The sequence below is a fragment of the Paroedura picta genome, chromosome 18 (genome assembly GCF_049243985.1).
Source record: "Paroedura picta isolate Pp20150507F chromosome 18, Ppicta_v3.0, whole genome shotgun sequence".
NCBI lineage: Eukaryota > Metazoa > Chordata > Lepidosauria > Squamata > Gekkonidae > Paroedura > Paroedura picta.
Genome location: NC_135386.1, coordinates 7,887,097 through 8,456,941, shown reverse-complemented (window position 1 = coordinate 8,456,941; position 569,845 = coordinate 7,887,097). Strand labels below are relative to the sequence as shown.

The 569,845-nt window shown below is 46.6% G+C and overlaps 20 protein-coding genes and 1 long non-coding RNA gene across 43 annotated transcripts in view; 8 read left to right on the top strand and 13 right to left on the bottom strand.

Moving 5' to 3' along the window:
• Positions 1 to 126, bottom strand: part of SPPL2A (signal peptide peptidase like 2A) — a 25,900-nt gene extending 25,774 nt beyond the window's left edge. The window contains exon 1 of one of the 2 annotated variants that reach the window (XM_077317276.1): positions 1 to 126. This exon is cut by the window's left edge and continues 94 nt beyond it. The gene's annotated coding sequence lies outside the window, so the exon portion shown is untranslated. The other variant, XM_077317277.1, reaches the window with a different exon arrangement.
• Positions 127 to 2,638: 2,512 nt separating this feature from the next.
• Positions 2,639 to 8,582, bottom strand: LOC143827608 (uncharacterized). Its single transcript, XR_013227362.1, has 4 exons — positions 8,303 to 8,582; positions 6,928 to 6,994; positions 5,176 to 5,281; positions 2,639 to 3,893 (listed from the first exon to the last, which is right to left on the bottom strand). It is a non-coding gene; the product is annotated as an uncharacterized LOC143827608 (long non-coding RNA).
• Positions 8,583 to 11,478: 2,896 nt separating this feature from the next.
• Positions 11,479 to 19,689, top strand: LOC143827629 (nicotinamide riboside kinase 2-like). Its single transcript, XM_077317323.1, has 8 exons — positions 11,479 to 11,700; positions 13,104 to 13,194; positions 14,870 to 14,915; positions 15,062 to 15,245; positions 16,354 to 16,425; positions 17,183 to 17,289; positions 18,538 to 18,629; positions 19,461 to 19,689. Exons 1-8 carry the CDS (start codon positions 11,675 to 11,677, stop codon positions 19,464 to 19,466), a joined length of 624 nt encoding a protein of 207 aa, XP_077173438.1. The 5' UTR covers positions 11,479 to 11,674; the 3' UTR covers positions 19,467 to 19,689.
• A 1,323-nt stretch (positions 19,690 to 21,012) lies between these two features.
• Positions 21,013 to 40,939, bottom strand: SQOR (sulfide quinone oxidoreductase). 2 transcript variants are annotated; one of them, XM_077317320.1, is made up of 10 exons: positions 40,796 to 40,939; positions 32,186 to 32,527; positions 30,004 to 30,174; positions 29,650 to 29,703; positions 27,952 to 28,146; positions 27,071 to 27,280; positions 26,120 to 26,303; positions 23,310 to 23,377; positions 21,862 to 22,040; positions 21,013 to 21,194 (listed from the first exon to the last, which is right to left on the bottom strand). In XM_077317320.1, exons 2-10 carry the CDS (start codon positions 32,411 to 32,413, stop codon positions 21,137 to 21,139), a joined length of 1,347 nt encoding a protein of 448 aa, XP_077173435.1. In that variant the 5' UTR covers positions 32,414 to 32,527; positions 40,796 to 40,939; the 3' UTR covers positions 21,013 to 21,136. The 2 variants fall into 2 exon arrangements, with proteins under 2 accessions (XP_077173435.1, XP_077173436.1); XM_077317321.1 differs by having other exon boundaries at positions 32,186 to 32,524; positions 40,796 to 40,933.
• A 3,359-nt stretch (positions 40,940 to 44,298) lies between these two features.
• Positions 44,299 to 50,091, bottom strand: BLOC1S6 (biogenesis of lysosomal organelles complex 1 subunit 6). Its single transcript, XM_077317646.1, has 5 exons — positions 49,924 to 50,091; positions 48,817 to 48,961; positions 47,476 to 47,563; positions 46,396 to 46,482; positions 44,299 to 46,020 (listed from the first exon to the last, which is right to left on the bottom strand). Exons 1-5 carry the CDS (start codon positions 49,985 to 49,987, stop codon positions 45,901 to 45,903), a joined length of 504 nt encoding a protein of 167 aa, XP_077173761.1. The 5' UTR covers positions 49,988 to 50,091; the 3' UTR covers positions 44,299 to 45,900.
• A 5,947-nt stretch (positions 50,092 to 56,038) lies between these two features.
• SLC30A4 (solute carrier family 30 member 4) lies at positions 56,039 to 77,861 on the top strand. 6 transcript variants are annotated; one of them, XM_077317534.1, is made up of 9 exons: positions 56,039 to 56,200; positions 58,849 to 58,914; positions 60,690 to 61,203; positions 65,810 to 65,956; positions 70,268 to 70,421; positions 71,775 to 71,976; positions 72,924 to 73,029; positions 74,243 to 74,377; positions 75,219 to 77,861. In XM_077317534.1, exons 3-9 carry the CDS (start codon positions 60,813 to 60,815, stop codon positions 75,371 to 75,373), a joined length of 1,290 nt encoding a protein of 429 aa, XP_077173649.1. In that variant the 5' UTR covers positions 56,039 to 56,200; positions 58,849 to 58,914; positions 60,690 to 60,812; the 3' UTR covers positions 75,374 to 77,861. The 6 variants fall into 6 exon arrangements, 5 of the variants coding, with proteins under 5 accessions (XP_077173649.1, XP_077173648.1, XP_077173647.1 ...); XM_077317533.1 differs by having other exon boundaries at positions 58,795 to 58,914; XM_077317532.1 differs by lacking the exon at positions 58,849 to 58,914.
• Positions 77,862 to 98,644: 20,783 nt separating this feature from the next.
• COXFA4L3 (cytochrome c oxidase associated subunit FA4L3) lies at positions 98,645 to 106,480 on the bottom strand. Of its 3 annotated transcripts, none has more exons than XM_077317519.1 (5): positions 106,369 to 106,480; positions 101,439 to 101,502; positions 101,108 to 101,193; positions 100,170 to 100,230; positions 98,645 to 99,094 (listed from the first exon to the last, which is right to left on the bottom strand). In XM_077317519.1, exons 2-5 carry the CDS (start codon positions 101,481 to 101,483, stop codon positions 99,026 to 99,028), a joined length of 261 nt encoding a protein of 86 aa, XP_077173634.1. In that variant the 5' UTR covers positions 101,484 to 101,502; positions 106,369 to 106,480; the 3' UTR covers positions 98,645 to 99,025. The 3 variants fall into 3 exon arrangements, with proteins under 3 accessions (XP_077173634.1, XP_077173635.1, XP_077173633.1); XM_077317520.1 differs by lacking the exon at positions 106,369 to 106,480 and adding an exon at positions 105,258 to 105,386; XM_077317518.1 differs by lacking the exon at positions 106,369 to 106,480 and adding an exon at positions 101,698 to 101,787.
• Positions 106,481 to 107,906: 1,426 nt separating this feature from the next.
• Positions 107,907 to 119,982, bottom strand: AFG2B (AAA ATPase AFG2B). Of its 2 annotated transcripts, none has more exons than XM_077317517.1 (9): positions 119,849 to 119,982; positions 117,628 to 118,735; positions 116,058 to 116,243; positions 115,034 to 115,189; positions 113,965 to 114,174; positions 112,687 to 112,914; positions 110,928 to 111,062; positions 110,518 to 110,643; positions 107,907 to 110,058 (listed from the first exon to the last, which is right to left on the bottom strand). In XM_077317517.1, the coding sequence occupies exons 2-9, from the start codon at positions 118,696 to 118,698 to the stop codon at positions 109,903 to 109,905; spliced, it is 2,268 nt and encodes a 755-aa protein (XP_077173632.1). In that variant the 5' UTR covers positions 118,699 to 118,735; positions 119,849 to 119,982; the 3' UTR covers positions 107,907 to 109,902. The 2 variants fall into 2 exon arrangements, with proteins under 2 accessions (XP_077173632.1, XP_077173631.1); XM_077317516.1 differs by lacking the exon at positions 119,849 to 119,982 and adding an exon at positions 119,570 to 119,842.
• Positions 119,983 to 122,065: 2,083 nt separating this feature from the next.
• Positions 122,066 to 125,381, bottom strand: LOC143827831 (RIMS-binding protein 3C-like). Its single transcript, XM_077317793.1, has one exon. The coding sequence runs from the start codon at positions 125,275 to 125,277 to the stop codon at positions 122,086 to 122,088; it is 3,192 nt and encodes a 1,063-aa protein (XP_077173908.1). The 5' UTR covers positions 125,278 to 125,381; the 3' UTR covers positions 122,066 to 122,085.
• A 1,045-nt stretch (positions 125,382 to 126,426) lies between these two features.
• On the bottom strand, positions 126,427 to 129,565 carry LOC143827832 (RIMS-binding protein 3C-like). Its single transcript, XM_077317795.1, has one exon. It carries the CDS (start codon positions 129,505 to 129,507, stop codon positions 126,637 to 126,639), a length of 2,871 nt encoding a protein of 956 aa, XP_077173910.1. The 5' UTR covers positions 129,508 to 129,565; the 3' UTR covers positions 126,427 to 126,636.
• Positions 129,566 to 130,548: 983 nt separating this feature from the next.
• Positions 130,549 to 133,946, top strand: LOC143827927 (peripheral-type benzodiazepine receptor-associated protein 1-like). The gene has a single exon (XM_077318012.1). It carries the CDS (start codon positions 130,581 to 130,583, stop codon positions 133,800 to 133,802), a length of 3,222 nt encoding a protein of 1,073 aa, XP_077174127.1. The 5' UTR covers positions 130,549 to 130,580; the 3' UTR covers positions 133,803 to 133,946.
• An 830-nt stretch (positions 133,947 to 134,776) lies between these two features.
• On the bottom strand, positions 134,777 to 180,867 carry SHC4 (SHC adaptor protein 4). Of its 2 annotated transcripts, none has more exons than XM_077318219.1 (13): positions 180,735 to 180,867; positions 170,278 to 171,815; positions 158,266 to 158,336; positions 149,706 to 149,769; positions 148,902 to 149,021; positions 148,025 to 148,078; positions 146,989 to 147,040; positions 145,203 to 145,329; positions 142,606 to 142,777; positions 141,356 to 141,419; positions 140,124 to 140,303; positions 138,854 to 139,107; positions 134,777 to 136,978 (listed from the first exon to the last, which is right to left on the bottom strand). In XM_077318219.1, exons 2-13 carry the CDS (start codon positions 170,866 to 170,868, stop codon positions 136,844 to 136,846), a joined length of 1,884 nt encoding a protein of 627 aa, XP_077174334.1. In that variant the 5' UTR covers positions 170,869 to 171,815; positions 180,735 to 180,867; the 3' UTR covers positions 134,777 to 136,843. The 2 variants fall into 2 exon arrangements, with proteins under 2 accessions (XP_077174334.1, XP_077174335.1); XM_077318220.1 differs by lacking the exon at positions 180,735 to 180,867 and adding an exon at positions 177,570 to 177,618.
• SECISBP2L (SECIS binding protein 2 like) lies at positions 179,143 to 217,368 on the bottom strand. 2 transcript variants are annotated; one of them, XM_077318217.1, is made up of 18 exons: positions 217,070 to 217,368; positions 207,130 to 207,308; positions 205,328 to 205,652; positions 203,804 to 203,939; positions 200,259 to 200,482; positions 200,138 to 200,162; positions 198,708 to 198,823; positions 197,645 to 197,764; positions 196,061 to 196,144; positions 194,885 to 195,052; positions 193,239 to 193,380; positions 192,618 to 192,787; positions 191,265 to 191,397; positions 189,264 to 189,426; positions 187,859 to 188,079; positions 186,421 to 186,575; positions 184,462 to 184,678; positions 179,143 to 183,434 (listed from the first exon to the last, which is right to left on the bottom strand). In XM_077318217.1, the coding sequence occupies exons 1-18, from the start codon at positions 217,091 to 217,093 to the stop codon at positions 182,758 to 182,760; spliced, it is 3,279 nt and encodes a 1,092-aa protein (XP_077174332.1). In that variant the 5' UTR covers positions 217,094 to 217,368; the 3' UTR covers positions 179,143 to 182,757. The 2 variants fall into 2 exon arrangements, with proteins under 2 accessions (XP_077174332.1, XP_077174333.1); XM_077318218.1 differs by having other exon boundaries at positions 203,804 to 203,936.
• A 9,197-nt stretch (positions 217,369 to 226,565) lies between these two features.
• On the bottom strand, positions 226,566 to 246,327 carry COPS2 (COP9 signalosome subunit 2). Of its 2 annotated transcripts, none has more exons than XM_077317421.1 (13): positions 246,173 to 246,327; positions 239,463 to 239,576; positions 238,325 to 238,402; positions 237,063 to 237,188; positions 234,883 to 234,993; positions 234,715 to 234,792; positions 232,115 to 232,289; positions 230,513 to 230,691; positions 230,366 to 230,418; positions 229,399 to 229,496; positions 229,057 to 229,139; positions 228,044 to 228,102; positions 226,566 to 227,406 (listed from the first exon to the last, which is right to left on the bottom strand). In XM_077317421.1, exons 1-13 carry the CDS (start codon positions 246,224 to 246,226, stop codon positions 227,262 to 227,264), a joined length of 1,353 nt encoding a protein of 450 aa, XP_077173536.1. In that variant the 5' UTR covers positions 246,227 to 246,327; the 3' UTR covers positions 226,566 to 227,261. The 2 variants fall into 2 exon arrangements, with proteins under 2 accessions (XP_077173536.1, XP_077173537.1); XM_077317422.1 differs by having other exon boundaries at positions 234,883 to 234,972.
• Positions 246,328 to 248,731: 2,404 nt separating this feature from the next.
• On the top strand, positions 248,732 to 295,126 carry GALK2 (galactokinase 2). Of its 2 annotated transcripts, XM_077317246.1 has the most exons (10): positions 248,734 to 248,996; positions 250,285 to 250,373; positions 251,952 to 252,075; positions 252,463 to 252,553; positions 258,664 to 258,810; positions 267,773 to 267,871; positions 268,479 to 268,631; positions 276,420 to 276,630; positions 284,114 to 284,315; positions 292,427 to 295,126. In XM_077317246.1, exons 1-10 carry the CDS (start codon positions 248,944 to 248,946, stop codon positions 292,632 to 292,634), a joined length of 1,377 nt encoding a protein of 458 aa, XP_077173361.1. In that variant the 5' UTR covers positions 248,734 to 248,943; the 3' UTR covers positions 292,635 to 295,126. The 2 variants fall into 2 exon arrangements, with proteins under 2 accessions (XP_077173362.1, XP_077173361.1); XM_077317247.1 differs by lacking the exon at positions 258,664 to 258,810 and having other exon boundaries at positions 248,732 to 248,996.
• On the bottom strand, positions 292,990 to 371,504 carry FAM227B (family with sequence similarity 227 member B). 3 transcript variants are annotated; one of them, XM_077317245.1, is made up of 16 exons: positions 371,285 to 371,504; positions 369,540 to 369,621; positions 368,425 to 368,674; positions 367,630 to 367,697; positions 367,255 to 367,299; positions 365,074 to 365,178; positions 362,996 to 363,094; positions 361,093 to 361,194; positions 359,395 to 359,515; positions 357,667 to 357,801; positions 301,445 to 301,509; positions 300,426 to 300,585; positions 296,429 to 296,507; positions 295,579 to 295,653; positions 293,984 to 294,053; positions 292,990 to 293,128 (listed from the first exon to the last, which is right to left on the bottom strand). In XM_077317245.1, exons 2-16 carry the CDS (start codon positions 369,588 to 369,590, stop codon positions 293,060 to 293,062), a joined length of 1,494 nt encoding a protein of 497 aa, XP_077173360.1. In that variant the 5' UTR covers positions 369,591 to 369,621; positions 371,285 to 371,504; the 3' UTR covers positions 292,990 to 293,059. The 3 variants fall into 3 exon arrangements, with proteins under 3 accessions (XP_077173360.1, XP_077173357.1, XP_077173359.1); XM_077317242.1 differs by having other exon boundaries at positions 301,445 to 301,512; positions 371,285 to 371,502; XM_077317244.1 differs by lacking the exon at positions 371,285 to 371,504 and adding an exon at positions 370,691 to 370,968 and having other exon boundaries at positions 301,445 to 301,512.
• Positions 315,892 to 352,060, top strand: FGF7 (fibroblast growth factor 7). Its single transcript, XM_077317248.1, has 5 exons — positions 315,892 to 316,049; positions 316,244 to 316,350; positions 316,788 to 317,378; positions 349,975 to 350,078; positions 351,686 to 352,060. The coding sequence occupies exons 3-5, from the start codon at positions 317,093 to 317,095 to the stop codon at positions 351,878 to 351,880; spliced, it is 585 nt and encodes a 194-aa protein (XP_077173363.1). The 5' UTR covers positions 315,892 to 316,049; positions 316,244 to 316,350; positions 316,788 to 317,092; the 3' UTR covers positions 351,881 to 352,060.
• A 61-nt stretch (positions 371,505 to 371,565) lies between the features above and the next one.
• Positions 371,566 to 377,443, top strand: DTWD1 (DTW motif tRNA-uridine aminocarboxypropyltransferase 1). Its single transcript, XM_077317357.1, has 5 exons — positions 371,566 to 371,741; positions 373,726 to 374,032; positions 374,674 to 374,817; positions 375,640 to 375,916; positions 377,196 to 377,443. Exons 2-5 carry the CDS (start codon positions 373,751 to 373,753, stop codon positions 377,423 to 377,425), a joined length of 933 nt encoding a protein of 310 aa, XP_077173472.1. The 5' UTR covers positions 371,566 to 371,741; positions 373,726 to 373,750; the 3' UTR covers positions 377,426 to 377,443.
• A 4,344-nt stretch (positions 377,444 to 381,787) lies between these two features.
• On the bottom strand, positions 381,788 to 449,565 carry LOC143827639 (NAD(P) transhydrogenase, mitochondrial-like). 2 transcript variants are annotated; one of them, XM_077317356.1, is made up of 22 exons: positions 449,455 to 449,565; positions 436,909 to 437,093; positions 427,325 to 427,554; positions 424,857 to 425,074; positions 418,976 to 419,063; positions 418,648 to 418,736; positions 416,397 to 416,584; positions 415,152 to 415,285; positions 410,696 to 410,887; positions 408,803 to 408,956; positions 404,687 to 404,848; positions 401,464 to 401,574; positions 399,927 to 400,072; positions 396,917 to 397,112; positions 395,488 to 395,721; positions 394,889 to 395,049; positions 391,738 to 391,917; positions 390,605 to 390,764; positions 388,300 to 388,381; positions 386,634 to 386,752; positions 384,241 to 384,356; positions 381,788 to 382,881 (listed from the first exon to the last, which is right to left on the bottom strand). In XM_077317356.1, the coding sequence occupies exons 2-22, from the start codon at positions 437,045 to 437,047 to the stop codon at positions 382,732 to 382,734; spliced, it is 3,249 nt and encodes a 1,082-aa protein (XP_077173471.1). In that variant the 5' UTR covers positions 437,048 to 437,093; positions 449,455 to 449,565; the 3' UTR covers positions 381,788 to 382,731. The 2 variants fall into 2 exon arrangements, with proteins under 2 accessions (XP_077173471.1, XP_077173470.1); XM_077317355.1 differs by lacking the exon at positions 449,455 to 449,565 and adding an exon at positions 438,169 to 438,386.
• A 47,108-nt stretch (positions 449,566 to 496,673) lies between these two features.
• Positions 496,674 to 531,124, top strand: CEP152 (centrosomal protein 152). Of its 6 annotated transcripts, none has more exons than XM_077317352.1 (28): positions 496,674 to 496,912; positions 499,469 to 499,582; positions 501,290 to 501,390; positions 502,754 to 502,820; positions 504,078 to 504,398; positions 505,052 to 505,217; positions 505,537 to 505,677; positions 507,142 to 507,281; positions 507,915 to 508,115; positions 508,724 to 508,871; positions 510,982 to 511,073; positions 511,820 to 511,980; positions 512,304 to 512,499; positions 513,323 to 513,451; positions 514,358 to 514,488; positions 515,278 to 515,406; positions 515,543 to 515,678; positions 516,835 to 517,026; positions 518,388 to 518,657; positions 519,498 to 519,629; positions 520,570 to 521,223; positions 522,169 to 522,334; positions 523,627 to 523,794; positions 525,810 to 525,900; positions 526,117 to 526,220; positions 527,134 to 527,290; positions 528,354 to 528,457; positions 529,883 to 531,124. In XM_077317352.1, the coding sequence occupies exons 2-28, from the start codon at positions 499,496 to 499,498 to the stop codon at positions 530,884 to 530,886; spliced, it is 5,388 nt and encodes a 1,795-aa protein (XP_077173467.1). In that variant the 5' UTR covers positions 496,674 to 496,912; positions 499,469 to 499,495; the 3' UTR covers positions 530,887 to 531,124. The 6 variants fall into 6 exon arrangements, with proteins under 6 accessions (XP_077173467.1, XP_077173466.1, XP_077173468.1 ...); XM_077317351.1 differs by having other exon boundaries at positions 504,075 to 504,398; XM_077317353.1 differs by lacking the exons at positions 496,674 to 496,912; positions 499,469 to 499,582 and adding an exon at positions 500,404 to 501,061 and having other exon boundaries at positions 504,075 to 504,398; positions 529,883 to 530,643; positions 530,734 to 531,124.
• A 17,713-nt stretch (positions 531,125 to 548,837) lies between these two features.
• FBN1 (fibrillin 1) overlaps positions 548,838 to 569,845 on the top strand; it is a 172,795-nt gene continuing 151,787 nt past the window's right edge. Inside the window, exons 1-2 of the mRNA XM_077317419.1 lie at positions 548,838 to 548,953; positions 549,052 to 549,486. Coding sequence (XP_077173534.1) covers positions 549,269 to 549,486 — 218 coding nt within the window. The 5' untranslated portion in view covers positions 548,838 to 548,953; positions 549,052 to 549,268. The remainder of the gene's footprint in view (positions 548,954 to 549,051; positions 549,487 to 569,845) is intronic.

The window sequence follows — 569,845 nt, the reverse complement described above, 5'->3', positions numbered from 1 at the left end:
CGACGCCCCTGGCCCCGCTCGCTCGCTCCGAGGAGACGCCGCCGCCTTCTTGTCGCCCGGCCGCTTCCTCTTTCGCTTTCCCCGGCTGTCGGCGCTCGGAGCGGCCGGCCGAGGACTCGCCTCTTCGGGGCGGGATTTCCTCAGGGGGGAAGAGGAGGAGGAGGAGGAGGAGGAGGAGGAGGAGGAGAGGGGCAGCCGCACCGGGCCCGGCCGCGGGGGAGAGGGGGGAGGCCGACGCCCCCGCCCCACACCGGTTAGGGTAGGTTTTTTTTGGGGTGGGGGTGGGGGTTCAAGGGGCCCACTTTTTTTTGCTGGCAGAGAAAGTGGCTCTCCAGGTGTCCATGGACTACACTCACCATGAGCCCCTACAGTTACCATGTGCTCTCCAGATGTCCTCGGACTACAATTGCCATGAGCTCGCCAGATGTCCATGGACTACACTTACCATGAGCCCCTACAGTTACCATGAGCACTCCAGATGTCCATGGACTACAATTACCATGTGCTCTCCAGGTGTCCTCGGACTACAATTGCCATGAGCTCGCCAGGTGTCCATGGACTACACTTACCATGAGCTCGCCAGGTGTCCTCAGACTACAATTTCCATGAGCTCGCCAGATGTCCATGGACTACACTTACCATGAGCCCCTACAGTTACCATGAGCACTCCAGATGTCCATGGACTACAATTACCATGAGCTCGCCAGGTGTCCTCAGACTACAATTGCCATGAGCTCGCCAGATGTCCATGGACTACACTTACCATGAGCCCCTACAGTTACCATGAGCACTCCAGATGTCCTTGGGCTACAATTACCATGTGCTCTCCAGATGTCCTCAGACTACAATTGCCATGAGCTCGCCAGGTGTCCATGGACTACACTTACCATGAGCCCCTACAGTTACCATGAGCACTCCAGATGTCCATGGACTACAATTACCATGAGCTCGCCAGGTGTCCTCGGACTACAATTACCATGAGCTCGCCAGGTGTCCTCGGACTACAATTGCCATGAGCTCGCCAGGTGTCCATGGACTACACTTACCATGAGCCCCTACAGTTACCAAGAGCTCTCCAGGTGTCCATGGACTACACTTGCCAACATGCTGGAAATTATAGTCCATGGAAATTATAGTCCAAAGCTTGTAGCAATTGTAGGAACTCATGGTAAGTGTAGTCCGTGGATGTTTGAAGAGTCCATGGATGTTTGGCCCCTGCTGGTTTATGGCCTCACTTTAATTGCTACTGAAGCATGGAGAAGTTGTGGGAATCTGGGCTAGTCACAGTCCTGTTTAGAGCTGTTCTGACCGAGCAGTGATATCAGGGCTCTCTCAGCCCCACCTACCTCACAGGGTGCCTGTTGTGGGGAGACGAAGGGAAGGCGATTGGAAGGTGCTTTGAGACTCCTGGTAGAGAAAAACGACGTATAAAAAAAACAACTTTTCTTCTTTTATAAATTGTTTTTGAAACACATTTTAACTTCTTGTAAACTACCCCAGGTATATCCACAGAGGGGCAGTATATAAATAAATTTAAAAGGCTCTTCCCAAGCGTGAGCAAATCGGCTTATTTTGGAAAGTCACAAGGGAGCTAGCTGGCTTGTTCTGTTTGCCATGCTCAATAAAATCAGTCTATCTATTGCAGAGGCTTATATATATATATGATAATTATATCAAGCCACCTACCATTCTAGAGTCCATCATGATTGAACCGCCATGAGACCTTTTGGCAAACGGCGGTATATAAATCCAACTATAAATAAATAAAAATGGATCATTGCTATGCTATAATTTGTTCTGATGACTTATCCATCCCTGTTAAACATCTTGTGGTTCATATTTGCTTGTATATAGTTGGAATTCTATAATTTACCATCTTTTGACATTCAACCTTCTGCTAACTATTTATGCCATTGTACTTTTTAGCTGGGACAGTGAGGAAGATTGATGTCCCCCCCCCCCCGTGTGAAGCAGCCACCTGTGTTCTCTTGACCCTCCTTCTCCCCCCAACTCCAGAGGTAGAGATGGGTGGGGGTGGCATTCTGCCATGTTTTCTGTTCCTGTGTGCTGTTGTGTCCATTTTAATTGGGTTTCTAGTGGCATTTTTATTGGACGTTTGTAACCCGCCCCAAACCAGTCTCAGAATAAAATAAAATAAAATAATAATACTATTTGGAGCTCTATAGAAGGAAATATCTGGTAGACTCAAGAGGGAGGAGTTACCTGTAACTTAGGTAGATGTGGAAGCCCCTTTGGAAGTGCTTCTCGAGGACAGATGCTCAAACCACTCAAGGGAGTAGCCAAAACAATACACAGAGCATTTTTAGCTAGAGCCAACTAATATGTGTGCCTGCTTCTTTGCTGTTTGGAATCCAGTCTACTCTGGCATATTTTAAGAAGAGCTGCATAGACTCTTCTTATGTGTTTTGCTGACGTGGGCAGTGTTATTGAATGGTGGGGATTAGGACAAAACAAAAACAAAAAAACCCCAAACTCCTCCCAACCATTTGAGTGTCCAATTATTCAATTATCTAACCCTTAGTGCTTTGCAGTTCATGTCTCCAAAACTACATGTATCAATAGCTGGACTCAAGTCACAGCCCTAATTGCTGGTTCTGAAAGGATCTTGAGGCAAAGCTGCGTTTCCAAAAACATTTAATAGACAATATTTTCCTAAAACAAGTACAAAACCGTTTGTGCCAAGTTTAGCATTTAACACCATTCTCCATTGTGCACATGTTGGAATGCCACATCAATTACTGAACATTAACACTGGGCTATAGCAATTTCTAGTATCTGTTCTTTACTTGTACAGAAACTAGAATGCTTTGACAGTATGTTATGAGTGTTAAATATGCAGGGATTTCAGCAAGACTGATTTATGTTTAAAACACAGAGATCATTAGTTTAAAAAAACATGACGTTCAGGGCCATCTTACTCCTCAGGCAGGAGAGGGGTCTACTTGCCCAAAGATATTGGCAATCTTCATTAAAACTAGGACTTCAGCCTTCTGCTTCTGTTTCATGCAGCTGAAACCAAGCTGTGGTTCTTTTAAAGTTGAAGCCGAAAGCAATGGCATGCTTTTGTCCTGTTCCAGAAGAACCACGGTCTATGACCCACCTTGTAGAAACTTGACCATCTTACCTGGGAATACATGGAACGCTCAACTCAGGCTGCAGTTTCCGTTTTATGTCAATGACTCAGAAGGGTAGAAGTTAACTAGTTTATCAGGTCACTTGTACACTGCATAAAAGCTGGAATGTGGAGAATCCACAGTTTTTCTGAACAACTTAATAGCCGTGGAAGACACAAGCATTAAGCAGAAAGAGGTTCATTGCATAACATGGTGGCCATCTTCACAGGTCTACCTGTTTAAGGCGTAAACGCCATCTTTGACCGCCTGGATCGGGACCGTCTCCTTTCTAGAACTTTCCCAGGACAGTTCCCGTCACAACAGAAGCAAGGATCTCATCAAGCTCGTCCTACTCGAAACAGAAATTACCCCACCTGATTTTTTTTTACAGGGGTATCCTTCACCAAATCCTTTTGTGCCCATAGAGATTTCACAAGGCCCTTCAGGGAAATATGCAATAGTCATAATGCAGAAGTACTTCTAAGCATGTTGCACTTCTCAGTGCCCGATTAGAACCGTGCAAGCAAAGCGTTCCCTGAGTCACCCCGAAACAAGTGGTTGAGTCAATTTAATTGTTTACAGCCAGCTATGGCTGGAGATGGCTGGACAATTGCATTCCGCTACACCCGGCTTCTCTCCAAATGCTCCTCTCCAAATGCAGCTTGCCAGAATTTCAACCGAGAGCATCCTAAATCTGCAAGCTGGCCGAGTGGTTTTCGCTGTAGCCTCCTTTGGACTTCATCTGTTCCTGCACCAGCCCTACCTAGAAAGGATATCGTTTAAGCACCTTGAATCCTGCTTCAACTCACCGTCTTATCTGAACAGCCTAAGCCAATTAATAAAGCACTATATTAAAATAAGCTCCTTAATTCTAGACCAAACATAGTCTTGCCTGCTCTCTGAACATCAAGGTCACAGCTGTGGCCAACTTTTAATGGAACTGAATTTCTCCCAGGTGTGGAGGGAGCCCGAAAAGAGCAAACAACCCTGATTTCACTAGATATCTGATTCTTATTCATACTAGAAGTAAACTCTGCAACCAGCACATAGCCCAATTTTATGCATGTTTCTCAGAAGCAAGGGCCTGTATGTTCAATGTTATTCACATTGCAGCTTATAACAATTTATTTGGGCTCCTTAATTTTTCGTGGAAAGAAAGAATAGCCTATATAAGTCACCTTGAATGTCAATATTACTTAAAAGGCAACATAAATACTAGAAGGTGTCCCCCAAAATTAAAATTTAAGCCCCTCACCAAAAGTGCTTCATTTTACATGCAACGTTTTAACTTGCATGTCACTTGAATTTTAGATACAGGTATTTCAACATTCATATCCTGCTTTGCTTATTTATTATTATGTATGCTCTTGTGGAGCAGAGTGGTAAGCGGCAGAAATGCTGTCTGAAGCTGTCTGTCCATGAGGTTGGGAGTTCGATCCCAGCAGCCGGCTCAAGGCTGACTCAGCCTTCCATCCTTCTGAGGTCGGTAAAATGAGCACCCAGCTTGCTGGGGGGTAAACGGTAATGACTGGGGAAGGCACTGGCCAACCACCCCGTATTGAGTCTGCCATGAAAACGCTAGAGGGCGTCACCCCAAGGGTCAAACATGACCCGGTGCTTACACAGGGGATACCTTTACATTTACCTTTATACTTATATACCACCCTTCCTTGCGGCTCAGGAATTGGGCTCCCTATTTTCTAATGGCAAATGAGAGAACACCTTAATGTTTGAGGCTTTGTGGTTACTATGGATAGTGAGTTGGTGCTAAGTGAAGCCACCCGAGTTTTTTAAATTAATTCAGATTCCTGTTATACACTCTGTAACTTACCCTTATGGAGTGATGGTTTTGTATCCAAGCAAAGGTTTATTGAAATGCAACACGAACTCAAAACAAAAAACAAAAAAGATACAGAAGCCAGGACGACTAAACTGAGATCCTCGCATTTCATTCTATTAATTCTACTACATCTACACAGAGTGAAATCTAGCTACATTAAGTTACCGCGGATATAGTTTGACTTTTTCGGCTAGCGGATACTTGCATTTGGAAAGTCACTGGCTGTTTCTTTTCTTCCAACGTGGGTGATGTGAACAAAGTTCATCGGCTCTCCTATCATGTTTCTGTCAAATCTTCTATGTCTTTTCTTTCAAATGGAAAGGGGGAAAAAATCAAAAATTTAAAATCCAGGCTAAGTCCTAGATAATTGGAACAAAGTATGACCCCAGGGGCACCTTGAAGACCAGCAGAATTTTATTTTATTTTATTTTATTCAAGGTATAAGCTTTTGTGCGCATACACACTTCTTCAGATACAATGAAATGGAAGTAACCACTCCATACGTATAAGTAGAGGGTGAACAGTAAATGAGCATACGAGATGTTCAACAGATTCAAGGACCAAACAAGAATAGCCAGCTTAGCTTATCTGGTTTCCATTTGTTGGGGTTCAATGCTGGGAGGAAACAGAGGAAAGGCAATAAGGGTCAACATTGGAGATTGATGGGCAGATGTATCCTTAATGGTGGAAGGCTGAGATTAATTAACTGGGACCCTGCTGTGGATCTATCCATCTCCTCTCAAGCACGGAGGTGACCTTTCAGCATCTTCTTCGAAGTGGGGAGATTGGGATGCATTCCTCTGGTCTGGAGAGAACTCTACACAGCCAATCTACTATTCCAAATTACATGACAGTATGGTTATTCCAATTAAGAAATAAAATAAAGACAAAGCATGTCCCTTCCGGGGGATTCGTGAGAATACAGAAGTAAAGACCGAACGAGCTGAGCAGATGTAGTGAGATGAGAAAACAGAATCCTTGTTGCATCTGAAAAAATGCACATGCAGTCACCTTGAATAATAAAGCTGCCACTGGACTCAGTTTTTGTTCTGCTGCTTCAGACCAACAGTACTACCCACTGGAATATAGTCTAAAGTCTAAATCATTGTAACTCCTGAGATATTACCAACAACACCATTTCTCTGCCTGTTGTGAAGCCTACATAGCCAGGTTTGCCATCTATACCCTCATAAAGTTCAGTTAACGTGCATGCGCTGTACATCACAGTTCCCACTAGCATCGACTCCCTTAACAACTGCAACCCTTTAATTAGCAATCCCCTAAATCTTTACAAGGGTTTATATCCTAGATCAGGATATAAACCCCTTTGGGGTTTGACCCCTTTCACAGGGGTCGCGGCAGGGCAAGCAGCTTGGCTGGGGGGGGGGCGCCATCCACACAACAACCTTGTGGGGTAGATCGAGATAGAGCGTTCGTCTGTCTGGAGCGGCGGAAAAGAGCGAGATCATCATGGTGGGACAAGAGGCAGAGCTGAACTGAGAAACCTGGGGGGGGGGGAAATCATATGCAATCATGAACAATGGATCTTCACGCCATGGGTCAGTTCTGGTTTCGGTTTAATTTCTGTGAAAGAACACTTGAATCGTTTTACGGTTGGGGGTCACCACAACAACATGAGGAACTGTATTAAAGGGTTGCGGCATGAGGAAGGTGGAGAACCACTGGTCTAGATACTAGTCAAAACCCCCTGAAGAGTCAGATGACCTTGCGCAAACAGGAATTAAATCTATCTCACCACTGAAGGTGGATAACTAGGATTTGCTCAGTTTGTGCCTTCTAGAACCTTAGAGAACAACAAGATTTTGGGACATAAATTTGAAAGAAACTCCCTTCATCAGATATGAATAGAAATGAAGATCCCCGTGTCCTTATATCCCAGCCAGAAAGGAGGACAGGTGTTTCTCAGAAGTTGTTGCCCTGAAGTCAACTCACCGGCTGGGACTGGTCACCAATACAACAGTTAAAACAGACCAGGAATTCAGTCATTATAGTGTGAAGCCTTGAGAGGGGAAAACAAGAACAGGCGATTAGTCTTCCCACAGCTACTGAACAAACAAAGTACTATTTTCCACACGGAAACATTACTAACAATTTTTAGCATGACTTGGTTGAGTCATTTTCTGTTGACATATCTAACTTAGACATCCTACAAGAATACATAGTTGTTGTAACAGGCAAGACGAAACACCAGAAATCAGTCTGAGAGAAGCCACTAAGCTTTGCTTTATGTTACATTCTACACTTCCAGAGGCAGTAAGGTAAGGCAGTAGACATGCAGTCTGAAGCTCTGCCCATGAGGCTGGGAGTTCGATCCCAGCAGCCAGCTCAAGGTCGACTCAGCCTTCCATCCTTCCGAGGTCAGTAAAATGAGTACCCAGCTTGCTTGGGGGTAAACGGTAATGACTGAGGAAGGCACTGGCAAACCACCCCGTATTGAGTCTGCCATGAAAACGCTGGAGGGCGTCACCCCAAGGGTCAGACATGACTCAGTGCTTGCACAGGGGATACCTTTACCTTTTACACCTCCAGAGAAGTCCTAAGAGAGAGCATATCTTGCTGGACATACCTTGCTCAATCCTCCACTACTGAAAATTAAAACAAAAAGATGCTTTGAAATAATGTCTTTGTAGCATATCCTTTGTACTCTGTAAGTCCTTTGGACTAAACGGTTTTTAAGAATTTGGACTGCCTCAGAAACTGAAGGCACGTGTAAAGCCCCCCCACACACAATTCCAGGGGGTCCCATGGTGCTCTACAGTTAAGTGACCTTCACGTTGTGATGTTAGGGGTCTTGTGCAGTTTGCAGACCATAAGATTGAAATAAAGAAGCTGCCAGTTACTCCCAAAGTTCAAACTTTCCCTGGAAAGGGTATCCCACTGTTGCAAGACCGCGCCACTTGTGTTCAGCTAAGACCACACTAATCCTCAAATCGGCTCTGGTGCTACAACCCCGTGAATCCTTAAACTGACGCTGGTTACATGGAATATTGTAACACAACCCAATAATCCAGGCCTTCCCCTGACACAAGAGCCTTATTATTTTGTTTTAACTGGTTTCACTTAAGATTATGGTTTTTAAGGACAATGACTGACTGCATTGCTCTCCGGTTAATATAATAATTAACTTATTATGGCCTTCTTCTTCATTTCACATAGTGACACTTTTACAAAAAAGAAACAACAGTTACTTAAGGGAAAACCCGCCACCAAGTCAGAACTAACAGCTTGGATAAACACATCGGTCTGTTCAAAAAGGACAGCAAAGAATGAGACGGCTCCTTCTAAAGAGACATAATTAGCCACTCACCACATCTGCCCCCTTCACCTTTTCAAAATTAGTTTATCAGAGCTCTTCAGCATCCTGGCATTTTTTTGTTTAAGCCTCTGGGTGGAGTACTCCTTCTTTTATAGCAGCTCTTTCTGCATTCAGTAGCACTTATAATCAAGCAGCAATGCATAGGCTTGCAGCCTTAATTGCCCCTGGCTTCTCTCAATTAACATCTTAAAACCACACCAGAGCAGTCAGTGGGGGGGCTCTGTAATTGTTTGGGCACTGCAGCCTTGCATGAATGTGAGACGGCAGTTTTTATTTTTGTTTTAGATTTTGAAGCCTCGTATCAGTCATCAAGGAGGCTTTCTCATGGAGGTTCCCTGAATGAGGACAAGGTGAGGTTAATGAGCGCTTGACGCTTGCCAATGTCTTTCTTTTCCTGTTGAGACCTGTGCCTTTAAGGACAGGTTGCCGAGGGTGTCACTCGGTTGCCGCCCAAATCTCCTGGTCCTGTTGGACATTCCCCAAATTTATTGTGGCACAAGCTTGCACGAGCCTGACTCCGTTTTGTCAGATGGTTGTTTTAAAGGCAGAAAGTCAACCCGTTGTTTATAACTATTTTAACTCTTGGTAACTATTCTTGTACGCCACTTTGAACGACCTCCAGGCAGAGGCCATAGTATCTTAAGACAAATTTGGGATTCCAGTTGCCAGGTGGGGACCCTCCTGGAATTATAGCTCATCTCCAGATTACAGAGATCAGCCCCCCTGGTGAAAAAGATTACTTGGAGAGTGAGCTGGGCTTTTTGGTGTTGGACCTTACTGAAGCCCCTATCTTCTCAAGCTGCTTTCCAGATGTCCAGGGATTTCCCAGTCTGGCTCTGCCAACTGTTAGCAACCGGTCCCCACCTCACACTGAGGGGTAGTTTATAACTAGACAACCAGAATGACTCTCCTTTACTGTCATAGCAAGTATTAATTTGCAGGAGGCTGCCAGCCTGAATTGAAAGTGAAATAGATGTCAGCTAGACTAGAATATAAATGCGCTGTCTCCCCCATACAGGACATAAACATGCATGCCAGCCAGATATCAGTCTCCAGGGCACAACCAAAATAAACCCCAAATTACCACAGGTAAGCAATTGCCAAAATGCAAGGAAGCACCAATGTGAAAGGCTACCAAAACAACTTCCATATTCTCTTTGTTTTCAAAAGGTTTCCTCAGTGGCCAAGATGGTGAATGGTAAAACGCTGTCCGCAAAAAACACTACCCCCTTTTCACCCCTTGTTTTCCCAAGGCAATCTTGTACCCGTGTTTGTGTGTTTTTGTGTGTTTGGTTTGCCTTTCTCAAATGATCGTTATCTGATTGGGTTAGAGTTTCTTAAAAGGAACCACCCCCTACACATGCTAGTGGAGATCCCATAGCTAAGTCTCCAGATAAAAAGCTAATTTTCTATTAAATTTGTGCAGCTAGGATACTCTTCAGCTACAACACAAAGAGAACTTTTACGAACAAAGAGGGAAAACAGAACAGCAACAATGAGAAAATGCAGGCTTTATATGTATATAGCTAATTGTTTCAGGCCACACCCCTTTAGACACCCTATTGGTTGTTAACACACTCTTAGGGTTGGCTAATCACTGTGCTGATTGGCTGCTTTAAACATTCTAGCAAATTGCAATTGAGGAGCCAGGATCCTGGTCCTGGCACAATTCAAATAAATAAACTCCCTTGCATCATATATGTCCATATATAACCTTTCCCCAATTAAATCAGGAGAAGTCCAATTTGGGTAACAGCAAATGTACCCTCCCATCTCCCAGTAGGACCAGGCAAAATGACATGAAAAATTTTGACCTATACGGAACTCTTTCTCAGGCTGGACATTTAACCTTAAAAGTAAAGGGGCCACAGGTTATGGGCAGCAAAGCATGAAGATCATGGGAGGCAAATGTGAATCAAAAGTATCAAGTTTATTTTGTGTCAGTAAGAGCAGGGGTAGTCAACCTGTGGTCCTCCAGATGTCCATGGACTACAATTCCCAGGAGCCCCTGCCAGCAAATGCTCCTTCAATTTGTCTATTTTCCTTTGTATATTTCAATGCAGTCGAAATATACAAGCATGCTTGTGGAGTAAAAAGCCCTCAAGTTCGGGGAGGGCGGTATATAAATCTAAATAAATAAATAAATAAATAAATAAATTGTTAACCATCATGGACTTTCCCATCCAAGTCCTGCTTAGCTTCTGAAATCTAACTAGCCTGGATGACCCTGGTCAGGGCAGTTTGGGTGGTGTTAATAAAAGGGCTCTGAACTTCGGGTCTGTGAATCTTGCTTTGGAACAGTGCAGTGACCAGCGACCTGCCTTCCTTCCTAAAAACCAAACCAATGTTACATTTTTTATCCCACTCTTCTTCCAAGGAGCTCAGGGTAGTTTAGAGTTTAAAAAAAAGAGAGAATTCGGCATTGCGTACGAAAGCACTTTTAAAAGTAAAAAAGCAATTGGTTTAATTGCCATCTTACAACGCTTGGCCAAACTGTGGCTCTCCAGAGGGCCAGGGACTAAAGTGACCATGAGCTCCTGCCAGCAGGGGCTCATGGTCATTGTAGTCCATGCCCCTCTGGAGAGCCGTAGTTTGGCCACCCCTTAGATTGTGTAAGTCGATTTCCTCCAGCTAGGCTAGATTCCGGAGATTTTAGGTGCAGGGGATCACTTGGGCATGAAACTGGGGTCCCTGTGGGTGGGCAGGTAGTTGTATGTTACTACATTGTGCAGGGGGTTGGACTAGATGACCCTGGAGGTCCCTTCCAATGATCCCATGAAGAAAATATTGCGCTATGCCCCCTTTTCTTTCCTCAGCAGTGACATCTGTATCAGCACAAGGCACCATGTACTTTTAGTGAGGAACTGAAGAGGCTGCTTCCTATTTTGGCCATATGGACGCGCTCTGGCGCGTGTTGCGTGCGTGACTCTTCCTTGGGCGGGGCTCTGACCTCCCTCCCGCCTGAGGGAAGCGCATGGCAAGCGCGCGAGGCGGAGGGCGGGAACCTCGAGGACCGAGCAGAAGCCCAGGCGGCCAACGGGCGCTCGGGACGCTCCTCATTGGCCAGCGCGGGCTAACGCTCCGAACCGGCTGCCTCTTCCAGGCGTGTGATTGGCGGCCGCGAGGCTCCGCTAACCAATCAGCGCGGTGGGTGGGGTTAGGCAGGAGGAATTCGGCGCGGGCGGGCGCGCTTCCCTCTTTCGGCGCGCGGCGTCGGTGAGGCGCGGTCGGGTCTTCTCTGCGGCCGTTCCCCGGAGACTATGGCGGCGCCCGGGAGCTGACGTTGGTGCTCTTCCTCCTCCTCCTCGTCCTTCTCCTCTTCCTCCGAGTTCCAGCTTTCGGGGGGAATCGCCTTCGCCCACCATGCAAGTCATCATCGGCATCGGCGGGTGAGCAGATGGGGGAGGGGGGGAGCCCGCACTGCACTGCACTGCACTGCACTGCACTGCACTGCACTGCACGTGCGTCGGGGCGGAGGGATTGCACGAGCCACAGCGGGGAAGGGTGGGTGTTGCACTGCAGTTGCACGCTTTTAAAAAAAATCTTTATCCTCCCTGCAAGCAGAAAGCTAGCGCATCAGGGACAGAGCGGGCCGGGGAGGTCCTCCTCGACGTGCAAGTTAATTATTCGATTGGGTTTTTTCCCCCCGTGGCATAGCAACAACAAGTAATGAACCGTGGACAATGGAGTTTACCTATGTTGCAGTGCTGCTTCGAGACATCTCTGCTGCCCCGATTGTGCTACTTATAGAATAGGATCGTGGAGTGGGAAGGGGCGATCCAGGCCGTCTCGTCCCACCCCCTGCTCAATGCAGGATCAGCCTAAAACATCCAGCAGAAGCATCTGTCCAGCTGCTGCTTGAAGACCGCCAGTGAGGGGAAGCTCCCTACCTCCTTAGGCGGCCCATCCCAATGCTGAATTAGAGAATCCTGGGTGGGAAGGGGATATCTAGTCCAGCCCCTTGCTCAATGCAGGATCAGCCTAAAGCATGCATGACTTCAGCCCGCGTATGTGAAAGTCAGACGTCTAACATTAGCCATGGTCATACAGGAAAACAAATGTATAACTGCATTTCAGCTTTTGGTGTCTTCTGTTACTTTGTTGGAAGCGTGTAGCTCACACCTTGAATAAAACTTTGATACACAGCATACCCAACCTGAGCCAACTGGGATGGCCAGGCTATAAAAACAAAATTATTATTATATAGTATCATTCTTTCTGCTACGAGGTTTGCTGGGCAATCTTTGTAGGGCTGAGTTATGTGGATCAGGAATATTGCGAGACGGTAAAGGGTTAAAAGTGTGGAGGGTTTGAATTTTGAGAATTGGGGAAGAGGAGGTTAATTTCATACTAATCTTATTGACCCTAAAAGCGTCCTCTGCATTTGCAGTGGCTTCCTTTTCTCCCTGGCTTAGGTTTGTGCTGATAGTTTTTCTATATTAAAAATCAGCTTCTTCTCTCCCCCAACCCGAAAAACAGCAGTAAAATAAATCTGTGCTACTTTGCCATGGGTAGACAACCGAGCGGGGAGAGGTTTACAATAGCAACAACAAACATAAATCCGGCAACTCCGGGTGGGGTGTGAGAAAGAGAATGCAAGCAGAGAATAAAAATAGCATTTTTAACCAGGATGTCAATGTCACAGGATACAGGAACTGCAGCAGCCTGACATTTACAAAACATGGTTGTGATCTTTGTTTACTGAGAATTTTCCATTGTCTACCACTGTTGGGTGTTGGGTGTAATCTGACATAATTTATAACCTTCCTCCCTGCCCCCCATCCTGTTTCAGGGTCACCAACGGTGGGAAGACCACCCTCACCAACAAACTCATGCAAGCTTTACCCAACTGTAGCGTTGTGCATCAGGATGATTTCTTCAAGGTGAGTCTGACAATGAGGTTCACGACCTCCCTCCTACCTAGGCCTGCAACCTTTCCTGCGACATCAGGCACAGTTGACCTCAGTGGGAAGCTTGTGCCAGCCTCGGATAAGGAGTCTGTATTCGTGACTGGGAAATATTTGCCTGCGTTGAAAAGAACTAGCGTCTCATGAACTACATCTGGTTTTTAGCAGGCTGGGCCCTAAAAGTTGCACAGCACTGTATGTTGCAAAAAACCAGGAGGTGTGCAAGATGGTTTTCCACCATGGGTTAAATCCTTAAATTTTGGGTTGTGTTTTGTGGGAACAGGTGGAGGGTGTAGTGACTAGAACCTCCGTAGTTTTCAATATAGTAAAAGGTCTTAGTTTACAGTATGTACAATTGCGACTAGCCAGGTGTGACTAGCCAAAACTGTGCTGAGGTTACTTGAGCTTGGCACAAGGCTCATTTTCAGCTGGGAACGGCGGCCCAGAAGAAATTCCCATTGGGCCCCTGCCAGAGCAGTCCCCCAGGTATCTCTATGCTGAATAGCAGCCCCTATGTGAAATAAGTAATATGAACTGCCCCTGATTTGTTTAGTAATCAGGTGTACTACGAGGAATACGTTCGCTTGAGTAATGTCAACAAATCTGGGAGTTGTCACTTTAAGGTGTATTTCTGTGGTGGGGGAAGGAAGGTGTTCAAGTGCCTAATCGAACACCTTTTTTGCACACCATGTTTTTTGTGCTTCCCTTCACCTGTATGCAAACAAATGAAGAATCCCTGCAGTTTGATAACAGACGCCTCTTTTCCAGGCGTTTATTATGTTGTTGTACTCTGGTCTTAAGATAGTATAATCAAAGTTGATGGAAATGGAATGCTTGGGAGAGATTTTTTGTGTGTGAGGCAGCTGGTATTTAGAAAGATTTAAGGATTCCATTTGGTCTGTGCCTAGGGAAAAACTGTGTGTGTGTGTGGGGGGGGGGAGCAAATTAACATGAATTTGCTTATGTTACACAATTTATTCTGTTTGCAAGTATAGCTTTCCTGGGGCTTTGCACAGCAAAGTATAGACTCAGAAATCTGTGTTCAACAGATTTGCATGTTTAAGTTGAGAATCTGCTCCAGTCACATAAAAAGGAGGAGGGAAACAGTTTGTATGGATTTTAAAAGAACAATCTACAGGTGAACAGGGCTGAACTTTTCTGGCTCTCTCTACTCCTGCATACACCTTCTTAAATGCACCACTGAGTATAGTAAGAAATTATTCTCTGGTGCCCTGTGGGTTCCAGGTACATAGATTTGGTGCATTAACATTTGTGTACGTTCACCGTATATTTGTCCTGTACAGGAACTAGATTTTGACTCCTGCCACTCCTTCAAATTGTTTCTATTTTGCAAGGTATCAGTTTGGGGGTGGGGGTGGGCTGGACCCGGAGACTGCTCTGCAGCCACAAGATAACACCCTGGTGCGCTGTCTGATTACTTTTGTCTCCGCGCCAGCACTGAGATAAAGGCGAAAGGGTCATATCACCACTTTGTAGTTCGGCCCTGCCTCGGTTTGCCAAACATCCAGCATTAAGCGCGGTTCGGCAGCCAGAGGTATTCGGAATATTTTACCCGTTTCCCCTCCCCTCTTCTTAAAAAAGAGTGTCGAATTTGTGTGCAGCTCTGCAGACAGTTTTTGTTCTGTTTCAGCCCCAGGATGAGATAGTGGTTGAAGATGGATTTAAACAGTACGATGGTAAGTTCTGTTTCTGTCCACGGAGTCCCGGGTTTACTCTGAGAAGGGTCTTTCCGCTCTAGTTCTGCAAGGTGCATTTTTGCATGACAAAAAAGAGTGAGCACATCTAATTGCGTTAACTCGGGTGTGTTTCCTTTTTGTCTTAGTCATCAGTGCTTTGGATATGGATGCCATGATGAATACCATCTACGCCTGGAAGAAAAACCCGGTCAAGTTTGAACGATCCCACGGCATTAACACACTAGATGCCAGAACGATAGAAGATTCAGAGGAGAAGGACACCACCATCCACACCCTTATTGTCGAAGGGTTCTTGCTTTATACTTACAGGTAACTTAAAAGCACACAGAGTTCTGAAGGGGTGGTGGCTTCATAATTCCAGGACGTCTGCTTATTCTCAGCAGGTATTCAGCTGTTGTAATGGGTGTTGAAGAGCCTCTTGTGGCGCAGAGTGGTAAGGCAGCAGACACGCAGTCTGAAGCTCTGCCCATGAGGCTGGGAGTGCGATCCCAGCAGCCGGCTCAAGGTGGACTCAGCCTTCCATCCTTCCGAGGTCGGTGAAATGAGTACCCAGCTTGATGGGGGGTAAACGGTAATGACTGGGGAAGGCACTGGCAAACCACCCCGTATTGAGTCTGCCATGAAAACGCAAGAGTCAGACATGACTCGGTGCTTGCACAGGGGGATACCTTTACCTTTAATGGGTGTTGTGTGAGAAGTCTTAATGAGAGCAGGTTGCAGTAACACCAGCTTCCGCTGTCCCTGTGCCTCCTGACTATGGACCGTGAAGAATTGCTTGTCTGTCTGTTTACTGTGGCGTGTGACCAAGGCACAAAAGCACAAAAGAGGCAGTTGGGCGTATCCTTATGGAGAGGCTGGGCAGGAGTTAACCTCTTAGTAAGCCATGCTGTGTGTTCTTAGTCACCGCTTTCAAAGCGCCGTTTGGGTGAATCAGACGTTTCCTCATCTCGCCGCAAGAACTTTAGATTAGGATAGTGGTGTCTGCTCTTGTGGCCCTCTGATTTTGTGTCAGTGAAGGCTTGCAGAACAAAAAACGCTCATTTACATGGCATGTCGGTGTACAAAGCGCTTTTGTAGCACCAGTCTGCAAGAGGTTCAGCCAGCATTCCCTATGTTCTTGACAGCTAAGGGGTGATCAGTGTGACTTCTGCAAAGCAAGAGTCCTGCCTCACCGGCCCTATAAAGCCAGATCAGCAGACAGGCTGTGGCTTACTTGGTGGTTTTGACCAAGTCCTTTGCCAAAAGGCAGATTAAATTTAGTCAGTAAACTTAGCTGGCACAGAGTGGCAAGATGGAACCTTTTGTGACTAATTAAAGAAGAGGGCGGCATCGGTAAGAATAAGGGAACAGTTTTACAGTAGAAGGGAGGCAAGCAGCGAGGTTCACTGTATAGAAACCAGGACGTTTTCTTTTGCAGGCCCTTAATTGACGTATTTGACTACCGGTTCTTTCTTTCTATTCCCTACGAAGAGTGCAAGAAGAGGAGAAGGTAGGCCTTTAAAAAAGCAATAGACAACCATTTAATTCAAAGGAGATTCGGATTTGGATAGCCCTTCTGTCAAAGCATTCCAAACAAATGATTTGAAACCATGCACCAGCAGAACAACTAGATAAGTCAAGGATTAACGGGCAGACGAGAGCTTTTTTCCCCCCTTGTCTGACTCAAGAGGGAAGCTGCCTTGGAGAGATGCTGTTGGTAAGCAGTCGATCTGTTCAGGGACTGGCCCAGGAACTGAAAGGGATGCCTGACAGATTTCCCTTCGTCTGGATCAGCTAGGCCCCATCCCAAAACAGTCCGTTGTTCTTGGCTCTCAGGGGCCAGATTCCCTCAAGGTGTTGGTAGCTCTGTGGTCGAGGCAGTAGGGAATTACTTATGCCCATAATCACCTCCCAAACCTGCACAGTCAAGTCCAAGGCAAATCCCTCCCCCCCAAAAAAAAACAGTTTTGTGTGCCAGCATGTTCACAGCGGCAGCCCCTCCCTCCCCCAGCAGCTTGGGCCTCAAGAGCGTCTGCTTACCCTTTAGATCAGGGGTAGTCAAACTGCGGCTGGCAGGGGCTCCTGGGAATTGTAGTCCATGGACATCTGGAGGGCCGCAGTTTGATTACCCCTGCTTTAGATAGATGCTTCTCTTAATCTGAAGGTTCAATTTTCAGCTCTGATGGTGAACTTGATGTGAGTCTCTGGTTCCCCTGCTTAAATCCGAGCTTAAACTCAGATTCTCTCCCCTCTCCCGAAACGTCCAGTTCAAGGAATTACACTGTACCGGATCCACCCGGATTGTTCGATGGTCACGTCTGGCCCATGTATGTCAAACACAAGACGGTCATGGAAGAGCTTCAGGTCGACGTCGGTAAGTGAACCGGGGAAACAGGAGCTTTCTGGCGTGTTAATTTGAAATACGGCTGGGGTCAGAAACGTGACACTGAAGCCGTGGATTTCACGCTGGCCGTAAGCACTGCTGGTTTAATAACGCTTGATCCTGCAAGGCATTCTTCAGTGTGGACTTGTCTGCTTTTCAAAATTTGTATTTTAAACTCGCTTTCTTGGCTGTCCTGAACATTGACATGGGTGGAAAAGCAGCTGAATATTTGCAAGTACTCGTCCCCCGCAAAACATGGGCTCTGCCTCCCTTTGCCAGGGTAGAGGCACGGAATTCTAAAGCTGAAGGGCATGGAAGGACCTCGTGTTCAGCCTTTGACGGCCACGGCACATGGTCTCGGTTAACGGCTTCCGGTTTGGAGGATATATGGCAGAACATGCAGCTCTGCCTTTTTTGTTGCTGAGGATCTTAGCCTGGAGGCATTTCCCCCCCTTCATGCAACAGAGAAGTGCAGCTGTGTCTTAATCTTTACCGCATTGCTCTAGGGCACTTCGAGCGATGATCGTGAAGGATCAACCGTAGCACCTGTTTGGCTTTTATAGGCAGAAGGGGGTTGTGAGACTTGTGTTCTGGTCCCTCTCCCCTTGTTTAAAGAACCCCCCCCCCCACACACACACACATACATACAAACACACACACACCCCTCACCCCCCCTAAAAATTACCAGGTTATTCCATCAATTTGAAAGTGAGAGTGCTGAATAGGGATGGGCCAAAAGTGTCTCGCCAGTCAAAATTTGTCACAAGCTTAGACTGATTTGGAGCCCCTGAACCGATGTTCAGGAAAGGCGCCTTCTCTGAACCCTTAAGAGACTTGTCCAATTTTGCTGTTTAGGGTCATTTTAGATCAGCTGTCAGGGCCATTTCAGTCTTAACAGCTGACAAGTGGATCTGCCCCACCATTAGGTTAAAGTGTCTGTAAGCCATATCACCAGTTGGGTTTGCTCCCCCCCCCCCCCCGCAAATGTTTGCCAGCCATTTAAACCTAACAGGCGGACCATTTAACTCTTCCTGGGCGATCCCCCCCTTTTCCCAACCATAGGAAATTACGGCCCAGAGAAATGGGGAAACAAGCTTGCCAAACTGGTTTTTGGTTGGGTGGGGTCTGGTTTGGGGTCTGCCCTGAAACTGTACTTTTTTAAAAAAAAGTTTTGTGCCCATGCTTGATTCTGAACCCTGCAAAAAGATCCTTTTTTTAAGAGCAGTTCTTAAATTTCAGTTCAGTTGAACGGAACACAATCCAGGGAGGAGCTCTTCAACCATGTGTATGGGCACATCCAGAACAGCCTAGAAGAACTAATGAAAATGCTGGTAAGTGTGACGTATGACAGTGGTCCCCAACCCCCGGTCCGGGGACCGGTGCCGGTCCTTGGATCAGTCGGTACCGGGCCGCGGCTCGTCCTCCCTGGCTGCTGGCTCAGGGGCTGCTCTGCCACTCTGCCGCTGGCTCACCTTTGGTGTTCTCCAGTGGCTGCCATGGCTGGGGCTCCCCCTTGGCGCGGCACTGCACAGCTACTGCTGGCAGCGCCCCCCAGCGGTCAACGGGGAGTCAGGGGTGCCAGTGGGAAAGCAAGTGGAGCAGGGGCTCAGGTGGCGGTGATGTCCCTCAGCAAAAGACTACACCCCCACCGGGCCTCAGTAAAATTGTCAAGTGTCGACCAGTCCCCGGTGATAAAAAGGTTGGGGACCACTGACGTATGACACTGATTCTTTGTAGATTACCTTGAACAGTAGATTTGGACATTAGCTGCCTGTGTTTTAGACTCCTGGTAATTCCAGATAAACCACGCGAAAAATAAGAATCTGTTCACGTCATTCTGCAGCGGTCTGAGCCCCACCTTGAGCGTGCTTGCACAGAAGTAAATCCCTCTAAAGTACTTGGGACAATCGCTAGTAAATGTGAAGCTTCATTTTAACGTGTGAAAGCTAATGGGAAAGACAATCCACAGTAGCATGGGTCTTGTAGCCCCTACTTTCCTGTAAAGTTCCCCGTGCTGTTATAAAAACAGGGACAGCTCCATAGCATCACCAACCTGTTGGCGCAATTGCAATGTGCTTAATGTTCTTCTGTTTAATGTGCTTTGGAAGCAACTCTGTCAACATTCACAGGACAACTTTCTTTTTTTCTTTTATCCACTGCAGAGCTAAAGAAGCAGCTGGCAGCATCTCAGAAGCTGCAAGACGCATATTTTTGGTAACTTATTATTATTATTATTTTTTACACACATCCCTGGCTTGGCTGTCAAGATCCAGCTTCTGTGAAGATTCTTCCTTTTTTAGTTTTTTTGGGTTTTTTTTTTTGTTAAAGGTGTTGTTGACATACATGGGTGACCAAGGTGACCTTGATTAAAAACGTTCACCACTCAAATGATCTCCGGAACGACCTTGTATTTTGTGTTACGGCTACTGTATATAATCATGGGAACTGGCGACGATGACACACAGGGAAATCGCAAGCTAAATAAACTGCATTTATTCACACTGGGATCTGCAAGGGGTGTGTGTGCTTTGACCCAGGGGTAGTCAAAACTGCGGCCCTCCCGATGGATTACAATTCCCATGAGCCCCTGCCACCATTTGCTGGCAGGGGCTCATGGGAATTGTAGTCCATGGACATCAGGAGGGCCGCAGTTCGACTAACCCCCGCGACTTAACAACGAGCAAACAGTGTTGCAAGGACATTTACGTCTAGGATTAAGTGCAAGTACGTATCTAAGGTAGAATTACTACTACAGATTACTGAAAGCATAAAAAAAAACAACCCGACACTGAATGTCAAGCATTATTTGTTCACATCCATACACCAGACTTCCAAAGTAAGAACACATGACTGCTGGTGATTGAAGGGGATAATGTGGCACAGGCTTGTTCTACGGCAGAGGTCACGGGGGAGCAGAGATTTGAACTGGAGTCATTCCAGGTTACGCTGTTAGTCCCTGCAGCCACTTGTAAAGCTGAGATCCTATGTAGTACGTAAGCAGCGACTCAGTAGTACCCTTGTGGGCAAGCAAAAAGAAAAAGTGGCAGATATGCTGCTACTTGATGGCATTTTCTGAACAACAGCTTCCCACTTCTGAGATACAGTTTCTTCCCCAGAAGCCCATTACTTTGTGGCCTTGTTATGAAGAAGAAGAAGAGTTGGTTCTTATATGCCGCTTTTCCCTACCCGAAGGAGGCTCAAAGCGGCTTACAGTTGCCTTCCCTTTCCTCTCCCCACAACAGACACCCTGTGAGGTGGGTGAGGCTGAGAGAGCCCTGGTATTACTGAAGAAGAAGAAGAGTTGGTTCTTATATACCGCTTTCCCTTACCCAAAGGAGGCTCAAAGCGGCTTACAATTGCCTTCCCTTTCCTCTCCCCACAACAGACACCCTGTGGGGTGGGTGAGGCTGAGAGAGCCCTGATATCACTGCTCACTCAGAAGAGCTTTATCAGTGCCGTGGTGAGCCCAAGGTCACCCAGCTGGCTGCATGTGGGGGAGCGCAGAATCGAACCTGGCATGCCAGATTAGAAGTCCGCACTCCTAACCACTACACCAAACTGGCTCTATGTGATGTACACATGCTTATTCCAAAGCAAGTACAGGGAACTTAACATTATCTGGATTATAGCCTAAATTGCGAGTAATTTTTTTAATATTTCAAGGAATCGAACCTCTTCCCCCTGACATTTTAAGAGATAACTCTGAAACACAGGTTCTGGCAGATGAACTGGATTTTATTTATATGGAAAGTGTAGGTGGCATATCCTGGACTGGTTTCTGAAAGCTCTGGTGCTTGTTGAAATATGCTGAACTTGTGCGGAGAGGAGGAAATGAATTTTACTTCAACCCTAGGTGTAGCAGTTTCCTTATTGGACCAGGACCTCCCCAGAATCCCCTGCAGGAGAAGGAAAAAGGAAAATACTTTTACAAATCTAGGATACTGAAACAACTGTGAAATGTTTATTGCATTTTATTATAGTGGAATTTGCTGGTAAATCAAGCACTTTTTCCTCCCCCACAAGGCAGGCAGGAAGGACAAGAGACTATAACTTACGACTCCACATAAGCTGTTGGAATTTTGTTGTGATGGAAAGCCATTAAGTAAAATTCCAGTGGCTGCAAGCAACAGAAGTTTGCGATTTCGTACAACATTCTACTTTAAACTGGCCAGGTGGTTTTATATATACACTTTTATTTATGAAGCTCACGTTACCTTTTCCCATTGTTGAAACGGAAAATTCTTATAATCATAGAATCACAGAGTTGGGAGGGACCTCCTGGGTCATCTAGTCCAACCCCCTCACTATGCAGGACACTCGCATCCCAATCGCTCATCCACTGCCACCTGCCACCCCCTTGATTCTTCACAGAATCAGCCTCCCCGTCTAGACTGTTCAAAAATCTCCAAAGATGGAGAACCCACCACCTCCCGAGGAAGCCTGTTCCACTGAGAATACTGCACTAATCCTTTATTATTGAAATACTTTCACAGGCAACTCATAAATGCAGCCCCTTTTCAACATTCTCTGAGCTCAAGTTGGGACATAAAATAAAATACTTACTTCAGGAGTCCATGCCAGTAAAGAGGGGGCATCATGTGAGCTTTCATGTGAAAACTGGTCAGTCGTTCCTTGCTTTGGTCGATGGGGAACGTTTCCAGAGGCTGCGAATTGTAGTCAAACTCCGCAAGGATGGCTCTGTTATAGTTTGTGACCAGCGGGCAGGACGTGTAGCCATCGTACTGCAGAATATTCGACAGTGGATGTGAGGTACCAGTCAAAACCCATCACAACATCACTAGCAGATTCAAAGCAGCAGGACAAAGAAGAAGAGTTGATTCTTCTATGCCGCTTTTCTCACGAAAGACACCCTGTGAGGTGGGTGAGGCTGAGAGAGCCCTGATATCACTGCTCGGTCAGAACAGCATGATCAGGGCTGTGGTGAGCCCAAGGTCACCTAGCTGGCTGCCTGTGGAGGAGCAGGGAATCAAACCTGGCTCACCAGATTAGAAGTCCACACTCCTAACCAGTTCACCGAGCTGGCACCTTTATGACCACAGTTTTAAAAAGTGCCACTAGACTCCCAATTTTGTCCTGCTGCTTTGTCTATCCTGGAAGAGTCAGAGCGTATCTGAGGAGACGTTTTGGGGATAAGTACTTCACCAAACTGAAACAATTCATACGCACTCAGAGAGTTAAAGTATTGAGAGCTGAAATCGATACAGACATTTCCCAGGTATTCAAAACCCAAGCTTGGGCATCTTAGGCCAGAGATTTTGATCCAACCGGAAGAGCTTCCAAAAAGGGTGGGCCATTGCGATCTGCCTCGGAGCACAAGCCCCTGTTGTAAACCTAGGTAAAGGTAAAGGTATCCCCTGTGCAAGCACTGAGTCATGTCTGACCCTTGGGGTGACGCCCTCTAACGTTTTCATGGCAGACTCAATACAGGGTGGTTTGCCAGTGCCTTCCCCAGTCATTACCGTTTACCCCCCAGCAGCAAGCTGGGTACTCATTTCACCGACCTCGGAAGGATGGAAGGCTGAGTCAACCTTGAGCCGGCTGCTGGGATCGAACTCCCAGCCTCATGGGCAAAGCTTTCAGACAGCTGCCTTACCACTCTGCGCCACAAGAGGCTCATGTTGTAAACCTAGGTGCAAGTTAAATCTTTGTCTCCTCTGATCATATTTCACCTCTAAACTAGACTTTTCCAGGTGCTTCTATGACATTGTTTTTGACAACACTAGCTTTCTGTCATGAGATCTCGCGCCGTGCTGTCTTCAACAGGAGATAAATCCCCCAAGTGGACAGATGCACACGTTTTTAAAAACCTGAAATAGGCCAGGTTATTTCAGTGCCCTTGTTAGAATATTTGGAAGCAGCACATTAAAGCACTTTTTAAAGAAGCATTAAAAAGTGAGCTATTGGAGCCACTGCCGCTAAGATCACAACGGTTTAGAAATTCCGCGTTCCGAATGACATTTAAGGGACAAGCCCGCGGAAATATTTGTTACCTTCTTTGTTGGGGTTTTGCCCTGCATTACGGAAGAAATTGTTTTGGCGAGGACTCCGGACTGCCCAGCTGCATCAGAGAGAAAAGGCAATGGTTTATTTATAAAAGGTAAAGCACCAAGCACCAAGACTGAGACACAATACAGGGTGGTTTGTCATTCCCTTCCCCAGTCATTACCGTTTTACCCCCCAGCAAGCTGGGTACTCATTTTACCAACCCCAGAAGGATGGAAGGCTGAGTCAACCTTGAGCCGGCTGCTGGGATCGAACTCCCAGCCTCATGGACAGAGCTTCAGACTTCATGTCGGCTGCCTAACCACTCTGTGCCACAAGAGGTTTGTTTATATTCACCCCAAATCATTCTGCTGACATAAAAGGCTGATTTCTTTCAACTATATTTTGAGTCGCAGCTCTGTTCATCTTGCATTCCTGTTTTCCTACAGTGGGGCCGAAGTCATCTAGAGTGGTCAGGTTACGCCTCTGCTTGCCTAGGTAGGGCAATTGTAATGCAAATTTCTTGCAGCCACTTAGCTGGTAACCTTCCAGTTTTACAATAAATTCAGAGTCCGGTAGCCCCTTTAAGACCAACAAAGATTTATTCAGTCTTAAAGGTGCTACTGGATTCTGATTTTATTGTGCAACTTCAGACCAACACGGCTACCCATCTGAATCCTTCCAGGTTTAGATTGCTCTACTGCTTAGGTAGTAAACTCCCAAGCTCTGCTCCGGATCACCAGAATCCATTGGTAGGGGTGGAAAGGGGAGGGGCCTCAGGTGGGCGTGTCCACTGCTCTGATTCCCAACCACGTTCTGCACGATGGTGCCACTTCTGGGGCTTCTCAAAACCTGAAGAATGTTTCTGGAGTTTCTCAGCTGCAAAAATGTTGAAAAAGGCTGGAATGAGGATAAAAAGACAGCTGCAAAAAGAGGATATTTTTTCTGCCACAAGCAACTTCCTCGCAACTGTCATTCCGAGAAAACTGCTAAGAGTTTTTTTTCTCCATGGCTTGCCTGCAGGCGGCCGGAATTTTATAGAAAACGCACAAAAGGACGGAAGATCGTTCTCCCTGTGCCAAATATTTCATGCCCTCCCTTAATTGCGCTGCAGAGAAGGCTAGGCCTGCAAGCTCAACTGTGCTTTGTGTCCCTCTTGTAGAGAGGGGCGATGATCTCGCTCAAGTGAAGGGAACCCCTCTAGGAAAGCTCTTGCATGCAATACAGCTGTCTTGTTACTTTGGAAATAACTTCCACTCGCATTGCCAAATAAGTCCAGACAGGATTGCGGGTCTGAGAGATGGAAGTTATTAGTTTGCAGCCCTGACTGCTTGGGTCAAATATGAGAAATATTTTGGACGGCAGTTCAGGCAGGGTGACTGGGAGCACGGGGTATGAGACACTGTAAGTCTTGGCCGTTATCTGTTCACAAGCAGACACTTGTAATACAGTAAACAGCTGCCTATCTGACCAAGACGTCCGCTTGGCAGCTGTGCGGCCGTGCTGCCTCTGAGCTATTTATAGGATGCCCCCCGGAATTGGTGCAGGGTTGCTGGTTGACCTCAGAGATGATCACATGTCGAAATATTCCTATCCTGTGCGGCTTCATCCGCTACGGACTGAGAGGGCCACTGGCGTAAAGCTATTCTTTGCTGTTCTCTCTTTTTCTTCCTGCTGGTTAACGGAGAATTTCGTCAGCAGTATTGGATTTGTGTGTCACGCTGCTCGTTAAGACGAGAGGGAAGACGTAAACCAGCATCTAAGCCAAGTGACAGTGATTTGTGACCAAGGCCCAGTATAAATAAGAGTTGGTTCTTATATGCCGCTTTTCTCTACCCGAAGGAGTCTCAGAGCGGCAAATAATCGCCTTCCCTTTCCTCTCCCCACAACAGACACCCTGTGAGGGGGGTGAGGCAGAGAGAGCCCTGATATTACTGAAGAAGAAGAAGAGTTGGTTCTTATATGCCACTTTTCTCTACCCGAAGGAGGCTCAAAGCGGTTTACAATCCCCTTCCCTTTCCTCTCCCCACAACAGACACCCTGTGGGGTGGGTGAGGCTGAGAGAGCCCTAATATTACTGCTCATTGAGAACAGCTTTATCAGTGCCATGGCAAGCCCAAGGTCACCCAGCTAGTTGCATGTGGGGGAGCGGGGAATCAAACCCGGCTCGCCAGATCAGAAGTCCGTGCTCCTAACCACTACACCAAGCTGGGGCATAAATTAGTCATGATCCGTACTGGTCACGACCAACTCCCTGTTCACTTCATCAGGACTGGTCCCTAGATGCCTAAGGCACTGAGTGAGCCCAACTAATATGTTCTAGAAACCTCTCCAGTTATCCTTCCAACCTGTCACATCCACAGAGCTGCCGCTTGCTGATTTCAGACCTATTCGTTTCTCAAGGTGAATCTTGTCTATTCCGGTCAGTTCCGCACCCCGTGCTGCTAGACCCTTTTTACCTGGAGATGCTGCAGGTTACAACTGGGACATTCCAGGCCCCGGCTCCAGATGAACCCACCAATGAGGGCTTCAAGGCAAGAGCTGAACAAGATTGCTGTTCCCTGCCTCTAACCTGCCCAGGTGGGCTTCCCATCCAAGAACGAATTCTACTTAGCTCCCGAGATCAGGAAGACCCAGGTTGTGGGCGTAAAGAACTTAGTACGATCCGTTCAAAAATATGAATAGACTAAACCAGGGGTAGTCAAACTGCGGCCCTCCAGATGTCCATGGACTACAATTCCCATGAGCCCCTGCCAGCATTCGCTGGCAGGGGCTCATGGGAATTGTAGTCCATGGACATCTGGAGGACTAAACTTACCAACCGCTGCAGCCGTCTTGGAGGTGGGCAGGTTTGTGCAGTCTCCGATGCCAAACACATTGGGGTATTTCGTATGCTGCAACGTTTCCTTGTCTAGATCCACCCAACCGGCAGCATCAGATACGGGGCTATTCAGGAGGACGTCGGGGGGTCCCATAGGGGGTGTGACATGCAGCATTTCATACTGGGAGACAGAAGGAAAGCTGTTGACGTGGGGCTGCAAGTATGCTGAACCCGTACACCAGTGGTCTACAGCCTAGTGGGCAGCACCCCCCCCTCCCCGGTGAAATTACTCTTTTGTGACTGCTTTTTGAATGGACTGTTGCTGATACATGTGTGTAGGAAACAAGAGGGTCACACTTCCTGCTTCACAGGACCGATGCTCTCTTTTGATGACACTTTGGTATCTTCGGTGGCGTTTTCTGCCCCCTTGCTCCTGACCCTGGTGAGGTCCGTCATTCTAGTTCTGTAGATATAATGGTAATTTCTGCTACATCTGCCTGGATATCTTTCCATCTCTAGGAATATGTAGTAGCAATTGCCATTGTATCTACAGAAATCCTTTACCCACACAGAGCATTTTGCCACTGTGTCTCGTTTTGTCCATTGATGGTTATGTTTTTCCGTGATGAAGGATGGTGAAACAAGGGTAATTCGCCAGGACTTGTTTGTTTATTCTGTCGGGAATTGCCACTCTCCAATTAAGGGGTTAAACTGTTTGTTGAACCTGCACAGATTCATTTGGTGTTTACGTAGCCATCCCAGTAGGGTATGAATGAAAGATTCTCCTGTCTAACAAATCAACTATGTTCCGCTTCAAACATCAATTAATTCACCGCTACGTGCTATTTTTTAAGATGAGAGAACGTAACCATGTTTTGTCACACCACAGGCAGGAAAAATGTCAAGGATCTTCCACACCAAATCTCCAGAATGATTATATTTGCTGACCTGATAAACTTCCGTTGTTCCAGGTTTGTCCAAGTTCTCAAAGACGGCTTCCTGTTTATCAGCTCGCACCTCTATGAGGTTGTGTCGGTAGTTCACTGTAATATCCCGTGATTTGACAATCTTGAGCAGAGCATCGGCATACTTCTGCACACCAAAGATCATGCCAAGCGCCGTGTTGAACATTATGTTGGCTTCGGATCGCTTTCCGTTCTGGAGGTGTAGACGAGAAAAGAGATTGTTAACGGGAAAACTGGTTTAAAGGGTTTCCCGAATGGGTGGGAGTTGATTAAAGGAGTTGATTAATTTGCAATATATATATTTAAAATGTGTTAATTGGTGATATGACCATATATGGTCATGCCGACCCCTCCTTCAAATGGCCAATGGTGAGCCTGGTAGGGTGGGAAGGGGAGGGGCCTCAGGTGGGCGTGTCCACAGCTGTACTTCCCCAACCGCGTTCTGTATGATTGTGCCATTTCTGTGGCTTCTCAAAGCCTGCAGAATGTTTCTGGGGTTTCTCAACAGCAAAAATGTTGAGAAAGGCTGGACTGAGGATAACGGCCCCTCCTGGGATTGGCGTAAGTACACAGACATTTTGAGATCTTCTGAGTTCAGGACAGGTGACACGTCAGCACTCAAGCCCTCTGTTTACCAGGCCCATAAAAAAATAAAGACCAAATTGCATCACATCTTGAGCAGGGAGGACAGAGAAGTCATAGCATCTCTCCGTAGCGGCTAAAAGCTTCTTTGAGCAGATGGAGTCTTGCAACCACTTAGGATGAAGGGAATGGCTTTTTGAAACCTCAGCTGTTTAAAAAGATGTCTGCTCAGGTGACGCCACAAAAATACATCCGATTCATCCATTCGCGGCTGGCCCATACCTTTCTGAAGTACGCCTCGGACAGGTACATGATCTTTTGAGGGGCGCCTGCGCATTTCACCGGCGTGTTTGGAAAGGTGAAGATGGCATTCCCCTCCTCAAAGCCTTTCAGCGCCTGCCACGTTTTCTCTACTGTGTGGATGGAATAATTGGAACCGATCTTAGGGTATTTAAAACCTTCAGGCAAGCCTTTGATCTGTAGCGGAACAAAATTAGAGAGGCTGTATTTAATGGTTTCGGCGCAAGGAGAGAAAAGGGCACAGTCTCTATGCTGAATGCTGAATCATTATCTAAGGATCTGTACACAAGATCTAGAATCCTAGAATCCTAGAGTTGGAAGGGGCCACACAGGCCATCTAGTCCAACCCCCTGCTCAATGCAGGATCAGCCCTAAGCATCCTAAAGCATCCAAGAAAAGTGTGTATCCAGCCTTTGCTTGAAGACTGCCAGTGAGGGGGAGCTGATTCATCTTCCAAAACAGTCAGGCACGCAAACCAGATCTACATTTCCCCTTCATGTATATGATAATTGAAACAAGGCCTTATTATTTTTTCCCTTTTAAGCAAAAGACCATTTTTGTAACTTCCTACAAGGTTATGTCATTGTGTTGCTTCTACGGCTCAAATGCCCGTAGGCGAAAAAATGAAATCGCAGCTATGCCTGCCAACCTGATCCTACCTACCATACATGCATACCCACCCTGTATACCAGGCTTGCTCAACCAGGGTTTCATGAAATCACAGGGTTTCTTGATTGCCCTGGGTGGGAGTTAATTGGGTGGGAGTTAATTGTTTAGATATATTTTAAAGGCTGCAGTGTAGAATACCTGGAGTACAGTTCTTTCCATCTCTACCTGATCCCGTGCCAGAATTTTAAGGCGTGATGGCAAATTAAGTCAATATGCATCACCTGGTGTGGTTTCCATGTTACACAAATTGTTTGCACGCACTGTCTGCTTCCAGGCCTTTAAAAAGTGAGGTCGAAATTGATATCATTTTCTCAACCAGGCCTTTGTGAAACCCTGGGGGGTTCCTTGAGGGGCCTGGAAGGGTTTCCTGAATGGGTGGGAGTTAATTAATTTTTATATATATTTTTAAAATGTGTCAAGCATTTATCAGGTGATATGAACATAGACCAGTGGTTCTCAACCTTCCTGATGCCGTGGCCCTTTAATCCAGTTCCTCATGTGGTGGTGACCCCCCCCAACCATAAAACTAGGCAAGTTTTCTTTCACAGAAATTAAACCAAAACTGACCAACGGCATGAAGTTCCATTGTTCAGAATTGTATATAAATTGTGTTTTTTTCCCCTGGGGTTTCTCAGTTCAGCTCTGCCTCTCGCTCTTTTCTGCTGCTCAAGACAGACGAACGCTCTATCTCGATCTGCCCCGCAAGACTGTTGTGTGGATGGCACCCCCTGGCCAAGCTTGCTTGCCCTGCCACAAACCCTGTGAAAGGGTCATTCGACCGCCAAAGGGGTCCTGACCCGCAGGCTGAGAACCACTGCAACAGATGTTGAAAAAGCCAATGATGGGTGACCCAGGTGGGCGTGTCCACAGCTCTGCTTCCCAACCCTATTCTGCACCATTGCACCACTTCTGGGGTTTCTCAAAGCCTGAAGGATGTTTCAGGGGTTCCTCGAGGGTAAAATAGTTGAGAGAGGCTGCACTAAAGAGAGAAGCACTTCCACAGAAAAATACCTTTTCATACTGCAGCTGGAGCCCAAGAGCAATGATCAAGTACTTGTAAGAGATCTGTAACAGAAGACATTGGTTGGAACATTAAGTTTGAAGGGACATTTATGCACATCAGTAAACACAGCATAGCGAAGAGCATCAGCTGTGTTCTGGCAGCTCCCAGCTAAAATCTCTCCTCTGCCCTGAACTTGCTCGCTGGTTTCAGAGAAGCCGTTTGGTGTCAGCCGCAAACGCTGGCAGGGGCTCATGGGAACTGTAGTCCATGGACATCTGGAGGACCACAGGTTGACTACCCCTGATTTAAAGGATGCTCAAGAAGGAGCGCAGCTAGCAACTTTTTTAAAAAAGGGAGTTCACCTTCTGGTTGTTCTCCAAGTACACACAGTTCTTGTCCGGATCCAGCTTTTGAACACGGGACTGGATCCACCTGACCCCCGAAGGGATGACGCTTGCCGTCGCCCGCGAAGATTTCGACAGCTGCTTGGCCCCCGCCCCAACCAAAGTCCACATTGGCTGATAGTAGTGTTTCTGGAAGACACAAATAAAACCAGAGCATCCCCTGTAAAAGCGACAGTCCAGGTATAACACAGGCCCAGCAGAATGGGCCAGCTCATACCAGAAAGGCTTTTCAGAACAGACAAATCTTGCTTCTGAAGACCCAAGAGGGGAGATTTGAAATAGCCTACTAAAAGAGGTGCAGGGCAGAAAGGAACAGCAATGGGGAAATGGCCATACCCCCCATGCAGATGATTTGCAGACTCATTTAAACTAGAGCCGAGACAGCCCTTTGTGTTGGGGCAAATTTGGGAAACTTGTCGTGCAATTCTTTGGTCCAAAACACATCTGAGCTTTAATGAGAACCATTCTTTGCAAAAGCAATTAATTCTTGTCATCCAATGCCTTTCTGAGGAAGAGGGCACCCTGAATCAATCTTTGTTGGTCTTCCACTGGACTCTGATTTTATTGTGCTGCTTCAGACCAACATGGCGACCCATTGGAATTTCTCCTTACAGCAATGCATGCTGGGAAGTTCCCTCTTCCAAATTCCCATTTTATTCAGTACCACTTCAAGTCAAATGGGGCATGAATCTCCCCCCGCCCCAAAAAATGGACACAACCAACCGTTCCTATAATCGGACGAACCATAACTTCCAGGAGATCAACAGAGAGCAAGTTGAGACCTCTTAACCAGCAAGGCAAGTACGGTTACTGTTCATCACTCTCGTTTCTTATCACACATTGCTTCTTAGGAGAATAATCCTAATATAATAATAATAATTGTTAATCTTAGGAAATGCAGAAACTCAGCCCAGGACCTAGAATTTACATGACAGCTTTAGAACGGGGGCTGTTCCAAAGGGCCTGCAAAATGAAGCTCTTCCAACCAGGCATTTGATTGGGGTCAATCTATGGTGCAAGATTTTATTGGCCTCTTCCCCTAAAACCCCAGAAGAGCTCACCCCTGGAACAAATAAGATCTGAAGGATCATCTGCAAGCAGGCTGTGCAGATAACTGGAATCCTAGCTATTTTATAATGTTAACTCCTGTCGTTTTACGATGAATGTTTTAATGTATTTATGATGTTGTAAACCGCCCCAAGGCGGTATCCAGGAGGGGCGGTTATAGAAATCCAAATATAAATAAATAAAATAAATACACAATCTCTCCAAGATGAGAATTTTCTGCTCTAAATGCAGCCTAAACGGGATGTTTCGTTGCTAGAGGCCCCGATGAAAGATATAAAAGGTTACATGTCAGTTTGCATTTATATCCCACTTGCACCTCGGAGCAGTTACATCCATATGTAAGGGAGGAGCAATTCAATCTCAACCTAGTGGCAAGAGGGCATACCTTTTAGGACATCTTCCTCTCCGTGCACGACTGACCTCTGACCTAAAACGTGCTGTATTTTGCCCTGCTGTGCATTTTGAACAGGAATTTTCTTCTCTGCCTCACCTCCCACACTGAATGGAAATGATACGGTGTCTATTCAATGGCGTTACGTGAGCTTATTCCGTCTGGAAAATCTTTGGGACGGGGATGCGAATAAGCCAAATCTTCATCAAGATTTGGAATTTCCATCGTTTGGTAACAAAGTAGATTTCTCTTTTTAAATGTGGTGGAAACGTGAAAAAGTTTATAAGCTTTGGGTCCATAATATTGTAGCCATGTGGAGTCTTATAATCTTAAATGAAGAGAAGAGGGTTTTCAAGAACAATGGGGCCCTTATCTGATTTACCTAAAAGGGGATTGAAACGGGGTATCCAGTGTATCAAACGAAGAGCATAATCCTTTTCTTTCTGTATCAGTAATGTAGATTACTTGCATTGCATTATCTTTAAATATTTTAAAAGGGGATCGAAACGGGGAACTAAATGTATCAAATGAAGAGCATAACCTTTTTTCTTCTGTACTAACAATGTAGATTGCCTGTATTTCATTATCTTTAATCCTGGAAAATAAAAATAAAAATCTTATATAAAAAAAAAAAGATTTGGAATTTCCAGGGAGAGGGGGGGAGAGAATCCACATTCGTACCTCTTGCGGCTCTACCAGGGCCACATTTCCGGCTCCCACTTTCCGCTTCATGCGGGCGCTCATGGCAATCCCTCCGGTCCCTCCGCCGAGCACGAGCACTTCGTAATAATCCTTGGAAGCGCATCCGGCGGTGGTATGCAATTGGGATGGGCTCATCTTTGGGAGTCTTGGCCTGAATAAAGGCACCAAGGGACGAGTGCAGGATGAGATAAAGCCAACAGCGGCCATCTTTGGGAAACGTCAATCGGTGAAGAAACACAGAAATGTGAGTGTTGCACGCAAAGATGCTTAAAAGACGTAACCGGGAGAGTCTTGAAACGGGATCTGGAGATGCTGTGCCTGCTGGTGAAAAGAAAAATAACAGGTGAAGTTTGAATTATTCTGTTGTAGACTTGTGTGACCAAGATGAGGCCTTGCTAGGGAGGTCTAGTTGAGTTCTCATTACTCTCATAATTTTCTGTGGAGGGGGAGGAATTATTCTGCCTCAGCAATGCATGGGAGAGGGTATTACATTTTTATTGTTCCCTTTTACTAGGAACTCAGGATAGCATACATAGTTCCCCCTGGTCTGAAGCCTGAGTAAATCCTTACACCTGATTTCCCCTTTTTAACTGGGCAGGGATCCTCCATCTTTCCTTAGAAGAATTCTCCTTTGGCCTGAATTGGGAATATCAGCTCACTACCCCAATTCCTACTGTCAAATATCTGTCCCAGTTCTTCAGACACTGTCTAATTCAGCTTTCAGTAACAATTTATTGGAGATTGGGATACTAGATTTTGCCCCGTGGAGAAAACAAGCCAGGAGGATGAAAGGTTTTGACAATGCAACCAGTCATGTGTGTTCCCAATTCTAAAGAGAATCACACCTGCCGAACTCCATTAAAGTCAGGGGCCTTAGGAGGATGTCTGTCACATGGACTGGATTTCTGTGGTTAGAGGAGTCCCGAAAATCACTTCACACATGTGCACGCCCATTCCTTGAAGGATGCAGCATTAAGAGGCCATTTGCATGTGTGGACAAGCCACGGCAAATCAAGAGCAATTTTTCTGTCAAATTACATCCCCTCTAGGATTGCATTTCCATGGAGTTTGTTCGACACATCCAGTACAATGAGAGCCAGTGCAGTGTAGTGGTGAAGAATGGCAGCTTCTAATCTGACGAGCCATGCTCCACCACATGCAGCCAGCTGGGTGACCTTGGGCTAGTCCCAGTCCTGATAAAGCTGTTCTCACAGAGGAGTTCTGTCAGAGCTCTTTCAGCCTCACCTACCTCACTGAGTGTCTCTCGTGGGGAGAGGAAGGGAAGGCGATTGTAAGTCGCTTTGAGGCTCCTTCTGGTAGCGAAAAGCGGCATATAAAACTTTCCTACAAGTCACTGAGTTCTTAATGCTTTTTGGGGGAATCGACTCTTCCAAGTTCCTTAAATAACCCCTTGAATACACTTTTTTTTACACTATATTCAAAGGATTTGAAATGACGAGTCTAGTTCAAATCCAAATTGTGTCCCACAAAACAACAACAACAACAGCAGAAGTTGCTCAGTTCACAGAGATAACACAGTTTAACAGTTTGGGGGTTTCCTGAAATCATTCCATGTACTTTTGGGGTTTCCTGCAGACATCCCACTTATTTTGCCAATTTCCTGCCCCAGGATCTGTGGAATATGTTCCCCTCTCCCCCCACAAGACTCCCTTTTATTTATATGATGATCATTCTTTAACGGTGGGGGCAAATTCAGCGGCTGTCAGGAGAGAAGGCAAAATCTGCAGATTTATCTCCCTCCTCCAAAAAGGGAGTGGCCCTGTGTTCACTTAAACCTGATTACTGAAAAGAACTGGCTGCAGATTTACAGGAGTGGTATAGAAGCGGTAAACAGTCCAAAGGCCGTGATTCCACCAATCCGCAGCGCTATTCTGTGTCCATAAAAGAGTCCTGCAGAGTCACAAGCAGCAAAAACCCAGCCCTCCCTTTTTTCTAGTGATAGCACCAAGTTTGAACTTGGCATTGGACAATTCAGATCACCATTTGTACCTGGTAGAAAACACTCCCCTGTTAACCACCCCTGTGCCTGATAAAAGGGCAATTGCATTAGTTTCTTTTCTTTTAGAAGGATACGGTTTAATTATTAAACAGCCATTGACTCCCACTTGCCGGTGTCGTTCAAAGCAAGCTGTGCACGAGCACAATTCTGTGTATGCGGCCGGGCTGTTTATTCCAGAGACTCAAAAAGTAGTTGTAGGTTACGGTCTGTGTCCCCGCGGCATTTGATGTTGAACACGACGCTTTTCCAAGCCACGTCTTGTGGACTAGCAACTTCGGAGGACGTATTTTGTATGGCTGATTTTTTAAAAACCCAACAGGCAGGTTGTAAGAGAGTGGCAGGAAGGGATGTGCCAGTGGTTGTCTCTTGTGGCCCTTACGTGCATATCCAGGGAATTGCTGATCACCACTGTAGGATGGTAGGTGAATTCCCTCCAGGCCAGGCGGGATTCTGGAGATTTCTGGTGGAGGCATCATTTGGGCATAAACTTGGGGTCACTGTGGGTAGGCAGGTACCCACAGTTTCTGCATTGGGCAGAGGGTTGGACTAGATGACCCTGGTCCGGGATCTCTTCCAAGTCTATGTTTCTATACGTGGCAGCTCTGGCCAGGTTGGAGCTGTAATACGAATCTGGCCACTTATTCCTCTAGCCCAGGGGTTCCCAAATTTCTGGCAGATGGAGGTGGCATGAGTGCCCAATGAAGAGGGAGAATTCGCTTTTATACCCCACTTTTCATTAAACAAAGGAATCTTAAAGCAGTTTACAATCACCTTCCCTTCCTCTCCTCACAACAGACACCCTGTGAGGGAGGTGAGGCTGAGAGAGCCCTGACAGCAATGCTCTGTGAAAACAGCACCATCAGGACTGTGACTGGCCCAAGGTCACCCAACTGGCTGCATGCGGAGGAGCGGGGAATCAAACCCGGCTGGCCAGATCAGAAGCTGCCCCTCTTAACCACGACACCAACTTGGCTGAGGATGCAAAAACGAGTGGGTAGAAATTCTTATCGAGCTGTAGTAGAGCACGGGAGCGAAGGCAGAACGGCGCAGTCCCATCTCCTCAGGTCTCCGAAGCTAAAACAGACTTCCAAGGCCTCCAAGGAAGTCTCTGAAGAGGAAGGCAAACAGCCCACCACCTCTGCTGCTTGCTTCCTTGAGAGCTCTTTGCTGGAGGGGTTTGTTGCGTTGGCTGTGATTTGACACACACACACAGGATAGAATACGTCCTAAATTCCCTTGTGGAGCCAGGCAATTAACGGACATGCAGGCTGCAAAATCTAGGCACCGTGGCCTCTGTGCATGACTCTTCTCCCCCACACAGCAGTGATCTGTTTACTTTAAAGGAATTATAGCTGTAAAGAGGACAGCCAGACGCCAGCAGCAACTGTGCCTGCATTACAACAGATGCAGACAAGCCTCCCAGAATTCAACAGAACTTACTCCAAGGTACGATCGTAGCTCTAAGTTGATTGCTGGTCATTAATAAGCTAAAGATCTAACATACCTCCGGTTTTTCTTGACTTTCTTTTACTGTTGAGGAATACCTGAAACGTCCCTCGGGCTTCGTAAAACCCAGAAGTGGCCCAAACGTGCAGAATATGGTTGGGAAGCAGAGCTGTGGACACGCCCCCTTGGGAAACCCTTCCGGGGCTGTGAAGAAACCCCAGGGTTTCACGAAACCCTGGCTGAGAAAGCCTGCTCTAAACCAGGGGTAGTCAAACTGCGGCCCTCCAGATGTCCATGGACTACAATTCCCAGGAGCCCCTGCCAGCGAATGCTGGCAGGGGCTCCTGGGAATTGTAGTCCATGGACATCTGGAGGGCCGCAGATTGACTACCCCTGCTCTAAACCATAACAATTACAATGCAAGTAGTTCAAGGTATTGGATCTAACCTTTAAGGCCCTACGCGGCTGGGCCCTACTTATCTGCGGGACTGCTTATCTGCTTATGCCCCCTGCAGGGCATCTTGGCTTTGTGGGTATGAATCTGCTGGCTGCCATGGGCCCTCAGGACATCCGCCTGGCCTCGACCAGGGCCAGCCCTGGCCCCAACCTGGTAGAATGAGCTCCCGGAAGAGCTGAGGGCCCTGTTGGAGTTGTCAGCTTTCCGCAGGGCCTGCCAGACGGAGCTCTTCCGCCAGGCATACGGTTGAGGCCAGGGTGAGGTCCTGGAGGGGATTTTTAGAGCTTGGACTGTTTTTGTTGCTTTATTGTAAACTGCTGTGAGACTTACGGAGAGCAGCGGTATATTAGTCTAGAAAGAAAGAAAGAAAGAAAGAAAGAAAGAAAGAAAGAAAGAAAGAAAGAAAGAAAGAAAGAAAGAAAGAAAGAAAGAAAGAAAGAAAGAAAGAAAGAAAGAAAGAAAGATTATTAACGAAGACTGTTTCATGTATTGTTTATTAGTTCAATGTAAACCGCCCTGAGCCTTCGGGGAGGGCGGTATATAAATCTAAAGGAAGAAAGGAAGAAAGGAAGAAAGGAAGAAAGGAAGAAAGGAAGGAAGAAAGGAAGAAAGGAAGAAAGGAAGAAAGGAAGAAAGGAAGGAAGGAAGGAAGAAAGAAAGAAAGAAAGAAAGAAAGAAAGAAAGATTATTAACGAAGACTGTTTCATGTATTGTTTATTAGTTCAATGTAAACCGCCCTGAGCCTTCGGGGAGGGCGGTATATAAATCTAAAGGAAGAAAGGAAGAAAGGAAGAAAGGAAGAAAGGAAGAAAGGAAGAAAGAAAGATTATTAACGAAGACTGTTTCATGTATTGTTTATTAGTTCAATGTAAACCGCCCTGAGCCTTCGGGGAGGGCGGTATATAAATCTAAAGGAAGAAAGGAAGAAAGGAAGAAATAGCATACAGCTTTATAAGGCACTTCAACATACTGTCTGTGCTGTCTGCAGCAAGGCTCTTAACACACCTTGTGGACTAAGCACTTCAGTGGGCTGTCGATGCAAATATGCCTCGAGCAGAAATTTATTTCATCCCAGCATGGAGACAAAGCAATGGGGGGGCATCTCACCCGCTTTGTTCTCCGTTCTCTCCTTCTGTAAGATGTCAGAGCGTTGAATGCACACGTCCCCCTTCGTTTTTACAACCACCAAGCACGGCAAGGCAATTTTATCACCCCTCTACTCAAGGCTTTCATTCCGGTCCTGCTCATTGCGGCTTTTAATCAGCAAGGCCTGTCTGGACACAGAAATTACGCCAAGAAAGAGCTTCCCCCCACCATTATGTTCCTGCCAGGAAATTTCTTTGTGCCAAATTGTTTTTAACGCCCAGAAAGCCTCTAATATTTGGAGAATGAAGCTGGGAGGATATCAAATTTGACAGCCTTGCCTAAAAATATGGTCCTCTACCTAAGAAACTTAAAATCGGTACCACCTGGGGGAGGGGATATATCTTTGCCTTTTACAGATTTATTTTTTGCTTTCATATAAGCAAGGGCATTCGGTTTCGGATTTTCGATCTGTTTACTGTGGGTGTGGGTGTGGCTGTGTCGTTCTTAGCCGCTCCTAGATTGGTAGCATAGGTCGGCGTGTAAGAAAACACCGAACAGAAACAGATATTAGGGGCTTTTTTTACCCAAGACTTCCTGTTAGTGAACATTATCACAGCAGCTCTCTCTCTCTACGGGTACAAAGCACTGGTCAGAAGCCGAATACGATGGCTGCGACTGTTAGAAAAATGTGTAGAAATTCTCTCCCGTCCTGCAGCTTTCCGGAACAACCACAAGGTGGGCATCAGGAGACCTCCTGGTCTTCCAAGACAGGGGTAGTCAACCTGTGGTCCTCCAGATGTCCATGGACTACAATTCCTATGAGCCCCTGCCAGCATTTGCTGGCAGGGGCTCATGGGAATTGTAGTCCATGGACATCTGGAGGACCACAGGTTGATCACTCCTGCTCTACGGGCAACAGAACTGAATGCACAGATAGTGCATTTAGACGGCATTTATGCAGGTCATGTGGTTAAGGATTGCCCACTCTGGCCGGCAAAGACACGCCTTCAGAAGCTGCCTGAAGTCCTTGAACTGGAGATTTGGGGGTTGGACCAGGGACGTTCAGCAAGCCACAAATGTGCTCTGCCCCAGATTTATTATTTACTTATGTGTCTTTGGCAGCCTCACATGCAAAAATAAGTTTGGCTGCCTTCATTGGAACCTGTAGTTCTAGGACTGAGATGCCAAGGAGCTAGCAGGCCGTTTATTTAAAGCATTTTTTAAATATTTGAATTTATTTAAAACATTTCATCAGGTGATTGTGTGAAGGTTCAAGGGGGTGGCAGGTTACAGTGGATGAGCGATAGGGTTCTGTGTCCTGCCTAATGCAGGGGGTTGGACTAGATGACCCATGAGGTCCCTTCCAACTCTGTTATTCTAGGATTCTATGATTTATTTAAAGCATGTCCAGAGGGAGGCTACGAAGATGGTGAGGGGTCTGGAGACCAAGCCGTAGGAGGAAAGGTTGAAGGAGCTTGGCCTGTTTACCCTGAGGAGAAGAGGTGATATGATAACCATCTTCAAATACTTGAAGGGCTGTCACCTGGAGGATGGAGCAGAGTTGTTCTCTCTTGCCCCAGAGGCTTGGACCAGAACCAATGGGTTGAAATTAATTCAAAAGAATTTTCAGCTAAACATCCGGAAGAAGTTCCTGACAGTCAGAGCGGTTCCTCAGTGGAACAGGCTTCCTCGGGAGGTGGTGGGTTCTCCTTCTTTGGACATTTTTAAGCAGAGGCTAGAGAATCATCTGACAGAAATGCTGATTTTATGAGCTTAGGCAGATTGTGAGTGGGTGGGCAGGAAGGGATGTGCCAGTGTTTGTCTCTTGTGGCCCTTCCTTGCATTCCCAGGGAATTGCTGATTGCCACTGTGGGGAATGGTAGGTGAATTTCCTCCAGGCCAGGCTGGATTCTGGAGATAATTTTGTGTGTGTGTGTGGGGGGGGGGATCACTTGGCCATGAAATTTAGGTGGGTGGGCAGGTAGTTGTGAGTTCCCGCATTGTGCACGGGGTTGGACTAGATGACCTCGGAGGTCCCTTCCAACTCTATGATTCTATGATCCAGAAGCCAAGGACAAAGCAGGCCATTTCTTTTAAACATCTCCAAACCACCTTTCCCCCCAACTTAGTGTCCCCAAGGTGGAAAACCTTACAAGATTCCAAACACCAAACCAGCATTCCAAATGCAAATGCATGCTAAAACCCAATTCTGCGTACAAACACATACAAACACACCAAGAGGGAGAAGAGCTAATTCAGAACTGAGAATCCCAAACAGAACGAAAAGAGCCAAATTTCCCTGGGAATCAGGTACATTAAAAAGGGCATATTTGGGGCTGCATGGGACATAATCTACCAGAATAGGTTTCTTTAGAAAGGGAAGCTCCAGTGCCCACTGCAAGGTAGGGGTTACCCTGTTCTCTACCAAGGAGGTGTTTACAATCTCTGGCCACTCCCCTCTTTTAATCAAACATGAACTTAGCCTCCTTTCTACACTCCCTGGCCACACCTCTCTCCTCTTTGGTTATCATCAGCTTTTTACAGTTCCTTCCTCTGATATTCTGCTCTTTCCTGGTTATTCCCCCCCCCATTTCCTATGACCTTTCCTTATCGGCCATGTAAAGTAACACTTTTTAAAACGCACAATTAAACACCACTTTCAAGTCACTGCTAGGTTCCCTTAATTTGGAATTTACTTCCCCACCAGGATTGAAAGGGCTGGGGTGCTGATGGGGGAACAGCTTCAAGGGTTCCTCCGTCAGGCTGCAAGATGGCTCAAGAGGGGAGCATGACAGCGGCAATTCAACTGGCGAAGCTCTACCCTATGGAAAACACACCTGTTGGATTACGATGGATGAAGCTGCAAGCTCTGAGAGGATGCAGCTCCTGCATGGGATCTAACCCGGCAAAACCCTGAAGAAGAGGGCGTATTATGTGAATTCCCTGCACTCATGCACCAAAGACAGCTCTTATGACTAATGAGAATTACTGGATTTAAGCAGAGCTTCCCTGTTCAGAGGTTAAACAGGAGTTTCCCTGGTTAAACTCTTATCTCTTTTTCTTTTAAGTTAGTTTTTTCAAAATAAAAAGAAATACCCCCCCCCCCCTGAACTGGGCAGGTGCCATTTGAAGCCTCAGGGTAGGGCAGTGTAGAAATGTGGTACTAAATAAAATGAATATTAATATTAAAGGGCACTCTTCCGTCTGCCGCTCCTAAAGCAGGAGGCAGAATCTAAAACCCGAAAATATATTTGTCATCCTTTCAAAACCGCAGGGCTTGTCCCCCCCCCCCCTGAATTAACAAATCTGAGATCCCTTTGCCACCTGCACATGCTCAGAGGCACTCCCTCCTTCCCTGGGCGCCAAGAAACAACCCATGGGCTTGCAAACGACCTCTAGGGCTACATTAGGGGCTGGATCCCCATGGGGTTGCCGCGCCTCTCCGCACCCTGAGCCGTCCGTGGGCGCTCCAGCAGGCACACCTGTCCTAAAGCTTCACCGGGCGAGTTTCCGCCTGGCGCGGCTGATCGGCGCACGGGAGCCCCGCCAAGGGGAAAGGCCGCGAGGGAAGGCAACTCACCGGCCCAAGGGAGGAAGGAAGCGGCCGTCCGGCCCTGCAGCGCGGCTCCGATGGCCCCGCTCGCCGCCCGGGGCGTCCCTCCGTCCCTCCGCGCTCCGCCCGCCTGTTGCGCAAACGGAGCAGGGCCGGGCGGGGCCGCCGAGCGCACCCCGGGACTTTGCGCCACTAGGGGGCGCCCGCGTTGCGGGGACCCTCCCTGCAGGGTCCTCTGAACATGTGCAGAGGCCGCCAGTTTATTTGCAGGGGGCCAAACTGCTGAAACATTTCGAAGCAATGCAGATGGGGCTCCCCCTGCGAAGCCGCGATGCGAAGGTGCATTTGCAGGTTGGATGCACCCAGGTGTAGGACTTAGAGCATGTGCAGAGGGCAATTGCCGTCGTGGAAAGGGCCAGTGCGTCCTAAGCATCGTTTGGACTCGGAGTGCGGGGAGGGCGCGGCCAAACAAGTTTGGGGAGAAGCCCCGAGGAGCTCCCAAAGCAGAGAGCGCGCCCCGCGGGAGGAGCCGTCCGCAAGGCTCCCGGCAGCCAGCAGGTGGCGGCAGAGTGCTGGAGCTGAGAGGATGTTCATGTTCGGGGTGGCCAGGTGGTCAACCTGTGGTCCTCCAGATGCCCATGGACTACAATTCCCATGAGCCCCTGCCAGGGAATGCTGGCAGGGGCTCATGGGAATTGTAGTCCATGAACATCTGGAGCCAGATGGGTGCTTCTGGTGTATGGGCAGAAACATGTCCTCACAAAAGCCATGATAATGTCCACCGTTGATGCCGGCGTGGGTTAGTGCAGGGGTAGTCAACCCGTGGTCCTCCAGATGTCCATGGACTACAATTCCCATGAGCCCCTGCCAGCATTCCCTGGCAGGGGCTCATGGGAATTGTAGTCCATGGACATCTGGAGGACCACAGGTTGACTACCCCTGGGTTAGTGGTTAAGAGTGGGGGCTTCTAATCTGGAGAGCCAGGTTTGATTCCCTGCTCCTCCTCCCCGTGCAGCCAGCTGGGTGACCTTGGGCTAGTCGCAGTTCTCTCAGAGCTCTCTCGGCCTCACCTACCTCACAGGGTGTCTGCCGCAGGGAGAGGAAAGGAAGGCGACCGTGAGCCACTTGGAGACTTTCAGGTAGCAGAAAGCAGGCCATAATAATCAGTTCTTCCTCTCCGTGCCACATTATTGTGCAGGAACATAATACCGCCAGATACACTGCACCAGATCACTCCCGAGGGATTTGATCTTAATTCAGAGCTTTAATGTTGTGTCTGCAGTTCTTCCGAGGACCAAGCACGAGGTCCAAGGCAGAATCATAAGCCTGTCTGTTAACTGACCGATGTGGGGCTAAATCCAGTCAATGTAAAATGAAACTGGCCACTGGTTGGAAAGATCTATTGTGGGGCTTGTGTATATAACTTGGGGTTGATTGTGGGTTTCTTTGGTTCGGTGTTTGCCTCTTTTTACCACGCTGGGGTCACAAAATAAAGAGCTGAAATCCTGGTCTCTGAACTCACGGATCTAACATTTAACTCCAGTTATGAAATGCTTCTTGGACATGACAAAAAAGGGGAACTACTGAAGCAAGGAATAAACTTCCTGTGCAGTAAAACCACCACGCAAAACTCTCACTTGGCACCGAAATCGAGTCATGCATTCCAACGAATCCCGGGGCCCAAAATGCTATCTGCCGTATAAATCTTTCCCCAGTGCACTGTTTCAGCGCATTTCACACAGGACAAGGAGGAGCCGGTGAAGCCATTTTGAATTTGTTTCATCTTAAAACTAATTTTAGGTGGCTGCAGCCCTCTTAGGCTGGCTAAACACCAGCAAATACTCACATAACAGAATGTATCGCTTAGAATATTAAGAGATGATAAACCTTTGCTCTCTGCTTGATGCCAGGACTGTAACTATCCCGGAAGAACAATACATAACTTGTAGACTTTATCTAGCAAACATGCAAGAAAAAGGGAACCAGAATGTGGGAATTGGGTCATGTATTAAAAGGCTATTGTATCAAACATGGGCAGGCCAACAAGAATTTTAACTGAAACTAATGTACGCTTATAACTTATTAATGTAATTCACAGAATCATAGAGTTGGAAGGGACCTCCTGGGTCATCTAGTCCAACCCCCTGCACTATGCGGGACACTCACATCCCAATCACTCATCTACTATAACCTGCCACCCCCTTGAGCCTTCACACAAGCAGCTTTAGATGGCTACCCAGCCTCTGTTTAAAAATTCCCAAAGATGTCAAACCCACCACCTCCCAAGGAAGGTGTCTCACTGAGGAACTGCTCTAACTGTCAGGAACTTCTTCCGGATGTTTAGATGGAATTTCTTTTGAATTAATTTCATCCCATTGGTTCTGCTCCGTCCCACTGGGGCAACAGAGAACAACTCTGCTCCGTCCTCTGTACTGCACCCTTTTATATTCATGGGTATTGACATTAATTTGCTATTACTGTTATAGCTTATTGGCAGAATAAGAGAGTTCAACCAGATCTGAACACACTAGGAAAGTGGACAACTTAGAACAAGATGCAATTCAATAAAGAGAAATGCAGAGTTCTACATCTGGGTCACAAAAATGAGATACACAGATCCTGGATGGGAGATACACTGCTGGCTAGCCGTGTTTGTGAACAAGAACTTACGGTATTTGTTGAAAGTCCTTTTCAACATGATGCCTGGGTTGGCTTGCAGAAGCAGCTGTGAAACAGCTGGATGGCTGCAGTGCTGCCTTTGCGTGGAGGGAAGTCAGACAAACCTTGAACCTATGGAGGGATTCGGGTGGTGCCTAAACCAGGAAGCGGAGAATGGAGACATCTGCTCAGTAATAAGGAAACCCTGGCCTTGCACTCCATTGCAGAGCGCCGAAAGTAGATAATACAAGAACGCTTATGAAACCGCATGTTGATCGTCTTTATTTTTCGTGGGTGGGATTTCCAGCTCTAAGTGTCATTAGCAGAACAAGCTACATCCATCTCAATGGCAAAATTGTGGCCTAATTCTTCTTGCAGAACAGTACAGAGGCCCTGCAGGACCGGACTCGGAAATCTCTCAGCCTCCTGCTGGTTTAGCGGGAAATGCGATGTTTTTTTAAACGCGTCGGCCAATTAGAATATAATTGGGGGGGGGGGATGTACCCATCTTACTCTTCCATAAGAAGCCAATGTTAGTTTCGGTGGTTTAAATGCGCCTGATCTCGTGGAGGTTTTCGTAAAAAGATAACAGAACTCCTCAAGGCACGCTTCTTAACTTCTCTCAATTACTGAAAATGCCTGTCTCCCCCCCGTTATGGTAATTAAAATGGCTTAGACCAGGGGTAGTCAAATTGCGGCCCTCCAGATGTCCATGGACTACAATTCCCAGGAGCCCCTGCCAGCAAATGCTGGCAGGGGCTCCTGGGAATTGTAGTCCATGGACATCTGGAGGGCCGCAGTTTGACTACCCCTGGCTTACACTTTCAAAGTTGTTTGGGTGTTTCCCCAAAACGAGTGGCCAAGCAGAGAGCTACGTGGAACGGAAAAGCATTTTAATTACACCAGAGCGATGAAGACAGAACATCGAAGCTAACAGCTATTCCCGAGTTTTCGGACAAATCAGTGCTAAATGAACTTTTGAACCGGGGGTGGCCAAAACTGTGGTTCTCCAGATGTCTGTGGACTACAATTACCAGGAGCCCCTGCCTGGCTGTCCGCAGGCATCTGGAGAACCACAATATGGCCACCCTTGTTTTGAACAATCTCCTTGGGCAGTTCTGGGATGGTTAACAAAGTGCCCTTGCTGCACACCTGGATCCTTAATCCCCGGAATTATTTCGGTGACTGCTCGAAAAACCTTTGGGCACAATCGGTAAGTAACCTCACGCGGCTGTTCGACATGCGCCATGGTCTCCTGTGGCCGATTCATTAAGCGAGGATGGATGTGCAACCTTTAGGCACATGGGCACTAGCATCGGAGAGCCTCGCATGCGAGAACTCAAGAGCTTTTAGTTGGATAGCCACGCTTCAAGTGCTCGCTACAGGAAATCCGTCTACCCCCACTCAGCGCAGTGTGACGTGTCCGTGTGCCCCCCTCCCCGCCCTGCAGTGGGGCTTGCGTGTCATCAAAATACTGTCATCAACCTTCTGCGACAATACTTTAAGTTGGGTCAACGGCAACATCTATTTCTGTAGACTGAACACTAGGGCAGACAGAGGCAGAATCGATATACGTTGGAGAAGAACAGAAGGTTGACCAAAAGACTTCTGCTGTTGGAGAAGAACAGGTTGACTAAAAGACTTCTGCTGTTGGAGAAGAACAGAAGGTTGACTAAAAGACTTCTGCTGTTGGAGAAGAACAGAAGGTTGACTAAAAGACTTCTGCTGTTGGAGAAGAACAGAAGGTTGACCAAAAGACTTCTGCTGTTGGAGAAGAACAGAAGGTTGACCAAAAGACTTCTGCTGTTGGAGAAGAACAGGTTGACCAAAAGACTTCTGCTGTTGGAGAAGAACAGAAGGTTGACCAAAGGACTTCTGCTGTTGGAGAAGAACAGGTTGACTAAAAGACTTCTGCTGTTGGAGAAGAACAGGTTGACTAAAAGACTTCTGCTGTTGGAGAAGAACAGAAGGTTGACCAAAAGACTTCTGCTGTTCTGACTAAAAGTCAGCTGCCGTTCGGCTGGTAACGGGGCCCGGCGGGATCAACAGCCAAAGACGCTGGATCGGGATTAGACAAATCATCCTAGAAAACAGCGGATAGATGAGGTAGAGCTGAGCTTTTGAGAAAAGACATCCCCACCCCCCGTTCATTCTGGACAGCAAGCCCTCCTGTACCAACGCAAGGTCCTGGGTTTTGTCTCTCCCCGTCTTCCTCTTGGGAAAAGTGGCTGACGAGATAAAGAGGACACGTTGGACAGAGCGATTTTAGGCCGCAGAGCGGTAGCAAAGGAGGCATCTTGGACTGCTGGAGCTTCGCCACGCCCAGCTGGCTTCTTGGAAACAGCAGCCCAGAAATCGGAATGCCAACAGGCTTCTTGGCAAGTTCGAACTTCAGGCCAGGAGGGGCAACGGGGGCTCCCCGTGAGTCCAGAGAATGTTCTAATTAGTTTGACAAGCCGATGCATGTTCCGCTTTCATGTTCTTTTGGCTGGCTTGGCCATTAACTGTTTCTCCCTCTCAAGCTCTTTCTCCCGTTGCTGCTCCCGTTCCAGCTCTTCCTTCTGCCTCTTCTGCTGGAGCCGGAGAGCTCTTTTCTGGAAGAGAGGAAAGGCCCCCCCAAGAGCATTTTACTTTCCGGAAGCTGAAAAAATTGTATTTGACAGCACGGAAGCCACTGATGTTCTGCGGGTATTCCCAGAATTCCTACTTCCCTCCCAATATAGCATTAAGAGATCTGCCAGCTTCGAACGGTGGCCATGAAAACAGGGACTGCTCAGTGGCAGACCCGTCTTTTGGGAACCAACTCACTGAAGAAGCGTGGAAGGATCCACTCTCTGCCATTGCCTACAGCAGGGGTGGGCAAATTGTGGCCCTCCAGATGTCCATGGACTACAATTCCCATGAGCCCCTGCCAGCAAATGCAACCCGTGTTTCCCCACCTTTCCGGATATCCCAAAGCAAACACTCACTTTTAACTTGGACGTTTTGTCATGGAGCACCAGCATCTCTTTCCTAACATTCACCAGCTTGTTGTGATAGTATTTCGCTTCTGAAAACTTGAAAGAGAGAGAGAGAAAGTAGACTTAAATGTACTCAGGCCATCCATAAAAATAAGACAAAAATCCCAGAACAAAAAGGCTGTGTTAAGGTACTGAAACGAGCACAAGGCAGTGATTCCATCGTCCCACTTTTTCTGAAATAGTAAGGTTATCCGTTTCTGCAGTAAGAAAGTCAGCAGCTGCTATAATACCAGAAATCCCATACTGCGTATTTTAATCGGGAAACTCATTTTATTCCCAAGTCAAATGCTCTAATCCTATGCGGAGAGGATTGCAAGGAGCCGAGGTTCAACTGCTGCTGCTACACAGGACTGAGCTGTACACAAATCTCACCTCCAGCCCCACCTCTACTAAGGCATGTCCAAGTGAGTAGCAGCTTGGTCAATGGGGTTTGCAGTTAAAATCAGACAGGGCTGAGTTGCAACACAAAAAGAGGAGACAGGAAACCAGAAGAGCAGAAATCGGTTTCTTCTGCAATGGAATCCTGTTGCTCATTTTGCATTCATGCCTTCTTCTGTAGAATTTTGGCAGAAATTGGAAGCTCAGAACACAGGGTTGGATCCTGCCAACTTTCCCACTGGCACAAGAGAAGAATAAGAGCTGGTTCTTACATGCCACAAAAGGAGTCTCAAAACGGCTTACAATCACCTTCCCTTTCATCTCCCCACAACAGACACCCTGTGAGGGAGGTGAGGCTGAGAGAGCCCTGAGATTACTGCTTGTTCAGAGCGGCTTTATCAGTGCTGTGGCGAGCCCAAGGTCACCCAGATGGCTGCATATGTGGGAGGAGCAGGGAATCAAACCTGGCTCACCAGATTAGAAATCCACAATCCAAACACCAAGCTGTTTCTTTTGACCACCCAACAGACCATGACAAAACGTCACCAAGGTATGGGGCTGTGGCAAGACAGGGAAATCAGGTGAGACGACCTCTCTTGTGCAGGCAGAAAAAAACTGCTCAGATTTAACACACACCCCCTCCCAATTTACCAGCATGTTGATGTCAAGGACGGAATTACATTCTTTAAACTTCGAGATTTCTTGCTGCAGAGTTTCAAGGAGCACTTCTTGGTTCTGTCTAGAAGACAAAGGCAATGGTTTAGATGCAATCCAAAGTCAAGTTGCAGAGATATCAGGAGGGAGAGCAAACGGCTGCTTGCTGGTGAAGACACGGCATCTCCTCCCCTTGCTCCCTATTCGCTTCCATTAGGCCAATTCCGCACACATAGGATAATGCACTTTCAATGTGCTTTGGCAGCTGGATGTTCCTGTGCAAAACAGCAAAATCTACTTCTAAAGTGCATTGAAAGTGCATTATCTGTTGTGTGCGGAATGGGGTTTAATGGTATTTTTGTGCTCCGCGCCGTTTGTGCGCTGCTTTGAGTGGGAAAAAGACGAAATAGAATATTCTAAGAAAATAGAAATTCGGGGGGGGGGGGGGGGAGAGGAAGACAATCGCCACGATGTGCAACTGTAAATGCACATTAATGAGTATCCGTTATGGCGATCTTTAAACAGAAGGGTCAGACTTTTAAAAGCTGCTCATTTGCCTACGCAAGCAGCACATTTAGGATGCCCTACGCCTTGTGGAACAGGAAGCCTGAGCAGAGCAGGAAGACTGGCACATCTGCCATTTCAGAAACTATGCAAAACAGAATTATTCAGAAGGGCATATTTATAAGCCCGTCTAGGGTGGTGGTTTATAAATTAAATAAGACTAAAGGCAGTAAGGTATCCCCTGGGCAAGCACCGGGTCATGTCTGACCCTTGGGGTGATGCCCTCTAGCGTTTTCATGGCAGACTCAATACGGGGTGGTTTGCCAGTGCCTTCCCCAGTCATTACCCTTTACCCCCCAGCAAGCTGGGTACTCATTTTACCGACCTCGGAAGGATGGAAGGCTGAGTCAACTTTGAGCCAGCTGCTGGGATCGAACTCCCAGCCTCATGGGCAGAGCTTCAGACTGCATGTCTGCTGCCTTACCACTCTGCGCCACAAGAAGCTCTTCTAAAGGCTGTATAATAACGGAATGGTTCGGGAAGATGTGTTAATAAAGGGAACAAGACTATGAGGTATACTACTGTGTAATAGTATGTATTAACCATTATTGTAAATATTACCATGTTCTCACTGCACTGTATTTCTACGTACATAATACCATATTTTGCATTGTTTCAGAATTCTGCAATTGTAGTCCTATTACATTGCTTATTAGATGCGTCACCCAGTTGACTGTACTGTAATCCACCATCAGTCTCAATAAACCTGAGTATAAATACCAAAACTAGATAAATGAAGGTAACTACGTGCCCCATTTTTCCCCATTTACGTACGTAAGCTCCTTTAAAGCGAGTTTTGATCGCTGTAGATCAGGTAGATAGTGAGAAATCAGCCCTTCGGCTAGTTGTTCCACCGCCGTTTCGTCTACAATTGCAAAATCTTCAACTAATCCTTCGTCGGGAGAATGATTGTCTGAATCTGCAACAGATACGAAGTTTGGAAAACCTGTCAAATTTTGGCCAACGAATGCTTTCACAAACAACTACAACATGAATCACAACCATTTAAAAACTGTTACAGGATTCAGTGAATTCTCAAAGACTTCATACAAATGCTCTTGTTTTGTCTTCTATGCGTTAAGGAGCCATTATATGTTGCATGATGGTATGTATGATGCTTGTAAAATGGTATGATGCTTGTAAAAACCAAACACACATATTTAATCACTGTGAACTGCACCAATCCTGACAGAATGAAACTCCTGGATAAGCAACTCAAGGAAGAAACCATGTGCACCTTTTTGAATGTTTCACTACTCGGGGGAAATACAGCACTTGTTTATTCTTAGAATTCACCCATGCCATAATGATTCTAATAAGATAACCAATATCACAGGGCTCAGAATTAACCAGTTGCCTCCAAAACAGAACACATTCCTCTGTCTTAAACACACACACACACTCAGAAAAGTAGCCTCATCAGGAATTTGTGTAAAGCCTTCTGGACTTGCTCTTCCCATCCTTGCTTCTTGCAGCATTATGGATGACTGCAAGAGAGTTTTCTTCCTAAATTCACTTTCCTCTTTTCACTATTTCTTTTTAAAGGAAGGGTTTTACTAGGAACTGCTTTTGCAGCTGGATTTTCCTTTGCCAAACAGGAAAACCTACTAAGGCGCATTATCCAACACTACACTTGCAAGGCGCTTTTGCAGCTGGATTTTCCTTTGCCAAACAGGCAAACCTACTAAAGTGCATTATCCAAGACTACACTTGCAAAGCGCTTTTGCAGCCGGATCTTCCTTTGCCAAACAGGAAAACCTACTAAAGTCCACTATCCAAGATTACACTTGCAAGGCGCTTTTGCAGCTGGTCGCCCAAGGCGCTCCCCCCAAGCGCCCTCCATGTCCCGCCCGCCCCGCGGAGACGCTGCCCGGCCCTTACCCGGAGCCCCGCCTGCCGCTGCCGCCGCCGCCGCCTGCACGTCGAGCGGCCCCAGCAGGCTCATCGCTCCTCCCGCGGGGGACTCCCCGTCCTCCGCAGAAGCCCTCAAGTGGGGCCGGAACGGGAGCAGGCCTTCCGGTGGAGGCGGGCTCTGGCGTGGACGGCGATGTAAGGAGGCCGCTTATTGGGAGGGCGGCCGAGGAAAGGAGACGCTCGCGCTCTAACGGAGGCTCTGATTGGCTCCCTCGACCATAGAAAGGAAGGGAAGGAACGGCTCCCTGGGAAAGCGGAAGTTTTGACAGAACGGGCGGAACTGTGTAGTCACATGCCTATTGTGGGGCGTGTGTACCTTTTGTATACAATGTCTGCTTGTCTAGCAATCTTCCTTACCTTTCTTTAGGTGCATTAGGTTTACAGTCACATGCCTGTTGAAGAAGTGTGTGTACCTTTAAATATAAAACTTTGACATATAAAATGTGCCCATATGTGTATATATGTGAGGATCTCCTGATATTACAGCTCATCTCTAGACTTCAGGGATCTGTTCCCCTGGAGAAAATGCTGCTTGCATTGGATACAGCCCTCTCCTGCTTGAATATCTGAACCCCTTTGCTTGCCACAGCCTTCCTCCTGCCTCTCAGGGCTCTCAGAAGAAATATTGAGAAGGGGGAAATGGGGGGAGTGCAGCAGATTCAGATTTTCCCTGCCTTTTTCAGATTCAGATGAGTACCTTTATTGGCATAAAATTGCAAAGCATAAAACGAAAATTTCAAACAGTTTCGGATGTAATCGTGAAAGATTTTCATTTAAAATTGCCAGTAGAAACTTTGCTACTTTTATAATAGCTGCCTTTTCCGCTGTGTGTGAATTCAACAAGGCCACCACGGGCCAGATGGATTAGCAGGAAGCCACTCTGTCCTATGGACTCTTCTCTGGTTAGTTTAGTCAACAAATATATGTATATATATTTTAAAACCTTAAATCTCTGATTGGAGTAACTCCCCCAGAGATCTGAAGCAACCCTGGAGTGAATCATAGAATCACAGAGTTGGAAGGGGCCATACAGGCCATCTAGTCCAACCCCCTGCTCAACGCAGGATCAGCCCTAAGCATCCTAAAGCATCCTAGTAACCCTGTTTGAGAATGACTGCGCCATACTGTCATAGATTCCCTATTGCTCCAGAACTTCCGAAGAGACTGTAAGATTCTTCATTGCATTGTTTTAAGGTTGCCAGCTGACCTGAAAAACTGGCCTAGCCAGCAGCAGTACCTCCAAGGACAACTGAGACTCAGCAGCTGAGACTCATCAATGTGTCATAGGTGATTATAGCTGGCACATTAAGTTGCTCCTGAAACCCTAGCTCCAACGGCTTGTTTGTAAAGCTGGCACAGACAATCCCTCCCCACACCACCACTTGGATCCAAGGTGGATTACACAGAGTTGAGTCAATACAACTAACAGGATGCAGCATTTAGGGAACAGGGCAATAGCGTTAGGGTTGAAGAGCCATCCAGAAGTCTAAAAGTGCCAGCTTGGTGTAGTGGTTAGGAGCAGTGGCTTCTAATCTGGCAAGCCGGGTTTGATTCCCACTCCCTATCCACATGCAACCAGCTGGGTGACCTTGGGCTTGTCACAGCACTGATAGAGCTGTTCACACAGCAGTTCTGTCAGAGCTCTCTCAACCCCACCTACCTCACAGGGTGCTTGTTGCAGGGAGAGGGATGGGAAGGGGATTGGAAGCCGCTTTGAGACTCCTAGTAGAAAAAAAGTGGCATATAAAAACCAACTCTTCTTCTTCTGCTAAAACCAGAACTGAAGAAAAGCATACCTAGTAACGGGACACATGTTATCTGAGGGACTGCCTCTCCGTGTATGCCCCCGAAGAATCTTGCACTCTGCTGGTTCCAACAGGCTGGTGGTCTCTGGCCCATGAGAAATGCACTGGCTTTGATCAGGGACAGGGCCTTTTCGGTTCTAGCCCCTATCTGATGGAATGAGCTCCAAGAGGAGACACAGGCCTTGTCGGACCTGACTCAGTCCTGCAGGACTTGTAAAAACAGAGCTTTTCCACCAAGTATTTGGTAGAGGCCGGGCCGCCAGGAACCTCTGCGAAGCCCCCTTGAAACATTATCTCCTGTACCATCTCGTTCCAGCAACTAATGGAGGGAGAATGTGGGTGAGATAGGAATGTCCTTCAGGATGACTGAAGTGTCCCAAGAACCACCCAACCGCCCACCTCCTGAAACAAAGCCAAAGAAAACCACTTGTCACTTCCCCTGACATTTGAATGGCCTTGGGATCAGCTACATTAACCTCCAGAACGATGCGCAGACCAGAGTTCTGGTTGTCACGCACAGAAAATTAGCCGTTATCCTATTTCACAGCCTCCTTGGAATGCAGAACTTGAAAAGGTTTATTCAGTGAACTGTACAAAAAAAAAAAAAAAAAACCCGATAAAACGGGAGAATGCACAGTAACCAGTCCCTCCAAAGGTTAAAGAGATGATTGTTCTGGGGGAAGAATGCTTGGCCTATGCAAGCCAAAACAGAAAGAGCAGTGAAGTGGGGATAGACATACAGCAGTGTGCTCCTGTTAGTTCACCTTACGGACGTCGTATGTCGCTTTACAGGATCCATATGTCGCTTAGCCAGTTTGGTGCAGTGGTTAGGAGTGCAGATTTCTAATCTGGCATGCCAGGTTCGATTCTGCACTCCCCCACATGCAGCCAGCTGGGTGACCTTGGGCTCGCCACGGCACTGAGAAAGCTGTTCTGACCAAGCAGTAATATCAGGGCTCTCTCAATCTCACCTCCCTCACAGGGTGTCTGTTGTGGGGAGAGGAAGGGAAGGAAATTGTAAGCCGCTTTGAGCCTCCTTCGGGTAGGGAAAAGCGGCATATAAGAACCAACTCTTCTTCTTCTTCTTCTTCTTCTTCTTCTTCTTCTTCTTCTTCTTCTTCTTCTTCTTCTTCTTCTTCTCCTTCTCCTTCTCCTTCTCCTTCTCCTTCTTCTGATCCTTGTTCCATTGTGTCTGCAGAAGAGTGCCTGCATTCGAAAGCTCACACCTTGAATAAATCTTGGTTGGCCTTAAAGGTGCTATCGGACCTCCTTTTTGTTGTGCTCCTTCAGACCAACACGGCGACCCACTTGGATCTATCATATGTGCAAGGATGCCATTTACCTCCTCACCGTGTTATTCTAGCAGCCATCGCTTCTTAGCACACAAAAGCCACCTTGAGCTGGTTGGCGCTGGCACGAAACGCCAGCTTATGTGAAATCGTATAGCCAGTGCACACGTCCCGTGTACAATTTGAAAGCAATCTGAGGAGCCTTGCTGGAGAGCTATACCCCTCGGGTTTGGGATTCTGTGACGACTTGTCAGCACATTTTTCTCGCAGCTTCGCTCTCTTTCCCCAGCCTCTTTAGAAAGTCATAACAGATGCACTTCTGTTAACGGCCCAGCGTCCGTCCGTTGCAAAAACAACCGAGGTTGGGGTTTCTGGCTGCAAGATGAAAGGTCCTGGCTGTGATGTTTGGATTTAGGTTTGTGCAAAGAATGGTAACAATTGCAAAGGGAAGCTTCCTTGCGGATAAAACAGACAACGCTGTTTAAACAAAGATGAAAAGCCGCATAAACCAGGGGGTCATGAAACCCTGGGGTTTCTTAGCGGCCCTGGAAAGGTCTCCCGAATGGGTGGGAGTTAATGTTTTTTTAATATATATATATATTTTAATTTGTTAAACATTTATCAGGTGTTATGACCATATATGGTCATGTTGGTGTGTTCCCCCCCCTCCCAAAATGGCCAATGATGGGCCTGGAAGGGGTGGGAAGGGGAGGGGCCCCAGGTGGGCGTGTCCACAGCTCTGCTCCCCAACCCTATTCTGCACGATTGTGTCACTTCTGGGGTTTCTCAAGGCCTGAAGGATATTTCAGGGGTTTCTCGGTAGGAAGGCTGCTCTAATGCCTTAAGCCAGCCGAGCCTCTTGTTGAGTCAAGAACATGTACTGCAAAAATCACCCCACTGAGCAGATCTGTGGTTGCCAACTGAACTGGAGAAAACAGAAACGTACTGTGTGTCCGTACGTAGTCAGGTCCACCCTTGCTCTGTGGGGAAGTTTGTCTACAAACACCCTGTGCTTATCCTGCCTGCACCCCACTATGACTTGGCCATCATCCCTGTGGATTGGAAACACACCAGAATGTATCAGTTTTGGTCCGAGAGGCTGGACATCGATATCTGCACTCAGCAATCTTGGGAAAAGGTACACTCCTGGCAGACTCGGTTTTGTCCAACAGGTAACCTTGCACCTGACCTGGGGAAGGGCCCCTGATAGCTGCTCGGAGGTCATTTTTGGAGGGGGGTGAACTGCAAATCTAATAAGTAAATAGCTATTTCCCCTCCTTTTCCAACACCGTCCTGATGTATTATCTGCAAGACTATGGCCTACCGCAGAAGGTCTCTTAATCCTGCCGCCTACTAAATATCTTTTCCCTTCCTGTTTGCCCAAAGCAAATGCCCCTAGTTCGATTTCCCATCCAAGCCTCCCCCAGGAATGTCAAGCACCCATCTGCAATAAAGCACTTTTTAAAAGTATTTGTTTATAGCATTTATATACTGCCCTCCCCTAAGGCTCAGGGGATCGTTAGCAACTTTGCATGGGAAATCCCTCCTCAGGGCTTCCCCAACCACAGATTGAGACTTCTCAGATGACGTCATGCCAGCATTATCAGGACACCTGGCCAGAACGACACCTTGTCGACATTCTTGATATTGCCCCATTCATCCCATCAAGACAGTGTTATCAGGATTGCCATGTGCAATTTTAGCCTTGAGATGCAAATCAAGGCTGTAAAAAAGAGACGGAGGATGTCCAACCTTGCCGTGTTTTGGCTTTCCATACCCAAGTCCCAAGAGCCTCTTGTGGCGCAGAGTGGTAAGGCAGCAGACATGCTGTCTGAAGTTCTGCCCATGAGGCTGGGAGTTCGATCCCAGCAGCCGGCTCAAGGTAGACTCAGCCTTCCATCCTTCCGAGGTTGGTAAAATGAGTACCCAGCTTGCTGGGGGGTAAACGGTAATGACTGGGGAAGGCACTGGCAAACCACCCCGTATTGAGTCTGCCATGAAAACGCTAGAGGGCGTCACCCCAAGGGTCAGACATGACTCGGTGCTTGCACAGGGGATACCTTTACCTTTACCTTACCCAAGTCCCAGCTTGTGAAATGGGCTGCTGTGCCTTCCCTTCCAGGACTGGCCTGCCTCACATCGAACGGTAATTATAACGTCCTCCGATCTGAAAATGCTATCCCTTTCACCCCGATCACCTCTGTTATTTCCTCTGCGTGTCTGTGTTTAAATTTGTGTGCTTGTATGTTAGGGACTTGTCTTTTGCAATACAAATCCTTTTTGTTAATTTCTAAAGTCTGCCCTTGCCTGAGATTTATGCCGAGATCCTCCCCGTTGATTAGCTGGTGGAGAGGCCTGCTTGTTACCTCTCGCAAATCTTCATCTCTTAGCATGGCTAATTTCCCCGCAACTTCAGGAGACAGGTCTGTTTCAAGCAATGCACTAGCAGCTGGTCTTTTCCATGGTCCAATGTCCCATCAAGGAGTGAGACATTTTTTTCTCCAGGTAGTTGGTATCCCTAGATCTGTTCTAGATGAGTTTAAACTTAGTGCAGCCGTGGCCCACAAGGCCTAGGGAGGAGATAAATATTTTGGGAACTGGCGAAGGCTTTCACAGCAGGCTGTAGTGGGTTTTCCAGGGTGTGTGGTTGTAACGTAGTAGTCTTAGTCCCTGACATTTTCCCAGTAACTGTGGCTGGCATCTTCAGAGGCAGGACAAGGCAAGAGGGGAATCTTTCTGTGCCAAAGTGTATACCCCAGGAAACTCACAACAGCCAATCTGGAAAATTCCCTTCTGAGATGCAATAACATCTTAGAGACTCAAGGAGGGTGATTTCCTCATTGTCCTGCGTTTTCTTTTCTTTTTTCCTTAAGAACCTTCAAGGGCTCTTCGCATTCTGCAGACAGTGAATATGGCTTCGTTCCCATCAGGCTGTTTTTTCGGGGATAAACACATCTGCACTCCTGCTCACCTTGGGAGTTTTTCATGCAGAAACACCTGGCTTGTCTGCAGATGGGCTTTTCTTGCCGGACTTTGGCCGGGAAGTCACCTGACCGGCAACACACCTGAAGGAGAACCTTTTAAAATCCCATCCATTTCAGAAGGAGATCGTAACGCTTTTAGATGGGTGAATGAAGGAGACCTGCGGCGGTGAGTGAGGACTAACTTGATCTTGTAAATTAAAAGCAAAAACAAAACCCAGCCAACAGAGGTTAAGTCGTGTTTTTGGGTTTTCTAGCAAGGTTGAGGATGAAGAGGATTAAAAAAAGCCCCTTATGGGAGAGCCAGTTTGGTGTAGTGTTAAGGAGTGTGGACTTCTAATCTGGTTTGATTCCCCACTCCTCCACATGCAGCCAGCTGGGTGACCTTGGGCTCGCCACAGCCCTGATAAAGCTGTTCTGACCGAGCATTAATCTCAGAGCTCTCTCAGCCTCACCCACCTCACAGGGTGTCTGTTGTGGGGAGAGGAAAGGGAAGGTTATTGTGAGCCACTTTGAGACTCCTTTGGGTAGAGAAAAGCAGCAAGTAAGAACCAACTCTTCTTCATAACACTTCTACCACCGCCTCGGTTGAAAGTCCTGTGCAATTTTAATTAAGATCTGACCACCAAGTATAGCTTCTGAATAGCTTTTACCTCTAGGTTGATCTGTTTTATTAACCATTAATTTTTATTCTACTGTTTTATAGCTTTTGTCGTGGCAGGCAATTGCTGTGATAAAATTTGACTGATTGATTGATTGATTGATTGATTGATTGATTGATTGATTGGGTTTTCTAGCAATATACCTGCTGAATTTTTCCGTCTCTGTATCTAATTGGGTGGGTTAACTCCACCAAACAGATGCATTCCGGAGGAAATGTAAAATCTCATCTCTCACACACACCACAATCTTATTCCATTTCTGAATGGTAAGGGGTTTGCATCTCAGGCTACATTCTCCTGAACTGTGATGAAGTGGTTCCATTTTTCATCCTAACTCCTGTTTGGGTGGAAATCAAACGAAAAAGGGATCCGATCAAAAGGCCGAAAGGCGATCGGAGCAAATAGAAATACAATCAGCAAAGCAAGAATCACAGTATACAGAATGAATTCTTAGCACAAAGTCTGAGTGCAGTTACACTTTTAAGACCGACAAAGTTAATTTGTGCGCATGTATAGTTACCCAACTTTTCTTCTATCAAAACATGAGCTCTGGTACCTCTCTTTTCCTCTAAGATTGCACAATTGTTTCCAATTGAAGATTTAGAAGAAGAGTTGGTTCTTATATGCCGCTTTTTTCTACCCGAAGGAGTCTCAAAGCAGTTTACAATTGCCTTCCCTTTCCTCTCCCCACAACAGACACCCTGTGGGGTGGATGAGGCTGAGAGAGCCCTGATATTCCTTGGGGCCAAGGTCACCCAGGGAATCAAACCTGGCTCGCAAGATGAGAAGTCCACACTCCTAACCAGTACACCACTGCAACACTACTAATTTCTAATTTTTTTTTTACTAGAATTCTTGCTAACTGGAATCTTAATGCCTGTTCTTTCTGCTGGAAGATGCATGTAGACAAATTCCTTTGTTAGGTAGCAGAATGCTCAAGGCCAAGTACAACTGCAGTAAAAAAATTGCTCTATTGTGAGTACAGTAAGGAAAAAAAAAAAACCAAGCACGATTAAGCAGGCTCCTTCAGGCTTATATAACTGTTTTATGAAAGGAAATGCATTTCCTGTTAGCGCAGCGTCGAGATAGGAGTTATAATCTAGCCTAGCCAGCTTGGATGGGAAGAGATGGAGAGTCTTCTCCGAGAAAGAGACAAAGAATCGCAAAAGGAGGAAGACGATGTTACTTCTATGCTATGGATTGTTTCTTGTATTGTTTATGCGTTTTATGTAAACCCCCCTGAGCTTCCGGGGAGGGCGATATATAAATATAATAATAAGAGGCCAGCTGGATTTTCTGAGACCTACCAGTCCACTTCGAAGGAGACAGTAATAAAAGACCAGAGACTAACCACTGGAAATCTAGGGTCCTGACTTATCTACCCTAAACTAAGCATAGCCCCCTCTGAAGGCTGGAACTCAGAGAAAACACCATCTCCTTTTCTAACCATTTCTGTGGTTCCCTTAAATCAGGGGTAGTCAAACTGTGGGCCTCCAGATGTCCATGGACTACAATTCCCAGGAGCCCCCTGCCAGCGTTCGCTGGCAGGGGGCTCCTGGGAATTGTAGTCCATGGACATCTGGAGGGCCGCCGTTTGACTACCCCTAAATATTCACCCGAGGTTTGAATGCACAACAAATTCACTTTCCTAGCTGCTGCAATGGGGTTTCTCTCTGTTCAGGGACCATACTGAGAAGATTTTTAGTTATTGAGTCAGTCTAGTTTAAGAGGGTAGTTGTTTTGGTCTGACAGAAGAACAGGTAGATTCAAGTCCAACAGCACAAGAGTTTTGGGGTGTAAGATTTTGGAAGTCAAAGCTTTTATCGGATGAAGGGGGCTTTTTGTTTGTCTCCAAGGAGTCTCAGAACTCAAATCTCACTCCGGATCTGCTATTTTGGATCTGCTTCAAGTGCAAACGATGCACAGATCCAGGCCTGTACATTAAAACAGTCATGCAGGCTGTTCCTGCATATATTTATTACTCATCTCTAGACCTGATGGGTACGACTTCCTCATGAAAGACTCTCAACAACTAGCGTTTGGAAGGAAATGTACGTTTCAACATGCCAGTTCCGTGTCATGTCAAGCGGTTTATTTTCAGTTAATGGCCTTTGTGCATCGGCTTTCGGTTAATCATTTGCTTCGACATTTGAAGATGGGGCTCGGGGAATTGTAGTCCATGAACATCTGGAGGACCACAGGTTGACTACCCCTGCTCTAGGTAAGTAATCCTCGCACCAATCTGTTCATCAAGGTGCCAAGTTTTATTCTGGCAAGGCTTCTGCAACCCATGTGGTCAAACTGTAGCTCTCCAGATGTCCGTAGACTACAATTCCCACGAGCCCCTGCCAGCATGGCGATTGTAGTCCAGGGGTAGCCAAACTGCGGCCCTCCAGATGTCCACGGACTACAATCCCCAGCGAACGGTGGCAGGGGCTCATGGGAACTGTAGTCCACGGACATCTGGAGGGCCGCACTTTGACTATACCCCTGTTGTAGTCCATGGCTCTCTGCAACCCAGGGCTTGCCAAACTGCAGCTCTCCAGAGGTCCGTGGACTACAATCCCCACGAGCTCCTGCGGGCATGGCATGGGCTCATGGGGATTGTAGTCCGTGGACATCTGGCGAGCCACAGCTCGGGGGGAGGGGAGGGGAGGGGAGGGGGGCGGGCCCCTCGCTTGGAAGCGCCTCTGGACGCGCGGCGTTCCCATTGGCAGCGCCTCCCCCGGGCGGGCCAGGAGGGGAGGGGAGGGGAGGGGTCCGGCCGCGGCGGAGGAGGCATGCCAGGGCCAGCGCCAGTGTCGCCGCCCGCCCTCGCCCTCTCCTTCGCCCGCCGCGCAGCGCCCGCCGCCGTGCCCCGAGCGCGCATCAGCCGCAGCCAGAGCAGCAGCGCGGCAGGGAATGGCCTGAGCCGCAGCGCTGGAGCGCGGACAGAGCCCCCAGGTAACGGGACCCCGGCCCCTCCTCGGCCCCGGCCCCGTGCCCGTCCGGCTGGCTGGCTGGCTGCCTGCGTGGGTCTCCCGTGCGCGCCTCCCATTGTTCCGGAGCTGCCGCCCGCGGGAAGGCGCCGCCGTTGGCCATGAGCGCCGCCGCCCCGGAGGGCGCATGGAGACGGCGGAGGCCCCTGCCCCGAGGCGCCGCCAGTTGACCGCGCGGTAAAGCCCTTGGCCACGGGGGTCTACCTGTGGTCCTCCAGAGGTCCGTGGACTTCAGTTCCCATGAGCCCCTGCCAGGGGCTCATGGGAATTGTAGTCCGCGGACCTCTGGAGGGCCACAGGTTGACTCGCCCAGGGTGGGATTGTTGTGTCCTGGGGCCGGGCAAAGCGTCTTCCAAATGTCCACGGGCCTCCCGGAGCAGTGACTGCTGGCACTGACGGACGCTGGCAGGGGCTCATGGGGATTGTAGTCCACGGACCTCTGGAGGACCACAGGTGGACTCGCCCAGGGTGGGATTGTTGTGTCCTGGGGCCGGGCAAAGCGTCTTCCAAATGTCCGTGGGCCTCCCCGAGCACTGACTGCTGACACTGACGGACGCTGGCGGGGGCTCATGGGGATTGTAGTCCACGGACCTCTGGAGGACCACAGGTTGACTAACGCAGGGTGGGATTGTTGTGTCCTGGGGCCGGGCAAAGCGTCTTCCAAATGTCCGTGGGCCTCCCGAGCACTGACTGCTGACACTGACGGACGCTGGCGGGGGCTCATGGGGATTGTAGTCCACGGACCTCTGCAGGACCACAGGTTGACTAACGCAGGGTGGGATTGTGTCCTGGGGCCGGGCAAAGCGTCTTCCAAATGTCCGTGGGCCTCCCCAAGCACTGGCTGCTGGCGCTGACAGACGCTGGCGGGGACTCATGGGAATTGTAGTCCACGGACCCCTGGAGGACCACAGGTTGACTCACCCAGGGTGGGATTGTGTCCTGGGGCCAGGCAAAGCGTCTTCCAAATGTCCGTGGGCCTCCCCGAGCACTGACTGCCATCTGTTTTTGCATGTTTCAGCCTCTGTTGGCGCCCGTCTGGTCCCTCCCGGGTGACCCAAAGCGACATGGAGGGCCGCCGCACCTGAGGAGGCACCCCCGGCGCTGACCCCACCGCAGCCGCGTTGCTGGCCGCCCGCCTGCTATGGCCAGCTCCGGCCTCTGGAGCAGCCTGAAGTCGGTGCTGAGGAAGCGGGAGGACCCCCTGTTCCTGAACGACTCCAGCGCCTTCGACTTCTCCGACGAGGCCGGCGACGAGGACTACCCCAGGTTCAACAAACTCCGCGTGGTGGTGTCCGACGATGGGCCCGACGGGGCGCCGGAGGCCCCGGCCAACGGGGCCCGCTTGGGGCCCCACACCGAGGACGCCTTCCTGGACGGGGAGCCCCCTCCTCAGCGGCCGCCCTCCGCCGCCGGCCCGGACCCTTGTAAGAATTGCGACAAGCAGAGGGAACTGCTGAAGCAGAGGACGGTGAAACGGCGCCTGATCCTCGCGGCCATCCTCTATCTCCTCTTCATGACGGGGGAGCTGGTCGGTAAGCGGGCCGGGTGGGGAGTGCTTGGAAAAGCTCCGCTGGGCCTTGGGCTTTCAATGATTCACCCGGGAGGACGGGACGCTAGGCAGTCGGCCGGAGATATCGCCTTGCAAAGAGGCAGCGAGTTCAGAGGGCGTCTTGAGTTGGCACACCAAGGAGATCATCTACGTGGGGCAGTGCCAACTTGCACGCTGAGTAACTCTGTGCCACACAAAGGCCTCTGCTGAAACACAGATAAACATCCTGGAGGCTTTTTAAAATTTTCCCCTTCTGTTGCTGATGTGTTCTTAGGCCCTTTTTTAAAAATCAAGGACGTAAATCGGCCTACGTTGTGGGTTTTTTTTTTTTAATTACCGTAAAAACTGGTTATTTTGGCCACGTGTCCCTCTGTCATAGCTGTGGGTGTGAGCAGGACACCCTGCCAAGAACGGCCAGGTTAGGCAAGTGGGCGTTCCTTGGCTTGACGCTGAAATTCTCACCCCAGAAGGGAGAGCGAAGCAAAAACTGGTTTCTGTTGTATACTGGGCCATTGCCCCAACTGGGATCTGGTCATAAATAGGGCAGAAACTGCGCTCACTGCATTGGCGCATGGGTGGGAGGCCAGTCTTTTTAAAATTGAGAGCCGGCCCATGGAAAACAGTGGGAGTTTTGGGGACTGCATAAAAAAGCAAGTGGTCACCATATAAACTAACTTGTTATCCCTGCTTGGTCTTTGAATCTTGAAAAGGAGGTTGAGAGGGGACATGATAGCCCTCTTTAAGTATTTGAAAGGTTGTCACTTGGAGGAGGGCAGGATGCTGTTCCCGTTGGCTGCAGAGGAGAGGACACGCAGTAATGGGTTTAAACTTCAAGTGCAACGATATAGGCTAGATATCAGGAAAATTTTTTTCACAGTCAGAGTAGTTCAGCAGTGGAACAGGCTGCCTAAGGTGGTGGTGAGCTCCCCCTCACTGGCAGTCTTCAAGCAAAGGTTGGATACACACTTTTCTTGGATGCTTTAGGGTGCTTAGGGCTGATCCTGCGTTGAGCAGGGGGTTGGACTAGATGGCCTTTGTGGTCCCTTCCAACTCTATGATTCTATGATTTATGTTGCACATTACTTTGCTGTTTGCCCTCTACCTATACATATGATCTGGTCATTTCCATTTCATGCCATCTGAAGAAGAGCTTGTGCACCTGAACGCTTATACCTCGAATAAAACTTGGGCGGTGTTAAAGGTGCCAGTGGACTCAAACGTCATCCTGCCGCTTCAGACCACCCCAGTGAGCCGCCTAAATCTACCTTAATACGGCCATTATTGTTATCCAGGATTTGTATACCACTTTGAGCATTCACTTTGTGACCTCGCGTTTGCTACAACATTCCTGTAAGGCAGGTCAGTTAACTGGTGATGGTGGTCCTAGCCAACCGGAGGTGCCCTTGTAGGGTTTCCAAGGCAAGTAACCATTATCCCCATCTTGTAGATTGTTGGGGCTGAGGCTGAATGATTTACATACATTTCTTGGCAGATGCAAAATAGGATCAAGGGATCTCCCCAATTGCACGCTCTCATAACTTCTCCGGTTCGCTGGCTATGTTATATTTAGAAGAGTTTTCCCTGCTCGATTTATGAGAAATGCAAATTATTGTGGGGATGATTCCTTTGGATTGCAGAATACTGAATTACAGGGACATCCGTCATGATTTGTAGCCCTGAATATAATCATGACAGTTGCATGCAAGACGGTGTCTTGGATAGTAGCTAGGGTTTTCTTTCTTTGCTGTGCAAATTGACCCAGCCCTCTGTCATACCTGATGATCCAATAATGTGACAGTTTCTGTTTACTTTTTGTGCTGTACTTTAGATCCTTGTTTTTTTTCCCCATGTACTGTAAAGGTAAAGGTATCCCCTGTGCAGGCACTGAGTCATGTCTGACCCTTGGGGTGACGCCCTCCAGCGTTTTCATGGCAGACTCAATACGGGGTGGTTTGCCAGTGCCTTCCCCAGTCATTACCGTTTACCCCCCAGCAAGCTGGGTACTCATTTTACCGACCTCAGAAGGATGGAAGGCTGAGTCAGCCTTGAGCCGGTTGCTGGGATCGAACTCCCAGCCTCATGGGCAGAGCTTTCAGACTGCATGTCTGCTGCCTTACCACTCTGCGCCACAAGAGGCTCCATGGATTAATTCTATATTCTCCAGTTGGCGCAAGCAACATCTGTAAGGCAGCTAATGGGTCTGGTGAAGCAAGCGATTGAGTTTCTTTTACCAAGGTCAATTTATGCAGCAGCGTGATTTAATCACCTTGGGTCTTGGGAAGATACAGTTGCTTCCTTATCATGGCAAAGGGGTATATTGTTTCCGGTGGCAAGCTGGCTGCTTGAGTTGTATGTCTAGCAAATGGGAACCATCCTCACCAATGGAGATCTGTAGTTGGCATAATATGGGGAGGTCCCCTGGGCCAAACCCCAACACCTCCGGTGAAGAGAAATGGGGAGCCAATGACATGAAAGTTGGCCACCTTGAGAAAGATGCCATCAGCCTGACAATACACTGGCCTTGAAGCCGCAGCGATGCCGTTGCTTTAAAGCAGTGTTGTTATTAACTGGCCCCCTAGGAAGGCTTAGTCAAGGAGAAAGGTTCTTTCACAAAAAACCTTTTGGGTTTTCAGCCTGTCACAGAGAACTGGCGTGTCAGCCAGGTGGAGCTCGGCTAGCCCTTCTCAACTTTCTGACCCTTGAGAACCGCCTGAAACATTTCCCAGGAGTCAGGAAACCCCAGAAGTGACACCCTCATGCAGAATATGGTTGGGAGGCGTAGTCGTGGACACGCCCACCCGAGGGCCCCTCCCCTCCCCAGGCCCATCGTTGGCTGTTTTGGGAGGGGTGGGTGAGTCGACATGACCGTATGTGGTCGTATCATCTGATAAATCAGGGGTAGTCAAACTGCGGCCCTCCAGATGTCCATGGACTACAATTCCCAGGAGCCCCCTGCCAGCGAACGCTGGCAGGGGGCTCCTGGGAATTGTAGTCCATGGACATCTGGAGGGCCGCAGTTTGACTACCCCTGTGATAAATGGTTGACAATTTTTTAAAAATTAAAATATTAATCAACTCCCTCCCATTTGAGAAACCCTCCCAGACCTGCCAAGAAACCCCAGGGTTTTCACGAAACCCTGGTTGAGGAAGCCTGGGTTAGACAAAAGCTTGTGTCCTGATTTACAAGCCTCCTTTACAACGCACAGCGCACCCTGTGGCTTCCCAGGGCACCGAGGGTGGAATGGGAGGCTGGGGTGGGGGGTCTCAGGTGAGTGGCCCAATCCCCCGGGTGAGTGGGCCAATCCCCATTCACTTAACTAACACCAGTTTGAATTGGGGGCTCTGTGTTGGCATGTTGGCTAGGTAAGTCTCATCTGAGTAGCCATTGCTGAGATTCTCTTCTGCTGATTCTGCCCCCTCACTGACTTAGTTGATAGTTCCTTGCTCTTTTGAGGCTTTCTTGCCAGTTTCCCAGGCTGCTTGCGAAGGCTGGGTTTGTGATCAGCGGCCCGTGAGGCAGCCTTGTGTCCTTCATGCCTCATTACAGTTGGCCAGGCCGCCTTATCGACCGGGATGCTAAATGTGACTTTTTGAAGTTGCCCTCTGCATTCATGCAAACGAAGGACAAGATCTCCCTTTCTCTTTTTCATTAAACCATGATCTAGGAGCACCGCGTGCCTTTGGGGACGTATCTCCTCCGCTCTCTTCCATGTTTTTAAATACCTAGCCCGTTCGGTCATGAAAAATGGACTGCCCTCAAGTTTTCTTAAGAAGGGACAGGGATTTCTGCCCAGGCCTCCTCCTCCCCGCACTGCTTCGGCCTGTTTTGTTCCCAGAGATCAGTCGATGCTCAGATTGTGATTGCACAATCGACACAGCACACACCTCCTGCTTACAGAAACATGCACCCTGAAGTCTAAAGCATGTGCAGGCTCAAGGTAGCATGTAGAATCAGAGTTGGAAGGGGCCATGCAGGCCATCTAGTCCCACCCCCTGCTCAACGCAGGATCAGCCCCTAAAGCGTCCAGGATAAGGTGCTGTCCAGATGCTTCTTAGAATCAGAGAACCCTAGATTTGGAAGGGACAATCCAGGTCGTCTAGTCTAATACCCTGCTCAATGCAGGGCCAGCCATCTGGGATAAATATCTGTCCAACTGCTGCTTGAAGACCACCAGTGAAGGGGAGCTCCCCACCTCCTTGGGCTGCCCATTCCACTACTGAACCACTCTGAATGTGATATGTGGTTCACAACCACATTGAGGTAGGCCAGGTTGAAGCTTCCTGGTCAAGTTGGTCCCTCTGGATCTGGTCCAACGCATAATCACGGCGCCACACCGCTGTGCTGTGTCCCGTTCCTTTCCTCCCCTCTATACTCCTCTAAATGAAGTCATAGAGTCAAGAAGTCCTCATTAACCTGACGCAGTGGTTTGGCACGTCCCTCTTGGGATCGCGACCCATTTCGACGGGGAGGGTCAGGAAGCTGCCGCTGGCTGAGCGTCCTCCTGTGTTTTTTCCCCCCGGCCTCTGTGCATGGTGTGCCTGCGTCCCACGCCTAACGCTCCGTTTTGCTCTTCGACTTCCGTCCGTAGGTGGATACGTGGCCAACAGCCTCGCCGTCATGACGGACGCGCTCCACATGTTAACTGACCTCAGCGGCATCGTCTTGACCTTGCTGGCTTTATGGCTGTCCGCGAAATCGCCCACCAAAAGGTTCACCTTTGGATTCCATCGCTTAGGTAGGTGGCCTGAGGGTTGTGCCTGCATGTGCCGATCGCACCGGCTTGAGCCTAGATATAAAGAGCTCAAATAAAGAGATGCTGAATGCTAGCATCGGTTCGTAAGCTGCGAACTATTTTAAAAAGTTGGCTTATGGACTTACAAATTGAGCTCTTTGGGGTTGGGAGGGATAATGGATTTGGGCCCACGTCTTTTTAGGTCCCTTGTGCCTAAATGATGCAAATGAGAATTTAATGATGGATACTCTCAGTCTCTTTAGAGCAGCCTTTTTCAACCTTTTCAGTATTGAGAAGCCCCGGAAATATTTCCTAGGATTCTAGAAACCTCAGAAGTGGCACAATCGTGCTGAATATGGTTGGGAAGCAGAGCTGTGGACACGCCCACCTGGGGCCCCTCCCCTTCCTTTCCCACCCCCCTCCTGGCCCATCATTGGTCCTGGAGGGGCGTTGACATAATATTTATCGTACTACTCGATAAATGTTTAACAAAGAGGGGTGTTTTAGAAATAAAATTATAAATAAATAAGTAATCAACTCCCACCCATTTGGGAAACCCTTTCAGGGCTGTCAAGAAACCCCAGGGTTTCACAAAACTCAGGTTGAGAACGCCTGCTTTAGAGGTATATTGAAAACATTTGTGACACATACCTGGGAATTCAATGGGCAGATTAAGGCATGCATTTCCATCGACACAAATATAACTGAGTGTATATCGTTGTTTAATGCAGGCTCCTAAGGAGCTAGAAAACTTCTAATATACCCAAATTGTCATCTCTGTTTCCTGTCCTCCAGTGGTGGGGTGAACAGGAAAACTGGAGTTTGTTTTGGTGGAGTCGAATTATCATTAGATGAAGTGATAAACTTTGGTTTGTGACACATGCTCTGACTTGTAGCTCAAACCCTGGTTTGTTATCTTCTTGCCTCTCTCGTCTACCAGGAAGGGAAACCTCTTCCCTTGTATTCTGCCATCCCCGTAGCCAGGAGGCCCCAAAGGGCATCACGAATCAACAAGGCTACAAGTTGGGGACATGAGAAGGCACTGCAGCTTCTGCACAAGCCGCAGTTGGCAAAACTCAGCTACAAACCCTAGTTAGAGGGACACATTTTCTTGCCATCCTGGTTTTGCTACGGCCTTTCCCAGCACTTTGGAACAACGCAGGTTGGAGAGGGATGGGAGAAAAGCCAAGGAACCCCCTGGAAACACATGAATATACCACGCTGCTGTGGGGAAGCCAGAAAAAAAATAAACCGTAGTCGCTAAAGATTTAAACCCTGTCTGGATATGGTGCCGGTAGACCTTAAGTCCAGCAGTCAGCTCCATAGTCCTGTGTGTGGTTGGGAATTGTGCCGAATTTGGCCCTCCCAGGGGAAGGGAGCTTGGCTGCGGCATCCTTGAACTCGGTGGGTGCTGAATACGCACCCTCCTAAAACCCACTGCAGTTTTTCCTTCAACCCCAGCCCCCAAAAGCTTCCCGGAATGTATTTATTTAGCCCTGGGGCTTATATTCCGCCCTGTCTTTAGAAACTGAGCTCTTTGGAGAGGGAAGTTCTTAAATAAAAAGTCAACCCCCCCCCCCCCCACGCCAACATTTTTCTATTCAGATCTTTCATGCCCCTGTTAGGCTAGGCTGCGATCGCATCTGTCCAATTAGCCCTTTGCCCGTCGCTCTGGGAAGCATTATTCTAGTTAAGCTCCTGAAGAATCTAACGTGCTAAATGGTAAAGGGGGCCCCGGGAGCTTAAGTACAGCAGGATGTATTTAAATACCTTCAAAACCTGCTTTCGGCCCCCACTGGGTTGCGTTTCAGCCGTCGGCATCACTCATCCGGCGAAATTAAGAACTCTTGACAGAAAAGTTTTGCGGCTGCCAAGGCCCCCGTCTGCTGGAGCCCCTAAGAAGCCTGGCTGCTCTGCGGGACAGTACAATATAGCTTCAGTGATGGGTTGGAGGGGGGTCATTCTGGAGGTCTGCGGTGAAGAAAGATCCTGGGGACACCTTGCCGATCGTATCGGGCTTCTAGGATTCCACGGCCGAAGGTCTTTTGAACCCAAGCCCCCGCCCGGAGGAAGGACCCTTCCCACACGAGCATTCCTACCAAATTGCTCTGTCGAAGAAAGAAGAGACCCTTGGGGAGATTAACACGCTTGTCATATCGCGGGCCCGTTACGGACTACGGAACCGCGGCTGATCTTCACGAGAGCTGACGTGTGACTCTGGGGTCCCTCGTTTGACGTTTGACAGGGATTCCTCAAAAGTTTTGTCTTGACGAGAAGATTGGTAACATGTGGGGAGGGCTGTGTTTTCGGGAAGTTTCTCCTGCTCTTATGGACCTTCCCCTACAAATATGTTTTTGTGTGTCTGTGCGGAGAGGGGGCGGCTTTTGCCCGTTGCTCTACACCACATTCGCCTCTAGGTGGCAGCATAGAGTCCCCAGTCTCTGTGGCAGGGGGCCTCCCTGGACAATCGGTCCGGGGTCGGCCGTAGGCCATCTAGGGTTGTGTGGGCATGGGTGAATGGAAGTTAGTGTGTACCAGTTAGAGACAGTGGGTGAAGCCGAAAGTCGCCCCTCCTCTTCCATCGCGTGCTTTGAGCCCTCTAAGACAGGGGTAGTCAACCTGTGGTCCTCCAGATGTCCATGGACCACAATTCCCAGGAGCCCCTACCAGCAAATGCTCCTGGGAATTGTAGTCCATGGACATCTGGAGGACCACAGGTTGACTACCCCTGCTCTAAGAGAACTAAACACCTAGTGGCATCTTTTGAGAAGGACCATGAACGTTTACGCCTTGAATAAAATTTTGTTGGTCTTAAAGATGCCTCTGGACTCAAACATTGGACTAGACCAGGGTTTCTCGACCAGGGTTTTGTGAAGTGAAACCCTGGGGTTTCTTGACAACCCTGGAAGGGTTTCCTGATTGGTTGGGAATTCAGGAATACAACAGGTGCGAGATTGGGGGGTAGGGTGGAAGAACTTCGTGGATGGCCTCCCCCTCTCCCCAGGACCTGGAAAGGCATCAGGGATCTGCAGCCTCCGAGCCTCGGAAGGAAGTGGAAGGAGGAGGGGGTGGTCAGGGGTGAGGGAGGGAAAGTGATTGGCTGGCCACTGGACAGATGGGCAAGCCGGTTGGAGGAGGAGGCACTCAGGGGCGGGACAGCCGCCCTGAGTGGGCGTTAAGCGCTGAGTGGCACTTAAGCCATGAGACCAGCTCCTCTCCTAGCCCTTACCAGAAATATTAAGTGGAACAGATTTTAGATTTGTGGGAAGGGGAGGGGCCCTGGGTGGGCATGTCCACAGCTCTGCTTCTCAACCATATTCTGCACTTTCGCACCACTTCTTGGATTTCCCGAGGCCCAAAGAATGTTTCAAGGGTTTCTCAACAGTAAAAAAGCCGAGAAAGGCTGGCCTAGACAAACACACTCCAGTTAAAGAGTGTGCTTTGGTACAACAACAACGAAATTCTTACGTAGTGGAAAGTGTTTGTGGGGAGGCAGGGAGCGTACTAGCCACAGTTTGCCCGCTTTCTTTCGAGGGTGTGTTTTTATGGCCCAGAGAATGCATTTTCCCAGCATGTTAGAGGGAAGTGATTCTTCCCCTCCCTTTGATAGCCCTGGCTGGTTTGATTCAACTGATAGCTTCTGTGTCACTGTATGTCGCTTGCGGTGACATTTGTGATAAGCGATAGGCCTTCTTTGGTCCTGTGTTCCCCCACTGGGCAGCTCTGTTCTCTTGCTCACCACTCTTCGCTATTATATAATTCTGTGTTGAGAGCGTATCTCACGTGCATCAGGAAAAAACCTAGTTAAATAATTAACATTTTGACATTCTTTTGTTGTACAGCTCAACTTCTGAGTTCCTACCTGTAAAGGTTGGGTTGTGTTTCCTTTTTTGGTTTTGGTACGGCTCTCCAGATGGCCATGGGCTACAATTCCCATGAGCCCCTGCCAGCGTGCTGGCAGGGGCTCATGGGAATTGTAGTCCATGACCATCTGGAGAGCCACCATTGGGACATCTCTGGTGTTAACTTTAGTGCTTCCCTTGACTGGCTGTGTGGAATCTTGACTGATCAGTATAATGAAAAGAAAATGCAAAAAAATACTATACAGCAGGGGTAGTGAACCTGTGGTCCTCCAGATGTCCATGGACTGCAATTCCCATGAGCCCCTGCCAGCAAATGTGGGCAGGGGCTCATGGGAATTGTAGTCCATGAACATCTGGAGGACCACAGGTTGACTACCCCTGCTATATAGCGTAAAACTCTTCCTAGACTTCCTGTAACAATGCTCCTCTTTTTCGTCTCCCCCTCTGACAGAAGTCCTCTCTGCCATGTTCAGCGTCCTGCTGATTTATATCCTCATGGTCTTCCTCTTGTACGAAGCTGTTCAAAGGACCATCCATATGGACTATGACATCAACGGGGACATTATGCTGATCACTGCGGCTGTGGGCGTGGCGGTGAATCTCATGTAAGTGTCCTGTTTTCATTTCTTTGTTTTTTTAAAAAAATAAGGTGCTGATAAAACCAGCTTTTACTGAAGTTTACAGAGAACAGAGAAAAGAGAAAGAAAAAACACATAAAACAGAATATAATCCCATGTGCCTTGCTGTTTTCTAATGCAGTCCTTAATTAACCATCTAGATCAGGGGTAGTCAAACTGCGGCCCTCCAGATGTCCATGGACTACAATTCCCATGAGCCCCTGCCAGCAAACGCTGTCAGGGGCTCATGGGAATTGTAGTCCATGGACATCTGGAGGGCCGCAGTTTGACTGCCCGTGTTCGGTTTGCCCACTGGAGTTTGGCTGGGAGCCGACTCACGAGGAGGAGTAGGAGGAGTATAGTGGTTAGAGGGGGCAGAGAGAAGTGGGGGTGGTGGGAGCAATGCTTGGATTTGCTAGCTGGGCGTTTTGGGACTGTGTGTGAGGATCCCCCACCCCAGGAAAACAGCAGCCAACTGTACAATGATGGGCACCACTGAGAACTTATATTAGCAGCTTGTTCTCCAGTCTTCTCACGCTTAGTAAAGATTGCAGTCATGGGGAAACTCCATAACCCACCCTCCTGTTGTGGTTTAGAACAGCGGCCTCTAATCTGGAGAGCTGAGTTAGATTGCCCGCTCCTCCATGTGCAGTCAACCAAGGGCTAGTTACAGTTTTAAAACCAGAATGATTCTTATAGCTGGAATGTTTCTATCTTCTTTTATAATATTTTAGTTATCAGTGATTCTTTTACCTTGTTAATGCCAGATGTTTCTATGTACCTTGTAATTTGACTACTGGTCTAGTGCTGTAATAATAAAGACTTGACTTGGCTAGTCACAGTCCTGTTAGAGCTGTTCTCACAGCACGGTCCTGTCTCAGCCCCACCTCCCTCCCAGGGTGTCTGTTGTGGGGAGCAGAAAGGGAAGGCGATTGGAAGCCACTTTGAGACTCCTTCGGGTAGAGAAAAGCGGCATATAAGAACCAACTCTTCTTCTTCTTCAGTAATATCAGGGCTCTCTCAGCCTCACCTCCCTCACAGGGTGTCTGTTGTGGGGAGAGGAAAGGGAAGGCCAATGTAAGCTGCTTTGAGCCTCCTTCGGGTAGAGAAAAGCGGCATATAAGAACCAACTCTTCTTCTTCTTCAGTAATATCAGGGCTCTCTCAGCCTCCCCTCCCTCACAGGGCGTGTGTTGTGGGGAGAGGAAGGTAAGGTGATTGTAAGCCTGCTTTGAGACTCCTTCAGGCATTGAAAAGCGGGGGATAAAAACCAACCCTTCTTCTTTTGGGGTCAAAATCTGAGACCCGTTTCCTTTTTTCTTTCTCCCTCCTTCTGCTGCAGAATGGGATTCTTGCTGAACCAGTCGGGTCATCTCCACTCCCACTCCCACGCCCCTTCCGCCGTTCCTCTGTCCAACTCTTCTAGCACAGCCTCCGGCCACGGCCACGGCAGCCTGGCCGTGAGGGCTGCGTTCGTGCACGCCCTGGGGGACTTGGTGCAAAGCATCGGTGTGCTCGTGGCCGCATACATCATTCGGTTCAAGGTACGGCTCGACTCATGGACGAAAGGCATTTCTGGCCCGGGCCGGCATGCTGGCCCACTCCGCACTTGGAGCCTGTAAGGGGCTCTTGGCAGATTGTTCATGCAGTGGATTTAACGCATGTCGGTTCTTGTCTCCTTGAACGCAAAGGCTGCGCACATGAACAGGCTGTGGGTGCAGAGCAACTGTGAATGGGGAAAGCCCTGTGTAAATGTAAATGTAAATATAAACCCTTCCACCTGCTCAAGGAATGACTGGAGTGGATTCACGCAGCTGGGGATGACGTAGGATGTAGTTCCTGTGTTTTGTTTGTGTTTGTTTGTTTTGCAAACTTTGATCTGTTGCATGGGGTAGATTATAGATTTAAATGAATCGTGCATGCGGAGTGACTCCGGGCTGAGCCCTGCATAGGATTGCACTGTGATTCTGGAGTCTTTTTCTTTAGGATTGCACTGTAGCGGGCTTTCTCAGGCAGGGTTGCATGAACTCCTGATTGTTGACGTGTTTTCTTTGTTTGGCTTTGCTTTATTTATAACCTGGCCGAGACACAGGGCTGAGCTCTGCATAGGATTGCACAGTGATTCTGGAGTCTTTTTCTTTAGGATTGCACTGTAGCGGGCTTTCTCAGGCAGGGTTGCATGAACCCCTGATTGTTGACGTGTTCTCTTCGTTTGGCTTTGCTTTATTTATAAACTGGCCGAGACACAAGGAAACACAATAAAAGCAGTGCAATTCGTGGAGGAAACAAAGTAAAGGAAACTGAAGGACTGTAAAAAGTAGCGTGTAGGATATATTATGAAAAACACACAAGAAGTCTTGTGTGTATTTCACACAACCAGCTTCGACAAGATCTCTCTAGGCCAAGAGGCAAAAGCATTGTGTAGATGAAACTGCTGAATCAGGCTCTTCCCAGACTAAGTCTTAACCAGGCCTTAATCTCTTTGCTCCAGCCAGAGTACAAGATTGCTGATCCTATATGCACCTACGTGTTCTCCATACTCGTGGCTTTCACAACGCTCCGGATCATCCGGGACACGGGAATCATAATACTTGAAGGTAATGATTGTTCTGAGGTCCAGAATCTTCTTTGGAAAACGCGTAAGTTTGTCGTAGGTTTGGCCCAGGCTCTAAAAGCAAAGCCCATGAAAATACATTTCATTTAGGACCAAGCAAAATAACATAACTGCATCGTGCTGTAACTCTCACACCAGCTTGTGTCTGCCCCAGCATTTCCTCTCTCACCCTCCTTCTGATTTGTAAGGGTGTGTGTACAATTATAGCTTTTAAATTGTTTTTTTCTAACATGTATTTTTAGTTTGCTTCGATAGTTTTCATTGTCGGGGACCCAGCTTTGGTGTAGGAGTTAAGAGCAGCTGTTTCCAATCTAGTAAGCTGGGTTTTGTTTCCCCACTCCTCCACATGAAGCCAGCTGGGTGGCCTTGGGCCAGTCGCAGTCCTGATGGAGCTGTTCTCACAGAGCCGTCCTGTCAAAGCTCTCTCAGCCCCACCTCCCTCACAGGGTGCCTGTTGTGGGGAGAGGAAGGGAAGGCGATTCTAAGCTGCTTTGAGACTCCTGGTCGAGAAAAGACCAGCTCTTCTTCTCCTCCTCATTTGAGGGGCACTAGTGATGGTTACTGGATCACTTCATTAAAAAAAAAAAAGATCTTTAAAATCGCCTTTGATAATTATGATCATAGAATCCTAGAATCATAGAATTGGAAGGGGCCATACAGGCCATCTAGTACAACCCCCTACTCAACGCAGGATCATAGAATCATAGAGTTGAAACGGGCCAGAAAGGCCATCTAGTCCAACCCCCTGGTCAATGCAGGATCATAGAGTTGGAAGGGGCCATACAGGCCATCTAGTACAACCCCCTACTCAACACAGGATCATAGAGTTGGAAGGGGCCATACAGGCCATCTAGTCCAACCCCCTACTCAACGCAGGATCATAGAATCATAGAGTTGAAACTGGCCAGAAAGGCCATCTAGTCCAACCCCCTGGTCAATGCAGGATCATAGAGTTGGAAGGGGCCATACAGGCCATCTAGTACAACCCCCTACTCAACACAGGATCATAGAGTTGGAAGGGGCCATACAGGCCATCTAGTCCAACCCCCTGCTCAACGCAGGATCAGCCCTAAGCATCCTAAAGAGTGTCCTCTTTTGATAGAGTGTCCTCTTTTGGCCTCCTCATAACGGACTCATCCTTGATGCCTTTCCTCTTGGATCTTAACATTTAACCTGCTGTTATCCCTTTCCTGTAGGAGTTCCAAGGCATTTGAATGTGGATCGCATTAAAGAAGAGTTAATGAAAATCGAAGACGTCCATTCGGTGGAATCTCTGAATGTTTGGTCTCTGACAGCGGGGAAAATAGTCGCCATCGTCCATTTACAACTAGGTAGAGTATGCTGTAGAGCCTCTTGTGGCGCAGAGTGGTAAGGCAGCAGACATGCAGTCTGAAAGCTCTGCCCATGAGGCTGGGAGTTCGATCCCAGCAGCCGGCTCAAGGTCGACTCAGCCTTCCATCCTTCCGAGGTCGGTAAAATGAGTACCCAGCTTGCTGGGGGGTAAACGGTAATGACTGGGGAAAGCACTGGCAAACCACCCCGTATTGAGTCTGCCATGAAAACATTAGAGGACGTCACCCCAAGGGTCAGACATGACCCGGTGCTTGCACAGGGGATACCTTTACCTTTAGAGTATGCTGTGGGCCTTACATGTAGGGACAGTTCTTGATTTTGCTCATCTGTAGGTTGGCCCCTGCTGACACGAGTGAGGCATGGAGACAGAGGGGTGTGGTCCCACAAATCACCACTCTGGGGTGGTAGGTGAATTTCCTCCAGGCCAGGCTGGATTCTGGAGGTTTTTGGTGGATGAAATTGGGGCCACCGTGGGCAGGTAGCTGTGAGTCCCTGCATCTTGCAGGGGGGTTGGACTAGATGACCCTGGAGGTCCATGGAGGGCTTTGTATATGATAGAAAATACCTTCAATCGAGCCAGGTAACTAATGGAATTTCCACAGCAAGGGTGCAACGTACACAAACTCTGTCTACCTCCAGATAATTTCAGAGCCGAGAGGGGGGCGGGACGCAGGGGCTGGAGGAAGGGGGGAAATCTAGAATTGGCACGGCCTTGCGAAATATAGAACGGGCATGGAGAACTGTCCCCCCCCCTCCCACCCTGGAAGCTTTAATGCCTTTCTTTCTTTATGTCATTTTTTTTTTTTTGCTCCTCCTCAGTTCCCAGCGGTTCGTCCAAGTGGGAAGACGTACAGTCCAAGGCCAGGCGATTGCTCTTGAACACTTTTGGGATGCACCAATGTTCCGTCCAGCTTCAGAGCTTCAGGCGCGAAGAAAGGAAACACTGCGTGAATTGTCAGGACTCCAGTGCCTAACTTTCTCCACGCCTTTGGGGGTGTCTGCGTGCTGCCTTACTCCTTCTTACCTTGCCGTCGGAGATGACCACAGAGCAATAACCCAAGATTTGCAAGCGGAGCTCGGAACTCTGAGGTCCGGCCAATGAGAACGCTTCTCTTGACGAAGAGGAGTGTGTTCTCTCCCCACCCACCCGGGGTCGCTATTTATTTTGCTAGGGTTTCCATGCCAAGATATTTCCCCAGAATGTTTACAGATCACACGATGGCTAGCCAGATGCCTCAGCGTACACGTCCATCTTGCCAGCCGTTAACCGCGCACTCGTATTCCCGCTTTCCGAATAAAGGGCCTCTGGCATTAGCCACTTGAATTTAAAAAGAGCCGGCGAGGTTGGTCGTGTGGGTGATCTATAAAGTTAAAGATCCCTGAACTGATTTCACAGTGTTTCTCTTTTCTTTCTTTTTTTTTTAAACTGTCAAGCCTGGCTTTTTAATACTTTGCCTAATAAAGTAAGAGTGTTTCCTGCCGGGCTGTCAGAGCCCCTTTCCCCTCTGTTCTGTCTTCCCACGAACTTGAATCTGTCTCGGAAAAGCGCTTTTACTGCGACCAGTTTGGGAAGTTTTCGCTTCAACCTATCAAAATCATTAAAAAGATAAGTTTACCAGTTGCTTAATTGAAGGCTTCGGGGCTGGACCCACAGGATCGGCTGTCTTTCGTATCTCCAGGCATAGGATTTATACCATAGGAATATATATATATATATATATTTAATTTCTTTGAGTATTAGATTGACTTTGACACCACTCCTACTGCTAACCTCAAGGCTCTAAACTAGCATTTTAACCTGCTGCGGAGACCGTCCGGTTAGCCCGAACCTTAATAGGAAGGAAGCATGCCGTAGGAGACCCTCTCCCGACTGATTTCCTTCCCCGAAGGAGAAGGGGGCCTTCTAGTATCCGTGTCAAGTGCGAAAATCGAACCAGTCGATGTCGCGTAGATAATTCCGGAGGTGCGGGGCTTTGGATCCGCTGCAATTCCCGGGAAGCAGAACTGCGGGAAACGGGATTTCCTTTTCATTCGTCGTCGTTCCATTTCCGGTCTTTTAAATATGGCATTTGCATGGTGGCGTCTGAAAGTGTGCCAGTGAAACGTTAGTGATTTGGTGAGCTGTGCTGCTTGACGTTCAGACGGGGAGGCCTACCCGCCATCCTTGTTTGCTCTCCGAGCGACCGTTTTGGCTGAATAAACGAAATAGCCTTCCTTTCTGACCTGTGTTGAATGCAGGCCTTAATAAACCGCTTTGCAAGGGCCAGATTGACATTGGTTTCTCTCTGGAATTTGGGGCCAGAGAAGAGGGGGATCCAGAGATTCCGCACTCTTAAAGCCAAGGCCCACCTCGAATCGTAGCCGTAATGGTGAAAAACACACACACACACGTTATACTGCTGCATCTCTCTCGTTCTGATCTTTCTAAAGAGGACTTTGACCAATATGCATTTGGTGCAAGAAACACAATCTGATTTTTAGCTAAGGTCGGGTGTGTTGGTCTCCACCGGTGAAAGCTGAGGCGACTGTTCCTTTAACCACAGCAATATTTTTCTCAGAAAGTTTTCCAGTTGCTGTTAGGACTGAAAAAAAACCAAAAGAAACAATCCCCCCTTGCCCACAGTAATGGAATAACGGACTATTGAAGTACCAGCATTTTATATGGGGGAGAAGAAAAAAAAGCTAGTGTTTTATCTTGTTTGGACGATTTAGATCATAAAAATAAGTCACTATCCAGTTCTTCTTCTGTGTAATGGTTATTGTAATGTTAGACCAATATTTATCCCCTGATACAGATCTGACTTTGGAAAATAGATTTTACAGTAGTCATTGTATTAAATCTATATGGATATGTTATGTAAAGCATTGTAATTTCAAACAGCTATTACCTGTGGGAAAAGCATATTCATCCTTTCTTCAAGCAGGCCAGACCAAAAAATTACTCGGGACTCAGTTAAACTTCTAAACTGTTCCTTTGCTGGATTTCTGATGCGGCTTGTAACTGGAGAAGCAATACCTCTCTCTCACCCACCCCGAGATGCAATTTCAGTGTTAATTTGAGTAAAGTGCACTACGTTCTATTTTCTTCCAAAACCGAGTAGAAATCCTAGCAGAACGCTTGCATTCCCAGTTCAGAGACGAAGGACCAGTATCTTTCTTGGAAATCGGTCGGTTTGTTTTCCTACACAACAATTTAACACGAAGCCATATCACCGTGAGGGGGTGGAAAAATGGTGTATTCCCCTTCTATACAACGTTTATGGAAGTCAGGTATTTTTGCACACAATGGGTATTCATAATGGATATTTCATTATGTCGGGGTTTACAGTATACGAGTTAGAACTTGGGGTAGATCCGTACTGTCCTTGGAGGTTTTTTTTAAATTGTAATTATTTACTATCTATTGTTTAATTGAAGAGATGTGTTGCTGACCGTGGATTTATTAAATCACTTATTAATATGCTCTTGTGTATGCTTTTTGTGCCCTTTTGAAAGCACCATGTCTTGGGTAGTGCTTCATACCCCCATTGTGCTCCTTACAGCAGGGGTAGTCAACCTGTGGTCCTCCAGATGTCCATGGACTACAATTCCCATGAGCCCCTGCCAGCGTTTGCTGGCAGGGGCTCATGGGAATTGTAGTCCATGGACATCTGGAGGACCACAGGTTGACTACCCCTGCCTTACAGCATTCTTGGGAGGTAGGCCAAAACGACCAGGTTAAAAGTGTTGACAGGCCAACAAAGAGTTGCTAACGCCAGTGAGAAGCAGAGGTAGTTTCCACTTTCGTCTTCCTTGCTGGTCTCCCAGCCAAGTATCTGTTGGCAGAGTTTAAATATCCAAAGAGGGTGTGGGGCTCACGGACAGGCTGCTGGGGCCGTGGCCAGAAGCTGTACTGGGAGAGTTGGGCAGAGGACTGGCGGAAGGGTCGTGTGTGGGGGAATGGAGATGACCCGACTGATTCAGGAAAAGGAAAACATTCTGGACCGGAAAGTGAGGGAAAAGGGGGAAATATTAGTCTTATATTGTTGTTGTTGTTGTCAGGTGCAAAGTTGCGTCCGACCCATCACAACCCCATGGACAACCCTCTTAGTCTCATATCTTGACCCCAAAAGAAGAAGAGTTGGGTTTTTATACCCTGCTTTTCACTGCCCGAAGGAGTCTCAAAGTGGCTTCCATTTGCCTTCCCTTTCCTCTCCCCACAACAGACACCCTGTGAGGCTGAGAGAGCCCTGATATTACTGAAGAAGAAGAAGAAGAAGGGTTGGTTCTTCTGTGCCGCTTTTCTCTATCCGAAGGAGCCTCAAAGCGGCTTCCAGTCGCCTTCCCTTTCCTCTCCCCACAACAGACACCCTGTGAGGGAGGTGGGGTTGAGAGAGCTCTGACGTTACTGCTCTGTGAGAGCAGCACAACCATGACTGTGATGAGCCCAAGGTCGCCCAGCTGGCTGCATGTGGAGGAGCAGGGAATCAAACCCGGCTCGCTCGATTAGACGCCGCTGCTCCTAACCGCTACACCAAGCTGGCTCTTTTGCAGCCTGAACCCTCACGCCGGGCCCATAACACCATTGGCAGAGTTAAAATATGCAAAGAGAGCAGAGCACCAAGTCGATTAAAGAGCGATATTTAGAAGAAAACCAACTCTGAACATGGGAGAGTCAGAGAGTCCTAATTATCTGTGGTCTTCATTCTGTCTGGAGGCAAGCAGGAAGGAAGTGTGATCAAAGGAACATGACATATAGGCCAATCAGTTCATGGGAAGAGACCATTTGAAATATATCCGGAAGTTCCTAATCTCACTCTGCTAAACGCACTTCTCCTCTGATGTCCTCTGCTGGGTATTCTTCGTGCACTTCTGAATCATACACAAAACGCTCCCTTCCCTCTCTATTGGGTTGGGTACATGTTGCTATTTTCTCCCCTGTCTATCACAGCCTCTAGTCAGCACGAAACACAACGGACAGAGATAAGCAAGAGGATGTGGTATGTGGTAGGAAGGAACAGTTCTCTCTGGAACCTGTAATAATAACATACAGGAAACAGTGTTTGTAGGTAGTTCATAACACAGACAAAGCGTCAGAAGTAAGGATTGAGAGGTTCCTAGGATGAATCTTGGCTCCCCAAGGAACTCATGAACTGGATTTGAGCCAGTTTGGTGTAGTGGTTAGGAGTGTAGACTTCTAATCTGGCAAGTCGGGTTTGATTCTGCACTCCCCCGCATGCAGCCAGCTGGGTGACCTTGGGCTCGCCACAGCACTGATAAAACTGTTCTGACTGAGCAGGAATATCAGAGCTCCCTCAGCCTCACCCACCCCACAGGGTGTCTGTTGTGGGGAGAGGAAAGGGAAGGTGAATGTAAGCCCCTTTGAGACTCCTTCGGGTAGAGGAAAGCGGCATATAAGAACCAACTCTTCTTCTTCTTCAGTAATATCAGGGCTCTCTCAGCCTTATCTCCCTCACAGGGTGTCTGTTATGGGGAGAGGAAAGGGAAGGTGAATGTAAGCCAGAGACTCCTTTGGGTAGAGAAAAGAGGCATATAAGAACCAACTTTTCTTCTTCAAACTAGATTCCTTTGGTCTCTCTGTAGTACAAGAACAGTAATACTGGCCTACCTTGCAGGACGGCAGCCCAGTTGTTATTTGTGCTTTGAACAAGCAGTGTATAAATGCTAAGAATTTTTTGAAGCTGATGACAAATGTCATAAATGACTCAATGGTACCATGTGAGCAAGTGGGTTAGTCTGATGGGTTACTATGTCCTAAAGCCCCCAGAAAGTGTCCCCAAATCCCACACTTGCCGCATGGATGGACCTGTGGGAATCCTCTGGAATTATAGCACATCTCCAGACTTCAGAAAATGGATGCTTTGGCAGGGGCTCATGGGAATTATAGTCCATGGACATCTGGAGATCCACAGTTTTGGCCACCCCTGCTCTACAGCTATGTACCTCCTCAGTTGTTGTCCTCCTCAGGCTCTGTCTCCCAATTTCTAGGCGTTTCCTCTGGTAACCCTACTTCCCAGTCTGCAGGAGAGAATCTGGCAACTCTAAGCCTACCTTACAGGGTCGTCGCTGTGAGGATAAAATTGGAGGGAGGAGAGAAGGCTGTTGTAAGCCATGTTGGTGAGAAAAGCAGAGAATAGCATCTTCTAAAATATCAAAGCAGTGTGTATTCTGAGAGCTGTGCCACAACTCCATTCAACTAAGGTGTTTTGATTCTGATCCCATTCACCTTTTGTGCTGAGACGGCATTTTCTCATTCTGCTGTTCTCGGTGTTGTAGAAAGGCCTCGTACGAGGGAACCTGCCGATTGTAGCTAAGTCTGCGGAACTGCTGAGCACAGCGGAAACAGGGATGGAACATCTTTCTGCGTGAATTTTCCCCCTGGAAGTCCTCTACACTGCGGGATTTATGGCTTGACCGTTTTGAATCAATATTTCAGCAGCGGATCAATCTCTGCTGTTTGCATTTAACTCCCTGCTTGACAAGACCTGAAAACACATCGGTTTACCTAGAGCAGAGGAGAACATGAAGACAAGTCCATTATAATGAGAATAACATGAAATGAACAACAGGAGTAATAGCGGTTGCATAATAATTCATAACTAACACGAAAGGGCAAAAGGTTTCGCGGCCGTCTTCCTTTTAAACAGAAAAGACCAGTCGGCTCATGAATTTTTTTTTTAACAAAACACACAAACAAACCGCCTGTCCCCATCTTGTCTGCTAGTTTGGCCCTTCTTCAGTACATCCAAAACCTCCCTGTGGCAGGGTATTCAAGAACATTAGCCTGATATCTGTAATCTTTGCATGGAGGGATTTCTCTGTCCCCTTGGAACGCAGTCTGAAACACGCAGCTACGTGGACTATTCAGAAGGAGAAGAGTTGGTTCTTATATGCCGCTTTTCAAACATAAGCCCGCCCCGTATATAGCTGTTAATAAAAAAGGGATACACACTTTTAGAACAGCCTTTTCCAGCCTTTTGACCCTGGAGGAATATTTTTCAGGCTTTGAGGAATCTCAGAAGTGGTGCCATGCCCCTTCAGAGAAGATGTGTGAGCCAGCCCATCAATTGATGGATCGATCATTTACTGTTTCCAGGGGAAGTGGGTTCCGGGGATGTCTAGTGATGTCAGAGGCCCTCCGATCTTCTGGGAAAGGCTGCGTAACTCTTCTGTAACCCCAGGGTTCAACATGACCCTGGTTGGGAATCCCTGTTTTGGAGTATAGATGTAAACTCTACAGTAGACTGTAAAAGAACAAGGACACTTTGACGGCCGCTGCAGTATGTTTGTAATCACTTTCGGCAATATTTGCTATTGGCAGTTTGCAGCACTGTTGACGGTAGCCACAGTTTCAGGATAAGCCCTTTTAGTTAGCACATGGTGTATCAATAAATAATCCTCCAGGTTCAAGTGAAAAATGCACGCGCAAGAATTTTATTTTTTAAAGGCAGGGAATGTCGTTTCTATGTCTTCCAGTAGAGGTCCTGCTAATCATTACTATGAAAGCAAAGCTTTTAGCAGAGAGAATAATTCCGTGCAAAGGTGGACAAACATTGACTGCATCCGTTGTGATGGTGGAAACACAGCCTGGGCCCTGTCCTGCATTCAGCTAGGAATATAAAGAATTGTATACAAATCTGGCTAGAGTAAATCCACTTCTGAAACCACAATTTAAGGCAACGAGGCCAGAGGTTGTTAAGATTTCACTTAGGCCTTGATCACACTTTGCAGAATTTCGACCATATTTCCACTGGTCGTGGTCAGAACATAGGGCCAGGGTCACCCAGATTCAAAGCCTCACTTGCTATAAAACTCACGAGGTGACTCAGGGCGAATCCTCCTCAGCCTGAACCTACTTTGCAGGGCTGTGGTCAGGATACAAGAGAAAACCACGGGTGGCACATCCTGAGCTCCTGATAGGAAAAAACAGGGCGAAAACGCTCTCAGCAAATAATAAATATTAACGATAAACATGTCATTTCCTGTTGCTTTCCCCCTTGAGGATAAAAAGGTAGGATGAAGGGTGGATGTTATATGTCGTCATGAAAGCATGAATGGTGTACAGTTTTAATGGCATGAAAATGAAACAGGGACCCACAGATTGGAGCGATTGCCTTATGGCCCCCACAGGGCCCTGTGCTCTGTGGGTACAAATTTGCTGGTGGTTCCCAGCCCACAGGAGGTGCTCTTGGCCTTAACCAGGGTCAGAGCCTTCTCAGTTCTGGCCCTGACTTGGTGGAATGAACTCCCGGAAGAGCTGAGGGCCCTGTAGGAACTTCCTCAGTTCCGCAGGGCCTGTAAGATGGAGCTCTTCCGCCAGGTCATTGATTGAGGCCAGAGCGATGAAGATCGGGTGCCCTTCCTCATTTTTAACTGGAACAGTAGGCTTCCCCACACCCCTGAGGTGCTGGGTGAGTGATCGTCAAGCGGGTGGGTGTGGGTTTTAGTTTGCTGCCGGGTTAGGATGGGTTTTAATACTGGAATCATACTATTTTATGGTGGGGTTTTACTGTTGTAACTGGCCACGAGCCGGCTTGCTGATAGCAGAGGGTAAGAAATCCCATAATAAGTAAATACATCAAGAAATAAAACAACAAATTTCTTCATCCCTGAAAGTACTTGGATGGAATGCCATGGAGAGCCTCCAGGATGGGTTTTAAGGCTGTCGAAAATTTCCTGTATTGGGAAACATTTCTCAGCTCACCACATTCACCTGAGTCACTTACCCCTTAAACTGCAGACAATCTGGGTATTAAAACTGAAAGGATATTGCTAGAGAAGCGTAATGTTAACTAATCTCTCCGCCTTTCTTCTGCAAAATCTAGTGTCATTCAAGGAGTTAAGTAATCCTGAATTTTGTTGTTGTTTTTTTTCTTCTGCCTATTGTAGAAATCCAAGACAGTTACAGGAAAAAAACACACACCGTCCCACGGAAAATTAAGTTGCACAATGTGTTATAGAGATTAGCCCTGTGACGTTGGGGTGGTGATTTCTTTCCCTCACAAACCGGGTGGAGCAATTTTCTTCGTGTCCCGACTTCGCTGAGTGGATAAGAGTTTAATGAATAGCTTCTGGAGCCAGCCTGTTCTCCGGTATGTCACATGGTCATAAATCGGCTTCAAGGAAGTTTTACTGTTTTCAATCGGCTTCGAGGAAGTTTTAACGTAAAAATAATGTTTCCGGAAGTCCCACCCCCCCCGCCTTTTAACAAGACCCACGGATGGATATTTATTTATAAAATGTATACCCAGCCTTTCTGTCCTCATTGGTAGCCAACAGGTTACAAACATCGTACAAACATTGCAGTATAAACATCGCGGTACAAACATCGTAAAAGAGAGCACCAAAGTTTTGTTTTTTTTTTTGTTTTTTTGTTTTTTTGTTTTTTTTTAAAGGTAAAGGTAAAGGTATCCCCTGTGCAAGCACCGAGTCATGTCTGACCCTTGGGGTGACGCCCTCCAGCGTTTTCATGGCAGACTCAATACGGGGCGGCCTGCCAGCGCCTTCCCCAGTCATTACCGTTTACCCCCCAGCAAGCTGGGTACTCATTTTACCGACCTCGGAAGGATGGAAGGCTGAGTCAACCTTGAGCCGGCTGCTGGGATCGAACTCCCAGCCTCATGGGCAAAGCTTTCAGACGGCTGCCTTACCACTCTGCGCCACAAGAGGCTCTTAGAGCACCAAAGTTTTGGATGCTGCAACCAAGAAGGTGGGGGAAGCTGGAGCAGAGCCTCAGAAGATGACCGTAATGGTCAGGCCGGTTCATAAGGGGTTAGGTGGTCCTTCAGGTATATTGGTCCCAAACTACAGAGGGTTATGAAGGCCAAGACCATCACCTTGAATTGTGCTCAGAAACAGACTGAGCGCCAGTGTAGATGGACCGAGATTGGGGTGGTCTCCATGACACACCCCACTTCCATTCTGAGGCGCCATGTAGCGTACATTGCAGGAGGGCAGGATGCTGCTTCTGTTGGCTGCAGAGGAGAGGACACACAGTAATGGGTTTAAACTTCAAGTACAACGATATAGGCTAGATATCAGGAAAAACATTTTCACAGTCAGAGTAGTTCAGCAGTGGAATAGGCTGCCTAAGGAGGTGGTGAGCTCCCCCTCACTGGCAGTCTTCAAGCAAAGGTTGGATACACACTTTTCTTGGATGCTTTAGGATGCTTAGGGCTGATCCTGCGTTGAGCAGGGGGTTGGACTAGATGGCCTCTATGGCCCCTTCCAACTCTATGATTCTATGATTCTATGAATCTTACCCAGATATAAACAGGGCAAACAGCATGGTGGCCAAATCTTTTCTGTCCCCGAAAGGACACCATTGGCCAATGCCTTGAAGCCAATCAAAAGGCGCTCCTGCCACCTGCTTAGCTAGACAAAGGCAGGAAGGATGAACTCACAAATGGTGATTTGTCAAGATGGCTAAATGGAGCTTCCAGTTTTAGAGGCAGTGTACCTCCAAGCAGATTTGGTGGCCTGTGCACATTTTCAACAATATCCCTTCAGCAGCAGCTACAATCATAGCACAAGAATCTTTCCTGGTGTCTGTAGGTCAGCCCCAGCAACCATTTTGTGGCTGGCTCCGCCCCCTACAGCAGCCATTTTCTGGCAGCCATTTTGTTGATGTGCCCACTACACTGTGTCAGAATCCCAAACATCCCCCCAGGCTTCTAAAGGCTGAGAAATGGTAACTCCACGATATTCGGTTCCGAGTTTGAAACAATCAGTACCCATTTAGTAACTTCATATTTTGGATTTGCCACACTGAGCTTCCAATGAGTAATTAATATACTATATTCTCATTGCAGGGTTTCACGAAACCCTGGTTGAGAAAGCCTGCTTTAAAGAATAAAACCGGGATGTTGAATTGAGCCCTGAAACAAACTGACTCTCAGGAATTGGAAGGGTCCTCCAGGGTCATCTAGTCTAACCCCCTGCAGAATGCAGGAATCCTGTCTCAATTCCAGGCCCGAAAGCTCAATGAGAAAGGCTAAAGGAGTCGCTCCCATTCAGGCTGAAGGTCAAAAGTGCAAAATACGTTGCGATTTCTGTTTAAAGTGGCAAAGGCAGCAGGGAGCTCAGCCTATAGTTACCCCGGCTTTTAATATTCTTGTGTTATAAGGAAGAGTAAATGATTTATTTGTATGAATCATTGCTGGGCAGATATTCCTCCTAGGCAAACATGTTCCAGCTGCTCCGGGAGGGTATTACAATCATGTGGAGATCTGTTTCTTCAAGGGCAACCTCTACAAATCCCTAAAAGGATGGGCCATGCATGCTTGGACATCCCCGTCGCTCACCCCACACTCCCTTGGCTTGAAATTTGAGCTGCAGGGGTTTGTCCTGTGCTGGCTCATTGATCCACGCCGCGATCCTTTCTTGGCAAAGTGGCCATAAAGCGACAAAAACGCACAGGTGACTGCGACACAACTGTGCGATCCTCAGTGCGGCAGAAAGGAGGTCTCACCTTGAGAAACTCCAGTGTCATTTTTGTAAGATACACCAGAGATGGCTGATGGAGACTGGCCACACCGCCTCTGGAAAGGAACGGACAGCATCTCCTATTCCCACCCGGGCTGACCTGAGACAAGGATCAGGAATTGGAACCTAAGGAGTTGGCTTGAGAGCTTCCAAAGCAGGGGTAGTCAAACTGTGGCCCTCCAGATGTCCATGGACTACAATTCCCAGAAGCCCCTGCCAGCAAATGCTGGCAGGGACTTCTGGGAATTGTAGTCCATGGACATCTGGAGGGCCGCAGTTTGACTACCCCTGTTCCAAAGCTTTGATAGATGGGCCGCCTCCCTTAACAAATCGCTCTTCTACTTGAATACTTTTTTGCCAATTTATATTGCTGGTCCGTGTGGTCCGTTCGGTGTCTCCCCAGTCCGGTCTGAATAAGACCGTCTGGGAGCAGCTAGAGGAACAATGGGATCTGTGCTCGTTGGATCTGAAAGCTTTGCTGGGAAGCATCCAAAAATTGGGGCTGCCAGAATCAATGAATCACCCCCATAACTACGAGCAAGATGCTTTAGTGAGCTCTGGAGGAATAGAATCATAGAGTTGGAAGGGGCCATACAGGCCATCTAATCCAACCCCCTGCTCAACGCAGGATCAGCCCTAAGCATCCTAAAGCATCCAAGAAAAGTGTGTATCCAACCTTTGCTTGAAGACTGCCAGTGAGGGGGAGCTCACCACCTCCTTAGGCAGCCTATTCCACTGCTGAACTACTCTGACTGTGATAATTTTTTCCCTGATATCTAGCCTATATCGTTGTACTTGAAGTTTAAACCCATTACTGCGTGTCCTCTCCTCTGCAGCCAACGGAAACAGCCTCCTGCCCTCCTCCAAGTGACAGCCTTTCAAATACTTAAAGAGGGCTATCATGTCCCCTCTCTACCTCCTTTTCTCCAGGCTGAACATTCCCAAGTCCCTCAGCCTATCTTCATAAGGCTTGGTCCCTTGGCCCCAGATCATCCTCATCACTCTCCTCTGTACCCTTTCAATTTTATCGACGTCCTTCTTGAAGTGAGGCCTCCAGAACTGCACACAGCGCTCCAAATAAGAAATAAGAAAGGAGAATAAGAAATGAGACACAGAATAAGAAATGAGGCCAGCGGCGGCTGTGAGCGGGGTGTTGCTACACTTAGCTGCCTCTTGTTGGGTATTTTCTACCCAACCCATCGAGAAAGCATGAGGATTAGCCTGTTGGCTGGCAGCACCTGGATCATACACAAACACAACCGATCCAAGCAGGAAGTGAATGTTAAATCCGCAGAAGGGTGGAGCGCAAAGGTAAAACGGGCCAGGAACGAGATCACCCAGCTAAGGTCCATCCAGGAAGCTGTCCGTGGTCCTGACCTCCAGCGGCCCCCTTGGGGAGCTGCCCATGAGGTCTAGTTGCATGAAGCAGAATGTTTTCTGCTCCAAAAAAATGCTAGAACGGGTTGAATCCCTCTCTTTATCTCTCACCCCCCCCCCGCCATATGCACCACACACCAGAAGACTGTTGACACTCTGAAAGATGTACTAAATCTTATCAGGGTGTCAACAGCTTGTTCTGATAAAAGTTCCCAGGGAAAGAGATAAGGGGTATTGCTCTGGCCAACAAGCTACGATCAAACATCGTGGCAAATTAATTTAAGGAAGGGCTATATGTTGGCGATGCGGGAAATTGGGGGGGGGGCTGTTGTATGCGGAACAGAGGAATTGACAAACAGTTCCCCCTCCCGCCTAATATTCAGGTTTCCAACCAGATTTAAGGATAAAGGGGAAAGGAGGTTGATATTCCCTTTATATACAAGTCACTCTCTCTTTTTTTTTTGTCTCCGTCCCGGGTAAATCACTGTTTCTATCTTATTCTTATTATCGGCTTTTGTGGGACGTTGTCTCCTTCCTGTATCTGCTATTATTGTATGGAAATTTGCAATTAGACCAGGCTTTCTCAACCAGGGTTTTGTGAGGCCCTGGGGTTCCTTGACTGCCCTGGAAGAGTTTCCTGTATGGGTGGAAGAAAGTTTGATTTCAGGGATGTGGATTCACCCTCAACCATAGTCTGACCCAATCCTACTCAAAGCCATGGTGAATGTAGCTGCAACCTCTTGAAGAAGAGCTTCCCTGAAAGTTAAAATGGGCTCCCCACAGAGGCTCATGGATTACAGTACATTCTGGGGGATATTTGGTGCTCTGTTGAGAGGCTTCAGCAGAAGTCTGGAATATCCACAAGGTTGATCTTCAACACCTTCTCCCACCCTTGGGAGGTAACTAATCGCTGTGGTCTCCACAGAGCTAGCTGATCTGAAAAGGGTTGGGTGATGTCTACAATGGTGCCACCAGAGATCTTTGACAGATAGCGCTTTAGAACAGGGGTAGTCAACCTGTGGCCCTCCAGATGTCCGTGGACTACAATTCCCAGCGTTTTCTGGCAGGGGCTCATGGCAATTGTAGTCCACGGACATCTGGAGGACCACAGGTTGACTACCCCTGTTCTAGAGCCTATTGTAAGTCCTATGATGATGGCAAAGAAACTTTACTCTTCTGCTACTATCACATCAGCTCATTCATGACCATCCCAATTGAGATTAATCTCCCTCAATACAAACAAACTGCCTGGATCTGTGTTACAGTAACATGGAGAAGTTGAGCAAGGCTGCCTTAAAGACACAAGAGTATCTTAAAGTCTAGTTCCTGTAGCCCTAACGAGTGAAATTAGGAAAAATAAAACCCCCATCTCCTTTCTTTTATTCATCTCTCCCCCCCCCCACTGAAATACCAAATGTGTTGAAATCAGCTTTTGTCTTTTGTAGTTAATTATTATTAAACCAGATTTCATTTATCTTGTTTTATGTGTGGGCTTTTATTGACATTTCGCAGAATCATGGTTTGGGTGGAGACATAACAGCTTTACTTTCTCTTACCAGCACAACCTTTGAACTTCTCAGCTATATCATCCACGGCAAATGATATTTTCTGGGTGTACGACAGCTCTAGTGTGCGCGTGAAACCCACTGTCAAAACTATCCCCTGAACTGAGCTTCGTGATACAACACTCTAATAAACCACCTAAGAATCTTTAGGGAAAGCTATTTAGAAGCTATTGAGAGCCAGTTTGGTGTAGTGGTTAGGAGTGCGGACTTCTAATCTGGCATGCCGGGTTCAATTCTGTGCTCTCCCACATGCAGCCAGCTGGGTGACCTTGGGCTCGCCACGGCACTGATAAAACTGTTCTGACCAAGCAGTAATATCAGGGCTCTCTCAGCCTCACCCACCCCTCAGGGTGTCTGTTGTGGGGAGAGGAATGGGAAGGCGACTGTAAGCCGCTTTGAGCCTCCTTCGGGTAGGGAAAAGCGGCATATAAGAACCAACTCTTCTTCTTCTTCTTCTTCTTCTTCTTCTTCTTCTTCTTCTTCTTCTTCTTCTTCTTCTTCTTCTTCTTCTTCTTCTTCTTCTTCTTCTAGAAAGATACGAAGCAAAAAAGGCAAACAGAAGTTATTTGTTAGACATGCCCTTATATGTTATGCATTCTTTTATTATGTCAGTCTACATTATAGCTGTTGCACTCAGCAGCAAACGTTATAGCCAAGAATCTGTAGCAGAAGCAACAAAATGGAGAGACCGCAAAAGAATTTCTGCCTTGCAAAATTGAAAACCGTTTCTGACATGTTTGTTGTTCTGATCTCTAGAGAGAGCCGGCAAGATCTGTAGTGTGCATGATTCAAAATGACATCAAGAATGTCCTCCAGGGGGCATCGGAGGAATGGTGTATTTAGCATGATTAGATTAGAAACTTCTTGATATTTTCCAGTTTCCTCCTATGGCTCTTTTGGAGATGAGCAGATTTCCTTCCCGCTTGCCTCCAGAACAGGCAGAAGGAACAGAAGAGACGCTTAGGTCTCTCTCTTTTTCTCCTCTTTCTACAGAATTTCCATCCTCTTCTGAATAAAACTAGGGGCTCATGGGAATTGTAGTCCATGGACATCTGGAAGACAGCAGGTTGACTACCCCTGGGTTATATGACATTATAAGCCAGTGGTTCTCAGCCTTCCTAATGCTGCGACCCTTTAATCCAGTTCCTCATGTTGTGGGGACTCCCCAACCATAAAATCATGCAAGTGTTCTTTCACTGAAATTAAATTGAAACTGGCCAATGCCGTGAAGATCCATTGTTCATGATTGGATATAAATTGTTCCCCCCCCCAGGGTTTCTCAGTTCAAGTCTGCCTCTTGTCCTACCATGCCTATCTCATGCTTTTACACTGCTCCACAGACGAAAGCTCTATCTCGATCTACCTTGCAAGGCTGTTGTGTGGATGGCACCCCAACCCCCAGGTTGAGAACCACGGAGGTCGCTCCCCTTCCCAAGCCCCATTTTCACAATCCAGAGCCGACAACCAATTTTGTTTTACGCAGAGATATAGGGGGTTTCTGCCCTCCTCAAGTACATTTCTTCGCATCCATCCCTACGTCACAACCCCCTAAGGCTGAAATTCTATCCACAATGACTTGTGATGACAGTCCAGTGAAAACAGCATGTCTAACGTCTGAACACAGGACTGGGCCACATGCACGTGAAGGCAATCTTTTATCCTGTTTTCGATTCTCTCCAAAAAGCTTTTGAAACATTGCCCTGCCTGAGGGACTTTCAGCCATTTACCTTTCGGGATCTCCAGATTGCTTCTCTGGCGACAACCCAAGCGACTCCTTGCGTGTGTTGTTTCAAATTTCAAATAGGGAACTGGCACCCAAGATGGCTTCTGACAACCTGGTAGGATGTTCAAGACAAGGGATGTTCGGAGGAGGTTGGTCAGGGCCTGACTCCACATGATGGAGTCCTTGGTGGTCTCCCACTCAAATACTATCCAGGGGTGACCCTGCTTAGCTTTTGAGATCGGACAGGATCAGACTAGCCTGGGCAGAGTCTGCACTTACTTTGTTTATTCCATTGTCAATCCTGTTGAATTCAGATCGCTTTGAACTCGGGTCTTCCTCTCCCCCCCCCCATTGAAACAGGAAAGCCTTCTGCATGTGGTTAGGGTAGTTCAGAAGGGGGGGGGGAGCCAAATCTCTTTCTTTCTTTTCTTGAAGGGGGGGAGAGGAGCCAGGAAGGGAGCCTCTTTCTTTTCTTGGGGGGGGGGGGAGAGGATCGAAAAAGGCAGAGAAGGGAGAAAAAAATCCAGGACCGACAGAAGTTGAGAGAAATTAGGGGCTTCTCCTTTAAGGCAAGCTTGTCACATGAGCAGGTGTGGCCTATCAGAGGTTCTCTACCAGGGAGCTTGCTTCCCCAATCCGGATTTGAAAAATATTGAGGGTTAAAAGCACTCCAAGATATCGCACAATAAAGGTAGGGTCACTCCAGATCAGTCCTTCTTGCTGCAGAAGGAAAATTTAAATCGCCCAAAATCCAAACGGAAATCGCATTCTGTGTAGACGGCAGGGACTAAATCGACCTGGGGTTGGAATAAAAGCTCCCTGCAGTTTACACCCTGGGCTATCAGGGCCTTAAGGTCCCCAACAGGTGAAAAATCATCTAAATCACAGTGGTGGAGGCAAAGTGGTATATAAATGTAAATGGACAACAACTTCACAAAGAATTGAAGCGGACGACAAAGTGCGGGCTATTTTGGGGATGCAGTTTCACTGGAAACAGCCCTTTCTTCTGAAAATAGCTTCCCTTTGTCCGCCGGGTATTTATTGTTTCCAAATTAATCCAGTGTATTTTTGTTCTAGCAAAGAAGGCAAATGTATTATGCATGAGCCTAGCCTATCCGATAGTTAATGGATTTGGGCAGACAGCCCTGTGTTCTTCTTAAAGGCCTTATGATGGAAAAACACAAGTGCAGCCAACAATTGACTGCATTAGTGCCCTCAGGAGGAAATGTGCAGGACACCGAAGTGTCCTTTGATTTCTGCAGGGGAAACAAATTTTAGCACTTCTAAAAATGGGCCCATTTAAATGCCGGGGTTCATAGGATTTATCTGTAAAAGTTCAGGTGCCGGAGATCTCCTCAGCGGGCTGCAAGCCTGTGTTATCATAGCAAGCTGCGGAGTCCGATTTATCGGCCAAGAAACCAGCAGGTCTCTTCCCACCCAACTTGGGATTGGGTGCTGCCTGTGCAAACATCTCCGTGCTGCAGAAATCAGCTCCTAGGGAACTGGCTGAAGTTGAGCAGGGTGACACATATTCAGTAACGCAATCTTTCCCTGTTGTTTTATCTCCTTGCTAGGAAGAGCTCCACCTGTTTGGTGTAGCGGTTAGGAGTGCAGACTTCTAATCTGGCATGCCGGGTTTGAATCTGCGCTCCCCCACATGCAGCCAGCTGGGTGACCTTGGGCTCGCCACAGCTCTGATAAAGCTGTTTTGACCAAGCAGGAATATCAGGGCTCTCTCAGCCTCACCCACCCCACAGGGTGTCTGTTGTGGGGAGAGGAATGGGAAGGCGACTGTAAGCCACTTTGAGACTCCTTCGGTTAGGGAGAAGTGGCATATAAGAACCAACTCTTCTTCTTCTTCTTCTTCCTCTTCTTCTTCTTCTTCTTCTTCTTCTTCTTCTTCTTCTTCTTCTTCTTCTTCTTCTTCTTCTTCTTCTTCTTCTTATACGTTCTGCTATCCGTGTTGGACTGCTCTTTGGGGCAGACCAGAAGAATAGGTGGTGATCGCCATTCAAATCCTTCTTAAGCTCATTATGGTTCAAGGGGGCTGCCCCCGTGAACTCCCTCAGCCTATAGCTTAGACCAGGCTTTCCCAACTATGGGTCTGGTGAACCTCTGGGGTTTCTCGTTGGCCCTGGAAGGGCTTCCCAAATGAGTGGGAGTTCATTAATTTAAAAAATATTTTAAAAATTTTGTTAAACATATATAGGGCGATATGACCATATATGGTCATGTCGGATCCCCCCTAATGGCCAATGAGGGGCCTGCAGGGGGTGGGAAGGGGAGGGGCCCCGGGTGGGCGTGTCCACAGCTCTGCTTCCCAACCACATTCTGCCTGATCGCACCACTTCTGGTGTTTTCTCAAAGCCTGAAGGATGTTTCCGGGGTTTCTCAATGGTACAAAAGTTGAAAAAGGCTGATGCGGACACTTAAGCAGCTGGAAAACGCTTGGTAGGATAGCAGTATTTAGCCGAACCATGTTATTGGTATCCCTGCTGCCTTTACAACTTTGGTGCTTCAAAAGAGAGAGGGAGAGAGAGAGGGAGAGGAAATCACCCAGAGTACAAAACACATGCTCTGTAATAAAACTTGCGTGCTTTCTATTGTGCAGCACGTAGGCCAACGAAACTTTGGTGAGTCATCCGACTAATGGTGGAGGAAATTAAACCGCAACTCTCTTAGGAACGACAGCGTGGGCAGCTGGAGTCAGCGCCGGGACACTTGTCCCTTAACCTTACCACGAGAAGGACCGTCCTGCCACTGGGGAACAATCGGAACGGTTCCCGCTTCCATAGTTGAAGGGGGCATCCGAAGGACAACACCTTGCTCCATGGTTGGAGGGTGGCAGAGCAGAATGTGAATTTTGCATGACAACCATAGCTCTGGAACATGCTCTCTATTCTATGCCCTTATCTCTGTTATAAGAGTTAGCTGCAAGGGCATGTGCGTGCGTGCGTGTTGTAACTGGGCACAGGGAAGCTGTGAAGACCGGCAACCGTTGTGTTGCCTTTTACAAGGTACGTTGTTGACCTGGACACACAAAACCTGTTTGAACAGAGAGGATGATGGACCCAAGGACGAGGGAGAAATGGGTAAAGGTAGATGTTTTTTTATATTACGGATGGGGGAAAAAATCTGTAACACTTGAGGGGGAGAAAAAAAGTCAGATTGTACCTAATTTGAGTGAGTCACCATGTTTATCTCCTTGGCCTTGCAAACAGACCTGTCAATCATTTGCCAGAGATGAGGGGGAAAGACGATGTCAAGGAGAAGGGAAGCTGATTGGCTGGACGGAAGTCTGCATTTTATTTCCTTCCATACGTATTGGCTGACTTAAGGTGGGGCGATAACCTTCATTTGGCCAATATCTAGGTGGGTAGCGCATAAAAGGTTTCCTCTTTCGGGAACATGTTAAAAAAGGGTCTTACTTAGGTGGGAAAGATAGTTGGGTTTCATAGGTTTCTTCCTTTTTCATTAGCGATACTTAATGTTAATTATTAAGTATTAATGGATAGCCCTAGCAAGCCTGAACTTGTCAGATCTCAGAAGCTAAGCAGGGTTGGCCCTGGTTAATGTTGGGATGTGGGACCACCAAGGAGTTGTGATATGGCAGACCACCTCCGACCATCTCTCGTTTCGAAAACCCTACAGGGTTGTCGTAAGCCGGCTGTGACTCACAGCACTTTGGACCATCAGTGAAGGCAAAGGGGTGGCAGGTTACAGTAGATGAGCAACTGGGATGTGAGTGTCCTGCATAGTGCAGGGGGTTGGGCTAGATGACCCAGGAGGTCCCTTTCCAACTCTAGGATTCTATGATTCTAACTATTAAATCAGTGCTAAAAATAGTGAATCAATTTTCCAATCACAGATGTGGTTTTAGCCATGATAAGCCTAAAAAACACCACCACCCCACAAAGACTGAGATTAATTAGTGAGAAAAGAATAATATTTACTTGGGGTTAGCCCTAATCTGGATGCCCAATTTTGTCAGATCTTGGAAGCCAAACAAAGATGGCCTTGGGTAGTTTTGAATGGGAGACTTCCAAGGAAAAACAAGGGTCATGGTGTGGTACAGTCCTGTCAGAGCTCCCTCAGCCCCACCTACCTCACAGGATGTCTGTTGTGGGGAGAGGAAGGGTAGGCGGTTGTAAGCCATTCCGAGACTCCATCTGGAAGTGAGAAGAGGGGTATAAAACCCACATCGTCGTTGTTGTTGCCATCTTCTTCTTCTTCTTCTCCTTCTCCTCCTCCTCCTCCCTTCTTCTTCTTCTTCTTCTTCTCCTCCTCCTCCTCCTCCTCCCTTCTTCTTCTTCTCCTCCTCCTCCTCCTCCTCCCTTCTTCTTCTTCTTCTCCTCCTCCTCCTCCTCCCTTCTTCTCCTCCTCCTCCTCCTCCTCCTCCTCCTCCTCCAGTTGTTAAGGAATCCTTACTTGGAAGGTTAAATATTTTCTTCAAAGCACATTCAGAGAGGCACCATTCTTGGAAGTCCATCAGACCAAGATTCATGCAAGAGGGTTGTAACGGTACCTTGTGCTGAAGAACAGCTTGCTTCCCCCCTCTCTAGTCTTCACCCAACCTTCAGCTGTTCTTCAGGCTGCACCTACCCTTCCACCTTCCTACCTCAGCTCTATGGCTGGAAGCAGGAGGGGGGAAGGTCTTCCACAGTGAAGCAGAATTGACACACTGGCAGCACTGAGAACTTCCAGCAAGATGCGATAGAGAAGTCCATTTCAGTACAACAGAAATTGTCAAGTGTTTACTTATTTTTTTTTTAAGCCATGCGGCTCAATTTCTGTCTTAATGCCAGGGTTAAAATCTCCCAGAGTGCTCCAAAAACGACTGGCACGAAAATCTGGATGTCCATCATTTGCTCTTTAATTTGGACAAATGTAGCCAGCTTACAGCTGTGTTATGCCTTCCACCCCTCAGTCTGCTTTTTATAGCTGTAAACAGAGCTAAGTTACCTTTTTGCTTAAGATGCTTAAGGAGCAGTGATAATTGTTACTACCTGTTGGATCCTTTATGGGGGAGGGTGCCCCTGTTAGTAGACAGTGTGTGACCCCTTGTGGAAGTATTCTTTGCCAAGAGACTTAATTCTGTGATGGATCTAAAGACATGCTCGGATGCCAGTGATATAAATTATCTGAGGTTAGGCTGGGAATCTACTACGTGCCAAGATAGTGAGCTGGGAATTCTCAAAATACTCTTACAAAACGTCATACAAGCATTCGTCGTGAGGCTAGATCTTGCATGATTTCTTTGCTGGAGTCCTCATTAGTTTGCAACCTCTCAGCACTTTAAACACACGTACATTAATTGCAAATCTCCCTGCTGAGGATTCTATAAAGGAGGCATAGAAAAAGAAGAAAATGATTTGGTTTTTATTCCCCGCATCTCACTTCCAGGAGTCACAAATCGGCTTACAATCGCCTTCCCTTCCTCTCCCCACCCCAAACACCCTGGGAAGCAGGTGGGGCTGAGAGATCTGACAGGACTGCTCTGTGAGAACAGCACTATCAGGACTGTGACATGCCCAAGATCACCAAGCTGGCTGCACGTGGGAGAGTGCAGAATCCAACCCGGCTTGCCAGATTAGAAACCAACACTCTTAACCACTACACCAAGCTGGCCTAATCTAAATCAATAAATATTCGTGTCTTTAAGAGAGAGAAAAAAGGTGGACAGAGCAGGGGAAAAGGAGAAAATTTTAGATGGACAGGAAATGAAGGACATATGCAGTGACAAATGGGTATTGCTTGAAGGGAGGTTACACAAGCAAGGGATTTTTTATTTTTTTGAAATTACGGTAACTGAAATTATCTCCATCTACGGCATGTCCCCGTTCCGCTGAGTCATTTCTTCTTCCCAGATATTTCTTCTTCCCTGAGGCAATTACTGTCTGATATTACTTCAGCCACACGAGATAAAAAGAAAGTAGGACATTAGCCATCTTCCTCTTTTACAAATAAAATATGTTTTAGAAAGGAAAAAAATAACCCGTCCAAGTCTGGATTTCTTCCTTTCTGACTTTTCCGTGTCCCGACATAGCAGTTGTTGCACATCAACAACTTGTAACCTAACCAGCTTTTTTTTGGGTGGTCAGAGAGGTTATCTTTTTAGTACATGCCTCTTTGATAAGGCGGCACATATGTACTATAAGAGGAAGAGTTTGCTTTTACACCCCTCTTTTCACTGCCCGAAGGAGTCTCAAGGCGGCTTGCAATTGCCTTCCCTTCCCTCTCCCCACAACTGTGTGGTCGGGGAGGCTGAGAGAGCTCTGACAGGATTGCTCTGTGAGAACAGTATTATCAGGACTGTGACTAGCCCAAGGCTGCATGTGGAGGAGCGGGGAATCAAACCCAGCTCGCCAGATCAGGAGCTGCCCCTCTTAACAACTGCTCTAAACTGGCTCTCATCCGGACTATGATGAGGAGGGAGGAGGGTTAACATCTCTCCCTGTGACATTTCCTTTTAAAAAATAATTATAAGGCCGTCTTTTTCTCTCCGGCAACGGGGGCTCAAGGCAGGCACCAGAAATGGGAACATTCGAACCACAGACGACAAAACCAAACGGTTAAAGCAGCCTGCAGACCCTTTACAGGCCCCTGCCCCCAAATGTGTGGCCCCAAAAAGGCCTTGTAAAAGTTCAGACTTACAGCACATACTTTTTCCTTCATCCGTCTGGGAGGATGGCCATCCGGGTCGGAGGGGCCACCGAGAAAGCCTGCAATTGGACAGCTGCAAACTGCACCCTTGTAGGAGTCAGTGTGATGGGCAGAGGCTGGCGCGCTGAAGGTGGTTGAGTCTTTGCAAGAAAGGCCGGCTATAAATTAAATAATAAATACATCCAGGGAGAGACAGTCCTCTTCCTCTCCATCCCCGATCCCCCCTCTGAGCTGTCTTCAGCTATGTGCAGAAGCAAAACAATAAAGATTGAAATCTGTGCTCTGTGACAGTAGCTAATAGTTCAAGAAGGAAATTATTGCAAGGGAGAAGGCCCAAGGGGCAGGGGAAACAGTTAACGAGTTCTCTGCATTTGTATTGCACCTCCATTCTAACTGAGCTTGAATTGGGCTGCTTTTCATATGAAAGCAAAGAAAAAAAAAGGAGGTCCAGCCCTGGATCTCTCCTATGATGTAGCTATGTTTGCCTCACTTCTTCGGGAAGCATACTCAGGGGGGGTTCCCTTTGGAAGAGAGGGCCCGAGAACCAAATGTTTGTAAAATCGCTGATTGAACAAGACTGCTACGCAGTTTGGAAAAAAAGGGAAAAAAAGAAAACAAATATCACAAAGTGGGGGAGAAGGGAGAAAGAACCCAAGAATTCAGCCTTTCTCAAGTTTCTTACCGTTGAGAACCTCCTGAAACATTCTTCAGGCTTCCAGAAACCCCCAAAGTGGTGAGATCTTGCAGAATATGGTTGGGAAGCAGAGCTGGGGACGTGCTCACCTGGGGCCCCTCCCCTCCCCTTCCCACGCCCTCCAGGCCTATCGCTGGCCATTTCATAGAATCATAGAATCATAGAGTTGGAAGGGACCTCATGGGTCATCTAGTCCAACCCCCTATGCAGGACACTCACATTTACTGTAACCTGCCACCCCTTTGCCTTCACAGAATCAGCCTCTCCATCAGATGGCTATCCAGACTCTGTTTAAAAATTTCCATAGATGGAGAACCCACCACCTCCCGAGGAAACCTGTTCCACTGAGAAACCGCTCTAACGGTCAGGAACTTCTTCCGGATGTTTAGATGGAATTGTGTGTGTGTGTGTGTGTGGACTATATTTGGTCATATTACCCAATAAATGTTTAACAAATTTTTAAAATATACAAAATAAATCAATGAACTATCACCCATTTGGGAAACCCTTCCAAGGCCGTCAAGAAACCCTGCAGTTTCATGAAACCCTGATTGAGGAAGCTTGCTTTAATTGAAGAAAACCCCCCACAAATGCTAGGAGTAAACCTGTCAAACTATTTTTGTCTAGAGTATCCCTATAGATTTCAATAGAACTCCTCCAGGGAAACGCAGCCCTCTGGATAGCATGCGAGATTTGATTCCTGCCCATATTGAACAGTAAGAAGATTCTATGCAGCATACAAATGTGCATTCCAAGTTTATTGAAAAGATTGTGAATGGCACACTTTGGCAAAAGACAAAAACAACGCAACTCCTTTGAAAGCCCACAAAAAGCGTTTACCTCTTGTGAGAACACCAAACAGCAAGCACCGTGCTTCAAACTGAACGTGGCTGTTGGGGATGCGGAACAGCGTATTTTGGGACTGCGTGGATGCCTGTGGGGCAACTCACAACGCAAACAGGAACGTCCTCATCCAGAGCCCCAGACAAAAAAACCCAAATGGAGGGAGACTCTAAAAACGTAGCAGAAGCATTTCCGCACACTGGTTTCAATCCTCGAGTTTGTGCAGAAATGATTCCACTAGATTCATAGAGTGTGCTTTGGAAAGATCGCTCCCGGGTCACTTCATGGCTTTTCGGACCTTCTCCAGCTCTTCGATGGGTTTCCACTCCTGGTTGAGGGTTAGCAGCTGCCCCAAAACAATTGAAGACAAAAAAGACAAAATAACAACATATTTAGAAAATCAACCAAAGAATAAAATGCTACAGTCAGGCAATACCTCCTAGCTGCTAGTATTTTTTCATTGCATGGGGAAGGGACAGCATGTTTTAATAATCTGTTCCACTTCATATTTCTGGTAAGGGCTTGGAGGAGAGCGTGTCTCATGGCTTAAGTGCCCCGCCCCTGAGTGTCCCGCCCCTGAGTGCCTCCTCCTCCAACCGGCTTGTCTGCCTGTCCAGCCAATCACCTTCTGTCCCCCATCCCTGACCACCCCCTCCTCCTTCCACTTCCCTCTGAGGCTCGGAGGCTGCAGATCCCTGCCGCGTGAGAGCTCCCCCTGCTGGTGAGTTCCATAGCAGCTGCCTGCAGCCTTTCCAGGCCTTGGGGGGAGAGGGAGGCCATCCACAGAGTTCTTCCACCCCACCCCCCTAATTTAGTGCCTGTTGTAATCCTGAATGCAATGGGCTTGGCCCCTAGTCCGACATATGATCCAGCCAAAATGAAACATTTCCAAGTTTCACTGGCAGGACAGAGGCTAGAACGAGCTCAGGAGTGCTTTACTTGGTCTCACATTCAAAACTGCTTTAAAGATTGGAGGGACACGACAGCCTGTGTGCTGCCTTGGTGAATTTTGAACCAAGAAGCTACACTCAGATTTTGTAAGTGATATTTTCTCATTGAACACAGTCTGGACGTCTCAGAATTAATTTTAAAAACCTTCACAAACCCTGTACCAAGGGTTGGCCAAACTGTGGCTCTCCAGATGTTAATGGACTACAATGACCATGAGCCAGCGCTGGGATTTCAGTGTCAGACTAGGACCCAGGAGATCTGGGGTCAAGTCCTGCTGTACCATGGAAGCTCATTGGGTGGCTTTGAGCCGGTCACACATTCTTAGCTTATCCTACCTCACAGGGTTGTCATGAGGATAAACTAGAGAACATTTTGGTTCCCATTGGGGAGAAAGGCAGGGTATACATGATTTAAAAAAAACCAAGGATTTATTACTCCATAATAATTGCTTTCTTGGGTTCTTTAATTACCTTTTGGGGTTTGGTAGGATCTACATGCTGCCATGGTTCTGGATTACCGTGTTTGTTTACACTAAAAATGAAATATTACATTTATTACAGGGGATATGGAGCATCCTGGTTAAAGAGCAAACATTTTGGGTTTCCCCCCCCCCCTAAAGTCTGCTTTTAATTTTTGCAAAGTTGGACACTCTGGTCTAATTGTAAATGTTTCTATTTGGAGTAAGCCCTGTGGATCTCAGAAGAAGTCATTTCTTACTCCCAAGAAAGGCTATTTAACAAAAATAAAAGAAACCTATTACTCTCCGAGTGATAAACCACCGGAGAATTTCTTAGCAGTATCGTATAAAATTACGATAGACCCATTGATTTAATGTTAAGGAAGAAAGCACAAATTAAAACGCCTTAAAGATGGCTGCAGAAAAGAAAATGAAAGTGCAGTATACCATTTTAGTAAAATACTGGAGGCAACATTTAGCCAAAATATTTTAAATTTCCCCCTATTTCAGGGGAGAGCCTGAAATGTTTATGCGCCGCTCTCCCCCTGGAGTAAAGGGGTCTATTTTTGTCTAGACTGAGTCCCCAATTTTCACTATAACACAGAAACTTTTAAAAAATTCAAACGGCAAACGTTTCTAAAGGATAATGCAAAACTTTGCCCTGGATTCTTTCCCCTGCCGCATTCAAAGGGGCTTTTAGACACACTTAAACTTGCTTTTCCCTTGGGGAAACATGCTAAATTAATCTTTCCCCCCCTATTCTCAGATCAATCCTAGAACTCTGCACCCAATGATTCTCCAACAATTCCTTCTCCTGAAACGCTTTCCTAAACCCAGTCTTTTTCCGCAAAACTAAACGAAGAGAGTCGATTGCAGCTGATCCAACACAGATTTAACACAATACGGTGGTGGTGGGGGGGGGGGGATTTGCATGGGTTTGTTTTTGCTTACACCACTTCGCTTTTGTTGAAGGCGTGCCAGGAGGAATACACCGCCATGAAGCCGGCAAAACTCACAATTGTAACCAGAGGCACGAGCTGCAAGATAAAGATTGAGAGTTTCCTTAGTACGCTGGTGGTCTCGCTGACGAATGCAGGGAGCTGTACTAAACCAGCCCTTCAAGTTGATCCATCCCTCCTCTAAAGGAAGATGTCAAAAAACGCGAAGGATGAGCAGAGTATCTTTTTCCAGCCTCCCCCCCGCCCATCAGTGTGATAATCCTGTCAACAAGGACTCCGATCTGTCCAGCGTCAACTCTGCGCTTCCTGGGCAAAGAACTTACTTCTTTCTGCTTCTTTATTATCTTGAAGAAAGTCGGATTTATCATGGCTGCAGCAGGTGTGCACCTGGGAAGACAAAAAAAAAGGAAAAAAAACAGGTCCCAGAGTTATTATCAGCTGTGGGGGGTGGGAGCATCTCAGGTAGCACCCGAGGGAAGAGACCTCCACCTTCTGACACCAGTAGCTCCATCACCCCTGCGTCCCAGGATTTACTGAGAAGATTCTAGCATCAACCCCCCCCCCTTCCCAAACCCCAACAACCTTGCTGTCTGGACCTGCTTTGGGTTCAGAAGGAGTTCTCTTCCCCTTTATATACCCGGCTAACGCCCAAGGGAAGGAAGAGAGGGCTGGATGTGTCCCAAGTCACGTAGCCCCGAAGGCACCCTGCGCAGAAACCGCACCGGGGACCTGTCAGTGTGTCCCGGGCAAAGTGAGGCTGTGATGCCCCCTACTGGACAGGCACAGCATTTCAGTGGCCAGCTCGACCTCCTTCCTTCTGATGTTAGTGGAGGAGGAAAGGGGGTCTTTCATTGGAGAATGAGGATGGGAAGGAAGGTCTACCAGACATGCTAGGGGGAGATGAGTCACTGGGTTGGAGGCAGGCAACCCATTGGGATGGGGTTCTATTTGCCTTGTGGTTTAACCCTTGAAACCAGTTTTCAATTTTGTGCCTCAGTTGTGCAGAGAGAGAGAGAAAATAACGTCTCTGAGCATGTCTGGAGTGTGTTTTGCTTCTTAAGTTTGCGGAACATTTTTGGGTATTTCCTAGAACAATCCGTTAATGTTTACTATTTTTACTTTATCCATTTTGTCCCCATGTTGATACCTTAGGCATTTGTTCTCTTGAGTTCTTGGATGATGTTCGCTTTGTGTTGCGTGATGATTTAGACTCATAGAATCAAAGAGCTAGAAGGGCCATCTAGTCCCATCCCCTGCTCAATGCAGGATCAGCCTCAAGCATCCAGGATAAGTATCTATCCAGCTGCTGCTTAAAGACTGCCAGCAAGGGGGAGCTGACCACCTCCTTAGGCAGCCCATTCCACTGCTGAACTACTCTGATCGTGGACCCCGCCCCCTCTCTCTGCCCTCCTCCAAGGGACAACCTTTCCAGTACTTCAAGAGAGCCATCCTGTCCCCTCTCAATCTCCTCTTCTCCAGGCCGAACCTTCCCAAGTTCCTCAGCCTTTCCTCAGGGATCGTTCTCATCACTGTCCTCTGCACCTTCTCAATTTTGCCCTGATCTTTTTTGGAGGACTGCTATTCAGTAGTTTTTCTTTAGTTCTATGTGGATCCTCTTCTTGCAGCCTTCCAGGTAATAGTTGGCTTGTCCTTCTGTTCTAATTATGTCAAAATCTTCCCTTTTTCTTAACAAACTTGTTGGTAGATCCTTCAAGATCTGCACTGTTTTTTTCTGCCACTTTAAATAGGAATTCTCTTTGCTTCTTTAGTATTGTGTTTCATATTTTCTTCAGTCTAAATATCTGGTCAATGTCAGGAAAAACTTGTATCTTCGAATAATCTTGGAGAAATTCGCAAAATGTCACTTCCAAATTCAGCCGCTCAAAATCTTCAGCTGTGCCTCTAATGTGCAGATTATTAGATTTGAATTGAGTTTTCAAGATTTCAATTCTTTGTTCTGCTTTCTTTTTTTGGGAATCTCTTTGGTTTTATAGATTTGCATTAATCTCTGACAACCCAGTCAATAATTCTTGACATGCTTCTGCAATTTTCTTCTGAGTTCTTTCCTCAGATTTCTTCACCGATATTCACAATAACTTTCTCAACAATTTTTTGTTTTCTTGGTCTTCAGCAGTTTCTTCTACTTTTCTTTTATCTTTTTGACGTATTCCAGTTCCAATTATTCTTTTTGCTCTTCTGTTTCTAAAACTACTGTACAAGTTTTCCATATACTATTTCCGCATCCTTTTATTCTATGAAAATATAGTTTACAAATATCACATTTATATTGTTAAAATAGCCAGATTATAGTGAACCTCTGACATAACAGAGAGATATCTTAAATCTTTATATTAAAAAAGTATCCATCATATATGATAAACTTTCTAAATAAAGGTAAAAGAAACAGAAAATAAAAAAAATATAGCTTATTTCCTGATCATCACTTTATCACCAGGAAAACATTTTATGCCTACTGTTAAAAGTTTGAATTTTAACAAGGAAGGGAGGGAGGGAGAAATAATAAAAGAAAATGGAATTTGGAAGAAGAAATGAGAAGGGAGGGGAAAATAAAACAATCAAATCCAATCAAACAAAAACAGGAAATTATTATGTAAAAAGAAAATAAATGGAAAAGATGTTTATATATCTATTACTTTGATTTGTTGGCTCTTAAAAGGGTATGTATTTAATTTCTTATACCTCACTCAGAGAAGAACAAATAAAAGTAAATAAAATAGGTCTTAATACAGCTACCGACTTGAATCTATCTTCACCCAGAGAAGACCAACAAATAAAATGCCGATTATGCAGTAACGGCGAAATTAACAACTTAGTTGAGAAATAGATCAGTTTTGGAATTTTAGGAGAGATGGATTTTATTTTATTTTTTTTAATGATTTTTATTTTCCAAGATTAAAGATAATAGAATACAAGTAATCTACATTGTTAATACAGAAAAAAGAAAGGTTATGCTCTTAATTTAATACACTTAGTTCCCCGTTTCAATCCCCTTTTAAATTATTTTCTTAAATAGTTCAGGTAAGGGCCCCATTGTTCTAGGAGAGATGGATTTTATATTCTCATGTAAACTGGTAACAACTTACTACCAGAAACCATTTAATAACTATATATATATGTATTGCAATGCATACAGATGTATTACAAAGCACAATCAGACTGGGAACGTTTTGAATATAAAGGAATAAGGAAGAGGATTTTGAACAAAAATAAATTTTATATTTTATCGTGAGGCATATAATAGACTTTCGTTGGAACTTTTGAACTTAGATATATCGGTGAAATATGTGGTGAAATGATGAAATACGTAACACGAATAGGTAGGAACGATGAAATTAATAATATAGTTGTAAAATATGTAAGCTATGAATTTAAAATTTTCAATGTTTGAAGTAAGGACTGTAGACAATTTCTGGAGGATTGTAATGAAGGGAATGTCGGGGAGAAACATTTAGTGTTATATACTCGGTAGTATATAAGTATTTTTGATATTTGTAATCTGTTACGTAGTCTCTCTTCGGCTTTTGTATCCTCTTATATTAATATCTACATATATATTATTTTAAAAAGAACCTGCTAATTGTATTTAAAAAGTGCTCTTGAGCATGTGCCCCTCAATGAATAATTATTTCAGTCCTATTTTTTATCCTGCCTTTGCTTTTGTCTCTGACGACGACACGTGGCATGATAAAATGCCCCCTTAAGGCCTGACTTAAAGAGGATGCTGTGGAGCAGGAACACAATCATGGGTCATGGCTTCTAGGGTCACAACTTTTGGAGGGTGGGCTGAATGACCTCATACCCCAGGGGGGTCCTTCCCCACCCTTGGCTGCTCCCCCAAATCACGAGGAATTTCCCAACCTTAATTTGGCCCACTCAACTCTTGCTGTTCAACTTGGCCCACCTGGCTGTAGACCAGGGGTAGTCAACCTGTGGTCCTCCAGATGTCCACGGACTACAATTCCCATGAGCCCCTGCCTGCTGGCAGGGGGCTCATGGGAATTGTAGTCCATGGACATCTGGAGGACCACATGTCGACTACCCCTGCTGTAGACTGCAAATGCTTCTTCCAAATCCCCTTTTCAACAAGGGCGTTGACCAATGGTTGCTCAGTGGGAACCTACAAGGATCTGGACAGAGACAAAGGGTCACCAGTTCTTGGCTCCTGAGCTTTCCTCGTAGTAGGTTAGGGTTACCAACTCTGCTTGGAAACACCTGGAGAGGACAGAGTTCGAGGAAGGAAGAGACCGCATTAAAACACGACAACCAGGGATCTATTCTCCAAAACAAACGTTCTCTTATGGTTAACTGATTTTTGTCGTCGGGGCGACCAACTGTAATACCCAGGGACCTCCAGGCCCCGACTGGAAACTGGCAACCATAGAAGACTGCCAAATCCAGTCAGATTTGAGGACATGGCAGAATTCGGGAAGGACCTCCGCAGGGATGCAATGCCATACAGTCAAAGTTGCCCTTTTCCCCCAAGGCAGGGGTAGTCAACCTGTGGTCCTCCAGATGTCCATGGACTACAGTTCCCATGAGCCCCTGCTAGCAAATGCTGGCAGGGGCTCATGGGAACTGTAGTCCATGAACATGCTGGCAGGGGCTCATGGTAATTGTAGTCCATGAACATGTGGAGGACCACGGGTTATAATTTGTAATTCCAGGCCCCACCTGGAAGCTGACAAATGGGCTAACCCAAATCAAGCCAACAAACACAACCCTCTTGAGTCCGAAAATAAAGTTTGTCAGGACACAGAGCAGTCTGCATTTTGGCAAAATCACCGGCCTGCGTTCTGGCAACGTTTTATTTATTTTGGAATAAGAGGAATGCCTTTATTGACGTTACTACTGTAGCCTGTTTGTCATCTTCCTGAACTGTTTGCATCCCACAATTCGGACAAGCCGTCTTCTCTGCTCCTGCCTGGAGGTTGGCATCCCTGACAACAAGGCCTACAGGCCCAGAGAGGCCTAAGGCAGACGGGCTTCTAGCTTCCCTAATTCCTCCATTTTACCTCTACGTGGATTGCGATGCCTCTATCTTTGCAAAACAGGCTGCAGACGGCCCTTAAACTGAGCTAGACCAAGGCCGTTTAGCTCGCTGCAGGAGGCCCTGCAATAACTCTCCAATATCAACCTGCTTCTCAGCCGTCAATTTGCAACGATAGCCCGTTTAGTTTACTCAGGCTGGTTCCCTTTGCCCCGCTCTGCACCCCCTTATCCCTCTCCTTTTACCTCTCCTTTTAGGTTCTCCCAAAAAGTGCCTCAGGATTACCCCAAGAAGGACGATGGAGGGTTTTTGGGGGGGCTCACGATGAAACGCTCACCCTCTGCCTCTTGCCCTCGAATTGTGGGGTCTGTAGTGGCAGAGCAATGAAGACAGACGGCCCCTGGAGGCCGCCCCACACACGGGGATCCCTATTGCAAAACTTTCAATAGGCCGAAAATCAGGGCTCGCCCATCTGCACAAGCATCCCAACCAGTTCTGCAGGGTGACGTTTTTATTTTGACTTCATCACACTTTTCTCTCCAATGGGGAACCAAAGTCACCTCGCAAGTTCCATGGCAGGGCGGGGATTCGAACTCAGGTCCTAGGCCAACACTCTAACCCGGGCTGTCTCAGGCAAGGCTTCATGAAAGCCTGGGGTTTCTTGATAGCCCTGGAGTGGTTCTCCAGATGGTTGAGAGTTAATTCATTTCAATCGGTTTTTAAAATTTGTTAAGCATTAGTTGGGAGATAGGGCTATATATGTTCATGTTGATCTCTCTCCCAAAGCAGATAATGATGGAAGGGGTGGGAAAGGGAGGTACCCCGGGTGGACGTGTCCACAGCTTTTCTAGGCCACTTTTCTAGCATGCAGCAGTTAAGCTGGCCAGATAACACTCTCCTTTTTAGGCCAGTCCTCGAAAGCATAGAATAAGAGTTGGGACCACGTGGGTCATCTAGTCCAACCCCCTGCACTCTGCATAAATGTCCAGCTGCATAGAACTGCCAGCAGGTTGAAACAGGGCTCTGGAAGTTAACCAGACTCTTTTGCAAAAATGAAAGATGCCAAATGATAGGAAGAGACAGAGCAGTTGGTACCCAGATAGCTGTCTGTACATTTGCATCTATAACTGCAAACTAGCATGTGCAGATTTTTGGACATCTGTAGATACGTCATTGCAGTCCAGACTCACCTAATGCTTGCCCAATATTTAGGCTGTGCACCAAGGTTTACGTTATCCCTTTGCAATGTGTATGTGTGTGTGTGTGTGTACAGAAATTGAGGAATAAACAATTCATTCTTCAAAGGTGTCAAAGTCAGAGGGAGGGAAGACCATAGACCAAAACTGAGAGCCAGTTTGGTATAATGGTTAGGAGCGCGGACGTCTAATCTGGCAAGCTGGGTGTGATTCCCCACTCCTCCCCCACATGCAGCCAGCTGGGTGACCTTGGGCTTGCCACAGCATTGATAAAGGTGTTCTGACCGAGCAGGAATATCAGGGCTCTCTCAGCCTCACCCACCTCACAGAGTGTCTGTTGTGGGGAGAGGAAGGGGAAGGCGAATGGAAGCTGCTTTGAGAAAAAGTGGCATATAAGAACCAACTCTTCTTCTTCTTCTTCTTCTTCTTCTTCTTCTTCTTCTTCTTCTTCTTCTTCTTCTTCTTCATCTTCTTCTTCTTCTATATGCATCACGTCAAACCAGCTATCTGTCTCATACTGAATCATACGACTGGTCCATCAAAGGTCAGTACAGAATATAATCGCAGAAATATTTTCAGATTTAGTATTTTCTATAAAAGTCAGGAGAAACCAGCCTGGGCTTGACTGGACTCTTGTTTTAAAGATTTTATTGTTCTTATGAATTTTTGTAAACCGCCCTGAGACATTCGAGAGCAGCGGTATATAAATATATAAATAAAAATAAATACAAAATGATGTGGGCTACCTTCTGATCCTCTGATGATGATTTTTGTGATTACATATTTTTGTTGGAGTCTCAACTTTTGTGCTTTAAAAAAAACTGAATTAGTGCCTCGTTAATTAGCGCTAGAATCTCATTTGTCACTTCGGTTTATCTTCTTTTTTAAAAAAAAGGCAATTCTGGCAAAGGAGCCAGCGTCTACATTAATGTTTTTAAGGGATCTGCTCCTCAAGTTGTCTGTTTTATTATTAAACTTGCTTTGCCAAAGTTTTTCTTTTCCTCTTTTGGGTAAGACGTCCCTCAAATCTGCCTCCCTAGTAACCAACATAACATGGGTGCTATAGGTCCCTTGATTCTATGCATTAGCATCTCCCACAAATTGTTTGTTCATTCATTTTTACCTCTCGCACAAGTACATGGAATTGGATATGGTTATGATTACTCTTCTTAACTGGTTTGACAACCTGGGATTCTGGTGCATGGAATGGTCATCTTCCCGAATTACGATATAACATGCTCCCATCCGCTTTTAAAGGTAAAGATATCCCCTGTGCAAGCACTGAGTCATGTCTGACCCTTGGGGTGATGCCCTCTAGCGTTTTCATGGCAGACTCAATACGGGGTGGTTTGCCAGTGCCTTCCCCAGTCATGACCGTTTACCCCCCAGCAAGCTGGGTACTCATTTTACCGACCTCGGAAGGATGGAAGGCTGAGTCGACCTTGAGCCGGCTGCTGGGATTGAACTCCCAACCTCATGGGCAGAGCTTCAGACTGCATGTCTGCTGCCTTACCACTCTGCGCCACAAGAGGCTCATCCCATCCGCTTTTAGGGAAGGCTTATTCAAAAAAATACCCATCTGTGATCGTTTCTGCATCTGCCAGGATGGGAGCATTGAGACATCTGAACATGTATTACTCCAATGTAGGCTATACGATCAATTCAGGGGAGAACATATACCTTCCCTACAGAACAAGCCCAACTCAGGGGCAATCACAGACATGTTGTCGGACAAAAGCACAGAAATAACTTCTGTTGTGGCCACATTTGCTTGGAGAGCAATCAAAACAAGGAAGAGCTGGTTGGATTCGGAGCAACTTAGGTAGAGATAGTCTCAACTGCTTGAGATAATGCTTGTGAGTTTTAAAACCAGAATGCTTCTTATAGCTGGAATGTTTTTATCTTTTATAATATTTAAGTCATCAATGGTTCTTTTATCTTGTTAATGCCAGATGTTTTTATGTACCTTGTAACTTGACTACTGGTCTAGCACCGTAATAATAAAGACTATTAGATTATTGGTCATCTTCCCTCACTAGCTCCGCACCTAATTGGCCTAAAGCAAGGGGTGGCCAAACGGTGGCAGGGGCTCATGGGAATCGTAGTCCACGGGCATCCGAATAGCTAGTTTGGCCACCGCTGGTCTAAACTATAATCTTTATTACACCATAGACCAGGGGTAGTCAAACTGCGGCCCTCCAGATGTTGGCAGGGGCTTCTGGGAATTGTAGTCCATGGACATCTGGAGGGCCGCAGTTTGACTACCCCTGCCATAGACACAGGGGATGCATATGTCAGAATAAGAATTAGGAGTAGGCCTGCTGGGGGGGGGGGAATCTTTATTCTTATTATTTTGGGTAGATGAAGATTCCCGCACCCCATCCCCAAGACCAGGTGAAACTGGATTTTCCAGTTCCTAGCACTGATTGGAAATATCGACAGAATTCAGACAGCAGTACGAGTTCGATTACAGAACCCTCTAACATATTGTGTAGGCTCAGTAGAACCCCACTAGAGGATCCCTGTGGCTTCTTCGTCGCTTTCTCTTTTCTTTGGAGATCTACGATCAGGACTGTTGCTGGTTTACAGAGGCCACGCCTGTTTTGTAAATAATTTTTCATAGAAGTCCAACTCTTTGGATGTTAGCGATGGCTTGACAGTCTCAAAGGACATTGCAAAATGCTTCTGCTTCACAGTTGTTGCTTCAACCTGGTTCTCCTGCAGCGCCAATAAGGCAGCCTAAACAAAGAAAAGAAAAGGAAATGATGCTAGAACCGTGAATGGTGTGTTTTGTTGTTCGCAGTTGAGGTCTGGTGGACCTGTGCTCTCTTTTCAACCATTTCTATGCCTCCTTTCCACCCAAATCAGGGTCCCCATGGCAATGTTTGCGTGGCCTTGACTTTTCAGCCCTGGCCCCTACCTGGTGGAATAAGCTCCCGGAAAAGTTAAAGACCCCGATGGAGCTAACACAGTTCCACAGGGCCTGCAAGACGGAGCTCTTCCACCAGGCATTTGGTGGCAACAAGGTATGTTTTCAGCATACTTCCCTATTTTAAAAAAGACACAACATCACACTCTTTGCAGTGTTGTTTCCCGAAGACGCGAGACACCCTAGCCTTACTCCGGAAGTGAACGCACGGCATTAAATGACGTCGGTTTTAAACCATGGAGAATTTAAGAGATGAAATCTCGCCTTACCTCCTTGCAGAGGTTGACAAGATCGGCTCCAGAAAACAGGCTGGCTCGGGCTGCTAGATCTTCTAGGGACACCTTGGAATCTATCGGGATTCTTTTGGTGCAGATTCTCAAAATAGAAAGCTTCCCCTGAGGCAAAAGAAACAGGACGAGGTCTTTGTGTGTACTTCTTTGCAGGAGAAAGGCGGCAGTCTAATGCATGATCACAATGAAATTCCACGCGGACTGTAAAATGCAACAGCAAACGCTGGCGGGGGCTCATGGGAATTGTAGTCCATGGACATCTGGAGGACCACAGGTTGACTATACCTTTCTTTGTTTACCACCCTGAGCGTGGAATCACATCCCCCTTTGGTTCAGTCATTTACGAGTTTTATAGCACACAATCATTTAAAAAAATTTCTATACTGCACCTTCTGATCCGGAGGGGGGACGTAGATAATCTTGTCCAGCCGTCCAGGACGCAACAAGGCGTCATCCAACATGTCCGGCCTGTTGGTTGCAGCGACCACCAGGACATCTTTGTTGAAAACCTCCTGAAGTTCCAGCTAGTAAGAAGGAAGATGTTTAAGATGGTGAAACAAGTAGCCATTCAGGCCTCCCAGTCATATCCTGCCTATAATAACCGACCTCCCTATGTTGTTATTTATACTACTACTGTTATTTACACTACTAATGTTCCTGTATAGATTATTAAGGTGATCGTTGGAAATAATGAGGTACTGAACTGTTATAATGTTTTGAAAGTGGTTTGAAAGTTGCTCATAGGTTCCATGTAAAGTTAGATAAGGGTTCAGTGTAAACCGCCCAGAGCTGCAAAGATGGTATAAAAATCCAAATAAATAAAAATAAGTAAAAATAGTCTAAGTAAAGGTATCCCCTGTGCAAGCACCGGGTCATGTCTGACCCTTGGGGTGGCGCCCTCTAGCGTTTTCATGGCAGACTCAATACGGGGTGGTTTGCCAGTGCCTTCCCCAGTCATTACCGTTTACCCCCCAGCAAGCTGGGTCCTCATTTTACCGACCTCAGAAGGATGGAAGGTTGAGTCAACCTTGAGCCAGCTGCTGGGATTGAACTCCCAGCCTCATGGGCAGAGCTTTCAGACTGCATGTCTGCTGCATTACCATCCTGCGCCACAAGAGGCTCTTAAAAATAGTATATAAAGGGGAAAAAAGTCAAACACGCAACTACTTATTGCATTCTGCCCAGTGTGATGGAACTATACACACCACAGGGAAAACGGTGCTTCTGAATCCAGGATTTATTGCACACACCCTCCTCCCCTGCGTAGCTCCGTGTTGGAAGTTAACACAGTATATATATAGCATAACTGAAAGGCTTGGGTCCCAGCTGCCTGGCAGGAAGCCTATCCAAGTTTAAAATAAAATCAATAAGCAAGAGAGCAAACAAACTGATGCAGGGAACAGGATTCAAAACCATCTGTCTGCAAATGTCTTGTTTATTTTGCAAATTTCATTGTCCAGGGTCCTGAAAGGTAAGGGAAAACCATGCTATGGGGAAAAAAATTGTGCAAAAGAAAATGGTTTTATATTGCATACAACAGACTCAGCAGGAGGCACACTCAGAAGAAGAAGGGTTGGTTTTTATCCCCCACTTTTCCCTACCCGAAGGAGCCTCAAAGCGGCTTCCAATCGCCTTCCCTTCCTCTCCCCACAACAGACACCCTGTGAGGTGGGTGAGGCTGAGAGAGCCCTGATATCACTGCTCCGTCAGAACAGCTCTAACAGGACTGTGACTAGCCCAAGGTCACCCAGCTGGCTGCATGTGGAGGGGCAGGGAATCCAACCGGCTCGCCAGATTAGAAATCACCGCTCCTAACCACTACACTACACTGGCTTACACCTCTTTCAAATTACTATGTCTGAATTCAGCCTTGGCCTTCTGCTGCCAAGCTAACCGTGAGCTCTGCCTCTGTACTACAACAGTTGGGTGTTACGCACAAGGGCTACATGCTGGCAGGGGCTTATGGGAACTGTAGTCCATGGACATCTGGAGAACTGCAGTTTGGCCACCCTGATTAGTAGCTTTTTTGCGGCTCTCCATTCTGCTGATGCCACAGCTGCTTCAGCATTAAGAAACAACGTGTTGCTCGTCTGCAAAGGGGAATGGTTTTCCAAGTAGCTACTTCTACACGATCACACACCGAGATACCTCTTTATGGTTTTTCATTTGTCCTGGACAGTCGCCATCCAGCTCCGCTTTATTTCCTCTTCTCTCGGTGACCTTAAGTCCGATGCCATCCAATTCATTGAGGAGGACAGAAAGAACTCTCTCCTGGACGCCGTGTCCCATCTTACCAGCGGATCGGGAACCCAGGATAGCATCGATTTCATCCAGAAACACGATTGCTGGAGTATTCACTCTTGCTTGGCGGAAAACCTGGAGGCAGGTTAGAAAAATGAGATCGAAACGAAGGACATTTTGTACATCCTCTGTGTCAAGTTTTCAAGGGATTTATTTATTTATATTTATACACCGCCCGCCCTTGTAGCTCAGGGCTGTTTACAGAGAACACAAGCACAATCAATTTCAGCAAAGTCCGCTTGATGTAGCATCTTGTCCTGCAAATCAGGATTCGAATCCATGGTTTGTTCCCTATTTGGAATCCTGATTTGAAGGGCTAGTGGATGCCACTGCTTGCAAGTTCTAATTCCATGGGAAACAAAACATGAAATAATAATAATTATTATTATTTTTATAGACTGCCCCTTTCTGCAAACGGGCTTGGGGTGGTTTACAAAATGGTTAAAACACTCACAGTGAAAATTTAAACCATCCTGCAATTAAAACTCCCAACCCAAACTCCATTCCCCTCCACCCATGCAACCCTACCCCATCCCAATCTCCTTCCATCTGGCCTACAGATTGACCGTAGCCAGGAAGAGAAAGGGAGGAGGGACCTGAAGAGGTCCACATGACGTTAAGCCACGCTGGCGGAGTAGCGCCATCTTACAGGCCCTGCTGAACGGCAATGGATGGCAACTCATTCCACCAAGCTAGGGCCTGGACTAAAAAGGTTGAGGCCAGGTGGACGTATTTGGAGCCAGGAATTACCAACAAGCTGGCGCTTGATGCTCTCCATGGGGCATATTGAGAGAGACGGTCGCTCAGACATGGACTCAAATTACTTAGATCAGGGGTAGTCAAACTGCGGCCCTCCAGATATCCATGGACAACAATTCCCAGGAGCCCCCTGCCAGCATTCGCTGGCAGGGGCTCCTGGGAATTGTAGTCCATGGACATCTGGAGGCCGCAGTTTGACTACCCCTGACTTAGATGAATGCAGCTCAAAGCACGCATTGCTTGATGGCTTTGTGGTTCCGAACTATGGCTCAAAGTCACTTCTGAACCTACAATTTGGGCAAATGAAAGTGCAGGGAGAACCACACACAGATATTTTCTCGTGGGTTAAGAGAACAGAAATCAAACCTGGGACAGAATCTTCTCCGAGTCTCCCACGTACGGTGAGAAAAGATCAGCGCCGCTCACCGACAGGAAGGAGCAGTGGCAGCTTGTGGCCGCCGCTTTCACAAGTGTCGTTTTAGCGCAACCTGACGGTCCGTACAAAAGGATACCCTTTGGGCGGGCCAGCCCCATCCTGACAAAAGCCTCGGGGAACTTTATTGGCCATTCGACGCTCTGCAAGAAAGAAGCGGAAACGCCCATCAATTTCTCAAACCTGTTATGTCTTACAAGGTAGCACGTCTTGAGACTTTGTGTTGGTGACAATTTACAGAAGAGTTAAGTTGTGAATTTCTTGAATTCTGCAGGGGGTTGGACTAGATGGCCCTGAAGGTCCCTCCCAACCCTATGATTCTATGATTCTATGATTCTATGAGCAGGGGGCTGGACTAGATGGCCTGTATGGCCCCTTCCAACTCTGTGATTCTATGATTCTATGAGCAGGGGGTTGGACTAGATGGCCCTGAAGGTCCCTCCCAACCCTATGATTCTATGATTCTAAGAAAGGTAGTCTTGATTGTATTTGTTCTCAGGCCTAAGCAACTTAAACCTGTAAACTTCTTTACAAGCCTGGTAGAAGAGCCTTTGAAAATACATAAACTGTCTAATTTCCCCCCAGATGTTATAGGATGGTAGCTAAATTGTTGAACATCAGTGTTTAGACAGGTTAATACAGTATTTTCCTTCCTGTCAAATCACAGTTGACTTATGGTGCCATTTTCAAGGCCAGAGACATCCATAGAATCATGGAGTTGGAAGGGACCTCCTGGGTCATCTAGTCCAACCCCCTAAGTGCAGGATACTCACAACTCTATCGCTCATCCACCTGCCACCCCCTTGAACCTTCACAGAAATAGAGGTAGTTTAGTCATTGCCTGCCTCTGTTTCGCTTGTTACTGAATAACAAGTGTTTCCCTCACCAAAGTCTGTTTGTTAGGAAGATCGACGGGAAGCTCACACCCCTTTTACAGGCATTAAGGCACTCTTTCAGAGTAAAAGAGGCGGGTGCCCTTTAAGAGCCCGCTGTGTATTCTACCTGCTTTAACTTCAACTTCACATCCTCGAGGCCGCCGATTTGATCCCAGGTGACAGGCTTAAAGTCCGCCAGCCCAATGCTGCTTCGAAAAGACGATGGCTGAATCTTTTTCAGCGCTTCGCGGAAATCCGACATGTTGACCGCATGGAGCGATTCCTGAAGGAATGCCAAACGATTTTAGCATTTCTTTCCTGTTCAAAAAGCGTCATCTCGTTGCAGTCTTTACAACAGCCCCAAGAGGAAACAGCGTAGTATTATTCCACGTAGTGGTAGGGGAAAGGCAACAAGGCAGAGAGAATGCCTGGGGTAAGGGCTTTTAATGAGTGGGGCCAAGATGAGATTTGAACCAGGGACATCCTGGATTGCTGCTCATTTTATTAGGACCCTGAAGTCACGCATGAGCAGCCCTAAGACTCAGCAATCTGCCCGTGCGTCTGCTTCCCCAGTTTACTAACTCTTACATGTTGATGCTACAGTCACAAAATGCTGCTGTACATGCCAGTGCTCTGGCTTAATTCCACCAAAGTTGTGGAAGATGCAGGTTTGTGGAATTAGCTAGCACGAAATGCTGCTGCACATGCCAGTGCACTGGCCTATTTCCACCAAAGTTGTGGAAGATACAGGTTTGTGGAATTCGCTAGCACAAAATGCTGTCGCATATGTCAGTGCACTGGCCTAATTCCACCAAAGTTGTGGAAGATGCAGGTTTGTGGAATTCGCTAGCACAAAATGCTGTCGCATATGTGAGTGCGCTGGCCTAATTCCACCAAAGTTGTGGAAGATGCAGGTTTGTGGAATTCGCTAGCACAAAATGCTGTCGCACATGCCAGTGCGCTGGCCAAATTCCGCCAAAGTCGTGGAACGTGTGGGGTTGTGGAATTTGCTGGCACAAGGACATTCGGCGCATGGATACCTCAAAGGGCAAAGCCGCTGAGAATTTAACACAAAACAAAACAGGTTTGGGGGACCAAGAGGAAAACACGGGGAACGGGCTGGGGGCCACTGTTTGAAGTGGGGTTCATACCGAATGAGCACGAAACATGGCCTGCATGGCGGCTTCCCTGCAGAGTGCCGTGAGGTCAGCTCCAACGTAACCGGTTGTGATTTCTGCAAGCTCAAGCAAGTCCACGTGGCTGGATACAGGCATGCTGGCCATAATCAGCTGCAGAATGGATTTCCTTTGTGAAATGGTTGGTGTCCCAATAATAACCTGAAAGCAGCCAAAAGGGGGAAAAAAATAACAGCAGAAATATAACGCTGTTTTTTTCTCGCTTGCTTTAACCCAGGGCAAGCCAGAGCTTAACCTACTTGTAAGAAAAACTCAGTTGCTCTCTGTTTTGTGAGCCAGGCCTAAATGTCAGTCAGAGCAGGGGTAGTCAACCTGTGGTCCTCCAGATGTCCATGGACTACAATTCCCATGAGCCCCTGCTAGCGTTTGCTGGCAGGGGCTCATGGGGATTGTAGTCCATGAACATCTGGAGGACCACAGGTTGACTATCCCTGATCTAGATTTTAAAAACTTGAAGCCTTCCTCCAGTCTAAGAGACTTTCTCCTGAACGAAATATCTCTCCCTCCACTGTTCCTTGCCTCTCCCTGATGTTTATTGGATGAAACTGTTAGGGCACGGCAAATTAACTGCCATTATCTTGTTTGCCACCCAACAGTGAACAACAAATGAACCCGTGCAGGCTAAATAAACTTTTAAATCAGGGAACGCCCTAACAGGAGCGTGTCAATTTCCAGCTGAATAACAAACAAGTCCCGGTGAATTACCCTTGTTTCGTAAACTTCATCAGTGTATGATGTAAAAATCTGTATCAAAACCAATTAAGGAAATGGATATTACACCACTTACAAGAATACAGAATGCAAATACATCTATCACTAACAACATGAAGGATAGATTCAAATGGGTTGGTCTGAAGTAGCACAATAAAATCAGAATCCAGTAGCACCTTTAAGACCAACAAAGATTTATTCAAGGCGTGAGCTTTCAAGTACAAGCACCCTTCCTCAGACTACACTAAATTCCTCTCCCAAAGAGGTTACCAATGGATGAAATGAGATACAATGGCAAACACTCTGTTCTCTCTATCTCTGGGAATGTGCAGCACCAATTATTACAGACCCCTTGTGCATGGTGTAATACTCATTTCCTTAATTTGTTTTGATGCAGATTGTTACATGACACACTGCTGAAGTTTACTGAAACAAGGGTAATTCACCAGGACTTGTTTGTTATTCTGCAGGAAATTGACATGCTTGACTTGAAATCGGCACACTCCTGTTAGGAGGTTCCCTCATTAAAGAGTTTATTGAACCTGTGGCATATCACTATAAATTTAACCTGAGTTCAAACTCACTTGACCGTAAAGTGAATGCCAACATGGCAAATCTGTTTTGAGAAAGGATGAGGTAACAAACAATTCTTTTTAAAGAATTATCGCTCCTAAAGTCCTTTGAGAGAATCTACAACACCGACTAAAACCAGCAAGAGGTGTCCCTGGCTCCCGAATGGACCATACCGTGCCCCACTTCCTGTCAAGTAAAGCACCAAATGGAGACTGCCCATTCAGAAACGAGATATAACCACCTCACGGTCTATTCTGCCCGGCCTTCTCAGCGCAGGGTCCAGAGCATCGGGCCTGTTGGTCGCTGCTACAATCACCATCTTGTTTCTCCCGTCAATCCCATCAAGAAGAGTTAGCAACTGGGCCACCAGGCGATTTTCAGGGGCGTTATTTGAACGTTCTCGTTTAGGGCACAAGGAATCGATCTCATCGATAAACAAGACCGTCGGTCCTTCCTCGGACATTTCTCTGGCGTGCTCAAATGCACGTCGCAAGTTCTCCTCGCTTTCTCCAGGTCGCGGACCGTACACCACGGGGCCGTTAACGCAAAGAAGACAAGCGCCCACTTCTTTCGTGACCGCTTTGACCAATAGGGTCTTGCCCACCCCTGGCGGCCCTACCAAAAGCACTCCTCTCGGGACAGAGAGGCCTAGCTTCCGGAAGGTTTTCGGAAAGTGCAAAGGCAAATCCACCATCTCTTTCAATGACCTGCTGACACCGTCCATGCCGGCCACGTGACTTTTTGCACCGTCTTCCACCAAAAGGTTATACCAATCTAGAGAGACCACCTCTTTCACAGAGATGTTGGTTTTGAGGGTTACCAAACCAGCTTCTTCCGTGGCAGGCTCCATAGACAATATTTCAATGCCTGCCACTGGATTGCCCAGAACTGGGCCGAACGTGACAAGGTGAGAAAGGGAAACATAAGCATTTCGCAGTAGATCTTTGGCCAATTCCGGCAGCGTGGCTTCCGAAGTGCATTTTTTCATGGCGCGGTTCTTAAGGACCACCCTGACCGTCAGTTTTCTTAGTTTGTGACTTTCCAAGAGTTGCAAGTGGTTAGTGCGCAGCGTGAGGTTCCGTAAATGGTTCACCTTTACCGTGCGGGTCCTGCACTTGAGGTCGACTTGCAAGTAGCCATCCGCCAAGTCATGGCGCGGCCAGGCTGTACACAGACAAACTCCAGTGGGCAGAGTGATCTTCACCGGAGAGCCCAATTTGGCAGCCAGGGAGGAGAAAGCGGCAGGCCCCAATCGGCACCTCTGTGTGCCTTCATCGCCCGGATCCAGCGGGAGCACTTTTAATGAAGCCATCTCCCAGAGGTGGTCACAGATCTGCGCCACGCACGAACTTGGGCATGACCATGAAAAAAATATATATAAGAAAAGAGAGAAGAACTGTCAGCTCTGTGAAATGGAAACATTGACCAAAATCCCTTTTCAGATTTCACCCACTATGGATAAGCAAAGTTTTCGGTAGTGATGTGGATTCCTATTGCGAGTCTGTGCCCTGCTCTTGGGTAGATTCAAGAAATTTGCAAAAGGGCAGTGTGATTTCTGAGAAGTTACTTTATCTATGAATCACTGAAATCAGGGTGGGGATGGGGAAAGCCGATAATGCTAAGAATTGCTGAAGGCAGCAGGAAAAGAAGACGATCCAACATGTGTTGGATAGACCCATAAAGCAAGTCACGGGTTTGCAAAACCCACATAGTAGCACATTTTAGAGGGCGCTCAATCAGAAACAACTGCACACTATTTGTCTATTTTGTACTCCCTGAGTAGCTGTGAATGGAGCCAGGTTCCCAACCCCCGTGCATCCGTCACAACGGCCACACAGCCTTTGAGCATCTAACTCAGGGGTAGTCAAACTGCGGCCCTCCAGATGTCCATGGACTACAATTCCCAGGAGCCCCTGCCAGCATTGACAGGACATCTGGACATGAACATCTGGAGGGCTGCAGTTTGACTACCCCTGATCTAACTACATGCCAGTGAACCTCCTTGCAGGGAGTGCACGTCGCATTGTATAATAATAATAATAATAATAATAATAATAATAATAATAATAATAATAATAATAATAATAATAATAATAATAACAACAACAACAACAACAACAATAATAATATCCTTAAGTTATGCTTTGAATCTGGGTTCAACCTTGAAATCAAGCAGGACTTACCCCATATATCAGGGGTGGCCAAACTGTAGTTTTCCAGATGTCCATAGACTACAGTTCCCATGAGCCGCTGCCAGCACAAGCAAAGACTCTGCCCGGGCATGTACAGAGTGCCCTTTCCACACTGTAGGCAATTGCAAGGGCCCAAACTTTGTTTGTTGGGGGGGGGGTTATTTGTTGCATAGGAAGCCGAATGGCCAGGCAGGTTTATTCCCCATTTCTCTCTGAGTGAGAATCTCAGCCAGGATCTCTCCAAATGAAACCGCAAGCATTGTGTCTCACCTTCTCCAAACGACACCGCAGGCTCCTAAATGCAAAGCACCCCGTGAGACACGTGAACGACAGATCCTGACAGCAACGCGTGCAAAACACCAGAACCCACAAAACGTGTCCAGTCCCAAAGAGCAGCCCTGCAGAATAGCAATACACCAATTGGCCAGCTTCCTTGCCAATCAACCCCAGAGGGGCGCGCGCAGACTCTGATTGACTCGGCTTTCCCCGGCTGGTCCAATCAGAGCCGACTGCGGAGCAGAGGCGGGACTACCAGCCCTCCAATCAGAGCAAACGGGAAGGGACCGGGAAGGAGGCTTCTGATTGGGCAGCCGCGGAGAAGGCGTGGAGCTTAGTTGCAAAGAGGGCGGCGCGAAAGGAGAAAAGGAATGTCCAGATTGCCCATAGGAAACAACGGGAGATGCTGGAGGCGCATTAAATATAAATATATAAAATATAAATAAATAAATAATTAGGAATAACGGGATCCAGGAATGCCAATAGACTTGCACAAGCGCCTCTGCAATCCAGGACAGCGCACAAAAAGTTGCAATGAAAATGCAGAATGGGCTTCCAATGGGGGTCCCTGAGCCCAGGAGGAGGATTTGGGGACTGGGATCACCGCCCCCCTGCCCCCAAATAAGATTTAGTGCCCTGGGGCTGGAATAGGAACCCTCCAATTGGAATGACGGCCCCTGGAAATGTCCTGGGGGCAACCTGCCCAGTTTGGCCAGCGCGATTTTGTTCATGCAACACCATGGCCAGCCAGCTGCAGGGCTTCAGGGCGCTTGGGGGAAATCCTTGCATAGAAGACCCCCAGGGCGCTAGGGAACCTGGAGACAGGGAGGGAAGGAGTGGGGCTGATTGGCAGGTTGCTTCCTGCCACTCACGCAGCCTGTGTCAGCTCAGACCTGCCCTGTAGCTCCAGCCTTGGGCATCAGTTCCTGCTCCACTGCAAACAGGACAGCCTAGGACAGGGGTATTCAAACTGCGGCCTCCAGATGTCCATGGACTACAATTCCCATGACCCCATGCATTCGCTGGCAGGGGGTCCATGGACATCTGGAGGGCCACAATTTGACTACCCCTGGCCTAGGAGGACAGCTAGTACTGCTTGGCCGGACAGGGGTCCAGTCGCCCCTGCTGCATGAGCCGCTCAGCCAGTTTTGCTCCTGGGCTCTTTTAACGTCCCAGTTCGTCCCGGTCCCTGGCAGGTGTGCTTAAATACATGCACATACGAATGGCTGTCAAGCACAGGTTGTTGTGCAGAGACTGTAGGACTACGATGTTTCCCAGTAGATCTCAGCAGCGTTCTCCCTCTCCAGTGATGATCCTGGAGGTGATGCAAGAGGGCCACCAACAAATTAGGGAGTCCAGAGGTTCCCCAGGCATGAAGAGCAATATGACTTTGTAAATTGAGAGGCGGGGGAGCACCCTGTCACCACCCCCTCCTGAGAGAGCAGCCTGTAGGTGCCTAAGCGTGTTTTAGGAGAGACTGAACAGCTGAAAGTCAGCTAAAGGGGAAGGTGGGAGGGTGGAATGAGCCTGCTAAAATCTCATCCCCCCCCCAAGCATCTTGGAGGGAGAGAGAAAATTGCCTTGTCTGCCTTACTTGGTCACTAGATTGTTACCAGCCAGAGCAGACAACAGTCAACTAAACCAGACCACTGGTCAAATCTGTTGTAAAGCAGTTCCAGATAATCAACATGAAGCCTTCTAGCCAAGCTACACGTTACACTGTACTCTAGTTCAGGGGTAGTCAACCTGTGGTCCTCCAGATGTCCATGGACTACAATTCCCATGAGCCCCTGCCAGCATTTGCTCATGGGAATTGTAGTCCATGGACATCTGGAGGACCACAGGTTGACTACCCCTGCTCTAGTTCACCACAAGGACCTACAGCTCTGTGAGTCCCGTGATTTGGGCGTGATTTGGATTGATACTGAGGGAGAAAGAGGGACGACCAAGTCTGTACCTTTGCACTTTTGATTCTGATTTCTACGCCCCAATGACACTTTGAGCGCTAATCCGGCAGCGACGCCAAAGCATCTGGCCAACTCTCTCTGGTTCGTTTGTTTCATTTGCTGTGACCTGGCTTTTCCCTCTCCACAGCATCTCTTGGAATGGTTTTAGACCCCCAAACGTTATGAAATGTAGCGCAGCTTCTCTTAAGGGATGCCAAAGGATGCAGAAACCGGCAAATAAATTACGACCATTGCATGATCCCGTGTGGCACCTGCCTTGCTCATTTATTTATTGAGAAGATGTTCCCTGAGATCAGGGTTCAAGTCATTCCTATCACAATTTTCAAGAGGACATTCACAAAACAAATCTTTGGAAGACTGTCCAGAGCTCACAAGCCGCGACAATACAGTGCTACAAACTTTACCCAGGTGGGACGGCATTAATGCTGGAACGGAATCTGCAGATTCCCCGAACGGAGAAACAGTCCTTACGGAAACGGTCTGAGGCCCTTTCCGCGTATTTATTTGGGAAGCGTCAAGTGAGATGCATCCAGCCGTCGGCGACATTATTTCGGTGACTTTCTGTCCGCTGATATAAATAGAGTAGCCTGTGACGCTCACCCCATTAGAGCAGCCTGAGGGATGGATCGTTTCTGGTAACCAGCTGACAACCACAACGTCTGCCGAAGACTCAGCTTGGACTTGGACATCGAGGGGAGCGTGTGGCGGGTCTGCGGATGGAGTCGTAAACAACATTTCCGCAGGTTTTTGCCGCAGCCCTCCCTGAGGCGTCACCAAGTCTTCCTGAGGCACAAGAGGTTCCACTTTGACACTGTATTGAGTGCTGGGGCTGAGGTTTTGGAAAGTATAGCCATAAATCCCTGCTTTGGCCACAGCATATTTCTTCTCATTAAGATACACCAGATGAGTGTAGCTACCACTGCTTGGGAACCAGGCGATTTTTGCTGACGTGGCATTGATGCTCCAAAGATTCAGGAAACTCAGATTTTGGGGATATGGCACTGCAGCCTGGACTTCACAAAACGTTCCTTCGGGTCTGTCAGAGAGGATACTAAGACATCCATCTTCCTCTAGGCTGTTGCTTTCCCCCTCGTGGCCCTGGGAAATGTCTCTTGGCTCGGAAGGAATAAAACCAAATAATTCATTCCCTGCCACCTCCTCGACTAAAGTTGAGGGCACCATCCCTCGTCTGCCATCCATTAACTCCCCTAGATAGAAACCTTCCTCATCGATTTCTCCACAGATATAAACATATTCTCCAGCGGTGAGGGGGAGTTCTGGCTGAAGCTTTCTAGGACTGTCGAAAGGGTCATGACTGTACCGTGCTAAGAAAAGACGAAGCCTGAAAGGATTTGGGTGGACGTGTTCCGTTTGGCGCTCTAATTCTTTCACTTGGGTTTCGAGGAGCTGGACTTCTTCGTGGTGTTCTCGTGTTATTTCTGTCTGGGCTTGCTGCAGTTGCTTTATTTCCTCTTCTTTCTTTTGCAGCTCTAGTAAAGTTTTCTGGTGTTCCTGTTCTAGCCGTTGCTGCCTTTCTGCTGTCTCCTGCATGCTCTTCACCACTTGTTCTAGATTCTGCACTTTGATTTCAAGGCCTTGAGTCAACTGGACCACGGAATTTCGCTCATCTGTTGCCTGTATCAATTTCACCTTCAGATCAGCGTTTTCATTCTCCACCTTCTCCACCCGCGTGTTCTTCCCGCGGAGTTCAGCGTTCTCCTCGGAGATCCTGGCATTTAGACTTAATAGTTGATGAAGTTTCAGTTTGGCGTCCTCGCGTGGCTTCTGGTTCTCCTCTACCGCCAGCCCGAGGTTCTCGCATGGCTTACATTTCCCGATCAGTTGCTTTTCTAAAAGCTGTAAGGGAGACTCATGCTTGAAATAAGCTTTTAAATGGCTGATTTCACAGTTCTTAGCATCCTTGCCGAATGGTAACACTTGTGGTTCTCCATGCTTCTTCAGTACGTTCAGTGTTTTGGGTTTCTTCTTGGCTAAAGAAGCGTCCGCCAAACAAATACAGAAGTTTGATGGTGCTTCCTGTAGGATGCCTGATGAAGAACCATTTCCAGTTATTCTAGAGGTCTGCTGGGAATCTTTTTGGGTCTTGAGTGCTGTCTCTAATTCTCGCAGTTCTCTCTGAGACTCTTGTAGCAAGCCATCCAAACTGCTGATATGGAGCAAGTGGGTGTTCTCCGTTTTGGCAGACAACTTCTCTTGGAGTTCCTCACACTCCTTCTGTAAGGCTTCTATTTGCTGGTCTTTAGCCAACAGGACATGGTCTTTTTCAGTCAAATCTTTTCCCTGACGCTGAGCACGTCCGTTCCCACCCAATTCCCTGTCAGAGCAATTCGATACTGAGGTGTTAACTCGGAGGTTAGATTCCTGGAGTTTCTCGGCCGCTTCTTCCAGCCGCTTGGCGACGACGGTCAACTCAGCACTTCTTCTCTTCAAGATTTTGACTTTGTCTGGAATGCCCGGGAAGCTGGACTTCCGTAGCAGCGTGTTCTGTTCCTCAAGGCGAGAGCATCTTTCCTGGAGAACCTTCCGGGCGTTCAACAGATCTGTGTTTTGCTTCCTCAGCTGGTTGCAACTATCTCCAGAGGACCAGCCTTGTTGGGGCAGGCTGTCTTGGACACGTTCTCCAGTGGCTCTCCAACTGTTGACTTTGTCTTCAGGCAGTGAAGAGGCCTGCCTGGCTCTGTGCAAGGACCCGGCAAGCAGCGGCTCCCCTTCAAAGCGCTCCAGGATATATTTCAGGAACAGACGCCTCTCCAGCTCGAGCTCCGCCTCCAAATGGCGGATCCGCGAGGCCTGTTCGCCATCGACCTCCCACCGGAGCTTGCTGAGGACTTCCTCGAGTTTTGCATGGCACTCCGTGCTCAGTCCCCCACCCGAGCCGCCTCCCCTTGTTCCACGGTTGCTGCTTCCGTGGATAACCAGCTCTTTAGCCAGCTGGCGCTGCAAGTCTCGAGCCTGCCGCATAGCCGCGTCTCGCTCCCGCTGCAGGAGCTCCTGGGCCTCACGCAGCTCGGCCTCCTTCCAGCGCAGGAGGTGCCGTATCTCGGCTTCTCGCAGCTTCTTGGTCTCCTCCTTCAGCTGCAGGATCTCCCGGGCCCGATTCTGCTCCCATTTCGAGCGGAGCTGGTCGGCGAGCAGCTGCCGGTCCTGCTCGGCTGCTTCACGGAGCTCCCGAACTTCGACGGCGAAGCGGCGTCGAGCCTCTTTCGAGCGCATGCGCTCGGCTTCCAGCTCCGCTCGCAGCGCCTCTCGTTCCCGCCGGTGGTCTTCCTGGAAGTGCGACTGGGGTGTCCTGCAGCTGCCGCCATTTCCCTTGCTTCCATGGGAGGGTTGGTGAGGATTGCGCAGGGATGGTGGCCCCCTGCCCCTGCCTGATGGAGTGTCCTTGCTCATGGCCGACCGCGTGGGGGGCCTACTTGCTTGCGTGCACTTGTTCATTTGAGTAGTCTACTCTGGACAAATTTTAAAGGACTTTTCCCTGAAAGATTTATGATCTCAGTCCACTAATTATTCTGACATCACATTGAGTTGGCGTGGAAACCGCATTTTGCAGTTGTCTGGGGCAACCCACTGCCTCTCAGTGTTACCCCCCACACACACACACACTATAGTGTGAAGGTAATTATAAGGTTGCTTTTATGGATTAGAACTGGAAACAGAGCATAATAGTCTATTTGAGGCTGGGGTTCCTTGACAGCCCTTGGAGGACTTCCCAAATGGGTGGGAGTTAATTGTTGATGTGGAACACATCTAATGGTGTGCCTCTTGGGATGGAAATGGGTTATGGAGATGACGTCTGTAGTCCCTCCCCAGTTAGCTGGCCAAAAATGGTAGGGAGGGAGAAAGGCGGCCAGTGGATTAGAGGCTGAGGCACCGGCCACGAGGGAGGAGGGAGGGAGGTGGAAGCGGAGGTCTCTGGGGGCCAGGATGGAGGCCACGTGGCTGACTGAGGCATCACCCCAGAGGCGTCTGAGGGCCTTGGTGGAGGCTGCATGGCTGGACAAAGCTGAGGCAGCATCCCAGAGGCCTCCGGGGGCTGTCCTCCAGGCCTCTGGGGGCCAGACCATAGGCTGCAACGCCGGCATAGACCCAGGCGTTGCCCTCCAGGCCAGAGGAGGCTGGGAACCTCCTGGGAGAACAGGTAAGGAGGGAGGGGAAAGGACTGTGTGTGTGTTTATGTGTGTGTGTGTGGGGGGGAAGAGACCAAGGAGTAGGTCGGGGAAGGGAGAGGGGAGGGGGTGGATCAAAGAGCTCCAAAGCAAGTATGTGTTCTACATTGCTGTGAGAGCCTGGGTGTCACTACTTTTATTATATATTTTTAAAATCTGTGAAACATTTATCGGGTGATATGGCCATATATGGTCATGTTGACCCCCCAAATAGCCCATGATGGGACCGGAGGGGAGGGGCCTGGGGTGGGCATGTACACAGCTCTGCTTCCCAAACATATTCTGCACAATTGCAACACTTCTGGGGTTTCTCAAAACCTGAAGCATGTTTCAGGGGTTTCTCAGTGGTAAGAAAGTTGAGAAAGGCTGTCTAAAGGGAAGCCAAAGAGCAAGGAAGCCAACAAATAAATCACAGCTATTACACTGCACAGTGTGGTAGCCTGCCTCATGTCTTTATTACTTGGAAAGATGTTCTCTGGGTTCAGAACTCAAGCCATTTCCATCCCACTTTTCAAGAGAACATGGACACGAGGAACCATCTGTGGTCTCTGGTTTGCTCTTAATAATCCCAATTTGAGTCGAAGACGCTTATCTTGTCGGTGTATTCTTTTGCAGGAACTGGCCTGCCCTATGATTCCAGGAATTCTTTCGAAGTCGTTTCCGGGATCACAGACTGGGACAATGCAGTGCTAGGAACTTCCCGTAAGCTTGATGGAATTAAAGCTGGGACGGAATCCGCAGATTCCCCGAACGGAGAAACAGTCCTTACAGAAACGGTCTGAGGCCCTTGCCGCGTATTTATTTGGGAAACGTTAAGTGAGACGCATCCCGCCGTCGGCGACATTATTTCAGTGACTTTCCGCCCACTGATATAAATACCGTACCCTGTGACTCTGACCCCATTTGATGACCCTGATGGGTGAATTGTTTCTGGCAGCCAGCTAATGACCAGAACATCTGCAGAAGAATCAGCTTGTACGTGGACATCAAGGGGAGCATGAGGCGGTCCTGCCGATGGAGTCATAAACAACATTTCTGCCGATTTCCGCCACAGCCCCTCACGGAGATACACCAAGTCTTCCTGAAGCACAAGAGCTTCCACTTGGACACGGTACTGACTGCTGGGTCTGAGGTTTTGAAAAGTATAGCAGCACATCCCAGCGTTGGTCACCTCATGCTTCTCCTCATTCAGGTATACTAGATGAGTGTGGTTATGATTTCCTGGGAACCAGGTGATTTGCGCTGATGTGGCAGTGACGTTCTGAAGATTCAGGAGACTCAGACTTTGGGGATGAGGAGATGCTGCCTGGCCTTCCCACAATGTCCCTTCTGCTCCGTCAGACAAAAGACTAAGATACTCATCTTCATCTGGGCAGTTGCGTTTCCTTTCGTGACCAGCATTTGGGCAGGAGAAATCTGGCTCAAGGGCTGAGTTATTGAGAACGTCCCTTGGCACCAAAGGAACGAAACTAAATAATTCATCCCCTGCCACTTCCTCGACTAAATTTGAGGGCACGAACCCTCGTCTGCCATCCATTAATTCCCCTACATAGAAGCCATCTTCATCCTTGCCTCCACAGATATAAACGTATTCTCCAGCTGTGAGGGGAAGTTCTGCCTCAGGATTTTGATTAGGACCACTGAAAGGATCATAACTGTATCTTGCTAAAAACCCACAAATTTTGAAAGGATTTCGATTATCCGATGGTCTCCGTATACAAACTTTATCTGCTTCCCACTCTTCCAATTGACCTCTTATATCTTCTGGATTTAGACCAGGCTTAGAACTGTTTTGCATGGATTCTGACCCAGATGAGTTTGAGCAAGTCAGGGCATCTTCCCTTAATATTTTATGACGTTTCCGTTCGACCTCGTAACTCTCTTTTTCTTCTACCCCATGTCTGAGGTTTCCCCACAGCTTCCGTTCTTCAACAAGCTGCTTCTCGGGAAGCTGTAACTGGGGTTTGTTCTTTGAATCTGTTTTTAAAGTGCTGTTTTTGTAGCTTTTGGCCCCATTTCCTAATGGCAGTACCAGTGCATCTGCCTCTCGCTTCGCCGTCTTCCATGTTTTCGGTTTCTTCTTTGCTAAAGAGGCCTTGAAACGTCCATGGATGGTGGATGATGCTTCCTGAATGACGGATGACAAAGAACCATTCGATGTTACTCTAGGGTACTGAAAACAATCCCTCGGAGACTGGAGTTTCCTTGGTCTCCGTAATCGTAGGACACCCCTCTGAGACTCTTGCAGCCATCCATCGAAACCACTGCTGTTGAACAAAGCGTTGTCCTCCTTTCTTGCAGGTAACTTAGCCTGGAGTTCCTGACACACTTGTAAGACTTCTGTCGGTGGGTCTTTGGCCAGCAGGACACTGTCTTGCTCATACAGATGTTTTGCCTGCTGCTCACACAATTCCCTATCAGAGCAATCCAATGGTCCTGGGGGACTGCTGACTCTGAGCTTAGATTCCTGGAGTTTCTCGGCTGCTTCGTCTAGCTGCTTGACGATCCCAGCTAGCTCGCCACTTCCCTTCAATATGTTCATGTTGTCCTGAACATCTGGGGAGCGTTTCTTCCTCAGCAGTAAGTTCGGTTCCGCGAGGTGGGTGCATCTTTCCTCCAAGACCTTCCGAGCATTCAACAGGCCTGCGTCCTGCTTCTTCAGCTGGTGATGACCCCCTCCAGTCAACCGCCCTTGCTGGGAAAGGCCTCCTCCTGCAGGTTCTCCTGCCGCCCTCCAGCAGTTGACTTTGGTTTCGGGGGGCGGAGAGACCTGCGCGAACCTGTGCAGGGGCCAAGCTAGGAGATGCTCCCCTTCAAAGCTCTCCAGAATATACTTCAAGAACAGCCGCCTTTCCAGGTCGAGCTCCGCCTCCAGGTGGCGGATCCGGGAGGCCTGATCGCCGTCAACCTCCCACCGGAGCTGGCCTAGGACTTCTTCGAGTTTTGCACTGCACTCCGCACTCAGTCCCGCACCTGAGCTGCCTCCTCGTGTTCCACGGCTGCTGCTGCTGCTGCCATGGCTGACCAGCTCTTTGGCCAGCTGACGCTGCAAGTCCCGCATGTGCCGCATGGCAGCATCGCGTTCCCGCTGCAGGAGCTCCTGGGCCTCACGCAGCTCGGCCTCTTTCCAGCGCAGGAGCTGCCGGATTTCGGATTCTCGCAGCCTCTTGGTCTCTTCCTTCAGCTGCTGGATCTCCCGGGCCCGCTGTTGCTCCCATTTGGAGTGCAGCTGGTCGGCGAGCAGCTGCCGGTCCCGCTCGGCTGCTTCCCGGAGCTCCCGGACCTCAACTGTGAAGCGGTGCCAGGCCTCCTTTGAGCGCAGGCGCTCGGCTTCCAGCTCCGCTCGCAGTGCCTCACGTTCCTGCCGGTGGTCTTCGTGGAAGTGTGGCTGGGGTGGCCTGCCCCTGCTGCCGTTTCCCCTGCTTCCCTGGGAGGGTTGGTGAGGGTCGCGCAGGGATGGAGGCCCCCCGTCCCTGCCTGAGGGGGTGTCCTTGGTCATGGCTGACCACTCCAGAGGCCTACTTGCTGGCTTGCACTTGTTTGTTTGAGTACTTCCCCCTGAACGTCTGATGAAGTATTTCTCTCTAAATGATTCATGACCTCACTCCTCTTATTTCTATGACCTCACACTAAGTTGCCACTTTTGTGTGGTTGCTTTGGGCAATCCACTGACTCTCACTCTCCGCTCCCCATAACCACGTGGAGATAATTACATCAGCCTACCTTATAAGGCTGTATTTATGGATTAGAATAACATATCCTCCATGATTGTGCCATTTCAGGGGTTTCGTGGAGCCTGAAGAATGTTTCAGGGGTTTCTCAATGGCCCTGGATGGATTCCCCAAATAGGTGGGAGTTAATGGTCAGATAATTGAGAGAGGCTGGATTAGAATAACATAAGGTGTGATTTGAATATTTAAAGCACTAAACAGAAAGATCTTTATTATGGTTTATACAAATGCCAAGTGTTCATACCTGAAGACCAAACATACACTCCAGCCATGAGATCAGGGCCTATTCTGCACACAATAGATGTGCTTTCAATGTACTTTAGAAGTAGATTTTCCTGTTCTGCACAGGAAACTCCAGCTGCCAAAGCACATTGAAAATGCATTATTCAATGTGTGCGGAATAGGCCTAAGTCCTATAATATTACAATACAGCCGAAGCTAACATCATTCCCCACTCAATGAAAAAGTCCCTTGATGACCCTGGAAGGGTTTTCCAAACGGGTGGAAGTTAATTTATTATATTTTTTAAAAAATTGTTAACTATGTATCGAGTGATATGACCATATATGTTCCTATCAAACCCCGCCATGGCCAAAGATGGTTGAAAAAGCTTCATCTAATCCATAGCTCCACATTACCACGGGTATGTGGAGAGGGGGGTGGGTGAGTCTGAAAGGCAGTGGATAGCCCTAGGCAACCACAAAAAGTAGTTTCCATGGCAACTCAGTATGATGTCAGAGAAATAAGAGGAATTAGGTCATAATCATTCAGGGTAAGGTACTTAAGTCATTTGGGGAAAACTACCCAAATGAACAAGTGCAAACGAGCAAGCAGGTCAGTCATGAGCAAGGAAACGCCTTCAGGCAGGGGCAGGGGGCCTCCATCCCTGCGCAATCCTCCCCAACCCTCCCGCGGAAGCAAGGGAAATGGCGGCAGCTGCAGGCCACCCCAATCGCATTTCCAGGAAGACCACCGGCGGGAACGAGAGGCGCTTCGAGCGGAGCTGGAAGCCGAGCGCATGCGCTCGAAAGAGGCCCAACGCCGCTTCACTGTTGAGATCCGGGAGCTCCGGGAAGCAGCCGAGCGGGACCGGCAGCTATTGGCTGACCAGCTCCACTCCAAATGGGAGCAGCAGCAAGCTCGGGAGATCCAGCAGCTGAAGCAGGAGACCAAGAAGCTGCGAGAAGCCGAGATACGGGACCTCCTGCGCTGGAAGAAGGCCGAGCTGCACGAGGCCCAGCAGCTCCTGCAACAGGAGCGAGACGCGGCTATGCGGCAGGCTCGAGACTTGCAGCGCCAGCTGGCAAAGGAGCTGGTTCTCCACGAAAGCGGCAGTCGTGGACCAAGAGGAGGCGGCTCAGGAGGGCGACTGAGCACGGAGTGCCATGCAAAACTCGAAGAAGTCCTCGGCAAGCTCCGGTGGGAGGTCGACAGCGATCAGGCCATCCGGATCCGCCACCTGGAGGAGGAGCTCGAACTGGAGAGGCGCCTGTTCCTGAAATATATCCTGGAGCGCTTTGAAGGGAAACCTCTCCTCGCGGCATCCCTGGACAGGTTCAGGAAGGCCTCCCTGCCCACGGAAGACAAAGTTAATAGCTGGAGAGCCACCGGCGAATGTGTCCAAGAAAACCTGCCCCAGCAAGGCTGGTCCTCTGGAGACAGTTATAACCAGCTGAGGAAGCAGAACACAGACCTGTTGAACGCCCGGAAGGTTCTAGAGCAAAGATGCTCTCACCTCGAGGAGGAGAACGCAGTGCTAAGGGAGCAAAGCTTGCCGGACATGCAAGAGAAAGTGAGAATACTGAAAAGGAAAAGCGCCGAACTGATTGTCATTGCCAAGCGGCTGGAGGAAGCAGCTGAGAAACTCCAGGAATCTAACTGCGGTATGAGCAACACCCCGGGAACATTGGCCCTGTGTGGCTCTGGTAGGGACTTGTGTGAAAATGGGCTTGCTCTACAGCAGGGAAAAGATCTGAACGAGCAAGACCGTGTCCTGCTGGCTAAAGACCAGCAAATAGAGGCCTTACAGAAGGAGTGTGAGGAACTCCAGGCTAGGTTATCTGCAAGGAAGGAGAACCACCGTTTACTTGATATCAACGAGTTGGATAGCTGGCTACGAGAGTCCCGGAGGGAAGTCCTACGATTGCGGAGGCTCATAGCCCTCAAGTCCCAGAGGGATTCTGCGCAGACCTCTGGCGTAACTGGAAATGGGTCTTCATCAGGCATCCTACAGGAAGCACCATCAAGCAACCAGGTGTGTTTCGAGGACATTCCTTTAGCCAAGAAGAAACGCAAAACACCGAACATATTGAAGAAGCCTGGAGAACCACAAGAACTACCATTCAGCAGCGACGCTAAGAACTGTGAAATCAGCAATTTAATAAGCCATTCCAAGCACGAGTCTCCCTTACAGCTTTTGGAAAAGCAACTAGTTGGGAAATATAAGCCAGGTGAGAACCTCGGGCTGGTGGCAGAGGAGAACCAGAAGAAACGTGAGGACGTCAAACTGAAACTTCATAAACTATTAAGTCTAAATGCCCGGATCTCAGAAGAAAATGCTAAACTCCGCGGGAAAAACGAGCGGGTGGAGAAGGTGGAGAATGAGAACGCTGATCTGAAGGTGAAAGTGATACAGGCAACGGACGAGCGAAATTCCGTGGTCCAGTTGACTCAAGGCCTTGAAATCAAAGTGCAGAATCTAGAACAAGCGGTGAAGAGCATGCAAGAGACAGCAGAACGGCAGCAACAGCTAGAACGGGAACACCAGAAAACTTTACTAGAGCTGCAAAAGAAAGAAGAGGAAATACGACAGCTGCGGCAAGCCCAGACAGAAATAACACGAGAACACCAAGAAGAAGTCCAGCTCTTTGAAACCCAAGTGAAAGAATTAGAACGTCTACATCTCAGTCATTTGGGACACATCCATCCAAATCCTTTCAGACTCCGTCTTTTTTTAGCACGGTATAGTTATGATCCTTTCAGCGGTCCTAATAAGAATCCCGAGGCGGAACTTCCCCTCATAGCTGGAGAATATGTTTATATCTGTGGAGACAAAGATGAAGATGGCTTTTATGCAGGGCAATTAATGGATGGCAGACGAGGGTTCGTGCCCTCAAATTTAGTCGAGGAAGTGGCAGGGAATGAATTGTTCAGTTTTATTCCTTCGGAACCAAGCAACATTTCCTACGACTCGGCCCGTGAATTCAGCTTCTCCCGCCAAAGCCCTGGCCTTGAGGAAAAAAGCAACAGCCCACAGGAAGATCGATGTGTTAATCTTCTGTGTGATGGAGCAGAAGGGACGTTGTGCGAAATCCAAGCAACAGCGCCTTATCCCCAAAATCTAAGTCTCCTGAATCTTAGGAACATCACTGCCACATCAGCCGAAATCGCCTGGTTCCCAAGCGGTGGTAGCTGCACTCATCTGGTGTATCTTAATGAGGAGAAACATGATGAGACCAAACCAGGGATCCACGGTTATACTTTCCGAAACCTCAACCCCAGCACTCAGTACCGTGTCAGAGTAGAACCTCTTGTGCCTCGGGAAGACTGGGTGTATCCTCAGGGGTGGTTGGAGCCAAAATCTGCGGAAATGACCTTTACGACTCCATCGGCCGGACCACCTCCTGCTCCCCTCGATGTCCGCGTACAAGCTGGTTCCTCGGCAGACGAACCCGTTATTAGCTGGTTACCAGAAACCATTCATCCATCAGGGTCATATAACGGGGTCAAGGTCACAGGCTACGCTGTTTATATCAATGGGCACAAAGTCACAAATATAATGTCACCAACAGCTGCAGGCATCTCTTTGGATGCATCCGAAATAAATATGCGACAAGGGCCTCAGACAGTTTCGGTAAGGACTGTTTCTCCGTTCGGGGAATCTGCGGATTCCGTTCCGGCCTTAATTCCATCCAACCTGTGGAATGTTTGTAGCACTGCATTGTCCCAGTCTGTGACCCCCGAACAGACTTCAAAAAATTTATTGGAATCAGAAGGCTGGCTGATGCCTGACAGTGAAGACACTGGTATGCAAAGCATCTTTGGCTCAAAATGGGATAATTAGGAGCAAAACCGGACAACAAAACGACTGGAGAGGATTCCTCTTGTCGATGTTCTCGTGGAAATTGTGATAGGAGTGTCTTGGGCCCTGAGACCATTTTCTAAATGAATAAATGAACAAGGCAGACGGCCACACTGGATACTATAACCGTGGCAATTTGTTTTCCTGCACGCTTGTCCTTTGTCATTCCGTACGAATGCATTTTATAATGGTTGGGGTCTAAAACTGTTCACAGACTCACATGCCGTGGCCAGGGAAAAGCCAAATCGTGGCAATCGTCATATTCAGATAGAACAACTAAATTGAGAGTTGCCCAGAGGTTTTGGTGTTTCCGGATCAGCCCTTCAAGTGACGCGGCAGCACCAATGCAACCCTGAATGTTTAGATGTTGCCCGACCTCTTTCTCCCACCGTCCCAATCCAAATCAGCCCCCCTAATGTGGTGCCCAGAAGATGCCCCTGGACACTCACAACTGTGGTATGGCTGTAGGTCCTTGTGGTGAATTATGACCATATATGGGCATGTTGACCCTGCTCCCAAAACGGCCAATGATGGACCTGGAGGGGGTGGGAAGGGGAGGAGCCCCAGGTGGGCGTGTCCACATCCATGCTTCACAACCTTCTTCGGCACAATCACACCACCTCTAGGGTTTCTCAAAGCCTGAAATGTGTAAAATTCTGCGATGTAAATGTAAAAATTCTGAGAAGGGCTGCTCCAGGAGAATGTACAGGGCAGCATGCTTGGGGGGGGGGGGAAGGTAACTGAAGAGCAAGTATGAGCAATAGGGTTGTGAGTGCCCTGCATAGTGCAGGGGGTGGGATTAGATGACCCAGGAGATCTTTTCCAACTCTATGATTCTAAGTAGACAATGCCAGACGCCAACAAGAATTTAATGTTGCAAAACCTCTGGAGAAACGAAGTGTTTTAGCTGCACATCCATGCAGCCAACGGCGCGCTGAAAAGCAGCAGAAACCAAATACGTTACACAGACCAAATTTATTCATTTTTTTAAAATTCTCGAGCTTAAAAGCTAATCTCGCCCCGTTTTTGATAGTTTTCAAATGTTTAGTGTTGGGAATGCTAAGGAATGAATCAAGGTCTATTGCTCTGCTTATTTTCCAGGTCTAGTAAATAGGTTCGTAGCGGCCATTGTGCTAATATATAAAAAGGAAGATACCCTGAGAAAATTCTCCCTTTCGTCCCATAATCCTGTTATTCCGTGAAATTATATGCAGGACAGTCCTAAGTATGTTTACTCAGGAGCAAGAGTTCCTGTGAGTTCAGTAAGACTTACTCACTAGTAAGAGTACTCAAGTCTGCAGCTCTCTTGCCAGAATCCAGAACACGTATATGTCTCTTCATTGTACACAGGTAACAAAATCATTTCAGGATACTTTGATGTCTGTTCCAGGATCGTCCTGACCGACACAGGTGCAGAGATAATGCAGCATTAATATTTCTTTATAAAATACCTTTCTCAGCTGTTTAGGAAAAAGAAAAAGAAATCCAATAAAGCTAGAAAGGCCTTGTAAAAAGAGGTACGGAGGAAAATATACAGCATGCAGAATTTTAAAACACAAAACCGACGGTTAGTCATTGAAAACATTCCCCTGCAAAATAATACAGATTTGGTTTCCATCAGCTCTACGCTGTAAACATACAAAGGAACTGAAGACGGTGTACTTAGGAGTGAATGCTCCTTCCCACATTTGGCAGCAGTATTAGTTTAAAAAGAGAGAGACACACACAAGTCGATCAAGAGGGAGTCGCTGTCTTGCTTGCTGGCCCAGCTCTCTAAACAGCTTCTGCACAGGGACAGTTTCCCACAGAAGCTCTGATCACTGCTGCAAATGCAAAGACTTGTGGAAAATGGAACAGGTGGAATTCCTGCAGTGCGTGAAGTATCTTCAAATACATGGGTAGCCCCCTGTCAGGAGCCTGGGCGCAAGGGCCAGTGGAAAAAGACTGCGATCCCAACTTGAGTCAACGTCTGGTTCAAAATGATTGTTCATTCACAGATTTAAACGGCAGCGGCGGCTGCACGATGACAAACAAATTAGCGACTGGTGGATCTGGTGCAGTGCGAGAGGGTGATGAAGCCGCAAACAAATCTGGCAGCTTTCACATTCTGCATTTGGATTTAATACATTTCTGCCCCACTCTTCTCCCCAAAGGGGATCCAAAGTGGCTAGCTTGCCTCTGTTTTGTCTTCGTAGCAACCCTCGTAGAGTCCAGGGTCACCCAACAAGCTTCCATGGTACGAGCGGGATTTGAACCCGGGCCTTCCAGATCCTAATCTGACACTCTGACTCACTACACCGCACAGGCTCTTTTGTTTGTTTGTTTTTTGCATTTTTGTGGATTTCCCCCCCAAACTTTTGCCTAACAGAACTTGATGTGACAAAATGGATAAGAAGCATTCATGATAGTGTAGCCTTCACTTTCCATGACAGTATCATCATATAAAACAAAACAAAACAGAAAGTCACAATGAAAGAATTTGTTTTTCTGTTTCCAATTCATTCGGGGCTTTGTTTGGCAGTTCCTGTGAGATTTACGCAGAGCCATCGGACACCGAGAGAAATCCCGTCTCCCAAGAACACCTCGATTCAAAAGGCACATTCTTACCACCTTAGCAGTTTCTTCAAGTCAGTTTGGCGTTTGTGTGAAGGTTGGATTGTGCTTTTCTTTTCCGTTTTCTAACATTTGTCACCAATTCTTTCCCCCACTCCCCCATTAAAAAAAAAAAATCCTCAAAAGTGACTCAGGTGCATAACTTCTCCACAAACACTCTCTTGATCATCAGGGAATTTGTTTTCCTACATAGCTTTGTGGGCGGAACTACAGAATTGGAAGCAGACACACACATGGGCATATGTACAGACACGCACATGGAAAAGTAGTCCTTCTGGCACAGCAGGCTGTCCACTGGCTGTGGCATTTGCTGGCAGCAGTTGATTCTAGAGGGTCTTTGGTCAAGGGAGGGCAAGAATTGTCTTGGCGATGTCCCAAACTGACTGAATTACTTGTATTCCAAAGTACCCTCATTCCTCAGCCAGTTTCCGCACTGGCTGGTTCAGATTTAATTCGCTTCCGGACGAGATGATCGGCAGCTTGTTCTCCATGTGGTAGCGAATCAGGTGGCCGACGCTGTCGAAGGTGTGGTCTTTAGTTCTCACCTAGGGAAGGGTGCAAAATAAACGGGTCAGGCCCTTGTCGGCTGGCGATACAGACTGCGTTTTGCGAAGCAAGTTAAAGTAGCGTAGTCATCCAGTCCGCTGGCTGAGTCGGTGTGATGAGATTTAGGTGGCCAACAGGCAAAGGGAAAAAATACCCCTAAAATATCAATATATCAGTGTAGCGTTGTAATGATCGTTTAAGCAGATTCTCTGAAAAGAAGTCAGTCTCTATTTCCACCCTTCAGGGCAGTCTTGCTCAACTTTTTTGCCGCTGAGAAACCCCTGAAACATTTTTTAGGCTTCGAGAAACCCCAGGAGGGGTGCTATCAAGCAGAGCAGGGGTAGTCAACCTGTTGTCCTCCAGATGTTCATGGACTACAATTCCCATGAGCCCCTGCCAGTGTTTGCTCATGGGAATTGTAGTCCACGAACATCTGGAGGACCACAGGTTGACTACCCCTGGTGCAGAGTACGGTTGGGAAGCATACATGCCCTCCTGGGCCCCTTCCCTTCCCTTCCCTTCCCTTCCCTTCCCTTCCCTTCCCTTCCCTTCCCTTCCCTTCCCTTCCCTTCCCTTCCCTTCCCTTCCCTTCCCTTCCCTTCCCTTCCCTTCCCTTCCCTTCCCTTCCCTTCCCTTCCCTTCCCTTCCCTTCCCTTCCCTTCCCTTCCCTTCCCTTCCTTCCCTTCCCTTCCCTTCCCCTTCCCCTTCCCCTTCCCCTTCCCCTTCCCCTTCCCCTTCCCGGTCCATCACTGGCCATTTGGGGAGCAGGCAGCAGGTCAATCACGCGGTAAATGTTTAACACCTTGGGAAAATATATGAAAATTAATTAACTCTCACCCATTCAAGAATTGGCCTTCCAGGGCTATCAGGAAACCCCAGGGTTTCCCCAAAGCCATGCTTGAAAAAACCTGCCTTAGGGAAGAATACTTTTTCTCAAACAAAAGCTAGGAATTCAGAGAACCTGCTGAAGCCCTGATGACCACACTACATTGATATACCAATATTTTAGGAAATATTTTAGGGGGATTTGACGCAGCCAAAGACATGCAGGGGAAAATCAACGAACTCCACAATTTTGAAAATGCACAGGGAGGCCGACGTCTGGAACAAAAATGCCAGAATTGATTCCAATGCTTCTGCAGATCAACCTGTAGGAGAAGCCTAGTGTGCAGAAAAGGTTTGTACTTGGCAGAAGTTCCCTCTTGAAACCCAACTATTAATTGCACACACTAGGGGGTGCTGTTGCTACACAGTTTGAGCCTTGGAACTTCCAAGTTGGAACTTCCGAGTCGGAACTTCCGAGCGGAACCCCAAATTCTGGGGGGCAGGTCAGCTCCTTCCCCAAACACCCCATGACACCAAGAGTTTTGACTTCTAAAAGAGCTTTTTTCTGGAGCCCAAACCTTCTTTCAGAGCTTCCAGGACAGTTCTTCTAGTCCTTTTGCTTCTAAATAGGTATTCTTCCCTTCCCTTCAGGATTCTAAATAGGTATCTTTACCTTCCCTTCAGGATTCTAAATAGGTATTCTTCCCTTCCCTTCAGGATTCTAAATAGGTATCTTTACCTTCCCTTCAGGATTCTAAATAGGTATTCTTCCCTTCCCTTCAGGATTCTAAATAGGTATTCTTCCCTTCCCTTCAGGATTCTAAATAGGTTCCCTTCCCTTCAGGATTCTAAATAGGTTACCTTCCCTTCAGGATTCTAAATAGGTATTCTTCCCTTCCCTTCAGGATTCTAAATAGGTATTCTTCCCTTCCCTTCAGGATTCTAAATAGGTTCCCTTCCCTTCAGGATTCTAAATAGGTTACCTTCCCTTCAGGATTCTAAATAGGTATTCTTCCCTTCCCTTCAGGATTCTAAATAGGTATTCTTACCTTCCCTTCAGGATCCACCAGCAAGAGATGTTTGGGTAGACCTCTTTGGAGTCCGCTCAGAACATACTGGCCGGGTGACGTTGCACTTTCTCGCACCAAAAAATCCCCATCGTTCACTAAGAGGCTCTCCGCAGCCTTCCGGGTTAATTTCCCGTGGTAGCACTCTTCGTTCCACAGCTGTTGTTTCATGCTTCTGACTCCTCCAAGGCCACCTCTGTTGCAGGGAATATTCTGCTCAGCTGGTTCCAAGGATTCTGCAATTAAAGAAAGGAGAGCTTTTCACTACCTAGAGGAGTCTCAAAGCGGCCTACAATTGCCTACCCTGCCTCTCCCCACAATGGACCCCCGGTGAGGCAAGCGAGGCTGAGAAAGCTCTGAGAGAATTATGACTGGCCCAAGGTCACCCAGCTGCATGTGGAGGAGGAGAGGGGAATCGAACCCGGTTCTCCAGATTAAAAGCCGCCGTTCTGAACCAAAGATGCAGAATTACATTCCTTCAAGCCAGCTTTGCTAATATGAACTAAACAAAGGTGTTCAGTCTTGCTTGGGTATTGTCCTCCCCTCCCCCAGATCCCATTGGCTCACTGATGTGCGTTATACTTACAAAGCAAGCCTGTATACTCAAGATCACTAAAAAAATCACAGCACAGTTAATCTGGGTTAAGTATTGTGGAATATTGCTGAAGGACCACTCTGGTTGAGATCAAGAAGCACCGCTTCCAACCATGGTTCAACTATAGCAGTAGACACCAGATATTACATGGCTGAGGTCTACCAGAAACTGTCTAGAGCAGGGGTAGTCAACCTATGGTCCTCCAGATGTCCATGGACTACAATTCCCATAAACTCATGGGAATTGTAGTCCATGGACATCTGGAGGACCACAGGTTGACTACCCTGGGTCTAGAGTCTTTTATACTACTAGATCTGGCTTTCTCAACCAGGGTTTCGTGAAACTCTGGGGTTTCTTGATGAATGGGAGGGGGGGAGTTAATTTTATATATTTTTAAAAATGTATTAAACGTATATTGGGTGCTGTGACCATCTATGGTCATGTCAACCCATCCCCGCCAATGGCCAATGATGGGCAGGAAGGGGAGGGGCCCCAGGTGGGCGTGTCCACAGCTCTGCTTCCCAACCATATTCTGCAGGATTACGCCACTTCTGGGGTTTCTCAAAGCCTGGAGAATGTTTCAGGGGTATTTGACAGGCATGCATCAAACGTCATGCAAAGCTGCGAGGAATACCCTGGGTAAGGATACGGACATACTTAAACAACGCGCGGGGCTTCCGCAGGCCTGTACTGATGTTACGTTTCTGGTCGCACAAGGCGTGGCTGGCAAATTCTGAGTATTGATGTATCGAGGGTCGTCGAACAGGTCTACTTTGCTTGCATTTTTCAGCAACAATGGGGCGTCTTTGGCCGTCTGCATTTGTTCCCCACCGATCTCTGCAGTTAAGAGAAAAAGAGGAATGTTCCTGCCGTTTTACAAGAAAATGAGTCCAAAGTAAAACACTGATCATTCCCCACCTCCCCCCCAAAAACCCTGACCACATTAAGAGGGAGAAAATGTGCCAAATTATCCAATACGTTCTGCATTTATAAAAGGTCTGGTTTCTAGAATTCCGGCTGTCCTCCATAAACAATGGTGCAAAGAGAAGCTTTCACTGGTGTTCGGTCTGGATTTCTTCCACTGTCACCAATGCAAATCAAGGCGAGGAGAGGGTGACAGAAGGCTGACAGAAGCTAACTTCGTAAACAAACATGGTGGGTAACTATGAAGAGCAAGTCTCCTTAAGCTCCTAGGAATGAGCCAAGGGGTAAATGATATACATCTGCCCATAAACAATCCCCCCCCCCGCAATTAGTGGACCGGTATAGGAACAGAGCGGTAATGACTGGGGAAGGCACTGGCAAACTACCCTGTATTGAGCCTGCCATGAAAACGCTGGAGGGCGTCACCCCAAGGGCTAGACATGACCTGGTGCTTGCACAGGGGATACCTTTGCCTTTATAGGAACAGAGCACCCTATTCTCTCTCTGTCTTCAGAATCGGAATCACAAAGGGGGGGGGGACTTAAAAACCACACACTTCTGAGAGATGCTCATCCCATCCCCTACTAAAAATATCTACTTCAAGCTTTCTCAGCCAGTGGTTCATGAAACCCTGGGGTTTCTTGATGGCCCTGGAAGGGTTTCCAGAATGGGTGGGAGTTAATTTTTAATATATATTTTAAAATGTATTAAACACTTCTTGGGTCATATGACCACATGTAGTACTGTTAACCCATCTTCCCCTCCCCAAATGGCCAGTGATGGGCCTGCAGGGGGTGGGAAGGGGAGGGGCCCCAGGTGGGCGTGTCCACAGCTCTGCTTCCCAACCATATTCTGCATGATGGTGCCACTTCTGGGGTTTCTCAAAGCCTGAAAGATGTTTCAGGGGTTTCTCTGCAGACCACAAGGCTGCTCTAATATCTCCTAGGCATGCACAGAGTACTTACCTGCGTCCTTGAACTCCTCTGTGCAGTTTTCATAATTATTTGCGGCTTTAGGGCTCACGGTGGTCTGAAAGAAGCACAAGGTTGTCACAGAAAGTGTTTCTTGTCTCCAGGCAGATCAAATCATATGGAGCTCGTTTGGCCCAAACCTTTCTGGCCAAATGAAAAAAGCAAACCTGAAGTTTTTCTGACAAATAATGATTTATGCTCAGCGCTGTGTTTATGGCAAGAAAATGGCAATTCTGCACCCAGGATAGTCAAATTCAGCAAGGAGTATGAAACTATTAGCTTTGTACCATCTGTTTATTTTGCATAACCGATTTCTGCTTCCTAGAATGGGAAACATGAAGTGAGAAGTTATAGTTTCTAAAAGCAAGTCTATCCCTTTCTGTTGCTGAGAATATAAAGGGAAAGAAAGGCACATCTCTGCAGTGGAAGAGGGCAGAGGCGTAATTTTTAAAATATAAACATCGTGGATTCAGAGAATCTGGCAGAAAAGTTGGCATAGCATCACAGCACCATAGTGGTATTCTAGTGTGAATTTTTCTTTTAATTGCAAAAGCCTGTTGGCTCAGGGGAAGGGAGCTGAGGCTGCTAGGAGACTACAGAAGAAAGAAGAGTTGGCTCTTATATGCTGCTTTTTTTTACCCGAAGGAGTCTCAAAGCAGCTTACAATCGCCTTCCCTTTCCTCTCCCCACAACAGACACCCTGTGAGTGGGTGAGGCTGAGAGAGCCCTGATATTACTGAAGAAGAAGAAGAAGAAGAAGAGTTGGTTCTCATATGCCACTTTTCTCTACCCGAAGGAGTCTCAAGGAGGCTTACATTCTCCTTCCCTTTCCTCTCCCCACAACAGACACCCTGTGAGGGGGGTGAGGCTGAGAGAGCCCTGAGATTACTGAAGAAGAAGAAGAGTTGGTTCTCATATGCCACTTTTCTCTACCCGAAGGAGGCTCAAAGGGGCTTACAGTCGCATTCCCTTTCCTCTCCCCACAACAGACACCCTGTGAGGTGGGCGAGGCTGAGAGAGCTCTGATATTACAGAAGAAGAAGAAGAAGAGTTGGTTCTTATATGCCACTGAGAGAGCCCTGATATTCCTGCTCGGTCAGAACAGCTTTATCAGTGGTGTGGCGAGCCCAAGGTCACCCAGCTGGCTGCATGTGGAGGAGTGGGGAATCAAACCCGGCTCACCAAATGGGGAACTGCTGCTCTCAACCCCATCACTAAGCTTCCTCATTCACACACATACTTACTGGACAGTGTTGCTGTTCACAGTGTGTGGGGCAGTTTGTTTTGTGATCTGCCTTCAGTCTGATGTCCGATAGTCCTCCTGCGGGGGGCTCTTTCCCTGAGATTTCATTGTAGTATTCGTGATCCTCTTTGTCCTGAATGTTCCACGTGGATTCCCCTAGATTCACGACCTCGCTGTACAAAACCAAACAAATATATTATCTAAAATACGCAGAAGGGGTCCTAGTTCCAGGGCTGAATATTAACAATCTCTGAATTGAACGATACTGTCCCACCAAGTTTATCTCATGCTGTTCTGACAGCAGAAAATTTTAGTGGCCCCTAAATCTCTTGTGGCGCAGAGTGGTAAGGCAGCAGACATGCAGTCTGAAGCTGTCCATCCATGAGGTTGGGAGTTCGATCCCAGCAGCCGGCTCAAAGTGGACTCAGCCTTCCATCCTTCCGAGGTCGGTAAAACGAGTACCCAGCTTGCTGGGGGGTAAACGGTAATGACTGGGGAAGACACTGGCAAACCACCCCGTATTGAGTCTGCCATGAAAACACTAGAGGGCGTCACCCCAAGGGTCAGACATGACCCGGTGCTTGCACAGGGGATACCTTTACCTTTTTTTAAATCTGCAAAAAACAAAACAAAACAAAAAAAACCCATGGATTTCCCCCTCCCTCCCAATTTGCTGCATCTCTCCTGCAAAACAGAAAAGAAAAAAAAAAACAGAACCATGAGCTTCTTGAAATCTAGTTTCTTCATTCATGACAAGAGCATAATTCAATAAAAGGCCAGGAACAGGAAAGAGATACAGATCAAGCGTCCTGGTTATGGGATATTACTCAAGGATTTAATTAAGTGATTCATAGAAACCGGAGAGCGGACGATGCAGTTGCCGTCTCTGACAGACATCCTACATCTGTTTGCTTCCATGTATGCCGCAATTTATTCATTTTACTTGAAATATTTTTATCCCACTCTGGGTTTTTAAAACTACCAATGCAGCAGCTTGAAATTTTTTAAAAAAGATACAACTAAAGCCATTCACAAGCTAAAAAAAAAAACCGAGCCTCAGTATATTAATCTCCAGTTAAACTGATAATTTGTAGGCGTGGTCAAAGTGGTTCTCCACCGGTCTATGGACTACAATTCCCATGAGCCCCTGCCAGCTGGGAATTGTAGTTCACGGACCTGTGGAGAGCCACAGTTTGGCCACTCTGATGTGAAGGACTTCTGCTCAAGAACCCTGACAGATGTTGCCGGAGTAGAAAATACTGACTTTGACATGCCAAGGTCGCAGGTTCAATCCCTGGCATCTCCATTTTTCAAAAAGAAGGATGAGGCAATAGGCCATCAACCTGAGGCCCTGCCATTCATAGTAGACAATGGGTCTAACTCGGTATAAGATTTATGGATTCACCACATTATATCAGGGAGGGCTGTGGCTCAGAGGCAGAGCATCTTGCCTTGCATGCAGAAACCCCCAGGTTCAATCCCCACCATCTCCAGTTAAGAGAATCTGGGAGAAGGTGGTGGGAAAGACCTGTACAAAAGACCTTGGAGGACCTCTTCTTGGGACCATGGACAACCATCTTGTATTCAAAGTAGGCAAAATCCAAAGTAGACCAACTAGGCAAGCTCCCTTTAGCAGAGCTAACTGGTAGATTTAGGAGATTCATGTGTGAGCAAAGGTTATTTATTCATGTAATTTATAGATCACCCCTCACTGGGGTCGTGGTGCTGTGGACCTCAGGCTGATGAATGGATTATACATCCTCAGTTTTCCTGATTGCTGAGCAAAAAGCTAATACATTATCTTCATTTATGTCTACCTTTCCAGCTCACTCAGGGGACTACCATCTGCTAAATCTCCTTTTACCTTGGTTCTAACAGCTTTCCCCAAGAACGGCAGATCTAACATGAGATGCTCTGACCAATGTAACATTAAAGCACCATTCAATTACAACTGAACACAGAAGTTATGCAAACTGTTCCAATGTAGGTTAAGGTCAGCACATAGAGAAATAGGTCACGTACCTTGAAAAATATAACATAGATTCCAATTTAACGGAAAGCGGTTATAGCCGACGTAACAAGATTGTAAGTAGATTAACTGAATCTTCTGTTATAGAAGATGACATACTTTGTCATTTTTGTTAATTAAGTCTAATTTTCAGTTCAGATTTGTCACTGAAGTCAATTGTTATATGAAAGTGCTTCTTCAGCTGGGGAATACTCTGGCAAGTCTTCCAACTGTAAATAACATTGCAAAGGACTCGAAGACATTCGCATGGAATATTCGCATGGATATTCACAAGAAGATATTCGCTTTTCGTTGGCAATCCTAGACATGAGACAACGGCTAGGGCAGGGGTAGTCAAACTGCGGCCCTCCAGATGTCCATGGACTACAATTCCCAGGAGCCCCTGCCAGCATTTGCTGGCAGGGGCTCCTGGGAATTATAGTCCATGGACATCTGGAGGGCCCCAGTTTGACTACCCCTGGGCTAGGGTAAAGGGACACTGTCGGGATTTCGAGAGCAGCTAGCAAGCAACAACAACAACAACACAGTTAGCAAGCAGTACATGAGCTGCCCGCAAACTCAATGCTGACCTTTCGTTGGAAGGAATCAAGCTAGATGGATTCTTCAAGTACTGCTTGAACCGGAGTTCGAAGGCTTGCCCTATGGTATTGATGACTTCTTGGGCCACCCCGCTGGGACATTCCAATATATGGCACGCTAGAAAAGGGAGGAAGGAATGGATGTTGATATATTAGACATTTTTATAGCCCACCAATGAAAAGTGCAATGTGGGTATACAGATACACACATGTCCACATTAAATTGATTCTGCCCTGTTTTAAAATTGAATTATGCCAATATGATTATAATTGACCTCTGTTTATTTTCCCCCACCTGTTCATTTATACGCTGCTTTCTCGAAGGTATTGATTGATGTGGCTCAAAAGAACATTTAAAGTGATACATGGAAACTCACTGTCTATACAGAGCGCATTGAAACCTGTGCACAACACAGTATAAATATCACCCGCGCCCCCTTTTTGAGCCAGTTTAGACATCCCTCTCCCCCTGGGCCTGCCAATCTACAGGTGATGATTGTATATGGCCTGAATATGCTCCCCAGAGAACACTTCAGTTGGCCATTGGCTAACTGATTGGTAATCCCCAGACCCAAAGAAGTGCAGCTGATCCCCAACAGGCCCTGGCCCCTGCCTGGTGGAATGAGCTCCCAGAGAACCACAAATCCCTGATGCAACTAGCACAGTTTTGCAGGGCCTGCAAGATGGAACTTTCTCTCCAGGCTTATGGTTGAGGCCAGTATCCATGGAAATCCTAAACATCAAGTGGGCTTCCCCTGCCAGTTTGGCATCTCTCCCTGTGGGAAGGATTCATCGGACAAATGCCTCTGGATATATTAATCGGATGACGGTGAGCTGCTAGTTTAAATGAATTTGAACGTATTTACAGAATGCTTTTATAGGATTTTAAATGTATGTTTATTGTACGTTTTTCTCAGGCATTGTTATTGCCTACAATGTTGTCCCGCCACAAGATGGTTGGATCAAGAGGGGCGGGAAACGGTAAACGATCAATTGATTGATTGGCTGCTGCATCTTACTTCTGTGCTCACCTCCCTGAATGGGCAGGTCAGCACTTCTGGGGGTTCCTCAAAGGCCGAAAAATATTTTAGGGATTCCTCCATGGTCAAAAGTTGTGAAAAGGCTGCTCTGAGCAGTTGTATGTTAGAGGCAGTTTCAACAATCAGCTGGATTGAGGGGTCAAGCTTCAAGCTGGACTCTATCACTTCAGACTGAAGGTGAAATCTTTGAACAGCTGCCCTGGAGCAGGAGGAACCCTTATTGCATGTAGAAAAGTCCCCCCCCCCTCGCTTGTTCAGGAAAAGAAAATTAAACAAGCAGCCTCATGCTCCACTCCCGCCCTCTGCTTGCTTTGGCTGTAGAGTCAGGAGACAAAAGGCAGGAAATAAACCCCTCTCCAGCCTTGTGCTTCTTCAATGCCGGTGGAGCTTCCCATGACTACCACTCCCCTCCCCACTCTTAGCTTCCCTAATTAAGCAGATAATTAAGTGCAGAAAGCAATGTCTGTTTCAAGTTGAAAAAAAGGAAGGCGGAAGATCTGGGTTCAGATCAACCTGATTTCAGCAGGATTGACAACGGGGGGAAAAAGTGAGTGCAGATGCAGCCCTGGTCAGACATTACCACTTGATTCTGCTACACGTAGAAGGTGGGCATTAGTCGAACCAGGATCCTTTGAGGAAGGTGAATCAGGGACACCGTGAATTGCCCCAGCCCACATAAAGAAACGAAGCAGACGTGTTCTCATAGAAACAGCTTTCTCGGAAATCATTGTACCTACCTCTTTGATTAACAGGATCTTTTGCAACATAGGCCACATAGTCTGTTGTATCCTAAAACACACAAAACCACAACAAATAATCAATCTGTTTTACAGAAGACTTTCTCCCCAACCTTTCCAGGAAAGCAGATAGCATCATCCTAAGCAGATAGTTTCAGGGGGCAGACAAGTTGTTCAGAGTAGGACAGCAAGAATCAAGTCCAGGAGCACCTTATAGACCAAAAAGATATTTAGGAGAGCCAGTGTGATTTCGTGAAAACCCAGGATTTCTCAACCACCCTGGAAGGGTTTTCAGAATGGGAGTTAATTTCTAATATATTTTAAAAATTCACTAAACATTTATCGGGTAATATGACCATATATGATCATGTTGACCTCCCCCTATGATGGACCCGGAGGGGGTGGGAAGAGGAGAGGCCATGGGTGGGCGTGTCCACAGCTCTGCTTCCCAACCCTATTCTGCACTATTGTGCCACTTCTTGGGTTCCTAGAAGCCTGAGGAATGTCTCAGGGGTTTCTTAACAGTAAAAACGTCAAGGAAGGCTGAGTTAGAATGTCAGACTTGGGATCTGTGAGACCCAGGTTCAAATCCCGACTTTGCCATGGAAGTTTGCTGGGTGACCTTGGGACAGCCACACACTTTCTGCCTAACCTACCTCACACAGTCGTTGCAAGAATAAAGAGGAGAGAAGGACAATGCAATGGGGATTTGGTCTCCATTGGGGAGAAAGGCAAAGGTACAAGTAAAGTAAATAAGGAGGTAATCTTTTGAGAGTTCAAACTCTGCCTCCAGCAACTCCAATGAAAAGGATCTAGTAACTGGTGATGTGAAAGACCTTTAGCGGACACCCAGGGGAGACAACACCAATCCTTGTAGAAAACAGTAACCTTCATGGACTAATGGTCTGATTCACATGAATTTTGACTCTTGAAAGTTTATCCCTCGGATGTCTTATTGGTCTCTAAGGCATTTCTGGACTCGACTCTAGCTATCCTGTGTAGAGTTAGACCCTTCTCAGTATAAAAATGTACTTACGGGATCTCCTCCCGAGGCAAAAGAAATGGACTGCATGTGATGGTTTGCAATAATCTGAAAAATTGAAAAAGGAAAGATTATGCCCATGTGCCATATTGTGTAGAGATTGATCTGCGTTGGAGATTGTTTCGCACAATTCCCCCTCACCCCTGTTGGAGGTCCCCCCCAAAACCCCTTCTAATCCAGTTCTTGAGGAAGTGGGGGACCCCAGGGACAGGATTTCAAGGGTCATTTTAGGCTGCTTTGTGATGGGGGGGACTTCCACCTGCAGAAGTATCAGCCTAGATCAGCCTTTTTGAACCTTCTGACCATGAAGGAGCCTGTGAAATCATTTTTCAGGCTTCGAGGTCCCTCAGAAATGATGTCAGCTGACCAGGCCTCCCTGCCGAGGTCCTGGAAGAGACATCACAGGAAGTGACATCACCACTCACATTAATGGTCAGGCTCAGGGAGGGAAGGGGGAAGCAGTTTAAGGCAGGAATTGGCATGCAGGCTCCGTCCCTCCCAGGCACAGAAACTACGAGAGAACTCACACTCAGGAAAGGGATAGGAGAGAGCAATAGAAGTGGTTCCCTAGCTTGTGGCCAAATCCATTAAGGCACGAGGAGAAATACCATGGACCCCCCTCCGGAGTTCCTATGGACCTCTGGGGGTCTGTAGACCCCGGTTGGGAATCCCTGACCTACCTCCAAACCATCCACATAGAGATTCCATTCTAAAAGTATTTCGGAAGTATTCCCAAAACCATGCTTCTGGAAGATGAATGATTTAGGATCAGTTTCTGTTTGCAGCAGGTCGACTGGTACTGCCCGAACAACAACAACAGCAACAAAGACACACAAATAAAAGAGCTATTTAATGAAAGGAGTCAACCCACCTGCTGGGTTTCCATGTTCATTAGCGTCAGACTGCTTGTTGAGATGGTCAATTTTATACTGATGCCAGAGAACTGAAGGTTACTTTTCCCGAGCACTGGAGACAGAAATTTAGCCGGAGGCTGCAAAGACAAGAGAATGCCTGTTCATATTTCATCAGATGCCAAGAAATGCAGTTTCTCCCAAGGCTTTGGGAAACATATGGCTTATGTGGCCGGACGTACACAGAAATATTTCCTGAGCCAACTAGGAAGGACGGGTTATAAAAATAACGATTAAATAGCATTAAGATTCTCCTGGTTGCCAACCAGCTTGTAGATCCCATTAAGGTGCTGGCTAGAGCACCTTAAGAGAAAGGAGCTTTCAGGATTAGTCCAAGTGCAGTCATGGTGACATTGGGACTTCTGTCAAGTTGTAATGGGCTCCTGAAGATACCAGGTGGGCAGAAAAGGTACAACTGGGATTCCAGGGATTGCTTGCACCGTTTGACCCCTCCAAAGATGCAGGAATGGCTTAGTCCATGATGCCCAGCATGAAAGCAATATCCTTCCATCCTTCCATCCATCCTTCCATCCATCCATCCATCCACCCTTCCATCCATCCCTCCATCCCTCCCTCCCTCCATCCATCCATCCATCCACCCATCCATCCATCCATCCATCCCTCCATCCCTCCCTCCATCCATCCATCCATCCACCCATCCATCCATCCATCCATCCATCCATCCATCCATCCATCCATCCATCCTTCCATCCACCCTTCCATTCCTCCATTCCCTGTTTTGGCATTCCCAGGGTCATATTTACCTTCCGCTTTTTGACAGCCCCATGTGTTCCTGGCACAGCTTCGCACAGTCGACTTATCGCTTCCCTTTTTAAAAAAGAAGAAAGAACAAGAGTTATTGAGCATCATCTTGTTAGAATAGTGACTTTATTAATAGAATCTTAGCTCCAGATAGTGAATGACTCTTTTGGAAGCTTACGTTCATTTTGGTTTCAGGAAAAACGCATTGCAGGAAATAACGATTCACAGCCTACCCAGGCAGGGACAGTTTCCTTATAAAGAAAAGGGCTCTTGGTCTCAGGCTACTGCCTATCCAAGGAACATGGTCTGCATGCTTGGAAAGGGAAGAGGGACTGACCACCCAAGCAGAATATCAAGAGATGCCACAGTGTGCACCTGGTCCTCCCTGACCCTAGGGGTGCTGTTGCTTTGACACAAAGCTCTATATTTTAGAAGTGACTTGCTTACTTCATCCTTTTCCATTTAATTCTTCAGTGATCCAAAGGTTAGGGTACGTACCTGGATAACGAACACATGAACTGAAACTTTGGTCATGCCTTTACTCTCCGGACACAATCAAAATGTTTGTTCGTTCTCTTTCCCACACAGGACAATGGTAGCCTCCATCTTGTTAATCTCTCTTAAACTTCTCATTTCAGTTTGTTACAGTCATAATTGTTGTCACCTTATTCAAGTTGTCTTTCTGTTTTATACAGTCTTCGCTGGACTCTTTCTTCTCATCACTCTTTTAAGTTGATATTTTCTTACAAGCATTTCCCCAGTCTAGCTTCTCTACCTGTACCTTCTTCTGTCTCCTGCCTGAACACTCTTTATGGTCTGTGTTGAGATTGCTTTTATGCTCTTTCTGTGATGTTCTTGATGTTCTTTTAATGAAGGTTTTATTACTAGCTTTTGTTAGCGATGGGTCACTTTTGGTATTAGGTCATCCAATTATTTTGTTTTTAGTGTTAGCTGTCCCACACAGGTAATGTGGAGAGGCAGCATATTTATGAAGAAGAAGAAGAAGAAGAGTTGGTTTTAATACCCTGCTTTTCATTGCCCAAAGGTGTCTCAAGATGACTTCCAATCACCATCCCTTCCTCTCCCCACAACAGGCACCCTGTGAGGAAGGTAAGGCTGAGAGAGCTCTGACAGAACTGCTTGGTCAGAACAGCACTGTTGGGACTGTGACAAGCCCAAAGTCACCCTGCTGGTTGCATATGTAACTATATATTCCACCCCAGAACATTTCACAAAACAGATGCGACTCACAAGATCTCTAATGAAGATCTCCCCTAATTTTCTTTTTTTCGAACTGGGTAAAGTCAGCTCTAACCACATTTGCCCCTCTACTAAGCCCCTGGTCTTAATTCCCCTCCATTCCCTTCCCCCAGTGTTTCACTGTGTGGGAGAAAACATAATTCCAGACAGGCAGCTGTCGCAATAAAATAAAACAAGAGTCCAGGCGTATTTTAAGTCTAACAGCATGTATTCCAGCAGAGGTTTCTATGAGTCAGAGCTTGCTTAATTAGATGCACTAAAGTGGACTTCCATTAAGTCAGTGCTTTTAGTTTCAGAAGAGGAAGGCTCTACTCCAACAGAAATGAACTTTCATTCACAAAAACCTATGCTGGGATCAGCCACGCTCGTCTTTAAGTTGCCTCTTAAAGTTGCCACTTGTTTTGGTACACGGGCAGCCAAACCGTGGCTCTCCAGATGTCCATGGACTACAATTCCCATGAGCTCATGGGAATTGTAGTCCATGGACATCTGGTGAGCCACCGTTTGGCCACCTCTGCCCTACGGGGTAGCCATAAGTCAAATGTGACTTGACAACACTCCATGCACACATAACCATAAATCAACAATTGCACCTTAAAGACCAGAATATAGAAGCACATTCTTAAGACAACGGATGCTCTTTCATGAGCTCAGAAGCAGACACTCTGAGCCTTTCTGAATTCTGCTGAAGCAAATGTCCAGTGTTCAAGGTTGCCTCTGGAAAAGGCAGACGGAAGCTACACTTGCTATCTCAGCGGTGAAAGAACTGAGGTGACTTCTCAAGCCCTCCAATGGGGCTGCAGATCCAGTCTAGCACGTCTGAATAGGACTTAAGCAATTGACAGATTCTTGGGAGCTGGATCCAGAGAGGAAGGGGGGAAATTGATTTCTACAGGACCAAGGAGAGCTCCCTGGGCAAGTTAGACTTTGCTTTGACATGGTTCTGAGCCGAACTGAGCACCCAAACAATGAAACAAGAGCACTGGGTACCCATGCTAGCAATCCATGTAAAAGACCTGGAGGTCTCATGAATGTTGGAATTACAAGATCAGATGTTCTGCTGTCTCTGACAGGAGCCTGTAGGAGAGTGGGGGTATTGGGTGCTGTGGTGGAATTCGGTCTTCCTGTTTGACAAGTCTGATCTTCCAGTCTTGAAGGAGAACTGGGCCTGATTCCCCACTCCTCCACATGTAGACAGCTGGGTGACCTTGGTCCTGTCATAGTTCTCTCAGAGCTCTCTCAGCCTCACCTCCCTCGCTGGGGGGGTCTGTTGTGGGGAGAGGAAAGGGAAGGCGAATGTAAGCCGCTCTGAGACTCCTTTGGGGTACCAAAAAGCTGCTCTCCTTCAAATGTTTTATAAGGATCGAGGTGTTAGATCACTTTTACATCATATTAATGTATTTCAAATGCTTTCCTATGTGTCATCTTGCTGTCCATCAACCAAAGGCCAGCTAAGGTTAACCTCAATGGGAGTCTGGTGATATTTCCCTTACTTCCAAAATATTTTCCAGCGGGGATGGATTTCATTTCATTTTCTTTCCTGTAGAGCGAGGCAGGATTAAGGCCATGGGTAGGGTTGGATGTTGGAACCCCTTAGCCCATCAGCGTACTGGGCAGGTTGCTAGTTATTAGCCTAGCTTACTTTGCAGAATAGTTGAATAAAATAGGAGTCCAGTGGCACTTTAAAGAATAATAAGATTTATTCCAACATAAGCTCTCAAAGTAGCTTCCAATCGCCTTCCCTTCCTCTCCCCACAACAGGCACCTGTGAGGTAGATGGGGCTGAGAGAGCCCTTATATGACTGTTCTGTGAGAACAGTACTATCAGGACTGTGATGAGCCGAAGGTCACCCAGTTGGCTGCATGTGGAGGAGCGGGGAATCAAACCTGGATCACCAGATTAGAAGCTGCCACTCTTAACCACTATACAGCACTGGATCCTTAAAACATAATGCCCAATTAAATGAGATAAACAGAAATGCTAAGAAATTGCAGAGATACAACTGAAGAAATGAGCATTTGTGGGGGTGGATGGGCAAGACAGCACCCCAAGTGAGTGAGCTAGGAATCCCAGGTCCCTATTAAGCCCTGGGTTAGATGGCCCTGTCTTGAATTTGCAAATGAATCCTAACACAGCAATTTCACATTAGATTGTCTCTTTGATGGATTGTTGAAAGCACAGAAGTGTCGACAGATTATTAAGTTGCCTTAAGCATTTGTCAGAAGGGTCAGAACATAAGATTTTGAGAAACTCGTAAGATTTCCTTCCTGCCCTGATTTAAATGTACCTCTTCTTCTCTTTTTAAAGATCCTCTCTGTGCACAGATGGGGAAAAGAGGAGATGGCTAATAACATACTGGCAGGCAGCACTTAGCGGCCTGCATCAAAGACAGACAAATTACACACCACATAGCCCGATGACACGCCACATTTCACCCCCACTCTCCGACAAAGAAACGTCTGATATCAGATTGGTCAGCCTTTTTTATGTTGGCATGCAAGGCAGCATTTAATTATCCTCATCAAAGTCGTTCAGGAAACGAAAAAGACTAAGTTAACTTTGTCAAAGGTCAGCGACTCTGTGCTCCCTGGAAGCTGGCAGCACTTGGATGTGGAAACGCATCCTTCTTGGAATCCGTTTAAGGCATCCGTGTCTCCTCACTTTGTGACTTTGAAGCGTTTTTTTTTTTTAAACAGTGTCAAGGATAACGCAGCAACACAGCAAAATGCCAGCGACTGTTCGAAAACAGAAGATATATCTCGGAGAACGTTGAGGAATAGCTGAAATCCACTAAGTTCCTCGCTCCCAGATAGAGATAGGCCCATGCTGAACGGAGAAGGGAGTGGGTATGTGTTTCATCGTCCGCCATTTTGATATTATGTTATTCTTCTAATTTGTTTAATGGGTGATTTTAGGGGATTTTATTGTTTTTATGGATTTTGTAAACCGCTGTGAGACCTTTGTGAGAAGCGCTATATAAATATTAAACAAACAAGCAAACAAATAAATAAAAACCACCAAAGTACCACAGGGAAACCTAAGCAGGTCTACTCTGACATAGGGTCAGAATAAAATAGGGTCCCATTTTATGCAGTAGAACTTGCCCATTTTCCGTTTACGGAATCCAAGATGGCGTCGGGCAGCAGGAGCAGTCTGGTTTTTAAATTTGTTTGCCCCCTCATTCCGCCCTCCCCGAATAGCCAGGAGACCGATCCTAGGATTATCCGGCAGCCAGGCAAGGGATGTTCGGAGGTGGTTTGTCATTGCCGGCCTCTGCCCCAAGACCTTCATGTTCGTAGGAGGTCTCCCATCCAAGTACGAGCCAGAGTCAGCCTTGTGGTGCTACCTTTGGCTAACAACTGCAGGTCAAAAGAGATCCAGCGGCAAAGAGGTTCTGCTCAGCATCTTTAGGAACAGACCATCCTGCCCTCTCTTGAAAGGGAGCGAAAACCAGCCGCTTGGTGCTGGAAAACAACCCAAGGCCCATCGGGTGTCAAGGATCCTGCCAGACTGGGCCTCCTTCAGAGAGTCCAGAGGAGAACTTTGTTGAAGAAGAGAGGGAGGCTCACGGCAACACTGGCCCACTTTGTCCATTGTTCCTGCCAACGAGACGGAGGGGAAGGGCTCAGCGGGGCCGCCGCGAATGAATAAAAATGCTGTGGGAGACAAATCTTTTAAAGCCTCCAAGGCCAGGCCTTTGCCCGCAGAACAGAACGGGGATTGTATCCTGCTAAGGAGAAGGCTGAATCATCGGGACAAAGTCTGCCTTATTCAGTCAGCACATTTCCCAAATAACCCCCCCCTGCCCTAAAGTTCTTCCACCGAGCCATGTTCAAGTGGAAGAGTTAACCCGGCCTTCGCACCCCCCCGCAAACAGTCCAGAGCTGGAAACAGAGACGTGCTTGTAAGACTCCGGTTCTTAGAATCATAGAATCATAGAGTTGGAAGGGCCTACACAGGCCACCTAGTCCAACCCCCTGCTCAATGCAGGATCAGCCCAGAGCATCCTAAAGCATCCAAGAAAAGTGTGCATCCAACCTTTGCTTGAAGACTGCCAGTGAGGGGGAGCTCACCACCTCCTTAGGCAGCCTATTCCACTGCTGAACTACTCTGACTGTGAAAATTGTTTTCCTGATCTCTAGCCTATATCGTTGGACTTGTAGTTTAAACCCATTACTGCGTGTCCTTTCCTCTGCAGCCAACAGAAACAGCATCCTGCCCTCCTCCAAGTGACAACCTTTCAAATACTTAAAGTCGTGCTACATGTGCTAAATGGATCAACCAGCTCCTCTTATAAAAGCTGTATCCATGTACTCAGCGATAACCTGTCTGCCCCTGGTTTCAAAGTGGACATTGCTTCGCTTAAAGATGCAATGGGGAAATGTTATTGATCCGCAGTCAGAAATCTATCCCAGTAGTTGCCAGGATCTGGATAGGCCAGGGTAGCCCCATCTCAACAGATTCTGGAAGCTAAGCAGGGTTGGCCGTGGTTACTGTTCGGATGAGAGGAGACGGACGGAGTCAACCCAAGAAGCCACCATCCTCAGCTTGCAAGAACTGAGCAAACCTGTTGAGGAGAGGACATTTTGAGGACCATTTGTCCATTAGTCAGAAGAGAGCTTCTGGGTTTTAACACACTCAGTCCAGTGGATGCTTTCCTTTGTTTTTCACCAGCAAAAATCTGGTTGGTTCCAAGTTCAGAAGAATTTCAGAACATACACACAGCCCGCCCTTAAAGCTGAAAGCATCCATAGGAGTGTTCTCTTTGTTAGTGTGTCCATCTTTGTGTCCCTGTTGTTTTCTGTACTAACCAATTATCAAATTGGGTGTGTGCGTGTCTGATTGCCAGGAATTTGGGGAGGGAATAAGGAGAAATAGTCTCCAACACACCCTTTCAGGGGTTCCAGCAGAATTGAGATGCTCACCGCAGTAAGCAGGATTAGTTTTTTGGGAAACATTCAAGGATCTCCTGCATTGCCGTGCTTATGGTGTGCTATCACCTGAATTTTAACCTTCGATCTTCTCTCTTTCAGCGGCACAAAACGAGATGATGCTTTCTCCGCACGACAGACGAGAAAAGACTAACGTGAAATGTTAATTTAAAGCACTGGCTAGGCCATCTTCTTCTAACCGCCTAATGAGATGCATAAATTAATTGCAACGGCAAAAAAACACACACACACACATGCACACAAACTTCCGACTACAAGGCTAAACGATGCATTAAGGCTGCATTAAAGCACAGCGAAGGGAAGTTTTAACGACTTAAGCTTTTAGCAATTCATTTTTAAAGGCACGGCTTAATAGCCAGGCATCGTCTTAAATGCATCTTAGCATCTTGTTTATTGATCGTGGAAATGCAAGGTTTTCTTGAATGGCTTTCCCCACCCACCGCTCTTCTCTTCCTGTTTAAAAACTGAACGTTCCTCCTGATCTCTGAGCCTGTTTTGCCCCTAGGAAAGCAGAAGAAATACAAAAACTGAATTCTTTTGAGACTCTTCATTTTACACACACACAACCTTCCAGACACAGTCAGCTATTGCCTGGCCTATAACACGGTTTCCCATGCTGGCCTGTAAGGAAATATGTGTATGCGAGAAAAAGATATCAAGATTTCATTCCAAAACTTGCAAAGGATGCCGAAGAGCGACAATTAGCCGGAGACGGAAGAAACCTCGGGCTGGATTTGACATCCATCTCAAAGATCTGTTTTCCAGAACCCAAGGAAGGAAGTTGCAACCCGCTTGGCGCATGATGTCACACCGCATGATGTCACCCAAAAAGCCCTTGGGGAACCATGCGCCGATCTTTATTGTTTCCTGCTCAACGGAGACGTTTTACGACATTCATCCGTATCAGCGTCGGTGGCCCATATAATCCCAAAGTAATATCCAGCTGACATCCTCTACATGCCTTGCAAGGATGAATCCCGGGAGTTATGCGACTCGCAATAAACAAACGGCAACCGGTACCTCCCGATCCCATTTTTCATCTCATTTCCCTACCGGAACCGTCGATGGACGGCTGAGGCTGTACCGGCGTGATTTAAAATACAAATATTACGAGCGACGGCTTGAGGAAAGAGGGCCTCGATTGATTTCCACAGCATGGTACACAAAGGCATTTTTGCCTTGGCGAGAGAAGGAAGCCAACGGGAAAGGCACAAAGGACCTGCAGAGGGCTAGGTGGGCGCTGTAGCCGGCCTTACTCTCTAGCTGCGCCTCAGGGAGCTCGTTCAAAACAAGTTGGGCTGGGGTGGGATGGAAGCGGTTGTGTCTGCAGTTCTTCCGAGGACTAAGTTCGAGGCAGGATTTTTAAGCCGGCATTATAATTGACTGGTGCGCAGCCTGATCCAGTCGGTTTAAAGCGAAACTAACCAATAGCGCACACTGGCGAGAAGATCTATTGTGGGGCGTGTGTATACAAGTCGGGATTGGTTGTGGGTTTCGTGGTTTGGGGTTTGCCTCTTTGTACCATAATGAAGAGTCACAATAAAGAGCTGAAATGAACCCCCAGTGCCCTGGTCTATGAACCCACATGGATCTAACGGAAGCCCAGATCAGTGTCCGGATTCTCCTCTTCATTTGCTGGGATCGGGAAACAGTAATTAGCCATGTACGGAACAGGCCAAATATGTGAGCTTTTACAATCAGTGTAGATCTTCTCCTTCTCCTTCTCCTTCTCCTCCTCCTCCTCCTCCTCCTCCTCCCCCTCCCCCTCCCCCTCCCCCTCCCCCTCCCCCTCCCCCTCCCCCTCCCCCTCCCTCTCCCTCTCCCTCTCCCTCTCCTCCTCCTCCTTCTCCTTTTCCTCCTCCTCCTCCTCCTCCTTCTCCTTCTCCTTTTCCTTTTCCTTCTCCTCCTCCTCCTCCTCCTCCTCCTCCTCCTTCGTCCTCCTCCTCCTCCTCCTCCTCCTCCTTCCTCCTCCTTCTCCTCCTCCTTCTTCTTCACAAGCTATGATTTCCCCGCCTGGCCTACATATCAAGATCCCAAACCCTCTTAGTTTGGAGTCAAGGGACAAACCATGATGTGATGGAAAATGCAAGGTCATGTACAGTTGGGGGGTGGGGGGGTATAGAAGCCCAAGGACTTCCAAGGCTCATTCTCCTAGTAAAAAACACATGGTGTACTGTTACGCTTGAACGCAGGCCAAGAGCCATAAATCCAAACTAAAACAGAATGTCGAAGCATAAAGAGATCTTGGAGATGGCTGCTGGGGGGAAAACCGTCAGCAGAATTCCGAGGGCATTTGTGCCTCTCAAGCAAAGTAAATAGCTTTTGATAAAATACGCTTCCACCACTTACCTTGTCACTTGAGTTCTGGTGCCAAAATCCAAGGACCTCATTGACTGCAGCACTTCGATACAGCCCATATACTAGAATAAGCACAGAGTTTGGGGGGGGGGAGGGAGAGAAATCATAGCTGTTTAAAAATGCTCTAGAACAAATAGAGAATAAGAATATACATTTGCATAAAAGGCCACCTCATTTATTATTTATTCATTCAGACGTTTATACTCCACTTCCACTCCCAGCCTAGCCTACCCCACAGGGTGGTTGTTAGGATATACTCAGGAGGGCAAAATGATGTTCTAACAGGCTTTGGTTCACCACCAGAGGAGGGCAACAAAGATGGTGAGGGGTTTGGAGACCAAGACGTATGAGGAAAGGTTGGGGGAGCTTGGCCTGTTTAGCCTGGAGAGAAGGTGACTGAGTGGGGGTTTGATAACCATCTTCAAGTATTTAAAAGCCTGGAGCAGAATTGTTCTCTCTTGCCCCGGAGGGACGGACCAGAACCAATGGGATGAAATTAATACAAAGAAAATTCCGTCTAAACTTCCGGAAGAACTTCCTGACAGTCAGAGCGGTTCCTCAGTGGAACAGGCATCCTCAGGAGGTGGTGAGTTCTCCATCTTTGGAGATATTTAAACAGAGGCTAGATAGCCATCTGACGGAGAGGCGGATTCTGTGAAGGCTCAAGGGGGTGGCAGGTTACAGTTGAGGAGCGATTGGGATGTGAGTGCCCTGCATTCTGCAGGGGGTTGGACTAGATGACCCAGGAGGTCCCTTCCAACTCAATGATTCTATGATTCCAAGAATTTCCCCAACCGGACTTAGCAACCCAAGGTGAGAAGCAGACAGCCGTTGCTTTTGCATCGACCCAGTCAACTTGAGGGATTGTTTTACCCTGACAGGCCTGTTTGTACATGGGCCTCCTCCGCGAAGTGGAAGGAGTCACACAAAATAGCCAGGGAAAGGAGAGAAACCTCGCCTCAGGGACAAGGGCAGGCAAGATTTCTCCAAGGCAGCAAGATGAGAGGGGCGGTCGAGGGCCAGAAGGGAAAGAGGACAGGGCTATAAGATGGAGGCAGCATATTCATGGCAACAGGATGAACAGGGATGGTGAAACCTTTATCTGGGAGACCCAGGTTTGAATCCCCACTTGTCCAGCCAAAGATGGAAGAGTAACGCTGGGCCAGCCACAGCATCTCGGGCTTACAGGTTTGTGGGGAAGAGAGAATGGAGGAAAGGAAAACAACATAAGCCACTCTGGGTCCCCATTTGGGAGAAAGGTAGAGAACAAATGAATGAAATTGCATTAAAATCCGAAGGATGAACAGGTCTGCTGTCCTAAAGGAGTGCCGCTTTGCTGGCAAACACTGAGACATAGGAGGTGAAGTGTTCATGCACATCATTGTGCCAACTTTGTGATGTCACTTCCTGCGAGCCCTTGGAAGTGAAGTCACCGCCTCAGTGCGATCTTTTAGGGTTCACTTGAAGCTCTATGGTAAGAACAGGATTCGGGGAGGAGCCTAGAGCATTGTGCTGATTGGGTGTCACTTCTAGGTTGGTGTTGGTGTAACACCTAGCATTGAGAAATACAGAGAGATTTGGGGGGTGGGGGGATTGGGGAGAAGCAGGATATCGGCTCGAGGGAGGGATTTCTAGGCTGCCAATCTTTTGTGGTGTCCTGGGGCTGAGTGTCCTGGGAATAATGGGTTTTCTGTAAGGATTTTATGGGGAGTTTTATGTTGTAAGCCGCTGCGAGTCTTCAGAAAGCAGCGGGGTATAAGTCTAATAAATAACAACAACAACAATAATATAATTTCATAGAAACCACCCTACAAAGTAGCCATTTTTTTTTCTGGGAGAACTAATCATTGTCACCCAGGCAACTCCAGGAACTCTCCAGGCCACGCCTGGAGCCTGGCAAACCGAGCAAAACACCACCTTCCTTTCTGCTGCTCCACCAAGCTGCAGTGGAAGCAGAGCAGCCCGGATGAGCAGTCTCTCCCTATAGCTCTAGCAGGAAACGGAGCCGTGCAATCGAACGCTACAACGATGCCGTAAGTCTCAGCAGCTCCCCTCTAGAGAGAAGCCGTCCAGGTGAGCGCTGTGTCCAGATCTGCTCACCTCCCAAAGAACTCTGTAATAGTATTCTATGCAGGAAGCGAACAAGGCTTCCGAATCTATCACCACAAGCCATTTGCACCCACAAGGCGTTGAAAAACATCCTGAAGACCTAAGTTGCGTTTCACCGAAGCGGAAATCTCTTCCTCCACTCTAAGATGCAGCTCAGAAGAGAATGAGTTTAAAATTTTAAATAATGGAAGAGGGAGAAAACGTGCAAATCGACAATTTGAAAACCCCCCCGCCCTCCCTGAGATTAGCCTCCCTTTTAACAGGATAGACATTCTGTGGTCTGAAGAGCTCTGGTGGGGGATGTTTGAGTGTCTGTGAGCGATTCCAGCCCTGCTTTCCGTGAAGAGCAGGGATCTTGTCAAATCAGCTCGCTGGTGCTTTGCCGTCCTTGATGAAGCCAGCGATTTGGAGGAGTATGTGAGTCATAGGCTGAGATCATATGACAGTGAGTAAGATCACCCTGAACTTACGCGTGGGAAGGTATACTAAGTGAAGACTGGTGAGGGGAGGAAGGGAAGAGACAAGGGGGGGGGGAGAAAGTCAATACTGGAAGCTTGCAATAAATTCCCCTGAGTGGAGCTAATCTTATCGCTGTTTCTCAAAGATCTGCTTTTGCTTAAAAGCCTGAGAAAGAGAAAAGTGTTTATGTGGCCGCTTCTCCCAATCCCTGGCCTTGCTGACTGTCTAAGAGCGACACAGACAATACCCCAAAATTGCAATTGGGGAAGAAGGCTGCATAGTCTCAGGAGGAAAGGAAGGAAGAGAAGGCAGCATCAAGGCAGCTTTGGAGGGGGAAAAGGAAGGATGTCGGGATCCCAAGGCTGAAGAGGTCAGTGGAAGGAAGGAAGGAAGGAAGGAAGGAAGGAAGGAAGGAAGGAAGGAAGGAAGGAAGGGAGGGAGGGAGGGAGGGAGGAAGGGAGGAAGGAAGGAAGGAAGGAAGGAAGGAAGGAAGGAAGGAAGGAAGGAAGGGAGGGAGGGAGGGAGGGAGGGAGGGAGGAAGGAAGGAAGGTGGAAGGTAACAGGAAGGAAGGAAGGAAGGAAGGAAGGAAGGAAGGAAGGAAGGAAGGGAGGGAGGGAGGGAGGGAGGGAGGAAGGAAGGAAGGAAGGTGGAAGGTAACAGGAAGGAAGGAAGGAAGGAAGGAAGGAAGGAAGGAAGGAAGGTGGAAGGTAACAGGAAGGAAGGAAGGAAGGAAGGAAGGAAGGAAGGAAGGAAGGAAGGAAGGAAGGAAGGAAGGTGGAAGGTAACAGGAAGGAAGGTGGAAGGTAACAGGAAGGAAGGAAGGAAGGAAGGAAGGAAGGAAGGAAGGAAGGAAGGTGGAAGGTAACAGGAAGGAAGGAAGGAAGGAAGGAAGGAAGGAAGGAAGGAAGGAAGGAAGGAAGGATGGAATATAACTGGAAGGAAGGAAGGTTTGTTTTTATACTCCACTTTTCATTGCCCAAAGCAGGCTCAAAGCAGCTTACAATCACCATCCCTTCTCCCCACAACAGACACCCTGTGAGATAAGTGGGGCTGAAAGAGCTTTGATGGAACTGCTGGGTAAGAAAAGCATTATCAGGACTGTGACGAGCCCAGGTCACCCAGCTGCTGCATGTGGAGGAGTGGGGAATCAAACCCACAGATGAGACGCTGCTGGTCTTAATCACAACAAAAACCTTCAGATGAAAACCCCCGTCCCTTCTTTGCTTTATTATCGGCCACCGCGCAGGACTTGCATTTACGGGGACAAGAAAAAGAGTGGATCTCACAGGCAGAGTTTACAGATCTCTCTTCCTGAACTGCCACCGAGACAGGAAGTCTCCGCGCTTTTGTTTCGAAAGCACAAGTTGGTCCAGGCCTTGTATTATTGCCTAGGAAACAACTCCGGTGTCAGACTTCGAAGAAGCGATCACCTGGATCACGTGTCTCCGACAGATGGGCTGCGAACCAGAAGTGGGCTGAGATCTAATCAGGCACAGCTTCCGCCACCTCATCCCTTTTCTCCTTAAAGCATGTTTGTTTTTTTTGCCACTTGCTGTCAGAGAAGAAGCAGGACCCCAAGGGCAAGAGAGGCCAGCAGGGTTTGAACAGCTCTAAAATCGCTACCAGTGGATATTTATGCACATCAAGAACTGATGCAAAATGACTGGCTATACTGTATAAAAGGAGGCATGGGGAAAAAAACTGGAAGAATTAAAACCTGAGGTCCACAGGATGGGCTTAGGGATAACACCTTCAGGATCCCCTGGAATTCCTCTCCCCACAACAGACACCCTGTGAGGGAGGGGAGGCTGAGAGAGCCCTGAGATTACTGAGGAGGAAGAAGAGTTGGTTCTTATATGCCTCTTTTCTCTACCCGAAGGAGTCTCAAAGCGGCTTACATTGGCCTTCCCTTTCCTCTCCCCACAACAGACACCCTGTGAGGGAGGGGAGGCTGAGAGAGCCCTGATATTACTGAAAAAGAAGAAGAGTTGGTTCTTATATGCCGCTTTTCTCTACCTGAAGGAGGCTCAAAGCGGCTTTCAATCGCCTTCCCTTTCCTCTCCCCGCAACAGACACCCTGTGAGGTGGGTGAGGCTGAGAGAGCCCTGAGATTACTGAAGAAGAAGAAGAGCTGGTTCTTATATGCCGCTTTTCTCTACCCGAAGGAGTCTCAAAGCGGCTTACAGTCACCTTCCCATTCCTCTCCCCACAACAGACACCCTGTGAGGGAGGCGGAGAGAGCCCTGATATTACTGAAATAGAAGAAGAGTTGGTTCTTACATGCCGCTTTTTCTCTACCCGAAGGAGTCTCAAAGCGGCTTACAATCCCCTTCCCTTTCCTCTCCCCACAACAGACACCCTGTGAGGGAGCGGAGGCTGAGAGAGCCCTGATATTACTGAAGAAGAAGAAGAGTTGGTTCTTATATGCCGCTTTTCTCTACCCAAAGGAGTCTCAAAGCGGCTTACAATCCCCTTCCCTTTCCTCTCCCCTGTGAGGGAGGGGAGGCCGAGGGATTATCTGTTGCTCCAAGTCTATCATTTCAAGATCATTTTTTGCGTAGGGTGGTTTAACTGGTTAATTCAGCAAACCATTTTACCGGCATCTCTAGGGCAGACGTCGTGTTTAATTAAACCACATTGTTGCAGGAGCTGCAGTCTGAGACGCCTCTGTGCATAACAAGGAGCTATTTACAAACACTAAGTGGAAGTTGTAGGATAAACTATAGGCAGGGGAAATCTACAAGAGGCTTATTCATTCTTGTCATCGAGGCCAAGATGCTCTGGCATGCAAAACGGCGATTGGCAGTTCTTTCAGGTAGTGCGTAAAGCACTCTGCTGAAAAATACAGCCTGTCACCTCAGCCAGGAGAAACCAGGTGGGCTTCAGGTGTCTCAGTGCCCTCAAAGGCCATCAGTGGATGTCTGGGTAAATGGGAAGGCGACTGTAAGCCGCTTTGAGCCTCCTTCGGGTAGGGAAAAGCGGCATATAAGAACCAACTCTTCTTCTTCTTCTTCTTCTTCTAAATTGGACCTTTGTACATGCTCTGATTTCATGGGCACACATCAGCCTGAAAGAAGGGGACGATTACCCGATAAATGAACATTTCCCCTCTGCTCCATTTAGATTGATTTTGTCACCTTAAAAAAAAAAAAAGTTCTCACCCTTTGTTTATTTTACAGGCTGCTTTATGGATTTCATATTTTATATCAAGGACGTGTGTCCAAATTAGACCTCTGAGGAAGACCCAGTGAAGGCTGAAACCCGTCAGGTCTAAGACCTAAGGCTGATGAATTTTTCGATAATGACCTATGGGCTTTGTGTGTGTTTTTAAGCTTAACGGACGTTTTAAAAAGCGGTGCGAAATAAATGCTTATATATTTTTGTAACCTTTTTGTAAGGTTGACTCAGCCTTCCATCCTTCCGAGGTCGGTAAAATGAGTACCCAGCTTGCTGGGGGGTAAACGGTCATGACTGGGGAAGGCCCTGGCAAACCACCCCGTATTGAGTCTGCCATGAAAACGCTGGAGGGCGTCACCCCAAGGGTCAGACATGACTCAGTGCTTGCACAGGGGATACCTTTACCTTTACCTTTATTTTTGTAACCTGTTGTCGTAACTGCAGAGACATCCAGCCGTTCGGGTACTAGCTAAATCCAGTTACGCTTTTTGCTTTCTGTTCATTTCTCCCTTCCTTGTTCTCGTACAGTGGGGCCGGAGTCATCCAAGGCGGTTGGGTCATGCCTCTGCTTGCTTCCTGCCACGCCACCTTGCCGCCCTCTGAGGTCAGGCAGCTTTGCACCGTCCTCAGATCCCTGCCTCCGGAGCATACCGACCCTCTGGCTGTTCCTCCAGGGGCCACGCTATGAAAGGCCCCAATCAAGCCAGGCCAGTCCGTGGTGGGATACCAAGCTGCATGACTCATGGTGAGCAATTAGTAAAGGAAGGGGCCGAAACAGCTGCGGCCTCCTCTCTCCCTCCATCCCTTTGATGAGCTTTGGAGCTGCACGGGCCTTGCGAGCAGACACCTGTGCTCTGAATGGTTTTCCTTGGATCTCGTAATTAAATGTTGGCTTTCCAAGAGCGGCGCATCAAAGGAGGAGGGAGAAGCTAAAAATATTTCCCCGGCTCCTGAATCATAGATGAGAAGAAGCACAGAGTCACTGAAGTTCATTTCCTTCCCAAGAGAACCGTAGAACAGGGGTAGTCAACCTGTGGTCCTCCAGATGTCTATGGACTACATTTCCCATGAGCCCCTGGGAATTGTAGTCCATGGACATCTGGAGGACCACAGGTTGACTACCCCTGCCGTAGAAGTTACACAGGTCTGTTGGGCAGGCTGCTTTGGGACGCTGTCTACACCCCCTGGAGCTCTTCAGAGGAAAGGAGGAAATTATCAATCTAACCCACAGGAGAAGGGGAGTGGGGAATGTCCGAATTCCTCTGCAGAGCCCCCGTTAGCCTGTTTTCTCGCTCACCCACTGTCCAAGTGGTTTAAAACACCGCCCTTCGCTTGTAAGCAGATCAGAGCTGTACAGAGGAAATGAGCCTGGGGGAGACAGGGGAGAGAACCAGGGGAGAAAAGTCCATTTCAATGGATAGTGTGTGCTAAAGCAAAAACAACTCCAGTGAAAACAATTTAACACACTCCAACATAAACAACTTAAACAATCCTAGGAGCACAACTGAAGAATGCACAGGTTGGATCCAGGGTCCCACTTTGACCGTTTATGCACTGGGAACTTCAGTGCCCCAGCTCTCATGCAGGAGCACAAATTGGAGGCGGATGAGGTGCCCCAGGCCAAGTGTTCCCCCATGTGGGTGCAGGAAGAGGTGGGGCAACCTGCTATGACTAAAACTCCAGCCTGCAGCCTGGCATGAAACCTCCAGTGCATAAACAGTCTTTGGGTCCCGGGTAATAGTTGAAGTTTAGGTCACTAATGAACTTCAGATCACTGCCCACATATTTTGGAGCGGTCCTGCCAAATCTTTAAAATACTAGTCTACTAGAAGCTATGCCAGCTAGACTTTAATCTTTCTCAACCAGAGTTTGGTGAAACCCTGGGGTTTCTTGATGCTTCTGGAAGGGGTGGGATTTAATTAATTTTAATACATTTTTTTAAAATTTGTAAAACATTTATTGGGTGATGGGACCATATATGGTCATGTCGACCCACCCACCCCTCCCAAAATGACTTGGAGGGGGTGGGAAGGGGAGGGGCCCCAGGTGGGCGTGTCCACAGCTCTGCTTCCCAACCATATTCTGCACAATCTCACCCCTTCTAGGGTTCCTTGAAGCCTGAAGAATATTTCAGGGCTTTCTCAGCGGTTAAAAATTTGAGAAAGGCTGCTCTAACTCTAAGACCTTGTTTCTATAATACGTCTTGTTCTTCCACTGAGCTATAGGACTTCCCGAATTCCTCTTTCTCCTCTTAACTTTATTTATGCCTTTATTTCTCTCCAAGGAGGACCCAAAGTAGCTTGCAACATCCTCCCTTTCTCCATTTTATCTTCTCAACAACCCTGTAAGGTAGGGCAGGCAGAGGGCATACGGTTGGATCAAGCTTCTACGGTGGGGTGGGGTTCCAACCTGGGCCGCCCAGATCCTAGTACAACCCTAAGAAGTGGCATTTCCCATTTCTTCAAGCGTTTTCGTGCGCAGCAGGCCACACTCACTCAACGGAGGCACTAAAGTGGCCAGGATTTTTTATTTTAGAAGAAACCAGTGAAAAAGAGGCTTCTGAGTACTGACACACAAAGAACCCATGTTAGCAGAGACACAAAAGAAGGGACGGGGAAACTATGCAGAATGCTTCCATGTCTGCACAACAGCTGGCTCTTCAAAAAGCAATTTGCGCATAGCTGCCTTTGAAAACCGAAATAGGGGAGATCTCAGGCATTAGACCATTAATTTAAGTCCACCTCGATTCTGGTAAAAACGACTGAGCCTAAAGAAAATATGTTTTAAGCAGGATTGAGTGTCAGGCAGGAGTGGAAAGAAGAACCATCTCTCCTTGCCATGCTGGGTCCTAATTTTTCCTATTGAATTCAACAGCCCAGTAGAGGCAGAAATATCTTATGGATGAGCGTACAGATTCTAATTTGGGAATACGTCTTATTTTGTATAACACTGACTCATCCATGAGAACAACAGTCTCCTTCTGAACATTTTTCTCACTCCCCCCAAACACTGGAATACTGAAGTAAACGGCAGGCACCCAAAATCTTTTCCTTTCTACACCACTACTGGAAGCTTGTCATACAAGATTTCTTTCCCTTGTTTGCTAGGACTTGTCCTCAGCACAGGAAAACCCACTGGAACCGACGGCCGTCAAAATACCTACAAATTCTTCACAAACACATTTTTACAATTTAGATCTTGCTTTTCTCTTTGGAAAGACACCCAAGGATGGGGATGTAAATTTAATTTTAAAAGGAAGGATACACACACACATGCATGCACACACATACACGTCTATATATATATTAACGTATGCATTAAAAGGAACTATTTATGCACACACAAACACACACACACATATGCATATATACATACAATTACAAGCTCACACAATAAAATCAGAGTCCAGTAGCACCTTTAAGACCAACAAAGATTGGTCACACAATGTCATCCACATACATATTGAGAGCATCAGTCTTGTGTTCACATGAAGTAAGACCCATTCTGGAAAATGCAAATGACATAAGAGCAGACAACCCCGGTAACTCTTTACAAGTTCTCCAAGCCTTTGAAAACGTTTATTTGTTGTAGTGGCTATCAAGTGACAGATTGACCCTATAGGTTAGGCTTTTTCAACCAGGGTTTTGTGAAATCCTGGGGTTTCTTGACAGCCCTTGAAGGTTTTCTTGAATGGGTGGGAATTAATTAATTTTAGAACCAACTCTATAAGAACCAACTCTTCTTCTTCATTAATTTTAATATATTTTTTTTTAAATTGTTAAACATTTATTGGGTGATATGACCATATATGGTCATGTCAACCCCTCCCAAAATGGCCAATGATGGGCCTGCAGGGTGTGTAAAGGGGAGGGGCCCTGGGTGGGCGTGTCCACAGCTATGCTTCCTAACCACAATCTGCACCATCATGCCTCTTCTGGGCTTTCTCAAAGTCTGAAGAATGTTTCAAGCTATCAGCTGGAATAAGAAATTCGTCATTTAGCCGTACTATGTGACATTTTGCCCTCAAACTTCCTGATAGTTAGTGCTTAAGAGCCGAGGTGTCTGTTTGTCTGTGCCATTTTTACGACATAATACAAAACCGTGTTAAAGCACTGCTATTACAGTGATTCATTTTTACAGTTTCCAGAGTACTGCGCATAGAGAGTTTAGCATTTAATACATGCTAGGTAAGTGTTATGTTCCCAGAAATGAAACTGAGTGCAGAATTAACCCCAACTCTTGGAGAATTCCCAGATTCTGAACCACAGATTCTTACTGTTTCATCCATGTTAGAGAAACATGAGCAGAAACGGCATCAGATTTCCCCTGTAGGAAGCATTTGTTTAGTTCACAAAGGAGGCTAATGTAAAATATGAGGTTATGGGTGCCCCTGCTGCTTCCCCTCACAATCTTGTCACCCCATTGCTCCTCCATGGGTGGAAAGAGACTTCTGAGAAAAGTCATCTTCCCTGAACTGAAGAAGACTTCTTACGGGAGCGGCAAAATCACCTTTGGATCCAAAACATCTTCCTGACCCTAGAGCAAAATGGGCTCCACAATATATGACAGATTTGCTCCGATGTCTCAGATTGAGCCTAAACTGGATTACAGGGTATTCTCTCTTGTGATTCTCTTAGGATCCATTTCCTTAATTTTAAGGAGCCTTCCTTTCTACAAGCTAGGCCCCCTCTGCTAAATTGCCACTGGCACCATCAGCTGTGACATGCCGAGGATCTGTTCATCTTCAAGAAGTCACTGGACTCTCCGCCCCCCCCCCTTTTTTTTTGTTTTTTGTTTGTACAAATCCAGTTTACTCTTTCCTCGAGAGCCACAAATTACTCAAATAAAACTGTGGGCAGATAGGCTCATGAAGTTTTTGTCGAGAGGCCTTGGGGCTAGCGGTTAAGCGAGGATCATCTGAGCAGACATCGATTAAACCTAAATAAACATACTAAGTCTGGATTATAGCAACTCTTCCTCCACAACCCAAGGCCCAAACGGCTTGCGATTAAAATGAAAAACATGTTCTAGTGGTAAGATCCTTCACTAGCCTGCCTTGGTTTTGTGACAATTAAGAATGCGGGAATGAAAAGCTAGAACAGTGGTAGCCACCCTATGGTCCTCCAGATGTCCATGGACTACAATTCCCATGAGCCCCTGCCAGCGTTTGCTGGCAGGGGCTCATGGGAATTGTAGTCCATGGACATCTGGAGGACCACAGGTTGACTACCCCTGAGCTAGGAGACGGCCTGAAACAAGAACAAATGCACACTTCTATTGTAATTTAGCACTGCCTGATTTCCTGCTAGGCTGACACATTTTCCTTACATGCGAGCTGCATTTTATGTAGTGTACGATGCCGAGCTTTTTAGTTTTTTACAGTCAATAGATTAACAAGCCTTAACCAAATTGCTCAGCGGTGTGCGTGTGTGTCATAATACTTTTAAGGCGCTGCTGGTATTCAGGCAGCGAGCAGAGACCTACCAGTGGTTAACAGTGGTGCCTTCTCATCCGGAGAGCCAAGTTTGATTCCCCGCTCCTCCATATGCAGAAGCTTGGGGGATCCTGGGCTAGTCAGAGTCCTGGTAGAGTTGTTCTCACACAGCAGTCTCTGCCAGAGCTCTCAGCCCCACCTAACAGGGCATCTGTTGTGGGGAGAGGAAAGGGAAGGCGACTGTAAGCCCCTTTGAGCCTCCTTCAGGTAGAGAAAAGCGGCATATAAGAACCAACTCTTCTTCTTCTTCAGTAATCTCAGGGCTCTCTCAGCCTCATCTCCCTCACAGGGTGTCTGTTGTGGGGAGAGGAAGGGAAGACAGTTGATAGCCGCTTTGAGACTCCTTGGGGTAGTGAAAAGCGGGGTATGAACACCAACTCTTCTTCCAAAACAATTTTTTGTTATTATTGCGATAAGCCAACTTGAACCACAAGGTGAGGGCTGTCCTCTGCTTGGCTCCCGCACAGGAGGGGAGGGGAGGGGGGGCAGTGGTTATGGGGTCCCATCCTGGACTTTGGGCCAGGGCCCCAGAATTGTTGAGATCTTCCCCCCCCCCCACCCCTGTAAATCCAAACCAGGAAACTGCCTGTTCAAACTTCGTTTTGGGCATCTCTGCAATACAGGGGTTACAACTATGGCCTACTTCACCTCGTGGTGATTGGTGCACATAAATATATACACTTAAAGCAATGCTATAAAAATACTGGGCTGAATCATCAGCATTCCAAAAGGGAAAAGGGGTGGGGGAGGGGGGACTACTTACGCGGATGCTATACGAGATCCCAGCTTCCAAGCAGGATTCATCCCCCTTGCGGCCAAGATCTTTGACCGGTTTGGTCAGCAAAGCAGATTCCTCGGCACCCAGCAAGACACTCTCCTCCTGGACATTTGGGCTGCCCTTCAGGGGCTTGTCCAGATCTCCCCAGGGATAAGAAGAGGACAGGCAGGACGTCAGCTTGATCTCTGGCGAGGTCGGGCTGCTGGGAACAGTTGCGCACTCCGTGAGCTTAATTCTCGGCACCTCCTTGGTCCTCAGGCAGAGGTTCTTCAAGCCCGGGAGGGTGGAAGGGTTGGTCAGCTTGAGGTTACCCATGCGGGGGATCAAGGTGCACAGAGACGCAGGGCCGTCCGGGGTCCCCGTGGAGACATTGTCGACGGGCAGGCTCGGCGTTGGGGAGTGAGACGATGGGGAACCTTTAAGATGAAGAGGTCCACTCTGGGTGTCTTCCTCAAACGAGATGAGAGACTCGTCCCTGAAGCGGCTGTATTTGGTCCTGTGAAGCATCACGGGCCCTCCCAGCTGTTCTACATTCAGTCCCTGTCCACTGAGGCCGTATGAAACGCCTTCTCTCATAGCCTTCGAGGTTAAAAAACAGGGGGGGGGGGGAAACACCACACCCACAACCACAAACAGATCCCCCCCGTCCCTCTATGCCTAAACCAACTTCCTTCGTAAAAACAACACAAAGTAATAGGGGATTAAGCAAACCAGGACAATTTTGAAAGCGAAGAAGAGGACAGCATGTCCGGCGGAAGGAGGCCGTGGAGTTTTCGGCTGCTTTCCTAGCGGCTTCTTCCTCTTAATGGACCCAGCTTCATTTTGCCTGGGCATCTGGCTGTTTTCGGATTAAATCTCAACGGGACCCTTCAGAGCAACCCGCACACAAGCAGGTAAAGCAAAGGAGGCTACCGGCTGTTTAACATGGGAAGAGCTGTTCTTCATCGCAACACACACACAACATACACAAGCCGAGCAGAATTTAAAAGCATCACGTGCTTTGAGGGCTCACCGCCTGGATCCTTAATAGTATAACCTTAGCTGCAGTAGACACACACACACACACACACACACAGAGCAGAAAACACCCACACTATTTCATACCAGACCATTCAAGAACTAAAATCTCAGCAGCAGCGAAAGGAATTTTCTTCCCCCCCCACCAGCTTAGCATTTGAATGTTGAGCAGATCAGCAAGGGAAAACAATAATAATCTGCATTAAAACAAATAATAATTCTTCACCAGTTTTTTTTTAAAAAAAAAAAGAAATGTAGGGGAGGGAATCCTAAACAAAATGAAGACGGAAATATCTTTGTAGGTAGATGAAGTTCAGCTGTTCTCAACAGCCACCTTGCCAATCCTTGAAAGATTCTTGAATACTGTAACATCCCCAAACACGTCAAGCTGATTTCAGGATTCGGCACGTACTTCAGAGATCTTCATGTGAGCCTTATAGAACCATCTCCTGGAAGGGCTTCTGTAGATTTTCTTCCCCAGCCAGGTCATGCTAGTTTATATTTCTCTTCAAAATGAGAGAGAGACACAGAGAGAGACACAGAGAGAGAGAGAGAGAGAGAGAAGGTTGCAGTTTTTATGAATGAAGTTTTCTGAATGAATTTCACTGTGTGCAAGCTAAATAAATCTGTGAATGAACCTTGAGAATGGCTGGAACTGACTGACAGTCCCCGAGGAGTTTGATTCCCAGCCAATCAGGAGGCAGCCCGATGACTCATGCACCATAAATACACTAAACTAGTAGCCGGTGTGAAATGTGACTTTCGGTGCGGTGGGCAAGCTTTTAATGCGCCTGGTCGGTCGTGAACAGGAAGAACTCTTCCATGATCACAACACCAAAACCTCTCCATGTTGTGTCCACCCTCCCTCCCTCCTCTACCATGCATCTTTTGCGCTTGCTGTTTCTGCAATGCAGCACCAGGAGGCTTTTTGCTTTAAAACACACACACACACACACACACACACACACACACACACACACACATCCTCTGCCCCTGACATTTCCTCATATGGTCTAACATCCTAAAGGAAGTGATGATGCGCCGTTCTTTGAAGCAAGAGTTCCACTTTATCGACTGCTGGCTCAATATCTAGCGACGCTTCCTGTGCCTATCAAATTTACTCCAAGAGACACGATGAAAACTGGAAACGAGCAAGCACACAGGAAATCGGGATCTGAGCAGGCAAGCCAATAAAGGACATCGCATCCTCTGGAAGCCGCCAGCAGCCTCAACCCTTGGGGAGGTGTATCAACCCACATCGGAAAGGAGCAAGGGGGGTGTCCCAGAGCTTATTAGCAGAACGGAGGGCTAGATCCTGGCTCAGCAGGGAGAGGGTGCAAACCCCCAAGCTGGAGGTTAATCGTGCATATGCTTACTTATTTTGCACCGTTTTATTGTATGCCTGATAGGGAAGTGGCTGAAGCTCCATTTCCTGGCTGATTTCAGAGATTCCTGCAGGTATTTCCTGGGTGGCGCAAAGGTTAAAGAGTGGCAGGCTGTGATCTCTTCCATGGGCATCTGGATGGGGGGGGGGCTTGGGCTAGTCGCAGTTTTCTTAGGGTTGTTCTCGTACAGCGGTTCTCTCTGAGCTCTCTCAGCCCCGCCGACCACACAGGGGGAGAGGAAGGGAAAGGTGTTTGGAAGCTGCTCTGGTACTCCTTCGGGTAGTGAAAAGCAGGGGAAAAAAACCCGAACTCTTCAGCTCTAGAGCCAGCTTGTGGTCATGGTTAGGAGCGGCGGCTATTAATCTGGCGAGATGGGTTTGATTCCCTGCTCCTCCTCCACATGCAGCCAGCTGGGCGACCTTGGGCTCGTCACAGCCCTGATAGTGCTGTTCTCACAGAGTGGTCCTGTCACAGCTCTCTCAGCCCCACCTCCCTCACAGGGCGTCTGTTGTGGGGAGAGGAGAGGAAGACAAGGCCACTTTGAAACTCCTTCAGGTACTGAAAAGCAGGGTCAAGTTATGAACCAGGCAGTTAGAGCTAAATTGACTAAATGTATAGTGAAGGAGGAGGAGGAGGACTCCTGGTTTTGATTGGGACTCTCGGACAACATATATAAGTAGGCAAGACAGGATGGCAGGATTAATTGCTGGCTTCACAAATTAAAAGGGACAAATTTGAATGTCCTTGCAGTTTAGGGATTCAAATAGTGTCGCCAGGTTCTGTGCAGCAGCAATGGAACTTGAGGGCTGTGTTATCTTGGAGTAGTTTATTGTCTGCATACATTCTTACTGAATGTTTTATCTGTTCCACATAAAATATTTCTGGTAAGGGCTTGGAGGAGGAGCCTGTCTCATGGCTTAAGTGCCACTCAGCGCTTAACACCCAATCAGGGTGGCTGTCCCGCCCCTGAGTGCCTCCTCCTCCAACCGGCTTGCCCTCCTCTAAGTGACAGCCTTTCAAATACTTAAAGAGAGCAAGCATGTCCCCTCTCAGCCTCCTTTTCTCCAGGCTGAACATTCCCAAGTCCCTCAACCTATCTTCACAGGGCTTGGTCCCCAGGCCCCGGATCATCCTCATCGTTCTCCTCTGAACCCTCTCCATTTTGTCTACGTCCTTTTGGAAGTGAAGCTTCCAGAATGGCACAGAGGACGCCATGTACAGCCTGACCAACGTGCTATACAGCATGGCTATGACAATTAAACCACGCCAGAGGCCCCAGCTGAGATTTTTAAACTGTTTTACTTTTTTAATTTATTGATTTTAACAATTTAACTACTGTATAAAACAGGCGTAGTCAACCTGTGGTCCTCCAGATGTCCATGGACTGCAATTCCCATGAGCCCCTGCCAGCGTTTGCTGGCAGGGGCTCATGGGAATTGTAGTCCATGGACATCGGGAGGACCACAGGTTGACTACCCCTGGTATAGAGTACTGAACCCCCATCTGAGATGTCGAACGCCCTGTAACAGGTTCATTTTATTCAGCCCTCATCCGTTACTGGAAGCTTTCATTCAAGGGAGCCATCCTGATGTGAAGAATTCTTTTCTCATCTTTCCAGTGAGGCTGGCATGAAAGGGGAATGAAAGACATCAAAAGGAAGACTCACCCACCTAAAGACACCAGCGAGTAAACTTGTGGTGTAGGGAGAAACAGATAACAGTCTGTTTTAGTTGTCACCGGGCGCCGCACATGGGAAGCAAGATTTTAACAAGCGCTCTTTTGAAAAAACAGAACAAATCGGAAATAAAAGTCTGGGGTGGCTATTGCTGGAGCTTTTGGTGCCAAAAAAGGGGAGGACAAAACTAGCAGAAGGGGAAAAGACAGCGGTAAAAGCTCTTTTCTTAAATATAAAGGGGCAAGCCAATGTTCCAAGTAGGTCTTGCTTATTTCAGCCAGATAACCTGAAACAACAATTCCTCTGGGCTCATCTCAAACTGCAGCATTTGCCTTAAAACATCAGAATGAAGGGAAAGGTTTCCATTTCCCAATTTAAACAACACAAAGTTGTCTTCGAACAAGCCAAATCACTGGTCTATGTTATCCATTTTGACTGACAGCTGCTCTCCAAGGGCCTAAGGCTAAGGTCTTCCACATCAGCTACTACCACGTCTTTTAAGCAAGAGACATCAATGGTCCAACTTGGTACCTTCTGCATGCCAAGCAGATGCTCTACCACTGAGCCACCACACCTCCCTGCTTGGATCATGGTTTCGGTGCGTAAAATATCGGCTGCAGTTTAGTACCCTCTGCAAGCAAATCAACAGGGAGGCCAACCAGGTTCTGCACACTAAAAAAGAATGTGGCTAAAGGTATTCACAGCTGCTGTGGATTCTGAGCCAAAAACCTTCTGAGAGAGCCCTGACTGTGCAAACAGGCCGATTTAGATCTGGATTTGGTTGACTCCACCAAAAGGCTGCATAATGGCATCAAAAAACAGACGCATCATAAAAACTTAGTAGGTGAGACATGCTCAAATACATTTTTGCCAGCAGTGGAACGATAGATACACTGTCAAGTCCTGGAAGCCATCACACGCTTATTCTGAATTTTCGTTGTTCTCTAATTCAGAGCATAACCCCCTCGTGCAATTTCTTAAAAACCAACAAAAGGATGGGGTAGGAAGGCTTTTTCTACCAGCCCGTGGAGACTTCCTGGTTTACAGGAAAATCAATGTAAAAAGAAGGGAAAGAATTAAACTGCAAAATTGAGGAAAGTAAAACAAAGAGCAAATGACAAGCCAGGGGGGGGGGGGAGAATTTATTGGGAAAGACAGAATCAGCCTCCATGCTCATCAGCTGAATGGCAGCTATTAGATCTAACTGTTCTAACACAGCGTGTGAGATTTTGGGATTTGATGTTTTGGTTCTGCTCCTCCAAGGTCTAGATAGGAAGGTAAGCATGTAGACTGCCATCAAAATGTTTCTAAATGCGAAGAACAAGGGGTCAACCCCTCAAAAAATGGATTTTCTCATGTGGGGTTTATTGATTTGATTTTGACACTGCCTATATCCTGGCAGGCTGGTGAACAACATAGTATATAAATATACGGAAGGTAAAAAAAAAACAACTTAAATTAATGTAAAACAGTTAAAAACAACAGTAACGCCGCCTTTGAGTTAAAATATTCAGGGTTAAGATGAAGGCGATCCCTTGGGCATTCAGCAACAGGGAAACTCGACGATGGAAAACTTACAACACAGATTGCTTTTGCTTCTGTGGAAATAAACAAGCCCTTCCTCTTCGGTATCATTTCACACTTGATAAATTGCTATTCCTCCCCCCCCCCCCCACACTGACTAGATCAGGGGTAGTCAAACTGCGGCCCTCCAGATGTCCGTGGACTACAATTCCCAGGAGCCCCTGCCAGCATTTGCTGGCAGGGGCTCCTGGGAATTGTAGTCCACGGACATCTGGAGGGCCGCAGTTTGACTAACCCTGGACTAGATGGTGGTTTGAAATTGAAGAATTGGGTAGGGAATTGGGTAGGGAAATTCTCAGAATTTTGGGGAACTGAACCTGGGAACGGGCAGGTGAATGGCAGCTTCTGATCTGCCAAGCCGGGTTTGATTCCTCACTCTTCTTCCACATGCAGGTAACTGGGTGACCTTGGGCTCATCACAGTCCTGTTAGGGCTGTTCTCACAGAGCAGTTCTGCCATGGCTCCCTCAGCCTCACCTCCCTCGCAGGCTGCCTGCTGCAGGCAGGACAAGATTCGAGTCCAGAAGCCCCTTTAAAAAACATGCATCCTCACACCTTGAATAAATCTTTCTTGGCCTTTAGGTGCCTTTGGACTCACATTTTGTCTGGCTACTTCATTCCAACAGAGCTGCCCACCTGAATCTGTCTTGGGGCCAGGAAGGGAAGGAGATTGCAAGCCGCTTCGAGCCTCCTTCGGGCAGGGAAAAGCGGGGTATAAACCCAACTCTCCTCCTCCTCCTCTTAAAGCAGCCAATTTTCTCCAGGGAACTGCCGCCTGGAGACCCGCTGTCCTTCCGGGAGATCTCCAGCCACCACCTGGAGGTTGACAGTGCTGGGAAACTGAACAAGTTCTCCACACAAAAAAACGGGGAATGAGTGGGAGTAGGAAATGACCCCCCCCCCCAAGGGTTGTTCTCAAAAGCCAGGCATCCAGCAGAGAAAGCGAGCAGCTCCCCGGCTTTTATTGACCTCCTCCCCGGGGGAGCATGAAAGCGCTTCCCGTCACATGCTCCTCCGCATGGCAAGCGCACGGCGTGTGGGCGAGAGAGACCGCAGTCACATTGGCTGCCTTGTGAGCCGAGGGGCGGAGAGGGAAGGGCCGGGCATGTGCCGCAGGGATCCCCCCTCCCCACACACACACACACACACACACATTGCCCCATGCATAACAATGCACAGGAAAGCGTGCTCCTGCGAGATCACAGGTGTGGCAACCTGGCACGATGAGAACGACATGTGCAATGTGCAGATGTGGTGGAGAAGGCGGTGCAGGCGTGTGTGTGTGTGTGTGTGTGTTTGTATGTGTCCTGCCATTGGTCTCTGAGCAAGGCTTTTCCTAACCCCCCCAAAATTTGCATCCACCTCTCCCTGGCTGCTCTGCTGCTTTGGCCCCTTCTCCCCACCCCATCGCTGACCCCTATTCCCCCCCCCCCCCCGAGCCGATTCTGGGTTAGGGAGAGCTAGACATTCAGCAATAAATAATCATTGTAATTTCTCTGAGCGATTCCCCCCCTCTTTCTCCCACCCCCTACCCAGCCCCTCTTTTTTTTAACCCTCCTTAAAGCTTAAGGGGAGTTTGGAGGGGGGGGGGGCGTATATAGATAGTAGCATACTCACAGGTGGGGAATTCTGTAGGAGGAGGTAAGAGAGCAGAGAAAACCCGGGGACCTTCCAGATTGTGCATGAAACATCATGTGCACGTGTGGGTTTTTTTTTTTAAGGGGGGGGGTTGCATGTTCTGCTGGTCCCCTGGGGGGGGGGGCGGACAAAACAGAGGTTGAGTTCTGTGATTCTTCAAAGCATAAAATAAAGGCACAAACATCTATCGAAAATAAAAATAAGTCCGGCTCCTTCTGGCGGTGGGTTTAAAGCCCCCGGGGATGAGCCAACTTGCTCATTGGGGCTTTTGCCAGCTGTTGCTCTCTGTTGTGGTTTCTGTCGTCTCAGACCTGAACTCTTCTACATCCCCCAAATAAGGGACTTTCCCCCTTGCAAGTGGGTTTTGCTGCCTGGAAGGGCAAAATCTGCTTGCAAAGGGTCACTGGAGCCCAGTTCAGCAACCATGTGCCAATGGATTTTGCTATTTAAGCAGTAAAATTTATTATCATAACCTGCTAAGTACCCACTTCTGTCCCCAACCCTAAGAAACAGATTTTGTGCGGTGTTTTGTGGTGTGGGGGGCTGGGTTTTTTAATTGTTGTAGATTGTGTTTTAACCTTGCTGTCACCCGCCACGAGATGGCTGGCCAGGCGCAGCGGTATATAAATATACATTTTTATCCCACCCTTTTCCCTCAGAGCTGCATATGCTTTGGGCTTCCCCTCCTCCATTTAACCCACCCAACCACCTTGTGAGGTTCACGCGCCCGAGAGTCACCTTGGGAATTTCCACATTTGAGGAAGGATTCGAACCTGGGTCTTTCAGATAGAACAATCCTTCTGTACTCGCAGTGGAAGAAACCTCGCCCTTGGTCGCTAGGAATTTGGGAATGGAGCCGTGAGGAAATGCGGCAGGTCATACTGACATAGGCCGTCTTGCTCTGGCCATTTGCTCAGGGTTGGCCAAACTGTGTCTCTCCAGATGTCCATGGACTGCAATTCCCATGCGCCCCTGGCAGGGGCGCATGGGAATTGTAGTCCATGGACATCTGGAGAGACACAGTTTGGCCAACCCTGCTCTAGGAGAACTCCCTGAAGACTGGAGACTGTAATTCTGGGAGAACTCCAGCTGAAAATACTGACCTTTGAATCTCCAGTTTTGGCCCACTGAGGCCAAAGGTTCTGGTAATCACCTTTAAGGTCATACGCAGTCAGGGCCTGGTGTACCTCTCTGCTTACACCCCGCAAAGAGCTCTACGCTCTGTCACTTCCAACCAGCTAGAAATCCCCGGCCTCAAGGTAGCCTGCTGGACCTCAACCAGGGCCAGAACCTCTGAAAAGGCACATCTGGGCATGGAACCAGGGTCACTGCGGGTGGGAAGGTAGTTGTGAAGTTTCTACCTTCTGCAGGGGGCTGGACTAGATGACTCTGGAGGTCCCGACTCTATGACTCTGTGACAGGCCTGCACGGAAGATCAACGGTGACCACCACTGGACCAAGCAGCATTACAGGTGCGCTCCCATGCCTCATCTGTGGAGTTCCCCTACCATAATTCAGAATACACTCAGCTAGACAAAGCACCACCACGCTATTCTTCTTAAATAATGTTTTTTTTAATTCATTATGGAAGAACCCCCACTAGTATTTACATAGTGCAAAAAGCTGTTATTACTAAAAAAAACAAACAAACCACAGTATGATAGTACAATAATCCTTCATAAAAGGGGGACAGGCAATCTCTTTAGGGTGCAATTGGTAATGATTTCTCTATTTTAAATTTTTACGTTTCGTTACTACAAACATGAAGGTTATCAAAGATTGGCAGACATTACTTTATTACAGTCTTTTTTTAAAAAAACGATACGTTTAACCACACAGGAACAGTTCCGGTGCTGTGGCCCTTTTCTTTAAATTGTTAATTGATTTAAGTAGACATTTTTTCCTTAGTATTTCTGTGTGCTAGGACTGGGCCGAAGGCCGTACAATTTCCACACGTGGCTGTTACTTTTTAAAAGGCTATATAATGGATTAGTGATTAAAATCTGGACAATTGACTTAAATCTCGTGATTAATTGGCACAATTTCAAACATTTTAAACCCCCCCCCCCGAAAAAAAACACTGCGACAATTTCAGCAAACAGCAGCTTTCCCAAACATTTTTGCCCACATGCGACTAAAATTGAGCAACTCGACAACACTGTGTAGATATAGCCCCCCCCCCCCAAAGTACATCCCAAGTTCCCTTTGTGTGTTGTGTTCAGACAAGGGCGTTAAGCCAAAAGGGTACACCATCTTCCTTCTCCCTCTTAAAAACAGTGGTCAAATGCAAGAAATCACTGATCAAGATTCCCACTTGTTAAATACACCGCTTAAAATTTAAAACAGGGACGGGGCAGGTGAAATAGGTTTCGTGGGGTTCATGGGCCATCTTAAACGTCACACTGTCATTTTGTAATAGCCTATAGATACCCACACTCTTGTCTGACTATCCAGGGCAGGGGTAGTCAAACTGCGGCCCCTCCAGATGTCCATGGACTACAATTCCCATGAGCCCCTGCCAGTGAACGCTGGCAGGGGCTCATGGGAATTGTAGTCCATGGACATCTGGAAGGCCGCAGTTTGACTACCCCTGATGGCCTTTGTGCTTCAGGCCTACCTTGTATTTCTGCTTTCCGGGAAGAGATTTCTACAAAAAATACTGGGCTTTCAATAAATACTTATCTAACCGGTCACCTCAAAACAATTAATTTCATGACCCTCTAACGTGTCACACCATCTTTCTCCCACAGCCCCCCCTCCCCCCCACCTTGCAACTTTACCGCTAATAAAGTTCACTAAACAAGGAGAGGAACAAATATTTGCTGAGCTTGTCCTAAAAACTGTACCCGCGTAGCGGCAGCAGAAATGGCCGTCTTTCCGCGTGGAAGAAATTCACCGCCTGTGCCGGTATAGGAATTGTACTACAGAGCACACAAAACTACCTTGGCGTTTAAGAGAAGAAAAGAAATGGGACACAGACGCTGTATTAGCGGAGACAACATATTTACGGACACACACATCCCTCACTGCACGAAACTGGAAAAAACCTCTCCTAATATGAAATATATATATAAACAAGCATTCTCTGCATATACATGCATGAAATCTCAATTTCTTCCCAACCAGTGTGCTGTGGCTACTTACCAAAACAGAGAACAGCTTTGTTGACTAACGTCCTACATGCCCCAAAGAGATCTGCTGCAGGTAGGGTAGGGTAGGGTACGGTAGGGTAGGGGGGATTTCCGAGGAACAAGCTGTGAGGTAACAAGACTTCCCTTCCGGAACTCGGAACCTTTTATTGGTCAATCACCAAGAAGTTGGCTCTAGCTTTCTTTCCTTTCAGCAACCGCCAAGCATCTTAAAACACAATCCAGGTTCAGATTGTGTTTCAAAAGGACCCAATCAAGTGACAGGCGTTTGAGTTACTTCCTTCCAAAACTGGGGGGTTGGGGGGAGGCCAATTTGTGAACACCCAGCCACAGTGACAGGATGCACACGGGTATTTCAAAAGACCTCTTCCGGTTCAGCATGTGCCCACAACCCCTTAACACATGCCATTTTTTCTTTCCTGCTACGCTCCCCCCACCCCCACGTTTTGTGACAACATTAGCTCTTTAAGACAGATTGCTTTTTTTTTTTAGCCCCCCCCCCCTCCACCAATAGAAAAGTCTTGCTCTGGAAATGCTTCCAAGGGGTTGGTCCCAAATGATTAAGTGAAAGGAGGAATGAGTGTGAACTATTCTTTCCTCTACTGGGCGTCCCAAACTTCACACCGCATGTGGATTTGTGTTAACATTGAATTCAAAAAACAAACCCTACATTCACCATATTAAAATCCATGCAGCTTATTCGGGGGTGCTTTCGTCGATGCTTATGACGGAGCAAAGCTGGAAAACCTCGAAGCACGCAGGACGTTAAGGGCAGCGTAAAGCAGCCCCGAACGTCTTTTCCTTAAATCAATGAAGTCCCGACCCCCCTCCTCAATGAAATCACTCCCACCTCTTACCATTCCGGAGATCTGTTTCTCTGTGGTGAGCAACGCGACAGAACGGAAGGGTCCGCGTTCTCAACAACCGGAAAAAAAAAACACGCTTACAAAAGAGCACAAGGCAAGACACGGTCAGGTCTGAAGCATGCTAACAAACACCCAACGCTCCCCCCCCACCTCTTCTTTTCCCCCACTTCTAAACATAGCCACAACACCCACCTCACTGTCTGCTGAAGAGGTGTGGCTTTGGGTTTTTTTTTTTCCATATTTACATATCATTTATGAAAATGTATTCACATTCCTGAGGTAAGTAAAGGACTGACATACTGGCTGAATGAAGACAAAAAGAAACCCCCCCCACCCCCTCCTCGAAAGCCCCTGTGGGGACTGGGTCCCTTCTCTGTGGTCCTTGCTGACAATGTCAGAGGTAGCCCCTCTCTTTCCCAGAATGCCTTGCTCAATGGCTTTTAAACCGGGGACGGCCAGCTTTTCAAGAGCGTTCTTGCTCAAGCGCATAAGAGGCCAGCAGGGAAACTTGCAACGAGCTTGCCGTTTGGCTACGCCGTTCGGCAAAAGCGGGATCGGTCTGCTAACAGACGTACTTCTCCCTGCCTGCCAATAAGTTTGTCCTGTTCTCCGTTCGGGGACATGATGACACAAGGCAAAATGCTTTCAGGGGAAGATACCAATGACAAAGCGCAGATTGGTCACTGTTGCCAGGCTTAAAAATAGTTCATGTTAGGCTTGTGTGCTTCGGCGGCCGTTCAAGCCCGAGGCAGCTTGAACGGCCACCAAAGCAGCCGTAGCGCGCCAGCCAAGTTCGTAGTCTGAAAAGGTTGCAAAATGGTCATTTGTAAAGTAGCATTCGTGAACAAAAACACCATGTTAAGGGGTTTCCCAAGTGACAGTTCCCACAAACAAGCCCTCCTTTTTTGGGAGACAAAAGAGAGATCACACTTGAACACACACAGATACTCCGGGGTTCGTAAGGGCCAAAGGAAGAAAGTCAGCTACCCAAAATATTTATGTCGTGAATTAAATACGCATATTAAACGCGACAAAGTGCAAAACGCTGAGATGAAGCACGCGGAAGCCATGGCTGCAGATCCTTACGACAGTTAACGTTTTTGTTTTTTGTTTTTTTTTAAATATTAAAGTTTCCTGAGTTTGCGCTGGCGTTTACGGGATATAGTTAGAGTCGGTACGCTTGGGATCCACAGGCCCGCCGGCCGCGGGCTTCTGCTGGGATTTGCACGGCGGCTTCTCCGGCGTCCATTCTTCGCCGTCGAGGGCCGTGTCGAGCGGCTCGGGGGCTTCCAGTTCTTCCTCGTCGCTTTGCTCGACGTTATCGTCCTCGGTGCTGCTGAGGCTCTTCCCGAGCTGGAGCGTTTCCATAGTCCGTTGGGTCTCGGAGACCCAGGATTCAATTCTGCTGTTGAGCTGCACTTCCTCGGATATAGGTTCGTGAGCATAGTCGTCTTCGTCCTCCTCGTCCTCGTCCTCTTCTTCCTCGAGCATCCCCGGGACAAGGGTACTGGTCGTGCTGGTCATCGAGGAGTTCAAGATATCCCTGCAGCTGCCGTCCAAGGACCCCGTGTCTGTGCTCTGCTGAGAGGCCCATTCCAGGTCGTCCGGCTTCGCCTCCTCTTTCCCACGAGCCACGACTGAAGGGATCCCGGCCGTGGCTAGAGAGAGCTGTTTGTTGGCAGCTGTTGCCATGGCTGAGCTTGCTTCTGCCCCAGCCACCGTGGCGTCGTCAGGCTTTTCCGGAGCGGGAGCTTTACAGCTTGCCTCTCTCTCGTTCTCGGAGGTTTCTAAGCCATCCGATGTTTCCACCATATTCCTCCAGTTGGTTTCTGCCGGGATCAAAATGTTGAGAGGTTGATGACTGGAATTGACGAGGTTTTCGAACACACACACACAAATGACAACCGCAAAGAAGGATCTTGAGCAAGTTGCCTACCGTGTACTCCACCCCTCCTTGTTACCTCTAACGTTCCCCATCCCATCCAATTCACACAACCATCAAGAGGTGAAGAACATGGCAACGGTGGTTCTTCTCCTCCATAGAATCATAGATAGAATCACAGAATAATAGAGTTGGAAGGGACCTCCTGGGCCATCTAGTCCAGCCCCCTGTACTATGCAGGACACTGACATCCCAATCGCTCATCCACTGTAACCTGCCTCCCCCTTGAGCCTTCCCAGAATCAGCCTCTCCGTCAGATGGCTCTCCAGTCTCTGTTTAAAAATATCCAGAGTTGGAGAGTCCACCACCTCCCGAGGAAGCCTGTTCCACTGAGAAACCGCTCTAACTGTCAGGAACTTCTTCCGGATGTTGAGACGGAATTTCTGTTGAAATAATTTCATCCCATTCGTTCTGGGGCAGGAGAGAACAATTCTGCTCCATCCTCCACATGGCAGCCTTTTAAATACTTGAAGATGGTTATCAGATCCCCTCTCAGTCGCCTCCTCTCCAGGCTAAACAGACCAAGCTCCCCCAACCTTTCCTCATACATCTTGGTCTCCAAACCCCTCACCATCTTTGCTGCCCTCCTCTGGACACGCACCACTTTGTCTACATCCCTCTTCAACTGGGGTGCCCAAAACTGAGCACCCCTTGCTGCTTGCTGTTCCAAAGAGGGCCCTGCAACCAGGTAGTGAGGAGAAGCAGCAGCGCCAGGCAGCTCCGGGCGTTGGCAGAGCCCCCTGCTGCGACATGGGTGGGAGATGAAAGATGCCAACCCTCAACAATGACCCTTAAGCATATCACTTCCTTCTGTGCTCGGACAGAAGGGTTACTTAGCCTATGAGACAGTTGCCTGAGCGGAATGACACGGCCGGCGGGGGAAGAAAACAAGTTCCATTAAGAAACACGCTCACCGTACTCCTTTTCGTTCACTTCCGAGATGGGCTCGGAAATAACGCTGCAGAACGAGATGGCGCTGGCGGCGGAAGGGTTCCTAGAGTGGCCCATGTGGTGGGGCACTTTCTTTATGTTCTTCAAGGCCTCCTCCTGCTCTTGCTCCATAGCTGCCACCATGTCTCGGTACGCCTGCCTGGCCTCTTCAGTTAGGGACACTAGTTTGTTGAAGAGGCTCTGGAAAGACAAGGAGATCCGCGAGGAGATTAAGAAAGACTCAAAAACACTCTTGGGATCTGGTGCACGTTATGACGTGAGGCCGCTTGTCAGGTCTGGCCTGAGAGAATATTCTGTTTGATGCATGCTCCAAAGAAATTTGAGATAAACCACTGGGTTTGTGATCTTTCCCCCTCCCCCATCCTGCAACAAAATACTACAGACCGGGAGGAGGTAATCGCCAACAATATTGAAGGCGCAAAAATTCATTCCGGTTCCGCACCGGTCTGTGACGAAAACAGAGTCATTCAGAGATAAAATGAACACAAAGGCGCTTATTTCACTCTGAAATGTGGGAAGCAGAATCCATGTACGCTGTTAGATGAAGAGTCACCTGCTTGTTAAATGAATCTTCATCGAAGACATTAAAAACTTGCCATGGGAGAGTGCTGCAGAAAACACTGGAGCATCCTAAAATCTATTCATTTAACGTTACACGGGAAGGAACCTCACTGACTCTTGTTCTGACTGGCATTTGAGGATATTTCGTTAGACCCAAAGGACTGAGAATAAAGGGGAAACAACTCATGCAATGCTGTGACAGACAACATTCTAGAGCAATTCTGCATATCCGAAGAACACGATTCAACAGAATTTCACCCTTTTGTTCAAGTGTCAACCTAGTCCCCACAGAATGAGGACACTTCCCATGTATTCCAAGTCAACTCGGGAGTTTAATTCATTATTAGAGCAAGAAAGAGACAGCCCATGAATACTGGGTGTGGAGATTCAAGTGTCAAGGATGGGTAGCAATTTCGGTGCTTTGTTATTAAACCCGCTGCATGTGCAAACTCATTCCTTTCTTGCAAAATATGGATGAGAAGCCTCGTTCTGCAATTTTGGATTTTTGTGTAGAACGGGAACTTTGCCCTTGTTCCCTGAGCATATGACAGGCGCTGAGGCTTTCTTGCGAAGTCCTGCTATGGCACATAAACACATGAGCCACTTCCTTTCACGAGATTTGGAAAGGTTTTAAGACTGTTTTGAGCAACCTACAAAGACCGTTGTTCGGTGGAAGGGGCTCTATTTGGACTCACTTGGGTTGATTAGCTGGAGCAGTAAGTGTCAAATTAAGGGCTGGAATATTTGCTGCAGAGCAAAGCAACTATCGGGGTTATATGCTAAAGTTTTGAAGAGGGGGAAGTGTGAGATGAGAGCCTCTTGTGGCGCAGAGTGGCAAACGGCAGAAATGCAGTCTGAAAATGTCTGCCCGTGAGGCTGGGAGTTTGATCCCAGCAGCCGGCTCAAGGTTGACTCAGCTTTCCGTCATTCCGAGGTCGGTAAAATGAGTCCCCAGCTTGCTGCTGGGGGGTAAAGGGTAATGACTGGGGAAGGCACTGGCAAACCACCCCGTATTGAGTCTGCCATGAAAACGCTGGAGGGCGTCACCCCAAGGGTCAGACATGACCCGGTGCTTGCACAGGGGATACCTTTACCTTTTAAGTGTGAGATGAGCCATTTTAAAAACAGGACAATATGCCTCCATTTAAAAAAAAAAAATCTGAACCGTGCTTATCTTGTTCCTTTTGGGTGACAGCTTTTAAAGACGTGCGCTGCGTTTGGGGCCCTTCCGGGGAACGTAAGTGGGGCAGAATTTTTTCCAAACGAACAAGCAGCCGAGGACGTGTCCTCGGGCCCAATCCAGAATGGCACAGAGACACCGAAAGAACCAAAACAGCTAACATGGGGTGGGATGCTCTTACCTCAGCACCGGCGTAATTGAAGATCCCCACCACGCTCACGGGGACTAGCTTGTTCACACAGCGGCCAAGAGCTTTGCGCCCGAGGGCGAAGACAAAAGGGATCTCCTGCTCACGAGCCATAGCTATTACATTGTACAGGGCTTCATCCAGTCCACCTGAGGGCATGCCAAAGAGAAGAAGCAAAGCGGCCTAAGCTTAACACTCTCGCAGCTAACCAAAGTTTGCCAAACTTAACATCTCCCCTCCAATGACATGAGTCAAGCCGATTCCTTTCTCTCGTAAAAGAACAGCAATTGTGTGTATGGAGTTGACACAATTCACAGGACCAACAAGGAAACTCTTCACAGATTATGCCATTTATAAGGTTTTTGAAAAAAGTATATACCTAAAAACATGCACATCTTAAAATCCATGTGATTAGGAAGATGGGAGCCAATCCTGGTTCGTGTCAAGGGTAGCCTCTGTGACAAATCCAGATTTCTTGAGGTATGATAGTTTAAAAGAGAGCCAGTTTGGTGTAGTGGTTAGGAGTGCGGACGTCTAATCTGGCACGCCAGGTTCGATTCTGCGCTCCTCCACATGCAGCCAGCTGGGTGACCTTGGGCTCCCCACAGCACTGATAAAGCTGTTCTGACCGAGCAGGAATATCAGGGCTCTCTCAGCCTCACCCACCCCACAGGCTGTCTGTTGTGGGGAGAGGAAAGGGAAGGCGACTGTAAGCTGCTTTGAGCCTCCTTCAGGTAGGGAAAAGCGGCATATAAGAACCAACTCTTCTTCTTCTTCAGCAATATCAGGGCTCTCTCAGCCTCACCCACCCCACAGGGTGCCTGCTGTGGGGAGAGGAAAGGGAAGGTGACTGTAAGCCACTTTGAGCCTCCTTCAGGTAGGGAAAAGTGTCATATAACTCTTCTTCTTCTAAATAAGGCCCCAGGAGGCATCCCCCACATAAAACGGAATCACGGTCCATAATTCACACATACCTGTGAGGTGGGTGAGGCTGAGAGACCCCTGATATCACTGCTCGATCCATATGGGGGAGCGCAGAATTGAACCTGGCTCGCCAGATTAGAAGTCCGCACTCCTAACCACTACACCAAACTAGCTCCAATACACGAAACCACTACCCATTCAAAACATGTCCTGCATAGTGCAGGGAGTTGGACCAGATGACCCAGGAGGTCCCTTCCAACTCTATCATTCCATAATTCGATGATTCTACCCCCTTGAGCAATCACGCATGCACTCAACATCATCTCTTTAAAAAAAAGAACAAACCCATCGGTCATTGCCAGATCAAGACGCAGCATTCTACCCATGTGTCCTTGTATGCTATCTAACGTTTCACCCAGAATCCAGACTGCTCCCTGCCCAACCAGCCGCAGCCTCACCAGGGCGCACGTGAAAAGGGGGCAAAGAGAGCGTGCCGCCAACTTAATACCTTTGGACTGGATTTTCTCACAGTTGGGAGAGATGATGACACACTTGATCTTGTTGAGCTTCATGTGCTTGGTCACCTCGCGCAAGCCCATCACCAGCCTCCGCTTCGCCTTCGCTCTCATGGGGTCCTTCTGGTAAATGCGCTCTTGGAAGCTCACGAGCTCTTGCAGGAGGAGCGTCACGCACTCATCGATCTCTTTGCTCAGCACCTGATTACAGTACCTGGCCATTGAGGGAAAGCACATGGTGAAGCGCACTACAACAACAAGTCCCACTGCTCTCACTAAGTTCATTTGTGTGTGTGTGTGTGTGGGGGGGGAGGCTTAACAGCCTGAAGGCACCATCCCTCTGCAAGAGAACGAACGGCTCACGCTCAAATGCTTTGACACCGGAAGCGCACTAAACAGCCACTAGAAATTACGGCTGGCCGGCCGCTAAGGGCCGTTCTGCTGGCGTCACTGGGAATTGGCTGCTCAGCGCCCCCTAAAGAAACAAAAAGGCATTACGGCCAATTCCGCCTTCCCGCCTCCACAGAAAAGGAGATATGAGAACGGCAGATGTTTGCGGGATGCGGCATTAGCATCAGGCTGGCCTCCCTGAAATAAAGCAATACGTTATAGAATGCATCACGCACATGCGCCACAATGGCAGAAGAGACAGCACGACAGGGAGCAAGTGTGCCCTTAGTTACTGGCTAGTAACTTCATCTGTGCCCACTTGCAGCACAGGGCACACTGATAGCTCCTAGAATCCTGCTTTTTGAAAATAAAAGAAGGGTTCCTGTACAACTTTTTGCCACGCATGACCTTTCTCCAACCAGTATGCCTGATAGTTCAGCATTGTTAGAACTGATATGTAGTACAGAGGTGCGCGTAACTCAGGATTTCTCAGCCAGGCTTTCCCTGAAACCCTGGGGTTTCCTGATGGCCCTGGAAGGGTTTCTCCGATTGGCTGGGGGTCAATTTTTTATACGTTCAAATGTTTTAAACATTTATCAGATGATCATATATAGTCACGTTGACCTGCCCCCCCTCTCAAAATGGCCAATCCTGGGCCTGGAGGGGGTAGAAAGGGAAGGAGCCCTGGCCAAACAAATCTTTGCTGCTCTGGTGATATCACATCAGGTGGGAGTGGTTTGGCTGATGTCACGTGACTTCCAGGGTCGCGACAGGAAGATGTGCCTTGCTGGCGTCACTTCTGGGGTTTCTCAGAGCCTAAATAATGTTTCGGGGTTTTCTCAATTGCAAAATTGGTTGAGAAAGGCTGGTGTAACCCTCTCCCTCCTCTAGGATCACGGACGGCCCGAACGCCATCTCTTTGGAGCAATTACACCTGGCCAAGCACATTTCACAGAACCAGCTCTTGCAAAAGACATTAACAAACAAAAACCCGAAAGCTGTTCTTACTCTCTGAATCGCTTGCTGTGAATCTTGGTGATGGTCGAAGAAGCCATGGGACTCCCTATTCCGGAACTGGCTGGAGATCCTTGGGAAACCGGAGTCATGCAATAGGGAGAGTTCTGGCTTGCTGGAGAGAGTGAGGCGTCACTGGGCATGCTCAGGCCGGCTTCTGCAACAGAGGGGAGAACAGCAAATGACTTCTCAGGTCATGGGGACACTGCTGGCCATTTTCCCCTGATGTAGTTTGCACAAAGCACCACAGTGGCCACACTGTCCTTTTCGATAGGGGCTTTTGGCATGGATCACAGGATCACAGATCCTGTGGAAGGGGCCACACAGGGCCACACAGGCCATCTAGTCCAACCCCCTGCTCAACGCAGGATAGAATCATAGAATCATAGAGTTGGAAGGGGCCACACAGGCCATCTAGTCCAACCCCCTGCTCATAGAATCATAGAATCATAGAATCATAGAATCATAGAATCATAGAATCATAGAATCATAGAATCATAGAATCATAGAATCATAGAGTTGGAAGGGCCATACAGGCCATCTAGTCCAACCCCCTGCTCATAGAATCATAGAATCATAGAATCATAGAATCATAGAATCATAGAATCATAGAATCATAGAATCATAGAATCATAGAATCATAGAATCATAGAGTTGGAAGGGGCCATACAGGCCATCTAGTCATAGAATCATAGAATCATAGAGTTGGAAGGGGCCATGCAGGCCATCTAGTCCAACCCCCTGCTCAACGCAGGATCAGCCCAGAGCATCCTAAAGCATCCAAGAAAAGTGTGTATCCAACCTTTTGTGGTTAAATCATGGCCTTTGAGGTCTTAATCATGGGATAAGGCTTAAGGGGGTGGGCAGGTTACAGTGGATGAGTGATAGGGTTGTGAGTGTCCTGCATAGTGCAGAGGGTTGGACTAGGTGACCCAGGAGGTCCTTTCCAACTCTATGATTCTATGATTCCTCCCCCTACCCCTTCAAAAAAGAAGCAGCAGCTATTCCCACAAGTCACAGGATGGTCTGGAGGTCCCACTGCTGTTGCCCACCTCACCCTCCAACCTCAGCACACTGGTAAGCAGAAGCTGGCTACTGTTAAACATTGAGGAACCACTGTGGTTCTCCGGATGTCCACAGACTACAATTGCCAGCATGCTGTTAGCAGGGGGCTCATGGGAATTGCAGTCCATGGACATCTGGAGAGACCTTGTGCAGCCACCCCTGGACCAGTTGTTGCTACCGACAGCCACTAATGGTTATATCCCTGATAAACTTGTTTGTTAAAAGCCATTCACTGTGATTCAGAGATCAGTGTGTTTATTAGACAGGGATAAAAGACAACAAGGACAAAAATCCTTGTTTCCACAGCCCAAGATTGAAATGGACATTATTTCTGGTTCACTGTTCATTTCCAATGTAGAATGAAAATGAGGCACAAGCCTTGGGGGGGGGGCGGTCTAAAAAGCACAATTCTGATCCATATTCATAAACGGAGACACGGTGCAATTTCAGCGGAACTCTGGTTTAGTTTACAAAAAGAAGAGCATCCAACACTTATGCCTCTCCAGCATGTCGCTTTGATTCCAGGGCCTCTTTATCTGTTATTAATTCATTTACTTTATTTTAGTGCTCTGTTTACGGCTCTCTAATTTTTATCGGGGGATTATGGGCTTTTACTGTGCTTTTTATGGCTTTTATACTGCAAACCGCCACGGGACGGCCATCGCCATGGGCGGGGGTGGCATATAAATCAAAGAATAAAATAAATAAATAATTCATCGACACCCTCTGCCTTTCCCTCCCGCGAGGAACCAAAGCGGCTCAATGCCATTCTCCCCCCCTCGGTTTTCTCCTCAACAACCCTGCGAGGTAGTGGCAGGCCCATGCTGGGGGTCCAGCCCAAGGTCACCTTCCAGGTACTAGCTGGGACACTTAACCACTACCCCACGCTGGCCCTCGCACACATCTGAGTGTCATCCTTGTGGTCCTGACCTTCTTGAGACGCCAGGTCTTCTGACTGGCTGGCAGCCAGGTCCAGAGACACCTCCTGCTCTTCCTCAGCACCCGGAAGGCTTTGATCAACGGACAAGCGTCCTTTCTTCTCTTCTCTCTCTTTCAAGATGATCTGCCAAGGACAAGGAGAACAAAAAAAAAAGCTTTCCATCGGCCAGGAAGCAGTAAAGAAGCTGGCGCCACCTTCAGCTACCCGCTACGAGAAAAAAAGTTCCAGGATTCATACAGAACCTTCTCGGTTCATAGTACTAAAAGTCCTAAAAGAGCAACTGGTTTTGGGGCGTCTGTGTGTGTTTGTGTCACAGATGGATGCTGCCAGTGGCCTGTTTGCCACAGCACCGCTAAAACAAGACATGGACAACGGATCCCATTTCAGAGCAGATCTAAATACATTATATATATCGATATCGATGAGGACCATTTTGCTGGAAACTAACCGAAGGGATACCAAGAATTAATTTCTTTAAAAACACGGCATGCAAACTGCCACCCGCATTTAAAAATTAACCAGGAGGCATTTTGAAGTCACGAAATGTCTCCCGACGATACATTTTTCATGCGTACAGAAAGGTGCTACGCACACTGGTCATTAATGTAGCAAGTAGCAGGTATCCGAGAGACAGGAACTTAAAAAAAGAAAAGAAAAAGAGAGAGTGAGAGAGAAAGAGAGAGAGAGAGAGAGAGAGAGAGAGAGAGAGAGAGAAGGACAAGATCTTCAGCAGAGGGCTAGCAGATCAAGCCCTCTTGAGGGATTTTCTATGCCACAGGAACCAAACCCATGAAACTGTCCATTCCCACGTACAAAATATTGCTAAAAACGGTTTTTTAAAAACCTGCCTGCCCAAGAAGCAAATAGTTTCAGAGGGTGGCCATTCTGGTCCACAGGGCAACAGTTAAGAGTCCAGCAGTACTACAAGGGGTGCGTGTTTTTGTGTGTGTGTGTGTGTGTGTGTGTGTGTGTGTGTGAGAGAGAGAGAGAGAGAGAGAGAGAGAGAGAGAGAAAGAAAGAAAGAAAGAAAGAAAGAAAGAAAGAAAGAAAGAAAGAAAGAAAGAAAGAAAGAAAGAAAGAAAGAAAGAAAGAAAGAAAGACTCCCTTCATCAGATACAAGTAGGAATTAAGATCTGCATAATTATATCTTAGTCAAAAGGTGAAAGGGAAGTTACAAAACGGCTTTGTAAAAGATACAAAGGTATAATATAGATCAGCTTGATTAGAGCAGAAGAGCAATGCAGTTCATGGGGCAGGACATTAGCGTTTCAGCCCTCGAGGGGGGACTCTAACTGGGGCTGAAGTTGTGAAAGAACTCGGGTGTTTGTCTAAAAGCTGCTCACCTTTTTAAGCGCTGTGGGACGCTTCAACTTTGAAAGCTCTCTCTCCTTCCCTCGTTTTATTTTGGGGCCGGTGGAATCCAACGGATTGAGACAACTCACGGAAGGCTGCCCTTTAGCTAAAGATTTTCGATTAGCGGGTTCTTTGGCATGAAAAGGAGCCGGGCTGCCAACTAAAAGTGGACAAAAAGATACAACTGAAGGAAAACAGGCAGAGGCTCAGTTTTGTTTTCCCCCAACAGATCAGTTCTCATTACAGAGGCCCTTTCCTTCCTTGGAAATAAAGGACAAACAATGGCAGGAAGTTACATCATGAAATGAGCTCACTTCCAGACTGTGCTTGGCTTGCTGCTGCAAGCAAACACATACCTGTTCACTGCGGAATAGAAACACTCTATGCACGCCAGCGTCAAACAGACTACAACAGGCAATTATGTAGTACGCGCTGCTCAAGAAGTGGCTTTATACCTTCAGTTCTTGGAATTGCTCAGAGTATAGTGCGGGCTGGCAAGGGGCTCATGGTTATGGTAGTCCACAAACAGCTGGACAGCCATAAAGAGCGCTTTAAGGTTAGTTTAATGCTCTCTTAAAGTGGAAAACAAGGCAATGTTATAAAGGACTCACCTGTGTATGAGAGGGGCCGGGTATTGGTGATCTGCCGGGCCTTCATGGCTTGCTGCTGTTTCTCGAGGGCGGCTAGCATGTCTCCCAAGTCTAGCTGCACGGGCGTTTTGCTCTTTTTCCCAGCTGCTTTAGAAACAGCTTCCTACAATAAAAGGGACGCTGTTGGTCTCTAGCAGGCGGAAAGGCCCCCTACTCAATTCACCTTATTCACAGTCCACTTTTCTCATTGAGACTCAAGGCGGATCTAGCAATGTGGGTCAATACAATGAACGGAGTAAGGCAGCTAATAAGCAAGGTAATAGGACTAGGATTGCAGAAATATGGAGCAACTAGAAATATAGCCCGCTGTATAAGGGATACAACGGGCTCTAGATACTTACAGTTTCTTGTGTCCCGCGGCGACGGCTCTCCGTGTCAGCTCCGTCTTGTGAGCGGCGGCGGGGGAGGCAGGGAGGGCCCGGCAGCCGCGCGCCGCAGGACTGCGGGGGTCTTTGTTTGGCAGCGGCCCGACGCAGCGAGAGGCGCTTTGCGCCTCTCGCTGCATCAGGCCGCTGCCCGAGGGAGCCCTCGGCAGCCGCGCTCCATGTGACTGCCGGGGGCTCCCTTGGGTAGCCGGCTGACGCGGCGAGAGGCGCTTTGTGCCTCTCGCCGCGTCAGGCCGGGAGCAACTGCGAGCCGCGCTGTGCGCAGCTCGCAGTTGCTGGGGCTGGGAATCGGAGGGACCAATCGGCAGGCGCTTCGCGCCTGCCAATTGGTCCCTCTGATTGTCTGTCCTGAGGAAAGGTCCAATCTGGACCCTTCCTCATCACGGACAAATCCCACCTCAAGAGCCCTTAACGATTTATTTAGTCCGTGGCGCCCGCGGCGCCACGGGCGGTTTAAAGATGTGTAGAGGCAACGTCTGGACAACCTGCCTTGGGGGTGATCTGGCTGCATTAATATGGCCCTTCCAGTAGAAGAAGAGAAGAAGAGTTGGTTCTTATATGCCGCTTTTCTCTACCCGAAGGAGGCTCAAAGCGGCTTACGATCGCCTTCCCATTCCTCTCCCCACAACAGACACCCTGTGGGGTGGGTGAGGCTGAGAGAGCCCTGATATCACTGCCCAGTCTGAACAGTTTTATCAGTGCCGTGGGGAGCCCAAGGTCACCCAGCTGGTTGCATGTGGGGGAGCGCAGAATCGAACCTGGCATGCCAGATTAGAAGTCCACACTCCTAACCACTATGCCAAACTGGCTCAAACTGGCAAACCACTACACCAACCAGTACAGCTTCCCCACCCTTCCTTCCAAGGAGCTCAGCATGGGATATGTGGTTCTTTTTTCTTCATTCTTCCAGCAATGAAGATCAGGCCAGGTGTGTACACCTGCCTCAAGAGCCACTCACTACATTGTATTGCCACTACACTGTATCTGCTGTAGGGTTTGTGTCTTCTAGCAACAAAGGTCTTAAGGGTTACAGGCAAAACACTTAATTCAGTTCCCCGGAGAGCTCTCTGCTCTTAGAATACCAACAGACTGGTTGTCCCTGTAGCAAGTTGGGGTGGGTGGAACTGTAGATGCTTCTGGGGGCTTGAATGGGGTGCCAGTGGGCCACACTTGATGTAAACAAAAGACTGCTTCAGAGTTATGACACCAAAGCCAACAAACCTGCAGCTTCCTCTGCTCCATGCTGATTTCTGAATACTCCTGAGCTGTGGCCAAAGCTGCAGCCAGCGCTTTCTTCTTTTGACTTTTTGCCCGCTTGGGAACGGAGGTCGTGATCGGAATGGGAGTCTGCACGATGTTGATCGGGGAATTCTCGGGCAAGTCGTCCAGCTAGGATTAACGAGGAGAAACCACCGTGCAATTTAAAAAAAAACGTGTTGTTGCAATGGAAAGCAGAAACGTGGCTTCCCCCAATTTGCTCCTTTTCCCCACAAGTGTAAAAGGAGACAGAAGCAAACAGCTTCACAGTTGGACTACTTTGCACTCGCAGCAAGTGGGGAAAGCAGTTGAGACACCCCGGGTAGCCCTCTGACAGCCCTGCAGTGTAGGTCAGAGGGTAGCCCTCTGACAGCCCTGCAGTGTAGGTCAGCCCTGCAGTGTACAGCAACAAAAAGGGGAGGCGGGGTAACAGTCAAGGGACAGATGCTTGCCAAAGGCAATTAAGTAGCTTCACCATCTGAGTGAGATTTGAACCAACCCTTGCATCCTGCTCTCTTAACATCCCTCACGAGAACATTCTACAAGGTGATACTCTGCCAAGTGCATCTGCTGGGAGCCTGTGTGCAAAACCGCCTCTGTTCTGGGGATTTCTTGATGTGAGGACTTGCACATATGCAGCAAAGGCATCCTATTTGTTTACATAGTGGCTGCCGTACGCAGACCAGTTAGATGCCCCTGAGAGTGCAGAGACGGCTTCTGCCACGCACCAGCGAACAGCTCTTTAGGAAGGGGTGGGGGAAGGAGACAGACATCGGGGGCCTGTAAAATTTGCATACGAATTTTCATTTTAACTCTTGCTGCGATAGAGTGAGACGGTGGCTAATACCTTGGATGGACTAGCCCCATAGAGGTGGGATTGCAGCCATTTCCTTTTGGTGAAAGACTGCGAAGAGGTAATAAAAGGGACACAAAATTCTGCACCACCCTCTCCTTCATCTCAGCACTGTGAAATGAACTCACAGACCGTAAACCTGGGTCCTTAAGTAGTACATCACGTACGCTGGGCTAGAAACTTGTTAAAAAATGAAGCAAAAGCTGAAGTGGAAACAGTTTTCGACAACCTGCACTTGGAAAAAAAAAACAAAAAACAGAAGTTCATTCAAATGCTTTTTTGCTTACCACTTTCGGGGTATGTTTCTGCTGCACATTTGCACTTTTAGAATTTCCACTGTCGCTATTTAATTCTGGAAATTCTTCTTCATCCTAAACAGAGACGGAGGGAAGTTTTAAAGTGCGTGACCCGAAACCGACATTTCACAGAGCTTCCGCCTTAGCGGGGAGCCAGAACAAAAGGGGACAAAGTGCGGAAATGAAGAGGTGCCAAATGGGAATGATTTAAAAAAAAATCCCCTAAATTCCTAATCGCAAGAGGGTAATTTAAATGATGGCACAGTCAGAAAGAGGGAAAGGCAACAGCATCAACAGGAGAGAATACTCTTAAAGCCAACAGCATGAAATCCATGGGAAGTGTTTTTGACACTGTAAGTCGTTTGCCCCCAAATATATTTGAGTAAGGACAAGCGGTGCTGCGAGGTGTCAAACTCAAAATCTCAGGGAGGCAACATTGAGCAACTGAAAAGGGATGCAGCCCACTGAAGTGTCTTGTAAGCAAAAGTTTGCAGGTTCAAACCACGGAGTCCCCATGGCTCCAGGCCAGGAAAGAACCTCTGCCAAGATTCTAAGAGCTTCTCTCAAAGTCGATGGCACTCGAGGGTATGTGGCTTTAGTGAAGGAGTAGTCAACCTGTCGTCCTCCAGATGTTCATGGACTACAATTACCATGAGCCCCTGCCAGCAAACGCTGGCAGGGGCTCATGGGATTTGTAGTCCATGAACATCTGGAGGACGACAGGTTGACTACCTCTGGCTTAGTGGGAATGCCAGAAGACTACAGGCTCAAGGAGCTGCTGGTTACCATATGAGGTCACCACAAGTCTGCTGATGGCAAAAAAACCCCCCAAAAGGTGGATGATGAGACAGACCCCAACTAGACTCCCTGGAGAGCTATTGCTAGTCGAAGTCAGTGCTGATCTTAGGGACCAGCAGTCTGACTCAGGAGAATACCGGTTCATGTGCAGGCTATATGGACCAATTTTATTTTTCACCTTATGTTTATTTCTTATTTGTCACCTGCCTTTCCCAGTGAGATTCAAGGCATAATAAAATCTATAAAATCTATAAAGATTTTACAGGCTTTCTCAACAGCCCGGGAAGGGTTTCCCAGATGGGTGGGAGTTAATTCATTTTTAATCTGTTTTTTTAAATCTGGTCAACGTTTCTTGGATTATATGACCATATATGGTCAACGTTGTCCCCCTCCCCACCTCCCAAACTAGCTAATGATGGGCCTGAAAGGGGCGGGAAGGGGAGGGGCCCCGGGTGGGCGTGTTCACGGCTCTACTTCCCAACCACCTTCTGCACGATCACCCCACTTTGGTGCTGTCTCAAAGGCTGAAGAATGTTTCAGGGGTTTCTCAACAGCAAAAAAAGTTGAGAAAGGCTGACCTATATTGTACGCATGAGACAATAAAACCGGGTCACACAATTAAAGCCCAATGAAATTTTTACAACCATGTGCAATACATCTAACGATCTGGATTTCGTTGTTCTAATAAATCAAAACAGCTTCTTCGGTTCAATCAAAGTTAAGTTGATAAAGGGCGGGGGCGGGGGCGGGGGGGGAGGGAGGGAGCGGGGAGATCACCTGAAAATATAAAGGTTCGGGACTCTGGTCTTTTCTGTTGGACTGGCTTCCGGCTACGGGATTCTGCACGTTCCGTCTTCTTTCCGAAGAGGTGCTATGCCCTCTGCATCGAAAGGCAGGCTAAATTTGAATATTAAAAAAAAATGTATTAAAAGGAAGGGTGATTTTGTGGTTACAGCTAGAAAGAGACGGTGCCACAGGTGACATCCAAAATCAAGACTGTCGATAGAATCACCCAAACAGCTCAGGATAGCCAGAACTCATGGGAGCCCTTCAAGGACTGCTGGGGTTTTGATGCAGAGGCTGGCAATGGCAAATCCCCTCTGAACGTTCCTTGCCTTGAAAACCCTATGATTCACCAAGCCGGCTGTGACTCTCAGGTCTCCCTCTCAGATCTACTCGTCCCTCTCTCAGGTCTACTCTCCTCCCTCTACATCCTCCCTCTTTCTACATCCTCCCTCTCTCAGGTCTACTCTTACAGAAAAAAATATTGGTAGATATTCCAACCAAGACAGCCTGTGCTGGGAAGGCTAAACTGGGAAAACTGGAGCAGAAGACTTCGACCGCACATCTGGATAGAAGAAACTTCCAAGCCCCAGCTGGATCTCAGTAATCATTCAATGGATGCTTCCTAGGAGGACAAATCTCTCCGGGGCTACTAGCCATCGTGACTAAGGGGAACTTCCACATATGTAGGCTTGTAAACCTCTCAATAGCAGTGTCAGGGGAAAACCTCTGTCTGTGTCCTCTGCAGATGGCCGATCAGAGTAAGCAGTTGGCCATGGTAGGATGCTGGACTAGACAGCCCATTAGTCTGTCCTAGCATGGTGGTTCTTATGTTCCTATGGGGAAAAAAGGGTCTGATGCACTCATATATGGAAATTTGGACTCCTCAAACCAATACCCACATGTTTGGCATGAAGCAACCTGGTGGGGCAGGGTAACAAGCTGCCATTGGTACCTTCCTAGCTTTCTTAGCTTTTCGTCTGGAAAAAAAACACCCACACACATTGGAAAGGTTCTATAAGGTCCACATCTTGAGATTTCCAGAATGAAAGGATACCTGGGAATTGCTCCGATGCTCAGGCGGCCTTCCTCCTCTCGTGAATGATGGTGTTCTATCTATCCAGGGCTTCTTCTGAGTCGCCTGGGAGCTGACACTGGCCCAAGTGACACCACCTGAAAGTAGCACCACAACATACAGTAAAATGTTACATGTGCAAAAGCAAAGAGAAGTGCAGAGAATGTACCTGATTCAACTTATGTGAGAGCACTGTGTGCAACGGCAAGTTCAGGAGAGACCTTGCCTGTAATTCATTAGCCAAGGGATCGGTTTGAGTGGTAGGAGACAATTGAAAGAATTGTTTCCTGCCACTCCAGTCGCTACACACTTGCTCCTCGGTGGTAAATTAGTTGTATGATGCCAGCATAAGAATGGCACATTTGGGACCCAAGCATTTATCTGGAGTCCTGGGAATTTAAGCAATACAGATCTAGAGAAACAAGCTAAGAAAAAAAGAGGGACAAGGTGAACAACAGAAAAGGGGAAGGTTTTGAAGTAAACCGACAGAGCTGTTGGTTTGAAGTAAACTGACAGAGTGGTAATGGGATCGAACTCCCAGCCTCACGGTCAGAGCTTCAGACAACATGTCGCTGCCTTCCCACTCTGCGCCACAAGAGGCTCTTTCTTTCTTTAGGGTCACTCTTTAATTTATGCTCTTCTGATGACCTCCTCTTTGGGTTAATACTCTGTTTTCAAAGCTGCTTTGATTAGCCAGGATCTACATTATCGGGGCCAGATAAGATCTTGCTGACAAATGTTTGGGTTGGGTTTTTTTAAAAAGCACTGAACGCCCAGTGCTCAAACTGCTTCGACATCCACCTCTTTTTAATTTACTCTATATCGTTTCTGATTCTCTGCTGATGTTTTATTAACTAGGAACGCTCCGATCGCTGTATTACTCTTTCACAATCATCTTAGGCCGTGATTATGTCAAGTCACTTAGGCATTAAACATCTACTGATGATGATGACAGCTGTTTCTCATCTTACAACCTGCCTTGGGCATTTTTACGTTGAGAGGCAGCAGCTAATAAATACTTGGAACTACTTGAGAACGTTAAAAGGCAAGGGGACAGGAACAGCCACTACAAAAGTTATTGAAGCAAGAAGACCAAACAGAAATTGATTTCACTCAAGTGAGCCCAAACACAATTAAGAGGATGGTCATGTCTACGTAAGCCAGATGAGTGCTCAGAACCCGTTTTATCAATTTTTGTTTGTTTAGAGCAGGGGTGGCCACACTGTGGCTCTCCAAATGTCCATGGACTCCAATTCCCATGAGCCCCTGCCAGCACCAGGCCGGCAATCGTAGCTCATGGACGTCTCGAGAGCTGCAGTTTGCCCACCCTTGGTTTAGGGGAACCCAAGCAAAAACAGCGGAAGCCGAAGTTCGGTCAGATTTTCGTGATCAAGCAATATTGGAAACTGTACCTGGATGGACCGAGGGCTCGCCAATCTAGGGGGAAAAAAATACAAAAAAGAGAAATGAGACTGTTTCTTTTGTTTTGCTAACTGTAACCTCTGGGCAGGTGGAACGGGACAGGTTGCCTACATTAGGTGTGATGCAGTCGGTGCTTCTCAAGCTCATGGCTGCAGCCTGGTTGCCGTGCTTCGGGCTGCAGTAGCCGCTATCGCTGTCGATGTCGGCCTCGCTAGCCCCCTGCTCGCTCGAGGATTCCGCTGGGTGGGAGGGCCGCCGGCGGCGGCCTTTGGGCTTCCAGTGCATTGCGGGCATGCTCTCCGAGAGAGACTTGTTGGCGATCTCCGAGGGGAAGTCTGCAAGGCAACAGAACGGGGGTTATCGAGGGGCAACAAACAGGCCACGCAAATAAGCACTCCAGAACTGATTTAAAACAGAAAAAAGCAACATAAAGCACCACCAGCCTCCGCAGGAATGCAACACTGCAAGGTGGGTGGGTGGGTGGGTGGGTGGGTGGGTGGAAGGAAGGAAGGGTGGGTGGGTGGGTGGGTGGATGGATGGATGGATGGATGGATGGATGGATGGATGGATGGGTGGGTGGGTGAGTGGGTGGAAGGAAGGAAGGAAGGAAGGAAGGAAGGAAGGAAGGAAGGAAGGAAGGAAGGAAGGAAGGAAGGAAGGAAGGAAGGAAGGAAGGAAGGAAGGAAGGAAGGAAGGAAGGAAGGAAGGGTGGGTGGGTGGATGGATGGAACCTGGTCTAAAAGATGTCCCTGGACTCAAACATTGTTCTATTAATTCATAGTAAAGGTAAAGGTATCCCCTGTGCAAGCACCAGGTCATGTCTGACCCTTGGGGTGACGCCCTCCAGCGTCTTCATGGCAGACTCAATACGGGGTGGTTTGCCAGTGCCTTCCCCAGTCATTACTATTTACCCCCCAGCAAGCTGGGTACTCATTTTACCGACCTCGGAAGGATGGAAGGCTGAGTCTACCTTGAGCCGGCTGCTGGGAGCGAGCTCCCAGCCTCATGGGCAGAGCTTTCAGTCAACATTTCTGCTGCCTTACGATTCCCCATAAATTGGAAGCGACCACAAATTAACACCTACACACACACGCACCAGTGAAGATGAGTAAGGTTTGCACATCATCTTGGAACCCTTCATTCTAGTAAGCCATCATCAAAACCCATCTCTTACACAATTTCACTATCACGGTATTTTGTTAAAGAGGCTAAGCAGGTTGCTTTAAGGCTACACCCCGGTTCAAAGAGCTTCAATCACTCATTGTAATCCTCACAGCAGGCCAAGATCTCTGGCCAAGGACCTCACAGTTCTGTACACTCTGCAAGTGTTTTATGAACGTTGTAAACAGCACAAGTTATGCATGACATTATTAGTGATTATAAATAGGATGCAATTAGATGGCATAATAAACAACTTCCCTGAGAAGCCGCCTAAGGTTGATTTCTACTGAATTAAGCAGCTCGGCTGTAATGAAGCCGGAACATCAGGGACACTATTCAGGTCTGCTGCTTAAAAACATCACCTGATAAGGGAAGTCTATTTTATAGCCAAGTGAGGAAAGGAACCAAGATCCTTTCAATGTGATTCTTAGATGCCGCCACAGGTACGTGTGGTTGTAAGGTGCACTTCTGTCACCATTGAAGAAGTTGGTTTTTATACTCTGGTTTGCACTGCCCAAAGGAGTCTCAAGGTGGCTTATAATCACCTTTCCTTCCTCACACCCCACAACAGGCCCCCTGTGTGAGGCTGAGAGAGCCCTGACAGGACTGCTCTGTGAGAACAGCTCTATCAGGGCTGCGACTAGCCCAAGGTCACCCAGCTGGCCACATGTAGAGGAGCGGGGAAGCAAACCCGGCTCGCCAGATTGGAAGCCGCTGCTGGTTCTCAATAAGACTTCACATTTATATAGCGCTTGCACAGTTCAGAGTTGCACAGATGGGATCATCGTAACACAGCCTTTTTTTCAACCTTCTGACCACGGAGGAGCCCCCTGAAATAATTATTTATGTTTCAAAGAGCCCCGGAAATGAGGTCAGCTGGCCACGCTTCCCTGCCGTGACCCCAGAACTGACAGCACCGCCTGCATTAACAGGCAGGCTCCAGGAAGACTGAGTGGGGGAAGAGACAGCAGAGGGTTTAAGGCAGGGGTAGTCAAACTGCAGCCCTCCAGATGTCCATGGACCACAATTCCCAGAAGCCCCTGCCAGCGAATGCTGGCAGGGGCTTCTGGGAATTGTGGTCCATGGACATCAGGAGGGCCGCAGTTTGACTACCCCTGGTTTAAGGCAGGAGTACGTAGGCAGGCCCATAAACCATGAAATAACTCACACTTGGGAGGGGGAGCCATGGAAATAGCTGGTTCCCTAGCTTGTGGCTATTACAGGAGGAGAAGAAAGCTGCGGACCCCTCCAGACCTCCCTGGAGGTCCACAGATCCTGGTTGGGAGTCCCTGTCGTAACGTCACGAGGAAGAGAGCCTTCATTTATTCACTTCATTCATACCCGCCTTTCTCCTCCATGTCAAAATCAAAGCGGCTTAACGTTGTTTCCCTCTCCTCCATTTTATTCTTCACAACATCCCTGGGAGGTAGGTTAGGCTCAGACTGGGTGACCGGCCCACAGTCAACAAGTGGGCGGGGATACCAACGTCCCAGGATTCCATGCTCTCACCACCACGCCGTGCTAGCTCTTGCAGGACACGGCGTGATGGGCGCGCACTCTTTTGTGTGCAAAGTCCACCTGGGAAAACGGATTCCCCCTCCCCCACAAGCTTTCAGAAGGAACATGATCCTAAAATAGGGGTAGTCAAACTGCGGCCCTCCAGATGTCCATGGATTACAATTCCCAGGAGCCCCTGCCAGCAAATGCTGGCAGGGGCTCCTGGGAATTGTAGTCCATGGACATCTGGAGGGCCGCAGTTTGACTACCCCTGTCCTAAAAGGAAACCCGACACAACATGCCAAAGGTCCTCTGATCAGGAACTAGGCGGGCTACTTTGAATCAAACACCATTTAAACTTTGAGAGGCAAACCGAGCTCATCTTTGAGGCACGCCCTCGGGACGTTTGGGAATAAGGAGCCAGGCCCTTGGACAAACAGTGCCTTCTGCCTTGGCTGCTGAATAATTCCTAATTTATGCGACTCTGTAGCACAGCCCAGGATGGCACGGGATCGCAAACCTGATGACTTCAAGAGCTCTCGCCTTCAGCCGGCGTCAAAACGCCATCAGCATATGCATTTACCTCCGGCGGGATGGCAAAGGAATGCCGGCATCATGGCATTTCTGAGATGCAGAAGGAAGGCTTCTGAGAAAAGCAAGCTAGAGCGTGTTTCTACTGGCTGGGGCTCCTAGACACGCACACTGCCCAAACCCCAACCCGGGGAACTGGGGACAGATAAGAAAATCGACTTGGGGGGGGGGCAGTGGAAAAGGTGTACAAGATCTGAGACAAGTCGGTGAAAACCTAGCTTTGCCTAACATTCACTTAATATTCCACCAAGCTCCTGGAACCAACCGTGTTTTCAAACGTACGCTCTCAACCTTCAGGTTGCATAAAGAGGGATGTTCGACGTACAGGGAGGTCTTCACGGATCGGGCCCTCTGGCCCTCCCCTCCTCCCTAGTCGCGCTTGGCCGCCGCCCTTGAAGTCGACATACCTGTTTGCTGGCAAGCGTCCACAAGCAACACGATTTTCGGCCTGCTCTCGGGGCCTGATGCACTGGTCTCCTTCTGAGTCGCCACGTTCTTCACCGGAGGCCTCTTGCTCTTTATGTGCGCCTGCAGAGGCTGCTGCTGGTTTTGAGAGGACGAAGCAAGGAATAAAGATTAGCACGCCAAGCCGAGACTCGGTTTAGGCAAGGCTTAATTTTATGGAGTGCTGCAAAAGTTAACAGTGGAAAAAACTCAGTATATACGAATCACAGAACGTAACCAGCATACGCATGAACCACAATACTAACTCTAGGCCAGGCTCTCTCAGCCAGGGTTCTGTGAAACCCTGGGGTTTCTCGATGGCCCTGAAAGGGTTTCCTGAATGCTTGGAAGTTAATTAATTTTTAGATATTTTTCGGACGTGTTAAACATTTTATCGGGTCTCGTGACCATATACGGTCATGCTGACCTGCTGCCCCCTCCCAAAATGGGCCAGTGATCAGCCTGGAGGGGGTGGGAAGGGGAGGGGCCCCGGGTGGGTGTGTCCACAGCTCCGCTTCCCAACCACATTCTGCACAGTCGTGCAACGTCTGGGGTTCCTCAAAGCCTGAAGAAGGTTTCAGTGGTTTCTCGGTGGCCAAAAAGTTGAGTAGGGCTGCTCAAGATGATTGGTACGGCTTCCATCCATCCATCTTTCAACACCAGAAGCCAGTGTTGAAGCACAGGAATACCCCTTGAATCATTAAGCCCAGGATCCCCAACTGCTGGCATTTTCACTGAAGTGGAGGGGAACGTTTAAGGAAAAGCAGCTAACACAGCTTCGTTTTCAACCAAATAAAGTCAACGAAAACTTGTTGACTGGGAGGGCCTGGAAAGCCATTCAAACTTCCACCTAACCGGGGATAATGTGGCGGAGGGGGGTGACGTTAACTGCTTCAGAGCATCCTAAGAAGGGGTCAGGGGGTGGAGACCAAACACGATAAGTTAACTTGGGGGGAGTAACTATGTAAACGAAAGGAACTGAAACATGCATTTTCAGTTCTGCTAATGCCTTTGATGCCTCTACGCTCTGAGAGGTGTGCATATTTCGGGGCTTCTTCTAGCTAGGAGTGTAATTTCATACCGCGTCGTCTCTTCACGTGCGCACCAATGCGAGCTACAGGTTTGCGTAACAGATCAAGGCGCATCCATAAACAACATCCTGAAACACCGGTTTGGAAGTCAAGAGTGACACACGGCAAAAATGCTTTCCGGAACTGACAGCTGCGGCATCGTTCCGGGCAGCAGGAGCGCCGAGGCACTGCGGCTACAGACCCTGCCGCCTCCAGCAGTGGCATGCGGAGAAACGCCACGGAAGCCCACAGGCCCCAAGGCCACTTCATAGGGGACGAAAACTCCAGGCACAAGACTGCAATGAGAGGCTATTCTAGGCGGCGCCGAAAGTCCGCAATCATTTCAAAACCAGCTGAGGATCGGTAAGCCCCTGCGCACCCGTTTCATCGGCTTTCCCGATTGTTCGAAAAGCTTACTTTTTGCACGGCCGGTCCCCTGGAGGCACTTCTGCTCCTCTGCCTGCACAACGGAAAGATCTGACTTGGCTGGGCCGGCCGATCGGCACATTCTGCCGCAACGGTGCCCACGGCGCTCGACGCCTGGAAGGGGGCGGAGTAAGGCGCCGGGAACGGGTGATAGAAGCCCATGACCTGGGCACACGGCGCCGGCATCAGCTGGTAATAGGTGTACTCGGCTGAGACGGGTGGCTGAGCTGAGATAATGGGGTACGCGAGGTACGGCCCGGCGGGGTTCTGGTTGGGCTGTTGCCACCGGATGTCGTTGTTGTACAGCGGAAGTTGCCTGGAAGAGCCAAACAGGGCTGGAGCAGAAATGTTATCTGACAGATGCACGTGCAACATGGATGCCAGGGGCACTCCTAACTTGTAAACTTAGAACCGGAGTACGTACGAATAGAAGAAGAGCCCTGCTGGACAAGGATCCTCTCCAGTGGTCATAGACAGCTGACAACGGGGCAGAGAGGCCCAGTTCTTTGATTGACATTGGTAAACACAGGTTGACTGCCTCTGAATATGGTGGCTCTCTTTAGTCACCATGCCCAGCAGCCACGCACAGATTTATCCGTGAGTCTGCCTAATCTCCTTTTAAGCTCATCTACGCCTGTGGCCGTCACCACCTCCTCCGGCAGCAAATCCCACACTTTAATGACAGACTAGAGCGGCACCTTCCTTTTGTCCTTGAGTAAAGTTCTGAAAGCAGACCGTCTTAAGTTCCGCCCAAAACAAGTTTTATAAGTAAAAGGGGGAAAACGAGTGTGACGATTAAAGGGGAGATGCAGGATATATGATGCCCAAGAAATCCCACCGTTGCTCTATTCTCAAAGCAAGATGTGCGGTTTTCTGCCTGTAAGCCTGTTCACATCCTACTATGGAGCTACACAACAGAAAAATTAGAAAGAAGGCCGCAAAAGTATCACTCCAAGAAAACATTTTTTGGAGGGTAAAATGTAAAGGTATCTCCTGTGCAAGCACCGGGTCATGTCTGACGCTAGGGGTGACGCCCTCCAGCATCTTCATGGCAGACTCAATACAGGGTGGTTTGCCAGTGCCTTCCCCAGTCATTACCGTTTACCCCCCCAGCAAGCTGGGCACTCATTTTACCGACCTCGGAAGAATGGAAGGCTGAGTCAACCTTGAGCCGGCTGCTGGGATCGAACTCCCAGCCTCATGGGCAGAGCTTTCAGACTGCATGTCTGCTGCCTTACCACTCTGCGCCACAAGAGGCTCTTGTGTTTTTTTTTTGGAGGGTAGAGGTGGGGAAATAGATCAAAAGCACTAAATAACAAAAGGATAAATGGGGAAAAAATTAAGGAACACAGACCTCCTTCAAGAGCTATATTACTGAACTGCTCCTCGGTCCAATCCTGTGCGTTTTTATTTCAACGCAAACCACCCAGGCCAATTGGGGCCTTTCCCAAAGGGGGTGTGAACAGAATTGGTGCTGAAGGCACAACCCATCCGAGCGGTCCAGGGAACAAAGCGGAAATGTGGCTCTCTAGGACCGTTTATGCACTGGGAACTTCACTGCCCCAGCTCTCCTGCAGGAGCACAAATCAGGGGCGGATGAGGTGCACCAGGCCAAAGGCTCCCCTGTGTGGGTGCAGGAAGAGATGGGGCAACCTGCCACGACTTAAACTCCAGCCTGCAGCCCAGCATGAAACTTCCAGTGCGTAAATGGTCTAGGAGAGACAAACAGAAATCTACCAAGTAACAGACCCAGTTCGCATCGGAGCCCTCCGCCCACGAAAGGCATGCGTTACCTATTGGACTGGTTTTCCTGAACGAACGGGTAGCAAGTAATCAGGTAGCTGGGGATGGGAGCTGGTTCCACGCCACTAACGCCTCCGCCGTCATTGGGCAGCACCACCGGCATCATGAGTGAATCGGGACCCTTCTTCTGAGGAATGAACGGCTCAACCTCAGCAGACAGCTTCACGTTCTTCAGGAGAGGAGGAGGAGGAGGAGGAAAATGAAGAAGAAGAAAAATAAAGACGTCTTTATTGACACACGGCAAGGAGAATAAAACAGATCCACGGCATGCCCATCATCCGTCCATGCCCCGAGATGTTCATGAAACTGATTTATTTAATCCTTATTTAATTATTGGCACTCAATTAAATTCCTGAAGGCCAGTTATGCCAAGCTGAGAGGAACGTGCTGGCTGGGTGGGTTGCAGAGGGGTGGCCTGTTTTCCTGCAGAACGGTTCCTTCCCTGTGACCTTTTTATCGTAATAGGATTAGGATCCTGAAGTTAGCAAGGGGCTTTATACATCATCGGCGTTAATTTTAGCCAAGGCCTAGGAGCTCGCAGAGAGCCAGTTTGGTGTAGTGGTTAGGAGTGCGGATTTCTAATCTGGCATGCCAGGTTCGATTCTGCGCTCCCCCACATGCAGCCAGCTGGGTGACCTTGGGCTCGCCACGGCACTGCTAAAACTGTTCTGACCGGGCAGTGATATCAGGGCTCTCTCAGCCTCACCCACCTCACAGGGTGTCTGTTGGGGGGAGAGGAAAGGGAAGACGACTGTAAGCCACTTTGAGCCTTCTTCGGGTAGGGAAAAGCGGCATATAAGAACCAACTCTTCTTCTTCTTCAGTAATATCAGGGCTCTCTCAGCCTCACCTCCCTCACAGGGTGTCTGTTGTGGGGAGAGAAATGGGAAGGTGACTGTAAGCCGCTTTGAGCCTCCTTCGGGTAGGAAAAGCGGCATATAAGAACCAACTCTTCTTCTTCTTCAGGACCCAACCAGAAGACAACCTTCCCCAACAAAGAAGAAAAAGCCAAATTGGATACATTGCAAACTTTTAATAAGCTTTACTTCCATGACAAGAAAAACATGGCAACTGTACAATTAAGGGCCTCATCACACACCACACTATATACCAATTTAACTTTGCCAAACAGTTGAAGCATGTAGCCCTCTAACTGAAAGCTTCAAGCCCTCCCACCCAAAATACCTGAACAAAAGTTAGAAACAGCATTTAGACGTCTTCCTGTCTTAGCAAAACATTCTTTTTCAAACAAGAGGTTTTTACCCCCCCCTCCCCATGAGGAAATAATCCAAAACAGCTTTTCCTTTCATTCAAGGGAATGTATGCAACGGGCTGATTATATACATTTCCTTCGGACAATTCCAATTCTCCCAAGACGCCATGCATGAAGGTGCCTTTTGTTTCTTCTACATAAAAGCTACTGTCCTCTCCAGCAGCTGCAGAGACAGAAGATGACACCGGCAGGAACAGACTGGCAAACTTGGGTCTTCTAGTTCCAGCACTGTGTTTAATCTTCAAACGACAATATACAAAAACACACACACACACTAGCGATGGACATTCACCATTACCCGTTAAAACAGAAGCTATGCTGTCCTTTCAAACAGAGCGGGGCTGGGGGCCGAAGGTGCCTTGTGGTGGTTAACACAAGGCAGAGGCCTACACGTCATGTTGCAAATACAGAATACAAACTGGGCTTGACGTGGGCTGATAAACTGGGAAAGGAGAGTCCAGGGGCACCTTTCAGACCAACAAAGATTTATGCAGGGCGTGAGCTTTCGAGGGCAAGCACCCTTTGTCAGATGGTGATCTTCTTACATGTCAGGGAATATATAGCAAAAATCAATTCTGTTACATCAGTAGACTGTGTCACAACCGAATACATCATGAAGATGGAGGCTAGAGTATGGCTGACTGCTTTAAATTACTGGCTTAGACTGTCCTTTTTCCCTCGTGGCCTTGCCCCACTAACAACTGAGGATGGCTATCAATCATCTTGGCAACGAAACATCAGAACTAAAATCACACTCTTGGGGTTCTCTCCTGAGTTCCTACTGAGTATGGGATATGATCAGGCCAAAGAAGAGTTAAGACTGCTGTGGATTCCTTGCAGTCTTGTATTTGTGCTTTTCGTCTCTAATGGCATGCCTTGGAGTTCGATTTTAAAGTTTTGTAAATAACGACAGAGCCTCTTGTGGCGCAGAATGGTAAGGCAGCAGACATGCAGTACGAAGCTCTGCCCATGAGGCTGGGAGTTCGATCCCCAGCAGCCAGCTCAAGGTTGATTCAGCCTTCCATCCTTCCGAGGTCGGTCAAATGAGGACCCAGCTTGCTGGGGGGCAAACGGTAATGACTGGGGAAGGCACTGGCAAACCACCCCGTATTGAGTCTGCCATGAAAACGCTAAAGGGCGTCACCCCAAGGGTCAGGCATGACCCAGTACTTGCACAGGGGATACCTTTACCTTTAACTATCGATAGACAGACGCCCAACTTTGCTATCAGGGTCAGGTCCTTGGGAGGAGAGAGGAATCACAGAAGTGGGTAGGTCCTGAATCATCTCACGAGGCAACCCACTCACTGCCGACTAGTTTATTGAAAGTTTAGGTTGCCCCAGAGGATGCAGCCTGAGAACTAGTACTTGACAAGGTTCTGGTAGAACTAGGCAGCACTGAACAAGACGCACGTGAGTCCCTGGAAAAGGCTGTATAAAGCAAAGGATTCCTTGTTCTGCAATGAACACCGCAGACCCACGAACTCACCCAAGTGTTACAGTGTGTACTCAGTCTACAGAAGCCATTCCAAGGGACCCCCAATGTTCAGACTAGCCTCTGGCCCAATTCGTTGCAGGAAAGAAATCCTGCTTCCAGAGAGATGTCATTAAACCCAGCACACAGCTTCCCTGATAAAGGAGCCAAGGACATTCTGATCCCATGCGATTACCTTTCCTGATATTAGTTTCCTTACCACCAAAGCAATCACAGCGAATTAGCACTTCATTAGAAGCCTTCTGAAGAATCCCGGCACCTTAAAGCCTAACAGATCGGCTGTGACATCAGCTTCCCCGGTCTTTGCAAAAGTTTCATTCCTGGACCGCTTTAGAGGCAGTTTTTGATCGGCTGCATTAAGACCTCACCCTCTGGAACTTCCTTCCTTGAGTGTTATTCATCTATCGACTTCCTGCTTGATGCAACTTTTCCCTCTCATATCAGCTCCTGCAAGGCAACAGCCAGGGCAAATGGAGCGTGATATAAGGAATATCAAAAATGTCTTTCAATCAGGTTTACCAGCTGTACTTTTAAGAAATTGCAATACTTTCAAGACACAGGCAATTCCTCTCCCTTATTCCAGGTCCCATCCTTTTGGCTATGCAAGCCCACAGCGGACCCTTTGGCGGAAAGTGGGACCTCCCCTTCTTACCGGAGGAAAAGCTGGCCGGAGAAGACCCTTTATGAGAAAAAGCAGGATACAAATGTATAAATTAAACCAGACAGCTATAAAAATTAAGATGCATGAAAGAAGTGCATACGTAACAGCTCAATAAAGGGACGTTTTTAGCTTCTGTAACTGGTTAGATATTAAACGACTGGCTAAGAAATCCTTTTGAGTATTTTGACAGGCTGAGGCTGAAAGTCTCTGTGCATTTATGTGAGAGCAGGTGCCATTTAACTCCGCGGTAGTAATTTTGTTCTTTCAACACTAGAGAGCAACATTAAAGGAGCATGGTTTACCTGATTCACCTTATTCCGGTCGCTCCCGAGAGGAATCTACAGGTCTCACAGTGACAAACCTCCTGGGCGCCAAGACACAGAATACATTTACACCTGAACACACTTCAGTGTGGTGGAACATGCTCTGTTGTCATCTCACTTAGCCCTCCTCTTGTACCATTGTTCAGGAGCAATGGGAGAAAGAAGCATGATAGTTTAAAATAGCGATGCCCAACCTGTGGGCTGCGGACCACATGTGGTCCGTCGACTAATTGGAGGTGGGCCCCGAAGGACGCCTTCTCCCCCCCCGGCCCTTTACTTCATCCCCCCCAGCCCCTTACAACACACTTCGGGTGTCCTTGTCTCCCATCACTCCCAGATGGGACTATCTCGTTGCAGAGAAACAAGCTCAGGGTTCCCATTGATTTGTCATTGTCAGGAGTTAAAATTTCCACGAAAATAAAATGTTCCTTATGTTTATTGTTGTGGCGTGTCTGTCTCTTATTTTGAAGGGAGGTTTAAACATGACCAGAGCGATCAGAGAGCGTTAGGGCAGGGGTTGAGAGTAGAGGAGTAAACTACCACACACACCGGGCCTCAGTAAAAGGCGTTGAGTGGTCCCTGGTTAGTGGTCCCCAGTGATAAAAAGGTTGGGGACGACTGGTTTAAAGCACAGTTTTTCCTGCCTGGTCTGCAAAAAGATCAGAGCCCCTTCAAGACACCTCCCACCCCCCCAACACCTGAATTCCAGGCAGATATAAACCACAGGAAATATGAAAACTTCGCTCTCAACCCAATGCACTGGCAGGAAGCCACAAAGAAAACATCATGAGAATGGTACATGATTCCTCGAGAGTTTGCATCTCACGGAGCTAACTCGAGACTAATCGGAATCTATACTAATCAAAGTTGTCTGCCCACCACATCTTGCAGTATACAGCAATGCAAATGGCTGAGCAACTCTTTGGAGCAGCATTCCCATAGACAAAAGGCACCGCGCAAAACCCATTCCTGTTAAGAACCACGCACTGAATGAGCACACTTCCTCTCCCTTTGGTAAAACAAACAAGCTCTCTTCCGAGGGGAAAAAGAGAGAAGGAAGCCAGGCACTTCACACAAGGGCGCCAATAAAACCAACAGCGCCCAATTCATTGGCACTGTTCAATTCTCTGAGAACGCAGAGCATTATGCGCGAAAGCCCGCTTAATCACACGACTCACAGGAACAGCCATTAACGAACACATGACACTACATCAGACAAGAGCGTTTGACTGCCTGTCCCAATTGGCAGCAGCTTTTCAAGGCTCAAGAAGCTGGCCATGATAGGAGGACAGAGGTCAGCCGGTAACCCGTGAAGGCCCTCATTGGTTAACCCCTGAGATGGTTGTGATGGGCAGCAAGGTGCAGAGCAAGCTAGGAAAGCCCAAAGCAAAGTTGTCCATCTAGAACAGGGGTAGTCAAACTGCGGCCCTCCAGATGTCCATGGACTACAATTCCCAGGAGCCTTTGCCAGCATTCGCTGGCGAATGCTGGCAAGGGCTCCTGGGAATTGTAGTCCATGGACATCTGGAGGGCCGCAGTTTGACTACCCCTGATCTAGAATAACCAGCCACGTCTCCAGTCTATCATTTCTATTCCCACCCAACCCAGTTCCCAACAAGGGCCAGTAGCAGAAGGTGCAGACAAATTGCCATGCACGGCAACGGAACTGTAATCATTGGAGGTTCCCATTAAGAGGAGCAGCAAACGGTCAAGAACTGCAGGGCTACTCAAACTCTGGCATCAGGGAAGACGACAACAGGTTGGGCTGAGAGTAAATGTAGTGCAGATCAACCTCCACAGCTGCAAGCTTAGACCCACTTGCTTGATGTGATAACCCTCACTGAACACAACTCTTTTGTTTTGATTAAACATGCAAAGAACTGGCTTGTTCGTGTTGCGGTCACAGCCCACCCGTCCCCTGTTCCACAACCCTCCTGCCCCAACAGGGAAACCGCCCCTAGTTGCCAGGTGCTCATTTTGGTGCTTTCTCCTCCAGGACCATAGGCTGGGGGAGCCGCCATTGAGTGCATGGGGGAAAGGTCTGGGGAGGGACAGACGAAGCTGCTGTCAATTATGATATGATGATGGATGGAAGAACCCAGAGGTGGTAAAGTTCTCCGGCTTGGTGCAGCCCAGTCCGTCTTTGACTCTACCAAGAAAAGCAGAGGGACCGCTCGCTAAGGGGTGAGGTGGGGGAAAAGCAGAGCAAGACAGCAGACCCCCCTCCCCGTCCATGCTTCAGCCACACTTGACCACCGACCTTGGGTCTGCCCAAGCTTAACTAGAAATGCTTAACTAGAAATGCCAGGGAAATGCCCAAAGCTTAACTAGAAATGCCAGGGAAGGAACGACAGAACTTCTGCAATCTGTGCTCACGGGCCCCTTAGGCAGAGCAACAAATGTTTTTCAGAAACACTCAAGACCAGGGGTAGTCAAACTGCGGCCCTCCAGATGTCCATGGACTACAATTCCCACAAGCCCCTGCCAGCGAATGCTGGCAGGGGCTTGTGGGAATTGTAGTCCATGGACATCTGGAGGGCCGCAGTTTGACTACCCCTGGTCAAGACTGTTCACAATTATAGAGATGCAAAAGAAAAAAAAAGAAAAGGAGCTTTCCTTTAAGACCAGCAACGCACACCAACTGGACTGAGATTGTAATCTGTGGGAGTACAGTTCTGCTTTGCGGACGAGGGGATGAAATTTATGTCCCACTGGAGTCTGGCCTGTTTTGCTAATTAAAGCCTTCGCCTCCAGGAGCAAAGGATGCACAGGTAAATCCAGGCAGCGTGCCGATGTCTGAGAGCTGCAAAATGAACTTTTGCAAAAAGGAGCCCTGGAGAGAAAGGAAGGAAGGCAGAGCTTACACTTTCTTGTCAGAGATTTTCCCATTCAGAGTCACTCCCAAGCCCCTTCCCACCCCAACCATGTATTTCCCTTTGTAAACATATAAATGCCACAGGAGAAAAACACAAGGAAGGTGGGGAAATTCTGAAGGGGAGACCGGTTAAGTCATCCAATTTCCCTCCCTGCAGCTCCTAATGCTTTCCACTGTTAAACCAAACAGAGGAGGACTCGATAGAGCTGTTTGCACGTAGGAAGTCACTCCCTCCTAAGAGACCGGGCCCAAAGAAAGCCCTCTCAAGGAGTTATCACTGAGCCCCCCAAAACAGCCTAGAGACAAAACACAGGTATGAAAGACATAGTGGGCTGAGCCAGAGTAGCCGCCAATGGACTCTGGACAGGGTGTGGCGTGCACCCGCCTTAAAGTGGCCTTCCCCATCCGCTAATTAGGCAACCGTTCCCATCCACTAATTAATCTGGTTTCTAGATTAGTGGGGAAACCGTGTGGGCTCAGGGAAGGAGGCCAAATAGGCCTTTCTGAAGATCTGTGACCTTGCATTTAGTTGAGCCTTCCGACATGGGAGGGGCTCATGGGAATTGTAGTCCACGGACACCTGGAGAGCCACGGTTTGGTTACCCCCTGCATATTATAGGGACAATGCTGGCCTGCTGCGCAGAACCGTTGTCAGGATTACAGAAAATAAGGTATACAGAAACATCCTGAAAATAACATTGCCAGTGGTCACGTGAAGAAGAAATCCAAAGCTTAGCTACTCATAGTGATCCAGACCCTTGAGTACAGCTCCAGAAGACAATTAAGCAGAGGAGGGGGAGGAAGGGGTCTTGGGGTCTACATGTCTCCCCCTCTCCCCGATGTATTCCCAAATTAGTAATGCGTCTGTTTTATCAAGCTATTTTATTCATCTCTTCTTTCTTCCAAGGAGTTCAGAGCACAAGACACGGTTCTTCCCCTTCTCAGTGTCATCCTCACAACAGCCCTGTGAGGTAGATTAGTCTGGCCCCAGGTCACACAGTGAGCGTCCTGGCAAAACGAAAATTGGAACCCGGGTCATCTTAATCCAATGCTAGTTCCGACAGCAGCGTTCCCCAGCTTGTTGCCTGGGTCCCAAAAGTGTGTGACAAACCCTCTGAAATTGGGTTGTGGCCCCCGCCCTCCTCAATGTCCATGCACGTTGGTGCTAACGCTTGCTCAAGCTGTGATTTTATTGAGACTAGTTTAATGTATTTTTACCTGTTTTCTTGTGCATTTTAACTTGTTTATTGTTTTATTGATTGGCCATGCGCTGCCCCGAGACAGCAAAAACTGAGAGGGGCGGTATAAAAATCTCTAAATAAATAAATAAAATATGTACCGGAGCTAGATTCAAGACCAAAAACTGAGGCATAAGCTTTGACTCTCGAGAACTTAATACCACAAAAATCTTGTCGGTTTCTGTGGTGCTTCTGAACTCCAATTCAGCTGCCTGACAGCAGACCGAAGTATCTCCTGGATAAAAATGTATCTGGATGTTTAGTGGAATGTTCTGAAACTCGGAGGTAGGATGAGTTACGGAGAAGGAGAGGCTGGTCAAAGGCTGGAATTCAATCTCTGCATGCAGAGGCTGTGTTATGTCAGACTACCACTAGAGTCAGGCTCACGGTGGGCGCAGCTGTACACTTTGTACGAAGCTAGTTCACAAAAGTATTTGGTTAGCCGCTGCAGAAAATGGAGCACAAAACCAGAAGCATGCCAAGGTCAGCATTTGCCTGGGGTGCCAAAAGAAAAAAAAATAAATGGGCCAACTTCGGATGGGTTGCATGCAAAGGAAATTTGGACTTGCGGGTCCCCATACGTAACATCTGGGAACTGCTGCCCTACCTTTCATTATCTAGACCAGGGGTAGTCAACCTGTGGTCCTCCAGATGTTCATGGGCTACAATTCCCATGAGCCCCTGCCAGCATTTGTAGGGAATTGTAGCCCATGAACATCTGGAGGACCACAGGTTGACTACCCCTGGTCTAGATACCTCAGGGGTAGAGACTCTTATTTTTTTTTTAACTTATAAAGCTTTAGAAAAGCCCTCCCCAGTACATGGAGAATGGTGCATGAACAGAACAACTTCTCCCGCCCGATCAGCTATTAATCCTTTTAAATCCTTGCCTGGGCAGCTGCACATAATTCTCCCTCCGTCTGAACTTGTCTTCCTCACTGCCACCCCCCTCCCCAGCATGGTGGGGGAAGAAGCTAATCGCTTCCCATGCTCAGCCAAAGCAAGAGCCTGGCCTCCACTCCCGCCTGACCCACCCCACTGTAATGCAAGAGTTCGTGGGGCACCTTAGGGAAATGGGGAGGCCAGTTGACAGCCTGTGCGTCCAAGGTCTAAATGCACCTGCTTCAGGCATCCAGGCCATAATAGCCTCCCACCGCAATGCACGTGACCAAGTTGCCACACTAAAAATGCGTGGCCAACAACAACCCTTTCCTACTCAGGGGTAGCCAAAGCGTAGCAATCCAGGTGCCTATGGACTACAATTACCATGAGCCCCTGCCAGCATGATGCTGGCAGGGGCTCATGGTAGTTGTAGTCCATGGCGGAGGGTTGGAAGATCGGCTCCTTCCAAAGCCCAACTGGGAAATTTTAGCTGGGGGCATTAGGAAACCTTAAACACTTTTAAATTTTAACTTCGTAGGTTGTTAAATATTGTTACCCACCCTGAGTGATGCGGAACGACGGGCTATAAATGAAATATTCCAATTATAGTGTTTGGGCCTCTGGAGAGCTCGTGGTAATTGTAGGGACTCATGGTAATTGTAGTCCGCAGGCATCTGGAGAGCCACAGTCCGGCCACCCCGATACAGGAAGAGGTTGCAGAGTGCGTGGGTGGCGAGAGATCCCAAAATCACCCGGCGAAGTTAAAGGCGGAACGGCGGACGGGGGTTCGAATCCAGCTCTCCAAGAGCTCACGCCAACACTTACCACAACAACCCCGCGAGGGAGGCCCAATGGGGACAAACCCCCTCCTCTAGCTTATTTAAAGATTTTTTTAAACCACTCCTCTCTGACATCTGAGAGGTGAGACCACAGCAGCAAAACGCAGCAACAGACCAAACCCTCCCTAAAACAAAAACCACCCTACCTATAAAACAGCCACGAATCCCATAGCGAGCACCAACCCTGCGAGGCAGGCCACCCCGGGCGGGATTCGAACCCGGGTCTCTCCCCAGAGAAGCTTCCGGGGCCGCTTCGAGTGGGCTCGTGGAGGGGGGGGGCGTCACCCGCCTGGGCGCCTCCCCGAGACCCCCCTCCCCCCGTCGCCTAGCAACGCCGCAGCCCTACCTGCCCGCCGACGGCTTTGTCCATGGCTCCCGCGGGCCCGGGCGGGGGGGAGGCGGCGGCGGCGGCGGCGGCTCCGATTCGACGCAGCGGGGGGCGAAGGCCCCTCCCGGCCCCTCGCAGTGCGGCTTCCGCTCCCACCCAGCGCGACGGCGGCGGCGGCGGCTCCGACTGACGCGACTCCCGAGGCAGCCCCGGTTACGCCACCAGCGACGGGCGCGAGATGGAGGCGGAGGAGGGCGGGGGCAAGCGCCGCGGCGGGGGAGGGATCATCTGGGACGGCAGCCGGCAGGAGTCAAGCCGCCGCGTCCGGCGGTGCTTTAAAGCGCGCCGCCGCCCGCGCGCGCGCGTCGCCTAGCAACCGTCGGGCCTGCCAGGGGAAACCGCGCCGGGCCCAGGCCTTGCTGAGGCCCCGCCCACCAGGCCAGGGCAAGCTTCCGAGTCCCACAGAGCTCTGGGATTAGGGTTGTTGTGTAGATCGTTGTCATCAGCTGAAGGAGGAGAGGAAGGGAAAGCAGATTTAAATATATATATATATATATAATTTGCTAGGTCTCTTGTATATAGGTCTCTTATATATAAATATAAATATATAAATTTGCTAGGTCTCTTGGACCAATCCTCACTCTCTCTTTTTGTCTCTCAGCCTCTCTTACCTCACAGGGTTCTTGTGAAATTAAGACGGTCATGTTACCTACACACCCTAAGCGTCCTAGCCAAAGAGTGGGATAAAAATGTAATCGATCAATACATGAGTAAGTCATGTGGACTCCTATTGATTTAAAGACCTGAGTATTCAGGTTTAGGGTTGCAGGGGTCATGCCTCTCAGATAAGGCAGGTCATCACAGCCGTGATTATAGGTATCTGGTCATATTATTTTGCCTATTAAGTCTGGCATTGAGAAACAGGTGATTGAATTAAGTTTTCATGATAGCTTCTTAACCTAAATCAGGTATTTAAGTTTCAAAATACTATTAAGCATTGCATACCATTATCTGTTTGCTTGTGTCCCCCCCCCCCTTTCTAAGCACACATCAAGTTATGTTGGGTTTCTTCCAAGAACCCTATTTAGTCAAACATTTTTTTTAGAAAGCTGGACCTAATTTATGCTGTTCAGCCAGGGTAAAGGCAGACCAATTCCATCTATCGAACCTGTTAAGACTGAATTTCTGATCCAGAAGGAGCCAAATTCATACACAAGTGCACGGTTCCTGTTGCAATGAGTTCTGAATTGACATAGCAGAATACAGTGGTATGAAGAAGAAGAACAAGAACAAGAACAGGTGACAGCGGATGAGCGATTGGGATGTGAGTGTCCTGCATAGTGCAGGGGGTTGGACTAGATGACCCAGGAGGTCCCTTCCAACTCTATGATTCTTCGGGGGAACTGATCTCTGTAATGTGGAACCCGGTTGTAACTCCAAGAGCTCTCTAGAGGTCTCTCCCGCCAGGAGACTGTCAACCTTACCCTAGGTTAATTGTTCAAAAGTGTGTAGGAGTAGAGATTACAGACATGACCTTATGGCTTAGAAGCAAGGCTGGGGTTTCTTCAACAGACCAATAGCTGACTCCGCTCAGTCTGAGTGACAGCGATCGACTATTTTATAGGAAGTGGACATGATGAAACCCCGTGCCAATTACGCCCTAAGTCACCTCCTGTTGATGGCCTCTCTGCCCTTACAATATGAGGCTGCATTGATATTTATATGCCAGCTAAGCCCGCTGATGACGCCAACACCCATCGTTACCTTTGCAAGTACTCACAATTAAACGGATATTATTCTTATGCTGTTGTTGTTATTATTATTGCAGGAATCCTAGTAGCAGAGATGGCACTTTATAGAGTAACGCAAGCAAGTTCCGGTTTCAAATAGCTTGGTGCCTTTTTTTGACGGGGGAGACACTCAAAGAGATGGGAGGGAGGAGAAGAACCTGGAGAGACCCAGGTTCACAGCGACGTGTAACATGGCTTTTCTTCTCTTCAAGTTGAGAACCGGGCTAAAGCAATGGAGAACTGGTGCCCGAGGCGATCTTCAATTTTATGTGGATTTAGACCTTATGGAGACAATTGATCTTTGGGGCCAGGATAAGAAGACCACAGCATCTTCTCGACTCACATAAGCAAGACCCAATCCATATAGATTGTCTTTCTGGGCAGGACTGGACATACAAAATAATAACCAAAAAAGAAAATGTCCTCAGCTAGAATTTCAGTATTCACCACTCCACAACAACCAGTATTATAATTTTTGACCAAGCTAACCAGCTTTGGGGGGGGGCGGTGTTTGTGGGTGCCTCAGTGTGACCAAAAACCTGCAAATGGCAATAACTATTTGTGGCCAAGATTGTGACGGGTATTTTCTTCTCCAGTTTCCTGTTGCTGCTTTAACAATTATCCCCGTCGCAAGACATACACAACTGCACTTTGAGCTACCCAGGCCTCTCTTTCAAGAAGATTGTAAAAGAAAGAATGTGACCCTGGGCTTACGAGAAACCGGAAAAGTCAGCTGGCCAGAAAGTCCTTAAATCACTGGAAGTCTAATCTCAAGCCTCAACACAGTTGTCGAGAACAGAATGTGCAACCAGTTCGGAGCCAGAACCTGGAACAGGGACTGAATAAACCAGGCTCTTTGAGAATTGGATATGATAATAGACTGGATCCAACCAGCTTTTCTTCTGCTGAAAAAGGGAGGCGGGGTTCCCTTTGGCCCCCCACAAGGTTATGTGGAGGGACGCTGGGACCGGAATGGACAATAATCATGTGGGGTGGGGGCTGTATTAAGGAGGGGCACTGGGAAAGGCAGATTATAAATGCAAGCTCTACCCACCCTGATTTTTGCTGTTGAGTTGCAGCCAAGCAGGGGTGGGCAAACTGTGGCTCTTCAGATGTCCATGGACTACAATTCCCAGCATGGCAAGGGCACATGGGAATTGTAGTCCATGGACATCTGGAGAGCCACAGTTTAGCTACCTTGCTACAGGATTTTCAATGCAAGAGACGTTCAGAGGCGATTGATCATCCCCTATGCCTGCATAGCAACTCTGGACTTCCCTAATCCGATTTGGGTTTAGCTCCCAAAATCTGACACGATTGGGCTGGCCGGGTTTGGAGGTCTTGGTTTCCCCTCCCTGTTGAAGCACTGCTTAAGGGTTAACAGTTTGGGTAGCCAGGATTGCTGCCCTTGTTATTTGCACCTGTAGCTGATTTGCTGTTGGGGACAGACTATTCCTGCATTCTCCTTGTGGTGGGCGTTAGGCCTGCTTCCCAATTAGAAGTCCCATAGGTAGGATGATGAGCCATGACATCACCTTCTGAGCAGATTTACCTGTTGACACCCTGATCTAGGTTAACAGGAGTCACCTGATCAGAGGTCTGCCAGAGTATAATGATTGCTCCAATCTGTACGTTCTTCTGCTTCTTAATGCCATTAAAGGCCTCTTTCTGTGTGTGAGAATAATTGTCGTTGGCCTAAGAAGGGGGCTAACATGTTTCCTGGACCTTAAAAAGCAGCATCTCGCTTGCATGCTGGAACCTCACTGTTTTGTTTTCCTCGGTTCCTTCCGGAAGTTTTTCCGTACCTGCCTTGCAACTGATCCATCTTCAACTGCCTGCAATGACTTTTGGAGTTCTAGTTAAGCTTTGCTGTTATTTTTCTTCATGTGGAAGTCTGAAAAGTTGCGCTTAAACAAAACAACACACCTTTTTCTTGAAATAAAGCCTCACCTGATATATTAACTGCTGTGGTTCATTTGCGGTGCAATTCTATCCCAGAACCCCTGTGTTTTCTGGCGACTTTGCCGGGGTGTTATGGGTACTCCTATGGTTTGCTGGGTTTGAGGCAGTACAACTTAGGGGAGCGGTTGGTTCCTAAAGAACAGCTGGGACCTCCATGGCTTTTGGTCTATTACACTGGGCCAGTTACTTTCCACGTGCAAGGTATGAGTCTAGTGCAGGGGTAGTCAAACTGCGGCCCTCCAGATGTCCATGGACTACAATTCCCATGAGCCCCTGCGAGTGTTGTCAATTTGCAGGGGCTCATAGGCATCGTAATCCATGGATATCTGGAGAGAAATAGTTTGGCCACTCCTGGTCTAGTACAACTTTAAAGCCCAGCAAGATTTCCTATGTATACTTTGGTCAGATCCAAAGAAGTGTTGTTCTGGTTTGGGTGTTATGCTAGGTCTCCCAGGTCTCAATTTGCATCCTGTCCAAAAGCTCATTGGATAACCTTGGAAAAGGATCTCTCTTCGGCTTAACCTAGTTCAGGGGATATTTGTAAGGATTAAGTGGAACAAGGAGGAGCTGCTGGGAGGAAAGGTGGTCTAAAAATATAACAGTGTACAAGAGAATAGGGCAAACGTGAGTGTACATCTCACGGGCATACCATAGCACTTGTCTCTCTTAAAAGCACACACACGCCTGCGATCTACACCCAGGCTGCGTGTGACACATTTTAAGCCGGATAGCCAGCTGATTCCTTGCACCTGAGTGCACATTAACTGCGCATCAGCAAGGAAATGCAATCTCAGAAACGGTGGTTTGCATCTCATCACAGTCTTCAGGTCAGGGCATAGGGATAGCCAGGGAGAGATTTGTCCTGGGTTGCACCCCTACTTTGCCAGCTTGGTGTAGTGGTGAGGAGGGCAGACTTCTATTCTGGTGAGCAGGGTTTGATTCCTCACTCCCCCACATGCAGCCAGCTGGGTGATCTTGGGCTCGCCACTGCCCTGATAAAACTGTTCTGACCGAGCAGGAATATCAGGGCTCTCTCAGCCTCACCCACCTCACAAGGTGTCTGTTGTGGGGAGAGGAAAGGGAAAGCAACTGTAAGCTGCTTTGAGACTTCTTTGGGTAGAGAAAAGCGGCATCTAAGAACCAACTCTTCTTCTTCTTCAGTAATATCAGGGCCCTCTCAGCCTCACCCACCTCACAGGGTGCCTGTTGTGGGGAGAGGAAAGGGAAGGCGATTGTAAGCTGCTTTGAGACTCCTTCGGGTCGAGAAAAGTGGCATAGAAGAACCAACTCTTCTTCTTCTTTGACTCAGAGGAGTAAGGTAACTCTCCCATCCACATCCTACGGTAGGTAATGCTGCAGACGTGTCCATTTAATGCACAAGGCGCAAAACAGCTCTGAGCCTTTGCTGGGGTATTTAGGTTAATGTTTTCGCTGTTGTGTACGCTGAAGAGGAAGTTGAAGAGAGGCATTTGTAATACAAATGAGCATTCTGTCTTTTTGGAGGAACGATGGTGCCTGAACAAGCTGTTTCAGGCCTCACAAGCAAAAATGCCCACAGACTTAAAAAACTCAGCCTTAATCAGGCTCCCCCAAGTCTGACAGTGCTTATTTCTTTACTTAAATTAGTGCTCAGGGCCTGACTTTAAATAAACGATATCTTCTGCCGGGAGCGGCATTAAACACCCCAGCCTATTCCTTTTCTAGTGCTTCTGACGCTGCAGAATTAATGGTTTCGAGCTGCTACAATGAAGGCATCCTTCTGCCCAGACTCACAGAATGCTACAGCCAGCGTTTCAAGTCCCGCACGTTAAGAGGAGTATTTCGAAAGACCCACAAAAAGTCTAAAATCACTTAGCATGCCTTGCCTACGAAACCGACTGAATTCCTTTGTAAAAGACAGTCTCTCTGGTGCATTTGCAAACGATTGAGCTTCTGTTGAGAAACGAGTTATTTAAAAAGCTGGTCGCAGCTCTTCCCCTGAGAAATGTGGGAGAACCCGTCCGCCTGGACAGAGGACCCAATGAAAAATGCTTGCTGCAGACCAGACTCACGGAACAACCGTTCCCTTTGTCGTGGTCTTCAGGAGTCTTCGTATGGAATGCCGTTCGGCTTGTTAGGAATCCTGAACGCTTTCCCCCTCCCCAATGGTGCTGACCGTCAAGTTATGGCTGTGGCATTTTCTTTAGATATTTGCTCCGTCGTATAGAAGACAAATGTATTGCCACAATGAAAACGGGCATTGTGCGATCCTCTTTTATGGTCCAGTAATACATACCCACATAAAGGTCACTCGCTTTAAAACGAAAAGAATAAGAGAGAGAGAGAGAGAGAGAGAGAGAGATTGTTATTCAGGCTTGCTTAACAATGACCGTTTTTCAGAGCTGACTTGAGTCGTGCTTTCAAGAGACTGTCCAATGGCAGCTCAGCAAAAAATACCCATAATCCTCATAGGTGGACCCTGCAAGAGATGCTGCGAAAGTACAGAAGAGCAGGGGTAGTCAACCTGTGGTCCTCCAGATGTCCATGGACTACAATTCCCATGAGCCCCTGCCAGGTTACAGGAATCAGTTCCTGGGGAAAACAGATGCTTTGGAGGGCAGACTCTGTGGGGCATGCCCCACTGAGGTCCCAGTCTTCCCCAGGTTCCATCCTCAAATCTCCAGGAGTTTCCCAGCCTGGATCTGGCTGTCCTGCCCCCCTGTCTCCTATCGGTGGTTATGGGGCACCTTTAGGGCTGCTAACACCAGGAGCATACTAAAACACAACAGACCTAAGATACAACCACAATGCAAACGTTAGAAGACAACAACACAGAATAGTGACCCTGCTTTTAATGCAAGGATCCAAAATAATAATAATAACCCCAAAGGGTTCACAAGCATTCGCTGCTTGCAAAATCAGTGGAAGAAAACAAAACATCCTAGTTGGGATGCATCCCTCAGCTACACAGGCCAGGCCAGGCCAGGCTTTCTCAACTAAGCTTTCGTGAAACCCTGGGGTTTCTTGATGGTTTCCCGAATGGGTGAGAGTTAATTATTTGAATTTTTAAAAAATTGTTAAACATTAATGGGGTGATATGATTCAGCTTCCTGCTGGGGGGTAAACGGTCATGACTGGGGAAGGCACTGGCAAACCACCCCATATTGAGTCTGCCATGAAAACGCTGGAGGGCGTCACCCCAAGGGTCAGACATGACCCGGTGCTTGCACAGGGGATACCTTTACCTTTACCTATGATTCTATATGGTCATGTCGACCTACATCCCCCCATGGCCTGGAGGGGGTGGGGAGGGGAGGGGCCCCAGGTCCAGAGCTCTGCTGCCCAACCATATTCTGAACCATCGCACCTGAAAGCCTGAAGAATGTTTCAGGAGTTTGTGAAACGGTAAAAAAGCTGAGAACAACAACAACAAGCCTTCAATAGCATATAAAAGTACAATATAAGAAGGAAAAGTCCAAAAGAAAAAAAAAAGCTGAGAAAGGCTGGGTTAGGCATCCCAGGATGTTTTTGGCCCTTTGAGATGGATCCTCCTCTAGATTTTCCAAGTTCTGGTGGTGAGAGTTGTTTTTCGGGGGGGTGTGTGTGTGTGTTTTCCTAATGAAAGCTTCCCTCCGCCCCCACCGCCAGACAGGAGAACAGAATGACTTGCGCCCAATTCAGTTTTTTGCACATGTGCCCAAATTAGAACAGGGTGCCAAGACCTGCTCCTGATCCTCTGCCTGTCCCTTCTGAGGTTTCCTAATATTTCAAGAAGGCAAGACGCCTCGTTCTCGGGATGCCTGGATCCCCCAACGAGAAGCCAGCTGTGCTGATCCGACCTGTAGCTCTGCAGAGGGTGTGTTTCGCTCAGTGGAACACCAGGGAGGTGGCTGGGTTGAATCCAGGACGAGTGGGTAGCATCAGGCCCATCATGAAGCGATCCATAAGATATGCACGGTCTGTAATCGTATTAGCCAGTGCAGCACGTTCTAACCACTTGGGTGGTGGCCAGGCCATGGGTGTTTATGGTACTGATAGGCAGAAGGAAGAAGACGTGGTCAGTCTGGCCTGGGCAGAGTCCGGTCCGAGCCCTTCCCTACCTCATCTGCTTTCAGCAGCCACCTGTGCCCCAGGTTCAGCCTGGGGTAAGCTAAACTACGTTACAGACCAGGCAGAAAGTAGCTGAGCTCTAGCGCCCTCTAGAGCGGTATTACAGCATGCTTTGGAGTTGGGGCGGACTGGTCCAGATGGGGCTCACATCTGTTTTATCATAAAGACCAACTCTTCTTCTTCTCCTCCTCCTCCTTCCAGCCTCACCTACCCTCATAGGGTGACTGTTGCGGGGAGAGGAATGTAAGCCGCTTTGAGACTTCTTTGGGTAGAGAAAAGCGGCATATAAGTAGTAGTTCTTCTCTGAGTTTTTATCCTGGACAGGGCCCGCCCTTTCTCCTACCCTTTAGCCCTTACCCTTTTATTTGGTTTACAGATATCCAGAGCACACAATTCTGCGCCAAGTGATTTGCTTTGGATATAAGGCTGTGTACTTTTTATTGACCGAGAAATTCCCTGTGTGCTAAATTGTTAATGCCCATGGAGCCCCAACCCTTCTCATCCTGGCTTCCCTATCTCAGCTGTTTCCATCAGCAGAGGGGTCGACAACACTGTGCTTTTAAATTATACTGCCGCAATTCTTCCATCTGCATGTCAGCAGCGTAGGAGGGCTAGAGAGATTCCTGCTCGCGACGTTGGATTCCAGATCCTCCTCCTCCTCTGAACGTGGCTTGCCAGCTCGGCAGTAACAATGGAGCGAGATTAAAATAGCAACTAATTCTTTTAATGACAGTATTGCATTGTTGGCCTTTATGTAACAGATGTAAGAACTCTTTGGCTACAACCCAAGCACAGAGTTAACCTTCAAAGTCAACGGTGGTCACATCTGCGTGAGATTACGGCTGGTCAATCTATACCAGGGGTCCTCAACCTTTCTGAACCTGCAAGCTCATTTGGAATTCGGCCCCAGCAGGAGGTGGAGCCATCCACAAAATCACTGCTACAGCTTAACTTCCGTAACATTCCTACAGCTTAACTTCCCAGCATGAGGCTCTTCTCCAGGAAGTCCTTCCTTCTCATGAGGTGGCCAAAGTATTTGAGGTTCATCTTCAGGATCTGGCCTTCTAAGGAGCAGGCAGGGCTGATCTCCTCTAGGACTGACCGGTTTGTTCGCCTTGCAGTCCAAGGGACTCGCAAGAGTCTTCTCCAGCACTAGAGTTCAAAAGCCTCAATTCTTTGACGCTCCGCCTTCCTTATGGTCCAACTTTCACAGCCATACATCACAACTGGGAAGACCACATGTGTGTGTATATATATGTGTGTGTGTTTATATATATATACACACACACATATAAAAGGTAAAGGTAACCAGGTCATGCCTGACCCTTGGGGTGACGCCCTCTAGCATTTTCTTGGCAGACTCAATACAGGTTGGTTTGCCATTCCCTTCCCCAGTCATTACCATTTTACCCTCAGCAAGCTGGGTCTCATTTTGCCAACCTGGGAAGGATGGAAGGCTGAGTCAACCTTGAGCCGGCTGCTGGGATCGAACTCCCAGCCTCATGGTCAGAGCTTCAGACAGCATGTCAGCTGCCTTACCACCCTGCGCCACAAGAGGCTCAACATTATATATATAATGCACATTTTTTTCCGACAGAGATTACGCAACAGCAGATGGTTCAGGCCTTTGCAGTGCACACGAAGCCATACATCACGAAACAAGGACGGTACCATTTCTGAACTGCACTGTTTTATTTTTGCTGCTCGAAACCTAAGTGACAGTATGCCACCATAATCATGGGGTTTCTTCTAAACCTTGACTACACTGCAGGTACAGAAATATACGGACACATTTTTGGAGAATTAAACATTTTTGCAAAAATGCAGCAAACGTTTCGATTTATACATGAGAAAAAAGGGGGACGTGTTCAAAAGGGGGAGGGGAGTATGCATTTCAAGTTATTGCAGGTTATTTTTGTGTGTGTGTGAGAGAGAGAGATTTATTTTCTTCTGCAGGTAAAATACATGTTTAAATCGAACCAACAGGAACGTGTCAGTGTGTTTAATATTCATGACAAACGAAAACCTTTCCTCCGCTCATTAGTTGCCCTTGGACAAGTTATTAGGGGCGTTGCGTGGCGAGGGCCAGATGTCAAACACAGCATAAATCCCACGGCGTTTTGGTTTTCTTCTGGAGATTAAAGCTGTTTTGTTTTTGTTTTTTTTTTCTTGGGATAAATGCAGCAGCAAAACACAAACCAGCTGATCAAAAAAGCACTTCTGCCATTAACTCCAAATCATTTCTGGGCACACCAACCGACAGCAGTTTTGCCATTCCCAGTTCTGTTTTTGTTTTTGTTTTTTAAAGGTTTTACATCACGGCACTGTTGTTGCCTTTAAGGACGTCTTGGAATAGCCCGGTCTCGGTTTTAAGCCAGCTTGCTGACTACAGCCTGGTTGAGAGAATTTAGTTGGTTGGTCCATTTATCTAAAGCGGTATACCGTGCGCCACCCCTCTTCTGATGATCCAGCTCGAGGAGTTGATTAACTTGATCGATTCGGCCATGAATAGTGCTGAAATCCAAAACAACAACAACAACAACAACAAAAATCTGGTAAGCGGGTGTCATAAAACAACGAAAGGTTTGGCGTAGACTTGACAAGAGGTGAGGTGGAAGGAGGAAGGTGGCTCACTCCACCTGGGCGTGAGAGCAGCGTGGCTGGCCTTCTACCACCTTCGCCAAGCCAAACTCTTCTGTGGTTAACCTTCCTCATTCCACATCTAATTCTAGAACAGCTTCGAGTTTTCACTGCTGCTTGGCAGCTGTCAATAGAGTGGTTTTGGAGCTATGTCCCTTGAATCAGAGATAAATAAGTCACGGGCATTTAGCAGATATTATAATGTTGGAACAAAACTGGTGGAAATTGTAAGCATTTCCTTCTTCAAGAGGACTGCAGGAAAAGCCTCCCGTTTTTATGCTTCACTAACCGGTGAACAAACGCTTTCTTTTACGCGTTAGAGAGGCCGAGCTAAAGAAAGCGCTTTGAGGATACGAATCTTAACTGTTTCCAGAGTCCTCATCACCTAAACCCTATAATAGTGACTATAATAACAACATTTTCGTACATATAGTGTTTAATTCGCCTGGTGCTATCAAGAAAACATTTTAAAATGTCCACGGATCTGCAAAAGGAGAGAACAAATACTCACTTATCCAGTATACACTGCACAAGTAAGCTTTCTACATCGGCTACATCTATGTTTAACTCCTAAGAAAGGAAAAGGAAAAAGAACAGAGAGTAAATGTTTGAATCATATAGGTGTGATTTGCTTTCTTATATAAGTATCTAGTCCCAAATACTGGGCTTGTAAAAGGGAAGGAAAGGAATGAAGGATTTATCCCTGAAGATCTCTACGGGGAGACACTTTAGCATCACTGCCCCCCAAAAGAGTATTCTTTCACTACTTGTATTTACAGTTGGGAATGCAAGTTGCTGGCTCCCAGAAAGTGCTTGCAGTCTGGCTACATTCCAATAAAAGAAAGGTCAGGAATGTTTAAAGACCCGGTTAACTCTATCCTTTATTTGGGCCACTAAAGTTAAAACAGAAAGCATATAAAACAAAGTTTGTTAGGGGTGTGCGGTTTGGCTCGGTTTGGCGTGTGCCGCTTCGGGCTGCAGTGATCGCCGTGCTGGCCGAACCGAGCCGAGCCGAACCGCACAAACCTATTCTGAATACAGTCAATCCACAATCTGTTTTTAAAAAGCAGAATTCCAGGTTTTCAAGCACATCTTTTTTTTCTAGGAACATACGCTTAGAAGGCCCGAGCTAAAAAACATTCTTTGAGAATGTTAATCTTACTGCTGCTGACATCATCTTCACCTAAATCATATAATTGTCATTCATTCATTCATTCATTCATTCATTCATTCATTCATTCATTCATTCATTCATTCATTCATTCATTCTCTCTCTCTCTCTCTCTCTCTCTCTGATTTTTATACTGCCCATCAACAAAGATAAATACAGTTAAAATTCATTCAAAATACAATTAAAATTGGAGAAACAATACCGCATACTGCCCCTTTTCTTACGGGCCTTCATTATTGTGATTTACAAATAGCCTTCTCTGCAACAGATCCATTAATTGCTTAGGGGACAAAAGAAGAAGATACATGCTTTTGGGAAATTAACCCCCACCCCTCCCCGGAGGAAGTAAGTACCTTAGAAATAAAAGGAATATGTATTCTTGTGTAAGGCTTAATTAATTTTATAAGCACTTGTGTTCGGATGTTCCGCAAAAGTTCTGGAAGAAAAGAAAAGCAAGAAGTCATTACAGGAATAACTGTTAAATATGTTCAAGTGGGTTGCCGTGCGGGTCTGAAGCACCTTTAAGAGCAACCAAGCTTTATTCAAGGGATGAGCTTTCATGTGCATGCGCACGCTTCCTCAGATACAGTATGATACTTATAGGCAAGTGTGAGGGTAAATTAACATACAGCAATGCCAGTGCTGGAGAAATGCGGGTGGGAGATGCTGAGGTCACAAGAACGCCCAGGCTGTACCTTCAATGTGCTCCCTTATGAAGGGGTCATCCATGATGTTACTGTGGTTTGTCTTCAGAATCTTCTCAAACTCAGTGATGTCGTTATTCTGGTAGGCACTTCAAGACAGAGAGCTCCGAGTTACAATTTTTGCCAAGTGGGAAAATAAAGCAGACACCACAGTTTGGTTTCTGGGACTCAAGGAGAAGCAAATGTCACACCTATGCGAAGTCTTCCCCCTTTCATTCTCTTAGGAGCAAAAGACCCTGCACTGAACAGGGGGTTGGACTAGATGGCCTGCATGCCCCCTCCAAACTCCATGATTCTATACATTTATTGTATTGTTTTTAAAAAGAGGAAACAGCTGCTGGTGTCCAAAATGTACCATGATCCCCACATGATCCAGGGCTTATGGCCACTTGGTAGGTTCTGACACCACCACCACACTAAACCCATCTAACCAGATAACTAGCTGTTTTGGGAAGTTGCTTCTGCTTTTAAAAGTTTGCCAAGCAGCATGGAGAGATTATTGCTCCAGAAATGCAATCCCAGAGCTCCACTGAAGTGCAAAACTAGGTCTTGTTCTCTGAATGCCGAATGATTTACTGCCTTGCAAGGATTTTGACATCCGCTAACTTATTTGTCCGCTTGGGGACAGACAGTATGTGCATGGGTGCCTGCGCGTACGCCTGTTGTGCAGGGATACAGCTACAACATTTGGCCAAGTCAAATGGCTGGCACACAAGGAGAGCCATTTACACCGTTGAAGGTTTAAACCAACTAACCGAACAATACATGTTTCCGTATAAAGTCATAGATCCTTGGTTGATGGATGCCTGATATCATTCGCAAGGGATCCAAATCTTATGTTCAAACACCGATTAAAGGGTTTGCACTGCCATTAAGAATCATTTCAAGAACTGAGTTCGCTATAATCTTACACGCAAAATGCTTCTAGTTTTGCCTCATAGGGAGAAGAGACTCTTACCTTACTAAATTCGTCATTGCTAGGATCTCTGGATCGTTTTTGTATGGTTTTGCCTAAAGAGGACAGAAACGGCAGTGAGCACGCGCAGTTCCCAACCCAAAAGGCCTGGCCCGACAACGACACGGAAAGGGAGCGAGAAAACGTCACCTCCTGAGAGTCAAACGGATTTATTCCAGACTTCATCAGCATGTTTGCTAAGACCAAATATTTTAAGCAAGTCGTTCTTCTAGGACTCCCTGATTCGTCATAGTTCTTGAATGCCTCAAAGAAGTCAGTGTGTGCCTTTTCAAATTCACCTTCTCTTAGGTGCATTTTACCGCCACATTCTGGAAGGAAAACAGGAAGAGCAGGGAAATGCTGTTCATTGGCCTTTGCCACCACAGAGGAAAATGACCAGTTCACCATGCTAGGCTGTTTTAGAACAGAGACAGGCCAGAAGACCACTAAAACTGCCAAATAGTGTTGCTAACAGTGCTATCCTAAATAGAAGAGTTGGTTTTTATACCCCGCTTTTCACTGCCCCAAGAAGTCTCAAAGTGGCTTACATCCTCTCCTCACAATAGGCACCCTGTGAGGGAGGTGGGGCTGAGAGAGCTCCGAGAGAACTGTTCAGTCAGCCCTATCAGGACTGTGACGAGCCCAAGATCACCCATCTGGCTGCATGTGGAGGAGGAGGAGGAGGGAATCAAACCCAGTTTGCCAGATTAGCAGCCGCTGCTCTTAACCCCTACACCGCATTGGTGTAATTCTCTCCTAAACAGAACTATACCTTTCAAAATCCATCACTTTCAACCAGCTTACTTAGGATTGCACTGGTCTTTAGAACTGTTCATTTTATTGTAGGTGCCCCGACAATAAATCACCACTGTCTTTCCAGAGCAAATATTTTATTGCTACATTGGAACAGAGTCTCTATGAATCCATGTGTTCAGATGGAATCCTGCCAAATGAGGGGAAAAAGTGGACTCGTAGGAATGTTATATCTGTGGAACAGATATATATATATAGCATCCATATGTTTTGATTCTACACAATTAGAAAACAAAATATGTTACTGTCGATCCCCTTTCTTTCGTGGATGCAAAAACAGGGTGTTTCCCGTCGCCACACTAGGAGGTCTATCCAAGGGAACCCAAATCAAGAAATGATGAAAAATGACAAGACGTAAAGTGTGGCTGTCTTTTAGGCTTTAACAAAATAAATAAATAAAACCCATACAACCCACAACTGTTTAACAGTCGCTAATATCCAGATTAACAGGGCTGCTAAGAGGCGGTACATGCTTAACCCTCCCTAACCCTCTCTAATCTGAATTGTACAAACGCCAGGGAAGACTAAATAATTTACTAAAGCGGGGGAATCCTGGGGTTATATAGGAGGGCTCTCCAGGTGTTACACGGCCTTTCCCAGAGGTTCGGATGGCTGCTGACATCTCTGGATGTCCCTGGAGGCCATTCCCCTGTGAGCCAACAGGTCTCATCTCTTTCTCCACAATGGAAACGGTAAATGATCGATGAGCCCGCATCTTACTTCTGCGCCCACCTCTCCGAAGGGGCAGGTCACCACTTCTGGGCTTCTTCGAAGCCTGAAGAATATTTCATGGGTTCTTCCACAGTCAAAAGGTTGAAAAGCCTGGACTAAAGCCACCCAAAATGACGGTTGCCTGCATGGGACACGTGGATGAGCTCACCAACCCTCCCCCCCCACACCTGTGCAGGGACCGTCCCCAGACTCTTTAGCATCACTTGCCTCTGATGACCCCCATGATTAACGGATGAGGGATGGCAGACTTGATGTGCAACGACTGTTCATATAGTGCTTTAAGTTTTTTGTTATTTTTCTGTGCTGTGTACATTTGAATTTCCAATGCATAGATTTCCAATAGCTGGGTGCCTTTTTTAAGGTCGTCTTCCCCATCGTCGGTCTATGGAAAGGGGGAAAAAAAATAATGCACAAAGTAAATTGTGGGGTAGGGAAAGATCACATTCTACTCCGGCTGCACCATTAATGACCATTGTTCAAGTCTTGACCCTTCATAAGTATTTTGTGTTAGCTGCAAGCGATTAGCCCAAGTCATTTTGATACATCAAACATGATTTTTGGGGGGGGGGGGGGGGGAGAAATCCACTAAGCATGGCTTATGGGATGGCTCAGGACAGATGCATGATGAAATAATAACACTTAATCTTCCACCGTTCCACCAAACAGTATAAGTTCTCCCACAAGTAGGAGGTATTACTGAATCGATGACTAATTTTTTAAAATTTTAACTGCAATTAGGCTAAGCACCTCAAGGCAGAAGCAGCAAGAAAACTGGATTCGGACTTAGAGGATAATGCTATTATGGCGAGGGCCCACCAATTTGATGAAGAGGAGGCCACCTGAATGCTCTTCCACCAAGCATTTGGTTGAGGTTCAACCCCTCCCCACACAGAATTACCCACTGAGCAAACAAGGGGGCAGCTCATCTTGGGAGAATATGTGAGCCATGGGACTCAATCAGCTGTTAAAGGTAAAGGTATCCCCTGTGCAAGCACCAAATCATGTCAGACCCTTGGGGTGACGCCCTCCAGCGTTTTCATGGCAGACTCAATACGGGGTGGTTTGCCAGTGCCTTCCCCAGTCATTACCGTTTACCCCCCAGCAAGCTGGGGACTCATTTGACCGACCTCGGAAGGATGGAAGGCTGAGTCGACCTTGAGCCGGCCGCTGGGATCAAACTCCCAGCCTCATGGGCAGAGCTTTCAGACTGCATGTCTGCTGCCTTACCCCTCTGCGCCACAAGAGGCTCACAAGAGGCTCAGTCAACTGTTCCAATTAAGAAAGATCGCTATCACTAGATCTTACTGTCCTTACTGTTCTTATTCTGCTATTATCATTGCACTTCCACGTTCCCTGTAAACTGCCCTGAGCTGCAAGGAGAGGGTGGTTTACAAACAAACAAGCAATTTTATGAACGCTGGGACTTTTCCTTAAAACTTGTTGACTTATAGTGTGCTAGGTTACGAGATTACTGTTCCAACTTTTCTTTTCCGCTACTGATATAAGATACAATAAATAAAATTCATGATCCAACATTTGTTTTTTCAAATTTAACAGCAGTCGGCTCCAGAGTACACCAAGAACCTCCAGAAAACCATCTGGGAATGACTTGACACGGCATAACCACAGTGTCGTTTGGGCCCTGAAATACATAAAGCAGCTTGTTCAGAGGAGCAATTTAGCAAGAGACTGGCGCTATTGCAAGTCGCCTCCCAACGCCAAGGTGGCCATTGGTATTTCCCTGGGAATGCAAGAAAGGGCCACAAGAGCCTAATCGATGATCGCGTGAAGGAGGCCAGTGAAGGAGGCCAGGAAAAAACCTGTTATGGTCCTCTGCTGTGCCAAGAGAACGTGGAAGGACCTCACACAGCCTGGAACCAACAATGTCATAGTGGGCAGTTAAAAAGATAATGAGGGAAAGCAACCTGGATCTCTTACTGCAGGGGTAGTCAACCTGTGGTCCTCCAGATGTCCATGGACTACAATTCCCAGGAGCCCCCTGCCAGCATTTGCTGGCAGCGGCTCTACGGGAATGGTAGTCCATGGACATCTGGAGGACCACAGGTTGACTACCCCTGTCTGGGTACCAAAACTGTATGAATTATGCATACAAATTAATTGCTTAGGTTGGGCTTTCTCAACCAGGGTTTCATGAAACTCTAGGGTTTCTCCCAGGAAGGGTTAGATCTACAAACCAAGTCCTATTTTGTTGCTTACTGAATGTCCCATCCTGATTGTATTGAGTTACTCTGTGTAATCTGATCAGTGAGTCATAGAATCCTAGAATCATAGAGTTGGAAGGGGCCATACAGGCCATCTAGTCCAGCCCCCTGCTCAACGCAGGATCAGCCCTAAGCATCCTAAAGCATCCAAGAAAAGTGTGCATCCAACCTTTGCTTGAAGACTGCCAGTGAGGGGGAGCTCACCACCTCCTTAGGCAACCTATTCCACTGCTGAACTACTCTGACTGTGAATTTTTTTTTCCTGATATCTAGCCTATATCGTTGCACTTGTACTTTATACCCATTACTGCGTGTCCTCTCCCAGCGAGACAGGCTATAAATAATATAATAACATAACAAATATCTAATGGAAGTTATAAAAGTGAACATTGGAAGGGCTGAAGAAGTGCACTAAGCCATGTATCCTGACCACCTCCACTGAAATGCGGCTAATGGGTATCTCAAAAACAGTTTGACTGCTTGAACATCCTGAAAAAGCCACGTGGGGCTGCCCCATGTCCAAGAGCAAGTGGGATGAAACGTCTGGGCCAAACAGCTTAGGGAGGGCAAGGGAGGGCACATTACCTGACACGACTGATGGAGCTGACGTAAGATTTTCTGTAACTTCCCATACTCTTCTCGTTCTAAATACAGTTTGCCGAGCTGCAAAGAACAGGGACGTTTTTCAATGGGTTAGGACATCAAAACTCAGCCTCCGCAAAAAAATGACTGACCCCGAGTCGCCCGCATTACCTTCGTGTTTGTCTTAAACCACAACCTATCATTCTTAGCATCTTTCAGAGCTTCAAGCGTTGTCTCATAAAATTCCTGAAGCAAATCCATCTGACATAAAAAATCAGAATTCTATAATTGTAAACAGCAAATTTGTGCCTGTTAATAGAGTCAGCGTGAACACACTCAAAGTTTGAACTTCTTAATACTTTAGATGCAGAAAAGCAGCAAGGATATACATGCTAGCATTAAGCGGTACGTTACTATCGTCGTACAAAAACACATTAACAAATAATAAACAAAGACCAATTCAATTCGATTTCAAACCCCTTTCCCCAAGTGGATGGAAGGCTCCTGTTCCCAAATTAAGCCCTACCCTAGATAATTCTTCTTGAGAAGAAAGCTCTACTCTCCCGTATGGGCTACCTTTCAAACATGAAAGGTCCAGCTATCCTCTAAGGCAGAGATGTTGTTGTATCTTCTTCCCTTCTTCTGCCCCTCAATTATTTTATTCTGCTGTTCAAGAAAGATCCCAGTCAATTGCCGTAGCTGAGATTATACATCTGGCCTAGCAATGAACCAGAGGAAATAGTCATGTTCATTTTCCTTTCCAGTCCAGGACTGGGTGTGAAATTTCCCATAGCTCCTCTCATACTGGTGGCTCTTTAAGCTGTGCAAGATTATATTGCAACTGGAACGGTCGAAAGAGCAGTCTTAGAAGGCTATGGCTCTTAGTGTCATGGCTGTTGCTTATTTCCATCTGCCCTGGGTGGGTTGGCTGGGGACAAGGGGGCGTGGGGCTTCCTGAACCTCAGAAAACTCTGCCCTATTGGACATTCGTCAACAACAAGCTGTGCAATCAACGTTTTAGAAACAATCCCAATTTAAAAATCTGATAAACATCGATGCCCAATGTACATATTTAAATATATATATATACTTTTATTATGCAATAACAATCAGCATAAATTAATTCACTTAATAACAAAACATAAATGAGAACACACACATAACAAAGTGTGACATAAATCAGATAAACTAGACTTCTCCCCTAACCCAAGTGGAGAAATAAAGTGCAGTTCTGTGGCGCTACATTATTCTCAAAACCTGCTGCCCCCTTCCTGATTTTTACAGAGTCCGGGAATTGCTTTTTAATATAACTCCAGAATAATGACCACTGTTCATAGTATTTTCCAAGATCTTGATCTTTTAATATTGCTGACAATTTAGCAATTAAAAAAATTAAAAGTACCATGGAGATTGCTAGATGGTCAATGGTACATATACTTAAAATGGTCCCAAACACATTCCCATCCTGCTAGTCTATGAAATGCCATGACTGGCTACAATTCTGCAATGGACACAAAATGCAAATTTCACACTGTTAGCCTTGGCGTGGGAGCCATCTTGGTGCAGTGGATAATCTAATCTGGTAAACCAGGTTTGATTCCCCACTCCTCTACAAGCAGCCAGCTGGGTGACCTTGGGCTAGTCACAGCACTGATAGTGCTGTTCTCACAGAGCAGTAATATTAGAGCTACATATTGACTGTAGTAAATGGGACGCTGGAGTGCAAATACTTGGCTGAGCGTAATTACGGGTTAAAAAATGGCGGAAATAGCTACAAATCTCAGATTTTTTCCTCTCACATTGTGGGGCTCAGCTCAGAAGAGAGACAACACTGTCATCTTCAACACAGCCTACTGGGAATTCTGAGAAAAGCCAGACCACACTGTGTTCCTAAGACAGGCTGCATCCACACCTTCTTAGCTATTGCACTCCTGTTGCGCTACAGCAATAGTTTGTAATTGGCTTGGCCTGTCTGGACAACACAACCCAGCAGGTGAATAACTGCTATACTGCAACAACAGTGCCCTATCCAGTGATGGGTGGGAAACAGCACCACATGTGAATTCCAGCCGCTGTGGTTTTCCACACAGCAAGGCTTATTTCATGAAGCAGGTTTGCTCCTCTGCATTTGCAGTTCTAGATCGTAAATCCAGCAATGCTGATCAGGTTTGTTTTGCTGAGAAGAATTCTGGCTCTTTCCCAAAGCAGCCTGATCAATGGAAGATCATCCCCTGAATGCCAGGTATTAACAATTATCATCAAAGACATATCCATCTATAAGCCACTTTGGCTACCTGATTTTTTTTTTGGGGGGGGGGGGCAGAAACACTTTACAAGAAGGATAATCTAACCTGCTTGGAAGTGGAGATATAATCGAGAATAGAATTGATGGACTTTTCAGAATAATTCCTGGTAACGGCGCTCCGTATGTAGGTCAATAGTTGCTTATATCTGTTCATCATTTCAGGAAAGTTAGTCTGTCGGCAGGAAAAACAACAAGTGTTTATATATTTATAATAATGAAGCATTTCAAAGCAGGAGTTGACATTAAAAAAACAATCCTTCCAAAGGTGAAAGCTTTGCTGCTGCATGTGACATACAAAAAACTGCATTAATAAATTCATGTTCTTCATGTTATGTTAAATCTAAACTGGGTTTTCTTTTGAGGATTAGAAAAGTTTGAGGGAGAACAGCGGACTCTAATCTGGAGAATCGGGGTTGATTCCCCACTTCTCCACATGCAGCCAGCTGAGTGACCTTGGGCTAGTCACATTTCTCTTAGGGCTATTCTCATCAAGCAGTTCTGTTAGAGCTCTCCCCCTACCTACTTCACAGGAAGGGAAGGCAATTGTAAGCTGCTTTGATACTCCTTCAGATACTGAAAAGCGGAGTATAAAAACCCAACTCTTCTTATAGGAGGACAATATAGCATGCAAATATTCTTTTTTGCTGTAGAGACTGATGGTACAATTGACCTGAGTATGCTATTGTACCGCGCTATTTGGTACTTACAGAAGCTGAAAACGTGCTCTTTGTACAGGCATGACATTAAAATGTATAAGGCGTGTTGTATTTCCCAAACAAGCACTTAAAAGCACAATTGTTCTGTCACGTAAACGTATTTTCCTGCCCCTCCTCTTCAAATGTTTAGCACTAACTGGGCGACCTTAATTGCAAATTATTGAAATTCATAATCTCCTAGTTGGCTTGGGAACAACACACACAACTGGACCTTCAGCCATAGAGCTGCATTTTGTCCATGGCACAGTGGGTCGGGTGTATCAGTTCTGGTGCCGCTATAGCTCATAGCTTCAAAAAACCATAATCTTCTCTAATGTGTGAGTCCTTTTCTAAGAACAAAAGTGGGTTTCAGGAAGCTTCTCATGTACATTGTTTCGTCTTAAGGCATTGGATCCTTGTGACAATGACAATCTATGGTTCAACTGTATGCTGTCACTCCTGTCTTGATTTGCTGATTCCAGTGCACTCAGAAGGGGAAGTAACTGTGCCAAGGAACTGGCAGGAGACACCATTAGAGATCCAAGGTACCCTTGTCCATGTTAGCAAATAAAATTAAGCAACTAGCAAGGATAAAGAGAGGAAAATAGCTTACCAGTTTGAAATTTATTTTTATCATCTGTTTCAGGGCTTTAAATCCCCATTCTCCCTTTTCACCCTCAAGCTCCAAAACCTAGAATCAGAAAGGGCGAGAGGATTGCTTGTCTACGTCTTGGTCGTGTCCAGAAAGCTAGGCTGCGGCATGTGAAGTGAGGCAGAAAATGGGTCGGCGATGTTTTCATTCCGCTACCAGAGAGGATCTACCCTGTCGATGGTCAATGCCTCTCCGCGAGGAACTCTTTCAATCCGTAAAATGTGTTATGGGTCTTACACCGACACATAAAATAAACAGATGGGTCTAGAACTTGTCACGTTACTTTGCCACCAAAACAGTAAGACCCTGTCAAGTCTAACTTTTCCATTGTTTCTGCAAAGTCACGGCTTTAAAAAATCCTGAAACAAAGGCTTATCATATGTTATGAAATGACAAGGCTATTGCCCAATATTTAAAAGCCCAAATGACATTCCCAGAAGAAACCCCAAATGTACAATTTCCCTTTTTCAGGGACTGTTCTGTTTGGGCAAACTCTGAGCTGCGGGCTTTTAAAAACTTAAAATTCATATGAACGGCAAATGTATGAGGATATTAATATTACTAATATTACTATTTGGGAATGTCACTCAAGCAATGTCATATAACCTAACTGAGTCAACAAAATACGTCTGAAACCTCTGAAAGAGGATGATCAAAAAACTAAACCACAATAATTTACAGGAGAGAGAGAGAACACTCCTGCTTGGTGCAACCCTAACATGTCCTAATCTCTTAACCAGCCAGCATGGGTGGGATGGAGAAAACACATCGTGTACAATACATTTCCACAGGATCCTCCTTCATCCTCCCCTCATTTCCCGTGACATTTCCCCTGCCCTTTAGTTTTCAGGCTAATGATGGTCAATATTCACTGAAGTTCATGCAAACTGTATTAAGAGTTAGTCACAGTTCAGAAATCCAGTTCTGATGAGAATCAGAAACTCTGGTTTGGCGCTAACAGTTTGCAAGAACCGGTGACGTGGGAGGAATTCGGTAACTGGGGCTAGCCAACTGGCCGGTGTCCTGGTAGCACATGCCCGGTAAAAGTCAGAAAACTTCACATGGAAAACATGCATTAGGAAAAGTGAAAGTTCAGCACCTTCTGAAAGCTGCTCAGGGCTGCCTTGGGGTCATCCTCCTTTAGCGCTTTAGAGTTGTAGTACTGATTCTCCAAATCTACATTCGGTTCAGAGTTACTGTCTTCAGAGTATTCCTGTTATTTTATGACGGGTGGAGAAACACAGGTCAGATGGACGGCTCGGACAAGCAACACCATGTTGTCGATAAGGACTGGGTAAAAGGGAGGGTGGGGGGCACCCACCGAGTTTATATGTCACCCTGAGCCCACTACTGCAGGATGGGCAGCCTAGAAATCGAATTCATCCAAGTTACAAAGAAATAAAACCCCTCCGAAATCACATTTCACGTTTAAATCGGTCTCCCTTCCCCTCCCGCTCCAACTTTCAAACAGACTGTGAGCAGCGCTGAGATTCAGAGCCAAACCTAAGCTGCTTTATGTTAGTTATTTATTTCATTTGCTGTTGTTGGTGTTGTTGTTTTCAAACTGCTACACGACCCTGGCTGCTGATATACAAGACACCCACTCACCAGCCTGGCTGACATGCATTTTGCTTGTGGCATGAAAAATGGCCAAGCGATAGGTGAGAGAAAGATCTTTTGAGTGAGAGAGAGGCACTTCAGACCAGAGACTGTGCACTGGAAGTTACTTACGGGGGCTAAAAACATAAACAAGCTTAGCCGTTTCAGGTTTGCAGCTTTGCTTGATTCCTGAAATACATTCTTTTCCATAACGTTTTGCTTCAGAAATCCTGTTGAAATTAAAAAAGAATCTCTCTCTCTCTCTGAGAATAACAGCCTTGCTTCTTGCAGAGAAGTTTCTTTCATTTATCATGGAACCGAAAAGGGAATATTGACTGCAGGGAGACGTGATCACCACCAAGTTAAGTGCCCATGAAGGTACAGCCCGAGCTGGATGTTTTCCGCCTCGTACGCAAGAAACTCTTTCAAAACATCAAATGCACATGTGCGTAATGGTAACATCAATTTATTCATGTTACAGCTTGCCTTTCTCACTGACACTTAAGGAAGATCACATATTGACTGATATATGGTTGTGTTATTGGGAGGAAAGGGCATGGATTTCCCCCCCCCCAAGTTTAAGTGCCACCTTTGTCCAGTTGCCCCTTAAAGGGAAACAACATAACACATTCTGCAAAGATTCAAAGCCTATGACTTTTAAATGGCTATCAGCATGTATCTTTCATATTTCATTTTATCCTCAATGTACTGGGTTCAACAGAACACAGTTCTCCCGATCTGTTCATCGGCGGTGACCGATCGAAAGTGGACCACAAACACAGCTCCCCCTCCCTCTTATAGCCTCTTCTCCTTTTCCTTCTAGACCAGGGGTGGCCAAACGGTGGCTCTCAAGATGCCCACGGACTACAACTCCCATGAGCCCCTTGCCAGTGCGTTCGCGAAGCCCTGGTTGAGAAAGCCTCGTATACCTCAGTGCTGGACGTGGCAAAAGTACATTATGCTGGCTGGGGCTCATGGGAATTGCGGTCCACGGTCACCTGGAGAGCCACAGTTTGGCCACTGCTGACTCCTGGGGAAAGGACACCCATGCACCCGATGTTCCAGATATTATTTCAGATTCCAACTGCTCTTAGCAAAGAGAGTTTTGAAGGAAGTCGCCTCACGCCGCCGTCAAAGGACAGCAGCAAATCTACTTTGGTTTGGATACATAGCATCAGTCAATTTTAGGATCTACTGCTTTAGGATGCTTAGGGCTGATCCTGCGTTGAGCAGGGGGTTGGACTAGATGGCCTGTATGGCCCCCTTCCAACTCTATGATTCTATGACTGAAAAATGCTGCTAGCTTATTCAAGTCTTGCCTAGAGATGTGAAGGCAAGGCTTCTCACACAGAATGAGTGAAACACTTTTAAAGACAAGGTGGGCATGTTACAGACGTATATAACTCTTAAATATAAGAAGTATTTCTGCGGCCAGAAGGATACCTGGCCTTCATGAGGGCAGCATGCAGACTGGCTTTCATTGCTGCTGTGGCCCTTTGGACCTGACCTTTCTCTGATGACTGATCTTTTCACCTGTCCCTGAACCTACTATGACACATATACCCACAAGCAGCTTATTGCCCATACCTGTAGAATCACAGAGCTGGAAGGGACCTCCAAAGTCATCTAGCTCAACCTCTGGCACAATGCAGGACACTCACAATGATCTGCCCGCCCACAGGGACCCCAATTTCATGCCCAAGTGATTCCCCCCACACAACAAAAATCTCCAGAATCCAGCCTGGCCTGGAGGAAATTCACCTACTAACCCACAGTGGCAATCAGCAATTCCCCGGGTATGCAAGGAAGGGCCACAAGAGACAAATGCTGGTACATCCCTTCCTGCCCACCCACTCACAACCTGCCTTTCATAAAATCAGCACTGGTCCATTGAAATCAAAGCTATCTACTCAGATTGGTTGTAGCTTTCTGGGTCTTTCACACAAGCTGTTATCTGGTTCTTTTAACTAGAGATGCCGGGGGCGGAAACGGGGACCTGCTGCACGCAAAGCAGATGCTCAGTCCCCAAGCCCCAGTCCCGCCCCTGCTGAACTGAGCGTCATGCCACAAAACAGTGGGGATACACATGCTAAAATTGACTTATGGTCATTCCCGTGCTGCAGCCCCAGAGCAAAATCCAGCAGCAGCAGGGAGGAAACAGCACCCCTGTCTAACAGCTGGTTTCGACATGCCCCCTGCTTCCGGCCTCAAACTGGGTTGAGGGGGACGGGGAGAAAAGTTCTTCCCGTTGCTACTTTCATTTGACTTCTTCTGCTCTCCCTTTGCAAGATAACCATCGTTTTCCTCGCAAGTTAAAAGGAGACGGATGCTGTGAGCAAACTTTCTGAGCTTTCCGCTGCGTTCCAGTTTGTTTTGGGCCTTACATGCCGGAACAAACGGCTCGAACGATAAAACGGACCAGGAGGCTAGATCCCGCCGACTAGTTTTGGAAAAAGCATTAGGAGTGGTCTTATTTTAAAATCAGACGACAGCCCATCATTCTGCTTCCAACGTGGGCCAAGCAGCTGCCTCTGAAAGCTTTGAAGCAGGGCGTGAAAAACAAACAGACACACAACTGCTTCCCACAATAGCCATCGTGGTAAAGAGCAGGTGAGATTTTGAAATATATGAAATTGGGGGGCAGAGATGGTGAACTGAGCTTGTTAAATATATTTCTGCTTTATGCCAATAAAGGTATTGTGTGTGTGTGTATATATTTCATATTTTTCATAGGGGGGGGGGCGGAGAAAATATACTCAAACTGTAGTTAAACATGTCTGTAAAAGTAGTATAGTATAGTTGAGAAACTTTTAAAACATTCTTCAGGCTTTGAGAAACCCCAGAAGTGGTGCCATTGTGCAGAATAGGGTTGGGAAGCAGAGCTGTGGACACGCCCACCTGGGGCCCCTCCCCATCCCACCCCCTCCAGGCCCATCATTGGCCGTTGGGGGGGGGCAGGTCAACATGACCACATACGGCCATATCACCTGATAAAGGTTTAGCAAATAACTCCTGTCCATTAGGGAAACCCTTCCGGGGTCGTCAGGAAACCTCGACTGAGAAAGCCTGCCATGGGGTTTTCAAGCCAAGAGACATTCAGAGGTGGTTGGCCATCACCTGCATCTCCACAGCCATGCTGGACGTCTTTGGTGGCCTCCCATCCAAAAACTAGCCCGGGGCGACCCTTGCTTAGCTTCTGAGATCCCACAAGATTGGGCTAGGCTGGACTGGACTAGCCTGGCCTACATTAGCGATTACTCTAAACCCAAAGAGTACTATGTGCCCTGCGCTCCACCTCCCCCCCCCCCCAAGCATGCCTCTTCCGACCACTGCCGAACCAGGATGCCCTTTCCTTCCCCTCCCTCGCTGTCTTTTTTTGTGCTCTCGATGGCACGACGCCCACCGCTCAGCTGAGAACAAGTCGGCCAAGCCTACGCTACTCCGTGCCAGGGAGAGAAAGAGACAGGGAGGGGTGCTCAGGCTTCCCCCAGCGGGAGCCGACTTGGAGACAGCCAGAAGCCTCCTTTCTGTAAGAAGCCCGTACCCTCTTTGCTTCCTCCCCCAGCATGAAGCACAGTCAACTCAGATGAGTAAGAGAGCAGGCTGGTTGTGGGCAAAGGGGAGTAAAACCACCACCAACCTACTACAGCCAGATTTCTCTTTTCCCGGCTGGCTGCCATCTCTAGCACAGGCCCTCAGCTCGGGAAGGCTTGCAGCTTGCCCATTCTCCAGTCCCCCCAGCGGTGGTTGCTTCATGGTGGGAACCGCCTGCCACCCACAAGCCCCTCAGAAGAGCGAGGGGGAGCACGTCGAAGAGCTGCATGTGACTCTAAGGATCAGCAATCCACACTGTCCATTTAAAAAAAAAGCCTCTCTTTTCAATTTACACTTTTTGGAAGGCAGCTGAGATATTTCTCCCACCCTGATGCTGGTGTGTACTTAGCTGGTGCTGGACCATGATGCTGTGCAATCCCAAACCCTTACACTATTGACTTCAATGGATTTGGAAGGGCATAATTCTACTTAGGGCTGCTCTACCAGTTATACAGAGGGCAGGAAACTTTCCAGATTTTGGAGAGCCCGCAGAGTCTAGTGGTTAATAGTTAATAGTGGCGTCTTCTAATCTGACGAGCCAGGTTTGATTCCCTGCTCCCCCACATGCAGCCAGCTGGGGGACCTTGGGCCAGTCACAGCCCTGATAGTACTGTTCTCCCAGAGCAGTAACATCAGGGCCCCATCTACCTCACTGGGTGTCTGTTGTGGGGAGAGGTGGACGGTAAGCCGCTTTGAGACTGCTTCTGATGGAGAAAAGCGGGGTATAAAAAAACCAACTCTTCATCTTCTTCCTTTAAGTACACTTCTCCCCCTCCACTGAGCAGTAGTATGGCTGAGGATACTCTATGATCTGGGGAAACTTATTTATACAATAACACAAAAATAAACTGCCTTATATCAAGCAAGACTGCAGGTTCATGTAGCTCGATACCAGCTATTTTTAACGTCAGCAGGTCTCTGTGGTCTTGGGCTAAGATTTTTTCTAGCACTTCACCTGAAGCACTTGGTTCATGAGCGTTGTCAGAGGCTGAACCTGGGACCCTATGAACTGAAAGCGTCCGTAGTACTCCAGAGCTGTGAGCCCTTCTTAAAATGCACTCAGCCCTACACTTTTTGGCAGAGCTTGGATGAGGATATTAGCCTAGCTTACGGTATCTCTTCTCCAGTGTTCCCATATTAGCTGCTTTCCAATCAATAAACAAGCGCGTCAACAGAAGAAGCCCATTCAGGTTTGTTTAGAAAGAGACAGTATCAGCTTGCAGCGAAATGATCAACACACCTTAGGAAGGTACAGCAATGAAACTGTGCCAGACTCTGTACACATGAGATGCAAGGGGAGAAAAAGAAGATTCGACAAATGCAAGTCTGGTGACACCCTGAAGGCTAAGAGATCTATCGAAGTGTAAGCACACCTGGGTTAATAGATGCATTGACATCTTTTGGTGCAAGAGACAAAAGCATGGCCAGCCAAACTGAACATTTATTTCTTGGTACAATACGATCTTGGCATGTTGTCATGGAAGGAAGCCCCATCTAATTGAGTGGGCTTACTCCCAAATGTGTTTCAGGTTCCCCCCTCCGCACTGTTTCTACCATCATTTAGAAAGACTATCTGCACAGATACAAGCTATTTCAGATTTTAAAAACAGGTCAATCTGCTTTCATCTGCATAGATCATACATTTATTTATTGCATTTTCATCCCACACTTTCTTTTCCAAAAAGTTCAGCAGCAAACAAAGTATTCTTTCTCCATATTATCCTCCCAACCACCCTACTAGATCAATTAGGCTGAGAGAGAGCCACCGGCTCGAGGTGAACTACCAATCTCCCCTGCAAAGCAGGGATGAGAACCTGGTCTAGCGTCTCTGGACACATGACCCCACTGACAGAAACGTGACCGTAACTTTATACAGCATAGCCTGTCCCAACTGTTTCAAAACTAGTTTTCAGGTTGATGCACATTCTCTAAACACACCTGGTTTTAAACAGCACAGCTGCTTCTATGAAATGAAGCCTGCTCATTTCATTTCTAAACGCAAACATTGGCCTTTTCTTTCAGGGTGTGTGGACACAAAACCCTGACACGAAACACAGCCCTATGTGCACACACCCCACCACAGACACACACACATTAGGTGATAGTGGGGGTGGGTGGGGCAGAAAGCAGGCCAAACCCCCCTTATCAGAACCAAATATCAGTTTTACAAACTAACGTATCCTTTTTCTCACTGGGGCCACCCCGGTCTGGCGTCACCCCCTCCCCTGTTTTCACCTTGCTCTCACCCCTGAAACTCACCCAGGCCGAGGAGAGGGCACCCCACGTCCATTTACAAAGCAAAAACACACACACAAACAGCCCCCCTAAAGGAAAAGGCTTGGAAAAACCACAAGGGCAGGGAGACTCCCAGAAGCTCCTTGAGCCCAGCGTCCTACTTATCCCGCCAGGCCCTCCCCTCCTTGGGCCCTGCTCAGGTGGGCACAAGGTGTGGGTTTGGGGTGGGGGTAGGTGGGGGGGTGTCACATTGAGACCCTTCCCCACTCCCCACCCCCACCCCAGGGGCGCCTGGTCCTGTCCCTCGGGGGAGGGGGGGTCTTGTGTTGCGGGGCGCCCAGGGGGAGGGGGAGGGGAGAGGAGGCGTCCCTCCCCGCTCACCAGGTCGTAGTCCTCCTCATCATCGCACATGAAATCATCCTCCATGTCAGACATCTTGGCCGGAGGACGCGCGCAGGGGGGAGGGGAGAGGGGGGGGCGGGAGGGAGGCGAGGAGGGGCGGGGCGCGCGCCGGCCAACCAACCAACCCCCTTCTCCCACAATCCCCCGCGGTCCCCTTCCAATGGGACGCCGGCGCTCGCTTCCCCCCCCCTGAGCTGGGGCCGGCCGCTGCGAAGGGGAACGGGGAGCGCCCGGACCGCAATCGAGGGTGCGCCGGCCCCTAGCAACCGCCGGGGCCCTTAGCAACCGTGCGCGGCCTAGCCCGCCGGCCTTCCGGGAGGGCGCTGTCTTTGCTTATGAAAGGAATATTAAAGGGATTTGTTTATTAAAGGAATATTAAAGGGATTTTCACCCGCTTTTTCACCACCTGTGGGCGGGCTGGGAGTTGTGAGTTCCTGCACTGTACACGGGGGTGGACTAGATGACCCTGGAGGGGCCCTTCCAGCTTTCATGAGTCTCAAAGCGGCTTATAATCGCCTTCCTTTCCTCCCCCGGCAACATTGTACATTGTCTCTGAAAGCTCATCCCCGGAATAAAAGGTTGTTGGTCTTAAAGGTGTCCCTGGACTCTAAATTTGTTCTGCTGCTTCAGACCCACGCGGCATTAAGCTTGAATCCCCCCGCAACAGACATCTTGCGAGGTCGGTGAGGCTGAGAGAGCTCTGAGAGAACTGCTGTGTGAGAACAGCTCTAGCAGGACTTCGACTAGCCAAGGTCACCCAGCTGGTTGCGTGCGGAGGAGTGGGGGATCAAACCTGGTTTACCAGATTGGAAGCTGCTATGCCAAGATGGTGTATTTATTTGTCCTTCAATTTATTTATCTTACGACTTATTTCGCCTTCTATTTATATCCTGCCTGTCCTGGTATGCAGGCTCTGGGCGGCTTGCAACATTCAAATCCATCACAAACTTGGCAAAACCAACCACATGGTAAAAATCACATTTGCAGAAATTTAGATTATTTATTTATTATATATTATAGATTATGGATTTTTTAAAAATATGGAGTTTAAAAATGGTAACATTTCAAACATTATCCTAGCAGCAATTTCACCAGTTCATTTATTACAGCATGTTTAGATTGCAACTCAAATTCGGATTTTTTTTTGGGGGGGGAACTATGTAGGGGGAGTCCACTTGATGTTTGATCAGTTGTCTAAAACAAATAATAACAACAACAAAAATAATATCTTGGTGGATTTTCCTGTGTGGGCAAGGCAAATCCTAGCACATTATGACCAACCAGGGGTGGAGGCTTAGGGATGCCAGCCTCCAGGTGGGACCTGGAGATCCCCTGGAATTACAGCTGGGCCCATCATGCACATGCTGTATAATGCACTTTGTACTTTAAGTCTCCACAGATCAGTCCCCTTGGAGAAAATGAGAGCTTTGGAGGGTGGGCTGTGTAATTGTACCCCTTTGATGTCCCCGTCCTCCCCAGAACCCATCCCAAAATCTCTAGGCATTTCCTAACCTGCATCTACCAAGGATACCCCTCCTGTCCCCCACCCATGGCCAGGGGGCACTTCCTTCCCTGGATTTTGGTACTGAATTGCCTCTGAAAATTGTTGAGTGCTGTGTTGTCCTTGTACTAAGAACACAAGAGAAGCCATGCAGGATCGGACCAACGGCCCATCCAGGCCAACTATGTCACACCGTGGCCAAAATCCAGAACACCAGAATCCCCTCCCACTGTTGTCCCCCCCCAAGCACCAACACAGAGCATCCCTGTCCAACAGTCCCATCCGTAGCCACTCATGGACCTCTGCTCCAGATGTTTCTCCAGTCCCCTCCGGAAGCTCTATGGGCCTGTAGCCCCCACCACTTCTTGCTGCAGAGCGTCCCACATGTCAATTACTCTTCGGGTAATTGACCTGTTCTAAGCTTAGAGCCCATCTATTTCATTGAGTGCCCAGGCATTAGAAAGGGAGAAAAATACTTATTTCTGCCTTCTCTATCCCATTCAGAGAAAGAAGGACTCACTCTACGCTGGCAGGGGCTCATGGTAGAAGCACATTATGTTGTCCATGCTAAAAATACAAGTGTACGTTTATGATCCTTGTTCCACTGAGTCTGAGGAAGAGTGCCTGCACTCAAAGCTCACACCTTATTTAAGGTGACCAGATTTTAAGTTTCATAGAACACACAGAACGCAAAACTAGTAATATATGTATATATGTATATACATATGTATATATGTGTATATGTATATGTATATGTATATGTATATATATATATATATATATATACACACATATATACATACACATACATACACACATATATACACACACATACATACACACACACATATATATAATTTCAACCTAAGTACAATTTGCCAGGTGCCCCCAGATGTCCCTCCAAAAGTGGGACAATCTGGCCACCTTAGCCTTGGTCTTAAAAGGTGCTATTGGTCTCAGTTTTTGCAATGGCAAAAGCACAGGAGGCTGGCAGGGGCTCATGGGAATTGTAGTTCGCGGGCATCTGGAGAGTCACAGCTTGGCTAGAGCAAACAGAGCCCGCTTGGCTGTCGCCTGTCCAGGATTGCAAGGACGCCCGAGGCAGGGCGCAGGAGGCGGGCGCGCCAGAAGAGGCGGCGGCCGAGGGAAACGCCTCCGTGCTCCAGGATCTCCGCCTTAGAGGTTTGCAGGACTGCAGGGACAGGTGGGGGACGATCCTTCGGGCGCCCGGCGTGCAGAAAAGCGCAACATGGCCACGGATCCTCCCGCCACCCTTTCCGTCCCGCTGGTGGAAGAACCCAGGTGCGTTTGGCTGTATTTTTTCCTCTCCCTTCGGTCGGATTTATTGGCATTGGTTTGTGCCTGTAAAAAGGAGAGGAAAAGTTTGCATCGGAAGTTCTGTGCCGCTCGTCTTGCAGGAGAAATGCATTGCAGACCCGTCTTTGCTTCCTGCTTGTGCCTTCCCAGAAGCAAGCAAACACGAGTTCGGTTCTGGCCGGGGGTTGCAGGCAAACTGGTGGATATTACCGCGCCTGGCCTTTGCAGAGGCTGCCAGGTAGCGGCCACGGGAGTCCGGGGACCCTCTCGAGAAATATTCTAGCTTTAGTGGTCCTCAGTCGGAGATTAGGCAGAGAACATTGATTACTAGCAGCCAGGGAGCATTGAAACAATGTTACAAAGACGCCAATTTATAGCATACAAACATCCTTTGCATCTTCATTTACAAAGAGGCCACTTCAAAACAGGATTCAGATGGACTGGTTCTTGTTTTCAAACTGGCTTCCCTTTGTAATATTTCACTGTCAGAAGAAGAAGAAGAAGATTTGTTTTTTATACCCCGCTTTTTTCTACCCGAAGGAGGCTCCAAGCGGTTTACAATCGCCTTCCCTTCCGCTCCCCACAACACACACCCTGTGGGGTAGGTGGGGCTGAGAGCCCTGACAGGAGTGCTCTGTGAGAACAGCACTATCAGGACAGTGACTAGCCCAAGGTTACCCAGATGGCTGGATGTGGAGAAGCGGGGAATCAAACACGGATTGCTAGATTAGAAGCCGCCTCTCTTAAACATTACACCATGGTGGCGGAGTACCTTTTACATTTTAATCCTGTACTAATTTATATTTATTTATATTTAATCTGTATTGGGTTTTATTTGCTGCCGCTCTAGGCAAACCGGCTCGTGGCGGCTTACATCATACTATAATTACAATAATAAATCATAAAATCTCACTTAAAACCTGACAAAATAACCTCCAAAAAAACTACACTACAGTACAGTGGTTGCCAAATATATAGATGTTTGTAGATGTTTACTCAAAGTACCTCTGTGCCTAAAAATGGAGGTCAGCAACCTCACTGCACCCCTGGAACTTAAATTTTCCTGGGTTTTAAAACATGATGAATCTGATGCCTTTCAGTGAACACCAGGTAAGCATCCAGAAATTATGTAAAAGCCCCCTTTTGTTTCAGCCCAAGAGGGATCGATTTATACTACTAAACTGGGCCAGAATTTTATCCCTGCATGATCTTACCTCTGGATGGTTTTAGAAGTTGCCTACAGATAACTTGAACATTCCAACCTGTTTTTCAGATTGCTGAAGCTGAAGAAGATGTTTGTCTCTAAATTTCAGTCAACACCCAAGTTTTATGCTCGAGCACCCGGGCGTGTCAACTTAATAGGTAAAAATGGGATGTATGCATTGGAAGTTCTGGGAATCAAATGGATAATATGGGTATGGACACTAATGATCGCATGAAGGCTAAGTCTTATACTAGCTATGATATTGTGGTTTTACCATATGTTCTACCCCAGGCTTTCTCAACTTGAGTTTCATGAAACCCTGGGGTTTCTTGACAGCCCTGGAAGGGTTTCCAAAATGGGTAGGAATTGATTCATTTTTAAACTTTCTTAAGCGTTTATCAGGTGATGTGAACATATATGGTCATGTTGACCCACCCACCCTTCCCAAAATGGCCAGTGATGGGCCTGGAGGGGGTGAGAAGGGGAGGAGTCCTGGGGGGGGGGGTTATCCACAGCTCTGCTTCCCAACCATATTCTGCACAATTGGGTTTCTCAAAGCCTGAAGAATTTCTCAGGGATTTCTCAACAGTAACAAAACTGAGAAAGGCTGTTATACCAAGATCCCTGGAAATCACAAGAGATGCAGCTTGGTTAACATAAATATCTTTACTTGTTGGTTTATGTAGTCACTATTAACAGGATCACAGAATTGTTCCATCCAGTGGATGTTGTCTGCCTTTCTGGTAGTGGCTTTTAAAAGCCTTTGGCATTGGATTTTTTGGTTATCTGCTTTTGGAAGTGGCAGAAACCACACCCGGGATCTTCTGCAGTGCACAACTTATGTCCCACGTTACATTGCTTCCTCATAATCTATGAGCATATGAAGTCAGACTGAGTCAGACCGTTTGCCCAGCTAGCTCTTTTTTTTATCATAACAATGGAAAAAGGATATCTTTGCTTTGGGTAAAAAACAAAGAATTCCAAGGGGGCTTTTCATAAAACAGGTTCAGACTAATGTTCTTGGAAAGGGGGCATAAAAACTTCTTGAAACAGCTTGAAACAGCATGAAAAATGCAGGCCACTGAAATAGCCTTTCTCAACTTTTTTACCATTGAGAGACCCCAGAAACATTTGTCAGGCTTCAAGAAATCCCAGAAGTGGCACAGTCATGCAGAATATGGTTGAGAAGCAGAGGTGTGGACATGCCCACCTGGGGCCCCTCCCCATCCCCTCCAGGACCATCTTTGGCCATTTTGGGACGGGGGGGGGGGCGCAGGTTTACAGGACCATATATGGTCATAAAGGTAAAAGTATCCCCTGTGCAAGCATGTCTGACCCTTGGGGTGACGCCCTCCAGCGTTTTCTTGGCAGACTCAATACAGGGAGGTTTGCCATTCCCTTCCCCAGTTTTACCCCCCAGCAAGCTGGGGACTAATTTTACCGACCTCGGAAGGATGGAAGGCTGAGTCAACCTTGAGCCGGCTGCTGGGATCGAACTCCCAGCCTCATGGGCAGAGCTTCAGACATCATGTTGTCTATCTTACCACCCTGAGCCACAGGAGGCTCTATATATGGTCATATATGGTCATATCACCCGATAAATGTGTAATTCTGTGTATGTATTAATACATATTTGTCAAGTCTAACTTTATTGCATTAGGCCAGCAGTTATCCCGCTGTTGCAGAGGCCCCCGAAGAGTTTTTAAAAGGTTAATTCTCGGTTTTCTTTTTGGAAGGTGAGCATATTGATTATTGCGGCTACTCTGTGCTTCCAATGGCTATAGATCAAGACATACTTATAGCAGCTGAACCTCTAAACACACCAGTTATCCATCTGGCCAATGCAAATCCTTCATACGAGTAAGTATTCATTTCATGGATTGTTACCTAGTTGCTTTATAGATGTGACTGAACACACTGAGTTGACTAAGCCCCAAATTTGCATGACCATTTTGCTAGTGACCTCATCCTTCAAGGATTTTAATTTTCCCTCCAGAATGTAAAGCCTTAATGCATAAAGTTGCAACCAATAAATACCCCCCCAAGCATCAGATAAATTATTAGGATATGTGTTTAAAGTTTGCAAGAGAGCTCATGGCAATTGTAGTCCATGGACATCTGCTTCAGACCAACCCGGCTACCCTCCTGGATTCTAGGAACAGCAGATGGCAGCAGTGGGCTATTTATAATCTGAAACCTATTGCTGATTCTGTAGGCTTTAAGTTTCTCTGGCCTTTTCTCCTGTAGGGATTTCAGTACTCCTGCTAACAACATTGAGATTAATCAGACCAAACCTTTGTGGCACAACTACTTCCTGTGTGGATTCAAAGGAATTCAGGTAAATTAAATTCTGTATGCATCATCATTATTATTATGTAAGTGTAATGTTTAAAAGTATGTTGGCTATTTCCACTATCAGGTTGAATAATTTTATTAGAGATTAAAATGCACCAACTAAATGTTTGCACACACGAAGTATCAAAGCTGTAACAACCTCCCTAAATAGTCACGAACTTTAGCTCTCTTTTGAGTTTTAGGCCTTAAACAGTTATGTGTGGCTTAGTGGTTAAGAGCTGCAGATTCTAATCTAGAGGAGTGGGTTTGATTCCCCGCTCCTCCTCCATAAATAGCCAGCTGGGGGACCTTGGGCCAGTCACAGTTCTCTCTTTCAGAGCTCTCTCAGCCCCACCTACCTCACAGGGTGCCTGTTGTGGGGAGAGGAAGGGAAGGCCATTTGTATGTCCCTTTGAGACTCCTTCAGGTAGTGAAAAGTGGGGTATAAAAACCAACTCTTCTCCTTTTTTTCTTTCAATGAAGCTGTGAAAGACTTCACAGAGCACTAACATTAGAAGATCTAAATATCTTTCTTGTCTGTTTATCTATGGAAGAAGAGGGAAGTCTGTATGCAACCCTGAATCCTTGGAGGAAAGTAGAGATAAAAACGTGACAGACATAAAATTCAGGATATCTCCAATTTCGATCTGTGATATCATTGCCTGTCCCTGCAAGTATTTTGTGTACAAAATGTAGTAAGTACATGTTCTTTTGCTTCCTCAGAACATGTGAACCGGCAACCAAGATTTCCAGGTTGCGGTCTGGATTCTTATAATCATAACCACTAAACAAAGTGTATACTCTGCTAAAGATGAGATCTAGCTAGCAGTAACAAGAAGAAGAGTTGGTTCTTACATGCTGCTTTTCTCTCCCCAAAGGAGTCTCAAAGTGGCTTACAGTCGCCTTCCCTTTCCTCTCCCCACAACAGACACCGTGTGAGGTGTTGAGGCTGAGAGAGCCCTGATATTCCTGCTCTGTCAGAAGAGCTTTATCAGGGCTATGGGCGTGTCCACAGCTCTGCTTCCCAACCATATTCTGTACAATTATGCTACTTCCGGGGTTTCAAGAAGCTGGAAGAATGTTTCAGGGGGTTCTGAACAGTAAAAGAGCTGAGAAAGCCTGGCCTGAATATTGGGTGTTCCAACTCCTTTATTGGGAAACGGCACACACAAGTTCTCACAAGATGTTCTAAATTTAAAAAATGCAGCATAAAAATCCAGATGAGACCCCTGTGCCACTGTTTCAATACACATGTTTTGCACCTGGATTCCTGGCAGCAGCTGCCTGTTGTTTCCCTTTCTTTAAAACATCTCTGAGAAGCCCTTTCGATCCATAAAAATACTTGCCTCCCCATACCAGTTTTTCAAGCATCTCACCTCAATTTCATACTCTTTTTTTTTCTCTTTTAAAGAGCTCTCTTCGGTTCCTCGTGGAGCCGCATTTGATTTTAGACCACTCGTCTAATTGTTTTAGAGTTTATAATATCTCAAGAGGTTCTCTTTGCATCCTAAGATGCCTCTGTATACCGTGCCAGGCCTTTGGTTCCCCCATCCCAGTTCTGACGACCCCGTCTGGTAGCCGTTCGTCAGGATCCCATACACAGGAAGGTCTTTCCCAAGCTTTGCGCCCTAAAATCGTTTGAACTGGAGATGCTGGGGGTTATTTATTTATTTTATTATATTTATATACCGCCCTCCCCTGAAGCTCAGGGCGGTTTACATGGAACTGGGATTAAAAACAGTACCGATAACGTGATAAATCGAACGATAGCGATAGATTCAAATGGGTCGCCGTGTTGGTCTGAAGGAGCACAATCAAACCAGAGTCCAGGGGCAACTTTTAAGACCAACAAAGATTTATTCAGGGCGTGAGCTTCCGAGTGCAAGCACTCTTGGTCAGACTGTGAACTGACCATCATGACAGTAGGAATATATAAGCAAAGGTTAATTCTGTTACATTAGTAAACTGTGTCACAGCATCCAAACACAACCACATGATAACTCCAAGCCAAACCAGCCAATCAGATCCCTCGAACCCATTTGTAGTTCACAGAGACATATCAGAAATAAAACGGTCGGTGCTAGTGGTCCATGGACAGTTTACTGATGTAACACGATTAACTTTTGCTTATATATTCCTACTGTTATGATGGTCAGTTCTTAGTCTGACGAAGAGTGCTTGCCCTCGAAAGCTCACGCGTTGAATAAATTATTATTATTGTTGTTGTTATTATTATTATTTCGATTTATTTCCCGCCACTCCCAAATGGCTCGTGGCGGGTTACAGTGTCTTAAAACCCCATTAAAACTCCCATTAAAAGACTTTAAAATGTCACAGCATGGCGGCACAATAATAAGATCCCCTTCCTACCCCCCTTCCTAAAAAAAGGGGGGGGTGGAGGAGAAGGAGGAGAAATCTTTGTTGGACTTAAAAGGTGCCACTGGACTCTGGTTCTATTGAACAACAGTGAAAGAGTCATAACAGGAGAACAGTAACATAATGAAGCAAACAGGGTGAGAACATCCAATTTTAACTGTATCCTACTGACGGCCCTGTAGGATGGACAAGTGGGTGGAGGTTCTCATGGGAGGGGACCTCAGGGGTCAATGGGAAGTGACTGAATTCAGGTCGGCCTCAACCAAAAGCCTGGCGGAAGAGCTCCCTTTTGCAGGCCCTGTGGAACTGTTTAAGCTCTGCTAGGGCTCTGATCTCCTCCGGGAGCTCGTTCCACCAGGTGGGGGCCACCTAAGACGCCTAAGAACTTGCATTTGGGAAGCATGTGTTCTTCCACTGAGCTAAGACGGAAGGATGAACATCTAAGCAAAAAAAAAAGTCATTTCATTTTCTTCTAGTGTAATTAGGGCAAATGAATAACAGCTTGACTTTGTGGGTGACTTTTCTAGGTACAAAAAGCCAGGCAGACCTGTTAAAAGATGGGAGGCAGGGAGGTTAGGGCTGAGATTTATGGGAACGCGACAGGGAGGAAAAAGTCAAGGCTCTCAGGCTCCCGGAAACTTGTCTTAAGTTCTCACCCAGCCATTGAAGAAAGGTCTCGATTTTTTTTTCTTGGGCGGTTGTCAGACAATTGGTGATAGTTTGTTCCATCTGTAATAGAAAAGGTTTTTTTTTTTTTAAGTCTCTTTCCAAAAAAATATTTTCAACTTCGTTTACAACAACTGGATGCTAGGAATGTGAAAGATTCCCCTTCCCCCCTCTGTTTTCAGTTCCCGGAAGGGGGAAGGGGGGGGGGAACAGCCGACTCCCACCTTTCCAAATTTCCTTAGAAGGAGCTGTTGTTTCGTTGGCTTCCAGCCATGCAAAACATGGCAAGTGAAGACACACGATGAAGGACAGGGATATTCTGTGGGGTATGCCCGTCTGCTTCCTAGCCCAAAGAAAGATATTTACAGAAACTGAAGCAACAGGCTCCTGTAACTTCACCATCGCAGCATGATTGATTGATTGATTGATTGATTGATTGATTGATTGATTGATTGATAATTTTATGTTTTCTGTCTCCTCTCCCTGCAAGCAGGCTCGGGGCGGTTTACAACATTAAAAAAAAAAAAAAAACGTCATGCAAACAGATTAAAAACACACTTCAGTTTATCAGTTTCCCCCTTTTGCCTTTCAGTCTCCTGCCAGATTAATTAGACTCATTAGACTAATCATAGGGGAAGGGGGCCTGTATGATTTCTGACCACCGTGGCCTCAATTATACTTCCTGGTATACAATTAGGGGCCGTGGAACACAGATTAACTTGAAAAACACTAGTGAAATAGATTTTAGTGGGGCCTGATGACCTCTAAAAGCCTAGCATTCCTCTCCACTAACAATCTCTGGGGCAGAGTCCATGGGCACCTTTAAGAATCAAGAGGCATAAGTAACTGAGCAATGACTATAGCTTTATTGTACTTCTATTGCAAAGGAATGTTAGAAACAGACTGCAGCAGGAGATTACTAGTTACAAGTTGTTACAATACTGAGGACTACAGAACCCCCAGGGCTTAACAGAGATATTGGGTTCTCATTGTGGATTATTGTTACCCACCACGAGCCAGTGTGTGGGAGTGGCAGGCTATAAACGGAATTATAAACAAACAAGCAATTCAGTCTCTTTCGATGCATCTGAAGAAGTGTGCCTGCACACAAAAGCTTATGCCCAGAATTAAATTTTGTTGGTCTTAAAGGTGCCAACGGACTCAAACTTTGTTCCGTTGCTTCAAACCAACATGGCGAGCCACCGGAATCCCTGGAACAGTTTGTGTAGGTGTTTGTCGCATCCTGCAGCAAAAGTATGATGAACAACATGGCTCAGAATCGGGCGTGGAGAGAATCTCCTTTTATCTTAAAACCCATAAAACATGTTTCTAGTCCTTATCGCCATGAAGAAAAAACCAACTAGAGTCCTTTGTTTTATTTCAGGGCCTTGGGCCAATCTAATTTATTTTCCTGCCAAATGTGAATAAGGACTTATCCTCCCCCCCCAATGAAAAAATAAGGCCATTGGTTAGAAATAAACTCAGATCTTCCCTCCATATAGTTTATACCCACACATATATACCCTATAGCTACATGAACCTTTTGCATGGGTCTGGCCCTTTGCATGCATCCTATTTTTAGCTGTCTTGAAAGAGGAATAAATATTTGAAATGCATGGCTTTGTTCTAAAAATACAGCCTCATTTGTTGTCATCCAAACCAAAAGCAACTTCAAATAACTTTTGCCGTTTTTTTTTTTTTTGGAAAGAAAAGGTCACCCGTAGCATTTGAAGTGCTTATTATATCACATTGTCCAGCAACGCTGGCTGCCAAGCAATGAAAGGGCAATTGCCAACTGCAGTTCTCGTCTGGTTCCGACATATATTAATTTCCCTCCGACTCTACCCACCAGGATGATAAACTTGATATCGGTTTGATCTCGGGTGTTGGAACGACTTTGGGCATATGGGCGCTGTTGGTCACACTTGGCGATTCCAAAACTGTGCTTGGAAACGCAAGCCAAATGTGACAGAAATTGGAGTACTTACCCTTAAGCTGAGTGAGTCCCCTTGGTTTCAATGGGACGAAGCCAGCTTAAGTGGTCTGTGGCACTTCTCCTATAAAGTAATTCTTCCAAATCGTATATCAGCAGGCAAGTGGTTGGGAGCCAGGAGCTTCCAACACAAAAGCCGAAATTTGTTAACCAGCTCCCCCCAATGCCATATGCAGTCAGGCAAAGATCTTATTTTAGACAAGGAGGGGTTTACGGGTAGTCCGTGGGATATAAATCCAAAACCCAGCATGTGTAACTGTTAGCAGTCACACACACTGGGTTTTCTGCAATCTGGTAGGGGCGGAATTTGCATGTATAACTTCCTGCCGTCCACTTGGCCCCAATTCATGTATCTAAGTATCCACAGATCAGGGTACAGTTGGCTATTAAATATACAATTTTTATGCGTGTGATTTATCTGCCCCATTTGGATCCAAGATGAGACTCAGGGAAAACAGGGCTCAAATCCTCCCTCCGCTGTGATGTTTACTGTGTAGCCTTGGTCCAGTCACAATTGTTAAGCCTAACTTTTAGAATTATGTTGAATATAAAATGGACCAGGAGAAGATAAGGGGCAGGATCCAAATGTGACAGATACATAACAGTCTGCTTTTCCATTCAGATGTATTGAAAACCATTTTTAAAAAGAAAACCCCGTATTTTTTCCCCGGTCCCATAGAGCAGGACCCAAAAAACACTGAGAAAAAAAAATTGCATGCCCCACCCCAAAGTCAACAAGCGGCATTAAAATAGATCTTTTACTTTTGGCATGAATTTCACATTTAATTGCCGGTAAAAATGGAGCCAGTTCTTTGGAATCTGGCAAGCGTAATCCCTTGGGCGAGAAGAAATTTCACTGAAATTGGGTGGAACGAAGTTCTAGCCAGGAAGGAGGCTAACGACAAACGGTGTGCAATGAAATCTGGGGAATAAAAAACCCCAAAATCGTCATGCTCCCTTCTAAACCTGCGGCGAGAATTGATTCTAGACTTGCGGCGAGAATTTATTTAATGCCGAGAAATAGATTTTCCTTCAGGGCCTCGCTCATTGGGGTTTTGTGCCGGTGTGTTTATCGCTAGGACCGTTTCCGTCTCGCCAGCCCAAGTGGAATGAACTGCCTGGTCGAAGGAACCATCCCGGCAAGCTCCGGACTCTCCAGCTCCAGTGCTTTGGTTTGTTGCGCCGGACTTGTGACCCTTCTGGCAAACGGGAAAAGTCTTTCAAAGGTAAAAATCGGGGTAGACGGACAAGAAGAAAAGCGTCGCCAGAAAACCCCCATTCAAATACGACGTTTGTTAACGTGCTTAATGTTAATACGAAGCCGGGATCGTTTTCTCACTGCACAGTGGAGAACTTTTTGGGAAACATTTTAGCCCAGAGTACCTGGCATTCCCAAGCGGTCTCCCCTCCAAAGAGTCACCAGGCTTGGCCCTGCTTAGATTCCAAGATAAGATGAGATCAGGCGTGTTCAGGGTGGCACGAGGGGAAAATCACATCGGTTGGAATAGCGCTTAGAAGAATTGACCCAGGAATCGGAAACCTCTGCACGACTGTTCCACATAATATATTTCTGGTAAGGGCTTGGAGGAGGAGCCGGTCTCATGGCTTAAGTGCCACTCAGCGCTTAACACCCACTCAGGGCGGCTGTCCCGCCCCTGAGTGCCTCCTCCTCCAACCGGCTTGCCTGTCTGTCCAGCGGACAGCCAATCGCCTTCCGTCCCCTACCCCTGACACCCCCTCCTCCTTCCACTTAAACCTTATCCGGAAATCCTTAGCATAGTCAGTTAAGCTACTGCCGCTCTTTTAGGGGACAGCGGATTCGAATCCTGCTTCAGTTTCAAAAGGAAGGTGATTGGTGTTACATATCACCCTCTCCGCGTGACGTTTCGGTAACCTAACTGGAAAGCAAGTGAGGATTCAAAAGTAAAATGCATTGCACAGATGAAACAACAACAACAACAACAAATATTTCAACCTTGGCTCTAGCTTTTTTTTAACACCAGCATCAACAGCCTACTTGGTTGCTGTCAAAAGTCCATCCAGAAAGCAATTTATGTGGTCTGATTAATCTGTTTAGAAGGCTGGAACAACATCTTGTATCAATCTGCCCACTATATTAGATATATCTATATATTTTAGAAAAATGCCATTACACATGCACCACGAGGCGGAGGAAATATTGGCAAGCCTCCAGCCAGATGTTCTGTGCTAGCCGATCGTCGTGCTAAAGACATTATCCAGCTAGTCTTGCGTAGTTGTTAGAAGAGTGAGCTGTGAATAACGGAGGGCAAAATTTTCACCCCTCCTGTGAAACTCTCCGGGTAGCCTTAGGCAGGCTGGTATCTTCCCGTACAGCTTTATTTTGTGATGCAGCCATAACAGCTCTGATCTGCCTTATCAGGAACTATATACGTGCGCACACCACGTTTCCTAAATAACCTGATTTGTTCTATAGAGCAGTGGTCCCCAACTTTTTTATCACCGGGGACCAGTCAACGCTTGACAAGGGGAGTAGTTTTTTGCTGAGGGACTCTGCCGCTGCCGCCTGAGCCCCTGCTCCACTTGCTTTTCCGCCGGTGCCCCTGACTTCCCACCGCCCACTGGGGGGTACAGCCAGCAGCTGCTGCTCAGTGTCACACCGAGGGAGAGCCCCAGCCATGGCGCCCGCTGGAGAGCACCAAAGGTGAGCCGGCGGCAGAGTGACAGGGCAGCCCCTGAAGCAACAGCTGGGGAGAAGCCGAGGCCCAGTACCGACTGATCCACGGACCGGCACCGGTCCCCAGACCGGGGGTTGGGGACCACTGCTATAGAGAGTGGCTTGGACGCTTCACAAAAGTATAATAGAAATGCATGGGGATATGCTTTTGAAGTTTCATCGACGGAATAGGTTGGTGTCTAGATGATACGGAAAGGGCATATCCTTCATACCTCTCTCCTTCACTGGGCCTTCCTTCTCTCACCTCACTTACCCCACCATGATCCTTCTCGTTCATCTGCAAACGTTCTGTTGGTCATCGTGTTGGTGGCTTTTTAACCACCTCCAAACCTTCCTAGCAGAGCCAGGAAAACAGCAAGGGTTCAGCCCGCTGGGTCGCTGAGCATGCTGTCTCGATTATCCTGTCTCCATCGCTAGAGCTAATCCTCTCTGTTTTCTACATTATGGGTCATACTGCAGTAGTCTCTGAACAAAAAAGAGGGTGTTGAGATCTCATTAATAGAGACATGTAAAGCCACCGGGGAGGCGGGGCAGGGACAGGAGGGGGCTTTGTGGGTCAATGAAATGGACGTGCTTCTCCTGGTCCAATTGCCTCCACCCCTGCAGTTTCTAAAACAGCGAAGATGTTCTCCCTGTCAAAGTTGGAATGTTCATAACCGTTCCGTGAGCTTCGTTTGAGCATACCGAAGGAAGAGCATTCGCAACACATTCAAAAAACGACGGCTTTTACCTTATTTTGGAGATGAAATGGAAAATGCAATTCTTTTTTTGGGGTAAACAAATCTATTATGTGATTTAATAGGCTACCTCGTTTGCCTCTCCCTGACCACAACCAGTTCCTTAAAAGATTAACTGTAACAGACTCCAACATTGAAAATAGACGTCTTGCTCATCAGCGCTCTTAGCACAATGGAAAACTTGGGGCAGGACGTCTGAAAGGGCGCGTTGTAAGCTTTCAAACAAACGCTGCTCGTTTTAGAGCAATATTTAGGGATCAAAGGATTCTGGGTTTTTAAAAGGCCTTTCTGGAAATCTAGAAAGGACCAACGGCCTTGTACAGGGCCCAGGAAGATTTTGTTCTGAAGCTGGGGAAACCAGAATGCCATGTTGTCTTCCCATTTCATTGGAAGGGCAATGTAAGCATAAGAAGTCTTTGGGGCCACTTGAAAACTGTCCGTTTCCCTGGTCCCATTTGGCCATGGCCATTTCACAGCAAATGTCACGAGTAAGACCTGCAGCTCTGATTTCGGTTGCGCTGTCCAAGGGCTTATTTCCCAGCGAGTGGCTAAATACATGTTTACTGCCTGTGGCAAACTTAGGCCAGGAAAACAAAAAATACTGTTGCAGACGTAAAAGTGTCTACACATTTGTGTAAGTTATATTTTAAGGAAAGGGCAATTACGGCGATTCGACACGGCAGATGGGCAAAGAGCAACAACAAATAGCTCGAAACCTTGTGTTGAAGCCAAAGTAAGAGGGGAAAAAAGAGGAGTATTTCAGGTGGGCCTAACCTAAGAAACGATCTAATTTCAGCACAAAGAGATACAACCAATGACAGTTAATCCATATACGACTGTTTTAGAATGCAGTCCTAAAATCATGAATATCATGACTTCAGTGAAAACAAACTGCACCGTTGATTTCCCGGTGTTATAGATGAGCCAAAAACGAAATCAAAAGGCCAAAACAATGGGTCTCTTATCCACTCTTATTAGGTAAGTTAGAATTAGATATATTAAGCAGTGAGGCACAGTAGTGAGAGTAAAATCAAACAGGAGTCCAGTGGGACCTTACAGATCAACAATTATACCCCATTATTGTTTTGTTTTTTCTCAACACTGAGTCAGGAAATGAGATCAGCCAATCAGCACTGAGTTAAGAAGGGAGATCAGCCAATCAGCACTGAGTCAGGAAGTGAGCTCAGCCAATCAACACTGAGTCAGGAAGTGAGATCAGCCAATCAACACTGAGTCAGGAAGTGAGCTCAGCCAATCAGCACTGAGTCAGGAAGGGAGATCAGCCAATCAGCACTGAGTCGGGAACTGAGCTCAGCCAATCAGCACTGAGTCAGGAACTGAGCTCAGCCAATCAGCACTGAGTCAGGAAGTGAGCTCAGCCAATCAACACTGTCAGGAAGTGAGATCACAAGCCTCAGCCAATCAACACTGAGGTAAAGTTCCCCATGATGTTCTGATGGATGAATTGAAGGACTGCAATCTGGATTTTCAGATAGTTAGGTGGATAGGGAATTGGTTAGAGTTGTTGTCAATGGTGTTTCATCAGATTGGGGTACCTCAGGGCTCGGTGCTCGGTCTGGTACTTTTTAACATATTTAATAATGATCTAGATGAGGGGGTGGAGGGACTACTCATCAAGTTTGCAGATGACACCAAATTGGGAGGACTGGCAAATACTCCAGTAGGACATGCAGTAATGGGTTTAAACTACAAGTACAACGATATAGGCTAGATATCAGGAAAAAATTTTCACAGTCAGAGTAGTTCAGCAGTGGAATAGGCTGCCTAAGGAGGTGGTGAACTCCCCCTCACTGGCAGTCTTCAAGCTAAGGATGGATACACACTTTTCCTGGATGCTTTAGGATGCTTTGGGCTGATCCTGCATTGAGCAGGGGGTTGGACTAGATGGCCTGTATGGCCCCTTCCAACTCTACGATTCTGTGATTCTAGGATTCTATGTGGGGTGGGGAGAGGGTTTTGAGATTGAATTATTTGCCCAGGAATGCAGTGAGCATGATCAAACAGTGGGAGAAAGGAACGATCAAGGGTTTGTGTCCGTGTGTGACTTGTTTGGAAACAGCGCTATCTAGAAGACCAGTTACACAATGCTCTGTTTTTGTAGTGCCCAAGACAACATTTTGTGTAGATTTTCGGGGGAGAAAAGGCATTCGTGCATACCACCGTGCTGTTCTTGATAACATTGTTTTTCTCGGTTTTCGGTAGGTATTGTCCGACTGAATGTTGTTTCATTGCATAAGTGTATAAAAAACTAAGTAGGATCTCTTATATAACATCAGCGATAAACATCCCAGGCTCACATCCTGCCCTTTTGGCATGAGCAGTTGCCAGTTGATACGGACGTCCAGATTAAATTCGTTCCCAAAACTGTAGTCCTGCCTGAGCATTCTTTAATATTTTATTACTGGCATGTTTCATTTATCACATGTATACCTTGCTTACATATGGTATCCAGGTGGCCTCTTGTGCAGACGGTTTACGATGCCAGACCCTAATTCATTTCGGCATAAGCGCATCATGTGAATTCTCCGAGCTGTGTGGGAAGAAAACTTTTAACAATTAGCATAACATCGAAATTTTTAGAGATTGGGGGGGCTTCAGGGAAGAAGTAGCTAGTATTTCCTTGGAAATGGAACAGGTGGTTAAAATACAGGTATAGTTGATGCTTAAGAGCTAGCTGTTGGGTCTTAGTTATTAAAATATCTGGTGTGTGTGTGTGTGTTTTAATTGATAGGATATATTAAATAGAAAACCAACCCTAAAGACAGAAGAAATAATCAGCCAAATTAACTAAGAGTGTGGACTTCTAATCTGGCATGCCGGGTTCGATTCTGCACTTTTCCACATGCAGCCAGCTGGGTGACCTTGGGATCGCCACGGCACTGATAAAACTCCCTCAGCCTCACCCACCTCACAGGGTGTCTGTTGTGGGGAGAGGAAAGGGAAGGTGACTGTAAGCCGCTTTGAGTCTCCTTCGGGTAGAGAACCAACTCTTCTTCTTCTTCTTCTTCTTCTTCTTCTTCTTCTTCTTCTTCTTCTTCTTCTTCTTCTTCTTCTTCTTCTTCTTCTTCTTAGCAGCAGAAACATATCCTTAAAACTATCCAGAGTCCCCTGAAAAACTCAGTTTTAAATGTGTGATGGGTTAACAAAGCCGATGAAGTTCTTTGGAGACCACTCATGAGAAGGCCTTCTCTCTCACCAAACCTCAGTGGGTTTGGGCACACAGAGTCTGAACTCAGTCACTGGGTTGGATACAGGTCAAGCTATTCTGAGGAGAGAATGATAAGGGCTCTTAATATAAGGGAAAGTGTCTCTTTGTTTATACTCATCCCTATGGCAGCTAATCGTTTGAGAAAGACCGGCCTGACCCTCTGAGGTCGCTCACAGAACCTGTAGAGACGGCAGCTTGGTCGGGAAGTGCGATCCAACATGGCCGACTGGTCGCAAACGAGAAAATTTTGGAAAAAAGGAAACAGAGAACACGATGCCACTCAGTTTGGGTGCCGCCACATTTACGGCGTGCCAAAACTCAACAGCGGGTTGTCTTGTGAGCCAACGGAGGCCACACGTTCTGCATGTGTGGTAATTTTTTAAAAGATGGCAGGGATGTGGCAGTTTTCTTCTGATAAATCCAGGGATAAGTAGCAGGATCAGTAGTCTATTTAAGAACCATGTGCAGACATGCTGTTGGTGATTAGCACATGGGGGGGGGAGAAAAGGGTTAAATCCCACAAGTATTTTCTAAGCTAATTCCCCTGAGGTAAAGTCATGGTTTAATAATGATAATACTGTTCAGCTGCCGTCTGTGGTTTCCAGCACCACATGGTGAAAACAGTGCTTTGGACAAAGCCGAGGCCGTTTATGAGGCCAAGTAGCCCACCTCTAAGAAATAGCCTGATCTGAAGGCCTTTCTAGAGGATGGGGTGTTTCACATGGGGAATGACAAAAGGTACTGACTAGCAAAGCCCTCAAAAAGGTCCGGGGAGGGGGAGGGGAGGCCGATATACTTAATGGTGTACAAACCAATTAGTAATATACTCAGTGCAAACAGTGCAGTGCAAATAGTGAAAACAGTCCCTGTATACAGTGCGCGACTATCTGTTCCACTATATATTTCTGGTCAGGCCAAGGAGGAGGAGCATGTCTCATGGCTTAAGTGCCACTCAGCGCTTAAACACCCACTCAGGGAGGCTGCCCCGCCCCTGAGTGCCGCCTCCTCCAACTGGCTTGCCTATCTGTCCAGCAGCCAGCTAATCACCTTCTGTCCCCCACCCATGACCACCCCCTCCTCCTTCCACTTCCCTCCGAGGCTCGGAGGCTGCAGATCCCTGCCGGATGAGAGCTGCCCCTGCTGGTGAGTTCCCTTCCTGGGGGCCTCCAGCCTGCAGTCTTTCCAGGTCCTGGGGGGAGGGGGAGGCCGTCCGGAGAGTTCTTCCACCCCACCCCCCTAATCTAGCGCTCACTGTATTCCTGAATGCAGCGGGCTTGGCCCCTAGTTTTAGGTATAAAAATCCAGTGCGTGATACAGCGAATTATAACCATCAGTAAAGTATAACAATGGACAGTCTGCCATCTAATTAAGACATCATTTTGGTATCTTTTTCAAGCGGCCTTGTATAGTTGTCAGACAGGGGTCAACCCATCTTCCTGTACGACGCAACATCTAAGCGGACTGTGAATTAAAATGCAAGCATTGTCAACTATATAAAGTATTTACCTTGACCTCTTTGTTATCAGAGCTATACATGAAATATTATCAGAACCGCATATGAGAAATTGGATCACAGGTATCTTTGGAAGGCTAAATTTTGGAATGCTCCGCGCTTAAACTTCTCGTTGTTACATCTTTTCTTTCTTCGTTGTGTTTTTGTTTCTGGTAGTTGGCTCATGCTTTATGCGTTACAGATACACGATTTTAATGTCCCTCGTTCTCCGTTCTACAATTGGCTGATATAAACGGCGAGGATTTTATGCCAGTAAAGGTACAAAGAAGAAAGAAAAGAAACAGCGAGGATCTTTTTTTTTTTTTCCTGGTGTTCATAAGTCTGCTGAGATGTTGCGTCATAAATGAAGATGTTTTGAACTCCTGTCTTTCATAGACAGTGTACACCAACTGTACAAGGCCATTCTACAAAGGGACTGTAACAGAAAATCCTTACAAGATCCTATGAATTAATGACCTAACCTTGCTCCAGTCTTACAGGCTGAAGGCTGTGGCTTCGTTTACTGAGTCCATCCAGCTCGGGTCTTCTGTTCTTCCTGCTGCTTTCTTCCTAGCTGGATTGTCTTTTCCAAGATCAGGGCAGGTTTTGGAAAACTGCATTTTATAGAATCACAGAATCATAGAGTTGGAAGGGGCCATACAGGCCATCTAGTCCAACCCCCTGCTCAACGCAGGATCAGCCCAAAGCATCCTAAAGCATCCAAGAAAAGTGTGCATCCAACCTTTTCTTGAAGACTGCCAGTGAGGGGGAGCTCACCACCTCCTTAGGCAGCCTATTCCTATTTTAAAGACAGTTAAAATAACAATAACTTTAACAACCCCTTTAAATATATATATTTAAGGGGCAAAGTTGACTGGAGAAGAAGCCATGGAGCAGCGTGTCCCTGAGTCCTCCAGTTACTGAAAGAAGGGATTATAGCCATGTAATTAATCATTAGCAATGTCAGCGTTACCTCCCAAAATGCATTAAAGAAAGAACAAGTCACCTTTAAAAAAAAAGAATTAAAAGCATCTGCTGAGCCTGGGAACACCAGTAAAGGCATCTTGGTCTCCTGGAAGAGTTTATCCATGTTAAACTGTGCGCATATGTTCAAGTTTTCACCAATCCTTTTTTGACAGCTCCGCCTTCTTAGCTAGAAGTTTACGAGGGGGACTTGACAGGACTTAAGGAGCACAGCAGAGCAAGTCTGTCAGTTTTCACTGCATTTGTAAGCCGTTTGCCCTTATTAAGGACCTACATGGTTTACAGCTTGTCTGTTGCCAGAACTTTCCGTGGAAGCCGAGATCACTCCTTTCCGAAGGGACGGGTTACCGACGTTATCTCCCAGCCCTGTGCTGGGTATTGTCACTGTTTTGCGGGTTATCTAGCTTCGGGCCCCTGGGATGATCTACCCTGCTGGGAAAGAAAATCTGAGAATAGGCCACATGTCTGGATCCTCCCCTATTTTTTGGCAAAGGGCTTGTGCTCCTTGCGTTTGATGTAGTGCCGTCATTTCAAGTAACATATGAGTTCTCCTGTTCGTAATTTCCCAGGATCCTTTGATGGATGCTTTGGTGGTACTTGGGGTATCTGAACTCTAGAAGCAGCAAGAAAAGGTGGGAGCGATAGCGTAATTTAGCAAACAGGGCAGGGTCCATTGGTTGATTGCAGCCCAGTAGAATCAGGGTGCCTTTTAAATGCACGTGGCTCTGGATTGCTTTTGCAGGTGTGCTAGAGGCAGAGAAATCCTGACATACATCCTGATGGAGGGAAAATAAAGGGAGTGAGAGACTGCAAAACATGCTTTCTGGTACCTGCTTAGAGATGGACCTGTATGATATCAAAAGCTTAGGCAGCTGGTATGGAATGTGGGAAACTGCAGTGATCTCAGAGGCCTATCCAACAAAACACACACATTTATCCTTTCAGGAGTTCAGTTGTCCAGAATGTCTGGGGCCGGGCAGGGGGGAGAGCATCTCTTCCCCGTTGCATATTGAGCTCTGTGTTTTCTCAGGTGGAACTGGCTGAGCTTTGCGCCAAGAGTGAACGCTACATTGGCACGGAAGGCGGCGGCATGGACCAATCCATCTGCTTCCTTGCAGAAAAAGGAATGGTACGTACCACCTGCGTGTGAAGGGATGAGTCATTCAGTCATCAGAAAGGCTGGTGGTGCAATGATGAATGATGGGCAATGGGATGCGCCAGGGCTCCATGTGAGCCAGGAATTACCTCCAAATAGCCGGGGCAAGACAGCAGATGTGTACAGGAAGCATGTTATTGAAGAAGGGAGATAAAGTGTGGGTTTTCTTCATTGCTTACTATTTTATCTTTCGTTACTGTGCTCCCACTTTGCACCATAACTTAGTGAAAGTTCCCTACAGCTCCAAGAGGTCTGGGGTGGGGTGGGGGTGTTAGATCTGCCTTTTGGGTACCCCCCTTAGACATCTATGCAAGAGTGTTGTTTGGGTTATTGATGTTTCTAGTCTCCTTTGTCATCGATGACTCTTCAAATGCAATTTGAATGATAACCTTGTTTGCTGGAGGGGGCGGGGGCTTTTCGTACCGTGCCCTGTCACTGTGCCCCCAATTAAACTGCATCCCCCGAAAGAGGAGGGAGGAAACCTCAGAGGAGAATGGCCTTTTGATTTATTGGTCTTAAACGTACTGCTGGCTACCAGTTGAAACGGCCATCGTTGCTGTTCGTTTTTTCTTCACCGCAGGCCAAGCTGATAGAATTCAGTCCTCTGAGGGCCACGGACGTGAGACTTCCCAAAGGAGTGGCTTTTGTTATTGCCAACAGTTGCGTGGAGATGAACAAGGCGGCGACTTCTCATTACAATATCAGGGTGATGGAGTGTCGTCTGGCCACGAAGGTACCGTATGGTTTTCGTCAAGGGCTAATGAAACCATCATCCAAGTATGTGCTCGCCACAACTCCTTCTCCTCCTGCCAGTTGTTGCTTTATTTTAGCAGCAGGTCAGGTGTTGCCTCAAAGGGCATGTTTCTTTCTTCGGGGCCTGGACTCCGGCCACGTCCACATGACAAATGGAATCTGGCCCTTAATGTGTGCCATTCCATCTGGGCAGTGGAGTGCTCCAAGAGGTCAGCCTGGCCCCGGAATAAAAAAAATTAATTCTCTATCGAAAGACAGCCATGACTTAACGAGAGCATCACCTAATCTAAGGCGTATAAAAAAGGGGAAACTGATGTTTTGATAGCTCTGCGGTAATAAATGGAAACTCATGAAAGGCAGTCTCTGACAACAGAGCTCTGAAATAGAATTGCATTTTTCCAGACACGGTTTCTTGGGTCTTCAGGACCCAATGCTTCTTCCCATGCAGAGTTCAAATCGTGACTTGAGTTTAGCTCCGGGGAAGGCAGAAGTTTCAAGGCTTACAGTTGTCAAACGAAAAATGAAAGGGCTGAAATGGTGACTGAACAAACCTGCGATGTTAAGGTGTTATCCATTAGTGATGACCTTCATGGTTTCTACTTCCAGAGAAAGAGATGCATAGTTTTGCGTGAGTTAAGCATCAGTTCACTGGGTTCAGTACACCTCCCTTTCCCCCCAGATAAATGACTGATTAGAGAAAAACAAAACCCTTTCTTTTCTGAAATGACTTAATTGAAGCTCCAATTTCAGGGTAGGGCTGGTTCCCGCTGAATTCCCAGTTCCTGTTAAAGCGTACCCATAAGCTCACCAGATTAGAAGTCCACATTCCTAACCACTACACCAAGCTGGCTCTCTACACACCAATATGATATCATATAGGATTCTGTGCTTGGTTCCATAAGACATCATGGGGCACAATTATGTGTAAAGGTGCTGGCATCAAAGAAAGCTTATCTCGGTACATCAAAATTCAGGATCATGGTTAGATCCTACAAATAACCCCAAAGACAATCTCCCCCTTTCCATCACCGCTGGGCTCTTAACCTGTGAGCTTCAGCATCACAAGTCCAACCCCATTCCGTCAGAGATGAGGGTTGGATCCCATCATGTTGAGTCCAACCCATTACCTGCTCAGATGGCTTGTAAACGGCAGCTGCCTGCTCTGCGACTGAGCTGGAGAGAACTTTGTAATAAAAGAGAACAGGGTTGTAGTCTCAGTGTCTGAATACTTCAGACAGTTTTAACATTACATTATATTGCATTGTTTATGGGACGTCTTACAGTGTTTTTATTTCATTGTTCTCCTTTTATAGCTTTGGTTGTATACTGTATACTGGCTTCTTTCTTTCTTTCTTTCTTTCTTTCTTTCTTTCTTTCTTTCTTTCTTTCTTTCTTTCTTTCTTTCTTTCTTTCTTTCTTTCTTTCTTTCTTTCTCTTTCTTTCTTTCCTTCCCTTCCCTTCCCTTCCCTTCCCTTCCCTTCCCTTCCCTTCCCTTCCCTCCCCTCCCCTCCCCTCCCCTCCCCTCCCCTCCCTTCCCTTCCCTTCCCTTCCCTTCCCTTCCCTTCCCTTCCCTTCCCTTCCCTTCCCCTCCCCTCCCCTCCCCTCCCCTCCCCTCCCCTCCCCTCCCCTCCCTTCCCTTCCCTTCCCTTCCCTTCCCTTCCCTTCCCTTCCCTTCCCTTCCCTTCCCTTCCCTTCCCTTCCCTTCCCTTCCCTTCCTCCAGTTCGGTAATCGGCCTTGAGACTCGACAAGGAAAGCAGGCTATAGAAATGAAGCAAGTAAATAGCAAGTTTGGGTTGAGCATCGGGATAGAAAAATTGGAAGCAAACCATTGGCGTGACCAGAAGGCCTCGGAGAAAATGGCACCTAGTCATACTGCTCTCATAAGACAAAACAGATTTCCCCTGCTGGCATGGCTTAGTGTCTAAATATTCGGGTCTAATATACATATCAGATGCATGCGACTGAAAGGTTTCTCTGCAGGAGAACAGAAATAGGCCTTGGAAAAGCACTAGATGGCACCAAATATAGCTCATTTTTTAAAAATACATACAAGAGAAAAGGCGGGGAAGTACCCACAAGGCTTAAAGCTACAAAGGACAAACGGCATGTATCAGCTGTCTTCAAAGTCATATTTTAACCTTTATAAGGAGCTCCCATAAAGAGATCTACTCAGAAGCAGATCCCATTCCCCCCCCAATAGATCTTAATTCCCAGGTCGGTGTTCTTAGTATTCATTTCATTTAGAATTTTGTTTAGTTTTGTTTCCTGGTAATAGTTTAAAAGCTTCCCCAGAAACCACTGGGCTGGAAATTCTGCAGGCTACGATTAAGTAAGCATATAAGTTTCCAGGTGGAATATCTTATATTGCCTGTTAAAAGATTTCAGGTGCCACACCTGTGATTTCTGAATGAGTCTGCAGGAGTAGACCGAAGTTAGGTTCTATGAACCCCTGGTTCATTTCAGTAGAAGCCGCTCCCAATTGTGGAGCATGCCCAGAGGAGGGCAACAAAGAGGGTGAGGGGTTTGGAGACCAAGATGTATGAGGAAAGGTTGGGGGAGCTTGGTCTGTTTAGCCTGGAGAGGAGACGACTGAGAGGGGATCTGATAGCCATCTTCAAGTATTTAAAAGGCTGCCATGTAGATGGAGCAGAGTTGTTCTCTCTTGCCCCAGAGGGATGGACCAGAACCAATGGGTTGAAATTAATTCAAAAGAAATTCCGTCTAAACATCCGGAAGACATTCCTGACAGAGCAGTTTCTCAGTGGAACAGGCTTCCTCGGGAGGTGGTGGGTTCTCCATCTTTGGAGATGTTTAAACAGAGGCTGCAGAGCCATCTGACGGAGAGGCTGATTCTGTGAAGGTTCAAGGGGGTGGCAGGTTACAGTGGATGAGCAATAGGGTTGTGAGTGTCCTGCATAGTGCAGGGGGTTGGACTAGATGACCTATGAGGTCCCTTCCAACTCTGTGATTCTATGATTCTATGGATGGATGGCTCAGAACAGGGGGAAAAAAGTAAAGAAAGGACCAGTTTGATGTAGTATCAAAGAGCTGTGTTCTCTTATCTGGAGAATCAGGTATGATTCCACACTCCTCCAGAAGAAGCCAGCTGGATGACCTTGGGCCAGCCACAGCTCTCAGACTTATCTACCTTGCAGGATGTCTGTTCTGGGGAGAGGAAGGGAAGGTGATTGTAAGCCACTTCGAGACTCCTTTGGGTACTAAAGAAATGGAGCACCATTCCCTGCCAGTGGGGGTAGTGATGGCCACAAGCACTGATTACTTTAGACAGGTTCATGGAGGGAGAGGTCCATCAGTAGTTCAGAGGGCCACTGCCTGGGTATATGGAGGCCCCTATCAGGCATCAGCCCTTTGAATACGACTGCTGGGAAGCAGCATTAGTGGGAGGGCCCTGGCATCTGTGCTCTGGTTGGCCACTTCAAGATACAGGACTCCAAACTAGATGGACCATTCGATGGATCCAGCAGTCTCTTCTTGTGTTCGTAGGTTCTTATCCGTTAACCTGCCTTGATAAGTTCATGGCTTTCAAACTTTCAGGGATTCTGTACATGGTACTGGCTGGCCGAGGAATTCCTGCACGTCTGCCACGTGAGCACTCTGCGCATTTGAGTTTGTCAAATCCGAAGAAGAGTTGGTTCTAATATGCCGCTTTTCTCTACCCGAAGGAGTCTCAAAGTGGCTTACATTCACCTTCCCTTCTTCTCCCTCCAACAGACACCCTGTGAGGTGGGTGAGGCTGAGAGAGCCCTGATATTACTGAAGAAGAAGAAGAAGAGTTGGTTCTTATATGCCACTTTTTTCTACCTGAGGGAGTCTCAAAGCAGCTTCTAATCACCTTCCCTTTCCTCTCCCCACAACAGACACCCCGTGAGGTAGATGAGGCTGAGAACCCTGATATTACTGCTCGGTCACCCAGCTGGCTGCATGTGGGGGAGCGGGGAATCAAACCCAGCTCACCAGATCAGGAGTCCGCTCTCCTAACCTAGCCTACTTTGTGGATTTTTGCAAATTGGTAATTTATGCTCATTGCCTAAACATGTTAACGGTGACACTCTCGATGACTCAGAAGGGCGTTGCCTCGGGACTCCACTCCATTGACAAGTTTTCATGCCTTTTTTTACACGGCCTTCCCGTTTTTCCCACTAGGCTACACCGAAAACTCACAAATGCCGCAGCGACACATAACTGGAGAAGAAGAAGTGCCACAGCCCACTCGGGGCGAACGCACATTATCCGAGTCATCTAGGGGAACAGGCCACATTTTTAGCTCAGGGGCAGGGGGGCGGGGAGACGTGTCCCTCGTATTAACGTGGCCCCCGTCAAAAACTCCTCCGTTTAGACAGAGCTGCGGTCGAGGGCATGTTTCTCCTTAGGAATAAGTCGCAATTAAAAAACCTGAAACAAACAAACAGAGGCCCCCGAGGGCATCTTGAGTCCAAGGCTTCGTCACCGGCAGTATTTTTGCACCCCCTTTCTTCGGGGAAAGTAACCGCGACCGCAGCTCTCGCCTCGCAGACGCTGGACCCCGGCCAGAATTTAATACGACCCAGGGCTCTGTGTGACTTTGCCCCACAACCTGTTTCCAGTTTCAGGGGGAAAAAAAATTTGCTTTGAGCACATACAGCAAGGGTGGCCAAACCGTGACTCTCCAGATGTCCATGGACTACAGTTACCATGAGCCCCTGCCATGCTGGCAGGGGCTCATGGTAATTGTAGTCCACGGACATCTGGAGAGCCACGGTTTGGCCGCCGCGGACGTACAGGCTATTCTTTGTTGCTAAATCACCACAATTCACCCCCCAGTGCATCTGAAATGCAGGCTAGACAGAGGGTGTTTCTCTGCCCTGGCTCTTTTTTGGTTCACATCCCATAGCATCTCATGGGCAACTCTTGTGTACAATGTGTTTGTTTTCATAGCAGCCATCCTTGCTCGATACCCCCCCCCCCCATGAATGAAGTCGATTCCATTGCTAGTTATCCTGTCATGGACCTTTCCTTGTGTTTAAATGTAATATTCTGCTATACTGCAGAAGGTAATATTCTGTAATATTCTGCTATAATATTCTGCTAGATCTCGCTTGCAGTCTAGCTTGTAGGAGATTCCCAAACAGCAGCTGCAGTTCGGACACGTTCAGCCAGATTGGCACTTATGGTTGCTGCAGAGGGGATGGAAAGAAAGTGCTAATTTGTGCATTTGTGTGTGTGTGTCCATGTGTATGTTGCAGACATTTCTATCTCTATCTCTATCTCTATCTCTCTATCTATCTCTCTATCTATCTCTATCTCTATCTCTATCTCTATCTCTCTATCTATCTCTCTATCTATCTCTATCTCTATCTCTATCTCTATCTCTATCTCTATCTCTATCTCTATCACGTTAATGTAGGCATTGTTCACCCCTTGATCCCCGCTTTATGATTTCAACTGGAACCCTTGTGGTCTTTGAAAACAATCAGGTAGAAAAAAAGATATGATTTAATAGATGAACGCTAAGCCTTTACAAAGTACTCAAGAGTCACCGAAGAAGACGATTGGTCTTGTCGAAAACGAGTTATAACAATCTGGGGCTCGTTTTGACTCTGATACATCTTTAGCAAATATTTCAGCTGTCATTAGCTCAACTTCCTCGCTTCTGTTCTCCACTAACTTGTAGATACCATTAAAGGTTTTGAATTTGAATCTGCATAAATATGTTCCAGTCTGTAAGTAGCATTCTGTGTACACTGAATCTGGTCGGGGTAAGGAAGGGTAAACTTAGAACGAGCCTCTTGGTATAAGGCAGGGGTTGTCAACCTGTGGTCCTCCAGATGTTCATGGACTACAATTCCCATGAGCCCCTGCCAGCCCCTGCCAGCATGGGGATTGTAGTCCATGAACATCTGGAGGACCACAGGTTGACGACCCCTGGTATAAGGGGCAATGCAGAAGGACAAGTTCTGTGTTTTTTATCTTCCCTGATCCATGGGGACATAGCCTGTCTACCTTGGGAAGTGTTTTATATCGCCCCTCCAAAACCGCTGAAGGGAGGGCTTGGCATCTAGCAAGGGAAGCAGCTTTCCTATGACTGAAAATCTCCAATTGGAAGAGATAAGCATCCGGGGAAACAACATGCCTAGAATGTTCAGTAGACATGAAAGCCAGTGTCTTCTCTAAACATGGCTGCCGCTCAGAGTCCGTCACCACCTGTTTCCAAAAATTGACTGTGGGGAGGCCAATGTGATAGGTAGGTAGGTAGGTAGGTAGGGATGGATGGATAGATGGATGATAGATTGATTGATTTTGCAAATGTTTTGGATGGATGATTGATTGATTTTGCAAATGTTTGCAAATTGATTTTGCAATGATTGACTGATTTTGCAAATAAGCGTTCTTCGTAGCTACAGATCAAGCACAGTGGGCTGCCTTCACACCTTCACTGTCAGGTAAAAGTTTAAGGAAGGAAGCAGTGTGTGTGTGTGTGTGAGAGAGAATCAGCTGCCCTTCCGTCAAGAGTAGACCTCCATGGATAAAGACAGAGGCGGAAGAACTGGACAACAGCCAGGGCTGCCCGGAATATTTAGCCTCGTCAGATTTGTGTGGTGCAGCAGAGCGTGACACCCAGGGAAATATCAGGTTCAGTCGTCAAGTATTAGATCAAAGCTAAAGGGATGCAGAAATGCGCTTTCCAGGAATAGCCTGTGATCCCCTGTGGATATGAGCAGCTGACTCAAAGCTGCTTTAAACGGCACGAGAGGGAGGATGTCTGCAGGGGACATCCGGCCTCCGCACTGTGACTCCTCTACCGCCATGTCAAAAAAAAAGCATCCCGGATTTATCCCCTTTGCTAAGGGATTGGCATCGCTACCACCTGAATCGTAGCCTAAGTTGAATCGGAGTTCAGCGTGTATTTTTAGGCGAGCAAGCTGTTTTTAAGGTTTATTTTGGCTGGAAAATGCCCACGACATCGGAGATAGCCATCAGCTTGGCTCCAGAAAACAAGGAGACGGATGGGAGATTGAGGAATGGCAATTGGCCATGAGGGCAGAAAGAACCTCCACATACCTAAGCGACACACCTTTAGATACCGGCAGCTGGGGGCAAGCATGAGATGGCTCCTGACTTCAACTGTGCTTAGGAGCTCCTTCAGGACATGGATCCATGGTAGAGCATTAGGTATGATTATTATTTATAATAGTAACAACAAAATTTCTATACTGCTCTCCCATTATGGTTAAGTGCAGAATTTAAGTGCGGAATGTCCCAGACGCCTAATTAAAATAAAATGGGGGTACCAGGGACAGAAACTGGACTCTTCTGCACTTAAATCTGATGCTCAACCGTTGAGCCATGCCCTCGTTGCATGACAGGAAAGGCCTAGGCCTGAGACCCTGCAGAGACCAATTCCCCATCATCTCCAGTCAAAAGGACCATGCAGCATAGACCAGAAGTAAGGTGAAACCTGACACCCCGAGGAGCCCAACAAGCCTATAGAAGAATCACTTAGTTTAGATGACACCAAACTTCAGCCAGAAGTAAAGGAAAGGTATAAATGAATGAATTCTGCTCAGAAGGGTGGTTGGATCTACCCTAATATCAGGCGGCTTTATGTGTGCCAGTTTTCTTGCCGTCTTTGGGCTGATTGTCCAAGCGATTCTCTGTGGTCTTCAAAAGGATTTCTCCTTCAAGACCGAATATTGGGTTCCTGTGGTTTCAACAAACATCTTGTTTCCATCTCACGTCCTGAAAGGCACGCCTGGTTTGTCGTTGCAGTTTTTAGCGAAATCCCGAGGCCTAGATTGGAAAGCCATGGCCAAGCTCCAGGACGTGCAAGTTGCGCTGAAACTCAGTCTGGAGGAAATGCTGGCCGTTGTCGAGGACGTCTTGCACCCGGAGCCTTACGGCATAGAGGAAATCGGAGAACACCTTGGGATAAGCCCCAAAGAACTAGGCGCTCAGATCCTCAGTCAGAACACGAGAGACGGTGGGTGCTTGGCAAAAGGTCACTTGCGTTTAAGAAAAGGAACTGAATGCTAATAGGGGTGAAAAAAGGACACATTTCAGTACCCTCTTACATGGGCTTTGGGAGTCTTTGAAGGACCAGTGTGTTCATTAGCCAGTATGTTGCCTTCTTTGTGAGCCTCTTGTGGCGCAGTGGTAAGGCAGCAGACATGCAGTCTGAAAGCTCTGCCCATAAGGCTGGGAGTTCAATCCCAGCAGCCGGCTCAAGGTTGACTCAGCCTTCCATCCTTCCCAGGTCGGTAAAATGAGCACCCAGCTTGCTGGGGGGTAAACGGTAATGACTGAGGAAGGCACTGGCAAACCACCCCGTATTGAGTCTGCCATGAAAACGCTAGAGGGCATCACCCCAAGGGTCAGACATGACTCGGTGCTTGCACAGGGGATACCTTTACCTTTACCTTTACGTTGCCTTCAGATAGAAGCTGAGAAGATATTAGGGCTGCAGGGGTTGTTTTGTTAATTGGTATGGTACACTGATTAATGACTTGCATGGAGCTTGGTTTAATTTGCATGGAGTCCTCTGGCTCGCTGGCAGACAGCTGGCACGCATCAGGGGCCAGGTCTTTCTCCCGGGGAAAAGATCCGAGTTGGTTTCCTCCTCTAGTTCCTGCCTCCAATGCTGACGTGTCAGGTCCAAGCAGGGGTTTGCCCATTTGCATGCTGCGAGTGGACATCTGGCCAGAGACAGAGAAAACCACAAATGCAGAATGGCAGCCACAAATCCGGGGTCTGCTTCCAGAATCCAACGTGGTGAGAACACGCCGGCAAATCTCAACTGTGGAAGTGGTCAGGTAGAACTCCCCCACAAGATCTTGCAAACAGCAACTTAGGAACGTGCAGGGCAACCCTGAGATAAGGTTAGGTAAAGGTAAAGGTATCCCCTGTGCAAGCACCGAGTCATGTCTGACCCTTGGGGTGACGCCCTCTAGCGTTTTCATGGCAGACTCAATACGGGGTGGTTTGCCAGTGCCTTCCCCAATCATTACCGTTTACCCCCCAGCAGCAAGCTGGGTCCTCATTTGACCGACCTCGGAAGGATGGAAGGCTGAGTCAACCTTGAGCTGGCTGCTGGGATCGAACTCCCAGCCTCATGGGCAAAGCTTTCAGGCGGCTGCCTTACCACTCTGCGCCACAAGAGGCTCTTTAAGATAAGGTTAGATGGGCATATTATGAACCCCCTAGATTTGCGGGCAAGTCACAAATTAATGCAGAAAGCCCATTTTCCGTCTCAAAAGCTTCTGGTTCTGACATGGCAGAAACAGGATCAAATCCCCTTTCTGCTTGCACGGCTTAGAAACAGGATAGTTTAAAGAAAGAGCCAGTTTGTTCCGTGAAACACGCCGCATGTGTTCCAAATTCTCTCCTTCGACATAAATAGAGGCTATTTTGATCATTTTCTCTTGGGTAACCCTTGATTTAGGAAGTAAATTCAATCCACTTGAATTTGCTTGCCATAGAGTCTTGCTATTCCTGCCCGTTATTAAATCAGCCAGCCACATAGAGCTATGGTTGCAGGCAGACATGGAACATTTCTCAAATGGCTGGCTGTGTATGGATTTCAAGGGCAGACTTCTTTGTTCCGTCGAATGCCAGTCTGTTCTACTACTGAATATATGGGGAAACAATGAAGCAACAAGGAATGACCCCCCACCTTGCTTTGCATTGGCCCTACCAGTTGGGAAGTAGATTCTGAGCTCAGTTCATCAGTGTAATCGAATCTCAAGCCATAAACTTCGGGGGTGCACATGTGTGCCCTTATTTCCTATTCCGCTCATGTGGCCAGGTAGTTTAGACGGATGTACTGCACGTGCCAGTAGGCAGAAATGCGTATGCCTCCCCTCTCCAAATAAACCTGGCATCGTTTTGAGAATGCTGTTTTCAGGACAAGAGCCAAACCGCTGGCTTTCTCCCCTTTCTGTCCCAACCAACCCACAACCCAAATACCAGAGGGTCATTGAACCAGAGCTGATACTCTGGAGCCCACAGAATTCTTTGGTTTTGGACTGCAAGCCCTTGTCACGGCATAATGAAGGAAGGGTCATGACCTAGTGATGTTCAGGAAGACCCAGCTTCGACGCCTAGCACCTTTAATACCCAGTTAAAAGGATCCGGCAGTGGGTGATGCGGAAGGCTTTCTTCCGAGATGCTGGAAAGTCTTTGCCAGTCAGAGCCTGAAAAATATTGGTCGTTCCCAATATTCCCAAATCTTGATTTGGTAAATGTTTGGGAATGTCCATTTTATTCAGCCCCATTATAGCCTGAGGAGCATTATAGTCAATGGTCTCAGCAGGCTATAATGGAGAATTGTTGGGGGGGGGGGTGTATCTGGGGCTCTAAGGGGGTAGGGCTGTTTTTTGAGCTCTCCTTCCACCCCCAAGTTTGGAAAAAATTGGACCGGGGTCCAATTCTATGGGCCTCCAAATAATGTGCTCCCATCCTCCATTGTTTCCAGTGGAGAGGGGAGAACACAGTCCCTTTAAAATTTGAATGCTTTTAGCAAGCTGTGTAAACTCTGGACACATTAAAGAGCTCGCAGTCCCTTTAAATGTCTTCTCCAGGCTGAGGACTGACTTTGTGGCCCCCAAAGGTCCAGGATATTTTCAGGATGTTTCCGGTTCGGCCATTTTGGACCACTGAAAAATAGCAAAATAACAATCCCTGAAAAATATCAATAAGGTACTTTTTGAATATTTTGGCGGGGTTCAGGTTAGCTGAACGCACATTCCTAGCCAATAGTACTAACCCTGATGGAATTCAAGTCCCCTGTTCACCACCCCGAGACGGCCAGTTCGAGAGGAGCGGTACTTAAGTCAAATTATTATAAATAAATAATATTTTATGTATTTAATTTACGAATTACATTTATATACCACCCTCCCCTAAGGTATATATCAAGGTGGCTGTCTGAAACTTCAGAAGTGAGACGTGGTCAATCTTGCGTTTTGATAATTGGAAGTTACCGAAACCAGATGCCTTAACTCTGCCTAAATATAACAGGGATGGAGGGGCTAATTGAGTCTCATTGCAACATTAAATGCTACTCTGCTTACAATAATAGCTCCGGTTTCTACTGAGCCTCTCCCTTCTCACCAAGCCTGCATGATTCAGGCCCAAAGCCTAAAACCAAATTTAGGAGCACTTTGGATAAGAGCTGGGATATTTGGTGTCCTCTGAAGGGCTGGGCCTTATGTCTTGTTCCTTCGTTTGAATGGCTGCGGTACACTCCACCGTAATTTGTTCTGCTTTCCTCACTGGAGTTTTTTTTTCTTTCTGCTCTTTAAAAAATTAAGTGCTCCGTGTGAGTCTGCCCCATCGCAAGAAAACATTCCATCATAAAACAGTCCCTTATTATTTCCCCATAAAACGTAGTTTCCCCCCCTTATGAAACGTTTTAAAACCACGTTGTTCCATTCTAAAACAAGATCAATTGTAATCTAATTTTGACATGTTAACCTGGGGGAGAGGAAGGAATTATCCTAAGAGTTGGATCAGCTTGTTATGGAATGGGCTGCCTAAGGAGGTGGTGAGCTCCCCCTCACTGGCAGTCTTCAAGCAAAGGTTGGATACACACTTTTCTTGGATGCTTCAGGATGCTTTGGGCTGATCCTGCGTAGAGCAGGGGGTTGGACTAGATGGCCTGTATGGCCCCTTCCAACTCTATGATTCTATGATTTATGGGTCATTTTTAAAAACGCAGCTCTTACATCCAGAACGCTAACGACTAATTAAATAAATCTCAAAGCACGCTATGGCTGCAGTCACAGTTGGCCAGGCCTACTGTGGAATTCCCGGATTGTGATCCCTGCCCAGAAAAACACACCTGGCTGGGAGGCTGCTGAACCTCAGGGATCTTTATCTGGTGGACTTGGGAAGGTGTTGCAAGGATTCTCTGTGCTGGGTGGGCACACTTTCATAGTGGCCTGATCCCGTGTTCACTGGAAATGAGCCACACATGGCTGAATGGATTGAAGTGGATATTTTCCACTGCTCTACTCTCAGCCCTTTTGAAAGGGTGCTATTGTGGGGGCATAACTATATCAACTGGCCACCCATTTGACTCTTGTTACCAGTCTGCGTGGGTCCCAACCATATTTCAAACGCAACGTTCGAATACAGTTTGATTTTTTAGATGGTGGATGTGTCAAACTTTGATTTCACCCTTTCTTCCAAGGAAATGGCGTTCCCTTCTCCATTTTACCCTCGCAACCACATTGTTGTGTGGGCGCCGAAAGTATTGCCCAATTGACTTCGTGGCAGAGGGGGGATTTGAACCCAAGCCTCCTGTGCATGATCATGGTGCGGAATGCCTCTTCCATTAAATGCTGTTGCTAATAGGAAAGCAGTACAGGAAGGGATGGGAGTGTAGAACCTTGCTACGCTAGTTTTCAAGGCATTTTCTAATTCGAAGATTCAAAGCAGGAACCCACCTACTGGTTGGTATGACAATTTATGGTCATGTCAAAAAAACCCTCCCGAAATGGCCAAGGATGGGCCTGGAGGGGGTGGGCCTTGGGTGGGCATGTCCACAGCTTTGCTTCCCAACCATATTCTACATGATAGAGCTACTTCTGGGGTTTCTCAAAGCCTGAACAATGTTTCAGGGTTTCTCAATGGTAAAAACATTGAGAAAGGCTATTCTATATGATTCTCCCCATTGGCAGAATCCACTCTGTACTGGTGCTTGTGGTCTTCTCCAACGATGCATTCTGTTACTACATTTCCAACTCCAGGAAGCGTTTCCAACTCCTTCCAGGTTGCTAATCCGACCGTCGCCAGACCCAGGTCTCACCAGCAAAGTTGCTTCCTTCAGACCAGGCCTCGTCCTAGAAGGCTGTTGCCAGCTTAACGAGGAGGAAAACAGAGTCCTTTAAGGAGAACATCAGCTTGGATAAGATAACTTTGTCCCGTGTGTACTTTCATCCGACCATTCATTGTGGAGGCCGTCTTCTGCTTTGGGACGAGTTAGAATTATAGAATCATAGAACCATAGAATCATAGAGTTGGAAGGAGCCATACAGGCCATCTAGTCATAGAATCATAGAATCATAGAGTTGGAAGGGGCCATACAGGCCATCTAGTCATAGAATCATAGAATGATAGAGTTGGAAGGGGCCATACAGGCCATCTAGTCATAGAATCATAGAATCATAGAGTTGGAAGGGGCCATACAGGCCATCTAGTCCAACCCCCTGCTCAACGCAGGATCAGCCCAAAGCATCCTAAAGCAATGGAGTTCCTCCCATTCGGGATTTTGGGGCTCCTTAAAAACGGTGGTCTTGTGCAAGCAGACGTTCAGAGTGCCAGAGGAAATGGGCTCCACCGTGGAGAACAACCAGAGCACGTTTTCTGTGAAGGCATCCCATCCGAGCCCTCGTTTCTGAACTCGCATTTGCTGGGTAGAACGAGAGAGTCTGCAGGAAACAACAACGACGACAATGCAACCCCTGGTCTCTGTCATCCGGGATGTAAGATAATTGATTGTGAAAGGATTACACTAGATTAGAGGCGACACCAAACGCAGGAGGCTGTGGACCTTTCTCCAGCCGGCCCTCCCCGCGTCTGGCCAGTGGTCAGGAGCTCCAAGACAGCCTCGCTCGCCAACACATAACGTGATGAGCTTGAGAGAACCGCGGAGCGCTTTAAGGTAATCTGGCGGGCCGAGCCTCGCTGTACCAAAGGGTGGTCTCCGGAATCAATCACAGCCTTTGGCAAGAGTGCCTGCCTTCAAATGGAAACCAGACGTGTTTTCGGTTCATTCTTTGGGTTACTACTGTTCAATTGGTGATTTACAAGAGAGCGTGAGGGATGGCAAACTCTCACGCAACTGCAGAGAGGCCTCTAAACAAACACACATTTGAGAAAAATGGCCCCGCTGCGAAATAAGACGCCATAATCAGGAGGGGAATTAGGCGGGGGAGAACCCTCCCCGCCGCTCCCCTCCCCCCGGGTGCACGCTCAGGCATTCAGTGGTGATAGCTGTGCACTTTGCAGTGCCCAAGTAGCCCCGGCCGATTCTTATGCTGGAGGACAAAATGTACTCCTGAATGGATCCGGTCAATGGGGAATTGTGCAACTTCTAAACATTGTCTCAGTGACCCTTCCCAGGAGGGTCATTTCTGCTGCCCGCCCCCCTTTTTGATGGGTTTTAATCCGGTTCCAAACAGCATGACGTAGTTAAGCAATCGCCCTATGGGGTCCACGCTCATTAAGACTAATTACGTTTCATATCAAGCCAAATAAAACGCTGGCACCTATGCGGAGATGTTGTTTTGTTTATCCATTACTAGACGTTCTTCCCCTCCCTTCCAGTTTCTCAGATGGTGCGTGTTAAACTAACTCTTCTTTAGTCAAGTGCCTCTATTTTAAACCAGCTCAATTGGGAAGTCTTGGTGGCCATTCTGATTGTGGAAAGTTGTATCATTGAGTGTGCACGGGTCCTGTTTTTCATGAAAGCAAAGCAGGTGACTCAACAACACTATCAGCATTCAAGAGCCCTTCAAGGAAAACGTCTTGGATGAGAATCTTGTGGCGTTTACGTTGGGTCCCCAATGGACAAGATGAACGCCCTACATCTCTGGATTCTTCCTATGGAAAAGGAAGATTCTGTTTCCGACAAGAAAGATCCAGGTCACTTGGTGTGTATCCAGACATGCCTGTTCCATTCAGCTACATGTGTGACTTCCCTCCACTACAAAGTCTCAAGGACTCTTATGAGAGTTTTAAGTGCCACCCTAGAGTTACATTGAATCACAGAGCTGGAAGAGGCCATCTGGTCCAACCCCCTGCTCAGTGCAGGATCAGCCTAAAGCATCCGTGAGAAGACACTGTCTCTCAAGATACACAATAACAGATCTGTGAAATGAGGGGAGAACTGAATCATCATTTCTCCATGTACCATAGTGCTGATCTGAATCAAGTCCGTGTGAGTCCAGGAATTAAGTTACAGTCCTCACACTGCACATTTCACTGGAAGTCCTAGTGGAGGTTATGCTTCTGCAGCCAGGAGATCAGGGAGCATGCCAGGTTATGAGGGGAATCAGTCCACATGGAAAGGAGATGGGAATTCATTGGGTCAAGGTGATCATCAACACAAATTGAGAAGCAGGGATGCCAGCCTCCAGTTGGAATCTCCACCTCGTCTCCACTACGGAGATTTTTTGGAAGGCATTGTACCCACCTGTAAATCTCCAGGGGCTGGAGCTGGCAACCCTATCTCCCCCCCGTCTCCCACCTGGCAACCCTGTGGAGAAGTCATCAAAGAGTATCGTACGTCTCCCTTGCTGAGTTGAGATGCAGATGTTTCATATACCTTCTAAAATTAAGATACCAGATCATCCTTCTCACCAGTTTTCTCTGGGAGCTGCAGGACCGCATCGGACAATAATAAATTGCATAAGGTTCCATTTCCCCCTACGTTGAGATTTTTCTTTTTTTTTCTTTTTTAGTGACCACCTTTAAATTGTACCAGCGTGCGAAGCATGTGTACAGCGAGGCTGCCAGAGTCCTAGAGTTTAAGAAGATATGTGAGGAGGCCCCCGTGGACGCGGTCCAGCTGCTCGGCGCCTTGATGAACCAGAGCCATGCTAGTTGCAGGGACTTCTATGAATGCAGCTGTCCTGGACTGGATCGGCTGGTGGACATCTGCCGGTAAGTCTTGACAAGTCCTACGGCAAGTTCAGCCTTCCAGGGCCATCAAGGATACCCAAGGTTTCACAAAACCCTTGTTGAGAAAGCCTGGTACACACCATGGGAAGCAACACTTCCCTCAAACCGCTCTCCACATTCTTAAAATTGTTCTGGCTTTTTCCAGGGACGCTTTTGCTGTGCTTAGTCATTTCGGTTCCACAATCGGCACTGAAACAGAATCCATGGGGTACTTTATATAGCGTTGCATGCCCCGTAAAAAGCAGCACTTGCGTTCCTAAGATTCTGCTTCTCTCTGCAGTTTCCCCCTTAAATTCTATCTCTTCGCTTATAGTTTGTTCACTGGTGGGTTCCTGGATGAATTTTAAGAAGAAGAAGAGTTGGTTCTTATATGCCACTTTTCTCTATCTGAAGGAGGCTCAAAGCGGCTTACACTCTCCCCACAACAGACACCCTGTGGGGTGGGTGAGGCTGAGAGAGCCCTGATGTTACTGGCGAGCCCAAGGTCACCCAGCTGGCTGCATGTGGGGGAGTGTAGATTAGAAGTCCGCACTCCTACCCACTATGTCAACCTGGCTCTGAACTTCTTGTTCAGGTGGGTGGGGGTTAGTGACTTGACTTTGCCACCCAAATGACTGCTCATTTCTCATTTCTGTATGTTTGCAATTGCGGGCATCTCTTTTCATGGGAACTCGCTTTGACTGCAATTGAAAAGCAGTGATTAGAGCAGTAATTAGAACTGCCTCGGTCTCACTCATAGAATCCTAGAATCATAGAGTTGGAAGGGGCCATACAGGCCATCTAGTCCAACCCCCCGCTCAATGTTCATAGAATCATAGAATCATAGAGTTGGAAGGGGCCATACAGGCCATCTAGTCCAACCCCCTGCTCAATGTTCATAGAATCATAGAATCATAGAGTTGGAAGGGGCCATACAGGCCATCTAGTCCAACCCCCTGCTCAATGTTCATAGAATCCTAGAATCATAGAGTTGGAAGGGGCCATACAGGCCATCTAGTCCAACCCCCTGCTCAATGTTCATAGAATCCTAGAATCATAGAGTTGGAAGGGGCCAGACAGGCCATCTAGTCCAACCCCCCGCTCAACGCAGGACCAGCCCAAAGCATCCTAAAGCATCCTCTGTCATGTACTTGTCATTTGGTTTACGAACCGTGTGGCCAGTTCACTGGACCAGGAATTAATATGGAAGCCAAACCAAAAAGGATCGGATTTGTAAAGCGGACAGGAGCCCCAAGCAATCTCAGCAGCCCTTGATAGTGTCAGTCTTGTACACATTTTTATTATTTATTTATTTATTTGGATTTTTATACCGCCCATTCTTTACAGCTCTGGGCGGTTTGTCATTGCAGTTATGTTTGTTTGAAAAGGTTTGCAAAGACAGGTTTGGCAGTTGCGGGGGGGGGGAGAGACGATGACACGGCGGTGACCTCAAGTGGAGTAAACCAATCACGTCCTTTCCAGATTAAGCAGCGAATGGGGAAGCAACCCATGTCCAACTTTAATAACTTTTTTTGCACCAGCAGGGAAATAGCTGCGGTCTGACAAGCCGTTAAGCCCTTCATTCAAAGGGAGCCTATTAAAATAAGAAATCTCGACAGGGGGAACAATTTCATATCCCGCCAGTCATCGATCCAGCTTGAAATCTAAACCGCCCATCTGTCCAATGTCTAATTAGAACCATGAGGGTGTTTTGAGGAAAACCTAAATTAAACGGCGAGCATGGACCCAACCGGAATAGATTATAGGAACTTCACTTCGCAGAACTCTAGATTAAAAGTGTCAGCCATGCTTGGAAACATTAGATATCCCTCTCCCAGCCAGGCCAGTGGAGCACTTAGAAGCAAGAAGTATTGATTGGGAAACAGGTTTGTGTTGGAAATACGGATGTGGCCCAAGAACTGACCCATACATTTTTTACTATTCGCTTGATAGTCATCCCTATGTCTTTGCAGCTGTCTGTCTGGCAACAGATAGTAGAATCGTAGAGTTGGAAGGGGCCATACAGGCCATCTAGTCCAACCCCCTGCTCAACGCAGGATCAGCCCTAAGCATCCTAAAGCATCCAAGAAAAGTGTGTATCCAACCTTTGCTTGAAGACTTCCAGTGAGGGGGAGCTCACCACCTCCTTAGGCAGCCTATTCCACTGCTGAACTACTCTGACTGTGGAAATTTTTCCCCCTGATATCTAGCCTATATTGTTGTAGTTTCAACCCATTACTGCGTGTCCTCTCCTCTGCAGCCAACAGAAACAGCATCCTGCCCTCCTCCAAGTGACAACCTTTCAAATGCTTAAAGAGGGCTATCATGTCCCCTCTCAACCTCCTTTTCTCCAGGCTGAACATTCCCAAGTCCCTCAACCTATCCTCATAGGGCTTGGTCCCTTGGTCCTGTGCAAATAAATAGCGCGGCAGTTTACCTGTATCGTTCTTGTTTCATGCAAACTGCCCTGAGCCTACAGGGAGAGCGGTACATCAATACAATAATAAATAATAAATATAAAGCCCCTTCCCTGGAGACCATTCGGTCGCATCCGGCCTGGGAAGCCTCAGAATTCTGCTTTTGCTTGCGATGGAAGCAGGTTCCTTCCAGGAACTGCTGTTCCTCGGGGCAGTCGGAGCCAGGCAGGAAAACGCCGTGACTTCTACGGCATCTGCAGTCCAGCTCCCTCCAGCACTGGAGCCTCCTAGGTTTTCATGTGAAAAGGCTCCCATCTCGTTGATAACAAGTGTTCCAGGCTGGTATATCAGCGCGGGAGCCAGGGCTCTCGGAAGGATCTAAATTGCTTCAGTATGGCCCGACGGTTCGCTTGTCATGCCATGAAGTGCTTGGCAGGGAGCTCTGGCGGTTTGGTGCCAAGTGAAGGTTATGGCTGCCTCCTAGGAGATGTTGGAAGAGCGGGGTGCCTGGGAGGTTCCAGACACGAAGTGCTAGCAACGACGGGGAAGAGAGATAACCGTTTTAGTCTCTCCCGGGATACTTGATACGTCCGCGCAGAGTTTATACATCTGCAGCTCAGACGCGGCGATCGCCCTCGCCGGTTTATGAGACTCAGCATGAGCTCAGCTTCGAGGAGGCATTGACAAGCACGCAGACGGTGCATGAACAGAACGCTACGAGGGCCTGCGTTCGAGCGAATGAGTTATTGCGCAGTTCTTCTCCCCCCCCAGTACCAGCTGCTAGGATCCCGTGGTCTTCATGACCTGCTTATGAGCTTCCCAGAAGCATTTGGTTAGCCCGCTTGATTCCCCGCTCCCTCATGTGCAGCCAGCTGGGTGACCTTGGGCTCATCACAGCACTGATAAAGCTGTTCTGACCGAGCAAGAATATCGGGGCTCTCTCAGCCTCACCCACCCCACAGGGTGTCTGTTGTGGGGAGAGGAAAGGGAAGGCGACTGGAAAAGCTTTTGAGCCTCCTTCGGGTAGGGAAAAGCAGCATATAAGTACCAGCTCTTCTTCTTCTTCTTCTTCATTGCACAGGAGAGAACAACTTTGGATTCTGATCACACCCAAATCCGTTCTCCTTTAATTAAGGACCTCCTTATCCACATTTCCCCCGAATCAGTTCTTCTTCAGTGAATCCTCAAGGCACTCACTTCTCCTTGGTCCCGAGAAAAAGCCAAATTTTTGTACTTGTTTTGCCAATACCATTTGTTTTGCCTCCTCCTCTCTTCAGTGTTGCTCAGACCAATGAGCACACCTGATCTGGAAGCTTTCGATGTGCTCGGTGGCCGTTGCCTGGCTGACGGAAATAAAGGAGCATCCTCATTGGTCTCCTTTGCCCAAGACGTGGCAATCACGCTCAAGGTTAAAGCCCCGATATGCTTTTGCAGTCTGCCAGGGGCTATGGTGTTGGGAGAGATCAAGGTCCCTTCATCCCCCTTTCCTTAGCATTTGCAATGCAGCCTTCTCCAGCACAACTGTACAGCATTTTGGCCTCTTGCACGACAAACCGAATTCAGCTGTCGTAGTAAAACGAAGGCAGCTTAATTATGATTTCGCATGAGGCCTGAATTGACAAACCACGGTTAGGAAGCAGCCAGCAAACTCAAACCACAAAGCATGCTTAGTGCTAATTATGGTTTGGCATGGCGACTCAATCAACAGGCCTGTAGCCATTTCTGTACTGCCAGAACCGCCGGCGGCAAGAACATTTGAACGCTAGTATGTGTACATGTGTTTAAAATAGGGTTGTCGGTCCCTCAGTTGGGGTGGGGGATCCCCTGAACCCAGCTCGCCTTTCCCACTACTACTGAGTGGCAGCAGAAGAAAAATAAGAAAATAAAAAAAATAAGAAAATGCCCCTCAAGCTGACAGCATGATGCCACTTCTTGAAAACCCTGAAGGAACATTACGTCTCTCTAGGAATTGTCAAACCAGAGTGTATGGCAATTCCTAGAGAGACATGATGTCACTTCCAGGTTTTCCTGGAAGTGATGTCACAACATATGTTGATGACGCCCCCACTGTCCCGTTGATTGCTATGCCAGGCCTGCAATCCCTGGTTTAAAAAGAACTGATAGTGCTGAGCAGAGGGAAAATGAAAATGGACGGAGCAAATCTTAAAACCGTACATTTGGAATCACAAGCTTCGGTTAAGATTCTAAGCTATACCAAGCACAATCCGTAGTCTGGCTTCAGACCTGAAACTGACTGGAAGGGAGGGCCTTGTTTTAGTTGTGCAGGCTGGATGAAAAATGAAAATTGGCTGTAAGAGAGCAAGTATTCAAATGGTAGGTTAAACGAAGCCGAAAGTAACAGAGGCAGGTAAGAGCCAAGATGAAAATGTATAGTAAAGGGCCCGTTGAAATGAAAGAGCGCTCCGTTCCCGCCAGCCGTAATAAAATCCTGGAACATTTTAGACACCTGCCCAAGTTTTGTTTTCCTTTTCGTTTCTTAAATCTCCCCACTATAAAACCCAGCCTAAAAGATTTATGACAGGAAGAGCATTGCAGGTGACCGGCTACTTGTTCATTTGTTTCAGCCTTATCTCATGCAGGAGATATGTTAAGTAATTACTTCTGAGTATGATGGAGGAGCTTTGCTTTTTTTCACCGCATGTCACTGACTCAGAATGCTGACTGGCAAAAAGATTGATAGGATATGGTTAGGATAAGGAGGGCAGCAACTGCACATGCAAAATGGCTTTTACGCACCATCATATCTAGAGGCTCTGAATACACGTTTTTTAAAAAAAGGTCCTTTCCAAAACAGCACAGTTTGTCGACTGGGTCTTCAGCTCTTACAGGCCTTTTAAAACCAGGAAGGAAACCTGCATATTCAGATGCTTGAGGATTTCGCTTGGTTCTTTTGAGTTGGCCGGAGAGTCCCTGACAATTAAAAAACGCTCCACAATGGCAAAGTTTCTGCAAGGCAAAAAAGTTTGGCTTTTAATTTGTCACTGCTCGGGATGACCCCCATCACAGACTTGGGTTTTCGCCTCAGAAGCTTGACAGCGCTGAAAGGAAGTCAGCAGCAGAGGATTTGAAATTGGGCAGTGCATAGATTCCTAGATTATTAGATCCCAGGACACAAGCTGCTTGCTCCCGAGCGCTGCCGGACACAGGAATCCTCCTTCTGTCACTTGATGTGGATGTGGCACTGCATGCGCTCCCAGACACCAGTGAAGGGACTCTAAGACTTTAGTCTTGCCCTTTAAACCATTTCTCCCCAAGGCCCTTTAAACCATTTTTCCACAGGGATTAAGAAGAAGAAGAAAAAGAAGAGCTGGCTTTCACTACCCAAAAAGAGCCTCAAAGTAGCTTCCAATTGCCTTCCCTTCCTCTCCCCACAACAGACACCCTGGGAGGTGGGGCTGAGAGAGCTCTGAGAGAACTGCTCCATGAGATCAGAACTATCAGGGCTGGCTCTCTGAACAGGCAGAGGTGATTGTCTCTGGAGAGCATTTGCTCCCAGTCCCACGGGGCGGTTGCTTATGTAGCCCTGAAGCCATTGGCTAAGGAAATAAACCCTCATTCCCAACTAGGAGAGCAGTCTGGTAGTGACAAAACCAGGCCAAATTCCTCAGAGGCGCAGACAGACCTCTTGCCTGGGCAGACTGTAGCAGTATAGCAAATATAGATTGTTTGTTTATTCAGGACTTGTATTTTCATCCTCTTCCCGGCCAAAATTGACTCCCAACGCAGACCATGAGAATTAGAACAACAACAACAACAACGCAAGCACACAAAGCAGAAATGACAATTAAAATCCAGCAGGAATGTTCCACGGGAAGGGAATTCTCCACTGAGCTGGATCGAGGCACGTTGGAAGAATGCCTGGCTGCTGCTTCTACTCCCTCCGATGGCCCCATGGATACGTAGCTTTGCAGAGCGTACCGCATTGCTCTCCGCGGTTTGCTTTTGGAGACCAGAGAGTTGAACTAGAACCTGCCTTAGTTCAAGTCACACAGTGAATGACATCCATAGATGCCACAGCTTCCCCACCCTCCCGGGGAGGGGAGCTGTTGCCGTGAATAGGGGGAGCTGGTGAATCTCTGACAATGCAAAGTGTCTCTTCATGATGAGCAAAGCTGTTCAGCATCTGGACTTTACCAGATATGGAAATTTTCCTTATGACTTCCAGCTAAGCAAAAAACCAGAAGGATCCTCACTAAACGGACGATCCTTATAGACGGCGCCTGTCTCCTGCCTGCTTCCTGCTCTTTTAAACGCTAAAGCAGGTGCATCGGGAAGAGAAACTTATTTGAAAAAGGATGAGTAGCTGATTAAAAAAAAAACAGTGAAGAATGAAATGTAACCTAAATGCCTTTTGCCTTCTACACCTGTGTGACTTTAATATTTGGGGGCTAAGCTGCCTTTGCCCCGTTTGGAATCGAGAAAGTGAATTAGCAAAGTGCCTCTGTCTCTTGACATTCCTCCCCCTCCCACACACACACACCTGTGCATCGGCATGCTCCTGAACCCTCTCCTGGCCAACAATCAAAGCTCTTCTCCGCATTGTGGCGCTGGCCCCTTACATGCCGCCTCGGGTTTCGGTGATCACCGAGGCGGACAAATCGAGGTGTACATCCCTAAAAGCCTATGTAAAAGCTCCTTCCTTTTTGCCTTGGTTGGATCAGCACTTCCAGGAAGCCATCCCTCCCCTTATAATGAACATCCCTCGCTCAGGAGTTTGTCTCCAAAGCCCTACCTGGTCCAGCAGCAGGATATAGAAAGGCAGGCTTCCTCAAGCAGACTTTCGTGAAGCTCTGGGGTTTCTTGATGGCCCTGGAAGGCTTTCCCAAATGGGTGGGAGTGAATTCATTTATATATATATATATTAGATTTGTTCAATGTTTATTATCCTGGTCTGTGGCCATGTAAATAAATACATGAAAAAAAAAACCCAACAATTATCAGGTGATACGACCATACATATGAGCCTCTTGTGGCGCAGAGTGGTAAGGCAGCCATCTGAAAGCTCTGCCCATGAGGCTGGGAGTTCAATCCCAGCAGCCGGCTCAAGGTTGACTCAGCCTTCCATCCTTCCGAGGTCGGTCAAATGAGTACCCAGCTTGCTGGGGGGTAAACGGTCATGACTGGGGAAGGCACTGGCAAACCACCCCGTATTGAGTCTGCCATGAAAACGCTAGAGGGCGTCACCCCAAGGGTCAGACATGACTCGGTCCTTTACGTTTACGTTACAACCATACATGAGCACTTCTGTGGTTTCTTGAAGCCTGAAGAATGGGTCAGGGGTTTCTCAATGGTTAAAAATTTGAAAGAGGCTGTTGTATCCTGATCTACTCCTTCTGAGACGCAGGCACATGAGAGCTCTCGGGCGCACAAAGGAGGAGCAGTCTGGCAAAAGTTTGCTTTGGGGTGGGGCGGCACACATGGGGTTGTCTTGAGATGGAGATGGGGACAGGGTGCTCTTTAACTGGCCTCTGCAGATGCTGACAGGCATAATAAAGATGCTTGAGGCAAGCCCTCCGCCCACCGGCTACCGACTCCTACTTGGAGCTTCAGAAAAAGAGAGGAAGTCCAACCCCTCAAGCACAGTGCTCCATAGGGAAGCTGCATATAATACATGTTCCTCCCTTTTTTTTACATTTATGGTTCCAAAAATCTGTTTTCTTGCTTTCGTTCTTCCAGGCAATTTGGAGCGGTTGGGTCGCGCCTGACTGGGGCAGGATGGGGTGGCTGCACTGTGTCAATGGTTCCTGCAGACAATCTGGAGAGCTTCCTGGCAAATGTGAAAGAGGCTTACTACAAGGACAGGGACCAAAGGTTAACACTGGACGAAAACAGCCTGTTTGCAACCAACCCAGGTGGCGGAGCTATGGTTTTCCTTGAGGCCTGAGGGACACCAGACTTTTTTTAAAAAAAGGAATGATCTGGGGCATGGGGAAATGGGCATTTGCCACAGTAAACAAACAAACTTTGCTGGGTTTTATTATAATAAGGAATAGCCCTGATCTGGAGGCATTTTTAAAAGTAAAATATAGATCTATTGATTTTCATGCGGTATTGTTTTTTCCCTCTCCGCTAAAAATGCGCTTCCAACAGAGATCATCCCAAAAGCTGATTCCTGCCCGGGCTTGACAATACAGAAGTTGATTTGCCAAAAAGCCTGTCCATTAAACAGAATGAAATGAACCAGATTTGGGATGAAAAAGCTACTCTTGTCTCATGCTTTATTGACCTGAAAGAGAAGTCGTGCTTAATCCCAAGTCGGTTGCTGAGCTGAACTCGGTGGAAGGAGCGATTCAGCCAGTTTCCGAAATCTTAGCCCTGGGGTTTTTTCACCACTGAATTCACAGCACTGGATGCGTCCTGGCCTGGTGCTGGGCTCTCCTGTTGAAGCAAAACAACTCGGCAAACCTCTGCAATCCACTATGTTGTTCTTCTAATTCAGGTGAGCATCTGGGAAAACCGACCCACCTTCCTCAAGTCACAATGAGATATTGTAAAGCGGGGGTAGTCAACCCGTGACCCTCCAGATGTGCACGGACTACAATTCCCATGATGCTAATGCTGGCAGGGGCTCATGGGAATTGTAGTCCACGCACATCTGGAGGACCACAGGTTGAATACCCCTGTTGTAAAGGACTGCAGGGGAACGGGCTTCAGGAAGGCAAGGCCGATCACGTGGGGCAGCAGGGTGAGCTCCTAAGTGTCCCAGTTGTGATGGTTTGAGGACAAGGACAAGCACCAAAGAAACACAGTGGCAGTGGCGTCCCAGACATTGATGCTCGCGGGATGCCACGCAAGCATGCTGGGCTGAGAAACCAGGCCAGAGAGCGGGCAGCTTTTGTCAGCAACGCCGATCGTTTTAAGAGAGAGGAAAACAAGACTTTTGAGGTTTGTTTTTGCCCCCTCCTAACCCGCAGCATTCCTGGGTTGCTCATTAGACACCCTAATGAGGTTACTGAGGGAGGGAGCGGTATCCTTCCTAAAGCAGGCAGCTGAGCAGGCAGCTGAGCAAGGCCCCCTTTCCCTTGCCTGGGTAAAAGACAGGGGGGGGGGTTTCTTCTCAATTCCAAATGCTGAAGGTGGACGTCCCACCTAAGTGTCCACCGTATGCACGAGAGGCAAGGTGCAGCGTATATTTCTGGCCATGTCAAAGGAACAAAACGGTCCTCGGATCGCAAACAAACCTCATATGAGCTGCAAGACACCCTGAAATGATTGACGTAACAGGCAACCTACCAGTTTCTGGATTAAGGCCTGCGTCCTCAGCCTTAATTCATTAGGATTCTTGCTGACTTTCACCAGCAACCTAGAAAAAGAAGACAATTTTAACTTGGCGATCTTTCTCCTATAGTCCTCTCTATTTCCTGCTGCACTTTTGTAGATCTGCCACTTGTGGTTCTTCCTCCTTTCGCCCAGTGCAAGGAAGAATTCATTGAGTTGTCGAATTTCTAGAAGGCCAGGCAGGGCCAACACGACACAAAGCTTTTCCCTCAAGAGTTTTACTTGCCGCAGGGGTGAGTTACATCCCAGAGATATGCCTGTCTTTTCAATTACAACAAAACCCTTTTAGAAGCATTTAAATCGAGCCAAGAGAATCGTAGCCAATAAAATCTGCATCCTCCACCATCTGGAGTTCAGGGTTCACGTTGGCCTGCAAATTCACTTTTATGTTGGACTTTTGGTCTGCATCGTCGCTGTTTTTAATGAACGTCCTAAAACTTCCATCGCCAGCTATTCAAAAAGAATCCCTTTGCCTCAGCACAGAAGTTATTTAGTTATAAATGTGTTCTATGAGGCCTCCTTAAGTTGAGGAAGAACAATCTGAGGTTCCTCGCTTCAACCGAATTAAAGCATGTGAATCACGTCGCCTCACCCAGACTCTTTGTGCCCATGCGGATTTGGCTCACAAAAGCCTAATCAAGGGGGCATCTTCCTCACCTTCCCCCACCAAATTGTGAAAGCAATTAATTTTATACCAGCCAGAAGGGCCCAAATCCTACCACCTCTGGGTGGGATCTTCTGCCCACAAAGCAAAGACCCCATACCATAGCTGAGGTTCTTCAGATCACTGTTCCAGATCTCTGTTGGTCCGAACTCTGGTTTCTTGCTGAGACCACCTGCTGCATTTTGCAGACTTTGCCTCCTCGCTCTGCTCCTTAGACTTCACCTGCATTTGTCCTTAGACCTCTCCAGAGCGAAGACTGTTCATCCCTTCCCTAAAACTTCCTAATTTCCTTCCGCTTACCTTTTGTAAGTGTGCCCTCTTGGTGTGCACATGTGCGTGTGCGTGTGTTGTCACCGAGGGCATTAATTCTCAGCTGCCTTCCCGCTTTTATTCCTTTTATTGTGTTTGTAATAAAGAGTTTTTAATGTTCAAAACCACGCTCTCACGCTTTCCTCATGATTTTCTTTTGCAGTATCCCTGCTGAGACTTACAAGGCCCTGAATCATGCCATGCTGGAACCCTTTAAAAGCTCCCCCTCCCCCTTGGGGTCCAGTTTTGGGGATGAAGTAGTCCTTCCACCCTGTTCCACCAGCCAAGGCTCCCTTTGATGCTGCTTTCCACATTAAAAAGTGATTCACCATAGCCAAGAAGGGCTTGCGTTTCAATGCCTGAGTTTTTAATAAAACGCCATTTCTGCCTGAGTCACTGCTTTATTCCCTGGCTGCTTTCAAGCATTTATATTTTGCATAAAAAGAATTGAGGGGGTGGGGTTGGGAAAACAACTGTCCCGGCTAGTCCCAGACAAATAATTTGTCCCTGGCAATCAGTCATATTCCTAAGGATGAACCCTTCGTTTGTTAGAGATGGAAATTGATAGAAAGCCAACCTTTGGAATCTCCGGTTCACTTTTTCTCTTTGCTCCTCGATCTCGGTGAGCTCTTCAGTGCATCTGTGCTTGAAGCTGGAAAGCAAAGCCACCTATTAAGGGCACTTGAAATATTACCCAGAAGAATGCATTTTGCTTTGGAATCGTACGATGCTAATCGCACACACTCTCCAGCTATTTAACGCACCGGAAAATACAGAGTGGAACATTCGATGGGGCAAACGGGTTACACTGGCTTTTTTTTTCAGCAGGTTTGTTTGAAGAAGAAGAAGAAGAAGAAGAAGAAGAGTTGGTTCTTATATGCCGCTTTTCTCTACCCGAAGGAGGCTCAAAGCGGCTTACAGTCGCCTTCCCATTCCTCTCCCCACCACAGACACCCTGTGGGGTGGGTGAGGCTGAGAGAGCTCTGATATCACTGCCCAATCAGAACAGTTTTATCAGTGCCGTGGGGAGCCCAAGGTCACCCAGCTGGCTGCATGTGGGGGAGCGCAGAATCGAACCCAGCATGCCAGATTAGAAGTCCGCACTCCTAACCACTACACCAAACTGGCTCTTAGTCGGAAGCCCCGGCATTCCCAGCCCTGAAACGGTGCCACTGAAACAACTCCCCCCCCCCCCGATCAGCTCAGAGGAGTGCAGCTGCAGACATCTGCAAAGCCTTTCACAAAAGAAAACAAACCAAAAAAACAAACAGAAAACAAAACACCCCCCCCCCCTAGGACTTGCTACCCAGTGGGGGGTGCCAGGGCATGGACTTAGGATCCTTTGCATGCAGTCCTTTATAATCCCAACAGAACGGAGAGAACGTTATAGCAGTAAAGACAGCTATTTTGAGTCTACAGCCACTTACTCGACGAAATCTTCATGCAGTTTGTGGGCAAACTTCTTACTCTCCTGAATGACATCTTGGTAAGTGGGAGAAGCTGGCGTGCTGCCCTTCCAGTTAAGGGAAAAAAAGATTCCTTCCCTGACCTTGTGGGAATTTGGACTGGAACACTGAATTCGTAACAAATCGGCATGCCTTGCAGGTGGAAATGGCCCGGCACAGGGCCTAGAATGGTCATTTAAAGCAGGGGTAGTCAACCTGTGGTCCGCCGGATGTTCATGGACTACAATTCCCATGAGCTCATGAACATCTGGAGGACCACAGGTTGACTACCCCTGATTTAAAGAGTTATTTGGTACCATCAGGGAGGGAAAGAGAGGAACGTGATCATTTCCCTCCTATTCCGGTTAAGGTACCCGTGGGAGAAGGGCTTGGAATAAACGACACTCATTGTCTAAGGCTGAGAACAACTGCAGTGGTCATCTGTGTATATCAGTTAAGCCAGCAGCATCCAATATCCTGCCCTCTAATGGGAAACCTTTGTAATGTGGAGAGCAGCCATCCCCAAAAGAGAAATGCAACAGGAGGTCCACATCTCCATTACTCTGTCAACTGGTCAACTCTCCCACCATTCCCAAATGAAACAGATTTGAAACCATGAATGGAGTGGCTTATAGTCACCTTCCCTTTTTTCTCCCCACAATAGACACCCTGTGAAGTGGGTGAGGCTGAGAGAGCCCTGATATCACTGCCCGGTCAGAACAGCTTTATCAGTGCCGTGGCGAGCCCAAGGTCACCCAGCTGGCTACATGTGGGGGAGCGCAGAATCGAACCCGGCATGCCAGATTAGAAGTCCACACTCCTAACCATGACACCAAACTGGCTCTACAGTGTCTGCCTCCTCCCAGGCACAGGGGCTAGGTCCATTAAGGCAGGAGGGGAAAGACTGTGGGCCCTCTTCAGAGATCTCACGGGCCCCTGTGGGTCTATGGACCCCTGGTTGGGAATCCCTGCTTTATAGAAACTGGGATAAAAACACACTTCATGGATGAGGAATTTAGCATGTCAGCTTTGAAGACAAAAAGGACATATAAAGGCCTACCCAGTAACTGAGAAACACCATAAATGCAAACACAACGTTCCAATACTGGCTTGGCAACCACAAGAAGATGAAAAAAAATAAACTCGGAGATAGTATCTAACAGAAACAAGGGCCTCTGACAGAGGATTTACTAAATTTCCTTGGGATTAATCTAAGGCTTCGGAGTACAGCCATGAATCAAATCTGACACAGATACAGACTCTCTCTTTGAGGAACCTGATCATAGCAGGCTTAAGTTAAAACCATGAAAATCCATATGACTTTCAAAGTCATTTTACGGAAAGCCCTGAATACAGCAAGCTCCTCTCCAGTAAGGTCAAATCCTCATGTAATTATTTAGCGAGGAAAAACAGCACTACCAGAACCAGAAGGCTAAAATGATGCTAACAAAAGCCTTCAAAAGCCTGTTTGGGGTTTTTTAAAAAAAATCTTTGGGGCTGGCTTTGTTGTTAAAAGCCGGTAGAGATTGGATCTGGGAGTCTGATGATCTTGACTAGGGGTGAGCGTTGAGTTTAGCTGAATAAACAAAGACCAACCAATAAAATACCTCATCGGTATTTATTTGGTATTGCTAAGCTCAGCTAGCTATGCTTACTTTTTCTTTTCTTTCTTTGGCCAGCGGAAAATATCAAATGATCTTTCCCCCCCCCCTTTCCTTTTTGTAAAAGAAATGGGATTTGGTGTCGACCAGCCTCTACTATGGCAGATACTATGACCTACTACCGTGACCTCAGGGAAAGTGCTAGAGAAAGTGCTACAGCTTTGACAGAAGTAGAAACAAATGGTCATTAGGCCAGAAGACTCATCGTCCTCATTAAGCACTGGCCACATTCCTCTCCGTTTTCCCTTCCTCTGCCTTACAGGTCGATTACTGCCTTGCAAGGTTTCTTGGCTTCAGTTTATTCAGTCCATAAACAATTGGGAGCCTTCGTTATCTCTGATACTCTCAATTACGGAGCCCGCATTACTGAAAGGAAGACCTGCGTTTATAGACCTCGCAGAAAGACAAACTGCCCTGTCAGAAAATTACAGTGCCGATTTCCCTAATCTATCCAATGGAAGCGTTTCTGGTTTCCTGGAGAGCACTGTGATAAGAATTTCCCCTCAAAACTGCCCGAGGGAATCCGAGCATTAATCTTTCATGGAAATGGTCAACTCTGCCAAAAACCCAGAATAGCTGGAAGCGATTATGGGTGTACGACAGAACAAAATTGATTAAGACGACCCCCGCTTCCCAGATGCTTCAGAGTTCTGCTGGAGAAAGCCAACAGACTAGCTATGCAGGATCATTTAAAACCATATGAATGAAGCTAAAAGGTAAAGGTAAAGGTATCCCCTGTGCAAGCACCGAGTCATGTCTGTCCCTTGGGGTGACGCCCTCTAGCATCTTCATGGCAGGCTCAATACGGGGTGGTTTGCCAGTGCCTTCCCCAGTCATGACCGTTTACCCCCCAGCAAGCGGGGTACTCATTTTACCCACCTCGGAAGGATGGAAGGCTGAGTCGACCTTGAGCTGGCTGCTGGGATTGAACTCCCAGCCTCATGGGCAAAGCTTTCAGACGGCTGCCTTACCACTCTGCACCACAAGAGGCTCTTGAATGAAGCTAGGCATAGGCTTATAGGGGATGCACTTTCCAAGTCTGGCTAGCTCACAACAAAAAGGGTCCAAGCTTGCCTATGGTTGCAAATACCTAGGACCCAGATATCTGATATAATGATATGGAAAAGACACCGTTTTTGGGGTGACTTGGAAACATTTGTCTGAGGTTAAGAACGAAGCTTGTTGGGCAAACTCAGTGCTAGAATGCTGACAAGTCTGGGGGATTTGTTTTTTTAAATGGTCATCTTCAGCATTCACATTTCTTGTAGACTGGCTTGGAAAGGGGCCTCCAAAACACTAGTGATCCCCTGCAATAGCATATTGCTAGGGAAGATCAGTAGAGGTGAGCAAGGTGTCTTTCTGGTAGCTTTGTCTCCTATTATTCATTTTCTCACTGGAAAATCCGAGACAGTTTATCTATACCCCTTGAAGAACGCTCCGTTCTTCAAATACTCTTTGAAAGGTTGTCACTTGGAGGAGGGCAGGATGCTGTTTCTGCTGGCTGCAGAGGAGAGGACACGCAGTAATGGGTTTAAACTTCAAGTACAACGATATAGGCTAGATATCAGGGAAAAAATTATCACAGTCAGAGTAGTTCAGCAGTGGAATAGGCTGCCTAAGTAGGTGGTGAGCTCCTCCTCACTGGCAGTCTTCAAGCAAAGGTTGGATACACACTTTTCTTGGATGCTTTAGGATGCTTTGGGCTGATCCTGCGTTGAGCAGGGGGTTGGACTAATGACCTGTGTGGCCCCTTCCAACTCTATGATTCTATGATTCTAAATACCAACCAGCTCTTGGTCTCTTGCCCCAAAGAAATTCGCCTCCTAATCCCAAAGTGACGATTGGCATTTCCCTGGGCGTGCAAGAAAGGGCCACAAGAGCTGAGCACCGGAACAGTCCCTTCTGCCCACCCACTCACAGTCTGCCTACGTTCCTCGAATCGAGAAAAACAGAATCTATCCAGTGGCTTAATAATCTATCCAGTGGCTTTTTGTGCAACAGTTTACGTTCCTCGAATCAGCATTTCTGTCAGATGGCTATGTAGCTTCTGTTTAAAAATTTCCAAAGAAGGAGAACCCACCACTTCCCAAGGAAGCCTGTTCCACTGAGGAACTTCTCCAACTATCAAAAATTTGAGTTATCCCAAACTCCTAGCCTGGCCATTAATAAAAAAGGAAAGCAACCCCCCGGAAGTATAGGCTTCTCTTCCCAACCCTCTTAATGACCGAATCGCTTTTTCTCCGACTGACATGTGCAAGTTTCACAGCAGAGAAACACAGCTCAGCTTACAACAACAGCGACAATGAAAAAGGGATATGGTTCTTTGCAAATTTCCGTGTGAGTGATCTTGTAAAGTCGAGAATTTTCTAGGGTGTTTGAGATCCCGTGCATCTTCAGATAATATAGGACCAGTGGACTTTGCCCACCAAGGTTGAACAGCGAGCGGCGAAAGTCTGGACCATCTCCAACATAATGGGACTATAAAGGAAAAGAAAGGTGCTTTATTAGGATCAGATCTCACTACCCAGAAAATGACAATATACTGTTATCAAACTGGGGAGACCTAACATTGTAGTATTACAGATGTGCTGTACAACGTTCTTTCAAATCTTCTCAAGACCAGAATGGATTTATCCTAGTAGCACATGCTACGGACCCTGTGGATTCAGCAGCCCCATGGGGGACCTTCACACGGTGATTGTTAGGAGGTCTTTGTACTTGAAAATTGCAAGGTCCGAAAAAAGGGTATGTTGGGTTAATAACTGAGCATGCACGCCGACCACCAGCTGCGTAAATGTGACAGTCCTCTTAGATATTGGGGCACTGCACTTGTGCATCCCGCCAAGGCTCAAGAAACAAGATGAATGTGAAGGCTATGACCACGCTTTCCTTCGTCAGTGACGACTCCCAAAACAAACGGAAGTTTCACAACGGACTCATGGGGTTTATAAGCACTATGTGATTGTTTTACAGTTGTATAGAGTGTGCTACTGATGAACGCCCTGTTAGTGCTGTTGTGTTTTGTTTGTTACATTGTTCACGTCCAAGAGTTTAAGTAAGAAATTGTTCATTCAGTCTACAATACCTCTGTGTTTATTTTGTTTTGTTAGGAATGTCACCTTGTTACCATTACAGATTAAAATGATAAGTAGTGAATGATATATTGGGATCCAGTTGTGCTCTGCTACGGCCTCGCATATCCTTAAACTGGGCCTGCTCAAGACTTCCTTAAAATAGTTAGATTCGAGATAAGCTCTTCAGGCTAACCCTTGATTTGAAAACATGCACAGACAGAAACCCCAAATCACCTTTTTGTAATAATGGACACTGGACATACCTCTTCCTTTGGCTGTGCTGTTGTTCCTCTCCTCATGTTCTCTTCAGACATGATCTGAAACCTCACTGCTGAAAACACAGAGCCCCACATTGTAAGCTGTTTCAGGCACGGGGTAGTCAACCTGTGGTCCTCCAGATGTTCATGGACTACAATTCCCATGAGCCCCTGCCAGCAAACGTAGTCCACGAACATCTGGAGGACCACAAGTTGACTACCCCTGGTTTCAGGTATCCATGCCCAGTTTTCTGGGGCAGCAACAACAACTGGCATCCCGATAAACGCTTAACATATTTTTAAATATATGAAAAATTAACTCCTATCCATTCAGGAAACCCGGGGCCGTTCACAAAACCCTGGCTGAGAAAGCCTGCTTTAGCTGAAGGTCACAAAGCATTAGTGTATAGGAACTGAAATGCCGTTGCACTGATTCTGCCTGCAGCCCACGACCGCCTCCTGCTCCACAGCCCAAGCGAAACTCTTAAATAAACTCCAGCCCTCTTTCAGCAAGTATCCCTGTCTCTGTGTAGAGCGCCCACATTTAGGCTCACAGCTGTTTTCCAGGGCCGTACCTACTTCTGCCACACTTTCTGTTTCATTAATAACAGTCTTGGCACGCACATCATTTTGTCTACAGGAGAAACACCAGAGAAATGCGCTGTTTGTTTTTGTGTGTGTGTGTGTGTGTGTGTGTTTTTTTAAAGAGACATAATTAAATTGGGATGCGTCCACCTCGTTTTCTCCATATAAGGGCTGCCCATGTGAAACTCGGCGCTATGAACGCCTCTCTCTTTAAATACCAGCTGAACAGTCCAGATCGCACTGGCCGGGATCCAACCGTCTGCTTAGCAAGCAGCACGCAAAAGCCCTGCTGGGAAAGCAGCAAATGGGCCTGTCAGCTGTTCTCTGGGAAGGGGAGTTTGGGGGAAATGGTTCTGCCCCTCCTCACACATACATATACACATGCACTCTTCTCATTTTCTTCAGAACTAAGCTGCATTGGCTCCCAGCTGAATTCTGTATCCACTTCAAGGTGCTGGTGCTGACCTTTAAGGCCACGCGTGGTTAGGACCTGGTGTACCTGAGGGACCTCCAAAGGACCTCAAGATCATTAGTTAGCAATCTTTGGCTCAAAAGAAGTACCCCAAATCACCTTTTTGTAATAATGGACACTGGACATACCTCTTCCTTTGGCTTAACCTGGCTCAACCAGGGCCAGGGCCTTTTCTGTCTTGGCCCCGAACTAGTAGAATTAGTTCCCGGAAGAGCTGAAGGCCCTGACGGAACAGGTCCAGTTCTGCAGGGCCTGTAAAGTGGAGCTCTTCCACCAGGCATTTGGTTGGGGCCCATGAACATCTGGATGACTTAGAATCGTAGAATCATAGAGTTGGAAGGGGCCATACAGGCCATCTAGTCCAACCCCCTGCTCAATGTTCATAGAATCATAGAATCATAGAGTTGGAAGGGGCCATACAGGCCATCTAGTCCAACCCCCTGCTCAACGCAGGATCAGCCCAAAGACTTAACTAAGCATTGTTGGGCTCCCTATATATACCCACCAAAAAACCTCCCCAAAACTTGTTTACAGATATGGTGGCTTCCATGGATTTCCTTTGGAGTTTTTAAGCATGAGGTAGTCCTTATTACAGCTGCTTTGCTGTTGGTGCCCACTGGTTCCCTGAGAGATGTGTTTCAGCTGCGTTGGCAGTGAGCCCTGTTTGATGTGTTTCCTCTGTTCCTGCTCCTTATCAGTCAATAGGGAGAGATCGAATATGATCCTGGTACCCCTCTTCTGGCCTTGTTATGGTTTCTGGCCCTTATGGAGCTCTAGAGGTCAGTTCCTTCCCCTACCAAATTGACGGGATTTAACCCACACCAACCAGATGCTTGATCACGACCAGCATTCTGTTTTCCATGTTGGCCAACCAGTTGACTTGGAGGGCCAACAAACAATGCACAGAGTCCTAGGCTTTCCCCTGACATTGGTCTCCTAGCACTGGGATCCAAAAGTTTGTTTCCACTAAATATGAAGGTTCTCTTTAGTCTCTATGGCTGGAAGCTATTGATGAACCTGCCTAACCTGACCTTTGATTCTGCTATCCTGGGTTTCCACCTTTCACGACTCATGCACAGGGCAAAATGTGCACTAGAACAGGGGTTGTCAACCTGTGGTCCTCCAGATGTCCATGGATTCCAATTCCCATGAGCCCCTGCCAGCGAACGCTGGCAGGGGCTCATGGGAATTGGCGTCCATGGACATCTGGAGGACCACAGGTTGACAACCCCTGCTCTAGAACATCTTCAAGGCAATAGGGCGGTGCATCTGCCCTTCAAACCGCAACATTTCCCCCCTGTACCATATGACCCTAAGTGCCTCCTTCAGAATGACAGTGCTCTGCAGCTATAATCCATCAGTGAGAATTGATGGGAGGCCACCCAGGGAGACTGATGGTCGTTGCTGGCCTCCAGAACATTTTTCTAGTACTTTCAGTGCTAGGTAATAATTGGATCAGGATTCTCTCCGAACATCTGCTGCTGGTTCACAACGCTGGCGCTACATTCTCCGGCTTCGATCTGACAAGCATTTTCGAATGTTATTAATTCTTGCGAGTTCAGACTGATAGAGAGCGCGAACTTGCTTATCGCATCGGGGCTTTCAGAGCAGTTGTGGAAAGGAACATGTGGGAACAATATTGCCATTTCGACAATCAAATTTCAGAGGAATTTGTAGAACAGATTTTAGGCGGATGGGAAGCCAGTGGAATAGAATACTTTCACAGGGCAAGAGGAATGGCCTAGGGAGGACGGGAGAAGGCACAGTAGAAAAAGTTTAGCTGGATATCGGGGCACTGCCCTTTGATAGGTCAAAAGTCATAATAACTGGTAGAGGTCTCAGCTGAAGATGCAGAAGTATCCAGCAAAATCTGTGCTATACAGTTAGACTGTAATGTTGTAAAAAGGTAAAGGTATCCCCTGTGCAAGCACCGAGTCACGTGCCAGTGCCTTCCCCAGTCGTTACCGTTTACCCCCCAGCAAGCTGGGTACTCATTTCACCGACCTCGGAAGGATGGAAGGCTGAGTCGACCTTGAGCCGGCTGCTGGGATCGAACTCCCAGCCTCATGGGCAGAGCTTTCAGACCGCATGTCTGCTGCCTTAGCGCTCTGCGCCACAAGAGGCTGCTTCTTGAACCAGTTCTGCAACCCACCCTGAGCCTCGAAGATGAGGCAATATAAACATGCAAATGAATAAACGAAATTGTAGTATAGAACAAGAATTAACATTTAAAAGAATCTCTGCGCTTTTGTTCTTAGAGGAACTCCTGTATTTCAAGACACCGTTGCACGCTGATCCGCACGCACGGCCAACGGCTGCTTTATTTTAACGGGCCGCTTTGGCTCACTCGTCCATTCTCATGCTCTCATCTCCCAGGTGGTGATGCATGTGCTTTGAGGCATTTCCTGAGAGCAGTTCACAAGGTGAAAGATTACAGGGAATTTTGCGTGTCTAGCCATTCTTTTTTCTCTTCTCTTGCCGGCTCACCAGCACCCTATACTTCAGATTCTTTTCTCTCTCTGAACAATGCATCTCCACTGGCATCTCCCTAGGTGTTTGACTCATATGCCAGCCCATGCAGTGGCATCCACCTAACATTTCCTCTGCGCTTAGCTGTACTCGATTGAAAGGAAAATAATTCCTACGTGCAATCTCTTTTGTCCTCCGCTCGATCTTGTTTAAATAATCTGCCCATACAGAGGAGAGATGCACTGCAGATTTTCAGCCCCTCCAAAGTCCTCTGCTCCCTTCGCCATCAAAGATGACTCCTCCCAAAGCCTAACACGAGGCATAAATCAAGTCAAATTTGCAAAATTCTCTGCTTTTAATTACGTGAAATATGCACAGCTGCTCTTTAGTCAATGAGAAATTTAGGACTCAACGAAGAACTTGGGTAAGGAGCTGATCCCCTGGGGATCCCTCGGGCCAAGTGTCTCATCATTCAGCCAGCAGGATCAGACCACAAATGGAATGGACAGCAAGGGCAGAGGTCCCAGGCACACATCGGGACAATTTCGCATCCGTATAAAAGCTGGAGGAAGCAGCGGAACAGGCTTCCTCGGGAGGTGGTGGGTTCCCCATCTTTGGAGATTTTTAAGCAGAGGCTGATTCTGTGAAGGCTCAAGGGGGTGGCAGGTGACAGTGGAGGAGCAAGAGGGTTGTGAGTGTCCTGCAAAGTGCAGGGGGTTGGACTAGATGACCCAGGAGGCCCCTTCCAACTCTATGATTCCATGATTCTTCAAGGGCGACTAATATGAGGTTCGGACCAAAACGGGATGAAAAGTATTGCTACTTTCCCTTGGTGCCCATGATTTAGGTCTCCCGTGCAAATGTGGGGTCATGCATATTTTTTACAAGGCAAGATGCTTTTGAAGATTGTAGCACGTCTCTGCAATAACAAAGTTTGTATGTTAAATGTACCCCATTTTTAAAAAGTGTTTCTAATCGCATTTTTTAAAAAAAGTTTGATTCCTGACCCCAGTGAAATTTTAAAATGTCAAAATCTCCATGCTGCTTATGGACTTCAGCAAGGTTTCCTTTCACGGAGATATAGCTGTAGGGTTGAGCCGGCTGCTGGGATCGAACTCCCAGCCTCATGGGCAGAGCTTTCAGACTGCATGTCTGCTGCCTTATCACTCTGCGCCACAAGAGGCTCTTTCTTCATACTGTAGCAGAGGTTAATGTAACGTTGCATTTTTTAAACACGTGTTTATTTATTTATTTTTTTGCAGTGGATTAGATGCGATGTGCATCATTGTCCTTCAATGAGAGACACATTTTGTAGGGGCTTTATTGAGTCCACAGAACTTTCTTTCTGATGCTAGGGCTCATAGTAAAAGAAAAGAAAGAGATGTTCATTCACCTCTGTAAGGTAAAGGTAAAGGTATCCCCTGTGCAAGCACCGAGTCATGTCTGACCCTTGGGGTGACGCCCTCTAGCGTTTTCATGGCAGACTCAATACGGGGTGGTTTGCCAGTGCCTTCCCCAGTCATTACCGTTTACCCCCCAGCAAGCTGGGTACTCATTTTACCGACCTCGGAAGGATGGAAGGCTGAGTCAACCTTGAGCCGGCTGCTGGGATTGAACTCCCAGCCTCATGGGCAAAACTTTCAGACGGCTGCCTTACCACTCTGCGCCACAAGAGGCTCTTCTGTAAGGTACTCCTGCTTAAAAAGGAGATTCTATCTCTAGGGGTCTTGCTCCCAACACCTAATGTGACGGGAAGCTCTTAATTTCAGGCGTACGATTCCTACTCTGAATCCTGATGTGGTATATCCCAGTAAGAGAGACACCTCATAATAGGTCACTCTGTTAATAGGCTGCATACATCTTCTGGTAGAACTGAGGACCAACCTGTTGTAGTGGGACAGGTGTTTAGAGCACCTGGGGTTCAGGAAGATTCTACTTTAGAAAACACAGGCTCTGTGCAAGGCCTGAACTGGCCCCCAATTTTATTTTGCATAGCACAAATAAGCTGTTTCGATAACTGTGCTAACAAAATATAAGGCTTGAGGGTACATCCTTCTTTACAGAATTATTTGGCACAAAATTGTATGGAAAAATCCAGCTCTGCAAAATTGACACCTAGTGAAAACAGGCCATCTGGGTTTCAGGACCAGAACATAAGAAGATTCTTGCTGGATCGTGCCAGCAGTCCATCTAGTCCAGTATCCTGCTTCACATCAGGGCCACGCAGGTCTTCTGCAGGGCCAACGACAAGGCACAGATGCCAGGGCCTCTGAATGTGGAGGTTAATTTAGTCAACATGGCCACTAGCCATTGACTGACCAATGTTCCATGAGTCTGTTTAATCTCCCTTTAAATGCTTGCAGCCATCACTACATCCCCTGGCAGTGAATTACAGATTTTACATTTCTTCTTGAACACAAAGCAATAAAGAGAGGCCTATTTGCTGCAAAGTCTGTCTAAGCCTTCGTTAAAATCCTTTTATGGGACACATGCATTCTCTATAAATGAACGAATGAATATATCCATTCATATTGCTTTTTAAAAACTGTATTGCTTCTGAATGAGGACCGTTGCTCCTTTCTACTGCAAACAATTCTGGGCGCTGCACTTCAGAGAGTTAACTGGTGTTTTCCTTCTACTTGGTCCTCAAAGTACGGCATCCGTAATCATCAGCACGGAACAAACATTTCCTATGGTCTATCACTTTGAACGGATCGTTTGCTACCCTCCAACGATAGGCTTCAGTAAACCAGCCAAAGAAGAAACAGGCGTGCAAAGTTAAAGGTCTCAGGAAACACAGACCTTAGCAGGACGAATCAAAGGCTTAAAACGCAGCGCTCTGTAATCTGAGCTGTCTCAATAAATCTCGACCAATAAACCCTTTCAGATCTTTAAATTGACTCTTCAGAAACACGGGGGCTTAAGAGAATTCTGGAATGCTGCTGGAACCAGTTCTGGAGACTGTGCTGCACGGTGCCAGTGTGTTAAAGGAGAATCAATCAGGCAACACAGCCTGATGGCTCTATCAGGACAGAGGAGTCTGTACTTTCAATTCGGCATTGAGAGGACTGCACTAAATGGGATGGGAAGAAGCCTGTTTGCTTAAACCGAGGGCCATTCCGCACAACGACCAATGTTGCAAATTGTTTGCAGAATGCAGAAACACTATATTTAATAGTGGAATTTCATCATTCCGCACACCTTCAATTCTAGCGGAATATTGAAGTCCCAGTAGCGGTCTATTCATTCCCCGCTGGTTTCCGGTCTCGCCGGAATTGCAACAAAGGAGGCGATGTTCTTCTGCACTTCTTCCCGCCCCTGGCCATTAATCAAACAGAACAGCTAATGAACTGTTGTGTTTGTGCTCCCAAAAAGCACCTTTCCCTTTAAAAACTGTTTTTTGAAAACCCGAAAAAAACAGTAGCAATGAATATTTGTTCATTCAGTGTCTCGGAAAGACACTCCCAAATATTCTTGCTCTTCTGGGATAAGAAGAAGAAGAAGAAGAGTTGGTTCTTATACGCCGCTTTTCCCTACCCGAAGGAGGCTCAAAGCGGCTTACAGTTGCCTTCCCTTTCCTCTCCCCACAACAGACACCCTGTGGGGTGGGTGAGGCTGAGAGAGCCATGATATTCCTGCTCGGTCAGAACAGTTTTATCAGTGCCGTGGCGAGCCCAAGGTCTCCCAGTTGGTTGCATGTGGGGGAGCGCAGAATCGAACCCGGCATGCCAGATTAGAAGTCCACACTCCTAACCACGACACCAAACTGGCTCTCAACACCCATGGCAGACATTTTATAATGGGTGTCACTGCTGTTTTTATCATTTTTTAACCTGTCACAGTTTATTTAAATTAATTTTAAATTTAATTTTATCTGTTGTAATTGCGTATTTTATATATTTTTTGTACACCGCCCTGAGCCAGTTCGCTGGGAGGGCGGTCTAAAGTTCTAATAAACAAAACCAGACTAGTATTACTATTATTATTACTAGTAATAATCCCACAAATTCAGCCATGACCTTCGGGTAACCTCACAATAAAATTCACCCGTACAAATTTCGCAGATTGAAATTTATTTGAGTAGACGTGTCACTGAATGACTTATCTTGCAAACTCATTTACCTGTCCCACTTAGTTATAAAAGCTTTTGCCAAATGACTGATATTGCCCACAAATGTTGAATGGACAGTCTTTCATGAGCGATTAGTTGGAAAAGCAACTCATACAGGATCAAAAAAATGATCATTCAAGTGGGTATAGTTTCCTCAAAGGTCAGGTGACTTAAATCAGTATTATCCTGATTCTTGAATATGAGGAAAAAGTTGCAAGTCTAATGGGACTACTCTCAAGTAAGTGCTTTGAAGCTGCGGCTAGTGGCGTTTCAGCCACAGGGTTTAACATATACAATAAGAAGCAGAATTCGCTGATTGCAATAATGGTTCACTTATGTGGGTGTATCCCTAGATCTGCTATTGAGACCTTTTGTGAGCTTTATCTACAAAGAAGCCCGTTGGCCCACACCATTAGCACACTTCTAAAAACAGTGGATAAAACCGTTTCAAATTACCAGAAGTTGCATCATTATGGATTATTGTTTTCGCATTGCTAGCTCTCTCTAATATGATGTTGCTCCCTGGGGAATTCTGATTAAAATGGGAACCAGATGTGCTTTCCACGACCAGATTGAAAAATGATAAACAACTATAGAAAATCAATTCAAATAAAAAATAATGCCTCAAGGGTGTTTCTAGAAATGTGGGTTGGTTTGGGTGGTAGTGGGGACAACGCTGGAAATTGCCTGAAACAAAACTCTCCCCTTCCCTCTGAACAATATGAGGGTCACTGAGACCACCAGGAGTCTTAAAAATGTTCATTTCCACTGCAGATGCCACATCAAGTTTAAGAATAAATCTACAGGAAGGCCAGACAAATCTCCCAGAAGAATGAAAACTAGACTGTTTTCCCCAGAGAAATACACATGGAGAAAAGTTTCAGGCTTAAAGCTTGGAAGATAAAGCTGCCGAGGGAATTGACTTAGGATCCTAAGAACAGCCATGCCGCATCAGACCAAAGGCCCACCAGCCTGAAATCCTGGTTCCCACAGGGGCCAATCAGATGCCTTTCTATCTTGATATTACATTAGATATTTCATAACCTCCTGTAGGTACCAGAAATTGCATTTGTCTTAGGAGTTTGTCCAGAAATTATTCACAAAATGTCAGAGTTTCACATCGTTTGTGCTAATGTGTTCCTCCCAGTTTTTATTGCTGAAGGATTGTACTGGTGTGGCTCAATGGTCACGATCTGCCTGGCATTGTAGAAGGTCCCCAGTACAACACCCAGCATCTCCTGTTCAAAGGATCAGATAGCAGGTGATGTGAAGACCTCTGCTCAGGCCCTGGAGAACCACTGCTGGCCTGGATAGACCAGACGTTCTCAACCTTTTTACCCTTTTCACCCTGAAAAATTCTTCAGGCTTCAAGAAACACCAGAATATTCGGGCAGAATGTGGTTGGGAAGCATAGCTGGAGACCCTTCCCTTCCCACGCCTTTCCGGCCCATCATTGACCATATATGGTCACATTTTTAAAAATGTATTAAAATGTAATTAACTTCCGCCCATTTGAGAAGCCCTTCCAGGGCAGTCAAGAAACCCTGTCAGAGAAAGTTTGGAGTAGACAATACTGATGTGGATGGACGAAGAATCTGAATGTATGTTTAATGCAGGGGTAGTCAAACTGTGGCCCTCCAGATGTCCATGGCAGGGGCTCCTGGGAATTGTAGTCCATGGACATCTGGAGGGCCGCAGTTTGACTATCCCTGGTTTAATGTATCAGTTGGTTCAGAGTGTTTTTATAAAGGGCTTAACGGTGTTTCTTCCTGCTTTGGATTATTTTCATGCAAAGGATGACCCGTCTGTCAGAAACCAAGGAAGAACCTATAGTTAGTTTCTGCCTTCTCTTCTTCCTTGAATTACTTTAATGCTGCCGATTTTTACACCAAAGCTTTCAAAATTTTGAGGTGTTGGAAGTACCTGTGTTGGAGGTACGTTATTGAGAGCGCGAGATACAATTATTTCACATAGACAAATACACTGGAGACAGGAGTGAGAGTCGCAGAAGTGCTAACAGAATCCTTCTCTAGCATGTTCACCAGATTGGGCAGCTAGCCAGGTGGCTCTTCCGCTCTTCCTGGGACTGTTTGCTGTGTGTTTTATCTGGGCTGTTGGAGCTGTCCTGTCTCACTGATGACGGAGGTCTGCAAGGTTCCTTGCTGTTGGACAGCAGCCACTTCCCCCATACATCAAGCAAGACTGGTTAACAGCTATTTTACTTCTCCCACATTCAAGATACAGCTCACCTCTTGTCTCCCCCATAAGGACTAGGAATACTCTACTGTTTCTTCGTAACTTTCCTGCCTGTTTCTCCACTTGGATTGTTATGTTAAGCTGAAGTTACATTAGAGAGAAATGTTTAACACACACACACACACAAACACACACACACAAATACAAATTAACTGTTTTGATGTAGAATGTGATATATTGTTTCACCATCTGCACCAGCAAGAAGGTATCTAGGGTACTTGTAAAAATTCTTCTGTATTCTAGAGACTCAGCATTCTGAATGGTCCAAAATCTCAGGTATTTGGGGAATGGGGGGGGGGGATATATAAATAAAGAAATGAGAAAACTGTTTTACTGGAGTTGACTTCTGTTCCACTCCTGCAAGTTCGCCCTATTTTCCCATTACAAGCGACACAAAGTAAATACCGTGAGGCACTATCAGCATATTTTTCTATGATATTCAGCAACAGAATATAAACATTTCCAGCAAATGCAGCTTAGTATAAATATGTTTGCCAAGTAAGCGATTTCCCTTTCTTCATTTATGCTTACTGGGGTATGCTTTTGCTTAAATAGGAAAACGATCTGCCAGTGCCTCCTTTCCACTAGGCATGCACATGCTTCCAATTTCTCCCCTTATTTGGGGCAATTTATCACCAAATAAATAGAAAAGACTGTTTTTGGAACCCCGTGTTAAAATACTGGCGCGGGATCAAAATTCCACTGACACTCAATTCCTAGATGCCAGTGGCTAAGGCAACTGTGCATTCTCATGGTTAGAGATATGCTTTCTTGAGTCCAGCCGTTCTCAACTTTTTTACCACTGGAAAACCCTAGTCGTCGAGAAATCCCAGAAGTGGCCCAGTCGTGCAGGATACGGTTGGGAATTAGAGCTGTGGTCACGCCCACCTGGGGCCCCTCCCCTTCCCACCCTCTCCAGGCCCATCCTTGGCCATATATGGTCATGTCACCTGAGCCAGTTTGGTGTAGTGTAACGTGACCAGATTTCCGGGGCCACAAGGCGGGACGCGCCTGGAGCAACGAATAGGCAGACAAGCATGCAGGCGATGCCAGAAATAAAAGTATTTTTTTCCCCAATGTTGTGACACAAAGCGTGCCTCTCTAAAGTCCCCCAGCCCAAAATCAGGAATGAGATACTTTTAAATTATCTAAGGATTTAGGATGTGATGGACTACAATTCCCATTGTAGCAAACGCTGGCAGGGGCTCATGGGAATTGTAGTCCACGGACATCTGGAGGGCCGCAGTTTGACTACCCCTGATCTAGCGCCATGGGATGGTGGGGAAGCCATGAAATAGTTTCAGAGGGGGAGTGCACGAGAACCATCACACCGTTCGCTTTCAGACTCTCTTCAGATCCCAGCCTCTAAACGCCGGGGAAGTCCTTTCTCCGTCTGAGATCCCGGAAAGCCCCTCACGCAGAGAGCAGATAACCCCGAACCAAACTTGCCAGCCGTCCGCCTCGTTACAAAGCAGCTTCATATGTTAATACTTTTGATATAATCCAAGAATACAATTACTCCAGGAATTGGTGGTGGTGGTGATGGTGGGGGGGAAATCATACACATCCTAAATCATCCGTGCTGTCAAGGGGCCACCCAGTGTTAGCATCACATCAAAACAAACCCTCCCGCCTCGAGGAATTTGGAAGCCCTGAAACATAATACAAACGCACTGTTACTGCCCCGAACTGAATGCAAGAACCGCCGCAAGAGAAACAAGTAGCACAGGGCGACGGGGCATCCCAGGTGCTATGACCCACTTCATACGGTTGCCTTCGCTGGCAGGTGACCCGACGAAACGGCAGCAGGGGGAAAGTATCATGCTGCTGAATAGCACACAATAGAAACCCTAGCTAGACCTTCCTACCCGCTCTGTTTTCACTGTTAGCTGTGGCTGACTGAAATGGGAAACAGAAGTGTGGGAATGAAGTTGTATAACGCGCACGAGTACAGTCGAGTCTGCAGACCCATCAAACGGACCACCCCTGCGAACCACCCCCCCCCCCACGACGAATGCTGCAGCCGGGCTACACCTGGGGATTACATCGGTGCACTGAGATGGGGCTAATGCTTTTATTGAGGCGGTCGTTTTGTTAATATTTATTTAAAGTTCGTGTCACTTTTGGTTGTTCTTGTGGCTGTTGTCCACCACCCGGAGCTGCTAGGGAGGGCGTATATAAATTAAATAATAACAATTATTATTATGGCAGTCTTCAAGCAAAGGTTGGAGACACACTTTTCTTGGATGCTTTAGGATGTTTTGGGCTGATCCTGCGTTGAGCAGGGGGTTGGACTAGATGGCCTGTGTGGCCCCTTCCAACTCTTCTATGATTCTATGATTCTATGATTCTATGATTCTATGATTCTATGATTCTATGATTCTATGATTCTATGATTCTATGAGCAGGGGCTTGGACTAGATGGCCTGTGTGGACCCTTCCAACTCTATGATTCTATGATTATGATTATGATTACGATTATGATTATTAGGCAACCCTAGCAAGGGGCTTTCGAGACAAGTAAGATAGTTTGGCATTGCTTTCCGCTGCAGAATCTTCCTTGGTGGTCTCCCATCCAAGTACCGACTTTGCTTAGCTTCCAAGATACTGGAATAGACAATGCTGCCTTCCTCAGTCTCGTAACAGATGCAAAAGAAACAGTGTTGGTGACATCAGTCTGGAGAGACCCTGATTTCAGCGGCCCACAGAAGCCCTGCCCTTGGAAAGGTGACCCCATCCTTGCAGCCAAGCAGAGTCGTTTTCTCAAACGTCAAGGCAGTTACGCCGTGAATGGCGGGGCTTGTTAGCCACCTTTCACTGCTCCTGAAAAAGCCCTGGCACAGTGTTTCCCCTAACCCTTCCCCAAGCACCGGAGCAGCAGGCCCATGACTTTCACTGCCCTGGTTGTGATGTGGAAGACTGCCACTGTCAAGATTCTGGAAAGGGCAGTGCCCAGTCATGTGGTCTCCTGATCGGCATTTGATTAAGTCTCTCCCATTCTTAAAAAAAAAACAGAATTTGAAAAATGGATACATAATTAAGATACACATAGCTACAGAGCTGCCTTTCTCCACTTTTTTACCACCGAGAAACCCCTGAAACGTTCTTCAGGCTTCGAGAAACCCCAGAAGTGATGCAATCGTGCAGAATGTGGTTGGGAAGCAGAGTTGGGGACACGACCACTCGGGGCCCGTCCCCTTCCCTTCCCACCTGCTCCAAGCCATTTTAGAAGCATATGGTGGGTCAATATGTGGTCATAGCCACCGATAAATGCTTAACAAATTTTTAAAATCTATTTTAAAAAATTAATCCCCTCCCCATTCAGGAAGCCCTTCTAAGGAAAGGTTCCAGGAAACCACAGAGTTTCACAAAACCTACTTGAGAAAGCCTGCTATAGAGGAACACAGACTTTTAGACAGCATTTGGGTAAACCCTGGACACAGAAGATCGGGGGGCCAAGAGTTGATTCATAGTATCATCCATCCACTTTCCCAATACAGCTATGTCCCAGATGGGGTGGATTCTGCAAGGTGATTTCTAGCAAGATGGACGGTTGTTCAATTCTGGTTCCTTCCCCTTTTCCACCATGAAATTAAGGAGCCCTAACTAAGCCTTAGGGGAGGGTGGTATATAAATGTAAGAACGAACCAACCAACGAACCAACCAACGAACCAACCAACGAACCAACTAACGAACCAACCAACGAACCAATGAACCAACCAACCAACCAGACAGACAGACAGACAGACAGACAGACAGACAGACAGACAGACAGACAGACAGACAGACAGACAGAAGCTTTTGGTTAAGGAGGAAAACCATTCAGAACCAGTTTATCCATGTAGCACATGCTCCAGGCCCTGCACTTCCAGGGGCCCCGCGTGGTGCCTTCCCCCCGTGGATCAGGGCTGCAGCCTCTCTCCTCCTCCATTTCCCCTCTTTAAGGACACTCAGATGGACACCACTTTCCACTGTGGGGGACCCCTCTGCCCCCCAGGCTGGATGCTCCTGCCACAATTGTACTCTGCTAGGGCCCCGCACAACCCCTCAACCAGTATTGATGCTACAGGCCCCGCAAATCCTTCAACCACTCCTGGATCAATATGAAGAGGTAAGTAACATGGGCATTTCATCCCCAATGGGCAGAATCAAGCTTTAGTAAAATCAGGTAAAATGTGAGGTGGGTTGGGCTCGTAATCTCAGGGTGCCAGACCTATCTAGGACCAGTGTTCATTTTAGGGTCTTGCCGTCCCAGCACTAATCTTGCACCAAGTTGTGGACTGAATTTACTGAAGGCTACGAGCACAGATTAGCGTTCCAGCTCTTGACAGGTAAACAGGTGGATGACACTGGATATGACTACAGGAGCTTTCTGTTGAAAAATCTAAACCCAATATCCCATTCCCCCTAAGAAGTAACACAACTCCCTGCAGTTCTTTAAGGCGAATGGAAACCATTGGGGAAAACACATCAGATATGCATATTTGCTTCAGAAAGGGGCCGTGTTTTGCTAAACAAGGAGCTGACGAGAACAGAATCTCCGTTATAGACCAAGAGAGAAACCCATGTCTCTGGATACACAGTCAAGTCTGAGACTTGGGGCATGAACCATGTTCAGAGCTCCCTCTGATGACCACAGGATTCTGCACGACGTTTTATTTCTGTTCGTACGTTCGTCTGATAGCTGACTGGTTAAGTCCTAATTGCTTCCAAGTGAGGTCAGCAAAGGTTTTCCTTTTTTAAAAGCTGGGGGGTGGGGGGGGGAGGCGGGAAGAGAATAGGCTCAACACCCATACAAATCCACACAGCACAAACACTCTGATACACATGAGTGTGTGCGCGCACACACACTTGCTTGCACCCACCCTCCTGCCTGTGTTGATTTATGGAAACAATTATGATTCTGTTGCAGTCTCTTCCGAGCGAGGAAAGTTTGTAGCTACAGTGGAGTCTCACGTTGCAAAAGCCAGACAACAGAAATGGAAGGCTTGCGTGTCCAGCTGTTATCAAGAGGAGCAAGTAAGTCATTTGTCTTCTTTAAACCCTCTTAAAACATTTCTTAGCTGCAAACGGCATTTTTTTCCCCCATCCTCGTGGTTTTGTAATATCAGAGAGCGACTCTCTTGGTAGGCTTTTTTAAAAAAAAGGAATCGGAAACATACGGGCAGAGGGTCTTAATGTCTATTTGGGTCGTCCCGAGTGTCACATTCGAGACACTGGTACATTTCTTTAGCAGAAGTCAGATAGATGAAGCAATCAAAGGCAGCAAGGATGCAATAGTGAATTCGGCTGAATCATCCTCAGACTTACCATAAAAATGCAAAATCGGGGAAATACGTGTGCCTATCGTGCGTGTTCGCCTTTTCTTCCCCCTGCTTTGTATCGACAGAATAAATGGTAAGGCTCTTCGCTTATATAATGACCGTAGAAATTTATGCATGCCACTTTCCTCGCAGATATTTTGCTTTCAGCGCGAGCGGTGAATTTCAGTAGCAAAGGAAGTCACGGCAGCCAAGGCTTTTGCAACCTGCTTCTTTAAAAGGATATCCCGGCCGACAGGAGACCGAAGGCAAAACTCTCGTTGAGACCGGTACCTTCACGACAAAGTTCGGACCGGCGTTTTGGATGCAGGAGCAGCTGCTGGTTTGCTACAGTCCCCAGGAAGGCAGAGGGACGGGTCAATGACCAAGGAGCTACCATCTCCTGAAGCCTGATTCTTTTTCATTATGTTGCTCGTGGGCACCCAGAACACTGCACTATAATGCACAAATGGATATTGTCATGGATCCTGCCAACTTTGCTCTACAGATCGTACTTTTACGCCATCTTCCTGGTGGGCGCCATATCGTTCGCTTGCAATGACCTGACCCCAGAGCAAATGGCGACCAACATGAACTGTTCCACCCCTGAGCGACACACCCGAAGTTACGACTACATGGAAGGGGGGAATGTCCGCGTGAGGCGGCTTTTCTGTCGAACTCAGTGGTATATCAAGATCGACAAGAGAGGCAAGATAAAAGGGGTGCTGGAGAGGAACAGCAATTACAGTAAGTCGTCTCCCTGCCATTGGGAGGGAATGTGTTTTTTTGGGGTTATTGTTTGTTATTATTGTTATCGGAATGCGTTTTGCGATTGTTTTCAAGGTAGCCTACAGCACCCCGGTTATTTCAGACCACAGTGGCCTTCCTCTTAATCCCGCGGCAGGCCTTTTGGCACTGAATTTGAAATCCGTTGTCTTAAATAATCTGTTTCCAGTGTGTGGTGGCTCACCTTGGTGCATCAGCCGCAGCTGGGAGCTATTAGCAGCAGAGGCCTATTATAACAAATGAATTAAGTTTGTTAAGTATTAAAGCCCCTGACCGCAGAGCTTGGCACTCACAGAGTACTGATGAAATATTGAAGCTACCTGCAAGTATAAGTCAATCTCTCTAAATTCATATGGAAACATCCCTCTCATACAACCCAGACTGGGAGAGGGACTGATAAAATAACACCATGCCAAATTCTTCTCGCAATCTGTCGCATTTAAACCCTGCTACATCCCCGGAAATCAACGGGTTTAGGAGGCAGGATTGCACCGTGATCTCTTCCCCAGTTCTTTACCCTGCGATGCCAGTTCCCCAATCTGTGATGTTATCCTCAACATGACAAATCTGGTGAAGTGGCAGAATCACAAAATTGTCTTTGGGCATCTCTTTTTTATGGCAGTCTTGCTCAAAAACATTCTGTGTTTTAACAATGTTATATCTAGAGGAACTCATTCTGCCACGTGTTCTGGTGGCATTTAGGTCAGAAGGGGCATTGTTGCTTTGAAATACATTTAAAAAGTGGGTTGCATGACAGCACACGGTGACTTAGGCAACAGAGGAAGCCATCGTAACCAGGTTTACGCAGAAGTACATCTTGGACATGCAGAATTGTTTCTTGGGAACCTTTCCAATACCTAGGGAAACCCAGTTGTCGTATCGTGCATCGTCAATGTTGCTCTCTTGCTCTCCTAGATGGGTTTATAGCACCTCACGCTGTCCAAGGGTGGTACAGAGGGGCTTTTCTTGATTGTCTGCCCCACTTAGTATTGCTTAAATGTTTCAGATCTGTCCTGCTAAAAGCCTGTCTCAACAAACCCGGATGCAAAGAAATGCTCTGAAACGAGCACTGTAGTTAATCAAATGGGCTGAAAGCGCTGGGGCCTGAAAACTCACCCTGTTCGCTGCAGTCTGTGAACAGACTCATGTAGCGAAGACTTACTGGAGTATATTGGATTGCTGCCTTGAGCTGTATGTAAGATAAAGGCGAAGTTTTCTCTTTTGAGATCTGCAGCATAGTTCGCATACACACAGAGATGCGTAAAGGCACACACACACACACAAGGAATCCTGAATTCTGATTGATTCCTGAACCCGATCCAATATTGGGAGAGGCCCCTCTCTGCCATACCCGACGTTAAGAGTAACAACAAGGTCTCCCCTTTACTCCTCTGGCGGGATTTCACTTTTATGCTGGAAAAGCTGTACTGGAGCCCCCAGATTTCAACGTGTTCATTATAAAATAAGGGTTTTGAAACCAGGTTTCGTATCCCAAAGTGCTGCAGAGAAGCAATCTCCCAGAGAAGCAATCTCCCAGAGAAGCAATCATTTCATTTAAATAGACAGGGGCAGATCCACACAGGTAAACAAAAATAGGTGTATGCAAAGACATCCCCCTCGTTGAAAAGTTGGGAGGAGAGACTTTCTGCATGGGGGGGGGAGACGTTTAATGGAACTCCTGCGTGCTCAAGTTGCTACTACATCGCGACAAGGGAATGACTGATCGGCTAGACATTTTTTTGACAACCACCGCTCTGGATGGCCGGTGAAAATCTCAGAATCACGTTGCAGCAAATTCACTGCATGACACTGCATTTTATTGTGTTCAGATGCTGGCATTCTCCCTTCCTTCCCTCAATCTTATCCAACAAAAAACCAGAACAAAAACAAGCAGGTTCCTATCTATATCTAGGATGACCTAAGTTAATGGAGAACTTTACAAAAATGACACTTAAAGCAAAAACAGAGACAAAGAAAGAAGCAAAAATAACAGAATCAAGGCTGTGGGTACCCAGTGAGTATACAGAAGAAGAAGAAGAAGAGTTGGTTCTTATATGCCACTTTTCTCTAATAGAAGGAGTCTTCCCATTCCTCTCCCCACAACAGACACCCTGTAAGGTGGGTGAGGCTGAGAATGCCCTGATATCACTGCTCGGTCAGAACAGTTTTATCAGTGCCGTGGCGAGCCCAAGGCCACCCAGCTGGCTGCATGTGGGGGAGCGCAGAATCGAACCTGGCATGGCAGATTAGAAGTCCGCACTCCTAACCACTACACCAAACTGGCTCTCAAAACGGGCAACTGATTTCCCAGTGACACCTACTGCAGGAATAACAGAGGTTTGTACCCAAACAAAAGCAGCATTTTCTCCAGCGTTGTTCCTCTTGCCCCATAGAGACGTACCTGTGGCTCTGTCGCTCAAATCTGACATTATGAAGCAATATATATGGGGCAATGAGATATGCACAAGTGTTGGAATAACAGGACAGCCACCATGCCTTTTTTTTAAATTAGGAAATGACACTTCAGTGGGAAGTTTTAAGTTTAAGATTTTTCTAGCCTGGTGTTTCTCCGTCTCAAGCGCTGCCCCTCTCATCTCTCTGCTGGGAGGCTGAAATACGGATGCTCTCACATCTTCAGTCCCATGGGGTGGAGAACTACCTGGTGGGTAGTGATCAAATAGTGGGGGGGGGGCAAAGGAAGAGACCTTTAGGGCTGCAATCGACTCCCCCCAAGCCCTCAGGTACCCTTCTAAAAATATTAGGCACTAGAGTAGCTGGCAGGGGCTCATGGGAATGGTAGTCCATGGACATCTGGAGGGCCGCAGTCTGACTACCCCTGCCTTAGAGCAATTGACATGGCCATGCTATTGACCTATCTTGATCTGTGAGCATATTTCACCTTTGCACTTGGAGCACTAAGATAGGATTCCAAATAACATTCAATGAATGTCCCTAAATATCTGTGGCATTTGCTTTCAGTGCTGTCATGGAGTCAGGTGGTCTGAATCCTAAATGCACTTTCCTTTAAGAAGAAGAGGTTGAGGGGGGACATGATTCCTCTCTTTAAGGATTTGAAACTTAGAGGAGGGCAGGGAAAGGTTCCTGTTGGCAGCAGAGGAGAAGACCCGCAGTCATGGCTTTAAACTATGTGTAGAAAGGTATCGGCTAGATATCAGGCAAGACATTTTCAGTCAGAGTCGTTCAGCTGCCTAAGGAGGTGGGGAGCTCCCCCTCACTGGCGGTCTTCAAACAGCGGCTGGACAGATGCTTATCCTGGATGCTTTAAGGTCCCTCCCAACCCTATGAGTCTATGACTAAGCAGATTTGATTCACCAAGCTGTATGCAGCACTGCCAGTCAAGCATGGCAGCCCAGCAAAGTATCACCAACAGTGCAACCCTAGGCACACTTATCAATGAAGAAGAAGAGTTGGTTTAATTTCGGTTCTGAGAGCCAGCTTGGTGTTGTGGTTAGGAGTGCTGACTTCTAATCCGGCGAGCTGGGTTTGAATCTGCGCTCCCCCACATGCAGCCAGCTGGGTGACCTTGGGCTCGCCACAGCACTGAGAAAACTGCTCTGCCCGAGCAGGAATATCTGGGCTGTCTCAGCCTCGCCCACCCCACAGGGTGTCTGTTGTGGGGAGAGGAAAGGGAAGGTGAGTGTAAGCCGTTGAGACTCCTTTGGGTAGAGAAAAGCGGCATATAAGAACCAACTCTTCTTTTTCTTCTTCTTAATACCTCACTTTTCACCAAAGGAGTCTCAAAGCAGCTTCCAATCGCCTTCCCTTCCTCTCCCCACAACAGATAACCTTTGAGGTAGGTGGGGCTGAGAGATTTCTAACAGAATTGCTCTGTGAGAACAGCTCTATCAGGGCTGTGACTGGCCCAAGGTCACCCATAAAATCACATAGAATCAGAAGGGACCTCCAGGGTCATCTAGTCCAACCCGCTGCACAATGCAGGAACTCACAACTACCTGCCCACCCACAGCTGCCTGCATGTGGAGGAGCAGGGAATCAAACTAGCTCTCCAGATTAGAACCCACCACTCTTAAACCACTGCACCAAGCTGGCTCTCTGGGACTTCATAAACCTGCACCGGATTGCCCCTTATTTTCGTGGGCTGCCTGGGCATGCCAAAACAGGATAAAATCATAGAATCACAGAATCATAGAGTTGGGAGGGGTCCATACAGGCCATCTAGTCCAACCCCCTGCTCAATGTTCATAGAATCATAGAATCACAGAATCATAGAGTTGGAAGGGGCCATACAGGCCATCTAGTCCAACCCCCTGCTCAACGCAGGATCAGCCCAAAGCATCCTAAAGCATCCAAGAAAAGTGTGTATCCAACCTTTGCTGGAAGACTGCCAGTGAGGGGGAGCTCACCACCTCCTTAGGCAGCCTATTCCACTGCTGAACTAGCAGTGGGATGTCAAATGTCAGACTGGCCACCACGCATGGCTGGCGGCCGGAGTTCAGCATGATGGGCCACAAATTGTGCAGGCTGATTCCAGACATCACACGGCCACGTGGGGCCCTCCTCCCTACAGTAAAGGAAACCCAAACCCCTCCCTTTTTTGGGACAACCATACGCAAAGCATCCTGACAATTGGAACGGGTGACGAGACGGGAGAGTTGCATGTCGAAGAGAAAGCTAACTCCCCCACAATTACACCCCCCTCGCCCATTCACTTCAACAGGAACTCCCACATTTTAAATATCTTAGTCTAATCTGGCCGGCTGGAAAGACATGCCGTCGGAGTCTTTGCTCGCTCACCCAGGGCCAATTGGCCTGTTTCGACCTTGTGCTAAAACGAACACGGGCAGAAAGTGTGACATCATCATTATCCCCCGGTCTGGACTCTCTCATGATTCATGCTGCAGATTTCTAAAGCTGGAACATGTCAGGGCCTTTTCTGTTTTCAATCTAACGGCAAGCCTGTCAAGAGGACCGAACGGCGCACAGAGTTAACCCGTGGCAAAGCCGGGCATGAGGGGGGATTTCCCACCGACATAAAAACGCACTGATATCTAAAAATATGCTTTGTGAAACGGTAGCGTGGTTAGGTATTACGCAAAACGGAGAGAGCCACGCCGCCCGACGTTCTGCAGTTGAAGACAAGCCTATGATGCTCTAATTCAGGGGTAGTCAAACTGCGGCCCTCCAGATGTCCATGGACTACAATTCCCAGGAGCCCCTGCCAGCGAATGCTGGCAGGGGGCTCCTGGGAATTGTAGTCCATGGACATCTGGAGGGCCGCAGTTTGACTACCCCTGCTCTAATTCTTAGGCCAAATATCAGTTCAAAGTATTTTCCGATTTTCAACTTTTTGGGACGGCCAATAGCTGCAATTTTGGGAGAGGCAGAAGAGTAAAGGCTTGTACATGCATGTGTGTGTGCGCGTATGTGGGGAGACCTACGTTCCATTGTCACGTTTCCTTTTTCTCCCTTAGTGGCTAGGGCTTCAGCACCATTTCCCCTTAACCTGAAGCCAAATCACGTTCCCAACTGGGGGCCAGGAGAAGGAAATGCAGCCCCATGCCCCAAGCAGTGGGGCGGATGCGTCCTGTCTTGCTTGACTGAGCTGGGGACCTTCAGCCAGGGTGCCTCAGCTCTGAGAACGGGCTCTGCCCTCGGAACCTGTAGCTCTTGCCAGGCGTCCTCACTCAGCGCCGCTCTATTCCCAAGCAGGTGTTCCGCACAATGGCTTCCCACGTGCCTGCGTCTCTTTCGGTGTCGTCAAAAACATGCACATTTGAAGTTGGTTATTTTAAAGCACAGACCTGTTTACTCACAATAAATGCCTTCCTGGATGAAAAATTAACAGTTTACTTTTATTCCTCACCCCCATCTAAGCACTCTGGATCAGCTCAGTCATATCAGTCTAAGCCTTCCCTACTTAAGCTCAATAAGGGGGGGGGGGGCGGGGAGTGGTCTTGAAAAATCTACTTTTTGAAATTTTGGCTGGGAGGAGCTGGACAGGTCAGGTACACGGAATTTGAAGCACTACCAGTTTGGGGGAAAGCAACACAGTGGCTACTTTTTTAAAACACTCAAAATGTTCTTGTTCGAACCCCTTCTCATTCTACATCTGCACATAAAAACGATTGGTTTCTAAAAAAACTAAACCTAATTCTAAAAAACCTAAAAAAAACCTAAAACTAAATCTAATTACATATTTAGCAGCTGTTCTCTAGGGCAGGGCTGGCTAAACTGCGGCTCTCCAGATGTCCACAGACTACAATTACCAGGAGGCCCTGCCAGCATGCAAGCAAGCATGCAGGGGGTCATGGTAATTGTAGTCCATGGACATTTGGACATGCCACAGTTTGGCCCTTCCTGTGGTCTCAGGTGGTTGTCTACCTGATCCTTTTAACCACAGATGCCAGGGACTCAATTTCAGACCTTCTGTACACATCACAGGCTCTTTGCTACTGAGCCACACACTCAAACCGGAAGAAGAGGCAAGAATCCTAAGCTCTGCGGCATGTCATCGCTTTCTTAGTTAAGCCCTGGAAGGATCTTGGTGTCTTTTGTGGTTGTAAAGTTAACATCTCAGCACGGTGGCGAACGTTCAGCCCGCACATACATCATTACGATGCCGATGCACATTAAAGCTTTGAAACGATAAGCAATTTACATGTTTGCGATAACCGCCTTAGTCCTTGGACCAGTCCCAGTAAAACAAAACGTCGACTTTTCTACTAGCAAAGCTCCTTTTAAGACATCAGGTTGGTGTCTAGAAAATAAGCTTGATGAATAATGATGGAGAGGGCCACCAACAGCCAGCAGGAATCATGTTGCAGCTGACATTCTTCAGCCTTGGGAGCTGAGATGCAAAGCGGGAGCCAAAAGCCACTCCCGCTGAAGAAGCACTGGCTGGACCAGATGCGAGACAAATCCTTGGCCTCAAACGGATGTTTTAAGTCTCTCTCTCTCTCCATGCCCGTCCTCCTTGTCTGCTTGTTGCGGGAGTGCCAACTCTTTCCCTAGTCCACACCCGACCATTTTAAACCAAACTTTCAGTGCGATAATGCCAACAGAACTGGGGTCTTGGCCCTGGCTAATGGCTTTGAGCTGGCCTCCTTCACAGGGCCCACGAACCTCGGCCTGATTCCAAAGGAACACCGGCAAGACAAAAACACACCCAGGTGGGACTACCTATTTGCAGAGCATTTCATTATCCAAACTGGGTGGCTACCTTTGCAAATCACCTGATGATGATGTTAGCCATAAAGCCGTGTCCAACCTCTGGCGATCCTATGGCTCAACTGTCGCCATGTTTTTTTAAAATCTTCCACCACTTCTTTTCATTGAATGATGCTCTGGCCAGTGTCCATTTTGATCGTATCTAACCACCCTGTTCTTTGTCGGCTTGGTTTCCTTTTCCCACTGACCAGTCCTAGCTTAATTGCTCTCTCCATTGAGCTGGATCGCACACTCATTAAGTTCAATGGCATATAAGCGGCATATAAGAACCAACTCTTCTTCTTCTTCTCCTCCTCCTCCTCTTCCTCCTCCTCCTCCTCCTCCTCTAACCTACCTTAACAGCGGTCCAACCAGATAAACCCAAAGGCCGCAGTCATTAAAAAGAGCTCCAAGGTAACATGTTCGTATTTTAAGTTAGCATTGCCGACGCTGAACCCAGGAACTCCGATCAAAGCATAAAAGAATAATAAAGTCTTGCTATCAGAGTTGGGATATTTTCTTCATTACACTGTTTAGTTTGGGTAGATTAAAAAAAAAAAAGCCCTCTCTTTTTTCCATTTCTTGCATACTTGTCAACTTTTTGGAAAGTAAACATTTCTGGCGCTACCATTCTAAATGAGAGATTCACACTGCGGTGGCCAAGACCCACTTCTATAGCTGCCGTATTGTTAAGCCTGCAAAAGTTTTATAACGTATGACATCATTTGTATGCATGGAAAGAATTCTCTGCGCAACAATTGGTGCTGAAAACTTGGAAAGGGACAGTCGCAGATGTAGCTGCCAACGGCAAGCACAGTTCACGAGGAGGCAAGGAAATCACGAAGCCATGAATCTGCTTATTAACCTGTTATTATTTCAGCGCGTGAATTTTTAAAAAGAAATCCCCAGAAATTTAAAATTAACTTCAACACAGGATTAGGGGATATCTCTGACTTGTACTTTGATTCCGCAGTTTGCTGGATTTTCTCAAGGCCGATAGTTAGTAAGCTGTTGATCGAGTTCTTTGGCTCTTGTAAACCGACATGACTCTTTTCAAACATGTCAAATGGTATGACAGGAGTTTCTGGACTTCGCTCTCGGGAACATGACTGAAACTGAAGCAAAGTTAAACAATTGGCACGCTGGGAAAATGCCAAGCGGGCTCCACTGGGGTACCATTTACATTTTACCAGATGTCACTCAAGTGTTCTTCTAAGCATAAACAGAAAGAACTCTTGCTTCTGACAATCCTGAGGGTATGGCAGAAGAAGCATCCTGTTACTGTTGTTTCACAGAATCACAGAATCATAGAGTTGGAAGGGATCTCCTGGGTCATCTAGTCCAACCCCCTGCACTATGTAGGACACTCACATCCCAATCGCTCATCCACTGTCACCTGCCACCCCCTTGAGCCTTCATTCGACATTGTTGCTGAATTGAATTATACTTAATCCTACGCTCCTTGTTCTATGTGTTCTCCCACGTTACCCTGAGCCGCAAGGGAAGGCAGTATATAAATATGATAGACAAACAAACAGGTAGGGCTGGAAGGGACTCCGAAGAGTCATTTAGTCCAATCCACTGAGCAATGCAGGAAATTCATAGATACCCTCCCACCCCCTACCCTAGTGGAAAAGAAAAAAATGTCTAGGGCCAGTCTGACCTGGAGGAAAATTACTTCTAGACTCCAGAGTGGAGACTGGCACTATCCTGGGCAGATGAGAAAGGGCCATGTGAGCCGTTGGGCCATCCGTGGGCTCAGAATTCAACTTTTTCCAGCTCTTGTTGTCTTTTGTGGAGCAGATCCAACGTGTATTTTCTAAGGAGTAAGCAGAAGAAAGGACTGTGCATGTTCCCACTATTGCTAGGGAGAAAATACAGTCTACCACTCCAGAAAGTTTGAGTTTAATGTCTAATATCCTCCTTTTGGGGTGAGGTGAGGGATAAAAGAGGAGTTTAGCAGCATTATAAGGACTAAGAGATTTATTGTAGCATAAGATTTTCTGGACTCTTCTGGAATCTTTGGGAGACGTTTATGAGCTTCTCGGATGTTTCTAAACGGAAAATAGTTCTTTGACCCTTTTCAGGCTGGTTTCTTGCCCACTTAGAAGTTGGCAATGTTTTTAGAAGTCTGAGAATATGTTTTGCACATGGAAGCGAGAGAAGGAATATTCCTCTAGTGATCCTAGTGAATCTCTCCGTGGCTTTTGCTGGTGTGGGCTAAAGTTTATTTTTAACAGCTGGCAGCAGGTGTTGGAGGTGACTTTTCAAAGACTCCGTTCTTTTCCGTCGGCTTGAACTGGGAGGGTGAACAGTGAAGAAGCCAGCTCAGTCTTATGGGAACTGGTGCAGAGTGTGCTGCAGTGTTGACAACATTTCTATGAGAACATAAGTAGGTTTGGAGTTGGTTATTGTTGGTATACAACCCAGAGAAGTGGGTTACTGCATTACATTTATAGCTCAATTTGAATAAGTCGTGTCACATCATGTGATTATTTGGTTATGACCAAGCCTGATGAACCAAGCAACTGTGTTTGCATGGGCATCATGGAAAAAGGAGAGTGGTGTTTTTATTCCTACGTAAGCTGTATTTGAAAAAACAAAACACAACATACCATAGTGGAATGCTGGACAGACCACAACCTGCTAACTCAGGCAGAGATGAACATATATCTTTAATGTGTTTTTATGTGCGGGGGATTTTAAGGGTTCTGTGTTTTATCATTTTATTGTTAACCGCCGCGAGTCTCTGAGATCAAAGAATGAATGAATGAATGAATGAATGAATGAATCTTTTCCCTGCTTACCTCACCATCAGATTGCCCAATTGTCTTTCTCAATCACAAAGCAAAGGCTTCTGGGGACTAATTCTTCAGAAATGGGCAGACTTCCAGCTGAATTGTGATAACCCAAGGGAAACTCCTGTGAAAAACTGTGTTCCTTACCCCAGGTATTTTTAAGTACGTCGTACACTTCTGTGCCCCCTTCAAGGATCGCTGCCTTGTTGTGGCAAGGGGGCTTGCGTAGTTCAGTGAAGCTATGAGCTATACCGTGCAGGGCCACCCAAGACGGACAGGTCATAGCTGAGAGCTCTGACAAAAGGTGATCCACTGGAGAAGGAAATGGCAAACCACTCCAGTATCTTTGCCATGAAAACTCTATGGACAGTTCCAATAGGCATAAAGATATGACGCTGGAAGATGAGCCCCTCAGGTCGGAAGGTGTCCAATATGCTACTGGGGATGAGCAGACGGCTAGTACGAGTAGCGCCAGAATGAATGAAGCGACTGGGCCAAAGCCGAAAGGACGCTCAGTTGTGGAAGTAACTGGTGGCGAAAAGACAGTCCGATGCTGTAAAGATTTTTATTCCATAGGAACCTGGAACGTCAGATCCATGAATCAAGGTAAGCTGGACGTGGTCAAACAAGAAATGAGAAGACTGAACATCGACATTTTAGGAATCAGTGAACTAAAATGGACAGGAATGGGTGAATTTAATTCAGATGACCATCAGGTATACTACTGTGGACAAGAATCTCGCAGAAGAAATGGAGTAGCCTTCATAATCAATAAGAGAGTAGGAAAAGCAGTCTTGGGATACAATCTCCAAAATGACAGAATGATCTCAGTTCGAATCCAAGGCAAACCATTCAACATCACAGTGATCCAGGTCTATGCCCCAACCACTGCTGCTGAAGAGGATGAAGTTGATCAGTTCTATGAAGCCCTACAACACCTTCTAGAAGCAACGCCAAAAAATGATGTACTTATCATCATGGGGGATTGGAATGCTAAAGTAGGAAGCCAAAAGATAACCGGGATAACAGGCAAGTTTGGCCTTGGAGTACAAAATGAAGCAGGGCACAGGCTGGTAGAATTTTGTCAAGAGAATACAATGGTCATAGCAAACACTCTTTTCCAACAACCCAAGAGACGACTCTACACATGGACATCACCAGACGGTCAACACAGAAATCAGATTGACTATGTGCTCTGCAGCCAAAGATGGAAAAGTTCTATCCAGTCAATAAAAACAAGACCAGGAGCTGATTGTGGTTCAGATCATGAGCTTCTTGTTGCAAAATTTAGGCTTAAATTGAAGAAAGTAGGGAAAAGCACTAGGCCACTCAGGTTTGAACTAAATCATATCCCCAACGAATACACAGTAGAGGTGACAAATAGATTTATGGAATTAGATCTGATAGACAGAGTGCCTGAAGAACTATGGATGGAGGTTCGCAACATTGTACAAGAGGTAGCAACTAAAACCATCCCAAAGAAAAAGAAATGCAAGAAATCAAAATGGCTGTCTGAGGAAGCTTTACAAATAGCTAAGGAGAGAAGGGAAGTGAAAGGCAAGGGAGAAAGAGAAAGATACACCCAATTGAATGCAGAATTCCAGAGAAAAGCTAGAAGAGATAAGAATGCCTTCTTAAATGAACAGTGCAAACAAATAGAAGAAAACAATAGAATGGGGAGGACCAGAGATCTTTTCAAGAAAATTGGAGATATGAAGAGAACGTTTCATGCAAAGATGGGTATAATAAGGGACCAAAATGGTTGGGACCTCACAGAAGCAGAAGAGATTAAACAAAGGTGGCAAAATTATACAGAAGAACTATACAAGAGTGAGCTTAACATCCCTGATGACCACAATGGGGTAGTTACTGACCTGGAGCCAGACATCCTGGAATGTGAAGTCAAATGGGCCTTAGGAACTCTGAGCAACAATAAAGCTAGTGGTGGTGACAGCATTCCAGTTGAACTATTCAAAATCTTAAAGGACGATGCAGTAAAAGTGCTACACTCAATATGCCAGCAAATTTGGAAAACTCAACAATGGCCACAGGATTGGAAAAGGTCAGTTTACATTCCAATCCCAAAGAAGGGCAATGCCAAAGAATGTTCAAACTACCGCACCATTGCACTAATTTCTCATGCTAGCAAAGTTATGCTCAAAATCCTACAAGCTAGGCTCCAGCAATATGTGGACCGAGAACTTCCAGAAGTACAGGCAGGATTTCGAAGAGGCAGAGGAACTAGAGATCAAATTGCCAACATACGCTGGATCATGGAGAAAGCTAGGGAGTACCAGAAGAATGTCTACTTCTGCTTCATTGACTATGCTAAAGCCTTTGATTGTGTGGAGCACAACAAATTGTGGCAAGTTCTTAAAGAGATGGGAATACCAGAGCATCTTATTTGTCTCTTGAGAAATTTATATGCAGGTCAAGAAGCAACAGTGAGAACTGAACATGGAATCACTAACTGGTTCAAAATTGAGAAAGGAGTTCGGCAAGGCTGTATACTGTCGCCTTGCCTATTTAACTTGTATGCAGAGCACATCATGAGAAATGCGGGATTAGAGGAGTCACAAATTGGGATCAAGATTGCAGGTAGAAATATCAACAACCTCAGATATGCAGATGATACCACTCTAATGGCAGAAAGTGAAGAGGAACTAAAGAGCCTGTTGATGCGGGTGAAGGAGGAGAGTGCAAAAGTTGGCTTGAAACTCAACATCAAGAAAACGAAGATCATGGCATCCGGCCCTCTCAATTCATGGCAAATAGATGGGGAAGAAATGGAGATAGTGACAGATTTTATTTTCCTGGGCTCCAAGATCACTGCAGATGGGGACTGTAGCAAAGAAATTAAAAGACGCTTGCTCCTGGGGAGGAAAGCTATGGCAAATCTAGACAGCATCCTAAAAAGCAGAGACATCACCCTGCCAACAAAAGTGCGTTTAGTCAAGGCTATGGTATTCCCAGTTGCAATGTATGGCTGCGAAAGTTGGACCATAAGGAAGGCCGAGCGTCAAAGAATTGAGGCTTTTGAACTCTGGTGCTGGAGAAGACTCTTGCGAGTCCCTTGGACTGCAAGGCGAACAAACCGATCAGTCCTAGAGGAGATCAACCCTGACTGCTCTTTAGAAGGCCAGATCCTGAAGATGAAACTCAAATACTTTGGCCACCTCATGAGAAGGAAGGACTCCCTGGAGAAGAGCCTAATGCTGGGAGCGATCGAGGGCAAAAGAAGAAGGGGACGACAGAGAATGAGGTGGATGGATGGAGTCACTGAAGCAGTAGGTGCAAACTTAAATGGACTCCGGGGAATGGTAGAGGACAGGAAGGCCTGGAGGATCATTGTCCATGGGGTCGCGATGGGTCGGACACGACTTCGCACATAACAACAACAACACTTCTGTGAAAGGAAACAACCTAAGTGGCGAGGTAGCCCTTAGCTCTACGCTATGCCGAATGCAGCCCACCAGGTCTTGCGATATCCTGGGCGCCTAATTCTCTGCGGTTTGTACGGTTCCAGATTGGAAGGGGAGGGGGAGAGGATGAGTAACTATACGTGATTGAGAGGCTGTGCTTAGCTGGCTAGGTTCCAAATTGTGCAGGCTTGACTTCGCTGATCCGAAACTCAACAAGAAGAAAAAGACCCCGCTTTCTTCATGCTGTTGAGTGAATAGTCCATGCCTTTCTTTAACAAATGGGTTGCAATTTACCTCTAACGGGGGTTCAAGGGTAAAAAAGGAAGGGGGACAGTTGGAATCACTCATGTACAGAATTTATAGACATGATGGTTCAGAGGAAAGGAATTACTGGCATCTTGGAACAAATTCACTTCTGTGCCACCGTAAACCACGAGGACTGCATGGATTCTAACAGTGCCCCAAATAACCCAACTCTTACATTCACTCAGGCAGACAGAAGAACAACAAATGGTCCTGGCTCAGGTGAAGCTGCAGGCAGGGCAGCCAAAGGATGCAAGTGATCCAATCCATCTTTCTGGAGCTTCTGCAATAAGGTTTTGATGGCAACGGGAGTTTTGCTTTTCCTCAGAAGCTTTGACACAAATGACAGAAGCCAATGCCTCAAAGTGTTTGTGATCAGGACTGCTGGGGTCATTCTGCACCTGCCAAGGGGCTGCTGTCCACTTAGGACCACACTAATCTGAAATGCTATATATAAAAAAATATTGGGGAAAAATTAACCCCATTCCCCCACCTAATTCTTTGCAAATATTTTATTCCAAGGAAACAAACCCAGAGAACGTATCTGTGTATCAAACATTATGCAGCAGACAGGCCTTTCCCACCTTCCCTTTCAGCCTTATTCTTTCTCTGCCTTTTAGACAGGGCTCTTTGCCTGCACCCATTTCCTGTCTCCTTTGCCTTGCTCATAACCAGACCTTTACCCATCAGTTCTTGACTCAAAAGCATTCTACTAGCAGTCAGTCTTCCCGCAAAATCAAGGGGATGAGGGGAGCCAGTTTCTCATCTCAGTGGCTCCCCGCTCCACTCATCCCTTCCTATTTTTCTCCTGGTTTCCCATTATGGGCCCTGACGGGGAGTGTGTTTTGAACTCTGCCAGTGTAAAAGTTAGGGCAGTCTCCCATCATGAAATCTAACCCTTGAGGTCATCATGCTGGAGAAATCCAGAAAGTGCCCAAAATCGGTAGAACTGAGATTATCTAAGTCAGGGGTGGCCAAACTGTGGCTCTCCGGATGTCCATGGACTACAATTCCCACGAGCCACAGGCTCATGGGAATTGTAGTCCATGGACATCTGGAGAGCTACCGTTTGGCCACCCCTGATCTCAGTTGATCTTTGTAAGATGACATGAAGTAATCTGCCACCTTAATTCATTCTGGAATGTCCAGTGAATCAGACGCTTAGGTAGCATTTTGTTCAAAAGTTTTAATTTGTAGGTAAAAGGTAAAGGTAAAGGTATCCCCTGTGCAAGCACCAAATCATGTCTGACCCTAGGGGTGACGCCCTCCAGCGTTTTCATGGCAGACTCAATACAGGGTGGTTTGCCAGTGCCTTCCCCAGTCATTACCGTTTACCCCCCAGCAAGCTGGGTCCTCATTTTACCGACCTCGGAAGGATGGAAGGCTGAGTCCACCTTGAGCCGGCTGCTGGGATTGAACTCCTAGCCTCATGGGCAAAGCTTTCATACTGCATGTCTGCTGCCTTACCACTCTGCGCCACAAGAGGCTAGTTTGTAGGTATCTCAGTACTTTGTTGGTACTGTTGTATAGGAAAAGCCCTATTCTCTATCAGCACATACCTTCTTGGGCATCTGAGCTGCTGAAGTTATTGAACAGGGTGTTCAAGCTTGTTTCCATCGAACCAAGCCGGGAAGGGGAGGGGGGGAGAAACAAACAAGAAAAACAGCCACGGAAGCTGCATAGTTTTCACTGCTAAGTTTTCATTGCAAAGAGACAATTAACATCATGTCATTTAAGAAAAGCAACGTGAGATTTAAAACAATGCCAAAAATGCTTTCTGATATTTATTAACCAAAAAGAAGACTGGCCCGTTTTTTGTTTTGCCCAGCAACATCTGGGGAAAACAGCTGATGTATGAATTAGACATTTAAAAGTAGAAACAAATGAGACTGCCCATTTCTCTTGTACCATAAGGCACTATATGGGGTATTACTATGTCTATCTTCCCAACAGTTGGCTTTGAGTCGAATCTTAAGAAAGGGCAGGAACAGAGATGAACCAGATAATCTTCAGCTTTCTTAGCTTTAAAGGGACCATATCATGGAGCAATTTTATTGTTACCCAGTACTGCCACGTTGTTCTGGGTTGAAATATTATAAACTCTTGACACAAATGCTAACTTCACTCAATCTGTATTCAGAATTGGCCAACAGGTCAAGTGAACTCCAGGGTATTGCAGCATTTGGCTATGATGCAAGATGGTTGATATAAGAGAGGAAGAGAGATTTGTTTCTCAGAACGCATTTAGGCACGGTGTTTTCTGCCACTGAAAAATGTTTTACCCGATAAATAATGTTGACTTTGCACCTACAGCTGTAACACTGGTCTCTCAGAACAGCTTGCTCTGAAATACCTCCAGTACCTTCTCAAAGGCTCCATATAGGACTAATCAACACTAATTCTAACGATCTGGGCCTCCCTTCTTGTCCCCTGCCCTCCCCTTGACTTCTACTTCCTAGTAACTTCTTGCTTGCAACATTACCATCTTTATAATTACGGTTAATGCACCATTGGTGCTGACGGCTATCTTATTTATGGCTTTTAATATTTTATATGTTTGCTTTTGCTTTATTAATAATTAATTTTTATTGTTTAATTATTGCGTATTTAAAATGTTGTTCACTGCCCTGAGACAGCTGGTCCAAGAGGGGCGGTATACAATTCGACATAGCGAATGAATGAATGAATGAGTGAGTGAGTGAGTGAGTGAGTGAGTGAGTGAGTGAGTGAGTGAGTGAATGAATGAATGAATGAATGGCTTCTTCTCACTGGGCATAGCACGTATGATCCATTTACTGTACGTACTATCCTGCTTTTATTGCTTTGCTTTTATGCTTATATAATTCAAGACTCTACATTGTTTACCATATCAGAATAAGAAGAGTTGGTTTTTATATCCCACTTTTCATTGCCTGAAGGAGTCTCAAAGTGGCTTACAATCGCCTTCCCTTTCCTCTCCCCACAACAGACACCCTGTGAGGCAGGTGGGGCAGAGAGAGCTAATAATGGCTAATATCTGCTGCTTTGTTTAAGATGGCTGTAATCCTAGTCTTATGACCGCACTATGATTTACACTTTGTAATTGACCTTGAGTCCAGGTGAGAAAGGAGAGCTCGAAATACAGTAAAATAAGTGAGTCTCCAAGATGGGAACCACTTTTTCACCTCCGAACAACAAAAGGGCAATTTGTGATTCTTCAAGTTAAACACGGAAGTGCCCTTCTTGCAAAAAGCGGTGGGCTTATGCGGCCCACTTTGTGTCCCTGGGAAGTCCCTCTGTAGCCTTCCACCGCATCAAACCAAGACAGCTTGGAGGAAGAATTCGTTCTGCTGAAGAATTAGGCATGGAACTTGTGCATTTGGCAGGCGGTGCGTTTCCCTTAGAAACTATCTCCCCTGGTCGGACATTTCCATCTCAGGGCATGCGTTGTAAGGCAGAAATCACCTTTGGCAAAGCACATTGGGCTACAGCCGATTTGTAATTTGGGTTGCCTCCTCTGACTCACACAGAGCTCTCCCACGTTACTGACGAAGACGGAGGGACTGTGAAAACCAAGTGGAGTCGGCCACGGGGCCTGCGATAACAAACCACATCAGACCACTTCCAGAACGCACACTTGGCTAGGCTGTAAAACAGTGCAAGTTTCTCCTCTGTCTGAGCATTTCTTTTAGCGCTCAGCAGAACTAGCGGATGGCCAAAACAATACGCTGTAAACTTGCATTGCCTTAATGGCAGCTGGCAACCAAATCGGTGACTCGAAACGTACTTAGAAAGCCTCGCTCTCTCAACGGACTTTGTATTTCACCAGCTGATCTTCGCACACAATTTATGGCGACAATGCCAGTCGAATCCAAAGCAATTCCATGCTTATGAATCGTGCCGCGCACTAGTGCCTCAAGAGCATTTAACGGGAAACTAAGACGACACAAGATCCTTTAAAATGTTGGGTTAGAATCATAGAATCATAGAGTTGGAAGGGGCCATAGAGGCCATCTAGTCCAACCCCCTGCTCAACGCAGGATCAGCCCAAAGCATCCTAAAGCATCCAAGAAAAGTGTGTATCCAACCTTTGCTTGAAGACTGCCCGTGAGGGGGAGCTCACCACCTCCTTAGGCAGCCTATTCCACTGCTGAACTACTCTGACTGTGAAAATTTATTTCCTGATATCTAGCCTATATCGTTGTACTTGAAGTTTAAACCCATTACTGAGTGTCCTCTCCTCTGCAGCCAATGGGAACAGCATCCTGCCCTCCTCCAAGTGACAACCTTTCAAATACTTAAAGAGGGCTATCATGTCCCCTCTCAACCTCCTTTTCTCCAGGCTGGACATTCCCAAGTCCCTCAACCTATCTTCATAGGGCTTGGTCCCTTGGCCCCAGATCATCTTCATCGCTCTCCTCTGTACCCTTTCAATTTTATCTACGTCCTTCTTGAAGTGAGGCCTCCAGAACTGCACACAGGTCATATTGCGATGATTACTTTGGGCATACTAAGCCAAAGCAACAAAGAAACAGGTCCATTTTCAAATGCATTTTCTTAACAGGGTTGCAATTACTGTGAGAGGTGTTATTGTTGGTGGAATGTGAGGGGGAAAAGCTTGCCACGTGGCTCTTAAAAGAAGCGAGTAAAAAGTACGCATGCGAGCTGAAACAAACAGAGCAGCGTGGCGGAAAAACTCACTAGAAGCATGCAACGTGATCGCTGACCCAAAGAACCTTGGGAAATGATGCGCCTAGACACACTAAGAATTCTGTGCTGAAGTACACAGGGTCCCAGAGGACTACAATTCCTAGGGGTCCCTGTTGGCTAATAGTGGGATTGGAGCAGATGTGATTGTAACATAGGGCTTGGCTTTATACAATGGACTGTAAGGGAGTTCTTAGTCTGAGGAAGAGTGCTTGCATTTGAAAGCTCACGCCTTGAATAAATCTTTGTTGGTCTTAAAGGTGCTACTGGACTCGGGTTTTATTGTGACACTTGAGGGGGCTTTGTGGGGGGGGGGGAACTGTAGCGTGTGGCCCAATGAGATGTTGATGCCTAACAACCTAGGCAATCTGTTTTTGTTAATAGCCCAACCCAAGTAATCCTTATCCATTGTTGTTCCTCTATATATTTCTGAAACAGACTAGGGGGTGGGACGTGTCCGGCTGTCCAAGTTGGAATAAGGCCAATCAGGGTGCAGCCAGCTTTGCCCTGATTGGCCCTGTCCCTGGAGCTCCCGCCTTCCGTCCCTGGACACTAGCCTCTTTGCTCTCAGTTGCCTCAGTACCTGGAGCCAGCAGCAGGTAAGGGGAGAGGCCCTAGGCAAAGTTTCGTAGTGGAGAGCCTGCTAACAAGGGCCTCTTGGCCTGCTAGGCTGGTCCTGCTGACAGGGCTTCCGGGCCTGCTGACTGCTCATTAAGGATTGCTAAGGAGCTGACTAGCTGCCTGCTAAGGAGCTCTGTCAGCCCTGCTAACGAGCTGCCCAGCCCCCACCCACCCCACTTGATCTGGCTGCAAGCTGCCACCCAAGGCCACCTTAAACTGCCTGGCCAGGGGCCAGGGGAGGGGACCCTTTCAAGGCCCGTTCTTAGGAATGGGCTTTGAAGCTAGTTCATTTATATTTATATACTGCCCTCCCCGAAGGCTCAGGGTGGTTTACATAAAACAGGAATGATGCAGATAAGGGAAAGGAGGGACTCCCAGGTTCAAGGAAGCGACTCCCCATTTGAGCACACAGTCACCCTTGTAACACTTAACTTTATTACATGTGTCAGCAAACACAGAGTGCCAGGCTGGCTGAAAAGACCATGCTGCTATGGGACCATGTAGCTAGCTGTGTAGTGGCTGGAGAGGAAGAGAACAAGCTCTAGAGAGCATTATATTGCAAACAAAACCTTGGAGCTCACTTGAGCTGGGCTTGTTGACCTCTGAAATATACTCTCAGCATTCCAGCTGAGGACAGCTGTTTATCGTGCCCTGATATGCTCCTTCAACTAGCCATGACCATACAAAAGCCTGCTGTATCAGCCCAAGAAATTTCAGCTTCCCTCATCCTGAAGAATCTCCAGCTGTCAGAGGACTGGTAGACTCTTTGTGCCCCTTGAAACAGTTTAAGGAATTTGAATGCTCAAGAAAACAATAACAATCATTTAAAAACCCTGCTTCTTTTGGGGTTATGCATTTTCATGTGGCTGATACTGCACAGAATACTTGTCGTGGCCTTTATTACAACTCAGACAGCTCTTTCTAGCGTTCCCGTAAAAAGGCCCGTAAAAAGGCCCGTAGAAAGCATTCCCGTAAAAAGGCCCGTGGAAAGCATTCCTGTAAAAAGGCCAGTTCTGCTGTCCATCACATCACAGTTTATACTGGAATGGAACAACTTCATGGCCAACAAGGCTCTAGGTTCAATCATGTCAGTAGCCCTCAAAAGCAAGCAACATAAATATAAATATGTATGTAATAATGTTATTACCAGTCCCAAAGAGGTGGTATAATTTGTCTCCAGGGGGATCGGAAAAGGAGAGGCAATGACTACCCTAGCTTCTGTACCTGTGAGCGTGGAGATCTCGTTAGGTGACCAACAGAATGGCTCTGAGACCAGGCTAACTGTATGACAGAGAGAGGAAATGGATATAATACAAGGAAATCTGTACTGATGATGGCATAAGACCCCCTTCCTTTCTTGCAAGGGCAATGGAGGAGAAAGGCCAGGAGTGGTTTAAGGATTGGCGGGGCCAGGAGCACCAGAGCCAGTTTAAGAATTTGGGGGAGTACAATTGTGGTGGGAACAGCAACACTGGAGACGGAAGCCCTCCCCCACTGTAGAAAGGGGTGTCATTCCAAGTGTCCTTCAAGAGGGCAAAGGTGGAAGGCTACAGCCCTGATCAATGGGGGGGGAAGGCAGTGCACGGGGGCCCTGGAAGCACGGAGCCTGTAGCATGGGCTACATGTGCGTCACGGATAAACCAGCCCTGGGAAGGGCTTCCAAGAGTCCAGAGGGTATCACCAGGCTAGAGATGCTTCCAGATCAGAGCTGTTCCTTTGGAAGTATCTAGATAAAAGGGAAGCCCCACACTTTGTTTCACACACACATTCCTAAAAAAGAGGCACCAGGAAGATTTAAAAAACCCAAGGTGGCACAGTAATCCAGTGAAGGCAGCATGACCTATAGCCTGATCTCATCAGATCTTGGAAGCTAAGCAGACCACCAAGGAAGACTTTGTAGAGGAATGCCATGGTTGACCACCTCTAGTTCTCATTTGCCTTGAAAGCCCCTTGCTGAGGTTGTCATAAATCGGCTGTGAGCCCCTTGCTGAGGTTGTCATAAATCGGCTTCACACACACTCAGTAATCCAGTGCATAATCTCTACCCATGGTAACCAACAGCCCTGCAGCTATTGGTCTGCCAGTAATGGTAGTCAGTTAATCAGACAACTGGAAATGGGGCCCAACAGCCAAAAACTTGAAAACCCAGTGTGGGTGGCACATCCACAAAACACAAACAGAAAGACGACAGTTTGCTCCACAAAGGTCACTTGCAAGTATCTTATATAACGCTGGGCCAATTATAGCTTCACAGTGACCCCAGACTACAGCTAATACGAAGCTATGTCCACATACTGCATGATAGCCCAGCACCTGTATCACACAAAACTTGGTCCAGGTCAACCAGGCAAGCCTGATATGAGGTTTGCATTTCTGAGCAATCTGTCTAGTGCCCTGCCGCAGGAAACCAGCCCATTGGCCTGGGCAAGCCACCCCACCTCCTGACTATTAAAAGAACCGGCCCTGTGCGCCCTTCGGCACCCATCCATTTGTGAACTGGAAGGAAAGATGAGACTTGGGAAGCCTAGTTAGGAAAATGTTGTAATTGCTAGGCTGTAACAATTAGCATTGTTTATTTTCTTTCCCTCTGCCTGTATTTTGCTAAGCAATGTGACTTGAGAGTGATACCAAACAAAAAGAAAAGGTCCTGGAGGAACAAGTGATAGAGCCAAAGTAACTTGAGACTTGTTTTTCCTCGGCGCTCCAGTCATGCGAACATAGGCCTGGTTTAAATGGGATGCTGGCTGGCCGAAATAAAAGCAGCGCCCTGCAGGATTCTGTGCTCGTTTAAACTGAGCAGTTCCCCGTGCAAAGGAGCTCCAGGGCTTTACGGGAGTAGTACCTCGCGTCTAGCAAGACGTGCCACGCCGGCACAAAATCTGATAGGAGACGGTTGCAGCCTTGGCCAGCGTTGGTGGTTAAATCAGATCTCTCTTTTGTGGTTTTTACCATTTGCGACGGATCTCATCAAGAATCCACCCCTCGAAAGAAAAAAAATCTCATTGGAGAAACGGGATAAATGTGCCGTTTTATTCTCTTTGTCTCCCAGAGCATTTCTATGCTAAGTAACTATTTAGAATTGTTTTAACACCATGGCGGGGCACAGTTTGAATTTAAGGACTGGTGGCCACAAGTGAACCAGTTCCAATCATTTCTCCAAGGAGGCTAGAAAACCAACCAAACAATCCTCTTAAGACGTGTTACTTCTTGCACTGGTACAGAAAAGTTAAAAGCGACTAATCTGATCCGAATTGCACTTCCCCTTAAATTAAGTGCCCGAATCTGCTTTGGCCGAATCACCAAATCATGATTCAGGCACAATTCGGCCATGCAGAGATCAGGTAGTTTATAGGCACCAAAATTTCGCTTTTCTGTCTATCCCATGGTCGGGGGTGGGGGTTTGAAGTCGACGCGCCAAATTGCCAGCATAACAAGTTTCAAAAAGATTGGAGCAGGTGGTCCAATTCTATGGGGCACCCAAAGAGGTATCCCCATCTGATTTCCATCGTTTCCAAAGTCAAGGTGGTGAAAGATTCCAAGGTAGTCCAATCCTTTTGCACATATCTAGCCACGTGGCACCCGAAGAAGACCACGGTGATCATATAGATTCATTTGGAAGTAGGTAGTCCATTAGAAGAAGAAGAAGAAGAGTTGGTTCTTATATACCGCTTTTCCCTACCCGAAGGAGGCTCAAAGCGGCTTACAGTCCCTTCCCATTCCTCTCTCTTGATGTCTCAAGAACCAAGGATGCACACTACTGCAGACACAAGTCTCATTAAGTAGCTTTTGTGATTCAACAAGAATGGGACCGTGTTAATGGTGTGTGAAGTTGCCAGCTCTGTCATACACGGGATGCAGAGCAGTAAGAACAGGAAAAAAGAAATAGGGCCAAAGCCAGCCTCTCTGGTAAGGGAAAAGTCAGACGGACGGCAGAACCTTGGGGCACACTGGGATTAGTCGCTGGTCTTGCTGGCTTCGGTTCAGTTCCCAAATCCCTTTACCCCGACAGTTTTAACGCCTTTCCCTGAGAGTGTGCAGCAGCCAGACTCAATCAAGGGCCTTCTCAGAAACACACTCGTAAAACCTATAATGACCAAGCGTGGCAAATTAAGGATTTTGTGAAACTTAAATGGAGATGCTAGCAATTTACCCAGGAGATATATAATGCTGACTTTATCTCAGTTGTAATATTGCCAATATTTTCAGCCTGCAGCAGAGAAAAGCTCAATCCATGCACGACAGGAAGCTCTCTGTTTTGAAAAGATCACCTTGGGGGAACCGAGAGTGAAATAGTGCTGGCTCTAGGTTTTGGCCGGGACCTGTTTCTGCCCACTACCAGCCCCCCCCCCAACCATGCCCTCCTTCCTCTTCTCACAAACCCTCCCAACCACCTGTGACCACAGTCTCTTACATAGCCTTTCTTCCACAGTGCTGGCAGCTGCATATGAGTTCCAAAAGGGAAGAAAGGCTAAGCAGCTTTTCCCTGCCCTGCCCTGGGCTTCTTCAGGCCCAACGCACAGCCTCCCTATAATTTTGCCTGGAATGATGTATCAAGTAGATTTAATCCACAGAGATTCTAATTTAACAAGACACGTTTTCAAGACCTAGTTTATGGGGGAGATATTTCTGGAATGCAGCATTTGCAGCCAGCATGTGAATTCTAGTATATATACTTCAGAGATTATGACAGCCTGATGAGAAGTAATAAAACATAATAACTGTTTATTTCCACCGGGGGGGGGGGAAGGGAGAAAACTTCATTCTATTATGAGAAAACCCAAGTGGGGCTTACTGTTAATAGCTCAAATCAAAACTATTCCTAATATAACAGACCCTTTGCCAAGAAAATCCACCAAAACAAGAAACACAAAGCAATTATTCTATTGTTCTCATTTGCATGCCTTGATCAATTTGTTTTTACATGGTTACTTTTTACGTGTAGAGCATTGAGATTGTGTTGGCTTGATAGCTTTACTAAGTTCGAGGACCGCAGAAGAGGAGGGAAAGCTGTTCCTTTAGCTTTATTAATGGCTGAACAAATTTGGAGTCATGGGGCACCTTAAGACCAACAAAAGTTTTATTCAAGGAAGTGCACACAAAATAATATAACTTTGTAGTCTTAAATGTGCCTCTGGACTCAAAATTTGATCTGCTGTTTCAGACCAATACTCGAATGTATTAATTGCTATTTTCCATGGCTGCAAGTAGTATTCTTGGAGGGACGACTGAGACAGAAATGCAAAATCTTTCCACTGATCTTGTCTAGCCTTCAAAGAAGCCTTCCAACATGCTTGTGTTGCCAAACACTCTTCAGAGTGTCTCATATCTCTCTTCAGAGGTCTGGTAGCACCCATCAGGGAGCCAGGTTAGGCTTTGGCTTGAGGTAATCATCCTGTTTCCCTTCCAAGAAAGCACGCCAACTCTTGATCATTTTGGTTGCCCCTTTTCTGTACTTTTTGCAGCTTCGGGGCAACCATTTTCGGGCAGGTGTGATCACATTTGGACACACCCCAGTTTGAGAGCCAGCTTGGTGTAGTGGTTAGGAGTGCAGACTTCTAATCTGGTGAGCCACATTTGATTCCCTGCTCCCCCACTTGCAGCCAGCTGGGTGACCTTGGGCTCACCACAGCACTGATAAAGCTGTTCTGACTCAGCAGTGATATCAGAGCTCTCTCAGCCTCACCCACCTCACAGGGTGTCTGTTGTGGGGAGAGGAAAGGGAAGGCGACTGGAAGCCGCTTTGAGACTCCTTTGGGTAGAGAAAAACGGCCTATAAGGACTAACTCTTCTTCTTCTTCAGTACCACTAATGAACCAGGTAACAAATGCAGAAAACAGGCTCCTTTTCCATGGAGATTGCAATACATTTTTGCAGCAAGGGACACAACAGAGGGACGAAACAGGGATCTGAGGGTATCTTGGGACCAGCTTTGGGCACCAAGTATATACGGACTTCAGACTTAGTTTCAGGGGGAGAGAATTCAGAAAGACAGATCAACTCAGAAAGACAGATTCCCCCTCCTAAGCATTACTAGGAGGGTCCATAACACGCCTTTCTCTGAATCCTTGAGAATACACACATTTCTTTGCAAAGCACGCTCCTTAACATGATCCTGGGTCAGATGGGGAGGGGGACCCACCCAATGAGCTCGCGGGGAAACAGGAGAGGGCCACGTAAGCCTTGTGTGGGCCTTCAGCTTTAAGGTGATGAAAACCAAGACTGTCGAAGGTAGCGAGATGTGGTTACCTCTCGCCCTTTACATGCCATAAACATCAAAACCGTTCGGAAACTTGAGGCCTCCGGAGGTGCCAAATAGCTCCTGACAGCTGGAAACATATGCCCGAGGAAGTTGTTGCTTATGTTCTCAGCATTAATTCACGTGTAATTTAATAGACTGTTTTATACTGGCTTCGGGTTGGGAAAGAACAGCTGCTTCCCTGAGTTCCTATGGAAAGGGGTGCTGGGACCCACATGACAAAGAAGGTTCATAACTTTGGTGGTCTCTCCCCTGCATATACCAAGACCTGCCTCTGCCTAGTATTAAAAGGATCGTGTTTTCATGGATCTCTGTGAAGCCGTGTCAATTTTCCACTGCTCGGGATCGTTAAAAGGGTCTCAGCAAGGGCTGCAGTCCTTCAGAACAATGCCCCAGCGCTTTTGCGCTTGTTAAACGTTTAGTTTCTTGGATGAGTTGCACAGCTGAATGGGATGTTAAGATATCCTTTGATGATTATAACCTCTTTCTGGATTACTTGCGGCGATACCCGGCAGTTTTGATTCATCTCCACTGCCTTAAAGAGCTCTGTTTGATGATTCTCTCAGAAAAATGATGTATTTTCCTGCTCCAAAACTGCTTTCACAATAGCCTTTTCCAGACTAAAAGTCTCTTCTCACGACTTCAAATTACACTGTGCTTTCAATACTTTTCTAGGATTTGGATCCTATTGACATCCTGGTTTCTCCACTCATCTCCCTTTTTCTCTCTTTGCACTCCTTTTATTTATGTATTTATTTATTAGATTTTTATACCACCCTCCCAGACGGCTCTCCCTCTCGAATACCAACCATCTAAGTGTCTCTCTCTTGTCTCCCATCTGGCTCTAACTGCCTGAAATAGCCTTATTTTCTAAGCCATGTCCTCCTCTTTGTCTTCTTTACTAATCCTTCTTCTTACTGTTCTTCTCCAGCAAAGTATTTTATGAACCAATGTGGCTTCCTGATTCTTCCTTACTCGGTACTCATTCAGAAGTCATGATCCTCCTGTTCATCTTATCTGTTGAATGTAAATTATAGGCCATCTGGGACAGAACCTGATCCATACCACAGGGCATAGGGGAGGGCTTGCTAAAGAAATATTAAATAGCCCGATGTTCAAAGTATTGGGCAACTGCCATACATGTTTTACTCATATTTTACCAGCTGATAACAGGTGGGAATCAGAACAGAAGGTGCTCCAATGAAGATCAGTACAGCAGCAAGAAGAAGAAGAAGAAGAAGAAGAAGAAGAAGAAGAAGAAGAAGAAGAAGAAGAAGAAGAAGAAGAAGAAGAGTTGGTTCTTATATGCCACTATTTTCTACCCGAAGGAGTCTCAAAGCGGCTTACAATCGCCTTCCCTTTCCTCTCCCCACAACAGACACCCTGTGAAGGAAGTGGGGCTGAGAGAGCCCTGAGATTACTCAAGAAGAAGAAGAGTTGGTTCTTATATGCCGCTTTCCCCGCTGACACCTTTGCAAAGGAAGATGAAATTTCGTACAACCTCAGCCTTCAGACATCTCACCACCTCTTTCTGTTCGTCTGCCAAAAGCTTCAGAGAATAACTTTATATGGCTGACTAATCATGTGGCAAAATCCAGCCCCCCCCCTTTTATGTCTTTGTTTTATGGGCTTTCCTTCCCTCTCTTGAGAGAAGAGCCTCTTGTGAGCTACGTCTGGGAAGACAGTTTTGCTGGCCGCTCTTTCGGAATATGCTCTAGGAGGATACAAAAGCTAGGAGAATATTTTGCTTTTGGAAATCTTTTCCGACAAAGTTTAACCTCATTAACTGGAGCAGAAACAACCCCTTTGAAAACATACAGAGTGGGTCCTTTCCTTACCTAAATAGGCAACGTTCAGCAGCCAGCCCTGGAGAGAAACAACTCAGAACCACCTTATTTCATTCATCATTATTATGGCTTCATTTAGTGAAACTGAAACGGAAAACTGAGAATCGGGGCTGCCTATGCGTTCCAACACAACCACTTTAAGGCTGCTGGGGAGGGGGAGTGAAGTAACCCCCAGGTTCATCACCTGGAAAGACTCTATGCATTAATCAGTTATGGCTTTCCTATCCTTAAGGTATTTCTGAACAGTGTCGGTTGCTGAGCAACTTATAAAATAGATCACCATAGAATCATGCTAACCCAATAAATACACTCCTTTGAGCAGAGAAAAGCAGTATATAAGAACCAACTTTTCTTCTTCAGTAATATCAGGGCTGTCTCAGCCTCACCTCCCTCACAGGGTGTCTGTTGTGGGGAGAGGGAAGGGAGGGCGCATGCAAGCCACTTTGAGACTCCTTTTGGTAGAGAAGAACAGCCTAGAAGAACCAACTCTTCTTCTGTTCAGATTACTCTTTGTATATTATAAACGAATGGACTAATCTCTTAGGTCATCATACACTGCTCAGGCAGTGGTAATGCAAAGGCAAACCTAATTTAATAAAGTGAAAAGAGATCTACATGGCTTGGCAACAAAAGCTTTTCCCATGCAAAGTCAGCTGATCAAAGCATGTCGTACATCACTGGTGACTTTATGGAAGCCCATCAGAAATGACTCCTCCTGGATCATGACACTGACCCTTCCTAGTGGTATATCTCCTTGACTAATGTCCTTGTTTCAAAACTCTCAAACAAGCAAAGAGCTTCGACTGCATTTAAAGTACGACCGTATAAACAATGAAGCAGAGGTCTGGCTTGGCCTTGTGTCATCTTTAAAGGTCATCTAAACTCAAAACGCAAGCACTCCCAACATCCATTAATTAGAAACACAAGCTTGCTGCAGCCCATCCAAGTCTTCTCTCCCCTGTTTCCCAACTCCAGAACTCACACTAAAATTCAGAACAAGGGCCTCATTTTTACATGGACTCCGTGTTCCGTTCCAAAGCCTTGTTTGCTTCAGACTCAGCTTCTAGATTCATGGAGATGGAGGTCGTTTCTGCTTCCTCCAATCTCTGATTCGGATAATGAGCTGGTATGCTTATGACTGAGCCCTGTCCAAACCCTTATTCTCAGCGGGACGTTCTGGTCGCTCTCGTTCCCTTGCGTGCCATCCAGTTACCTCCCAGAAGTGGTTAGATATAGCAACCCGAGGAAACCCACCCAAAGAGATACAGATGGACTCGTTTAAAAACTTACAGCCTCGCTTAGAAAACACTCCCGGTACAAATCCTGTTCGCTTCAAAGATTCCTCCGCTTGGCAGATAAAGGAGAGTGGTTTCAAATAACCATTTGCCCTTTTCGCGGAGTCCATATAAATCTCAGATGAGATGGCTAAGCTGTTCTTTGTTGACAAGTGTGAAGACTGCATGTCTGAATGCTCCTCTCAATAAAAAAAGGAAGAAAGGTTATGGCTAACTTCCGCTCAGACATTGAAGGTTTCCCACCACCAACCCTCAGGGGAGAATTCAGTTGCACAATACTCTACAGCAGGAGTAGTCAACCTGTGGTCCTCCAGATGTCCATGGACTACAGGATTTAAGAACAACCACATGGCCAATTTGGAAAACAGGCTCCAGCATTCAGTTTGCTGTGTCCGACCTGCCGACCAAGATGCCGATGACCTCAACACTCTCATTATACAAGATATCGGTTGGCGATGGAGTGCCTCGAGTCCCAATGAAACAGAAATTATGTTCTAAATAAAAGCTCGTCTTCCTTGTACTTTTTGTTTCTTGTATAACGTTTAACTTGTTGTTGCTAAAGTGGATGAATGGGCTGTAGCCAACAGTCGCCTTCTTGGAAGGAAAGAAAGGGGCGGGGGGGGGGGGCGGGAAACCACACTGAATGTATTGGGACATGATAACACAAAGTCTTCAGTGAGGCGAATATTGACCTAATTCTTGTATAAAGTGGAACATTTCTGGCCATATTTCAGGCACAGGCAATCCAACCAAATCGCTTGGAATTGGTTGTTGACTTCACAAGAGTTGCACGTTTGTTTCAGGGGGTCTTCTTGTTCTTTTGAGTTGCTTTGTTTGGGTTACAGACGCCCATCTTGGCTTATTTGGCCATGGAGGTACTGTGCCAGTGGTGGAATTGTAGCCATCTGGGAATGCCCATTGTGATTTAAGAAAAATTGCAGGCCCTCTTCCCCTCTCTCACCACTACACACTGGACACCCCTCTTTTAACCCTGTGGTATATTTATGCATATTCCAGAATAGAGAAGGAAATAATTAAGCTGAAGATTAATAATTAAGCTGAATACGGGGATCCCGAACCTTAGGAGTCTCCTGGCTTCTGTTATTCGGACACAATAAGTTGACAGTGATCATTCATCGCAAGGAAACAGTCCTTGTAACTGGCTGTCCCTGGGACTCTTTTTCATTCAGGTTATTGTTTCTGTATTTATTACAAACAGACTGTATGTGTAGCTACACGTAGTGGACCGATACGGCTCGGGACGATTTAAAAGGAACAACAAATCCGTGGATTAAAACAACTTCCAAAACTGCACGCAGCAAATCAAACGCAAACCAAGCCGAATATGTCGGGAGAAGCTTCAAACGCAAAACAACCAAGCTATCATAATGGGGCCATAATAATTTGTGAGAGAGTTAACTTATGATCTTAAACGATCTTTGCACATAAGACTGCTTTGCTAGACTGAGATCTTTGTTAAGATACTGCAATGAAGGCCACATGTGCAGGCACATTTTCAACCGTAGCCATAAATTAAAACCATCTTGAGGGGGCGGGGAATATGAAATCAGTGATCAAGTCAAACAGTTAGGCATGCTTTACGAAAGCTTCTGCTTAACTTGGTTCTTACCGTCTAAAGCGGTGTTTTAAGATGAGCCTCAAAATTTCAACATTTATCTAATGGTACCCAGATGGCAATCTATTGTCGGGGCCTAACAAAAGCCACCCAAGAGCTTCCCTTTGAAACCGCCCCTCTCCATTCAACTAAGTCATATCATTGGAAAAGCAATTTACAATGGCATTTGAAGGACTCGAAAGCCAGCTTCTCCTGGTGCAGGGAACTAGAAGCACCATTTTCCAGAGACAAACCTACATGCTATGGTAAAAATCCTAATCCAGAGTTATTCTATTCCAAATCTACTGACGTCAGTGAACATGTGCTAGACGTGTATCGAGTTGTACGGTAATTGATCAACGTCAGATGATTCTTGGAGACCACCAAACCAATGATCAGACTTCATTCTTGCGGCTATTAATTACCCGTAAAAGCAGATAAGTAAATAAGCAAGGCATGCTTGGCGATGGAGTCGTTTCTTATGTTTACTAGAACATCTCAACAAATTGTCTAAGCTTATTGTCATTGTCTGCATTTACACCCGTACAAGTTCACATTTTCCGGGATACGTCTTGGAACTATCTAGGCCTGTAAAAAACCCCGAATTGCTTTACAGGCACACGTTACGTGATCTCTCACCCATGTACTAGCCAAGGCCCATCCTGCCTGGCTTCTGAGACTGAGATCATGCTAACCTGGGGCATCTAGGCTAGCATGATCTAACGCTGCAGGACTCTTGCGTACAATTACTTTTACAGAGGGCACCTTGGATGAGGCAGAAAAAGGAAGTTCCTCCCTCTGGAAAAAAGGACAGCCTGTCGTCAGTCATCCATAGGAGACAACACCAGCAAGATGCACAGGAAGTGCAGATGCCTTTCTCTCCTCTCCACTCCGCCCCATCAAGCCGTCATCCTTTTATACTCATATGCCCAAGAGCGGGTTTTGTTCTGCAAGGAGATTTTCCTTGATAGGTCAGGAAGATTTCTACCTCCATTTTGGAGGGGGAAACCATAATTGCTTCCAAATATTCTAAGGCAGGGTTAGTCAAACTGCGGCCCTCCAGATGTCCTTGGACTACAGTTTCCATGAGCCCCTGCCAGCATTTGAGGGCAGGGGCTCATGGGAATTGTAGTCCATGGACATCTGGAGGGCCGTAGTTTGACTACCACTGCTCTAAGGGTTAAACTCATCTGATCGAGATGGGGGTGGGAAATGTTCCAACAGTACATTTCAGTTGTGTCTGGGAGATACAGCTACACTGTATTCCCAATGCTTACCAGCTTTCAAAGGCCATAAAGGTCAGACGGATACTTTATCTCCCCCGTAATCACCGTGTCTGTTTTTCATCTCTGGCAAGTTCTGAGAGTCACTGTGCTCTTGGCAAAGAGGTGGCACTAAGATGAAAACCCATGCACATTCATCCCGGAGGAGAGGAGAAATCTAACTAAAATCACGCAGTTTGCTTTACAGCACATTGATGGTTTGTAAATATACCCCTGACCACTAGCGTGAAAAGTATGTGTGGTCATATATCAGAGATAGGCATAATTTATTTACATTAAAGGCACAATCTAATGCAGACCGCACTTAACATTTTTCATGGAAACAGAGTACGTATATCACATGGTACCACCCACCAAGTAAAAAAGAAAACCTCACAAATGTTCTTTCATGTGCATTGTTAGTAATAGCTCTCACCTTATGGAATGAGAGGAGGAGATTATGGTATCTGAAGAGCTCTGGAACAGCCCCCCAATTCTGCAGACTATACATATCTGTCATATCCGAGAGGATATTTTTAATGCGACTAGAATTTTAGTATCATAAACAGCTCAGATCAGATTGTATCCCACTGCAATAATTATTGTAGGTATCACCTGCTTTTAATATATTTACCTTATGATCCATATTTGGATTTGTTTATAATATAACCTGTGTTAGTTTGCTGTTCGTACTGTTCCCTAATTCTGTAATCCTAGTGCTACTGTGCTGTTCACCGGTTGTCTTTTTTTTAGCATTTACAATATAGTTTGCCTTTCTCAGTAAAACTATACAAGTAAATGAAGAATCTCCCAAAACTATACCACCAAAACCGTTGGATGTTGAGAGGGGAGGGGCGGGTTACCCTGGGCTGATCCTTGGCCACTCTTTGCCGATCTAGGTAAAGGATCTCCTCTTCAATAAACCTCTTTCTTTCTTCAAATGAAGCCTGGTTATTGAGAGGGTTTGGAGCTTCTCAAAGGCTCAGGTTTTGCTCTTTATTTTAAAAGTCTAGCAACTAGTGATAGCAAAAGGTGGCCCTTCTCACCACTAGATTACTTTTTCCAAGAAACATTCTAGAACAATGATGGCAAATAACCTTGTGTTGTTATGACAGGAGCTGAATGGAGACACTACAGTTCTACTACAGTTAGTCTGACAAAGGGTGCTTGCCCTCGAAAGCTCACGCCTTTATTAAATCTTTGTTGGTCTTAGTGCTACTGGACTCTGATTTTATTGTACAGTTCTCACTGTTATTCTTCACAGGTATCCTCGAAATAAGAACAGTGGCAGTTGGAATAGTGGCAATCAAAGGAGTGGCAAGTGAATACTTTCTAGCCATGAACAAGTCTGGAAAACTCTATGGAAAGGTATTACCGCAATTGTCTAGCTTGCATTTGAGGTATAGATTTGCTTTGTAAAAAGAGCTTGGTTGCATCATTCTTCCTCTGCCGTGTCAATCCATCAGCAGATGCCTAACAAATTCCTCACCCCACTTTTGTTGGCCAGCACATCAACATCTTCACATGTAGATACTGCATTTCTATTTTGGCATTTAAGCCAGAAAGGTTGCCTACCTTGAGTCCCTGCACAACATGCTGTTGAGTGCAGACCGCCACATTCCTCATCCCCACCTCCCAACAACTGTGTGTACACAGATAGCACAGCTGTATGGAGAAACCTGTTTCTAGATCAGGCTTTCTCAACCAGGGTTTTGTGAAACCCTGGGGTCTCTTGATGACCCTGTAAGGGCTTCCCAAATGGGAGTTAATTAATTTTTAATATATTTTTAAAAATATGTATAATATTTATTGGGTGATATAATTATATATGATCATGTCGACCCACCCTGCTTGCCAAAGTGGCCTGGAGGGGCTGGGAAGGGGAGGGAACCCAGGTGGGCGTGTACATATCTCTGTTTCCCAACCATATTCTGCATGATCGCACCACTTCTCGGGTTTCTCGAAGCCTAAAGAATGTTTCAGGGGGTTCTCAACGGTAACAAAGGTGAGAAAGGCTGTTTGAGATTGTTGTTGTTGTTGTTAGGTGCGAAGTCGTGTCCGACCCATCGCGACCCCATAGACAATGTCCTCTACCATTCCCCGGAATCCATTTAAGTTTGCACCGACTGCTTCAGTGACTCCATCAAGCCACCTCATTGAGATTGTAGCAGATTGCAATTATGTAAACAACCAAAAGCCTAGGAGGCAGAATTCCCCAGGGCCCTGCACAAAAAGATTGTGGACTTCCTTCGACAACATACCATGACATGTGAAATCTTGAATGTACAAACCTAGATAGAAATGTTTCTGAATTAAAGTGCATTCCCCTTTAAAGGAAATGACAAAAATTTGCCAAATAAAAAAAGACATATGGCTCAAATATACCCTTTCATCCGCTGATAATATCGTTCTGGGATACCGCATCTTCCCATACAGCCCGGTGTCCATTTATTTATTTGGATTTTTATACCGCCCATTCTTTACAGCTCTGGGTGGTTTACCTGGAGCATTATGAAATTTTTACATGGAACATTATAATAATTTAATCTATAACATAGTTTCAATACATCATAACAATCAAGTAACAATTTATAACACAACATAAAGAACAACAACAATGGGGAGATCAAATTTGTTCAGTCGTGGAAGGGCGTCTGGGGGGGGCAGCAGATGTTCTCGGTCGGTCGGCCTCTAGCGAATGCCTGGTGGAAGAGCTCCCTTTGGCAGGCCCTGTGGAACTGTGGAAGTTCGGGCAGGGCTCTGGTCTCCTCGGGGAGCTCGTTCCACCAGGGCCTAGTCTGCACACAAAGGATAATGCACTTTCAATGTGCTTTGGCAGCTGGATTTTCCAGTGCAGAACAGGAAAATCTACTTCTAAAGTGCATTGAAAGTGCATTATCTATTGTGTGCAGATTAGGCCCACGTGGAACCTGGTTTAGTACCGGTTGACACTGCTTTGCTTTCTTTGTTAACAGAAAGTGTGCAACGAGGACTGCAACTTCATCGAACTGATTGAAGAAAACCATTACAATACGTATGCTTCAGCAAATTGGACACACAAAGGGAAAGAGATGTATATTGCGTTGAAGCAGAACGGTGCCCCTAAAAGAGGCCAGAGAACAAGTAAGGAAGACGTTTCTTCTCATTTCCTTCCATTTGCCGCCTCCTAATCACACATTATCTATGGAGAACCAGTTCCAGCAAAAATAAAAAACAGTTTCATTTTAAAAAGGGGGAACGGTTTGAACGTGCAAGAAGGAGAAGCTGGAATACTACTGAAACACTGACCAAGCTGGACTTGCGCATGTATGTTTATTTCTAAGAGACTGCCTTTTAAGAAGAGGGGGGGGGGGGGGAAAGAAAAAAATATACACAAAATCAGATTTTAGTAACTAAAAGTTGTAAAAAATTGTAAAGAGTTGTACAATCCTTACGTTAGTAGAAGAGTAGCGTTGCAGAGCCTTAAGTTAAAATCGACTCTTTAACGGAGCGTTTTAAGTCGTGACTTGATTATCTGACAGTATTTTTTTAATTTAAAAGAAAACCTATCTGCTTAATTAAACATGGCTGCTATAATAAATAAATAATTAAATAAATAAATAAATAATAAAGCAGATTTAAAAAAAAAAAACTGTTTGTGTAAAATACATCGGACTTGAAGGCTGCTGGGATGAATCTCCGGATCGACAGTCGGTACTCGTGGGAGAGGCTGAGGACGTCCCAGGAGAACAAATAAAGTGTGAGTTTAAGAAAGAAAAAAAAGAAAGAAAGAAAGAAAGAGAGAAAGAAAGAAAGAAAGGAGAAAGAAAGAAAGAAAGAAAGAAAGAAAGAAAGAAAGAAAGAAAGAAAGAAAGAAAGAAAGAAAGAAAGAAAGAAAGAAAGAAACATTCGATCACTGTGGAACTCAAACGAGAAAGCTAGCGTGGAAGAGAAAGGTTGCGCCATTGCAAAATGTTCACCTGTATTAGCTCAAATACCTAATGCTGCTCTGAAAGATGTTGCAAAATAGTGTATATAATATAGTATTAATAAGGGAAATGTACTTCATCTCACTTTCCTCAAAATATCCTTTTATATAACGACGAAGTTAAAAAAAATTCAGATATCATACGGTTGTTTTTTGTTTTGTTTTTTTAAAATGTAACATAGCCTATCTTTTTATATAATTCCTGTTAGGGTATATGGCTTCTGGTATTTCCCACCTCCCCCCACCGTTATTCATGCTTTTTTTTCCTGTTGTTACAGCATTAAACTTTATTTTAAGTTATAGATGAACGTTATTGTTTTAAGTTATTTAAATTGATGTTATTTATATATATATATAAAAACATTATTAAGCTGCGTTTGTTTCATATGCTTTTGATTCTAAAGGAACAGCGGAGCGGGCTGGCTCAGAGGCTCCCCCCACCCACCCCCACCCCATTTCTATGACCAGACATAATGTCTAGTACACAACACTCTGGGCCAATGTGCGCTGGATGGCAGACAAAAACGACAGCCTGCAGCAATCTGCACAATGGAAATCTCTCCGACGGAGCAACCTACAAATGCAAAATATCAGATGCCATTTTCTCCTTTCCAGTTCGGCCTGATAGCATTCCCAGGGTTACGGCAGAAGTTAAATTGTGGCTCGGAGGGATTTGCCTAGGATGGCCATGCCGATCCCCGTTAAGCCATGTTACGGGCTCTTGCCCCAGCTTCGTTTATGGAGGAAGATTTCGACATGCAGATTCCCAGTCAAGTGAAAAGGCAAGGTAAAAAAAGGTAAAGGTGTCCCCTGTGCAAGCACCGAGTCATGTCTGACCCTTGGGGTGACGCCCTCCAGCGTTTTCATGGCAGACTCAATACGGGGTGGTTTGCCAGTGCCTTCCCCAGTCATTACCGTTTACCCCCCAGCAAGCTGGGTCCTCATTTTACCGACCTCGGAAGGATGGAAGGCTGAGTCAACTTTGAGCCGGCTGCTGGGATCGAACTCCCAGCCTCATGGTCTTTAACACACTTTCAAAGGGCCCTTTGCTTCTCTTTCTCCCCACCCGCAGTTCAGGGTACCAAGCGCTGCTCAGACGGAACTGAGTGCAAAAGTTAGCAAGCGCAGGCGTGATGAAACCAAAGCTGAGCTAAAATCCAGTGGGGCGTATCTGACCATGTAGCTCCTCCAAGATATTGTAATCTGCATCTGCCAAGGATGGGGGTGGCAACAATTTCCAATTCCCTCTCTCTGTTTGGCCACCACGATACTCCTCAGACTCCACTGACCTCCCCCTGAAACAAAATGGTGAGCTCCACCGGTTCCAGTCGAGGTGGAAGTGAGAAAGTCCAGCACCATGAAGTCAGCAGATGGTTGGATACACCGCACTGATTTACTGGGAGAAAGCCAGATGCTCCTTTTGAAAAGCAACCAACCTCTAAGTACTAAGGTTTGGCTAGATCATGCCCTATGTTCTTCAGCGCTCCCCTTCTCCTTTTCCTGGGCTGAAAACACTGCGGCGAATATGCCACATAAGATTGTCAATTTGCTCTTTATGATTATCAGTGTCAGCTACCGTTTAGCCCTCCAAACTACTGTTTGCAATTAAATGTGCAGACTATATACACAGCTGTGACACATTTATTGTATTAGTAGAATAAATCAGTGCTAATCAAAGAAAATTACTGCAACTTGCCTTGGCTAAGCGTTTCTGCCTCGCCACGCTCTGGAAGTATGCGGTCGTGGATAAGCAAGCTGACAAAGGGATGGGGGATCCACAGAAAGTTAATAATCTCTGAGTTCTAGTAATGGCGGCAGGAATAAAGTACTTAGTTGTGTTCTTGAAAGCTCGCTGGTTTTAACAGGACTTAAGAGTTAATCTGACATGAGTGCAAGATGATCCATATGGTAGGAAACTGGTCACAAAAGAATTTGAAACCAGAGAAGCAAAGGTGGGGAAAAGATGCTGAGCCCTTTCCCAGATACGTTTCCTTGGTAAGGTTACTTCTGGCCTTACAGCAGGCTTTCTTGACTTTTTTTACTATTGAGAAACCCCTGAAACGTTCTTCAGGCTTCAAGAAACCTCAGAATCATGTAGAATACGGCTGGGAAGCATGGCTCTGCATACACCCACCAGTAGCTCCTCCCCTTCCCACCCTCTCTAGCCCACCATTGGCCATTGTGTGTGGGGGTGTCGACATGACCACATATGGTCATAGCACCCGATAAATGTTTTAACAAATTTAAAAATAGATTAAAAATCAATTAACTCCTACCCTTTTGGGAAATCTTTCCAGGGCTATCATCAAGAAACCCCAGAGTTTCATGAAACCTTGGTTGAGAATGGCTGCCTTAGAGCCTCACTGACAGAAATGTGGCCACCAGGAGTTCTAAAGGTTATGTCTGCTACCACCCCTTTAAGGACAGTTTAAAAAACACTGAGCTCAATTTCCAGGACATTCGGTCTAGTTCTTTTCACTTCAGCATATATTCACAATAGAATTTATTCACATCTCCTGAAGCATTCAGCTGAATAAGCTGCGGTGTGGTATCCCTACTGCACATTAAATCTGTTACGTGTGAACAGAAATATAAGCATATCATCCAAATACATTTCCAGGGCAATGTGTGAACAGAAATATAAGCATAATCATCCAAATACATTTCCAGGGCAAGGCTCATGAAAACTAACAGGTGCTGTTCAAGACTGTCACATTTTTTTTGTGATTCAACCTAGCAAATATAATTCATTTCCTACAACTACAAATGTTGACAGATCAAGCTTATGTTTGGGATCAATATTTTTTTTAATCACACACCTATATACACAACCCTCCTTTCTACACAGAAGAAATAACATATTTCACTACAATAATGGGATACATTAATTCTTCCTATACAGTACTGTGTTTCATCCTGTTAATTTTATAGTACAGGTTTGTTTTTTAGTGCATTTTTAACAGCGCCTTGAATATACAGCTAGTAATGCTGCCTAGCAAGACCATTTGTCAAAGGAAACCAACACTTTAAAAGTCCAGAACATGCTTTTTCAAAAAGTTACACAAAGCATCTAAGTCTGACGAAGCACTTCTAGTGCTTCTTTAAGAACACCCAACACTAAGACCAAAGAATTGTAAAAAATAACGTATTTTACAATAAAGTTGAAAGCATCGCAACAAATATTCCCAAGAAAAACAACTATCAAAGCCTACGTCCTTGAAAATAATCTAATAATAGACTGGCTGAAGGTGGTTAAACTTGTAAACCATGAAGCGTTCCAAGAACTGAAATTCTATAACAACTTGCATTCCATTCCTAAAAAGGGAGATTGTCTACAGTTTTGGAAGGTAGATATTAACTCTCTGCTGCCAGTTTATCCTATTGCCCAGACTTTCTGCTCAAAATGTTAACCATGAAGATTTTGGGGCATATTGGTGTGAAGAAAACAAGGCACCGGATAATACTTGAGAATCCACAGAGCCCTTCGTTATGAATTTCCCAGATAAAGAGGGTGGGGGTGAAGTAAAAATAAAGGGTCAACATTCCTAGCATAAGAATGTGCAAACAAACATTTTGATTCCACTTTCTGAATGAAGAAGTGAGGTCATAATGAAGAAAATAGTTCTAGTTTCTCCCCAGATATTTCGTTCCAAAGCACAGATCTTTTAAACTAGGATGTATTTACTCCAGACATCGGATGGCAACAATTTCTGCCTGATGCCTGGGGGGAAATATCTGGATACTTGACCTCTGAAGCAATGTTTGCCATTTTGCCAGGAAGTGTACCATCCCTCAAACATAATGGGTTACCACCTAAGTAAAGGCATTCTTAAGTGCCTGGAAACAGGGAGCTCTAGAATGCATTAACTGCAACTCAGATTGTTTGACTCACAAGATCCTGATTGGCTGTTTATACTCTTGCAGAATATTATTTAATAAGCTCCATTACCAGGTATGTATATAAACTGCAGATTTGTAATTTAGAATAGAATGTTCTCACTCATTTTTAGAGATTCCTGCACGCCAATGCTCAAAGATTGCTGGCATTCTAGGTATCAGTTCCGAAGACATCGCATGTTGTCGTACTTCATGCAAGAAAAGTATAGCTTGTAATCAGAAAATCTCAGATTTAAAAGGACGAGTTTAGGAAAGAGACACGGGCAAGCATCCAGGGAAGGATATTACACAGAACATCATTCTGCACGTTTTCTTTCTCCAGCTTGGCGCATCAATGTGAAAGCAAAGAGGGCTTGAGAAATCATAACAGCTCAGTTCAGATGTACAGGGCCACAAAACCACAGGGACTGTAGCTTCCAGTTCTGTCTTTCAGGCAAACCAGAACAAATGCAGACTACAGTTTGCCAAGAACCAGGAAGTATGGGATGGAATTTGATTGTTGAAAGGGCACACAAGGCAAAGCTCGCTCATATTTTTGTATTGGATCAGGACAAAGGCATGGGATACTGATATCTCCAAAGTATAGGAGATCTGAATTTTTACACCTTTAATGATTATAAACCAGCACCTTGAATTGGGTAAGAAAGACAACAGGGAACCAATACAGATATTGGTCTACTTATCACTAAAAATGGGACCAACACATTGAGCACCCGATGAACCTCTCAACACTTTTCAAGGGAAGCCTTTTGCTGAGTAAATGAAGATGGTCTTTGTTCCCAGACATAACCACAGACAAGTGTTTATTCACAATATTTGATTTCCAATAGATTCTCCAGATATTAAATTATATTTTTGCACCATACACCAAACAGATTATTCTTAGGTATAATTAAGATTAAATCACGTATTATTATTATTATTATTATTGTTGTTGTTGTTGTTGTTGTTATTTATTTGAGTTTTTATACCCCTTATACTCCTTTTATACCCCTTTAAAAGTTTAATACTGCCAACATAACCGTGGTAGGCTACACACACACACAAACATAAACAACCCCATTCAGTAGCTCACATTTCTTTGGTACTTACAAGTCTTTGGCTTTTCTTTAGGGAAAAGGCTGACCACTGACAGACGAATAGACTCTCTTTTTGTGAGATGTTTCACAGGCTTTTCTAAGGTCCATAAATTCCATTTCTTCCAAGCAAACCTCTTTGGCTTGAAACCTGCAAAGCAGAAACTTAATGTTGAATTTTAAAAACCTGACAGGAACTTCTGAATTCTTCATTGCTTCCCCCCCCCCCATCTGTTTGTTTGCTTGTTTGTTTTTAGAGGGCAGGGAATGCTTTGTTAGGCAGCTGGAGATATTCTTAATTTACTGCCCTTCCAGCAGTCTCCATCTGAAGGCTTTGGTGGCTATTCTGAAAAGGGAATGTTCTGGGGTGCCCCGATTTCACTGACTTTACCCAATTTTATTACATTTATGTAAAGCTTCTTTTTAAATACTGTCAGGTCCTCAACACTTGCCATGATTGTAAACAGCTTATTCAAATAAAATTTTTTACTCATGTCAAGCATTTACGCAAGCAGATGATTAAACCAGCGACGCTTTGCTAAGTAAAGATACAAACTCCACACTGCCACCATTAAAATCAGCATTAATTTTAAGCTAATAGCCTGCTAAAACAAAACTGCTTTAACCAATCCTCTGAAGAAGAAAAAAAAGCATGCAGCAAACAAGTCTTATGGAGGAGAGAATTCTACTAATTGCAAATTCTGTATACTATTAGGTAGATTTTTTTCCTGTTCAGATAGACTGTGCAATGATAGTTTCAGCATGGCCTCTCTTGTCCAAAACCTTAGAATCACAGAATCATAGAGTTGGCAGGGACCTCCATGGTCATCTAGTCCAACCCCCTGCACTATGCAGGAACTCACAACTACCTGCTCACCCACAGTGACCCCAATTTCATGCTCCACCAACTTTCCCCCGCTCTTGCAGGGATTGGCTGGTGGGTGCAGAAGAGAGCCTTTTTCTACCTTCTACCCACAAAATGGGCTCAAATGGAAAAGGTGCTGACATCACCAATCTGTACCACTCTAGGGAGAACAAGCAAGGAGACATGCTGTAAGCTTTCAGTGTTCCTTTAACAGTGTGTGGTAGAATGCCTAGAAAAAGCACCAAACTTCTTCAAACTGAATCAAACCGTTGATCCATCAAGGTCAATGTTGCCTATTCAGGACACAAGCAAATCTTGGGGGTTTCAGGCTGAGGTCCTTCCCATCACCTGATCCTTTAAAACTGGAGATGTTGTGAGTTGAACCTGGGACCTTCTGCGTGCCAAGCAGATGTTCTTCCACTGAGCACCCCTGGATTGGATGGCTTAAACCCCCTCTGCCATAAAGTTCTGATGAAGGGTGCTTGCACTCGAAAGCTCACGCCTTGAATAAATCTTTGTTGGTCTTAAAGGTACGCCTGGACTCTGATTTTATTGTTCTCTAGCCCAGTCACTCTGTCTCAAACTGACCTGCCTCTCAGGATTGTTGTTGCAAAATGCGGGGGGGGGGGGGGAGAACCTCATACTCCTTGAGGGATGGGCAGGGGAGGAAAATATCAATATATTGATGGTAGAAGACAGCAAATGTTGAATGGATGAAAAAAATACGATGTAAGGCTCTTTCTGAAAAGACTTAATACCAAGGCACAGATGGCACAGACTTTGATCACTTCATTAAGCGGGTCTGATCCTTATTTTAAACGTCCTATTGTGGAAGGAGAGCCACATGCTCAAAGGGTTTCAAGCAGTATATCACAGTACCTCTTATCCACTGGAAAATCAGATCCATTAGTTCATCTTTAAACTCATCACCAAAGTGAGAATTGGGAAAAGCTTCGTAAAAAGTCAGGTAGATGGCTTGTGACAAGCAGTCAGGATACATCTGCCAGAACATGAATTAAGCTTAATTTATGCGACACAAGAACATTTTAAAAGTTGGCAGCGAATACATATTAAAAACACCTAAAAATAAACAATGAACACAGAAAATTCAAATTCATTTGAATCTTTGTGTGGGGGCGGGGGGAGTACCACCGCTGTCAGACCACTTCGGCACAAGAGCAATCCCCGGCACCGATGTTGTTAAAGTATTGAAGAATGTAACAATTTCTGCACAACATTTTCCCTTCTCAGGAATAGATTATCCAACTCCTCCCTTGCAGTAATTGCACCCCCTTTCCCTGGATTCTGACTTGCAGTTTCTAAGTGAGGGATTCTCAAATTTGAATTTGTATCTCTGTTTCTTTGTCATTTTGTGTTGTCATTTTGGTGTTGTCTTTGTCCTGTGTTAACCCTTCCCCGTGCCCTCCTGCCCCCATCAAAGTTGTCCCCAAGCCATTCACCTTTATAAAAAATAATGTATTGTTGATTATGTTAAGAAATGTTATGTTAACAGGAATATTAATAACAAGTAGCCCATCTGCCCAACAGAGCCTGTGAAGGAACCAATCCCTGCAGGATTGGCTCCATTATTACCCTAATGAAAATACAGATTCCTTTAATGTAACAGATTTCTTTTGCCAATGCAGGGCTCTGTTAATGACAAAGTGCATGATGGGAGGTGGCACAGACTCTGATCAACTCATTAAGTGGGTCTGATCCTTGCTTTAAATGTCCTATTGTGGAAGGAGGGCCGCGTGCTCAAAGCGTAAGATGGGACTTCAACGTGAGTTTTAGACGAAGGAAGCCAGCACTGCAGAAATGGTCTCAAAGGATGCGGAAAACAGCTTAGCATCTTGCAAGGCAATGTGCAAAATGGACTCCCCACCCAAGTCAGGCAAAGCAGCAAACAGAGACAGCATCCGTCGTCTATGAGAGAAATTCTATCAACTAACATGAACCACAGGAAGACCAAAGTGGTACTTTCACTCTAGGGCAGCTGTATGAGCATCACCAGTAATTAAACAACCCAAAGTCCAAACTGCACATTCTGGAAAGAAAAATCCCCATAATTGGGCTGCTGGGAGAAAAAACACTGTACAAATTAATCACAGTTGTGTATTCCTGTTCCTTCTCCCACCCCATGGGCTCCCAATGAAGCTGAGCAGGATAACACAAGGGTGATGCTATGTAGGATAGGGGGAGTGTCCAACTGTGCTTTAGCAGGAAGGCAAGGGGCCTATAACAATGATACAGATTTGGGGAAAGGGCTGGAAGGTAAAATATTGCAACCGAGTAAAGGACCTGAGGGGTGCCAGATCACATTAAAGCAGGGGTAGTCAACCTGTGGTCCTCCAGTTATGTCCATGGACTACAATTCCCTTGAGCCCCTGCCAGCAAACGCTGGCAGGGGCTCATGGGAATTGTAGTCCATGGCATCTGGAGGACCACAGGTTGACTACCCCTGCATTAAAGGACGTAGCAATTATGTTCTTTTGTTCACTTCTCAAAGAACTGGGTGAGGAAAATTAGAGCAATAGATGTGCAATTGCACAATATAGACCACGATGAGACTGTTACCTGAAAGAAAGGATCTTTTATGAAATTGGGAGTACTCAGCAGAAGCGCCACAAAGCTGTCTGATATTCTGTCAAAAAAGTGATCCTGTTCTTCTTGGTCGGGCTTCGGACAAGCAGGAAAAAGCACAGTCAGAATTCGTGTTTCATGCTCCAAGTAAGCACAAAAAGCTCTTTCTAAAAGCTTGCTAGAGGCACAAGCTAAAGGACTTGTGGTGGACCATTCTTAACCCTGTGATTTGTTGCTTTTGGCCCAGTTGCATTAGAAGGAACTGGGGCAAATTTCTCATTGGGGCATTGGTGTCAAGATTCATGGCCAAAGCAGGATGTTGAAGTGGGCATCTGGATTAATCCAGCATCACTTGCTGAACCCTCAAGGCTGCTGCATCTTCTTCAAGGAAAGGTGACCTAAACCATCTAGGCTTCCTATCTGTACTGCAGAAGAAGTAGTACTGGTTCTTATACCCTGCTTTTCACTACTTAAAGAAGTCTCAAAGCGGCTTACAATCTCCTTCCCTTCCTCTCCCCACAACAGCTGAGAAGGCCCTGGCAGTACTGCTCTGTGAGAACAGATCTAACAGGACCGTGACCAGCCCAAAGTCACCCTGCTGGCGGTGTGCAGAAGAGGAGCAGGGAATTCCAGCTGTCTTAACATATCACAGGAAGAAAAATGACAGAAGACACAATTGTATTGCTAATGAGTATTTTAGGTTCATTCCCAGGAGGACCCCAGATATTACACAAGAGTGATTGGGAAGCAGGTGTGAGCTTCCTAATACGTTGTAATAAGCCCATCAAGATTAGCCATTCCTTCCCGTACACAAAGCAAGTTACTTTTTACTTTCCTCTCCAAGCGTCAGGTATCTTAGCACTAAAATTCATCTATGCAAGGCTTTTTCAACCGGGGTTTCGTGAAACCCTGGGGTTTCTAGAAAGCCCTGGAAAGATGTCCTGAATGGGTCAGTTAATTAATTTTTTATATATTTTAAAAATTGGTTCAAAAATTTATTGGGTGATATCATCATATACACACCCCAATGGCCAATGATGGACCTAGGGGGGTAGGAAAGAGAGGGACCCTAGTGGGCATGTACACAGCCATGCTTCCCAACCATATTCTACACCAGGGGTAGTCAAACTGCGGCCCTCCAGATGTCCATGGACTACAATTCCCAGGAACCCCTGCCAGCATTCACTGGACATCTGGAGGGCCGCAGTTTGACTAACCCTGTTCTACACAATCACTCCACTTCCAGAGTTTACTGAAGCCTGGAGAATGTTTCAAGGGTTTCTCAACAATTGCTGAACCCTCAAAACTGCTACATCTTCTTCAAGGAAAGGTGACCTAAACCAGTGGTCCCCAACCTTTTTATCACCGGGGACCGATCAACGCTTGACAATTTTACTGAGGCCCGGGGGGGGGGTAGTCTTTTGCCAAGGAACGTCGCCGCCGCTGCCTGAGCTCCTGCTACACTTGCTGGCGCACCTGACTTCCTGCCACCCACTAGGGGGCGCTGCCAGCAGCAGCTGCACAATGCCACAACAAGGGGGAGCCTCAGACATGGCGGCCGCCGGAGAACACCAAAGGTGATCCGGCGGCAGAGGGGCAGGGCAGCCCCCGAGGCAGCAGCCGGGAAGGAGGACGAGGAGGAGCCGGTATCAACTGATCCGTGGCCCGGTCCCGGTCCCTGGACCGGGGGTTGGGGACCACTGACCTAAACCATCTAGGCTTCCTATCTGTACTGCAGAAGAAGTATAAAACGTATTTCTACAAGTATAAAACGTCGAGAAAGGCTGACCTAAGCAAACTAAGATTCACTCTTGTCCTACAAAGAGAACCTTTGCACATCCACATTTATTCTTTTTTAAAACTTCACAAATAAATATAAAACTCCCTTTCCTCCTACCTTGAACTTATGAAGAAACCACCACCAGAAGCAATCCTGTAGGAGTGCAACGGACGCTTCTGAGAGAAACAATTTCTTCAGAACTTTCAAATTAAGTCCCTGTTAAAACACAAAAGATTTACAATTCGACAAAGAACTTCCTTTGTTTCCAATGCAGTCAAATCAGGTGTGCAAGCCTCGATCACATCCAATCGCGTGAGTTTATAATGAAGGTGATGAACTTTAGGAAAAAATTCTGATGGGCAAAGGAGATTTGCTATTGCACTCCTTGATTTGCTATTCACGGATTTGCTATTCCACGAAGGTGGCTGTCAGGTCAGAAATAGAAATCTGCTTTGAGACGGGATTAATTGTTACCCATGCTCTGTGGATTCCGCATCTGTGTTAATACTATATCGATTAACCTGTGTTTATGTGGATTTTATTTGTGTCCTAGTTGGTGTGTAGTAACATACTTACTAAAATTGTTCAGTCTTATTACAGTGTGCTGCAATAGTACTCTGTATTTCTGTAATTATTATGCCATTGTTCCTCCAGGCTCGTTATGGAATATTATTTTCGCAACCGTGAAACAAAGAACTTGAACTTGAAAAGATACATTGTCCTTCACTAAGGATTACAGAAGTGGTTTACAAGAGTATCTGTCAGCTCCACAGCTGTAGCCCCATGTAACATGACCCCCCCCCCAAACTGACCCCAGATAATTGCTTGGGTCAATACTCATTTTCTCAAACAGCAAGCTATGACTTTATGCTCTGCAACTGTAGCAGTTATTAAATTATTTTAAAAATTAAGTTAAAAAGTAAATCATTATTTAATAAAAAAACAAAAATTAAAATTGTATTTGATTGTAGTATCATCTTCCACTGAGAATTTTTAAATTTAATGTCCTAAGTAATTTCTAGTTTCTGGATTATTATTTCTACAAGTATAAAACTGAATTCTATACAAAAGTCTCTTATTTAGAGAGGTTGACTCAGACTTCCATCCTTCCGAGGTTGGTAAAATGAGTACCCAGCTTGCTGGGGGGTAAACGGTAATGACTGGGGAAGGCACTGGCAAACCACCCCGTATTGAGTCTGCCAAGAAAACGCTAGAGGGCGTCACCCCAAGGGTCAGACATGACTTGGTGCTTGCACAGGGAATACCTTTACCTTTACCTTATATCTGGGCTACATGCCTTCTCCACTTCGTATTTGTTTGTTTTTTAAGCTATTACAAACCGTTCTACATGTGAGATTTATAATCCTATATAAAATAGATGGAATTTAGAGAGGATGCAGCAAAATAGATTATTTCCCGTACTGCACTGCAAAAACAAAGGGAAAGATTCTTTTTTGCACAGTGTTTTACTGAGGTGAAAATTGCTAGGCAAAATGAATCATGACAGAACTATATGTACAATCACAGCAAGACGACTTAATTGCAGAGTTTTATCACACGCATCTACAGATAACAAAGAGAAAAGATCCAAAGGAACAGAAAATTCTGTACACAAATCAGAAATAACAGAACAAAACAACAATTTTTTAATGCATTTTGTTCCACTTCAGAAATGAAAATGAGGTTACTTGGAACTCCAAAACTAACAGAGAAATTCATGGAGCAGAATTTTGGAAGCATCCTTAACTATTTACAGCTTTTCCCAGGTACTGCCTGAAGCAGTACCAAAGCCTGCTAAACTAGGTTGGCCAAAGAACATGGCAGGACAGAAATAATGTGCATACAACAAACAAGTCCATTTCAGCAGCACCACTTCCAGGTCTCCAAAAAGCCACTTCATGAACAGTGCCCTGTAGACAATTGGATAATCATGAACATAAGAAAGAGTGAAAAAATACTGGCTCTCTCTCCGAAGTGAACCTGCCAAAGGAGAAACAACGAAAAGCTATTTTGTTTCTGGATTTTTCAAACATCCTTGAAGTGCACCAGGAAAAACAAAAACATAGAAATTAGAACAGTGAGACAGTTAAATACCTAAATGCTTCAGATATAAGCCAAGAAAGTTGCTGCAGTAATTCAGATCAGAATTTTTTTTTTTTTTTTTGCCATACAACTTAAAATAACAAAGTACATACTTTGAAAGTTTGAACTCTTAGAACTGAATCCCAAAGCTGGGCAGCTTCTAGTTGAGATGGCAGGTCTGTAAGATGATGTGACTGGAAACCAGGGAACTTGCAATTCTAAAAAGAAATGGACATTCACTTAACTAACTATCCCCTGTTTATTTGCCTTAGACGTTCTTTCGTAAGGCAAAAGTGCCAATATTTTAGGCAACAAAAACAGAGTCCAATAGCACCCTTAAGACCAACAAAGATTTGTTTATATCTTGTGCTACTTCAGACCAACACGGAGACCCACTTGAATATTTTAGGCAGATATTTTCATCCTTGAAATGAATATATGTAGAGAGTTCTTAGTAAACTAGGGCCAATGTTAAAAGAATATCAAACAAGAATAGCTCTCCCACGGAATTCACTCTGGCCAAGGGCCAGATATCTCTCAGATCAGCCCACCTCACAGGGACGTCGGGAAGCCAAAACAAAGGAGAGAACAACAAACTTTAAGTTCTTCCCTCCCTGCCCCTCCCAGGAGACAATGCTACAGTGGATTTGAATATTCAGTATTGATTGGTAATGTATGATTCTGAGGTATAAGGTTTGAATGTGGATGTTTTATTGTTACTGTATTGTATTCATCTGAATGAATGTTTAAATTGTATAAAAGGTAAAGGTATCCCCTGTGCAAGCACCGGGTCATGTCTGACCCTTGGGGTGACGCCCTCCAGCGTTTTCATGGCAGACTCAATACGGGGTGGTTTGCCAGTGCCTTCCCCAGTCATTACCGTTTACCCCCCAGCAAGCTGGGTACTCATTTTACCGACCTCGGAAGGACGGAAGGCTGAGTCGACCTTGAGCCGGCTGCTGGGATCGAACTCCCAGCCTCATGGGCAGAGCTTTCAGACGGCTGCCTTACCCCTCTGCGCCACAAGAGGCTCCTTTAAATTGTATACAGGGATGTTATTTAAACTATAAAACGTAATCTGCCCTGGGTTCCCAAAGGTAGGGCAGACTATAAAGCCCATAGATAAACAAATAAATTACACGGTGGGACAAAAATGCAGAAGACAGAAAGAGAGAATAATGTGACACAAGAACGGTGGGTTATATTATTACTGTATTTATCTGTACTAGAGTGCTCACCTAACACTTTTACAAGAGCTTTGGAGCAAGAAAATCCACTCTAAAGTCCCCTGTCCTCCATTTAGGGTTGAGTGCTTCGGTGTGGTTCGGCCGCCTCGGTGATCACCGAAGCCCGAGGCGGTATAGAATCATAGAGTCACAGAATCATAGAGTTGGAAGGGGCCACACAGGCCATCTAGTCCAACCCCCTGCTCAACGCAGCATCAGCATCGGAAGGGACCTCCAGGGTCATCTAGTCCAACCCGCTGCTCAATGCAGGAACTCACAACTACCTGCCCACCCACAGCTGGCTGCATGTGGAGGAGCAGGGAATCAAACTAGCTCCCCAGATTAGAACCCACCACTCTTAAACCAATGCACCAAGCTGGCTCTCTGGGACTTCGTAAACCTGCACCAGATTGCCCCTTATTTTCGTGGGCTGCCTGGGCATGCCAAAACAGGATAGAATCATAGAATCCTAGAGTTCGAAGGGGCCATACAGGCCATCTAGTCCAACCCCCTGCTCATAGAATCATAGAATCATAGAGTTGGAAGGGGCCATACAGGCCATCTAGTCCAACCCCCTGCTCAACGCAGGATCAGCCCTAAGCATCCTAAAGCATCCAAGAAAAGTGTGTATCCGACCTTTGCTTGAAGACTGCCAGTGAGGGGGAGCTCACCACCTCCTTAGGCAGCCTATTCCACTGCTGAACTACTCTCACTGTGAAATTTTCCCCCCTGATATCTAGCCTATGTCGTTGTACTTGTAGTTTAAACCCATTACTGCGTGTCCTCTCCTATTATTTTGTTTAAACTAGCTTTTTAAACTTGACTCGGTCATCTGTGCTTTGGATTAGATCCTTGCCACAGTCTATTGGCCAAAGCCACGCACCAAATAAAATGTGTGTGTGTGTGTGATTTCTTACAAATGAAAGTTCATTGTAGACTTCCTTATTTTTCTCGACAATGAATTGGTGGGTGGGGCATCAAGTGATGGTTCATCTAGGATGCAAAAACCCCTTAAGCCAGCTCACATTTTGTAACATTACGCCATACAAACAAACTTGGCAAAATTACCTCTGCTCTTTTACACCTTGGATCTCGTGCGGTTTCTGAGTCAAACTGAAAGACATTTTTTTAAAGAAAGTAAAAATTCATGATAAAAACACTGTACAGTAAGCGGGGCATAATTTGTATTCTTCACTAATAATGGAAGCAATCCTAAGGAGATCTATTCAGAAGTCCCATGGGGGTTTACTGACTTTATTGGCCAGTTGGCCTGGGGAGGGGACACCCTTGCTGGCCAAGATGGAGCAAGGTTGGATTTGTGCCAGGGTCTGGCTTGCTGCTTGCTGACAGCATCTCACACCAAATTGAAAAGAATAATCAATACGGTGTGAAAACAGGGTGTGTATAACGGAGGGAGAGTGTATTAAGCAACAAATAAACTACCTCCACTTTCTTGTTCTTCTTTTTCGTCTCCGAAAAGTCCTTCAAAGCAGTGGCTGCAGGCTCAACATCTTGAAGACAATGAGAAAGGATGCAACACATTTAATGTTTAACCCTGATTTGCGGCCTGCCCATTGATTTCACCGCAAGACAACCAAGTTCAGAAATGCATTGCATAAATATTAGCTTGATTCTTGGTTTGGGAAGGGGTTGTGGCTCAGTGGTACAGCCTCTGCTTGGCACACAGACGGTCCCCTTCAATCCCTGACATTTCCCTGGTTTTGGTTATCACCTTCAAGACCATACCTGGTCTGGGCCCAGTGTACCTGAGAGACCGTTTCTCCGCCTATACCCTTGAAAGAGCACGACGCTCTGCCACCATCAACCGGCTGGTGATCCCTGGCCCCAAATAAGCACGTCGGTCCTCAACAAGGGCCAGAGCTTTCTCTGTCCTGGCCCCCACCTTGAAGATATCAGGGCCCTGCCTAAACTCCCACAATTCCACAGAGCCTGCAAAAGGGAGCTCCTCCACCAGGCATTTGCTTGAGTCTGACCGACCCAACAACATCCGCTAGTCCCCCCCTCAGACACCACCTCCATGACCTGAAGCAGCCTGACCTCCCTGGGGGTTTGTCCAAGTTATCGTTGTATTTGAAGCCACTGTTAGATTATTGTTGATATGTTATTTATGACTGTGTTATGTGTTTAGACTGCTCTATGTATTACTCCTGCAGTGTTTTCTGTGAACAACTCTGAGCCGTATGGGAGGGAGGGAGGGATGGATGGATGGATGGATACCTTGCTCCAGGAATGACTGGTCTTTTTCCTCATCACTACTTTCCACCTGAACTATTTTTTTAGCATGCTCGTGGACTTTAATTTTACATTCCTCCACCTTCTCCTTAAAGTTGGAAAGATTTTCCATTGAAAAAGGGACGCTGTCATAAAGGTGTTTGGTGATGCTGTCCAGGGAATAGTCGCTCCTTAATGTAGCAATCAAAGGACGAACATCCACTTCTGGCAGATAAGGGAATTTTGGCCACTCGTCCTACAATACAGAAAATCACATGATCGTCAATAATGCTAAATAGCCCAGGAAGGAATGCACAGTAAAGTTTAGCTTGTTTTAGCAGCAGAGATGACTAGGGACACAAAACATAGGCAGACTACTCATGGAGAAACACACAGAAGAAACTGACTTATGCAAGGTCTGCGGAGGAAACATGGATGGACAGGGGCTTGCAGCCTGGCCCAGGACTAGCACCCTTGTCGCTCCATGTTTCTAACTCAGGCTTTCTCAACCAGGATTTTGTGAAATTCTGGGCTTTCTGGATGGCCCTGGAAGGGTTTCCCAAGTGGGTGAGAGTTACTTAATTCATATATATTTGAAAATTTGTTAAATGTTTGTCAGGGGATATGACCACATATGGCCATGTCAACCTGCCCCCTTTCCAAAATGGCCAATGATGGGCCTGGAGAGGGCGGGAAGGGGAGGGGCCCCAAGTGGGTGTGTCCACAGCTCTGCTTCTCAACCATGTTCTGCACAATTGCGCCACTTCTGGGGTTTTGCGAAGCCATTCACAATAGCAAAAAAGTTGAGAAAAGCTGGTTTAACGGCATAATGAATCAGTCAAATTGGACAAATTCTTTGGGATTGAGATCAATGTACAAAGAAGTATAAAAGATAGCTCCTAAACTGCCCTTAAACCCTGCATTAAAAAAAGGCAGCTGCAGGAGTGCTTCAATACTGAAGATTTCCTCATTTTGTACTTGCATCCCACAGCCTGGGGATCTAAAATACAATCCTCATTCAGACTAGCTTCTCCACATTTCCATACATAAGGTCCTCCTCATTTATTGTCCTGTTACTCCCCTGCCATTATGTTAGGATTTTTTCTTTAAAATGCACTTGCCGCGTTGTGAATGTGAAAAAAATCCTCAATCGAGCGAGGAAGTTCTTGCATTTCTATAAACTCATGGAGGCACACTTGCCTTCTGAAACAATAAAAAACACATTAAGGAAGTAAGAAAATGTATTTTATTACCTGCTCCATTTAATAACAATAAGACTGTATGCCTACAATCATAGAGACTAGGTTGAGAAACAGCATGATTGAGGTACTTTTCCTTTCCCCTAGATTTAACAGCAATTAGCTAATCCACACACAGTTTTTTTCTTTAAAAAATGAAAATGAAAGTTCCCTCTTGAGAAAATTTACCAAATCTCTCACACAGTTCACCACTCTACTTGTTAATAAATAGCACAGTGTCTGCTTCTCAGAAAGTGTTTTTAGCTGCTTGATCCAAGGAGTAATATATTTGTTTTATGTGTTATTGTTTTGGGTTCATACTAAAACTATCTGAGCTCAGGAGTCTACTTTGGTCCAGTCAATAAGGTCATTTGGTGTTCCTCTGCACTTCATGTGAGTCGAAGGCATTACACCAGGCCAACAGAAAAATTCAACTTATAAATTTCTAACCACGAGGAATAGTCTGGTACACTGATAGAGCTGTTCTGACCGAGCTTGCCACAGCACTGATAAAGTTGTTCTGACTGAGCCTCTCTCAGCCTCACCTCCCTCACAGGGTGTCTATTGTGGGGAGAGGAAAGGGAAGGCAAATGTAAGCCACTTTGAAACTCCTTTGGGTAGAGAAAAGCAGCATAGAACCAAGTTTTCTTTTTCTACCTCACAGGATGGCTGTTGTGGGGAGAGGAAGACAAGGCAATTGTAAGCTGCTTTGAGACTCCTTAAGGGTAGAGAAAAGCGGCATATAAGGACCAACTCTTCTTCCTTTCCTCCTCCTCCTGTTAAAAATATAGCAGCAGATACAGCAGCTCACACACACAGGGCAACTAATATTATTTTCAACTTTTATTTTTAAACTGTGGGGAAAACACTTCTATTATTTGTGTTTTTAAAAACGACGGGATTTGCTCGAAGAGGCCCTAATAAATCATAGCTCTGATGCCCCACTGAAGCTGTTCTCCTCCCCAAGTTTCTTTATAACTCAAATATATGCATGTTTGTCCAGATGTAAAAAATAAACAAGCGTCTCACAGCACCTTTCAACCTAACACATTTTTATTCCAGAATAAACTTCCTCAGGAATCACAAGACTTGTTTATTTTTGCTGCTACTGACAACACCGCTGCCCCACTGGAATGAACCAGAAGTCAATTTCATGGAGTTCACTTGAGTTACGTGTCAGTGAACCTTATTTATTATTTTTTAAACCTTGCTGTTTGTGCAAGTTTACACGGGTCTGAAAACACTTCCCAGGGAGTAAGCACCATCGAACAGCTCAGAGAAGGAGGCTGCATGGACCTGCTCTCAAGGCACCCAAATAAAAGATGCATCTCCCCCCCAAAAATTGATTATTTATTTAGCACATTTTTTTTTTACGTCACCATTCCTACAAACTCAGCACGTTTAGGCTGATTTACGCCCAGGCCCACTTTCTCCACCTAGACATCTCTCACAGAGTTTTTAGTGTGGGCAAGAGAGAGCATTAAAGGAGCATAAAAGGTTCAAGGGGAATGCACTTTAGAAATGCACTGCGGGATAATGGAGCTGCCAAAGCACCCTGGGAGTGCATATAATCATTATGTGCGTGGAACAGCAAGCTGTCATGACACTCAAATCCTTTGAATCTCGACCTGTTGGTCTAACCGCCTGTTTAGCTCTGGAAAAACACTTTCAGGCGGGCGAGCCCGTGTTGGTCTGAAGGAACAGAACCAATTTCGAGTCCAGTTGGCACCCCTCGCGCAGCCTCAGTTGGCACCCGCGCAGCCTCAGTTGGCACCCCTCGCGCAGCCTCATCCCCCCGCCCCTAACAGCGACAAGCCAAGCAGGCCCACTAGGCCCGTCTCTCCGTCGCCTAGCAACCGCTGCCCGGGCGCGCGTCCGTCGGAAAAAAAGTTCCCCCCCTTCCGCGTTCCTGCAGCACTTTAGTTCCGGCTAGAGGGCAGAATCCCGCACAGGTGGCCTTGCCCGGGGAAGCTGCAACGCGGCGGCCGAGGAGGACAGTCTCCGTTCATAAAGCGGAGTCCCGGTGACGGACCCTTCTCCCCAGTCGGAGGAAGACTCGGCGGCCTTCCTCTGTTTGCATAGCAGGTTGGTACCAGAGAGACGCTAGCGAACACGTGCAAGTGGTTGTGCGCTTCCCTCCCTTGCTAATACTTGCCGATTTGGGAGTGGAGGCCTGGTGAGATGCAATGGGGAGTAGGGCTTCACTGGGGTGTAATGCCACAGGCTCCGCCTCCCCCGGCAACCATTTTGCTAATTGCCTGGAAAGCGATGGTAATCTTAGGGGATCGCCAGCTGCCAGCTGGAGGACTCGGGTTCAGTCTTTGGCATCTCCAGGTAAAAGGATCATGGAGTAGATGTGCAAAATCTAGATCTTTGCTGCCCAGGAGTAGAGGCAACAACTGATGCCTTGATGCACTGGCAGTCTTCAAGCAAAGGTTGGATACACACATTTCTTGGATGCTTTAGGATGCTTAGGGCTGATCCTGCATTGAACAGGGGGTTGGACTCGATGGCCTGTATGGCCCCTTCCAACTCTATGATTCTATGATGCAATATAAGAGGTAGATTTGTATGTTCACAGAAGCCGTTTGAGAAACTGACAACTCTGAGATGGCCAGGACTCGGTCCTCAGACGGAAAACAAGAGCTACTACATCCCTAATATGGGTTTGGTTAACTGATAAGTAGGTCCCACTAAGGCTTTCTTTCCAGAATTGCATAGGGTTAACAGGAGTCTGCAAGACACCTGAATGTTTTTGCTATGATAGACGTCACAGAGCTGTTTGGTTGTGCCACTTGTCCAGCTCATGAGATGCTTCTTGTCTGGCAACCTTTCTTTGCAGGTGTTTCACCTGGCAGCCATGGAATTGCCTGCCTTACCCTGCCAGCAGTATTTTTTCTTGTCTGTGGCAATAACGGCAGAATTCAAGAACTGAGTGTTGTGCTGCCACAAGCCATTATAGTAACGAGAATTGGGATTTAGGCTTGGGAATGCATAACAAATTAAAGAGCTTCCTGCTCTGCCTTTTCCACAAAGGAATCTGTGTAGTTGGAAGGTTTGATTAAAACCTGACAAGTTTTCTTCGCCCCCATCTCAAGCTTTCCAGAGTAAACTGAGAAAGTTCTGAAACATTCCCGAGGACAGAGAGCTAACCTGGCAGCTGGGAAGCGAGGTCAGTTACAAGGAAACAACACAGACCGGTTTAGAGGTACTGCAGCCTTCCTCGGCTGAGTAAAACTGACAGATCTAGGCTTTCTGACGTCTAGCAAATACTTTTATCACTTTCTTAATATTACTTCCTTTAATAAGCAACCCTGCCATGGGCAGTATTACAGATGTTAACCACAAGAGTTGGCGAAGCCAATGAAGTTAACATAGAAAATATTCCATGAGCAGCATTCGCAGCAAAAAAAGAGTCACCTCATAACTCCTTTGAGTTTTGCATTTGTCGGACAATGTGAATTTCCTCAAACATTTGGAAGCTAAATAAGCCTGCATTTATCTCTAATTCTGTAACTGCCACTCAGATAAATATAGATATCTTTGTTAGTTTGCTTGTATTTATTTACTTTAGAAAATGTTTTGTCCTGCCAAATGGTCTCTTAAGGACTTCTGGGCAGTCCCTTGTCCCCCAGCGCGGCCACCCTGATCAGAATTGGGCCCCTGCAGTGCTTCTAAATAGAGTTCCCACAGGGAACAGCTGGCCTCTCACTGCAAGTTACTGTGGTGTATGTATGTAACATGGCTGTAAGTAACCTTTCAATACTGAAGACCCTAAAACACAGAGTGTAGAAAATAAATAAGCAGAGCTTTGAGTTTAAAAAAAAGCCTGCTTTGACATTTTGCTTATAAAAGGAGAGAAGGAAAAACACAAAATGTTGCGTAACATTCTCTGAGGTGGTGCACAGACAGCCAATTACTGAAAGAGTGAAGTCATCTTGCTTCTTTTAAGCGGCATCCTTCAAAAGGGCCGTGAATTAAGAAAACGCTGTTGATTTTTGAAATTGATATCATCAGTAAGCTTTCGGGTGTTTTAGATACTATTTGAAAGTTACATTTCTTTGTTCAGGTCAAGGACCTCCCTTGAACTTAAGATGTCTTTGTCTTCATCTGTGGTTTTAAAAGAAGACCAAGAAAGCCAGCACGGAGCAAAACCTAAAAATGAGGGTCTAAAATGTCTGGATTCACAGACGGCATCCCTGCTGCAAGAATCCCCACTTCAAAACTTGCGTTTGGCGTCTCAGGCAGTTCTCGAAAGAGCCCAAAAACAAGGGCGATCAAAGTGTCCCAAATGTAATAGTTCAAGGATGTTCTACTGTTACACATGCTACGTTCCAGTTGAGACTGTGCCTACAAGAGAAATTCCTGTTGTAAAGGTTAGTGTGGGGACATATTTCATTTGCTGGTCCAGTTTGTTACGCCTGCTTGTGTATTTAAGAACGAGAGGAGCTGTACTAGTTCAGACCTACGGTTCATCTACTCCAGCATCCCTTTTTTCAAATAACGAGCATTCAGGGGGCCTACAAGCAAGGTATGGACGCTAAAGCCTTCTCCTGGTCTTGCTGCTTAGCACGGATATTCCACGAACAAATTTTGCCCGTCCTTAAGATGACACTGGACTCTTGTTTTGAACTTTCTCCACTGTGGGAACAATCCTGTGGAGGCCCACTCAGAAGTCCCATGTTACTCTGGAAAGTGTCCTTGAGATTGCATCCTCTATCCGTATACGCCATGTCCAAGGAGTCCCGAGTTTTGCATGATGTAGGAAACCCTAAGTACCTAAGTACATGCAGCCAGCTGAGTGACCTTGGGCTTGCGACAGCACTGATAAAGCTGTTCTGACTGAGCAGGAATATCAGGGCACTCTCGGCCTCACCCACATCTCAGGGTGTCTGTTGTGGGGAGAGGAAAGGGAAGGCGAATGGAAGCTGCTTTGAGACTCCTTCGGGTAGAGAAAAGCGGCAGAGAAGTACAAACTCTTCTTTCTTTACAAGCGTGTTTGTGGTTTCACTTACAGCTTCCTGTGAAGATTGACATCATTAAACATCCCAACGAAACAGACGGCAAAAGCACAGCTGTACATGCCAAGCTCCTGGCACCCGAAGATGTGACAATTTATACTTATCCTTGTTTTCCGGACTATGAAGAACGGAAACACGAAGTAAGAGTTGCCCAGCTGCAGAGGGGAAGATATAAAGGGGATTATTCCTTCCTTCCTTCCTTCCTTCCTTCCTCCCTTCCTTCCTTCCTTCCTCCCTTCCTCCCTCCCTCCCTCCCTCCCTCCCTCCCTCCCTCCCTCCCTTCCTTCCTTCCTTCCTTCCCTTAACCTTGAATCCTATTCTTTTCCTTCCTTCCTTCCTTCCTTCCTTCCTTCCTTCCTTCCTTCCTTCCTCCCTCCCTCCCTCCCTCCCTCCCTCCCTCCCTCCACCATGTTGCAATCTGCAAAATACACTTGTTTTAAAATCTAGGACGCAGCTCCAAGTTGTGGTCTTTGGGAGGAACTATCACAATAAGTCATGCTCATCAGTGACATCTCCACTCTGCAGGGAGGGCCTAGTTAAAGGACACTCATTGAACTCTGGGCTTTGTAAAGTTTAACTTTAAAATCCCAACCTGAAAAGTTCGTGCTCATTAATTCTAAAGGTAAAGGTAAAGGTATCCCCTGTGCAAGCACCGAGTCATGTCTGACCCTTGGGGTGATGCCCTCCAGCGTTTTCATGGCAGACTCAATACGGGGTGGTTTGCCAGTGCCTTCCCCAGTCATGACCGTTTACCCCCCAGCAAGCAAGCTGGGTACTCATTTTACTGACCTCGGAAGGATGGAAGGCTGAGTCGACCTTGAGCCGGCTGCTGGGATCGAACTCCCAGCCTCATGGGCAGAGCTTTCAGACGGCTGCCTTACCACTCTGCGCCACAAGAGGCTCTTGGTAACCCAAGTTCACCCAAGTTCACAGGTTTGGGTTTTGTTTATTTTTCTTTCTAGATTGCACTTGTCTTTCCCGGACCCAATTCGGTTTCTGTGAGCGACATTCCCCTCGCTTTGCTAAACAAATTGGAGACGAAAGCGGCTCGCGAAAAGGACGACGATTTGCCAGCGGAGCCGGTTCCCAAGCACGCAAAAGTAGAACCAGCCGGCGACGGCGATTTCGGTGAACTCGATCCTCGCAACGCGGTCAAAACGACCGGGCTCAAGAAAATCGTATTTGTTGACAGTACGTGGAATCAAACCAACAAAATAATCACGGATGAGCGACTCCAAGGTGAGGAGGGGCAAACGAGCCCTTGTCCTATTTCACCAACCATTCTGCTGCAGAGCGATTTCGGATGGAGCTGTCTAGGAGCTAACCGAGAAATTGCCACAAGTGGGGAAGTGAATCGATCAAACTTTATTACAGTCGTTCAGACCAAGTTATATGAAGTCAATACATAAAAGACCAAAAGAATGTGGTCATTTCATGTAATACAATTTAAAGTGGATCGACTTGGCCGCGCACTCAGTGCCGGTTTGTCCATGCGAGTATTGATTGCACAGAGTGTGCTTTTCGTACGCATGTCCTAACCCGGGACGCAGTTCAAGGATGTGATAAAGTGACCTGCAGTCCACGAAAAGCTTAGTTCCACCTTCTCTAATTGGGAGTGGAAATTGCTGTCAAGGGGTGGCCGACTCACAGCGACCCCATAGGATTCCCAAGGCAAAAGGTGAACCGAATGGGTTTGTTATTGCCTGCCTTTGCGTAGCCACCTTGGACGTCCTTGATGGTCGCCCATCCAAGTTCTAATTTATTATTTATTTGTTCGTTAGATTGATTAACTGCCTCTCTTGGGCCAGCAACAATAAAATAGCAATAAAAACCAGCCCCACCTAAAATACCTACTCAATTTGACAGGCCTGTCCCAGCTTCATGTCTCAAGGGAGTTGCTTGGAGGCCAAGGGCACACAGCTCTTCCATGCCCTAGGCCAGGGGTAGTCAAACTGCGGCCCTCCAGATGCCCATGGACTACAATTCCCAGGAGCCCCTGCCAGCATTCGCTGGCAGGGGCTTCTGGGAATTGTAGTCCATGGACATCTGGAGGGCCGCAGTTTGACTACCCCTGCCCTAGCCTCAATCAAATGCCTGGCAGGAGAGGTCCATCTTGCAGGCCCTGCAGAACTGGGCTAGTTCCGACAGAGCCCTTAGCTCTTCCAGGAGCTCATTCCACCAGGTAGGGGCCAGGACGTGCCTCAGGTGGGCCAAGGATACCAAACCTGTTAGACATCGCAGATTGGAGCGCTCTGCAAGGGGCATAAGGAGTTAGACGGTCCTTCAGGTATGCTGGGGCTCAGACCACGAATGGCCTTGAAGGTTAAAACCAAGAACCTTGAACCTAATCTGCAATTCCACCGGCAACCAATACAGCTGTCTCAGCACAGGTTGCTTGGGTCCTGGAATATGATGAGGCCGGGCTAGCCTGGCCCATCCAAGTCAGAGCACAGTTATTAGATTTGGTAGAAGGCACTGATGTTCTTTCTCTCCCCCAACCTTTTGCTCTCCCCTACAGCATTGCTCCAAGTTGAACTGAAATCGAGGAAAACCTGCTTTTGGCGTCACCAGAAAGGGAAGCCGGATACGTACCTCTCTACCATTGAAGCAGTTTATTACTTCTTGGTAGATTATCACAGGGAACTCTTGAAAGAAAAATACAAAGGACAGTATGACAATCTGCTTTTCTTCTATTCCTTTATGTACAAATTGATTAGAAATGCCCGGAGTTCTGCCGGCAAAGAATAAAGCAAGGATTGCCTCGTTGCTCAATTAGTTATTGTTGCGATGACAGGAATGAAGCAGGGTAGGCTGTTCAGAAACCCCAGCCTTTCAATCCTGGTTCAGTGCCTCAGGCACATTTCTCCCACCTGCCTGCAAAAAACTAGAAGAAAAGTTGGTCATTGTACTCCGCTTTTCACTGCCCAAGGAGTACCAAAGTGGCTTCCCTTCTTTTCCCCACAACAGACATCCTGTAAGGTAGGGGAGGCTGAGAGAACCCTTATAGGACTGCTCTGGTGTAGTGGTTAGGAGCGCTGATTTCTAATCTGGAGAGCCAGGTTGATTCCCCACTCCTCCATATGTAGCCAGCTAGGTGATCTTGGGCTCGCCACGGCACTGATAAAGCTGCTCTGTCCAAGTAGTAATCTCAGGGGTCTCTCAGCCTCACCTCCCTCACAGGGTGTCTGTTGTGGGGAGAGGAAAGGGAAGGCGAATGTTAGCTGCTTTGAGACTCCTTTGGGTAGAGAAAAGCGGCATATAAGAACCAACTCTTCCTCTTCAGTAATCTCAGGGCTCTCTCAGCCTCACCTCCCTCACAGGGTGTCTGTTGTGGGGAGAGGAAAGGGAAGGCGAATGTTAGCCGCTTTGAGACTCCTTTGGGTAGAGAAAAGCGGCATATAAGAACCAACTTTTCTTCTTCTTCAGTAATATCAGGGCTCTCTCAGCCTCACCTCCCTCACAGGGTGTCTGTTGTGGGGAGAGGAAAGGGAAACCACTTTGAAACTCCTGGTAGAGAAAAGCGGGGTATAAGAACCAACTCTTCTTCTGTGAGAACAGCTCTAACAGGACTGGGAGGAGCCCAAGGTCACCCAGCTAGCTGCACGTGGAAGAGTGGGGAATCAAACCCAGCCCGCCAGATTAGAAGCTGCCGCTCTTAACCATGACCCCACGCTGGCTCTGAAAATGTTTTCAGGAGCATAATGAGCAACAAGAGATGCCAACATGGAGCCTTTTTTCTTCAAAAAGTCTAGTTAACGTCAGCTGTGAACTTCCCCAGAATGCATTCTGCACAAGCAAGAACGACCTCACGCTGGTGAAGCCACCAGCTCCTTTGAAAAGACTGGAACTCTGTTTTCATTAGACATTTTTTTCTAAAAATCTATATCTGGACTAATGCACTCGGTTGGATGCCAGCAGTAAACATGTTTGTGTTGAAGCTATAAAACGGCTTTGTTGATATTATAATAGCCATTCGGCTGGAACAGCTGCTTGCATGCCCTTTTCAGGTTGCGAACTCTGCTGCCGTCCCCTCAAGGTTTCCTGCCGAATTCTGGGATTAATAGTGTTACATTCTTCTCAGTAAAGCAACCACTGACATTTAAGAAGGGGAGGGACTTGGTTTTAAAGGACTGCAGAGGATTCAGTTGGTGTGAAGTGGGGGTGTGGTGGGGTGGGGTGGGGGGCGTTTGTATGCTTGTTCTTTCTGTACACCTAAGACCAACGTCCCATTCCTTTCCCCCCCTTCCTCTATGATAAAAGAGGTGTCATAGGGAAGTAAACTCTTTCCAGCCATGTTCTGAAGCAGGAATTGGTTTGTTTAGATGTGCAGCTTCTTTCCCCATCTCCCCAAGTCCCCAGATGTGTTATATAATAGGAGGTACAGTCCAGATATGAGCCTCTTGTGGTGCAGAGTGGTAAGACAGCAGACATGCAGTCTGACGCTCTCTGCCCATGAGGCTGGGAGTTCGATCCCAGCAGCTGGCTCAAGGTTGACTCAGCCTTCCATCCTTCCGAGGTCGGTAAAATGAGTACCCAGCTTGCTGTTGGGGGGTAAAGGGTAATGACTGGGGAAGGCACTGGCAAACCACCCCGTATTGAGTCTGCCATGAAAACGCTAGAGGGCGTCACCCCAAGGGTCAGACATGACTCGATGCTTGCACAGGGGATACCTTTACCTTTACCTTTACAGTCCAGATACCTCATCAGATCTAACATGAACTTCACTTTAAAGGTGCAAGAGTCCCAATTTCACACAGACCAGCTGGATGCCTCCCCCCCCCCACCCGCCCCCTTTGTTTCTTTTTCTGCTTTAGCACAATCCAGTGTAATTCCGCTACATGCTGCGGCTGTAAGTAAAATCACGCAAGTTGTGATCCTGCAAGCAGCCAGTTCCTTAGCTTTTTGCTCTTCTTCGCGCTTGATGGCAAAAGGCTGCAGGGGCACGCCCATGTTCCTGTGGCTTTTCCCTTTAACAACCAAAAATACACATTGGGAAGCTGTCTTTGTGTGTTTTCTCCTGTGTCTGCTATGCTAGACAGCGAATGCAACATCTGTGACCTCTAGAAGTTTGAGTACACTTATTTTAGGGATGGGCGCTTAGAATATTTCCAGTCCTCTCGCTTTCCTTTTTCACTCCCCCTTCCAGAGGTTTGCAGTGAGCCATAACGATGGCAGAGGGGAAAGGGGAGGAACACAGTAAACATCCGTTTCCGAACCACATTTGTGAAGAGCGACTTGGATTGATCACAAATGAAATCATGGAATACTCACCTTCCCTGTTGATCTGCCTCGAGAAAGACCCTAATCTTTGTGGGGGTAACGAGTGGTTATGCCCCAGCAAACTTATGGGGCTTCCAAGGCAAGGCTTCCAAGTCAAGTGAGAAGTTATACTGGCTTGCCATTGGCTTCCTGTGTAGAATCGCTGGCCCTCTTTCCAAGTATTGACTCTTCTTAGCAACTGCGATCAGACGTGATTGAGCTCTTCCACTCTGCTTTCCCTGCCCTCTGAACTGTACCAGTCTAGTTTTCTCTTTCAGCTTTTCTGCACGAGCCAACATTTTCCTGCTTCTTGGGCATCTGATACTCTGGGTTAAAATAGTTCTCATGTAGGTTGCTCCTGTTGACTGAAGGGATTCTGCACAGATTTGGCGTTTTTAACAGAGAAGGCAAGCCCCATCTGGAGGACCACAGGTTGACTGCTCCTGCCCCATACAGCTTATATCAGAACATCTCTCGAGAAAAATGCAACTCAATGACCGTTTATGCACTGGAGGTTTCATGCCGGGCTGCAGGCTGGAGTTTTAGTCGTGGCAGGTTGCTCTACCTCTTCCTGCACCCACACGGGGGAGCATTTGGCCTGGTGCACCTCATCCACCCCCGATTTGTGCTCCTGCACGGGAGCTGGGGCAGTAAAGTTCCTAGTGCATAATCGGTCAATGGGAAGATGTTTTTCAAATGGCACAATGGGGAATGTGAGAAGGGTCTCTGTGTTACGGCACCACTTGAATCCTTGTGCGAGCTTGGATGAAATGGTGCTGGATGCTCTTTTCCTTTGCATCCAACTTTACGGCTACCAACCTTAACAAAATAAAGCATTCTTCAAGCCTGTGTTTCTAGAACTGCCAACGCTGTTCAAAACTTAATGTCTTTAGCAGCTCTTTGACAAATCAACAAAGAGAAAACGGCCTCAACATTCACACGTCTTGCTGTCAGGAAAAGGACATTTTAGCTTTGTGCAGCTATGAGTATTGTTTCCTGTACAGGGAATTTGATCAACTTTCTGGGTGAGTTGCATAACAAGGACTCCTTTAAACTTCTCTAAGGGAATTCTAAAATGGTAAAAGGGCGGCTGGATTTTAATCGAAAGGGACAAACGTTTGACCGCTGGAAGGGCACCCAAAAATGTGCCCTCTGACCTAATGGATTTCACAACCACCATACAGAAAGGTGGAGGGTTGGGAATGCTTGCTTTCTTCCACATCATCATATTTAAATAAAAAGCTTTTTTTCAAAAAGAAAAGAAGTGTGATAAAAAGTTTTTTACAAACTGGGTTGAGTTCCTTTTAGAAGCAACGCTAACAAGCTGGGTTTGCCTATAAATAAAACATGAGGATCATAATTCAAAGAGACCCTTCTGGAGGGGTGCAGTGGAATTGGTGTGTGTGTGTGTGTGTGTGTGTGTGTGTGTGTGTGTGTGTCAGCCACCTTTCCTTTTGGCTGCAGCTTCTTGCACGGCAACTAATGTCACTCTAGAAGATAACCCCCAAAATCAAGGTGCTGGTTTTGGAAATTTCATTGCTGATGATAAAGAGGGGCAGGACTGCTGAAATGTAAAGGGCAAGGGGGATGAATGCCTGGTATCTAGACACCATGTGAGGGAGGTGAGGCTGAGAGAGCCCTGCTATTTCTGCTCAGTCAGAACAGCTCCATCAGTGCTGTGGGGAGCCCAAGGTCACCCAGATGGCTGCATGTGGGGGAGGAGCGGGGAATCAAACCAGGCTCACCAGATTAGAAGCCCTCACTCCTAACCACTACACCAAGCTGACTTTCTCAACCAGAGCTGACCTCAGCTTTCACGCTTCGACAAAATTGGGCCATCCAGGCCAGGGGAAGGGCAAGAACCATGGTTTATTTCAAAGGTTGCTCTGTAATGGAAGCGATGACATCAGGAAAAAAAAGGCTGCTCAGCAAATGATGGGATACCCTTTTAAAAAATAAATGCAGAGATTTACAGTTTCATCCATTAAGGCACAAAAGCCACACCCACTTCTGACACTGTTTTCAGCGATGTTCCTACCTGCATATCTGAGAGGTTACTTAATCGCTTCACCCAGCCTTGCTTCCACCATCCAACTCAAGGTAGCATGCAAAAGGCATTTAATCTGAGCAATAGGAAGGCTCAGACATGCAGACCTTCATAGGAGGGCCTTCACTTTGGCACATTGTACTGCCTTCCCTTCTGCTGTATTAGAAGGAAGATATACAAAAATACCCTATATCGAAAGGAAATGTACCTGTGGCTATGGACACATAGAAACCATGGAACACATTCTCCTTCAATGTCGATTTTATAATGACATTCGAATTAGTCTAATTCTTCCACTGTTAGGCAGGCTCCTAGGACGTTCAGGAGAATTTTACATTTCTCTGCTGCTCACAGATATGATACAACCTATAGAGTTGCCAGGTTCTGTGTAGCAGCGATTAAAATTCGTAATAGAATGGTCTGTTTCCAGTGAACTGGACAGCTGTGTTTATGTGCCTTATTATTATTCAATTTTGTATTGTTATGTTTTAAGATGTTTTAATTCCTGGTTTTAATGGATGTTTTTGTATCATCTTGTGCCGGTCCATGACCGTAATAAAACTAGCTGAACTGAAATGCTGACCTTCAGGCCTGTGGATTTGCCTTCATGTTCCATCCATGCGCGGGTACAATTGTATAGAAATCTTTCTGAATGACACCAACGAGGGCACACTTTGGACAGTCCGAGATCCGTTCCATGCAACCGGCAGCGTTGGATCATGCCCTGGCTGGTGTGACGGGAACCGTTTCAATGAGCATGGCTTTCCCTAATCTTGGCTTGTAAAGCGTCACAAGTCTTCTTGGCATCACCAAGCAGCATGGAGGTATTGGGCTTGTAAAAGATGGGGTTGTCAACGGCAGCATAGCCGACGCCCAAGGTGCGCTTCATGACAATCACCTGGGGAGACAGAAGAGGCATGAAGGAGGGGTTGCCTACATACCGGCATTGAATGTACTGTACAAATAACACAGGTCAGGAGAAATGCATTCTGGACTGCGGGTGCTGCTGCCTTCTGGCCATAAAAATACGTATCTCCATGCAGAGCTGCATGTGCTTAATTCACGTCCATCCCACTGCAGGGTTCGCACGGACTTGCTCGCTAATAAAAGATATTTCATGAGTTTTGGCTTTGGAATGTTCAACTAGCACTCCCCCCCCCCCCTCTAGAGCTGGGCCCAAATAAATGCCAGGTCGTAAAATGAGTGCCAAGACAATGTGGCTGACCCATGACACTGCTTGGGTTGTGCCCCAGTTTACCCATTGATTTGCAAAATCAGGACCTCAAAAGACTCGAGCCTTTAAGTCCATCGAGGGATTTGGCTGACTTCTCAATCGGTTTCGTCAGGGTTGCTCTTAGGCACACAAATTACTTATTGAAGGTGAAAATCCTCTGAAAAGGCTCAGGGAATTTTTCTCTCCCAATCAGAAAGTTAGCTCTGATTGTGCTGATGAAGAAGGATCATTTCAGAGTCTAATTATTAGTTCTCCAGGTCCGATAAGGACACACTCCACAGATTTTATTAACGAGGAAAACTGAACAGCCATGGGGAGAACACACAGGCTTTATGTACATACTAGGGGTTATATTCAGGAATATAACAGGTGCTAGATTATGGAGGTGGGGTGGGAGACAGCCTCCACCTCCCCCCAAGGACCTGGGCGGGTGGCAGGCAGCTGTTAGGGAGGCGTGTCCCCGGCCAAGGCCTGGTAGCTCGGTCGTCTAGGATTGAGGTGCCCTCCTGGGGAGTCCCCTGGCCGTGGAACTCACCAGCAGAGGCAGCTATCACGCATCAGGGATCTGCAGCCTCCGAGCCTCGGAGGGGAGGAGGGGGTGGTCAGGGGTGGGGAACAGAAGGCAATTGGCTGGCCGCTGGACAGACAGGGAAACCGGTTGGAGGAAGAGGCACTCAGGGGCGGGACAGCTGCCCTGAGTGGGTGTTAAGCGCTGAGTGGCACTTAAGCCATGTGACCACGCTCCTCCTTCAAGCCCTTACCAGAAATATTAAGTGGAACAGATATCCAACTGCTTCAGGCCATGCCCCCTTAGACACACTATTGGTGTTAACACACCCTTACACTTGGCTACTAAGCACATGCTGTTGATTGGCTGCTTGGAACATTCTAGCAAATCACAATTGAACACCAGGGAGCCAGGTCCTGGCACAGGCTCAGATGCAGGAACTCTAATGCATGAGCATATATCCACATACGTATAGCATTAATAAAATGCCAGCTGTCTCTGTAATCACCACTCACTTGCTTCGCTTTCCAGACCTCCAGGACGGGCATGCCAGCTATGATTGAGTTCGGATCTTCCTGGGCTGCAGAGTTCACGGTATCATTGGCCCCAATGACCAAAGCCAGGTCTGTGCCTGAGAGAGAAAGACAACTTAATGCAAATTAACAAATGCTTCAAAACTTGAAAGAGTGGACCTCTTCGCTCAAGGCTTTCTAACTCTTCCCCAAAGAAGATTTTCAGTCCCTTGGGGATGGGAGCAGAAACAGAATGATCAATAACATGTTTCCTGGCCAACAGAGGAGAAGTACAGAAATCATATTTGATGGCTTGCGATTGCTCTGGGAGGCCGCACAGGGTTCTTTGCACCCTTAGAGCTTATAAATGCTTATATAACCAAAGAAAAAACCCTGCCTTGATGGCCTTATCAAAATGGTCTATCAAAAATAAGGGATCTGCAGGTGACCCGATTCCTTAAATCCAGAATGACACCAGTTGTGCACTCTGACCATTCATCTTCTAGACAGACTAGCCAGGCCAGTATGCACAGCCGCCATGATCTAGCAATGGTAGCCTTATATTTCTAGCCCTTAGAGTAGCTGTGGAGTAAGGGTCCTCAACCCTTTTGAGCCTGTGACCGCCTATGGAATTCTGACCTGGCATGGTGGGTGCAGCAACAAAATGGCTGCCACAAAATGGCGGCTCCAGGAGGCGAAGGAAGCCACAAAATGATTGCTGCGGCTTAACTTCAGTAACATGGGCTGTGTTGGGCTGTGTTGGCAATATTTTTTAATGTACAGCCAATCACATCTTCAATAGTCAATCCAAAGTCTTGCCAGGCAGAAGTTCTTCCTAGGGTAGCGTTCTGGGTTGAGAAATACCTAGAAACTTTGAGGGCTGGAGTCATGTGTTGGCAGAATTTGGGGTAGGGCAGAACCTCAATGCTATGGGGCAGAAGCTCAATGCTATGATGCCCATCCTTCAAAGCAGCCATTTTCTCAAGAGGAACTGATCTCTGTTGCCTGGAGATGAGCCTTAAAACCAGGGGATCCCAGGTCCTGCCTGCAGACTGGCATCCCTAGCCCTACCTGGCCCCTCCTACTTCCTAAAAACGATTGGGTAGTGCCAGAAAAGGTCTCTGAGGCCACCGTAGAGCTTACTGGCACCATGTTGAGAACCCCTGCTGTAGAACACCCTTAAAACAGTGCAAGTGAAATCAGCAGCTGGCACCTATGTGTTGAGAAACATTTCATCCGGGGGCAGGGCTTCCGGACCCTACACAGCTATTTTGGCATCTGGAAGCAGAATAAATTATGGGGGGAGGGGGGAGCAACCAGATCTGTGAAGAAACACACCATTTGCAGAAGTAATATAGTGATGCATCAATTATTTTGTAGGGCAGGGATACACACACAGGCCTCTTTATGATTCATAAAGTCTGTGCCATTTCTCCATGGTCTGTTGCTTTGGGAAGAGCAAGAGAGGCCAGACCTCTTGTAGCCTAGAACAGGGGTAGTCAACGTGTGGTCCTCCAGATGTCCATGGACTACAATTCCCATGAGCCCCTGCCAGCATTTCCCCTCTTCACTTCCCCATCTCTGTTATCGTCTGTTATATGCTTGTCTACGCCTATTTTATTTTGCTTTCTGTTAATAAAGACTGCTTATTATTTGCTGGCAGGGGCTCATGGGAATTGTAGTCCACAGACATCTGGAGGACCACACGTTGACTACCCCTGGCCTAGAACATTGCCTGAACAACTTTGGTATTGGACCGGGTCTTGTGTCAAGGGCTTGGTGTTGCTGCCAGTCAAATGCACTGACTACAGGGAATTTTTTTTTTTAAGCAACAAAACTATTCAACTTGGCCCCGAATAAAAAACAAGCAAACAAAGAACAAACCGCACAAACCACATTATTTACATAGATATTGATGGTGGAGAAACAAAGCCATCTGTCTCCTGCGACAAGAGCCTCTTACGTAACATATGAGTCAGATGCCGTTTTGCTCAACAGGACTATTTACTTAAGGCAGCCTTTTTCTGGTCATGGAGGACACCCTGAAATAATTGTTCAGGCTTTGAGGACCCCCGGAAGTGATGTCAGCTGGCTGCATGTGGGGGAGCGCAGAATCGAACCTGGCATGCCGGATTAGAAGTCCGCACTCCTAACCACTACACCAAGCTGGTTTCCTTTTCTCTGAGCAAAACAAAGCTTCGGTCTTATCTAGTTTCCATCGGGTCCTTTAAAAAGTATCCCCATAAGCCTCAGAACCAGCCAAAAATACCACTTGAGTCACGGTGATTACACTTTGGCCCAGCGAAAGAAGCAGACGATAAAAAATTTAAATTCCCGGGATGGTTCGACGGCTCTTCTCTCTCTCTCTCTTTTGGAACGCAACTCTCCTCCCTTACCTGGGAAATCTTCATTTATCTCCTCCATTTCCAGCACCACGTCATAAGGCACGCCGGCCTCTGCCAACAGGACGTTCAGTTGTCCTGGCATGCGGCCCGCAACCGGATGGATGCCGAACCTGGAAGCCAAGAGAGGAAAGAATGGCCGCTTCGTATCCAAGACACGTTGAACTAATTACAAAAAGAGAACTGATAAATGTCAGCAAAGCCCGGCAGGTGGGGGCAGGCCAGTTCTAACGCTCATCCATCCTTCCCCCCCCCCTTTCCCGGTGGGAAAATTTCAACAACAGAGTACATGTCACGGAGGGGCCGCTAGGATCCCCAAGAAGCTGTGTCAACAGGGCCGTAGCGCCATCCGACGGAAACTTGGGTTGAAGTTATTCACTGCAGTCCTGTGGGGCAGGCATGAGTTATGGCAAACTGGGTTCGAGGTGCTGGGTTTGAAACTAGGAACCTGACGGTCCCTGTGTTGCTACATCATGTGGCCAGCTGCCAGCACAAAAGGTTTCAGCATCGCTTACGCAACAAGGGGATGTACGGTTCTGAAGTTTCAGGAGAAGTAACAAAACGTTCTTCGGGAGAGCAAACTTTCCTGGTCTTCCAAGCCGTCTCTGGACGTCTCTTGTCTTGAAAACTCAACGGGGTCACCCTAGGTTAGCTGGGACTTGACGGCCCTTTCCACCACCACCCCCTCCCAAATACTTCAAAGTAAACTAAAGTAAAACTGAAAGAAGCTGGATAAAATGAAAGGCCAGGAGTGGGGCTGAAAGCTGCTGGTAGCTTGATACCATCAAGGACAGGACCCGCAGTAACAGAAAACATGGGAAACAATATTGGATATATTTCAGGGAAAAGCTTTTCACAGTCCGAGTAGTTCGGCTGTGGAATCGGCTGCCTGAGGAGATGGTGAGCTCCCTCTCACTGGCAGCGATTTCCCACCACACACCACCATCCCAAAAGGGTATAAAAATCCCTTTCTTGGCAAGCCAAATTGCTTCTCTGGAACAGCTTCTCTAGAACTTGTCACTCTGGAATCCCGGATCCGTCCAGGTTGCCCTTCACACCGCTGGGCATTGTGTTGTTCTCGTCCCTGCCTTCCCGCCTCTACAGGATTGGTAAATATCTCTTCTATTGACCTGCTTTCCCAGACTCTATTCCAGGGGTGGTCAAACTGCGGCCTTCCAGACTCTTCTTCTCCTCCTTAGGTGTGGCAGGGAGGCATGACCAACTGACTTGACTTCTGGGCCTGTTCCTTGAAGACTGAAAAATATTTCAGGGGAGCTCCTCCATGGTTGAAAAAGACTGGTCTAGGGCAACATAGAGCCTCTAGTGGCGCAGAGTGGTAAGGCAGCAGACATGCAGCCTGAAAGCTCTGCCCATGAGGCTGGGAGTTCGATCCCAGCAGCCGGCTCAAGGTCGACTCAGCCTTCCATCCTTCCGAGGTCGGTAAAATGAGTACCCAGCTTGCTTGCTGGGGGGTAAAGGGTAATGACTGGGGAAGGCCCTGGCAAACCACCCCATATTGAGTCTGCCATGAAAACGCTAGAGGGCGTCACCCCAAGGGTCAGACATGACTCGGTGCTTGCACAGGGGATACCTTTACCTTGACCTTTAGGACAACCTAGGCTGTCACATCTCCACTCCATTGTATGCGTTCAGCACTTGCCTGACTTTCTTTCCTTGTTCATTGAGCATTTTCACCATGTCAGCAATAGGATACTGGGCTTTGGCAGCACAAAGGCCCCAACCTGTAACCATTAAAAGAAACCTTCAGTCCTTATACCTGCCTTTCATCCATTCCCAGGCAGTCTCCATCACTATGCAGAGCTAATCCAAAGGAGGGATCGCCAGGAGCCCCTGTACTTTCTCCTGCTAAACTTTCTGGCTGTGGTACTTTATACCCCCCTCATTTCAGAGCCCCACAGGCATCGTTGCTGAGATATGAACAGCCGTAACGAGGTCAGCAGTTTTTAATTGGCTTTATCAGAAAACTAGGGGCCGAGCCTATTGCATTCAGGAATACAACAGGCACTAGATTAAGGGACCCTAGGTAAAAGGAACTGCCTTTTTAACTTTAAAGAGCCAGTTTGGTGTAGTGGTTAGGAGCGCGGACTTGTAATCTGGCATGCCAGGTTCGATTCTGCGCTCCCCCACATGCAGCCAGCTGGGTGACCTTGGGCTCGTCATGGCATTGATAAAACTGTTCTGACCGGGCAGTGATATCAGGGCTCTCTCAGCCTCACCCACCCCACAGGGTGTCTGTTGTGGGGAGAGGAATGGGAAGGCGACTGTAAGCTGCTTTGAGCCTCCTTCGGGTAAGGAAAAGCGGCATATAAGAACCAACTCTTCTTCTGCTTCTTCTTCTAAAGAGATACATGCCCTTTAGGCAACAGGTACGCAACTCAAATCAGGTGAATGGACTGTTTGAGACCAGTGCAAGGGGCAATATTGTATTTAATCTTCCAGATCCTGGGGCAAGACAGGTGAGTTCAAATGTTTATGCCAAAGATGATATGCAAAGGCAACTAATAGGTCCAATCGCCCACTCAAGTCATGTGAGCAGAATTTCCAAAAGACATTTCAGTGGAGCTCACTTTCCCCCCACAATTGCCAAGAGGGAACGGTTTGATATCTTTTTTGTTTTGAATTCTAATTCATCAAATGTGACCGGCATTGTGGTTTGCTGTCAGAGGACGGGAAGAATGCTCAACTGGAGAATTCCAGGTCTACTTGACTTGGCATGTTGGGGTCAAAAAATGAAGCTGAGAAAAGGGAACTTTCTTCTCTAACCACAAAGTTTAAAAATCCAGAGCAAGTGCTGTGCAGCCGTTTTGGTTTCGTTACGATTATTGCCCCCGCAGCCATCATAAGTAAAAGTACAACAAAAGAACTAGGTGAATGGGGGCTAGGGGAGGGACACAAAAGAACTATGAATTCATTTAGACCCGAATCTCTGAGATTAAAGGTAAAGCATACTGCATGTGCATGGAGGGTAAATTCTACCTTAGTGCCCACTTAGAAATCTCCAGTTTCAATGAACTTAAAACCACTGAAATCAACATGTTTACGTATGCCTGGCTTTCTGTAGGATATAAAAGATATGTTTATTTTATTTATTTTAAATATACGCTTTCCAGGACCTAGTAAGGCAAATTAGGTATGTTTGCGGTCGACTCGGGTTGCAAAGTTCCTGGTTTTTTGAAAACTTTTGCTGTTCTTAAATAGTTGGTCCAGTAAACATTGGTTCTATTTTTCCTCTTATCATTTAAGAGCATCAAACTGGCAACGGGGCTATACAACCAATCTTTTATTTAAAAAAAAAAGTTTTATACTCCAAGCTAAGTGTAACAACTATGGGCTTAAACAGAATTTCGGCTGCCGAAACTCAAATAAAGGTTACCGGCCAATCATCAATGTCAACTTTAGTTGTTTCCCGTCCCTCAACCAAACCACCAACAAAATGCTTGACCAGGATGGGAAAGGGTGTTTTATCGGCCATCTGTGGGATTGTTACCTTTGTGATGATTGGGGGTTGAACTGGAAAGTAACTTTATGAGATATGCATTGTTGTATTTTATTCTATTTCATCTTGTTTTATTCTATTTCATCTTGTTGTAAGCCGCCTCGAGTCGACTTTGTTGGGAGAGGCGGGACAGAAATCAAATAAATAAATAAATTATATATATATATATATATATATATATATATATATATATATATATATATATATATATATATATATATATATATATATATATATATAAATTTCGCTTAATCAAGGCTATGGGTAGGATGTTCACTATTCAGATATCTTTATTTGCATAAGATGTTCACTATTAATCATTTGACAGTCAATTTTACAGAGGATTTCCAGTTTTACAGCCACTCCTAAAACAGCACAGAGTCACCTCAAATGGAACAATGTTGGCCTCTTAGCACGTGGGCATAACCAAAAAACCACACACTCTTACCGGGGGTGATGATGATCGAGTTAGCCTCTTTGATCAGGTCAATCGCTTGATCAATTCCAATTTCCGTGTGCGTGCCAACTATTTCCATGGGCTTCCCGCCGGCCGTGGATGAAGTGCCGTAGCCGCCCAAAATAACATTGGGCAAAGATCGGTTCATGGCCTTGTTAGGAAAGAAACACGAATCGGCAAGAAGGTCAAAGGTCCACCGGAAGTTATCCCACCACTTCACCCCAAAGCGTGCCTCCTGCATAATCCCCCCCCCCGCCCCCATGTTATCATCCAAGGAAGCAAACAATGGTGTTATGAACCCCTCATTTGTTTTTGCTTGCTTAGTTTGGGATTCCCTCACAGTTTCCTCTTCAGTGAATGGGGCCTGGAAGCATAGCTGGTGCACTGGCCATTCATTCAAGAAGGTTCACCTTAACAAAGCTCTAAGGTTGATATTGGAATAGACTGGTAAGCTTCTAACTTATTTCTTTGAGAGAATTCTGCTTAGCTTTCAGTTCTTACATATTAAGGAAAAGCTACCTCTTGCCTTATCAAGAAGCTATTTATCTCGCACTTATCCTGCCCTTCTCACAGTGAGCTCAGTTTGGTGTAGTGGTTAGGAGTGCGGACTTCTAATCTGGCATGCCAGGTTCGATTCTGCACTCCCCCACATGCAACCAGCTGGGTGACCTTGGGCTCCCCACGGCACTGATAAACCTGTTCTGACCGAGCAGTGATATCAGGGCTCTCTTAGCCTCACCCACCCCACAGGGTGTCTGTTGTGGGGAGAGGAAAGGGAAGGTGACTGTAAGCCGCTTTGAGCCTCCTTCGGGTAGGGAAAAGCGGCATATAAGAACCAACTCTTCTTCTTCTTCTTCATGGTGGCCTTCGTCGTTCTTCCCTGTGAGATGAAATGTTGAGAAAGAATGACTTCTCCCAAGGTCTCTCAGTGATGTTCATGGCAAGCAGAGATTTGATTCTGAGTTCAGGGATTTTATCTGCTTTATGTAACCTTCCACGAGTCAACAGAAAGTGGTGTGATAAAAATTCAATAAATAAATAAATAAATAAATAAATAAATAAATAAATAAATACAATAATACGAAGCCCACCACTCTACCCTTAAGAGATCCCGTGAGACTTACCACACACATGATGTATGATAGGATGGCTCCGGAAGAACCAATCAAGGCACCCACAATAGTCATGAGATTGTTGTCTAGAAGAAAACCTTCTGCACACAAGGCCCATCCAGAGTAGCTGTTCAGCACTGTGATCACCACTGGCATATCTGCTCCACCGATCGCTGCAGTCAGGGTTACTCCCTGACCATTTGTAGACAGCAAAGGGGGGGGGGGAGAGGATCAAGGATGAGTTTGTATTCATATACCGCCCTCCCCTGAGGCTCAGGGTGGTTAAGATGAGTGTGAAAAGGCAAGGCAACAAACAAATGTCAGAATGCGAGGTCCATAGAAACAGGAAAAAGATGGGAATGCAACCAGCTGCAACTTAAAATGTATCATCTTGCTCTATAAATGCCAACGAAGATGTGGCTATGATCCTGTGACTCTACAGTAAAAGCTCTTATACACCTCACATTGACTGCGAACCAGTTCAATTTAATCTCACAAATCGAACTGCAGACAACCACCGTGGGGCAAAAATTCCCGAGGGCAGGGGTAGTCAACCTGTGGTCCTCCAGATGTCCATGGACTACAATTTCCATGAGCCCCTGCCGGCAAACCCTGGCAGAGGCTCATGGGAATTGTAGTCCATGAACATCTGGAGGACCACAGGTTGACTACCCCTGCCCTAGGGAAAATATCGCCCTACCTAGAACCAACCCAAACATTTTATTAAACCAAGCATGCAATTTTCCTAGTTCCGTAGTCCCCCTGGGGCGATCGCTGCCCCTAAAGCTTTGTCCCCCAGTCTCCCCTTCCCGTGGCCCTTCTCAGAAATGCCTACAAACATGGTCAGCATAGCTGAGCTTCCCCTGAATTTAATGGCGCTTCATGCCAAAGCAGCTCTGGTCTCCAGTCATTTCTGCTAGATTATGGAGAGTTTCTCGTAGAACCACAGAGCTGAGAGAAACCAAAAAGCCATCTAGTACAGCTTGAACTGTAAAGCCAGCTATTGCCCACCTCCAGTTGCTAGATCTGCATTGGCAATTCCCAGAGATTTGGGAGTGGAGCGTGAAGAGGGTGAGATTTGGGGAAGAGGAGGGTCCTCAGCTGGGTATAATACCATTGAGTCAACCCTCCAAAAAAGGCATTTCCTCCAGGGATATTGATCTCTGTCATCTGGATATCAGTTGTGATTTTGGGAGATCTCCAGGCCATGCCACAAAAATAAATTGACCACACACTGTGAGCAGCTACTCATGAAGACCGTGAGAGGCAAAGGCATAACGAAAGTTCCACATTTATTTTATAGTATAAGAGCTTTAATAAAGGTTCCCTTATTTCAACTAGCTTCTCAAGAACTCCCTTACGGCTAGCTTGTCAAGAATTGATCTTCATCAGAATTCCAATGATCTTGTTAACAGGAGATCTTCATTGAAGCTCTTGCTGTCATAAAATAAATCGGGAACATTCGTTATACATTTGCCTTTGGGGAATTGTAGTCTGTGGACAACCGGCGAGCCACAGTTTGGCCACACCAATATGTCCTTATTTATGTCAGTGGAAACTGGGGGATCTATGCATCTTGCAGGAATGGGCCCCCCAAAAACATCCCTTCCCCATGCCAGTTCATAGTTCTGCCTCTCTCCCTCTCTATCTCTCTGTCTCCAGTTCATAGTCTTGGGTTACATAAAACGTCGGACTAAACCAATCGCTTGTTTTACTACGTTGCCCACAGCTAAAAAATTTTGGAACTCTGCACGTGCGGTTTGTGGGCTCCTGCAGGGGTTCCGCTGGATTTGTCATGGAATTTCAATAGAGCTGCACAAATATTTTGAAGGTCTTTGCGGAGCCCTCAGATCCAGGCCCGTTGTCGCCCCTGCAGCTGCATCTTGCTGTTGTTTAGGAGAAGCTGGCTCTAGACCGCCGTCTTTGAAATTCAATTAGGTGATGCCGCTTGTGCTGGTGGTCCAGTAAAAGGGATTGTTTTACCTATTTTATATTTCATGTACACAAAAGGTAAAGCGAGACGGTTTATTGGGCCCACCAACAAGCTCTTTCCCCCCCCCTTCCCCAGGGTCAGAGTCAAGGCAGCGCCACCATCTATTCGTGTGCAGCGTTTCATAGAATCATAGAACCATAGAGTTGGAAGGGGCCACACAGGCCATCTAGTCCAACCCCCAGCTCATAGAATGATAGAACCATAGAGTTGGAAGGGGCCACACAGGCCATCTAGTCCAACCCCCTGCTCATAGAATCATAGAACCATAGAGTTGGAAGGGGCCACACAGGCCATCTAGTCCAACCCCCTGCTCATAGAATCACAGAACCATAGAGTTGGAAGGGGCCACACAGGCCATCTAGTCCAACCCCCTGCTCATAGAATCATAGAATCATAGAGTTGGAAGGGGCCACACAGGCCATCTAGTCCAACCCCCTGCTCAACGCAGGATCAGCCCTAAGCATCCTAAAGCATCCAAGAAAAGTGTGTATCCAGCCTTTGCTTGAAGACTGCCAGTGAGGGGGAGCTCCCCACCTCCTTAGGCTGCCTATTCCACTGCTGAACTACAAATACTTAAAGAGGGCTATCATGTCCTCTCTCAACCTCCTTTTCTCCAGGCTGAACATTCCCAAGTCCCTCAACCTATCTTCATTTGAACTATGTCATTACTTTTTACTTATCCACTAAATAAGTGGATTTATTTAGTGGATAAGCGGCATATAAGAACCAACTCTTCTTTTTCTTCTTCTAAATTGATATCTGCCCTAATCTGGATGGTCCAGGCTAGCCTATGGTTGCTGGGTCCCTCCAGGCTATTGGGGCTTGCTAGGGGGTATTTATGAAGAGAAAGACCTTGGCTTCATTGCCAGTATCTCATGTCATTACTTTTTACTTATCCACTAAATAAGTGGATTTATTTAGTGGATAAGCGGCATATAAGAACCAACTCTTCTTTTTCTTCTTCTAAATTGATATCTGCCCTAATCTGGATGGTCCAGGCTAGCCTATGGTTGCTGGGTCCCTCCAGGCTATTGGGGCTTGCTAGGGGGTATTTATGAAGAGAAAGACCTTGGCTTCATTGCCAGTATCTCATAGGAAGTGATGTCCACACTTGGTCATATCCATTGGGGCAGGGAGACAGTACTTTGTTCATCTGAAAACTTATCATACCATGACCGAGGAGAGTCCCGAGACGCCAAGAAGGCAAGCCATGCCAGTTGTATAGCTTGGGTCCAACATAAACAGAATCATCCCTCCAGCTGAGGCCGCCAACAGCCCACCGTTCAAGTAATGGCGTCCAGGCAGCATGAGAGGTGCTGAGTTCAATAAACCTAGAACAAAGTACCAGGGTTTAGATAAGATATTGCCTTGACCACACCAAATAATCCACAGTTGTTAACGTGTCGCTATAGTACAATATCCAATGAGTTGTGAGCTTTATTCAATTAGCTTTATTACCCGGACAGGACTTTGAACTGAAGTTTTCCTGGTCTACACTCAACAGCCTGTCCATCACACCCCATTCATTTCTCCACCCCCAATGTAGATATCAGGCCATTGCATCGGCTCTGTATTTAATTTGCTCCTAAGTTATTTACTAGTTCAACAAGTCTTGGGATGAAGCCATGAGATTTTCAAAGGTCTGTTGTTGTTTTTTTGTAAAAGGTTGGCACCGATACTTCTGGAAATTCAGTGTGAACAACACTTTGGCAATCTTAGCAGTAGAGGCTGCACCCTGTATCTTCCAGGGTCTAAACGGCAGGACGTACCTTGCAGTTTTCCATATGCCACCAAAGAACCACTGAATGTTACTCCCCCGATATAGGTGCCCAAATAAGCCACGGTTTTGAGAACATTGGCCGAGGGGTGAACGTCAAGGTGTGGATACTCGATCATGTACTCCGCGACGCATGTCAGAACGGCTGCCAACCCAACCAGACTGTGAAACGCGGCAACGAGCTGCGGAAGGTCGGAGATTTCAATCCGTTTTGCAATGGTGAGACCTGCAAAAAAGGAAAAAAAAAATCAAATTGATTTAGATCCAACAGAAAAGATGTTATATCGTATTTCCTACCCTCTCCAAAAGTATAAACAGCCAGATAAATAACAAAGGGCTGTTTACTTTCTTTGGTTATTTTCCTTTTTTTGGGCAAAGGCAGAAGAATTTACGAACAGCTCCGTTGGATCAGAACAAAGCTTCTTCTAGTCCAGCATCCTGTTTCCCACAATGACTGGCCAGATACTTCCGGAGCATGCAAAATGAGGAGGAGGAGGAGGAGGAGGAGGAGAAGAAGTAGTTTTTGTACCCTGCTTTTTACTACCCAGCTTACAATCGCCTACCCCTTCTCTCCCCACAACAGGCCCCTAGTGAGGCAGGTGGGACTGAGAGGTCCCTAAGGGAACTGTGACTAGCTCAAGGTCCCAAACGTACGGATGCAGTGTTGCTGATTTGTGCGGAATAAAACGATAACCAGGGCCCATTCTGCACATGTAGGATAATGCACTTTCAATGCACTTTAGAAGTAGATTATCCCATTCTGCACTGGAAAATCCAGCTGCAAAAGCATATTGAAAATGCATTATCCAATGTGTGCGGACTTCATCCTGGATTTTCCTGTGCAGAACAGGAAAATCTACTTCTAAAGTGCATTGGAAGTGCATTATCTATTGTGTGCAGAATAGGCCCAGGAAAACGACTCTTTCAGTTTTGTAGCAATCAGTGGGCAAAGACAGTTCCTGATTCAAAGTCTTCCTGTGCGTACTCCTATTTATAAATCGTTATGAACATGCATCACTGTTTTGTGATCCCTCTTAAAACAAGAGAACCATCCTTTGGCCTCAAACAAGGGTTGAGGACATACTAATGCTATGGTCCTCAGCCTTTGGGTTAGGACCCTCGAGAGACGGTTAGCCCCACCTGATGGCTTACAAGGTCCTCCAGGAACAGCCATTTTTAAATTTTATTATTATTTTTTGCTGGCTTCTGGAAGAGAGCAAGTGCACCATAGCTCCTGCCAATGTACATGTCTAACTAAATGACTGCATGCGTGAGAACGCACTGAAACAATGCTGTTATCGACGCACAGGAGTGCCCTGCCATTGCTACTATTTTCATCGAGAAGTTGCTGGAAGGTTCCAAAGGACATCGCTGAGAACAGGGACGGAAACCGCTGGCCAAGTGCAGGGCCGTGAACTTACCCATCGTTCCCCCCATGGCCATGGCTGTGGACATCTGGCCCAGTAGTTCTGGCGATGGTTTCAAAGCGCCTAAAGTCGCTGCGATTCCACCGGCAACCCCAATCATCCCTAGAGCATTGCCGAGTCGAGACGTATTCTGGCTAGACAGCCCCGCGAGAGCCCCGACACAGCAAAGACCTGAGCCCAGATACATCATCTGAAGGGGCGGGTGGAAACAAAGCAGAAGATGCGTATGCCGAAAAGCTGGCGACCTTTCAGACTGCAAAAAAGCTAACAGGGCCTGTAAGACGGCCAAGTCTGCATCTCTCGGAGCTGAAACACAAAGTGTGCATAGTAACAGACCCTTGGGGAGATGAGACAGGTTCCTTTATGCACCTTTGAGGATCAACCTCTCTTGAAGTCCATCTGGTCCTCAGCAGCCGTGAAGCATCAGGAAGAGAAAGCACTTGAACGGTGATAGTTTTATGATGGTTTTATGATGGTTATGGTTTTATGATGGTTTTGCTGTTGTTTTATTGATTGTTTTTATGCTGTGAACTGTCCCGACCCCATTTGTGGGAACGGGTGGTATACAATGGATGAATGAATGAATGAATGAATGAATGAATGAATGAATGAATGAATGAATGAATGAATGAAGTGTACAATGTGATCCTGGGAATCAAGAACTGGGGACTAGGCAGTGTTAACCCAGGGTGAGCTAGGCTGAGCCCATGAGCTACCAAATAGCTTATAGCCACCCTAAGATATTTAGAGTTCCAGTTCAATCTACTAAAATGATGACATTCATTCTTCACGTAGACAACAATAACCGGAAGACATTGAAATTGTCTTCTGATGTCCAGCGTCTTCATTACGACTCCTCACATTCATTAGTCAGAGTTAATCTGACCAAAGCCTCTGAGTTCAGCGTAGGAATGCCAGCCTCCAGGCGGGACCTGGGGATTCTCCAGAATTACAGCTAATCTCCAAACAATAGAGATCAGGGTGGACTCTTTGCCATTGTACCCCACTGAGATCCCTGTCCTCCATCTCCAAATTTCCAAGAGTTTCCAAACCTGGATCTGACAGCCCCGCCCCCTCATTGCCTCTTGATGCCCAAGGAGGACTTAACAACCCTAGTTCAGCATATATCTTGGAGAACATTGTCCCGCAGTTTTCAATAAGATTCCAAAGATCTCCCATTTCCAATCCTCAGACATATATGCAAGGATGGATGTGTCCATGAATAACCGGGAAAAGGCTTAGCTTTGTCTACCTCCTTACAGGAAACTAACAAAGGGAGAACCATCTTAATGGGTTTTAACTGTCCTTAGGTGAGGAAGAACTGCATTCTCTTTCCCAGGCTACTAGTTCAAACGCATTTTAAAAGATGCTTGTACCATGAGATCATTCCGTTAGACTTTGCTCACTTTGATTCTTTATTGTTTTGATATTCCGAGGGGCTTTGAAACCCCTGCATGATAATGCATTTATATATAACATGTGGTGTTCTCCTTCCAGTCTGAAAAGCATATGCTGTTTTATTTCTAATCACAAAGGTTCGCCATTACCTTTCTCAACTAGGTGTGGGGTACCCTATTAAATTTATAACAGCTGATAGCCATGAAAATCCCCCCCAAAAAATACGTTCATGAAAGTCACACCACACACCTGAATAATTAAAATAATTTAAATCATTCCATCCCCATGTAAGCAATTCTACCCTCAGCTTCCTTTTATTTTGTGATTCTGCAGGTATTCAAGAAAGGGGTAAAAATGTCATCAAACATATTTTCCTGGTGGAGAGCATATTTCTACGATGCCTTTTTGCTTCCTAGAAGGTGAAGCGAACATAATTTTTAAAACTGGATGGTAAGTATAAATCATGATTAAAGTGTTGAACTCTTTAAATTTGTTGCGATGGTTACCTTGAGATTTTTGAAGGAAGAACAGGAGACGAATGCAATAAAATAAGTAATACACAGGCATACTAACTTGGCAGAACATCTTTAAAATTATTTTTAAAGGTCTTGATTTAAAATTATTTTAAAAGGTCTTCATAAAATAGTGAACTTTGTTTCTATTTTCAGTATTTATTGGCTCAGCCTTTCTCAACTTTTTTACCATTGAGAAACCCCTGAAACATCCTTCAGGCTTCGAAAAACCCCAGAAGTGGCGGGATCGTGCAGAATATGATTGGGAAGCAGAGATGTGGACACGCCCACCTGGGGCCCCTCCCCTTCCCATCCCCTCCAGAGCTGTCAGTGGCCATTTTGGGAGGGAGCGGTGGATGGGCTGACATGGCCAAATAGGATTATAAAGGTAAAGGTATCCCCTGTGCAAGCACTGGGTCATGTCTGACCCTTGGGGTGACACCCTCTAGCGTTTTCATGGCAGACTCAATATGGGATGGTTTGCCATCCCCTTCCCCAGTCATTACCATTTTACCCACCAGCAAGCTGGGCACTCACCCGATTATATCACCTGATAAATGTTTAACAAATTAAAAAAAAAATATATATATATATAAATTAATTCCCACCCATTCAGGAAACCCTTTCAGGGCTGTCAAGAAACCCTGGTTGTGAAAGCCCAGGCTGTCTGTGGGATAGAAGAAGAAGAAGAGTTGGTTCTTATATGCCGCTTTTCTCTATCCGAAGGAGTCTCAAAGCGGCTTACAATCCCCTTCTCTTTCCCCTCCCCACAACAGATATGGGCTTGCAAACACAATTGCTAACCTGAACTAACTGCCTCAGTGTTTATTATTTTTACAAATACCACCAGCTCCTATAATGTGATAGCTAATGAAGTGTGCCTGCACACAAAAGCATCTACCTTAAAAAAAAAAAACTAACCTTGATGGTCTTAAAGTTGCCCCTGGACTTTAAATTTGTTCTGCTGCTTCAGACCAACATGGTGGCCCATGTGAAGCTGTTCACTCTTGCTTTGCCTACTCATCTTAGTTACGACAGTGTTCAACGGCTATCACTCCGCTGTACCCATGGACGGAAAAGGACTCATTTCTGACCTGCTCAATGTTGTATCCGCTGGCAAGAGATGCACCGTATCCCCCCACAAACACTGCTCCAGGGAGGAGGTAAAGATAATTATATTCAGGTGGATCTGTTGGCCGTTTAAACATGTCCAGCATTCTCTGGGTAATTAAGAAACCACCTGTTGGGAAACAGAAACATGAACTATTAGAACAGAAGTGAACCGAAAATCAGAACAAGCTACGTTGATGCCAGGGCTCAGCTCCACCACCCTTCTCGGTGCCAAGGCCCAAATTGAGAGCAGATGAAATACGGAGGGGGGTGGACGTGTTCCTGAGTATCTGCAGAATGCGCTTCCATCACCGCTGAGTCCTCCTCACAGGTCAGGAATTCGACTGAGTCCACAGATGGTTTTCAAAACCTACTGAAACCTCCGGTGTCTCTTTTGCGGGCCGTGGGGGGCAAAAGTGGGTGGGGGGGGGAATCAGAATGGAAGGGAAATAAGTGATCAGCCCGCACCAACTTGTGAGGGAGATGAGGCTGAAAGAACCCTGAGATTCACAGGAGGACAGCACAGGATGGGGCACAGATCTAGAATCAGGCAACCTTGCTTGTTGACTAAGCAACTGCCCAACCATCTCATCAGCTGGGGGAACACTGTGGATCCTACATGGGCCTGTGCCACTGCACGGTTTCCTTGTCCCCCTAAGGATGGAAGCCATGTGGTGGGTATAATGTTGAACAGCCCCAAAGGTGAGGAGACGGCTGAGAGGGGATCTGATAACCATCTTCAAGTATTTAAAAGGTTTCCATGTAGAGCAGGGTTAGTCAACCTGTGGTCCTCCAGATGTCCATGGACTACAATCCCCATGAGCCCCTGCCAGCGATTGCTGGCAGGGGCTCATGGGAATTGTAGTCCATGGACATCTGGAAGATCCCCGGTTGACTACCCCTGATGTAGAGGATGGAGCAGAGTTGTTCTCTGATTGAATATCTGAACCCCTTTGTAACAACCTTCCTCCAGCCATTTTCTGCTGGTGGGGCTCTGAGAAGGAATTCTGAAAGGGAGGAAAACGGGAGGAGCCATTGGGGGGGGGGAGTGCAGCAGATTCAGCTCTCCCTTCCCATTGCCTTTCCAATTTGTGTGAGTTCAGCAAGGCCACCAGGCAGGTGAGCAGAAAGCAGATCTATCCTCCTCCCCAGATTACTTAAATTTTTAAAAATACATATGTTTTGTAAAAATTAAATCCTTCTCCCCCCAACTGGAATAACCCTTCTAGGATTCAGGAGTGACCCTGGGGTTACCATTACCTCTGGTTGAGAATGCCTAAAATAGAGTAATGCACCCATTGGCGCTACCGAAACTCGAACTTTGCCCCCCATAGCCCCAAGCCCCTAAAATGATAGACAGTTGACAGTGGATCACCTTAGCAGTTGGCTGTAGATTGGGCCACCTTGTTTACTGAGGATTTTTTAAAAGGGAACTATAACTTTCAAACCAAAACCTTGTATAAGTAAATGAAGAAGGGTGTTGGACATGCATCAACAATGATCACATGAGTGAATTTGTACCTGCAATATTTACAGATGAAACAAACGCAGCCAGTAAAGCTAATGTTTGGGGCACACTTGAAGGAAGGTAAGATCCGCCCATCAGGACCAAACCCCCAACAGCAGTAAGGCCTAAAGAAAAGATCAAATAGGTCAATATTTCAAAACCTGAAGCAACCCCCCCCCCCCCCAAATCTTTGAATTAGAGCAGATTCGGAGCAACTTAGGTAGAGATAAGTCTCAATTGCTTGAGATAATGCTTGTGAGTTTTAGCTGGAACGTTTTTATCTTTTATAATATTTAAGTCATCAATGATTCTTTTATCTTGTTAATGCCAGATGTTTTTATGTACCTTGTAACTTGACTACTGGTCTAGTGCGGTAATAACAAAGACTTGACTTGACTTGAGAATTAGAGCAGATGTTTCCTATTGTAGTCCAAATTGTCAGCTTCTCTTGGCTTATCTTCTGAGCAATGTGACAGGGACAGGTTTGGAGTCAGTGACTCAGCATGCCTGGACATTGGGGGGCACTACCTCACGCTCAGTGTGCATGAGTATTATCTCCTTGAATGAGATGTCTCTCTTTGTCTTAACCTGGGACCTCTCCTCTCTCTCTCTCTCATTTGGTCCTCCCACCATGGAAACACACATTTCTGTAGATTTCTCCTGCAGAGACAAAGTCCTCATTCTACCATATACATGATGCCAGATAAGCTGTTTTTATTGATGTTAGCCACCTGTTTTAGAGTGGAACAACCAATAAATCAAATGATGTTTATGTTCATGATTATGATTAGTAATGATGATGATCATGAGAGTAGAAGAAAAAGATGTTTTCTTTATACTCTGCTTTTCTCTTTCAGAAGAAATCTCAAAGCGGCTTCCAATCTCCTTCCTTTCCCCTCCCCACAACAGACACCCTGTGAGGGAGGGGAGGCTGAGAGAGATTACTGAAGAAGAAGAAGAGTTGGTTCTTATATGCCACTTTTCTCTACCCGAAGGAGGCTCAAAGCGGCTGTCACCTTCCCTTTCCTCTCCCCACAAGAGACACCCTGTGAGGGAGGTGAGGTTGAGAGAGCTCTGATATTACTCCTCTGTGAGAACAGCACTATCACTGCTGTGAGTAGCCCAAGGTCACCCAGCTGGCTGCATGTGGAGGAGCGGGGAATCAAGCCCGGCTTGCCAGATAAGAAGCCGGTGCTCTTAACCACGACACCAAGCTGGGTCTCCAGTTGACTTCAGGTCTGGGTTTTTCCTCTTGTTTTGACTGAATGTGAACTGAATCTAGTAAGTCTACCTGTTCTGGCAATATACGTCTGGCGAGATTATTTTACTACACTCAGTATCACATTTCTATGACTGGGCAAAATGCTGCTATATTAACCAAATATCCCAGTAAGAAGTACATCAGGGGAAGAAAGTGTAGTGGAAGGAATTCACAACCTGCCAAGCTACAAAAACAGAATATGTGCGAACAGCCTGTTCGTTAATCATCATTACTAATACAGTGTTGGCTTTGTGCAGAGAAACAAGATCTCAGGGATTGCAGTGTTGCTCCCACAAAGTAGTAATATATTCATCTTATGGAAACTGCATGGACTGCTTGTTCACTTCTACAGTTAAATCAAGGTGGCTGCTGAGATAAAATCGCCCCACGGTTAAAAGTTAGAAGATATACTCAGCCGATTCAAAGGATTCATTTTTTTTATATAGACCAAATGACGCTTCAGCCGACACGCAAGAAGTTGCAGATTTGACTGCAGCCCCTCATGGATAAAACCCCCTGCCAGTTAGAAAACTACAGTGAAGGATTTCCTGTGTGGCTAGCTTTCACTGTTAAAGGAACATTGCTTTTGTAAATAGAGAAGCATGAAAATGTGCAACCCCAACTTCTCCAGCCGGAAAGCATGCTGTCCAAGAAACCCCCACTGATTACAGAAACTGGACAAAGGGTCTTGGTGTCTATGTTTGCACATTCCTTTGGCTATGTGGCAAAATTGTGTCCTGAGCACTGTCTATGGGCATTCGTGATAGGGCCCAGATGCCTCCATGGGCAGGGGAGTGTTGCTAGCAAACCACTCTTGGGACAAGCAAACAAAGCACTGCTTGGCCAGAAATGTACTGAGTCATGTCAGCTTCACCCAGAAAGCTGACCCAGCCACGTTTACACCCACATAGCAAATGTAATGTACATTCTCTAGCTGGATACCACATCCCTTTGGGAGAACCCTGAAGTATGTAGAGCAATATTATTGACCTTTCCCTCATCTTATGTTGATAAGGCTTATGGCTGGCACCCGAGAGCTTGTTCTATTCTTTTTCTTCTTCTTCTTCTTCTTCTTCTTCTTCTTCTTCTTCTTCTTCTTCTTCTTCTTCTTCTTCTTCTTCTTCTTCTTCTTCTTCTTCTTCTTCTTCTTCTTCTTCTTCTTCTTCTTCTTCTTCTTCTTATTTTTAGATTTATTTCCCGCCTCTCCCGACAGGCTCGAGGATGGTCACAACAACTAACCCCATTAAAATTCCCATTAAAGCATCAATCTACTAACATGACGGCTTTGATACTCTTCTCACACCTGTGGTCATTCTTTCCCTTCATTAATTCATTCCCACCTCTGCCATTGCCCTCCCTTAATGACCAGAGAGTTTCAGTTTACTTATGGTCCACTGACCAACAAAATGATGAGAGAGTCAAACACGTGAACATCTTTACTAGTCACTTTTTTGTGTCTTCACCTGGAAACCCATTAGGTTTATCCCAAAGTGATCATTGGTGTTCTTCCGGACCTCCATCAACTGGATGTTGGTGACATTTTTTTGAGAATTTTGATATTTTCAAACACTTTTCAAACAATAAGGTAAAGGTAAAGGTATCCCCTGTGCAAGCACTGAGTCATGTCTGACCCTTGAGGTGACGCCCTCCAGCGTTTTCATGGCAGACTCAATACGGGGTGGTTTGCCAGTGCCTTCCCCAGTCATTACCGTTTACCCCCCAGCAAGCTGGGTACTCATTTTACCGACCTCGGAAGGATGGAAGGCTGAGTCAGCCTTGAGCTGGCTGCTGCGATTGAACTCCCAGCCTCATGGGCAGAGCTTTCAGACTGCATGTCTGCTGCTTTATCACTCTGCGCCACAAGAGGCTCATTTCAAACAATAGGAACCAATAAATGCTTATTCCTGTTGGCTGTCATCCATAACTATTGACCAGAGACCCACCATGAAAGAAGCACGCAACCCCTCCCGACTTACCAGAAATTGCATTTGTGACGGACATCAGGGGTGAGTGAAGAGCAGGTGTGACCCCCCAAACAGTATGGTAGCCAACGATCCCAGCAAGGCCAAAGGTTGTCACCATTTGTGTAAAAGCAGCATTAGGGGAAATCAGGCCCAGCCCTAAAACCGTTGTCAGACCTAAAGAGAGAGAACAAGGCCCAAAGATAATTGAAAAGAAATGTTGCTTCACTATTCATAAAATAAGCACAGGGCAATCATCCAACCCTGTTTCTACATCCATGTTGACCTTGACAGCAAGAGGAACGGGAGCAGAAGCTGCCCTCCGAGTTGAGATTTTATAGGCATGGCTTTCATCCCCCTTTTGTTTTCAGAACTGGAGACCCGCCTGGGATACCAATCACTTAGCCAAGTTGTCTGTTCCAGTCAATTCTGGCGTGCAGAGATGAAAATGCCAACAAATGAAATGTTAAATATTTCGGCTGAGCAGATCACAGGAAGGCAGGGAATTGAAAAGAACAAATAAGAAATGGCCACAAATTCCTCACTGACTTCTTGACTTGCTCAGAGATTTGTATATGCAGCATTTGAAAACGGCAGACCACACAGGCGCTTGAGAAATACTTGATTAGAGAAATTGCAGGGGCCTCCTTCGGCTCGCTATTATTACACTCTCACCCTCACCAACCACCACTCTGTGCGTGGATCCTAGAACAGGGGTAATCAAACTGCGGCCCTCCAGATGTCCATGGACTACAATTCCCAAGAGCCCCTGCCAGCATTTGCTGGCAGGGGCTCCTGGGAATTGTAGTCCATGGACATCTGGAGGGCCGCAGTTTGACTACCCCTGTCCTAGAAGGACGAAGTGGCAATCTGAAGAAGTGTCCATGCCCAGAATCAAACTTTGTTGGTCTTAAATGTACCACCAGACTCAAGCTTCAGACCAATCTATGGATCTTAGAGTAGAGATTTTAAAAGTGCAATTCTGATTCAACAGGTAATTCGGGTTGCAGTTACACATTCTGGGATATTGTCCATTCGTTGTGGAACAGCAATAGTTCACAACTGGAGTTTCCTGGTGGGCAAGCCTATCCAGTTGCATATGGTTTGGTATCTCCTTTATTCATGGCTTAGGTTGGAGCACTGTGACTCCAATCTAAACTGTGAGGAGACATCAGAAAACGCACACAACATACTCAGAAAGAGAGAGGGCGGAGAGGGTGGGTTATACATTTAATAAAATAAATGAAATAAGAGAGGGGTGGTGGGGGGAGAGAGAGAGACTTCTCAGGCTAGGTAGCAGATGCAATATTGCAGCATGAGATTAGTCCCTAAGAAACAGAGTTTTTGACTTATTGTAGTAGCTTTAAAAATTGGTCATGTTGCTAGTGTGTGTTTTAGGGGATTGTTTAGGTTGGGTATGTATTTTCTGCAGAGGCAACTTTTCTGGTTTTTCTTTTTTCGGGCCTTTTGTATTGCATTTAAGGGATTTTTATGCCTTTTTAAAGGGTTTTTAAACATTGTAACCCACCTGGAGCCCTCAGGGAGAGACGGGCAGTACATTTAAATATAATAATAATAATATAATTATGATAGGTGTTGTCAGTCTTCAGTCACACATTGTAGTGACATCAGCTTAGGGCTGATCCTGTGTTGAGCAGGGGGTTGGACTAGATGGCCTGTATGGCCCCTTCCAACTCTATGATTCTATGATTCCATGAACATTGAGCAGGGGGTTGGACTAGATGGCCTGTGTGGCCCCTTCCAACTCTATGATTCTATGATTCTATGATAAGAAGAAACCTAGGGCTGGAACGGGTCCCATTCCGCACACCTTGGATAATTCACTTTTGAAGTGTTTTGCAACTGGATTTTCCTGTGCAGAACAGGAAAATCCACTTCCAAAGTGCATTGACAGTGCATTATCTAGCATGTGCGGAATGGGTCCTTGAGGAAGGTCTGAGAATGGGATCTCATTGTTCATCCCATTGGGTTGGATGCAATCCTTCTTTTCCATACCATGTAGCCTCGGTCACATAGGACTTTGTCTAAACCAAACCCGAGACAACTACCAAAAACAAAGGGATGGATATCGTAACTGTTTCTTCAGCAAGCAGACCCACTGGCTATTTTCGACAACTGTGTAAATGTTTGTTTGGCAAAGCCTGTTTTCTTCAGAAGTATGGTGTTTCGCCTTGATTCCTTGCAACATTTTTGGTCTTTGCCTTTTGCCTTTGCCTCGCCTTTGCCAAGTCTTACAAACCTGACTAAGATCAAAGTTTTGGTTCGGCCATCGCAAGATGCTTGGCTGGATAGCATTACCCCCTTTATAAACACCAATAAAATAACAGCTTCTCTGCCATCTAGTCCCTGGCACTTCCAAACATTCCAGACCCACGAACGCTAGATAATTGATAACTCGATTTTCCAAGCATTCCCAGAAAAGAATGTACCAGAGACATGATCAAAAATGTGCCTACCGATGCTCTCCAATCCCGGCCCTGACTCACGGTCAGAATTTCTGAAACCGAGAAAACATGCTTCATCGAAAGAGGTTTACTGAGCATGTGTGTATTAAGCAACTGGCTGTTACGGCCACATCTTCATTTTCCTTGGAAAGGATATGTAGGCAGGACTCGGCAAAGATAAACAGATCTGCTGACTGAGGTATAAATCCTCATTTTCCACTCGTGGCCAGCCAATCGCCCCTGTGAAGTTCACTCACGGCCCATGGTGAAGACAGCTGTTTCCAGATGTTTGTCTACAGAATCTGGTGCGAAGGTATCCTGCCTTAGAACATGGAGAGTCCGTCCAGGACCCTACAGCAATTAGGAGATTCTACCGACTGGGCATGTGATTTACCCTTCTTGTAAGACGTCTTACATATTTTATGCCAATCAGTTGCTCATGTGAAGTATGTAGGAAGAAATACTTCCTTTACATGCCCTGAGCTCATTTCTTTCTTCTTCTTTTTTTAAAATTTAATTTTCATTATTAGTAAGAAAGAAGAAAAGAACGATACATTACATATAGAAAAAAACAAATACAGAAGTACAGGAAATCTCTCCAACGGTGTTGGTTCGCCATTGTTCACCCTTAAATCTGTGCCCTGAGCTCATTTCTCATTTTATGGATGATCGCCTCCACACACATCTTTCAGGCTTTGAGAAGGCAGACATATTATCTTTTATTTATCTAATTATTTGTAGGCAGGAGCTTCTGCCAACACCACCACCAGCAATCAACTGAGTACCAAATTTGTAACTTGCACCTTGTCTGTGTAACCCATTTGCACATCCTTCCTATCCAGGGTACAAATGCCGGTCGTTCAGTGACAAGACTAACCCTGTGAACCAGGGGTAGTCAACCTGTGGTCCTCCAGATGTTCATGGAGTACAGTTCCCATGAGCCCCTGCCAGCAAACACTGCAGGGGCTCGTGGGAATTGTAGTCCATGAACATCTGGATGACCACTGGTTGACTACCCCTGCTGTGAACTACCCCAGCTGCAATTTCAAAATCAGCACACTTCTGCCAGGGTTGGCAGCTAGAGGACTCTGGATTCAACCCACCCTAATAATGGCCAATCCAAGTGGACAGAAGGCTTGCTGACTGTGGCAAGGCAAAGGAACTTGGATCAAGGATTCCTTCGAGTCAGAACAGAAGAAGAAGAGTTGGTTCTTATATGCCACTATTGGCTACCTGAAGGAGTCTGAAAGAGGTTTACAATCACCTTCCCTTTCCTCTCCCCACAACAGACACCCTGTGAGGTGGGTGAGGCTGAGAGAGCCCTGACATTACTGCTCGTTCAGAGTGGCTTTATCAGTGCTGTGGCGAGCCCAAGGTCACCCAGCTGGCTGCATGTGGGGGAGCAGGGAATCAAACCTGGCTCACTAGATTAGAGGTCCGCACTCCTGACCACTACACCAAGCTGGCTCTCTCTTTGCATTCAGTTGCTTAGAGTTTCCTATTATTGAAGTTCACTAGTATTCAATAATTATTTTAAGTGTGTGCTGGCTCCGTTTTGCTGTGGTTCTTGATCCGGTATCTTTACCCCCAAAATGCATACTGCTTTGAGGTTTGGGAAAGCAGCTAATAAACATTCAAATAAAGAAGAACACCAGTTTAAAAATACCTGTAGTATAAACTCCCGCTGACGTCATTGTTTTGTTGAATGGTGAGACCGTGGCCATTTTCTCAGCTTCTAACTCCTGGACAGTTTTTTGTTTAGCTGGGGGTGGGGGTGGCAAGGTCTTAGGCAAAGGTGCTGGAAACAACTTCTTCCCTTCCTGTTGCAGAGAGATATTTCCATTAGGATGGATTCTGAAGGAATCTTGCAGAATCTACTCCTCCAGGGATGGCCAAGCATGCTGGCAGGGGCTCATGGTAATTGTAGTCCATGAACTTCTGGAGAGTCACAGTTTGGCCATCCCTGTTAAAACGACTCCTTCTCTACACTATTAAAGGTAAAGGTATCCCCTGTGCAAGCACGGAGTCATGTCTGACCCTTGGGGTGACGCCCTCCAGCGTTTTCATGGCAGACTCAATACGGGGTGGTTTGCCAGTGCCTTCCCCAGTCATTACCGTTTGCCCCCCAGCAGCAAGCTGGGTACTCATTTTACCGACCTCGGAAGGATGGAAGGCTGAGTCAACCTTGAGCCGGCTGCTGGGATCGAACTCCCAGCCTCATGGGCAGAGCTTTCAGACTGCATGTCTGCTGCCTTGCCACTCTGCGCCACGAGAGGCTCTTCTCTACACTGTTACTCTTACAGAAATAACTCATTGAAACAAAGCTGCACATTAAAAAAAAACACCTTTGTATTGTAAAACGTAAATAATTTGTTTTCACTGATCTTTAGTAAGTTCCCTTCTACCGTTGCAGGAATTTAACTGATTTAAATAAACATTTGTATCTGGCTGAATCGGTGACGTCCTCATGGCCAGTTCTGTAGCCACGACACAACCTAAAATCCAGGCATGAAGACCACACCGCAAGAAGTTAAAACCCTTTCTTACTGATAAATAAGCAACCAAACAAATAGCAGCAGCTTGGTCAAATATCAACAGAAAAACTGACCCGTCTGGGCAGGGAAGGCCCCCATTAGCAAAACTGGAGGGAAGGAGGGAGATAGCACTAACCCTGCAAAAAAAAAAAAAAAACCTGACAGTAGCTGCCACATTTAAATTCCAGATCCCACACTGGAATTGGGATGTGTCCCATGCATGGTTTTGGACTGAAGATTAGGGTATGGGTTAAGACAGAGATAACATTGGTAGGGAATGACTGGAAAGGACCTTCCTTGGGTTACATACAAAAATCACCTCTTGTAGCTATGGGACAAGATGGTTCTGTTTCTCGTTTTGAGGTGAGGAAAGCACCCACCGGCATTTCCCTATCATGATACCAATGCTCTTCTTCCTAGGGACAGTTTCGCAACTCCATTTTAAGAGTACTTGGCAGGGAAGAGAATCAGCACAAAAGATCAGCAATCACACACAGACCGCTTTTTAAGAAATTTAAGATGGACAATGTGTGATACAATGCTGATCAGGGACTAGGCCAGATGGCCTGTATGGAGGGCCAATTTATCCACGCAGCACATGTACCTCGTGGGGTCCTGTGTGGTGCCCTCCTCCCATGGATCAGGGCCGTAACCACTCTCCTCCCCACTTTCCCTTCTTTAAGGACACTAGAAATGACACCCTTTCCCACTCGGGTCAGGAGCTCTCTGCCTTCAGTTTGGCAGCCCCCGTTGTAATTGTACTCTGCTAGATCCCCACGAACCCTTAATCTGGCTCTGGTGCCATGGGCTCTGTGAATCCTTAAACCACTCCTGTCTGTATAGCCCCTTCCAACTCTATGATTCTTTAGGAATCAGGGCAATACTGATGGCTGGAAAGCAAGCTGCGAGGTCTGGCTCACACCACAAAAGAGCCCGCCGCGCTGTCCTCCAACATGTCCTCTCTCGTCTGCGTTTCATTCCATCCACAGTCGTACCTGCGTCAAAGTATTCAGCGACCGCCTCACCTTCATCACCACAGTGCCTCGAATGACATGATCAATCGTCCCATAATCGAAACCCTCCTTTGGCTCGAAGTAAAAGTATTCTTTGCTGGGAGAAATCGCTTTTAACAACTTCAAGATGTTGTTGGAATAAAGGCTACTGGCCTGAGTAGCCATGCGACTTGGCAAGTCTGTGTAACCAATATGGACCACACCCTGGAGGAAGAGGAGGAGGAGGAGGAGGAGGAGGAGGAGAGGGGGTGGTAAGGAAGTGAAGGAAGGAGACATAACATCTCCAGACACAGAGCATCTTCCACATAAACAGTAAATAAGAACTTGGTGCACAACTGCAGAATGCAGATGTGCCTCGCCAATCTTCGCTTTTACAAATTATGAGGTTACATTTCTTTTTTTTTTCTTTTCAAAAGACGAACAGCTTGCTCCGATGCGCAGGGGAAAAAGGATTTAGTTTTGACAGAAAGCCAGTGGGAGAACGAACTGGGAGGCCAGCTGGGGAACGAGCTCTGACACCATATGGTGCTTATTTTGAGAGTTAAGAAGCAAAAAAGAAATGCATTTTTAAAGTTCGGGGGGGGGGGACACCTCTTGTTCATTGGACGCTATCACGGTTACACAGCGTGCATCTCAGATTAACTACACTCCAATTAACCCTGAAAAACAAGTTACGGGTTTAGATAACTTTGTTTGCGATGTTTTTGTAAACAAGGACATTTGGCAAGGAAGGAAAGTGATAAATGCTCCCTTTCCATCATTTCGTGTGGATACAAAACCAGAAAAACCACCACCACCCCCTGCCCTGAATGTTCTGATTTCTTAAAGGAGCTGTACATGTTTTGTGTTGAATGACACACCTTAAATACTCGGTGGATTTACTAATACAATAAATCACTAGAAAATTGTGATGAGAGGAGTCTACATACAGAATGTAAGGTTCCACCAAGGCACAATGTGTGCTCTGCACCTAAAGATCTCAGTGGGGACTGAAGTTTCATTCGGTCCCTGTTGATAGAGACCAAAAGCCACCCATTGTTGGGGTGGTGGAGAGGATTCCACTCCATTGTGATATCATCTCAATATTTTATATGGTATGTGCCCCCTTGTCCAGCCCCATCCGATCACTTAGAGTAAATAAAAGCACGTAGAGTAAATCATAGCCAATGTCTAGTCCTGTATCAGCATAGACAGACCCTTCCATCCATCCATCCATCTTTTTCTAAGGCATGGTGCCATGTAACTAAATGTTGGTTTTGTACACCTATAGAGTAGATTGTGTTCTATCTATCTATCTATCTATCTATCTATCTATCTATCTATCTATCTATCTATCTATCTATCTATCTATCTATCTATCTATCTATCTATCTATCTATCTATCTATCTATCTATCTATCTATCTATCCATCTATCCATCTATCCATCTATCCATGCATCCATGCATCCATCCACCTTTCCATCCATCCATCCACCCATCCATCCACCCACACATCCATCCATCCATCCATCCACCCTTCCATCCACCCTTCCATCCATCCATCCATCCATCCATCCATCCATCCATCCACCCTTCCATCCATGCATCCATGCATCCATCCACCCTTCCATCCATCCATCCATCCATCCATCCATCCATCCATCCATCCATCCATCCATCCATCCATCCATCCATCCATCCATCCATCCACCCTTCCATCCATCCATCCATCCATCCATCCATCCATCCATCCATCCATCCATCCATCCATCCATCCATCCATCCATCCATCCATCCACCCATTCACCCATCCAATTTCTCAAAAAGACTTGTGGTGGGTTACAAGGTATAGTGGGGTACAAGGTAATCTTTCTGTCAAAGATTCTGAGTCCCACCACAATAGAAACCAAAAATCCATTTTTCTCTCCCCAAAAGGAAACCAGCACATGGGCATGGGGCCTGGGGAGAGCAAAATCTTCTGCCTCTCACTGGTAGTATGCAGAGCACGAACTGAGAAATTGGTCACCTGCTCTAGAAGATCCAGGGAAAGATGGTGAAAAGACCTGCCCTAGGCTTAATACTTTATTTCATAGGTCAGCTTCCTGAGCTGCCTGCTTAGCTTCATTTCTGCATGGTACTCTTCTTAGGCCATGTTCTGTTTCCGGGACAGAACAGAGCTTGGTAGAATGCTGGTTGAGAGGAAACAGATTTCCAGGATCTCAAACAGATGACGCAGGAGCATTGCCCTTACCTCCAAAGTTCAACATGGCATGGGTACTTTGAAGGTCTTGTACTTCACACATTCAATTAATTTCTCACCTTGAGAAATTCCCTGGACTATAGACTTCATACGATACCATTAAAATGAAGCCATAGTGACCCCTAGTGACTTCAGAGATCATTGTTAAGCTCTGAGGAGTTGGAGAAGGAGAAAACAGAGGTCAGAGAAGTCACTGCCTCTGCAAAAATGCATCCCCCACAGGACTTGAAGAAACACATCAATGGGCTTTCAAATGGGAAAAAGTGATGGTTTTGTTTCTAAAGTGAAAGCATGTGCAATCCCTGGCCAATGCTAAAGAAAATTTGATGAGACCGGAAGTGAAGTCATAAAGCATCACTCTGAGTTAGGGGAGACACGCTACACTATGACATCACTTCCAGGGGAAAAACTGTACATGATGTTGTGCCCCTCTAGGAATCACACCATCTGCCTCATGGCTATTTTCTTCCTCCTGCCACCGCTCTGAGCACAGTGGGACATGAGAGGCAGGGGCAGGGGATTTCCCACCCTTGCTGGGGGCTGGCAATTCTGAACTGAGCTAAACAACAGAAGAGCTCATCTATTAGTTCAGGGGTAAGATCCCTAATAGACAAGATTCAATTCATGGCATCACAATGAAAAAGATCCTGAGATTGGCAAAGAAGAAGAAGAAGAAGAAGAAGAAGAGTTGGTTCTCAAAATAGCTTCAGACAGAGGTCTTCCCCGAACAAGGAAAATTAGTCCTCTCCAAGACCATTTTTGCTTGGAATAACATGTCCTGATCTGGAACAGGAATGGAACACAGGGGAACAAGCTAACAGTATATTGTGACTCTTCACAGAGTGGGTCAACACCTATCAGACCACTGGTTTACCTAACCCTGTATTGGCTACTCTGACTGGCACCAGTTCTCCAGAACCGTCCCAGTCCCAGTAGTAGATATTTTCTCTTTTGTACTGAAGACACCAGGAATTGAACTTGGAACCCTATGCAAATAAAGCATGTTTATTACTGTGAATAAAAACCATTTTATTTGAAGGTTTAGGCATGATCCCTTTTTTCTTATATAAGCTGTGTAAGTTCTGTTATTTGTATATTTTGTATTGTCGTCGTCTCCTGAGCTTACTGGGAAGTATGGATTATAATTATCATTATTATTCTTGGGAAATCAGTGGAATGATACCGGGGGATACACCAGGAATTTCCCCGATCACTGTAGTGTTTATGACTACTCTGTTTACTACAGAGGTTGGGGGGAATTTCTAGAGCAGGGGTAGTCAAACTGCGGACCTCCAGATGTCCATGGACTACAATTCCCAGGAGCCCCTGCTAGTGTTCTCTGGCAGGGGCTCATGGGAACTGTAGTCCATGGACATCTGGAGGGCCGCAGTTTGACTACCCCTGTTCTAGAGTTTCACCATCAATGTTACCTTTCCTCTCCTTAAATTAGCAAGGGCGGGAGACTAAGAGAGGACGTAGAAGACCATCTACTGCCACCAGGCGAATGACACAATTTCATATTTCTTCTTCTTGAAAACAGCAGAGAATGAATCAAGGGAAGGTGAGAGGCTCTGACATTACGGAGACACTAGGAAAGAATGTAAGTTATTCCAGTGGTATTGAAAAATGAGATCCTGGCCTCCTAAGCTGGATGGGAGTCATGGGCAGGAGAGCAGCAGATGGCTGGGGCGTAAAGGTTAAGCCTCTGCAAAAACATCATTTGCCAAGGAAGAGCTGGGAAGAACCACTGCTAATTGAAAACAGGAGCAGGGCTAGCATGAGCAGGTAAAGGAACGAAAGCTGGGGTTGACTGAGAATCACCGAAGTGCTGGGATGGACTTAGCAAACTGATGTAACAGCCTGGACACATTTAATACATTAAGGTTTTTAAATCAAATCCCTGGGTGTTCCCGAAATTAATTGCATATTTGATTTGTCTTGCTGTTTTTATCCTTCACACCACTGTTGATTGCTCAAAGTCCAGCGCAAGGCATTTCTGCTGTACTCTCTGTAGAGTTTTGTGTTCGTTGAGTCACGGGTACCTGACATCGAAACAACCACTGTACATCCCAGAAAAATCTAATTTAAACTCTGAAAGGAGAACGGGTCTGGGTGGGAGACCACTTGCGTCCTTCAAGGATGGATGGAAGACCTGGACACATGGAGCAAAAGGGAAGGAGAACTTTGTTCTGCAGTACCAAAATGGCTAGGGTACTCTTTGTACAAACCTTGTGAATGTGAAGTTCTCCAGGATGGGTTGTTTCCACATTACCACCAGCCTCGGCCGCAAGATCTACGATTACCGAGCCATCCTTCATGGACTCTACCATGTTCCTGGTTATCAGAATGGGAGCCTTTTTCCCTAGAGCACATTGCAAAGGAACAGAGACCAAATCGTGAATTTCTCATCCCCTCACCAGCTTGATACGACACATGCTTTGTTTACAGATCCCAAGAAGATGCAGCAAACATGCAAGATTTGAGACAAAGGATAATGTGCAATTTTTAAAAAGTAATTTCCATTTGTGACATCATACTCTCCCTTTAAATAATAAGAACCTGTTTTCAGGTGAGGTAAGGTACCCTCTCTTGGATAGCCCAGCCTAGCCTGTTCTCAATACCGGAAGCTAAGTAGGGTTAGTTTTTATACCCTGCTCTTCACTTCCCTAAGGAGTCTCCCAGTGGCTTACAATCGCCTTCCCGTCGTCTCCCCACAGCAGACCCCCTGTGAGGTAGACAGGGCTGAAAGAGCTCTGACGGAACTGCTCGGTGAGAACAGCTCTATCAGGACTGTGACTAGCCCAAGCTCACCCAGCTGGCTGCATGTGAAGCGGTGGCGAATCAAACCTGGCTCGCCAGATTAGAAGCTGATGCTCTTAACCACCACACACGGCTTCACCTCCTCCCACGAATTTTCAAAGGTTGGCTGTGATCCGATGGGGAATGATTTCATCGCCCACAAATCCTGTCTTTCTTTCTATTTGGTGGGAGCGGGAAGGTTAGTGGCCAGAGGTAGGGACAGAACTGGTGAAGGCTTGATGGTCTGCACAAATAGGGTTTGACAAGCCGTCTCTTGGACACTTTTTCGGCTTGCTTCCTGAAGTTCTTTTCCGTGCCCTTTGCACCAGTCGCCAGAGAAGGAGGGACAGTGGCCCGAGACCCTCTTAGTCCCTCTACAAAATGACTGAGCTCTCTTCTCAGACGTCTGGTACAGAATGAAGCCTTGGAACTTCTCCCTAATGTGTTCTGCATCTTGCCTCTCTGGGCCGGGCTTTGGAGGAAGCTGCACGAATCGTGCGTTTTTCCAGACCCAATGCACAGTGAGCGAGAGAGAAAGCAACCCTCTTCTTCAGGTTCTCTGGGAGAGCTTAAGAACTTGGGGAAGGGGGAAGGGGGGGGCAGTATGCACAGATTCCTCATTAGCATCGTATTCTTCAAAGAGGGCCTGCGATTCTTACAAAGCTGTACAGTACCTGGAATCAGGGCAGTGCTAACAACAATATCCACCTCTTTACACTGCTTGGCAAATAACGCCATTTCTGCCTCGATAAATTCCTTGGACATCTCCTTTGCATACCCCCCGACGCCTTCTCCTCCTTCGGCCATGTCAACTTCTAAAGGTTCTGCACCAAGGGATTTAAACTGTTCCAACGCTGGGGGCCTGCAAGCACAAGGCAGACAAGATCAGGCATCTTCCAGGACGCCGTTCGTTGACGACACCAACAATACACACCTCAAGATAAATGACCGAGGGGAATCCAGGCCAGTAGACTTGTCATGCAACACATTTGGAGGGCTTCTGCCCTCCAGACTTTCATCCAGTACGAGGGATGCCAGCCTCCAGGTGGGACCTGGGGATCCCCCGGGATTACAGTTCATCTTCTGATTATAGAGATCAGTTCCCCTGGAGAAAATGGCTGCTTTGGAGGGGGGACTCTAGGGCAGGGCTAGTCAACCTATGGTCCTCCAGATGTCCATGGACTATAATTCCCATGAGCCCCTGCCAGCATTTGCTGGCCGGGGCTCATGGGAATTGTAGTCCATGAACATCTGGAGGACCACAGGTTGACTACCCCTGTCCTAAAGGATTTATAATTGCTGACTAACAGAGCCTCAAATATTTTCTTATTATTGGGTTATAATATATCAAAAGCACATTCCAAAAACCCCTTTAGGGCATTTGCTGGCAGGGGCTCATGGGAATTGTAGTCCACGAACATCTGGAGGACCACAGGTTGACTACCCCTGCTTTAGGAAACACTAGTTATGTACTTGAATATTGTTATTGGGTTATAAATCCTTTAAGAAACTCAGTTGTTACATACTTGGATATTACTATTGGAATCTGAATGTTGTCATTCAAAACAAGCTCTACAATCCGGATAACCTAGAATTTGGAAAACTGGTAATAAAGAAGTCAGAACTGAACCTGCCTTAGTCTCTGAGTTTCTGTCAAAAGCATCAGTTGTATTGCGCTGTCTATAAACATGGATTGGTTGTTTACTCTTTAGCTCGTATTCTTGAATATTTCTGTGTATCCTCTTGTTTTTGGTGTGCTTTTTAAAATAAATCGATAACTGCATACTAGCTCAGTAACATAACAGCAGGCCCTTTCTCATATCTCCCCAAATATTTAGTCTGTCCGTCATTTCCAGTTTTTTAAAAAAATGATGAGTAAAGATACAGGAACCTTGTTTTGAAAAATGATGGACATAAAGACCATGGTTTATTCAGAAGGTCATTGCGGCATTCTTAGGAAACAGTAATTTATGTCCACTCCAAAACCAAAGTGTCATTTCCCCGAAAGCTATACTATGACCCCTTTAGGGCATGTTTCCAGAATGTGGAATAATAGCTGGTTGATGAATGCATTCTGTAAATAATAGTGAACACATCAGCATTACTCTTTTACTAAAACTTGGCGTGATGTTGCTTTTTTGCTTTATAAAATTCTGGGAAGCCACTGAGTTTTATTAGGCTCAAGGAGAACAGGGCAGGGAAGGGGATTTTGGGGTGGTCATTTTGGGATTGTGTTATAGTGCAATCATTCAATAAAAACAAAACAAAATTTAAAAGAGGGGCTGCAACAGAAGCTTGTGGAGAGGTGAGTGAGTCACGGAGCGCTTCAGGTTGCATGTGGGAGTGCACAAAATGGCGGAGGAAGGAAAGGCACTTTTCCCACAATGACAAAATGGCGGTCTTCTTGGTAATGCGATAACACAACATGCGGGTACTTCCTGGGGGCTGCTTTGGGTTAGAAAAACAGTCCAGGTTTACATCAGCTGACTGAGTTATGAAAGAAGATGGAAGAATAACTTAAGGATGTGGAAACATATAGAGTAGGAGCACAGCTACAGAAAACTGCTAGGCAGAGACAGAAAGTTCAGAAGTTTCAAACAGCTTTATGAACAAAATATTTCCCTCGTTCCTCCTGCCTAACTCTCAATTAATTTCTACTGGTGGCAGAAGTGGGATTGAAATAGGGGAGGCATGAGCACCCTCGTGCCATGGTCCTGATCCAAGTTAAGCCCCATATACTTGGGAACCAAGGTCCCAGTGGGGAACCTGTAGGTGTATATCTGACTGATGGTACTCGTGATGCTTAAAGACCTGGCCCCCCAGACTGGGGATTCCAACCCTTGATTAGTTTGTACATGGGTTTAGACACCGTGTGGGTTGTAAATGGGTGTGGGCTCAGTTGGTGCAGCAAAATAGTTAACAAACCTGGTGTCAAATCCTCGGACAATGGCTCCCATCGCTTTGGCAGCTCCAGCTGCAGCCAAGCCTGCTACACCCCCTCCGATAACCAGGATCTAGAAAGAAGGGGAAAATGACTGATGTAGCACTATTTAGGAGCGTAATTCATCACGCCAAGGAATGTGCCATCCTTGCAAATCTTCTCTCATTCCAGTTTTAGTATATGTGCTGCTGACTGTGCAATTCATTGCCTCAAGATGCCACTCACCTCAATGGACATGAGATGACTCATGTCAGAGGGACATTAATGTTGCTTAAACATTCACTGCAAGGGAAGCCATGGTGTAGGACATACCTTGGCTGGGGGAACCTTTCCAGCTGCAGTGATTTGCCCAGTGAAAAATCTTCCAAAATGATTGGCTGCTAGGACGACAGCTTTGTACCTAGAAGGAGTGGGGGCGGGGAGAGAAAGAAAGCCAAGAGGTATATATTGGCTCATCAGCATGAAGCAGGAATAGATTGCTACAAACATACGGAAAGCCATCAAAGGGAGGAATTAATAGGCAACCCAAGAAAACAAACAACTGCCGTATTGCCACTCCAGCAAATAAATTGACTAAGTGAAAAAGCACATTCAGCTGTCATAACAATTCATAGCGATGCTTATAACATGCTTTCAAGTGCCTCAACAGAAGATCATTGTAGGGGTGGGGCAGTCATAGCAAGGATGCAGCATAAGGTAGAGAATGAAGTGTTCATTGCAGCCCTATTAACCTCGGCTGATTTTAAGAATGGGGGGCAGCTCAGGGGGAAAGTCTTCCTTCTGGTTTTTGGGGTACTTTTTGTCAAACTGACTCCACGGGCCTGTTAAACTGGTCCACACTGCTTGCACCAGTAAAACCTAATAAGAGGACCCTATTGTCCCCCAATGACCAAAAAACAAGGTTGAACGAAAAATAACAAAATCAGCAGTGGTGACAACCACTCCCAATGCGTCTATGGAAAGTGTGCCTCTCTCACTCATAGAATCCTAGAATCATAGAGTTGGAAGGGGCCACACAGGCCATCTAGTCATAGATTCATAGAATCGTAGAGTTGGAAGGGGCCATACAGGCCATCTAGTCCAACCCCCTGCTCAACGCAGGATCAGCCCAAAGCATCCTAAAGCATCCCAATCACTTCGCCAGTGCTGGGTAAGCAACACAATCAAAGTGTCAGTCACTACGTTGCATCTAACTCATGGCTGATGGTAATTTCCACCTTCAAAACCAGTCTTTGGTCTAGTGGTTAAGAGCAGCGTCTTCTAATCTGGCGAGCCAGGTTTGATTCCCCGCTTCTCCTCCACATGCAGTCAAGTGGGTGACCTTGGGCTCATCACAGCCGTGACAGTGCTGGTCTCACAGAGCAGCAATATCAGGGCTTTCTCAGACTCACCTCCCTCACAGGGTGTCTGTTGTGGGCAGAGGAAAGGGAAGGCGACTGTAAGCTGCTTTTAGACTCCTGGTAGTGAAAAGCAGCATATAAAAACCAGCTCTTCTTCTTCTGCTTTTTATTTGGACTCACAGATCATACATGAATCCCATCCAAAATATGGAAATAACATTAGGACAAACAGGCTCTGGAGCAATGGTGAATGTGTTTGATCCCTGGATATTTGATCATTACATTTGATCACTACATTACATTGAAGTCTTTTTGTTCCTCCTGACTGGCTTATAAAAAAAACATCTAGTTGTATATTAAAGTCTAAAAAGTTTTTATTCTAGAACACGGTTCTGAGGACTGCAATCTATGTTCTCAGGTAACTCTGAACATATCCCATTCCTATTTTATCAGTTCAAGGTTTGAGGGTATTGCTGGATTTTTAACAGCCAGCTGAATAATGCCAGTGGTGTCAAACTAACAAAGTTCAGCTAGGATTTTCAGTCCTTTGGGCTTCAGTAACTGTGCAGAAACAACTATTGGGCTTGTGATTATGTTTGCCAACTCCCACTTGGGAAATTTTTGGAGACTGAGGGGACAGTGTGCATGATAAGAATAGACAGCTCAGCAGGGACATGATGCCACTCCAAGCCTTCTGTTTCTCCTAAACTCTATGATATACCATAGAGTCCGCTCTCTGAAGTTCCTCCAGGGGAACTGAGCGGTTTCTCAGTGGAACAGGCTTCCTCAGGAGGTGGTGGGTTCTCCATCTTTGGAAATGTTTAAACAGAGGCTGGAGAGCCATCTGATGGAGAGGCTGATTTTCTGAAGGTTCAAGGGGGTGGCAGGTGACAGTAGATGAGCGATAGGGATGTGAGTGTCCTGCATAGTGCAGGGGGTTGGACTAGATGACCCATGAGGTCCCTTACAACTCTATTATTCTGTGATTCTATTATTCTAATCTCTATAGCCTGGAGGACAGTCATAATTCCAGGGCAACTCCAGGCCTCACCTTGAAGAAGCTTAACCTTATTTGCGAGGAAGTACTGAATCGTAGTTTCTATTATCGTAAGCTTAGTGGAGAATCACAGAAATGATTCAGGATATCGCAGGATGGACTGAGTGCCTCTTTTCCAGTTCCAGTAATGAGATTCAAACATGCCAGAGAGAAAATGGGGAGAGTGGGAAGAACATGAAACTCTTTCTCCTCCTTTAATTGAGGGATCAGGCCAGCCTGATAAATAAAGCCATATCTGAGGCTGATTGGATTGGCTTGGCAGCTTTTATGCTGGGTTCGTTCCAGTTCTTTGAACACAGAACACGAAGTTTAAATGTTGTTTTTTTAAGCAGACGGGGCGGGGAGGGGGGGGGAGGAAGAGGGATACAATGCTGCAAAGATGCTAAAGAAATCCACAGCCATGGATGCTACCCAAATATTCCCAACATAAATATTCTTTTGAAAGGCAGGACACTGTTTGCCTTATTTTTTTCACTTCGTGCAAGGTTTACACAATCACTGATTAGCAAGGGATTCCCCGTTTTATATTCTGGGGGAATCATTACAGCTGTGCCTGCACTAACTCTTGTCTGCAAAATCATGTTACTGAGGCAGTGGGACTCACGGACAGCTGTGGAAGCGCATGGGGACAACTGGAAAGCAATGTGGGCATGATTTCGTATCATGGGATGACACCAAACTAAAAAGCTCTGTGGCTCTCCTCTGGCACCAAGGTTAAGTGCTTTCTCCTTGGTCCCAGGACAGCACACTGTTGCACTTCAGTACCCCCATGGCATAAGCCTCTTGTGGCACAGGGTGGTAAGGCAGCCAACATGCTGTCTGAAGCTCTGCCCATGAGGCTGGGAGTTCGATCCCAGCAGCCGGCTCAGTCGACTCAGCCTTCCATCCTTCCAGCAAATGCTGGCAGGGGCTCATGGGAATTGTAGTCCATGGACATCTGGAGGACCACAGGTTGACTACCCCCGGTGTAGAGTTTAAGATCAATGGCCTCTCATTTGGAGAACTGAGCTTGATTCCCCATTCCTCCACAGGCAGCCAGCTAGGTGACTTTGGGCTAGTCTCAAAGCTTTCAGAGCTCTCTCAGCCCCACCTATGCCAAAGGTGTCTGTTGTGAGGAGAGGAAGGGAAGACTCCTTTGAGTAGTGAAAAGCAGGGTATAAAAATCAACTCATTATTATTATTCTAATTGTTGAGGTGGCAAAATCATCTGCTTAAAAAAAAAATCAAGAGGTTGCTATTCCAGGACAATGTGATCCAATCCATCAGGTCTAGAATAAGTGACTGCCATTTTATGAGTCTTCGATTTGAATCATAGAATCATAGAAGCACAGAATCACAGAATCACAGAATCATAGAATCATAGGATCACAGAATCATAGAATCATAGAATCATAGAATCATAGAATCATAGAGTTGGAAGGGCCCATACAGGCCATCTAGTCCAACCCTCTGCTCAACGCAGGATCAGCCCAAAGCATCCTAAAGCATTTGAACCTAATCCTAATGACTATAACTTTACTGAAAGACAGTAACAACCCTAGTTATTGTAGGAGCCCTTATTTTGACACAAATGCACCAGAAACAGAGCCCTGGGGATTGGGAAGGGAGCCTAGTCAACTGATGGTCTTGTGTAAATTGATATAAACTGTCTTTGGAGTCTAGTGGCACCTTTAAGACCAACAAAGATTCAGCAAAATTCAAACCCCCGTTACTCAAAAGAACTGATTTTAATGGGACTTACTTCCAAATGAGTATGTGGAAGAATGAAACCTCAATATCACATGGCCTATGTCATGAGCCAAAATGACTTTGGGGGCAGTCACTGTCATTCATGGATAAACACATTTTAAATCAATCCACATTTGGAAATGATTTCAAAGTTGCGGGTTTAAAAAAAATAACAAAAACGGCAACAACAACACCAAAACTTGTTTAAATGCTAGACCAATTATGTTCAGAGACCGCATCTTGAAATAGTTTAGAATTCATTCCACTTCATATCCATCCAAATCTCTTTGGTCAAGATACCAAGTCAGGCTTGCCAATTCTGGCACTTGCGTCTTTGGGGTTGTGTATCTGAGAGGACGTTACTCTCTCTCTCTTGCTATGGTGCTACAGTCATAAAAGAATCTTCATATCTATCACACAGCCTGTCTAGCTTTCTGAAAACCCCATTTAGTCCATTTCCCCAAATTCTTGCCTCATTCCCTTAGGACAGCCTTTTTCCACCTTTTGACCCTGGAAGAACCCCAGAAATATTTTTCAGGCTTCAAAGAAGTCCAGAAGTGATGCCATGCCCCTCCAGAATTAAGATGCAGGAGCCAACCAATCCGTGCCCCTGCAGAATTAAGATGCAGGAGCCAGCCAATCCGTGCCCCTGCAGAATTAAGATGCAGGAGCCGGCCAATCCATGCCCCTGCAGAATTAAGATGCAGCAGCCGGCCAATCCATGCCCCTCCAGAATTAAGATGCAGGAGCCAGCCAATCCATGCCCCTGCAGAATTAAGATTCAGGAGCCAGCCAATCCATGCCCCTCCAGAATTAAGATGCAGGAGCCAACCAATCCGTGCCCCTGCAGAATTAAGATGCAGGAGCCAGCCAATCCATGCCCCTCCAGAATTAAGATGCAGGAGCCGGCCAATCCGTGCCCCTGCAGAATTAAGATGCAGGAGCCAGCCAATCCATGCCCCTCCAGAATTAAGATGCAGGAGCCAACCAATCCATGCCCCTGCAGAATTAAGATGCAGGAGCCAGCCAATCCATGCCCCTCCAGAATTAAGATGCAGGAGCCAACCAATCCATGCCCCTGCAGAATTAAGATGCAGGAGCCAGCCAATCCATGCCCCTCCAGAATTAAGATGCAGGAGCCAGCCAATCCATGCCCCTCCAGAATTAAGATGCAGGAGCCGGCCAATCCATTGATAAATCATGTACCGTTTCCATTTTGGAGAGAGACTAGGCCTATAGAGCCACAGGGGAAGTGGGCTCCAGTGATGTTTAGTCATGTCAGGGGGCATCTGAACTTCTGGGAAAGGTTGTGTAACCCATGGGGTGCTCTTGAGTTACCCCAGGGCTCCCCAGAACCCTGGTTGGGAATCCCTGCCTTCAGATCTTTTAGAGTACAAAGGACTAGCCTAGTGGTCTCCAGTTGGGTGCATTGGTACCCACAAACATGTCAGCTAGCGCTTTTTCTGCACGCCATCTGTTGCCCAAAACATAAACCCAGTGCTGGCTTTCCTTCATTTTTGTGAAGTAGGGGATGCTTCAGAAGAACCTGGAAGCATGGCATCTCCACTGTGTCTGCAGGGAGCAACCATTCTGTAGCAGCTGCCTACATCATAGGCAGACGCATGGCTTAAAGATTACTAAATATTTTGTAGAATCTTTTAGTGTTGAGAGTGACTGGACTAATCCCCTTTGGCAGCCATTTTGCAATTCGTCCCACCGCCATCCTTTGGCAGCCATTTTGTTGTGGTGGCCATTAATGTTCTCAAAATTCCCAAAGTGGCCACAGGTTCAACAAGAGCAGACTGGTAGTAAAATATACCTCCTCCGCTCTGGCAATGCATGTCTTAGCTCTGAAGACGGTTGTTTTGGTCCCAAAGTACTACAATATCACACCAAAAAAAAGGCATCTGTATTTAGTTAACTAACTGGTGGCTTCTCTTAGACTCGTGCTGTTGCAAAATAGAAGCCCATCGAGGGGCGTGTGGACAGGAGCGCGAAGAAACACATTTCTCAAAGAATCCTTACCAAAGCAACAAGGGTAAACAGAGGTCACATTGTGGATTCTCACCCTGCAATGTTGGCCATTGAACTTAAGGCATCATATCCTTGAGCGATGGTGACGCGTGGAACTTGGTCCATTGCCAGGACAGTGGCTTTGCGCTGCGCCAGTTTGTCCAGGAGATCTGGATTCTGTGCTGGATAGATGAAGCTGACAAGCATCGCCCTCTCTTTCAGCAGGGTCGCCTCATGTACTCCCAACGCTTCATTGAAGACTGGAGCTCTGACCTTATTGGAGAAACCAAACACGGCATTTTATTGCTCCATGGAAACCAAATTCTCTTCTTCCTCGTTATTTAGATGTAATCCCACATGAAGCCTGGGCAGGCTGCAGCTTTAGAGAAAAATATGGCTCCATACTGAACCAGATATGGCTCTTTAAAAAGAGAAAATAAATCCTTTAAGTTCCTTTAGAGCGATGGGGAGGATATGAGAATAACTCGTATATAACGGGAAGGGCAGGCATGCTAGTTAAAGGGGAAATTGTAAGTATTACTGAAATATGATTTTTGCTTCCTTCACCAAGCATAGGAAGAGAAGCAGATTGTCTAACATTGATTAGGCAAAACACCAGACTTGAGAAAACCGTACAGAATACAGAAAGCTGCCTGATAACTAACAGTGCAGTCCTAAGAAGAGAGCCAGTTTGGTGTAGTGGTTAGGAGTGCGGACTTCTAATCTGGCGAGCCGGGTTCGATTCTGCGCTCCCCCACATGCAGCCAGCTGGGTGACCTTGGGCTCGCCACGGCACTGATAAAACTGTTCTGACCGGGCAGTGATATCAGGGCTCTCTCAGCCTCACCCACCCCACAGGGTGTCTGTTGTGGGGAGAGGAATGTGAAGGCGACTGTAAGCCGCTTTGAGCCTCCTTCGGGTAGGGAAAAGCGGCATATAAGAACCAACTCTTCTTCTTCTTCTTCTTCTTATTCTCCCCTTAAGCCCAGTTAACGGAATCTCTGTTTAGGACTACACTGTAAGTCATACAGGCTTAGCATCGTCTACTTGGAGTCAAAGGGCAAATTGCCTGCCTGTCTTCCTTAGGCATTAGCCTACCCAAACATCAGATCCCTTGGCGAAATGGTGGGAGACCATGGCTTAGTTGCCGAACATCTGCTTGGCATGCAGAATGTCCCAGGTTCCTTTCCCAGCACCTGCAGTTAAAAGATGCAGGTTATGGGCATTGTGGAAGAGCTCTTCCCTGGACTGGCTCGGTGACTTGACCTGTAAACCTCAACCTGCAACCTTAGAGAGTCTCTGCCAGTCAGAGTGGACAATACTGACCTTGTCACGCCAGTGTTCTGACTCAGAACATTGGACACATGAAGCTGCCTTATACTGAATCAGAACCTTGGTCCATCCAAGTATTGCCTACACAGGTGGTCTCTAAGGCAGAATTCTTTCACATCATCTTCTACCTGGGTCTTTTAACTGTGGAGGCTAAGGATTGTTCCTGAAATGTACCACTTCATTTTTCAAGTGAATATTTTGGAGGAAGGTTAGATCTCCTTTTTTTTTTCCAGCACAGTTTTCTTAACAAAGAACAGAAGTTGTCAGAGAATTGTCCATCCTGTTGATGACTGCCTCTTGCAAATCTTTGGGGAAACACACCGTCCCATTAGGTTCTGTGCTCCAGAACTTTGAAATCATGATGCTCATGTATTTACAGAAACACTGTGGCACATAAAAGTTAAATTACCTATGGCATATTTCCATTGTGACTGATAAAGGTCAATTTTTTCGAAATATGGGAAGTGTGTTTAGAAATACAAGAAGTAATGCAGAACATGATGCAATTTTGAAAATCTGTATCATTTTGCACCATCTAACCTAGATTTTACAACCCATTGGTGTTAAAGGAGGGATTGTGCTTCATTCACTCATCTTAAAATCAAGACTCACTTGATTTTAACAAGACATGCTTCTGAGTAAACATGCTTTGGGCAACACTGCATAGCTCTTAGACCGTTTATGCACTGGGAACTTCACTGCCCCTGCTTCCATGCAGGAACACAAATAAGGGGCGGATGAGGTGCACCGGGCCAAATGCTCCCCCATAGGAGTACAGGAAAAGGTGGGGCAGCCTGCCATGACTAAAACTCCAGCCTGCAGCCCGGCAGGAAACCTCCAGTGCATAAACGGTCTTACTATGAACGGGATGAATCCTGATGACTGAGACCAAAGGCCTGCATCCTGTTTTCCCATAGAGGCCAATACAATCTCCCTAGAAAACCTGCAAGATGGCACAGAGCTCGCGATCTGCCCCCGAGATTGCCCTCTTGCAGTGAGTATTCAGAGGTACATTGTTTCTGAAAGGGAAGCCCCGATTCATCCATGGACGAATCCTCCATGAATCAGTTTGATCCCCTCTTGAAACCCTCTAAGCTGAGCTGGTTGCTATTATCTCTTTGATGTTTAAGTGTTCTGCCGTGTTCTTGTGAACACAGAGGAATTCTGCGCAGTATTCTTTCGCAAAGGTACCTTTAAAACAATATCAGATCCGAACACAGATTTCAGCTCCCCAAGCTTGGCTCCAGCCACTTCGTACTGCTCATCAGAGAACTTCGACTCCTCACCCGCGCCGTGCTCCACCTGTACGCGAAAGCCTTGCTTAACCAAAGCTTGGACTCCAGCAGGAGAAAGAGCAACTCTCTTCTCATTTTTGTATATTTCCTTGGGAACACCAACAACGAGATCCTTGTAGCGAATTCCTAAAACAAATGAAAATAGACAAAAGAAAGAGTCAAAGTAATAATGTTTACCATTGATACAGCATGTTGGAAAGTTACAGAGTATTTCATCAATGGTCCTCTCCAAGAGGCCAGGAAGCCCTACTTGTCCTGTTACTTTAGTTTAATCTCTAATTTTCCTTTTCAATCAGCCTTGCCCCAATTTTTTAATTCTTGGGCACCTGCTCCCCTTCCCTATGAACCCTCCCCTCTTGTTTTTGATTTCCCAGTTCCGACTCATGCACGGCCATGTAATTATTCTTTAAAACAGCAAGTTATGGCGATTTTTGTTCACCTCTGAATTGATTTTCAGACATTTTTCAAAGTTCATAAAGCATGGTGGTCTAACCTGCTTCTCTTAGAGTAAAGTTCTTTATTTGCCAGGCATGCAAATAGGTCTGAAATGGAGGTGGGGATTGGTACAGTAAGTGTTGATGTCACCTGAAGGCTTGCCAAAGCAGCCAATTAACCATTTGTCTATGCAGTCATGAAAATTCTCAGATTAAATATTTTCTAGAAAAAAAAGAGACAAGGGCAGAATCTGCACTTTGCTTTTTATCCCCAGTGATCCTGAACTTAAGAAACTCATCTGCACCTTACTTGATTTCCATTCTGATGCTTAGCACTTTAAATTTTCCCTCTGCAATGTCTATAATTGATCCGCAGTGACACTACCTTCCCCCCGTGATATCCGGGAGCGGATATAACTCACTACATTTGAGAAAACCACTCGGAAAGCCCAAGTATGAAATGTAGATCTCTTCATTTTGCCAGATGAACTTCCTCCCCCTCCTCTGCACCTCCAGTGGTGATGTTGACATAGCGCACTAGGCTGTCGCTGATTGGTCAGCGCATCAGTTCAAAGGTTCCTGGTTGCCATTCCCTTGCAAGATTTATTTTCGTCCTCATTTTTTAAGCGACCGTACTCGTGTCCAAAAGCCCACACTTCTATGCACTGAGATTTGCATTTCAGATTGTCATTTCCCCTCGTCCCTCCCCCCTCACTCGTTTAGGAAAAGAAAAATAAACAAGCAGCCTCCATTCCCCCCTCCCCTACTTGCTTTGGCTGTAGAGGAGACGAGCAGCAGGAAATAAACCCTGTTAGATCAGTGGGGCTGAGAGAGCTCTGACAGAATTGCTCTGTGAGAATGGCTCTAACACGACTGTGACTAGCCCAAGATCATTCAGCTGGCTGCATGTGGAGGAGGAGCGGGGAATCAAACCCAGCTCTCCAGATTAGAAGCGGGCACTCTTAACCACAACATTCTTACATGTTCTCCTTCACTTGCACCAAAGCATTCCAGTGACTGGATCCATGTAGCTACACACACGAGTTGGGGTGTGTGAGCATTTTGTAAGTGACACAGAAAATGGCCAGATGAAACATTCTGCCATCAAAGGATTTTACAGAGCTTAGTTCCACAGCCAACCCACACGGTCACACAAACACGTCGGCGGATGCCAGAAGAATAACAAATTAAAGCTTGGTTTATAAAAGGGCTTGGCTGGGATGACTCTTACACAAGTTTTTCATGCTGTTTACTCTGGGAAAAGGTACGGGATAGGCCAAAAGCGATGACGTGTCGGACTCATCTCCGCAGAACTTTTGAGGTGGAAAAACCCCCAAACAGACCGCAGTGTGAAGAAGAACACCACCACCTCCCTTTTTCTTTGGCTTGAGCTAACTGCAGTTTTTTGTAACAATAGAAAACAGTCATGATACAGACCAGGAGAAAGGGGTATCTTTACATGTAGTTCTTCATGGAATTTGATCATACAAACCCCGTACAATTATTACTGGAATTGCTCTTTCAGTGAGCATTTTTCAGGGGCCACTTGCACCTGGTGAGCAAGGAATGATGAGTCAGTTTTGGGAAATCGGCATTTAAGAAATGTGACGAGGAAGAAAGATAAACATTTATTTGGAAACGCACACATCATATTAGGGATGCCAGCTTGCAGGTGGGGTCTTGGGATCCACTGGAATCCCAACTCATCAGACTACAGAGATTGGTTCAGGAAGGGTCTCCCTAATGAGGCGAATGAGTGCTCCTGAGCGCCCCCTAGCCTTTTTGGGTGGCATTGTTGGTATCTTCAAGGGCATGGCTTCCTGAAGGGTGGTGTGCCTTGGGGTCTCAACCATGGCACCCAAAGCGTGGGGAGCCTTTCTTGAAGGGACCTCCTGATCCCCCTCTGCTTGTCCCCACTGAGAGGCTGTGGACCTCTTCCTCCTCCCACTACCCATGACTCCTTCATCCAACAGCAGCAAAGGGAGGTACACTCTTTGCAGGTACAGGTGGAGAATGGAGGACAGATGTTGGGTGTTTGTGCTCCTGTGGATATGGAGGTGGTGCTTTTGGTCCTCTGCTACACAGATGTCACTGGGGAAGGAGTGGAAATATTTCCAGGGAGTGTCAGACGCTTCCCCACGAATCTCTGACCCCAAATTATCTCCAGAGACTTTCAGCAATTGCTGGTACCTGGACATTTCTAAAATCTCTTTCCTGTTGAGAAACCCCCAATAAGAGAACGGGGGGGGGGGACACACTGAATTCTGTTGATGGCCTGCTGGGGCGGGACTCTGGAGTTTGTGGCAGGCTTGAGGACAGGAGCCTCTGGTACAAGGGGGAGGGCTTCTTTAAAAGTTCTTGAAGTTCATCATGAAAAGAGGTGAGAAAGGGTAGCCCAAGCTCATGCAGAGAACTGCGCTGTACAGTTATAGCATAATATATTCTGTCACCGTATAATTTCCTCTAGCAACAACCTGAAGCCTGATGCTGTTACCAGTCACAATTCAGCCCTCTAATATGAGGAGAATGCTGATAAGGAGCAGTTTTCAGAATACAGAACAGTGGAAAGAAACATAGCCACAGTAGCTCCCCTGAAGGGCCTTCGCACTCTTCAAATCTTAAGTAGGCCCTCCAAGAAACAAAACTGTCAGCGTCCGGTGGGCGACGTTCCCCGCCAGCCCGGATAAATTTGCACAGCTGTCAAAATGGCGCCACAGTTAGGCGGTGAGATGACACTCTTCTCCCTCACCGTTCAATGGAAGATATATGCCTCCTTCCCCATGCTGCCTCTGTAAACATGGAGCACAAGGGTTTTTAGTGAGTTTTAGCACATGTAATTCTGCCTAGGATTGCAGCTTCCCTCCCCACAAACACACACATTGAGAGGTCTATGGATGGGAACACCAAGAAAAACTAGTGTGCCACTTTAGAGAGAAAGCGCACATTATGGAGTGAATAGACCTGTTTCTTCCACTAAGCCACACAAGCAGCCACTGGGGTGACATAAGAAGGGGAACACAGTCATAGTGGGGGTTAGGGGGTATCACTGTCAATAATGTTTCCCATAGCAGCCTGTGTTAGCAGAGTTTAAATATGCAAAGAGCTGCTAAACAGAATAAAACAGTTTTATTTAGAAGAGAAACAACATTCTTTAGCTAACTTGTTCTGTCTCAGAGGAACAGGGGCCCCCAAAGGAGCCAGCCAGGAGATTGTTTGGAAACTGCCAGGAAGTTTCTAATCTAACTATGCTAAATACACATATCCTCTGATGCCCCCTGCAGGACACTCTTCACACGGTGCTCAGTCATGCACACTGCAGATCTTGCACATTCCATCTGCTTGAGCGATGATAGAGCAATTCAGGTGTGGTCCAGATGCCTGGTGAGGGAACTGGCTTTCCCATTAAGGTGAGGGACAGAACACCAAGTGGATGTTTTGCTGTCTGATGGTGTTGCTAAGATCACCAAAATGGTCTCCAAGTTCTCATGAGATGAGTCCAAGGAGCCTTACGGAGCATGTGAGGCCTGCTGCCCAAGGTGGAACGACAGGGCGACGGATGAGAGCTTTGCATTGCAAAAACAGTACATTTTTCAACCTACAGTTCATGAACCCACACGTTCATGAGCCCCCAGTTGTTCTTTTCGGGAAGTAAACAGGCAGGGAGCAAAACTGTCCCTTGCTCGGAGAGACAACGTTGGAGAGGAAATCAGTAAAAACAGAGGCACAGAGAGATTTCAACACAATATGGATCCTAGACAGAAATATGAGAGAATATTGAGCTAAATGTGTTTCAGCCAAGTTCTAAAACGTCATCCCTGCCCAATCTTGTTTCTTCTTGTCTACATAAAAGCCCCCCTCTCCTACCTTCCTTTCTAGAAAAAGGACTGTCTCCCACTTATAACCGTGGTTGCCCTTTTTCATACATTTCCTAGGTCGAGTCTTTTTCAGATACCCTTGTCTACTCGTAATCTCTGAGAATTTGGACACCAAATGCTTAAGAAAATGCCATGGGATATTTCCTCCGCTTTTGTTGTATAATTAGGATGTCAACGTGACATTTGCTGTAATCTCCCCTGACAGCCTGAAATCAGTTCGTTTATACACGGAGCCGTCCAACATTTCTCCACTACGTCCACCAATGCATGTTTCCAAACCCAGCTTTTTAGCAATTAAACTGTTACAAGTTGACTTTTACTTTGCTTACTTTATCTGATTGGGCAATCATTTTCTGGAAAGCGCTAAAATAAATCCAAACTACTGTTTTTGCAAGCGTAAACTCAATATTTAATATGCCGTTGTTTCCTTGTGGGTTTTTTTGGGGGGGGGGGTTGTTTGTTGTTATTGTTTTAACACAAAAGCAACAACTAAATTGGGAAGGCAGGAGGCAACGGAAATCAAAGTTGCAGATTGAGTCTTAAATTGTGGTGCACAACTGTGATGGCCTTCTCTTTCTTCCAACGTGACGGGGAGCATTGAAATGAAAAGTAGCCTAAAGGTAAAGGTCAAGGTATCATGTCTGACCCTTGGGGTGACGGCCTCTAGCGTTTTCATGGCAGACTCAATACGGGGTGGTTTGCCATTCCCTTCCCCAGTCATTACCGTTTACCCCCCAGCAAGCTGGGTACTCATTTTACCGACCTCGAAAGGATGGAAGGCTGAGTCAACCTTGAGCCCGCTGCTGGGATTGAACTCCCAGCCTCATGGTCAAAGCTTTCAGACAGCTGCCTTACCACTCTGCGCCACAAGAGGCCCTTGAAAAGTAGCCTAAGAGGCTGTAATTGAGATCAAGAAGAGCAACGGAAGTTACGGGCTCACCTCCCCTTTCTCTCCTTTCCTTCAGTTCCTCTTCCCTCACTTCTTTCCTGTGGAGGAATAACTGGAGTTCCCTTGGTCTTTTCCTCCCGCAGACAGGAAATATTAAGCAGCTCCTACAGCCCACCGTATTTTAACATCCTGGTAGGCTTCCATGCCTATTTCTCCTTCTTTTCCAAATTGCGAATAAAAAGGGGACAGAACCATGTCATATGCAATTGAGACAGAAGTTGAGCAGGAGGCTGCTGGAATGTGGGAACGCCTCTCAAAAGCTTCTTGTTCGGCGGAATGCCTAAAATGTGTGCGCGCCTGCAGGAGCATTTCAATCCATGCTGGGAACTAGCCGTTGTGCCAGGATGGTGTGGTGGTTAGGAGCAGTGGTTTCTAATCTGGTGAGCTGGGGTTGATTCCCTGCTCCTCCACACGAAGCCAGCTGGGTGACCTTGGGCTCGCCACAGCACTGATAAAGCTGTTCTGACCAAGCAGTAATATCAGGGCTCTCTCAATCTCACCCACCCCACAGGGTGTCTGTTGTGAGGAGAGGAAAGGGAAGGCGACTGTAAGCTGCTTTGAGACTCCTTCTGGGAAGAGAAAAGCAACATAGAACCAACTCTTCTTCTTCTTCTTCTTCTTCTTCTTCTTCTTCTTCTTCTTCTTCTTCTTCTTCTTCTTCTTCTTCTTCTTCTTCTTCTTCTTCTTCTTCTTCATAATATCAGGGCTCCCTCAGCCTCACCTCCCTCACAGGGTGTCTGTTGTGGGGAGAGGAAAGGGAAGGCGACTGTAAGCCACTTTGAGACTCCTTCTGGTAGAGAAAAGTGGCATATAAAATTGTCCTCCTCCTCCTCACCTTCTTCTTGGGAACCCATCGGGTGTAACTCTAGGTTGTCTGCCCTAATTGACTTGTTAATTGCAGCCCAACTCTTAAATCTTTTGGAAATTCAGGTTTAAAAAAAGGAAGGGGAGTCTGCCCAGTGGTTGTGAGACAAGACAGAATCCAGCGATGTTCCCCTCTAATTTTGCAGTTGGCAATGAGTCTGTTTTATTTCTCCCATGGCTATGTGATGCAAGTTCAGCAGAGGGGAAAGGGGTTTCCTAAGGTTCAGTGCCCTGCTCTAACAGAAGAGGAGATTTCAGAAGGAAGCTCCTCTCCTGTTAGTGTGTCCTGAAATATTTGAGTTGCCCTTTCCCTCCTCTTTCCTTTCACCACTGCAGGGCAGCCCTAAGAGCGGACTCCGGAGACCTCCTACAACGAGGGATCTCTGCAGCACAGGATTGATCACATCATTTCATGTTGCTTCCCTTAAGAGTAAACAGGCTTGTTTTGTGCCACAAACCATAATTTGAAAAATCTGCAGGCACACCCTTGGGTCTGACCTCGAAAGGTAATGGGTTCCAGCATTCTTTCCCAAGATATGCGAACTGGCTGCTAATGAGAAACAGGGAATAGCAGCTCTTTTTCCCCCCCTTTTTGGAAAGGCATTAGTCCCCTGTGGCCGGCTACAGGTGGGAAAGAGGCACTGGCCCTTAAAAAGGGTCGCTGGCAACAGAATACCAGCTACCTGAACTGGCAGATGGGCCATGGCTGAGCTCTGGCCACATGCTCTAAAGAAGACAGCTGGGCAGGGGGGGGTATGAGCAGCTGGAGAAAACAAATTCTATCAACTGGCGAGGGGCCTGGACACTGAAAGGGCAAGATACTCGCCAATCTCAAATGCCAAGTTGAGGCCAATCGATGCTCCTCCTAACAGGTCTCTGTGCCCTCTGGGCAAGCATAGGGATGCCAGCTTCGATGTGGGGCACCCCCCAGAATTGCAGCTCACCTGCAGACTGGAGAGACCACTTGCCCTGAAAATGGATCCTTTGAATGGAAGCCTGTATGGCATTTACTCCACTGAGGTCTTTGCCCTCACCAGGCTCCATCCCCTAAATTTCCAGGAGTTTCTCAACCTGGACCTGGCAGCCCCACCTCTACCCCAGGCGGGACCCAGCAACCCTGTGCAAGTGTGAGATCAGATTTGGCCGAAGTAATGGGGATTTTTGGTTATTGGTCCCTTCTTTGTAACAGACCGCCAGAACGAGCCCTCCCTACTGTCCTTTGGAAAACTGGAAGGCAAGGCTTTCCACTGAGTTTATGGATCAGGTTATTTTCCATCCGACTTGAAGATGGTCTGTTTTGGGTAATTTCGTTGTAGCTTTTGAAATTGGTTTTCTGAGCCAATTGTGAAAAGTTCTTCTTGATTGATGGCAGCTTATTTGTCCTCTGTCAAAGGCCCAGGGGGCAGGTCAGTTCAAAAGCTGGCAATTTCTATCTGTTTTTAACAGAAAGGATTTTTTTTTTGGAGGGAACAATTCATGCATCAGAACTATGAAAACACACAACAGACACCCTGTGAGGTGGGTGAGGCTGAGAGAGCCCTGATATCACTGCCCGGTCAGGACAGTTTTATCAGTGCCGTGGCGAGCCCAAGGTCACCCAGCTGGTTGCATGTGGGGGAGTGCAGAATCGAACCTGGCACGCCAGATTAGAAGTCCGCACTCCTAACCACTACACCAAACTGGAGGCCAGAGGTCATTCTAGAAGATCTCCAGGTTGACAACTCTAGTTATGGCTGTGAGGACATGCTTCCAACTGCGTAGGCAAGGCTTGCTGGAACTTAATAACTTCATTGACCGGCACATTGCCCTTCCCCTAGGATTAGCAGAGCAGTCATCACCGAACAATAAACAATGCAAGCGGAAAAGAGATCTTGACCGTTCAGAGGGATTACAAACAAAGCAAAATGGGATCTTTCTTTTTCCTAGTACTTGGATGCAGAATTAAAAATAATATTAAAAAAAAAACACCCCAAAGAACACACAGCCCTATCTTTATGAAGAAATACATCAGAATAGCTACACATCCTGCTTCATTCTTGAGGCTGAGCAGATGACAAGAGCCCCCCCCCCCAAGGATTCACTTGCCTCCACAAAGCAGAGCTATGGAAAAAACCCTTCCCATGAGGCTGGCGTATCGGTTGGCAACAGAACACTCAAAGCGTGGCTTCCCAATAAGACGATATAAATTTCCCCTTTGAAGTTAGCTTTGGCAGCCTCTCTCCTGTATGTTTCGTTACGCACCATACCATTCAAATGAGATTCGCAGCGGATAACCTGTTCAATGTCTGCGGTTGGCCGACAGAGACACAGTCTACAGGTTACTCCCCCCGCCCCTCGGTGGTTGAAGCTTATGAAGATGGAATTGATCCAACATTCTTAACATGACATTCACCCCAGGTGTATGAGCTTTTTTGCTCTCTAGCTCTTAGGTTATTTTTGCAGTCTTGCATTTAGCGCAATTCTAAGCCCCCTCTTTCACTGGGCTTGTAACACTGTTAACTCTGCTTAGGTTAACGTGTCCAGTGGAGGGCAACAAAGATGGTGAGGGGTTTGGAGACCAAGACATATGAAGAAAGGTTGGGGGAGCTTGGTCTGTTTTAGCCTGGAGAAGAGACGACTGAGAGGGGATCTGATAACCATCTTCAAGTATTTAAAAGGGTGCCATGTAGAGGATGGAGCAGAGTTGTTCTCACTTGCCCCGGAGGGACGGACCAGAACCAATGGGATGAAATTAATTCAACAGAAATTCCATCTAAACATCCGGAAGAAGTTCCTGATAGAGCGGTTTCTTGGTGGAACAGGCTTCCTCAGGAGGTGGTGGGTTCTCCATCTTTTAAACAGAGACTAGATAGCCATCTGAAGGAGAGGCTGATTCTGTGAAGGCTTAAGGGGGTGGCAGGTGACAGTGGATGAGCAATTGGGATGTGAATGTCCTGGATAGTGCAGGGGGTTGGACTAGATGACCCATGAGGTCCCCTCCAACTCTGTGATTCTATGATTCTAAGACATCACAGTTTATAATGTTCATTTATTTATTTTATTTATTAGATTTTTATATTGCTCTTCCATATGGCTCTCCGTTCATTTTTCTGAAATAGTACGGCTCGTATGCCCTGCCCTGGTCAGCCCGAACTAGCCCGTTCCAGTCTCAGAAGCTAAGTAGGATCAGCTGGGCCCATTCTGCACACTTTGGATAATGCACTTTCGATGTGCTTTTGCAGCTGGATTTGCCTGTGAAAACAGGAAAATTGATTTCTCAAGTGCATTGAAAGTGTGCAGAATGCAGCATTGGGAAGGCATAGTCAATTTTCCCCTGCCAGAAAGGAAAAGGCACTTCTTTTTTGTTTCTACTCTGTACCTTTTGCCGTCTGTTCACTCCATAAGGCAGGAAAAGTTCTAAAGGAGCGTTGTCCGGCCGATGGTTGAAATGTCCTGGCGTTTACAGTGAGAAGGGAGGGCAGCGACCAGCTGGTAACACATCGTGCCAAGCCTGCCATGCTCCACAGTCCCGAAAACAAAGTCCGTGATTTTGGTCCTCTTGCCCTGTAAGTATAAAATATAGCTTTATTAGAATCATTGTGGTCGAGGCATTTAATCCACATTATGCAGTAGAACCAGGCCCATTCCGCACTTGTTGGATAATGCGCTTTCAATGCACTTTAGAAGTAGATTTTCCTATTCCGCACAGGAAAATCCAGCCACAAACTCACAGTGCGCCACAAGAGCTAATACGGTTCTGCAAAACACAAAATCTTTTTTCCCGAGAGATGCTCAATTCGGCCTAACGTTTTACAAATTCAGAGTTGTGTTGAGTTTCCTAATTTCCCGAAAATCCTTCATCGCTCCTGCCTGGCCTCCAAAGCTCCCCCGGCTATTGCTCATACATCCTTGCGATCAGCCTTGCCCGCGTTAAGGGCCTAGAAAAATAATGAACAGCAGAGAGCATGTTGGATTCTCCTGCCCCATGCCAAGCTGGTCACACACAAGCCCTATAAACCTCTCACTGCAAGTACAGTTGCCAGGTCTGGATTGGAAAATTCCTTAAGGCTTCCAGGTAGAACCTGGGGAGGGCAGTCAGAGAGTCCCCAACAAAGCAATTTCCTCAAGGGGAACCGAGCTCTGTCATCTGGACAGCACTAATTCCAGGAGAACTCTGGGCCCCACCTAGAAGTTGGCAACTCACACTAGATATGTTTTGGGAAGGGACGTAGCCCTCTCCTTGTCAAACCAAGGCAGGCATGTCTCCTTTAAGGATGGGAAGATTCTCTGTCTTTCCCTTTCCCCCTAGTTGGAGATGTGCTTTAAAGCAGGGGTAGTCAACCTGTGGTCCTCCAGATGGTCATGGACTACAATTCCCATGAGCCCCTGCCAGCATTTGAATTGTAGTCCATGAACATCTGGAGGACCACAGGTTGACTCCCCCTGCTTTAAAGCGTAGTCTTTCTCCGGTGTTGCATGGGATATGCCGGTCCTGACGACAGGCCAGGCTCTCTGCGGGTGGAACAAGAGGCAGGGGATCGGATTGCTCTGGGTACACAGGGAAAAATAAGTTTTGGGGTCGGAGCGATCACTAAGGCTGGTGAGACACACACGCTGAAGAAACAAGCATGAGACTAACCTGAGAGGGGTGTCCTTCGGAGATTTCACCGTCCCCCCATGAAACACCAAAGGACAGCCCGGGGGGACTGCCGGTTTAATGACCTTCACGTTACCAGCTCGCTGGTCGAAGGGAGGAGGGTCTATAAATAGGTGCCATGTGATCCCACAGCAGGCACATTCCACAGAGCATGGACAGCATGGACACTTTGGCAGCAACCCTGACATTTCCGAGTGTCTTTGCCACTGAGGGAGAGCTCAACCTTGGGTCCCTCTGCACCAAGGAGAGGCTGTCCCCGAGGGCCTCCGTTCCATGGAAAGGGCCAGGGTGGCGGAAGGATGGCCCTCCAGGGACGAGCAAGCAAGCAGAAAAGAGCCCTCGGAAGGAAGAACAAAACTGGTACAAACTGATTCACCTCCAGGCACGCAGCTGGATGCATTTGGATTGAAGTCGTAATAAGACTCACCACAGGGCTGGGTTCTGTCTGCTATCCAGGTGCTGAATGTTGACTGAGAACTTGCAAGCCCCCTGCTCTTCTTCTTCTTCTTCTTCTTCTTCTTCTTCTTCTTCTTCTTCTTCTTCTTCTTCTTCTTCTTCTTCTTCTTCTTCTTCTTCTTCTTCTTCTTCTTCTTCTTCTTCTTCTCCTTCTTCTTCTTCTCCTCCTCCTCCTCCTCCTCCTCCTCCTCCTCCTCCTCCTCCTCCTCCTCCTCCTCCTCCTCCTCCTCCGGTTGAAGCACCAAAGCTGTGGCACTCTCTCTGGAAGGCCCATCTGTATGTTTCTGTTGCCATTCTTCCCAGCGTACGGAGAATCTTCCGTTCCCTTTGGCATTCCATAGTCAAAGTCAAAGCACCTTTATGGGCATAATCATAACAAAGTTTTTGTGTTGAAAGACAAGGTTTTTCCCATTCCCAGTTCATTTGAAGGAAATCCTATGGAGGAATTTTGCAACTGATCCATGGAACAGTACCGGCCCCTGGACCGGGGTTTGAGGACCGCTGGGCTAAATGCTCGGTAGAGTGGACAGGTATCTGTGAATGGGGCGGAGAGCAGCAGTGTATCACAGGTAAGCTCTGCCTCTCTTTCTGAGTAGCAAATCTGCACCTTCTCTACCGGGAAATTGTTAATGAATTGAGCACCAAATAATGTTTGAGTCACTGCCAAATAAGATTTGTTCGCTGATCTATGCAGTCAGCAAACACCTACCCCACTCTTCACAGGAGAGGAAATTGTGAGGTGTATTCCAGGATACAGTGGAAGTGTGACCAATTGGGGAAAAACACAGACACCAGACACCAGATTTCTAAATTTTTACAGTACTCATTTGAAGAGCTTGGCCGGAGAGGTTGCCAAGGACAAATGAATAATCCACATTGGACAACCACATCCTGCCCGTAGCCCTGCACAACCTCATGGCAGAGCTATAATTTGGCGTGATTCTTTTTTGTAGTAATTAATTGTTTCGGAAAATACTATCGTTCTGAATAATAAAAAGGGTAAAACCAACAACACGGTTTGCTTATTACCAGAACATCTGCAGCTCTCTTGCAAGACTTTTTCTTACGGTGATTAATATCCAGATAAAGTACTTCCTATGACATATTGTTATGTTTTTTTTATCGCATGCACTGGCTGTTCCTTCTGTACCAATTTACAACATTAAGAATAGATACATGTGTGACTCACAGGACGATCTGGGATCAGTTTCTAACTTGGAAGCAGGAAACCCCATATATGCCACCTGGAGGTCCTTGGAGGAAGTGTGAGATCATTCATGGGACACAGAACCTGCTTATCTCCTTCACAGCATCCCAGCACCTTACAGATGCCTTCTGGGTTAACATCGATTACCTGTATTTCACATAATACCTTGACTGGGCTTCAAACTACATTCCTGACGCTGGCAACTGAATTCTTCTAAAGCAAGGCAGAGTTCTTCTCTCTTAATGTAGAGGGGACATGATAGCCCTCTTTAAGTATTTGAAAGGTTGTCATTTGGAGGAGGGCAGGATGCTGTTTCTGCTGGCTGCAGAAGAGAGGACGCGCAGTAATGGGTTTAAACTACAAGTACAACGATATAGGCTAGATATCAGGAAAACAATTTTCACAGTCAGAGTAGTTCAGCAGTGGAATAGGCTGCCTAAGGAGGTGATGAGCTCCCCCTCACTGGCAGTCTTCAAGCAAAGGTTGGATACACACTTTTCTTGGATGCTTTAGGATGCTTTGGGCTGATCCTGCGTTGAGCAGGGGGTTGGACTAGATGGCCTCTATGGCCCCTTCCAACTCTATGATTCTATGATTCTATGATTCTAAGGGAACCGTTGCTCTTCCTTCCACCTGTGGAAGCTCATGTGCTCTCCCTGTTCTAGCTGGACCCATGACATCAACAACATTCATATTCCTACACAGCCCTCACATGTCACCCTGCAACATCATCCTAAGGTGACCACAAGGCCAAGCAATGGCTCACCCTTCTTATAGGAGCCGCAGCTCAATGGTACAACTTCTACTGTGCTTGCAGGAGGCCCCAGATTCAACCAGCAGCATATCCACTTAAAAGGACTGGGTGGCAACAGATAGAAGGACCTCTAGCGAAGGCCCTAGGGCAGCCTTTTTCAACCTTTTGACCACGGAGGAGCCCCTGAAATAATTTTTCAGACTTCAAGGATCCTGGAAGTGACATCAACTGGACATGCCTCTCTGCCACATCCCCAGAAGGTGCAGAAGTCATGAGACAACTCATATTCAGGAGGAGGGGGGAGCAATGGCCAATTCCCTAGCTTGTGGTCAAGCCCAACAAGGCAGGTGGGGAAAGGCCCTGGATATCCACAGACCCTTGGTAGGGAATATCTGCTGTAGACAACAATAGCCTTGATTGGCCAATATCTCACTCCATATGAGGCAGACAGATACATTCGGATGAAGTTGTGCACGAGTACATTTCTAAGAAATTTCCTGGCAATGGAACCAAGACTATGAGACTTAACCAAACTTCAAAGTGCCTGGAGGTGCTTTGTTCATTATCTGGAACAGGTAACTGCACAAAGACTGCGGGATCCTTGACTCCCCCCTCGGGTATATGGTATAGCCCTGTCTTTGAATACCTGAACTTAGTGCAAGCTGATGACCCGTCTGCTCTGGAAGTTAAAATGGAACAGCGTCTTTTGATAAATATTTTTCTTAAGAAGAGGAGGGAAAATCCCAAAAGGGGTGAGATGAAAAATGCTGTCAGGAAACGAAAACATCGGCACGAAGACACACTACAGATCTTGTCGAAGCGCCAGTTGTGCTGTTTTAAGTGATAACGGGTAGCGTCGAATTATGATCGCCAAACAACAACAACAAATTGGGAAAGGTAAAGCTTGTAACATGAGCCTCTTGTGGCGCAGGGTGGTAAGGCAGAAATGCTGTCTGAAGCTCTGCCCATGAGGCTGGGAGTTCGATCCCAGCAGCTGGCTCAAGGTTGACTCAGCCTTCCATCCTTCCGAGGTTGGTAAAATGAGGACCCAGCTTGCTGGGGGGTAAAGGGTAATGACTGGGGAAGGCACTGGCAAACCACCCCATATTGAGTCTGCCATGAAAACGCTAGAGGGCGTCACCCCAAGGGTCAGACATGACTCGGTGCTTGCACAGGGGATACCTTTACCTTTACCTTTAAAGCTTGTAACATGCAGCTTTTAGTCTTCTCTGATGGTAGGTTGTAGGCTGCACTTAAATATGGAAAAGGATAAGGTCAGAACAATAAAAAATGCTGGGAGATCTGTGGTCTTAAATGTGATTTTAAAAATGTTATGTTGGAACCCAGAACAACTCTATGCCACAAAAAAGAGAAAAGGAGATGTAATCCTTGTCCTTGTTTTGTTTTGTTTTGGAAGGGGTGTCAATCAAAAGAGCCCCTCCTCAACTGCGATTAGCACAAAGGGGCGAGGTTATCTGCTCCCTACCATACTGATGTATGCCACCGAAACCTACAACCCAATTAAAGTATCTCAAGCCGGAAGAATAACTGAAGAAGATGAGCGAAAGGCAACTGATGAAGATGCTTGTTGCCTAATCTGTCTCCATTATATGGTCTTTGCTATGAACAGAAATTGCTCAATATTGAGCAATTCATATAAATAGGTGCAGATTTTAAGAATGCATCAGTAACTTAGTTTAATTCTAGCTGAGGTTTTGTATTATCAGATCTAGCTTGGTGTAGAGAGCTAGTTTGGTGTAGTGGTTAGGAGTGACAACTTCTAATCTGGCGAGCTCGGTTTGATTCCCCGCTCCTCCTCCACATGCAGCCAGCTGGGTGACCTTGGGCTTGCCACGGCACTGATAAAGCTGTTCAGACTGAGCAGGAATATCAGGGCTCTCTCAGCCTCACCTCCCTCACAGGGTGTCTGTTGTGGGGAGAGGAAAGGGAAGGCGATTGTAAGCCACCTTTGAGACTCCTTCCAGTAGAGAAAAGCAGCATATAAGAACTACTACTACTACTTCTTCGTTTAAAGAAACCCACATTCTTACTTCTATGGGGTTCAGGGCAGCATAAATAGTTTTCCCCTTTGACTGGCCCTATGAGATTTGTAGCTGAGTGGGGATTTGAATCCAGTTTTCCTTGATTCTAATACCACCTCTCTGACGGTCGCACCTCTGCAATGCATCTAATATCACACTGATATTCTAGCCTACATCCAGGCTGCTTCATCTATGATGAGTCTCCTGTACTGAGAGATAATATCGAGGGGGGGGGAGGAGAAAAACCAAAGCCATTTTTGAAGTGTTTTTTCTTTGCTGTGGATCGGAAAGTGCCCAAGAATGCTGGCATCTGTGTCCTTGCAGGAAAATAAACATGCTGATCTTCAGGAGACACAACGGACATGTTTTCACTACAAAGAGGTTTTCTCTGGGCCAAGAAAACATTGTGTCCAAAGTGGCCCTTTGAGCCCATTAAAAAAAAAAAAAACCAACAACAACACTTTGTAAACATTGAGAGGCGACCACTGGGCTGCAAATGCAGGGTTATCTGATGCAGGGGTAGTCAACGTGTGGTCCTCCAGATGTTCATGGACTACAATCCCCATGAGCCCCTGCCAGCAAACGCTGGCAGGGGCTCATGGGAATTGTAGTCCATGAACATCTGGAGGACCACAGGTTGACTACCTATGATTTACACTTGCTCAGGTTTGCGTAATGCCTCCTGTGAGTGGGTTCCCTCTTTTTGTGTGGTTCATTTGCCCTCTCTGAGAGCTTTCTCCATGGATGGCCCCCATCGTGTGGAACAATATGCCAAAGGTGGTGCATAGAACTCCTTTTCTGTCAAGGTTCAGAACACTTTGGAAAGCTTTGCTGTTCCTGCGTCCCTTTGAGAATTGACTTGGATGCCGATCTGCTTTGCCGAGTAATGATCTCGTTTGTCTCATTCTTTGGAGTTTTTTAATGAAGCCATCTGTGATGAACTCTGATTTGACTGAAGTAGGTTCATGGATGGTTTTGGTTTAACTTCTGAGAGTGCTAGGGAAGATGTAGGGTAAGAACGCTTTCACAGATGAAAAAGCCAACTCAGTTGAAACTGGTCTCTAGAGGAATACCATCATATTTGGCTGATTCCCATGCCAAAATCTCAAGCTAATGAAGAGAAGGGGGCCAAAAGGTACCCAAGATTATGGCCACATGCAACACAAGCAGTCTGTCATCTTATAGACTTACAAAACTCAGTGCTCACGGAACAGGTTATTCACAACTCAAACAGCTCACAGTGTCCGGCGGTCTCTGATGCAAGTTCTCCATCCATCTATTCTGCACGGCTTATCCTGTTCCCGATGCTGAATGCAGATTGACGCACATATTTTTTCCAGATGTTACGAGTTCCCCGTAGCCCTCTTGATGAGCAAAAGCATACACAGACCGTCATGAGCTAGCCCTGTGTGTCTGCGGCATGCATCTTTGTAAAGGTTTCTGTTTCTTTTTAGCTTGGCCCAACAGTCGTGCCTTGGGCAAAGAAAGAAACCCCCAAAAGCTTATAACGATATGAGGAATCATTTTCACATTGCGAAATCTGGCTCATTCCGAGATCTTAGTTCTGTTGATGTGTAAGATCGATAGGTTCCTTTATGACTTGGAGAGGGGGGCACCCCCAGGACACCTATACAGGTCAGAGAACTTTGTGGTTTGCAAACTCAAAACACGTGCGATGACTGAAAGACAGAATTTTCTGGGGTTTTTCCTCCCCAAATTCTAGACAGGCTGTTACGAAACCTAGAAAGGGGCTATTCACAGCTGAATTCAACCATCGTCCTGACAAGTTATTTATTATCTTACTTATTGCAAGTAAGGACAATGGCAAGGATATTTCTTTAAAGAACAACAACAGCAGCAACAACCAACAACAACACCGCACCATGGCACTTTCCAATTGTTAAAAGATGCATTTGAATGGCAGCTACCGGTGTACATCTTCTTACCATCCTGCTATGAACTATGTCAATTAATAAGCAGCATAAAATGCCAGACTATTTTTTAAAAAATGTATCATTATATTTCTTGACCGCCACTCCTGGGACATGCTGGCTCATGGCGGTTTGCAGTAAAATGTTAAAATCACATAAAACAGAAGAAAAATATACAACCCCATGAACTGGCAATAAAACTAATCGAATCCTCCCCTCCCTTCTTTGCACACCTGTCTGCAGCCACCCACAACCCCCAATCACCGTTTTGGGGTGTAACTCCTGCTCAGATGACTGGCAAATAGGGCCTATTTAGGGAGGGACCCAATCTTCTTAGCCCAGACTCAACTAAATTACTGGTGGAAGAGCTCCATTTTACAAGCCCCGCGGAACTGAGTTCCGTCAGGACCCTTAGCTCATTCCACCAGTTTGGGGCCAGGACTGAAAAGTTTACACGATTGCTTTGGGAACATCCCACAACTGGCACTGATGAAGGGAGACTGAGGAAAACCAGGAGATACTCCACTGTGGAAAGGCATCTCTTCTGGCTGTTGTCACATGCACAATCTTCTGAGGGAGCGTGCTCAGAAAAACGAGTTCCGCTGATCTGAAACAGAACAAGCTGTGCACAACTCCGATTGGCTGGCCACCTGTGACATCATGGGATGTAATTCCCCCGCCCTCCATGCTGCAGGTTTTCCAGAAAGTTGAGCCAGTGGGACCAGCTTGGAAGGCTATAGCCATACCATGGAAAGAAATGGTAAGGTGTAAATCCCTTCAAGAGGAAACATCCCTTTTAATTAGATCAGACTTTCTCAACCAGGGTTTTGTGAAATCCAGGGGTTTCTTGACAGCCCTGGAAGGGTTTCCCAAATGGGTGGAAGTTAATTAATTTGATATATTTTAATATGTGTTAAACATTTATCAGGTGATATGAGCATATATGGTCAACTACCTCCCCAAAAACATCCAATAATGGGCCTGGAGGGGGTGGGAAGGGGAGGGGCCCTGGGTGGTGTGTACACCTATGCATCCCAACCCTATTCTGCATGATTGCACCACTTCTGGGGTTTCCCAAAGCCTGAAGAATGTTTCAGAGGTTTCTCAACAGTAAAAAAAAGTTGAGAAAGGCTGAATTAGATTCTTCCTTCTGTTTTACTTGCTACTTGTGCCAACTTTTTATGCTGCAACAGGCAAAGTTTTCCCCACGGTTGATATGGCAGCAATCAAGAAAGCTCCTGGCTAGTCAAACAGGTATTATACTTTGCCGTGAACCTACCAAAGTAGCTTTTTGAATTGGCCTGTGTGGTGCACGAGAGTTTGGAAGGGGTTTCTGATGCCTCAGCAAAGAGGAAGAAGTTTCAGGGGAGCCCAGCTCAGCTCAGCTCACAAATCTAATGCTGGATCATCGAAGAATCGAGCCACCAGCTATCGGCAGGCTCAGCTCTACAGAACGGACAAGGGTTGCAGATGGCAAAGCTACTGAGGACAAATGGGTACCGTATTCCTTAAGGTCCATCAACTTAAAATGATTCAATGGGCATGCATAAGAGGAACTGTTTTGGTTTTTAAGAATATGCCGTTGCCCTGAACGAGCAAGCCATGCCTGATCGCTCAGCGTCGGACTCAAATCCACCTCTATAAAACAAAATGTTATCGCAGGCATGGCTGAAAACACAGTAGTCGAGAAAATGACAAGCCAGGCATTTAATTGGCCCGGGGAGCGCCAGGCATTTCCTATGAGCCCAGGAGAGCAGAACATTTTTCGATGGGAAGGAGGAGAGAAAGGTGAATGATAAGTTTGCAGTTGTGGGACATGCCAAGTAATCTTTGATGCTTTGGGTTAACCATGTGTTTCTCGTTCCAAAGCTCTTTGATTTCTTCTAGCCATACAGAAAACACTTACTTAAGGGGGGGGGGGGCGGGAGGGACACAAATAAATAAATGACAGCACTCTTTGGCAAGAGCTAAAAATATGAGATCATACAATACACCACACAGATTCCAGAAGATGATATACATTGTGTGCTGGCGCTGAAGAATACACGGGTCAGGAAGAATGGTGTGTTCTGCGATTCTTCCCTTGTCACACTGCTCATAATTACACACTGTTCTATTTCATAGGCACAGCCAGACTTTCTTGCTTAAAAATGTAAGAAGAAACACAGAAAAGCACATATGTGCACTACAAATGCGCGCGTCTTATATTCTAATAGCAACATTATTAAGGGGAATGATGGGGTTTTATGGTGTTTTATCTTTTTGTCTTGTAAACCGCTGTGAGCCCAGTCGGGAACAGCGGTATATAAGTGCAAAAATAAATAAATATAAATAAATAAAACATCAGGAAAGCTCTGGATAATTAAATTCCGGAGACTGGAACTGTAAACAGGCAAGACAGATCTTTCTACAAATCTGAAATGGGCCCCCCAGTTTATAGGGAAAAAATGTGAAATCTTTTAAGAAATACACTGAGGAGTTTAAAAATATGAAAATGGGAAAAGGGGCAATCCACCTCGGGACTCAGCGAGCTAGTAAATGAATAAGAGACCTGGGTTCGAATCTCCACTCTGCCATGAATCTTGCTGGGTAACCTCAGGCCAAGCATTTAGCCTAACCCAGGGGTAGCCAACCTGTGGTCCTCCAGATGTTCATGGACTACCATTCCCATGAGCCCCTGACAGCAAACGCTGGCAGGGGCTCATGGGAATTGTCGCCCATGAACATCTGGAGGACCACAGGTTGACTATCCCTGGCCTAACCCATCTTACAGAGCTGTAGTGATGACAGAACAGACTGGAGAGGCTCTGAGCTCTTGTAGCATAGACAGCTGGATTTGCACAGAGGCTGGATTTGCAAGTACAAGTCCCCGTGACTGTTTAGCAAACTGCGGCCCTCCAGATGTCCATGGACTACAGTTCCCATGAGCCCCAGCGTTTGCTGGCAGGGGCTCATGGGAATTGTAGTCCATGGGCATCTGGAGGGCCGCAGTTTGACTCCCCCTGCTATTTAGCATCTTTACTCTATTCCTAACCTGTTGTGAGGATCAGGCTTCCTTATGTCAAGTCAGACCAAGTCCTTCTTGCTCGGCACAAAGTCTTTCCCCTTCCCTCCCATCCGAGATGCTTTAACTGAAGGTGTCGAGGCTGGAATGCGGGACGCGGAGGCATGCAAAGCACACAGTTCTACTCCTGAACCAAAAACCGGACAGATCGCAACCCACACGGTGGCTTTGCAGCCTGAAACTTAAATAAAGGACGTGTAAGCCGGGATGAGAGGGGTCGGTGTTCAGCCCAGGAAGTCAGCAACCGCAACACACCCCAGTGGGTCATGCAATACTCTCCTTGACCTTTCTAAACAAATTGGAGCCGGCCTTATTCATTCTACCCCCCGCCCCCCATTTCCAACTCGACAGAAGCTGGATCTGACTCAGCGTTCCACAGGGACCCCTGCTTAGTCATGATTGCTGTGAACAATACAACTGTTTGGATAAGGGTTTGGACCACTCCGAGTTTTGAGTGTTTGTCTTGGGAGGTGGCGGACGCACGCTTTCAAGGCTTGAAGGGATCGAAGTCTGAGCGGGAACTCAGAATGCACAAGCAAAGAGGAGCTGGAGGCTGCTGAAAAAGCCTTGTCCATGGGTGAAATTATGGGTATTGCCACCCTGGAGGATTTCCAGTGCTCTTAGCTATTCCTGTAGGCTTAAGGCAAGCCTTCAAACAGCAGGAGAAGCACCGGTATTCAATGTATATGCAGGTGTGTATCCCTGCTACTTGGTTCTGGCTACCGGAACGACTTTGTGAAAGAGTCATCCCGTAAGACTTGCAAGTTCCATCTGGGGCACAGCCATTCTTGGCAGGTTTCTGCCTTTCCTGATGAGTAACATCCTCCCAGAGAGAAAGCTCTCCTGACCACACTGCCTGCAGTATTACCAGAAATCTGGTGTGCAGTGGCCCATGGAGAGGACTTTCTCAATGGTTACCTCTCCACTTTGGAATTCTCTTTCTTTGGGGAGGGAGCAAAGGCCCAGCCTGGAGGTCTTCTGGAAGCAGGGTGAGATGTTTTTCATTAATATCCATTTTGGATGATCAGGGCCAACCCGCGTGGCCCCCAGGTACCTACAGGACTTCATCCATCACCTCCTGAGTGACTGTCTAAGGGAAGAGGGGTGTTGTGTATGTAAGGCAGCAGAGGGCTGGGATTGGGGTCTGGAGCAGGATCCAAGCAGCCCCGAAGAACAGCCAATGAGCTGTTGGGTCCCCACCGGCGGGGCCCAATGAGTTTGAATCAATCAAGCACTGCTAAGCCAATCAGGCTTGGCCTAGGGCGATTCAACCTCCTGTACATATGTATATGTGGGGGCTTGTCCAGGCAAGTCTCCAGTCTGCGTGGAGACCTTCAACATGGACCCACTCCTGGAAGCAATAAAGAGCTGCTTGATGCATGACTGTATCTCGCTTATTTCCTAGCGAACCCACTATAAAACAGGTATATTTCTGTATTTAGTATTGTTTTGACTATGATGTTCACCACCACGAACCATTAAAACTTTGGAAGGCGGTGTATAAATTCAACCAATGAAAATAATATTAATAATAAAGATGATCACAATGATGTTAGTCTTTCATGTGTTTCTGGAGTCCCAGTTAATGCAACTGGCTGACACAGCTATTATTATAATTCAATATATATAATCCCAACCTCCTTGGCTCATAAGCAAATAAATACCTGCCCAGAAGCAAATCTTCATTCTCACTCTGGTTATGGCCTTCAGCCTCACATTAGTGCTTCACGTCCTCACTAGAAAATACACGGCTTTTGCCAAGCGGTAGAAAGTTTACATGGGCAGTTTGTTAACGCCAGCAATTCTAGACTCACCTACGAAAAGGAAATGTCCAAAAAATTCTGTCGCTTGCATTGCATTCATGACTGCCAAGCAACACTGCCTCAGACGAAGAAATGATTCATTCTTCTCCAGTAGCTGGTATCCAAGGCAATCTGTAAAACAAAAAAATAAAATATGTACACAGGCTCAGTTGTTCTGGTAATAGTTATTTAGTTCATTTCTGTTGGAGCAACACCAGTTAACATGTCTGAATGCTCAACTATTAACCCAGATCTGTTCACACAGAAACTAGATACAAGGATTGCCGGGATTTGGAGACTTTGGGGGTGGAGCTAGGGGTGGGCGGACCTTGGGGCGGGGAGGGACCTCAGAGGAGTGTAATGGAGTCTACCCACCAAATCAGCCATTTTCTACAGGGTAACTGATCTATGTCACCTGGAGATCAGCTGTAAAACCAGGGGATCCTCAGGTTCCACCAGGGGACTGGCCTCCCCAATAAGAACATCTGGGGTGAGCTGGAATTAATTAACTGACTGGACAGCTGCTAACTATAGCTGTCTATCTGCAAGGGCTCTTTTTATGGAGGCATATTTAGTATTTTGAGTTCCCATCTGCCTCTGACAGGTTTATCGCCTCTGTGAGAACTAGGCAATATTAAAATCAAGAATTTGGGATCAGGGGATGGGTGGAGTGTGGGGGGTACAGCTCAGCAGCAGCCCACAAAAACATGTACTTAGCAGAATCTTTCAAGTAATCTGTATTTATTTATTTGTTTGTTTATTTATTATTTGAATTTATATACCGCCGTTCCCATTCGGGCTCACGGCAGTTTACACATTAAAAGAATAAAATACAATAAAACCCCTTAAATACCCCAATTACATTGTTAAAATTATTAAGACTAAAAGATGGCGGCAAAACTAATAACTCAATTTATCCGCTCAACCAAAAGTTGTTCAGCACTGTTTGAGGATGTCAAGAGTGTCACTCTTTTTCTCCGAACTAGAAACGTTTTTAAAACCCTCAGACGTTTCCACACCTCGATGGGCATAGTTGCCAGACTTACAGACTTATGAGAATACAAGAGGTCATAATTGTGGAGTGTGTCAACTGCATGTCTGGGCTTTAATACTGCAACTAACTGCATGTCGTCTCCAGAACCTCTACCGCAGTCTGTTAAGCCCTTGGACTAGAGTCAGAAACAATAAAATGCCTCAAAAATAAGCCCAGGAACAGAATGCAACCAGAACCTCCTGGCTTTTGCTTCTACCTGAACACTCACTGCAGTTATCAAAGAGGCTGCAACAGTGAGAGCAAAAGATTGGTAGTCAGCAATCTGTTTCCCATTTTCTCCAGCAGCATCATAAAATACACCGTACGGGATGAAGAACAGAACAACAGAGGTGTGGATCCCATGTGTTAGGCAGATGAAAAATCTGCGCTTGTTGAACAAGAGGTCTAGTTTGTTTGTTTATTTGTTTGTTTGTTTATTTATTACATTTATATACCATCCTCCCTGAAGGCTCAGGGCAGTTTACATCAAACAGAGATAACTTGTACAAATAACTCAGTATACAATAACATAATAATAACTATAACATTGTGAACAATAGAGCATTGGGGAGAACAATAACTCAACGCTTACTGAGGGCCCAGTGGGTTGGGTGAGCCTGCAATGCTGGCTGGAGGAGGGAGGCTGACCGATTGGAAGCGGTCGGACTGGTTGACCTCAACCAAATGCCTGGCGGAGGAGCTCCCTTTTGCAGGTCCCGTTGAATTGTTTGAGCTCCGTCAGGGCCCTGATCTCCTCTGGGAGCTCATTCCACCAGGTAGGGGCCAGAATGGAGAAAGCTCTGGCCCTGGTTGAGGTCAAGTGGGATTCCTTGGGTCCAGGGATCACCAGGAGGTTGGAGCTGGTGGAGCATAAGACTCTTTGAGGGGTGTAGGCAGAGGTGATCCCTTAGGTATACTGGGCCTAGACCACATATGGCCTTCAAGGTGATGACCTAGTTGCCCAGGCTCATACGGCTTTGGAAAATCAAGACAGTCCTGTTCATTCATGTCCTGCAAGAACACATTTGGTGAGGTGTTAACTCTCGTGGTTGGCATGTACATACATGTATACATGAAGTTGCTGTATATTGAGTCCAACCATTAATCTATCAAGGTCAGCACCGTCTACACCAGCTTTTTCAACTGTTTGACCATGGAGGAAACCCTGAAATATTTTTCAGGCTCTGAGGAACCCCAGAAGTGGTGCTCTGCCCCTTCAGGGAAGTGAAGTGAGATGCGGAAGCTAGACAACCAATCAATGGATGGTTTACCATTCCATTAAAGACTAGGGCCCATTCTGCACACAATGGATAATGCACTTTCAAGGTGCTTTTGCAGCTGGATTTTCCTGTGCAGAATATGATAATCTGCATTGAAAGTGCTTTATCCTACCTGTGCAGAATGGGCCTAGATCTGCCAATCTGGAATATCCAAGTGTGTATCTGGTCAAACAATCCCATTGCTAGCATAGCATAGCAGAGGGATATCCATGATGTTGAAGAGGGTGATAAACCACTGGTCATAAACAGTCTGCAAAGATAATTAAATACAGGCCATTTGTCGTCTTCTTTCTTGTCAGGAGTAGATCGTGTTCCAATAAACACATTAGAACCCAATTCATTAATTGTATTTGCCTTGTGAGAAAAGTCGAGATCAAAGAGTTCTCCCTAAAAATGTAACAAAAAAAAAAAGAGCAGGGGAAAAAAAACAAGTCCTACACACACATCGATTTAGATTTACACTTAATTTTTTCCTGGTGCCTGGGTAATCTAGGGTCCAGTTGATAAACCCATACCAATAATCATTTTTGATATTCTCTACTTAACATTCCGTTCTATCAGAAAGACCTCCTAAGAATCTGTCTCGTAAACATCACTGCTACTTATATCTTTGCATTCCTTCAGCCGTAATGGGATTTATAAACACGCCGTCGTAAGAAGCAGCATTGCTGCAGGAATAGGAGGAGCCTCCCTCATCTGTTTCTGGTTTAGGCAATTAGCAAAACTGTGCTAGAGAAATGGATGGAGTTGAACACCAAGTATCCCACTTGAAACATTAGCCAGTCACCACCTTGGCCAACTACTCCAGGGAGCAACAGTGGGTGGGTTAGATCAGTGGTCCCCAACCTTTTTATCACTGGGGACCACTCAACGCCTTTTACTGAGGCCCGTGTGGGGGGGTAGTTTACTCCTCTACTCTCAACCACTGCCCTAACGCTCTCTGGTCGCTATGGTGCCTGGTGGAGGAGCTCCCTTTTGCAGACCCTGCGGAATTGGGAATTCAGGCAGGGTACAAGGCTGTATGTATAGTCCATCCACCTGGCTCTGATCTGAGTCTGACTTCCCATAGGAAGCCCTGAGTTGCTTGAAAGAAAGCCACAATAGAAATGCAATCACAAAAACATCTCCTTGGGTTTTTTTAGTGGGAAAACCATCCCAAATGGAGTGATACTTCAACACTGTCAGTCCAGCATATTAAGGATGATGCTAACTGAGATTCTTCCCACGGTTTTCTAATTGTACTTAATGCTGAGGAATGCTAAGAGCAATTAGTCCATTAATTCTGTTTAACCTGGACTGCATGGGTACAATTTCGGGGATATGCAAGAGGCTCTGGAGTTCTTGTAATGTTTGGAGGCCTGGCACTCCTGAAAAAAAAACTTCACTCCCTGCCAGGGTGCAATTAGCAGCCCAAGACTTGAAAAGGACCTCTGGCCAAGCTCTTAGGGTTGTAACAAGGCAGGACTTTCAAAACTCTGTGATCCCACCAAATGTGGGCAAAACCCAGCTCGAAGCCGATGGGATAATTCCAGAGGTAGGACAGTGCTCATGGGAAGGAGAGCTTCAGAAGATGGGCAAGATTAGGGTTTCTGACAGCTCCCTGAAACTCAGCTGATCTCCAGACTACAAAGATCAGTGACACACAAACACACGTAGTTTTGGAGAGCAAGCTCTACAACAGGGGTGGCCAAACTGTGGCTCTCCAGATATCCATGGCAGGGGCTCACGGTAATTGTAGCCCATGGACATCTGGAGACCCACAGCTTGGCCACCCCTGTTCTATGGGATCCTGTAGATTCTCGATCAAATCCCTTCCCAAATCACCAGGAATTTGGCAGGCTGGAATTGGCAAGTAGCCATAACATTCGCCTGGATTTCTTTCTACTCTTCCTTCCATATGGAAAACGCTCTTACTTTTGATCATGCCGATGTGGTTGGCTCCATCCCCAGAAGCCAAGGTGATGCCTTTCCTGCAACAGCTCCTCCACCTGCGCTTTCTGTAAGGGGGAGACTCAGCAACAGATCGCTGTTTTACAAAGGCAACTTCTTAAAACTCCTTTTCTAGATCAACCTCAGGTGTGCGGGTCTGTGGAAGAGAATTAATCACCTGTCATACAGCTGCATTTTCAAGCACCTCAACTACATCTGGAGCAACTTGGCTGATTTTAAAATATTTTGATTCCATCATCATCTTCATCTTCTTCCTCATCCTCATCCTCATCATCAGGTTTATATGAATAATAATAGAGCAAAGCATTATAACACATCAGGGAACAAGAGTGGGTTAGAAACAACAACCAGCAGGTAAATGAAAGCAATCAACACTTTTATGGAGAAGAAGGTTGACTCTACCATCAGAATTATCAAGCCACCCTTATTTGGTCAGGATAGGGGGACACACGGTGGATCTTGGCCTGCATCTCTCTAATGCAATGCAAAGAGACTTAAGAGTGCAGCCTAATTGTGCTCTGCGCCTTGGCTACTTCATTAGCTTCCTCTGGCAAGAAGTGGGGAACGAGACCAATTCACTATTCAAGTAACCCAAGTGGATACATTGGGAGCCAAAATGGCAGAGGGCACTGCTGCAGCCTGCATCGAGGGCAGGTTGCAGAGGTGCGGCTTCCAGAATTTGCCCTGAACTCAAGATGGGCAGAAGAACACATGATGCTTCTTCTTTTACTAGATATTCATTGAGAGATCCCAGTTACCATGCATTCCCATTGAGTTAGGTCCCTACCCCAACCAAAAAGAAACGGGCACACTTAATACAAAAGACTGTGCAGTTTTAGAACATCATGCTCTCAAAACAACTATTATGATAATTCTCAGTCTTGTTAGTAGATGGCGTTAGGAAATGGGTATGTCCCCAAAGAAGAAGACCCTAAAATGCACAAATGGGGAACAATTTTAAGAGTGGAGGAAAATGCAAAATACTTTTTTTAAAAATATATGTTTGTCTATTTCTTTTTATTATTTTCTTTCCAGTAAAGATTGCTTGCTATTTTACTTTTCCCTGTTTGAATTCCTATCCGATTGACTGTTAGTGTGCCAGATATATGTTTGTCTATTTCTTTTTATTATTTTCTTTCCAGTAAAGATTGCTTGCTATTTTACTTTTCCCTGTTTGAATTCCTATCCGATTGACTGTTAGTGTGCCAGATATATGTTTGTCTATTTCTTTTTATTATTTTCTTTCCAGTAAAGATTGCTTGCTACTTTACCATAACTATTGTCTGCCTTGAGTTCTAGAGGGTTAAATTACCTCTTAAACATTGGCAAACAATCCTTAATGCTACGTTACCAACCTCTTGCAAAGCAATTCCTCACTGCTCATAGGCAAGTGTCTTAGACACGCGTGTGCGTTTCTGGTAACACCAAGTTCTTCTGAACTGTAAGATTATCAGCAGACAAATCAAGAGGACATATTTTTTTCCAATAGCTGTAGCCCTGGGGTTGTTTTTTTCTCCCCCCATTTTGCTATTTAAAAAATGCCTTAAAAAACATGTCATCTGCAAACTTTAAAGGGCGGAGGGAATAACCACACCAAAATAAAGATCAAAGTGATTGTAGCAAGTTTATTCTGTGCCTTAACAACAAGCCCCATCTAGACCTTTTAATGGAGTTTGCGACTAAAAAAAAAAGCATTTCTGATATTTGTTCCAAGATTTGGACGTTGACCAGCATACAAGCACAGCAATAAAAGTAGGATTTTTCTGTTATGACAAGAACCAGGTTTCTTAACCGAAGCCAAGTGTTTTCTCCCTGCAAAAAGGCAGATATTTAGGTATCTTAATGACATTAATTTGAAGCAGTAATAGCTTTTGGGTCAGTGTATGCTCCCAAACAGCAAACATCAGGAGTGCATTCAGCATCAATCTGTTGCTTCTACCTTGCTGCTTTTAAAAAGTAATTGGAGATGATTTTTGATATTCTGCTTGCTTAAGCACTTAAACAACACCTCTGGCTAATTTCTAATTAAGACAGGTCTGTTGTTGTTGCTTTTTAAATAACCAAGTGACAAATTTGATTTCCACTCCAAAAGCCGATACTTTGCTTTGAAGTAGTCTTATGAAGCCGTTTTGGAAAGAAATCGGACGTTTTTAAAACTCCAAAAGGGCCATGATTATTAGGCAGTGTGGAGGGAAGAGAGAAATCCAGAAATTATTCATTCTCAAGGCTATGCCATAGAATCATATTGTCGGAAGGGAACTCCAGAGTCATCAACCCATGCCTTGCCTTGAACGTTGGGGCTTTTCATCATAACTAGGATCTGAATTGGCTTTATTAACCACAGTTAATGCTTTCATGTCATGTCTGAATGGAGACATCCTGGCGTAGTAGTTAAGAGTGGCAGCTTCTAACCCGGTGAGCCGGGTTTGATTCCACACTCCTCCTCCACATGCAGCCCGCTGGGTGACCTTGAGCTAGTCACAGTCCTGTTGGAGTTGATCTCACAGAGCAGTAATATCAGGGCTCTCTCAGCCTCACCTCCGTCACAGGGTGTCTATTGTGGGTAGAAGAAGGGTAAGCGATTGTAAGTCGCTTTGAGACTCCTTCGGGTAGTGAAAAGCGGGGCATAAAAACCAGCTCTTCTTCTTCTGAATGTTCGGTTGCTTTCTCTCTCCACCCTCCAGAAGGAAACGAAACCAGCATTTGTCAAGGCCAACCAGGATCTGAGCCATTGTCCGGTTTTGCATACTAACCGGTATAACCATCGTTTAAAAATATGCTGTGGTTTCATCAGACATCTGATCCGGGCCAAAGAATAGATATTCAGTCACAAAAGGGAACCTTAATTGCTGCCAGAGCTTCATTTGCTGTTTTTGCCAGCAAAAGAAACAACTCACGGCTCAATGTCAGAACTATTTGTCCCTTGAGGATGGGGAAGTGTAGGGGCGCAAAGGCCAAGAGAAAACATGGGGTTTCTCCTTCCATACTCCTTTTAGACCGATTAAACACAGGCCACAAGCAGTTTCTAGTGGTGGGGCAGCACTCCCCGCCACGTCCCGTGTACTAACGGGGGAAGAATTCCCACAGGGCACATGGGCTGCCCCTGAGTCGTGCATGCGCATGCACAACTCCAGGACAGAAAGGTTCCGCCATGCCTCACGGTGGCGGCATCAGCAGCAATAGCAGCGGTGGCAGTAGGGGGCAGGGGTTTTCCCCGTAGGCTGCTGCTATCCCACCATGGGGGGGAGGTGGGTCACCCCGTTTGGCTCTGCTGTGCCATGCAGTGCCATGGAGTTGAACGGGGCATTTTGTGTCCCTCTTGGGACACCGTAGGTTGGCGGGGTGGGGTGGAGCCAAGCCTTTGCTGTAGATCAGATACATTTATTTTGATCAGCCACCAGCACAAAATACAAAACACTAAAACACAATATAAGTGGTTAAAAGTTCCAAAATACTTCCTGCATACATGGACCGGCCCGACATGGGCCCCGATGGCTCCTGTATTAAAAAAGGGAATGCTGAAAAAAATCAGCATTCCCTTACCACGAGGTATTGGAGGCCCTAAATCAGGCCAGGCCCAAGACATCATGTGCCAGTGGGAATTTGCCCTGCTGCTGTGTGAACGTCACTCCAGCTTATCCCTCCTGTGCATAATCGGTCTTAGAGGCCCAAAGAGTACAAAATCCACCTTCTAGCAAGCTGCCATGGTGGTTCACTGAATAAGGCATTTTACCAGGCAATACCAGCAACAATGTATGGGATATACAGAGCATACCAGTAGCAAGCCCAAAGATACTGCACCTAACTTTGCCAACCTCAGGAGATTTGGGGGCCATGCCTCGAGAAGCTGCAGTGTGAGCTGTGTTGCCAGTTCTGGGTTGGGAAAGATCTGGAGACTTTGGGGGTGGAGCTGGGAGCGGGTCAGGGAGGGACCTCAGTGGAGCATAATGCTACGGGGTCCACCCTCCAAAGTGGCCATTTTCTCCTGGGGAACTGATCTTTTTTTTTTGGTAATTACTTTGTTCAAAGCAGAACAAGATAAGCTCTAGCAGTCGGACGTGTTAATCTTCTCCCTCTTGTGCACTAATGGAAAGGGTCAATTCCAAGAGAGATGTAAACCAAAACGAAGCCAAATGAGACCATTTATGTGGTGTGCTCCGCGTACTTGGACCCACGAATAACAGAACAGGAGACAAGAGATAACTGCAGAGTCAAATTCCAAGAGTCCATTTTCTGTCTTCCTTGCCGTGATGATTAACAGAACGAGCACAGCAAAAGAAAGAGAGCAAAAGTCAGTTCTGGGCCAAAAAAAAAAAAAAAACAGATAGATGCAGCTATTTAAAAATAATCTTGGTGTATACAAATATCCACCAGGGCTGAAATAACTGGCTGAAAGCCTCTGGGGAGGGCTGGTTTATGAATTACGTTGTTTCCAGGCATGGGTTGGGAAAGGGATGCACTTTAACCAGGATGTACTTTAACTAACACCCTCCCGGATGCATGCTAAGCAGTGGCCAGGGGGCCAAGGCTCCAATCCCATTACTGGGATATGGCCTATTTATGTAACTGCAGACGTAATACGAAAATTTAGTTCTCTTTTTCTTAAAACAGTAGATAAAGGTTTATTTGGGAATTAGCATATTCGATACTAAAGTGGAGAGACGGAGACAGGTTGCATAACTTGAGAGAGAGAGAGAAAGAGAGAGAATATGTATAGAACTTCTGAGAAGAAGCAGGATGTTGCCCTAAGAGTAGAAATCTGGAGACAGACAAGGGATGATACTTAAAAGGAGATAAGGTGTTGGCCTACCTGTCCAGGGTTGTAATCTTCTTTGTATACCAGGGGCTGTCTATTCCTACAGGAAGTATAACCAGACCTTAAATACGGTCAACATACTCGAAGCAGGAAAATGGTAGTGCTCGAAACATTTTATAGCAGCCTTTCTCAACCACTTTACTACTGAGAACCCCCTGAAACATTCTTCAGGCTATGAGAAACATCAGAAGTGGTGCAATCGTTCGGAATACGGTTGGGAAGCAGAGCCGTGGACATGCCTCCTCCTCTTCTCACCCCCACTGACCATTTTGGGTGGTGGGCATGGGTCAACATGACCCTATAAGGTCACATCACCCAATAAATGTTTAACAAATTTAAAAACTGTTTTATACTACACTTGACCTTAGCCAAAAGGACGAGAAGCGATTTTAATGCATTACCTTCCCTTTTACAAACTGCTATTGTATAGTAGTGTATAGTAGTGCTTCTAAAATTTTGGTCTAAATGACTGTAAATAAATGGTTTTATTTGATTTTGATAAAGATTGTGTGTGTGTGTGTAAACTCCCACCCATTCAGGGAACCCTTCCAGGGCCTTCAAGAAACCCCAGGGTTTCACAAAACCCTGGCTGAAAAAGCCTGAGTCTACTCACATTACAAATGCATCATTTTTATATTAGCTTAATTGTCCCAGTTTGTCATGAGCCATATCAGCAGCTTTATAGCTGTCTCCACATCCTGTGGCAGCCCTTTTGTGGCTGTAACCATCAGATCACATGACACAGACTGGTATATGCATGCAGATCCCATGCACACATGCTCACACACGGAGACTGGCTTGTTTACAGAGAGCGAGTGGGGTCTGAACTGAGGACATCCCAATTTACTTATCAATCCTTTTGGCCACTAAGCTAGATCACTCACCAGTGTTCACTTAAAGTTATGAAAGTGATTCATTAATTAAAAGTTTAATATCCATCCATCCATCCATCCATCCATCCACCCTTCCATCCATCCATCCATCCATCCATCCATCCACCCACCCTTCCTTCCTTCCTTCCTTCCTTCCTTCCTTCCTTCCTTCCTTCCTTCCTTCCTTCCTTCCTTCCTTCCTTCCTTCCTTCCTTCCATCCATCCATCCATCCATCCATCCACCCTTCCTTCCTTCCTTCCTTCCATCCATCCATCCATCCATCCATCCATCCATCCATCCATCCATCCATCCATCCATCCACCCTTCCATCCATCCATCCATCCATCCATCCATCCATCCATCCAACATAAAGTATGTTTTCTTGAAAACTGACTCACATACTTTCAAGTCTCTTTCTATTTCTTCATATGCTACAGCTAGGCATTTGTCCCTATCCGGTGAAACATTTGCCTTCTGATTTATTTTAAGCCGTTCCTGAAATCACTCTTCATTCATGTTTTGGAATGCCAGCAGTGAAATTCAAATGCCTGCTCCACCCAACTCCGGTTAGATTATTATAACAAAAAAGTACTGTGAAACACATGCTCATTAAAAGAGCCTTCTATTAGTTCACACCTAATTTTCCTGCAAAGTTATGGAGTCACCAAGAAATGCAAACATTTCCATATTAGGAAGAGCTCATTCTGGTTCAGTTTGCCAAGAATGTGAAAGTGGGGAAGGACACTTTCCCCTCCCACAGTGACATTTTCTTGTTGCAAAAATACCATGTGAAGAGTCTGGGCTGATTTTATATGAAAGAATGCTCATGCAAGAATGCAGCGGTTTCTACCTTTGGTCCTAGTACATGTTCTGGCACTCAGTGCCCTATGCTTAGAGCAATTCTGGGCAACCAGAATCCCATCAACGAAACCAAAAAAGGGGTGGGGTGTGGTGGGGGGCTGGTTGGTATCATGGGCTTTCTGAGGACAATTTTACTCCCACGGAAAGAAGCAGAGATATCTGTTTGCAAACAGGAGTATAAAATTCATTTTCTTGGCAGTAGAGGGAACGGATGGAGACTCAAGTATTTCAGTGAAAAGAAGGATTCTCTTTAAGTATTTGAAAGGAGGGTATTTAGAGGAGGGTAGGGAGCAGATCCTCTTGATGTATTTTTAAATTACATCTTTCCCATAACGAAGACGAAGTAAGTTGGCTTTTATACTCTGCTTTTCACTGCTCAAAGGAGTCCCAAAATAACTTGCAAACCCCTTTCCCTTCCTCTCCCCTCAACAGATACCCTGTGAGGTAGGTGGGGCTGAGAGAGCTCCAACAGGGCTGCTCTGTGGGAACAGCTTCTGAGAAGACTGTGACTAGCCCAACATCACCCAGCTGGCTACATGTGGAGAAGTGAGGTATCAAACCCGATTCGCCTGATTAGAAGCCGCTGCTCTTAACTACTCTTAACTACACCAAAATGGCTCATTCAATATTGGTCTGTCTGTCTGTCTGCACACACATAGAACAGATTTGCGAAAAACTCCGCTGCTGTGAAAACTGGAAACACATTTGCTTCTGACCTCGCGGAGTCTAGCACAAAATGTGTCTGGCTTGTAGCACTCCATTTTCAAGCATTACATGATCATTTGACTGTTTCCCATTCCAGTAAACAAACACGTTATAATTTAACACACTACGAGGAGTCAGAACAAAGCAAAGCGTAGCAGGCATTCAGAACGCAGCGATAAATACCACAGGACCCATTCAGCTCATTAAGAAAATAAAAAAAGATGTCTGGAATAACTGTGCTTTTTTAAAAAAAATGTAAATATATCCCCTTAATTAGCTGCATTAAAAAAAAAAAAAAAACTCAAGGTCTCCACATTTTTTTGCCGCAAGAAGATTCAAATGCTTGCGATTCTAGCCTTTCATCAGAAAGAGAACTTCTGGAAAAGATTACAGGAAAGCCAAGAAAGCTCCATTACAGAGACAAATAACAATAGTTATGTTTGTAACCAATATTACTAAACCATCATACTGTATACTAAATGTCAAAGGCATATTTTGGTTATAGAATTGGGGAATGGTTTTTGTTAAATGTGGACACGTACAGAGAACATGAATCCTTTTTTTTTTCTTTTTAAGGGAATGAAAACTTTATCTGGTTTTCCTTCAGTCTTCACATTAAGTTGGAGCTGAGGAAAAGGTGCCTTTGTGGAGTATCTCTAAATTCAGTAATTACCTATGAAATCATGCCAATTTTGGAAATGATTCAGGCTTGCTTTAAACCATCTCTGCTGCTGCCCTGAGCTACGGGTATTCGGCCAATCATGAGATGAAAAGCATTCCTGGACGGTACCATTTTAAATTGCAGGTAAGGAATTGCAAGGATTTTGTTTAGCAAACATTAAGAGATGAAGAAGAAGAGTTGGATCTTATATGCCATTTTTCTCTACCCAAAAGAGTCTCAAAACAGCTTACATTCACCTTCCCTTTCCTCTCCCCACAACAGACACCCTATGAGGGAGGTGAGGCTGAGAGAGCCCTGAGATTACTGAAGAAGAAAAAGAGATGGTTCTTATATTCCACTTTACCCGAAGGAGTCTCAAAGCAGCTTACTTTCGCCTTCCCTTTCCTCTCCCCACAACAGACACCCTATGAGGGAGGTGAGGCTGAGAGAGCCCTGAGATTACTCCTCAGTCAGCACAGCTTTATCAGTGCCGTGGGGAGCCCAAGGTCACCCAGCTGGAGGAGGAGCGGGGAATCAAACCCAGCTCACCAGATTAGACGTCCGCACTCCTAACCACTACACCAAGCTGGCTCTCTGTGAATACATCCAAGGTCAACGTGAAATGGCACAACTGTATATCCTTGAAGCCCATTGATTTACTATTGGACAACGTTTGAGTTCAGTGGCACTTTTAAGACCAACAATGTTTAAGTCTGGGTATAAGCTTTTGTGTGCATGCACACTTCAGATACAAATAACAAAGTTTGAGTCCAGCACAGAATCTCATTCCCAGAATTCCGGCGTCACTGGAGCTATGGGAGAAGAGTGATGTATCAGTTTTTAAAGTCCTAACATTTTAAAGATGTTTTTAGCTGGAATTATATTAACCACCCTGAGACTGCTTGTGGGGAGCTGCCGCCTACGAATCAAATAAGAACAATAATATTGCTTCAGATTAACACGGCTGCCCTCCAGAATCCTATACGCTATTATTATCGTCTCCTGTCAATGCCAGAAGACAGAACACAAAACCCACATTCGGATCGAGGGCAGAATACAGTTCAAACGAGGCCGAGGCGAAAGATGCTTCCACATCGACAGAATAAACACACAGCAGTAGTTCGTTTACACAGAAAAGTCTCCACCTGGCTCAGTGTCAAGAGTTTTCACTTTATATGCTATTTTTACTCTTGATCTTTAAACACAATAAGCTTGAAACGGAAGATTGTTCATGGTGACATTTTCCTTGTGTCGGCTGTATTCTTAAAGATTACCATCCAAACTACACAGTTTGGGGTTTGTATTTGTTAAGGGTGGCTGTCACTTGACCATCACAATTCGGAGCACAAACTAAACTTCAAACGATGGGTCTACAAAAAAAAAAAACAACCCCAAATTTTTTTAACTTAATTTAATCTCTTAATCCTTGGTGAGACCTAAGGAGAAGAAGATACTTGATTTGCAATACCTTAGCAGTGTTTAAAGCAACACCCTATGTACTTAAACCTGTATAAAAATCCAATAAATAAAACATTACAAATCAGCCTTGGTTTAAGTGCATTCCTCTTGCCTCTTGTTATACAATTACACTTTATTGAAGGTGTAGATTAAATCTTGTTAGAAAGAAATAATCTTTGTTCTCCTTTCTTTAGTATGCTTTAGTATGCTTTAGTATGCTTAGGGCTGATCCTGTGTTGAGCAGGGGGGTTGGACTAGATGGCCTGTATGGCCCCTTCCAACTCTATGATTCTATGATTCTATGAGCAGGGGGTTGGACTAGATGGCCTGTCTGGCCCCTTCCAACTCTATGATTCTATGATTCTATGAGCAGCAGGTTGGACTAGATTGCCTGTATGGCCCCTTCCAACTCTATGATTCTATGATTCTATGAGCAGGGGGTTGGACTAGATGGCCTGTCTGGCCCCTTCCAACTCTATGATTCTATGATTCTATGAGCAGCGGGATGGACTAGATGGCCTGTATGGCCCCTTCCAACTCTATGATTCTATGATTCTATGAGCAGGGGGTTGGACTAGATGGCCTGTCTGGCCCCTTCCAACTCTATGATTCTATGATTCTCTCCATAATTCTGTTTGGACTAAATCTTCTGTGATTCTTGACACCAGTCCTGAGATATTGTGAAAGGTCAAAATCCCACAGAAGTTTCTATTTGATGAAGTAAAGGTCAAAAGTGCTTCTAGAGGGACAGTAAAAGATTTGGAAACTCCAAGCGATTCCCAGATTCTACCCAAGCTTTTGAGTAAATAAGCATAAGAGATATCCTTTTATGGCTGAAAACTGCCTCTGACTAAAAGGTCAGGCGATCTGGCACCAAAACTAGCAAATAAACAGATAAAAATGAGTAATGTCCTCAGCATCAACATTTTGCCTTGTAATACACTTTTTCAAGGGGTACCACTTTGTCACCAGAATTCTGCACCAGTTTTCTTTTCCCCCCTGGCCGATTGAACCCTAGCTCTCACTAGATGTGCGCCTCAAATCTCACATGAGTTACTGATATAGAATCATAAAATCATGGCATTTGAATGGACCTCCAGGGTCATCTAGTCCAACCCCCTGCACGATGCAGAAAACTCACAACTACCTGCTCACCCACAGTAACCAGGACTGTGTAGCTCACCAGTGGAATTGACTGCTTAAGGTCAGAATACTTCAGCAGTGGAATAGGCTGCCTAAGGAGGTGGTGAGCTCCCCCTCACTGATATTCAAGCAGAGGCTGGACAGATACTTCTCCTGGATGCTTTAGGCTGATCCTGCATTGAGCAGGGGGCTGGACTAGATGGCCTGTCTGGCCCCTTCCAACTCTATGATTATATGACCCCAATTCCATGCAAATGCTTACTGTTCAGTGGGGCTTCATGCAGGGTGGTCCACAGTTTTAGGTAACCTTCTATTCCTTATTCTGCATACATAATACGGGGATTGACACTGGTTTAATGGACAAGACTACTGCAAACTTTTAGCGATGTATGTTTGCAAATGCATACTGCACAAATACTGTTATGTGTATACAGCATTTTTCATATTATCACCTCCGTTTTTTACAAAGAAAAGTATCAGAAATGTTGTACAGTTTCCTTAACATGTCAGCTTCAGAATTACATGCTCCTTAAAGCCAGATAGAGCCTCTTGTGGTGCAGAGTGGTAAGGCAGCCGACATGCAGTCTGAAGCTTTGCCCATGAGGCTGGGAGTTCAATCCCAGCAGCTTTGGAGGCCAGGCAGGAGCGATGAAGGATTTTCAGGAAATTAGGAAACTCAACACAACTCTGAATTTATAAAACGTTAGACAGAATTGAGCATCTCTTGGAAAACAAGATTTTGTGTTTTGCAGAACCATATTAGCTCCTGTGGCGTAGAGTGGTAAGGCAGCAGACATGCAGTCTGAAGCTCTGACCATGAGGATGGGAGTTCGATCCCAGCAGCCGGCTCAAGGTTGACTCAGCCTTCCATCCTTCCAAGGTCGGTAAAATGAGTACCCAGCTTGCTGCTGGGGGGTAAACGGTAATGACTGGGGAAGGCACTGGCAAACCACCCCGTATTGAGTCTGCCAAGAAAACACTAGAGGGCGTCACCCCAAAGGTCAGACATCACTCGGTGCTTGCACAGGGGATACCTTTACCTTTACTCTAAAGCCAGATATTTAATTAATCCCTTGTCAGCTGTATATCCTCACTCATCCTTCAAGAAACTCAAGGCCCTTTTATCCTCTGGCAGGTAGAAAAATCAAGAGATACTTTAGGGCTCATTGTAAGGACTGAACCTGGGTCTGCCTCATCTAAATCTGACACATCTTTACATGCCGTAATATTAAGGGCCAGATGTGGTATGTATATAATGATATTCATTTGGTGGACTGCATTTATCGACCACCTTTTCCCAAACCTTCGATGAGCAAGACTTTTGAATCGTTTAAAAGCCTAATCTTTCTAATCCCTGTCTTCAGAGCATCAGCCCTCGCCGCATACTAACTCCCGCAGTTCATTTATAAATGCTGGTTTATAATCACATTTTAAATGTTAAGTTTGTTTCTGTTTCCTCTTTGCTGCCAAGCATGTCCATCCAATTCAATCAGCCTCAAATAGGCAACGAGGCCTTCTGCCAGCCACCAAAGGGTTTCATACTGTTTGAAGTTTAAAAAAATCTGCATCCCGGTAAACCAAAGCAAGACAAATGACACATCATGAGATCATATCCCCAAAACAGACTCATGCGAGCACTGGCGAGCACTGCTTGACGATGACCCGTTTCTTTCTTCTCAAATCTTCCATGGAAACAGGATCACAGGATGAAATCTCATCAAAATAAATATAAGCGGGCTTGAGGGACCACCTCCAGAGATGCTCAGAACCAACAATTGAATAGATCCCTCTCCCTGCAATCAGTCTGGCATTTTTTGCCGTTTGGGTCTGTTGGCACATGCAGAAAGCAATCATGCAAAATATGGTTGGGAAGCATCTCTGTGTACATGGGGCCCTTCCCTTTCCTTTGCCCCTGGCAGAGGCCTAATAGCCCCAATCTGGAAGGAAGAGGCTCAAAGCCTTCATGGTCATGAGACCCTTTGGATCTTGGATTATAACTTCTTCTTTTTTAAAGATTTATTTATTTATTTATTTATTTATTTATTTATCATACTTCTATACCGCCCTCCCCGGAGGCTCAGGGCGGTTTACATTATAACAGAAAACAATACATAAAACAGTCTGTAGAACATGTATAACTGATAACTAATAATTGTAACCAAATAACAACACAGTATAACAGTAACAATATAGTAATACAAACAGGTCCAGGGCTTATTGATGGGATTCTGAGGGGGGGGGGAGCAGGGGCCCTTGGTCGCTGATTGATTACGTCTGGTCTCGGCCAAATGCCTGGTGGAGGAGCTCCTTTTTGCAGGCCCTGCGGAACTGTTTAAGCTCCGTCAGGGCCCTGATCTCCTCTGGGAGCTCATTCCACCAGGTGGGGGCCAGAACAGAGAATGCTCTGGCCCTGGTCGAGACCAGGCGGACTTCTTTAGGGCCCCAGGGAAAGCACCTGCTAGTAATCTTACATTAGCACTCTCAGAATCGTATGCACTTTATAATTTTGATTGTTTTAATGATTGATGTTTTAATGATTAATGCTAACAGAGAGAGCAGGATGAAGCCACTAAGGCTGGAGAAGATTCCTCCATGTCTTTGACCTTTTGCTTGGTTCTCCCCACAGTGCCTAATACTTCTACTAGGCCAGTGTGTTTCCTGTCTCTGTCTCCCTTGGTCTGCTGTCCATGGTCCTGGCCTCAATCGTGGAGAGGCCACAACAGGGGCTTCTCCCTTCTTCCTGTCACGTGGTTTTGCTCTCCCATGATTGCAGCTCAGCAGATTCTGAGATTGGGCAGGCTGAAGATCACCACCAAACCATCTAGCCCAGAGCTCTGATCACCAGCTTTACCTTGCGGGTCATTGTTTTGGGGCTCACGTCACCATCGTCAAAAGTCCCACCTGCAAAATTCGGTGCGGAAAAATTAGAAGTGATTCCCCTCTAAATTCAGGATTAATTTCATTAAATAAGCTTTCCTTTTCACAGACTTCTGCAGAATTATTACAAAGGGGAGTTTAGGAAATTTCCCCTTTAGACCTAGAGGTCCAGGGTAGAAGTTATACTTCCTAAAATCTTTATACTGGCAGAATATATAGAATCATAGAATCATAGAGTTGGAAGGGGCCATACAGGCCATCTAGTCCAACCCCCTGCTCAACGCAGGATAGAATCACAGAATCATAGAGTTGGAAGGGACCACACAGGCCATCTAGTCCAACCCCCTGCTCATAGAATCATAGAATCACAGAATCATAGAGTTGGAAGGGGCCATACAGGCCATCTAGTCCAACCCCCTGCTCAACGCAGGATAGAATCACAGAATCATAGAGTTGGAAGGGACCACACAGGCCATCTAGTCCAACCCCCTGCTCATTGAATCATAGAATCATAGAGTCAGAAGGGGCCACACAGGCCATCTAGTCCAACCCCCTGCTCTACGCAGGATCAGCCCTAAGCATATGCTCCTCAAAACCTACAAACTATATGAGCATATTCCGTCTTGGTGTGGTGATTAAGAGCAGTGGCTTCTGGCAAGCTGAGTGGGATTCCCCACTCCTCCGCAAGCAGTCAGCTGGATAGCCTTGGCCTACATTTTAACTAAGGTCTTCCCAATTTTCAGTTCAGTCACCCAATTGTGTGGCTACAGCTGCTTTCAGAGTATACCCTGCAGTATTCTGAAGGTGTAAGGGCAGATGACAAGCAAAACAGGAAGGGAAACGAAATTAATTGAAATTAGCAACTTTACTCCAATGTGGCTGTAATAAGGGAAATTAATTATTGAGTGGCAGCCACTGGGATCTTGAACCTCCGCTGTCCAATCATGGGTATACCATTAAAAGGTCATGGCCAGAAAAACCCAGGTGACAATAAGTTAGGTGCAGACAAGAAGGAAGGGGATTGGTGCTGAAATTCTGCCTGTGTTTCAGACTTGAATACTCTTTAAAAAGTCTTCATAACTGAAGATGAGTCAGTAGGAAATTTCCAAAAGGGGCATGCTCACCACAACTACGTTGGCAATTTGTGGTGAGGCTTACAATTGCCAAATGCAATTGCAGGAAGCAATATTATCTACTGCTTGGCATTTTCGGTATTTGAGAAAAACAGAGGAAAGTTTGAGGGACTTCATCCTACCACAGAAAACTCTTATTCTAAAAGAGAGATTTAAAATGTAAATACTTGGCAGGTAAATCTTGCAAACATAACTAGCAGTGTGCCATTGTTCCCAACAATGGATCAGTCATACTGGAGCTAATAAGATCCGCAGTCCATTTTAGAGCTTTAGCTGATGAAACACTGAAATTAAGAAAAATGCCATCTAAAAGGTTTAGGAATCTTGCTGATGAACCCTTTTCTCATAAAATAAAAGGCACTTCTGCACTGCTATATACAGTAATGCCACAACAGAGATGCATTTTTAATAGAAACCAACACTTTCATGTTGCTGTTGAGACATGCGAGATTGATACAGCATCCCGCCTCCAGCACAGAAAACTTGATGCTGTAATCTCATGCATAGAAGGGAAAGGTAAAGGTATCCCCTGTGCAAGCACCGAGTCATGTCTGACCCTTGGGGTGACGCCCTCCAGCGTTTTCATGGCAGACTCAATACGGGCTGGTTTGCCAGTGCCTTCCCCAGTCATTACCCTTTACCCCCCAGCAAGCTGGGTACTCATTTTACCGACCTCGGAAGGATGGAAGGCTGAGTCGACCTTGAGCCGGCTGCTGGGATTGAACTCCCAGCCTCATGGGCAGAGCTTTCAGACTGCATGTCTGCTGCCTTACCCCTCTGCGCCACAAGAGGCTCATGCATAGGAGACAGGTAGCTTTATCACCACCACTTCCAGAAAACTGGAAGTCCGAGACTGAACTTCGTATTTCACACATACACAACATGCATAACTAAATCAAGATACAGAGTGCAATGTAGAGAGGGCAAGAGTTTCCTTCCACAAGCTTCATCTTCTTCCCTTCACAGTGGCAAATTATTATGATCAAGCAAAGCCATGTAATCACTTGGTTGTGTGATAACTCTAGCACAAATTAAGAAGAAGAAGAAGAAGAAGAAGAAGAAGGAGAAGGAGAAGGAGAAGGAGAAGGAGAAGGAGAAGAAGGAGAAGGAGAAGGAGAAGGAGAAGGAGAAGGAGAAGGAGAAGAAGGAGAAGGAGAAGGAGAAGGAGAAGGAGAAGAAGGAGAAGGAGAAGAAGAAGGAGAAGAAGAAGAAGAAGAAGAAGAGTTGGTTCTTATATGCCGCTTTCCCCTACCTGAAGGAGGCTCAAAGCGGCTTACAGTCGCCTTCCCATTCCTCTCCCCACAACAGACACCCTATGGGGTGGGTGAGGCTGAGAGAGCCCTGATATCACTGCCCGGTCAGAACAGTTTTATCAGTGCCCTGGCGAGCCCAAGGTCACCCAGCTGGCTGCATGTGGGGGAGCGCAGAATCGAACCCGGCATGCCAGATTAGAAGTCCGCACTCCTAACCACGACACCAAACTGTCTCTGAAATCATAGGCGACATCATACTTTTTAATGCATAATCTTATTCTATTTTTTTTTTGTTTTGTCAAGGTGTTGCTATTTAATGTTTAGTTTCTTGCGGCAGATAGAGCATGTTCTGTTCTCTTTGATTTTTTTTCTTCTTTTTAAATCAGTTTTATTCTGACATTTTTGAAATATTTGAATCAGGGCACTAAATACCTTGGATGCAGGCAGTTTAGACTGCTTTTAGTTGTTTATTTCTCCTCTCAAAGACTTCAGCATGTTTTTGCTGTGATATGCTCAAACATAATTTTCTCTATTTACAAGGGCTAGATTGTTATCCTGAAAAACTAAGTCTTATGCAAGACGGTAAGCACAAAAAAGTCCTTTAAGGAGTTACTATCCCCGTGTTCCTTCCCAACTAATTTCTATAGGTCGAATAATAAATCCAAATTCTAACCCATCTTTGGTAATCTGACAAGACTACACACATTCACTGAATCCAACAAAAACTTAATTTCCTTCAGTGTCCTTTTCTGGATTGCAGATACAGGGCATGTGTACACTACTATGACTAGTCTGTCAGTCTCGTAGCTCATGCCCAACAATAATTCTTCTCTCAACCTGAAGAAGAAGGAGGAAGGAGGAAGGAGAAAGGAGAAGGGAGGAAGGAGAAGGAGGAAGAGAAGGAGAAGGAGAAGGAGAAGGAGAAGGAGAAGGAGAAGGAGAAGGAGAAGGAGAAGGAGAAACAGTTGGTTCTTCTATGCTGCTTTTCTATACCCAAAGGAGTCTCAAAGCGGCCTTCCCTTTCTTCTCTGCACAACAGATACCCTGTGAGGGAGGGGAGGCTGAGAAAGCCCTGATATTACTGAAGAAGGAGAAGAAGAGTTGGTTCTTATATGCCGCTTTTGTCTACCCAAAGGAGTCTCAAAGGGGCGTACAGTCGCCTTCCCTTTCCTCTCCCACAACAGACACCCTGTGGGGTGGGTGAGGCTGAGAGAGCCCTGATATTCCTGCTCGGTCAGAACAGCTTTCTCAGTGCTGTGGCAAGCCCAAGGTCACCCAGCTGGCTGCATGTGGAGGAGCACAAAATCAAATCTGGCTCGTCAAATTAGAAGCCAGCACTCCTAACCACGACACCAAGCTGGCTTCAACAGTAATGTCGTGAGGGTCAAGTGAAGGAAAGGAGAATGATGGATACTGTCTGGACTATCTTGGAGGAAAGATGGGACAATAATCTTTCATGATGCGTGGTTTGTGCAAGAGCGTTGAGAACTGTCCGTTAGACAATTGAGAGGGTTCCCTGAGGAGAGAAAAGGGCCCAACAAAATTTAAAATGTGGATATTACTCCCTAGAAGTAATCACGTTCTGTGCTGAGACACATGACTCCTAAAATGCTGTGAGGAGCACACACAGCGTTCAAAGGCCAAACAGAACCAAAATCCCTTAGTTCAGTATTTAGAAGAGATGTCTACCCACCCTTTCTTCATTGGCCCCTTGAACAGGGTTGGCAGTGAACATCTCCTGTGCTTGCCAGGATAGTCTAAGAGACCTTCCTATGACAAAGTGTCTCCTTAAATTCCCTCAGGGGTGATGTAACTCTCTATGCCACCTACTAGAGGCAGTGAACTAGGGGCAAATTCTAGTCCACAACGCAGATTTGGCCTAACATCAGGGCAATGCTCTATTAAACAAACATGTGAAAAACTGGCAACATTTTTTCCCCTTGGTGTTTTATTAACTAACAAAAACCACAATGAGTACTTTACTGCAAGTATTCTTACACATGTTTGCTTCAAGATGCATTTTTTTTTCCTGCACCGTTTTATTGAATACTACTAACTGTAGAGAGAGAGCTGGTTGGAAAGTCTACAAATAAACTTTACGAATGCAAATAATTCAGAGAACAGATTTCACTTCTCCAAGATGAAGGGTTCTGCCTTCACACCAAGCTCCCCTTCTGAATTTGTCACGAAGCTTGACAGAGCGCCATGATTTCCGCAATAATCCGAAAGAGAACATTTGGTTTTCAAGTAGCCTCGCTCAAAGCCAATTCATTAGTAAGTCGCAGTCTCAGTGCTGTAGGCTGCATTCCTCATGAGGTGGGGCTGCACAGCTCAAGGCAAGGCTTCAAAGAGGGAATGGGGGGGGGGGGTCAATGTCATTGTCGCCATAAATTTTTACAATTCTACTCCAAATGCAAATTTCAGAATTTCATGAATTGCGAGTGTCAAAAAGAAAAAAAAGCACAGGCTCAAAAACAAGTCATTTTCAAACTTCCCTTCTATTTGCAATGAACACCTTTTAAAATAGCTTCAAGTGGGTAGCTGTGTTGGTCTGAAGTAGGGTTGTGCGCTTCGGAACGGTTCGGCTGTCTCAGCACAGTTCGGCCGCCTCGGAACGGTTCGGCCTAAGCCCAAAGCAGCACATAAGAGCCCAGTGCCGCAGAGAGGAGGGGCAGTGACAGCTGGCTGGCATGGTGCCACCACCCCTCCTGTCCATGGCACTGGCCACCTCGGGCTTCGATGATTGCCAAGGTGGCCGAAGCACACAACCTTAGTCTGAAGTAGCAGAAATGTGGAAAGGATGTGGGGTACTAAAGAGATGGGGCCTCTAAAAAACCACAGCAGAATCACAGAATATCGCAGGACTCGAAGCAACTGGTATTTTTGTGTTTGCTTTTTTTTAATGGCATGCAACCAAGCCAGGCTCAGATGGCAAGCCATGCTATAGTTGTGCAATGTGGCATTCCAAAGAAAAGTGAGAGGGTGGGTTTAAATGTCACGAGAGGACTCCAAGAGAAGACCAGTCATTTGAGGAATCTAACAAAACTTGAAGCCAGTGAGTCAGAGCACCAGATATGGGCAGTTGACCGACTGCCTTAGAAGAGAGCATATTGCGATTGGCACACGAAAAAACCAAGGCTGCGAGACAGACTTTTAGAAAACACAGATCTCAATTTGGACTAAGTGGTTAGAATGTGCCAGGCAGTTAAGATTACCAGCAGCAGGCTAAAAATGAGAGGAAGAAATCCAGAGGCAATTACTGTAAAAAAAGCATGCAGAAAGCAAGCCAGAAAGTCTGCCACACAGACAATGGGGGTGGAGTGGGGGAAATGAGCCAGGAAAGTGAACAAGAAGATGCACAAGGTATAGTTACGTAAACACACAGAGAATACTGCAATACCAAGTGAACCCAGAGCTCTACTGGAAGACAGTGTAGCTGCCGCAAAGAATAACTAGCTTTATTGAGAATAGAAATAATTATGTAAAGAAGAGAGGAGAGAGAGAGAGAATCCTAGCAGTCTAACTGTGTTCTTATGTTGCTATGGAGGCAGTCAGAAAGGAAGTGTGCTCAAAGGATCAGGAAGTCTCCAACTGAGCCAATCAGAACGAAGGAGGAGATTAGCTGAAAAATAGCAGGAAGCTTCTAATCTATATTATCTTATTTATTTTTTAGCTTCTAATCTAAATATGCTAACTACACATCTCCTCTGATGCCCCTGCTAGGATATTCTCCATAAACTATTGTATCATGCATCATTCTTGCATAGGTCAAGAAGGGGTCAACCTCACCAGGGTATAAAGGTAAAGGTATCCCTGTGCAAGCACAGAGTCATGTCTGCCCCTTGAGGTGACGCCCTGTAGCGTTTTCATGGCAGACTCAATGGTTTGCCAGTGCCTTCCCCAGTCATTACCGTTTTACCCCCACCCAGCAAACTGGGTACTCATTTTACCGACCTCGGAAGGACGGAAGGCTGAGTCCACCTTGAGCTGGCTGCTGGGATCGAACTCCCAGCCTCATGGGCAGAGCTTTCAGACTGCATGTCAGCTGCTTTACCACTCTGCACCACAAGAGGCTCACTCATCAGGATATATAATGCCACAAAGTCTACTCTCCAAACCAACCATTTTCTTCAGAGGTACTGATCCATGTTGTCTGGGTAAAAATTGTAACCGCAGGAGATCTTTAGGCCCCACCTGGAATTGGTAACTGTACTTTTATGGAGAACTCTCAACATGGTTGATGCTTTCCTAAACTGTGTCAAGACCACAGCCCCTTCCCTGAAGAGGCAATCAAGGAGGGGAAAGGAAGAGGGTAAAAATGTCCGTTCAGTCAGTAGCATGGAAATAAGTTACTGTCCACAAATACCGCACTGTGACTTTTAAACCAAAGAGAGGCTGGTAAGAGCAAGACGAGCAGAATATTTTGAAATCTCAGAGAGAACTGCACATTAACTTCAAAGCCCCTTGACGCATACCCATCATTATATTCCTTGCTGTTAGTGGAACATTGGCTCCATTCGTTATTTTAAACAAACATTTGCTGGCTTCTTGTATTATTTACTTACAATGATAATTTATGTGCTTTTTTATATAGAAAAAAAATACATTGTGTGGAAAAAATGCCGTTTGTTTCAGCCAAATCAAAATATCACTTGGACCAACCGTTTAAAGTTTCTTGGCTATTCCTTTGGCCTAAACAATGTAAATCCTCTTCAGTCTGGAAGAATTCAATTTCTGAAAAGCATACGCTAGCTGTATTGAGCATTTCCACCACAAAATCCTAACCAACCTATCAATGGTTTTGAGAAAGAGGAGACACAATGTAAGAAAAAAAAATAAAGGGTTGCAAGCTGACCTTTACGGAACATTAAAGGTAAAGGTAAAGGTATCCCCTGTGCAAGCACCGAGTCATGTCTGACCCTTGGGGTGACGCCCTGTAGCGTTTTCATGGCAGACTCAATACGGGCTGGTTTGCCAGTGCCTTCCCCAGTCATTACTGTTTACCCCCCAGCAAGCTGGGTACTCATTTTACCGACCTCGGAAGGATGGAAGGCTGAGTCAACCTTGAGCCGGCTGCTGGGATCGAACGCCCAGCCTCATGGGCAGAGCTTCAGACTGCATGTCTGCTGCCTTACCACTCTGCGCCACAAGAGACTCTTTACGGAACATTAAAGAGCTTAAAATGGACATTGTTTGACTTTGGAAGTTACCCTTCCCGTTCTATTCTTCCAGTCATAGCGATAACATGTGGACTCCGAGAAAAGGAAGGAAGTTAAAACAAACAAGGATGGGGCCAGCAAGGACTTGCAGAGAACATCCCATTCTGCATTTCTTCTGCTTTTCCTTCCCTGAAAACCCTTTGTCCCATCAACCAGTCGCTCCTACATTTTCCTCTCTGTCTCCGGCTTCCCTTCCTTCCCTTCCCCTGCCACCTTCTTCCAGAAGAGACTCTAGCTGAGTTGCATGGTGCCAGCCACTGGCCTTGGCCAGACTCAGATGAACGGAACCCACAACCCCTCGTGACAGGTACCTCACTTTTCCCTATATCGCCCCCCCCCCACAATCACACATATCATTTCCTCCTAATATTTCCCACATCCTCACCTTTCCTTGCTGTCTCCTCTCCTTCCTGTGCACCAAGCAAACGACATTTTATCTACCTGCCCAATCTTTAGCTTCATTATTATTTACTTGATTTATATTGCGCCATTTTTCACAATGGGAACCCAAAGTGAATTACACCATTTCCCTTTCCTATGCTTAATCCTCACATGTGAGGTAAGTTAGGTTGAAAGCACAGGCAGTTTATCCTAGTACTTCTTTCCCTCTTTCCCTCTTTCCCTCTTTCCCTCTTTCCCTCTTTCCCTCTTTCCTTCCTTCCTTCCTTCCTTCCTTCCTTCCTTCCCTTAGCCCTGAGTCCTATTCTCCTTCCTTCCTTCCTTCCTTCCTTCCTTCCTTCCTTCCTTCCTTCCTTCCTTCCTTCCTTCCTTCCTTCCTTCCTTCCTTCCTTCCTTCCTTCCTTCCTGTTGTCCCTTGCGGCTCAGGGTAGCTTACATAGAACATAGAAAACATAAGTTTACATAGAACATGAGACAACATAGGAGTAAGTATAAAAATGATTCAGTAACAATATAATGCTATGACCCCCACGATGCTGTGCTCCATCTCCATCTCTGCAGGAATTTTCCCAACCTGGATCTGGCAACCCTACTTCCCCAGCCTCCACAGATGGCCAGGAGGGACCTAGCAACCCTACAAGGCAACAATAGTAATCGTACTAGAGATTTGCTTTGTACAACTGTCTTCTCTTCAAATAAAAAACTGTGCCACTTTTGCACTTAGAAAGCTTCCAATGGTTGCTTTCAAGCACTCTGCAAGCCTTCTACACACCAAAGGGCCGCAAATCCAGATTCTGACCATGTTTACCCTTGCTAAGGTCCAGCAATTAATTCTGGCTCACCAGCAAATACTCCAGCAATCATGAACCCAAGAACTTCTAATTCGCACATGGCACAATATCACACAGCGATAGAACTTTGAGTCATCACAGCCATACATAGATTATTTTATAAAGGTCTGTGTTTGTTATAGCTGCAGAATGTTAACACAGTTCTATCTATGATCTTAAATCCTATTCAAAACAAATTAAATCTCAGACAATCACTAGTTCCTTTATTGCTAAACAATATAGTTGAACAATCTAAAAATAAAAAAAATTCCATTTAAAGAAACATGATCTTCAGTGCTGCAAACAAACGTCTTTTGCTTCTAGATCCTTCCCTCAAAGCATTTATGAACAGCAACAAACCCACTGTAGATACGAACTATGGAAAGCTACCAAGAACCTGGCAGAGAGGCACAGACCTGATAAGGTGGACACAGCTTCTGCGTTGGATCATAATGCCAAACCAACAGCCTTCTAAGTGGTTTCCATATTGGGCTTATTCACATAAATCTTTGCATAGTCTATATGGTCACTGAAGAAAAGTTCTTTATTTATATTTTGACTTTTATGCCACCCTTTCTCAAAAACACTCAGGGTGGATTTCAATGGCAGTAAAACACATGAAATACTAAAAATAGAATTTAAAATTAAATACAGTTTAAAAAAAATTAAAACCACAGAGCTACTATTGTCTTTTGGTGTAGCGGTTAGGAGTGTGGACTTCTAATCTGGTCAGCTGGGTTTGATTCCTGGCTCCCCCACATGCTGCCAGCTGGGTGACCTTGACAGCACTGATAAAGCTGTTCTGACCGAGCAGGAATATCAGGGCTCTCTCAGCCTCACTCACCTCACAGGGTGTCTGTTGTGGGGAGAGGAAAGGGAAGGCGAATGTAAGCTGCTTTGAGACTCCTTTGGGTAGAGAAAAGCGGCATATAAGAACCAAATGTAGGTAAAAGAAAACATGTTCACTACACTATCTGAATGGTTTTTAAAATGTAAAACACGGCATTATTGACAACATTGAGATATTGCCCAGTGAAACCAAGAACCAGAGGACAAAAGGGCATTCTTTCTGAGGTACCAGGCTGACAAAGACAAACCACATTTCTTCCTCTCCTTTATCAAGATTAAGTATTACCTGTAAAAATCAGGAGGGGGAAAAAGTAGGTATCTTCAGCCTGCTGGAATAGTTCAAACAAGTCTATAGGCAGAAAAAGTTAAGATGTTATACTTGGATGACTGGATTGCAATTGTTCTAAAATGATCAAAAATGATTTAGAGCAGGGTAGTATGAGGGAACAGACATATACATTAAACAGCAAAGCCAGAACACCAGATCATAGCAATTCATGGCATGCTGTTTCCTTTATAATGATGCTAACAGGGCTAGCCTTGCCAATACACGTAACCAAAGCAATAACCATTGTATTTGAGATATTAAATTCAAATATTATTTTATGACAGAGAAGTTAAAGGCCAATAACATCTGAACCAATGCTATTTTAAACTGCCTAAATGATTATAGCTAAATTTTAACTAGTACAAATCCACACCCTATGGATCTTGAGTCACATTTCAGGCCCACTCAAGATGCCGTGGACGCTAATGGACGAGAACATTGCATTTCCTTCTTATTCCTATTATTATTCCTGAGTGTTTTTCAACTCAGGAAAAAAAAAAACCTAAAACATGATTGATGTAAAAGTCAAGCTGGTGAATAATACTCAAAGAATCCAGGCTTGGCAGATTGTACCTGGATCCCATTCATTATTTAGATGTGTCTTTTTGATTATGCTTCCTGATCTATTATAGATTTCACGGGGTAGATTAATTGTGGAATTCCAGGAAATTTTTAAAGTTTCAACACTTGAGTTCAAGATATTTGTTTCTACTTGTCAGCCTCATCAAGGAGAATGGGTAATTTTCCAGCCTTCCTGTTACCACCACACCTCTTTGCCCCGCCCCTTTTCAAAGTGCTTTTTATCGTCTGCAGAAGTTCAGTTCCAGAAGCAACCTGGACTCAGGAAAAACATCCTCCGGGAAGAGGTGAATGTGGGAAAGCACTAAGCCACACTCTCATGAGTATACTTTTTCCCCCCTGCTACCAACAGAGTCTTCTTACCCACAGCGCTTGGTGGGGTCTGGCCAAAATTTAAACAAACGGGCCTACTGCCATTCTGCCTCTTTTGGCCACAGCCCACAAAGGAATGTGTCCTACATTTTTCGGAAGCCAGCCTCAGGCATATTGATGTGGAAGAAGGGAAAGGAGAGGAAGAAGTTTGGTTGGTGTAAATTGCATCTTCATTCCTCTTTAAATATGTGCATACATAAATAACCTCTAAATTGATCTTGCATCCAGGTTCTCTAAATACTGAAGCACACTTTCCTGGGCATAAACACCACTTAACATAACGGGGCAGATTTCTGAGCAGGCATATCTAGGATCGTGCTGTAGTCCTTATCTGAACAATGGCTGGCACCAGCACTGTGAACAACATTACTTTCCGAATCCAGTGGTTTGAGCAGCTGTTTTGAGCACATACATAACTTAATTCTGCAAGGGTCAGTTCGCTTTCCCATTTCAGTACAAGCAACTGAGTCCAAGATTTCCAGTTTGCTTCTGGAATCGTAGAATCATAGAGTTGGAAGGGTCCATATAAGCCATCTAGTCCAACCCCCTGCGCAATGCACGGTCAGCCTAAAGCAGGGGTAGTCAACCTGTGGTCCTCCAGATGTCCATGGACTAAAATTCCCATGAGCCCCCGCCAGCAAACGCTGGCGGGGGCTCATGGGAATTGTAGTCCATGGACATCTGGAAGACCACAGGTTGACTACCCCTGGCCTAAAGCATCCAGGATAAGTCCAGCCATTGTCCAGCCACTGCTTGAAGACCATCAATGACGGGGAGCTCACCACCTCCTTAGGCCGTCGTTCCCACTGCTGAACTGTACTGACTGTGACATTTCCTCCCTGATATCTAGCCAAATATCATTCTACATGATATCGTTCTGAAGTAACTCAAGATGAAACCCCTCACCGGATAACAGACATTATTGCAATGACATATATGACAGATACCGCCCTACACCCTACCTCATGCTGAGGTAAATTTTCCCTCCCGCCCTGTCGCTGTTCGGTCTCTCTGGTTTTCCTCAACCCTGCGAGCATTTTGGAAGGAGTAGAGCTGTCTTTTCAGAATCAAGTTGATTGTCCAAGTTTATTTCCAAAGCGCCATCTTATAACTAAAACCCACTTCATCAGAATGACACTGAGGCGTTTTTTATAAGCAAACAGGTCAAAGGTTTAATTTATGAGGTGAGGGACGCTAAAATTGAGGAATCACTTTACTTTTAACAAACCAGGGTTTTTTATTTCTCTTTGTTTGTTTCTGATTCTGAAACAATGGTTCTATGCACCGTTTCTTCGTTTTATGGAAACCGCCCTGAGCCTCAGGGGAGGGCGGAATATAAATATAAATATAAATATAAATATAAATATAAATATAAATATAAATATAAATATAAATATAAATATAAATATAAATATAAATATAAATATAAATATAAATATAAATATAAATATAAATATAAATATAAATATAAATAAGGCACTGGCAAACCACCCCGTATTGAGTCTGCCATGAAAACGCTAGAGGGCGTCACCCCAAGGGTCAGACATGACTTGGTGCTTGCACAGGGGATACCTTTACCGTTACCTTATAAATATAAATATAAATAATTCTCCATTACAGACTTTTCTTTCAGAGAGGTTTCTTTCTCTGTGTTTGTCCCCAAACTCTTCAGTTTGACTTTGATTTTTGTGGGTTCTACTGAACTACCCTCTGGCTCATAGAAAGTGAGCACCCTGGGCATGAAACACAACTTTCTGAGGTGACCCAAGCTCTACCTCACAGACACATATCTGAGGAAATACTCCCTTGAATTCCCCTCACCAATGAAGTGGGGTTCCATCTTCTCCTTCTTAGAATGTTTTACCTCCCACTTTGGCTTAATTTGGGAGAAAACACCTGTCGAACCAAATTTTCTCTCTGCTAACTGCCTGCTGTTTGACCAGGCATGGCGTGGGTTAGTTCTGACCCCCAAATCCCTGTCTTTTCGCTACAGAATCTCCTCAGAGGGGCATTTCATCTAAGGATCAGACTCTGACAGATACAGGATCAACATCAACAAAACTGCTGCTCTCTCAGCCAGGAGTATATACTCTTGCTCACATTAGCTTTTATCTAGTGAGGGTTTTGTTGTGACAGACAGCACCTCATTTTCCAAGGTGCTGTCTGTCGCAACATATTTTCAGCCTGAATCCAAAAGGCCTGTGCAATTAATTGCATTAGCCCATTCTGGCACCATTTTCCTCTGCCACGTGATTTAACAAGGAACAGAATTTCCAAAGCAGTGCCTAGTCTGCACACAATAGATAATGCACTTTCAATGCACTTTAGAAGTAGATTTTCCTGTTCCGCACCGGAAAATCCAGATGCCAAAGCGCATTGAAAGTGCATTATCCTATGCATGCAGAATGGGCCATGGTTTAGATATGCTGTTCTTTGAGCTCACTGGGCTAACACACTCAGTACAGTCAGCACTGACTAGCAGCAACTCACCAAGTTATCAGGGGGCCGGAAGGGAGAATGGTCCTTCCCGATGCTTTAAACCCGAGATTCTTTAACTGGACATGCTGGTGACTGATCTGGGCCTTATTCAAACATAGATGGCTTTCTCCAGGGCAAGGATGGACCATCAGCGTCTATGTCTAAGACAATGTTTCTGTGCAGACATAGTGGAGACAACCTCATATATTCTGTTTCATTGAAGCAGAAAGAAACAAATCTCGCTTTAAACCTTTGGATAATTACCTGAAATATGCAAAGGGGCACCTGCTGAAATTCCTTCTGGATGTGAGGACAAAGGGAGTTTCAAATTTATTTATTTATGCTTGCATTTAACGACTGCCACTCGCAAACCGTCACCTTGTGGCGATACCCAGCGAGGTCCACAAGGACCATAACAATTTGATTTTTTACTATATAAAACTGCATTTTTGCAAGATCACGATCTTCCCAGAAATCTTAGCCTTACAATGACTTCCCAACAATGGCTTACAGAACAAACTCCACCCCTGAAATGTTCCTACTTTTTGTACAAGTTATAAATTTATTCATAAGAGATGCTCCGTTACTACAAGGCTGGCGGAGAAGAGAAAAAGAGCCAGCATGGTCCTGTTTTCAAGGGAAGTACTGAAGGAGATCCCCATGAAGATCACATGTAGCCAAGCCTGGCACCTGCAGCTGACAGTGCTGGGTACCACCAATCTACCTGAACCCTCCTTTGCTCATTATAGGATCATAGAGTTGGAAGGGGCCATATATGCCATCTAGTCCAACATCCCTGCTCAATGCAGGAACAGCCTAAAGCAGGGGAAGTCAACCTGTGGTACTCCAGATGTTCATGGACTACAATTTCCATGAGCCTCTGCCATCTGGAGGACCACAGGTTAACTACCCCTGGCCTAAAGCACCCATGACAAGTACCTGTCCAGCCGCTGCTTAAAGACCACCAGTGAGGGGGAGCTCACCATCTCCTTAGACAGCCTATTCCACTGCTGAACTACTCTGTGAATTTTTTTTCCTAATAGCTAGCTGGTTCCATTCTACATGTAGGTTAAAGTCATTAGTGCATGTCCTCTCCTCTGCTGCCAAAAGGAATTGCTCCCTGCCTTCCACCAAGTGACAACCTGTAGAGATTCGGCCTGAGGGCGTTGGCAAACCACGCTCTCTGAGGCTGCACCTATGCATCTAACCTAGACCAATCAGGATACTACAGCACAACAATTACCTCATATGTTAAAAGGATTACTTGAAGCCTATCAGTTTGCTCCACGCTACCTTGCGGGATTACTTGAAGCCTATCAGTTTGCTCCACGCTACCTCGCGGGATTATTTGAAATGATTTACGTGTATGTATAAATAAAGGATTCCCCTCTGTTCGAGAGGTCTTTCGCAGGAAATCCTTCTCCGTGTCATTCTTCCTCATTGCTTCCCGACAAGTGGTGACCCCCGACGTGATTCCAGATCCTGTGCTCACTGCGACCAGAAAAAGAGTCTTCGTGCACGATCAGCTACGGCTCCCTGGTGAGTATGGGGGAATCATTGTCTAAGGAACAGGTAAAGCATGCTGACAAATTGAAACAGGCAGTGAGACAGTACACAGGAGAGGCGATTTCAGTGAAGGACCTCCGGGAACTGATACAAGAGGTATCTTGCCAGTGCCCGTGGTACCCTTTAGCGGGGACCAGAAGACTAGGAGACTGGGAAAAAATAGGGAGGGAGTTAAAGGCAGAGCCCCATGCTCCCATGCTGATCTTATTGACATGGCAGAAAGTACACAAAGCGCTGGAAGTCATGAACCCAGAAGCTGGAAATCTGCTATTGAAAAATATTGCACCTCCACCCCTTCACTATCCCACTCTCTTACCAGTGGCCGTTACACCGACCACTCCCAAACCTGTCGCCTCGCAGCCATTAAGGACTGGGGGCCACTCCCAGATCGTTAACGCGATTCAAGCTGCCCGTCAGGCCGGTCAGCTCGATCTCTCTGAGGACTGGGAGGGAGAAACCACGCGTGGGGAACCACGTGGGGAAGAGGAAAACAGGCAGATCCCGTTAACGTGGGAAGCCATTCCCTATTCAATTCTGCATGAGTTGAACAAGGCTATAAAGGAAAATGGTTTACAATCCTCTTATTTTCAAGGAATGATAGAGGGGATCACTAATGTTAGGCAGAAAGTCTCTGAATTCTTTCTTGATTTCATCAAGCACCTTACAGAGGCACAGCTTAATAATAAGGAAGCCCAAGCTGAATTGCTCAAGAAATTAGCTAAAGAAAACTGTATTTCAGAAAATAGATGCATTATTCAGGGTTTGGGCCGTGATCCAGATATTGCAAGCATGATAAAATCTCACTGGGATTTTGGCATAGGTGACTACCAAGCTTCTTTTGACTCAGGGTAAAGCCCTCGGGAATATTGTTCATTCTCCAGATGCTTGCAACGATCTTTATCAGGGATCACTAATTCTTAGTCACTGATCTTATTAAAATTTCTGTTCCTCTTACAAAGTATGTATTTTCTCTAGTTTTTCAGCTTTCTTCTCTTCTACAACGTGCTTTGGAAAGATTTTGTAGAACAGGTTTTTTCCATCTCTCTACAGATTTATATGGTCTTGTTCTTATAAGCAAGCATTTTTAGAAGCGATATGCATTAAACCACAATCTGCATTAGTATTTTAGGGTACTTGCTCGAGCACCCTCACCTTCTGAGGTTAGATGGGTGGCAGCCTGAGAAAGGATCTTTTCAGTTGTGACACTAAAATGATGGTATTCCATTCACAAAGAGATTTGCTTGTTTTTCTCAATCACTGCACATGCCAGTGGATTAGAACTGAACTGTTGTATTTGGCTTTGCATTAATGACCTCTTTTCTTATTTCTGTGTTTTACTCAGTTGTTTTCAATTGGCTTATATAATGTATCAAGTAATGTTTTCATGGTTTTGATGATTAGCCACCTACAGAAATTTTAAAATTTAAAATTTGGCTGTAATTGATAGAGCCTCCAGCTGCAGTAGCAGGAGTGCTATTTAGCGATTTGGAATCAGGCTCTCTTTTTCCAGTTCCTACGCTAGGAGCTTAGTTAGAAACTTATCTTGCTTTCTTACCTATCACCTATCACTAATCTACACAACTAAAAGGTTTTCCGTAGCACAGGAATGATCCTTTGTTTACAGCCCAAGAAGAACTTTAGCTTTTGTTTCCTCACCCCCGCTTCAAGGAAGAAAGGGGGGGGGGATGGAGTTTGGTCTTAAAATTTTTGGTCAGCAGTTAGGAAGTATGCTCACTGAAACACTGCTATGCCTCAATAGAGCTTTATCAGTCAGAGCTGTCTAGCTGTGTAATATTTATAGGTCAGGGAAATGCCTGGCTACAATGGAGGTAGGAATTTTTATATAAGACAAAATCCTTTTGTCTTTATTTTATGTTTTGCTACCTTTTGGGTAAAAACAAGGCACAGAACCTCTTTGGGGAATGTGTCCACAGTTTTTATTACATCGATTTTTTAATGTGTAATTAGCAGTTAGAATATTTTCTTTTGGTCAAATTCTTTTTGGGTTGTCTATTTAAAGGAGGACCTACATTTTGGTTTTGACTCAGGCTACCTGATTTATATCAGACAGGCCTAATCTTTCACAGGTAAATTGTTTGTTTGGTCACTGGAATGTGTGGAGATTAGCTCTCTCTTGGAGCTCTAGCCATTCCAGCCCTTAACAGATGACTCATGGAGTCCTTTCTGTTCTTTGAATTTGATTGGTCAAATGTTTGAGCGCTTTGAAAGCTCTAAGCCTCCAGGTTTCCTTCCAAATGAGTATTTGCTTTACATTGTTTCTAATGTTTTCAGTTGTCATTTTCTTTGAAAAGGGTTATTACTGATGTCCCAAGAGACGATGTTTACCGATGGATCTCCCTCACCAGGAGTCTTAACCTGGCAACAACCAGATGGTATATGGTACAGTAAGTTTACAGGTCCGCAGATAATCAGCCACCGGTTGGAACTGGCAGCAGCAGTGTTGGCCCTGGTCTTTCTGAGTCTCAACTATTTAATTTAATTTAATTTAAATTCTGATAGTTTGTATCTCTGTAATCTTTTATCTGTAATTGAATATTCATATTTGTCTCCAGTATGTGATGAACAACTATTAAGTGTGTTTTTAGCTGTACAAAAATCACTGTAACAGTGAACAGCTCCAATGTATGTAGCTCATGTGAGACGCCTTTTCCTGGTTTTCTCACTGAAGGAAATGCTTGAGCTGATTCTCTTGTTTCATTTGTTGTCCAGTCTCCAATTGAGAGTCATGCCTTGCATCATCAAAATGCAAAGGCATTAGCCAAGGAATTCCACCTTCCTTTGGCAGAAGTACAAGCTAATGTCCACTATGCGCTAATCAGGCGTCTCACTCCTCCATTGGTGTGAACCCCCGTGGATTTGGAGCTAACCAAGTTTGGCAGATGGATGTCACTCTTTTTCCACCCTTTTCCCCTTGGAAGCATCTCCATGTAGTCATTGATACCTACTCTGGGTACATCTTTGCTACCATGCAAAAAGGAGAAAAAGAAAAACATTTCCATGCACATTTACTCCGAGCATTTTCAGTCATGGGTGTTCTAGGCACCCTAAAAACAGAGAATGCGCCTTCATATTGCTCCACAGCTTTTGCTCAGTTTTGCACGAATGGAACATCAAACATGTCTTTGGAATTCCCTATAATTCCATGGGTCAAGCTATTGTAGAGCGTGCCAATGGGACCCTGAAACGCATGCTCGACAAACTAAAACAAAAAGGGGGAATTGGGATTTCCCTTTTAGACAAGGAATCCCTGCTTTCAAGTACTTTGTTTACTCTAAATCATCTTAATCTTATTTCTTTTAATTTTATTTCTTTTAATTCTCAATTTTTAGCTAGGACTCAGCATCATTTCCAGACCGACGTCCCTCTTCCTCGGCCCCAGGATCAATACCGTCGTTTACCAGACCCGAGGTGGTACGGGCCAGTCCCATTGATTACCTGGGGCTGGGGCTACGCAGCAGTTGCCCTTCCCTCTGGGTGGGTTCCTGCTTGTTGTGTCCGCCCTGCACTTAATGGTTGGCATCAGGGGTTAAGCAACCCAATTCCTCAGTTCAACCTGCAGCTGCAGGAGATGGAGCCCGTGGTCAAGAGAAAATGGGGAGGGAAGACATCCAAACCCCCCAGTGACTTGGGGGGCAATAAAGGACTTGTCTGATCAAGCCGAGCAGCAACTCAAGGACCAAGGACTTCCAGAAACTCTGGAAAACTTTCTTGCTGCTGTTATAACAGCCTTACATTTTAATTCTGTTGTTATTTGGTTATGTTGTATGTGTGGGTTTTACCAAGTGGGGTTGCCACTCCGCATTATATGTCTGCGCCTAATCACTGGGTCCGCCATGCTGCTTATATGTTTCAATTTCATGGGAAAAATGTGTCTTTAATCTATGAATCCCGTCTGTCGGTAGCTTCTATGTCATTTATCCCCACTCCCTTTAATTCACCTGAGATGGTGCTGGCTGAATTACAAAATGTAGACAAATCAAAGTTATTTGCAGGGAACTTTTCACAAGTTAAGCGCTTTCAACAATTTCGATATCAGCGCACAATGCCAGGTCTCTGTTTTTGTTGTCATGCAAAAAAATTCGGCATTTCATAATCGGACACCCAAAAATCACAGTGATAAAATATGGGTAATGTGTTGCCAATCCCATGAAACTTTTCAGCACCGAAACATGTATCGGGCTTATCATTGCCTTAAAACAAAAAAGGGGGAGATGTAGAGATTCGGCCTGAGGGCGTTGGCAAACCACGCTCTCTGAGGCTGCACCTATGCATCTAACCTAGACCAATCAGGATACTACAGCACAACAATTACCTCATATGTTAAAAGGATTACTTGAAGCCTATCAGTTTGCTCCACGCTACCTTGCGGGATTACTTGAAGCCTATCAGTTTGCTCCACGCTACCTCGCGGGATTATTTGAAATGATTTACGTGTATGTATAAATAAAGGATTCCCCTCTGTTCGAGAGGTCTTTCGCAGGAAATCCTTCTCCGTGTCATTCTTCCTCATTGCTTCCCGACAACAACCTTTCAAATACTTAAAAAGCCCAATTGGGGGGGCATTTTTTGCAAGATTTCAGCACAGAGGAAGTTTCCAAGCAAGGCTCAAAGACCTAAAGAGCCTGCTCTTGGACACAGGAAAGATTTTTCAATGCAAAAACAAATAGCATGACACACGCTTTGCGGTCATTACTTGTATAAAAAAGAAACAAACCACATGTCAACTGAAATGAGGCAAGAGAAAGGGACTCCCCCCCCCCGCCCCACGCTTTCTAAATTATGCCCTCTGGCAACACGTTATATGTTCATACCCACTTTCAATTAGAAATGCGCTCCCAAAGAGGGTTACAGGAACAAACCCTAATAATATCTGACAAAGTTCTTAAGGGAGGAGACAATTCCTTCAAGAGCAGGCAGAAGAATTTAAGAAATCTCTACTCTAAAGCACTAATTTGTATACAAATTGGAATTACAGTTGTTAGGTAGCTTGATTTTTAATTTACAGCATACCATCTCTGCTGGAAGACGGGCTGCCTGTGGAACATCAGCTGGCATCTCTCAAATAACGACCAGGGAGAATATGAAGAGCTGCCTAGAATTCTCTTTTTGGGGAACTGGCACTAAAGTTTCATTGCCAGGCTGCAACAAGATACAAGTTCTTTGAGGACAGCAACACGAGCACTAGAATGGCAAGATTTATTCTATTGTTCACTTATAGTAGCATGAAACTTGACACTCAGAAAAACTTGGATGAAGAGACAACAATTGCTTTTATAAGAGCTGAACCAGTAGGGATAAAGGCATGGCTGCCCTTGGCATACATGAGATATTTTTCAGGGCAAAAGAGGTTATGCAGGATTTTGTAACATGAAGAAAACCTGCAAAACCTATTCAGTAAGGCTAATGATGAACTAGAGATACAGCGAACTAAAACTGCACGTATGCTTCCTAAAGTATTTGTAAAGGACAAATCAGGATTGTCCAATGCAACAGATTAAAGCTGCCACTCTCTAAAAATCCTAAGTATGTAAAGCACAGACTTTAGTAAAGAAAATAAAGAGAGCTACATCACACATTTTGTCACTGGCCACTGCAGTCGTCGGAGAAAAATAATCACTGTAACTGCAGAAGGACAGCCACAGATAAGGAACAAAGTTGCACTTGAGATAATGCGGAGATATGTCAAGCTCAGAACGGCTGCTACCCTCTATGCAGCTACCTGCTGGCATCTGCTGGTTCTCACTGCACCACACCTGCCAAGCCACAGAAGTTACAGGAAGCACACCTGGGGAAGGCTATCTTGTCTGGCTCTGAGCTACTCCATGGAGATTCCAGCTGATCTCAAATGATTAGAACAGCCAATGGTTCGAGTGTCCAAAACACTCAAAGGTAAAAATTACTAATACAATTGTAACTTGCATTCAATAGCGGAAGGAAGGAAGGAAGGAAGGAAGGAAGGAAGGAAGGAAGGAAACAGGAAGGAAGGAAACAGGAAGGAAGGAAGGAAGGAAGGAAGGAGGGAAGGAGGGAAGGAAAATATAGAGGGAAGGAAGGAAGGAAGGAAGGAAGGAAGGAAGGAAGGAAGGAAGGAAGGAAGGAAGGAAGGAAGGAAGGAAGGAAGGAAGGAAGGAAGGAAGGAGAATAGGACTCAGGGCTAAGGGAATGAAGGAAGGAAGGAAGGAAGGAAGGAAGGAAGGAAGGAAGGAAGGAAGGAACTAGTATGGTCATGATGCACCTCTGTTTCCTTACAAAAGAAGATCACCCCCTCTTTCTTCCATTAAAGCAGCATCGAAGCGGCTTACAGTCGCCTTCCCTTTCCTCTCCCCACAACAGACATGGCATGAGGTGGGTGAGGCTGAGAGAGCCCTGATATCACTGCTCAGTCAGAACAGCTTTATCAGTGTTGTGGGGAGCCCAAGGTCACCCAGCTGGCTGCATGTGGGGGAGTGCAGAATCGAACCCAACTCACCAGATTAGAAGTCCACACTCCTAACCACTGCAGCAAACTGGCTCTCTCACCAAACTCTTGCAGAAGAGAAAATATTCAGTCACACAAAATACGTAACTTTTGCACGGTTAATCCTTGGTTATAGAAGGTGCTGAACCATTAAATGCTTCAGTGCACCTGACTTTCTAATGCCATCAAAGATTGAAACAATTTGTCCAAATTGGGGAAGGGGGGCTTTTACTATAACTGATTATATGCTAACGATATAGCATTTCTCCACACACACAGCTGTGGTTTGCCTTTTTAAAATGCTGGCTCGCCTAGTATCTCCTCTTGTTAGGCCCTTCTCATGGAGCTTTAAAAAAATAAAATGCTAAATCTGCAGTTCTGTACATAAGTCTCACTGTGGGATTTATTTTTGAGTGGACTGAACTAGTGAGATAGAAAAACTCAGGCCAAGTGAAGGAGGCCATGGCAAATCTGAATGGCCTTCGTAAACAGCTTTCCAAAAAACATTCTTCATTATTAAGATTTAACAATAACAGCAGTTTTCTAACACAATTTTTATTGACAGCACGAGAAATGAAACTTTGCACAAGCCAATAGAATGAGGTAATAATTCAAGTATTTACATCTGGCAGCAATCTATACAGCTCCCAATTTCATAGAATTAGAGCTATATACAAAAGCTAAGATATTGTTATGTGGAGAAGACTTAACATGAACAGTCTAATAGAAACCACAAAGGAATGGGTCCACCAGAAACCTGGGTGTGATCCTCAGTGCCTCCCTGTCTATGGAGGTGCAGGTCACGAGAGTAGCACAGCTGGGTTTCTACTATCTACACCAAGCCAAGCTACTAGCGCCCTACTTGGCCCCGGAACACCTAGCCACAGTGATCCATGCAGCGGTCACCGCTAGACTAGACGTCTGCAACTCACCCTGGTCCAGAATGCCACAGCCAGGATCCTCATAAATACACCATCTGTCCTGACCTCCAACAACTCCACTGGCTCCCAGCTGAATTCCGGATCAGGCTTAAGATCCTGGTAATCACCTTCAAGGCCATATGCGGTGTGGACCGCCTGAATGCTTGAGATCCCTGGACGCAAAGAAGTGCATTGGGCCTCAACTAGAGCCAGAGCTTTCTCTGTCCTGGCCCTGACCTGCTCTCCTACTCCTGCCACCTGGGACCTGTCCTTAGTTAAATATGTATCTCCTTTACTCTACAATAGGGACCCAAAGTGTCTTACAATATTTCCTCTCCCTCTTCCCTGTTATCCTCACAACCATTACTTTGTGGGGCAAGTTAGGCTGGGAATGAGTGACCAGCCCAGGTTTACCCATCAAATCGGAATACCAGCTCTGAGTTGGGAAATACATGGAGACTTTGGGGGACCTCAGTGGAGTATAACACTATGGAGTCCCCATAGTGATCTCTGTTGCCTGGAAATGAGCTCTAATTCCAGGAGATCCCCTTGGAGGCTGGCATCCCTACCAGCAAACGTCAAAGGCAGAATTGGAATTCAAACCTGGGCCTCCTAGATCCTAGCCCAATACTCTTTCTGCTACAACCTTGCCTCAGGAAGCAAACTGTAAACATTCACACAAACTAGGTCAGGAATGGGAAAGTCCTCCAGAAGAGGAGGTCCACCTCAAAGAAGAGCTAATAGCCCAAAGCCAAGTAGGCCCAATCTTCCAAATAAGCCCTCATCAACCTCAGACCATGGAGAACCTGAGGCAGGAGAAGAGGCTCTTGTGGAGATGAGGCGATGTCCAGTGGGCTACGTTACGACACAGCTGTGAGATGCTTGGGAGAAATTTTGCAAGACTGGCTGCTCTCAAGGTAATACCAGTTATGGGAGCAGTCTTCAACAAGGCCAGCAAGAGATGACCCCTTTCCCCTCCATACCACAGAGCATTCTTCTATGGTAGCTTAAGCCAAGTGTAACTCGTTTCTTATAATAAATACCTCGTAGTACAAATGAATATTAGAACCGCTCTGAGGCAATCGTCCAAAACAAACCTACTAATCTTTAAGCTCGGCTATACATGACTGAGGTAAATCTACTTCATTGTCGAGTCAATACCATATTGTTATTTATTTGTTATTCCTTGGAGGGAGGGTGGGGTAAGATAGCTCGATTACATGGTCAGAGAAAACCACTTCAAGTGCCAACAGATTTTTGAAAGTTAAGGGTAGACCATCAATTACTTAAGAAGTTTTCAAAATGCTTAGGGTTGTGGGGGCTAATGCTGTTTGGATTCGCGCTCGCAAATTAATCATAGATCTGGGAGGGGACCGTGTTCGTTCTTAGAAATGTAGTTTTGGCAAGGTAACCCTCAAGACCCTGCGCTGGATTCTGTACCAAAGAGGAAAAACTGGAGCTCCTTCGGAACAGGAAAACAGAAATGACTAGTATGCTGAAAAGGAATGATTTATTAGGGGGCTAGAAACCAAATCTGATTTTTAGAATGTATATTTTGGCGAAGGTTGGTGTTTGACTGCAGCATCTGCAAACATTTGAGGGACAAGTGGCAGAAGGAAGGCAAGGGACCAGGAAAAAAAGGAGGAGGATTGTGGGTAAATAAGCCACTATGGGGGAAGAAAATAATTCTGGCTTCAAAACCCCTAGTGCTGCTGAATAATGGTTATGAAACGTAGTGGAAACTACATGTAAATAGAGTAGGTGTGCTTGCCACACTTTAAGAGATCTGCGGAGTTATATCAGCTAATAAATCCTCCCTTCGTTTCTTTGTTCCAAAGGTATGTATTATAAACAGACCAACAGCCATAACAAGGGAACAAACCAAAAGTTTAAGAAGCCTCCCTCAGTCAGAGAATCAAACACATCCCTCTAATCTAGCAGCATTTCCCAAATAACTGAGCACTCTCTTGTTTAGTTTTTACACCCAGAGAATCAAGGGAAAGTAAGAATTGCTCATCTTACACAAGACCACCTAAAAACTATATTTCTGTTTGAGTCACATTTCCAAAAGTTATCCCCCCTCCAGACCAATAAAATCAGAGTCCAGTTGCACCTTTAAGACCCACAAAGACTTAATCAAGGCGTGAGCTTTCGAGTGCAAGCACCCTCCAAAGCAGTGACTCATGTAGAGGTGCAACAGGGTAGCCTTTTCTGAACACGAATTGGACTGAGCGTTGCATCAAAGATGATTCTGAGAACTATTCCTACGTCAGGGGAAACAACGACTGACTGTAAAGGTCCGACCCTCAGCGATTCTACAGGAAAGTTTTCACCATACGTTGCTGTCTCTGACTTCTTCTTTTAGTTGGTTCATGGACATCCCTGTATCGGCTTTCATCGTGACGAGCCAGCGGATCCTTTGGCGACCATGTTTCCCTTTGCCGCTGACCATGCCGAGCATTAATGATTTTTCTAACGTGTTTGATCGCATGCTGTGTCCAAAGTAAGTGAGCTTCAGCCGTAATATCTTCCCTTCTAATGACATAGTTGGTTTGCTCCTCTCTAAAACTGTCTTGTTGGCTGCCCATGGCATTTGAAGCATTCGTTCTTGCTATATTCTTGCTATTTTATTGCATCTTTGGATTTCACATGCTAGGCCCCAATTCCAAAGAAATCAGAGTATTTATGTCCAGGTGAAAGGTGGCATTTCTCAACGGACCAAGGCTTTTCCGAGGATAACGCCCTCACCTGCACTACCAATAAGATAATCTAGTTTTTTTCACATTTCCTTGATGATGACGTCAACGGCGCTGAATGATGCTAACCAGCCCTGGAGTTTAAGTAAATACGACCACCTCTTCTGCTTTCACAGTAGTGCTTATAGGAACCAGGTGTCTGGCTCTCAGCATGACAAACTGCAGAAAGTTATAACGGCTGGGGCTGCCACCCTCTTTTCTGGCAAGGCGTTTGTGCCTTTCAAAGCCGTATGAAAATAAATTCATTAGACTGACCCTATTTCCTTGATACCAAAAGGGACATTGGGATGGACAGGGGTTAAGTATTCTGTATTGGTGAAAGTAAGATGATAAAAAAGTTTTATAAACTTTATAAAAGTTTTATTATAAACACCTTGAGCTTCCCATTATACTTTAGTGACAGAACCCATACAAAAATTTAGGCGGACGAACTCAAGGAGGATTGTTCTTCACCACGATTGTACCATGAATATTTCTCCATTGAAGTGATCTTACGCAGCAAATTTTGGTCTTCCAACACCTTATCATAAAACTTCTCAAAATCCGTGACACAAATTAACGCTATAGCAAGTAAACCTTTTGTTTAAAAGGGGAGAAAATTGACATTTTTGTTAAATGAGAGGATGGCTGGGAAATGTGAAAATAAGGGAACTGTCCCCTTCAAAAGGGTACATACGGTCAGCCTGTCTAGCATGCACAACCTGCAATACAGGAATAACACCACAGGCTTACCTTGCAGGGTCATTTCAAGACTGCCATATGTGAAACATTCACCAAACAATTAGCACTTGAGGAATGCTACTTTGTTATTAGGAATGCTCAGGTATACACCTTCATTTCTCACAGCCTGGTCTTGTTTGCACAGCTTATTCAAAAAGAGTTGCTCTTAATCAAAACTTGGTGCTGGAAGCAGGAAATACCAGAAGGCAATAAAATATAACAATGTTAGCATTTTGATGCCACGATACCTCGTGAGCCAATAGAATTCAATACATACTCCCTCACACATGGTCTCAAAGAGAAGTCCATTTCATTTCCCCAATGGTTCTGGATATGCTTTAGAAATATATTAATCTTTATGTACTGTTACAACAGATAAGGCAACACTCATAGGCCATAAACCTTAGCACTTTTGCCAGGAAATAAATCATACTCAACTTGAGTTCTTGCCAATTAAACATATTTAGAATCATCCTGAAAGCCACTAGAGCAAAGACACGTACCCTGAATGTGTTTAAAGCCATTTCTGATGAGCATACCAGTATGAGAGATAGGATGACTACAATCCAGAGACCCACATGACTGAATTCTACTCATCCATGGAGTCTTTTCAGCTCTGTGCCACGCACTGCAGGTGTTCCCAAGTTCAAAAGCAGCTTGTTGCAGTGCCTGGTTACCCATGGCTAAAAGAAAAACAAAAATCTGAAGTTAATCAGAGACACACAACCCCATGAGCATATCCTAAATCAATTGTGGAGTCCCTGGTTTTGCATGCAGTTTAGACAATTGTTCCTACTTTTTTTTTTAAGAGATTCCAAATATGTTTTTGGGGATATGAAAATAAGTTACTTATTAAAGGTGTGACATCAAACTAGTCTAGTCTTGTAATTTAACACTGCGACATTTTTAGTACAAGGAGCAAATCAGTGGAGATGCAGAAATATTTTGCATTCAGAAAGTCACCTGTGGGCTACAACTCCAGGTAGGGGAATGGATTTCAGGGAGCAGTCCAAAGAAGGAATTACCCACACTTGGCTAGACAGTCAAGGAACTGATGCCGTCTATAAGGCATGTTCAAATAACAGCCACACTGCCAGCCAGATTTGTGTTGATATTTGAGTAAATTCAGGCAGAAGGATCTCATAAGAAGCAGCAGAAACCACTATAAAATTCAATTTGATCTGAGCACTCTGTGTGTTCTTATAAAGTCCGAACTGGGGAAAAAAAAAGATCCAGTGAAAATGCTGGATTAGATTTTTGTTTCCTCAGGGGAAGGAAAAAATGCTCCTTGTAAAATTCCTTTTCTCCAAGGAGACAGACTTTTATTACTGGTGTTCAGATGCCATCTTGTGGCTGTAAAATCACCTTTAAAAATCTGACAGGACTAGAAAGAGCGGGGGATTAGCATATACCAAATTCTGCTCATCAGTCACCTGTAGTAGTTTCACCTCCTGATTGGCATTTTTATTTGCCATCTTTCTTGCCCCCTTGTTTTTCCCTTGGAGTTGAGGGCTTTCCTCAGACAGCTCCCACTTAATAGTCTATAAGTCTCAGTTCGACCTCATCACATTGTTTCTCTTTTTCCTCTACCTCAGGCTTTCTCAATCTTTTTGACCATTGAGAAACCCCTGAAACATCCTTCAGGCTTTGAGAAACCCCAGAAGTGGCACGATCATGTAGAAATGGTTGGGAAACAGCTGTGTTCACGACTACCTGCCTACCCCTCCAGGATCATCATTGGCCACTTGGGGTGGGGGCGGGGAGGGTCAACATGACTATATATGCTCATATCACCCGATAAATGTTTAATAAATTAAAAAATGTATAAATTAATCTTATCTCCAAGGGGAAAGCTGCTGTGGGAGAGGCAGTTCTGGTCAGACAACAGATGTTTGGACCAGGGGTAGTCAACCTGTGGTCCTCCAGATGTCCATGGACTACAATTCCCATGAGCCCTTACAACAGGGGTAGTCAACCTGTGGTCTTCCAGATGTCCATGGACTACAATTCCCACGAGACCCTGCCAGCGTTTGCTGGCAGGGGCTCGTGGGAGTTGTGGTCCATGAACATCTGGAGGACCATAGGTTGACTACCCCTGGTTTAGACAATGAAGTCTAGGTTCAGCAACTGAATCCAGATTGTGAGGAACATGTCCTCTCACAGGCTGCTCTTGAGGGAAGAACATAGAGCAGCCTTTCTTAATTTATTTCCATTCAGAAACCCGAAACGTTTTTCAGGCTTCGAGAAACCCCAGAAGTGGCGCAATCGTGGTTGGGAAGCATAATTGTATACACGTCCACCCCATCTCCTCCAGGCCCATCACTGGCCATTTGGGGAGGGGTTCCTGGGAAAGAGGGCTCCCATGCCCAGCTTTGGGGCTTCTCCTTATAAATAGACTATCCCAGACCAGTGAGAATAGCAAGGTTCTTTTAGGTTCTCTTTTAGGAGAAAAGGAGGAGAGGTTTATTTTTTTTTTTTTTTTTTCTATAGAAAGTTTTTATTTTATTTTCCAGAATTGAAGAGTTGAAGACAGTGAGATACATGCAATCTACATTGTTAATACAAAAAAGGAGAGCTATACTCTTCATTTGATACACTTGGTTCCCCATTTTTAATCCCTTTTGTAAATAGTTCAGGTAAGGGCCCCATTGTTCTTGAAAGGCCTCTTAGTGTCAGTTTGGCTATCTTGGTAAGATCAGCTAGTTTATTCACCCAGTCTTCTGTCGAGGGTAGTTCTTACGTTTTCCATTTCTTGGCCAATTCTAGTTTTTCTGCCGTCGTCGCATAGAAGAAGAAGTTCTGTATGTGGGTTAGGAAGCACTGTGGAAAAACATTTTGGTTCCCTGTTTCAATCTTAAAAACCCTCTTCTCTCCATTTAAGATTATAAACTGGCTACAATATTATGGACTTTTACCCAAAGCTTATAGACTTTTTATAGACTTTTTCACGTTTGCACCACATTTAAAAAGAGAAGTCTACCTTGTTACCATCGTTTCAACATTTGTTTGCATAGTTTCTGATAGTTTTAACAATCATAAACAGTTTATACTTAACGTAGTCCTAGAGCCCTCCACATTTTCACTAGAAAAAGGGAAAAAGGAAAAAAAAAAAAGAATAGAGAGGTTTATTTTTAAGCCATATAGACTTCCAGAAACCTAATATGTTTATATATTGTCGGGAGGGGCGAGATATAAATCCAATTATAAAATAAATAAAATATTGACTCCCAGGTTGAGCCATACAGATCAGCTAGAAGGGTGCAGTGTCAGGGAACCCACCCTCTAAATCTCCCATCCCCTCCAGGAGAACTGATCTTTGTAATGTGGAGATAATAAAATGTAGTTTATTTCATTTTTTAAATTTTATTATTTATATAGTTATTAACCGCCACTCCTGAGCCAAGCCGGCTCGTGGTGGTTGATAATAACCCCCCCCCCAAAAAAAAGATTTTGGGGGATCTCCAGGCCGTACCTGGAGGTTGGCACCTCCAGATCTAGTTCACTTCAATTACCTCCCACACCTGCAAGTTACTCTTTAAGAGCCCAGTTTGTTCAACGTTACCCAATTAGAGCGCGCCTTGGCAGCAGGAAGCAAGCCATTGGCCCGCCTCTTCCCCGCGGGATTGGTTAGCCGCTCCCAGCCAATCCCCGAGCTGCGCCTCTTCCCGCCACCTTCCGCGCCAGCTTCGAAACCAAAATGACGGACGGAGGGAAGAGGAAGAAGAACCGCGCGCGCAGCGCAACCGAACGTGGAGAAGCGGATGCCCAACCCACCGCTTCATCCATTCCTCCCATTCGCTTACGCGTGCGTCCGTCAGGGAGATCTCCCTCCTCATTGGCGCGTTAGCTCCCCGCCCCCCCAGGTGACCAGTGGCCGAAGAAAGCAGGGTCGGTGGTCACAGGGAAGGGAGAGAAGGGGATGCGAAGGGAAAGGTGAGGCGCTTGGAAATGGGGGGCTTCCTTGTGAGGCGGAGTCTTCCTTCCTCGTAGGCGGGGGTCCGGGCCTTCGTGCGTGGGGGGCGCCCTGGGCGCGAGCGGCTGTTGGGGGTTGCCATGGAGACGGGGCGTGTGGCGACTCTCGGCCTCCTCCGTTTCCGTCGCTCGAACTTTCATGGACTACAATTCCCATGAGCCCCTGCCAGCGAGCGCTGGCAGGGGCTCATGGGTATTGTAGTCCATGGGCCTCTGGAGGGCCGCAGTTTGACTACCCCTGGCTGAACGTGTGCAGGTATAAATAAATAGAATGAATGCACGGAGAAGCGAGTTGCAAAACTAAAAAGATGAAAGCATCCCACAAAGCAAAGTTAACAATAGCAAAGCTTTTTGATGGGGAAATTGCAACCCCTTCCTAGTTGTTAGGCTCTCAAAATGCGTTTAAGTTTTTTTTCCCCCTTTCCATTTCCCCCCTTTTGTTTAGTTCCCCTCTTCCAGTTTTCTGTTTCTGTTATTTCCACCTTTCTGTGTTTAGTTCCTTTCTTCCAGTTTTCTGCTTTTGTTTGTTTCCTCTCTCCCACTTTTCTGCTTTTGTTTATTTCCTCTCTTTCACTGTTCTGTTTTTTGTTATTTCCTCTTTTGTCAGTTTCTGCTTTTGTTTATTTTCTCAGTGAGACTCCAAGCAGCTCTGATTGTTAACCCCTCACAGAGAGGGGTGGCCTATAAATCGAATAAATTATTCATGCTTCTGCTTTAGCACATGGTGGTTTGCTGTTTGGTACTTTTTGGCTCCCTTCTGCTTTATAAAAAGAACCTACTCCTTTAAAAAAAGTGTACTTTGTGTTTTGTGCATTATTCTTCGTAAATCCACTTCGAGTTTTCTTTTAGAAGAAAAGAGGGAAAGGTTTGTTTTAAATCGTATATACAATCCGAAACCTGATATACGCATATGACAAATGTGTACTTTGTATATTCTTCAGGGAGATATGCTTAGCCACAGTTGTCATGTGTGACAGGCTGCATGAATCCCAGGGGGCTGTAATTGTAGCCAAGATGGCAACCTCAAAGTCCACCTCCTTAGGTATGCCTGTGGTTGTGGATTGATCCCTCCTTTCCCTCACCATGCAGTCTGTGAATGGTTCATCAGTGACAAAAGCTAGTTATCTGTATCAATTATGCTGGTGGACAGTCATTTTGAAAGTATCCCTGGATTTGATGGCCATTTGATTGTAGTACTGAAGACTAAACTTTAGTGTTAGTTGAACTAAAGCTGTGTTCAGAAACCTGGACCTAATCCACAGACTGAATCAAATATCTTCAAAGGCCTGAGACAACTTCTGTTTCTCTAAAACATTTTCTCCTGTTCAAGGCATAAGATGGCCGTCCCAAGGACTTTTGATATTGCCCGTTTAATTTCTTCAATATAAACACAGATACAAATGCTTCCTATAAAGGACTTAATGGTTAAAGATATATGCGCAATGTGGAAGTGTTCAAGTTTTGGTATTCAAAGCAGATATAAAATGAGAATACATAGAAATCTATTTCTCCAAGTACTGTTTGGAAGGCAGGAAGGAGAGCAGGCAAAATAATCAAACCGGCAGGGGCTAAGATGAATGTTAAAACAACAGAAAATAAATTCTGTGGTCATCAAAGAAGTTTGGGCTGCAACCTTAGAAGCAAAAAATCCCAATCTCTGGTCTCTTCTTCATTGGAGCCATGCCCATGTTTATATAATGTGACAGAAAACAGAACCTATCCCGGGCTATATTAAACAATTCCACAATAAATACAAATAAACGTTTCTTATCTCTTCTTGTAAATTTATGTGTATAAGCACAACCAGAACGGCCTCTAGATTAAACCGTTTTCAATTTTGTTTTCCTCAGTGGTTGTCCTTCTTTAAATTATATTATATATATGTGGCCTTTGGCTCTTAGGTTTGGGGAGGTCTGTTCAAAAGACTCATCCCCTCATGTTTATATAATGACAGTACCAAAGTCTTCGCCCACAGTCAGATGCATTCATATGGGGACATGTACTGAACCGTGGGAGCGCAAAGCTTTAGCGTTAAGCTTCTTGCTGAAGTGTTGGACTTCATTTGATGAGATGTGCATGAAACTAGAATATGCCAGGTTAAGAATGGGGAGGCCCAAGTTCACACCCACATTTAGCCATGTTGTTCCCTCTGTTCCCCTTGGAGATTTTTAAACAGAGGCTGGACAGCCATCTGACGGGGAGGCTGATTTTGTGAAGGCTCAAGGGGGTGGCAGGTGACAGTGGATGAGCGAGAGGGTTGTGAGTGTCCTGCTTGGTGCAGGGGGTTGGGCTAGATGACCCATGAAATCCCTTCCAGCTCTATGATTCTGTGATATTTTGCTATTGTTAACAGGGTTAAAATAAAGGTGGAAAGAACTCTGTGCAGCACCTTAAGTTCTCTGGAGAAAGGACTATAGATGTAACAGATTATGTTGTGGGGTTTTTTTTGCTAATATAACTCTAGTGGATTGACTACAGCTAGAACAATTTTTGTGTGTGTTTTGTGGTTTTCCCCAGGTGGAACAAGAAGCATTGGGTTGAAAAATGTCGCTTGACTTTGACAGTGCAGCTTTGCAGATGCAGCAAGATGAAGAGGAATATGACCAGGAGGATTACATGAGGGAGCAAGAGGTAAACACGGAGATTTGGCCACGCTTCAAGGTTATAATGTTTGTTTCTCTTACACTGGTGCAGTGTAATTCCTTCAACACTTTGGAAGTCACTTACAACCCAGTAAATCAGTAGTCCATACCAGTATGCTCTCATGGAATTCCTGTGGACCCAATAAATATAACAGGCTTTGAAATTGCCATGCTTGCTTAGCTTCTGAGATCTGAACATTCCTGAGACCACCGTTGAGAGAGGAGTCCTTCAGCAAGCGGTGGATCAAGTAGATTCTGTAGATCTCTCACCTGTCACATGGCTTGGTTACATAACCAGTCTGGATGACTTTCCCCCACTTAAGGTGAACAAAATATTGGTCTCACCTGAAGGTTTCTCCTCTTCAGTGGGATGAACTCATCCATTTTTCCTACCCCCAAAAGGGAAATTAGGAAGGAGCAGGGCTAATCGATGATTGGAAAGGCAGCCTTGTTTTGCACCAGAAGAGTCATACAAAAATTGGCAAGGGATGCAAGGGAAGAAATAGCCTAATTATTCTGCATCACTTTCCCTCATTGAAGAGAAGAAACCTTCAAGTAAGTCCAGTGTTCTGTTCCCAGATACTGTCTGACTCAAGTCAGTTACATTTTGCTGGGTAAATCATTTGGGCCCAGTTCAGGGAAATGATCATGTCTGGGGAACTTTTCCATTTTGATATAAACAAGTCAGGCCTAAAGCTGTTGTCATGGTGGGGGAGAGGCATCTAGTGATATCATAATCCATTTGAATATACTCCTGAGTCTCATGATGTCACCCAAACATGTCCTTGCTAGTATGGCGTTCTTGTTTTTATTTAAAAGCATCTCTCGGCATACTTCAAATGTCTCTAGATGCCGGGGCTGCTTTGTTAGCAGAGTTCTGAATAATACTTCTTCGTATTTGGAGCGGTTAGGAATGTAACCTCTTGCCTCCGTGAGGAGAGGGCCTCTAGCATTCTCTGAAGCCCTTCAATATGCGTCTTAATCATTGATAGAGAGGAGACAATATTAGAAAGTATGCTGTGCAGCTGGAATGTTTAGGGGTGGAAGAGTATATTGGGCCTGATTTTCAGAATACAGGCCAGAAGTGTTTTTTAATTAAAAAATTAAGCCTTTCAGGAAGCACAGGAGTTGTGGACTTGATGCAATATTACTTGTTTTTCTCCCCCCGCCCTCTCCCCCACATATTATAGTAACCCCTAAGATGTGATATTTTCCCCTTGCCCATCATCCTATTTGGATGCTGTAGGTGAACAAAGATGCACAGGCTTAGTTAGCATTTAGTATTTAGCATGGAGAAGAACAAAGCTCGGGTGCAGTGACTTATGTGCTGGGTAAAGCCGCATGTTAACCTTGCGAGAACAGGACGATGTACTGCACAGATGTGTCCGTTGAGATCCATTCTGTGTACCAAAACCTCACTGGAGGTTTGGAAAATGAGGTACAGTCTATACTGGATTCGTTGCTCCAGGTAGGTAAAGAAGGATTTTTTTTTCTTTTTGTAAAATATTTCAGAAATGAGGACGGGAGGGAAATGACTTCCTTGTAATTGTAAGGGCATGGATTTTATAGAACAGAAGTAATTTGGTCCCCTTTCCCCCATCAATTCCTGCATGTTAAGGTACTGAGGATGCGTCTAGTGCTGTGTTTAATTTGGACACACAGCCTGTGCCATCAGCTACATTACTTCTCCTTTCAGTTGCAGAAACTCCTGACGGACCTTCCCCATGACATGCTGGAAGACAGCGGAGATCAGCTCTCCAATTTCTCCGACTGTAGTGCACCTAAGGAGCATGACCAGTAAGGGATATTTCTCATCTTGGGAGGATGGGGGAAGGGGTGGTGGTTTTTAAATTACGTTTTAAACAGTGGTTTTATTGTTATGTTTTATGGTCGTAGACCACCCTGAGTTCACTTGCAGGGAGGGGCGGTATAGAAATGGAATAAATAAACTTTATTCTTCCTGTCCAGTGAAAAAAAAAGAGATCTAGAACTATAAAAGATCTATCTATAACTATAATGCAATAGTCACCACTAGACTATACTTCTGTAACTCGCTGTACACAGTCCTGCCCTTAACCTTGATCCGGAAATTGCAACTGGTCCAAAATGCTGTGGCCAGGATCCTCACAAACACACTGTGAAGATCCTACTTCAGCAATTCTGCTGGCTCCCAGTTGAATTCCGATTCAGGCTTAAGATTTTGGTAATCAAGGCTATACGCAGTCTGGGCCCAGTGTACCTGAGAGACCACCTCCCTGCCTATACCCCCCAAAGAGCCCTATGCTCTGCCACCGCCAACTGGCTAGTGATCCCTGGCCCCAGAGATGCATACCGGACCCCAACCATGGTCAGAGCCGTCTTGGTCCTGGCCCCCACTAGGTGGAACAAAGGGATCAGGGCCCTTCCTGAACTCTCTCAGTTCTGAAGGGCATGTAAAAAGGAGTTCCTCCACCAGGCATTTGGTTGAGGCCAGCCAACTCAACAACATCTGTTGGTCCCCCAGACACCCCCTCCATGATCTTAGCCATGCTGACCTCTCACGGGTTCATGTTGAAAGTTGAGAGTTGTTGTCACACTGTGAATCTGTTATAGTGTTTTGTTATAACTTATATTAAATTTTGGAACCATTGTTACGTTCCTGTCACTAGATTTCTATGTGTATTCATGACGTTTTATGTAAACTGCCCTGAGCCTTATGGGAGGGCGATATAGAAATTCAATAAAACAAATAAATATTCAAAAGAACTGTATGGGCAACTTTAATTTCTGGTAAAAAGTCGTCAGCTGAAAATATAGATGTTGCTATCCTGTGGTTTGATAGGGAACGTAAACTGATTCAAAAACAGCTTTTACAAAAGGTCAAGAACTTTACAAAGAAAAATGATTCTGTGTCTCTGAGTGTGTGATTGACTTTTAAAAAGTATTATGAATCTTTGGTACAACATTGCAAGCGTTTGGTGGTGATAAGGATGCCTCTGCTTTTGGTCTGCCATTAATTCTGGGATGAGCATCCATTGTAACTGCTGGAATGGCTAAAGAGTTTTAGTTTGCTTTTCTCCTCTCTGGAACCGAAGTTAATGTTCTAGCTGTTGCTATCATGCTACAGGAAGGCATTCCAATATCAACGAGAGCTTTAAAGATCACCTTTTTTTCTCTCTAGAGCACATGAACCCTGGGATCAGGAGGCAAGATGGAACGATCATCCGATTACAGCCAACCCGCAAAATGTGAGTTAGTGAGAATATAATGTCTGTTGGAATGGGATGCATATTTGGAAGACAGGGCGGGATATAAATCCGATAATAAAGAAATAAATATAAATTAAGTATGACGGTTTTCTCCATACTGACTGGCAAGCTGCATGCAAATCCTTATTCGCTTATAAGAGAAAGTATCTCATTTTTCAGTTGCAAAAAAGCCAATACTGTCCCCAAAAGACCGCAGGGAAATCCCATTCCCTCTGTTTTCCAGAGGCCTCTGCTTGAAATGGCTCAGCAACTTTATTTTCTTGCTCGGCCTTTCATGTTCTTGATTTGCACTACCTTTTCTACATTCCCTTCTCTTTGGGCCATTGTTGGCTTCTCAGATACTTTTTCTTATGGCTCCCAATCCTTTAGATCAGGGGTAGTCAAACTGCGGCCCTCCAGATGTCCATGGAGCTCATGGGAATTGTAGTCCATGGACATTTGGAGGGCCGCAGTTTGACTACTCCTGCTTTAGATCTTGGGGAGGGGCTGTGGCTCAATAGCAGAAGGTCTCACATTCAGTCCCTGTGACTTAGTAGAAGGTGGCTTGGTATCGTTCAAATCCCTTTGTTTCCCTGTTTCTTTTTTTTTCTCATTGCCTTGGCCAGTTGGATATCATATTACTTAAACTACTAAAATCATGAACCTCTGAAGCTTGGCTTTCTAAATCAGGGTTTTCTGAAACCCTGGGGTTTCTTGATGGCCCTGGAAGGGTTTCCCGAATGGGTTGGAGTTAATTAATTTTGTAAATATTTTTTTTCAAAATGTAAACATATATTGAGTGATATGACCATATCAACCCCCCACCCCAATGATGGACCTGGAGGGGGTGGGAAATGTCCTGGGTATGCGTGTCCACAGCTCTGCTTCCCAACCATATTCTGCACCATCAGGCCACTTCTGGGGGTTCTTGAATCCTGAAGAATATTTCCGGGGTTCTCAATGGTAAAAAAGTTGGGAAAGACTGCCTTTGCAGAAGAAATCAATGCTGCTCACATAATTATTTTGTAGGAGCCTAGCTCAGGTGATAGAAATAGTCTATGGATTCTTTATGGGTCTTCAAAAGGCCATCCTAGTTCGTTTAACCTAATTTTCTAAGCCAGATGCGCCCCGCCCCCCAATTCCTTCCTTCCTGCTTATGCAGTATGTTTGAAGCTTTTTTAATTAGAATTTTTGTAAGCTGGGAAAGAATACCAAGCTATGCTCGCTCACCTTGATTGTTCCCCGGACTACAAGCAGGGTCTGAATTTATTTGCTGAGCAATTCCTATACGATCATGGTAACATCCAAGGGGAAATGCATGCCGGCGAGTGGCCCGACCGTCACAGCGCGAACGAAGAAAGAAATATGTACGAGATCTCTGGCAGAGCCAGCGACGACGGGTCGGACGATGTCTATATCGGAGGAGACGGCTACCGAGCACCAAGCCACTACCCCCAGGAGAACGCCTACCGTCTTCCGGAAAACTTCAGACCGCCCTACACGAATGGCCATCAGCAGGATTTCGGTAGCCAGCACAAAACAGCAAACTTTGCGGAGGCCAAGAAAGAATACTTGAAGGTGGGCAGGCTGATGATGAATCGATGAAATGTGAAAAGGGCGCTTTTGGATCCTGTTATCAAAATGCAGAATATATGCCTATTGTTCTATATGTGGATGGCGAGGAAGGTTGGGGGGAATACATGGCTGTGAGGCCTGGAAAGGTCTGCAGTCTTACCAATTTCTCAGCCAGAGGTTCCTCGGGCTTCAGAAAGCAGGGGTAGTCAAACTGCGGCCCTCCAGATGTCCATGGACCACAATTCCCAGAAGCCCCTGCCAGCATTCGCTGGGAATTGTGGTCCATGGACATCTGGAGGGCTGCAGTTTGACTACCGCTGTTCAGAAAGGGTGGGAAGGGGGTTGCATCACCTGGTTCTCCTGGATGTGACCCTCTCGCAACCTTGGGCCGCCAATCTTTAATTGCTCCCTGGTCTGTTACATGGGATCCAGGTGGTCCCACCCCCCTCCCATTTCTTCCAATCCCAGCCCAGTCCTCCCTGGGCTACAGCAACCATTGGTCTCCCTCCTTGCCCTTTCCCAAGTCTCCTTTCTCGTTGTTCCCTGACACGCAGGGTGAGTTGTAAGAAGCAGCAACTGTCTCGAGCATCGAGGGGCAGCAGGATAGAAATATTTTAGGAAATAATTCTTACATGCAAGCCTTGTTCCGTTTGCAGTTCAGCCCTTCAGAGACCACTAGCGGCCAATCTGTGGAGCCTTACAAAGTAATCTATAAACCCTACCAGAATAACATCCAGAAGGCAGCGGCTGTTTCTCCAGACGCTGCTAGAAGAATTGAGGCATTTGAAGACCTGCAACAGGAATTTCTGGGGACTGGTGAAAGTAAGTATTGGTGCTTAATCAACCGTAAAAAATAGCTGCAGGTAGAATTTGCTCCCCCCCCCCATTTAAATTTGATATAAACTGACCTGCGTCAGAATAGGACTGGATCCTGTGTAAGTACCTGAATGCTGTTGCTACTCTTGTAACTATTGGTATGTGATCCACATTCATACTGAATTAATAGAAAGTGGCAAACAGGGACATGAGTATTTACTTAAATCTAGAGGCTGATTTACCCAGAGAGCTTGTTTTGCTAGCTTGGGAAGTGGTGCAGCTTTTAAGATCGGACTGAACCAGAAAACGTACCTTGAATCAACAGATGCTTCCGACAACGTGCAGCTTCTCCAGCTTCAGGTTCTTAACAAGGCAAAGGGGAGGCAGCTGGAAGAACTTAACAAACAACTGGAAGAGAGAGCACAGCAGATTAGGTATCTGTCTCATCAGCTTTCCATTGTCAAAGGTAAATCTCTGATGTAGGGGGCAGGTGGGGCTCTCAAAAGTGCTTTTGCTCATATCCTAGGCCCCTTGGAAATAAAAGATGAACTTTGTTCCTCGTAATGTGGATAACCCGAACAGGTTATGGGGTATGTTTGTGTCAGTACCAGTTTTTAATCTGTATGGCAACCTGAGTGGCTGGGAGATTTTATCAGGCTGGCAGTGGTTTTAGTGTCTCATCTTTTGCATGTATCATCTTATTAAACAAACCTATATAGAATCATAGAGTTGGAAGGGACCTCCAGGGTCATCTAGTCCAACCCCCTGCAGAACCTATCACAATTGCTGTATGTTACAAGGAAGCTGGCTGGATTCATTTAGCAATATCCACTCCAAAGCAAAATAGACTTTGTGTATTCTATTATTTTTCCTGCTCTGCAAAGGTGTACGACTTGAGGACTAAGCCTTGAAAGACCTCATTTATACACTAACTAGCACATATGCACAGTAAACAGAAATTCAACTGATTCCTTACCTACTCGTGCTTTGGAGTCTAGAGAACACGATTTGTGAAATAGAGAATGGAGCAGAATTAAATCAGGGGTTGAGCCATTCACTTTAGTATTGGATGTCCCATGATTGTAGCTTTCAAATTATGACTGGTTCAGCAAATGGACTGCATGACCTCAGTGTTGTAGCATTGTGTTGCATTGCTGAAACGAAAGTGTGTCTTCCTGCATTTGGAAGGGACTTCTGTTCATATTTTACTAGATAAGGGGTGGGCAAACTGTGGCCCTCCAGATGTCCATGGACATCTGGAGGGCCAGTTTGCCCACCCCTGTAACTAGACTATGGCATAGGGCAAAAGTGCAAATGAATCCAGAGAGCCTCTTGCACAAGCACAAGTAAAATCTATTTTAGCAGTATTCTGCACAAATATGTATAGAAGAGCACAAGTAGCTGGTGCTTTCCTTCCGTTTATTGCCCTTGGGTAACCACCCCATAATAAATATATAGTCTTGTCTGAGAGGTGGGTTATAAAACAGAAATAACAAAACTCACAAACAGGGGTAATTGTTAAACATATGTCTCACGTGCTAGATGTTTAGTGCTATCTTTGTAGAAGACTGTCACGTAGAACAAAAATCTTTTGGCTTATTAAACAGTGTGCTTATCTGGATCCTGAATTAGAATCCTGAGTTTTGTCATTTAGATTTGGAGATAACGTGCCTGCTGCTGTTAGCCACTGCATTTGTGAGCATTCTGTTGAAGGCTTGCTGGTTTGCATCTATTCAGTGGTATTTAAATATGCAATGAAAAACTGGAAGTATGCAAACAGAATTTGAGACTGTAAGGGTCTACCTTGAGTGCCTTTTCTTTTTATGAACAAAAAAGCCTTCCTAGTGATATTCTAGTTCTCCCCTTCCCACACACACTTAATTGTATATGTAACTCTTTATAGCTTAAACATCTTTTTCTGTTTTTAAAGACGAAAAGGACGGCATGTGCCTTAGTCTCCAGGAAAGTCAAAAACTCTTTCAAAGTGGCAAAGAAAGGGAAGTTCAGCTGGAAGGCCAAATAAAAGCTCTCGAGGCACAAGTCCAAACTCTAGCGGCCAACGAGGAGAAGGTATGACAACTATGTTTTAAACTTGTCTTAGAATAGAAAGTCTTTCAGTACTCAGTTCCTGAGGCCTTGCAGCCTGGCTTAAGCTCGCTGGAGAACATTAGTCCTAAGCGGAGTAGTGCATTTGCAAATCCATTTGAATCAATGGGGCCTAGAAGGATGTGACTCTTCTCAGGATCCTGCTTGGGCTTGGAGGATGGCACAGTTGACATTACTAGCTGGCCCTCGCCCTGCGTAGTCTGCACTAGTCTGAAATTAGCTCCTAGTTAGAGTAATGGCATGGGGCTGGTTTTTGATGTGGAAACACATCTACTGATATGCCCCATTTAAATGAAATGACTACAGATGTGACGTATGTTCATCCCACCCCAGTGAGCATGCCAGTAGGTGGTCAATAGCTGGCTAGGCCTGGCACTAAACCCATCTTCCATGCCGGGCCCCACACGCCGTCCAGAATCAGTTCGTTGCAGATTATGCGTTTCCACGTGATCTGCAACCATATGATTCTCGGAAATGTTTTTTCTTTCCTCCGGCTTCCTATTGGAGCATCTCCATCTTACTGTTGCTGCCTTTGTCTCTTGAGGGAATGGGCTATAACTGGGCATCCTTTTCTTTAAAAACAAAAACGTTTGATAGCTCGTCAAACAAGCCAAGGTAGCAGAGACGGCCATGGAAAGCACACAGCAGCAGCTCATGGAACTCCGGCGATCCGAGGCTCTCCAGCGCACCAGAGAGCAGCATGAGGCCATCGTTGCTGCCCTCAAGCAGAAGTACGAGGAGCAAGTCGTTTCTTTGCAGGAGAAGTTTGACGCCAGGTGCTCGGAGCTTCAGGAGCAGGTCAGCCTGGGGCAGACAATCCGAAAATAGCTGTGGCTTCTCTATCTAAGTATGGTCTGCACGTCTATTGTTCCTGTTGTTTATTTTTCTTTTTAAAAGAACAGTGTTGCTTTATGGTCATACATCAGCTTTGTGGTTTATGTCCCGCAATAAATTTCCCCCCAAGATTACCTTGCAATTGTATGGCAGATGCTAAAAAAAAACCCCACGTACCGTCAGTTGCATATGTAAGAAAAGGGGATTATTTGCTGTTTCTTATAGCTACTAACGAGCCTCTTGTGGTGCAGAGTGGTAAGGCAGCAGACATGCAGTCTGAAAGCTCTGACCATGAGGCTGGGAGTTCGATCCCAGCAGCCGGCTCAAGGTGGACTCAGCCTTCCATCCTTCCGAGGTCGGTCAAATGAGTACCCAGCTTGCTGGGGGGTAAACGGTCATGACTGGGGAAGGCACTGGCAAACCACCCGTGCTGAGTCTGCCATGAAAATGCTAGGGGGCGTCACCCCAAGGGTCAGACATGACCCGGTGCTTGCACAGGGGATACCTTTACCTTTATAGCTACTTAGCCAATCTGTACAAAAACAGTGATGTAAATCTATCTCTTTTATCAGACAGAACTCTGCTGTCGTCTAAGGGCGCACATGAAGGAACTTGAAAGAACCTTAGAGGAAAGCAAATTAGAAAAAAATGCAGTAATCAACCAGCTCTCCAGAAGCCTAGAAGAAAGCCAAAACCAGTGTGCAAACCTACTGCAAACAGGTTTGTCTTTTTTTTTTTTGGGCTAGGGGGCAGAGAGGGAGAGGTCTTGTTTGTTATAGAAAGTCTTTTGCAGCGCAGTCTTAAGCAGAAGTAAATTATCAGGGAACTTAGAATGCTGCAACTCGATTTGGAGCACATTTTAAAGAAAATTTTCTCAAGCAGTACACTTCTTATTATTCTCTAAATCCGAATAAGTAGCGTTTTGCACCAGGCATCAACATGGGGTCTCTACGAAGCACACATGTAGAACTTAATTGTGTTTAGCAACTCCCTCTTATAAAAGTACGGTGCTGAGTTCGCCAAGGATGCTCAAGCGATGCTCACCTGTTGGTAAAACAGATCTGCCATGGCTGGCAGTCGCGGAGCTGATCCTGAGGGCACAGCTGGAAGGGTGGGCTGACAACTGGGCCCAGCAACCTTAGGACTGTATGCAAATCACACATGCTTATGTGAGCATATTAGGAATGCTCTGGAAAAACACAGGGATTCTGTTGTAAGTGTGCTTTGGCACCAACATCAGTGTTAAATGGCACCAAGAGCCAGCTTGCTATTTAGGAGCGTAGACTTCTAATTTGGCAAGCCAGATTCGATTCCCTGCTACTCCACATGCAGCCAGCTGGGTGACCTTGGGCTAGTCACAGCCCTGATAAAGCTGTTCTGACCGAGTAGTAATATCTCTCCGCCTCACCTCCCTCACAGGTTGTCTGTTGTGGGGAGAGGAAAGGGAAGGCGATTGGAAGCCACTTTGAGACTCCTTCGGGTTAGAGAAAAGCAGCATAGAAGAACCAACTCTTCTTAGAATCATAGAGTTGGAAGGGGCCATACAGGCCATCTAGTCATAGAATCATAGAATCATAGAGTTGGAAGGGGCCATACAGGCCCCTTTTTCAATGCAGGATCAGCCTTAAGCGATGAAACGGTTCCTCTCCAGGGATGTCCAAACTGTGACTCTCTAGATCCTCACGACCTACAATTTGCATGAGCCGTTGCAAGCATGCCCAAGTGGCAAGGGCTCATGGGAACTGTAGTCTGACCGTCTGGAGAGCCACCCTTGTCTGTTTTCTTCCATTTGCTAGGTCTGGCAACCTAAAAAAAGCAGATGGGACAGAGGTTTGACTCCTGTAGGTTGGAGAGAAGCCTCTTGAAGAGGAATGGTTGGGGGTGTTATATAAGAGGGAAGTGTTTTATCTAATATTGCATATAAATATGTAAGTGTTAGCGTGAGCGTGAAAGGTGATCCTTAAGTGACACACAGCCGGCTAGCTCTGGACTGAAAACCTATTCCTGCTGATTATATAAACACTGTGAAGTACTTGTAAATGGCATCAAAGAGGTCACTGCATGCATTTAAATATCTTACTTTGTGAGGGGGAAAGGTCCTTCGACAAATCAGCCTCATTCATCCTGCCACTTTGGCACGGGTTCTCAATTTCCTTTCCTTTTTGGCGAGCGAAAGGAAAACAAACGTTGGGTACATCTTAACTTGGAACTGCTTTGCTTTTACTCCCCCCCCCTTCCCTTGGAAACGAAAGGCAATAAAGCTACCACAGTCTCAAGTGTCGAATAACCTTCCGTTTAATATGCCGCCCAAATCTCTGCAATCCTCTTCCATTTAGGTGGTTCTTCTTCGCTCCCAGGCATCTCCGTAAAAGAGATATTTTTGTGTTAATACTTTGTGGTCTCTGGGCATCCCCGTTGATGGGGCTTTAATTTGGAAACTTCTGGTGCTACAGGATAGGCGCGGAAATCACCTCCCCCAAGGAACACGGTAGGGAACGATGCATCCTCCAGGGGGAGAAGTTTCCTCTTTCCCTCTTGGTTCCTTTTCATCTACTACCGTGGAAACATCAGAAGTTGCCACTTCTCCCCCGGAGCATGCACAGTTTGCTGCCATGTTTTTTGGGGGAGGGTTTTTTTCGCGCCTGTTCTGTAGCTTTAGAAATTTCCAGATTCGAACTCTGCACAGGTGCAAAGCCCATCACAGTGAATGCTCAAGAGACCCTTCAGAGATCAGCAGTAAGGAGCCTGGTTTTCTGACGCCCTGTAAAGATGCTGCTGTATTAGTGGGCCACACTACCTGTATCTTCATGATGAATTTCTTTCGTTCCAGGTTTGGTGCAGGAGACACATCAGTTACGCCTGCAGCTTCAGCAGGCCCAGTCGGCACAGCTGATAAGTAATGAAATGAATAGGTCTCTGCAGGTAAGCTTATTTTTCCTAATAAATATTTGAACCTTCTGACTCCTGCCAGTGGAGAGATGAAGCTTCATGGGTACTGGAAGTGACAGTGAGGATATGAGACTCTGAATTCACAGGGTTAGATCCCTTATTCTGTTTTGTTTACATGCTGTGTTAGGTTGAGAGGCAGGATGCCAGTATTTTAAAATTAACTCTCCTTCTGATGCTTGTGGGTCACTGGCATTGTAGATTGAACCAGGAGACAATGAACATAGAAGGGTGTGACTCAGAACGGCACTAAGGTATCTGGATAACCAGAAGTGGTCTTCTGTATAGGTCCACTTTCTGCCTCTGAGGTCTGCCCGACTTTTTCTGCAGGACATTCATTCCTTTACAGAGTTATATCTGGCTGCCACTGGATCAAGACCTGGGTGGTAGTGTCCAATTTCTGGAGTGGCCCTGTCTGAAATCTGACTTAGGTTCTGGAAACTGTGAAAAGCCAATTTTTATTACAGCAGACCTTGGAACCTGTCCCTGTTCTCTGCTAACATGGATGTGCACATCTACAATTGAGATATTAACGTCTCAGGGCTTGAATTTTGAGCATTTGAGTCTGTGCCTGGATGGCTTTGGGGTCTTGTTGTGCGTGTGTGTGTTTTTATGGTTTTGTGGGAACTGCAGTATATGTAGCAGAAGCGGCATATTATTTAAAAAAATTTTCCAGCCTGCACTTGGTATTATGCGTTTGGTGCTTAATAATCTCTCTCCAGGAGGAACTCAAGGAGCTAAAAGAAGAGCTAGTTTTGTATGAATCTGCCGCGAAACGTGGTATATATCTCAGTGACCCAGGAGGGAAATTAAATGTAGACATGACTGACTCTTACGTGGATTTGGGTATCAAGAAGATCAGTAAGAAAACTGGATTTCACAGGTAAACTATTTTTGTTTAACTCAGAAAATCGAAAATACGTGTTCTCCAAATTTATGGGAAAGAACATTCCAAAAGTGTCACACAGACTGTTCTAGCTGGAGTGATTTTGTAGGTGATGGGAAGGCAAGCCCATTCTGTTGCCAAGCACACAGACAACCTTGAGCCGGCTGCTGGGATCGAACTCCCAGCCTCATGGGCAGAGCTTTCAGACAGCATGTCTGCTGCCTTACCACTCTGCGCCACAAGAGGCTCTCCTCCTGTATTTATAGGGTATTAATACAACTGGGTTTGTATTGTCTTTCTGTTCTGGTAATGCTTAATAGCGATGCACAGAATAAAGAAATGGATAAAGACGTCTGTAAAGATGAGATCATCTCGGAGCTGAAGGCAGAAATGGAGCGTTTACTGAACAGCAACAAAGCAAAGAGGGACCGGGTTTCTCAGCTACAGAATAATCTCAAAGAGTGCCAGAGGATGATAGAAGAACTGAAGCAGCTGGTAAAAACAAATGGGCAGGAGGTGTGTGTTTTTGTTAACATTTGTGTATTTTGGACAAATGGATAGGATTTTAGCTTCAATACAATACAGGGGAGAAAATCCTCCCACCCCCAAAATCTTGCGATTCAACCAAATTGTTGTGCTCAGTAATTAGGGCTAGAGTTTCTACTTCTTTTGGAATAAGGGAGCCAAAACGTTTTTCTTTGGCGCTTTTAAAAACAGTGTTTAATTGGAAGGAATCTCAAGATCTGTTACATGGACAGTTAATCCTCCAGTCGGTATTTCAGCAATAAATCCTCTGCTTGACTCGAGAAACTTTCTAGGTGATCCAAGGGTGTAAGGAGAGTCATAATGAGCCGTTTTCTCTTCTTCATGCAGAACACAGTGTAATACAATAGAGGAAATTGTCTTCACTGCGTCATCAGAACAGACAAAGGAAATTATATGGTGGAACTATGTTTTTGGAGCTCATGGCTTACTTGGCCCAAAAGATTATCTGTTTATTGTCTGGAAGGCATTGTACTGTGTTGCATATGCTTAGAGGTTGCTTTGACCTAATACGTGGTCAAGTGGGTTCGAAACAGCTAGGCAGTAATTCTGCTTCTACCAGCTCCTTTGCGTAAAGAGCTTGTTGCAAGCTGAGAATAGCCACAGTGGGCGCCATTTTCATCTCTATCTTCCTAGTCGCCTTCTGGACAGGGACTGTGTCGTCTTGATGACTAGAATCATAGAGTTGGAAGAGAACCCCTGCAGAATGCAAGCAATTCACAATACAAAAAGATCTGTTTTGTAGTACTAGTAGAATTGTCTGGGGTTAATCTTTTTGGGGTGTGTTTTTCAAAAGGCTAAAGGAAGAACTACAGCGAGCCCATTGGACGTCTTACAGTCCAATACATCTGCGGATGGAAATATTCTTAAAGAAGATCTTCTGAGGCTCCAGAAGGAAAACCAAGTTTTACAGCAAGCCATCGAGGTAAGCATGACGTGCATTTTCATTGTCCGAGTCGGGAGACGACTCAAGGGTTGCTGCTAGATGTGGCGCTCATGAATTAAGTGACTTTTTCCCTGGGAAATGTAGGAAAACATAACCTGTGCTGTCACTGGCATTGTCTGTTTTTACTATCCAATAATGCAGGGGTAGTCAACCTGTGGTCCTCCAGATGTCCATGGACTACAATTCCTGCATGGACTACATGGACTGCAAATGCTGGCAGGGGCTCATGGGAATTGTAGTCCACGGAGGAAGGAAGGAACTCAAAAGTTGAGCTGAACAATAAGAATAATGTAAAACTTGTTAATTATTTTTTATAGTGCACAGTTAAAAACAGAATAAAAACATCTTAAAAACTATACCAAACTAACAACACATAGGACCAAACGCGTTTCGACCCTTCCGGGTCTTCCTCAGTCGTCAAAATTATAACAATACACTAAATAGCACTCTCTATAATGTGTAGCTGAATGGTTGAGTGGGGACTGTAACTTGTGGCTCCAAGCAATATGCATAAATTATATCCTTTATGGAGACCAATTCCTATGTTATGTCCCTAAAGTCACCACTCTTTGCTATCATTAAGTTCTGTACTCAGAGTGTATTCTCATGTGCGTCAGAAAAAGCTAGTGTAGTCCATGAACATCTGGATTGTAGTCATGAACATCTGGAGGACCACAGGTTGACTACCCCTGCAATAATGAACTCCCACTCAAACCGGTGAGGATGACATTCTACATGTTGTAGGAGAGAGGGAAAGAATTTGGCTGAAGGATGCCAGCTTTGGATGCAGTGAGGATGGGGCATGAGATGGTAATCGTGAACACACTGAGATTTTATAATTGGATTTCACTTTTGAAAAGATTTGTTCAATTTCTGTTTGAGCAGAGCCAACGTGCACGTGTTCGGGAACTTGAAGAAAACGAGGAAAAGCTGAAAAAAGTAAATCAGGACCTTTGTAGTCAAATGAGACAAATTGTTCAGGACTTCGATCGTGATAAACAAGAAGCCATTGACAGGTGAGCCACAGTGTAGTGGGAGAGCAAAATGAATGTACCCTTTATTTTTGTAGGGCATCTGTCTGTTTTTCTTTTCACCACCCCCTTGGAAAAACAAAAACAGAGGCAAATAAGTGGTTGCACTGTATTTGAGGGCAGCAATTGCTCTCTGCCAGTGAGCGCCAGTCAGCTCAAATTGCATGCAGACAACTCCCTACCTGATTGCCCCATGCTCCAGAAATATTCCCCCAATAGCAAACTTCTGAAACCGGCAGGAAATTGGAGAGCTGATACCCTTATTAGCTCTTTCTGGCTGAGGGCTCCCTCCTGATTGGGGCTAAAGTACCAGGGAATGCCATTCCTGTCTGAGAGACATCTCCCGTTGGGGGAATATTTCCAGGGCATGGGGCAATCAGGTAGGGAGTGAGATGTCTGCATGCAATATCATCTGATTGGCCCTAATTGGCAGAGTGCTCTCCGTATTAGTGGTACACCCCAGGGATGGGCCGATCAGATAGGGAGTGATTTCTCTATGCAATTTGAACTGATTGGCCCTCATTGGTAGAGTACTCTCTTCCTATTGCGGAACACCCCCCCCCCCATCAGGATGGCCAATCAAGTAGGGAGTGAGCTGTCAACTTGATTTTTATTACGTTTAGTGACAGTGACGGTAACCTTTGCCAACTGACGGGCCAGTAGAATGCATGGAGCAATACACCCATCTAGTAATTAGGTATCTCCTCTATTGAGAAGGAACCTTGCCATTGATGCAGAAGTAGGTCTCATTTTAAAATTGTCTCCTGGCCGTAGGTATGAGAGAACCTATCGGCAACATTACGAAGACATGAAGAAAAAGTACCTCGAGGAGCTCACGGAAGAGCACGCTGCCGAAAAAGAACGACTCGTCCATGCTTATGACGAGAGCATCGCACGGTTAAAGTGAGATTGTTTTTTTGCCCTGCTAAACAAGCTTATATCTGATGCTGTCTGTTCTCAAACAGCATTCGAAAAGGGAGCTCATTTAATAGCCTTTTAAAAGGCATCTACCTGCGTGTCCTTTTTGCTGTCACTGCAGAGCTGAAGCTGACGAAGTGAACAAAGAGATGCTGACAGTCAAGGAATGTTACATCACAGTCTGCAGAGAGAAGGATGCACAGGAGGCTGCTCTGAAGGGGATGTTTGAACGAGAGCAACAACTGAAGGAAGAGAGCGTAAGTCACAGAACCATAGAGTTGGAAGGGGCCACACAGGCCATCTAGTCCGACCCCCTGCTCAACACAGGATCAGCCCAAAGTCATAGAATCATAGAATCATAGAGTTGGAAGGGGCCAGACAGGCCATCTAGTCATAGAATCCTAGAATCATAGAGTTGGAAGGGGCCAGACAGGCCATCTAGTCCAACCCCCTGCTCAACACAGGATCAGCCCAAAGCATGTTGCCCAACGTCCAGCCAGGAAAAGTGCAGCCCAAAGTCCAGCCAGGAAAAATAGTTCCTGCAGAAGTAATTGCCACACAAACAAACCTGTGTTGATGGTAGATTCAAGTGGGTCGCCGTGTTGGTCTGAAGCAGCACAATAAAATCAGAGTCCACTGGCACCTTTTAAGACCAACAAAGATTTATTCAGGGCGTGAGCTTACAAGGGCAAGCACTCTTCGAAAGCTCACACCCTGAATAAATCTTTGTCGGTCTTAAAAGTGCCACTGGACTCTGATTTTACTGTACTGATGGAGATAGTTGGGTGTTTAAATAGAATGCTTAGAAACTTCTCATTTAACACAAGCCACTTCTTGAATATGTGGTCATTTGGATATATGTGGTCTTATTCCTGAGCCTGCCATGCTGGCTCATGGTAATTGTAGTCCATGGACATCTGGAAAGCCACCATTTAGACACCCTTGGCTTATTCCCTGAAAGTCTTGAATGGTCTCAAGGTCCTCCTGGACTCAAATCTCCCTGCTTTACTGCAGCTACCCTCTGAAATAAATATGAATGCATATATATTCATATTTTATATATATATAATAAATATAGCAATAAATGAAACATTACCACCCTGCTTTTAAGCCAGGGGAAGCGAAACAGACCGGCTCTATTTCACTTTCCCCCCCATTTCTAAGCAAGGGGAAGCAAAACAGATCTGACTGGTTCATTTGGGGGCTTCTAGGTCATTTGGGTTCAGGGGGAAAACTCCGATCAACCCCTGAAGCAAATTGGAATTGGGGTTTATGCCAATCTCTAGTGAGAAGGCCTTAATTTGCAGTATCATGTTCTGCACTAAAGGATTGAGCAGCAGTCTGGAAGATGAACCCCGAGGCGTCTGGCTGTCCAAATGTGTTCCTCCACTGTCTTGTTAAAATTTTGTCTAGCTCAAGAAACAGCTCCTGGAGGAGAAAGAAAAATCTTTAAATGGCCTGAGGGCTGAGCTAGAAGAAACATGCCAGAATGCTGTCCTGACAGCCAAGGCCCAGTGGCAAGAAGAAAAAGAAGCCGACGTGAAACGGCGTGTTGAGAATGAAATGGAAAGAGCCAAAGCATGCTGGGAAACAGAACGCAAAGAGGTGCTCGGGGGGGGGGTGGCGGAACGGCTCTTTATGGGGCTTTCTGAGCTCTTTGGGTCTTGCAGAAAGTTGCCTCTTTTCAAAAAATGTCTGCCTTCTTAACCATATCCATAAAATTGATATTCTGCCTTTGCACTTGACAGCAGTAGCATCTCCTAAGATTTCAATTTTTCACCATTTTGTATCCTTCAAGTGGACCTCTTTCTTGCTCCATTTTCTCGTCGCCTCAGCTGTAGGGCTGGGAGTGGGTTGGGTTTTGGCGTCTGCCATGTTGTGAGGTTTTAGAGCAGGGGTAGTCAAACTGCGGCCCTCCAGATGTCCATGGACTACAATTCCCAGTACAACTCCTGGGAATTGTAGTCCATGGACATATGGAGGGCCGCAGTTTGACTACCCTTGTTTTAGAGTCTTTAATTGGGGAGTTTTAATGGTTTTTTTAAGACTTGTTACCCGCCACGAGCCTCAGGGGAGTGGCGGGCTATAAATTGCATTAATAATAATAATAATAAATTGCCATGTTGGATCAGACCAGTGGCCCATCTAGTCCAATGGCCAAAACCCTGGTGCCATCGGAACTTCAGAAGCTCCTCCCACTGTTGGCTGCTAAGAACCCAAAATATAGGACATCACTGCCCCAGGCCACAGGGTTCCTTTTGTGCGTTGTGGCTCATAGCCACTCATGGACTCTTCATAGGTTTCGCCAGTCCCCTCTTGAAGCTTTTCTATGCTTGCAGCCACCCTTCTTTCCTGTGGCAGTGAATTCAACACGTGAAAGCCTCTCTGGGAAGAGAAGTCCTTATTTTAATACGTTCTAAGCCTACTGTTCAAGTAACGTCCTTGTATGTTCACGAGTTCTCGTATTGCGAGAAAGGGAGAAAAGTATTTCTTTCTCTCCCTTCTCTATTACGTGCATCATTTCAGTAATCCTCTGATAAAGACATCATGTTGTTCAGTTTGGGAAGTTAAACCGTGTTGAAGAAAACCCAGTGTTTCCCTCCAGCTTTTTAAAGGGGGGGGGGGGGAAATCTGAACCTTGATTTCACTTAATTACTTTAGAAGATGAATCAGGCAAAATGTAGCTTTACTTCCGGCGGTTTTAATTTGAGTGTACGAATCGAGTCTCGTAGATCCGTTGTGCTGGCTCCTTTCTTCTAGTGGAAGGGACTGCTCTGCGGCTTGTGGAGGCAGGGTCAGATAAGAATCTGTTTAATTCCCCTGATTCAATTTTTTTTTTTAAATCATTGACAGAAGAGGGGAAGAGACAGGCACTTCTCCTAGTGCAACCGATTCACAGGATCTGATGCGATTTGTGCACGTCTTCCATCCCTTCCCTTGTAATAAAAATCTTCCATTCTGCTTAGACCGTCGAGGAAGCTATCCGGGAAGCAGAGAAAGAGTGGCAGCAAAGACTGGCTCAAGCTCTGGAAGAAGGCAAGCGGGCCGTCACGCAACGCAAAGACTGCGGCAGCCAGACGCAGCCGGTGACCGTGACAGACGAAATGGCGAGCCAGCTGCTAGCAAAAGAAGTCGAGAAACCGACCTTGCAGGAGGCCCTGGAAGAGAAGGATGAGGCTTCGCGGGAGCACAAGGCCAGTTTGGAAACGAGACATTGTGAGAACATTGCCCGCCAGGTAATAAGGAAATGCACCGTCTTGTGTTGGACACCAGAGATGGTGTCCAACCAACACCAGAGATGGTCCAGAGATGGCCAAAGGGTGCTCGAAACCAACCAGAGTTGGGACGATGCTTAATCGCTCGTTTGGGATATTACTAACAACACTGGAGTTCCATCCTAAGTACGGTTTCCAGGAGATAAGCTCCAACAGTTAGGCCTGCATAGGATTTTGAGTAGGCCTGCTTACGATTGCTCTTGTTTTAAATCAGTGGAAAGTAGGCTATGTATGAGTACAGTATTTGCTGGCGTATAAGACTACTTTTCCCCCCTGAAAAACATGCCTCCAATTGGGGGGGGGTCGTCCTATACGCCGGGTGCACTTCAGTTGGGATAGACATAGCTGCCCATAGTGGCACATAGTACTGTATTTTGAGTGGAAATGTTGGGGAGTCGTCTTATACGCCCAGTCGTCTTATACGCCGGCAAATACGGGTAACTATTTTGAGCACGAAGGGTCTTCTGTTTTTTCCGTTAATGCTTTGTTCCACAAGAGGCCTCTGAATTCCTGCACATCCGTCCCTCATTCAAAGTGGCAGGTTTTGTGCTGCTGTGCATCAGGGCAATTAGCTGGCTTATAACACCTGATGGGGCAATCTTGTAGGCAAGTCAGGCTGCTCGGAATCCTCCTGACCTCCCTGGGGCAAAGTCAGCTTGCAAGATTTGCTGCCTGAAGTGCTAAACTCGCAACACTAAAATCACAAAACTCTAGTGTCGCGTTGATTGAGCTGGATTCGAAGCCATGCTTCCGCCCTCACCGGAAGTGCCTCCTTCTTTATCCCCGTGTAATCATCTGCAGGTGGAATCGGCCCTGACCAAGGCTCGTGCCAGGTGGCTGCAAGAACTGACCGAGCTGGAGGAGTTCAAAACTCATCTGAAAGCAGCTCAGGAAAAATGGGAGAAGGACTACAAAGCCAACGTGGCCAGACAGGTAGCAGAGACCAAGCTGATTCTGATAGAAGGATAAGACTTTTTTTTTTAAGTTCTTGGCAGCTTTATATGCAGCTCTGAGGAATGTTAGCACATGTTGAGCCTCACCAATGCAGAGATGTACCCAAGACTTGTGTAAGTCAGTGTTGTGCATCCTTAAGATAGAAGAAGAGTTGGTTCTTATATGCCGCTTTTCCCTACCCGAAGGAGGCTCAAAGCGGCTTACAATCAACTTCCCTTCCTCTCCCCACAACAGACACCCTGTGAGGGAGGGGAGGCTGAGAGAGCCCTGAAATTACTGAAGAAGAAGAAGAGTTGGTTTTTATATGCCGCTTTTCCCTACCCGAAGGAGGCTCAAAGCGGCTTACATTCGCCTTCCCATTCCTCTCCCCACAACAGACGCCCTGTGAGGGAGGCGAGGCTGAGAGAGCCCCGATATTACTGAAGAAGAAGAAGAGTTGGTTCTTCTATTACTCTTTTCCCTACCCGAAGGAGGCTCAAAGCGGCTTACAGTCGCCTTCCCATTCCTCTCCCGACGTGATAGACATTGATGTTCCATAATGCTGGATATCGGCAGACGGCCAGTATAAAAAAGCCACCTGAAAACATACAGTTTAACATTGCTGATCATCGGCACACAGATGAATTTCCATAGCTCAAAGGCTGGTTGTTGTGAGTCCTTTATCAGGAAATGACACACATGAGGTGTCACAATGTCATAAATATACACAGGAGCAACCTGAGCAATGGATGCCAGAGCATACAGCAATTTATGAATGGTTCGTGCAGGGACTCCTGGCTTCTGTTGCCTTTGTTATTAATTTTATTAATAAATAAAATTATTTATTATTCTGTTGCCTTTGGCTATATAATGGCTATATATAATGTTATATATAACATTATATATAATGTTATTGTATCGTATGTGCCACAACCTTTAGGTATCTCTGGCTGTTTCAGCAGCTGAAGAGAAATGGAAGAAGGAAGTCGGGAGCAGCGACCAAACGAGAGTGAGGACCAAAGAGCTGGAAGAGAGGATCCTCTCCCTTAAACGAGAGTTGGAGCTGAAGAAGGAAGAAATCCCCGCCCTCGTGAAAGCGGAACTGGCAAAAGCTCGCACGCTGTGGAACAAAGAAAAACAAGAGGAGGTCCTTGCCATCCAGGACCAAAACGAAAGGGACTATCACGCCTTTCTGCACGACCACCGGAATAAAATCAACGAGTTGCTGGCCAAGGCCAAGGAGGACTTTGCGAAGCAGAAGGCAGAGCTGCTGGAGCAGAAAGAGGCGGACATGAAGGTGTGCTTGGAGAGGAAGCAGCAAGAATGGGCCGTCCAGGAAGCCAAGAGATTCCAAAGTGAAGTTCAGCAGTATGAGGACAGGACTCTCATCCAGGCGGAGCTCCTCTTGGACGAAATGCACAAGGATTTAATGAGATGTGCCGGGGATTTGTCGGCCTGGCAGGCCCAGTGGCGAACCGCTCCCCGCACGCAAAGCAACCTCCCGTTCAAAGACAGGCTGATGCTGTGCCTGCAGAAGGCGTACACGGACGCCGTCTCTGCTGCCCTAGAGAAAGCCAGGCAAAAGGGGAACAAGGTAACGTAACTAGAACTCTCTCTCTAACGTAACTCTCCCCACAACATAGGTCTTCTAGTTGCTCTACTGCAGGGTTTCCCAACCATGGTTTTGGGAACCCTGGGTTTATGCAAGAGCTCCCCAGGGGGGTTGCGTGCCTTTTTCCAGAAGTTTGGATAACCGCTGAAGAAGAAGAAGAAGATGGTTCTTATATGCCGCTTTTCCCTACCCGAAGGAGGCTCAAAGCGGCTTACAGTCGCCTTCCCATTCCTCTCCCCACAACAGACACCCTGTGAGGTGGGTGAGGCTGAGAGAGCTCTGATATTCCTGCTCGGTCAGAACAGTTTTATCAGTGCCATGGCGAGCCCAAGGTCACCCAGCTGGCTGCATGTGGGGGAGCGCAGAATCGAACCTGGTATGCCCGATTAGAAGTCCGCACTCCTAACCACTCCACCAAACTGGCTCTCTAATGTAACTTTAGACAAGAACGCCTGGATGCAGGCAAGGTTTTTCTTGGAAGCCTTGTGGTTTTCGTATTCCAATTCATGTACTGAATTAGAGCTGGGAGTTCTGTCGAATGAATAGGATCCCCCCCCCCTCCCTCCCAAGTTAGACTGAAAGCTGGAGGGCTCGTTGAGGTAGAAAAAGCGTCTTGGGTCATCGAAAGGAGGATCTAGGCTCGGGCTTCCCTGCATCATTCCACTCTGGAAGCTGCCTATTAGTGGGGCCCAGGTCATTCAGGAATTTAGCCCCTGGGTTCGGAGTACAGGGGACAAGCTGAAACAAAAATGGTATTCTGTTAGAACAGCATTTGGATACAGACGGGTTGCCTTCTGTTTCTCACCTACCCTTAAAAAAATTATTTTGTCACTTTAAAAGTAACTTGGCAGCTGCCAGACTGACTTGTTCTAAGCCGTTCAGCAGACTGTCTTCTGTATTGACGTAAACTCGCTGTGCAACTTACAGAGACCTGAAGATTCAGACTGTGATTTCAAAGGTCCAGAGCATCCCACCCTGCAGAGCGGCGAAGGAGAGACAGCAAGGCCAGCCACGTATGATGTCGGCGAGCAAGTAGAGCTGGAAAGAAGGCTAAGGAAGCCGTCCTCTCTTCAGGAGGCTGAAATGGACAGCGGTATGTCTTTTGTGTAACTTCTGATCTAGTTGGTTTTGCATAGCATGAAAAATATAACTTTGGTACTTATGTGGGTGTTTTGTACTGGGAGATTCATCCATGACTCCTGTTGCTACACCTGAGCAGGAGCAAGAATGCTGATCAGTTTACTTGAGCTTATAGATCACAGATTTCAGAAGCCGACTGAGGGTTGGCTGGACCAAGCCCTCCCTCAGCCTGCTCTTGAGATTTCTGCTGCTGGCCAACTGCTCCTATGCTTCCCTTCATCTCCCACGCTAGGTGGCACCAGATGACCATTAATGATGCTCCTAGCTTTATCTCTGCTTTGTTTCCCTGGCTTTCTGATCTTCTCTTCACCTCCTGCACCCACATCTCAATTCAGCTCAGCTTGCTTATTGACATAGATGATAAACATAACAAAAGGAAGAAAAACAAGTACGGTTTTTAGCATTTCAAAGGAAGAGATTACCCACCAAGAGCTTACCTTATGCTTCTGAATCCTCGTAGTAGTTAGAAGAGACCTTGCTATTGCTTGGGTACCTGTGACATAGGTAAAGGTATCCCCTGTGCAAGCACCGAGTCATGTCTGACCCTTGGGGTGACGCCCTCTAGCGTTTTCATGGCAGACTCAATACAGGGTGGTTTGCCAGTGCCTTCCCCAGTCATTACCGTTTACCCCCCAGCATCCTCAGAAGGATGGAAGGCTGAGTCAACCTTGAGCTGGCTGCTGGGATTGAACTCCCAGCCTCATGGGCAGATCTTCAGACTGCCTGTCTGCTGCCTTACCACTCTGTGCTACAAGAGGCCCCTGTGACATGCCTAACACCAAATGTTAAAATGAATCTGTGTTGAGGTGTTATTAATGAACCAATGCTCCTTCATGGTAATTTATGGTTGATCTTGTGTATTCTTGTGCATGAGGGTACAGCAAACCAGAGCTCATTTCTTGTTGACACAGTGAGATTTGAAACAAACTCTAGTTTGCTGTAGGAACCTGATTATACCAGAAGGCCAAACTGAGGGTAGTTTCACAATTATTTAAACCAGGGTGGTCTATGAGTCTCTCTCTCTTCCCTTTGTACGTGGAGTGGGGAAGGTACACGAAGCCCAGGAATAAACTGGGCTTGAATGTATTGAAAACAGACTCCCAATTCACGTATGCAATTGAAGTTTTCAGAAGAAAAGACAATTTTATAAGCGCGGTTGTAACAGGCTGGTTTGTAGTTGTGTGTTGCCCGGTTAACCTGTTTTTCTCCGCCCGGTAACTTCTGGTTTTGATGGGTCGCTTGCAGATTCAAAGCTCCTCTTGTCCCAAGAAGGCTTTTGCTGCAAACACTGCCTTCAGCAGCTCGAGAGACAGGAAAGGGAGTGTCAGGATTTGAGAAAGAGACTGGACAAAGCATGCCGGCACCTCCAGCTAACAGTAAAGGAGCAGAAAGCAAAAGCAGAGAAATGGCAAGGTTTGGTTCGCTTTTGGTTTTGTCAAGAGAAAACTGCTGTCGGCTTCTTTGGCTACGTAACTCAGCAAAGTCGTTCCCGTGTGTGTGTGTGTGTGTTTTGCATTCGATGGCTGATAGCTGGATATGTGAATGGATTCCACAGACAAGCACTATCCTGGAGGCAGTGTGGGCTGCTTATCATTTTTCCAGATGTGGTGTCAGGTCTCCAAACCCTTTACAAAAGTAAAAAGAGATCCAGTTCTGTGTAGTGATTAGGAGTGCACACTCTGGCATGCCAGGTTCGATTCTGCACTCCCCCACATGCAGCCAGCTGGGTGACCTTGGGCTCGCCACGGCACTGATAAAGCTGTTCTGACTGGGCAGTGATATCAGAGCTCTCTCAGCCTCACCCACCTCACAGGGTGTCTGTTGTGGGGAGAGGAAAGGGAAGGCGACTGTAAGCCGCTTTGAGCCTCCTTCGGGTAGGGAAAAGCGGCATATAAGAACCAACTCTTCTTCTTCCGTAATCTCAGGGCTCCCTCAGCCTCACCTCCCTCACAGGGTGTCTGTTGTGGGGAGAGGAATGGGAAGGTGACTGTAAGCTGCTTTGAGCCTCCTTCGGGTAGGGAAAAGCGGCATATAAGAACCAATTCTTCTTCTTCATATATTCCTGCAGTTGCGGAAAGCAAAAGCAGAGGGCTTCTCTGTGTGAAGCAGAGCTGCAGATTTTGACACCTGCAGGGGTTAGCAAAACAAACCAGCCCTGGACCTGCCGTATAATCTGCTTGGATTGTGATAGTGGCCTTTTAAAGGGAGAGGGAAATCGGGGCTGTTTCGGTGGCCATTGGAGAGTCGGTCTTGGGATTTTGTTGAAAAAAGAAGTTGGTACTTTTACTCTTTCCTGTTCGGTCCCCTATATTTTTCCTAGTGGGTTGTGAGCTGTTTTATGAATTGTGTTCATTTGTTTGACTCACACCTTGCCTTTGTTCCCTGTGGGGCCAAATCATTCTCGTCTTCTCTAGTTTATTGTCACAACAACCCTTTGAGGTAGGTTAGGCTGCGATTGCCCCAACGTCATACATAAAGGTTCAGTGTCCGAGTGCAGAATTCAAGCCCTGTTTCCTTCAAATCCCCGATCGCTGGCTTTCTACACTGGGTTAGGGGTAGAGGTTTGATGCATTTATTGTAGATGTGAAATGCATAGTTTCTCCCCACCCAGAACACAGCACTCAGCATATTGTGCTTTGCACAGTTTTGGAGCTCAATTCAATTTGAGAATTCAATTCAGTTCTCTCTTGATTAGACCTCCTTAAAAATGTGAACCATTTCCTACAAGGCATTGACTTTTTTTGGGGGGGGGGGGGGAGAGTGAACTTTTATTAACAGCACCCAAAAGGGAACTTAGGAGAGGAAGCAGCATTCATGCAGCCTTCGATGGATGAATCTAATAACTTATTAGTAAAGCAATTTAAGGCAAAGCTTCTTAATCTCCGTTTGCTGGCTTTCATGCTCTGGTTCTATTCCAACCACGTTTTTCTCTTTTTTCCCCCCTTTCTGGCACCATAAATGTTGGCTGCATGTGTTTTATTTGTGTTGCCAAATTCATTCATTCAACCCGTTTATATTCCACCCATCCTCAAAGGAGCTCAGGATGGTGCACCCAGATGGAACCATTCCCGGGTTCTCCTTTCAACAGCACCGTAAGGTCAGTCAGGCTAAGACCTTGGCTTTAAGGATTCATAGTGAAATTCTGGGCAGAACCTCCAGGTCTTCCAGTCCAAACCCAACACTCTTGACAGTTCCATCAAACTCCAAATATAAATGGTCCGTGCTTCATTTTGCTGTAGGGTTCGTTTAAGGTGGTGGCCCTTACTCTCTGTGCATGCACACTTAACAGGATTGGATTGGATTGGATTGGATTTAATGGCAAATGGTGGCAGACTCACGGAATTCCAGTTAACATTTCCGGCCGTAGGAAAATTCAGCCCAAGTCTGCACACAAGCATCCAGTTAACATTTGGGTCTTTAATTTTTAGAAAATGAAAAAATGGTGCAGATGTTAACGGAGGAAAATGTTGCGATGAAGAACCAACTCAGAGATATGAAACCAGGCAGTTTCCAACCAAGGTAATTAAGGAGGAGAAGCGGACTGAATTGATTTGTGAGCCTATTCTCTGCTGGCTCCAGATTTCGGGCAGATAAAGCTCTTTCCCGGCCCATTCTTCCTGAAATCTTTAAAAGTGAAAATGAGAGGCATCGTCCCTGGGAATTTTCTGTTTCAAGCATGTTGCCAGCGCTGGAGCCAGGTTCAGAGTATTTTATTTTTGTGTGCTCTTTTTTTAGGTCATTGTCCGAGGGCTGCGTTTCAAAACCTTGCACTTCCTGTGATGGGAAAGCCTTGGAAGAAATGCGTTCCCAGTATATTAAAGCTGTGGGCAAAATCAAGAGTAAGTGGCAAAAATAGGTTCCTGGTTGTTTACTAACCCATTCACTTGCATTGCATTCGGTAACAATGAAAACAGTGCTGCAGTGTACTAACACTGGAGCTGATTGGCCACTCTCTCATACCACATTTCCTGTCCAAATAATCAGAATCTGATCTTTAAACTGCTAGCTGATCGAGACTCCCACGGTTACAGAAAAGGTGGCAGCCTTCTTGGTGGCAGTATCTAAACAGCGGGATTTTAGTTCGGAAAAGGACAATTATACTGACACGTGCTGGGATTGTTCATAATATTGAGGCTGGATTAGCCTTTCTTTTAAAAATTGAATTATGCCAATAAAGGTTGGGGAAGGCACTGGCAAACCACCCCGTATTGAGTCTGCCATGAAAACGCTAGAGGGCGTCACCCCAAGGGTCAGACATGACCCGGTGCTTCCACAGGGGATACCTTTACCTTTACCAATAAAGGTATTCCATCTGTCATGCCACGTTTCCTGATGGCTGTTTAAAAATCATGGTATTTGGTTTAAATTGTTGTGTGCCCACTTGTTAAACTTGTGGCACGTAGGTGTAGAGTAGGCTTTTGTAAAGTCCTGTGGTTTCTTGATGGCCCTGGAACCGTTTCCCGAACGGGTGGAAGTTAATTAATTTTCAATATAGTTTTTAAATTTGTTAAACCTTTATTGGGTGATATGACCATAAATGATAACGTTGACCCTCCTCCCAAAATGGCCAATGATGGACCTGTAGGGGATGGGAAGAAGAGAGGTGGGCGAATCCACACCTATGCTTCCCAGCCATGTTCCGTCTGATCCCACCACTTCTGGGCTTTCTCAAACTTCAGGGGGTTCTCAATAGTAACAAAGCTGAGAAAGGCTTCGTTGAGCCTGCAAATGTATACCATATTATTTTTGTAGGCGACATGCTCCGTTACATCCACGAAAGTAAAGAGAGAGCGGCAGATATCATTAAAGCCGAAGTGCTGAGAGAACGCCAGGAGACCGCCCGGAAAATGCGCAAATATTACCTGATTTGTCTTCAGCAGCTTCTGATGGACGACGGAAAGAATGACGGGTATGTGTTTTCCGTGGGCATTAAAGCAGCGTTGACGTTTTTCTAGAGGGTATTTTTGTTTTTTCCAGCAGATTTCTTGGGTGGTTTTCACGCACGTAAGTGTTCAGGCTACACAGAACATTTTTACAATGGGATCCTAAACAAAGTTGCATCTAGGGTCGCGCGCTTCGGTGAGCACCGAAGCCTGAGGCAGCTGGCACCGCGGCGGGGAGGGGTGGTGCTAGCCCGCCACTTGGCGCCGCCACCCCCCTGCGGTGCTGGCCGCCTTGGCCGTCAGTGATTGCCAAAGCACGCCAGAGCATGCAATTCTAATCCCATAGAATTCAGTGGATTCTGCAGTGTCTAACTCTGGCTGCTCGTTTCCTGTAAGCCCATCTACTGCCTTACAAATTTGGCAATTAAGGCTGCCATTGCATTTGACCTTTCCAACCGCGCGTCTTGACTTCGCAGTGTTTAAAAGCATTGCCGAATGGAGGGGAATTAGGAAACCTTCGTAAAAGTGTCTTAATTTTGCATGTCTCTAGTGGCATGATAAGAGCGTCTTGTGGCGCAGAGTGGTAAGGCAGCTGTCTAAAAGCTTTGCCCATGAGGCTGGGAGTTCAATCCCAGCAGCCGGCTCAAGGTTGACTCAGCCTTCCATCCTTCCGAGGTCGGTAAAATGAGGACCCAGCTTGCTGGGGGGTAAACGGTAATGACTGGGGAAGGCACTGGCAAACCACCCCGTATTGAGTCTGCCATGAAAACGATAGAGGGGGTCACCCCAAGGGTCAGACATGACTCGGTGCTTGCACAGGGGATACCTTTACCTTTACCTCTAGTGGCATGATGCAGACATGTACGGGATGAAATGGAATTGTAGTGCATGGCCATCCGGAGGGCCGCAGTTTGCCTGCCCCTGACTTAGAGCAACGCTTTTAATGTTCTTCCCAGAATACAACTGGAAGCCTGTTTTTTCCTCTCTCAGAAATAACCTGACTGAAAGCCCACCACCCCTCTTTGATGTTTGATGCTGCGGAACCATCAAGGAAGAGCAGATCTCTTAGAATTTCTTTCTTCCCCGCAGGGCCGAGAGGAAAATAATCTGTGCTGCTGGCAAACTCGCAACCATGGCCAAAATCCTAGAAACCCCAGTACGCAACTCGTCTCTGACCACGGCTGCCCACTCAGGTACGGTGATGCGAAGGTTGGTTTTCAGTTTTTCAGCTCCGCATATTCCATTTGGGTACTGCAGGAAATGCCTCCAAAGCACGGGTGGCCAGACTGCTCCCTAGATGTCCATGGACTACAATTCCCCTGAGCTCCTGCCAGAATGTGCTGCATGGGAATTGCAGTCCATGGACATCAGCAGCCTGTGGCTGAACAGCCAACTGAAGCTCCATACAGAACGACCTAGGAGTGCTCCTCGAAAAAGAAACGGCACCATTTTAAGTGCAGGTATCATGGCGGAGTAGGGAGGATGCTAGAATTACGTGCGGAGCACGGCAGGCAAATCCTTGGATGGAGCTGGAGGGACTTAAAAAAAGTTTTACCAAAAGGGAAGTGACAGAGGAATTATCGAGTAGTCCAAGTGTGAATTTGGCATACAGATTTGTGGCAGCGTGCTAAAACATTCACACAAATTTGCTCCTGCATATACGTGTTTGACTTCTTGCGTGACCTTGTGTGTGTGCCACTTCTTGATCACGGACTCCCCTCATCCGGTGTCGGGGCGTGGAAGCTTCATGGATTATTAGTCATGTCAGTGATCAGCAATATTGTGTGTTGTTCAGTTCTGCTTGGTCGATCGCTCTGGCATTTGCTGTGGTTTTGCTCCAGCCGAATGACTTCAGCTTATCACATTCAAACACCCTTAATGGCATAATAGAGGTCTATAGAGGTTGGATGCACACTTTTCTTGGATGCTTTAGGATGCTTTGGGCTGATCCTGCGTTGAGCAGGGGGTTGGACTAGATGGCCTGTATGGCCCCTTCCAACTCTATGCTTCTATGATAAAAAGCAGAGGAGAAAAGCATTCCCAGCCACCACGACCACAAAAGTAAAAAATATTTTAAATATTGTAAGAATAAAAAGCTTTACAAATAAAAAGAGCTACAGAAGCAGAGATCCTCAAGGAGAAAACCAGTCAGCAGCACATCAGAGTATAAGGGCCGATTCCCAATACAGGGAGGAAGGTATCACTCCCGACCCGATGAAGGATTGGAATAGCAAAGTAGCACATGAGCTGTTGACTCAATTTAATTAAGTTGACAAGAGCGGAGCCGTTCAGCTTAGGGAGTGTTGCCGAACCTTCCCCTTGTCCGAGCACTTGGTAGAAGTTTTAATCGCACTTGCCCCAAGCAGCACCTAAGCATTGGATTATTTAATGTATGACGATACGAGGGAAGGGACCTATAGACACGAGAAATGTCACACGTTAATGGTGATCGTGCTCTTCGAGCCCCACAACTTCAGCTTATCACGTACGCCTCCGGTTGAAGTTTTTTCAGTGCATACGAAGCATTTTTAAACTCGCCAAAGGAATGCTGGAAACGCGACTATGTTAATCATATTTGCTTGTATTTTTTATGTTCCTGCTTTTATAAATGTGTACAGCCCTGTCCCGGAATCCCAAGCCGTTCGCTGGGGCTGAGGATCCTAAAGGAAATCTTGGGCAGCGACCTAAGGATGCCCTTGTGGAGGATCAGGCTGGGAGCAGAAGCACGGCCCCGAAGGCTAGCCAGCAGATGACTCAGAAACGTATACCGTGTAGCTTAAGAGAGCGGCTGGATGCTGAAAGTCCACCTCCTCTGCCTTCCAATAACCTGGCTAGCAGGAACTCTTGTAAACAGCCGGACAGTGTTCTGGTAGGTGCGGTAACCTCAGCGGTGGCTTCCCACAGGGACAGGCCTTCAGACAAACTTCTGCCTGACCCTGTTGATGCCGTGGCGTTCCCGAATGGTTCCCGTTCCGTATCTCAAGCAAAGTTTCAAAATGTGAATCCAGCCAGCTGCAGCGACGGTGGATCTGACTCTGGGGGAGCTCGAGTGCCGTCTCGGCACCAAAACGAAAGGTCGGGCTTGAAGGAGTTTGGGTGCCCCCAGCCCACCAGGTATCAGAAGCCAACTCCCAGGCAGGCGAACGGCTTCGATGTTCAGGAAACTCCCGTCAAGGATGACGGAAACTCTGCTGATTGTAGCCTGGTTACCGAGCCTCTGCGCTTGGGAAGCAGCGACACGTCTTTGTACTCTGCTCAGAAAGCACTATCCAGGGCCCAAATCGAATTGCCTCCACGGTTTCGCACAGCAGGCCCGTTTTCTCACACCCAGGAAGGGGCGGCTGGGGGCTGCCAGCAAGCCGGCGGTCGGAGAGACGAGGTTCTCGTCACAGGCCAGGCCTTCTGTGGCAGTGAAGGTCCTCCTCGGAAGATGACTCTGGGTCACGCACAATGTCAGAATGCAGACCAGTCAAGTCCTCCGCATGCCCAGCAAAGGGACCCGGCGTTGTGTTCAAAGGTCGGACGAAGCTACGACTTGCTGCATTCAAGGAAACGGATCCATGACCTCAAGGATTTTCAGCAGGACAGTGGTTTTGACAGCCCCCAGATTAACTTTGATTAATTTCCGGGGCTCTCTGAACACGCTCCTAAAAGAGACACTTAAAATATTTTGAGAAGAAAGCTATTAAGGGAGCAGCCGATCGTGACACTACCTCACGGGGTGCCTTTTTATGTCTTATTGCCTTCCTCGTTTGACTTCCGAGAGCCGGCCAACCCCAAATATTTATGCAGGTTTTGGATCTGTCATTGCTGTCTGGCTTAACTGTGTATAAACTGTCTTTCCTAAAAACATAAATGTTTGTGTGTTTCCTAAAAACATAAATGTTTGTGTGCCTGTGTATGTGTGTGCGTGTGCAAGAAACGATCTATTTTTATACCTGAAAGGTTTGGTGTGCAGTGCAATGCAGCCTTTTCTATTATTTATACAGAAATAAAAACTGACTTTTTCGTGGGCTGTTTTGTAAGATTCCTCAGTGTTTGGACCGGGTTTACCTTTGCGTATTTCGCTACGTTTCCACCCCTCCTCGGTGGAGCCGATGATGGCGATGTCCGTTGGCAGCCCTCCCATCTGGGCCCTGCTCAGTCTCTGAATGAAAGCAGATCGTAATGCGATGCTGGTAAGTAAGAAGCTCGTACCCCCTTTTCAGCATCAAGCTGAAAGCTGGCTTTCCGCAGTTCTGCAGGTAACTTTGGGTCTCTTGCGTTACATCTGGTGGAATGAGCTCCCTGAAGAGCTGCAGGCCCTGAAAAAGCTCTGAGTTCCTCCAGGCCTGCAAGATCAAGCTCTTCCACCAGGCGTTTGGTTGAGGCCAGGTGGTGATCCCGGGGTGTAAGATTGGTCCCCGTCCCCCCCCTTAAGGCTCCTGGGCACGGTATTAGACTGTACCCAAGCCGCCAGGCAATCTACCTCCTGTTTTCACCATCATCAGTGGTGACATCTGGTTCAACTCCAGTGGTTTCACTGCGGGGAGAGGACTTTGAGCATTTTTACCACCATCTTCTAGAGTCGTAGAGTTATAGTTTTTAGCTGTGGGGATTGTTTTAGGCTTGGTTGCTATTGTTGTGTTTTTATGGAATTAGATATTGGTATGTTTGTGTTTGTGAACCACTGCAAACCAGCTTGCCGGGAGCAGCAGTATATAAATCCAGTTAATAATAAATATATAAATATGGTGTGGGCAAGACACTGCATGCATAGCAGGACCGTCCTTAACAACTTAGGATCACACCGGTGGGCGAGAGCCAGCGTGGTGCTGTGGTTAAGAGCAGGGGACCCTAATTTGGAAAACTGGGATTGATTCCCCGCTCCTCCACTTGCAGCCAGTTTGGTCAACCCAGGTAGTCTTTACCCTAGCTCTCCATTGTGCAGATTTAACCCAAGTGGCTCAGGACAAGTTCAGAGCCCATTAGGAAAACAGGAAAAGAGCAGTAACCTCTATGTCAGGGGTAGTCAAACTGCGGCCCTCCAGATGTCCATGGACCACAATTCCCAGAAGCCCCTGCCAGCGAATGCTGGCAGGGGGCTTCTGGGAATTATAGTCCATGGACATCTGGAGGGCCGCAGTTTGACTACCCCTGCTCTATGTACTTCCAGGTGCAGGGGAACAAAGGGGTTCAGAAAGGAAGATAGAAACTGTACAGACTGAGTAACACAGTCTTGCTGGGCCCATTCACTCTAAATCAAAATATCCCTCTGCTGCCAGAGGCAACTCTGAGTTGGTTGCGGATTGTTATGCATGCTGTCGGGGATGTGTTTTGTAGCATTGGGTTATGGTTTTTTAAGGTTTGGATGTTGTCTCTAATATTGTAATTGTAAACAGTCGTAAGCCAGCATTGCCAGGAGCGGCAGGTTAGGAATGGAAGTAATAATAGGAATAATAATTATTTAGGAGGGTAGAAAACAGTCAGTAGCCACGTTGGTGTTCTTGGGGGCGAGTATCGGCCTTCCCTCAACCTCTGGATTTCCAGTGTAAATAAGAATCCTTCCCAGAGACTACAAATATTTCACTAATTTGGTCTTTGTTGCTGACATTCCTGCATAAGCACAAATAGAGGAGAAATCTCAAGAGTCCCATAAGCCAGGGGTAGTCAACCCGTGGTCCTCCAGATGTCCATGGACTGCAATTCCCATGAGCCCCTGCCAGCAAACACTGGCAGGGCCTCGTGGGAATTGTAGTCCATGGACATCTGGAGGACCACAGGTTGACTAGCCCTGCCCATAAGCCACGGAAAGGCTTCTGGAGACCCTTTGAATTTGATTCATACTATGGATCCCCATTGGGGAGAAAGGTGGGGTAATATGAAGCCACCCAGCAGGCTTCCCTAGGAATGGGGATTCGAACCTGGGACTCCCAGGTCCTCGCCCAGCAGTCCACTGTACCTAGCCTTACCGTCCCACCCCAGCCCAAGGCGACTGGAGAAGGGCCTTGTTTAAAACGCTCTTAATGAAAGTACCGTCCCCGACTGTTCCTTAAAACAAAACGTAAACAAAGAACCCCTCTTCCCTTTGAAAAAGGAACAGCTGCTGGCCAGCCAGATCCACGAAGCAGCTGCAGAAGGGGCGTGGGGGGTGGGGTGGGGGGTGTCATTGCAGCTAAATGCCGTCTGTGGCCTTTCTTGGGCCCCACCCCGTATGTTTGGGAGCGGTGCAAGCTGTGCAAGTCATGCTGTCATTATCTAATCAGCGTCTTGTTTTTCTTAGAAAGCAGCGGGCAGACCTTCTTAATCCACCGGTTTTACCGGAGCCATTAATCAAGTTGTGCAAATGCAATTTGTTCGGCGAAACCAAAAATTAGTTGAGATTGAGTGGTCGGTCGTGCTCTAATGGTGCTCTACTCCCCTCTAGTGGCATTTTAAAAAAACCCGCATTTTATATAACAGCTCAACAAGCACTGCAGCCCCCCCCCCCACCCAAGAGTCCTTTTCCTACTAGGGAACCGCCTTGGGAATAGCGTAAGTGGACCCTTGTGTCCCCCTCCCCAATTCTAGAGCTCCACTTAGGATGGTGCAATTCCTAGCAAAGAATTGATCTTATGCTGATCTTGAATCATGATAAACCAATGATTGATCCTGATAAACTATTGATTGATTGATGAGCCCCTCCCCTTCCTCCTGGTCCACACGGCTGTACTTGGAAGCCCCTCTGACTTCTTTGTGGCTTTCTTGACCTGCTTTTCAAGTTCAAGTTCGACCGCTGCAAAATCATTTTCCAAAAACAGCTGTCGCTTCTGCAGAGGGAGTAGCAGCTCATGGGAGAAGTGTGAAGGAGGGGTGAGATTGTCTTCTGGATGCCACCTTTAGGATATGCCTCCCAACTGGTATGGTCATCCCCACCCCGCCCCAGTCTGGGTTTGTGCACATTCTGCGGAAAGAAGTGTATTACTCCTCTGGCATTCTAAAAAGGCCACCCGGGAATACTACGGGCAGAACTCCTGACAGCCTGGCCAGCAAGTAGCTGCATGAGGTCATTCCAGTTCCCAAAAGTGAAAAGCTCCACAGGTGTCATGGTCACGGCCTCTGCTTCATACCCCAGTATTGAAATTTAACAGCTCCTGTCATCATTTGGGTCTGCTGTCCAGTCCCTGCATCTGACCTTTTTAAAATATATATTGTTAGAAAATATAAAAAAAAAATTTTTTTTAAAGTATTGGGTGATATGACCATCTATGGTCAAGTCAACCCCCCCGAAAAAAATATGAACAACGATGGGCCGGGGGGGGGCAGCCATACGAATCCTTCCTGACCAAGGGTCATTGCACATGGTAACATCTGGAGTCCAGTCTAATGCCTCAGCCCTCTTTCTGCTGATTTCCACTGGAAAGCTCCCTTTGGTGAAGGAGAGCAAACTGGTGGCCAGCTCCGAGCGCAGGTATGGTTCTGTTCACGAGTCGCCTGGAAATATTTTGGTGCGGTCAATTTCTCTGCCGTGGGAGTGGCCAGGTGATGTCACTTTTGGTAACGCATGACTTCTGGGGAGGTGGTAGGAAGGCGTGGCCTCTTGACATCCGGGGATTCTCGAAGCCTGAAGAATGTTTCAAGGGTTTCTCAACGGTAAAAAGGTTGAGAAATTCTGGATTTGAGGGTATATTAAGGTGAGTAACGGTAGCTGCCTTAGCTTCACAGTCGAACGCCGGTGATGCTGTTTGTTTGCCGTAGCTGTCTTCGATTTTATTCAGCTTCTCTGAATTCTGTGAGTCCTCCGTGTATTTCTTTCTTTATTTATTAGACTTTTATACCGCCGTTCCCTTAGCCTCACGGCGGTTTACAAGATAAAAATGGCAATTAAACCCATAGTTAAAACATTAAAACCAATCCACACTATCAACGTTATCAACATTAGGCAGCAGGTGAGCCCTAACTAACCCCCCCCCCACCGCCCCACGTTAGCCGAGGGACATCAGGTTGCTAATACTGTAATATGGGAGTGAGGCAATCAGATCATTCAGATGAACCCAGGGAGCCCAGATCTACCGCCTGCCCTGGCCTCAACCATCTGCCTGGCGGAAGAGCTCCGTCTTGCAGGCCTGCGGAAAGCTATTAACTCCGGCAGGGCCCTTAGCTCTTCCGGACGCTCATTCCACCAGGTTGGGGCCTTTGTAAGCCACCTGCCCAAATTCTATTGCACGGGAGCCTCCGTAACAACCTGGGACGTTTTAGGTGCTCATGCTATTAAGACCTCCCAAAGGTACAGCTTCTGCTAAACTGGAAGTTTATGAACGCGAGGCCCATAGCTTAGACATCGGCTTTGAGCAGAAGCGTAACAAAATTCTGTTAAGATTAGATGCATCTAACCAGTTGGCCCACGTCGTTGATGAAGGTCAGCCTTGCCGGGAACTAGAGCATGTCCGCTGAGGGGTGTGGACAGCCCCAGTGTTAGGATGAGACGGACGTGGAAGAGCTGTTCCCATCACATGGTACAGGTTCATTGTAATCCCTGGTCTCCGATACCACGGCTCTTACTTCAGCTACATAAGTGGGCTACTCCCACGGAGCTGAAACATCTCATTAGCAAGGGACTTGTCTGGGGCAGGGAACAGAGGGAGCAACGCCTATTCCGGAGCTGACACGTCGTCTAAAGGAATGCAAGTCTGATTCCACAGCTGTTCCTCGGGTCGACAAGGGGTTTTGCAAGAGTGGACTGAACGGACTCTAGTTCGTAATCCTACTTGGCTGACCCAAATTTTGTTTGTACAGTAACGACTTTCGTGGTGGGAGGAGAGTGCTTCGCATTGTTTTGTGCACCAAGCCTGGGCCTAACCCAGCAATTTGTCACGAGTTCTTGCATGAGCTGAAGAACTTTCTGGCCTTTCCTACCCTGCTAACAGTTTGGTAGGAAAAACTCTTTGGGGGGGGGGGAGAAAATCCACTAGCAGTGCTAACTCTCACTATTCTCCTGTGCAGCATGATAATCCTAATGATAATAATCCCGTGCAGCATGATAATCCGAGAGCCAGTTTGGTGTCGTGGTTAGGAGTGCGGTCTTCTAATCTGGCATGCCGGGTTCGATTCTGCGCTCCCCCACATGCAACCAGCTGGGTGACCTTGGGCTCCCCACAGCACTGATAAAACTGTTCTGACCGGGCAGTGATATCAGGGCTCTCTCAGCCTCACCCACCCACAGGGTGTCTGTTGTGGGGAGAGGAAAGGGAAGGCGACTGTAAGCCGCTTTGAGCCTACTTCGGGTAGGGAAAAGCGGCATATAAGAACCAACTCTTCTTCTTCTAATAATAATAATAATAATTCTCTTTTAAATGTGTCTCTTAGAGGTAGCAAACAGGCTTTCTTCTTACTGTGACAACTGCCAACTTACATGTCTCCCTCCCGCCCCAATCTTTTTAGCTGCTTCGACCTTACCACACCATCTGCCCTTCAGAGTCCCTCTCAGCCTTGACCTTTCTGTGCAGGAGACCAAAAAAAAGTCTTCCTGTCATGAAGTTGGCATTTTCTGTTTATTGATACATGCTTTACATCTTTACATTTCATTTGGAATCAACCCCACATCGCCAAGAAAAATGGCTTTAGTTGAAGCCGCCTCGAGGTGACATCGTCGTGAGAGGCGAGGTATAAATATAAATAAATAAATAAACAAATAAAGCATTTCAGGGTAACCAGATTTAATGTTAATTCTGCCAACTGTTGAATTTGAGGAGGGCTAAACCATGTCATGATCCTCATAACATCTATCTAAATTAGAATAATTCTGTGCAGCTGGGCAAGACCTTCTGCTTACTGCTAATCAAAGCAGACTCTAATTGTCTAGATGTTCCCAATGGTCTGATTCTGTATTGCGCGGTTTCATATGTTGACCTCCCTAATTTTAAGCCAGTCCAATAGTCTGGAGTAAAACACGGAGTTCTGAACCAGTCCAACCTGGAAATTCTTCCCTTATTGTCATTATCTCTTCCGCTGGATTGCTGGTAAGGAGGACCCCTGTGGGAGCGTTGGGGCTGCCCCACATTACAACTTGTGGACACAGGAAAGCGACAGGAGCAACCACAGTGGACTCCTATGTTGCAGCCAGAACAGATGATATCTGTGATATCTCTTACTGCATGCCATGGATGCAAGTAAAAAGGAAACCAAAGTACCAGGACTTATTGCTCTGTTGTTTTCCTTCCTCCCTTCCCCTCATATAGAATCATAGAATCATAGAGTTGGAAGGGCCACACAGGCCATCTAGTCCAACCCCCTGCTCCTAGAATCATAGAATCATAGAGTTGGAAGGGGCCATACAGGCCATCTAGTCCAACCCCTGCTCAACGCAGGATTAGCCTGGATTAGGATTATATGGCTCTCAACGCATGCAAACGCACACACACAGTCTGTTCTCCAGAAATAGTGTCCTTCACATGCTATTTCTTACTCTGCATGTTATGGCTCTAGTGAGTAGTTTGGTCGCCTTTTGGCCATTAGGTGTAAAAATGTAGCTTTTGCTTTGCTCTGACTGTCCTTTGAAGATAAAAGCCCGTCAGCCGTGAGAATAGCAAACAATGGGAAAGTGATGCATTGTTAGGGGCGGGGGGGTGTCTACATGGCTCCTAAGACTTGTCAAGCCAGTCATTCTTAGCAATAGGCTTTCTATCATGAAGTTTCCAGATGTATCCTCTAGGACAGGGGTAGTCAACCTGTGGTCTTCCAGATGTCCATGGACTACAATTCCCAGGAGCCCTGCCAGCAAATGCTGGCAGGGGCTCCTGGGATTGTAGTCCATGGACATCTGGAGGATCACAGGTTGACTACCCCTGCTCTAGGACACAATAAACAGCTCTGCATTCTTTTTGTATAAAGAATACCTCAGTTCCCTTGTTTCCTATAAAAGAGTAGCCTTGGTGCTCCCTGTTTCTGGTCCAAGACTAGCCACCCTTTTCAAAATTAATTTTATTTTGCACACGAAGACAAATACCTCAACAAAAACCACCCAAGAACTCACAACCAAGAAAGAGACCATGCCACCCTACCGTGGCATTGCCGCAATCAGTAAAAGAGAACACACAAAAAAACCCAACATGAACTTATATGAACCAAAAAAACAAGGGAAAAGAAAAAAGGAGGGGCAGGGATGGGAGCGCCCATCAAATTGGCCATCACTCCACAAGATTTCATTAAATTCATTTCTGAAGGACAACATCTACCCATATAACCTTAGTCAAAACTTTCAGCGCGAGTAATGACAGGGCCTAAAATACTGGAAGCTGCCTGCTGTAGTCAAATCAGTCCCCTTCACCTTGTGTTCACGTCTGTTTATCTCAACTTTCATGAATTCACTGAACAGGCCCTTAAGACAGGAGATTTTCAGTGAGCTTTTGTCATGTCCTAGGATCTCCTGCTGCTTTTGTGGTGGAAGGAATTCAAACGCTGAAGCGAAATGGGGCACACAACAGCTCAAAAACCCATGAAAATTAATATCTCCCTTTCAGCACGTTAAAACGACGACCCTCGTTTTCCTTTCTTCTCTTTTCTTGCAAAGGAAAAGGCACCAGAGAAATTGATGAGGTGTGACATATTTCCCCGTATTAATTGATGGGCAGCCTTTGTGGCATTACCTCATATATTGTAATCTGCATCGCAGAAGCCGCTAAGCAAGAACCCAACTAAATACATCATCCCAATTGTCCCACTAGACATTAAAAAAAAAAAAATAGTCATGAGACTCTAATTAACTTCTTATGTGGGCAGGATAATTCTTTAGCAGCTGAAGAAAGATTCTGGCGTGATTAATGAGAAATATAACCCTGCTTTGAGGTACCGCATTTCCCCTAGTTTTGGGCTGCAGGCCAATGCACGTTTACTTGGGGGAGTCTCACTGACCTCAGTGGGCTTACTTTGGAGTAACCCTGCAAAGTAAGAGGCTGTAGATCTGGCTTCCTTCTCGTGTCTTTTATTTTATTTATTCTTGTATTTATTGTATTTATTTATATACCACCTTTCTCTCATTGCTCAGGGCGGTTTACATATCCTTAAAAAACATACAGTAATATGAATAATGCAAAAGGGAATTAAATTATTATAGGGTCTAGAACCCAAATGAAAACGAAAACTCATTTGCCTAAGGCCATCTGGGCGGAGGGGAGGAGAAGGGATGCCAGATGATAATAACCGTCATAATTAGATGTCATTAAGTGATTAGGCAGGGAGTTCAGCGGAGTTTTAGATGCTAATTTTCAGGGCCTTGGCCATAGACTCAGTGGAACAGTTCTGGTTTACAAGCCCTGCACGACTGTCTACGGTTCCCTGATGTTACCAAGAAAAATGTTCCGCCAGGCTAGGGCAGAAAAGATCCCGGCCATGGTTGAGGCCAGTTTATAATTTCTTTAAGGGCAGGATCCTAAGTAGATTTATTTGCTAGATCTTAGTGGGGGACACAGTGGGAGAGGTGGTGCCACAGGTGCAATATCCCAGAGGGTTCAGGGCTTTGAAGGTAAGTGCCAAAACCTTGAGCCTGATTCAGTCCTCAATCTGCAGCCAGCACAGCTGGGAAGGTACAGGTCAAATGTGTGCACTGGGTTCCAGTCAGGACCCATGCAGCTAAATTCCAACTCAGTTGAAGGTTCTGAAGTCACTTTAGGGGCTGCCCTGCATACAGCGAGTTACAGGAGTCTAGCCTGGAGGTGACCTTTCTGATGGTAATGCTGATCCTTCGCCTCAACCCAATGCCTGGTGGAAGAGCACCCTCTTCCAAAGTGCATTGTTATTAGGACCAGAGATGAAGAACTTCTAGTACCCTCTGGCTGTAGCGTAGGAAAGGATTCAGTGGCTTCCTTCATGTCATTTCTTTGTATATCTGCCTTTCAATCAGTTTCACTTGGACCGTTTATGCACTGGGAACTTCACTGCCCCAGCTCCCGTGCAGGAGCAAAACTCTGGGGCAGATGAAGAGCACCGGGCCAAATGCTCCCCCGTGTGGGTGCAGGAAGAGGTGGCTAAAACTCCAGCCTGCAGCCCAGCACGAAACATCCAGTGCATAAATGGTCTTAGGCATGCCAACCTGATATGTATTTCAGGGTTATCTTTAGTAGCACATCTTTAAGATCTGAGCTAAAACCATGCGGTCTTCTCTCCCCCATGGTCACATTGGGTTGTTGAGTGTTTGGTCATTCAAGGCAGGATATACAGAATATACAGACTTATTGAAAAAGGAATGAGTCTCATCTGGTGATTATATATGTGGTGCAGTTGATCCCCATGCATGCAGGAACCAATTCTCACTTCACAGCTCTTAAGAACTGATCACTGATCGACAACTCTGTTTCTTGTCCAGCCCCATTTTGTTGCTGTTGTTCTAAGAAACACTTGTGCCGCAAAGGGGATGTTTTCCCTCTTCCGAAATCCTCAGAAGCGCAGAGCGTGTGCTTTATGGGAACGGCCGAAAAAAACGGATTTTCTGCAAACACAAAAACCCATTCATCTCCCTGACAAAATTTGTTTATCAAAATAACACGAATGGAATGTCAGCCCCCACAAGGGTAAACATGATGTTCTGTGTCGCATTTGTTCTAAGAGTTAAAAGCAAAAAAATTCGGGGGGGAAGAGGCACTTTCGCCGGGGTTGCAAGGCCACGCTTCAGGATGTGCAAATATTCGCAAGTTGGAAGCGGTGAAAGATCATTTTGGAAGAAGGGGAGGGAAAGGAGCGTGTGCCAACCAGCGGAGCGCATCGGCCTGACAAAATTATCAATGCCAAACCAGCTACTTCCAGTATTAATATGGAGAATTCGCCAAGTTTCCCTACAAGAGAGGTTCTTAAAGAAATGACCTGTCCAGAGCTCTTCCCTGATGGTACCTGATAGTAGATGATAGATTGTTTCTTCCTTCCCACAACAGTTGTGTTATTTCTCAGACCTCATCTGAGGTCTTGAGATGTTGGCCATGAACTATATTCTGTCTCAGCAATATCTCCCCTATTGGCAATTCTGCCTCAGAATGTCCAAGTTCTGTTTTGCTGGAGGACCCTTTGAATCGTTCAACAATGGCAATTGTTTCCATATTTTTTTAAATTGATCTGTTTAAGAATTTTAGTGCCTGGGATTTTTCCTTTGCATTCATAGTGTGGGCATTTTCATGTAAACCCTGAACCACCATTGCAATCTGGATGTGGGTGTTAAGATGGGCCTCGATACTGTATTGGTGCATAACATAATAATAAACAATTTGCTGAGGAAAGAGCTGTCTTTTATACCCTACTTTTCACTGCCCAAAGGAGTCTCAAAGCAGCTTACAGTCACCTTCCCTTCCTCTCCCCACAACAGAGGTAGGTGAGGCTGAGAAAGCATTATCAGGACTGTGACTAGCCCAAGGTCACCCGACTGGCTGCATGTGGAGGAGCAGGGAATCAAACCTGGCTCACCAGATTAGAAGTCACCACTCTTTAACCACTTCACCCAGCTGGCTCCAGAGGCCTTCCAGAACAGAGCAGGTAAAAAGCAGGCCGTATAGATACTCTTGAGAAGCCCGTCCAGAATAAGAATCTTAACGAGAGAGACATTTGTCAAATTACTGTTTGCCGTATTTTCAGTTTTATCCTCGGAAGACCAAGGGTGACCAGTTTAGGGTTGTCAGTTCTGGGGATGGGGAATACCTGGAGACCTTAGGGGTGGAGCCAGGAATGGGGGGGGCAGGGAGGGGACCTCAGTGGAATATAATGCCACAACTGAGAAGGCCCTGCTCTGGATTGCTGCCTGAAGGTAAAGGTATTCCCTGTGCAAGCACCGGGTCATGTCTGACCCTTGGGGTGATGCCCTCTAGCGTTTTCATGGCAGACTCAATACGTGGTGGTTTGCCATTCCCTTACCCAGTCGTTACCGTTTACCCCCCAGCAAACAAGCTGGGTACTCATTTTACTGACCTCGGAAGGATGGAAGGCTGAGTCAACCTTGAGCCGGCTGCTGGGATCGAACTCCCAGCCTTATGGGCAGAGCTTCAGACTGCATGTCTGCTGCCTTACCACTCTGCGTCACAAAGGCTCTTTGGTTGCTGCCTTCTTAATCTCAAAAGGCAGGGATACCTGCAGCACCTTGGAAGCCAACCGGAGTGGTTGGGTAGGTTTGCAAAGGAGAAGGTCTGTTGGTCCCAATCCTTCTCTTAGAACTGGTGCAACCTGGTATGCACATTTGCTAGCAAGTAAGCCTCAGTGTGTTTCATTGTTCTTATTCCTGAGTATGCATGCATAGGACTAAAATTCTTGGTAGACATTTTGTAACTATGGGGAATAATACTCCCCGGAAGTAACTATGGGGAATAATTATTTTTGATGGTTCATATAGTCTGTTTCCCGTGGTGTGCTATGATTTCTAGCTGTTGTCCTCCAAGTTGCAATCTTGAGCTAGCACCCTCCGGCGATGACTGGGGACGTGGTTATCTGAAGGGCTGCTTTTGCCTGGATGAACCTGCCTCTGTGAGAAGGACTGCTTCATAAGCTTTGCACCGTGTCCCCTCCCTGTTTGGGAGTACCATGGGTGGATACAAGGGCCAGGACCTTCTCAGCTGTTGTGTGTTCAGCCTCTGGCAGTCTTCACTTTTGGAGGGCCAGCTGGCTTCAACCTGACTCTCCTTCAGGTGCCAAAAGAAGACCTTACTGTTTCGGCATGCCTTCGGACCGAGCAGCAGCTGAATTTGTTGTTGTTGTTGCTGTACGTCGGGTGGTCAAACTGCGGCTCTCCAGATGTCCATGGACTACCAATACCATGAGCCCCTGCCAGCACGTGCTGGCAGGGGCTCGTGGTATTTGTAGTCCATGGAGAGCCACAGTGGCATCTCACTCAAACCTCCAGTTCTCATTGTTCCCAGGCCCTGTTAACCAAGTTCATTTCCCTGCCTGCACACAATGTGGCACCAGAGTTCTGTATTTGACCAAGTGTACATCTATGGTTCCTTCTCCCCCCCCCTTCCCTGGGCCCTGGTCTTTTGCCTACTGGGGAAGGGCTGTGGTTCAGCAGAGCATCTGCTTCAGCGTGCAGAAGGTCCCAGATTTAATCCCCGGCATGACAAGCATGGCTTCCCCATCTGGAATTAGCCTCAGAGAATCCCGTTTCCAGATTCAATGGCTTTGAAAGCCGGAGTTTTGTATCTGCATCTTTGCCCTTCAAACTCTGTTAGATCCTGCTGTTTATCTCCGAGGGTTGCAGGGGTCTCTCCGTGTTCAGGCAGACGTCGGCAGGACTGGATGGGATGTTGTGGGTTCCCGGGTGTGTCACAATCCGCTGGAACCTTTGGGGTGGTGGGGGAATCATGGGCATATTTGCAAGTTTCTAGTAAGCTGCTGGACAGAGTCGGGGGGCATTGAGCTTGGTGGTCCATAGATTGTATTGGCCCACGTAGCATAGAATAACAGAGTTGGAAGGGGCCAAACAGGCTGTCTAGTCCAGCCCCGTGCTCAATGCAGGATCAGCCCAAAGCATCCAGGAGAAGAATATGTCCAGCTGCTGCTTAAGGACTGCCAATGAGGGGGAGCTCACCACCTCCTTAGGCAGCCAGTTCCACTGCTGAACTATTCTGAGTGATTTTTTTTTCTTGATATCTAGCCGGTACTGTTTTCCATGCAGTATAGCCATTACTGTTCTGCCGAGAGGAACCTCTCTCTGCCCTCCTCAAAGTGACAGCCTTTCAGATCCTTCAAGAGAGCCACCTTGTCCCCTCTCAACCTCCTCTTCTCCAGGTTGAACATTCCCAGGTCCCTCCGCCTTTCCACAGGGCTTGCATCATCCTCTGCCCCCTCTCCATCTTGTCCACATCTTGCCGACTTTGAGACAGTGTGACTTAGCAGCAGATGGCCTGTGGGAAGTTTTGCTTCTCAGTACAACACTGCAGGAAAAGCATTTGGAATGTCCGTTCGTACCACGCAGGGCTATTTTTAATTCGAGCTGGATTATTTCGCTCTGCCCGCGGTGCAGAAAACAGACCTTGGGGCTTTTCAGTATTCCGAACTCTTCCCAGCATTTGAAGTGTAAACTTCTTTCATCTGTTGTTTGCAAAGAGCCTCTTGCTGGCTTTTGTTAGGCTTGACAGGGACTTTGGAAATCTCTGTAGCAAAAGACTCCTGCTGAACTCCAGCTTGGATTCACAGCCAGGGAAGATGTGACAAAGAATCCAGGTGCACATCTGGTGTTCTTTACTCCACTGCAAAAAGGACAGTGTCATGCATTTTTTTGGTCTCCTCTGGAATTGACGGATCAGCAATACCCACAAAAGGAAAAGCCCTTTCCTAGCTCATGTAGCTAGCCTCTGGCAGAGAAACCTAACTCCCCACCCCATTCTGATATTGCACCGAAGGCACTGAAGACCCACCCACTGATCTTTCCAAGGGCCCCCTCCCCTCAGGGGAGAGGAGGGTCTTGAAAAGGAGAGGAGCTTTCCAACGGGGTGAGCTCTTCGTGGTCATGCAGCCAAGCAATGGGACAACTCTGCCGATACTGGGCCAATTTATTAATTGTGCAGCTGACGGTACAGTTAAAGGGTGTGAGATTCCCCAGGTTCTACCAGGAGAGTGTCTCGAGACTGTACAGCGCTACAATTCCATGGGTGCGCCCAAAACAAATAAAGGGAGGCTACCACCTTAGAGAGCCAGCTTGGCATACTGGTTAGTAGCACAGGGTTCTAATCGGGTGGGCTTGGGCTTGCCACAGCGCTGATAAAGCTATTCTGACCATGCAGTAATATCAGGATTCTCTCAGCCTCGCCTCCCTCACAGGGGAGAGGAAGGGAAGGGGATTGTAAGCCGCTTTGAGACTCCTTCTGGTAGAGAAAAGGGGAATATAAGAACCAACTCTTCTTCTTCTTCAGTAATATCAGGGCTCTCTCAGCCTCACCTCCCTCACAGGGTGTCTGTTGTGGGGAGAGGAAGGGAAGGGGACTGTAAGCCCCTTTGAGCCTCCTTCGGGTAGAGAAAAGCGGCATAGAAGAACCAACTCTTCTTCTTCTGTGCCCTTTAAGTAGTACAGACCATCCCCAAGTAGCTACACAGAATAGACCAGAGGCAATGTATACAACTTCAGTTGTTATGATTTGCTTGAAGAGTCTTATATATATTCATAATAAAACCCAAGACTGCCTCTACCATCTTGTCCAAGAACGGAAGATTGGGGTGGACATTTTCCAACACAGCAGGACCTGGGGGGGGGGGGGGGGGAGTTCTTCCAAGACTGGTTAAATCACGGCCTCCTTAAGCTTAGGTGGTATAATCCCCGCTCTCAAGGAAGCATTTACCCCTCCCCTTATCCACTCAGCCCTCACCTCCCCCCCCCCCCCCAGCTTTTGAGAGTAAAGAGTTAATCAGGCCTCCCAATATCCTCAGGCTCCATAAACTGAAATGCTGGCAGGGGCTCGTGGTAATTGTAGGCCATGGACATCTGGAGAGCCACAGTATGGCCTTAGTATCATTCTGGTGTTATAGGTCTGCTTCTTTACTCTCTCAGGTGGGTATTGCAATTCCAAAAAGGTCTGCTGCAGATCCTACAAGTTGTGGATGTGTCTCTAAGCCAGGAGTGCTCACAGGGCAAACCTGGGCAGAGTTGCCATTCTCTAAGCCTTTTGGTTGTGGAGGCCTTAAATTGCAGTTATCTTTTGCAAAGGCTCGTATAATAGGACAAGTGATTCTTGCATTGGCTGCAGCGTGGCATCAATTTATTCCCAATGAATGCTGTGTGTGTGTGTTGTGTGTGTGTGTGTTTCTAAATAGGGTACACAGAACTCTTACTGAGTTCAGGTTGAACTTGTTTTGCTTGGATTCTTTGTCTTGGAGTAAATATTGCATTTTTGAACCAGCTTAGGATACAGTACACATAATATTCTAGATCTCTGAGCAGCTGGTGAGAGAGTCTTGCAGCCTTAGGTGAGTTCTCCCCTTCCATTTTAACTAAGAGAAATGACAGCGTTATCTGTTTACTGCTGTTAAAGCTGTCCACTTTCCTCATGATTTAAAAGCAGGGTTTAAGGCTGATTTAGCGGGACCCTAAGTTTCCACCTTCACATGTTGAACACAGAATGGAAAAATTTTGCTCTGGGCCAGGGATAGTCGAACTGCAGCCCTCCAGATGTCCATGGACTACAATTCCCATGAGCCCCTGCCAGCGAATGGACATCTGGAGGGCCACAGTTTGACTACCTCTAGGCTGTTTCCTTAGCAGGGATTAAGAGATCAGAGCCATTAAAACCTGTGTTGACCCTTCTCCATTTACAGTCTGCAGGTTAATTTGTAGACTGTAGCACAAAACTCACCACCCTTCTGAGTAGGCCAAGATGCTGCTGCTTTTAAATAGTGGAAGAATTTGATGTGAACCTCCCTCACCCTTCTATGTCATTGTTGGCTCTTTGCTTTTTTGGGGTCTCCTGATACTTTTGATTCTAAGGCTTTAGGAATTTGCCCGCTGACTTCTAAGGACAGACATCAGACCAAAGTGAGTTATGTGGTTTCTGTGTTTGCTTGATCTCCTGGGACAGAACTCAGAACACTTCTAGGCCCCTAAATAAGGGCGGGGACTCACAAATGTTAACTGTCTGCTGAAAATGAGTGTTTTATTCTGTGAGTGACATAATTGGCTTTTCTATAATCCCCAAAGTGAAAGTGGCCCATCTGTCCACATCTGCGATTCTTCCCCACAAGTAAACTCCTTGGGGGTTTTGTATTTTTGCTTATGTGATTATATGAATTTGCCATGTATGCTCGACAGTTTGGGGAAATATCCCAGCCAAACTTAAGTATGTTTAAATCTTCCCCCCCCCCCAAAAAAAGGCAAAGAGTATGCTCAAAACTCTAAGAGTGGTAGAACTTAAAATGTAATGACGGATGGGCTGTGCTCTAAATTTTCATTCTGCCCATCATCTCAGGGTGGACTTTTATGCTCTCTAACTCACTGTGAAAGTTGAGAAATAAGGGTTAGAATTGGGGGGGGGGGGTTAGTCTTATGCATGTGGGTGAAAGATACACTGAAGAGAGTGGTGCTTACTTTTGAGTAAGCATAAGGTTGGGCTGCCAGGTACTTATCAGTGCAAACGTAGCTCGAATCCTTATTTCATCACAAAGGATAGGATGTGGAAACTTTGTGATTTAATTTATACACATTAATACTCTTTTCTCCACGGACATATTACTAAGTGTCATCCATATGACACAGAAAACTTACACTTGGTCCAAATTTTTTTCTTCAGAAACAAACTCTCACTAGTAAATGGTAAATTTCTCAGGAAACATACACTATATATATATATATATTCATCCTTTTTAATACAATAAGACATACTTTTTGTACTAGTCTGATGTGATGCATGCTACCAGCGTGCTCTCATTTTTGATGTTGGACAGGAGAGTCGATGGGAATCAGAGGGCAAAGTTCCACAAAAGAAGAAAAAGTTGTAGTTTCAAGATTTAGGATATCAAAGTGCATCTTTTCCAGGTTCTATGCTATGTATGCCATAAATTTTACTCCATGAAACTGCAGGCCCTTGGCATGTGCTACGTGGATAAACCGACCCCTGTGAAGCTGGTTTTAGTCTGTTAAATTGCTTCATCTTTCGGGTGCCCAAAGTTTTTTGTCTTTCCATTGGCTCTTGATCTTGGCATCTGAGTGGCCATAATCTGTCAGTTTTCTTGAGGGACAGATGTGTTTTGCTGCCATTAAAAAAAAATCTTGTATCCCATAAAGGCTAACCCATGGGCTGTGGAATTTGTATCAGAGGCCCCTTCATCACTTCTGTTGACAGATCTTGCTCATTCCTGCCCCCGCCCCCATGGGTACCAAAAGGCTGTGAAACACAGGAGGTACGCCCTCTGCCTCCGACACAAAAATCAAGAAGGACTGGGATCGTTTCGCAACAGCAGAGAAGGTCCCCCTAAGCCTTGCAACTCTAATGGAATTTAATTTATTAGAAGGAGGGGGAAATCCCGATCCCCATCGAGGCCTAAATTAACAGACCTGAACTTGCGGCAGGAGTCCACTGGGTTCATACCGGTTCCCCAAATCCGTCTAAGAACTGTTAGGCTTTGGTTCTGTAGTGGAGCATCTGGCTGGCCTGCGGAAGGTCCCGAGTTCAATCCCCAGCATCTCAAGAGAACTGGGCAGCTGGTGACCCGAATGAAGGGAACCTAAGACTCTGGGGGAGCTGCTGCCAGTCTGATTTTGGTGGTCTGGCATAAGGCAGCTTCTTGTGTTCAAAGAGGGGGGGGGGGAGTGGATGTGCCAGGGCCCAAGACGGCAGCCCCCTCGCCCCCCACTGCACAGACGAGGGCTGAATGTGTCCCTGGAGGGAGCGCGGGCAGATCCCACCCCCTCCCGTCCCCGCCTGGAAGACCCCAGGGCGGCGGGGCGCGGTGGTGCCAAGCCAGCCAGCCAGCCAAGCGGGCGCTGCGCTCCTGCGCCCCACCTCGTCCCGTCGGGGGGCAGCGTGGGGGCCGCCGGGCTCCTTGCTCCGGACAGCCCCTCCCGTCCCCTCCTGGCCCCAAGCCCCCTGCCTTTCTCGCGAGAGGAAAGCGGCGGCGCGGACGAGCCTAGGAGCGGGCGGGCGGGCGGGGGGAGCGAGAAGGGGAGGGGACAAGGGGCGGCGGCGGCGGCGGCGGCGGCAGAAGACGGCGGGCCGGCAGGGCGGGCGGCGGCAGTGGCCACGGGGGGAGCGGAGTGAAGCGGAGCCGCCGCAGCAGCGCCGGTGGGTGTCCCGGGCGGGAAGCGGCCGGCTGACAGGCTGCCAGGGATGCGCCGGCTGCCCGTCGGCCGTGCGCTCTAACGCGCCTTCTCTCTTTGCAGAGCGGAGAGTCTGGGGCGAGGCGAGGCGAGCCCTTGCAGCGGCGCCCGAGTGCCGGACAGGGGGCCGCGGGGAAGACGAGCCTTGCGCGGAGCCGGCCGGCCAGCCAGCCAGAGAGCGAGAGGGACCCCCGTCCATCCGCCCGTCCGCCCGTCCGTCCATCTCCCGCGCCCCCCTCCCTCTTTCCCTCCCTCCCCGGCCGGCCGGGCGGGCGTCGCGATGCGGCCGGCGGTGGCGCTGGGATTTACTGTGCTGCTGAGCGTCGCCTGGAGCCCGGGCGGAGGGGCCGCCGAAGGCAGCTTGGAAGCCGCCGCCCCCGCCAAGGAAGCCGCCCCCGTCGTCGCCGCCGCCAGCAGCAGCAGCAGCAGCAGCCGGGCCAGCCGGGCCAAGCGGCGAGGGCAGGCGGGCGGCGCGGCGGGCCACGATGCGCTCAAAGGGTAATGGGCGCGCCGCGGGACATGGGGCTGGGGAGGGGACGGGGAGGGCTCCCCTGGGCCGCGCACCTGCAGCTCAGCCCCCCTGACCGCGCCCGCAGGTGATGCCGTGGGGGGAGGGACCTGGGGAGCAAAGGATGGAGATGCCGGGCAGGTGGGAGCTCCGAAATCTGGCCTGGGGGCGAACAGGTGAAGTGAGGCCTCGATGCACCTTCCGGAGGGTTTGGAAATCAGCCGGCCGGACCCTGGATCGACGGTCCTCGCCTAGAGCTGGAAGGGAGTCCTCCGTGGTCATCTAGTCCAGCCCCCTGCGGAATGCAGGAAAGCCACGGCTCCCTCCAGCCCCGCACAGTGTCCCTTGCTCTGGGCCCAGTAGAGAGGGGACAGGAAGGCTGTCTCACCTCAGATTATTACGAGGCTGCATCTGCATTGATTAATCGGCACAGGTGTTTTCAGCGGGCGGGTTAGGCATGCGAAAACGGGGCCAGCTTTCCTTGCCTTTAGAGATGCCGCCTAGCTCATCTGAACTAGCAGGAGGATGGTGCCCTGCGGTTGTCTCCAGATCCAATTAGCTAAGGATCCTGCAGGGATTTCTCACCAGCGTTATCTTCTGGAGAGTGTGGCTGGGCTCGCTTGTTGAAGTTCTCTTTATGTATTTATATTTACATGTTGATTTGCGTGCTGCCCCTCTCCAGGGGTCTCAGGGCGGCTCACTTCTTGGCTCTCTGCACCTGTCCAGGTGACAGCTTTGGCCTGGCACAGCTTGTCCTGTCAGTTTCTCATCTTGCTGTCCTCTTGAACAGGGGTAGTCAACCTGTGGTCCTCCAGATGTCCATGGACTACAGTTCCCATGAGAATGGGAATTGTAGCTCATGGGAATTGTAGTCCATGGACATCTGAAGGACCACAGGTTGACTACCCCTGCTCTTGAGTGTATTACATAAAGTGATCCTTCTGCGGAATCATTTGTTTTAGAAGAGCTGACTTGATTATTCCTAACGTTGGGGTCTGGGCCTCCCCGCCCCTTCCTTCGTTGGGAGGGGAGATCACAGAGATTGGCTTCCGCGGACTTGGCCGCGGTGCCAGAAGCAGGGGGAAGCGTGTTCCTGCAGAGTCGCTGTGGGCGCTAATTGGATATTTTTTCCCAAATTGTCAAGCAAACTTTGAGTTGAGATTGCAGTGGAGCACGCTGCCTCCTTGTCCTTAACTGGCCTTGCAGTGGCTTTCAGAGGAGGGAAGGCTTGTGTGTGTGTGTGTGTGTGTGTGAACAAGAACACAGTGCTAGGTAGCTTACAGCCGAAAACCATCTTTGTATGCATCGGCCTTAATTAGCCTGGTGCTTTCTCTGATCACGCCTGTCTTCTGGACATGGCTTCTTCTCTTCTCAGTCTCCATAGAAAATAATTCTTGGATCACTTTGACGTCCCCACAGGCTTATGCATGGAGTTATGGACTTCTAGTGGGGCTTGCAGACGCTCTGGTTTTGCATTCCTAATTGCTTTGCGAATAACCTGTCACCCTGTTGCTCGGTTGGTACCTCTGTGGCCCATGACGCTCCACCTCAAGCGCTTGGGCTGTCTTCCCAGGGCAGCCCTTTCAGACTCCAGAGATGTCAAACTTTTTTTGGCAAGAGGCAGACGGCTTAAGTGGACGTGGAAAATTGTTTAAGCTTCTCTTAAGCACGGCTGAGACAAAACAAAGGCAGGAAAGTTTAGATTGCAAAGAGACAACTGTAAGTGACAATAATAATTGTAACAAAAGGAAGTTCTCGCAGAACAATTCCAGCCTGAATTTTACAAATAGCCTTTTTCGGGGGCTTGATGGTACGGTTGGTAAAATGTTACTGAACTGGCCTGAGGTTTTGGTACTTAAAAAAAAATTACATTCCAGTGTCTTGGTAAATATTCTGTCTTTCGTGTCTCTGCTCCTTTTCTGTTTTGTCTCTTTGCATCACTCCTTCTTTTGTGGGTGATTTCAAGACATCTTGTAGGCATTGAGCAAGGGCAGGGAACCTTTGAAGGACACACCACTCTCCCCTGCAAATTTGCAGCTCTGTCTTAACACCCTGCATTGGATTGCGCTTCATGCATGCATCTAAGTGCATGTGCTGCATGTTTAATATGATCCTGACTCTCCAGCGTTCATGCGGTGTACCAGTTGGGGAGTTTGACTGAGGCCGGGGAGGGCTGTGTTCCAGTCTTCACTTCGCTGCTGAGTGCCTTTGGGACAGTCAATCCCTTTCCCTGCCTTTATATCAAGGGGTTGTGGCGAGGGCAGAATGGAGGAATGCCCTGAGTTCCTTGGGGGAAGGGTGGGATAAAAATGTGCTAGGCGGAGGGGCTGAAGCTGGCACTTGCGCTGTTTCCCCCTCCCAAACCAGCTGGACGTCTCCAGCTGAGTCCCAGTGGTTGCAGATGCATGCTAAACAGGTGCACGGCACCGAAGGGGAGAGAGCGAGAAAAATGAGAACGCGTGTTGGCTCCGGGCTTCAGACAAGGAATAAAGTTCATACACGATAACTCCTGGGAAAGTTTCCTCTTTCATCGTGCATGAACTTCATTTCACGTTTGAAGCATGGAACCAAAACTGCTTGTGGTTGTTGCATACCAAATGTCAGAGGACATACTGACTCTTGCATGCTGCCCTGTTTGGGGAGAAAGTAATTTAGGGCAGGGGTCCCCAACCTTTTTGAGGACCATTGGACTTCTGACCCAGTGTGGTGGGTGCGGTCACAAAAGGACGGCTACAGAACAGCCTTCAGTCACATGGGGAAGTTTATTTCCTTCCTTCCTTCCTTCCTTCCTTCCTTCCTTCCTTCCTTCCTTCCTTCCTTCCTTCCTTCCTTCCTTCCTTCCTTCCTTCCGTGTGTAACTTTCTCACCCTCCAAGATGGCGGAGATTGTGGCCTTCTCTGTCAGGAGAATTGAACAGTTTAGACCAGGTTTTCTCAATCAGGGCTTCACAAAACCCTGAGGTTTCTTGATGGCTCTGGAAAGGTTTTCCAAATGGGTGGGAATTGATATTGTTATATATTGCTTGTTATTTGTTTATTTTTATAATTTATATCCCTCCTCTCACAGCAGCTGCCGGCCCGCGGCGGCTCGCAATAAAACAATAAAAACAACAATCCAATATCAACAATTAAAACATCCCCGGCCACAATTAAACCAGCCTACCATTAAAATAACAACCAGATGGCGGAACAATACAGAAAGAACCTCATAGCTCTGCCGTTTCAGCCACCATTGCCTACCCCAGTTCTCATGTGGTAAGATCTTCCATTAGCAGCCAACCATGTTAAACATTTATCAGGTGATATGACCATATACAGGAGCCTCTTGTGGCGCAGAGTGGTAAGGCAGCCATCTGAAAGCTTTGCCCATGAGGCTGGGAGTTCGATCCCAGCAGCCGGCTCAAGGTTGACTCAGCCTTCCATCCTTCCGAGGTCGGTAAAATGAGTACCCAGCTTGCTGCTGGGGGGTAAACGGTAATGACTGGGGAAGGTACTGGCAAACCACCCCGTATTGAGTCTGCCAAGAAAACGCTGGAGGGCGTCACCACAAGGTTCAGACATGACCCGGTGCTTGCACAGGGGATACCTTTACCTTTACCTTATGGCCATATACACTCATCTTGACCTGCCCTGCCCTTCCTAAGTTACCAGAGATGGGCCTGGAGTGGGGTGGGAAGGGGAGGGGCCTCAGGTGGGCGTGTCCACAGCTCTGCTTCCCAACCATATTCTGGTTCATGCCACTTCAGGGGTTTCTCAAAGCTTGAAGAATGCTGCAGGGGGTTCTCAATGCTAAACAAATTGAGAAAGACTTGTTTGTTTTCTAAAGAGAGAAGAGATGGATATGTGTTTGTAACAAGGTGACGGTAGAGGCCTCTTTCGGTTAATATAATTTGCCTCTTGGTGCCGTGTGGAGTTCGTGCATTGACCATCCAAATCCATACATTGCGTTCCACATGCATAGAGCAAGACATTCTAGACCACATTCTAAACCACAACTCAATAAAGACAGAGGACTTGTGTTTTAAATGGTTTGGCCTCATAATAGAATGTTTCCCAGGGTTGTGGGGAGAAAGCTTTCCGCGGAATTTTCCAGAATGGAAAATTTTCTGATACTGTGTTTTTCCTATGGAGAATGTCACACCCACCAACGGATTGTGCCTCTATCTACCTGAGAACCTGTAAAGTTAGAGGGTTAGACTAGGATGGTGAGAGATCCAGATTTGAATTGCCGTTCCGCCATGGGAGTTTGCTGGGTGTCCTTGGGGCAGTCATACACACTCAACCTAACCCGCCTTGCAGGGTTGTAGGGAGGATAAAATGGAGGGTGCTTTTGGTCCCCTTTGGGCAAAGGGGCAAGGTATAACTATAGCTGTTAGGACTGTTCTGCTGCAAAGCAATCATATTGGGTTGACTGAATGGACCAAACATCTGCCTGCTTGGTATAATTAGCCCCCCCTCTCTGGTGAGTTTTTTAAAGGTGGTTTTTAATCATGTAATTTTAACTGAAATTTACATAGTAACCGTTTGAAAGCATATTCTTTCATCTGTTTTTTGTTGTTTGTCCTAAGCCAAAGGGAAGGGTGGGTTATAATAATAATAATAATAATAATAATAATAATAATAATAATAATAATAATAATAATAATAATAATAATAATAATAATAAGAGTTGGTTCTTATATGCCGCTTTTTCCTACCCGAAGGAGGCTCAAAGCGGCTTACAGTCGCCTTCCCTTTCCTCTCCCCACAACAGACACCCTGTGGGGTGGGTGAGGCTGAGAGAGCTCTGATATTCCTGCTCGGTCAGAACAGTTTTATCAGTGCCGTGGCGAGCCCAAGGTCACCCAGCTGGCTGCATGTGGGGGAGCGCGGAATCGAACCCGGCATGCCAGATTAGAAGTCCGCACTCCTAACCACTACACCAAACTGGCTCTAATATTAATATTATTAATAATAATAATAATAATTATTATTAGATGGAGCGTATGAAAAACCCCAGGGTTTGTAGATGACCCAGCCTGATATATGGTGCATTTGCCTTTTCTTGCTAATGTTATTTAAATTTTGCTAATATTATTTCCCTCAACTTGGATAGCCCATGCTAGCCTGATCTCCTCAGATCTTGGAACCTAAGCAGGGTCACCCGTGGCTTGTACTAGGATAGGAGGCCACCGAGAAATACCTGGGCCACTACATAGAGACAGGCAGTGGCAAACCATCCATGAACGTCCCTTGCCTTGAAAGACCTTTGGGGATTGCCACAAGTCGGCAATGTCTAAGTGGTTTATTTAAATTTGAGCCAGAAAATTTGCTGAGTCAGATTTCCCCTGGAAACTCAAAGCACTGGGTGTGCCCCAGCCGTAACTTATGTTTCCTCCAAGGATGGATGGTCCCCCCATTTTACACTCACAGCAACTCGGAGGAATAGATTAGTCTGAAAGCTGACTTGAGATTACCTGGTCAGCTTCATGTGGCCAACGGAGGATTTGAATTCTGCTTTCCTGGTTTGTATGTAGCTTAACTGTTGCACAATGCTGGCTGTTCGGCTTAATAATGAAGCGAAATTTTCTTACCCCAGTGGTCAGATTTGGCTTCATGCTGTTTCACACATTAATGAATGTGAGACAGGAAAGACTTCTACCGGAGACCTTGAAGGCCAGCTGCTCGACGTAGCAGACAAGATTTACCCTGAGAGATTCAGTAGAAGGCAAATACACGTGTATGCAAGTGCATTACTGGAAAATAAAAACAGATTTTATTTCAGAAGCATTTGCTGATGGGCCAAGATGTTTTTTATCATTTTCACAGTAGATTGTATGTTGTTGTTTTTTGTTATATTCCTGCAAGTACTCTGAGCGAAAAAGCAGCCAAGAAATCTTGAAAATAAGCAATATGCAGGATAAGATTACATATATCGTGGGAGCGTACGGTGTGCATGCTCATCATGTCCTGTTGTTCGACCAAATACACAACGGCTGTAGTCCTCGTCATGTTAATGGTTTTTCGTTGACATCAGCTCCGGCTAGAAAGGAGTGGGTGGGGCTGAGCTTTTGCTGTATCACACTCCGATTTTATAAGGAGAGGCACACGTGTCCTTTATTTTTCTTCTTGTTCATTCTTTCCCAAAGTACGAATGCATCCAGAGACCTAAGAATTACAGTATAAATCATTTGCAGATGCTGGTAGACTATGTTTCCATGTGACTGTAGTTTGGATAGAAGGGATGACCGGAGGGACGGGGTGGTGGTGGGGGGCAGGGAGAAGTCTCCCATCTGTTTTTAGAAAGTGTTCTGACTTGATTTTTAAGCACTGGAAGAGAGAAGACTCTTAAAATGTATCCCAAGCTCAAATCCTTTCGTTAGTTCTGATGCACGATGCTTCAGCTGTGTTACATGCGGTCAGGATTGCTCAAGACAGTTTCACGTTGTGTTAGGGAAAATGGTCAGACTGGATAGGTCAGGATGGAGCCTCGCTGATCCTTTGGTGCAAACCCAAGCTTGAAGTGTAGCCAAGTGATGTTGCTTGGTTTGCACATACAAAGGATGTGTGGGAGAGTCAGGTTGCCACTCTGGAGATCTGCTATTACAAATGACCTCCAGGCAACAGAGATCAGTTTTCCCGGGGGAAAATTGTCATTTTGAAAAGTGGACTGTATGGTTTTATACCCCGGTGAAGGCCTACCCTTTCCCAAATCCCAAATCCCACCCTTCTATTAAATCGGGTTTGAAGTGTGTGAGCAGTGCTGGGTGAAGCCAGAGGAGAATTTCTGTCGGATTTCCACTGGTCAGGAAGTAGGGCTTTCATTCCGAGAGCCAGCGTGGTGTAATGGTTAACAGCTACGGCTTCTAATCTGTTGGGTTTGATTCCCCGCTCCTCCACGTGTGGTCAGCTGGATAATTTTGGGCTAGACATAGTGCAGTTCTGACCAAGCAGTCCTGTCAGAGCTCTCTCAGCCCCACCCACCTCACAGGGTGTCTGTTGCGGGGAGAGGAAAGGGAAGGCGAATGGAAGCCGCTTTCAGACTCCTTCGGGTAGAGAAAAGCGACAGATTAAAAAAACAGCTCTTCTTCTTCCTCCATTTGAAATTCTTTGCCCTTAGCATGACGAGCAGAATAAACTGGGCCAGTAAGAAAACGCTATATGCTCTTCAAGGATGAACATTCGGATTACTCTCTCCTTCCCTCCAAAACGCACTTAAGAAACGTACCCATGTTTTATTTCTGCGGTTCGAATCCTGCTCGTTCTGCTCGGCCCCATCTCTTGAATATCTCAGTGGTTAAGTTTAATAAGCCCAGTTTATAATTGAGGCTTATGGTTTTGCTTTGCTTTTCATTTCCAACCAGTACTTACCACTAAAAGCCCACTGAAGCAAATCAGACTTACCATACTGGTAAATATTGGTTTAGGCTGAAAAACCTCAAGCCCTCTTTCTTGCTTCTTCTGGCTGGCACACCTGGCTCCCTGCTTCCACTGCATCGCACGCCTTGCCATGCGCCGGAGCGGGACGGGATGACAAGGTCCTTTGAGCGGGGAGCGATGTGTCAAGGCAGAAAAGTGCCAGGGAATGTTCATCTCTCTCTTGCTCGGCAGCTGTTTATCAAGGAAGTAGCACTGCTGAGTTCATGCCGGGTATCGCCAGCAGCTAAAGGGAGAACAGTCCGGCAAAATAAAGAAGTATCTTGTCTCGCTTTCTTCCATGTACATAAAACCGCTTCCGTGTTCTAAGCTGTATGTTTATTGAGGCCCGATCAAATGTTTTCTGGGGTAGAAATGAGCCTAAGGAGCACTTGTGGACGCAGAATATATTCTGTGCACAGAATATGCACAGAATATTGGCCCCAAGGTCAGCAGGGCCACAGAAAGGTGCCGTGTGTTTTATTTTCTCACATGCCTGAGCAGAATTGCTTTTGTTGCTTGCCTGCGGGCAGAGACCCCTTGGTTCTAGATGAAGCAGGTAGGCCCCGTCAAACTGCAGCTCAGTTAGGCTGGGTGAGGCTACTACATGGAAGAGCGGAGCTGGGTGGCCAACGCTGCTGTAACTATGAGGAGGATTGGCAGGAGCTGGGAAGTGGAGCAGCCGTTTGCCAACAAAGGGATAGGGCAGGCAGGGGAGAGAGGAGGAGGGCTGGCGCATGGATCGGGGGGCAACTAGGCTTATGCATGCTGGTCTGAAGGGTGCCCCAGCTTCAGAAGGGAGTGAAGGGGGGGCTACTGTTGCCACCACATATCTGAACCAGAGTGAGTGTTGAGAAGAGTAGGGGGTGGCAACTTCCATTCTCCCCCACTCCTGTTCTCTGACCATGAAATATTCTTCAGGGAAGGGACCTCCTGGGTCATCTAGCCCCTGCACTATGCAGGACACTCACAACCCTATTGATCATCCACTGTAACCTGCCGCCCCCTTGAACCTTCACAGAATCAGCCTCTCAGTCAGATGTATAGTTGTATGGAAGTGTAGAATGCCCCCCCCCCTTTATGGTGGAGGGGGGTGGAGGAATTAGATCTTGCATATGATTAAATACATTTATTGGGGTGTTTGTGGGCGTTCCAGTAAATCAGTTGCTTCCATTCATGGGAATCAGTTGCTTTGGTTTGTATTTTGAGTGAAAAATAAATGATTACTTGCCTGTCTTGTTTGCCTGTCTTGTTTGTAAAGCTTAGATTCTTGTACCTGGCCTTAGATCCTATGACACACATGGCCAAGCCTGATGAAATAACATTTATATCTGACAGTGGTAACAAATTAGTTTGACGCTTCTAGCATATATGATTAATGTAATGAATTATCTCTGCTGCCTGTATATGGTCTAGACCAGGGGTAGTCAACCTGTGGTCCTCCAGATGTTCGTGGACTACAGTTCCCATGAGCCCCCTGCCAGTAAATGCTGGCAGGGGGCTCATGGGAACTGTAGTCCATGAACATCTGGAGGACCACAGGTTGACTACCCCTGGTCTAGAGCCCAGGAACCCCTCAATGTTTTCAAGGCTGGTGGGGACTAGTGCAGAAAATCTCCTTCAGTGATGACTTCTCCCCGTGGGGAGAAGGATTTCCTGGAAGTGAGCGTCATTTCAGCTTGTATAGATAGCAGACAGACAGTGGACTGGAGCCCCTATGGTTGGAGAGGATAAGGAATAAGGATGAGAACACGTGCTTTGCCCACAGCACCAGTAAACATGCCTCATAAACTGACCTTACAAGGTCAAGGAACTTAGCAGGGTAGACCTGGCCTTTGTAAATGGGTCCTGCAACTCTAGAGGTCTTGCACAATCCTTAGCAGATTTTTCCTTGGCAAAGTGCCTTTTTTTTTTGTCTGCCTAATCTACAATGGCTCATTGATTTAAATCCTGTACATTAATCAGGATTTTGTTATTGTTTTCCTGCCTTGGCAGTAGGCCCCTTCAGCGAGGTATTTTCACCATCGTACATGACTTATTCCTTGTTTTGCATTGCTTACTTCTCCCTCAAGAGCAGGGGTAGTCAAACTGCAGACTTTTGACTCTGCAACTAGGAGGAGGCTGTTCCCGTTGGCTGCAGAGGAGAGGACACGCAGTAATGGGTTTAAACTACAAGTACAATGATATAGGCTAGATATCAGGGAAAAAATCTTCACAGTCAGAGTAGTTCAGCAGTGAAATAGGCTGCCTAAGGAGGTGGTGAGCTCCCCCTCACTGGCCGTCTTCAAGCAAAGGTTGGATACACACTTTTCTTGGATGCTTTTAGGATGCTTTGGGCTGATCCTGCGTTGAGCAAGGGGTTGGACTAGATGGCCTCTATGGCCCCTTCCAACTCTATGATTCTGTGATTCTATGATTCTATGAACATTGAGCAGGGGGTTGGACTAGATGGCCTGTGTGGCCCCTTCCAACTCTATGATTCTATGATACTATGATTCTATGAACATTGAGCAGGGGGTTGGGCTAGATAGCCTGTGTGGCCCCTTCCAACTCTATGATTCTATGATACTATGATTCTATGAACATTGAGCAGGGGGTTGGGCTAGATAGCCTGTGTGGCCCCTTCCAACTCTATGATTCTATGATACTATGATTCTATGAACATTGAGCAGGGGGTTGGACTAGATGGCCTGTGTGGCCCCTTCCAACTCTATGATTTTATGAGCAGGGGGTTGGACTAGATGGCCTGTGTGGCCCCTTCCAACTCTATGGTTCTAGGATTCTAATTTCCATACTGCCCATCAAGCTCAGGGTGGCTTATATGATGTAGGATATGTGCTGAGGAGATTTGGAAAATATTTTTTTTTAAACGTTTTGGTTTCTTTTTTGCATTCTTTGCTTGGAAAACCGCCCCGCCTTCCCCCTGTCAAAATGCAGGATGGATATGCCTGCGACTGAAATAAATAAATGCAAATAAATGCAAACAGGCAAAACGGCACTGAGGTAATTTTCTCCTCAGGAGCGAATCTTTCCCAACCGACGGAACCTTGCTCCGACCGTTAAGGAAATGACTCTCTCTACCCAAAAGGAAAATAACCCCTGAACATAAGACTGTCCCCTTACAGTTTGCACTTAAAAGGGGTTTATTTTTTATTACTGTGTGCAACTGTAACTTGTACGAGGCTAAGAAGGCCCCCTTCTCTTTCATGACAGGACGTTCCCTTCAGGTCAACAGAGCAGTGCCTGAGGAAAGCGGAAAGGAGCTGTATACAAAGAGCAGAAGGGGAGAAAAAGTCTGTCATTTAAAGTTCCCTCAGCCTTTTTTGGCTTGTGCCAACGGAAAGCCGTACTCTTCCCTCATGTGGTCAAGTATAGCAGGGGTAGTCAACCTGTGGTCCTCCAGATGTTCATGGACCACAATTCCCATGAGCCCCTGCCAGCGTTTGCTGGCAGGGGCTCATGGGGATTGTAGTCCATGGACATCTGGAGGACCACAGGTTGACTACCCCTGAAGTATAGCACACAAAATGTGATGTCACCGCACCTCGAGGTCGGTGGAACATTACCCATGATTATGGTTCCCTCATTCCCTTCTTGCCTCAGTTACAATGGCTGCCAACAGCCATTATCCGTGGCCTGGCTCGCCCACATCCAGCCCGGCACCCTGGCCAGACAGCGGATAAGCAGCTGACATTATGTGACCGTAGCTGGGCCGGTTACGCTCCTGTTTATCCAAACGGCTGATTACACGGATGTTTGGGATGTTTTGTTGGGTTTTTATTCAGATAAGCCGGTCTCATGATGTAAGTGCCTCGTCTGAACACATGGGTGGGCCAGCAATTTTGGTGACACGAGGGGCACCAGCTGCTTTTATGTAGCCGCTTCCACGTAAGCGACTTATGCAGCCCGTTTAAATGCTAATGGTGTTTTCGTAATGTTGCGTCCGTTGCCCTCGCAAGCAGCCTGTTTCTGTTTTTGAGGCTGACAGGATTTCGAGGACTAAAGAAAAATTTTGATGTGGAAGGTCACCCGCTTTTTAATCTTTCTCCGTCTTGCTTTTCACTGCCTCGTCCTGGCAGTGCCTTCGTGCATTAGTGTTAGGGGTTGTGACCATCCCTTATGAGGGATTTTAGCAGTTGGATAGGGTTGCCAGCCTCCAGGTGGTGGCTGGAGGCTTCCTGGAACTATAACTGATTAGGCTTACAGTAGTGAATTCCCCTGGAGATAATCACTGTTTTGGAAAGTGTATTCTATGGTAGAGAGAGCTGTGAGCCTCAGGGGAAGGTGGTATACAAATATAATAAATAAAATAAGTATATACTGCTAAGTCCCCTCCCCTCGCCAGACTACACCCTCCCAAGGCTTCATCCCCCAAATCTCCAGAATTTCCTCTTCTGGAGCTGGCGTCCCCACATTAGGATAAGCACAGAATTTTGTGTCAACTCTGGTTTGATCAAAAAGTTTGTTTCTTAGTGCACAGGGCAAAATCATGGTAATGATTTTTTTTTCTTGACAAACTATGTGACCTTAATATTATCCACGAAAATTAATGCCCATTTCTGTGTAATAAATATTACATTGCAGATCTTAGATTTAACAAAATGAGAAAACTAGCAAAGAAAGTAAACAGAATGGAAAGGTTCACAACAAATAGGTAAGAGTATCCAGCTGTTTCACTACCAAACTCCTCATTTTAATGGAAAGCTCAGGGTGTTTTGGTGCATCTGTCATAATCTGTTATGAATTCACTGCTCTCACTGTGTATTATTGTTCTATTGTTATTTTACTGTTATTTATGGTTACAGATTTCTCTGTACTGTTCCTGTTCCTCTATGCCAGGGGTAGTCAAACTGTGGCCCTCCAGATGTCCATGGACTACAATTCCCAGGAGCCCCTGCCAGCATTCGCTGGCAGGGGCTCCTGGGAATTGTAGTCCATGGACATCTGGAGGGCCGCACTTTGACTACCCCTGCTCTATGCTTCATGTGAACTGCCATGAGCCTTAGGGGAGGGCAGTATATAACTGTAATAATACATAGGTAAATAAATAAACAAACCTGGCAGCTGAACTGCATCATGAGCTTTGTAGTTCCAACCCAGCATAAGCATTCCTCCTCCTGTGAAACAGAATCACAAGAATGAAGACAGTTTAGTGTGAAAAGGTTAGAATAATATGAGGGGAGGAATTGATATAGCTCTCGTATGCATGTGTTCTGCTTGAAAGAATTAGTACAGTTTGGCATGAAAGGGAACATCATGGTTTGTCACAAGAAGGTTAAAATAACATGAGAACGGAGAGGCAATTAGCTCTGAAAAGTTGAAATCGCCTGTATACAGGCTGCAGGCAGACATGATAAAGCTCTGTTGGGTCTGTGAAATTGACTCCCTCTTCTTTTCACACATGGAGTGGAGTCAAAACTTTCCTGGTTCTGGAAGCTGTAAATCAAACGGGAGCTTTCTTAGTCTCCACAAGCTGGGATTCTGAACTGCTGATTTGCGGAGAAGGCACAAGCTCCACTTTGGCAAAGTGTTAGCGGTTGGACGCCGTGACGAGGTGGAATTCTGATTTGAGGTTAGAATCGTAGAGTTGGACGGGATCTCCAGGGTCATCTAGCCCAACCCCCCTGCAGAATGCTGGGAATTCACAACTACAATTTTAATTGAATTGTGTGTGACTGCGTAGAGGAGGGAGGGGAAAGGGCATGACCATGGCAGCAGGCCAATTTTATGCTTCCCCCCCCCCCCCCGTGTACCAGAAGAAGTGTGTTGTGATGTCTGAATGCAGCAGTTGCAATTCTGACTCATCTGTGTATGACTTGTACTCAGATTCCTCGAAAGCCATCGGAATTGTTGGAACAGGTTGAGGAAGCACTGGAATTGTAAATTTAGGATGTGTGCGTGCATCCTCCTAAATTTCACAAGGGAGGGAGTTCATGCTTACAGATAACGTGTCAAGGACAGAACCGCCTTTACGTTGGCATGACAGAACAGAAGAACATGCTCCTCAGAATTGTTCTGTGCCCTTGTCCGAAAGTGAGAATGGCACCCCACCGCCAGACGATTTAAGATTTTGCCATTCCCGAGAAGCTCCCGTAACATTCCGCAGAGGTCTCTTTGGCGTTGAGTAATATCAGTTACCGTATTTGGCCATTCCCAGCCTGATAGAAACTAAGGTCAGTGAAACATTTGTTGTTGCTTCATGTCATCTTGAATTCCTGACTTCCATCCAGGCCTCACAGCTGCAGAATTCCCAGTCATCTCTGCCTTCCTTATTCTTGCTGAACTGAGGCAGGATGTCGGAAGAGCCCTGCATCACTGGGGACTTTACGTGTTGCCTTCTGGGCCCCCGTTGAGGGAGCAGAAGAGGCAAGAAGGCAGATGGTGGATGGGAAAGGAAGGAGGGAGGGCAGCCGTGGCTTAGAAAATGACCGTTTTACTCCCGACTGTCAAAAGAGTAAGGAGTACAATTATATTCTTGGCACAGGTCCACTGCTCTTGCACTCTGTAAGTGGAGAAAGCTGAATCAACACAACTAGCAGAAGCAATCTGTGCTCTCCGACATGAGCCCTGCTCAGATGAATAGGGCCTGTGGAAAGCTAAACCTCTGGTGGGAACCTCTCTTTGTTTCAGTAGGGATAGATGCTCGAGATCTTCTTAATAGATTGCACACCATATCTTTCATCTTTCTCACGGGCTTCCCGAACCCCCTGTCGGGCACCGGCCATCTTCAACATGTTTACTCAGAAGAAAGCCCCACTGAACTCTGTGGGGCTTTCTTCCCCAGTGGGTGTGTTTAGGATTGCAGCCATACAGTGATCGTCCCAAGAATGCTTTCCTGGGAGTAAGCCCCATTGAATAGATGTAGACCTGCTTAGGCTTGCTTTCATACAGTCCTAGAGTTGGAGGGATCGTGTAGCTCCGTTAGTTCAACCCCCTGCTCGGTACCAGAAACCCAAAGCTTGAGCATTCCTGAAAATTGGTTGTACATCTCTGCAAACGTGGGAGATAATCCCTAGATCATCCTTTCTCGACTTTTTTACCCTTGAGAAACCCCTGAAATATTCTTCAAGGTTTGAGAAACCTCAGAAGTGGTGCAATCGTGAAGTATATGGTTGGGAGGCACAGCTGTGTACATGCTCACCTGGGGCCTCTCCCCTTCCCACTCCGTCCAGGGCCATGGGGGGGGGGGGAGGTTGACATGACTATATATGATTATATCATCTGATAAACATTTAACAGATTATAAAAACATTCAAAATTAACTCCCACCAATTCAGGAAACCCTTCCACGGGCCATCAAGAGACCCCAGGGCCATCAAGAAACCCCAGGGCCATCAAGAAACCCCAGGGTTTCAAGAAACCCTGGTTGAGACAGCCTGCCCTAACCAATGCTTTGTGGAACAATATTAGTATTTTCCATCACCTACTAGAAATTCCTTGTATACCAAACCAACCAAAGATGGTTGAAATGGCTTTGAACCCTTTGGTTGTCATCTGCTAGGGGAAGACAATATACACAGCAGCCCCCAAAAGAGTGGGCCTTGCCCCTTGAAGATTAGAAGGTATGACCTTCCTGAGCTGAGTTCCCCCTCTTTCCTAGGTAAAGGTAAAGGTATCCCCTGTGCAAGCACCGGGTCATGTCTGACCCTTGGGGTGACGCCCTCTAGCGTTTTCTTGGCAGACTCAATGCGGGGTGGTTTGCCAGTGCCTCTTTCCTAAGTAACCTCTAATTCAAGTTCTTAACCAGAGTTTAAATAACATACTAAGGTTTGTGCTAACCATGTTTAATCTCATGTTTAACACAAGGCCAGTATATTAAACATGTTTTATCTGTACCACTATATATTTCTGGTAAGGGGTTGGTCTCATGGCTTAAGTGCCACTCAGCGCTTAACACCCACTCAGTGCAGCTGTCCCGCCCCTACGTGACTCCTCCTCCATTTTCCTGTCTGCCCAGCAGCCAGCCAATTGCCTTCCGTCCCCCACCCCTGACCACCCCCTCCTCCTCCTCCTTCTACTTCCCTCCGAGGCTCAGAGGCTGCAGATCCCTGCTGCCCCTGCTGGTGAGTTCCCTTCCTGGTGGCCTCCAGCCTGCAGCCTTTCCAGGTCCTGCGGGGAAGGAGAGTCCATCACAGAGTTCTTCCACCCGCCTCCCACCCCCCAATCTAGGGCCCGTTGTATTCCTGAATGCAACAGGCTTTGTCCCTAGGGGGAGTGATGAATCATAGGAGGTACATTTCACATGGCAAACATACACTTTGTGTTTAAAAGCCGTCCAAGATTTAGGAGACATCGATGCAATCACCACCTCCTTTATAGGATAAACATTTGCTTAACTGTGGGTGGGCACTGCGGTCTGGTTCGCTTGTACTGAGACTCGAATGCCGCCTCGTGTATACGTTGGTGTCTTTTCCTGTCTAATGCTGTTCATATTAAGTGGTTCTCATGCCCTTGGGGATGTCATTTTTAAAGCCCATGGTCATGTGAAAGCCAGATTTCATCTCAGAATCAGAGGGCAATTATCATAATTACAACAACAACTGGTTTTACTGTTGGTAGAATGTGGGGAAACAAACTTACAGGGAGGCACATTGTTTTGGTTTGCTGTTTTCCCAGATGTCAGCAGAAAAGAGTTCATGACTGAACCGCGCCATCTTGGCCATCTTGGCCCAGAGGCATAAGAAGCTGCCTTGTATCATCTGGTTCAGTATTCACATTTAATTGACGGGAATTCTTCAGCGTCTCCAGCAGAGAAAGGTTTTCCATAACAATGCCTTTCTTAGGCCCTCTCACTCAGGAATTCCCAACCAGGGGTCCACGGGACCTTTGGAAGGGGGTCCATGGCCTTTCTGGCCACAAGCTAAAGAACTGGAAGCTTTCATTGGTCCACCTTCGGCTTGCCGAAATGTGAGTGAGTTCTCTCCTGGTTTCTGCACCTGAGAGGGGGCGGAGCCTGTACGCCTCCCCCCGGCTTACACAGTCCCCTGTCTCTTCACCCCTCAGTCCTCCTCAAGCCTGCCTGCTAACGTGGGTGGTGATATCACTTCTGGTGACATGTCACTTCCATGGGTGTGGCAGGGAGGCATGGCCCGCTGGCATCACATCCAGGGCTCCTTGAAACCAAAAAGAATCATTTCAGGGTCTCCTTCATGGTCAAAAGGTTGATAAAGGCTGCTCGAACTGGAGATGCTTGTTCACATGGGTAGTCTGTATGCATATCATCATTATTATTATATTTATTATATTTATTATTATATTTATTATTTCAGTTTATTTCCTGTCACTCCCAAGAACAGCTCGTGGCGGGTTACAACTTATCCCCATTAAAACCCCATTAAAACCGCACAGTGATATGAAAAGTTATACAATAAACCCAAAAATACAACAAAAACATGGCGGTATTATTCAATTCTCCAATCTCCCCCCCCCCCCAACATATCTAAATTCAGCCTTCCATCTTTCCGAGGTCGGTAAAATGAGTACCCAGCTTGTTTGCTGGGGGGTAAACGGTAATGACTGGGGAAGGCACTGGCAAACCACCCCGTATTGAGTCTGCCGTGAAAACGCTAGAGAGCGTCACCCCAAGGGTCAGACCTGACCCAGTGCTTGCACAAAGGAGACCTTTTACCTTTACCTTTAGTGGTGAAAAGGGTAAATGCCATGCTGCAGATTAAAAGGGGGGGACGGGACTTAAAATAAAACATCTAATATTGTAAAGGCTTTCTCGGTTACCACAATGAGAAAACAATACAGCAGAGCCAGGGAAAACATGCAAGAAGGGAACGGAAATGACCAAGGGATTGGAGCATCTTTCCCATGAGGAAAAGTGAAAAGCTTTGTGGATTTTTAGTGCAGAAAAAAAAATGGTCCAAGGAGGGGAAAGAGCCACCTGACCCCCCAAGCCCCACTCAGCAATGGCCTCGACCACCTTGCTGGGAAACTGAGCCACATTTAATAATGACGCGCATGAGAGCCACGTATAGCTCCTAAGCCATGGCATGAGTGAATGAGTGAGCCTTGCACATTTTAAAATGGCCCAGAGGTTCTGGAGACTAGAAGTACAGGTCTGCTGTCTGAAGCAACTGCATCACGTTACTTTGCCCTAAGACTGGCCTAATGAACAGGAAACCCTCATTGCTTGTTGGAAAAACTAATGTTCTCTTTTGCATCCATCATGGTCCAGGGCTGGTGGTCACACCATTTCTGAATCTCGCAGCTCCTTCCTACTTTTCGTGAGATTCGGAATGCAGTGCTCCGTTGTTTGTCCACTTCCCGAACGGAGCAGGAATAAAGTTCTGTAATAAAGTTTGAACTGGACTGAGCATTCTTTCCGGGCTTAATTTGAGCCAGGTGCCTTTGGGGGCTAATCCCGGAAACCGTTTTTCCGTGCCAGGGTTCAGCCACGGAACTTGTCAAAGGATCAGAGTCTCTGAGGCATGTGCAGAGTCTTTCCCCAGCGAAACAGGGCTTGTTTGTTTCAAAAAGTGTGTCTGCAGTTAACAACCACTGCTACGTTGGAGAGCTGCAGAATTCTGGGCTCGGAGAGGTAGAGTCCAGCTAGAGGTTGCTGGAAAGAATGTAATTTTGTCATCTTTGGGCCCCCAGTCAGCAGCCATGCCAGCTTCCTCTGAAATTTTCCAAATGCATGTCTGCAGAAATGTAAAAAGGCTTTAAAAAAATGTGACCGTTGCCGCCACCTTGTCTTTCTCTCAAGAATTGCCTTTGCTCAGACCTCTGCTGTGGGCTCAGCCGCCTGCCCTGCTTTCCCAGAGATTCACTCTTCCCACTCTGTCTAGCTTCCCAGCCTTAATTTATTCAACTCCCACACTTTCGCCAGCCTCTAGCCAGCGGGTGCCAGGTTTTCTAGTGGAATGCTTTCCCTCAGGCGGAGCTTGCAGCTGTGCCAGCTTAGAGCTGTGCCTGTGGGAGCTGACAGATGGGCAGAGTCTTCGGCCCGGAATTGGCTCCTGCTTCTTTGGAGGGGTCAGAGCAGGGGCAGATTTGGGACAGTCTGATTCAGCATTTCCGGAGGGGCGTCTGTGCCCCTTACGGGGCATTTGGGAAGTTCCGATGGCCCGTGCTGACCTCTGTGGGCATCTTTATGGATTCTGCTTCGAAAGCTGCCGTTTTCTAGCTGTGTTCCAGGGAACTGTGTGGGTTTCCCTGGAAGTTGCTCAAAAGGTCCACAGTGAGAAAGTCAGTTGCAGTGACGCTAGTTCTCCCTCCTGTAGGCACCTGGATGGCAGTGTTGGGTACATAATGCCGTGGACAGTCAATACAGGTGAAGCCCAGAATGCACATCCTGTGTCCAATGTGAACCGACTGTGTATCCTAGAATCATAGAATCATAGAATCATAGAGTTGGAAGGGGCCATACAGGCCATCTAGTCATAGAATCATAGAGTTGAAAGGGGCCATAGAGGCCATCTAGTCCAACCCCCTGCTCAGCGCAGGATCAGCCCTAAGCATCCTAAAGCACCCAAGAAAAGTGTGTATCCAACCTTTGCTTGAAGACTGCCAGGGAGGGGGAGCTCACCACCTCCTTAGGCAGCCTATTCCACTGCTGAACTACTCTGACTGTGAAAATCTTTTCCCTGATCTCTAGCCTATATCATTGTACTTGTAGTTTAAACCCATTACTGCGTGTCCTCTCCTCTGCAGCCAACGGGAACAGCCTCCTTCTAGTTGCAGAGTCAAAAGTGTGCGCTGGAGTTCTTGCATTACAAGGCTGACTGAGGGTATCATTCGTCATGGCTACCCTCACACGTGATCTTTTATTCCTTGCTGCTTGGGAGCAGGGCCAGCCCTGCCCAAAGGCTGTGTCTGATTGGTGATGGCCACCCTGAGGCAAATGGATTTCCCGAAACAAATTAGAAACTGAGTAACGGTTGTTACTTCAGCACAGGCTCTCTCAAGCAGGGTTTCGGAAACCCTGGGGTTTCTTGACGGCCCTGGAAGGGTTTTCTGAATGGGTTTCTTGAATGGGTGGGAGTAAATGAAGTTTTTAAAAAAATATCTGGTGATATAGGTGATATGGTCATGCCACCCTGCCTCCCGCTGCCAAAAGGGCCACTGATGGGCCTAGAGGGGATGGGAAAGGGAGGTCCCCAGGTGGACATGTACATAGCTCTGCTTCCCAGCCATATTCTGCATGATCACTTCTAGGGTTTCTTGAAGCCTGAGGAATGTGTCAGGAGTTTCTCAAAAGTTGAGAAAGTCTGCTTTATCATTTCTGTGCTCATTCCTATGCATTGCATCCGAACCCTATCATGAGCCTCAATGGTTGAGTCTCATCGGTGATGGCCAAGTTATTAGGGATGCCCCCTAAGAAACTGCATGTCCCTTTGGTTTGTCTGTTTCAAGCCACAATGCAGCAGAATAGCTTTGCGGAGGTCTGTTAACTTAAGCAGTCGCCCTATCCTTATGGGCATCTTAGAGCATGTCCCAGAATCCTCTGCAGTTCTGCACAGGGGTTTCCTGAGCCATGGGGTCCTTGATGGTCAGGTCAATGTGAAACAGAAAGTTTGAAGATTGCCAGTTTGGGGTAGTGGTTAGGAGAGCCAGTTTGGTGTAGTGGTTAGGAGTGCGGACTTCTAATCTGGCATGCCGGGTTCGATTCTGCGCTCCCTCACATGCAACCAGCTGGGTGACCTTGGGCTCGCCACGGCACTGATAAAACTGTTCTGACCGGGCAGTGATATCAGGGCTCTCTCAGCCTCACCCACCCCACAGTGTGTCTGTTGTGGGGAGAGGAATGGGAAGGCGACTGTAAGCCCCTTTGAGCCTCCTTTGGGTAGGGAAAAGCGGCATATAAGAACCAACCTTCTTCTTCTTCTATGTTGGTTAGATGTGTTTGCAGAGGATGGCAAGAAGTTGATATCTTTCCCTGACTCTTTGTTGTGTCGAAATGGGTCACGCCTTCTCTTTCTCTCTGGTTCCGTATCCGTGGCCTGTT

Coding starts and splice junctions, on each gene's coding strand:
- LOC143827629 (XM_077317323.1), top strand. CDS start 11,675: ATGCAAGTCATCATCGGCATCGGCGG. Junction 13,195..14,869: donor ATCAGGATGATTTCTTCAAG/GTGAGTCTGACA, acceptor GTTCTGTTTCAG/CCCCAGGATGAGATAGTGGT. Junction 15,246..16,353: donor TTCTTGCTTTATACTTACAG/GTAACTTAAAAG, acceptor TTTCTTTTGCAG/GCCCTTAATTGACGTATTTG.
- SQOR (XM_077317320.1), bottom strand. CDS start 32,413: ATGGCCGCTGTTGGCTTTATCTCATCCTGCACTCGTCCCTTGGTGCCT. Junction 30,175..32,185: donor CCCTGGTAGAGCCGCAAGAG/GTACGAATGTGG, acceptor TGTGTCTTCCAG/AAACACTACTATCAGCCAAT. Junction 26,304..27,070: donor GAACAACGGAAGTTTATCAG/GTCAGCAAATAT, acceptor TCTGTCTCCCAG/TATGAAATGCTGCATGTCAC.
- BLOC1S6 (XM_077317646.1), bottom strand. CDS start 49,987: ATGAGCCTGCTGGGGCCGCTCGACGTGCAGGCGGCGGCGGCGGCAGCG. Junction 46,483..47,475: donor TCCTTGACATCAACATGCTG/GTAAATTGGGAG, acceptor CTCTCTTTCAAG/TTTTCAGAAGCGAAATACTA. Junction 46,021..46,395: donor ACAAAACGTCCAAGTTAAAA/GTGAGTGTTTGC, acceptor CCTCTCTTCCAG/AAAAGAGCTCTCCGGCTCCA.
- SLC30A4 (XM_077317532.1), top strand. CDS start 60,813: ATGGCCAGCTCCGGCCTCTGGAGCAGCCTGAAGTCGGTGCTGAGGAAG. Junction 71,977..72,923: donor CATACATCATTCGGTTCAAG/GTACGGCTCGAC, acceptor TCTTTGCTCCAG/CCAGAGTACAAGATTGCTGA. Junction 74,378..75,218: donor CATCGTCCATTTACAACTAG/GTAGAGTATGCT, acceptor GCTCCTCCTCAG/TTCCCAGCGGTTCGTCCAAG.
- COXFA4L3 (XM_077317519.1), bottom strand. CDS start 101,483: ATGATAAATCCGACTTTCTTCAAGATAATAAAGAAGCAGAAAGAA. Junction 100,231..101,107: donor TTCAACAAAAGCGAAGTGGT/GTAAGCAAAAAC, acceptor TTTCATTTTTAG/TGTAAACAAACACGGTAATC. Junction 99,095..100,169: donor ATCCTACCAAACCCCAAAAG/GTAATTAAAGAA, acceptor GTTTTGGGGCAG/CTGCTAACCCTCAACCAGGA.
- AFG2B (XM_077317516.1), bottom strand. Junction 114,175..115,033: donor TGAAGTTGAAGTTAAAGCAG/GTAGAATACACA, acceptor TCTTTCTTGCAG/AGCGTCGAATGGCCAATAAA. Junction 110,644..110,927: donor TCCCCCCTCCGGATCAGAAG/GTGCAGTATAGA, acceptor CTTTTGCCTCAG/GGGAAGCTTTCTATTTTGAG.
- LOC143827831 (XM_077317793.1), bottom strand. CDS start 125,277: ATGAACAAGTGCACGCAAGCAAGTAGGCCCCCCACGCGGTCGGCCATG.
- LOC143827832 (XM_077317795.1), bottom strand. CDS start 129,507: ATGACCAAGGACACCCCCTCAGGCAGGGACGGGGGGCCTCCATCCCTG.
- LOC143827927 (XM_077318012.1), top strand. CDS start 130,581: ATGAGCAAGGAAACGCCTTCAGGCAGGGGCAGGGGGCCTCCATCCCTG.
- SHC4 (XM_077318219.1), bottom strand. CDS start 170,868: ATGAGAGAAGGCGTTTCATACGGCCTCAGTGGACAGGGACTGAATGTA. Junction 148,079..148,901: donor TGAACATGGAAACCCAGCAG/GTGGGTTGACTC, acceptor TCAATTTTTCAG/ATTATTGCAAACCATCACAT. Junction 136,979..138,853: donor TGGTGGATCCTGAAGGGAAG/GTAAGAATACCT, acceptor ACCCTTCCCTAG/GTGAGAACTAAAGACCACAC.
- SECISBP2L (XM_077318217.1), bottom strand. CDS start 217,093: ATGGACAAAGCCGTCGGCGGGCAG. Junction 197,765..198,707: donor AGCATCGGAGCAATTCCCAG/GTATCCTTTCAT, acceptor ATTCAAATTTAG/CCTGCCTTTCGATGCAGAGG. Junction 193,381..194,884: donor TGGAGCAGAGGAAGCTGCAG/GTTTGTTGGCTT, acceptor CTTTTATTGTAG/GAAGCTGTTTCTAAAGCAGC.
- COPS2 (XM_077317421.1), bottom strand. CDS start 246,226: ATGTCTGACATGGAGGATGATTTCATGTGCGATGATGAGGAGGACTAC. Junction 234,994..237,062: donor ATATCTCCACTTCCAAGCAG/GTTAGATTATCC, acceptor TTACAATTATAG/AATTCTGATTTTTTATGTCA. Junction 229,497..230,365: donor GCAATGACGAATTTAGTAAG/GTAAGAGTCTCT, acceptor TCTGTCTTGAAG/TGCCTACCAGAATAACGACA.
- GALK2 (XM_077317246.1), top strand. CDS start 248,944: ATGGCCACGGATCCTCCCGCCACCCTTTCCGTCCCGCTGGTGGAAGAA. Junction 267,872..268,478: donor TCCTTGCAGAAAAAGGAATG/GTACGTACCACC, acceptor TCTTCACCGCAG/GCCAAGCTGATAGAATTCAG. Junction 276,631..284,113: donor CAGTCAGAACACGAGAGACG/GTGGGTGCTTGG, acceptor TTTCTTTTTTAG/TGACCACCTTTAAATTGTAC.
- FGF7 (XM_077317248.1), top strand. CDS start 317,093: ATGCACAAATGGATATTGTCATGGATCCTGCCAACTTTGCTCTACAGA. Junction 317,379..349,974: donor GGAGAGGAACAGCAATTACA/GTAAGTCGTCTC, acceptor TATTCTTCACAG/GTATCCTCGAAATAAGAACA. Junction 350,079..351,685: donor CTGGAAAACTCTATGGAAAG/GTATTACCGCAA, acceptor CTTTGTTAACAG/AAAGTGTGCAACGAGGACTG.
- FAM227B (XM_077317242.1), bottom strand. CDS start 369,590: ATGCAAGAACTTCCTCGCTCGATTGAGGATTTTTTTCACATTCACAAC. Junction 359,516..361,092: donor TAAAAGATCCTTTCTTTCAG/GTAACAGTCTCA, acceptor ATGTTCTGGCAG/ATGTATCCTGACTGCTTGTC. Junction 295,654..296,428: donor CTGCATGAAGATTTCGTCGA/GTAAGTGGCTGT, acceptor TTTGCTTTCCAG/CTTCAAGCACAGATGCACTG.
- DTWD1 (XM_077317357.1), top strand. CDS start 373,751: ATGTCTTTGTCTTCATCTGTGGTTTTAAAAGAAGACCAAGAAAGCCAG. Junction 374,033..374,673: donor GAGAAATTCCTGTTGTAAAG/GTTAGTGTGGGG, acceptor TTTCACTTACAG/CTTCCTGTGAAGATTGACAT. Junction 375,917..377,195: donor CACGGATGAGCGACTCCAAG/GTGAGGAGGGGC, acceptor TCTCCCCTACAG/CATTGCTCCAAGTTGAACTG.
- LOC143827639 (XM_077317355.1), bottom strand. CDS start 438,374: ATGTCAGGGTTGCTGCCAAAGTGTCCATGCTGTCCATGCTCTGTGGAA. Junction 419,064..424,856: donor TCAATGGCCAACATTGCAGG/GTGAGAATCCAC, acceptor CACTCCTTCTAG/GTACAAAGCTGTCGTCCTAG. Junction 395,722..396,916: donor GGCCATGGGGGGAACGATGG/GTAAGTTCACGG, acceptor CCTTTTTTGCAG/GTCTCACCATTGCAAAACGG.
- CEP152 (XM_077317349.1), top strand. CDS start 500,960: ATGTACTGCACAGATGTGTCCGTTGAGATCCATTCTGTGTACCAAAAC. Junction 521,224..522,168: donor CCAGGCAAAAGGGGAACAAG/GTAACGTAACTA, acceptor TGCAACTTACAG/AGACCTGAAGATTCAGACTG. Junction 526,221..527,133: donor AGCTGTGGGCAAAATCAAGA/GTAAGTGGCAAA, acceptor TTATTTTTGTAG/GCGACATGCTCCGTTACATC.